At 40.0% G+C, this 421,955-nt stretch overlaps 9 protein-coding genes and 1 pseudogene across 20 annotated transcripts; 7 read left to right on the plus strand and 3 right to left on the minus strand.

Annotated features, from left to right (window-relative positions):
• Window positions 1–7,644: 7,644 nt before the first annotated feature.
• On the minus strand, window positions 7,645–39,920 carry LOC127631013 (tyrosine-protein phosphatase non-receptor type 1-like). Of its 4 annotated transcripts, none has more exons than XM_052108951.1 (11): window positions 39,851–39,920; window positions 39,641–39,733; window positions 34,290–34,380; window positions 33,693–33,793; window positions 27,450–27,548; window positions 27,201–27,338; window positions 26,450–26,659; window positions 25,319–25,480; window positions 23,983–24,155; window positions 20,776–21,002; window positions 7,645–8,063 (listed from the first exon to the last, which is right to left on the minus strand). In XM_052108951.1, exons 2-11 carry the CDS (start codon window positions 39,695–39,697, stop codon window positions 7,993–7,995), a joined length of 1,329 nt encoding a protein of 442 aa, XP_051964911.1. In that variant the 5' UTR covers window positions 39,698–39,733; window positions 39,851–39,920; the 3' UTR covers window positions 7,645–7,992. The 4 variants fall into 4 exon arrangements, with proteins under 4 accessions (XP_051964911.1, XP_051964909.1, XP_051964910.1 ...); XM_052108949.1 differs by lacking the exon at window positions 7,645–8,063 and adding an exon at window positions 17,859–19,795; XM_052108950.1 differs by lacking the exon at window positions 7,645–8,063 and adding an exon at window positions 17,859–19,795 and having other exon boundaries at window positions 39,815–39,886.
• A 6,701-nt stretch (window positions 39,921–46,621) lies between these two features.
• LOC127631159 (adiponectin receptor protein 1-like) lies at window positions 46,622–52,049 on the plus strand. Its single transcript, XM_052109168.1, has 8 exons — window positions 46,622–47,061; window positions 47,835–48,039; window positions 48,152–48,277; window positions 48,459–48,630; window positions 49,831–50,017; window positions 50,959–51,146; window positions 51,620–51,813; window positions 51,911–52,049. Exons 2-8 carry the CDS (start codon window positions 47,896–47,898, stop codon window positions 52,037–52,039), a joined length of 1,140 nt encoding a protein of 379 aa, XP_051965128.1. The 5' UTR covers window positions 46,622–47,061; window positions 47,835–47,895; the 3' UTR covers window positions 52,040–52,049.
• Window positions 52,050–54,641: 2,592 nt separating this feature from the next.
• Window positions 54,642–73,264, plus strand: LOC127630929 (kelch-like protein 12). Of its 2 annotated transcripts, none has more exons than XM_052108813.1 (12): window positions 54,642–54,938; window positions 59,636–59,874; window positions 62,929–63,082; window positions 67,286–67,503; window positions 67,987–68,136; window positions 68,265–68,379; window positions 68,611–68,717; window positions 68,962–69,157; window positions 70,361–70,519; window positions 70,789–70,887; window positions 71,072–71,258; window positions 72,145–73,264. In XM_052108813.1, the coding sequence occupies exons 2-12, from the start codon at window positions 59,692–59,694 to the stop codon at window positions 72,269–72,271; spliced, it is 1,695 nt and encodes a 564-aa protein (XP_051964773.1). In that variant the 5' UTR covers window positions 54,642–54,938; window positions 59,636–59,691; the 3' UTR covers window positions 72,272–73,264. The 2 variants fall into 2 exon arrangements, with proteins under 2 accessions (XP_051964773.1, XP_051964774.1); XM_052108814.1 differs by having other exon boundaries at window positions 59,639–59,874.
• A 473-nt stretch (window positions 73,265–73,737) lies between these two features.
• LOC127630456 (tubulin alpha chain, testis-specific-like) lies at window positions 73,738–78,629 on the plus strand. Its single transcript, XM_052107992.1, has 5 exons — window positions 73,738–73,870; window positions 75,361–75,583; window positions 76,038–76,186; window positions 76,234–76,914; window positions 77,014–78,629. Exons 1-5 carry the CDS (start codon window positions 73,868–73,870, stop codon window positions 77,305–77,307), a joined length of 1,350 nt encoding a protein of 449 aa, XP_051963952.1. The 5' UTR covers window positions 73,738–73,867; the 3' UTR covers window positions 77,308–78,629.
• Window positions 78,630–80,737: 2,108 nt separating this feature from the next.
• Window positions 80,738–107,978, plus strand: LOC127630455 (lysine-specific demethylase 5B-B-like). Of its 5 annotated transcripts, none has more exons than XM_052107988.1 (28): window positions 80,738–81,056; window positions 84,177–84,254; window positions 84,486–84,608; window positions 84,874–85,044; window positions 85,719–85,775; window positions 87,862–88,005; window positions 88,541–88,634; window positions 88,764–88,903; window positions 89,225–89,383; window positions 89,565–89,684; window positions 89,834–89,992; window positions 90,241–90,422; window positions 90,686–90,848; window positions 90,947–91,066; window positions 91,220–91,414; window positions 91,730–91,911; window positions 94,195–94,319; window positions 94,669–94,819; window positions 95,832–95,946; window positions 97,683–98,053; window positions 99,510–99,648; window positions 101,388–101,567; window positions 102,198–102,356; window positions 102,461–102,934; window positions 104,384–104,471; window positions 105,843–106,015; window positions 106,485–106,715; window positions 107,122–107,978. In XM_052107988.1, the coding sequence occupies exons 1-28, from the start codon at window positions 80,904–80,906 to the stop codon at window positions 107,254–107,256; spliced, it is 4,581 nt and encodes a 1,526-aa protein (XP_051963948.1). In that variant the 5' UTR covers window positions 80,738–80,903; the 3' UTR covers window positions 107,257–107,978. The 5 variants fall into 5 exon arrangements, with proteins under 5 accessions (XP_051963948.1, XP_051963947.1, XP_051963949.1 ...); XM_052107987.1 differs by having other exon boundaries at window positions 104,381–104,471; window positions 107,122–107,977; XM_052107990.1 differs by having other exon boundaries at window positions 80,910–81,056; window positions 84,884–85,044; window positions 104,381–104,471; window positions 107,122–107,977.
• Window positions 107,979–110,961: 2,983 nt separating this feature from the next.
• Window positions 110,962–120,846, plus strand: LOC127631093 (leiomodin-1). The gene is made up of 3 exons (XM_052109067.1): window positions 110,962–111,334; window positions 117,009–118,826; window positions 120,235–120,846. The coding sequence occupies exons 1-3, from the start codon at window positions 111,065–111,067 to the stop codon at window positions 120,259–120,261; spliced, it is 2,115 nt and encodes a 704-aa protein (XP_051965027.1). The 5' UTR covers window positions 110,962–111,064; the 3' UTR covers window positions 120,262–120,846.
• A 3,580-nt stretch (window positions 120,847–124,426) lies between these two features.
• LOC127630718 (ras-related protein Rap-1A-like) lies at window positions 124,427–147,742 on the plus strand. 2 transcript variants are annotated; one of them, XM_052108443.1, is made up of 8 exons: window positions 124,427–124,504; window positions 129,019–129,096; window positions 131,734–131,802; window positions 131,953–132,009; window positions 132,101–132,241; window positions 137,271–137,414; window positions 137,546–137,673; window positions 147,571–147,742. In XM_052108443.1, exons 2-7 carry the CDS (start codon window positions 129,040–129,042, stop codon window positions 137,633–137,635), a joined length of 558 nt encoding a protein of 185 aa, XP_051964403.1. In that variant the 5' UTR covers window positions 124,427–124,504; window positions 129,019–129,039; the 3' UTR covers window positions 137,636–137,673; window positions 147,571–147,742. The 2 variants fall into 2 exon arrangements, with proteins under 2 accessions (XP_051964403.1, XP_051964404.1); XM_052108444.1 differs by lacking the exon at window positions 124,427–124,504 and adding an exon at window positions 124,511–124,846.
• A 2,302-nt stretch (window positions 147,743–150,044) lies between these two features.
• LOC127630559 (PAK4-inhibitor INKA2-like) lies at window positions 150,045–154,058 on the minus strand (annotated as a pseudogene).
• An 819-nt stretch (window positions 154,059–154,877) lies between these two features.
• Window positions 154,878–167,067, plus strand: ddx20 (DEAD (Asp-Glu-Ala-Asp) box polypeptide 20). The gene is made up of 11 exons (XM_052108853.1): window positions 154,878–155,952; window positions 156,229–156,323; window positions 156,523–156,691; window positions 157,526–157,649; window positions 157,777–157,919; window positions 158,029–158,167; window positions 158,353–158,411; window positions 160,332–160,414; window positions 160,510–160,615; window positions 161,022–161,123; window positions 165,146–167,067. The coding sequence occupies exons 1-11, from the start codon at window positions 155,760–155,762 to the stop codon at window positions 166,249–166,251; spliced, it is 2,319 nt and encodes a 772-aa protein (XP_051964813.1). The 5' UTR covers window positions 154,878–155,759; the 3' UTR covers window positions 166,252–167,067.
• Window positions 167,068–170,097: 3,030 nt separating this feature from the next.
• LOC127631333 (potassium voltage-gated channel subfamily D member 3-like) lies at window positions 170,098–334,901 on the minus strand. 3 transcript variants are annotated; one of them, XM_052109433.1, is made up of 8 exons: window positions 334,803–334,901; window positions 332,265–333,441; window positions 187,947–188,115; window positions 177,702–177,800; window positions 175,886–175,921; window positions 175,682–175,774; window positions 173,443–173,687; window positions 170,098–173,150 (listed from the first exon to the last, which is right to left on the minus strand). In XM_052109433.1, exons 2-8 carry the CDS (start codon window positions 333,365–333,367, stop codon window positions 172,946–172,948), a joined length of 1,950 nt encoding a protein of 649 aa, XP_051965393.1. In that variant the 5' UTR covers window positions 333,368–333,441; window positions 334,803–334,901; the 3' UTR covers window positions 170,098–172,945. The 3 variants fall into 3 exon arrangements, with proteins under 3 accessions (XP_051965393.1, XP_051965394.1, XP_051965392.1); XM_052109434.1 differs by having other exon boundaries at window positions 175,886–175,918; window positions 334,608–334,887; XM_052109432.1 differs by having other exon boundaries at window positions 334,608–334,887.
• Between the last annotated feature and the right edge of the window lie 87,054 nt (window positions 334,902–421,955).

A 421,955-nucleotide genomic window follows, 5' to 3' on the forward strand; every position in this document is an offset into this window, starting at 1 on the left:
TACATTCTTCAGTTTTTAGGGTTTAGAACAAACCCCTAACCTTAAGTATGAACAATAATAAAATTAATACTTTCCTTGACAAGCACTTTTACTGACTTAAGCCTGTTTTACAATGCACACAGAAGCAGAGCGTGAGCCAAACTTAAGTAGTGCGTCATGACAATTTTGCAGCAAACAACGCATGTGCTTTTACACCAGCAGTGTTTCTGCTGCAGAAACTGCTGTGCTCTACACAGAAAAAGAAGATATAAAATGCTTTCAGAAGTGAGCTATTGATAAGTGTTACAAGCATGATCGTCATGAAATCGTATTTACATGATGTTGGTGTTATCTAATTCAGTCTTGTAGAATTATTTCATGTAGTGACAGCCAACACAATAAGCTCTACTAATTTTTAAACATCATTATTAAGTGGAAAGAGAGGATGATGAGCATGACTGTTGTTTTGATTGTTTTTTTGTTGTTGTTGTTGTTGTTGTTTGGCTCGATCACACTTAATAATATATCTTAATAATCTAGATAGAAAAAAGTAATTATGCACAACCATCTTTATGTTCTTTGTTTACTCACTATATTCACCACCAACAGTCAGGTCCCACATTTTCTCATTTGTTAATTAATCCATATCAAAAGAGGCAACAGAGCACTTTAAGTTTCTTTCAGTACAAGACTGAGGAAAGTTCTGAATTCACTAACCACACGCTGGGCCATAGCAAGTGGGGTGAAAGGCAGTAAAATTTCTAGGGGCCCACAACAAATTCAAAACAGTATTATTTGAATAGGTAAGTGGCCCAGGGCAATATATAGTCAGGGGTCCCAGAATTAGTTGCTATGGCCCTGACCACATGAGCTGTCGTGTGCATTTGTTTACATTTGGTAACACACTTGGCTGTATATGGGTATTTATTACTGTTACCGCTTTAGACCTGCTCTCAATATAATAGTAAATAAAAGAGCAGTTTTATTTTGTTTGTTTAAGGCTTTGAATTGTTGTAAACTGTAGTTTTAATTTATAAAACTGAATATCTGAATTATTTTTGTGTCATTTATTTATTTATTTCCTACGAGCTGTAATTAATATAAAATCACACTAGACTACAAATATATGCTTAATCTGTGCAACAATTACTATTTTGTATTTATTTGTATTTATTTGGTTACTCTTCATGATGTCATCAATAGTGCACTTTCTTTTTAATTTAGCTTGAGCAGCGCAGCAAAAAGAGACTCAAAGCCGAAACTCCCACTGGACTACTGCTCACGTGCTGCTTCTGCTTCCGATGTACATATGCTAATTTGTTAACATGATCGGCAAAATAAATATGCACTGCTTCTGTCCTGTTTTGGCAAAAAAAGCCATTATGTTATATCCAATACAGCAGTTGTAAACACTTTGATTTGAAACAGTTTAAGACTAAACCTTATTCACCTTATTTTGTAACGTGGAAATAGGCAGAGGCTGCATTTCCGGCAAATTTGTAAAATTTCCACTGTTACTGAAAGCAGTGTAAATAAATAGAAGGAAAATAATACCAGAATTTGGAGAGTCGCATGGCGCCATGCGGGTGTCGAATGCTTGAATGGCGAGCTCTGCATACTTTGCTAGTTTTTAATTATATTTATGTCATAAACCAGTGAGATTGGATACACCCTGCTACATAACTTTGCTATGAAGTCAACATGGCAAAGAATTCAACATCCTCAAGATCTGGAGGTATTAAAAGACACTTATGTGCTCAAGCTGATACCCCTGACAATGCCACAGACCAGGGACTCAGTTTGGATGGTGCGGCGGGAGAAATCCAACAGCAACTGTCCATCATGTCTGTGATGAATGTTGTAGTGGACTTGGAAGACCTTGCTGTAATACGCCGATTGATTACTGTGATGGAAACTAAATTCTCTGAATTGGTTACAAGCATCGGGGGCCTCAAGAAACGAATCAATTATATGGAGTCATCGGAGAGGGAGTTAGATGCTAATCTGCTAGTGGCCAAGATAGATTTGGAACTCGTTTGGGAAAAACTTGAAGACCGGAGTATTTTTTGCAATACACAGGAAGGATTAGGTCATCTGCTGCACTCATGAAAGGCCGGCACACTGATCATTCGTTTGACTGTCCGAGGAAACTGAAAGTGTTTGTTGTGTGTGGGTGTGTGTGTGTCTCACAAAATTTGTATAGAAACACCAGACTTCAGCAATCTGACAGCAATGTTGTCGCGGGGACTCTCGTAGGCGTGCATGGACTGTATGAGTTTAGAGAGATGGACTCTTGTTGGCGCTGTCATGCATGGGGTTAATGCGCATGTTTTTCTTTATTTTGTATGTTTGGTTCTGGGGAAGTTCAGGGTTTGACTGTTGCACTAATGTTGGAATGTGATCTTCATAATTTTATTTTTGACAAACAATAATATTTTTTCTAAAATGTAAAATGTTAGAGTGGATTGTCTCTTTTCACATGAAATTTGAATGTGTTGGGGCACCCCATAAAAAGAAAGAAGGTTATTTATTTTCTTAAACGTTACGAATATGATATAGTGTTTCTTCAAGAAATGAGTCTTTCCCTGTAGGAAGCTGAAAAATGTGGAAAGATATGGGGTGGGCATGTTATCTTTAGTGCTGGCTCAGTCATTACATTTGTAAGTAAACATCTACAATTCAAATGTCTCAAACAGATTAAATCAATTAGGAAGAGTCATTATTGTTTTAGCAGAAATCTTGAATCTTGAAGGGATGTTGCAAGCCACTGGTACCCCTCATGATATAATATTGAGAGGAGGCTTTAATCTATTTATGGATTCAGTCCTTGATCCTAGTGAAGCAAAAGAGTGCAAGCCCCCTAGCAACATTGAAACTTCACAGGATGTGTACAAATTTTGGTCTTACAGCTATTTGGTCCCTCATTTCATCTGTTGTTGATTGCTCAATTGGAAACATCTTAGTCTCAGATCACACCCTGGTGAGTTTAGAAGTTTTGCCACATATGCAGAAAAATAAATCATATAATTGCCGCTTTAATGTATCCCTTTTGCAAAATCCTGATTTTCAACAAATGTTAAAGGCTGAAATCAATGTTTATATGGAGACCAACTGGTCCTGAGTTTCCTCTGTGAGTGTGACTTGGGAGGCAATTAAGGCAGTTCTTAGGGTTCGGATCATACAGTATGCCTCACTCATCAAAAAATACAAACATGAGAATTTGTGGAGTTGGAAGGGAATAATAAAAGTGCCGAGGCAGAGCTGAAGTGCCGAATGTCGTCTGATGGCCTTAGAGAATTGACCCGTTTGAAATACAGATATAATACTAGTTTGTCGCGGAAGTTGTAGACATATTTCAACTCGGGGGTCAAGGCAGGGAAGCATTTGTCTAGATATATAAAGCAGAGTGAGTCTTTTCTACCATTCCCTCTGCTGGTGGTGAAATATTTACCTCGGCCATTGATATTAATCATGCTTTTAAAGAATTCTATCTTGATCTCTATAGTTCCATGTCTTAGTCTACTGATGAGGATATTAGAAATTTTGAGGAACCATTTGAACTCCCTAAATTGACGACTGAGCAAAAAAAATTCTCTTGATTCTGAGATAAGCTTAGAGGAGCTTGGCGATGTAAATAAGGCCATGCCTGCAGGCAAGGCTTCAGGGCCAGATGGCTTTGCCGCTGAGTTTTTTAGATCTTATGCTACAGAAGTGGCTCCACTTTTGTTAGAAGTTTATACAGAATCATTAAAGAAGGGAAAGCTTCCGCCAATCATGACACAAGCCCGAATCAGTCTAATTCTTAAAAAAGACAAAGATCCAAGCGAGCGTAAGAGTTATCATCCAATTTCTAGGATGGAGACATGGCCCATGTTTTTTGGTGGTGTATTGAGATCCAGGAATTCTGGTTGAAAGTTCAGAGTTTTGTGTGTGATGTGGTGGGCACTTGGGTTTCGTTTTTCCCCAGAATCTATGTTTTGGGTGATGGGGGTGGTCATCGATGTGGGGAATAATCACATAGAGTTCTGACCTGTGTGATGATTTCCAGGCATATTATTTTGAGGGGTTGCAAGTCAGCATCATCATAATTAATGATAATAATATATTGACATATATTATGTAATATAAAGCAGCATAATGTACTATTTTTGTATCACTAAAATAGCTGGAAGTGGCTGATACAGGAAGTGGTTCATATTAAAAGTTTATAATTTTGGTGCCCTAGTTTCGTTGAAAAATAAGGTGGATTGTTTCTTAAAGCACTGCACTCAGAAATGTTTTGAAGTATGTCAAAGTATGGCTTCCACTGACACCCAACACCTGATGCCCCTGCTCCATGTAGAATAAAAGAGCTTTTATAATGTTACTGATATGACTGAACTCTTCATCTCACATGAGTGGTAATGATTTTACACTTATATTTCAAAATTACTATAAATTTCCTCATTTCAAAGTTTTTAAACAAGGAAATAGATTACAGAGTGCACCTTCAAGTCTTTGAACCATTTAGGTTTGAGGCTACAGATTGTCTGCTGTCCCAGTAGCCCAAAACTACTATACCTTGTTTAGAGTTTGAGCTGTTTTAACACTCATGATATCACTATTTTCTTTACAAACGTTTATTTCCACCTGCCATCACTCCATCACAGAGCAGCGAGGGGCTCTCAGCCGCCCAAGCATAAAGGTTGCGTCTGCTCTCTTCACCTCTAACCATGAGATAGAGAATCAGTGCGGGTGTCTCAAAATAGGCCACCGTCAGGATCAGAGGATACTGATATTGGTTGCTGTGTGTTTGTGTACGTAGGCATGAATTACGCCTTTTAAACTCATGTGATGGAATCTTAACTGACAACACACAGTGGCACTCAACTCAACCCACATCACTATATTGGATCTCTTCCTTCCTGGGGAGATAACATGAACAAGAGAAGAGGGGGAAAGCAGAGAGCGAAGACAGAAAATAATATGCATGTAAGAATGTAACTTCAGAGTGCTCTTGAAAACACACTATAGCTGAAGGTTATTGTGTGGATGTAATGACCAGTGCACCTCCTTGAAGTTGTTGTATTTATAGAATGTTCTTTATTTCACCATAAATGTCTTTGTCAGTGGCCCCAAAAAGTGTTTGGACAGTGGAATGCTAGACATTTTCAGACATCATATATTCAAGCCATTTTTTACCAGTTACTTTCAAGCAGCTAGTCTAAAAATAAGGAAGTCTCCAAGTCTCACTTTTTATTTGAATTTTGATCAATGAATTAAAAAATATATTTCATTATCTGAAACCTAACTCATTTTTGGTGCAATGTTTTGCTACAAAAGAGTTTGTGCTAAATCTCTTTAAAATAACAAAGTGCAAATAGCAACAAAAGGCATCTTTGCACTAAGTGCAAATAGCTGCAGATCATATTTGCATCCCTATTTAAATAATAACAAAATAGGGGCATCCCACAGACACCTTGTGCATATAGGGGAGTCCCACTACAACAATAACTACAGCTAAACCTACCCTCAACCGTCCCTTACAAAAATTAACCATGGTTTTACTACAGGAACCATTGTATTTTGTAGTAGAATCATAATAACCACAAAATTAAACATAGTAACAATATTAAAACCATATTACTGTAGTAAGACTGCAAGGAAATCAACCATTATTTTCATTGTTATTTATTATTAGTATTAAGAGTGGAGACAGGAACAGGATGGGAAAATGTGTAACAACTGGTCAATTCGAACCCAGTCGGAAAAATACATTCACACTGCCGTTGCGGCTCACACCACAGCAGCCACACTAATGGTGCAGTTTGTCTACATTTATTTTTCCAGCAGACTATTGGAGCGCAAAAAGCTGCTCTGTGTGGCAGGTGATATTTACATCAAGTCCAAATAGTCACTCCGTATATGGCTGTATATAATGCAAAGACATTCATACATTTTTGGGGTCACTGTATGTTTAAGGGGAAAAGTTAAAGTTCCAAGAGGATGACATTGACCAGATTGATGTTGATATTTTGGTCAATAATGTGTGACTTACAAACACTTAGCTGGACCTTAGATAAAGACCACTGAGGATATAATAGGTGACATATTGACTTGAGCTCTTAAGAGCTTATATAATGAAGAGCTCTTCCTCTTTACAATACTGCGTATGTGTTTGAACTTTAAAAACCCGAGGAATGATTACACACATAAGGTCAGTCTTTGGGTCTGTCTCTGACCGTGGGTAGACTCTGTAATATTCTTTTGTGCTAAGCAGTATTGTATATTATAAGCTTCGTATTGTGTATTCTCATGCAGAAATGAGTGAGGGTTCCAGGTAGAAATAAATATTGAGAGTTGTGAGCATGAAACCCTAATGATTACACACTTTTAGTTTCCCTTTGTGATTGAAAGGAGGACTGATTCATTAAAACCCAGACTGAATTTTTCAATGATTGATCCAAGAAACACATTCAGCTGGTCTCTGCCCTCCTAAAACATCAGACACACCCTTTAAAGCCAGACATATGACTCACAAATTAGCTAGAATAAAGGTTGATAGGGCTCTATTACACATAAACTGCTACTGTATGCTTTGCATACTGTATTTTAGAAGTCTGATATTAGAGCATTTTGAGTAGGCTTGTATTATTCCAGAGTTACTTGGGACAGTGTCAAGATGCATTTAAACGTCCTGGGATATTTGGTATTGTTATTTGCTATTGATTATTTTTTTATAAGTGCCTTTGAATCCTTCCTGCTAAGTTTAAAAGGCATACAATTCAGCCATTTTGATGTATATCAGTTCAAACTGAAGCTCCAAACTCTAACACTAAACACTAATTAAAGTGTCAATTGAACAACTAAAGTTCATTATGTCTTACAATTACGCCTAATCCATTTCCGCTTGAACTTTTAACATGATTTAGAGATGCCCCTGATGTAATCTGGGAAAGATTTCCTAAAGAATTACATGGAAGGAGGAAACCACAAGAAATGAGAAGACCTTAGGGTTGTGAATTTGTGGGTTCTCAGTCATGGTTTTTGCAGCACTTTAGAGAATATCTACGGAGTCATGTCATCTGGCAGAAATATAGTCATGCTAAGAAACAGAATGGAAAATGTAACCATTTGAACCAATTACTAATACACACACACACACACAAGGGTGGGGTGGCCTAACAGTTCAAGATGTGTGGTCGGAAAATACTCAGCTAGGGGTGACAAGGAACTAGATTTAAGGTCACAGTTTTGCTTGAAGAAAAAAAAGCCTTTCGCCCTTTACCAAGGATGTCTATAATACGTAGACTGAGTTAGAGTTCCCATTTATCTCAAAGGCAGGTGCTTGGCTGGAGCACACCTACTTCTGGGGGGTCCTGCAAGCCTGAAATCTGTTATCTTTCCTCAGGGGCACTAGGGTCTGTGCACAGATATTTTTGATCACCTGAGCTGTAAATGCCATGTCACTCTGGAGCCGCAGGTAAATGTCATGACAATGGTGACTGTCTGATAGCACAGCAAGAATTTACAAAGTCCCAAGGCCTTCACTAGCAACTTTCCTGAACTTTGACTTTAAAAGCAGCAGAAACAAAAACTCCTTTTCATTAAAAAAAAAAAAAGAAAAGAAAAACTAAAATCACTCCTTTTCATAAAAAAAAAAAAAAAAAGCAAAAATCTGGGCTGTAAGGCACTTGCAATGGGAAGTGAATAGGGCTAATCCATAAACATTAAAATACTTAGTGTTTCAAAAGTAAAGCCACACAACATAAACAATATGAATGTTAACATGATTTTAGTTTACTAACCTTTTCTGTGCAAAGATAATTTGTATAACATTTTACAACTTTGTTGACATGACGACGTAAAGTCGTTGTTACAGTTCAAGGATGTGCAAGGTGGGGATGGGAACCGGCTGAACTGTAAACAAAATCTTAATGTCAAATTTAACTAAAAAACAAACAAACACAGACACATAATGCGGCCATGTGCATCTCTCTCTCTCTGTCTCGAACAGGCGCCTCCGGCTCCCATTTATCTCATTCTCCCGCTGATCAGCTGATTCTGAGCTGGCCACGCCCTCCTCATCATCACAGATGTAAAACCTGTAATAATAAAAATTTAAGCTCAAATACTAGACAAGTTTTAATAGAAGAAATAATTTAACACCCTGCCTAAACTGGTTGCAAGCAGCGTGTCGAGTCTCGTCAAAAGCAATTAAATCCATTATAATCTATATAATAATTCGGCCTACACTGGAAGTGTCCTTTGCAGCACGTCGCGCCAGCAGAAAACAGGTGTTCTGTTCCATTTTACTACCACTGCCAACAGAAAAATATAGAACTGCACAATCTCTCACAAGTTTATTTTATTAGCAACGTTTCGGCAACAAGCCTTTGTCAAACTTGAAAGAGTGTGTGCGGTTACATATTTTTCTTTTGAAAGTTTTTGTCCTAACTTGCACCTCCAAACTTAAGGTGTGCGTTTGCACGTGTCTTACTATTACTGCCAACAACACAAATTTAGAAAGTTTGTGTCGATGCATCCAGCGTAGACAGCCTCAAGCCGTTGCGCTGCGTCACGTCAATAGACGCACCCTGTGTAGACAGGGTGTAAATGCTTTTTTAAATTATAAGCTTCACATTTCTGCCTTTAAACCCTCCAAAAGTCAGCCCCATTCACTAGCATTGTAAGTACCTCACTGTAACATTGATTTTTGCTACCTTTTTAAAAAAGAAAAGGAGGGGCAAGTGAAAAATGACTGAAGACAGAATTTGCCTTTAAAGGAGAAAGAGCTTTTCAGGGCCCAGATGGTGTAGTTACAATATCTAAGTGCAGAGGCTAACTGGGTCATTCTAACCTACCAGCTGACCCCTTGCCCTTGACAAAGACTAAAGCTCAGGTTGCTGCAAGGGGGATGTATCCACTGTGTAGACATTAAATTGAGATGAATTTGAAATAGATGGGTGATTAACTTAGCTACCAAGCACACACAAATACACACACACACACACACACACACACAAATAACACAGAATATATGAATTCTCACTGCTGCTCTGTATCTGCAAGTCATCAGGCCTTATTTTAGAAGAGTGAAAAACAAACATGATTACATGATTAGAGCCAAAGAACATGTTGTTTTGCGTTGCATGTCCTGTGTATGAAAACATCCCCCCATAAATCACATGAAACAGCGAGTTGCCATGACGACTGTCAGGCAGGTCATCGTACAATGTTTAAATCGCGAGCCTCTGCCCACGTCAGCGAGCGTGTGTGTGTGTCGGTGTGTTTGCAGCAAGAGGAAGGAAGTGCTGGTCGCAAAGAAGGGGAACCACCGAGCTGAGCTGTTTACGTAATCAGCTACGAGGTGCACAAAGCAACAGGAAATTACAGCGCAAATGCTCATTGCTATGGAGATCAACCTAAAAAAAACAAGATGCGGTCAAGGGGTGCCCTCAAACAGACCAGCAAACACAATTTATTTTCCATTATCTCAAGCATAAACATGCAAAACAACAGAAGAATGCAAATTTTTATTTATTCACTCAAGTCATGGAAGCAAATCAATTATGATGGGTTTGTCGGCCTTACATTGACGAGATATCTGTGATTTCACGTCTGGGATAACCTGCGAGTTCAGGTTTGGGTTCAACTCCAATTCCCCAAAAATTTTAATTATGTCACCCTCAAGTTGATCCAAACCCGTATTTCTTTCTTTTGCTAAACGCAAAATGTGTTTTTATTGAATTTCTCAGTCTGCCTTTCCAATACAATGGCAGTGGATAGTGCCTCACTTCAAAGCTTAAAAACAATTCTTTTTAACATGTGATTGTGTGTCATAATCCAAGTCTTCTGAATAAATACAATAGGTTTTGGTGAGAAACAACATGAAATTTAAGTCAGTAAAATCTTGACATCCATTTTGCACTAAAAAGAACACAGGGTGAGTAAATTATGACAGAATTGAATTTTTTTTGGGTGAACTCTTCCTTTAAAGGAACAAATTATAATTATCTCATCATGTACTCATCCTTAAGGCCTGTTCACACCAAATCCATGGTGAATTTGCATGATGAACTCAAGACAGAAGATCTATACACAGAGACTGAAACAATTTCTCCCCTGTACCACAGGCGACACTGTTCTACAAACGTATTCTGGTTTACTGCACAGACCTTTCAGCATTCAGCTTTCAATACATGAGATTAATGTACAAGCTGTTAAGGCATTTATTTACCTAATTTGGCATAACTGTTTTATTATGTTCTCAGAATCTGTTTTCTTTGTACGAGTGGAATGAACAGACAGCATTGTTGCATAAATATTCGTCCCATCTTTTTATTATCACATCTATTTTGCTACAAATCTATTCCAAATGAACTCCCGAACCCACGTCAAAGTCCCTGTCAAGGCCAGTCAGTCCACACTCGACAGCCATTTTTGGAACGCTCCCAGGCAGGCTGGGCAGCTATTTTCAATGTAAACAAGTACAGGTCCTGTCTACTTAAATTGGGAAAGACCAAAATCTCCAAAAGACTTGGCCAAGATTACGATCAAAGAACATATGTTTTATGTGATATTTTACTACAAGCTAAATCTAAACAAATTGAAAAACCTCACTGCTATTTTTAATGCCAGGATAAAATAAAATGCACAGTGATATGCATATTAAAGAATGTACATTGACAAGACAAAAAGACAAAACACCAGGCATATTATAAAATATTAGGTATCAACACATAACAAATATTCCAAAAATATATTTTTTTACATATATACAGCTTGTATTATTTATTTACGGGGTGGCTGTGGCTCAGGTGGTAGAGCGGGTCGGCTGCCAATTCGATTCCTGGCCCACACGACTCCACATGCCGAAGTGTCCTTGGGCAATACACTGAACCCCAAGTTGCTCCCAATGGCAGGCTAGCGCCTTGCATGGCAGCTCTGATGTCATTGGTGTATGTGTGCGAGTGTGAACGTGTGTGTGATTGGGTGAATGGGACACAGTGTAAAGCGCTTTGGTAACCTGTAAGGTTAAAAAAATTTGCTATATAAGTGCAGACCATTTACTGCATATTTGCATTGAATTCAGAGTTTTTGTGCGTACGACAAGTACAAAAGTACAAGAATACACATTGTTGTATTTATACTTATTGATTATACAAGGGATATACAGTAGAAGCAGACTTTCAAATACAGACTAGGTTTATGTTAGTGGCACAAAGGGTTCATGAACAGCACCTGTTTAGTTTGAAGTTTATAATTTTTGAGGGCATCTGTATATTCAATGCCGATTTTTGCCAGTTAAATAAAGTGCTGGATTGTGCAACAGCAGTGATTCTAGAAACATGATAAAAAGCTCACATTTCATTGGTCAGTAAGTTTTCGATGCAGTTTGAAGAAAAAACGAATCTGTAAAAAATTTCAATAAATAAATACCAAGACTTGGATTATTGCCAACGGTGTGAATAGTGCCATAAGAATCCATTGTTCCTATCAAACGTTAATTATGGGGGGCCTGGGTAGCTCAGCAAGTATTGATACTGACTACAACCTCTGGAGTCGCGAGTTCGAATCCAGGGTGTGCTGAGTGACTCCAGCCAGGTCTCTTAATGGCGAGTTTACAATACACGATTTTCGCTTGCAGACAGTTTTGTGGAGATTGCCGACAAAAGCCTGAAACCATAGGCAAATCGGAGCTCACACCCGTGAGTGACATGATTTGATATCAAAGACATGATTTGAGAGAAGCGCCGATGTGTCGCCGATGTCAGCGAGATATCTAGAATGTTAAATATCTGGACTTGATGTACCGGCAACAGAACATCAACTAGCATGGCTGCGGTATCAAAAAAGTCTCATTGGACCGAAGAAATGGAGGAAATATTTGTGGAACGTTGGCAGGAGCACCAGTGCCTATTTGATGTTTCATCTGAACTGTACCACAACCGGTGGAGAAAGAGAAGAGTTGGAGAGATATTGCCAATTCTCTTGTACAGTCAGGTAAGCACATAGGTAGATTTTTCAGTACTTTTTCATATTGTAACCAATAAAATATATGATGCCTTTATAGGCAATTAAAAACCATACACATATTCTGAAATGCATAACATGTGATCATGCATTTGTTTTCATATCTCGTATATCACTTCTCATGTGTTCTCCTGCATGACCTACTAAGTAGTGGGAATTGGGCATGCCAAATTGGGAGAAAAGGGGATACATTTTTTTTTTTTTTTAAATAAAAAAAAAAGTTAATTATGAACGACATTCGCACAGGAAATTCAGGCTTGGTGTGACTAGGCCTTTATGCTGTCTCAAACTCACATGACTTTCTGTTTTCTGCAGAACACAAACATAGATATTTTGATGGAGATTTGATGTGAATATATTCTTAGCCTATTAGGGACCAATACTTCCAAGTACAGAAAAGGACGTAAAGACAGCATAAACATAATCGATTTGACCCAAATGCTTTAATCCGAGTCTTCTGATTTGATGCCATTGGTTTTGGGTGAGAACCCAGAAGTTAGCGGTTTCTGGAGACTCTGCAGTCTATTTCTTCTCACATAATAATGTAATTTCATTTTAAATAATTATGTCAGTTTAATTATTTATTTGGAAAGTAGCCATGTAGTAGGTAGAATGATATATGGTCAGCCAGTCATTATCACAAAATAAACACATTCAGGGTGATGCAAGACCTGTCTGGGATTATTTTGCAATAACGACTGGCTGACTGTAGATTGTCCTTTATCAGTTCTACATATATACAAGAAATGAATATGGAGTAACTTACATTTTAGACACAACATGGCCAGTTATTTTGTCTGTTCTTGCTATTTTCAAACAATGTTTAGTTCCAAAATAAGCCAAATTAGGATCAACCTTTGTGCCACTGGGCAACGCATAGACTTCGGTCTAGAATGCCGCAAACACTGACTGGCGGAGTGCTGCAAACAGTGAAACGTACCAGAGCTATTCTAAAATATATCAGCACATTTGGAATGGCACTTGTCCAAACCGATTAGAGGACCAGAACTAACTGTTGTGTAATCAAACACTCTCATAAATAAAGAACACAAAAAAAGGCTCAATAAAATAACTGGAATTGTCATCTGAATCGTCACTGGACAAATAATTATTATTTTTAACAGTTAAAGTTTTACTTACTACTTAGAGTTTGTTTACACATCTGCATTGACACTGAAAAAGTGTAATAACCATGAGTCAGACCCAGTTTTTTTTTTTTTTTCTGGAGTTTCCTAAATCTGTTGCTCCCAGGAAATATTCCAAAAGGAACCGAAATGGGAGGAGAGTGAACATAGGGAGGTACATACAGGAAAGAGAGACAAATGGAGGAGAAAACCAATACCATTCCTCATTTATACGGTCACATATACTGTAACAAACAGACAATAACATGGAACACTGGCCACTTGCCAATCTATCTAATCAAAATAATTATTTTCAGAAAATGCCATTTGCTTGCTATAAGATTTGGTAGTGCTGTAAAGAACAAAAATGATAAGCACAAGTAGCAGTTGCCTGATACCTGAATCCCCCCACCCCCTGCAGAAGTTTCAGGTTAACTGTCTTTTAGAGAATGTTTCCGGTACGAAGCCCCACCTCTCAATATTTGTACAGAGTAGTTGGATCAGCCTGTTCTCTCTTGTCTGTTTTACGTCAAAGTACCACAAGTGTTAGGGAGTGTCCTGACTCACACACACACATTCTCACAGAAACATTCCTGAATAGCATGAACCGCATGATGCATGCACACAAACACATACTTCAGAACAAACTCACACCTGTACTGTAGGTTTAACCAACAACAGAATGTGACTGCACACAAAAACACACAGACAAACTGTGTTATACATTCATACAAGTTTACGACTCTACCTGTCATTCTTATGATGGTATTTCTCAACATATTATTTCCTTCATTAAATCCAATGAAGTTGGGGTGGGGGTCTCCTAAATGCATAAATGTAATTTTACTTTTTCCAGTTGATTTACGCAAGTCCAATTTAATTCAAAAATCCATCCATTTAAACTTCTTGAGGCGTTTTCCATTGCTACTGTTGCCTTTGACTTACACACTGAGGGGTTTGTAAGTAGAGCTGGGCAGATTAGCCTACTTCTGAATTGTAATCGGGTACTTTATGTATCCGAGTGTAATGATTTAGAGTTGACAGGATATTAACCTTTGGAAGGCAGAGTTAATATTGCACAGAGATTGTTTTTTTTCCCTTGTGTAACCTTAAAAGTGAAATTATCTCTGGACATCCAGTGGTGAAACGCTGATTTAGACCGCTAAAGTGAAAAATGTCCATTGCTTAATTAACATGTAATCCATAAGAAAGCAACTGTAGTCCAATAACGAGTATTTAGAAATGAAATGTAATCTAATTACAAGTACTTGAGTTTTGTGATTTGCTTACGTGATCCAGATTACATGTAATCAGTTGTTACCCAGTACTGTTCATGGGTTCTTATCCGTAAAGCTGCTTAGGGGCAATAAGCATTTTGAAAAGCAGTACACAAATAAATGTAAACTGAACTAAGCAATAAAGATAATAAAGTCCTGATGAGACTGTACTTCATTTGCAGCTGATATTATTTTAATTAAATCCAAAATACTGTAGTTAAGTGATGCTTGAGTGTGTGTGTGTGTGGCAGAACTAACTGAATCAGTTTTATCAGTCTATTATTGACATTAAATTTCTGTAATGCTCTTTGTTAAAGGTCAAGAGACTTGGGTGTTTCTCATTGATAATAAAATATCTATGGGCTAAAATCTTTTCAAGCTATTTCTTTTCAAGTTCATAAAAAAAAATAATAATAATTATAAACTGCTCAAACAGCTCAAAACCGAATTCCAAACTGTTGAATCACCATAAAAAGACAAAAGAGATAAGCTACAGCAGTTCAGGGGAAGAAAAAAACATACCATACCACTACATATAGGCTACGTCACAGGAAATGGAATGAGTAACTTGACAGATCCAATGCAAATCATACCGTTACCACTAACTGACACAGTCCAACAAGTCTCCACAAGCAGGTAAATAAGAGTAGGAATTATAGACTTGTGTTACAAGTAAAACATCTCTCAATCAAAATACAGCGGTGGTTTGGCAGGTGGATGAACATCTCTGCATCTGCATTTCTGCTCTTCGCACATGCTAAAAAATAAGGTTACAAACGGGCACTGATATATTAAATACACACTATCTTATTGCAATGATATGAGTTCAGATGAGTTTTAAAACGAGCTGTTTTAGTTTAATTATCGGGAAAACCCCAATAGAAGAGTAACTTAATCCTAAAGCGCCCTCCACTGGCCACTTGAAGTTCGCATGTGCGCACTGAAGCAGAGAAGTTACTCAAAATGCATTAAAATGCTATTCACACAAAATTACTTGAATATACCTTTCCTTTTCTTGGGCTTTAAGTAAACATGTTCTAAGTGGTGTAACCACCAAGAGATTGTGAAAAAAAAAAAAATCATAAAAAGCTGAATTTCTCCAGACAAATTGGTATGGATAGTTTGGAATAATTAGATCTTAAAAAAGTCAGGTGGTGTAACTAACATTCAGATAGCCTTTGTGTCATCCTGTGACAAAGCATGAAATAATTTGATACCTTATAGAGAGGAGGACTCTTTTAAATCCTCATGACTAAGATAAAAATAAATAAATAAATAAAAAAAAAAAGGTTAATATTTATTACTCAAAAAAATCTAAGTGAACAATTAAGTTATGTATACTTGTGTCACATGTAGTTGAAGTCAGAAGTTTACATATACTAAGGTTGAAGTCATTTTTGTAACCTTTCCACAGATTTAATATTAGCAAACTATAGTTTAGCAAATCTAAGGAGCAATGTTTCCAACAATTGTTTACAGACAGATAGTTTCACTTTTGACAGACAATATCACAATTCCAGTTTGTCAGAAGATTACATGTGCCAAGTTAACTGTGCCTTCAAGCAGCTTGGAAAATTCCAGAAAATGATGTCAAGCCTTTGGGCAGTTAAATTAGCTTCTGATAGGCTAATTGGAGTTAATTGAAGGTGTACCTGAGGATGAATTTTAACTCAGTGCCTCTTGCTTGACATCATGGGAAAATTAAAAAAAAAAAAATCAGCCAAGACCTTAGAAAAAAAAATTGTGGACTTCCACAAGTCTGGTTCATCCTTGGGAGCAATTTACAAATGCCTGAAGATACCAAATTCATCTGTACAAACAATAATACGCAAGTATAAACACCATGGGACCAAGCAGCCATCATACCGCTCAGGAAGGAGACGCATTCTGTCTTCTAGAGATGAATGTAGTTTGGTGTGAAAAGTGAAAATCAATCCCAGAACAACAGCAAAGGACCTTGTAAAGATGCTGAAGGAAACAGGTAGACAAGTATCTATATCCACAGTAAAACAAGTCCTATATCGACATATCAGCAAGGAAGCCAATGCTCCAAAACCACCATTAAAGAAAAAGCCAGACTACGGTTTGCAAGTGCACATGGGCACAAAGATCTTACTTTTTGGAGAAATGTCCTCTGGTCTAATGCAACAAATATTGAACTGTTTGGCCATAACGACCATCACTTTGTTTGGAGAAAAAAGTGAGATTCACAAGCCGAAGAACACCATCCTGACTGTGAATTATGTGGGTAGCAGCATCATGTTGTGGGGGTGCTTTGCTGCAGGAGGGATTAGTGCAAAATAGGTGACATCGTGAGGAAGGAAAATTACATTGAAGCAACATCTCAAGACCTCAGCCAGGAAGTTAAAGCTCAGTCACAAATGGGTCTTCCAAATGGACAATGACCCCAAGCATACCTCCAATATTGTGGCAAAATGGCTTAAGGAAACAAACTCAAGGTATTGGAGTGGTCATCACAAAAGCTTGACCTCAATCCGATAGAAAACTTGTGGGCAGAACTGAAAAAGTGTGTGCAAGCAAGGAGGCCTACAAACCTGACTCAGTTACATCAGTTTTGTCTAGAGGAATGGGCCAAAATTCCAGCAACTTATGAGAAGGTTGTGGAAGGCTTCCCAAAACGTTTGAGACAAGTCAGTGCTACCAAATCTAACAAATCGTATGTAAACTTTTAACCCACTGGGAATGTGATGAAAGCAATAAAAACTGAAATAAATAATTCTCTCCATTATTGACATTTCACATTCTTAAAATAGAGATCCTAACTGACCTATGACAGAGAATGTTTTCTAAGATTAAATGTCAGGATTTGTGAAAAATGGTGTATAAATGTATTTGCTATAAGGTGTATGTAATCTTCTGACTTCAATTGTATCAAGGTGCAAAGAAAATGTTTTACTCCCTTTCACTTTTTAAAAAATATTTTGATTATGAAAATCAAACTTGGAACAATATTTTTGAAAGATTTCTTATTCTCATCTCATCAGACAAATAGTATTTGTTAATAGCTCAAATGCAATATTTGCACCAGAAAATACTGTTCTGTAATAAGGAACCATAAAGATTGAGAAGGACAGAAGAGATCAATGATCAGTTCTTCTACTTCTCACTCCATGCATTACATCCTCTATCGTATCTGTGTGAAAATTTTGAATGCGGTATTACATGCAAGGCAAATTATAACAATTATTTTACCTTTCAAGAGAGGATGAACAACAGCACATAAAACAAGCTCAAACTACACCACACTTGAAATACATGTTTGAGTTTGTAATATATTATTTAGATTTACTTAACCATTAGAACTCATAGAGAGCTCCTTAATTCATACCTTTTAAAGTTTCAGGTATGAGATCTTGACTTTGCAACTCAATATCTGAGTAACTTCCCTAATCAAGCGGAGGATAAAACACATGCTGCAATAACAGTAAAACCGATGGATCAGAGAAGCATAAGTTTATTACCACAGCATCAGCTTTGAGTTGTGTCCAAAAATAAAATTTCAAATGTCAATACATCCAACCAGAACAAAGCATAATACGCTTTACTTACAAAAACAAATAGATAATCAACATTAAAAAGAACAAGAGGATGATGGGAAAAAGGAGCCTTATATACAAAGACAGAGGATGCTTTCACATGTCTTCCAATCCAGAAATAACTGAATATGACAAAAAGGAAATCGACAAATACATTTCTCTATATATGCATGTAAATAAAGCTGGCAAGAAGAGACTTTACATTCTGTGGGTCCAGCAACTGGACCTGATTTTGGGAGTGAGACAGAAAGTCACTACGATGGATGGTGGCACCAATTTTACATGAGCTTCAGAGCGTTAACCGCTTATCCCCACCGACAAATAGGAAAACTACCCGACGGCCCAAAAATTACCATTCTGGACTGGTCAGCTAGTAGTCAAATAGCCATGTCACCATTAAACCTAAAGAGAGTTCATCCAAAAATGAAGATTCTGACATCATTTACTCACCCTCAAGTTGCATCAAAACTGCATGCATTTCTTTCTTCTGTGGAACGCAAAAGAAACATGTCTCAATGTTTTTATTATCATTTTGTCCATTCAATGAAAGCCAATGGGGTCCAAAACAACAATGGACCTCACTGACATTCATTAAATGGACAAAAACAGTTGAAACATTCTTCAAAACGTCTTTTGTGTTCCACTTAAGTCATACAGGCTTGGAGCAACATAAGAATTATATAATATATGGCTTCATTTGATCTTAGATATTATTTTATCATGTTAACCATATTAGTTAACATGAACAATACTTTTACAGCACTTACTAATCAATGTTATTTCAACAAATACATTTTTACATTAAATTTTATCAAATTAACATTATGAACAATCATCAAATGTGTATAATCTCTCAGGATATTTATTACTGTGATAAAAACATTAATGCAATAAAACAGAAACCCAATAAAACCCCAAAGCCAGCTCACGGTCACTGATCTTTTTCATTCATTCAGTGCTGGTGTTTGGATTTTGGTGAGTTTGACACTCACTAGACACCATACATTAAGTTTTCTGAAATGGGTCACAAGAATCTGAATGTATCTATATTGCAGCAGACAAACAGTGAAACAGAAATTTAAATTCAAAGCCATTCCCACAAGCCCCAACCCAAGCGAAATTCTCCATTACTCTCAATTCTGCCACCTGCTGGTCTGACTTTGCCACACACACTATTGGTGCTTAAATTGACCTGACAAATAATAAAGCATTATGCTTACATGAAGCAATTATAGAAGTGAACTTGCTTCCTCTCAATTGCTGAAGCCCTAAAGACCCACCAAATGCAGAATATGAGGGCCAATAGAGAGGCTGCAAAACTTAAACATTTTGGTTTAATAAGGCAGTGGCCCAACAAAAGATAGAGTGACTGCAATGAGCTCTGGTTTGACAAAAAAAACGAAATGCCCGCAGCTACTTTTATTGCATTGGCCCTCTGGAAAAGCCGCCGATAGGCTGTATAAGATTTAACTTTTTGTCCTGAATGAGTCATCCAGAGGTTAAAGGGATAGTTTACCCAAAAATGATAAACTGTCAACATTCTTCAGAATGTCTTTTCATACAGGTTTGGAACAACATAGGGGTGAGTAAATAAAGAAATAACTTCTTAATTGGAGGGAACTAAACTTAAGATGCCAGCTCCAATATTTTTTAAATATTTTGAACCTTTGGGCCAAGCGAAAACAGATTTGACCAAGAAAGAAAAACAATATGCCAGAATAAGTCTCTCCAGCAACAAATGAGTGATTGAGGGGACAGTTCAGTCACTTGCTTGAGCATTTTACATTTTCTCTTGACTCAGACAGATGAAGTGCCAGTGTCACCTTTGGGGTACACACAAAAGCTGAGGGGAAAAAGGACGAGAAGAAAAAATTAAATAAGGTTCAGTCAACAGGTCTGGGATGTTTCTACTGAGACAGCAGTTTAAAGGGATTGTTCACCCAAAAAATACAAATCTGTTATCATTTACTTTCCTGTCTTTTAAACCAGTATGACTTTATTCCATGGTACAAAAAAAAAAAAAAAACTGTAGGCAGGATGCTTGAGACTGATGGCCTTAAGTCACCATTAACTCAGTGAAAGGTGACTGATTAGTCATACTGCCTAATATCTTATTTGTCTGTGGTCCACAGAAGACAGTCAGTCGTATCGGTTTGGAACAGCATGAGGGTGCATAAATGACAGAAATAAAAATTTTGGGAGCTACCAATTTAACACATAACCCATGATCTAATTATTGGAATCCAGGACTACTCAACCTTTTTTCTCTGACACACACAAAAACACATATACAGGTCTCATGTACAGCAAGTCCGTATGTTCAGCATGTAAAAGAATGGCACCCCCTTACTCTGAGAGGAGCTCATCTTCTGTGCAGCTCCATTTGAAAAATCTGAAGACCATCACTGATAGTCATTAGATTGAAATTGCAAAATCACATTATTGACAAAAATTCCCTTAATTACTGCAGCAATAACAGAGTCTTTTGGATTTGCTTTACCTGTGTATAACATTTGGGTAGTAACACCTGAATTGTGAGGCCCTGAGGTTTTAAACGGACACACGTGTTTATTAAAGTGTGTGAAAGAGTGTGTTTGGAGAAAAACACCAGCAGTTTGGCTGAGAACAGCCTCTTAAAACTCTCCCCAGATGAGAATTCGAAGAGAGCGAGACCGACCCAGCTGTGAAAGTGTGCGTGTCTGTCTCTCTCTCTCTCTCCGTTCCCTCAAACAGCCAGCAGATGGAGGGATAGAGAAAGAGAGAAATGAGCCAAGATGGAAAGAGAACATCAGTGGAAATAAGTGCGGTAACAGACGTAAGCACCTAAAACCAGCGCTGTGCACACACACATGTTGGCCAGCAGGGGGCTCCATGCTCCATGGGCATCATCTGCAGGTGGAGTCTTGGGAGGGGACCGAGCTGGTTTGGGAGGGGCTTCTGTTGCAATTATGGGGTTGACAGGCTGCTCGCTTGGCAATGTTGTTACTCCAACCTCTCCAGCAGCAGCCCGTCTGCGAAGGTCAGGACCATCTGTGAATGTCTGAGGTGCACTAAAACACAAGAATGAAGATTTTAACATTTACATTTATTACTGGCAGATGCATTTAACCAAAGTAGTGCATTCAAGCTATGCATTTTTATCAGGATGTGCGTTACCTATGGATCAAATCCATGACATTGGCAACTGTCTACCAGTTGAGCAACAGGAACACATCACAAGATACGAGTGGTCCCTGCCTGTGCAAAATTCACATCCACAGTGCTAGTGTTGTGGATGGTTGTTAGGGTGCTACTACTTGGTTGCTTAATGGTCCAAGTCAAAAGACCCCCCCCCCCAGCCTACTTAATTCTTTGTTATTTGGTCCCTATAATTATATTCAGGTTCCTTCATCAATGTAAGTCTATGGGATTATTTCCCTCCTATTTTATCATCTGCTTTATCATGTCGCTTTTATAAGAAATCGTACACCTCTCCTTAAGACACCCGATTTGAGGTATCACTTGATTCGATTTAGATGTTTCAGTTATTAGGTTAATTTTGCTTAAATATTAAATAAATTCTCTCCAAGCAAATGCTGTTAATTATACAGAAGACCTTTTAACTTGATACATTAAGAAAATATACATTTTACAACTATATTTTATGTGTTTTTCATCATTTGTCACTTTTAAAAAAATTAACAAATCCATGTTTTCCATCAATAAACATATCATATTGCATTTACTATATTTTGTTACATGTTTATTGTTTAATGTATCACTTGTAAATTACACTACTTACAATTATTTACATTGATTTGTAGAGCATATGCTTGAAATCTATCCTGGTTCTTTAAGAAAATCAGCATTTCTGTAAAACCACATTAAAGAAATAGGCCACAAATGGCTTCTTAACACCATCCGTTAAATTATTTTATTTTGTTGTGTTCGAATAAAGAACAGAAAGGGTATTAAAAGAGACATTATTCAATGGCAAATGGATTGCGTGGATCTCATCTTTGGACACAAATTACTCTGAATTAATCTAATCAAACTTTAACGCTCAACACGCAGTGAAAAGTTCTTCTTCGTTAACAAAGCATTTTCCGGAAATAAAGTTGCACCTGAATTTTAAGTCACGTTGTTGAGCATCTGTGTTTACGTCATGCTGACAGAGGTTGGATATTGCAGGCACTAGGACCCGAGAGCAGCCGCCAGACATCCCTTCAGCGGTTCAGATGTTAAACGCATTGCGTGAAGATTACAGTAACTCAGAATCTGCACATATTAGTGTTTTTGGCCTTGTTTTAAATGGGAGAATTTGCTTTTAGTCGTGTGTAACAGTTTCTCATATTCTGTTTATGTTTCATGAAAGAAACATGACAAGCCACATCTGTAACTATGCTGTGCACAAATAAGCAGCTTTTAGGCTGCGAGTAAAACAATATGCCTGTTGCATTCATTAACGTTAGTGACTGGATATTTCTGATATTTGCAACCCTCTTCACAAGGCATTAATTATTCGTTTCACTGACAATGTTTTTACCATGAGTGATGAAACGTCATTTTGTGGGCATGTGAGGAGTTGCGTTTGAAAGTGGTCTAGAGTTTGTTAGAACAATAATGTTATGATGGAAAAAATATTTAAACTGGCTGAATAAAGTACCTTGTAAAGGAAAAATATTGAATACTGAATTGGCAACTGTAAACGGTTCTACCGTCTCTATGACTGATGTTTTCATCAGTTTGGTGGGCATGTTTGACCTGCCGACAATAATTACGTATAAATTATCTATGACTTCTGCAGAACACAAATTATGATTTTTAGGAGAATACTTCAGCTCTGCAGGTCCAGACAATGCAAGTGAATGGGTGCCAAAATTGACACTCCAAAAAGCATTAAGGCATAATAAAAGTAACCCATATGACTCCAGTGTTTGAATCCATAACTTTAGAAGTGATATTATAGATGTTGGTGAGAAACAGATTAAGCCCTTTTTAGCAAAAAATTCTTCTCCCTGCTCAGTAGAGGGTGATATGCATGAAGAATGTGAATCACCAAAAACACAAAAAGAATGTGAAAGAGAAAGTTAAATTGGAGCTTGACTGAGCAGGGAGAAGAATTCATAGAAAATAGTAGGGTTGGGAATCGTAAGGAATTTTACAAATCCGGTACCGATACCTCTTAACAATTCCGGTTCCCAAACGGTTCCAGTAATTCTTTTAGTACTTTTTTTTTTGGGCATATTTCATTAATTTATTATTTTATAAAATTCCACTTATTACAATAAAATTTGTTTTTTTTTATTTAAACAATGTCATACGAACCACCAGTCAGTATCTGCACTGCTTGATTTATTAGAGACACAGGTCATCATTAAATAAACCGTAACAATTCCAGAGATAGTTTAGACTGTTTTGTAGCTTAATGTTGTACTTCAGGCTTGTGATCGAAGATCATACAATTGTGGTATTTTTTTAAAGAATGGCACCGGTTCTGGAAAGGACTGGTTCTTGGTTCCCAACCCTAGTAAAAAGGACTTAAAAATGTATCTGTTTCTCACGCACACCTATTATAACACTTCTGAAGATATGGATTTAACCACTGGAGTTTTATGGATTACTTTTATTCTGACTTAAATGATTTTTAGAGCTTTACAATTTTGGCAACCATTAATTCAGATTGTGCGGACCAAAAGAGCTGAGAAATTATTCACAAAAAAAATTCCTTTGAGAAATGCAGATGAAAGAAGCTCTCACATCTGGGTGGCATGAGATCAAGTAATGTAAGTGATGAGAGAATTTTCATTTTTGGATAAACCATTCCTTTAAGTACCAAGATTTTAGAACAAATGGCAAACAGTAAAAGTACTGTCATATCAGGGTGGACATTAAAGTAGGCCTACACAAATAAATTATCACCTTCACAATTCAATCATATTTACATTTTAATCAAACAGTTTATTTTACTAATGTATCACCAGATTGGTGCCGTTTCAGTATAAATCTTATGTGTGCGTGGGACAATTAGAGAGATACCAAGAGGTTTACCTGTTTGCACAGATTTCTATGTTGTCCTTTGCGGTCTCAACGAAGAAGTGTGTGGGGTCAGAGTTCACCATTTCACCTGTGCCATTAGGGGGGTTTATTGGGGGGCGTGGCCTGGGAGGAGGAGTAAATTCAGGGGGGAGGTCCTCCTCATTCGATAACTCCTTCCATGACTCCTACTCACAGCAAACAAACAATTTCACTGACTGATAATACATCATGACACAAAATGTAAGTTTATGGTTGACTATGGTATGATTTTCCTAATTAAAAAAGTTTTACTCCTAAAGAAATTAATTTAAATATACGTTTAAAAACACGAGATGAATGAGATATACATTTATATCAGTAACCTTATAAAAGCCATTGTATTCTACATTGAGAGGGTTCCCTTATGGGGTCTGCCATGTTAGAATCATGTGACAATATGTTACTGGACACTTTAACTCATGTATTAATCATCAAAATAGTGAATTTCTAAAAAGGCATCAGTAACTGAAAACTACTGCGTTTGAATAGGGATGGGACGATATGGTTCTCACGTTTCAGTTTGATATATGATGAGGTTCAAAATATATCTTATTTTTTAATAATTTTTTATCATTATTATTCTAATAAAATGTTAACATTTAATTTGTATTTTTTTTCTACATTATATCAATTAATATTATATAATTAAATGTAATGCATAATCATGATATGAGCTGTCATAGTTTAAAATAGTGTACAATTTAAAAGTAATAACACTGTTTTTATTCATTTGTATAACCAGTGCAAAAATAGTACTGTCACTTTAAGAGATCAACATGCATCTATCAGACTCAGTGTTCCGGTTTATTAACAAGAGAGAAGTCTCATGGTTTCTTTATCACATCTGTGCTGTGTGATTAAAATGTATATTTCTTTTTACTTTATTTTCTGACTGAAAAGAACAGACAGAATATTAAGACATATTTCCAGTGAAAGTTTTTCTCAAGCACTTTTCAAAACAAGCCGATTTTCCAGGTATTTAAGCACTTTAAAAACTCCCAAGGACTTTGTGTGAACTTTGCAAAACAGTGTAAGAAAAATGTGCAAGAGGGATCTGGTCATTTCATTACAATCACATTGAAAGAAAACAATGTTGCAAATTCCTAAATATCGAGTTTTGCCTTGATATGGTTCGTCATTATTTTTGCTTCCCGATATAATCACAACAGGATACATCATCCCATCCACATTTGAATGATTCTGAATTAACAGCGCTAGGTTTCAGGGCAAGTCCAAGACAATATAAATGAAAAAATTACTGAGTGCACCTTTAAAATACATTGGTCACTTTTACATGGCCTTACAATACCTGTACAGAGGTGTCTCCCATGATGTATTTGGCACCCTCTATGACAGCGAGGTAAGAAAAACGCAGCTGATCAGCTGTTTGTATTAGGCCCATGCGGTATTTTCGCATTTCCAACAAAACCTCTCGGATACGTACTGACGATGGATCTTTCCTCTGAGACATCTAAGAATACAACAGCAGTTGGTTAGGAGATGTACGGGGGTTTGCAGGCTTTCTCCTCAGCTCCAAACAAAAGCAAGTCCAAATCTGCCAGAGCTGTTCATCAACAAGCTCAATATGAGTGCCTGTGACAAGGCAGTTACATACAATACAGACATCCAGCAGTTTTAAGGCCTAGAATTGTCAAAAGTGCGAGTGCTTTAGTGCAAAGTTAATACTTTGTTAATAAATAAATAAAAAAGGAAATAGTATCAGTAGTACTAACTCAACACAGCACCTTCATGCAAGCGAATGGTGACCAACATTTTAAGCTCCAAAAAACACAAAGGCAGGATTGATCGCTTCAGAAGACATGGATTGAACCACTGTGATATGTCATATGGATTAATTTTATGTTGCCTTTGTGCTTTTTGGAGCTTCACATTTTTGGTCACCATTCACTTGCATTGTATGGACCAACAGAACTGAGATGTTCTTCCAAAAGTTTTAATTTGCATCTTTCTTTCTTCTGTAATTTGCAGAAGAATGAAAGTCATAAACATCTAGGATGGCATGAGGGTGAGTAAATTAAGAATATGTTCATTATTGGTGAACTACTCCTTTAATATTTTAATATGTATTCAATATTAATAAATAATCATATTAATATGTAATAAATATATTCTAATAGTTGAATAAATACATTTATAAAATTATATGTAATATTACTTTAAAATGTATATTGCTTTAAAACAAAGGAGGGTGATAAATAGCATGTTCATTTTTGCTGTGTTTTCAAAACACCATGATTCTCAGTATTGAGAATTATGCAATTTAATTTCCATCAACTACTGACATTTTGGTAACCATACTCTGGACAATTCAATGTCAGGTTCATTGTCATGTTTAACACATTGCAAGGCACTAGAGATAAAACGAAAAGTGGTGATGATCTGCCATTACAGAGAAATAAAAACCGATCATTCTTCTCACCAATAGAAGGCAGGTGTCTACAAGGCAGAACGTTCCAGAGCGGCCGATACCCGCACTGCAGTGGACCACAACAGGGCCGTGCTCGGGGCTCAGACAGCCTGACTCACGCACTTTGAACAGGAAGTTGAGAAAAGATGCGGGTGACTCAGGCACACCGAAATCTGGCCATGTGGTATAGTGGAAATGAAGAATCTCCCGTGTTTCATGAGTCTTTGAACACACAAAATACAACATTATTCAAAATAAGAGTGTGTTTGTCTGGCATGTTTAATATCCCAGAGTCCAGTCAACAGTCTATTCAAACATGTTCATGTATAACAAAGTTTTTGTATTGGAAAGTAAGCATTTCAGCTAAATGTGTAATTTCTGTGCCACTAGAATAACCAAACGGAATTGCTCAAATAGTGACTGTTCAAACAAGTTTCCTGAACACTCTTGCCATCTGCCATTGGTTTGAAAAACAGATAGTCAGGACCCAAACTCCATGCTATTAGTTGAGCAAATATTGCTGTGTCAAAAAAAGAGCAATGTTTTTGAAAGCGCTATAGTGCCTTAATGTTTACACTATTGGCCAAAATCAGTCTACAAATTGGCATACTTACAGCTACCTCTCCATATTAAGCTGGAACAGAAGAATTTTAACATTCAAAATAATTACACACATCACCTTTTGTGTACTTGTGCTGTATCAGCAAAGAGAATAGTTGCATGAGTAGAAGAGGAAGGGATGAAAGGAAGATGATCTTCTCACCGACAGATTCTCCAGCTCCAGCTGTCTTACTGTGTAGTACGACTTCACATCCTCTGAGATCAGAGTGAGTTTGAAGTTTGTGTCCTTAAAAACAGCATCCCTCTCCTCTCGCTGTGGCCAGTACTGAGCACACTTTACCTGCACACACATATTACATTCATATAATCATTTGTAAATGTTCTAAGTAGGTGTCTGAAGCAATTGTGTTAATCTATATTGTAGAAACCTGTGTATCAGTGTTTCACTTACGGAGCCTTTCTCTATAACACGATTCAGCATCACGACCCCTCGGCAGCACTGTTCCCACACCATCTCCCAGAAATGGCCGCAGGTGTTTGGTAATGGGCCCTAAACACATGCACACACAATCACCAAAACAAGCATATCCACATTTGCACTCATGTACAAAAACATGTAAATTTTACCATTACATAATTATTGTAACATACATTTTGGATTATTGTTTGTATTGCAGGTACGCAAAACCGCCACCGCATGCAAGAAATGTGCTCTTCATTTTATTCACATAACACATACGCTGCACATTCTGTCAGAGAAATGGAGGAGGAAGGCGGACTGGCTTCAAGTGACTGAGAGAATCGAAGAAACAGGGTTATTCAGGTACTAACTAGTGATTGACCAATATATTGCCAAGGTGCAAAATTTTGCTGTTTGGCTGATTTGTTTCTTGAGGGCGCCGAAAATTGCCTGCTTGTATGTGAAGCAACATGCCAACAACCTGTCAAAGTTCGTTTTGTTGTTACGTGCCATCGTGTTACTACAATAACAGACCAGTGTGCAACGGTCTCATTTAAACGTCCGCATTTCAAAGCTACCACAAACGCGTTGGAGCTCATTGTGCAAAAAGTGCTCACCAATTTCATTCTCCCTCTCTCTACTCAACAGTTCACTATAAATTTTAACTGTCTTGTCTAATGATAAAAAGGCAAATAAATAAAACTAATATCATATACTTTCTGAAAATATGCACATATCTTGTTTAAACGGATGTAATTAGCAAACCTCACAAAAATTGAGCAGATCCAGCATCCTGCGGAACGCTCATTTATTTACCTCTAAAGCACGTATTCTATCAGTCTCTCCTCAGCAGTTTCCTGTCATTAACTTTTCTAATGATAAAAGGCAAATATCAATAAAACTTATATTCGGTTTATAAATATCTCGTTTAAACAGATGTATTTCACGAACCTCATAAAAATCCAGTGTTTTTTTTCCCCCCATCGACCGCTCATCTAATTTCTTCCTCTTAAGTGTGTATTTAATTAGCAAGAATCAAAACTTAAGGATTAGGAGATCCAGACCGTTTAAACTGTCAGAAGATTGCTGCTCACGCTGGATCCGCACGAGCACATGAGGGCAACTTCAAAGTAAAAGCGCTTCATGTGTAAATGTCTTACTCGCTATGCACTGTATATGTACAGTTGGTTTGATTCTGCATTTTATTTTTTTTAAATGCGAATGTTAACGTGGACATGCCATCGATGGTTGCTGGACTGTATGCACTGTTATTTCCTTCCTAATATATTAACAATTTCCTCATGTGCAAATAAATTACAAAAATGTTATAACCACAGAAATCAGAAGAAACTGCCATCTACCATTTAAAATACAATATAATTTTTTGTAAGATTATTTTTTACAAATTTGAGTAAAATTTTGTAAATATAGTGCTAAATAGGAGTTTATAATTATTTTTATTTTTTAGGAATTTTATGTTTGTTATTTACTAAATTAAATGTGATATATAGGCATTATATTGACCTATCGGCCACCCTCTCTCTGGATATCAGCATCAACCATTAAAAAAAAAAAACTCGGTTGACCACTAGTACTGAACATTTTTCAGCAGCCACAGAAGCAAATTCAATGACATTAATCTTGCGTTCTTAACATGCTTCTCATCAGACATGCAGCTGTGTTTCACATTTTCACGTGCCCTATCTCTGAAGCATGAAAGTGCATGCGAGTCCAGCATTATTCCAGATTGTGCTCCGCAGACACTTGTGCAACTCAACCTGGCTTCTCTCGACCGAGAATTGTGGCACAAACTTCAAAACTTGCGTGACACCCATATGAACGGAGTTCTACTGAGTTGAGTCTTTTACCTTAAAGCACTATAGAGGAAGTCATACGTCACAAACAACAAGAGAGCCATTCTAACCTTTCAAACAATGTTTTATATGGCAACAAATGTGTATCATCCGTCATGAAGATTTTTTAAACTACACATCACCTTTAATAAAATTCTGTTTGAATATTAGAAAACAAACCAGCTTTATTTTCAGACATTCAGATACAGTCTACAGAGATGACTTAAACCATTAAGAGCCTAATTAATTGTTTTATATTAATAATACTAGTCAACAACATCAGACTGAAATGTGAAATTTAGCATTGTGGTAAGGTGTATTACCACGTTTTGAATATCACCAATGTTTGTCAAGTTCCAAATAAAGAGAATATTATATAATAGAGGACGTAGTTTTCATTTATAAAGAATATAGGCATATATTTTTGACAGATGTAACAGGTTTCGAGCAACAATAGCATGTTTCGAGTTTTCGAAAATAGGCATTACAATATGATTAATATATAAACCAATTTTTATAGATTTTTTTTTAACTAGTGTGATATATATTGTTATCAGGATATGAGTGATATCGTGATAAAGGATGTCATATCGCCCACCCCTAAGTTGTTGAGTCCTTTTAATTTTCTACTTAAGTTTAGTTTAGTGATGCACCGATACCAATTTTTCTCTTCCAATCCGATATCGGAAATCTCAGTATTGGCCGATACCGGTGTTGTTTTTTGCATAATCAGTTTAGAATAGCTTTAGCTCATTGTGTGAAACTAATTGGGTGTGCTCTTTAATATGTAAAGAAACACAAACCTCGAACTACACATTATTTCAATATAAATGTATAGTTATTAAGAAAGACTTTATTATTAACTAGTATACTGGAAAATGTAACAGCAAAATTAACAGTAATTCCAGTATAAGTTATCAGTAGAAAAGAACCAGTTTTTTTTTTTTGGTAAAATCTTTTCAACTTGTATCTGGAATTTAAAGGATTCAGATCTCTTTTGTTATTTAATTGCAAGTTATCTGCTCACTTTTCATTCACACAAAAATAATAATATATTATAATAGTAATATATCTCAATCGTGCACCTTAAGCTTTTTAAACCTCATGCTTTTAATTTGATATTCTGAACTCTCCATGAAGTCCTGTATCAAAATCAAATCATGAACACACGTGCAACAGTAGGTGAAATTATTGTGTGCAGTTCTGTATGTGTCTGTTTGTAGGCAAGTTCACAGCAGTTTAATTAGCTTCTTATTCAAATTCTGGTAAAATGCACCTCCAGTGTCATTCTAAATGCATATTATAAATAAACTGAACTATTGAGCATCTACATCCGAGATGTACGCGAGAAGCACTTATTGCGCACCGCATGAAGGCTAAAAATACCCACATGTGTGTGTAAACAGATCAGCGACATTCACTGACACGCTGGAGCGGCACGTGTATTTTCTATATTTACTTACTAAACACAGCCTTTTGTGATTCACAGAGCTATTGCACGTCTTCAAGTGGCTTTGAATAAAATGCACAAGTTATTTGAACTACTTTAAATGGAGTTTTTCTGGTTCTTATTTTTTGAGCTTGACAGTAATGAACATGACTAACACACAGTATCGGCTTTGGATCTGTGCTCGTTGGACCGATAATCGATCCGTCTAAAAGCTACAGTATCAGAGCCGATACTGATCCAGGTATCGGATAGGTGCATCCCTAGTTTAGTTGCATTTTATTATTTGCAAACAGCAGTGTTTTTTTTTCCCCCTGCAGTCCCGTGACCAGAACAGATCTGCAACAAACCAGTTAAGAACCACTGTTATAGGGTATTATATACATAATTAGATTTTTACTGAGTGGAAACTTATGCACTCTAAATCACCCCACAATTTCACAAAGTCAGTGCGGTAAATCACAACTAAACATTTAAAGAGTCTTCTTGAGGTTCAGCTGTGTGTGTGTTGTGTGTTTGTGTCTCAGCTGGCAATGCTCTGACGTAACAAGGCTGGCAGGTTGAGACGAGTCCATTGCCGTCTCAGAGCACCAGTGTGCATCACTACAATAAATAAACATGATGTGCTGACGCAATGCAAGATTTTGCAACATTTCACACTGTAATCTCCAAATCTGGGAGAGAGAACATCTCTTTGGCAGATGTCACATGTGTCAAAATGGAATGTCACTGTAGTAAATCAGAGTGTAATGTTGTTTGAGGTGGTGGTGGCCTAACGGTTAAGACTTTGGACACGTAATGTAAATGACAATGCTGGGGGATGATTACAGTTATGATGGCCATGTGTGCTTTTTGGAGCTTCAAAAAGTTAGTTACCATTCACTTGCATTGTATGGACCTACAGAGCTAAAATAAACTTCCAAAAAATCTTCATGTGTTCTGCTGAAGAATCATAAAAATCTATATGGCATGAGGGTGTGTAAATGATTAGAGAATTTTAATTTTTGAGTTAACTAATCCTTTAAAGAATGAATTCACCCAAAAAATGTCATCATGTCCATGTCGTTCCAGATTCGGATGTCTGTATTCCTTTCGTGAACGAATTACTCAGACCATTTTGTGAAGCAAATCAACCAAATCACTTCAAATATTTGTCTAAAAAAAAAAACATTGCATGGAAGAGAGCAACCAGCACATTTTTCAGAACTGCTCTTTTTGTGTTCAGTTGAAAGATAGATAGATTCTGGAATGGCATGAGGGTGAATAATGAAAATGTCTATTTTTGGGTGAACAATTATATTAACCTACTGTAATATCGTTTTAGAATATGCAGTAATAAATCACCCCTAAGTCAGGTTGCAATAGCTAGAAATAGCAAAGCAACAGCTTGATAACGAGTAAGATTGAACAACCCCAATTCCCAAAAATGTATGACTGTATGAAAAATGCAAATATAATCAAAAAGTAGTGATTTCTAAATTATATTCAACCTTTGCCAAATTGAAAACACAACAACTTAACATTAAATTATGTTTTACACTTTTTTACAGTCAATTCAAATTAAATGATTGCAACTCGCTCCAAAAAAGATGACAGGGGCATTTAAGACAATGACAAATTGAAGAGTTAAAATAGCAAGGCAATGTAATGTAATGCAAGAGATGTTAAACAGGTGAGGCAATCGTGTCATAGTATATAAGGAGCCTCCAAAAAAAAAGCCTAATCCTTCAAGAGCAAAGATCATTCAAGACTTGTCAATTTGCCAACAGATGCTTCAGCAAATTATCCAACACTTTGAGAACAATGTTGCCCAAAGACTAATTGGAAGGATTTTGGACATTTCACCCTCTACAGTGCACAATATATTATAAAGATTCAAGGAATCTGGTCAAATCTCAATGCAAAACATATCTGAATGTGCGTGATCTCTGTTCCCTCAGACATCACTGTCTTAAAAAAAACATCATTCATCTGTAGATATCATGAATATGGTTTGGGATTACTTTAGTAAACCTTTGTTTGTCTACACCATTCACCGCTGCATCCACAGATGCAAGTTAAGACTTTACGAAGCAAAGCAGAAACCATACATCAACACTGTCCAGAAGCGCTGCTGACTTCTCTGGGCTCAGACTCATCTTAGAAGAAAAGTAGTATAGTGGATCTGTGTATTTTGGTCAGAAGAGTGAACATTTCAAAACGTTTTTGAAAAACAAAGCCATCGTGTTCTCCGGGCTGAAGAGGAAAAGAACCATCCAAGCGGTTATCATCGGCAGGTCAAAAAGCCAGTGTCTATATGGGACACCATTAATGCAGACAGATATGTACACATTTTGGAGCAGCATATACCTCCATCCAGCACAATCTTTTCAAGGGACATCCTGGCATTTTCACAGGACCACTTCAAACCACATACTGGCCAAATAAGCGGAGTGCAGGTGACAGACTGACCTGCCGCAGTCCTGATCTGTATACAATTGAGAATGTGTGGTGCATTATGAAGCACACATTACGGCTAAGACCACTCTGTACAATTGTGCAGCTGACGACATGGATAATGGATGAACGGGGGAAAATTCAACTTTTGTCACCAGTGCCCAAATGCTGTTATTAGAAGAAATAGTGATGTTTTACAGTGGTAAACACTCGACTGTACCAACTTTTTTGGAGTGTGTTGCAATCATCGGATATGAAATTACTATACATAAAAACAAATTTACTTTGCAAGGTAAAACATCATATAATGTGTAGTTGTAGTGCTTTCAATATAGCAAAGGGTAAATATAATTTACAAATCACTCATTTTTGTTTTTATTAGTATTTTTCATACTGTCCCAACTTTTTGGGAATTGGGGTTGTATATGTAAAGGAGCAACCTTTAAAAAAAAAAATCAAAAACAAAAGATCCCTTAAGAAAGAGGGTTAGTTTGTCACCTGAGTTAGTATGTAGTTTCTCTGAGCTTCCTCAACAGAGATCAGACTAGCATTGATGTAGTCATTATTGCCAATCTGTAGACAAATTCGGCTGTGGTCAACTGTGAGAAAAAAAATAGAGAGAGAGATGAAGCTGTGAGGTACAATACCATGATGCTTTGCACGTTCAGCTGTGAACCATTCTTTTTCAGGTCCTGTTCTCAGTTCCCCACCACAGACAAAAACATCTTCATAATGAAAATGCTCAACTGAAACAAATTACACAAACACTCAATAGGCTTATGTATTGTTCCTTAAGCTGAGGTCCTTTTTGGGTTGTTGTGGGGGGTTTACAGAATCGCATCAGGATTGGATAAGCAAGAATACCAGGTGAATACTAATGTATGCTGCAGGAGATGACAGCGAAGATATTTTGTACGTGTTACATCAAACTGATGCGCAAAAGAAATCATAAGCTCCAGTAAAGGAAGCTTTAAATAAGCAATGTATTAGCAAGTGGAATATCATATTTGAAAGAGCCCGATTCAGCTCGCTGATAACAGGCCCTTTACATTAGGTGTCACTGACTCTGAAGAACAAGGGAAGTGGCACACTTACATGGGCTGACGTCTCTGTAGCGATTACGACTTCTGTTTTCTGGAAGTTTGGCCAGCTTACATGGTAGGTCGCTGGACTGCTGCCTGATCTCCTGCAGTAAACAAAAGTCAATGAGATGAAAATGCTAAATCCCCCTTTGCTACTAAAGTGAAAAATACAGGCAAATGATTTGCTTGGTTCAACTGTGTGGCTGAGAGTGTCTATGCAAATCAAACACACAGTTGTGATGCCAGAAGAGCAGCACCACCAGTATGTAATGTGTGATGCCAAGCATCAATTACTGACACTGTAGAATGAAGGAGGGCACTATTTAACACCCTGGGCGCACATAAAAAAATAAAACATGTTAGTAAAATCACTATAATCTGAGATGCGGGTTGGCACTGTTTTGGCAGCACGAGGGGGACCTACACAATATTAGGCAGGTGGTTTTAATGATGTGGCTGATCGGTGTATAATCAACAAAGCATAGCGGTCAACATTGCAATCTAGTTTTCCTGCCATTCATACCGTTTTCATATCGCTCCCTCATGTCATATTACAGAACCTTTGACAAGAAAGGCAGACAAAGCAAAAATGCTTTGTATAAACGGCTACCAGAACTACACTGGGTGAAGAGAACCTACTGCAGAGAGAAGAGCAACAATTAAACACCTGTTACATCTGTCATTTCCATTTATCTGGACATCCATCTGACCTGTACAGGCATTTCTCAACCCTGTGAATCTGTCAATTTTAATTAGAATGTAAAATATGCATAAATAATAATAATTTAGTAATATAAATAAAATAAAATTCATAATATACATATGCAAATGCATCCTTATATATCTTTAATATACATATAATTCAAGCAAGGTTCTCTCTCAGGATTTCATCAACATTTTCAATGCATTTTGTCAACATGAAATGCCCATTTTAATGTAACTGGTGAGTATTAACTTGTACTCTTAAAGTGAAAGTAACTGTCATCACGTGCAAACGTTTATGATTTTCTTTCTACTGTGGAACTCAAAAGGAGAAGTTAGGGAAAATTTATGAAAAATTAAAAAAATCTGTGACTGTGCATGGTAACTGGAAGTAACATTCTGCCTAACATATCCTTTTGTGTTCCACAGAAGAGAGAAAATCATACATGCTTGGGGGTTGTTCTGAAAAGGGCATTGTAAAGAGGTTCAATCGAGAGGAGGCAGCGAGATCTGGCTTGACATTATAAATAATAGTTTAATGAAGAAATAAACCAAGACACAAACACACATGACAGTCAGCTGACTGTAAACTAGCTCTCTCTGTCGCACCACCATCCGCAGTCGGCTTTTATCTCTCTCGGAGGCTTATTTAGCCTGATAAGGGACCAGGTGTGTATAATCACGACCCGGCCCCACCCTCCGCCCTGTCACATGCATTATTAAGTGTAATGCTATTGTTGTTGGAGGGACCTATTTGGATGTACACATAAGGCACTATTTCCAGAGTAAAGGAGTAGTTGATTACTGCATGACTGTCTGTCTATCTCATTATTATAAGATGGTGAACAAAATATGGTTTCAGAAGCAATGGTGTAGTCACGACGAATTGAACCTGAAAGATCAATAATTAAAAAGGGGATAACCTCAAAGTACGAGGAAAATGGAAAGAGAAAAGCCAGCCCCGCCACTGTTAGCCTCGCAGCTAGCTCTGCCAGGCAACTTCGATTTCCCAAATGCCAGCGAATGGCCAAGATGGATGAAACGTTTTGAGCTTTAAAGAATCGAATCAGGATTGGATAAGCAAGAATACCAGGTGAATACTAATGTATGCTGCAGGAGATGACAGCGAAGATATTTTGTACGTGTTACATCAAACTGATGTGCAAAAGAAATCATAAGCTGCAGTAAAGGAAGCTTTTAATAAGCAATGTGTTAGCAAGTGGAATATCATATTTGAAAGAGCCCGATTCAATAAGCGAAATCAAGAACCGGGGAGAGTGTAGAGTCGTTCATTACGGCTGTTCATTCACACTTGCCGAACAATGTGTTTTCGGAGCCCTAAAAGAAGATTTAATAAGGGACCGAATAGTGCTCGGCATACGCGATGCTTAACTGTCAGAAAGCTTACAGTTAGACGCTGACTTGATGATAGAAAAACCAATAATGTAAGTAAGAGAGTGCAGGGCAGTGAAAAAAGCAACAGCCAACAATACGTGGAGCAGTCAACAGGACACGTTGAGACAATACACAAAATGGGCAAAAGATCACAGAAGCCATTTAAAAAATAAAACAGAAACATTTAATTGGATGTGGAAGATGCAGGAACTTAAAAACACCACTGGAAAGACAGCCCAGCTTGTGAGGCTGACTGCAGAAGTCATCATCGTAAGGGACATTTAGCAAAAATATGCATGTCAGCTAGGGGTGTTAATAACATCATAAAGGGGCAGATAGAGAGAGATAGGAGGGAGATTTTGCTTTCCTTGGAGAAGTGCATCCACAGGGAACTGATGGGTGGAACGAACTCATTGGGATGAATGGCGAAAAGACTGTTTTAAAATTGGACACATGGGCTCCTGTTATAGCAATTCCAAGCTGCAGCTTCTCCACAAAGAAATATAGGGTTCTGCAGCCTTCAAGCAAAGTGCTGTTTGCCAAGAAATCACAGACTGGAAGTTAAAGGGACGATTTAAATGTTAGTTAAGCATTAAGAACAAAACATTTATGTAGTTGTGGACAGTCTAAGCCCCTATTAAGTCTTCCAACAATTGAAGCCCTCACATTAATTCAGCATCTCCACACAGTACAAATTCAACAGAAGGAGGTTGTAGCCAAGTACCCTTCAGTTTTTTCTGGCTTGGGGAAATTAAAGGAGCCATACAAAATTGTGTTAGAGCCAGGCACTGGCCTGTATGCACGGTCATCCCCACGCCAGGAGCCCCTGCCAACGAGGGACAAGGTGCGGGCGGAGCTGAAATGCATGGAGGAAATGGGGGTGATTTCAAAGATTCCTCAACCAACCCCATGGTGTGATGGCATGGTCGTTGCACCCAAGGGAAAATAAGGTTGAAAGTCCTGTAATGTTGTAATTCCAATTAGTGGGTTATATATAACAGGATACATTTTCATTTAAAAGAGTTCTTACTTAAAAGGGCATTATTAAGTGTAATGCTATTATTGCTAGAGGAACCTATTTGGATGTAACACATAAGGCACTATTTCCAGAGTAAAGGAGTAGTTGAGCACTGCATGACTGTCCATCTCATTATTATTATAAGATAGTGAACACAACAGGGGTGAGTAATGACAGAAATGTCATTTTTGGGTGAACTGCCCTACAGCTACCATTAAAGTCTTTGTTAAAGGTATCTGCCAAGAACAACAACATAAATGCGAGTCATTTATTGCTGAGAAATAAGTGACCGAAGCAGAGGACCAGAATTAAGCAATACACTTAAAAAGATCATTCTATCTGCATAAAACTAGAGGTAAGAATTGTAATCCCTGTGAGATCAAAAAGCCCTCAGTAATCACACACATGACAAGGCGAACATGAATATCCGATCTATAATGATTCTAAGGTTGTTTTAAGCTATTTCTCCACTTATGTGTGTAAATACGGGTCCGGCGTTGTGGGTTAGTGGACAGGCCAAACCAGCACCACTACTGAAAAAAATCCTAGGGGAAACAATCTAACAGGCTTTCTCTTTGAAAAGATTAACTCATTCCCTTCATCTGTATGCAGCTCTCTGTTTACAAATGAGGAATTAAATTAATCTCTATGGGGGCTGTTCAGACCGGGAGAAAAAAACACAACGCAAAGAATTTGAGAGAACGCAGGTGTCTCGAGACACGTTTTTAACAGTTGAAGTTGTTTTTAACTTGACAAGGTGCATAATACCGCAGCATTCCGGCGCAAGACATAGAAAAACAACTGAAAACAGTGCAGGCGGAGACACAAACAAAAACGTACTAGGGATAGGTTAGGTATAAACGGTTCCTTACGCAGGACATTTATTTTAAGAGATTGGGCAGAAGTTGGCAAATGATAGGATACAATTGGACTAAAGGCACACATAAGAAAATGCTTAATTCTGGTCACAAAATGTATCAAGATCAGAAAAAAATATTTATTTTTATTTAATAATGATGGAGCAACTGTCAAAAAAAAAAAGTTTCCAAATTCAGAGGCGGTTTCCAAAAAAAAGTTTCCAAAATTCCTTTTACCCACACTTGGGATACAAGGCCCCCAGGGGGTTTGCAGCGATATCATGTAGATATAGGGGCAACAGTTATAGGGCAAATATAATTATGCAAATAGCTTTGATACAGCAAAAGTAACAAATTAAGATAATGCTTATTCACATTTACATTTATGCATTTGGCAGACGCTTTTATCCAAAGCGACTTACAGTGCAATTAATACAGGGACAATCCCCCCGGAACAAACTGGAGTTAAGTGCATTGCTCAAGGGCACAATGGTGGTGGCCATGGGGTTCGAACCAACGACCTTCTGATTAACAGCCCTGTGCTTTAGCCACTACGCCACCACCACTCCAATGGTTATTCAAAATAACTACTTTTGAAAAAAGTGCACTATTTCCAGTTAATCTAAAACACATTTGTCTTTTAAATAATATATCTATAGAATATATTTTTCTATAAAATAAAAACAATCTCCATTCTGATTAGATCAGTCAATGTGAGCCCACTTTGAACATTTTTCATAACAAATATATTCCTCCCACGTTAGAAAAACAATGTGATTTATGGCGGCCTTTAGCACATGCAACAGAAAATGTTACCAAAAATCCTATCCTTTCACTTACTGGACACCTTTCATCACCTTTACCAAAGCTGTTTGTGTGTGTGTGTGCTATTTGGTGTTTTGGGAGAAAATCAAACTGAGAAAATTTCGTTGTAAACTCTGAAAATAAACTTGCTTTTTTAATCATTATGAAAATGCAGAGCTATACTATCAAACCCGTTTCCCCCATCTAATCAACCCTTGACAAGTTGGCATGAGTGCAGGACAGGATCGAAGCATCTCACTAAATCTAATCTCCGGTCCAATCAATACAAAGGACACTCGCGCTTGCCGCTTTCTATGACCATTAACAGGACACGGGTGGTCGTTGACTTCTGGTGTTTCAGTTTAAACCCTGTTATACCAACAGGTCTATGTGAATGTCTATTTCTCCGGTGTGTTTCGGGAAGTTCTGCTGGTACCTGAGCTGGCCTGCTGCTTAACATGAGGATGGCAAAGCGCTCGTCACGGGTATCGCCTTCTGTTAAAACAGCCTCTATTACAAACACATATAAAAGTACCTATCTGATCCAGGATAACCAATTTACCACCGGACTGAAATCCACAGCTTTACCTGGTAAACGGCGGTCCAGTTCCCGAGCTCGTCGATTTCCCGAAACTCGGATTCCATTGCCGCGTGTGTTCCCCGTCGCTCGTTGATTACTCCCTGCCAATATACGCAGTTATAAACTCGATGTAGAATCACATGAGACTTAATGACATTTAAAAGTCTGTTTAATTTTCTTACGGAAGGTTTTTAGTGGTACTGTTGTGTTGCTCTTACCGGAAACACGCTGCTCGCCCCTCACGCAGCACCACGGCTCTCCACTGTCCGTCGTGCTCACGCCCTCTTTTTCCTCAGATTGACCAATGAAATATCGTGTGTGGCCGTAAATTCAAGATAAAGGCCAATCAGCACTAAGTAGTAGGGCGTGAAAAACACTTAAACCAATCAAATTCCAGAGCGTAACCTCTCAGTTACTGTGGGTATTGTAGTTTGTTGTAATTCGGGAGTAATGTACTCTGTACTTTTAAAAAAGTACAGAAATGAAAAAGGCTAATATAACACCCAGAAGGTTCTCATAACAGTATTGGAAGGGAGTCCCAGTGAAACAACTTAAAACTTTGTATTTAATCCCAGCAATCAATAAAGTAATTTGTTAATGTTACAAAATTTCAAATATCATTTACGTTTTGTGTGTGAGTGTGTGTTATTCTATTATCATTTTGCCATTTGTATGATAAGAAAAAAGTTATTTTGGATGTTGTCCTAATTTTGAGCAAGTGTCTACAGGCTGACTGCAATTTTCCTGAAGGAAAGATTGTGGTTCCCAACCTTTTTACCCTGAATACCCCATTCTTATTTATAAGGAAGTCTGCAGGCAGGCAGGCAGGAAGACAGGCAGGCAGACAGACAGACAGACAGACAGACAGATAGATAGATAGACAGATAGACAGATAGATAGACAGAACGTGCCTTAGGCATGCTGCATGAAGGCATGAGGACTGCAGATGTGGCCAGGGCAATACACTGCCATGTCCGTACTGTGAGACGCCTAAGACAGCACTACAGGGAGACAGGAAGGACAGCTGATCGTCCTCGCAGTGGCAGACCACATGTAATAACACCTGCACAGGATCTGTACATCCTAATATCACACCTGCGGGACAGGTGCAGGATGGCGGCAACAACAACTGCCCGAGTTACACCAGGAACGCACAATCCCTCCATCAGTGTTCAGACTGTCCACAACATGCTGAGAGAGGCTGGACTGAGGGCTTGTAGGCCTGTTGTAAGGCAGGTCCTTGCCAGACATCACCGGCAACAATCTTGCCTATGGGTACAAACCCATCTTCGCTGGACCAGACAGCACTGCGAAAAGTGCTCTTCACTGACGAGTCACAGTTTTGTCTCACCAGGGGTGATGGTCAGATTCGCTTTTTTCGTTGAAGGAATGAGTCCTGTACCAAGGCCTGAACTCTGGAGTGGGATCGATTTGGAGGTGGATGGTCCGTCATGGTCTGGGGCGATGTGTCACATAATCATCGGACTGAGCTTGGTGTCATTGAAGGCAATCTCAACGCTGTGCGTTAAAGGGAAGACATCCTCCTCCCTCACGTGGTACCCTTCCTGCAGCCTCATTCTGACATGACCCTCCAGCACAGGCCAGCTGACAGTCTTGCCTGGGCCCGGGACAAAATAATCTTAGATGGGCCCCCCCATGCCCAGATCTCTCCTTTTCCCTTGCTCTTCCTCTCCTGTTCCCCTCCTCCGCTCTTCCTCTCCTGTTCCCCTCCTCTGTTCTTCCTCTCCTGTTCCCCTCCTCTGCTCTTCCTCTCCTGTTCCCCTCCTCTGCTCTTCCCCTCCTCTGCTCTTCCTCTCCTGTTCCCCTCCTCTGCTCTTCCCCTCCTCTGCTCTTCCTCTCCTGTTCCCCTCCTCTGCTCTTCCTCTCCTGTTCCTCTCCTCTGCTCTTCCTCTCCTGTTCTCCTCCTCTGCTCTTCCTCTCCTGTTCCCTTCCTCTCCTCTTCCTCTCTTGTTCTTCTCCCCTCCTCTGCTCTTCCTCTCCTGTTCCCCTCCTCTGCTCTTCGGAAGAAATAATTGTGTCAGGCTCTTATACTAGAGATGCACCAATTACAATTTTCTAGGCCAATTCTGATTTTAGCCGATTCTGTTGTTCTAACCACTTTACAGCAGACTTCCATTTTTTTTTTTTTTTTTTTTATAAAACACCATATACTTTTACCCAAACTGAATAATAAAAACACGTTTAAATGGGTACATTTTCTATAAATGTTTTCATTTTTTTTTCTGACATAGCCTACTGCAGTTCTTGTTAAAACATACTAGACATGCAAAATCTGTGCATTTTGGGCACTTTTTGTGTGAAATCATATTTATTTTTTGTCCATCAAAAGTGTGCTTTCACTTTTAATTAAGCATGAGCAGCGCAGCAAAAATAGACTCGGATCTGGCCCATTATCTGTTCACCGATGCCAACAGTGACGCATTTCAGCCGGCTTTTTATTTCTCATCTCCATAAATATATCTAGTAGTAAAGCTAATGCAAGGGCTAGAAATCAATGAATTCTTTGCTAATACTTCCTCGTCATCATGGAGAGCGCAGTTCGCACCGCTTTCTCCTTTCCACAAGCGCGTGCTCTCCCGTGGCGTCTGTCGTTGCTATGCAACAATGAACTTGCGCGCCTGTAAAAACGAGCGCGCCGCGTCGCTATTATGAGCTAATATCCAAAATATTTCCATATGTGTCTCTTTCCTCCTTTCTTATCAACAAGTGGATTTACAGCCACCACATCAGCAGCACCGCCGGTCGCAATGTCTCAGCACTTTTATGAAGAGGACGCAACTGCACGCGCTTCGGGCATGCACGCGCATCAAGTACCGGGTTTGAGAAAACCTGGTACCGTGGCGTGACGTTTAAAACAAAATTAGTACCGACTTCGTACCGAAATACCGGGTCTTTGACAACACTCATAAACGTTGGCTGCGCTGTTTCTTACCTTGCTCTACGTTGACTTTACTAACGTTAGTTCCAGCTTCTCCGTCACCACCTTTTTAAAATATTTGTTTAGGACATCTCGAAGGCCTCTATTTTCTTCTTCCCTTCTTCTCTTTTCTTTTCTTTTCTGAGCACCAGACTTGTGCTGACCGGACATTTTGATCGTAACGTTAGCCTACTGAACTTCAAATCAAATGACAACATCAAATTTTGATCAGTGGCCAAACCATTTTTGTTTTGGGGGTGGGCGGGGGTCCTTGACCACTATTTCAAGGACAATTAGGAAGAAAACAAATAAAAAGCTTTTATGTAACTCAAATATTAGATATTTTTTCCACAAATATGCCTATTTTATTTATTTTTTAACAATTATTCCATAACTGAATGAGGGCCCAGTTCTGGGCCCCCCCCCTACCCTAGGGGGTACCCCCTACCCCCAAACAACAGACCCGTTTGTCCCCCCCTGTCGGCGGGCCTGCTCCAGCATGACAATGCCACCAGCCATACTGCTCGTTGTGTGCATGATTTCCTGCAAGACAGGAATGTCAGTGTTCTGCCATGGCCAGCGAAGAGCCCAGATCTCAATCATTGAGCATGTCTGGGACATGTTGGATCAGAGGGTGAGGGCTAGGGCCATTCCCCCCAGAAATGTCCGAGAGAAAGTGCCTTGGTGGAAGAGTGGAGAAACATCTCACAGCAAGTACTGGCAAATCTGGTGCAGTCCAAGAGGAGATTCACTGCAGAACTTAATCAGGCCACACCAGATACTGATTAGTTACACATCTACATAGTCTTCACTATTGAATCTTTTTAAGTTCATACAAATATTTACACATGTTAAGTTTGCTGAAAATTAAAGCAGATGAAATTGAGAGGACATTTCTTTTACTTTTTTTTTTTTTTTTTTGCTGAGTTTATAAGCACTTGGAACACTTTATCCCCATGCAGTTCATCAAAGATGCTTTGGTTTGCCACAGTTGATTTTTGAAATTTTTTTAATGTTTATTTTGAGATTTTGCTTACATTTGTTGAGCTAGCAGAGGACGCTGACATGCTGGCTGTCTTACTACTTTAGCACATTTTATGTATCATTAACCACCTCAAAGCATATGACATTCGGCATCACCTAGGTTGGGAACCACTGGTGAAGTGGGGGTTAAATTTTTCCAACAAACCCGCATATCTCCCAAGAACCCTTTTTTTTTAAAACAATCTTTACAATATATTAAATTGGATCCCTGTCATTCACCCAGGCTGAGAAAACATCACTGGCCCCTTTGTATATTATCTATAGCAATATTGAGTCAGACAGAGACCAGATGCAGTCATATTGGTGACGACGAATCCATATTCATACATCACTGTTGTCAATAGATTCAGAAAGATCCCATTCCTTGCCTTTCTGGTATATGATGAGGAAAACTAATGGCTAGGTGTGACATTATGTGAAAAACAAAAAAAAAAGTACTTTGAAACTGCAAGGGCAAAAACATAAAAAAATTCACCCCAGTCGCACACCATCTGAATGAAAGCAAATGTCCTGGCTCTGTCTCATGAGTTGTTTCAGGTCGACAGCTATAGATAGGCTGCGTTATTTGAATGTTTCCGTCTGCATAACATTTTCTTATCATTCCTCAAAGTATATCAATCAGCCGCATATCCACTCAGCCAAGGGTCAGTCCAGTTCTGATCAGTGGTGGTTCTGCCTTGGTGCCCTAGGTGAGATCCAATGTGGTGCCCCTCTTAATGGCAAAAAAATGAATAATAATTTATGATGTTGACAACTTTTTGTTTCAGAACTATGCTTTAATACTCAAAATATACTAAAGGGATAGTTCACCCAAAAATGAAAATGAAAATTTTTTACTCACACTCATGACATCCCAGATGTGTATTCTTTCTGCTGAACACAAGCAAAAACAAATTAGAAGACTATATAAGCTTGTAGGTACATTCAGTGCAAGTGTATTTGTACCTACAAGCTGATATATACTCAAAAAAATCACAAAGACAGCATAAAAATAATCCATAAGACTCCAGTGGTTAAATTTGTGTCTTCGGAAGCGACAGAATTGGTGTAGCTAAGAAACAGATCCACATTCAAAGCCCTTTTTTTTTTAACTCTAAATCTCCACTTTCACACCTCAAAGTCATATGTGATGCCTGTTTAGTTTCACTTTCACATCTGATAGAGAGAGAGGAGATTTAGAGTAAAAAGAGACTTATATATTGGTCTTTTTCTCACCCACACCTATCATGTTGCTTCTAAAAACATAGATTTGACTGATGGAGTTTTATGGATTACTTTTATACTGGATTTGTTGTGCTTTTGGAGCTTTAAAGTTCTGGCAACCATTCACATATACATATATATATATATATATATATATATCTTTTTTAAGGCAAATTATATTAATATTTACATAATATATAAATAACTTAAATTGCAGTTAAATTGTAGAGTCAATAAATAAAGAAAATGGCAGAATACTTACAGAATGCTGCTTGTGCTATTACACCTAATCCCTAATTTAAAATGTCACCCTCTCCTCCTAGATTTCATAAAATGTCACCCTCTCATCCTGTGTCATGATGTGCCTGTACTTTTGATCATGGTTATCTTACGTTTGTTCAGAATGTAAGAATGATTTATGAACATCTATAAACCTAACCATCTAGAGTCTTTAAAGGGTAACTAAACCCCTGCTCAGAGTCTGACTCCACCCACTAGCAATATTTGAAAAATGCTGGAAAAGTGGGCAGACACCAGCGGGGATAGAGGGACGAAACGAGGGCTGGGCTGAGCGGGGGGGGCGTGCACCTGAGACCCGTAGTGACAGATTAATTGACAGCTGCTGTCAGACTCTAAAATGGAGAGTGAATGGAGTGGTAATTTTCTCCAGGAGTATTACTATTATGTTATTATTATTCCTCACACGGTCGCAAGACGACATGTACATGAATCTGATGAGTTTTATCGAGTTGATGTCAATAGCGCGCGCTCTGTAGGCACATTCATATTTTGCCGCTATGTGAAAAAATCCAGCAAATGCGCCGGTGCGTTTGTCTACCCCAGAGGATTAACTTTAGCCTAACCATAAATTGTGATTCAAATATATATGATCACTCACCTCAAGACGCCGCTGCGGTGGTGGAGTCCATGCAGGAGGAGCAGCGTTTGGCACTGCGTCGCTTTTCAGCACGAGCTGTTTGGAGAAGCCCATTTCCACCTCCATTGCGTTGGAGAAACAATCCCGCGTAAAATGCAGTTTGCACACTCCTACAGCTCTAGGCGGGAACTCGCGGTCTTCCAGGCCAAGGACATGCAACCACTGGCTCTAATTTCCAAGTCTGCTGGAAAGCTATACAGTCCAGCAGTGCTGTTGCAACCAGCAACACTACACCTACGTACCATCCTGACCACTGTACTAAATACAGATAATCTACGCTAACTTGAAGCTATCCTAACTGACGCAATACTATGCTACTAACTAACTATGCTTCTAACAATACTACGCTAACAAATATGCTAATTAACTACCTAGACTACACTAAATAATCTAAATAACTATATAAATGCTATGCTAAATAGATGCTAAAATACTCTATCCTGATCATTTTCAATACTCGCAATTCCAACTCCTGACTCGCTACAGTGGTTTTGATGAAACGAGATGGTTTTTATACTGCCATGGGCGTGGTAGCTCGTACCAAGGGCGTGGTGAGCTGGAACCTGCTTACGTCAGCTGTCACCGGTTACATCATGAAGTACCGCAAACAGCCAATAGGAAAATTCAACTGCAGTAGCCACCGTTCAACCTGAAGAGGGCAGCACTCAGACGTTTTTACACCATACATTGTAGAATTAAAACACTTTATACACAAATGTCAAAAAAATTACTTGAATCAATGACCAGTACTAATAAAGCCCCATTCTTACAGATCATTAACTAAAAAAAGTTGGTTTAGGGTTTAGTTACCCTTTAAGGCTGAGTAGCCTGTCAGGAACAACTCAGGGCACTTTTCTCCCATCGCCATCTTGCGAACTCTGTGCGGAGACAATGTGGCACAACTTGGGGCACCTTTCTCCCATCAAGATCTTAAGAGCCAGACGCACGCGGTACAATTCGGGGCACCTTTTGCCCATCGCGATCTTGTGAGGTCTGTGCTAGACTGCTGTACCCTGTTGTACCGCCCCAGAAAGCGCTGCCGCCTTAGGCGGCTGCCTATATCGCCTTTGCCAGGATCCGCCATGGTTCTGATACCACGTGTCCCTCCCTCTGACAGATAGACAGAGTTATATGTTGATGTACACAGATCTACCGTAGATGAGGTATTTGGGTTATCATTTGCTAATTGATCCGGCTCGGCTCGGCTGGCTCTACAGGTTTCGTAGACACTCAATGCAACTCGACGGCGGCGACCTGCAGCGTTAAAGCCCTCATTAATCTACCGACCTGACAGCCTGTCCAGCCAGGTAAAGTATAACCACTGATCTGTAATATATATCAATAGCCCTGAGTCTAAAACATGAATCTGCAAACTTTAGTGATAGCGATAAATAACTGAATCATATCGTGGGTAACAATATTAGCAGGCTGGCTAGTGATGTTCGTATCGGCTACCCTGATTCAGCACTGTGTGTAGTAACACAACTGCTATTTTACACAAAGGATACTATACAACACACAATTAGGAAACACTTTTGGGAGATTGTTGCATGTTGCTAAACGCGGGGGTGTGGAAAAAAAGGTTATTAAATGTTTGTTTGATTAACATGTAACCATGCTAAGCTAGCACTATGTAAAACCCTTGACACAATTACTGAAGCTGGAGCAGTCAGTCCAGCCTGACCTGTTATACGAGTAGAAAACAGCTCTTATTTCGACTGGTGTGTGTGTGTGTGTGTGTGTGTGTATGTACATTTATGTGTGTGTGTGTATGTACATGTGTGTGTATGCTTGTGTATGTGTATATGCGTGTGAATATGTATATATGTGTGCGTGTGTATTTTATATGCGTGTTTGTGCGTGTGTATTTATATGTGTGTTTGTGCGTGTGTATTTATTTATATATTATACACATACATACATACATACATACATACATGCATATTAGAAAAGACTGTAATAGACCCTATAGCTTAGACTTACAAAACTACAGCGGTAGGTAGAAAATACAGAAAGATAAACAGCATTTCCTGTGGTTTTTAAAATTCAAGTCTTAAGTTTCAAGTTTGTGCATCACCAGGCTCAAAGTGTTAACAGTGCGACAAGGTGGGAACTCAGGGGAGTTTTAGGTTTGTCTCCCCATGACAACGTGTCTCCATGGTGACTGCCGCTCCAACAGTGATGCTGAGTGGCGCTCCTCTGATGATGAGAGGAACATGGAGGACGTGGAGCTCACTGAGCTTGGGCCACTGCTGATGTCTTCAGAGAATTCAGAGGAATCAAGTGTGAGTGTCGAGGAAACATTTGTCTGATGGATGGAGACAGACGGACTCTTTCCCTCATACATTACAGGGACCTAAGTGAACCATTGACTAAAAGCATGATTTGATTTCACAGGGTGTGTCAGCGTTTCCCGGTGAGGATGAAAATGAAGATGAGAATGAAGAGGATGGTTTGCACGTGGTCACACTGCCCATGCAGGCGCATCATGCAATGGAGAAGATGGAGGAGTTTGTACACAAGGTGACGCATCCATCCTCACCTGTTTCAGAAGTCCCAAATTTACAAATATAATTTACAAATAATTATGGTGCACTCCTATTGATCCAAAAGCATTACTTTTGTGATTGGAACATAAATATAGGCTTTTCCTGCACTGAGGAGATTTAATCGAAGCATACTATTCTGTTCTCTCTATTTCCAGGTATGGGAAGGACGTTGGCGAGTTATCCCACACCATCTCCTCCCCGATTGGCTAAAGGATAATGATTACCTGCTCCAAGGACACCGCCCACCTATGCCGTCCTTCCGTGCCTGTTTTAAAAGCATCTTCAGGATTCACACAGAAACTGGAAACATCTGGACACACCTTCTGGGTCTGTACTCATGACTGGTGCTTTCTGTGTTATAAACATTATACCATCATACCTTTTTTATTTTAAATAAGTATCAATTTTAACCTGTGACAGCCTATATCAACATAATTACAACATTGTACACCACATGGTCAAAAGCACTTGGATACTCAAACGCCACTTGATTATTTGATATTGAATTATAGCCATTTTCCCCTCTTTTTTTTTTTGTCTGCTATAACATCTTCTACATTTCTGGTAATGCTTGCCACTAGATGTTGGAACATGGAAGCAGGGAGTAAATGCCTGCACACTTCATACGAAATTGAAGGATAGGATGTGATGTCATTTCGAACAAAATCTGGCCAAAAAGGTGTTTTCGAGTTTGTTTTGGTGGTTTGTAACAGCTCACCAGTTCGAACTTTAAGGAAAACTTCTAACCGGCTGCTAAACACCTTTTAATGCCATTGGTCCACGTCCTCCTGCCATCTGTCGTTGAAAACTCTCACACATCTGCTCATAGTAAGATATGCCTTTTATAATTGGTCTGTATTCTATCCATTAACACTCTTTTATATACCCATCTTTGTAGTAGTATCAGTGTCATCATAAATTACAATAACCGAGTTTAATCTGCTAACATTATGGCCACATATAGCATTTTAGCGCATTAGCTTCATGAATTCAGAATGTAAACAAGACAAATTACACATTATATAGTGCATATACTGTATATTACTTTAAATAATCATTGAGTAGTTTATCCATAACATTAAGATCTGTCTTGACTGGGATTTCTAAAATAGCTAAACAAATTAATTTAAAGGGGTATCCACATACTTTTGGCCATGTTGTGTGGAGGAAAACAACCACCAGTAAAAACCCCACAACAGTTTGTTGAAAATAAACAGTAATCAACTTCTGATTCTCAGGGTTTTAGTTTCATGTTGAGGTAGTTTATATGCTTTATAACCCCAATGGCTTTTTAGGAAAGAAGTTTCTCACCAGTTTTTGAAATTGTAATCTTCCCTACAAAAAATTAGGCCACAGATATTATCAGATAAACTGTATAATATTTGTTATGTGATAATCTAATCTGTGTGAATTGTTGCCTTAGGACAAACTCCACCTTGTCTGTTAGTGCTAGTTAAGCAGAAACTTGTAATTATATTTCAGGCAAGGTGAGACAAATAAAGAAATTGCAAATATGTCTCCCTTCAGGTCTCATTCTGTTCCTGTGTTTGGGCACACTGACAATGCTGCGTCCAAATGTGTCGTTCATGGCTCCTGTGCAGGAGAAGGTGGTGTTTGGGATGTTCTTTCTGGGTGCAGTCCTCTGTCTATGTTTTTCATGGCTTTTTCACACTGTCTACTGTCACTCTGAAAAAGTCTCCAGAACTTTCTCCAAGTAAGTGACACTAGTTTTCCAAGGATAGACACCACCCCATACTCTGAGCACCATAAATAGCACTAGTGATTAAACTGGCATTTGCTGTGTTTTTAGGTGTATTCTTATCAGGGGTCCTACAGTCAAAGAAGACCTGGAAATACCATGGAATTTTGAAGAAATGTTCTATAGTGAACATATATATTTTTTATAATTAGGCTTAGAAAAGCATAACTTAAAGGGTTAGTTCACCTAAAAATGAAAATTCTCTCATGTTTAACTCACCCTCCTGATATCCCAAATGTGTATGACGTTCTTCTGCAGAACACAAATTAAGAAAGGGAGCATAGAATTAATACGTATGACTCCAGTGGTTAAATCCATGTAATCCAGTGACTCCAGTGGTTAAATCCATGTGTTCAGACACGATTTGATAGGTGTGGGTGAGAAACGGATCAATATCAAGTCCTTTTTTACTATAAATTCTCCTCTCTGCTCAGTCAATCTCCACTTTAGTTTTACTTTATCATTCTTTTTCTTCTGTTTTTGGTGATTTACAGTCTTAATGCACATTGCCCCCTTCTGGGCATAGAGGAAAATTTATGATAAAAATGACTTCAATATTGATCTGTTTCTCACCCAAACCTATCATGTTGTGTCTGAACACGTGAATTAAAGCACTGGAGTCATATGGATTACTTTTAAGCTCCCTTTACGTGGATTCTGGTGCTTTGAAATTTTGGCACCCATTCGTTTCCATTGTGAGTACCTACAGAGCTTAAATATTCTTTAGAATCTTAATTTGTGATCAGCAGATGAAAGAAAGTCATTCACATCTTGGATGCCAGGAGGGTGAGTAAATCATGAGAACATTTTTGTTTTTGGGAGAACTATCCCTTTAAGCACAAGTTTCATGAAATAGATCATGTAATTTTGTGTTTATTTTGTTTTTTTTCCCCTAGGTTGGATTACTCTGGAATTGCGTTGTTGATCATGGGCTCATTTGTTCCATGGCTGTACTACTCATTCTACTGCTCTCCTCAGCCACGGCTCATCTATCTCTCGGTTGTGTGTGTCCTGGGTGTTGCTGCTATCATTGTGGCTCAGTGGGACCGCTTTGCCACCCCTCGCCACCGATGCACACGTGCAGGTAACACATGCTCACCAGTTAATATCAGTGCTTGAAGGGCCCTGGGTAGCTCAGCGAGTATTGACGTTGACTACCACCCCTGGAGTCGTGAGTTCAAATTTAGGGTGTGCTGAATGACTCCAGCCAGGTCTCTTAAGGTTGCTTGGGAGGGTAGAGTCACATGGGGTAACCTCCTCATGGTTGCTATTAGTGGTTCTCGCTCTCAGTTGGGCGCGTGATAAGTTGTATGCTGTGTCATGCACAACGAGCCACGTGATAAAGTGTGCGGATTGACTGTCTCAGAAGCGGAGGCAACTGAGACTTGTCCTCCACCACCTGGATTGAGGTGAGCAACTATGAGGACCTACTAAGTAGTGGGAATTGGACATTCCAAATTGGGGAGAAAAGGGTGATACATTTATCAGCACTTGAAACCTTCCACCTATATGATTGTTGTATGGAGCTGATTTCAATGTATTTTTTTTTGTGTTAAGGTGTATTCCTGGGTCTGGGGCTGAGTGGACTCATTCCTACAATGCACTTTACCATCACAGAGGGTTTTGTGAAGGCGACAACAGTCGGTCAGATGGGCTGGTTCTATCTGATGGGTGCAATGTATGTCAGTGGAGCAGCACTTTATGCAGCACGGATACCAGAACGCTATTTCCCTGGACAATGTGACATCTGGGTAAGACTCTTTATTACATGATCAATAAAGAGAATGTAAAAATTGTGAGATAAAGATGCAACTGCAGTCATAGCCTCTCCCTGTTTTTCCTTCTCAGTTCCAGTCTCATCAGATATTCCATGTGTTGGTTGTGGGTGCTGCGTTTGTCCATTTTTATGGAATATCTAACTTGCAGGAGTTCCGTTATAGCCTGGAAGGAGGCTGCACAGATGACTCTCTGTTGTAAAAAAAATAAATCTACACCATTTACCACAAATCACTTGAACTGTGGCCATAGCCTGCTCACTTCACAATGAAACTGAAGCCAATACGGTACTTATTTAAAGATTTTAGTAACTTTAAACGATTTTAACGCATAGAAAGAAAAATAAAGAACTAGGTGCGCTTCAATGATGTAAAAAATGTAAATAAGCTTTCAGTGGTCCTTAAACATCTTAAAATGTCTTAATTGGTATAAAAAGTCTTAATTAGCATTGATTAACAAATTATTACATTTAAATGATTAAATAAATATAGTCCACGTGCTTCAAAGTGAAGACGCGTGACTGTTGCACTTTCTCAAAACACGCAAGGGGCTCTCCAGCGATGATCTACTGTTCATGAATTACTGCTCATATTTATTATATGGCAATGTTTACTTTATAGTGTTTATATTGTAATACGTTGTATATGATTGTAAGTGTGCATATTTTGTTCTTTTATCTGTTTTTGTGGGCAGCTGGCAGCACGGACATTTAAAAATAAGAGTGTTTATAGTTAGAAGTCCTGCATTATATTTTGGTTGTACAATAAACTGCATTTGGGATTTCACTCAATTTGGACTCTTGTAGCCTGTATGTCTGGGCAGCAATGTCAGATTAAACGCATTAATATATCAATTTTAAAACCATCTGGCAATTAATCTTTTATCTGCTTTCTTCAAACACCTTAAATATTGGCATTGGCAATATCTATTATCAGTCAACCTCTAATTTATCTGTTTTGGAATATTGGTACATTAACTCATTTTAATATAATATGTTTATGACTAAATAGTATACTTCCATGAACCCAGTTTGTGGAAAACTGCTAGAGGAAAACAAGTTTTGAGTATTGGAATCTTGCCGATACCCCATTTTGCTGATAAGCAGTGTTAATGCCTTGTTGAATGTGTGGCCCATCCTGTTAAATTAAGAGTCAATGATACATGATTAATTCTAAGATTGTTTAGGTTTGCTCCTGATTGCACATACAGTATCAGTTTTATTGGTCTTTCAAATTTTAGACTTTTATTTAAAAACTGCAGCAACCCTGATTATAGCCACCGGTGCTCATTGGAAAAAGAGAAAATCCAAGGTACTCACCTGAAGATAAAAAAAAAAAAAAAGAAGACGCCTTTATTCAACTAGACTTAAAATATCTTAAAAATATGATGTTGGCCAACGTGGTTCAGCTAAACAGCCTTCATCATGGAACAATTCCATAAAAAAGAGACACAATATGTAGTTGAGGTACAACAGCTGGTTAATAAGTTGTAATGGCTACAACCAGTCAACTCACAGATGGTACTGTATATTTCAATCAACTTCGGCAGATGGAAACTTTTGCCTTTTTTTTTTATTTTATCAAGGTATGTAGAATAGATCACTATTAGGATTCCTGATTATTTTCAAATCAAGACAATTCATATCAGTCCATGAACATTCCAAGCTCAGTTTTAAATGATTATTGATAACATTAACACATTTATGAAAAGTAAAGTTATTTTTCTGAAACTGACCAAGTTAAAATATATCAATATACCTACCTCACCACATCACAAAGGGGTTTGACAGAGGAATAAAGATACCATCCCACAATCCTTAAAATTGATTAGGAAAATTTGGCGCAAAGCAAGCACCCATGACCATACCCTACTCTTGTTTGTAGAACTGGTCATGAAATAAAAAATGCATTGTTCTGAAGAGTCCATTCAGTTAATTGAATGGACTCTGTCCATAACAGAATAAAAGCAGTATGTGGCATATTTTCAGTAGATCTAATGCTCAAGAAATTTACGAAGTCCCTATCTGCATGGTCAATACACAGTAAGTATACAATTCTACTCCCAATTGTGACTAAGAAAGATAATACTGTATTCTTTATGTCATTAAATATAGACAGGACAGAATTACTGTCTTGAATAAAGGACAGGAGACCAGACACGAACAGCTGAACAAGAAAGTCAACTTACAGAGATGCCAGTTCAATCAAGTAGCCATTGCCACAAATATAAGCCTTCACTTGACTCTTGTGAATCTTCGTGGGCAACATGTCAAAGGATAAGGGATATGACGGTCTTTACAAAGTAAAAATAACACAAATAAAAACATGTTCCTTGTGAAAGATCAATTTTTCATCCTTGGCTGTTAGTCAGATAGAACTGAAGAGATCCTTTTTATATCTTCTCCAAGGGATTGGGAGTCAAAGTTTGGGACATCCTAGGAATGCAACCGGGCATCTATTTTCTATGTGTACAAACATAATAATTGTACAGCTCCTGTCTACTACAGAAATCTCCAAAAAGGTTGGTCAAGATTACTATCAAAGAATATATTTAAAATCAGCAGTAAAATATGACAACAATGGTCTCATAAACTGAGCTTCTTTAGCTCTGATCAAGCTGGGTAAAAAAGCTATTTCACATACGCATTCTACATTTGACTGACAGGCGATGTCTGTATATAAAAGGTGATTGTGTCGGTACACGATCCGTTCCACCTGCACGATCCGTTCTACGCATGCGCGTAATTACGTAGTAGAGAACGCATCGTGTACCGACAGGCTCTTTTAGCTGTAAGGCCGTGCAAATTTGTAATGTAAACGTGCAACAAAAAAATCAGTAAATGAAACCGTGCGCGGGCATTGTGCTTACAGTGCGCATGCGCGTTGGTGACGTTTCAATGTTTTTGCTGGAGATGCGCGCACACGTGAGCGCTGTTCTTTTCACTGCTGGAGTAAAATTAATCAAAGTACCTTAATTAATTCACTTCAAACTGTCCAAGCAAGCTGTCCCTGAGAGAGGTGCCAGAAGATGGACAAATAGACCGACGTGTGTTGTCATCTAGTTCTGGTCCATTTGTTCTGCTGAGGATCAATTGAATACTGTAAGTTCAGATACAAATGTATTTGTATACGTGTTAGCATTCGTGTTTAGTTAGCTTTAGCATGCAGCTCAATCACACAGGCAATGTTTAAACTCCCACCTCATATAGACAAACACTTGTTGATTAAATTTTGATTATAAAAGTAATAGTAAGTGTCTAGAAATGATTTCTGGTTGAGGTACGCATAGTCTGAGAGATCACCAAATAAACTGGAACTTACTGACTTACAACCAGTGTATAGCACAAATAAGCAAATTCTCTTTCAATGTTTACATTTTGTTGGTTACTATATTGTATTATCACACAAAATTACTCTCTAATTTAAAATTAAATTAAAATGTAATATAATTGATGCATATTGCCACCTACAGGGCAGGAAGGAGAATTTATAGTAAAAAAGGACTTAGATTTTGATCTGATTCTCACACTTACCTATAATATCTCTTTAACCACTGGAGTCTTATGAATTACTTTTATGCTGCCGTTATGAACTTTTTAAGCGTAAACATTTTGGTCACCATTCACTTGCATTGTGAGGGTATTCAGAGCTAAAATATCCTACCGGGAGAGATTTAAAGTTCCGCCAGCTGAATACATGGAGACGATTGTCTCTCACCCTCGCAAAATGTCGCATTATTGATGAGATCATCATGATAAGATCAATCTTTTGTGAAAAATACACTAAAATGACAACAATAAAATGTGTGTGTGTGTGTGTATACACTTTATATACACTCACCTAAAGGATTATTAGGAACACCTGTTCAATTTCTCATTAATGCAATTATCTAATCAACCAATCACATGGCAGTTGCTTCAATGCATTTAGGGGTGTGGTCCTGGTCAAGACAATCTCCTGAACTCCAAACTGAATGTCAGAATGGGAAAGAAAGGTGATTTAAGCAATTTTGAGCGTGGCATGGTTGTTGGTACCAGACAGGCCTGTCTGAGTATTTCACAATCTGCTCAGTTACTGGGATTTTCACGCACAACCATTTCTAGGGTTTACAAAGAATGGTGTGAAAAGGGAAAAACATCCAGTATGCGGCAGTCCTGTGGGCGAAAATGCCTTGTTGATGCTAGAGGTCAGAGGAGAATGGGCCGACTGATTCAAGCTGATAGAAGAGCAACTTTGCCTGAAATAACCACTAGTTACAACCGAGGTATGCAGCAAAGCATTTGTGAAGCCACAACACGCACAACCTTGAGGCGGATGGGCTACAACAGCAGAAGACCCCACCGGGTACCACTCATCTCCACTACAAATAGGAAAAAGAGGCTACAATTTGCAAGAGCTCACCAAAATTGGACAGTTGAAGACTGGAAAAATGTTGCCTGGTCTGATGAGTCCAGATGGTAGAGTCAGAATTTGGCGTAAACAGAATGAGAACATGGATCCATCATGCCTTGTTACCACTGTGCAGGCTGGTGGTGGTGGTGTAATGGTGTGGGGATGTTTTCTTGGCACACTTTAGGCCCCTTAGTGCCAATTGGGCATCGTTTAAATGCCACGGCCTACCTGAGCATTGTTTCTGACCATGTCCATCCCTTTATGGCCACCATGTACCCATCCTCTGATGGCTACTTCCAGCAGGATAATGCACCATGTCACAAAGCTCGAATCATTTCCAATTGGTTTCTTGAACATGACAATGAGTTCACTGTACTAAAATGGCCCCCACAGTCACCAGATCTCAACCCAATAGAGCATCTTTGGGATGTGGTGGAACGGGAGCTTCGTGCCCTGGATGTGCATCCCACAAATCTCCATCAACTGCAAGATGCTACCCTATCAATATGGGCCAACATTTCTAAAGAATGCTTTCAGCACCTTGTTGAATCAATGCCACGTAGAATTAAGGCAGTTCTGAAGGCGAAAGGGGGTCAAACACAGTATTAATATGGTGTTCCTAATAATCCTTTAGGTGAGTGTGTGTGTATATATGTGTGTATATATATATATATATATATATATATATAGGGGCCCAAACCTGCAAAAATAATAAATAAATGTATGAGAAAATAAATAAAGGAATAAATGTCTTGATAAAACAAATATAATTAGTTTTTAATTAAATTGATTCCTGAATGTATTACTGTATGACTTTTTTCATTTATTTTGTAAAATAATTTTTATTCTTTTTAACTTGTATTTATTAATTTATTTATTTTACATTGTTTTTATTTTTGTTTTCATTTATTTTTATATTTATTTATTCCCACATATATTTATTTCCATATTTATATATTCCCATATATATTTATTTATTTATACATGTATTTATCTTTACTTTTCTGTGTGCAACCTGGAAATGAGGGAGGCAGTCCTTGCGTAGCTCCAGTGCATCATTGGTTGAGAGCTCAATAGTACTTATCGGAAGCAAATAAGATGGACGTCCTACCTTAACACCCTCTGACTCGCACAGATTTTGAATAGGCAGAGACACATTTTGCAGAGAGTCTTACAATTCAGGATGTGCTTTGACATTCATACTGGCATACAGCATCTACTATAAATTAAACAGTAATTTGATGCGTCCTTATCGACTTCATTCGCTAAGTTGTGCAACTCTCTAGATATATGTGAAGCGTCAGCTATATTTTTATTAATGCTACATGAGATTTGGCTATGACCTGACATCACATCAAAACAAGTCAAGAGTAATCAAGCACACGCTTCAATCTACAATAAACCAATGGGACCAGCCCACATAATTGTCATACAAGAGACAGAAATGTAAGAATAAATACAAAAATAAATAAATGTGGGAATATTTAAATATGGAAATAAATACGTGTGGGAATAAATAAATATAAAAATAAATGAACGCATAAATAAAATAAATAAATTAAAGATTTTATTTTTGAAAGATTAAAAATAAATAGATAAAATAATAAATAAAGGAAAAAAAGTCATACAATAATAAATTCAGGAATACATCTAATTAAAAACTAATTGTATTTGTTTTATCAAGACATTTATTTATGTATTATTTTTTCAGGTTTTGTCCTAAATATCTATATATTGGTTTTGGATGGACCAGATTGGCAAATGATTATCAATAATACTCTTATGGCTAAAAATGTTTACAGTGTTCAGTGACTAAAATGTCAAATCTACATTAAGCTACATTAAAAGCCCAGACTTTGTCAACTAAAACTTGACCAAAAAAAAAGGATAAGGTTGACTAAATATGATTAAAAAAAAAAAAAAGGACATTTGACACAGGATTAAGACTAAAACTAAATTAAAAAACAGCTGAAAAAATGAACAATAGTATTCAGTTGCCAGGTCAGTAGTAGTGTATAATCGCAAAGCGAACGTTTACGTGTTTTAACGTCACTTTTTTGATCAGTATGGTACCACCTCACCTTTCCTGGGCCTCATTTTGAGCCAGGAAAAACCCTGCTCTTGCTGCCAAAAGTTTGGAATAATGTACAGATTTTGCTCTTATGGAAAGAAATTGCTACTTTTATTCACAAAAGTGGCATTCAACTGATCACAATATATATTCTGGACATTAATAACATGAAGAAATACTATTACAATTTTGAAAGAAAATTCTGAACTTCTTAAACTACTTCAAAGGGGTCTTCAAAGGGTAGCACTTGCCATAGATTTCGCTTGTCTTGTCGGGCACTTCTCACGCACCTTACAGTCTAGCTGATCCCACAAAAGCTCAATGGGATAAAGATCCATAACACTGTTTTCCAATTATCAGTTGTCTAATGTCTGTGTTTCTTTGCCCACTGTAACCTTTTTTTACTTTTCTGTTTCAAAAGTGGCTTTTTCTTTGCAATTCTTCCCATAAGGGCTGCACCCCTGAGTCTTCTCTTTACTGTTGTACATGAAACTGGTGTTGAGCAGGTATAATTCAATGAAGCTGACAGCTGAGGACATGTGAGGCATCTATTTCTCAAACTAGAGTCTCTGATGTACTTATCCTCTTGTTTAGTTGAACACCTGGGCCTTCCACATCTCTTTCTGTCCTTGTCAGAGCCAGTAGTCCTTTGTCTTTGAAGACTGTAGTGTAAAACTTTGTATGAAATCTTCAGATTTTTTGGCAGTTTCAAGCATTGTATAGCCTTCATTTCTCAAAACAATGATTAACTGATGAGTTTCTAGAGAAAGTTGTTTATTTTTTGCCATTTTTGACCTAATATTGACCTTAAGACATGAGTCTATTGTATACTGTGGCAACTCAAACACAAAGACAAAGTTAAGCTTCATTTAATGAACCAAATAGCTTTCAGCTGATATAATGGCAAGTGATTTTCTAGATGTCAAAAATGACTTTTTTCAAATAGTGGTGCTGTTTATTACATCAGTAATGTCCTGACTATACTTTTTGATTAGTTAAATGCCACTTTGGTGAATTAAAGTACCAATATCCTTCCGAAGCAGCAAAATCTGTACATTATTCCAAACTTTTGGCCGTCAGTGTATGTTGCAATGCTTATCAGTATTTGTCCTATCTTTATCTGAGATTTGATGATTGGTGTAGGCAGCTACACTGTCTGTCAGCTGAAAGGTTAACTAATAAACAATTGTTTTATTTTAAATCCCAAATTTGGGTTCACACAGTTATTTTTTGCACATATATTCATAAAACCGTGCTTTTAGTTTGATGCCAGGAATTTTGGGGTTATCTGTGAATTAAATTTTTATGTAGTCACTGAATGGTTGTGTCCTGCAGAAGGCCTCATCCTGCAGTGCCTTAGGATTTGTCTCTGCACTGCGCACCCTGTTGTCATGGCGCCCAAGGACATCATGACCAATTCGCACGCCAAATCCATATTGAATGCCATGAATGCTCTGAGGAAGAGCAACACACTGTGTGACATTACTCTGAGGGTGGAGAGCACAGATTTCCCAGCCCACCGCATCGTGCTGGCTGCCTGCAGTGATTATTTCTGTGCCATGTTCACCAGTGAGGTAATAAACACCCTCTGGATGCACTGATACTGATATTGTATTCTAATATGTTCAAGAAACCATCACTGTTTAAACCAGAGTGGTTTCACCTGTCATTAACTACCATTCTAGGTTTATTTTTTGCAACAAAAGGTGTAGCGCATCAAAACGTTTACCGATATAGCTGATGAAAACGCAAATTATCGCTAAAATTTCACAAGTGTCGACATAATATTTTTCTGTTTAACTCTAGCGCATAAACTCTTATGTTGATGCTTCAAATGTCGTGAAAAACTAGTTTGGAAACACTTTGTCTATAAAATTGGCATTAACGCAAAAATGTTGTGTCACATGACCAAATGTACTCCAATCATTAGCCTGTGTTAATAGTGTACCTGCACAGATCCAATGATGCAAACACATCTGCGTCATGACACTTCCAGGAGTGCCAACACAAATATTTCTCATGCACCTGTCATCGACAAGTGCATGGAGAACAAATTAATGGCCACTCTTTGCGATTAATTTAATTGTGGTAGCCATCCATTTATTTATTTACCGGTATTAAATTTGCTTTTCCAAACCATTCAAAATAATAGACAGCAGTCATGGAGTTAGCCCACAATACAAAAAACATATCATTTCTGTGCACAAAGATATTTTAAATAAAAAATAAATACACAGAAAAACATCAGTGTGCTTTTTTGGAACATTAACATAGCCCGATTCTATTAAATTATTGTTTTGCTTACTTTTGAAAAAAATGCTGGCAAAATTCCCTGTATTAAATTAAAGAAATTAACAAATGAATTAAGCAGTAAATTAAACAAATTAATTACCAAAAAATAATATATACTTGCCTTTTTACATAAACTTAAATGAACTTTATCCTGTTCTGTAGACGAAAAAAATGTCGGCTGAATGACATTCTCAGAATGTTCTACACTTTTTTCAAGAATATAAACTATCAGAACTATTTGTCCAATGTTGAGTTCACGTTCAGAAAACAAGCTTTTGAACATTTTAAAACTTTTAAATATTTTAAATCTAAGCCTTTTTACCCCAGATCGCATTTGCTGAGATTCTTCAGAAAATGTAAAATGCATTATGATGCTAAAATTAATTTTAAATGACAATCAAGTTCAGTTGATCGTTAAAATTTTGCTGGAAAAATATGTGGGACATTAGGTGATTGTTCCAAATATCCTATTGAATATAAGAAATGTATCATTAGTAAACCCTGATATTACACTGCATCAATTTTTCTTTAATAGCCGTGCATACAGCATATACACATGGATGGATGGTCATTATACTAAGACCGAAAGTTTCCACCACTACTTGGTGCAGGTTGCCAGCTTGAACAGGGCCATGACTATTCGCTTTCGGTTCGGAACCGGTGGCAACATCAGCACCAATATTACAGTCCTATCAGAAGGGCAACTGTTCCCTTTTGATTGCAATTCCTTGTCTTCTGATTGCATTTATTTGTGATATTAAAATGACAGTAAGCTGACTAATTTAAATGAATTGTCTCAATACTCTCCATATTTTACAAAGACTTCGGGGGGGGGTGGCATTAGGGACATCTAGGAGGCGAAAGGTACACAGTTAGCGATAAGCACATATATCTGTATGGAAACAGCTTAAGGGCTGTTTCTTTTTAAGTTTTTAGAAGCATGACGTCATCACACACACCATTTTCATTGATAGAAGGCTATTTGAATGGAAACAGGCAGAAGACGCAAAAAATGTTTACGCATTTTCACTTTGTCAATAACAAAGCACGAAAAGTGGATGGAAAAAGTTACTATTAGCACAGTTTGTTCTCCAATTATGTGCCTAAACAAGCCACCTAAAGGGCTAATGTGAGCTCATAACAGCAGTTCTAATTAATGCCAGGAAAAGCCTTCATATTTGAGCAAGAGTCTTCTGAGTAACACTGAAATTATCAGGAAATAAAATCCTTCTTTTGTCCTTGTGGTTAGCACACATGCTCCAACTAAAAATAAAAAGGTAATAACAATATTCTCTCTCTTTTATCCCTGCTAACAAAAGTGACAAAAAAAAAAAAAACTAAAAGAAGAAGTAGGATTTCTGCTCCTTCACATTAGGAGGCACAGTTGTCTTTTTTTACTCTCAGACATGGTGAATCAGAGTGGAGGATCTCGAAGGGCTGGTTCAGTGGGTGCTTTTTTCTTCTTAAATTGTCCTCATTTCCTTGCTCCTCTGTCCTCAAGCACATTACCCGGAAACCAATCAAAGTCTGGCATCATTAAGGATGTATCAATTCTCTAAATGCACTGTGAGGACAGAGGAAGCTTATCGAGGACACTTGAGTGAGGAAGCACAGAAGCATCCAATACGGAAGACTATTTGGTCGGAGCACCTGATGCATATGTAAAATCTCCCCTTCACATCTGACAGAAAAGTTTGAATTCATGTTTCACCTTTGCAGTTTAAATAAACCATAATTGTCACATACTTTAACAGTGCATCTTGAATTATTAGGTTTTATTATGGAAATATCAATAAATCAAGTTTTAACAACATAAATGCAGGAAGCAGCTGCACAGAGATGGCGATTTATAGTGACGTGTGAGTGAGCAAAACATTCCAATGTAGAAGTCTGTCTTGCTTCGTTTCCTCCACCTTGCTTCCTTTCCTCATTTCCTAAGAAGGAAGATGTACTGTAGGAAGTGAGAAAAAGAAGTAAGGAAAAGAAACGAGGATGCACAATTTCAGAAATGAGAAGTGATCACTGTTACCATAAGAAGGGATGTGCCCCAAAACTGTACACACAGAGTGTTGAACAGTTAAGAGTTAAAAAAGTACATTGACAATACAGTTTTTACCTAATTTTGCTTCGTTTTTCTTAAAATAGAGTAAATTTAGAGTGCCGGTCATTAAGAATGCCAGTGCTGGACACTTGACCCAAACTTTATTTTATATATGCTTTATATACAGTTCTCAAAGCATGTTCTCCTATTTTAATACATTGTGGTTTGGTCATTTGTAGTATATTTGTGATATTAGTATATATTCTCACTTATTCACTTACCTCTCTTTGTCTAGCTTTCTGAAAAAGGGAAGTCCTTTGTGGACATTCAGGGCCTCACTGCTTCAACTATGGAGATCCTGCTGGACTTTGTTTACACAGAGACAGTGCTGGTTACTGTTGAAAATGTGCAGGAGCTGCTGCCCGCTGCCTGTCTTCTTCAGCTTAAAGGTACAAACAAACATACCAGCTAAATTGCCTCTTCGCTAAACTCCGCCCCCTTTGGTTGCTGTTGGACGTTCTGACAAGCTTTGCAGAACTTCCAATAGGAATGAATGGGAGATTGCTGTAAACGGCCCGGTTTTTGGCAACATTTTATCAAAAACTGAATGGATATTACTCTTGATGAAAATGTGGAATGAAAAGTGACGTTGCGAAGCATTTTCTTTTTTAAGAAATGAAATTACACCATATACTGTACAGTGATTACACACCAGATAACAATTGTATAAGTGACTATGGTCTTGTCAACCCTTTATTAATGGGAAGGTTCACCCAAAAATGAAGATTCTCTCATTATTTACTCACCCTCATGATATCCCAGGTGTGTATGAATTTCTTTCTTCACCAGAACACATTTTAAGAAAAATAGAGAATATCTCAGCTCAGTAGGTCCTTAATATTTAAGTACTTTTTAACACGAGAGGGTGCAGCCCAAGCGGTCTCTCGTGTGACGTATTCACGTTGCCATGATACAGACGTAATCTCACATCCTCCACTCAGATGAAACATCCAGGATAAGCACACAAACACACCATTGTAAGTATAGAAACCGATAAATGCAGATCTAAACCAACAAAGCTACTGTACAGCATTCCTCCTCACTTGTAAACAGTGCTGCTCTTCCAGCTGTGACGAATGTGTCTCAGTTCTCACGTGTCTCAAGTGCAAATGCGATTATGTCACACGCGCTTACCACTGCTGACCAGAACCAATGATTTAGAGTTTTAAAATAAAGGACTTAAATAATGCTCTTTATTGCACCAAAAGGGATTGTCCCTTTAGAAGACATTAATTTAACAGATGGTGTCATATGGACAACGTTTATGCTGACTGCCTGTAAGAAATCTCCATCCACTTGCATTTTAAGATATTTTTCTTCAAATGTGCTCTGGTGAAGAAAGAAATACACAGCTAAAATATCATAAGGGTGAGTAAATGATGACAAAATGTTCATTTCTGGGTGAACTATCGCCTCTACTATGACCTGAAACAGTACATAAATGAATTAACATTAAGTTAGCTATAGTTAGCTTTAATTTATCTCTGAGCGAATGTAAGTGTACATATGTTTATTTAGGAATGAGTGCTGACACAGTTTAATCCATAAAATTCTCTTCTCAAGATTTATTTAAAGATTTTTGAAGAATTTGTTCTCTCTGGGCACCTTATGTTACTGACCACATATACATGCACTTAAGAGAACGGTTTATTTCAGGGTGTTTGCAGAAAGCTGCATGCAGAAACAAAGACTGCCGATTTCCTTTCGCCGTGTAAGGGATCAAGAGAAGGCAGTTTAACACACCCAAGTTTCTCCCTGAGAACGCGGCTTATGTGGTTGTTTTAGCTCCGTTGTTACAGGTTTTTGAGGAGCATATGTGCATGAACGGACCAGAAACAAACATCATAGGAAGGAGCCCAACAACAGGTTAACACAGTGCAAAGAATTAAAAGCTTCTGTGAGTACAGTGAGAAAAGCACATACACTATTTACCAGGGACTAAAAACTAAATGTTTTTCATTTTTTAGGTGTTTTGGGGTGGGGTGGAATAATAGGGTTCAAAACAGTGTTACTGTGAATGCAAACTTTAATACAGTGAAAAGGCACTCTATTAGCATAACATAAATATATACAAATTTCCAACATTCTTTTGACTGTCCATGTACTAAAATAAAATATAATCGACCAATTGTTGTGTGAGAAGGCGGGACTTACAAAGAGGGGTTAAAGCAATGCAAATATGCGTGCGCACACAATTAAGTATTAGATCAGATGCACATCTCTGTGGAGAAAGTTGCTTACTGATTGAGCCACTAACAGCTCATGTAATCGCAGAAACCGATTTTGAGCCTTAAGCAGCTTTCTCACAATAAACAGCATTCAGGTGTCCATGTAAACGTGGTCACTGTTATAAGTGACCCTCAACAGTGTTTATTTTCCATATTTCTGGATAATTTCTATTATATTCTTTATAAAACTAATCACACACACGGCTCCCAAAGACTTTTATTAGAAATATAGCAAACGCTTGTCACGTGAAAATGGCAACGGTTGCAAAGATAGGACTGGCCAGTAACACTTAAGGCGGGGCTTAGCAATGGGTCAATTCATATCTTCGTTTTTCTGATCATTGCTTTTAATTCAAGAATATAAACCCTTATTTTGTCTACAGCCTTTTGTATGTTACTTTTAGTTTGTTAAGTGTAAATTAAGTTTTTTTTTATTCTAGTTTTAATACATTTGTCAACATGGACATTATTGTGAACATCAATGACATATACTACCATTAACAAACCAGTTTTAGTGCTAATATTAAGATGGCTTGTGTCAAACAAAACGTTTGATAAGTTAGTTCAGTACATCTGTGTTATACCCATGATGGTGTTTAACCATTTGTTTTACCGGTACAATATATGATAAATAAATGTAAAAAAAAAGATGAACGTCTTTGTGTGTCTAATGTAAAAAATGAACGACAGTTTGTATTTTCAACTTTCTTGTCGATGTGATTCATGAGGAAATGAACATCAAACTCTAGTTGAGATGAGAGTATGATAAGGGACTGCTCTACTGTGATTGAGACAAGCACATGTGCAAACCTGCATAATAGGAGGGGGCAATCATTGTCACAAACCTGCTATTAGAACTCAGTTGCAGAAGATTAAGTCTAGAGAAGAAGTTCTCAACACAAATTGAGAACAAATAATTGTCAGTGAAATGTATTAGTTTTCCCATACAGAAGAAAGAAAGTACAACATTATTATAGACCATCTTAGAAATGATGGTCCATCTTAGAAGAGTGTGTTTTTAGCTTTTAACCCTTTTAAACGCATACCTTGGGTCTTTAATGACAGACCTTATCCATCCCCTGCACATCATCCATTTTTTGGAGTTGTGCCCACACCTCTTTAGTATTCCTCAACCTTTCTCATATGACTAATCTAACAAAACAAAACAAATCCAAACTTGCACAAAATATATTTTTATAACTCCATAATTACCAAAAGTCTTTTTGTGCTTCCATAAATCATATTTTTATAATTATTTCATAACTATATAAGTTTACTATCACATGATATATATTTCTTTATTACAAGACAAATGAGTACTGTTCATACAAATTACTTCTATATCATGTACATTTTCTGTGCAATAGTGGTGCATTATCAGTTTTCCATATGCATGTACACACATTATACATCCTATTTCTAATTCGGAGTCAATGTTTCAATGATTGACTTAATTTACATTTCTCATACCTATTTGATGAAGAAACAACATTGAAGTTAACTATAGCAAGTGTAACACATGAACAGTATGATTTGGTTATTGTAATTTGTGTGTACTACTGAAATTATTTAAGTTGTGTGTCTATTTAGACTCAAAATGTGCCTGAGAAAATGCATATATTTAGTTTATGTGTAGCTTAAGATGTATTTATTAGCCAGCTGTGTCTCATGAAAGTTCAGTGTGAAAGTATTGAATCCAGTTCTAAATTTGTTGCAGTCTTGATTTGTTGCATTGCCTCTTTGATACATGGAAAAAAAATAGAATATATTCTGGTATATTTTTATTTGTCTTGAAAATACTTGGAAAATGTAACATTATCTGGGCAATTTATAGATGCATTTGTGATAGATATACGTGCCAGGTCTCTAAATAACCGATTATGCAATTAATATTTGGTGAAATACCCATGCATTTAAGGGTTAACATAAAGCAAAAAAGAATCAACAATCTCTTGGGCTCTTAAAAATGTTCTGGTGTTTGCCAAAATCTCTTTGACAAAACCTGTAACCTTTTTGTCAGTTGAACTCTTTTTTTCTAAAGTTGGCAGTACCATGCAGGGTTGCTTTTCAGTGAGATGAAATTGAAATCTTGTTGCTTTCAATATAGTTGTAAACAAATCATTAAGGCAAGCCCTTTTTAGTCATTCAGAGATTTCTGTTAAGGGTGAAGATGAATTTTCCAGCATGTCAAAAAACTAAAAGAACTTTACAATAAACAAACCAATAAAGATCCACACATAAAGAAAATATCTAATTTGTATGTATCTACTTATGCGGTTTGCAGTTTTGTCTTGTTACTACGCTGCTAAAACTCATCTGATGGTGGTATATGTGTTTATTTGTGTATGTGTGTGGTCCCCACAGGTGTAAAGAGAGCTTGCTGTGATTTTCTTAATAGTCAGTTGGATCCATCAAATTCTCTGGGAATTAGAGACTTTGCAGAAACGCATAACTGTCTGGACTTGATGCAGGCAGCTGAACTGTTCTCGCAGAAGCACTTTGCAGAGGTGGTGCAACAGGAAGAGTTTATGCTGCTCAGTCAAAGTGAGGTGGAAAAACTCATCAAGTGTGATGAAATACAGGTGAGACTGTCTGAACTCCAACTCGTTCTTTTCCTTATGGACACCTTACCTGCATTTATCTCCTTTGTTCCTATGCATATTGCAGTCTGAGTGAAACAAGATTATTACATACAAGCTAATTTCTCCTGCTCAGAGGATGACTTTAGTGTGCCGTTTTACAGAAATTTGTGCTTAATTCATAGGAACCAGTTCAGGCCGACTGTCTGAGCAGCATATTTTTCTGCAACTTTGGAATGGTCTTTGTTTAGCTTTCAACCAAGAACTATAATAAAAACAAAAAATGCAAGTGCATGCATTTAGTTCTTTATGCACACACATACACAGACGAAAACACCTGCCCTTTGTGTTGTTAAATTCCCATCTCTCACCGTGGTCCATTTATTGTGAAGGTGTAATAAATTGGACCCTGCAAAGTCATGCTGCAGGGATCTGTGTCCTAGTTTGTGTCTGAACAAATCTGAATGGCGTCATGCATTTGTTCAGGTTGACTCAGAGGAGCCTGTATTTGAAGCAGTTTTGAACTGGGTAAAGCACAAAAGAAAAGAGAGAGAGCTGTACCTGCCCGATCTGTTGGAGTATGTGCGCATGCCGCTGCTCACTCCACGATACATCACTGATGTCATTGACATAGAGGTTAGAGTCTGCCATTTTCCAATACACCTAAATGAATGAGTGTACAGGATGAAGCAGTTGTATGTATTTGCAGGTCATTTTGTGTGAGTTATTCAGTGACAGTCATTGGAGTTGTGTCTTTGTTTCAGCCATTGATACGCTGCAGTTTGCCATGTCGAGATTTGGTGGATGAAGCAAAGAAGTTTCACCTTCGACCAGAGTTACGAAGCGAGATGCAGAGTCCTCGAACCCAAGCAAGACTCGGTCTGATGCCTCTGTGTGTTTTTATAATTTAATCAGTCTTATATGTCTGAAATCCTTCAGTCTTATGAATCCTCAAAAAGGACTATTTTAGACCATTAGTCTCAGTGATCATGTAAAAATCATTATGCAAGATCAGGCTGTTGCTGAATCAGATAAGCATGTCTTAGCATGTTGATGATTTTCTAGTGAAGCCTCTTTAAACCACTTTCTGACATTTGGAATGGGTTGCAGGTGCCAAAGAGGTCCTTTTGGTAATCGGAGGATTTGGCAGCCAACAATCACCCATAGATGTTGTTGAGAAGTATGATCCCAAAACCAGAGAGTGGAGCTTTCTACCTGTGAGTGAAATTTTCAATTTGTAGAGCAATACACACCTATTCACTTTTTGCCAATGTCAGTGGCTAAAATGGCTTTTGGAGCAATTTGTGGTTGTGCACCCATCATCCAATGACTGTTTGTAGGTCTGTGGTATTTGATTGCATGCTGGGATAATTAAGTGTGAGGTGAAGTGTGCATTTTTTTTCCTGCCTAATTCTAATTGACCGTTTAGTTCAAAATAACTCTTGTCCTTTTATGTTCCAGAACATTGCAAGGAAGCGCCGGTACGTTGCCACTGTTGCCCTTAATGATCGGGTTTATGTTATTGGTGGGTATGATGGCCGATCACGACTGAGTTCAGTTGAGTGTTTGGACTACACAGCAGATGAAGATGGAGTCTGGTACACCGTCGCCACAATGAATGTTCGGCGAGGTCTTGCGGGAGCCACAACTCTTGGAGGTAAATGTGTTGCATTTGTCGCTCTGACCTTCATCTATTTTGTGTGGGAATTGATGCTAGTTGGTACACTTTAAAACTTTTTTTATTTTTTTTTAAAGAATGGGCCATGATATAATGGGAGTTAAGTTGATTCTTTGTTTATATGTCCTGTTTATTCTATATTTCACATAAGAATCATTAAAAAGTTAATAACAAAAAAGGAATGTGCCATGACTAGTCATCCAAATATAGACTGTTTGTTTTGTGAGTTCGATTAGTTTATTATGATTTGTTGTAGATGTTAGACTGATTACATGATAAAACCTTCCTATAAAAGAGTTTAAATTCATCCCCTTTAAAGGACTGCCACTAAAGCATACACATTCAGATGGTCTGGTTTTTTTTTGTCTTCCGCAATGTGTTCTTAAGACTGTTTGACGTGGTGGTGGTGTAGTGGGCTAAAGCAAATAACTGAGCATACTTGCTAAAAAAAACAATCTAGACACAGAGCAACAAATAGAACAGCACACAGGTGTCTCGAAATTGATTTTTAAAAGTTGCTGTTCTTTTTAACCTGACGGCGTCTAAAAAAACATGGCACTCCTGCGCAACAAGCTGGAAAAAATGGCAAGATGCGACGCAATAGTTTAAGATTTACACTGAGTATATAAGAACAGCGCAAATTGATGGAAAAACATGTTCGATGTGTTTTGCCCTCTAAAACTTACTTGCAATCATGGACTTTATTCACTATGTAGCACCATCAATTTCATTGGTATAAAATGGTGGGTACCCTGTTACAAGACTCCAACTTTCTGCTCCATTCCGTTGTGCTTGATTTGATAGTCTAATTACACAAGGTTTCCTTAAGATTGGTTAGAATTTAAAAATAGGTAGTCATGTACATCCCTAATTTCTTTACAATTTTGGCCTAAGGTAGGCTGTGTTTGTAAAGATGATGTGAGGATTGATGAAGCAGTACAGATCACACATGGCTGAAACTAAATCTGCCAACCAAACTAGTTCAGTTAGTCTGAATTGTGTGGGTTCAGTGGATTTAGAGTAGGTGATTTTCCTTCTGGTGAATGTTGTCAAGCTGGAGCTTGCCTAAAGTGCTTCTCTTCTTTTAGTCAGTTGAGCAAACCAGCAAAGGTTCACTCAACTTCACTGACTTTTGACTCTAAATTTCCCCCTAATTTATACTGATGATTTTTTCTTCCCCAGATATGATCTATGTTGCTGGTGGATTTGATGGTAGTCGACGTCACACCAGTATGGAACGTTATGACCCAAATATTGACCAGTGGAGCATGCTGGGAGATATGCAGACTGCCAGGGAGGGAGCAGGACTTGTGGTAGCAAGTGGACTCATTTACTGTTTAGGTAACATCCTGTAGATTTATATGCATCATGGAACTTCAGAATGATATTGATAGGTATTTATTGTCAGAGGAAACGTTTTACTTGTGATAGAAGGTAAATGTAAATTACTGGAAGTCAATGGAGACTTAATTTCTGTACTGAGTAACCAGAAATACAATTCCTTATTAGCATGCATAATGACAGAAACTTGGAAGTCTTGGTGCTGCTAAGTTTAGGTAGAATTGCAACTGTTCAGTAGTGTTGTAAACATTGTGTTGTTGTGGCTGCAGGAGGCTATGATGGTCTGAACATCCTGAATTCTGTAGAGCGGTATGACCCTCACACAGGGCACTGGACCAGCGTCACTCCCATGGCCAACAAACGCTCGGGTAAGCATGCATGCATATCTGTTTTAACCTATCTGCATTGTTGTTTTTGAAATATTACATACAATTTTACATTACATTTTATATTCTGTAATGAGGCCTAAAACGTGTTTAAGTTAATAGTTGAGAAACCATACTTTTCTGTATATCGTTTCTACACTCAACTGCTTTTATCTGTGTGTGGCAGGTGCTGGCGTGGCTTTGCTTAATGATCACATATACGTTGTCGGAGGGTTTGATGGCACAGCCCACCTATCTTCCGTAGAGGTGTATAACATCCGCACAGACTACTGGACCACTGTGGCAAATATGACCACTCCACGCTGCTATGTCGGAGCCACAGTCCTGAGGGGCCGTCTTTATGCTATTGCAGGGTGAGATGTCAATAGGCATGTTAAACACAACTCTCCAGTTTTGTATCTTTTCGTAAACTGATTTTATTGTCTGTGATGAGAAAATAAATTAATGTTCATATTAGAGGTCCACCGATAGTGGATTTTACCGATAACGATTACTAAGTTGGTGGAAAGGCTGATAACCAATTAAGTGGCCGATAGTTTTTAAAAATGATTCTATAAATAGAATGTTAAAACATTTTCTTAGTCTTTCCTTATGATAGGCACAGACAAAAAGGCTTAAAGTGTCCTGAATGAGTAACATCCCAGATTCAGTTTGTGCAACCAAAATCCTAAAAATAACCAGGAAAATGTTTTGATTTGGTTCATAATGTGGGACTTTTAATTGAAAACAAGCCCACAATTTACTGGGGACTCTTGTTTTAAAATGAGAGAGACTTTGCATTGTTACAATGCTCTATTTGACCAAAATTATATATATATATTTCACCAGATTAGATTTTTTATTGTTATTCACAAGATATGAATTTGGAGACACAATGTACAGTATTTTCTTACTGACTGGGCATGTTTCCATATCACATTTTTCTTTGCATGCCCTCATTTCAATTAAGATCTATTCAACAACTTCAAACCATGCATTGAAGTGAGTTTAAAAACATTTATGAATGCTGTATTGTCAAAGATTAAAGATTTAGATACAGTATTTATCTTTATAGGACACTGATATACAGTAGAACCAAGCTGTTCTATCCTCCAGGGCTGGACACAGTTATATTTCCAGATAACTGCTTGTTCCAAAAAGCAACTATCAGCACAGATTAAATGGTAAAACTGATATATCAGTCTACCTCTAATTCTTATTTAACAAGATACTTTGATATCTTGTTTCTTTTCTTTGCAGATATGATGGTAACGCCTTACTCAGCAGCATTGAATGTTATGACCCTGTGATCGACAGCTGGGAAGTGGTAACTTCAATGGCAACACAACGCTGTGATGCAGGCGTTTGTGTGCTCCGAGAAAAATGAGAAGAGATGGGAGAGTGAAACAGAGGAGCTTTAGAATATCTGGACACTGGAATCTGTGATCCACCAATCAGCTGAGAATCTAGAGTCCATTTTTATGACTCCTGTTTTTGGACTCATGATCTGTTGCCATCTGAGACATCAGTGTTTTTCTTAGTGAAGTGGAAAAACACTAACTTTATGATACAGTCAACGTGTGTTTTGCCACCATGTTTTTTTTCTTCATACAACTTTGTGATCTTTGGTTACCTGTGAGATTCACACAGTTGGGTCCTCTAAAGTGCAATATAATATGCTGGTGTCAAAATGTCTCAGAGAAGAGACACGTGTGTATGCCTTACTGCCCATGTGACTGAATCTTTCCTGCATACTGATTGACTGAAGGAGAGAAAATTACCAGATTCATCAGGACATGTTGACAAAGGTGCTTTGTGTAATTTCTCTTGTCATCTGTAATGTCAGTTATGACATCATCTCTTCGTTCTCAGTCTCTGGTGGCTTGGGCTTCTCTCATATTGACTCGATCTTTTATCAATGCACCAATATCATGTATAGAACCATCAGCAAGATGACACAAAGGCAGCATGCTGGTGTTTTAAGTGTGCTTAGTAGTATAAATCAGAATGAATGGGTGAATTTAGATGTGCACTCTCAGCAAAAAAACAACATTATGTTGTCTTGTTGAATTCTGGAAAATTTACCCATTAATATGGAGGAATTGCATGGTGGATGATGTTCTGCAGTGCATTATTAATGTGGTTTTAATAGTGTGAATCCACGATAAAGACAATAAAGGAAAGGTATTTTTATCTTGTAACAAAACTGAGGCCATTGCAAACATCTCACCTGAGCTTACATGTGTGAAGATTTTAGATGGAAGTTCCCAGAAATCAATTAATCTGCACAGTTTCAAACTTGAAATACAGAATGATTTCTCAGAATACAATGTCATAAAATACAGAGTAGGCTATTTATTTATTTATTTAAGATTTTTAAAACGTGATTGTAACTTATTTGTTAATGTGAAAAAAAAAAAAACATTTAAATGCGTTGTTTTACTCTGTTCTGTTCTTTATATACAACAATGCTGTTGTGCAAATTGACTTCATCAGCATCTTTTATTCAGGTAAACTAGTTTCTCTCTGTTACCCTGCTTTGACTTCGAACAAAGAAAATACCTGAAGCACCTAAAGAGGGAAACCTCCCCCACTCGCAAAGGCAGACAAAACGATACGAGTAATTCAGTTCTCCTATTACCTATTTTCTTGTCAGGAAAAGGCGGAGACATGGTACAACTATTTAATCTTGAGAGGGAGCGGTTAGAAGTGTATTGCAACACTTGTAAATTCAAAGATGAGCTTTTGGTTGCACCAATAGGAAGAAGAGGTAGGACTCTATGCGGCTGTTAGCCAATCACGAGGTTCAACGGGCGGCGTGAGAATGCAGGCGGATATAAAACAGAACCGCGCACCTTTGTCCTACTATATCGCTGTGTTGGCGGAGAGTCGTTGCACGTCTGCACACAACGGAGCTCAAAAGCTGTTTTTGGTGTTTTACCACCGACAGAACTTTTTCACATTTCTCAAAAACTAAATAAAAATGGTAAGTTGGTTTCTCACTTGTAGAATCTGCCACGTTTCACAAAAAAGGTCAAAAGTGGTTTATCCCACCCGGGTAGAGGAATACTTCTTTTTTTGAATAATTATTGTTTTGGGGGCTTTGATTAATCATCTAAACCGTTGACTTCTAATAATTTTAAATTGCTGTTACTTTATGTAGTGACATTATCAGCAACTTCATAACCATTTCGTCCATCTCTTCCGTATATTGATTCGCTTGTGAAATGTTTCGTGTCATCTCTGCAGGAAGTGTGAATCTATATAATGAAGGGCATTTCTAAAAAATAAGTTCAATAGTCCGTGCTGTATGCATGTTTTATTGAAGTGTTGTGTGATCTGCGCGAAGTGGCCAGATACTGCGGAATCAAAGGAATTTGCGGAGGTCCACTTCACGCGCGCGATCCGGTGGGAGCGTGAGGCTTGTAGATGGGAAAACTGTTGACGTCACTTTTTAACCTTTTCTAAACATATTTTAAACTTTGCTCGTCACTTTCTGCACAGCGCACTCTTTCGCATTTAAAGCTAATTTATGTAAATGTACATTCTTTGTTGGCAGTTGTATAACTGTCCCCACTTTATTGTGCCAGTGTTCATATTACTGCCACCTTCCTGTCGCCCATTTTGCGATATAGCGTGAAGGGTCAGAGTCTGTTCTCTGATGAAACTATCCCACGATTGACTTAATTGAAGTGTTCGATATTATTTACAAAGTTAGTTCTCGGAAGCTACCAGAATTCTTAGAATGCTCAATTATAAATTTGTCTGAAAGGTAATTATAAGTGCACCAATTATTTGATTGGCGGGAACTTCAGGAAAAGGAAGTGAAATGTGAATCATTTCTGATGATTTTTATTTCCTTAAATTTTAATAATGAACCTTAACCTTTTTTTCTGATACAAGCTATAAACGCATGTCTCTGTCTACACAATCCTCAAACTGAAAGTTATGCGCTTCCTTACTAAAAGGTATCGGACTCCTCGGTTTTACAGGTTTAGGTGCTCCCTAGGGCTCTTTACACTAATCTTTCAGTGGCAGTTAGTGATTTAAGAAGTGCAATTAACCTTTCAAGTACAGCTGTATGATGCAGTATGTGTTAAGCCTCATTAGGTTCAGAATTGGGACTTTTGTGACAACTGTTAAACACCCACTTCTCATTTCAGTGGACTTGACTCATTGAAGACCAAAATGAGGCCTTTTTAATTTTACTTGTATACAATAATAAAGTTTTATTTTCAGCATAACTGTTGAGATTTAAGTTTTTGGCCTACACTACACTGTGTGAAGTTTCTCCACCATTTGGTCATTCGTGATGTAGTTAGACTGGAATAATTCTCAAATTTCCCATGAGAACCTATTAATACCTTCAACATTGGTAAAGTCTTGATGCCATGTACCCATGTCACTGGGTTTGTGGGCCTAGAGCCAGTGATTTGTAAGCAGCATTGAAACTCTACTTTGTGTCTATCTGTGTAGCGTGAGTGTATCTCCATCCATGTGGGCCAAGCAGGAGTACAGATCGGCAATGCATGCTGGGAGTTGTATTGCCTGGAGCATGGTATCCAGCCTGATGGCAATATGCCGAGTGATAGGCCCGTTGGTGGTGGAGATGATTCCTTCAACACTTTCTTCAGTGAGACGGGCTCTGGAAAGCATGTGCCACGAGCTGTTTTCGTAGATCTGGAGCCTTCAGTCATTGGTAAGTAGTTTAGGTTTGATAAAGAAATAAATTCGAAATTTCAAGCATCATGTGATTTAAGGTTGTGTATTTTAATGGGGTTTTATCACTTAACGGAAAATACCTTCATCACAATAGTGCCGCCTTACATATTTGACTGGAATGAAAATGAGGTTGTGAGGGATGGACTCGCCATCTCTTCGATGACATGCATTGAATGAATAAAGCTTTCAAAAAGCTTTTTTATCTCATCTGATGTGACTATTTTTTGTTTGTTTGCTTGTTTGTTTAAAGGTGTTTCTTGGAAGATATTTGTTAAATATTTGGTCAACAGAATGATACAAACACTTTATGCTGCCAAAATTGGGTACTTACAAATTACAGATTTGCACTCATGAGGTCTTTAAAGCTCACTTCCAATTTTAAGTCTTCCAGGAGGACAATCAAGAGCTGTAAATGCCTCTTTATTTTTTAGATGAGGTGAGGTCTGGAACCTACAGACAATTGTTCCATCCAGAGCAACTCATCTCTGGCAAGGAAGATGCTGCTAATAACTATGCCAGGGGTCATTACACTGTTGGCAAGGAGATTATTGATATGGTATTGGAGCGTGTCCGCAAACTGGTATGAACTTTTTTTTTTTTTTTTTTTTTTTCCCCTAACCAATTTAGACCGATCAGTGCACTGGTCTCCAGGGTTTCTTGATTTTCCACAGCTTTGGTGGAGGTACTGGTTCTGGTTTTACCTCCCTGCTGATGGAGCGTCTTTCTGTCGACTATGGCAAGAAGTCCAAGCTGGAGTTTGCCATTTATCCAGCTCCTCAGGTGTCTACTGCTGTGGTAGAGCCCTATAACTCTATCTTAACTACCCATACAACTCTGGAACATTCTGACTGCGCCTTCATGGTAGACAATGAGGCCATCTATGACATCTGCCGCCGAAATCTTGACATTGAGCTTCCCACCTACACCAATCTCAACCGTCTCATCGGTCAGATCGTGTCCTCCATCACTGCTTCGTTGCGCTTTGATGGTGCTCTGAATGTCGATCTGACAGAGTTCCAGACCAACTTGGTGCCATATCCCAGAATTCATTTCCCCCTTGTCACTTACTCTCCCATCATCTCTGCTGAGAAGGCCTACCATGAGCAGCTGTCTGTGTCTGAGATTACCAGCGCCTGCTTTGAGCCATCCAATCAGATGGTGAAGTGTGACCCTCGACATGGAAAGTACATGGCCTGCTGTATGCTGTACCGTGGTGACGTCGTACCCAAAGATGTGAATGCTGCTATTGCCAACATTAAGACCAAACGCTCTATCCAGTTTGTAGACTGGTGCCCTACTGGGTTCAAGGTGGGATGGAGTGAAGCACTTGTGGTATCTTTTGATAGTCTGAAATTGTTTTATTTCTTCAAGTGTAATTACTTTTGTTATTGTCTCCCCTCTCAACAGGTTGGCATCAATTACCAGCCACCTACAGTTGTGCCTGGTGGAGACCTGGCTAAGGTGCAGAGAGCTGTGTGCATGTTAAGCAACACCACCGCTATTGCTGAGGCTTGGGCCCGTCTGGACCACAAGTTTGATCTCATGTATGCCAAGCGGGCCTTTGTACACTGGTATGTTGGAGAGGGTATGGAGGAGGGAGAGTTCTCAGAGGCCAGAGAGGATCTTGCTGCACTGGAGAAGGATTATGAGGAAGTCGGCACGGAGTCTGTGGAGGATGAAGAGGAGGGAGAGGAGTATTAAACCCAGCTGAGGGCAGGAATAAGATGCTTTAATCTGATGTGACTAGTTTTGAGCATTTGCGTATTATCAAGATGAGGATTTTTCCTATAACAGCACTTTGAAGCATTTGACTCCATTGTCGAGCTGCCTTATTATACCCAAAGAAAGGAAACAGTACCCTGATGTATGTGATTTATAAGAATTCTGTGCCTCATGTTTATTTTCTATACTTCTGTCTGATTTCAAAGAAATGATTTGCCAAAGGCATTTCTGTCTGTGAACAAACATTTGTTTTGTAAGCCATCTTTTGTCTTACTGGTGTTGTAACTGATGCGGTTTCAGAATAAACTGTCAAATGTGCCAACTCTTTTGTTTATTGATGCCCATCACTGAGCAGTGCAAGGATGCTCTACCTAAATTGTTCCAGCACTGAAATTGTCTTTTTGCTGTTCACACTTAAATGCATCAGATGGACGTGTTGGCTAAAGTTTGATGTGAACCAGTGGTACTACGCCATCTCCCCAGTGTCATAAGTCCATGTTCATAAGCGAAAAAGCTTTAGCCTTCAAAGCAATATTAATGATGCTCCAAACTGTCTTGTTCTTTAGTAATTCTGATAGTTATAACTATTCGAATTAAATTCTGCTTGTTGGGATGGTAAGTTGTACACCTGTCATGGCTAATTTGACAAAATAGTTTATACCTATATTGCATATGACTCCTATTGAAGATTATTCCATGAACAAGAGGCCAGAGGTTGTCATACACCGTTTCTGGTTTAAATTTAGTAATTGAATATGGTTCTATTCTCTTTAAAAAGTGAAGGCACATGGGAAGCAAATAAAAGTAAGCCTATTTAGTGCAAAACCTTTCAGATATTTGAAATCTGTAGAACACCGGTTCAAATTGTACAAATGTTAAGAACATGTAATTACCACTAACAATAAAACATTTTCATGAAAGCTCTGCAGAATGAAAACAAAGTTCCACTGAAAGTTTCTTCAAGGTTATCTTACCAGCAATACCAACAAATTTTCCATTTCCTCCTAAAAAAAAAACCAACTCCACAGCATGAATCTGTCACCACCATTCTTATATATTTTTTTATTTGTATCTCCTTTTCTCCACTATTTGGAATGCCCAATTCCCACTACTTGGGTCCTCATGGTGGCACAGTTACTCCCCTCAATCCGGGTGGCAGAGGACAAGACTCGGCTTCAGAGACAGTCAATCCGCGCATCTTATCACGTGGTTCATGCATGACATCGCAGAGACTCCCAGCATGTGGAGGCTCATGCTGCTCCCCACACTCCACGCACAACTTGCCACGCACCCCATTGAGAGTGAGAACCACTAATTGTTACCACGTGTTACCCCTTGTGTGGCTAGTAACCGGGTCAATTTGGTTGCTTAGGAGACCTGGCTGGATTCACTCAGCACACCCTGTATTTGATCTCATGACTCCAGGGGTGGTTGTCAGCATCAATCCTCGCTGAGCAACCCAGGCCCCTGTCACCACCATTCTTGACAGAAAGTTGACCATTGTGTTGGGTTGTAGATTTTTGCAAATAATTGTGCTTTACTTTCAAATCTCAACTTACAGAAGCTTTCAGGTTTTTGTTACAAAGCTTCTAACATAAAATTACCCTTCCTCAGAATGGTGTTCTATCAATTTTCTCAAATATGCTATTTTTTTTAAGTGCTCAAGAGTTTTTGATGGGGCAATTTCTCCCAATGTACTTCTCTAAGTTGTATAACTTAGTTACTCATATGTTGTCTTTGAGATGCAACAAAATCAATGGTATTTATTGTGCAGTCAAACAATAACACTAAACGAACAGATACCTTGTTAAATGAATATTCTGGGTTCAATACAAGTTAAATTCAGTCATCAGCATTTGGGGCATTATGCTGATTCCCACAATAAATAATTTCCACTTGTCCCTCCTTTATTTATAAAAGCACTGACATTAATTCTTCTGTTAAAACGTTAATGGTCATTTTAGGGTTTACAGCAACATCATCATCATGGCAACAAAGTTGTAGAATTTGATCAAATTTACGCATAAAATATTAGTAATAGATTTTATCTCTCTAAAATCATTTTAACAGGCATATTATTTATGTCTTGTGGCTATACTTTTATTTTATGTACTTTTATATAATGTATTTAACATGTATGTATTGACCCATTTCACTTCCATTGTAAGTGCCTCGCTGTAACCCAGATTGTTTTTAAATAGTAAGCCTACATTAAAAATGACAAGTTCAAAATGTATTTTTGTGATGATTGAGCTTAACAATTGAACCCGGAATATTCCTTAAAGTATGATATGTCAGAACAATTGGTTGGAGTTTGGAGGTTGTTGAAGCACAAGGAAGCGAACACTTATCAATAAAGAACTTTGCAGAAAGAAAGATGTATAAGTAATCTAATATTGCATTTTACCATTATACAGAATTTATTGATATTATACATAATGCATTGTTTTGCACCTACGTTTCTGATCAAAAAGACTTCCATTCATCCATGTTAATTCTAACAATTAAGAAAGATCATGCCTTTGAACAAATGAGCTATGTCTAACATTTCCAGATAGAACAGGCACTTCTATGCAGTGCATTTTTATGTTCCGGTACGTATTCAAATACTTCAAATAATTCTTCATTTTGAATAAATTATTATGTTAATTATATCGTTGACACAGCAACAAATTTGGCTTTATTGCAACACCCAAACAATGCTCGACCAGCATGTATTTAAATGGCTTACTACGACTCCCCCTTGTAAGTCGCCCAATCAACAACCAACCTGAGTCTATTTAAAGAAGAAGTCCCGGCCATTACCAGCTGTCACCTGAAAGTATCAATACGCGGAGGTAAACACTGAGGCGGAGCGAGACGACTGAATGGTTTGAGGCTCTCGATTGTATGCTGTGTGGAAGTAAAACACACGAGCCATGACGTTCCTGCATTAAATTATGGGACAGTGAATCATTTGTTGATTTGTAGTATTGTGCGTTTTAATTCAACGCAAAGGTACAAGTCAACAGTGCATGTAACTGACGTTAACCTTGAATTTATAGAGCCTTTTTCCCCCCTCTGATTTCATGTTACAGCTCTTGATCGCGATTCACTGTCGGCCCTTTAGTGCGAGGCACTGGCACATCTAGACATGAAAGAACCACATGAAATACTGTTAATATTTGTAAAGGTGGAACTCGTGCTTGGAGGTATACGGACAAAGTGTTTTCTTCACTACAAATAACATATGTACAAATGTATACAAAACAATGGAGGCTTTCCCAGCTGTTAGCATTACGCGTCGAAAACACAAACGTTTTCCTTTTTAATCGTGTATGCAAAACTCGATGGCTTAAAAATAAGTGGACATGCTCGCTTCGTCTCTAGATTTTTGAGCGGATGTGGTGTCAGCCTAAGAGCAGGCACGTCACGGTGAGTGTGTGTATGTGCGTGTTGATTGTTCGTGTTGTTCAAGTGTTAACCGGACTGGGAGAGTTAACGGACAGACCGTGTTGTGGATCCCAGGAAGTTCTGTTCTGTTTCTCTGAGCGACTCGATTCTGCTCCGCTTCGCTCCGGAACCGGACCTAGAGGATGACCCAGAGGGGCCCGGCCGAGTTTACCCCGCCGCCGGAGTGCCCGGTGTTCGAGCCCACTTGGGAGGAATTTGCAGACCCGTTCGCGTTTATCAATAAAATCCGACCCATCGCCGAGAAAACCGGGATCTGCAAGGTTCGACCCCCGCCGGTGAGTGCTGTCGGGGACGGTCTGAAGCGGACCGGCTGAACCGGGCCGGATCTGCGGAGTGATTCTAAGCTCTGTTTAAAGGGAAATGTCTCAACATGGCGGCGCAGTGACAGCACTGCCGAACCGCTTTGTGTGCAGCTACATCCGTGATATAGTCGAACTTCCGAAACTCTCCCGGAGTCTGTGCACGAACTACCGACCTGCGTGACCCGGGATTCTGACCCGTGAGCAAACGTCGTAGTTATGAGAGATTTATAAAGGAGAATGTCTGTTATGTGCCCCCTGTGTGTATGTTACGGCCTGGTTCGGTTCTAATAGCGGATTAACCCTCAGATGTGCGTGTTTAATTCGCTGTTAGTCAGTGTCTATCTTTGATATTTAAGATCATTGATCTATTTAAAAAAAAAAAATTATGACTTGTGTAGTTGGTTCGGCAAGAAAACCACCAAGACTCAATGAGATACCTGCCAACGCGGAAATAAACCTTTCCTTTCGTTTTCACATCAGCACATTTACGTTATACATTTATAAAATACATAATTTTTTACTTTTAGTATGTTAGCTGTAAAATCACAATATGTCAATATATCCATATAATGATATAAAGGTATATACTGTAGTTTTTTATCTTGTATTCTGCTCAGAAAAAATAAATATTCTTGTGACAACAGTGGGTCTGAGCGGATCAGAATCATTTAAACGTTAAATTACCGTTTATACTCGGCGGTTAAATATAGTTCACTTAAGTGGAATGATCTGGTTCAGACCAGCGGGGTTTATCTGAATTCGAACTGCTTAATCCAGAACTAGTCTGACCCAGTTTAAAGAGTTTCTTTGGTTCTGATGTTGTCCAATAGCTCTTTTAGTGATGCTTAGATGAGTGCATCGCTATTTGTGTCTAAAATGGTTCTTTGTTTTACATCCTTTTTCGTATTTATAGACATTTGAAGACAGGATAGTAGGCTATTTCTGTTTTCATGTCATATATGAAAGGCGGTTTTCTTATTTATTGTCATGAATCTGAGTCCGTCTGTTGAGCACTGGAGCAGAAATATGCGGTTCTGGTTCATGCTATGATATTAAAACGGTCACATTGTATAAATCTATTGGACTTGCAGCTACGTGACGTGATTCACGCATGTGGTCGCGGAAAAATACACCAAACAAGCGACGATTCACGGCCAAATATCTTGAGCATCATTTGAGAACGATGGCTTCGTATTAAAGACGTTATTAAATATAAATAGAACATTATTAGCTACACGTTTTTTTTTTTTAATCCTTCAAATGGTTGAAAGCTCTCGAAGGCTGTAACTGGTGGAGATGGCTCCATATGGCCTCTTGCTTTCCAACACAAAGAGTCCGAAAGCATTTTTTGCGAACTGCGTCCGGACACGTTTTAAATCATTAGGACAGTGTGAAATGGTTCATAAATTCGGTTCGGCCAACATTCTGATCCAGAACCCTTTGGATAGATGAAGTCCCCGGGCCGGGCGCGTCCTCCATGTTGCGAGCTATGGAGTGAATGTGAACCATCTGGCCATTTTGTGTCTTTCTGTAACTGTGCTTGCCTGAACATCAAACAAGGAAATAGTGTTATATTAACATAACATGCTCTATACACACACCTTCAATTCATAGATGGTGTATCTGTTGCAGTTTTGAGATGCGTTGCGTTGATTCTTTTTCTTTGTGGCGAGCAGAAATTTGTTTGTGCCTAAGCAATGATCTCCACCATCTCCTGTTGAGGAGTAGAGTGGTTTTTTATAAATAGGCTAATGTTTTTGCATTTGAGTAGATCATCTTTATATGTGTTTTTGAAGCATTTTTCAAAGATATTAATGAACACTATAAGGGTTTGTTTGTTTTCTCAGAGGCATAGATGCTGATTACATAACTACATGATTATTACACCTGTATAAAACGAGGCTATAATATGTGGGTTTGCAATTACTTTTGATTGAGAATCCTGAGGTTTCTTTTTGAGTTTGATAAGCTAAACCTTTTTTTTTCTTCTTTTTTTTTTACCTCTAAAGGAAAATACTTTCTTATGTTGGTGGCTGTCTGGTCTCTGTAATCAAACTGTTAAATTGTGTGTAATGTGTGTCTGGAGACAGATTGTGTTTGTTTTTGTTATTCAGAATGCAGTTGTAAACACTGCATTGCATGTTGTTATGGGTGGCTGTGCATCCCTGTGCTGGAGACTGAAAATGAGATAAACTAGGATGGAAAAGGTTTTCCTATATATGGCTACCAAACTGAACAAAAACCTCAGTTCCACCATTTAGCCATCTACACCAAGCTGGCCTTTATGTGTGAGTGAATGTGACTTTTAGCTCAGATAAGCCACTGTGAAAAGCAGGTAACACATTCAAGAGTCTTGACCACAAACCACACTCACATTTGTAGAGGGTCTCTTCATCACATAGTTTCAAATAAATTCATGAACAAAGAAAAAATCCTGTGAATGAAGAGACTCTCTAAAGTGTTCCTTATAGGTTGATAATAGTGCTAATAGGACTTTTCCCTGGTTCTAAATTGGTTTACTTAATACAATTGACCAGCATACATATATGATAGTGTGTATTTACATGCCATTTGTGTAGACATTGTGTATCACCAATTAATTTAGTAGTGTTCCTCCACCCTTGGAATGAAAAAGTTCTAACAAAAGAAACGGGTCACCCTCCAATCAAAAGCTCAATGTTTTAGTATGTGTGTAAACGCATTAACAAAAACATTTTAAATTTAGAAAACGGTCTTCTTGAGAAAGACCCATTTGTTTTATTGGATTTTGTCTTCCTGATCTCTGTGGTAATGATCTATGGAAGCTCCGCTCAAGGACAGATTCTGTGGTTTGGATTTGCTGTTAATGAGAGTGAAGTTTGTTTTTGTGAAACCTTGAACTGAACTGAAGGCACAAGAATGTAGAATGTAATTCACAGTGGCCGACAATTCTGGCTCGCTGGTCCGTACTTGATCTTGAGCTGTGCATTTAGTCTGAGGTAACATTGCATGCTGAAATGAATTAAAAACTCAGAAATCAAAGATTTATTTTTTTAAATGAGAGGAATGTGAGATTAGGTTATTTGTTTGTTTATTTTGTTTGTGTGTGTTTAGGATTGGCAACCTCCATTTGCATGCGACGTCGAGAGACTTCATTTTACTCCTCGAATACAGAGACTCAACGAATTGGAGGTGAGTTTTGAAATTTTGCTTTGAGTCGAGAGAAAGTTTGTGTGCACATTAAGGTCAGTAGTCACTGTCTTGCATCCTTGTCAGCAGAATTTGGTTCTTTTGAGAGATGTCTTTTATTAAATAGCACCATTTGTGAGATCCTTAATAATTAACACACTACATTCATAATGTTGCTGATTCTTGTTTTCTGTTCTGTATCCTACCCCCTTCTGTCATGTTCCCCCCTCTTAGGCTCAAACAAGAGTAAAACTCAACTTTTTAAACCAGATTGCCAAGTTTTGGGAGCTACAAGGATGCACGCTCAAAATTCCACAAGTAGAGCGCAAGATCCTAAATCTGTACCAGCTCAACAAAGTGAGTGTGTAGGACAGGCTCTCACCTGATCCACAACGCATTTGATAGTTATTGAGATGTATATTTTATGTTAATATAGAGAGCTGAAACCGGTTACTCATCTCTGTGTGCGTCACAGTTATTCATGTAACCGCAGGATTCTTTATCATTGGCCAAATGAAACATAGTATCTTTTCACTATGAAGTCATCAGAGAAAATAACACTCATGCCATTAACACACTCTCTCTATGCCTTTTCTCATTTTCTCATTCTCAATCTGTTAAGCTGGTTGCAGATGAGGGGGGGTTTGATGTTGTATGTAGAGAGAGGAGATGGACAAAAATCGCCATGACGATGGGATTTGCCCCAGGCAAAGCTGTGGGGTCTCACCTGAGAGCCCATTATGAGAGGGTTCTGTACCCCTTTAACCTCTTTCAGTCGGGGGCAAACCTGCTGGTAAGTTCAACATATAGACACATCAGTTTAACACGTCACACTCTGCATACAGCTGAATGAGTAGGAATGAGGATGTGTGAATTTTGGGATAACGAGTCTGGTTACATCATGTCTGCGGTGTTAAAACTGGGCTTTCAGTGTTGGCAATATAAGTTTGTGCATTATTAGGGATGGCCATAAGGATTGATTGAGTATGCTGTGCTTATAAACAGCGTATGTGGTAAAGTGTGTTATTAATTGTGTTAGAGTTGCCTGTTTTGTGTATTTTGTGTCAATCTTCCATGTCTTACGTGCTTTTTGCTCCACAGCATTTGTCCTTAGAGAAATTATATTGTGAACAATAGTTAGTCTTTGTGAGCTAAACCCACTGAAAAAGCACAATTGAACATTAAAAAGCACAAGCACATTAATTACCCTAATATTCACATCCTTTTACGCTCTGTAAGCTGCTCTCTTCTCGTCAGAAGAAAGCATTAATAGAATTAATGAGCTTTAGCCTCTTCTTGAGTCACATGAACACAAATAATTTGATCATACACAAGAGCATTGAACATAAACCATATCTTGGAGACATTGACTGAATGCTTAACATCTCTGTTAGAGATGTTGGTGACCTCTGACCTGGAGGTCACTGCAAATTTGTGTATAATGTTCGGTGCTCTTTTCTACATCAGGCTCCTGATCTCGCCGACAAACTGATGAGTTTTGCGGCACCTCCTGGGCTGGAGGAGGTATGTTTCAACTTTCCCCATTACCTAATCAAAACATGTAACTCAGGACAGGATGTGATGTCAATATGGGACCTGTGGGAATGAAAGTTTTTTTTTTTTTTTTTGCTCTATGAACTGTGTTCCTGCAGTCTGAAAATCACACATCTATCTTTTTGATGTAAGGATCAGTTATTTGAATGTAAGGGATGTATTTGTGATATCTGATAGTGATAAACTGGTGGTGGTTCAGGAGAGTCCCTCTATACTATGTAAAGCACTATGAGTGCCTAGAAAGTGCTATATAAATGTAAGGAATTATTATTGACTATTTTTCATGGTTGACAACAAAGATCTGTGCCTTATGTTTCTTTTGCTGCTTCTGTCCTTCTGTCCTTGTGTTATTTTTTTAAACCGTTTTTTGGTTGACAAATGGGAGTGAGCTGGTCTTTTAGTGACAGACTGCATCTAACCTTTCATGACCCCCCACTGAACCCCCAGCTGTCCAGCAGATACACTGTTGCTTTCATTCCCCACCTACTACTCTCGTCTTTGTTTTTACTCTGTGTTTCACTTGCTGCTCTTTCTGTTTTTTTTCTTTGTGTGTTCTGCCTTAACCTTTCTTTTTACCTTCCCCCTCTCACTCCTCCTGTCAGCCCACAGAGCTGTGACCTGCTTTCTGTTCATGCTAATCTCTTTACACCTCCAGCTGTCCTCTCTTCTCCCTATAAACTCTCCCTCTATCTGTCTCTACACTAATCTGTAATCTGATAGTGGAAGCAAGCACCATCCAGTTTAGATGGTGTGTAACTGGGACTGCTCAAGATTTTTGCCTGCATGCGCTACCGGACATAACATTCTTATTAACAGGCTATTTACACATTAGCACTGATAATCTGTGGGGTGGTGGGAACTGATGACAGCTGTTTTGAAGTAGATGGCATTTTTACAGTGTTTTACTGTGCCTGTTTCCAGTGTGGAGAACCCTTAAATGGCCTTAAAGTGATCCTTTTCTTGAGCTTGAAATCTTGAGCCTTAAAACTTGTGTTTTAAAACCTTTTTATTTTTAAATGTATTCTCATATCACATTGAATTTCCTCTCTAGATTGAGATTAAAGGTTAAAAAAATAATTTATATGCTACAAGTGGCACCAAGCAAAATTGCGAAATAATTTTTGTTAAAGTTTCAAGCATTCTCCCTGTCTTACATTTTTAGCCCAAACAGGTAGTCCCACCCCAAACTCATTCCATTTGTTGAGTCAATGACTACGTTTACATGCACTCCAGAAAGTGGCGTTCCCGTTTACCTGCATGGTTTAAGCGGCTTACACTTTACTCCTGTTTACATGCGGCTCGTCAGTAAGCAGCTTTCTCCACAGCAACATAATTTCCCTGCTATGTTTGTGTAAATAACAAACATGGCATCCAAGGAAGACTTTGCTATTTTATTCTGTTTATTCTGCTTCACTTCATATCCCAAGTTGCTGCTGTATTTCTTTCCTTTAACTTTCTATCGTGACATGCATTGGAATTGCGCTGTAATTTTGGGTTTCACCTATTACATAAAACTCAACATACTTGAGCACACACAGTATATGCAAACAATATTTTACATCGGTGTGTGTCTAAATGAGTATATTTTATAGTGTATATATGTTTAGCACTGTACTCCCAGAAATGAATTCTCTTCACTGTGTTGACTTGTTATTGGGCTCCATCCTATGATGTTTGTTAACACACATGTGCACTTTGTTGGTTTACATGGCCACATAAGCTGTGTTCTCCAGGAAAAACCTGGTGTGCTTTATCCTAACAACTTAAACCGCACAAGGAAATCAAAATGCCTCTTTCTGCAAAAACCCTGGAATACACTGTTTTCTTGAGTGCATGCAAATGTGGTCATTGTTCTTATGCCCAGCTCAGTCGGACTTCTCAAAACAAAATTGGTGGCGATATAATTACCGGTAAACAATTCACCTTTAATATTAATTTAAGAAGCCCAAGCCCATTTATTGTACAACATATTGGAATATACAGTATGCTTTAAATGTAAGTGCAACTGCAGAGTTAAGGCCTTAACCAATAGAGTTGTTTGCTTGTTTTTCTTAAGTGTTTGCAGAAGCCATCACTGGATGATGTAAATGGCAATGATAAAGAGTACAAACCCCATGACCTGCTGCAGAGGCAAAACATTTACATGCAGCCCAGTAACACGAGCGCGCCTGCTAGAAGAGCCAAGAGGATGAAAGCAGAGGTGAATGTTAAGAAACAAACATGCGCACAGCACTTTAGTGAGGCCCCTATAATGTAAAGGCCATTTACATGGTATTAACATACATTTAAATTGATCCAATCGCAAATGTAAATTTCTAAATACAGGGTCCAACGCATCTGTGAGATCTGATCACTTACTATATTTTGGTAGTAACCGCATTGTACTGTAAATATTAACCTCTACTGATGTGTTCCAGATGTAATAATTGTGCCAACTTTGTGAGCTTTAAAAGAAAACAACCTTCCCATCAAAAAACTTGGAAGGCAAAATCTGATCCAAAGTATTCACTAGAGATGCATTTGAGAGTCAGGGGAAAATGTATTGGCTGACGACTTGTGATCAGATCACTTGAAACAGAATAAAGCCTATGTTTTGTCACAGTCTGTGCTTTCATTTTGTCCCATTTTCAGTTCAAGTCACCATTCAAATGTTCCATTCTGTGTATAATTTAGGATTTATAACAATTTGTGTTAAATTAAATGCTCTTTTGAATTCTTTTTCTCTGTCTCTTTAGTCTGGCTGTGTGAAGTCAGAGGGAGGCGAGGGGTGTGAGAACAGACCAAATCTCAGGAGGAGGATGGGCTCTTTCGTTGCCAAACATGAACCAGGTGAGTCTTCTGTGAATAACATTTCATGTCTCAAATCTTCAGTATTCAGTAGGATCTGAAAATCTGCAGTAAATCTAACAATCCAAACATGTTAATTTGTTAGTCAAATCAGGATCTTTATATTAACAGATGTCTTTGGGCCAGTGGTAGAGAGGGAGATCCCAATACAGGTGAAGCAGGAACCTGTGGAGGTAAAAGTTTTGAACCCTGAACCAGAGAAAAGTAAATCACGCTACAAGAATAACACAACCCCTCCTCCAGTCAGCACAGTGAGTTTCCTCCTCTCATATTCAAATTCTCTTCTGTCACATGTAAATCAGATGTTGTCAAAGCTCTGTGGACAAACCGATGCTGTTGATTATAATGAGATGCAACAGACTCAATGCACTCTTTACAGACTGATCAGATATAGACATTTCATAGGAAAATGTAGAGGAAAAAAAGTGTTTGGTTCACATATAAATGACATTTAGATGCTAATGCCATGCTCAACCAGTTGAGCTACCGGAACCATAGATTTGTCCATTGGCTTTGTAGTGGAATTCTTTGCAAGGATTAGATGGCTTACAGTAGTACCATACTCTCTCTAGGTGGACTTGTATGTGTGTTTAGTGTGTGGCAAGGGGAACGACGAGGATAGGTTGTTGCTATGTGATGGTTGTGATGACAGTTACCACACCTTCTGCTTGATCCCGCCTCTAAGTGATGTTCCCAAAGGTGATTGGAGGTGCCCTAAGTGTCTGGCTCAGGTGAGTGGAACAGATCTGGAGTTTGCAAAATAAACAATAACATAGTTTGTTCAATGTTTAAAGTAAATAGAAGCAACTGAATCTTAACTGCACTTTGAGTATCAATAACCAGTTGAAGATCCAATCCAGGCTTTAATATAGCAGAACTGTGGATTGAATTATTATTTATGTGTTACTACAGGAGTGCAGTAAACCTCAGGAGGCATTTGGCTTCGAGCAAGCGTACAGGGACTATTCTCTGAAAGCCTTTGGGGAAATGGCTGACTCCTTCAAGTCAGACTATTTCAACATGCCTGTTCATGTATGTACAAAGCCAATCTAATACTCTGAAATTGACTTTCGTGAACATACATTTACAAATCTAACTTAAAGGGGAAAAAAGCATTATTAAGATGTTAGTTTTTGTGCTTTCTATGTTTCCCTGTGATTGTGGACCTGTGTGTATTTCAGATGGTGCCCACCGAGTTGGTAGAAAAAGAGTTTTGGCGGTTGGTTGGCACCATCGAGGAGGATGTGACAGTGGAATATGGTGCTGACATTGCCTCAAAAGAATTTGGAAGTGGATTTCCAATCAAGGGCGGAAACTTTAAGGTTGCACCGCACGATGAGGTACAACTGGAAAATCAGGAATTATTATTATTTGCAACGTTTATTTAGTCAGATTACAAGCCTATAAGCAGTGCTTCCTCTCTATGCAGTACGAATGATTACACATTTACATAAGAAATTAATTTATTTTTGCATTTGCACTGTGTGAGTTTGGAGGAAATCAATTGTGCATGCTGCATTGAGAACCAAGTTGATCAGTCCTCCTTTTCCATCACTGATGGAATTATTCTGTGCTGTGATTGTTGTAGAAATACCTTAATTGTGGATGGAACCTGAATAAGATGGCCATGATGAAACCATCGGTGCTCACCCATGTCACAGCAGATATCTGTGGCATGACCCTGCCTTGGCTCTACGTGGGCATGTGCTTCTCCTCTTTCTGCTGGCACATTGAGGACCACTGGAGCTATTCTATCAACTACCTGCACTGGTAATAAGATTATAAAAAACACACTATAATGCTTGATAACAGAAAATAAGCTCTTTAGAATGCTTAAAGATGATGTGAAACGGCATTCCCAAAGCTTGTTTCTTGCCAAAAATTTGTATTTCAGAATTATATGGGAAAAAACTGGAAATGTTATCCATTGTGATGGATACATGGAGTGGTAAATGTGTGAGAGTAATATGGTTAAATGGCATGTTATTGGTAACAACACTGATTATGTGTTTCTGTTTGTTTGTGTGTGTTAGGGGAGAACCTAAGACCTGGTATGGTGCTCCGGGTTTTGCCGCTGAGCAGTTGGAAGCAGTCATGAAGAAACTGGCCCCAGAACTGTTTGAGTGTCAACCAGACCTTCTACACCAGCTGGTCACAATCATGAACCCCAATACACTCATGGCTCATGGAGTACCTGTGAGTAACTCGCACACAATCACGGAGTACATGTGAGTAACACACACATGCTCATCATCTATGTTTATGTACCAACTCGTTCTATTCTTTTCCATCAGATTTACAGAACCAATCAGTGTGCAGGAGAATTTGTCATCACCTTCCCACGATCCTATCACAGCGGCTTCAACCAGGGCTTCAACTTCGCAGAGGCTGTGAATTTTTGCACTGTGGACTGGGTGAGTTTTTTTTTTTTAGGATCAGATGGAATTCTGCCATTTAAACTGACGTATATTTTTGTTGATTGTCTTGAGCAGGGTTTTTTGTAGATTTTGTAATTTATGTTCTAATTCGTTTCTGCTTTGTTGTGTTTTTGTAAATGTGGTGTGCAGATGCCACTAGGGCGTCAATGTGTGGATCACTACCGTCTGCTTCACCGTTACTGCGTGTTCTCGCATGATGAGATGGTGTGTAATATGGCCATGAAGGCTGACGGCCTGGATGTGGTTCTGGCATCCGCTGTACAGAAGGACATGCAGATAATGATCAGAGAGGAGAAAGAGCTGCGAGACAAAATCCGTAAAATGGTGAGGGAACACAATGTGATGTCACACATACATGCAGCATCAGGGGCTGCTTTTATAACTACAGAATTATTATTAATATTAAATATTGTAGAGCATATAATATACCATACATCATATAATCTCCTATTAAATCATATAATCATATTAAAATAAATATACCTTAATATTGTTTTTATAATTTTTTATAATTATAAAGGTTATAGGTTATTTATTTAGGTAATTTATGATTTTGTGAATTTTCAAAAGTTCGCTTACATGCAATTACTAGAGATTTATTTTTTATCAATATTTCACAACATCTCTTTCTCTCTGTAGGGTGTGGTCCAGTGTGAGTTGTTTGAGTATGATTTGCTGGCAGATGATGAGAGACAGTGCGTGAAGTGCCGCACCACCTGTTACCTGTCTGCTCTAACCTGCCCCTGTAGACCAGGTGTCCAGGTGTGTCTGCACCATGCCCACGACCTCTGCTCCTGCCCAATCTCCAACAGCACACTCAAGTGAGTCTTTACTGGATTCATTTCTCCTCTCCGATCATGATACAAGAGCTGCCCTTACCTTTTCCCTTTGTATTAGTCAAGATAGGCCTTTTTGGGGGCCTGGGTAGCTCAGCGAGTTTTGATGCTGAATACAACCCCTGGAATCACGAGTTTGAATTCAGGGCATGCTGAGTGACTCCAGCCAGGTCTCCTAAGCAACCAAATTGGCCCGTTTGCTAGGGAGGGTAAAGTCACATGGGTAACCTCAATTTGGTTCACTCTCGGTGGGGCGGGTGGTGAGTTGTGCATTCCAAATTGGGGAGCAAAAAAGAAATGTATTTTCATCATCATCATAAAAGGGATATTTCAGGTTTAATACAAGTTAAGCTCAATCGACCGCATTTGTGACATAATGTTGATTACCACATAAATAATTTTTTACTTGTCCCTCTTCCTTAAAAAAGTAAAAATCTAGATTACAGCGAGGCAGGTGCTGAGCCAGGAGTTTTTCAAAGGGGTGGCCAGGCAGGGGCAAGCGATCAGTCTGTGGTGGCACAGAAATGTTCGGGCAGCATTTTTATATCGTCAGACTGTGGGGGCGGGGTGTGAATGAATACAATGACACCCGGGATGGAAAGGTTTACCAACCTTGGTGTGCGCACATGTTAAGTTTGTACATTTGTACAGAGATGATTTCACCTCTATAGTACAATTTTTTTTTTTTACTAAAACAGCAATTGCAAGTGGGGTGGCCAGTGGGGTGGCCAGGCTTTGGTCCATGGTGGCCATGTCCACCCCCTAGCTCCGCCACTGCAACGAGGCACTTATAATGGAAGTGAATGGGCTAAACCGTAAACAATATGTGAGTTAGCATACATTTTTGTGTACATTTATATTTAATTTTACAACTTTGTTGACATGACAATGTAATGCAAAACCACTAAAACCTTAAAATGACTCTAAAAAGATTTAAACAACTTTATTCTGAATGTAAGTGCTTTTATAAAATTATAAGCTTCACATTTCTGATTTTAAACCCTCCAAAAATTGGCCCCATTCACTTCCATTGTAAGTGCTTCACTGTAACCTCGATATTAGCTTTTTTTTTGCTGAATATTATGCCACAAATGCTGTCAATTGATCTTAACTTGTATTGAACCCATAATATTTCTTTAAAGGTGCAGAATTTGTTTAAGCACACATTCCACACGGATGCGAGTGAGCATCGACCAAAACAATGATAATGTACAAAGAGATTCCATCACAACTGTAATTTTGATATATTGATGCGCTATTGTTTTATTATAATAGATTGTTTATATTCTCTTTATAACCAAGTTACGTTACACTAATAAATGGGTCTTTTTGCATCATCTTAAACATTGTCTAGCATTCGTTCCATGTGTTATTGTAGTTTACCTTGCTGAATAATTACAGATTAACCTGACTTTTAGTGTAAAGAGAAGATTGTTGAAATTATTTGAAAGTTACGAAGAAAGGTAGCTTACAATTCTTCAGCGTTAGCAGGCAAGATAAAGTTAGCTAAAATTACACAGATCAATCCTTATGGCACTATATTTCACATGCTTTGCAGTTAGGTAAGCTTACCTGTCCAATAAGAAGAACACCAGTTCAGGGTCTGTTTTATCCCCAAAACGAACGAAGGTCACTCCAGGAATCAAATGCCCTGCTGATGTTCACTCTAGTTTTTCGCTCGACCATGATCACGTTCCCGCTTGGCCAGATGGGATTCAGTTGATAAATGTTTTTTGTTTTTGGCTTAATCTGAGTTAGTGTAGGAGTTGATGTTGTGCTGGGAGCCGGACGTTTGCTGGATTCCATCTCTAAGATAACGTTACCTAGTGTTGCAGTTTGTTGTCACTGTTAAATAGCAGAAGAGAAGCTACTATGTGAAGCAAAGCTCTCTGGTGCACGCATAAATGTCACATCCTTTGGATTTTCCTGGCAAAAGCAACCCCGCTCCCTTCACATGAAAATCAGTCTACAGGCTTTATTAAGCAACCTAGGAAGTCCGGGAAGGACACATATTTTAAGTTGCGTTACAAGCCATTCACACATTGGCAATAAAAAGGCGAATATTACAGGAAACATTTTACATGTTGCACCTTTACAGAAATGTGTTTTTGGTTTGTTAAATTTAATCATAAGTGTTTAGTCTCATAGAATTTAATTTAATCGCAATAAGTGATTTAGTACTGAAATTGTTTGCTTGCTACACTGGAAAAGTTTCCTTGAGAAGACCTCTGGTGAAAGTTTCACTCACTGTAATACTCAACCACACAGTTACCGTTTCACACTGGATGACCTTTACCCCATGATGAATGCTGTGACACAGAGGGCAGAGTCTTATGATGAGTGGGCTTCAAGGGTGACTGAGGTTATGGAGGCCAAGCTAGACAAGAAACGCAGTGAGTTTCGTTCTGAATACATCCAGAACTAACACAATATTTACTTTATAACCCTTCATCAAGACACATTAGCTGAGGTACCCCTGACTTTCTCAGTCCCGTTAACAGATGGATAAAGCATGTCTAAAGTAAACAAAGAAAGATCAGAGTCCCAGTGAGTTTCAACATTCATTGTGTTTTGTTTTGGACAACAAATGTACAAACTTTGATAATTACTCTTAGTGTTCCAGTGTTCCTCTTAGTTATTAAAGACAATTTTAAATAAAAATGAAATGTAGAGACTTTCTTAGTATGAGTTTCACATTTACTCCTTTTCTCTTTTTCTTACACTTTCTCTCTTTTGCTGTAGATGTCACCGTGTTTCGCTCTCTTCTGGAGGAGTCAGATGAGAAGTCATTTCCAGAGAATGATCTGTTACGTCAGCTAAGACTGGTCACTCAAGATGCTGAGAAATGCTCGACTGTTGCCCAGCAACTGCTAAACGGCAAGAGGAAGACCAGGTACAGACACTCAAACATAGACTGTAACTTGTGTATAGTGTTTAAAGTAGGGCTGTCAATCGATTAAAATGTTTAATCGAATTAATTACATGGTGTCCTGATTAATTAATCGCATATACAAATATTTTCTGAGAAAGCCCCTCATATAAAAATAATTCAATATATAAAGATTATACATATTTATATCAATATATAATTATACACAGTTATTTTTGAATATAAAAAAATTATATATAAAAAATATTCAGATAATTAAAATTCATTACATTCTTGTAGCAGAAGAGTTCATCATTGATAAGACAATACAAAAAGCAGCTTTAGAATACAATGTATTGTTTACTACCATATTATTGATCATAAGTCAATCATTGGCACACAGTTCACAGCAATCCATTTCACAAGTGAATTTGTCAAGCAGTTGGATTTATTATGAGGGCTTGTTTAAGGGCCCGTTAATTTACACCTTACACGTTAGACTTCTCGGGTGTGTTGCGTCATAAACATAAAATGTTTAGGTCACTGTGTCAAGTTAAATATAGTTTAATACTTAATCTTTAAACACATCTTGAGATCCCTTAGATCGCATGTGCGCTCCTTCAAGTGTTTTGAATGCAAGAATGTAACGCATGTTTGTGTTCTGCCTACTGAAGTGATTTCTTCACTGTAAAAATTGTGTGTTGCTCATACAGCTGAAATTTCACTTACTGCCCTCTCGAGTAAACAGGTGGTACTACAAGCTTGCATTTCTCAGAAAGTAAAGGTGCGATTATTTGCGTAAATTTTTTTAACGCGTCATTTTTTGTCAAATTAATCTCACTAAATTAACATTTAAATCGACAGCCCTAGTTTAAAGTGAACACGCGTTTGAGTGTATTCCTATTTAAGGTGTGGTGGGCTTCATCTTTCTGCAAACAATGCTTTGGTTTGGTCAAAACATACAGTATGTTGCATATTCATTTTGTGTAAGCCTACATGCATGTGTTTATGTCAGTATGTCATCATCTGCCTGCAGGTACCACACAGGTGGGGGAAACTCTCTTAATCAGCTCACTGTGGAGGAAATGAGATCATTTGTCCGGCAGCTTTATAACCTGCCCTGCAGTTTGACACAGGCTCCACTTCTAAAGGTGACTGCCACACACTCAGTCGTGCAAGATGCACCAAGAACAGGCAATTTTTGTAACAAAGTACAAAAATCACATTAAAGTATGAAAATGATGTACTCACCCCCATGTTGTTTTAAACCCATATGACTTTCTTTATTTACTTCATGGAACACAAAAGGAGATGTTTGGCAGAAAGACAATTCTTGTATTGTATTGGAAAAAAAAAGAGAAGTATTTCTGCCTGACATCTCTTTTTGTGTTCCGTGGACAAAAAGTCACACAGGTTTGGAACATCATGAAGGTGAGTAATTGACAATGTTCCCACACATACTGGAAAACCTGTAATTTTGCAATGCATTTTTCAAGTCATAGACAAGTAATGGAAAATGATAAAAATTCCTAAATGTCCTGAAAAATAATTATTTGTCCTGGAAAATATTTTCGTATAATAAAACTGTTTAACTGTGTCACTAACATGATTTTGTTACATTTACAAAAACATGGTAATGATCTGGACTCCGTATAGGAGTCAAATACACAAATTCACATGGTTTTGTCACTGCCAGTGGCTTCACATTGTTTAAAAACATCTACGGTTGATTGCCATGAACGAAGCCCTGTCATGTACACATTTTGCTCATCTGCTGTAATTTTACAATGATGGGATGATACAGAGCAAAATAAGATTTTTTTTTTCTTTTTCTTTTCATTCCAACATTGTTGTGATGTTAACTACAAAAACATTTGAGTTGTAAATTTGTAAATGAATTCACACCCCAAGATGGTATTGTGGTAATTCGGCCTTTATACCTCAGGATGTGAATAAATGTTCAATAATTCAATTATCAGAGTCAGCTTACCCTACTGTTACATCTTGAAGGGCAATATGATTTGGACTGAATCAGTGATTCCTGTTAAAAAGATGTAATTAGGTTTAAAGCATGGAATGTCATGGAATATACTGTAACACATTTGGGATGAAAATTAATTAATTATGAATGAATGGTTAATTCATGTTTGAATGCCCAATTAGTGTGATTATTAAACCACAAACTGCTATTTAATTCAATAAATATATAATCTTCATGTTCTACCAGTTGTAAGTGAATGCGTGAAGCTGGCCGCTCATACACTGAAAACACCTCACCACGATCATCACACGTGCGCTCTCTCTCTCTCTCGCTCTCTGTGTGTGTGTGTGTGGCTTTTTGGGGTTTAATAATCACACTTGGCCATGTAGCGAACTGCTTATTCGGAGGTGACGTACTACTGTCAAAAACATACAGAAATGGTCAAATAAAAACTTGATTTAAATGGACACCTGAAATGAGGAAACCACAACAATATATTACTGCTAAATAGTAATATTTACGGTATTTGAATTATTATCTCCAGTGTTTTGAATTGTGCTGTGAGGATTTTGTTAAAACCCACTTCATTTGATAACAATTATTCAATGTTATGTTGACAAATTAAATTAAAATAATTATATTTTCATTTGATTAAAGATGTAATGAATTAATTTCATTAGACAACATTTGATAATAATTTTATTAAACTCTTAAATGTGGAATTCAGAAATAAATTACCTTCCAATAACCACAATATACATCAGGACTGTTAGTGTGTTTTTGCTTTAATATTACACCCGTTGGGAACATGAAAAGAAAATCTTTTCATCTCTGAATGCCTACGGCTGATTTAGCTCATTATAATAGAAGCAAATAACTGAATCCACTCCTGTCTCTCTCTCTCAGGAGTTGCTGAATAGCATTGAGGATTTCCAGCAGCACAGTGAGAAACTTCTCTCTGATGAAGTGAGCACAGATTCTGTTAGTGAGATTGATTCCTTACTGGAGGAGGGGTCTCAGTTTGACGTGTTTCTTCCGGAGTTGCCGCAGTTACGGGAGCGTTTAGAGCAGGCTAGGTGGCTGGCGGGAGTTCGGCAAGCAGAGGATCCAGTAACAAACCCCTGTGGCCTCTCTCTGGACAACATGCGCCGGCTGATCGATCGAGGGGTCGGACTGACGCCGCATCCATCCATCGAACACAAGATGGCTCTTCTGCAGGAACTGCTAATGATCTCAGAGGAATTGGAGGAGAAAGCGCAGGCACTGCTCAAGGCCAGGTGGGGACTGCACAGATATACATATACACTTATATAAACATGTCCATATACAGTGGCCCCAAGAAAAATTTGGACTCTTAAGCAGGGACATGCAGAGGCTCTTGGGGCTCGAGCCCCTGCCCTTTTGCTAAGGGCGCCCCTTTGACTGGGCAGTGGCATAGCCATGAGTGTTCCAGGATGTGCAAATTCATCCTAAAATGAAAATTTCCACACCCAAATTAAATTAATAATATTATGTAGGGGTGTCAAAATGTATCTATATAATGCTGAAGCTTTGATGCATCAATTTGGGAAATTGATAATCAATTATAATGACTAATAATACCCAATGTGTTAAAGAGGCCTTCTCTGTTTACACTAAGGAAATAAATGCACTATAAATTAAGAAAGTTTCATTTGGATTTCTGCCTCATTGTTCATTGTGCATGTCTATTAAAAAAACAAGTTAATTGTTGTTCTTTCCTTCCCGAATTGCGATAAGTTATGCATATTGTGGAATATTTGGAGAATACTTTTGGAAAGGTAGGCGACACTTTACTGCTGCTTAACTCGTGATCCTTAGTTGTCTTAATTACACGGCTCTCTGGAATACTCTCTTCTAATTGGTCAATGGCACCATCCAGTAGTCAGATATTGCTCTGTAACTAGCGCATATCCAGAGATTTAGACATACTGTATCAGACCACTCATCCGGGTTCTGCGAGCCATCTCTTCTGCTTCTCAGATCACTGTGCGATATCTACAAGTTAATAAAATATTTTAAATTAATGTTTCATGTGGATTTATTTATTTTGCAAATAGTCTTGAAATAGGCTGAATAATGAGGAGTCAGACGGTGAAATTTTTACAAAGTAAAAACACCAACAGAACTTCGACGCAAACCGGAGTGTAAATGATCCCACCATTTATATTTTCTTCTTTTAGCATATTGTGGAAAAATTATTATTAATACAAAAGAATTTTGTAGAATTTTATAAAAAATGATTAAGCCTAATATTTTTATACAATAACAGGCCTTCCTACTTTTATTTATTTATTTTTATCCCCTTTTCTCCCAATTTGGAATGCCCAGTTCCCACTACTTAGTAGGTTCTTGTGGTGGCACGGTTAATTACCTCAATCCGGGTGGGAGAGGACAAGTCTCAGTCCGCTTCTGAGACCATCAATCCACATATCTCAAGCCATCAGAAGAACTTTAGTGACTTTATATGAAAAAGTAAAATCTAAAATCAAGTGGAATGTCCAACCTGTTATTGACTGGAATTGGAATTACTTCCTTTTGTAAAGCAGCTGATGATTTGCATCAGTTTATTTTTTAAAGATGCCTACAAATGCAGAGCAGCCCTTGAATGAGCCTTGCGTAATTCCTGCAATGTTGGGCACCTCGGCTCCAGGGGCAGCACAGAGTGATTCTTTAGTGAGCTGACAGTTGTTATCATGTAGTTGTTTTTTTAAGACCTCCAGAGAGTTTGGAGACTATCTGTTCCCAGCTGGCTCAGGCGGAGGGTGTACAGGCATACCTGCCATACTGCCTTCTACTACAGGACACAGTAAACAGAGCTAAGGAATGGCTTCAGGAAGTTGATGATCTACAGGTAGTGTACACTATAATAAAGGAACTTGTTTCAAAATATACTGTACATGTGGGAATATACAGTGCATCTGGAAAGTATTCACAGCACTTCACTTTTTCCACAATTTGTTATGTTACAGCCTTATTCCAAAATGGATTAAATTCATTATTTCCCTCAAATTCTACAAACAATACTCCATAATGACAACGTGAAAGAAGTTTGTTTGAAATATTTGTAAATTTATTAAAAATAAAAAATATCACATAAGTACATAAGCATTCACAGCCTTTGCTCAAAACTTTGTTGAAGCACCTTTGGCACCAATTACAGCCTCAAGTCTTTTTGAGTATGATGCTACAAGCTTGGCACACCTATTTTTGGGCAGTTTCTCCCATTCTTCTTTGCAGCACCTCCATCAGGTTGGATGGGGAGCATCGATGCACAGCCATTTTAGATCTCTCCAGAGATGTTCAATCGGGTTCAAGTCTGGGCTCTGGCTGGGCCACACAAGAACATTCACAGACTTGTCCTGTAGCCACTCCTTTGTTATCTTGGCTGTGTGCTTAGGGTCATTGTCATGTTGGAAGCTGAAGCTTTGCCCCAGTCTGAGGTCCAGAGCACTCTGGAGCAGGTTTTCATCAAGGATGTCTCTGTACAGTGCTGCATTCATTTTTCCCTTGATCCTGACTAGTCTCCCAGTTCCTGCTGCTGAAAAACATCCCCACAGCATGATGCTGCCACCAACATGCTTCACTGTAGGGATGGTATTGGCCAGGTGATAAGCGGTGCGTGGTTTCCTCCAGACATTACACTTGCCATTCAGGCCAATCTTTGTTTCATCATACCAGAGAATTTTGTTTCTCTTGGTCTGAGAGTCCTTCAGCTGCCTTTGACAAACACCTGACAGGCTGTCATCCACCTTTTACTGAGGAGTGGCTTCTGTCTGGCCACTCTACCATACAGGCCTGATTGGTGGAGTGCTGCAGAGATGGTTGTTCTTCTGGAAGTTTCTCCTCTCTCCACAGAGAAACACTGGTGCTCTGTCAGAGTGACCATTGGGTTCTTGGTCACCTCCCTGACTAAGGCCCTTCTCCCCCGATCGCTCAGTTTATCAGGGCAGCCAGATCTAGGATGAGTCCTGGTGGTTACAAAGTTCTTCCATTTACAGATGATGGAGGCCACTGTGCTCATTGGGATCTTCAATGCTGCATGAATTTTTCTGTACCCTTCCCCAGATCTGTGCCTCGATACAATCCTGTCTCGGAGGTCTACAGACAATTCCTTGGACTTCATGGCTTGGTTTGTACTCTGATATGCACTGTTAATTGTGGGACCTTATATAGACAGGTGTGTGCCTTTCCAAATAATGTCCAATCAACTGAATTTACCACAGGTGGACTCCCAAGTTGTAGAAACATCTCAAGGATGATCAGTGGAAACAGGATGCACCTGAGCTCAATTTTGAGTGTCATGGCAAAGACTGTGAATACTTGTGATTTTTATTTTTATTTTTAATAAATTTGCAAAGATTTCAAACAAACTTCTTTTACGTTGTCATTATGGGGTATTGTTTGTAGAATTTTGAGAAGTTTGTAGAATTTTGAAGTGCTGTGAATACTTTCCGGATGCACTGTACATGTTGGCCTGTATGGATACTAGTGTACTTGCCATATATGACAGTTGCATGCATGTACATGAGGTGTCTAAGAAGAGGAAAAAAAATCACGTGATGTTATATTTGTATGTGTTTACGATGACAGGTGGGAGGTCAGATTCTGCCTCTTGGCTCGCTCTCTGATATGGTGCTAAGAGCTCATTCTCTCCCCGTGCGACTGGAGCCTCTGGAGCAGCTGGAGGTCCTGGTCTCAGAGGTGCAGAGTTGGAAGAAGTTGGCCACAAAAACCCTCCTGATCAAAAACTCCCCTTTTACTCTGTTGGAGGTCAGACTGGACAAATAATCATTGAAATGAATAAAAAAACTTTTTTTTAAAGGGATAATTCTCCCAAAAATTAAATAAATCTGTCATCTACTCCCTCGTTTAGTTCCAAACCTGTATGAATCTCTTCCGTATAACACAAAAAGAAATGTTTTGCATAATGTTTACACAAATAAATGGAGACTGAGTCCCTCAACCACAAACAATGACAAAAAGCTCTAAAAAAAAAAAAAAAAAAAATCAGTATAAAATTAGCCATCTGAAATCTTTGTGTGAGGAACTGACAGAATTTTTTTATTCACTGATAATCTTCCCGTCTGATGTTGCTCTCAAATCTCATTCACCCTTCTGAATATTGAAGCATGGCACCAGCTTTCTTTTTTTTATAGTTTTCATTTTTTGATTAACTTTTTTAAATTCAGGTTGTTTTAGTCCTTTAAAGGGCAGAAAGTTTAAAATGGAACTTAAAAGTACAGTAACTTTTAAAAGTGTTTTAAAGTGGTTAGCCAACAGGATTTACCATTTTCATTTGATCTTTTTGAGCTATAAAGAGGTTATTTTATTTAGATATCCTTTATTATACATGATTTTTCTTCTTTCAAAGTGATTTATTGGTTTTGGTCACCTGTGCAGGTGTTGTGTCCCCGGTGGGAAGTGGGCAGCTCTTTGAAGAAGACGACGAGGAAAGTTAAAGGGGAGAGTGTGTCATCAGGGAAGAAGAAGCTTGTGAAGCTGGACAATATGAGTGATGTAGAGAGAGCACTTTCAGACAGCAAAGACTCTGCATCTGCTGTAAGTTTTCTGAAATTCCTGACAAATTTCAGACAAACAAAACCGAACTATTTCTGATTCATTCACACATTCTCTCTCTCTCTCTCTCTCTCTCTCTCTCTCAGATGTTTACTCTGGCTGAAGTTCGTTTGAAGGAGTTGGAATTGCTATGCTCTCTTCGTGCAGCTAATGAATCAAAGCTTCTACCTGCAGCGGACTGTGGAGCTCTTAAAGTGTGTGTGTGTCAGAAGCCACCCATGGGTGCCATGTTGCAGTGTGAGCTGTGTCGAGATGCTTTTCACAGCGTGTGTGTGCGTGACCTCAATGATCGCCGTGACAGAGAAGCCTGGCTTTGTCCGTCATGTCTACGGTCGACGAAGCCCCCTCTAGACAAGATCCTGTCCCTGCTGGCATCCATGCAGCGGATTCGTGTGCGTCTTCCAGAGGGCGATGCCCTACGTTACATGATCGAACGCACGGTTGGCTGGCAGCGACGAGCACGAGGTGTTATAGACTCTTTTGATCTCTCGCTGACCTCTCAGGATTGCAGAGGATCTTCACCTACACTGAGCCATCGAACCACTGGACACAACAGGAAGGTCAGACATATATACATACAATGTGTATATACACCAATCAGCCACAACACTTAAACCACCTGCCTAATATTGTGACCTCTCTCATCAACAAGGCATTTCTGTCCACAGAACTGCCCCTCACTGGATGTTTTTTGTTTTGGGCACCATTCTGAGAAAATTCTAGAGACGATTGTGTATGAAAATCCCAGGAGCAGCAGTTACAGAAATACTCAAACCAGCCCATTTGGCACCAATAATCATCCATGCGATAATCTAATAATTTATAATCTAGCCAATTATGTGGCAGCAGTGCAGTGCACACAATCATGCAAATACAGGTCAGGAGCTTCAGTTACTGTTCACATCAACCATCACAATTTTTATCTCAGTGATTTGGACCAAGACTTGATTGTTGGTGCCAAATGGGCTGGTTTGAGTATTTCTGTAACTGCTGATCTCCTGGGATTTTCACACATGCCAGTCTCTAGAATTTATTTCAAATGGTGCCTGTGACAGGGTGGATGGCGAGGCCGGGTCGTGATGCTGCCCCTAATCTCCCTCTCTGTCCCACTGCAGTCTCCAGTCTGCCTTTAATCCTCTCTGAGGCTTGATTAGCCTGATTAGGGGCTGGGTGTGTAGCATCACAACCCAGCCCCGCCCTCCACCCTGTTACAGAGCCAAAAACATCCAGTAAGTGGCAGTTCTGTGGATGGAAATGCCTTGTTGATGAGAGAGGTCAACCAAGAATGGAAAGACTGGTTTGAAAAGTCTACGGTCACTCAGATAACCGTTGGCGCTGTTTTGGCGGCAAGAGGGGGACCTACACAATATTAGGCAGGTGGTTTTAATGGTGTGTGTGTGTGTGTGTGTGTGTGTGTGTGTGTGATGTATGTGAGTATATATATTATTATATACGCTCACTCACTGGTCACTTTATTAGGTACACCCGAACTGCGATTTATCTAATCATCCTGTGGCAACAGTGTAATGTATAAAATCATATACGGGTCAGATATGGGTCAGGAACTTTAGTTCAAACAAGCAGTAGTGTTTTATTCTGGAGGTGTTGGAGGGAATCATGAAGAATCCAGCAATTCTATATTCACTAAACCAGACTGTTGCAGTACTCTGGTCACAATTATTGTTGTTAAATATTGAGATGGATTATGATTTTTAGAAGTCTTGTCTTTAACTGGATTTCACAAGCCATTGTGTAAGACACATGGCTTGTAAGTTGCCTGTTTTGCATCAAGATTGTCTGTCTCTTTAATGCAGTAAAATGCATGCTATCGATTTGAATGCGGACCAAACATCTTAAATCTGTGCAGTCAGACTTCAGTAACATTTGCTAAATGTATTTAGAGTTGTATTTTATTTATTTATTTATTTTGTTTGCCATTTTGTGTTGTTGACTGTGTGTCAGTTAAATTTACTACCCATCAATAAATTTTTATTCTTGCTTTGTAGCAGCTGTCTCCATCTCGGTGTCAGGACTGGAGTGTTTCCAGGCAGGAACAGTCTGTGTTTTACACAGAGCAACGCTGCATTCCCCTTCAGGGTCTGTATCCTTCTCACATTCTGACACTCACTGACAGAGTCCGAAATTAACACCTTTACATTTTCTATTTGGCTGGTAAATTTCCTTCTTAGCAGTGTCCTCTCAAAGAAATGTAATCCACCCCAGTTTTGCCCTCAAGGGGGATCCGTATGCCTACAATCAGCGAGATTGTTGATGATTAGACAGAACAGCCCTTAGATAGTTTTCTGCTGCTCATCAATAGCCTCAGTGAGCAGTAAATATAGAAGCAAGATGAAGGTAATGTTCAGTAGTGTTCATGCTACTGAGACCACTCTCGGAATTCGAGCAGAATTTTTTAATTACTGACCACATATTCATTATCACCGTAATATAATATAATAATAGTATTATATTACTGAAACCAATTGAATTTCATGTCTTTTTTTTATGATAAAAATGTTTTATTGATTCATATATTAAACAACGAAAAGCAAAACATATACAAACAAAATCAATATTTAACCCTCACAATTGCCTCTGCCACTTTAGGGGAGTGTAAACTACTCCCAAAAATATTACAGAGCAGGTGGCGCAGTAATACGTACTTGTAGAACTGAGATATGGGAATCCCAAAAAGTTGAACCAAATTTTTAAATGATCTCAACACTCTCATACTTTCGTATAGGTCAGCAAGTGTAGTAACCCCCTCATAATCCACTCTGACCAGCAAAAAGGGGATTTGTTGATACATAATTTGGGGTTCAGCCATATGCTTGATCCATTAATGGTTCTTGAACATGCAGCCTTGTGGCGATGTGGACAGAAAACCAGATTAAAATACTCAGACAGTGTTTTTCAGCACTGCTACTGTGCAAGACATAAAGCGCGACTGGTGTTGTCTGATTACCAAACAAATTACTCTTTTAAGCTGGTTCTTTTTAGAAAATCAACAACTACAGCACTACCCGTGATGTGTGATTACCAAATGAATGACTCTTATTACCCGGCTCATTTTAGTGAATCAGTAAGACTTATGCATCAGTCGGAGCTGAGTGGATACACCTGTCTGAATTAGTTGAGTTTGCCATAAACCAAGAAATTACTGTGTTATGTGTACTTGAGGCTCATGAGACTCAGTTGTACATATGACAGCATGTAGTTTAAAATACACATTTAGTTTTTTTGTAAAAAATCTGGAAAAAATATATTTTTGACTTTCAGGCAAAATAATAAAAAAGAAATATTTTTATAAGAAATTCACTTGGAAACATGTGTATAGCACTGATTATTTGTCTCTCATGTCTGTCAAATCCACTTGTAAAATGATGATCTCACTTTGCAGAGCATTACAGCATCCGTATAGAGAAAATAGAAAGTTCACATTTTAAAATCAGTGTGTCTGTTTTCCAGGTCTCAGTGCGGAAATGGAAGAGTTGATGGTGGAGGGTTTGCTTCTACAGGTTTCTCTCCCCGAGACTCAACAGCTATACAGACTCCTGCTCTCTGGCCCCCCGACCATAAACACTCCCCAAACAGAACACCCACCCTACCTCACCCCGAAACACTCCTCACCACAGAGACAGGTAAAGTGTGTGAGTGTGTACATTGATTATTTGATACTTCCTATTTAACAGACTCTTGTGCCATCCAAAGAGACTTGCAGTACATTAAATTGAACAGCTATGATGCTTAACAAATGTTCAAGTAGATACTGTCTATATCACTGCACAGCAACCATAGAGGCCAACTAAAAAGCACCAAGTAGGTTTACAGAACTACTACTAGATACTTTCTTGTGGAAGGATGGCACTTTGAATTTGCTTTAATAACATTTTGAAGTTTTCTGTTCTTGATATAGTTTTATTTATATTAACCATTTTATACAAGCAATTAGGCATTTTAGGTCTTGCTATATAATGAATATAGTCTAAGGCATTGTAAAGGGATGGCACAATGACCTTTAGCCGTGAATATATTTACAATAGTGCAAGGTCTCATACCTTATTGGTTAATTAAATTCTTTGTAACCTTTTTTTCTTATGTTCTCTGAAGAGAGATGCAATCACTTCAGCAGAAAAGAAAGCAAAGCGACGAATGAACAGGAAGGATATGGAGATCAGAGGGATAAAGCTGAATAGCAAGAAACAGAGGATGAGCACAGAGAAGAGGAGAGAGAGGAAAGCAGCTTCAGTCTCTGCGTCAGACGTGTCCCAGTCCGAAGATTCAGAGGAAGATATGTCCCCCTGTCCAGCAGAAAGCTGTCTCCAGCCTGAGGGAGAAGAGGTGAGTGAATCTGTGAGTGAATCATGGTGATTTGTACTGCCCTTCAAAGGCAAAAAGCAGTAACTAACTGAATTATAACCAAAACATTTTCTCTTGTCTTGCGGTAGATGCGCTTGGCTCAGCTATGCGCGGAATTAGAGAAAGCGTAATGAAACCACTTTACAATCCACATTTGGCTGGACAAACATTTTTTTTATGCCATTTTCTCAGGTTCAGTGTTTACATAGTTACTGCATTTTTGCTTTGTAGGGCAGTATAATACCTGGAGAAAGCTGCACCTTAGTTTTCCCATTTATCTCAAAGGCCAGCAGGGGGTAAATGTCCCGTGCTAAGCAGCCAAACCTTGTGTGAATGAGTGAGTGAGTGACCGTGTATATATGCTAACCATGTCCTCTTTCTGTTGCAGGTATACTGGGTACAGTGTGACTGTTGTAACTGCTGGTTCCACATGATGTGTGTGGGGGTATCAGCAGAACTCGCAGCTGAGGAGGATTATGTGTGCGTAACTTGCTGCACAACCAATGCAGGCCGTCGGAAGTGAGATGGACAGACAGGACGGCATCCAGTCTCCCACCCCTTCCTCCATCCCCTCTCCTGGCTGTGTAACTGACCTGCCCCTTTTCCCTAACCTATGACCTCTGACCTTTGTTACAACGGTGCTATTTTACTCTTTTTGTTGGACTATATGTCCTGAATGATACTATTTGGTCACACTTTTGTATTTGTACAGCTTTTTTCCTTCTGTTCAACTGTTTGTGATTGTCTTAAACAATGCTTAATATGCTAAATGCTGAATAAATATAGCAGTGCATGGGTTTGTGTTTTCTGGTGTGGAGCGAGGATTGTCTCTTCTGCATGCACAGCCGGAAACACAGCAACACTGGACAAACAAACAAACAAACAGTTATCACCAAAAACAATAAATTATAGATAAATACAGAGAAATTATATTTTGGAAACTTGCCGTTTCAGTACACAGGCATATGGGATTCTCTTCCTTGTGTTGTTTTATTGTAGATGAGTTTTTATTTATCTGAGCAATAATGTTGTTTGTACATTTCAGGAGCTTTGCTGCATTTTCAGTTGTGTTGGTGCTTTTAGAAATGGTGGTCAGATATACAAGAGATGTAATGGACAGACAGATGTCATATTTGTAGAAGACGGAAGTGTGTAATGAGCTGCCACAAAACCTGCTCAAGCCGTTTTGAAGAGTTAGGGTGGGGTTGGGGTGATTTGGGTTTGGGATTTGACTAGCTTGTAAAAAAAAATTTCCCAATTTATAGTGTGAAATAAAACTCTTTGTTCTAATATCAGAAAATCTCTTCCTTTCCTGATTTAGTGATCACAGGTCAAATGGTTTGATTGGTGCTCAGAATTTCTCTACTAATCATCACAGACTCTCTGGTATCAATCAAATCTTTCTCAGGATGTAGTTCTGCAAAACTGCTTTGCTGGTACAAACCTTGAACTGAATTTGAACCACTATGCTACCAGACAGATTTTAATGTCTTTTAAGTGGCACTATTAAGCTTATCATATTTAAAGGTATAGTTCACCCAAAAATGAAAATTCTCTACATTTACTCACCCTCATGACATCCCAGATGTGTATGACTTTCTTCTGCTTAATGCAAACAAATATTTTTAGAAGAAAATTTATTTGTTGGCCTCACAATGTAAGTTAATGGTGGCCAGAACTTTGAAGCTCCAAAAGGACATTAAGGCAGCATAAAAGTAATCCATATTTCCATTAATACTCCAGTGGTTAAATGAGGCAATATAATACAGTTGAAGTCAGAAGTTTACATACATTCAGGTTTGAAGTCATTAAAATAAATTGAACCACTCCACAGATTTCAAACTAGCAAACTATAGTTTTGGCAAGTCGTTTTACTTTGTGCATGACACCAGTCATTTTTCCAAAAATTGTTTACGGACAGATTGTTTCACATAGTCTTCTGGACTAGATCACAATTACAGTGGGTCAGAAGTTTACATACACTAAGTTAACTGTGCCTTTAAGCAGCTTGGAAAATTCCAGAAAAATATGTCACGCCTTTTGGCAATTATTTTAGCTGCTGATGGACCAATTGGAGTCAGTTGGAGGTGTACCTGTGGATGAATTTTAAGGCCTATCTTCAAACTCAGTGCCTCTTTGCTTGACATGGGAAAATCTAAATAATGTGGACCTCCACAAGACTTGTTCATCCTTAGGAGTAATTTTCAAATGCCTGAAGTTACCATGTTCATCTGTACAATCAATGGTATGCAAGTATAAACACCATGGGACCAAGCAGCCATCATACCGCTCAGGAATGAGATGCATTCTGTCTCCTAGAGATGAACGTATGTTGTGCAAATCAATCCCAGAATAACAGCAAAGGACCTTGTGAAGATGCTGGAGGAAACAGGCAAACATGTATCTATATCCACAGTAAAACGAGTCCTATGTAGGCATAACCTGAAAAGCTGATCCGCAAGAAAATAGCCAATGCTCCAAAACTGCCACAAAAAAAGACAGACTACAGTTTGCAAGTGCACATGGGGACAAAGATCTTACTTTTTGGAGAAATCTGGTCTGATGAAACAAATTGAACTGTTTGGCCATAATGACCATTGTTATGTTTGGAAGAAAAGGGTGAGGCTTGCAAGACTAAGAACACCATCCCAACTGTGAAGCATGGAGGTGGCAGCATCATGTTGTGCAGCAGCAGGAGAGACTGGTGCGCTTCACAAAATAGATGACATCATGAGGTAGAAAAATTATGTGGATATATTGAAGCAGCATCTCAAGACATCAGCCAGGAAGTTAAAGCTTAAATGGATCTTCCAAATGGACAATGACCCCAAGCATACGGTACCTCCAAAGTTGTGGAAAAATGGCTCAAGGACAACAAAGTCAAGGTATTGGAGTTGCCATCACAAAGCCCTGACCTCAATCTGATAAAATATTTGTGGGCAGAACTGAAAAAGCATGTGCGAGCAAGGAGGCCTGCAAGCCTGACTCAGTTACACCAGTTCTGTTTGGAGGAATGGGCCAAACTTCCAGCAACTTCTTGTGAGAAGCTTGTGGAAAGCAACCCAAAAAGTTTGAACCTAGTAAAAGATGTAAAGGCAATGATACCAAATACTATCAAAGTAAACATCTGACCCACTGGGAATGTGATGAAAGAAATAAAAGCTGAAATAAATAATTATTTATACTATTATTCTGACATCTCGCATTCTTAAAATAAAGTTATCCTAATTGACCCGAGACAGGGAATGTTTATGATTAAATGTGAAAAACTGAGTTTAAACGTATTTGGCAAAGCTGTATGTAAACTTCTGACTTCAACTGTAGGTGTGGGTGAAAAACATAAATATTTAAGTCCTTTTTTACTATAAATCTCCACTTTCTCACATTCTTTTTATTTGCATTCTTCATGCATATTACCACCTACTGGTTGGAACTCGCCAAAGGTGGAGATTTATAGTAAAAATTGACTTACATATTTATTGGTTTCTCATGCACACCTACCATATTGCTTCTGAAGTTATGTATTAAACCACTGGAGTCATATGGATAACTTTTTTGTTGCATTTAAGTGCATTTTGGAGCTTCAAAGTTTGGCAAACATTCAATTGCATAGTATGCACCTACAGAGCTGAGATGTCTTCTAAAATGTTCATTTATGTTCAGCAGAAGAAAGAAAATATTACACATCTGGAATGGAAGGAGGGTGATTTTTATGCTGTTTTTTATTTATTTAATTAATTTTATTCACTAAGCAGATGCTTTTTCTCAAAGGGAGAAAAAAAATTACAAGTACTGTTATGAATGGGTTAAGGTTATGGTTAGTGTGATCCTGGGTTATCTCTTGTTCCATGTTTCACACACTTATGGGTTAGCAATTCACAAAGGCATACAGTAATTCACATTGTATACCGTTGGCACCTGTTCTTCCTTTAAACGTAGTGCTAGTCTCTTTTCAAATCTTTAAGTGTGAAAAGTTGGCTTAACCCAAAGGCCTATTTGGAGACCTTACATAGGTATAAAACTAAAAAAGTCTGTGTAAACGTCTAGCAGTAGTAGCAACGACAGATATTTTAACTGTAAAACATATATGGCGTAAAAGCATAAGATCTATTTAGTAGTCACGCAGATGTTAAGGATCGCGCGGAATGCGTCTTGACGCACGAGATTGAGGAGCATATGAAAGGCGCTCAGAGCGCGAAAACCTCTACAGCCCGTTCATCATGGATTTAGCAGCATTTGTGAAGGGAACGGATATACTTTGAACAGAGTCCGCTGGATTCCTGCAAAATAAAACGTAATATTTGGCTAAGAAACATTAAATAGTCCCCAAAATGTCCGGGCAACATGACTTCTCGCGCATGGAGCAGCAGGGGAGCGATGACTCGGACATGGACGTGCTGCTCGCGACGCTCTCACAGGAGGAGGTGGAGGAGCTCGAGCGGGAGCTCGTTTTCATCGATCCGGATCCGAATGTACCAGTGGGACTCCGTCAGCGAAACCAGACGGAGAAACTACCGTCCCAAGGGTATGACAGAGAGGCCATGCTCGACTACTGCGAGCGGGAGACGAAAAGACTGATCCGGAGAGAGCTCAGCGCAGAGGTGATGCTTGGAGACATATACACACTGCAATTCATAGTAATAAATCATAATACACTACCATTCGCAATAAACCTTATTGATTGATTTCTTTTTTAATTTTCAACTTAACACTTACAAATTTGCACAATTTAAATTTGGCCAAAGGAATATTTTATTTGTAATATTTTAGTTTTTGCAAATATTGGCAAAAGTTGGATGGGGAATGAAGACATGAACCTGTGCTTCGATTGGCTATAAATCCGCTATGCGTTATCATAGACATGTAAATAATGTTGCATGTGATTCTTCATGATTTATGAATTCAGATGACATCATCCTCCGCTCCGCAACAGGTTAAATTTTATGACTCTTCATTTTCCAATGCAAATAGCAAAACTGAACACCTAGAAGACTGAAACCACTCTCATCTTTACCAGTCTGCTTTGTACATTTTTCACAGCAGTTTGTTTTCCTTTCAACTCTTTTCAAGTCCATGAGTCAGGATGGTGAAAATAAGTAAACACGTAATCTGCGTTCATGCAAATTCACTTGTATTAGATAGTTTGATTTGTGAAACCTTTCACAATCACTTTTGGTCACATTTGATTGCGTCTTGCTCTACCCCATTGCCTTGTGTAATAATAACAACAATGTAGGCTGTGTCAGTGGATAAAGCCATCAAGGAAATCGGCTTATAATTCTAAAAACTGAGCACCAAGACGGGTCACAGTATGCTTAAAAAGACCTTCATGATTTGTGAATTCTTCCACAGTTCAGTATTTCTCATTTAACTGTTTTTTGAGTTCTGTAAGTCAACAGTAGCTATACCTGAAAAATCAGTGTTATAGACTTAGAGATGTCACATTCTGCAAACACGTGATATTAATTATAGAAAAACACTAGTTTCAAACAAAACTGGATTTGTGAAAACATTCACAGACTGAATTTACTCAGTTTGATGGCCTCTTACATCTTGGCATTGTGAAATAATAATGTTCTAAGCCATAAAACCAATAAACATATTATATTATACAAAATGAGCACCCAGATGTGTCACACTAGGCTTAAATTGACCATTCTGGTTTATAAAATTGTTTTCGCAAATAATATTTTGTCATTTAAACCTTTTTTGAGTTCTTGAGTCATCAGTGTTACAGAAGTCATCATCTTGAGAAACCAGTGTTACAGGCTTAGTGTTATAATTGCTCTGTGTTTTAGTCTTTCCCATTCATTTCCTGGTGGGTCAAAATGACCGGGAACAACCTGAGTGTTACTTTTTTTCACCGGGGCTGAACTTTTTTTTTGAAAATTGTAGTAACCAAGCCTAGACCCATTGAGATGAATGAAACCATTTTGGGTCAAAAATGACCTGCACACTACACAAGGATTAAATAAAATGACTAGCTAGTTCACATATCATCCATATCGAAATGTAAATTTTCGACAACAAACCAAAGCCATCAAACTGAGTCAAATCAATCTCTGAAATTTTTCACAAATCCAGTTTTGTGTAAAACTATTGTTTTCCATTAGGCTATAATAATCATGTGTTTACAGAATGTGACCTCTGAAAGCCTATAACACTGAATTTTCAGGAAAACTGTTGAATCCAGAACTCAAAAACAGGTTAAATTACAAAAACTGAACTGACAAATCATGAAGGTCTTTTTAAGCATACTGTGACCCGTCTTGGTGCTCAGTAACTGATTTCCTTGATGGCTTTATCCACTGACACAGCCTACATTGTTGTTATTATTACACAAGGCAATGGGGTAGAGCAAGACGCAATCAAATGTGACCAAAAGTGATTGTGAAAGGTTTCACAAATCAAACTATCTAATACAAGTGAATTTGCATGAACGCAGATTACGTGTTTACTGGAAATAGCCGTTAAATGTGAAGAGCGCTTATTTTCACCATCCTGACTCATGGACTTGAAAAAAGTTGAAAGGAAAACAAACTGTTGTGAAAAAATGTACAAATCAGACTGGTAAAGATGAGAGTGGTTTCAGTCTTCTAGGTGTTCAATTTGTGAAGATATTTGCATTGGAAAATGAAGAGTCATAAAATTTAACCTGTTGCGGAGTGGAGGATGATGTCATCTGAATTCATAAATCACGAAGAATCACATGCAACCTTATTTACATGTCTATGATAGCGCATAGCGGATTTATAGCCAATCGAAGTCTGAATTTCAAACAGCAAACTATCTTTACCATGGTTTCTGTTTCTAATTGTTTAAGTTCTGATAATAGTGTGAAATGTTTACAGATCTGAGGACACCTAGTTGAATGGCTGATTTAGATGCATCAAGGTCCTTTATAATCAGTAAAGTTTTCATGCCTGACATGCTGTCATGGTATCATGTATCAACACCCATTTTGCTGCAAACACATGGGCCACAGATGCCCTATAATGCTACCATCATAAAGTACTGGTGGTGATGTGTTGCATGACTTCTGATTTTGGAAGTGCCTTGGACTGTTTTCTGTGCCTCACATTTACAGAACACTAAGTCATCAAATGCCACCTTACTAAAGCTTGTGCTTTATGAATACAATATACCCAAAATATCAGAATGCATCAAAGCTTTATCATCAAGAAAAATCTAAAATAAATATATAAATAAATAAAAATATATTAGAGAACATGTTTATTTCTCTAAATGTAATATTTTACCTTCTACTACTGTTTGGAGCTAGCGTAAACATCTCTTGGGTAAACATTCTGTAGTGTGAACATTTTGTATACAGCCAAAGATCTTTATACACTTTCCACATTATGGATAAGTTTATTGTACTCTGGTATAAACACAGAATGCTCTGGTCTTTTAGTGGTTGTATGGGGAGGGCTACTTGTAGTTCAATGTTAAAGGAATAGTTCACCCAAAAATGGAATTGTATTCACCCTCATGCCATCCAAGATGTGTATGACTTTTTTCTGATGCACACAAAGAAAGATTTTTAGAAGAATATCTCTGTTGGTCCATACAATGCAGGTGAATGGTGGACAGAATGTTGACGCTCCAAAATGCCCATATAGGCATCGTAAAAGTAATCCAAACGACTCAAGTGATTAAAAATCCAGATCTTCAGAAGCAATATAAGCGTGGGTGAGAAACAGATCTATATTTAAGTCCTTTATTACTATCAATCTCCATTTTCACTTTCACATTTTTCTTCTTTTATTTTTTTGGCGATTTGCATTCTTCATGCTTATCGCCATCTACTGGGCTTGGAGGAGGATTTATAGTAAAAAGTTTTTTTTTTTCCTTCTCCCCAATTTGGAAATCCTAATTCCAAGTGCGCAATCTTATCACGTGGCTTGTTGAGCGCGTTACCATGGAGACCTAGTGCATGTGGAGGCTTCACACTATTCTCCACGGCATCCATGCACAACTCACCACATGCCAAACTGAGAGCAAGAACCACATTATGATGACCACAAGGAGGTTAACCCAACGTGACTCTACCCACTCTAGCAACCGGGCCAACTGGTTGCTTAGGAAGCCTGATTGGAGTCACTCAGCATGTACTGGATTCGAACTTGCAACTCCAGGTGTGGTAGTCCTTGTCTTTCCAGCCAACCCTGCTGTTGAACACAACATCACCATGCAGCTGGGTACAACTACAGTTGCTTTCCAAAATGGTCAGAAATCTTAGGGTAACCATCAATAACAAGCTAAATTTCACAGAGCACATCTCAAAGAATGCAAGATCATGTAGATTTACACTCTACAATATCAGGAAGATAAGCTCCTTCCTCTCTGAACATGCCACACAACTGCTTGTTCAGTCACTTGTCATAACTAGACTGGACTACTCACCAAAACACTTTCACAGACTTTCAGCTTCATCATACCACGTTGGTGGAATGACATTCCCAACTCCATCCGTGAAGCTGACTCACTCTCTGTTATAAAAAAAACGACTTAAAACACGTTTTTTCCATGAGCATTTAACCAGTCACTAAAAAATAAATAAATACATTTTTGTTGCACTTTAATCTGTTTTGAATACTATTCTGATGCTAGTGAAACTTTGTAGTAGGGCACATTTCGTACCACTGTCTCCACTGTCCTTAATTGATTCGCTTATGTTTTCCTCTTTTGTAAGTCGCTTTGGATAAAAGCATCTGCCAAATATCCATCCATCCATCCATCTTCTACCGCTTATCCGAAGTCGGGTCGCGGGGGCAGCTGCTCCAGCAGGGGGCCCCAAACTTCCCTGTCCCGAGCCACTTTAACCAGCTGCCAAATTAATAAATGTAAATATCTTAACTTGCTGAGCTACTCAGGCCCCCTATAGTAAAAAGGTCTTAAATATTGATGATATTCTCACCCACACCTATCATATTGCTTTTGATATAAATAGATTTATAGATAAAGAGTTTTATGGATTACTGTTATGCTGCCTTTATGTGCTTGTTGGAGCTTCATATTTTTCTACCCATGTATTTGCATTGTGAAGTCTTACAGAACTGAGATATTTTTCTAAAAGAACAAAAAATATTTGTGTTCAGCAGAATAAATAATCATCTGGGATGGCATGATGATCAGTAAATTATGAGAATTTAAATTTTTGGGTACACTATTCATTTAACTGTGCTGAACTAGCCCTTGAAATTACAGATGTTTAATGGATTCACTTGTGTGTTCATTTCAGTAAAATATTTAGATTTGCTGAGTGTATGCAGGAAAACGTGAGTAATTGCAGAACAGATGGTATGGTTTTGCTGAGATGGTGTTCTTTGTGTTTTGGAGAGCAGTAGTTGTGTTTTACAGGTTTAAACAGGTGCCAATGAAGCACTTGTAATATAATACACACTCAAGGGGCCACAAACTAGATTTAGCGAAACTCCACTGAGACGTTAAAGAGTTTTTTTGAAATATGATCAGCAGGCAACAGAATACATACACACACTGTTAGTGGAGACCTCTCAGAAGTTACTAAGCAACATTTATGAACAGTAGTTCCTCATAAAGCAGAGAGTTCTTAAACAAATTGTTTTAAATGTCTGTTAATCCTGCATTTTGAAGAACCTCAATATTTCAGTGCCTAGAGATTATCAGTGTATCTTTCTGATATTCTATTGTGAAATTAACTAATTTGTGACATTGTTTTTGGCTATTTCACAGATGATGTGAACTTTCTGCAGTGTGTTCAAAATACTGACCGAACTGTCACTTCCACAAATGTATTCCATAAAGCAGCTGTAAATACAGTTTATGTTCATCTTATTTTGCAGTAGCCAGCAATTTGCGAAAGTGTTTTCTTTAAGCCTGACCTCATTGAAGCTTTGGAAAGTGTCAGATGCTTTGGAACTGTCGAAGATGGAATTCCTCCCTTCGCTGCCTTATAAGGGCACATCTGAGAGTTTTGAGACTTCTTCAAACAATAGCACACATATCTGCTGAGCACACTCATTCCTTCCTAATGGACACTAAAAATAACTCACAAGGTCCAGCTGGGTCCAACCATTACCTGTAATCTTTCTACATACAGTTTGTTTCCTCTGTTTGATGTCCCCATGTCTTTAATGTTGATATTTATCGATAAAGACACCAAAATGAAAGCAAAAATGTAAAGTATTATAGGAAGTAAATACAGTGATTAAGATGTAAAAAGTGATATATATTAAATAACAGATATTTTAACATAACTTGCAATAATTTATTTTGTGCTTAACACTGAAGGGAGAGGTGAAAGGGGAGGGCAGGAGGAGAGATCGACTCCGCAGGATGAGGAGCAGAGAGTTCTCCAGGTCACAGAGTGGCGACCCTCAAGACAATGACAGCAGAAATGCTGAAAATGAACAGCCTTCTGAAAAAGATGATGAGGAGAGAGCAAGAAAAAAAGAGGATGACTCTAAAGATTTCCTTGATAAAGAAGAAAAAGACAAAGAGAAGATGATGGTTGAAGAGAAGGAAGGAGGGAGGGCCATTAGTAAGACAGAAAGTGGACAAGAACTAAAAGAGAGGGAACTTTCTAGAAAAGAAAGGGGAGGCAGCAAGACTTTGGAGCTTATATCTAAACTAAAAGAAAAGAAAGGGGATAAGAAAGAAAGAGAGAGAGAGGAGGAGAAAAAAGCGAGTGAAAACACAAAAATACAAGGGTTCATTTCCAAACTGCATGGAGATAAAGAAGCTGAGGACCTCAAAATAAAAGACAATAAGGCAGATATCAAGATAAAAGATGAAATCAGAACTAAATCACTGGACAAACAGAAGAACAGCAGAGAAGGAGGAAGGGTCTACTTGAAAGATGGAGAAACAGAGGGGAGGAGGAGCAAAATTCAAAATGAAGAGGAGAAAAGCAAAATGAGGGAGAAAGAACAGGAGGATGAGAAACATCCCTCAGAGAGGGAATTAACTGGCACTCAGAAAGAGAGTGAAACCGAGAAAAAGAAAGAAAAAGTGCTAGACCGAATAAAAGAACAAGCTAAATGTTCCAAAAACAATGAGGTGCAGATATCTACCAATTCCAAACATAATGTCTCTGGGAACTGTGATGGTGGGGATGATCATTTAGTTACTCAAGATGATGAGTCTTACAGTGTAGATGATGATTTGGACAGTGACACTGGTTCTAGCATGTTTGATGACCTACTAGAGCAAGTTCGCAGTGATGACCCTGAACTCACAGAGGTCAATGTCAATAATTCAGATGCCATTAAGACAGACACTCTGATACAGTTTGCAGAGGGTCTCCGTAGCAACACTCATGTTAAAACCTTCTCCCTCGCTAACACAAGAGCGAACGATCATATCGCGTTCGCCATCGCTGGAACTCTACGCAATAACACCACCCTGACTGCCATCAACCTCGACTCCAACCATTTAACGGGCAATGGCATCCTGGCCATCATCAACTCTCTGCAGCACAACAGTACACTTATGGAGCTGAGATTTCATAACCAGAGACACATCTGTGGAGGCAAGACAGAAATGGAAATGGCCAAAGTCTTGCGTGAGAACTCGTCTCTACTGAAGCTGGGATATCATTTTGAACTGGCTGGGCCCAGGATGACCATGACGAACATCTTGAGCCGAAACATGGATAGAAAGCGGCAACAACGACTAGAAGCACAAAACCTTGCCAGACAGGACTTTACCCACAAACCCCTAAGTGAAGATAAGAAGAGCTCACCTGACACAAATACTCCAAGAGTGACTACATCATCCATTCACACTGGGAAGAAAGACTGTAAATTTGCAGCTATTTCCAAATTTACCTTAGCTCAGGAAACACCCAAATCCCTTCCTACCAAGACACCACCTAGAACCCTCCCCCCCATGGTGACAGGAAAGAAAGAGGGGGCAACAGGAAGTAGGCAAGTTCCTCCTCCACCCCCTCCCAGCCCAGCTTTAGTTGTTCAGGCCCTGAGGAAATCACTGACCCCTATCTCTCAGAGGAGGCAAGACAGCAGTACAGCTGTCCGACAGACAGAGGGGAATTCCAGAGATCAGCTCCTAGCCTCAATCAGAGACTGCAGCATGAACACACTCAAAAAGGTAAAAGAGGTATACCATGAGCCCAATGTGGATGCATGTGTTTTCAACCACATTCAGTGGTTAAAACGTTTTGGACCCCGTTTACACCTGTCTTTAGCACTGTCCCATTTCAAACAGATCACCCAGAATGTATCTTATGCTGCATTCAAGACATTTCAGAATGAAGTTAAGTGCACATGAATGCACCACAAAGTCATAATTACTAGAGGGAAAATCAGACTTTTCTATGAGCCCCGACTTTCTGAGTTTGTGGGTGTGTTGATAAATGACGGATTGATGACGTTAGCAAATTTTGACTGTGCAGTTCAATTTGTATGCATTTTTGTACTGTTAACGAAGAATAGTAATAAAGTTTTCCAAAAAAAAAAGTAATTTAGCTGGTTTATGAGGCAACTGGCGTGTACAACAAAACCATATTTTATGATATTATGATAAAATAGATAGATAACGCATAAATAACACACCTAATGCGTGGCTTTGCTCTTCATTTTGTTACATTGGTGTGAAAAAAGCATCATGTCTTTGACAGTTATTGAAAAAGAGAGAAAGAAATAACAAATAGTCAAATGGGTCTTTGTGAATAAATCAGTTTAATGCACATCACATCTTATTTACGACTTCCAACTTTTGAAGTACGAACTGTCCAGGAGGAATGCTGTATGCAGCATTAAAAGGGGATTACACTTTGCTTTGAGCATGCAAATTTATTTGGACAGTGCAATGGACTAGAAAAAAAGTGTCATGCTCGAGGGGTTCTGGCTTTAGTAAGTAAATCACAAATTACAAATAATATTATATAAAACATTTTAAATATACTGTCTACTCACATTGCTGCAACAATAAAAACAGGCAGCTTTGTGTGTGTGTATATATATATATATATATATATATATATATATATATATATATTTATATATATATATTTTCTTGAAGTGAGCTAAGATGTCAACTGTGTGACTTTTTGATCTTCTATTGGTCAAACGTCTTCTCATCATCCAAATTCACAGATCAGAGCACACGAAACTCGAACTTCTGTATGCAGTGTACTTCAAACTTTTATACGCAGTGTACTGTGATGCCTGCGTTTCCTGTCACCTGCCTTTGAATGGGAGTAAATGGAGTGCGAAGTCTAGTGTGACCGCAGCTCAATACCAGGTGTAAAGGGAGCCATAGATGCCAAAATAATGCATGTATCAGATAGTTCATTAAACATAACCCTCTTAAAGAGTAAACAAACAGTAAATGAAAACTGTTATCATGGAGGTAATCAATCAGTGCTCCTCTGTCATTGAATGAAATGTGAAAACTCCATTTTAAAGGAACAGTGTTTGCATGGTAGGTTTATGTATTTTTTCTTTTTTCTAAAGTGTTTAAATGCTTAACACACTTCCTCACATGTCTCTCTCAGGTTGAGATCCCAAAGTGGTTGAGATAGCATCTGTTTGGTGTACATGCTAATCCCTTCAGATTCCCCACAATCCACATTCACCCTATCATCATAGGAACCACTGAAACATGAAGATCGCTCTCTATCAAACACAGGCTCCTGAGATTCCATAGTTGCTCTTGTGAGCCTGATGTCTCTACTAAACTTATCTCTACTAAACATCTAAACATTTGATGTGGGACACAGTGTACTTTACAGCTGAGTGTGATTATTCCATGGACAGTTAACCATCAGTCAACACACTGAAGCTGTGATGGGCATCTTTTGAACATAATGAACATTACATAAGAACACAGTTTCTCTCTCTCTCTCTCTCGCTCGCTCTGTCTCTCATAGGGCATCATAAACACTTTTTTCTCAGTCAACTAGAGTGAATAGTGTTCATCATACTGTACTGCTTACTGAATGTATTATTGTGGAATGCTGTATATATACATTTCCTGTCGCTTCCTGGATGTGAAAATGAAGGGAATGAAAACCCATCTAAAGGTTTTGTGTCTTTGTCCAGGTAAATGCATTTTTCTAAACATGTTTTCCTGTTCATTAGATAAACATTCATCTTTTATTGTCTATTGTATTGTTATTACATATTAACAATACAGGAAATACATCAATAAATTTCTGATCAATACTTGCCTGAATTATTTGAGCACCACACAACACAGCTTCTTTTCAACCTCAATGTAAATGTAAATCTGTGAGAAGAAATGTGAGAACTGTTTCATTAGAGGTTGTCTGAAAGTTATCTGAATATTGCTGAAAAGGCATCGATTGTGTAAAGAGTGAAATTTCTTGATTAATAGATTGATGAAGTAATTACGTTTTTTAACTCTAGTTTTTAGCAGAGTGTTGGTGAAGACTGGACATTTTTTTGTGGGAACAGAGGGAGAAAGGGGTGATGTCAAATGTCCATTCCCAGATAAACACATATATACACAAAAGTACTTTGCCGTCATCTCTGTACATCCTCGGAGCATGTTCTGATTAAAACTATTACGATTGATCAGGTCATCTCAGCTGGAATATACTTGGTGATGAACAGTGTGAATGCAAACTCCTTTGATGTTACAATCAGAAACCTCAGTCTCAAAGAAAGTGTGGAAGGTTCCACACACCTGGTCAAAAGCTCTGGTAGCTTGTTTGTTTATTTAGAATTATTACACTTGTTTTGTAAATGCAGAACATTTCCTATTACGTGATACTTTTTTAATTTTTTTATTCCAGTTGACATGTCTTTGGTTTGCACAGGTATTTTGACACTGCTGGCATTCTTGATTCATGTGACTCTAGAGTCTTATTACAGAAGAAGATCAGATTCAAAGTCCAGATGTAACACACACACACACACACACACACACACCGTTGGTGCGGCTATCCTTATGAGGACTCTCCATACAAATAAAGATTTTTATGCTGTACAATCTATAGATTTTATCCCCTAAACCTAACCCTCACAAAACCTTTCTGCATTTTTATATATATATATATATATAAAACTTAGTTTGTATGTTTTTTAAGTGATTTGAATACTATAAATGTCCTCATAAACCACATTTAAAGTATAATACCATTACAAGTATATAACCTAAAAAAATGTCCTCGTAAACCACCCAACCCCCCCCCCACCACACATACACACTTTACCAAAAAGAGTAAGAACAATAATACTGTATTTACAGCAGATGCAATGTTCTGTGTGTTCACTAGATTATTGGCATTCATAGGGCACTGTGTGCAGGCCACCTGTCTTAAAATAAGAGAAAAAAAGCAGTGTCACTATGCCACATTTCCATTGTTCTTCCAAGTGTAATTATGCAATCATATCTCTATCTTCAGATTTGTATTTGCTTTAAGTCAGTCTCATCAGGCAATTATTCCTTTTAACGATAAATGATCAGTATTGCATGAAAACATTTGAATAGTTTGCTTAGTTTTCCCAAAGTCAGTATAATAACAGTAAATATCCTGAATAACTCAATGTTGAATCTTAACTGTAATTACCCCTATCTGTCAGGATCCAGGTCTTTTTTTTTTTTTTGTGGCTGGATCCTGTCACACATGTTGTGTGTGAGCCTATGGTTTACCTTGTTATTAGTTAATTTGCCCCACCTGTCTTCTCTAGTTACCCTCCTTGTTTGCTCCCCCATTTAATCTCCCCCATGTATCCTTTCTGTTTGTTAATGGCTTTTTGCTTTGCTAATAAACACATTTTGCTTGAGATCTGCTATTCAGCCCTCGGCCCTTTCTACAAATCTTGACAATTATCTTTCTCTTTTCCATGTCCTTGACTTTGGAAGACTGTCAAATCTATAAAGAAATGATGGTAGTGTAGTCTGAATGATACACCAAAAGGAGACTATTCTTCTTTATTCTACTGTGCATAAATGTGATAACTCCGCCACACTGAGGGTGAACTGTGGTTCAGAAACATGAGTCAAAATGTCGGAAGTCTAAACTAATGTGAAATTATATAGTTTATATATTCAGTTCCATATTTGGTTCTAATCATTACCACTCAAAGGCTTCTCTTCACTGTTTTTATCTGTATTATATGATAATTAATGCAATTGTTGTTTGCAGTGTAACAGAGCCATCCCTCTGCCAACTTCTGAAATATCAGTTCACCATTTCCTGGAAGAAAATGAAGTTGCTCTGTTGCCCATCTAGTTTTGACTGTTGAAGAGCATTTGTGGTGTGTGTGTGGTCAATGTGTGGAAAATGTTACTGTACATTTCCTCAGATGCTCAACTAATAGGCAACTACCAATCGGCTTTGACCTATTAATGTATGTGTGGCATAGACAAATCAGTCAAAGGAAAAGGCCTATTATAATAATCAATGTTTGAATCCTTATGTCTGTAGATTGGTAGGTGGTCTGCATCTGATCAGTAAGTTCTGAACCATACAGTGATTTTGGTTTAAAAATCAGATTTTTTTTTGGTGTTTATTATTGTCAAAGTGCTCATGTGTCGGATACCTTTGTGATCAGAGGAAAAAACTTTGATGTCAAAATTATGCAGTAATAATATGATCCTTTATGTTATTTTAGTGTCTCTTGCAGTAAACTAGTTTTTGGTAAGACTCACCACACCAGTCTTTACCACCACATGCCATCACCTGGAGATTGGCATAATGGCAGGGTGTGCTATCTCCCTGTTGGCCTTTACCATACCCATGAAAGTGATAATGAGAGCCTCCATGTTGGTAGTGGGTGGCGAACTGTTGAAGTCTGGAGTCCGTTTACCACCCATCAGGGCCTACATGGACAACATAACAACTGTGACAACAACAGCACCTTGCACCAGATGCCTTTTCGAGAAGCTTCAAAACAGCATCAATGGTCTGAGGGGTGAAAATCAAGCCAACCAAATCAAGAAGCATCTCTATTATCAAAGGCAAACTCATAGAGAATAGGGTTATATAGATCAGGAACCAATTCCAACTGTGTCAGAGAATCCAGTAAAAAGTCTTGAAAGATGATAGGACTCGAGCTAAAAAGCTGGTGCCTGCAGTTTGGGCTACTATCCCAACTTAAACAAATATTTGTTTAGATCAACAATACATTTATGAAATAATACATTTATGAAAATTTTTCAAAGTGGGCTCACATTGACTGATCCAATCAGAATGGAGATTAATTTGTTTAAAGAATACTTGACATATTATGAAATGCCAAATCTGATTGTTAATATATTAATATATTGGTTATTTTAAATAAGCAATATATTAATATGTCACTCAAAAAAAGCATCTTGCTGTCTCAAAAGTATTTGCATATGTTGACAATTTTTGCCTTATTACATTTGGCCCGGAATCTACGAGAAATCACTATAAACCCCCTGTGGGACTTTTACCCAACGTGAGGGAGCATACCCCATGTGTAACGTAAAAGTCCCCCTCACCACCGTTTAAAAAAATATATATTTTATAAAAAATAAATATTATTTATTTTTACACAAATTATGTTGCTCCCTCATTATTCAATAAAACATTTTATTTTCCTGAATCTTGATCTTATGACTCTTAAACTGTACCTAATTCATTAGAACAGGCATCGTTTTTTATAATGTGCAAAACGTCTTTTCTTTACTCATTGACAATTCACATTGAACGAATCTGCTGAAAAGCCAAGTAAAAATTATTCACATGCACGCGCACATCCCCAGTTAACATGATACCCATACCCAGTTGATCCATAACATCGGAGTCGAAGAGCGCGCGGCGGGACACGGTGAGTGGTTTACAGTGGAGGCAGGGAATCCTAAACCACCTCGACACGATACTGTCATTTTTTGTTACTTTAGAGTATATAACAGCGGGTCCCTGGTTTTGGGGGCAAGACCGGAGAACAGAACCTCGCGCAATGAACCTGCTAACGTGCTAGCGCGAGCTAACGAGCTGCAGGCCGGTCTGTAGACGGCTAGCATATTCACCGTGTGGTTGGGCAGAATTAAAGCGCACAGTAGCGCCGCTACCCGGAGAAACTCGCAGGAAACGCCGCTGTTTTACAGGTCGCGGTCCCTCCTGTGAGCATATGAATGAACATACCTGTCCACGGTGAAGTATTTAATCCGTGCGTATTATTGTTATATATTAGTTACTGTGTGTTGATGAATATGGTAAACCACTGATGTTTAAACTGCGCATCTATGAACATAAAGTACACACACTTGCAAACACTGCTAACTTTGAGTGGTCAAGTGTCAACGATGATTATAAATCATCAATGTAATCAGCATTACGTCAATTAATGTAGTGTTGATGTTTCAGCAATTCTGATCTTACAGAATTTGAAGAGCTCCGGTCTGCGTTTTATGGCCAGATTAAAGAAAGTCAACAGTGCTGGTGACACTGAAACGTCATTAAATCGTTATCTAGATTATATTACTAGTCTGGAATGATTTAGAAGCAAATTTAGATTAAACAAAATATATTTCATTCTCACTCACCCTAGTGGTATTGAAGTAGACAGTCTTCTGCAGTGTATGGCAAGGTGTTCTGTCAATTAAGATTCTTCCTCCCCTCATAGTGGAGACATACACTGATGAACCAAAATATTATGATCACTCACAGGTGAAGTAAATAAAGTTGATCGTCTGCTAACAAAGTCACATGTTGAGGTCTGGGCAGATTAGATAGTAAGCGAACTATCAGTTTTCGTAGTAAATGTGTTGAATGCAGTAGGAATGGGCAGATGTAAAGGGTCAAAGCTTCTCTGAAACTGCAAGGCTTGTGGGGTACTCCTGGACAGCAGTGGTGAGTACCTACCGACAGTGGTCTGAGGAGGGATAATCCACAAACCGGCGACAGGGTGTTGGGCGCCCTAGGCTCATCGAAGCGTGAGGGCAACGAAGGGTATCCCGTATGGTATCCCGACTGAAGTTGTACTGTGGCACAGAAAATTATAATGATGCTTACAGTTGGAATGTGTCCCAACACAAAGTGCATCACACTAGGGCTGTCAATTTGAAATTTGAATATTTGTCGAATTTAAGATAAGAAAAATTTAATTCAAATGCTAAAACTGTGCAACTGACAAGGACTTGATCTATCACATTCTCGTGCAAAAAAAAATAGGCTAGATACAGCGCATCAGATACAGTTTAACAGAAAGCAAGTGTCTCAAGATTAAAGTTCTTCATAATTAGACACAACATCTAATAAACAGTGCTCCTGCACGAGACATCTAGCACACGTTTACATAGACAAAAAAAATGGATGGTCGTCAAAGCGTTCGTTGTGAACACCCCCTTACAGTTAGTGGAGGTACTTGGCCATTGCATCTTGCTCTCTTATAAGCATTTCTCAGATTAAGCAATGCGTTTTTTTTTAAACACTTTGTCAGGAAATTTCAACTTGGAAATGTGTCTCCCGAGAGCCTTGCGTTCATTTCCATTCTGTTGTGTTTGTCTGTTTGAACTGCCCCCTGGGCTCATAAGGTGGGTTTCCATCTAACTATTTTTATAAGAAATCCTGAATGGAGAAACGCTTGGTATGCTAATAAACTTTCTAAATTATCTTAAAATGTAATTTAATTGTAATTTTATGATGGTGATGAAACAGTTTATTCACAAAGCGATGACTATTCGTGCATGTGCGATAGCTTGATGTGACTAGCCCACAAAATAGTCCGACCGTGGATCCCCATTGGGATTTTTTTATCCCAAACATAGCGCTTGTCATTTGGAAGTGTTTAACACACAGCTGGTCGATAAAGTGGGTCCTCACAATCCGCCATAACAGTTTTGAGAGCAGTGTGTGGACATTGCAGCTATTTCAGCCCACAATATATCAGATATTACACTTATTCTGTGGTGTCTCGTGGATGCATTTAATAAAATGAGATACTTGCTCCAATCTTGCAAATAAAACTGTTCCCACAGCAGGGAGAGATCATTCAGCTGCTCCATCATGACGAGGCGGCTCCCTCATGATTATGCGCATTACTTAGTGGATGGAAATGTGCAACAATTCTTATTTTCTTTAGTCTAATTTTTAGAAATGCTCTTAAAAATGCTATACATTTTGGATGGAAATCCAGCAATGGTCTGAGCTGCTTCACCACAAGTTCATCTGAAAACCATAGCTATCTGGGTATATTGCTACCCTACATACAAATTAATAAAAAACAATGTGGTATTTCACTATTATTATAAAGGTTGAGTCTGGGGTTGAATACTGTGGCATCAGTTGAAGTGTAACAGCATGTGAACTGCCTATTGAAGCGTTTTTCCCCCTCATTTGAAAATATGGACAGACTAAAACCTTTTATTAATTTTATGCACATTAGTTGAAAATTAAATGCTGCTTTTTTTTTTTTTTTAAACAGCAAGGAATGCTCTTTGAAACAATATAACATGGTGCTGTATGGTTTATGTACACAATGCACCCTCGTCAATTTTCAGCTGACTTTACAATTTTAATTTTACTTTTGAAAATATTTAAGGTAAAAATTCAAATTGACAGCCCTACATCACATGCTTCATGGCAACGATATTCCCTTATGGTAGTGGACTCTTTCAGCAGCATGATACGCCTTGCCTCACTGCTGCACATGCATTTTTGGGTAATGGTTTGAGGAACATGATGAAGAGTTCAAGGTGTTGCCCTGGCCTCCAAATTCCCTACATCTCAATACGATTGGGCATCTTTGGGATGTGCTGGACTGACAAGTCCGATACATGGAGGCTCCACCTCGCAAATTACAGGACTTGAAGGATCTACTGCTAATGGTTTGGTACCAGATAACACAGGACACCTTCAGGGGTCTTGTAGAGTCCATGCCTCAGCGGGTCAGCGACGTTTTGGTGGCACACGGAGGACCAACAGCATATTAGGCAGGTGGTAATAATGTTTTTGCTCATCACTGTATGTGATGCCGTTAATGGTTTTGGCTGCATATCATTCCAAAGTATACCAGTGGCAAGTAAACCTGGACACTGATTCCCTATCAAGCAATAATTCCTAAATTTGTATTTGTGGTCCTCACTAGTTATGTATTGCAGACAGTCAGACAGCTCAGTAAACATGCAGGCTTTGGGCTGCTTTTCCAGATCAATCATTATACCAAAATCTTGCATTAATGCTGGATCTGCATAGGGGATTAGTGTCTTCAGGGTGTAGGGCTTTCTGTTGTCCTGTCTAGTGCTACATTCACACCACTGCAGAATGTGACCCAAATCTAAAAAAATATTCTGCCTTTCACATGACACAGATCTATTATTTGAATGACATTTTAAAACCACATCTGAGACACTTTCATATTTGGAAATAAATGAGATACTGTATTATCAGATTTCCCCCCCAATGTGCATTCACTGTAAACAGCCAGGTCGCATTCAATGTGATTTAATTTTTTTCATAAATCTATCGTGTGTGTTTGATTTGACCCTTCAATAGCCTGTTTGTTGTTTAAAGCATTTATTTGTGATTCATATATTTTCTAGTTCACACATTCAGTTCGTTTTAAGGCTAAAATGATAATAGGCTTCGAGTGTTTGGTTCAGTTTAGATTACACAAAGTAAAATATGCTTGTATTTCATGAAGGTAGATTTATGTAGCAGTGGTCTTGTCACTTGAAAAGAGAAAAATTCTTGGCTATATGTGACTACAGAGGCTTATGTCTTTTTATTCCTTTTAATCATTAGCATTAAAGGATGAAAAATGATGATAATTTTGATCTTAACAGAAGTGTAACTTTACTTTTCCAAATGTCTTGATTTAAGCCTCTTTTCCAGATTTGAATTGTTTCAGGCTAAATGAAGTGGTGCAAAAGCCTAGCATCTGGTGGGTCTGTATCTATTAGATAAGATTCCTTTTTATTAACTTTGATACATTTCCATCCTTTATCACAGTGGAATTTAAATTGCACCCTGACTGATTTCAAATAGACAACAAAGTCCTCAAACTCTGGTTGGAGATAAACAAATAGCTGTGTGTGTGTGAGAGAGACAGCTCTAATGAACGTTCCCCTGTTGAAAGCACTATCAAACTGAGAAAAATACCCTGAACGTGGAATAAATATGGTGTTCGTTCTTTTGGAGACCTTGAAACATACCTTGGAACTGGGACAATATACTTCCTCAAAGCCAAAAACCTCTTGAATGTTTCAAACTTTCAGTACACTAATGAATAGTGTGTGTGTGTGTGTGTGTGTGTGTGTGTGTGTGTGTGTGTGTGTGTGTGTGTGTGTGTGTGCGTGTGCGTGCGTGTGCGTGTGTACGCGCTTTGATTTAATCTTGCAGGCTTCAGCAGAGAGACCAACCATGCGTGAATATAAGCTTGTGGTCCTTGGCTCTGGGGGTGTAGGGAAGTCTGCACTGGTGAGTTTAACCTAAATCTAGTGGCAACAAGTATAGTTTCTTTTCCTCCTTTCTACTGTCATTTTTATGGTTATTTGGACATAAGGTGTACACATACCTTGACTCCAAGGGTCTAAAGGCAAAAAAATCAAGGAATCTTGGTGTCATTTTGGAGTCAGACTTTAGTTTCAGTAGTCACATAAAAGCCATAAATAAATCAGCCTATTATCATCTAAAAAATATATAGTGAAGATTATATGTTTTGTATCCAGTCAAGACTTAGAGAAACTTGTTCATGCATTCCTCACCAGTAGAGTGGACTACTGCAATGAACTCCTCACCAGCCTTCCCAAAAAGACCATTAGACACCCGCAGCTCACTCAGAATGCCACTGCCAGGATTCTCACACAAACAAAAAAAATCAGAGCATGTTAATCCAGTCCTCAGGTCTTTACACTGGCTTCCAGTTACATTTAGATTATTACTCGTTTAAAAATCGCTCAATAATCTAGGACATAAATACATTTCATATATACTGGTTGAATATAAACCTAACAGACCTCTCAGATCATTAGGATCAAGGCAGTGTTTAGCTATTATGCCACCTGCAGCTGGAACCAGCTTCCAGAAAGGTCAGATGCGCTTCAACAGTAGTCCAGACTGAAACAAATCCAGAATGAAAACACTTCTGTTTAGCTGTGAATTTACAGATTGAACACTGTGCTGCACTTACAGATTGCACTGCATCATTTTATTTCTGTATTCAACTTATTTTTCTATTCACTTTTAATAAGCTTTACTTATTTTTAAATTAATTTTAGAATTAATTTTAGAATTTTTTTTATTCTCATTTCTTTTCTTAATTGGTTTTGTATTTTACATTTAAATGATAAAGAAAATACAAGATCAAATAAAGCATTTTGAATTGCCATTTTAAATGAAATATGCTACAGTTGAAGTCAGAAATGTACATAAACCTGAGCCAAATACATTTAAACTCAGTTTTTCACATTTAATCATAGAAAACATTCCTTGTCTCGGGTCAATTGGATCACTATTTTATTTTAAGAATGTGAAATATCAGAATAATAGTAGAAAGAATGATTTATTTCAGCTTTTATCAGAAGTCAGATGTTTACATACACTAGCATTTCCTTTATATTGTTTAATTTGGGTCAAATGTTTTGGGTAGCCTTCCACAAGCTTCTCACAACAATTTTTGGTCCATTCCTCAAGACAGAACTGGTTTAACTGAGTCAGGTTTGTAGGCCTCCTTGCTCACACTTTTTCAGTTTTTTCAGATTGAGGTCAGGGCTTTGTGATGGCTACTCCAATACCTTGACTTTGTTGTCCTTTGTTTGTTGACCCATTTACGACCAAGCTTTAACTTCCTGGCTGATGTCTTGAGATGTTGCTTCAATATATCCACATCATTTTCCTTCCTCGTGATGTCATCTATTTTGTGAAGTACACCTGTCCCTACTGCAGTAAAGCAGCTGCACAACATGATGCTGCCACCCACATGCTTCGTGGTTGGGATGGTGTTCTTCGGCTTGCAAACATCACCCTATTTCCTCCAAACATAACGATGGTAATTATGGCCAAACAGTTCAATTTGTTTCATCAGACCAGATTTCTCCAAGAAGTAAGATCTTTGTCCCTATGTGCACTTGCAAACTGTAGTCTGTCTTTTTTTATGGCGGTTTTGGAACAGTGGCTTCCTTGCTGAGCATTCATTCAGGTTATGACGATATAGGACTCGTTTTACTGTGAATATAGATGCTTGTCTACTTGTTTCCTCCAGCATCATCACAAGGTCGTTTGCTGTTGTTCTGAGATTGATTTGCACTTTTCACACCAAACTGCGTTCATTTCTAGGAGACAGAATTCTTCTCCTTCCTGAGCAGTATATGGGCTGCATGGTCCTGTGGTGTTTGTACTTGCGTACTATTGTTTGTACAGATGAACGTGGTACATTCAGGTGTTTGGAAATTGCTCCCAAGGATGAACCAGACTTACGGAGGTCCACAATTTGTTTTCTGAGGTCTTGGCTGATTTCTTTAGATTTTTTTCATGTGAAGCAAAGAGGCACTGAGTTTGAAGGTAGGCTTTAAAATACATCCACAGGTACACCTCCAATTGACTCCAATTAGCCTATCAGCAGCTAAAATAATTGCCTAAAGGCTTGACATAATTTCCTGTAATTTTCCAAGCTGCTTAGTCACAGTTAACTTGGTGTTAGTAAACTTCTGACTCCGTGGAATTGTGATATAATCAATTAAAAGTGAAAGAATCTGTCTGTAAACAGTTGTTAAAAAATTAACTTGTGTCATGCACAAAGTAAACGACTTACCAAAACTATAGTTTTCTAATATTAAATCTGCGAAGTGGTTAGAGTTTTAATGACTTAAACCTAAGTGTATGTAACTTCTGACTTCAACTTAAATAAAGTTGCCTTGACTTATTAACCATAAATACCATAAATTCAGCAATACTGTTTACAGTATCATGCTATCATTAAATATCTTAAATAGGTCATTATATTGGCCTCCGGCCACCCTGCTCTCAATATATCGGCATTTATTTATCGGTAAACCCATATTGGGTAACCAATGGTGTTTTAGTGCTCATCACTATTTCTTGTCTTTTCTCTCACAGACAGTCCAGTTTGTACAGGGAATATTTGTTGAAAAATATGACCCCACTATAGAAGACTCTTATAGAAAGGTATTGTAACCTTTTAGACGAATGCAACATTTTTAATTTGCATAAATACAAATTAAACTTTGCTTAAACTGAAGATACTTTGAGTAATACACAACCTAGGATTATATAATAAAATGGGATTGACTCTCTCTTTCTCACTGTTTCTTTTAGCAAGTTGAGGTGGATGGGCAGCAATGTATGCTAGAAATCCTGGATACTGCAGGCACAGTGAGTTGAATATGATGCTTGAATTCTGCTGGTCAGGACGTTGATTGATCTTCTATATAAACTTAACAGATTATTCAATGTTTGCCTACAGGAGCAGTTCACTGCGATGAGGGACCTGTACATGAAGAACGGTCAGGGTTTTGCTCTGGTTTACTCCATCACAGCACAGTCCACTTTTAATGACCTGCAGGATCTACGGGAGCAGATTCTGAGGGTGAAGGACACAGAGGAAGTGAGTCACTTACCACATTATCTAGAGTTTAAAATCAATATCCACATCAATAAAAAAAAAAAAATCACTATCCGCATGTAATTTTGTCAATGCCTTACAATGTACATATACTGAACATTTATATTAACTTTGATTGATATTAACATTGATATTAGTTTATATTAACAAGTGTTACAGCAGTTCTAATGATTTACAAGAGGTGTGTAGTAATAATGTACAAATACTTTGTTACTGTACTTAAGTACAGTTTTTGAATATTTGTACTTTTAGTATAACTATTTCTGTTGTCTAACTTTTACTTCACTACATTTTATAGAGTATATTAATACTTTTTCTTCATTAAATTTCTCCCGACCCTTTCGATACTTTTGCTACTGTACACCTAAAAAAACAACAGAGCTGTACGTGTAAATTGCATGCGGATTGGCAATAGTGATATCTGATTTGTGAGAATCAGTTGAGTAAAATCTTGTAAATTTGATTCCTTTTGAATCGGTGAAAAGATTGAAAAAGTGATCTGAATGATTCGTTTTGCAAGTCACAATACTGAATCAAAATCGCAAGGAAGCACGCGTCGAACGAACAACGTTTGCTGCATTCGTATCAAGTTTCAAGTTAATGCAGTTACATTTAACCAAAGTACAATGTGCATATAATGACCATATGCACTCATGAAAATGGGTCTGTTCTAAAAATCTAGTGAGCGTCCTCCGTAGGCAGCATTTTATGACATCATAAGCATGCTTCTGATGCAGGTAGGTATCATAATTATGCTGCCTCTTCAGATATCTCGTTTTGGCCAAATCTTAAATTAGCATCGTATGCATCCTGCCCTGGGTAGGCGATCCCAGAATACACCCTGATGAGCTTGGTGGAAAAATAAATCCAAGATGGCGGACGAAGCGAGATAAATTTAGATTATAAATATACTTCAAATTCATTCAGCACTGAAAAGTGTTGATAAATAACGGTTTAATATGACACAAAACCGACTGCTTTACCCAGAATGTGTGTGTGTGCCATGTGTGTTTAGGCTCATTAAAGGATCATGTATTGTTAGGAGCATTATTTGAATGATGCACAGAGCTGCCACCTATCGAGAGCGTTCCAAATCGCGCTGTTATGAGACATTATTTCAGTAAGGATGCTGCCATAGAAGACAGCTGCCTATGTAGGCAGGAGATAGTGAGGCAGCTCACAAAATGTATATACGCTAACTATAACATTTGCAAAACTCATTTAACATAAAATGCATGATGTTCTCAGTTCTTTTTGCTTTTGCATGTTTACTAAGGTGGTTGCAGTATGTGATTGCTAGTGTCATGGGTGGTTGCCAGGATGTTGCCATGCTATTGCTAAGTTGTTCTCTGTGTTTTTAGAACAGTGCTATGCAGTTGCTAGGGTGGGAGGTTGTTTACTGGCCCAAATGATAAGAGCTGACCCACAAGTCTCTATACTGATCATTAAATATTACTAATATAAAGAGGTCCCTCCAATGTTCCAATTTGTTTATGCACTGCTTTTTCCCTTCATATTAATCATATGTCAAATCCACTTCTATTCAACACAACCATTATAAAGACTGTTTCAGTTATGTTGTGGTTTATGCTGTGTTCAAGTCCTCTAGGGAAGTTCATACTTACGAGGTTAGAAGTTGTAATTCCGATGTAATGTGTGTTCAAGTGATTTTATTAGGAAAGAATATCCCTTAACAAAGTTTGTAATGGGATTGCAAGGAGAAAGCGGGAGACGGCAAATTCAACTCAAATGTTATTTATTTTATAACACAAAATTGGCTTTTCAGCACTTCACTCAATCACGCTTTTCAGCACACACTGCTAAACACAGTCTCAGGTTGTGTGTGGTAGCTCTCTCACTCCCTCACTGGCATCTAGCTCAAATCCATTTCCAACTCTCACTACAATGACAAACAGCTGTTAGAGACAATCATTGCCAGGTGATGATCCTTAATGTTCTCATTTGCTGATCTTCCTCTCCACTCACAAGCTGGCGCTCAACCACGCCCACACAACCACAATCCCGTTTTGGAGTTTCCTATTTTTTTTTTTTCACTGTTTTACTACCAATGCATCAGAATACACATAGTTTGCTTTTAATTGATGCTTTATCTATCTTATTTAATCATACTTGTGCTGCCACATAGGCCTACACTGATGGTAAATGTTTTGTTGCACAAGCCTGTCACCTCAAACCAGCTAAATGATTCTCGTTTTCTGGAAAGCATTATTCTTCATAAATAGTACAAAAATGCATACATCCTAAACTTTACAGACAAAATCCACAAAAAAAAACAGAATGGTCAACAGTTTGCTTGATTCTTCTTGTTTACTTAGAGACAGGCACAATATTATTTTGGTCTAGCTTAGTGGATGTGACTGTATTAAGACCACATACCATATTAGCTTACTTAATGTTTTATTTTGAAATAAAAAGACAAAGCAAGAGAAAAAATGTTGCAGAGGATATGCACACATTTGTTGGTATCATTTAACTTTTTATTTGGAGCCAATTGAATGTTTCCTCCTTAGGTTATTTAGGTGCCACTGTTCGGTGGCCATTTTGGAAGTTAGAAAAAAATATTTCCTGAAGGCAGATGAATGGATTGGATGAGGAATGATAAAATTTTTTACAATTAAGATATTAATAAATCAAGTGCAACTTGATAATATTTATTTTCTTTATATTTAACATGCAATACTTGATGGATTTCATGAGTATATGAAGCTAGTGCTGGACAATTACTGATTGATGGTCTCGAAGATGCAGTAAGTGAAAAAAAATTATATAAATTGCTGATAACCACATTCTTCTTGCGGTCAAACAAGATTTAGTTCTCTGTCTGTAATTATTATCCAGAAATATAACTTTTCACGTGGGCTTATAAATAATAGTGCCTTTTAAAATCATGTTTGCTCTTATCTTAAAAGCAGAATAATTATTTTATGTTTAAACCATTAACAAATCTACATTGTAAAATATTGTTTTTTATTAATAAATCATTAAACCAATACCTGATCTGTCTAAAAATGTCAGTATCGGAGCCGATAGTGATCCAGGTATCGGTTCTGTGCATCCCTAGTTAATGTTCACATCAACCATCAGAATGAGGAAAAAATGTGATTTCAACCGTTGCATGATTTTTGGAGACTGGCGGGCTGGTTTGAGTATTTCTGTAACTGCTGATCTCCTGGGATTTTCATGCACAACAATGTCTAGTGTGTGTGTGTATAGAGAATGGTTTGAAAAACAAAAGGGATCCAGATTCAGAGGTCTGTGGGCAAAAACGGCCTGTTAATGACAGGTCAGAGGAGAATGGCCAGACTGGTTCAAGACGACAGGAAGGTGACAACCACCCAAAAAAAAACACCTGTTACAACAGTGCTATGCAGAAAAGCATTTATGAACATACAGGACTTTGAACATTGAGGCGGATGGGCTACAGCAGTAGAATACCCCACCGGGTAGCAATACTGTCAGCTAAAAACAGGAAACTGAGGCTGCAGTGGGCACAGGCTTACCATAACTGGATGGTAAATGATTGGAAAAACATTGCCTGGTCTGACGAATCTTGATTTCTGCTGTGACATGCAGATGGTACGCCCACTGCAGCCTCAGCTTTCTGTTCTTGGCTGACTGAAGTCTAACCCAACATGGTCTTCTGCTGTTGTAGCTCATTCGCCTCAAGGTTCAAAGTGTTGTGCATTCTGTGATGCTATTCTCCTCAATATTTTGCTTTGGTCAGGCTGTGTGGATGACAGCCTACATTCCATGTTTCATTTGTTTCTTAATGCTTTCAGAACAACACATGATGTAATGAAAACACCACAATTAATCCTTGAGATTTCCTACCAGCATATAGGTACACCCTCCTTAAACTGGTCACATTCCAAATTACATTAAACAATTAAAAGACAAACCATAAACTCACATTGTGGGTTTATTAACTCACATCGAGTCTATTCAAAATATAAATTAAACCTGGCAATAAAATTAAGAGTTTGCAGGTGCTTTTAACCGAAATGGGTTAGTTGATTGGCTCGTTATGCACGAATGGCTCTCATCACACTTTAATAATGTTTAGCCTCCCATTCAGCTAATGAAAACACGCTGCGTGATCATGAGGAAGGATTAGGCTACATCAAGATTTAAATAAAATAGCCTTCTCCCCTCTCAATGTTGCTTGCGTGCTACCGATTACCCAGCTCTACGTGATTTTGAAAAATGTATGACACAATATAAGAAATATTTAAGATTCCACAGAAGTTTGTGATCCGTAATCAAATAAGAAAATTTGTTACGTTAACTAATTTTGTACAAAAAGGACTGGTTTATGGTGCTGATACAGCCATTGTCCAGGAAAATAAAAAATGGCACTCCATGTCAAAAAGTTTATACGCTATACACATTAGAGACTGTTGTGCATGAAAATCCCAGGAGATCAGCAGTTACAGAAATACTAAAACCAGCCTGTCTGGCACCAACAATCATGCCATGGTTGAAATCACAGAGATCAAATGTTTTCCCCTTTCTGATGGTTGATGTGAACAATAACTGAAACTCCTGGCCTGTGTCTGCATGATTTTATGCATTGCTCTGCTGCCACACGATTGGCTGATTAGATAATCACATGAAAAATTAGGTGTACCTAATAAAACAGTTGGTGAGTGTATATATACACTATGTATTTAAGGCATAATCTACAATAAATATTTTAATCGAACCACACAATGAAGATTAAGACATTACAAATAATACAAATGTATACAAATAAAAATGACTTGGTTCTCAATTAAATCTAAGGGTAAAATTATTCATGCATATATGGGAATCTTTGTTACACAAGCACTTGTAATTTTTGCACCTTCTATCTAAGAGATCTTGAATATGGAGAAATCAGGCCATGCTATTTTTGAATTAATCAAGTTTCTTTGAGCTGTCAATGTTAATTCAAATTTAAACCTGATACAAACACAAAACACTCATCAGATGTCTCTCTTTATCTGTGTAGGTGCCAATGATCTTGGTCGGAAATAAGTGTGATTTAGAGGATGAGAGAGTGGTCGGGAAAGAGCAGGGTCAGAATCTCGCTCGTCAGTGGAGTAATTGTGCCTTTGTAGAATCTTCCGCCAAATCAAAGATCAATGTCAATGAGGTATGTCACACTTCACTTCATCTAAAGCAGAATACAAACATACAGATACAGAGTAAACCTCACTCTTGGTAACTTGCATATCTGTAATCACAGTCCTCTGATAAAATCCTTTGTTTTTGTGTGTGTATCAGATCTTTTATGACCTGGTAAGACAGATAAACAGAAAGACACCAATGGAGAAAAAGAGAGCAAAAAAGAAGTCAAACTGCGTCCTACTGTAACACAAATGCAGAGCATCACTGCAACAGCTCTGAGCCAGGTAGTCAATAATTAATTCAGTACTTGCACTATTAGGAAATAGTTCCATGATCAGTGTCCACACATCTTAAAAGTAAGCAGAAGATTGTTAAAAGTTTTTTTTTTTTGTGAAACATTGCAATTTTAACTGCAATGCGAACATTTAACATTTTATTTTTCTGCTGCTTTGGTATAAAGGCTAGAAGAACAACAACAAATAAATCACATCACAATTCATTTTTATATAAAAAAATGAAATAACTTGCATGTTCAACAGAGTGCCTCCCTTTCACACTGAAGCACACAACTTGTTGTTGCAATATGTAACAATAATTGTTTATTAACTTTTTATTATACAATACTAAAATATATAATATATATATTCATTTAGTAATTCAGTCATGCCTTAACTTTAAAGAGTTAAAAGTTATAATGTGTGTGTGTGTGGCCTAGTTCATAGTATTTTAAATTCTAGGTGAAATGATCCTCCAGTGCCGTTCTTGATGCATCTAATAGGCCAACTGTTGAGCATCTGATATGTTGTTCGTAATTAGCACTCACATATTACACGTCGCGAGTGCTAACACTTGATCATCTTAAATGATTATCAAAATCTTTATCATGATCATGTGCCCATGAGTTAGTTTTTATTAATTTTTATTTAGCAGGCAATTTTCATCAAAAGTGATTTGCAGTTAACTGATTGCAGAGGCTGTAATTTAGGGTTGAATGCCTGTGTCACCAAAAATACATTGTTTTGTTTAAGGTGATGAAAAGATAGTGTTCTACAATCTTTAGGTTCACTGCAGAGAACCTTAACCACTGCCACAATCATCACAACAAAACATGGAGGGCTACACAAAGTGGAGCATAATCCTCAGATGGAGGTGCCCTATTAATTGCAATCATAGTAACATCAGCTCATCTGCTGACAATAGGAGGTTCAAAGTGAGCAACATTTTGAGTGTCGATTGTCAAATCAAAACACCCTATGTTGTTGTAATAGACTACTGGCAGTGATTGTGTACTTCTGCTAATAGAAGTTCTATATAGCATCATCCTAATTTAAATAAATTTCAGGTGTAAGCTTAATTAAAAATCCCCGGCCAGGCAGAGAGAGACAAAGCGCGGATTAGCTTCTCCCAGCGGAAGGTTATCAATCACTTGACCGTCGGGTCATCCTGCTGAGTAAATGGCTTCAAAACCTGAAACGCATCTGGCTTGCTTCAAATATACCTGACTGCAGCTTGCAGAATGGGACGGGCAACACATGGTGCGGTGCTACATGTGTCGCTCCACCCATAACTTGCACTCATTGACTTGTCTTCTTTCATAGGTATACATTGGCCTGTCACGATAATTACCTTGTCGACTTATCATACAATATATGGACATGACCTCGACATTTTTTGCTTACCTCGATATTGCCCATTGTGTTTACGTGCATGTTTGTTTACATAAGAATGAATGTCACCAACATTTTAGCCAGTCGTGCTGCTTTCCTCTCGTCTGCTCTCTGTGTTGGAGGCGGGGCTCAGGCAGCTCCTCCACACACACAGAGTGGACAGCAACAGGTGAAAATAACATGTTACTCGAGGCTAATAGGTGTTTTAATAGGTGTTTTTTTTAGATGACTGCATAATTCCAGCCAGAAAGTTTGGAAGAATAAGTCTCAAAGCCACTCTGCAGTCAAAGTGTTAAAAGACCAGATACATACCCCAGAAACATACTGATGACATAATTGCAGAAGCCCTTCAGTCTGCTTTAGCTGACTGGTGGGCATTGGATGAGTGCAAAATGGCCTTTATAACTACAGACAGTGGTGATAACATTGTGGCTGCAATATGCAAACTTGGCTGGCCATGACTCAATTGCTTTGGCAACAACCTCCATTTGGCTGTTTCCCATGGTTTGCATGGTAACAAGGATCGCACAGCGCATGCCATGGGACTTTGTAGGAATTTTGTCAACACCTTCAACCTGAGCTGGCAAAAGAAGAGAAACCTGAGGAAGGCACAGACTGAAGCCAATACCCCTAAACACAGTCTAGTACTGGTGAGTGATGGATAAATTATGTTGATTTGCAACCATGTTTACAGGGTTGTTTTTTACTTTGGGACCTGTAACTGGACTTTTTCTGAACTGAAATTGGACTTTTGTGAGCATAAATGTATGTATGTATTATATCATTGGTTACATTATAATATAACCATGTACAATTATTTGTGATAATGGAATTTAAAAAAGGATCCTTTGTTGAATAATGTTGATATAGACTAACTAATAAAAAAGAACAAATGTTATCTTTCCCACAGGATGTCACCACATAATGGGGCACCAAGAAAACAATGATAGAGAGGGTGCTGGAGCAACTCCGTCATAAGACCTGTCCTGGTTGAAGATCGAAAACATGGCCACCTCAACCCAACCTGGCAGGATGTTTCTGTGTTGGAGTCCATTAATGCAGCAATGAAGCCAGTGGCTGATTTCACTGATGTTCTCTCAGGGGAAAAATTTGTTGCTGTGTCCTCAGCAAATCCTGTGTTGGAAATTCCTAAAGGCAAATTATATCACTAGACCCTAATGACACTGCACTGACATCAAAGATAAAGGAAAATGTGCCAAAAATTGACTGGGAAATATAGCCCACCTGAAATCCAAGACCTCCTGAGAAAGGCCACCATCTTGGATCTGAGGTATTGTGGTAGCATGGAGGATGCAGAGGTCTTGATGATGTCAAACATCAGCTATTGCAAGAGCTACTAGACATGAGAGGAAGAAAGAAGTGGAGAAAGTGCCAGTGGTGAGAGCTACGGTAAAGCTTTAAGGGGAAATTATGGATCTAAAACTCCAGCACCCAAGAAGAAGAGGCTGACGACCTCAAGTCGTCAGACCCAGGCTGTATCGGTACAAAAAAAAGAGTTCAGGCTGATGCAGAGCTGACCAAGTTCCTTCAGGAAGAAGCACTTGCTGCATCATCTGATCCCTTGATGTGGTGGCATGATAATTATAGAAGATTTCCTCTAATAGCCAAGTTTGCACAAAAATATGTGTGCATTTGTGCAACAAGCACTTGCTCAGTGAGAATGTTCAGCACAGCTGGCAACATTGTTACCCCAGAGAGATCCTGCCTTAAGCCCCATAAGGTAAACATGTTATTGTTCCTTGCTCAGAATCTGCCTAATAATTAAAAGATTAAAAAAGATAATTACAGATTTGGCAACAGATATGGCCTGTTGAGGCTTTGTGTCTCAGTTGAGGCATCGTGCCTTTGTTCATATGAACGCCTTACTGGGGATTTTGTGTTTTTGAGCAAATGTGTGCTTATTATAACTCTGATTTTACAGTGTATGTGTGTGTGTATGTGTGTGTATATATATATATATATATGTGATAATTTTAAGACACAAAGCCTCATTGCATTGGTCATATTTTTATTTATTTTTGTAGTATGTTGTATTTTTAAAAATGTAATTGCATGATTTTGCCACGAGAGCTCTGTTGTCCACTTGAGTTCAGTTGTTAGTGGAAACTATATCTGATGTGTTTATTCTATTCCAAGAAGTACACTTTCACCCCACTTTACTGAGAAAAAAGGTCAGGGAAGAAACTGTAGAAATCTCCAAACAAGTACCTTTGTGTTATGTCCAGAGACAATCTAAAAGGAGTCCTAAACTGACTTTGTCAAACATGTTACTTTGTTCTACTTGTTGTTACTTATATCTAACTTATAGCTAAAATGTTACTTTGCACTTTTTGTTAACAAAGCTCATAACCTTTGAGAAACTGGATTGGCAGTATATTGCCTATAAAGGAATTAATGACTTTCTAATCTCCTGTGCCAAATGTATAATATTTAGTGCAGTTTTTGTTAACTGAGCCCGAGAGTCCTTTTTATTTATTGTTTTGGTTGTGTGGTTTTATTTTATTTGTTTTGTTTAGGATATTTTTTTTTTTTTTTGACATTCCAATGTCTGATTATCTTTAGAATTAAAAGTTAATTGCTCTTTGAAATGGTGCACTTGCTTTATTATGCTATTACATTGTCATTATTTCAGTGGCATAAAATGGTCTTAAAATGACAATAATATTGTTTATCGCAATTATTTCTGGGACAATATATTGTCCAACAAAAATAGTTATCATGACAGGCCTAGGTATACATGATTGGAAACGTGTTTTAAAACAGTTTAGCCAGATAATTTTGATTATATTGCTGTAAGCAAATACCTCACGTGCCATTTCAAACAAATGTAGTAGCCTAGGACTGAGAAGCATATTGTTGTTTTAGAGCGCAGTAACTCAGCTGACTTGAGCTTCACAGAAACCTGGCAGAGTGAAGCCATTCCGGACGGCACGTGACATCTGCCGGGCTTTCAGCTGTTCAGAGCGGATAGCATTGCGGAGTTAACTGGGAAAACAAGAGGTGATGGAACATGCTTTTTCATCAATGAAAATTGGTGTACAGATGTAACAACATCAATGAATTTTGTGCTTTCCTAATTTGGAAGTGCACTTTATCAACTGGTAAGCCTTTCTACTCACCACTGTGTTTTCCTAATTTATTCTGGTGAGTGTTTATATTCCTCCAAAGCGTGTGAGTGCAGTGCTGCAACAGCTGGCTGATCAGATCACGACACGGAACAACAATACCCAGACTCACTTATTATTATTCTCTGCGATTTTAACAGAGCAAACCTCACCAGTGAGCTGCCAAGATACAGACATCACATTACATTTACTGTTTCACCCACTTGTCTAAACTCCTGTGGTGACCAGCTGGCCCCCATCTTCACACAGATCTCACTGGAGCAGTGTGACGTTCCTTGCTGCTTCAAATGATTCACCATCAACCCTGTCCCAAAGAAACCCAAAATCAAAGGACTTAATGACTACAGTCCCATCACTCTTATGTCTGTGATCATGAAGTCATTTGAGAGACTGGTGTTGGCCCACCTGAAGGACATCACTGGACCCTTTCTGGATCTCCTTCAATTTATTTATCGAGCAAACAGGTCTGTGGATGATGCATTTAACATGGGATTGCATCATATCCTGCAACATCTGGACAGACCAGCTGTTTGAGTGTTTTGATAGGCATTGTGATATTGCGATTCTGTAAGAATTGTGATTTAATGTTTTGATATAAAAACTTTTGTTAACTACTTTTTCTCAGAAGGAAATGTCTATTGAAGAACAGTTGTGTCTGAAATGACAATTGTTTCACTCTTAAATATATAATTTGCTGATAATGGGTAGGGATGTGCAAAAATACTGATTTACATTTACGCATTTGGCAGACGCTTTTATCCAAAGCGACTTACAGTGCACTTATTACAGAAACAATACCCCCGGAGCAACCTGGATTAGGTGTCTTGCTCAAGGACACAATGGTGGTAGCTGTGGGGATCGAACCAGTGACTTTCTGATGACCAGTTATGTGCTTTAGTCCACTATGTCACCACCACAACTTTTTTTTAATGATTTATGATTTAAATGATAATAATGATTTAAAGCTTACAATTGACCAGTCAGTGTGATATCTGAGCTAGGCAACTTGTTAGTGCAAAGGAATGCTAGTTACGTATGTAAATGTGTTTGTGAATTTAGGATGACCACCAGAGGCAGTGTTAAACACTAGTGGGTTATCACCACGACAGCCAGATAGGTCTAGAGAATATACCAACAAAGTCACATGATGACGCAACCTCCCATCTGAGAGAAGAGGTCCCTCCTGAGGGGAAGCTGCCATAGAGTGCTCACCAAGAGCTTCAGAAGCGGAGGAAACCAAGGCCTGCTCACCACCATGGCGCCACCAGAAGAACCCTGTGTTTGCATATAGAAATCGTGTGCAACGTCTCCCACAACAGTGGAATTGGAGAAAAAGCATCTAGTAGGCCATTCGTGAGACCGTTTCATGACCCAAGGGGCTGGATGCTTCTATCCTTGTGAACCATAATCGACAGTGACTGGTCGTCTCTGATGCAAAAATATCCACCTCTGCCCTATCAAACCGATGCCAGATCTCCTGTACTACATCCGGATGAAGCCTCCATTCCCCCGAATGTAGTCGTCTCTGGAGAGAACATCTGCTATCTGATTGCCTGAACTTGGAATATGATCCTCTCTTAATGACGCAAGTCATGGTTGGCACCATGAGAGAATCTCGTGAGTGAGTTCCAGTGACATGCGATGGATCAGATGGAACACTGTCGAGGTGTTGTCTAACTGAACAAGCACATGACGGCCTGGTAAAACTGGCATAACACCTAGAGGCACCCCCACTTTCAGGAATTCCCTCTGATTCCACTGCCTCAGGGCATGAATGCAGTGGGGAGAAATAACAATCAACTGGTGGCGATGTCTGGTGGATTCAACCTTTTAAACCATTGTTCCACCTCTGGAGTGGTCTGAGGGTGGAGTAAGCCCAACGGAATTACTGCTGTGGCAGAAGTTAACGTTCCCATCAGTCACAGGAACATTCTGTACTGTAGTGGCACTCCAGGGTGGAAACAAGTCAGGAGTCGCAGGATGCTGGTCACCCGCACATTTGATGAAGTGGCTGACATTGCAAGAGAATTCAAAGTGATTCTTAAAAATGTAGTTGATTGTGCCACAAAGTAGCCAGTCATCCAAATAAGGCATAATTCGCGTTCCTCTTGACCATAGGGGAGACAGTGCTGCATTCATGCATCTTGTGGAGACACGAGGAGCGAGGGACAGCCTGAATAGTAGGACCTTGAACTGGTAGGTTTGATTTTGAAAGCTGAAACGAAAAACTTCCAGTGCTGAACAGTAACAGGAATGTGAAAGTATGCGTCCTTGAGGTTGACACTCGCAAACCAATCTTCCCTCTTCACAGACTGCAGAACATCTGCAGGAAATAATTAGAATAGAACTTGTCCCTTTGAATGAGGGAATTAACTTTTTCTATGGCTCCCTTTTCCAATGATAAAATAATTTCTTGAGAGAGTGCCATTGAAAAACTGCATCGCTGATGATTGCAGGGATGATTCCTGAGAATCTGGGTGGCTGGCGACAGAACTGAAGGCTGTATACCCCTTGCTCAGAGTAGACAGGCCCCAAGTATCCAATGTTGTGTCCCTTCAGTATTTCAGTTGTTGTACTGAAAAACCACTGTCCGCTGGCCGGAGCACCTCAGGCATCATGGGTGCGACCTTTGGTGGCAGTGGGGGGACACTGACGTGGCCTCCCCTGTGGCTGCGGTAGTCGAAAACCTTGAGCATCCTCAACAGCACGAGGTCTCTGAATGGGCTGTGGAGTAGAGTGTTGCCGAAAGCAATGTTCCTGTGTAGCAAAACTATGGCAGACTTGAACTGCCAGTTCCCTAAAAGTTTGCTGTACCTGTGTCAGCTGACAAGTAGCTTCGGACAACTTGACTCTTTTCCAGTACTTCTGGGATGTTTTGTCCGAGGAGGTGCCCAGGAACAATTGGAAGCTCCCTCATCATTTTATGCAATCCTTTGGCAGTTTCACCTGGGCAAGCCACACTTGGTGGCGAGCTGTTAGGAGTTTGGCAGTAAGCGCATCCAGCTTGCGAGTCACATGACCCATCACCAAAAGAGTTGTTTGCAGAAACTGTGGAGACCGCGAATATCTATCTTTCTCCCTTCATTTCAAAGTAGTGGAGGTAGTGGAGGTATTTTCTGCACTTATGTAGACGGTAGATCCACTTTTGCACTACAATATCATCTTTAAATTCCACATGCTCATGAAAATGGGAGTTGGAAGCACTTGTAGAGAGAACATCCAGGTCTGAATGATGTGAAAGGGGAGTCAAGAGATTCCTCAATTTCCGGATATGAAACGTCCTCTTCTTCCCGTGTCACTGTTGCAAAAGGGGCTGGAATCACAGGTTGAAGCGATTGGAAAAGACGCTTCTGCCATCTCAGAACAGCCACCGTCTTAAAAGAGCGAAGGGTCCTCCATATGGATGCTTTTAGCACTAGCCTTTTTCTTAGTTGTTGGGGGGGGGGGGGGCTAACTACGGCTGCACGATTTTAACCGAATTAGGATCCAATTCCGTGACATTGGAATAGGCTGCAGTCCAGACACAGGTCAGTAAGAGCATCTCTCAGATGCTGAGTTCCCAAACATTGTGTCCATCGTTGGGGAGAAGCACATTTGGACACAGTTTATGGATCAGCGGGAAGCCGGTTGCAATAGCGTTATGAGCAATGTTAGATCGGCAATGAACACCTTCGGACTTGTAACCATAAATTTGATAGTTTTACTCCGATACATTTCTCCAGACCCTTTCATTACTTTTGCGACCATGGTAACACCAAAAAAATCAGCTGTAGTGTATAAATGTGTGCAGATCGGCGATTGTGATGCATGATTTGTTGAAAGAATCATTTGATTTGAATCTTTTAATTTTGATTCTTTTGACCTGAACAAAAAGATTCAAAAAGCACTTTGAATGATTCGTTTTGCAAATCATGAATTTGAATCAAAATCGCAAGCAAGCGCCAGATTATGTTTTCCGTCATCTGTCTCTACTGAGGAAGACCAGAAACTGCTCATGCAAGTTTATTCTCCTTCAGTGTTCCATGTTTTTATGGACTGTGGTGCTCATTAACAAGTATTTCACACTCATTCGATCCTAGATGTGCATGACTTAAATTTTTTCTGCAGAACACAAACAAAAACAGATTTTCAAAAGAATATAATATATATATATATAGAATATTGCTGTTATGTAGGTCAATTAAATGTAAGTTAATGGTGGCCAGACCTTTTAAAGCTCCAAAAAGCACATAAATGCAGCATAATAGTAAGACTCCAGTGGTTTCATCAGTGTCTCCTGAATGGATCCAAATGGTTTTGGGTGAGAATAGACCAAAATATAACTCCTTTTTCGACTATAAATCTTGACATTAGCAGTCTCCTTGGTGACCAGGATTTCAAGCTTAGCCTCTGGCAGTCAGGAGGAATGAAACAGAACCCATATATAAGGCTGCATTATGTCCATTTGTAATCAACAACAACAACAACAAAAACTGTACAACAAATAATTTTAACTTGTCACTATTTTATTTTATTGTACTTTATTTTAGAATATAAAATATAACATATTACCATAGGCTATTACTATTATAATAATGATACTTTTGCAACATACAAATGGAGGCTAAAGAGTAAACTTGTTCAAGAACTGAATTATGACACATGACAATTCACCTCATCACCTGTAGTCTCAATAGTCTAGTTTCCATCCACCTTTCGCGATATTTTGTTCGACAAAGTGAAAATGCGAAATAAAATTGCGACATTTGCCGCCTTCTGCCTGTGTCCATTCAAATGGCCATTTATCGATAAAAAGGATGTCATGCCTAAAAAACAAAACATGTTCCCTCAAGTTTTGGTTCAGCGCAAAGGAAATCTGCCCTGAAGCATTTTCCATCCATAAATGTGTGTTTATCGCTAATTCGCCTCCCAGATGTCCCTATTTTGTTTCCTCTGATGTTTGGGTAAAATGGGGAGAATATTGAAGCAACAGTTGGGAACAGTTGCCCTTCTGATAAGATCTAATATTGGTCCTGATGTTGCACCTATCGCAGGTTGGCACTGGTTCCGACCCGAAAGCGAAATACAAATTTATATTTTCTGAAGAAGCAGTAAATGTGATCCGAGGTAAAGAGGGTTAGATTTATAATATTTATATGTTTTAAAATGTTCAAAGGCTCATTTTCTGAAAGTGAATGCAGCATTGGACAAATAGTTCTGATAGTGCAAATACTCCAGGAACCGAGTTTGACACTCCTAGACGGAGAATAAATTTGTAGGTCAGCTCGTCACTGTAATTCATCATCAAATTGCGTATATAATGAGTTGTTGCGAGTTGAGTTCCATTTTAGATGGAAGGCATACATTTTCTTTTCTCTTTTTCTTTCAGAATGCCGAAATGAAAAACTGTTGCCCAGCTGGCCAATATTCCAGTTCCTCTCTACAGTTATTGGCCAACAATCAATAAGACAGAACACCATAGACACTAATATACTCAAGACATGACAGAAAAAAGAGAGATGAAGCCTCTGCCTTTTCTTCCAGAACAGTCTTGCCAATTTACCCCCTTTGATCACAGTTATTTTTGAAGGAGATTCCACACAGGATCTGTGTCTGAAGGAAAATCTCTGTCTGTGATGGGGTGAGGAGGGTTCGACAGCCTTGGAGGAGGTTCAGGACTTTCTTAATGACTACAGAGAGAATGAAGTCATTTCATTTTTTTCTTCTTTTTTTTGGTACGTTTAAACCTTCACAAAGGAGCAGTTTGTCCGTAATTCATCAGAAAAAGTTTTTTTCCCTCTAAATGTCTTTGTTTTCTGGAAGACACAGCTTTCATATTCCCCATAATATGCTTGAATTCTTATTTCTTTTAATCTAGAGAAACTGTGTTAAATTAAAAAAAAAATTTGTAGTGGTAAAATGAAAATAAGAAATGTGTTTTTGTGTTTCTTAAAGATGTATTGTACCAAAGCCAATGCTGAAATTACCTTTGTTCTTTCACAATCATAATTACATTAATTTTCCAGCTTTTAAAGATAATTACATTTTTAGTGGTTTTTCATTCAGTTTTTTTGTTGTGGCTCAGCCTAGGATGAATATCAACTGTTTTGTGCCTGAGCAGGAGAAAATAAATTATCTGATCTCAAAGGCACAGGTGAACTTCTCTTACAACAGCTAAACCAAGTAATCAATTGTCAATCCTGGACTATTCATTTGCCAAGTTAAATCAGTCTTGATGTCTCAGATGTTTTATTATTCTTTATTGTTCTACTCTTATTTTAAGCATTTCAAGCCAAGTGTGTCTGATTGACTTGATTTAATTTTAAAGTAATGTGTGCATTATATATATATTTTGACATTGATTTAAATAAATGTATTTCATATTGATTTGGTGTTTTTTACTGTTTGTGCATTTTAAATCCCCATTGCTCACCAACATTACAGAGAGATTTATTGCTCCTTAGCAGTTCAGCATATCTCCCAATTTACAGATAAATATACAGCACTAAGTAATTTGCATGTCCATTTATTTAATTAGCATTCAGCGTGACTTACAAATGAGGAATGCTAACAGAAGCAATTAACACTTATCCCACAAATGTGAAAATAGTATTTCTCAGGCCAAAGGGTTTAATGAGTAATGCTCAGAAATAATTAAACATGACAAAAGCAGACACTTCTGATTTCCTTTGGAAATTTGTCCCTCTTTTTTAAAGCGTTTACTTCTGTTTTGTTTTACAAAATGACTCCTATACAGGAGCTCTTAGAAATCTGCAGTTTTAAAGTTGTAAGAATTGTATTGTGTGAAATGTTTTTTTTAATAAGGATAAAATATTTTCCCCAAATCATATTTTATATTAATTGAATCAGAATATGTGTAACAATAATCACGGTACAAAGAGCTGTATGTGCTGTCTGTGTATTATAATACACACAGTGTATTTTATCCATTACAGAGAACATGAACATGCTGATTAAATCGGCATGTATTTGTATAAAAGGTATTTAAAAAAAGGTATTTGTAAAAATATATGAATATTTTTGCATAGTTGTTCAGCACTATTGCATAGTTTTTCTGTGCATTTTTTTCTGTGAAAAAGACTGTGAAAGGACTGTTAAGTACAGTGACTAGCACTTTAACATCCTCCTAAACATAAACCCAAAGAGACTGAAACAAACATTACAAGGAAAAACAGCATGTTATAGTCTCAAGAGGCCCCACAGAAACTCATTATTCCATACAATCTGACTTTATTCATAATTTTCTATTTTTTTCTGTCCTGCTTACTTCTCTATGTAACAAAAATCCATCCCAGAAGATTTTACCTTACATATCTTCAGAATAAATAGCTTCTACAGTGCTACTCTCACTTGAGGAAGAAGGAAAATCTTACCCCCTGTGCCCACCATAAAGTGTGTGCAAATATTCACACTTTTTCTGTTCCTTTTTTCTTGAAATGCTAAGAAATAGGGAGTTAATTTGACAATTGCTTTTACACTTGTAATTTTGATCATATTTAAATGTAGTTATGTCTTTAAAGTAGTAGTTGACCCAAAAATTTAATTTCTGTAATTATCATACAAAGGGATCGTATACCTTCAGAAGTTTATTAATATGATGCACAAGTTGCATGGACTACTTTTAAAACACTTTTAAGCTTTAAAGTGAGTCAATATCAACTGCTACTCTATTAAAATGCAGTGAAAAGAACATCCTTAAACCTCTCCTTTTGAGTTCTGCTGAAGAATGTATGTCATGAGGGTTTAGTACAATACGAGGGTGAGCAAATTATATTCCTTCATAGGTCACTAGAAATATATCAAACAGATTTGTCCATATAGAATTATTTTATTTGACCAGTCTTAGACCCACACAGCTGAGCTGTAATGAAACACATGCGGATGCTTCTCTAAAATCTCTACCCTTCCTCTGCCAATCCGACTCTCTGCTTTCTGGCAGGCCACACCCTCCTGATGGGTGGGTGTTGTTTTTTTACTCAGTCCTCTCATTCTCCCCCAGAATGGCTTGCTGGCATCCACTTTTGGCTTACTGCATGTGATCTTTGTTTTTTTAAAGAGCTCCATCCCCTCACTCTCTTGGCCTGGTCGAATGTGGCGCAGAACATGTTTGAAGATATTAGTAGTTAGAGAGAATCTTTTAGAGAGTTCCTGAGAGTGACTAGTAAGTGATGACTGAATTAATGTGTCTTTGAAGCTGGAGTCACTCTCTTCACTTGCTGTCTGATATCCAAAATCCGGCAGGTCCAGCCAGTTCCCCACCAAATCAGTGAATGCATTATCACCCAACACCAATGGCTGTCTGTTTCTACTCTGATTCATCAACGATGCTGTCCAATCACTGGAGTCATCATTATTATAGGGGGAGAAATGGTTGTCAAATGTGTCTTCCTGAGAGCTGGAGAAAGAGGAGTTAGTGCTTAGATTTCCCCTGTACTTGATCATCATGGGTTCCTGTCTGGGTATAATGCAGTTCTCTACTGGAGATCTAGTGAGAAACAAAGCTGCTTCCATGCCAAGCTCAGTCATAAAACATTCTTATGAAAGATTTTCTCTTTCTGGATTCCGTGTTGGGTTCAGGTGGTTGTTCTGATTAAGCATTCGGGTGTCTGGAGCAATGCTGCAGTGACTGATGTGCGGGGAAGAGGCCTGGCTGGTTTTACGGGAGAATTCAAGCTCTTGTAGTGCAGTCTGGACCTGCAAGAGTTTGAGCTCCTGGAGAGCACCAATCACTGAATTCATCTGAGCATGGGGACCATCTGACTGCCACAAAGAAAAGAGAATTCTTATCACATAATGAATATTACACCATAGACTGCAATATTTGGCCATTGTGCCATCACAGATACATGGCTCAGCATCTGCTGAGGAGAATGGAGATCTTTCATCTCTGTAAAATATATACTGTCATAAAACAGGAGGGATTGTAGATCTTGATGCATTTTTAGGTGTAAAGGTTGCTACATAGCCACCTCATTGCAATTTATTACTAGATCAGGGTTTGGACCCAATTCTTTTTCGTTTAAAAAATTAATTGTGGAACTTTTGTTTTAATGTAGTGATGCATCTGAAATTGAGTGTTCTGTTTGGAAAAATATAAAAAATATATAATTGTAACATCCTTTTTAAAAAAACAAAAAATAATTGGTACAACTTAGTTGTATATGCAAATGTTAAAATAATCTAAACAGGATACTTAATCTCATAAGAGGCTATGAATTCTGAAGAAATAAAATCTATTTGACCTTGATAAAGTTATGTGCCATAATGCTGGTCTAATCATCCTAAGGACTTTTACATTATATATATACATTTACATTTTTGGTATTCAGTTCCGAAAGCAGCCCTCTTTTTCCCCATTTAATCTTTATTCCATCACTTTAACAGAAAATGCCACAAAACACCCTTCTTCTTCTTCTTCTTCTAATTTCCTAAAAGCCCCAAATAAAACCTATATCTTACCTTCTTTCAGCCTGGGCTCAGCTTTCCTGTTTTTCCTTCTCTTAATTAGTTCCCCCCTCTCTCTCTCTCTCTCTCTCTCTCTCTCTCTCTCTCTCTCTCTCTCTCTCTCTCTCTCTCGCACTGTTTTCAATCCTTTCCCTCCCCTATAGCACAGCACACCACTGATGCCTTTCTACAATAGTATTCAGCTGAGGGAAGTGTCTTGCAGCATGTTGGGAGTTGTAGGAAATGATGGGCATGTTGGTGAAATGACTTGACTGTGAGTCACAGGTGAAGACAAGCTAAGACAAGTCTTTTAGTGAGTTGGTCATAGGTTTAGGTCTAAGGAAGTGTGTGTTTTTGTTTGCTGCCGACATGCTTCAAGTTTTGATTGTGTCATTTTTGAATCACTCCCATTGTTATTCAAAACTTAAATCAAATTGGTGACCAGGCCTAATTCATCACAAATTAAACAGGATGTTGTATATGTATAGGGTGCCTATGCAGTAAAGAGCAATTATGTCTGAATGTCAATTCCTATTTACAATTTATAATGCTTAAAGAGGCCAATATTTGCATTAATTAAATACATTCATTGTATTTACAATTATACCTTAACTCTGTTTGCTAGTTATGGCATGTTCTGGGTTTCATCAGACTTAGCTGGAGATTACTTTGCGTATCATGTGATGTCACTGGACTTGCTTGAGTCAGTTTCCTTTGGGAGATGCCCAGACAGACAGGAGCATTAATCAGACTACACTGAGGAGACCTACAAATTAATGATGTGATCATGAGCAACACCCCTGTGGCACTGTTTATTCTTGATGTCAGCACCTACAGTATATACACCTAACTCTCTTCTTCATTCCCTTTTTTCCAATTTTGAGATATTCAGAGGCGGAGTCATAATGTTCTATTTTCGTGCTGAAATTATGTTATTTCATGAAACATTTAAAATCGAAATATAACTTGATAATAAAGATAACCAACACTCATATTTAGATATTTTGAATGAATCATATTTTACACATATAGTGCTTTTCTGACACTACACTTCAAGCACTTTTAAACAGATAACAAACCACCACCAGTTACCAGTTTATTTTAAAATAATATCTGTGTTTTATCTACTATTAATGTTTGTGTTGTACTATAGTTATCAATTTAAGAGGTGAACTCATGGTTGACATGAGTTCAATGAAAGACTTGATTAATTTATATTATATATAAATTATATTTATACCATAACACAATACGTCTATACACTGTACACTAAAAATATAAAGTGAGGATTCAGTAATGATGGGGATGAAATAGGGCTGACAAAATGGCTGAAAAACTAAATTCGAATTTCTTACTTAAATAATAGTAATATTCAAATTATATTCAAATTCTAAAGACATTACTTTATGTTAGAGGAAAAACGTACTGTATTGTCTCCTAAACCCACAAGAGGGCGCAAGTGAGTGCAATGGGCAAATATAATCCAAATCAAGTATCGCATTTTTTATTGAAATTAAATGTTATGACTTTGTTTAAAGTGCATAATGTTTTAAACAATCGTTCATAGATAAAATATAATTTCCTAAATGGAAATTACTTTTATGCTGCCTTTATGTGCTTTTTGGAGCTTCAAAATGTTGGTCACCATTCACTTGCATTGTATGGACCTACAGAGCTGAGATTCTTGAAGAAAGAAAAGTGATACACATCTGGGATGGGATGAGGGTGAGTAAATGATGAGAGAATTTTCATTTTTGGGTGAACTTTACCTTTAATTACAGTGACTGCCCTGTTACCAGACAGTCTCACTTATTTATCAAATTAATCATGGCTGACTGTGATTCGTGAATTTCTACAATGGCATCGGTAACCAGAAACTATTCCATTTGAAATATGCTGCATCCATTCCCTTAGGTGCCAGTGTACTGTAAATCCAGAAAACAGAAACAGCAACAAATTTGCCTGTGGCACATTTTTCTGCTGCATAACTGACATACTGGATGTGTTAATCTGAAGCAGCACGCTGGTCACAGAGACGTAAAGCAAGTCTTTGTTTCTCTCTAATGTGTGAAAAATAAGAATCAGCATGATTTTAAAACATTATGGAAGGAAGAGTAAAGCCAATCTGTGCCCTCTTTTCAAATTACCACTGCAAATCAGGTGGCACATACTCACGCGCTGGTCAACAACATCAACACAGAGGTGAAGAACTGCAACTCCTGTCCTGAGAAACCCTCAAAACTCAATTATCAAAACATGTAGTTACACTAATTATAATCAATAAAAGCTGTTAGATATTGAGTAGCGTTTATATATATATAAATCAAACAATGTGATGCGAGGGAGAGAGTAAGAAAAGGAAAAAGAAAGTCTCACCAACTCATGTGTTAAAAACCTGAAGTTGTTGTCCATGAGGTCCACAATTTCAAAATGTTCTTCCTCCAAAAATGCTTAATTACACTATTCAAAATAAATAAATAAATAAAATAAATTAATTCACTGCACTCACTTTTTTTTATGTTTCCTCTTGAAAGTTCATTCCTTTTGATCCAGCACTAGCTGAGACAATTATCACTGGATTATTCCCCATTGATTTGTTATAATGAGCTGTGTCCAGTATTTAAGATAAATATTTCCAGGGTCTGTTTAAGATAAATACTTCTCTAAACATCAATCCTTTCTTTCACACACTGTTATATTCAGGTGACATTATAAGCCATGAACCAAATCAACCAGCTACAAGATGACAAAAGAGATGGTGGTGTAGTGGTCTAAGCACATAACTGTTAATCAGAAGGTCGCTGGTTCGAGCCCCACAGCCACCACCATTGTGTCCTTGAGCAAGGCACTTAACTCCAGATTGTTCCGGGGGGATTGTCCCTGTAATAAAGGCTCTGTAAGTTGCTTTGGATAAAAGCGTCTGACAAATGCATAAATGTAACTATAGAAACAATATACTTTATGTTTATTGCTAAATATTATAATATATACAAATAGATAATTAGTTTAAGGGTGTAGAGACATCGATTACGTCATTCACACTGCATGAGTGTGTGGTCCATCCGAGACATGTTTCGCGAGATTTGTTGGCCTCAGTTCTCTGATTGGTGAACTGTTCTCTGCTGTACCATGGGTAATAGAGTTGTTTATTCTGCTATATGTGTGTGTGTGTGTGTGTGTGTGTGTGTGTGTGTGTGTGTGTGTGTGTGTGTGTGTGTGTGTGTGTGTGTGTGTGTGTGTGTGTGTGTGTGTGTGTGTGTGTGTGAGCGTGTATTTATCACTTTGTGGGGACCAAATGTCCCCATAAGGATAGTAAAACCCGAAATGTTTGACCTTGTGGGAACATTTTGTCGGTCCCCATGAGGAAAACAGCTTATAAATCATACTAAATTATGTTTTTTGAAAATGTAAAAATGCAGAAATGTTTCTGTGAGGTTTACGTTTAGGGGTAGGGTTAGGTTTAGGGGATAGAATATAAAGTTTGTACAGTATAAAAACCATTATGTCTATGGAAAGTCCCCATAAAACATGGAAACACTACAAGTGTGTGTGTGTGTGTATTCTTTTGCGTGATCTTAGCTAAGAAGCAAAATTTACAATTGTTGTCAGATTGAACTGCTTATTTGAAATATATTCTGTCATCGTGATCTTGAACAACCGGGTTGGAGATTTCGGTCTTTCCTTACTCAAGTAGATAGGAGCTGTACGCTTGAATCCATAGAAAACAGCAGCCCGAGAGCGTTCCCAAGATGACCGCCGAGTGGACTGACTTGCCTGTAGAGAACTGTGGTCTACATCGATGCCGTGGTAATATTCCTTTGGTTTGCTTTAAGTTTATTTTAATTTGTGGTTTCATAATATTATTTTATGTGTGAAACCTCTCCTGTGGAGGTTTAACGTCTCACATAGCCATTTACTGTGGTTACTTTGCAGTGATTATTCATTTTGTTTTTGATTATTTAATTATTTGCTAATAACCACATGTGTTTGTCGCCCTCTGCTGGATGCCAACAGGTATTCTTAAGCGGTGGTTCTTTATCTATGCGGCAGGGGGCACCAACATCTCTATACAACGCATATATTTAGTGCAGACGAAGTCGCTTGTTTGGAAATATGGCGGCTTCCGTGAGAGCAGCGCATGAGGTGCAATCCAGAACCCGGACCAACGATGTTCTGATAAACGACGGGGTCGAGTTCAGCTCTTTACTCCTCTCTAAACCTGTTCTAGAGGGTTTATCTACCTCCGGCTTTCAGAGACCGTCTCCCATCCAGCTCAAGGCAATCCCGCTGGGCAGATGTGGACTCGGTACGAGGCCCAATAAAAATAAATAGGACCAAATCTTACATTTAAAACTGTCTGAACCTAACTAGCGTGTCATTAATCACATGGCATAACTAGCTGCACGTTAAAGATAGGCGTGTAATGTGATCCTCAAATACTATATACGATTATACCTACTGTAAATACTTTGAATACCGTGTACTTTGTGAGTTTTAATGATGCCCATTTCTCTGTTGTGCTTTTAAATTTAAACAATGTACTACAACATTTGAGTAAAATAAATGATTTCTTGCTGTTCAGATCTTATTGTTCAAGCCAAATCTGGCACAGGAAAGACCTGCGTGTTCACTACCATTGCTTTGGACTCTCTCATACTGGAAAACACAACCACTCAGGTATTAATTGAAGCGTCCTCCCTGTTCTATTGTGGATTTTATCATATTATTATTAATTTTATATTCTAAATAAATTATAAGAAATGTTTATTTAACACTCCGCAAATTTTTTAAGTGCACACAAAACTTGTTTGAGCTTGTTTAGATTCCCTTTCAAAATAATAAAATTATAACCACTTTTCCCCAATTCTTTCATCAGGTGCTGGTTTTAGCCCCCACTAGAGAGATTGCAGTGCAGATTCATGCCGTTGTCATGGCAATAGGCAGTGCCATGGAGGGATTGGAGTGCCATGTGTTCATTGGTGGAAGACCGATCAGTCAAGATAAACTCCACCTAAAGAAATGCCATATTGCCATTGGCTCACCAGGTATGACCTAAGGAAAATTTACACTGTGTTACAAATGGCCTAAACGATACCTTCGGAGGGCACTTCTAAGAGATTACAATCATTAGTGCCATGCTGTACGGTCATTCCAAACAGAATTTGTTTTATAAAATTACTCTAAAAGTGAGTTTCAAATTGACATAATTTTTGAGCCCCGCTCTTTTCAGCACTCCAAAGCTCTCAATGTGGATGGTAAAGTCTGAGAAGGGAAAATGGCTCAGATTGATGATTTCTGAATGGAATGCACCCTTATTTTATAGATACAGAATTTAGGTTAGCTAATTTGCATTTTTAAATTAATTTATTTATGGTTACTCACAATCTCCTAAAAAACATTTAAAACATGCTAGTAATATTGAATGCAGTTGGATTCTAAAAGATTTCACTTAATTCTAATTCATTCAAAATGTGAAACTCTTGTCATAATTTTCTTCGCTTATTGTTACTTTTTTAAAAACATTTTTTAAACCTTATTACTTTATTCTGTAAAACACAAAAGATGTTAGACAGAATGAGTGCCTCATTAACTATTCACTTTCCTTGTATATAAAAAAGATGCAAGTGACAGACTAACATTCAGCCTGACATCTCTTGTTGTGTTCCACGTTGGAAAGAAGGTCATAAGAGTTTGGTACAACATGCTATCCATTTAACAATTGGCCTGCCAGCCTTTATCAGATAATTGAAAGGCAAAGTGAGATTTTTTTTGTCATTACTTTGAGGAAATGTAATGAAACTGGCAACTTCTCTTATAGAGTTTGTGTGTGGTTAAGATGGTATCTGTGGCAGTATTGTAAAGAAGTGGTGTGTTTATAGGACGTATTAAGCAACTAATTGAGCTGGGAGCCCTGATTACGTCGTCCATTCGTCTCTTTGTTTTGGATGAGGCTGATAAACTGCTAGAGGATGACAGCAGCAGCAGCTTTCAGGAGCAAATCAAGTAAGAATGGTTTATTTGTTGCTTAAAGGGACATGTTAATTTGCTTTAGAGACTTTCTGTGTTCTAATTTAACAGTTTTGTGTTAACTCAATCGTGTTAACAATTTCTCGTTGTCACCCTTTGTTAGCTGGATATTCTCCTCTCTACCATCAAATAAACAAATGTTGGCCCTCTCTGCCACCTACCCCGAATCTCTTGCGCAACATCTGTCAAGATACATGAGAGAGCCCACGTTTGTTCGACTGAACCCAACAGACCCTGGACTCCTTGGTCAGCCTGCAGTCCTTTTCTGATCTGTTTTCTTTTGGGTCTGTCAAATCTGTTTTAACTGTTTGTGTAAGAAAAGCTTTTGTACTTTTTTTATACTCTTATCTTTTAGGACTGAAGCAGTATTATAAGATAGTGCCCTCGCATTCATTGCCTCATAAAATATTTGAAGAGAAGGTTCGGTGTCTTCTAGAACTCTTCAGTAAAATCCCATTTAACCAAGCGCTGGTCTTCTCTAATCTACATTCCAGGCAAGAGATGCTCCCCCACTTTTCCGATTCCTTCATAAATCTGAAAACATGGTGATGTAATGGGTGTAACAGAAATTTTTCCAGCCTTATTATTTAAGACTATATAGACTTCAGACTTTTATGAAGAAAGAATTGTGATCTTTATTGAAAGTAATGAAAGACTGAGTTGAGCTGTTTTTTTGCAGAGCTCAGCACCTGGCTGATATTCTCTCTTCAAAAGGTTTGCCTGCAGTCTGCATCTCTGGTAAGTTTCACCCTGTTTTAAAAGTTATAATCAAGTAGAACAGTGGTTCTCAAACTTTTTACAGTGGTGTACCCCTTCAAACATTTAACATTCTTTTGCGTACCCCCTCTCTAATACATGGATAAAAATCACACAAGGTAATTTGAAAATATGTCTGTTAAACACAATTATCTTTGTAAAACAACTCCCTTATATTAAACATGTTATATTTGTACATATGTTAATCATATACTTATTGAATAAATGGCTTACCGATTGAGATGGGAATGCTAGATATGATGTAACTATATAAATTGAATACTCCCTCATCGCGGTATGCAAGAATAGCGTTCGGTTCTGTTCCTGGAATTGCGCATCATTGCAGATAAGGCAGTGCTGGCTGACTTTGAACATTGCGGCTAAGAATCTGTGCAATTGCGTGGCCAGCTCAAGGTGCTTTTTTATGTAACATTTGACAATTTAGCAAGGTTGAACTAATTTATTATAAAACATCATGCAACAATATAAAAACAGGTCTCTAGTGTGCGAGCAAATGTGAGTGAAAATTACTGCGTGTGAATGTGGAAAATTATTTGGCCGCACTGATGTCTGACACCTGTCATCAAAGCTTATGAACTTATACCATCAGAATCCCTAAGCATCTAACCTTAAATACAAATTATGTTTTAAACTGCAAAAAACAGACAAATTAAATTCGACTGACATGTGCGAGTCTGCTAAAACAGTGAAGTATTCCTTTTTTTTTTAGGCCTACTATCACTAAACTATGTCACCTAGCAGTGTGCTGGGCTGGTAAAAAAAGATATTGTTTGATGTACGATGAGTAGATGCATTTTTGTAACTACAAAAGATGGGGTTATTTCATTGCATATTTTTCTGACCTTTATGACACAACCATTTTGGTGTTTCTACACAATTATTTTTGCCTTTGAGAAATACATGAACTGGGTTTGAATGTTATTTTTAGACTGATGAAATTGAAAGAACTGTAAATCTCAGAATGTTATTTGCGTACCCCCATTGTCACCTCACGTACCCCAGTTTGGGAACCATTGAAGTAGAATGTGGGCATGTAAATGAAGGTCCAATATGTATGAAAGCCGTTATTAGGGCTGTCGGTTAATTATTATTTTTTTTTTTACGCAATTAATTGCATGCCCACGGACCATAATAAGGAAGATTCCTGAGAAATGCAAGCTTGTAGTACCACCTGTTTACTCGAGAGGGCAGTAAGTGAAATTTCAGCTGTGTGCACAACACACAGTTTATACAGTGAAGAAAACACTTCAGTAGGCAGAACACAAACATGTGTTACATTCTTGCGTTCAAAACACTTGAAGGAGCGCAAATGTGATCTAAGGGATCCCAAGATGTGTTTAAAGATTGAGTATTAAACTATATTTAACGAAACAGTGACCTAAACATTTTATGTTTATGACGCAACACACCCGAGAAGTCTAACGTGTAAGGTGTAAATTAACGGGCCCTAAAACAAGCCCTCATAATAAATCCAACTGATTGACAAATTCACTTGTGAAATGGATTGCTGTGAACTGTGTGCCAATGATTGACTTATGATCAATAATATGGTAGTAAACAATACATTGTATTCTAAAGCCGCTTTTGTATGGCCTTATCAATGATTAACTCTTCTGCTCCAGGAATGTAAAGCATTTTAATTATTTGAATATATATATTTATTTATTTAAAGATAACTGTATAATTATATACTGCTATAAATATGTATAATCATTATATATTGAGTTATTGTTATATGAGGGGCTTTCTCAGCAAATATTTGTATATGCGATTAATCCCGATTAATTAATTGGTACACCGTGTAATTCATTTGATTACAAATTTTAATCGATTGACAGCCCTAGTTATTATATGTAATCCCCTTGGTATTTTTGTGTGTAGGTGGTTTAAGTCAGGATCAGAGATTAGAGGCGATGTGGAAACTGAAACAATATCAGTGTCGAATTTTAATATCCACTGATCTGGTGAGGAACAGCATTCATTAAAACACCCACACCACAATTACCTAGATTGTAAAACTAAAAAATATTAAAGTAAATACAATTTCTTTCTTTCACAGACTTCACGTGGTATTGATGCTGAAAAGGTAAACCTGGTGATTAATTTGGATGTTCCTCAGGACTGGGAGACGTACATGCACCGTACTGGCCGTGCTGGGCGATTTGGTATGTCCTATTGTGATGTTGAGCAACAAAGTGCACCAATGTATTTAATGCTTGAAATGTTTTCCTCTTTGTGGTTTTAATGAATGCATATCTTGAACATTTACATGAGTGCTTAATCAGAGATTTGAAACAGAGCTTGACATCTGCTTTGAGATGGTCAGACAGGGGTCAGAGACTGAATGGGCAACTATAGCAATCAGTCGCAAAATTAGCTGCTAAATGCAAACTCATTGAGCTCTTTAATGACTGCAAAATCAGAAATTATAATTGGAAGGCCCATTTTTTTTGTTGATGAACTGTCAGTGAGTCTTGTCAGAATTGTAGAAATCTAATCTGCCCCTCCATGAGCAGCTGTTCTGGTGATCTTTCCTTTTTCCTGACAATGACCTCTGTGCTTGTTTTCTAGGTACTCTGGGGGTTACTGTGACCTACTGTTGCCATGGAGAGGAAGAGAACAAGCTGATGGCCATATCTCAGAAATGCTCTCTGAATCTCGCTCATTTACCAGGTACAGAAAATGAGGAGCATTTAAAATCATCTGTTATAACTTGTCTTGTAGGCTGTTGACACTGTTTAGTAGATTACTTCTTAAATGCAATCTAGTATTGATTACAAACAACTAGAGGTATTCCAAAATAGTGGTTTTACCGATTAATTGGTACCGATAGTTGCTTTTTGGAACTATCAGTTGTGCGCAAAAGTCCATGCTGATAGTTGTTGATGCTGATATTTTTATTCCTTCCTGTTTCTCCTCCTCCAGAGGACTCTATAGTTGGAATGGCATGGTTCTACTGTAAAACAGTGGCCTCTATAGGTGAAATAAAAACAACCACTTACACCTTGTGGAGATTTGCTGAATCTATATCTTTCATCATTGACAATATTCATCTATATTTTTAACCTCACTTCAATGCATATTTTGTTATTTTGATTAGATAATCAAGTTTTCTAAATTGAAGGGAGGGCATGTGCAAATGTAGCTATGTGGAAATATGCCCGTCAAGCACATACATAGTGTTTCCAGCTTCATATCTTGTAAATAATAATAAAAAAAACCTTAGGCTGTAAAAACCTTTATTTGGTAAATGCTTAAATCCTTGCCCAGGATTAACATCACTTTGAGGCTACTGTGGATGTGGGTCCCTCCATAACTTTAAGGTACCCTGCACGGCAACTACTGAATTTAAAATGGAACTATTATTTGCCAAAAGACACTCATGAACATTGTCAAAACAATGGAATATTGCATCCAAAATGCTACATGGATCACAGTTCAAGACGCAGTTGTGTCTCTTCCTCTATGACTGCCATCTCTATTCCACTGTTTTGGCGGAATGCCAAAAGACTGATTTATGCTGCCGTTGAATTGAACGATTTGTCATCGCTTCCATGTCTGGAGGTTTCTCCGTCATCTTCTGTCTCTGAATCTGGTTAAAACGGTGTTATTTAATGCACGCTCTGTGAATAACAAGGCTCTATTCTTATCAGACATTATAACAGAAAAAAAGTTGACTTTTGTTTTATGCTTAACAGAAACATGGCATAAACAGAGTGATGGTTTCCTCTTTAATCAAATTACTCCCACGGGCTATGGGTTGTTTGAACTCCCCGACTCTCTGGCAGAGTTGGGGGTATAATGGTGCATTACAACCTAAAATACAACATAAGTCCTGCGTCTGTACCACAGTTCACTTCATTTGAGTGCCTTATTCTGAGTGTCTCTGCCCCTCACACTACCACCATCACTACAGTCTATAGGCCTCCAAAGACTAATAAAGCCTTTTTGTCTGAGTTTGCTGATTTGTTGTCTCTGCTGTGCTTCAAGTTCAAGAGAATTCATATTTTGGGGGACTTTAACATCCACATTGACTCAAAAGACTCTGCATTGACAAAGGACTTTCTGTCTTTATTGGAGTGTTTTGATTTTGATCCAGAAATAGAGCAAAAGTGGCATCTTTCTGCCATGAATGTATATTACCAGGCTTAGATTGACAACATGCTTGACTACAAAGAAGAAATCAGATCAGCCAGATCCTGTTATATTTCTGAAATTATTGTAAATAATCAAAGTTAGACTAATAATACTATTAATAGATTGCTCAAATCTAATTGCCTGAATCACCTCAATAACATGTTTTTTAGACTTTTTACAATTTTTTTTTAGCACGAACACTGTTCAGAAAATATTCTTGCTACCACAGCTGTTTTTTTTTTTGGTTTCATTTCAATTACTCTCAACCCGCCCATGTTAAGTAATGAGGTATCATATATGAAAGCTACCACTAGCTTAGTTGATCCTCTACCGACTATTCAAATCCTGTTTTGCCTCTCTGTGTTGCATTGTTTTGGACATAATAAATGACTCTGTGTACTGGTGTTGTGCCTGCAGCATTTTAAATTGCTGCTGTAACTCCAGTTCTAAAAAAGCATAATATAGATTTGGACAATTTCAGCAACTTCCATCCCATTCCTTGCTAAAATCTTAGAGCGAGCTGTTGCCATTGTCAATGGTCTCTTTGAGCCATTACAGTCTGGCTTTTGGAAATTTCATAGTACAGTATAGCTCTAGTTAAGGTCACTAATTACTTGTTACTGGCTTCAGACCCGGGTTCTTTTTCTATTTTCATCCTCCTTGATCTCAGTGCTGCTTTCGACACTGTTGATCACACTGTTTTCCCGTCTTGAATCTGTCTTTGGTGTCTGTGGTACTGCATTAAACTGGTTCAGGTCTCTCTGATTGTTAGCAGTTTGGCTCTCTAGGTGGTTACAGGTCTGAGATTAGTTCAGTCAACTCTGGTGTCCCACAGTGTTCAATTTTGGGTGCTTTACGTTTTAGTATTTATATTTTTCCTCTTGGTTCATTCATTCTAAACCTGGTGAAAATCTGACAGGCACCTTTTTTGTAATTTTATTTTTTTATATTATTTGAATATTTTCAAATATTCTTTGTCTTAACAGTAATAAGACAGAGGTTATGCTTATTGGATCTCACCAGCTGCGGAAGGCTGGCTCCTTAACTCTGTCCATTGAGGGCTCAGTTTTGGTGCTTCAAACAAAAATGAACACACTGGGTGTTATATTTGACACCAATTTGTCATTTTATCCACATGTAAAAAATACTGTTAAAACATTTTATCATCTCAGTAACATTGTAAGGCTGTGCCTCGTCATCTCTGTGGATGTAAAGCTGATCAATACTTTCGTTTTCTCTCGCATTGGTTAGTGCAATGCTCTCCTTGCTGGGGGTCTCAAAATCTACATTAAATAATTTGCAATATGTCACTATATCACGATATGAGTAACTTTTATATCACTGTAATGATATATATATATATCACAAGTTAAATTTTTTTCTGAAAAATCAATAAAATTGTATTATGTATTAAGCCGTGTCACAATTTTGAATAATCCAGTCAGTGAATTAAATACTTTATAAATTAAAACTTCATCTTATATAATTTTGAACTTGACAAACCTGCAATGCCACATTTCAGTAAGATGATGTGCACCACATTTGTACTTATTTTTTTATTATTATTCTTTTAAATAAGCTCTGTGTTTTTAGGAATCCTTTTAAAGAACAAATAAGATATCTGAAGGAAAATATGGCTGGTTTGTTTCCTGTTATCAAACATCATCTGAACAGAATTTTAGAAAGCGTTTTGATGTGTATTTTAAAAACCCACACGACATGGAGAGAAACCAGAATGAGTAATGGTGTGATCTGCACTTTTTCTGCCACAGGAGCACAAATGTAGGGACTGGGATGACTCGCGTGCACTTGTGTTTCAGGCTGCGCATTTCAATGGGAGGCATGTTTGGATTGCAGGATCATTGTCATTGAATTTGCTTTGATCGTGGCTCAAGTGAAATTACATGTCGCAGAAGCGGTTTCAGTGTAATTTTTCTCTCGTTCATTTTGGACTCTTGTAGCCTCTGTCTTTTGCCCGTCATAGAAAGGAAAGACTAAGAAAATGTTTTAACATTCTATTAATCGATTTTAAAAGCTAGTGGCTAATTAATAATTTATTGGCCTTTTCCACCACTTCAGTTGACGGAATCAGCAAAATCTACTATCGTTTGATCACTACAAACTACATGTAATTAGTAACAATCTCTTAAAAATAAAATGTTTAGGTCATCTAAGCTTTTGGATTACTTATAGCATGTAACTTATTGCATTTAATGGAGTTAAGTACTGATTTGCTCTTCTCTCATTAAACATGAAATCAAACAGCAGTTTGCATTTTTTCAGCCCCTGATACCCCCCCACCCCCAAACGCCTGTTAAAGTCAAGACTGATAATGTAATCTATAAAAGTAATTGGAATCTGATTATACACATTTTAAAATCTGAATACACACATATTAAAATAATACCAAGTACTGGATTTTTGTATTTATATTTTTACATAATCAAGATTACATGTAGTTCATTGCTGTTAAACACTTGCTATTGAGCATGCTTTTATATAAAGATGTGTTCAAACACTGATTTCATAAGTTTTATGTCCTTGTTTCTTTTGCTTAGATCCGATCCCACCAGGGATCATGGAAGAGGCTTGTGACTGGAATATAATTGTTGAACCTCCAAAACCCACTCAAAAGATTCCGGATGCTCCTAAACCAGAGAAAAAGAAACGAGTCAAATCTGAACTCACGGCACCTAAACCTTCTAGAGACTCCGACCTCTTGCAGGTCATAACAGAGAGGTCAGCAGATGATAAAACGTCACATGGAGCTAAAAACCACACGCCCAAACCTGGGAGGCAGAAACCATTACGATCTGCTACAAACATTGAACCTGTTTCGAATATTAAACAGAGAGTTGAGAGTGACACCCTTCCCAAAATCCCTCCACTGCCCTCCTTTAAATCACGAGCACGGAGGGTTATGTCCTTCAATGAGGCTGTGGCGGATTATGAGAGCTTCATAACAGAAGGTCCAGGAAGATCTGTAGAATTCATTCGCCAATATGAAGGTTTCAATAGGAGTCAAGATGCAATCGATGGACTGCAAGACAGTTATGATGATGATGGGGATAGATCTAATAAATCATATGGTCAGGAGTCACATTCCAATCAAGATCTTCGTCAACTGCAGGAGGTTTCAAAGTTGTTATCTGAACCGAAGATAGTTTCCCTGTCATCTGATGATTCCTCCTCGGAGTCCGAGATGGAGGTGGAGAGTAAATCAGACTCTCCAGTCCTCAGCAGATCACCACAACACAAAAATCGCACACCTTCTCTGCCAGAAAATGGAAAACACAATCCTGTGGTCCACAGCATTAACCAGCAGAATGAATCCTCTTCACCTGCAGTTAAAGGGTCAAAATTGTCCAGGGTAAACAAACCAAAGCCTTGGACACCTCAATCCATGAATCCTCCTCACCATTATAGCCCTTCCCAGAAACACCGGTCAACCTCCAAATCCTGCAGGAAGTCTTCCATACCACGTGGAAGGTGGGAAAAAGAAGAGACCGATAAAGAGGACGAGGAATGTGCAGGGCAGGATTATTGGAGTGCATACAGAGTCTGGGCTGATTATTACAATTCATATTACCAACAATCTCCCCATAACTGGATGACAGCATTTTACATGAACTCCATCTACATGATGGAAATGATGAAACGCTAAAAACATGCCATTGACTGTGATGTGGTATGACCTTTGACCCACTGTTGTGCTGATGTATTCATCTATATTATGTAATACAGATGAGGACGTAGAACATTTGTTGTTTAGGAATACTGGATTCAATAAAGCCTTTTTTTTGACTAATAAATAAGTTGAGTACTGAAACTATAATACAATGACCTTATATGTCAAAAGATCAAGGGAAATTGGATTTCTCAAATCATGACCCCTTTAAATAAAGGTCAGAAATTTAAGGGCTGTTCAGACTGAACACATTGTAGTGTTAAAGCGAGACGAAGACGTCCGTTTAGCGCATGTTCATAAAAAACAAAACAGCCGAAAAACAGTGTATCTTCCTCTATCTTACAAACCATCACTGCATCCTAACTTTTTTGACCCACACAGAACAAGTTTGTACGGTGAATAATAGTTTGACGCCATTCCAGCACACTGGAATGAGCCAACCAGCACAAGCTTGCTCCTCTGTTTGACATCGTTTTTCAGAACCTCGGGAAGCCTGCTGGTTTGCTGCGTGGTTCTCAAAATCTTTTTGTAAAGTTCTGTAAAATGCAGTCTTTAATGGTGGGAGAGAAGAATGTTGATGTTGGACTCTTTCTGTACTGCGCACAACCGTTCACATACTCCCTGTGCAGCTGTGTGCAGTTCTGACGCTGGTGCTTATTAGCGTGGTTGGATTCCAGGCCATCGCCATTCCTTTAAAGAAAAGGAAAGCAAGAATACAGGATTTTGTTAATCTGGGCTTGTTTTTTTTTTTTTTTTTCATTCTGTCCCTGACACTGATTGACATCTCTGCCTGTTACATGATGTGTAGACATCTTGAAAACCCCTTTGGCGTGTACGTGTTGCTTCCAATATGAGGTTTCTCTGATGATGATAATTGTATAGAATTTCTGCATCTCTTCTGTCACTGACTTGGGTGTGCAATTTGAACCCTGTTTTACAAGACATCTGCAGATGGGATTATGTAACACCTTCAGCACCATGGACCTGGAAGCAGCGACGCATAACTGGTGCGGTGTGTTCTGCTCTTTCTAACCCTGTTGCCTAGGAGAGAGGTGAGGAAAGGCTGGAGGGCTGTGTGGCCATGAGATTCGGCTACATCATCACAGTCATCATCGCTGTTGAGACCTGTTGAACACGTTTGATGAGTTCAGTCAGAATCAGAAGACTAATCATGCTGTGATATTTATCTGAAATCACAGAGCACTAGCTGAAATATGGTAAAACTGATATATGCAACAAAAATGTAGGCGAACAGTTTGTCCTTTTATATGTTCAATCAACAGCATTTGTGGCATAATGTAACGGAGCATAAAAATCAGTTGCACTCGTCCCTTGTGTCACCTATTTGGAGAAAAAAAAGGAAAGAAAAAAGGGCAAAATAGCAGTTATATTAAAGCACGTACACTCACCTAAAGGATTATTATGAACACCATACTAATACTGTGTTTGACCCCCTTTCGCCTTCAGAACTGCCTTAATTCTACGTGGCATTGATTCAACAAGGTGCTGAAAGCATTCTTTAGAAATGTTGGCCCATATTGATAGGATAGCATCTTGCAGTTGATGGAGATTTGTGGGATGCACATCCAGGGCACGAAGCTCCCGTTCCACCACATCCCAAAGATGCTCTATTGGGTTGAGATCTGGTGACTGTGGGGGCCATTTTAGTACAGTGAACTCATTGTCATGTTCAAGAAACCAATTTTAAATGATTCGAGCTTTGTGACATGGTGCATTATCCTGCTGGAAGTAGCCATCAGAGGATGGGTACATGGTGGCCATAAAGGGATGGACATGGTCAGAAACAATGCTCAGGTAGGCCGTGGCATTTAAACGATGCCCAATTGGCACTAAGGGGCCTAAAGTGTGCCAAGAAAACATTCCCCACACCATTACACCACCACCACCAGCCTGCACAGTGGTAACAAGGCATGATGGATCCATGTTCTCATTCTGTTTACGCCAAATTCTGACTCTGCCATCTGAATGTCTCAACAGAAATCGAGACTCATCAGAACAGGCAACATTTTTCCAGTCTTCAACTGTCCAATTTTGGTGAGCTCTTGCAAATTGTAGCCTCTTTTTCCTATTTGTAGTGGAGATGAGTGGTACCCGGTGGGGTCTTCTGCTGTTGTAGCCCATCCACCTCAAGGTTGTGCATGTTGTGGCTTCACAAATGCTTTGCTGCATACCTCGGTTGTAACAAGTGGTTATTTCAGGCAAAGTTGCTCTTCTATCAGCTTGAATCAGTCGGCCCATTCTCCTCTGACCTCTAGCATCAACAAGGCATTTTCGCCCACAGGACTGCCGCATACTGGATGTTTTTCCCTTTTCACACCATTCTTTGTAAACCCTAGAAATGGTTGTGCATGAAAATCCCAGTAACTGAGCAGATTGTGAAATACTCAGACCGGCCCGTCTGGCACCAACAACCATGCCACGCTCAAAATTGCTTAAATCACCTTTCTTTCCCATTCTGACATTCAGTTTGGAGTTCAGGAGATCGTCTTGACCAGGGCCACACCCCTAAATGCATTGAAGCAACTGCCATGTGATTGGTTGATTAGATAATTGCATTAATGAGAAATTTAACAGGTGTTCCTAATAATCCTTTAGGTGAGTGTATAATGGAAGTGAATGGGACCAATTCACAACCATTAAAATGGAACAAAATGGGATGAAAAAAATAGTTAAGTTTTGTTTTAGTCATTTACGCAGAACGTTTCCCTAAAAAATTAATTTATCTGGTACGATGATGATTTGTGGTGTTCTGTAGTGCTGGCAGCTGTGTAAACTGGAGACATATGCGCTGGTTTAGACTTGAGTCTCTCCAGCAGTGGACCCGTTCATCTATGTGCTGCTTAACAGGCAGATCCGCTCCCCACTCCGTAGACTGTTCGCTGTTAGAGTCAGGAATAACAATTGACTAAAGTACTGGAGCAATCAGGGTGATGCTTGACTGGTCAGTGCCTGATTTCAGAAACATTCCTAAATGCTTCATGTAATGCCTTGAGGCAGAAGCTTAAAAATGTTTTACAAGGACCTTAGGTTTGTAAATAGTCTCCTGAACAAATGATTGGTATACAAAAGCATAAAGGGCAACTCTTTATAATAGCTTTGATTAATAAGTGCAGCATTACATTATATAATACTTAACAGATTAATGTACTCTCAGAGAAGTGTCAACTTTAATATATTATTATGAACTTCCGATCTGCTATGCATTACATAATGTTTGTTAATGACTTAATAATCAAAGATGTTATAAAGAATTGCCAAACAAGGGCAGGCAATAAATTGATCAGTGAGAGTTGTAAGCTCTCAAAGTCTTTACCACAATTTTTTTTTAAAATTGAGTTACAATTGAAATCCCAATTAAACAGATTACAAAATAAAATATCCTACTACGAATCCATACTGCAATTAAAATTTGGTACTTTGGTTTGGACCATCTCCTGGCCATTAGTTCATTTTATTATTACAGATACTTGGATTCCTGTGTAACCTAAAACTCAAAGGAGCTAGACATATTAACACAGAAAAATCATGTCACCAAAACTGCATATGGTAACATAATCCTAAACGAAATCCTAAAGGCTAAAATCTAAATACTAAAATCTAATATTTTTTTTTTGTTTTGTTTTTTTGCTGTAGCTAGTTTCAGATAATTCTGATATATTTGTCAGATGTTGAAGCTATACTTTTTTTCAGGCCAAATGTTTGCTGTGCATTTTAATGTTGATTTAAGAGATTGCAATGCTAAATTGCTGTTAGATCACCATTTGGAAGAAATGAACAAACAGCAGATGGATTTGTGGCAGATACATTTCATTTATCAGGCGTTTCACAACTGTGACACAACAAAATCATAAATAATATTCAACATCTGACAGTGAACAGGAATCTGCTGAAAAGAACAACATGACTATCGCAACAACAGTAAAAAAAAAAAAACGTAAGCGTAGAGATTAAAAGAGTTAAACAAGCACAGACACACAGAGGAAGAAAGAAGACCCTTGACGGGTATGTAGATGCACAGGTACAGAATTCCACTTACACTCAAAACAACCAATTCTGTCATAAGATGGGACTGCACAAATGAAAGGTTTCACTTCTATTACATTTATGGTTCTGTATTGTCCCCTGCTGGGCTAGATGTAAAGACAAAGCAAAGGGAAGTGACTTCAACAGATCACTACTTTCTCAAATGTGAAGAGCATGTGACTCAATACTTAACATTTGTTATTGTGGAGCGGAGGGGGGCGGGGCCGGGTCGGAATATCGCGCGCCCGGTCCCCAATCGGCCTGATGAGGCGCGCGAGGGAAAAGGCGGCTGGTGACGATTGTTCGAGAGAGAGAGAATTACGGGCATGTCCGCATGTGTGTTTGTTTATGTTGTGTTTTAAGTTTCTTATTAAATTATTATTTATGTTGACAAGCCGGTTCTCGCCTCCTCCTTGCCCATCCTTTAACTGTTTTACAGTTATCTTAAAATTTAGACTCTATTGGCCACACTTTCCCTTCTGATTAGTTTGATGTAACAATATTTCCATATTACAATATTATCTATTATGTACACCTAAGGAAATCAATACAGTAAATCACAAAGGGACCAAACATGGACCGAAAAAGCTAATGAATTTATAATGGTACTTGTCAAGATCCATACTTGGATTTTTGTGCTGTTTGTACAACAGGAAGATAAAAGTAATACAAACACCGGGGCCATCAATGAAAATTTTGAACTCTAGAGCTTTCACAAACCGGGTAATACAACAATGTGGGCTGGATAACCTGAAATTCCTAATGTCGAAATGTGCTTTTCCCTGTAATAATTTTGTCCTAGCGGTCATAAAAATTGATATTTTTAAGAACATAATGATAACTCTTGAAAACGCTCATGTTTGTGTAATTGGTCATCCACTTCATCCGTAAGGTTCAACTAAAGGTTATCTGTTATGTAATCTCATTATTACATTTTTCTTTTCTGATGCTTTCTGGAAAATATGGCTTATACTATCTGTGCAGGACCAGTCATTTGCCAAAAAACAAGTTTTAAGTTCCATGTATATGAGGTTTAGTGCATTAGTCTCATTGCACTGAACACAAACTCAGTGTCCCTAGAACAATATCCTGAGGGGAGGGGTCACTTATATATGCTGGTGTTAGAGGCACAAGTGAGGGGAGTTTAAGGGGAAGGGTGGGATTTAAGGTATTAGGGAAGAGTTTGGGGTACAAATGATGGAGTTTAGAGTACTGAGGTGGGGATTATGGTAGAGAAGATGGGGCTTAGTATACATAAGGTGGAGTTTAGTGGGTATTGTGTTTGATTGCTGGCAATTCTGCTCAAGATTCACCACTGTTGGAAAACAAGATTCTGAAACAGTCAACATGACGCAGACTAAACAAGGACGACTGACTTCGATGACTTTCAAACTGTCTTGTTAGCTATGCCATTCTCCTAAACATGGCTGACATGAAAGGACAAAGACAGAAAAGGAGAAAGTTTATAGGGAGAGAATAGCTCTGATTGGTTCATACAGTTGTTGGTTTCTCTTCTAAAAGCAACAAATAACTGAAAATCAACAATTAAGCATTAACTGTTAATGAAAAAACACAAACACAAAAGTTTCCTAAACAGAGAATAGAGTTTACACAAACTAGACACATTTTGTAAAAATACCCATTGAGCGATAATGACGATAACACTTAGATCAGAACAATTACGGAAAGCAGGCCAGCAGTAAACTGAGGAAAGGGGTGGGACAGACAGAAAGGGGCTGGGTAGGCAGCTGCTCTGGTTTTGCCAAACCATGGCTAAATATAACAAAATATTCTATCAACAATATTCACAGTTAAACCAAGGTTTGTTACACATTGTAATAACAAAATATCAGCGATGCCTTGTGCTTGTAGTCACAGAGTTTTAAAAACACTTCTATGTTTCTTTCTCTTTTGTTTTTTGGTTCTATATTACATAGTAATGTCTGATTGGTCACAAATGACGTTACAATGTCGGCTCAACTTTTTGGACACGAGGAGAGCCAATGGTTTAGAAGGAAACTCTCCTCCCCCTGAGAGGCACAAACTGTGTGAGAGGCTGAGAGTTTGAGGGATAATCTGTAATTTACACACACACACACACACACACACACAGGGCAGAAACATTCATGTTTAACCTAACTCTGACCCACAAATCCATACATATTCCAAAAATAATTACTTGCCATAGTCTAAGAAACACAACCACACTCACACGGTCTCCTTTAGACTCTAATGCTGATTTTTCTCTGATCCTTTTGGAATGATGGTAGATCAAAATAAAACATTATCTGTATAAAGATAGCCAAGGCTTTTTGAGAGGCTGTCTGTGATGTCAGAACTGACAAATAATAAACGGTCACAGATGAAAACAATCTTTCTCATAATCGTATGACACTAAATACAGAATATGAGGAAAAAGAAAGGAAAATGTTTTATGCACAGTGACACCCTCGTCACATCAGTCCTGATGGAGAGTGATCGAATACTTATGGTTGTCCTGTTTTCTTTTATTTACACACAGATCCGTATTCATCGTTCTCATTTTCTTGTCTTTTCAGTCAGTGCAATCCATCCCCTCTAGGGGGCAGGCTATTCATCAGTTTCTCTTCCTGAGTTCTGTTGTCCCTTACAGTGAAGAAATTTTCACCACGTCAGTGCCGGGGTTCGGAAGAGATGGAGAATCAGGGTTTGGATGGGGTGGAGCATCAGGGCTGGCTCGAGAGTTGTTTGAGGGAGGGGTGGGGATACTGATGATCGCCGTGGTAACCAGTCCACTGCTCTTGCAGTTCAGACTGCCCGATTCATCCGATATCAGATTGAGACTGGAACGACTGAGAGAGAGAGAGAGAGAGCAAGAGGTCTGCATAAGGGAAACCATATACAAATACTTCTTAAAGCAGGGATAGTTCACCCAAAATGAAAATTCTGCCATAATTTCCTAAACATTGTGTAGTTCCAAACCACTTTCTTCTGTGGAACAAAAAAGGAGATGCTAAGCAGAATGTTAGCCTCAATCACCATTCCCTTTCATTTCATTTTCTTTTGTGTTCCACGGATTTGGGGTTTGGAACAGCATGTGGGTGAATAATTGACAGAATGTATTTTTTGAGAAAGAGTCCAAACCTGGTGTTTAGTTGATGCTGTTCCCTACAATGGATGTGTAAGGTGCTGAGCTCCTTCAGGTTGTGTGTGTGTGGATGTGAGTGTGTGGCATTGAGAGGCTGGATGTTTTTCTTGACTCTTCGAGAGCAACAGGTGCCCGTCATGCCCTCCTCGCTGGACAGAGACGGACTCTGCGATGGGAAGTTCTGGAGTGTTGTCTGAAGATACCCCTGTTCATATAGCCGCTCGTCCACAAACTCATGATTCTGTTCACAGAAATGCAGATATGAGTTCTCCCATATTTTAGGTTCTAATGTTTTGTTCACTGTTTAAAGGAATAGTTCACCCAAAACTAACAAGAAAATTACAAGAAAATCATAACAAGAAAATTAACCAGAAAGCGATTTGCAGCTTATTCCGGAAAAAAGGAGTTCATCGGCATTCCAAGGAGCAACCAAGAACAATTTCACACAGCAATAAGAAATATGAACTGGGACACTTTATTAATGAACAATGAATTGGAAATAATTAGTCAGAAATTCACTGAATGCTTACAAACAAAAATTAAAGAATTTGCTGTGATAATTAAACACAAAAACAGAAAGCATTCTTTTCCCTGGCTCAGTGATGATATCAAACAATTAATGAAAGACAGAGACAATGCCCTTAAAAAGCCATAAAGTCAAAACTATTTTGTGACAGACAAAAATTTGCTTCGATTACGGAATAAAGTGCTAATACAATTACTGAAAAGCAAAGGCAGACTTTTTATTACAATTATTAAAAACTGTCATGGTAACTCAAAAGCGATTTGGGAACAGATCAATAGACTAACAGGTAAAACTTCTTCTAGTAATAACTCAATACAACTAAAGAACAATGGGATGCTTATGCAGGATCCATCTGCTGTGGCACAGACACTAAACGAGTATTTTGTTGATTCTGTTGATATCATAGCCAAAAGTTTCCCTATGAAATATAACAACTTACCTGTTATTAGTTCAGATTTGTTAATTGAGCCCCCACTACATCCAAAATTTGTATCCATATCTGATGTGGAAAAGGTAATTACACAGCTTAAGTCTTCAAGAGCAAAAGACGTGTATGGGATGGATACACTCATGCTCAAACAAATAGGTCAGTCAATTTTGGGACCACTAACGCACATCATTAATGTGTCACTAGATCAAGGGAAATTTCCTGAGTCATGGAAACTTGCTAGTGTCATTCCTATATTTAAAGGTGGTAATTCCCTTCTTTCATCTAATTACCGACCTATTAGTATTTTGCCAACAGTATCCAAAGTCTTTGAAAAACTGGTTGCTAAACAAATCACCAATCATCTTAATTGCAGTTCTTTTCCTTTGCACTCAATGCAGTTTGGTTTTAGGGCTAATCATTCCACAGAGACAGCAATATGTTATTTTCTAGAAAAGGTTAAATCAAAAAGGTTAAAGGTTAAATCAAATATGGACAATGGCTGGGGGACTACCGATGAAAATTAGCACTTCCGAGCTAACTCGGGTACATTTACATTGTTTCAATGTTGATTAATGTACACTGTCCCCTTTCAAAAAAATAAAACAAACAAACAAACAAAAATGAAAATTCTGTCATCATTTATTTACCTGCTTGTCATTACAAACCCATATGACTTTCTATTTTCTATGGAGGGAAAAAAGAGAGGCAGAATGTTAGCCTTAGTCTCCATTCACTTTCATTGCATCTGTTTTCCATACAATGAAAATGTATGTAGACTTTTTGCTTGACATCTCCCATATTCCTCCATGGATAATAAAAAGTCATATGGGTTTGGAACAACATGCAGGTAAATAAATTGTGAATTTCAATTTTTGGGGACCTTTAACCCCTTAAAGCCTTTATCATTTGCTTCAAAGTCTGTGTATTTTGAAGATGGCATGATATAATGCATAACAAATGCATGCATCTTCCATAATGTGGCATATTTCTGAGCAAAACAGTATTTTCAGCATGAAATAATTTTCATTTTGTCAATTAACATTTGAATGGAGCGAATTAGGGACGAAAAATCTATGGCTCTAATTGGTTAATATTAATTAGCCACACCCCCACGGCCTCGGATGGACCACCACAAGAAAAAAGTATTTTTAGATGTGGAGAATGTCATAACATTTTAATGAATGCTGCATGATTCATTATTCATAATAAGACCAAGGACATTTATTGAGAAAGTTAAGGTTTCAGGTTGCCTTTAATGTGAGTTTTTTTTTTTACTAACCGTTGTCTTCTCTAGGCATTGAAGAAGATGGTGGTGTTGACTCTCCAGCAGAGTTGTAGCCTTTTTCATTTGCTGGTCCTCCTCTATGGAGCCCTGCAGAAAACACACAGACATTCAAATAATTTTTAAAGGATAACCACATTTCATACAAGAATAATGAAGTGGAGAGAGGGAACGAGTGTGTGTGTGTTTTTGGCTCAGTACCTGTGGTGAAAGTTTCATCTTGTAATAGGGGAGCTGCTGTTGTGTAAGGGTGGGAGGGAAAGACATGGAGAGTGGTTTACTGCTTGTGGAAGGAACTTCATCCATAACAGAGCAGCACAATATATCATTCATTGTGAGAAACAAAGGACTTCAATTGAGGTGCCTCAGCTGACTGAATCACAGTGATTTCACTTTATTTCGTTTCACAAATCTTTTGACACGGTCACTAAAACTCAATATATCTGTCTCTTTCACTGCAGAGCTTTGCCTGTGAGCTTTTGCTCTCACACTGGGCCCTCCAGCTTAACGTACAAACACTGATCCATATTTTCACGTCAACATTAAGCAGGCACCAAAATAACATTGAATGAGTCAGTGAGTGATTTGTGGGAGACGAGAGGGAGATAGAAAGAAAATATATTGATAGAAATGGAGCAAATTAGGCCCATTACAGTAACATACGACATATGACTTTCTATTGTTTTTATGTATGTATGTTTATGTATGTTTTTATTGTGTAGTAACCAGGAACTAATCATTCAGGCTATCCATGAATCAGCTTCCTCAATCTGATCAAAACTCCACTTATTCAAAACCATTCCAGGGTGAATCTCATGAACGTAAAAATGTCTAGGTCATTAAATGTACAATTTATACTTATTTTAATAATAGATAATAAGATAATACTTTAAAGAAAATGAAGCCTTTTTTAATTGAATTGAATTAGCTTGAATTGTGACTATTTTAATGACAATTAAATAACCGACATGAAATTAAAATATGAGTTTTGTAACTTTCAGTCCATGTGTATTCACTTTGAAGCCATCTATTTGCAAGTGTACCCCTAATAATTAAATAACAATTAGCCTATCTATCTATCTATCTATCTATCTATCTATCTATCTATCTATCTATCTATCTATCTATCTATCTATCTATCTATCTATCTATCTATCTATCTATCTATCTATCTATCTATCTATCTATCATCTAATTCAATCTGGTCTCATGACAATTTGTAATAACAGTGAGGGTGAAATTGTAAGAAGAGCTGCTTGGCCAAAAACACATGAATTTTACTTCCACAGAGAAAAATAATCAAACCAAACGAACTATGGTATTAAGATTTTATCAAAGTTTAACCCCTATCAATGGGACAAGGGGGACAAACAAAGTTTATACTTTTTAGAGAGGAACAAAATAGGGGATTTGCATCTGTGGTGTTGTCAAGTTCTTATCTCTTATTCTGGAGAATGCAAAAGTGGTTTGCAGTGTGTGGAGTGGACTACAGGCCGTCTCTATACTCTCTGTTCACTCTCAGCATGTTCACCATTCCTCTAATACATTTCACACATTTACAAAATCAACACACTCTTCTTAAAAAAAATGTATAGGAGTTGAAAAGCTTCAAACTACTACAGTAATGAAGACCAGATCTCTTTCGCACACATATGCTCAGATCTTACGCAGCAATTAAGACATTTTCACATCAGTTTGTTGCTCTGTCCTGATATATTAAATTAAGTTAATTGAGTTAATTAAGCTAATGTTTGTGCAAATATGCAGATATGAAAATCTCATAATCATTCTTAAGTGCTGAAACTCACCCACATTTAACATTGAAAAACATGAAAGCACCATGACACTTGTAACTCAGCATTTCAAATTCTGCATGATGGATATCTTGTTGAAAACACATATTTTTGCCTAATGAAAAAAGGAATCACTAGAAGTCAAACAAAGAACATAATCTGGAATTTTGTTTTTGTGAATGAGAATGTGTATATGAATGTGTGTGTTTATGTGGGAATCTCACCGTTAGCTCCAGTGATTGGTTGAGTCCATTTCGTTTGCTATGCAGGAAGGCGGTAGAGCTGCCACTCTTGGAAATTCTCATTCGGGCCAGTCGGGCTTTCTGTTAACACACACATACACACAGAGCAAGTTATAATTCAGTCTACCAATGCCCATTACAAAGGTTTCTTTCAATCTGATCTCTGTTAAGAAAGTTATTCAGATCAAAATGCCAGAAAAAACAAATTGGTTTTTCACATGGATTGCTGTGAAAAATGCAAGAGCCTTCAGAAACTACTGAACTAATCAGAACTACTCTGACACCCAAGCAGCCAATCTGTGCGCAGAGCCGGAGAGTGGATGCTTGCTCGCTCTATAAAATTTAAACAAGTGGTAAATTACGGAAACACAGCTGTGTAATGGTTAATTACAGTAAACGTCTGTGCAGTGCAGTATTGCAGCAAGCACAGCAGTGTAGCGAGAAATCAGCCAGAGCAGTGGATCAAATTCCCTTCGTCTATGTCATTTTTATAGGCACAGCATGGGTGATGAGTAGGAACCACCAGTAAAATCCTCTGAGGAACATCACATTTTTATATTTACAATGAATGAAATGATTAGTATTATAATCTCAGATCCAGAGGCGTCAAATGGTCTGATTTGTGCTTGCACTCTTTCGTCTTCCAACAGAGATCTGATTTAGACTTTTCTTTTCCCTCAAGATTCAAGAAGCTTTATTGACATGATAAAAAGGGTTTACATTTCCAGTGCATTAATCTTGCGTATACATTATGTATACACCAGATTTTTACATTTTCTGAAAAATGTGAGTGGTGCCTGCTCATGCAAAACTTGCCATCACATGCTAAGGCATTGTTATACAGTTGTTAAGGTGATCGATACGGCTTTTGGTGCATTGCTACATGGTTGCTATCTTGCTAGCTAGAGCATTGCTAGGTGGTTGCTAGGTAGTTGCTAGGGTGTTTTGGTGGTCAAAAGCAGACACTCTCAAATATATTATATTCTGGTCTCTAGAAATGGCCTAGATTTGTCTTTCTCATTTTATCATCCACCAGGCAAAATTTGTGAGCCTAATTGATTAGAAAAATAATAGTACAACCTTCCTTATTTTTAAGAATGGTTTGAGGTATCACTAATGTCCATAGCAAAAACAGTGCAGGGCGAAGTTTCAAATCCCAAATGTGACTTTCACATGACTTGCAACAGGACATCAATGCACCACCCAACACATCATATGCCACATTGACCTCCACATAACAAGCATTGCTTGCAGAAAGTGTCATGGATTAGGAATATTACAAATTTGCTTGGCAACAAAGCTGGAAGTGTGCACAGCAAACATTGTATTTCGGCTTAGAAAGTCCTTCTAATCACTATGATACATTCATTGCAGAAAGTAATTTAGATGACTCTTTAAACATCTCAGGATACTCGTGGTAAATGTTAATTAATAAAATTAAATATGTCATTGGATGCTCGGAAACAATAAGTTAAATATTTATAAATAAAAATAAATGATTAGACTTTCATCATCTCTGAATAAAGTTTGACAATTTAACAATATTTCTTGTTTTTTTACTGTTAAAAACATCATTGGTGCGGAAAAAGTAGATCTGAAAAATCAAAACTTTAGTGCAAAGTTGGACTTGTCATTACAAAGATGATTTGAATACATCATACAAATTGTCAGTTGATAATTTTCTCAAAGTTTCAATTGTTTGAAGTTTGAGCCCCTGTCACAATGCTTAATGGAGGCTTATGCTGTGCCTGGGGTAGTGCTGACACTTCACTCTATGGAGCTCAATGTATTCAGCAACATGCACGCATTTGAAAATTTGCAGTTGTCCTTATATATTTTAGTTTTACCTGAACTGACCATAAAAATTGTGTTATTTAATGTAGATATGTAAATATACACGATCAGCCACAAATTTAAAACCACCTGCCTAATATTGTGCAGGTCCCCCTCTGGCCGCCAACCTGCATCTCAGAATTATATTCTGATTATGTAATCAGCCAATTGTATGGCAGAAGTGCAATGCATAAAATCACGCAGATATGGGTCAGGAGCTTCAGTTAATGTTCACATAAACCATCAGAATGTGGAAAAATTATGATCTCAGTGATTTGGTCCGTGGCATGATTTTAGGTATTTCTGTAACTGCTGATCACCTGGGATTTTCATGCACAACAGTCTCTAGAATTTACTCAGAATAGTGCCAAAAACATTGTTGATGAGAGAGGTCAACAGAGAATGGCCAGACTGGTTTGAACTGATAAGTGTACAGAAAACTCAGATAACCGCTCTGTACAATTGTGGTGAGAAGAATATCATCTCAGAATGCGCTTCTGAGATGTGGGTTGGCACTGTTTTGGTGGCACAAAGTGGACCTACACAATATTTGGCAGGTGGTTTTAATGTTGTGGCTGATTGGTGTATATATTTTTATTTGAATTAAACCAGTAAATTCATGTCACCACATGTCTGAATTTTTTGGTTAATGACTTTTATTTTCAGTTTCAGTATGAGTATTAGTAAAGGCGCTGCATGCCTTAGCAAGCACCACTAATAATTTATACACATACACAAACGGTGTGTACCAAACCAAACACTTCTGCACTATTTCTATGCCATTTTGTATGTAAGTAGTGCAAGTAGTATGGTTACATTGAAAATATAGCAAACAGAAGTGTGGTTGAGGCACTTTTTCAACTGTCAAAACGGAGTGTGGAATGTTGGACACTTTGTGCACTCAGCACACGTGGCTTGCCTTGCATAGCGGAAGGGGTCGAGTTATCTGGCTGCACTGCTGGTCTGACAAAACAGTTGTAAGTAATAAAAAATATAGCAGCTATCAAAACTTCAGTAGATACAGCACCTTACAAATGTGAGTTAAATGCTTTACCATCGCCCCAAGCTGTGTGAATATGAACGTTGTTTAAGATACACGTGTTGAACTGAGGTTGGCTAATGTGCTAAAAGCTAGCGGCAATGCATCACGTGTACTTGAAGTTAAAAAAACTTTACGTTTTCCATTTGGGATGATTCTACACTTCATAAAAGTCATGCATAGTATATTTTGTAAGTGCATAGTATTTTATTTGGGACACAGCTAAACAGTCAGTACATTTCAGATTTTAACAGGTTTTCTGAATTTATATTCTATTTTTACTGAAAGTGTCATTCCATTTTGCTCTGAGAAATTCTGCCCGATATCTTAAGTATTTGTGTGTTAATAATTTGATGTTGTCTAGCTGTGTTTTCATTTGTTCTTGCACACACAAGGAGACTTTTGTGTGGCACCCCAGTGAGGTGTGTAATAGGATGGTGTAGGTGTTTCTTCTCTGTTTTCTTGATCAGAACTTATCACTTTCACAGTCACACACTAAGCTGTGCTATTAGCAGTTAGGGCCATGAACATTTCCTGGCCCTGACTGCTAATAGCACAGCTAAGTGCTAGAGTTCACCTCAACATACACTCAACTAAAGGATTATTAGGAACACCGGTTAAATTTCTCATTAATGCAATCATCTAATCAACCAATCACATGGCAGTTGCTTCAATGCATTTAGGGGTGTGGTCCTGGTCAAGACGATCTCCAGAACTCCAAACTGAATGTCAGAATGGGAAAGAAAGGTGATTTAAGCAATTTTGAGCGTGGCATGGTTGTTGGTGCCAGACGGGCCGGTCTGAGTATTTCACAATCTGCTCAGTTACTGGGATTTTCAAGCACAACCATTTCTAGGGTTTACAAAGAATGGTGCGAAAAGGGAAAAACATCCAGTATGCGGCAGTCCTGTGGGCGAAAATGCCTTGTTGATGCTAGAAGTCAGAGGAGAATGGGCCGACTGATTCAAGCTGATAGAAGAGCAACTTTGCCTGAAATAACCACTCATTACAACCGAGGTATGCAGCAAAGTATTTGTGAAGCCACAACACGCACAACCTTGAGGCGGATGGGCTACAACAGCAGAAGACCCCACCGGGTACCACTCATCTCCACTACAAATAGTAAAAAGAGGCTACAATTTGCAAGAGCTCACCAAAATTGGACAGTTGAAGACTGGAAAAATGTTGCCTGGTCTGATGAGTCTCGATTTCTGTTGAGACATTCAGATGGTAGAGTCAGAATTTGGCGTAAACAGAATGAGAACATGGATCCATCATGCCTTGTTACCACTGTGCAGGCTGGTGGTGGTGGTGTAATGATGTGGGGATGTTTTCTTGGCACACTTTAGGCCCCTTAGTGCCAATTGGGCATCGTTTAAATGCCACGGCCTACCTGAGCATTGTTTCTGACCATGTCCATCCCTTTATGGCCACCATGTACCCATCCTCTGATGGCTACTTCCAGCAGGATAATGCACCATGTCACAAAGCTCGAATCATTTCAAATTGGTTTCTTGAACATGACAATGAGTTCACTGTACTAAAATGGCCCCCACAGTCACCAGATCTCAACCCAATAGAGCATCTTTGGGATGTGGTGGAACGGGAGCTTCGTGCCCTGGATGTGCATCCCACAAATCTCCATCAACTGCAAGATGCTATCCTATCAATATGGGCCAACATTTCTAAAGAATGCTTTCAACACCTTGTTGAATCAATGCCACATAGAATTAAGGCAGTTCTGAAGGCGAAAGGAGGTCAAACACAGTATTAGTATGGTGTTCCTAATAATCATTTAGGTGAGTGTATATAGCAGCAAGTCACTCAGGAAATAAAAACACTGTTTTGCACTCCCATAGTCACAATTTGTTGTTAATAACCTCACTTTAAAATACAACTCCATAAGGGGTTCCAGACTCCAAAAGCTCCAAAGCTGATCTAGGCCAATCAGCTGTACTTCCTCTGATGTGGAAACAACTGTATGTCTCACCAATGAGCATGTGTGTGTGTGTGTGTGTGTGTGTGTGTGTGTGTGTGTGTGTGTGTGTGTGTGTGTGTGTTTGAATTATTGAAGAGGAACAAATTGTGTCTCAATTGCATCACAGACCTCACCGAGATCAAACCAGTATTCCGATGTTTCATTAATTTCTCACACACACTTGAACACAGATTGAAAGAACATACACCATCATTAAAATACTCATCAAATACACACACACAGAAGTCCCTGTGGGTATGAGGAGTGCTAATTCTGCTCTTTTCACAGGAGATTGCCATCATGTAATGGAATCAGTTTGGGCTTCTAGGACTGTTTGTGTCCCCAACAAATGCTGCAACAATTTTTGGCTATCGTGGAAATAGTAATATTTTTCCTGGGGATCAAACAATGGGTGCAGTAATGCTCAGGTTCTTTATCAATATGACACAATATCAATGGGGGAAACAGTCATTCAACACTTGGATAAAACAGAAATGAACTGTGTTGAGATCAGATTACACTTTAATTGCAAACACAGTTTCACAAAGCCCAGTGTGACACACCTCATACCTTCAATCTGTATCCAGTTGCACAATCAGTTGAGATTTATTATTAAACTTTGTGCTCATGTGTTGTTTCATGGTTTAGTCCAACAAGATCACAATTCCTGTGGAGTGGAAAAGTGTGACCTGCAGGTTTAAACCAGGGGTCTTTAAACTTTCTTAGGCCAAGAGCCCCTTGGTAGATAGAGAAATGGTGCAGGGAACCCATTGCATATTGTATAAAATTGAGTTTTGTGGCCTATAATAACATGAGTGTTGTACCACATTAATGTATTTGCATATTTTATAATGCTTACATTGCAAATCTATTCAAATAATTATTATTAATTTACAGCTTATATATTACATTTAAAATTTCTGTAATACATTTTTAATGCAGGAAGGACAATGAAATGTTTGGTTGAACTTAATGTTGTATTTTTGTTTTTGCCTCACATAAATGGGTGGTTGCTTACTGGCCCAAGACAAAAGTGCACCTTCAATTCTCATAATGTTCTCATTCCTTGATATGGCTCAGGTTCCTTCTTCAGCAAAAACATATGGGATTATTTTGTTGCTCCTATGATTTTCTGCCAGGTGAAAATCTTAAGTCTGATTGCATAGAAAATTACTAGTACACCTCTCCTCAACAAGCTTGATTTCAAGTACCATTCATGTCCACTGCCCAAAAGGTGTAGGAAGACTCATGAGCTTCTGTTCATCCCTAGTCCTAAATAGGGGAAATAGTAATAGAGATGCTTGCTCTAGCAAGCACTACTAATAATGTTATGCAGTTAAAGCTAATCAAAGATCATGCTTATATTTGCATTGTGCATATATGTAATGCAAATGCTGAGTTAATAATGAGTCACTAATGTGCTTCTCACAGGTAGAGAAACTATTGAAGATGCACAGCCAATAATTCTGTTCTCAGGAGTCAAAACTGGCTTGACTGCTGGACTAATGAATCAACCCCAATTACTGGATTAACTTAGATCAAAAGCTCTGATTCCTGGACTAACTTTGAACAAAACTTAAACCTTTGGTTCAACTGTGAGAGCTTGAGCATAATTAGATCATTGAATGATCAGTCATGAAAGAATTGTGTGATGTCTAGGAAACTGTCTGTTCTCTTTTAACTCTCTTGCTGTGCAGATTTGCATTAGTTATTAATAAGCAGCCCCGGTGTATATGGATTTCAGTAGTTACTAAAAAACAGCAGCATGTGCGTGAGGTGAGACACAATCAGCCACTGTAGGATGAAATTTTAAACCTTCCTCACTTTGATCAAAGTTTCATCATGATGATGGTCACTTCAATGGTTCTGCATCAAACCCAGCTATCATTTCTGAAATGTTCTAAGTGCCCAGCCTTCTGGAAAGCCCCAGAGTGCTCTGAAAGTGAGGCAAAGCCCTGAAACCGAATGAATCTCCATTTCACTGCTGTCACCAGCCTACTGCATGTGCGGTTTCTGCTATCTAGAAAGTGCATTCCTGTAACAATAGTGAAAACATTGTTACAGTCAGAGCTGTGACCTATTGGTTAGCACATGTGGTGTGGTGCTCATGGGTTCAAATCTGGCCCATGTCATGTCCCAATTATCTACTACCCATTGTTTTCTGATATCTACTCACTTTCACTGTCGATAGAATGACAAAAAGGCAAAAAATGTACCGTTTGCACATACTTTGATGACACGTTTCCACCTTATTTAGCAGTGTAAATTTAGCAAACCTTTGTATATTTGCAATTTTTAAACGATTTAGTATAAATTTATGACATTATACTTTGTATGATATTAGCCTGGAGTTTTAGAAACAAGTTGCCACAGATGCAATGAGGTTTCTAATACAGCTGCTGAGAGAGTGACAGTAAATTTGCCATCTTCTCTCCTCTAACTGTCATAATCCATCACTCTCTAAATTAGTCTGTTTTTGGAAAGTTATAGAAATGTAATAGTGCCATTTTTCTTTTGATGCTGGAGCAAAGGTATAAGCAAAAATTATGTTTGGCATGGTCTCCCATTCACTCCCATTCCCCACTCTCAGAGGTTAACTTGCAATCATTTACTTCTGCATCCCAAAAACCGGAAGTGTGAAAAGGGTCCATGTTAAAGGGATATTTTACCCAAAAGAAAATTCTGCCATAATTTACTCAACCTCATGTTGTTCCATAACTTCCTATCTTCTATGGAACACGAGAAGAAATTCTGAAGAATGTTAAAGTTTTTTTTTTTACCTTCAAAAACACTGAAAGGGGACTGAGACTTTCAGTCCCTAACATTTGAGCTAAAATAGGTCTGTGCTTTCTGCTCCCAGTGGCCGAAGCTAGAATTGTAATTGTGGCGAAATGTCCACAGAGTGGCGCCAAAAATGTGTTGTATTTTCAGTTGCATGTACATTATGTAATACAGTCAAAAAGAATGCATATTTTTTAACCCTACCCCAATACCCAAGCCTAACCCTTAACCTAATTGTCAGTGGAGTAAAAATTTTATTTTAGAGTGAAAATGCAACCTCTGAATCATGCTCACCATTGTTTATGTTAATGCAATTAATTTCAGGTTTCCCCATGACCAGAACGTGTGTCTCAAAAACTGCTCATGCAACAAGCTATCAGTGGCTTGACAGGGAAAGGTAAACAGGTTTTAATTGATGTTAAAAAAAATGTCTGATGGGGATGCCGCTTGCTAGTAATTTGGCAGAATGGGTCGTTTTCAGTGTACATGAACAATCAGAAGTGGCATGTCCATTTCCAATGTTGAGCTTGGGGTGGGGCTATAATGTTTTTCGGGAGTGTTATGTTTTCAATTCTGTTTCCTTATGCTAGAGGTGCAGAAATTACACACTTCACTTAAAACTTTTATAGTGTTTTGGTATGGTCCAGTCTTGTGGTGCAGCACTACTGCTGTTGATGCAGTGTTCATGCTGTATGATTTTGGTGCAGTATTTTGCATTATGAGCTCTGGCTCCTGTACAACAGGTGAGATAGAGGAAGGTCACCTCCTAAAATCTGACTGCTCAAACAAACAAACCCCTCCCTACAGATCTTGTCTGGGAGAGCTATTTGTGGAAGGACTGTCATTAGGATGAACATCCCTCCTGGTCATCTTTCCCTCTCCTCTGTCTTTCTCCCTCTATCTCTAATATCCTGTGGACGGTAAGCACATTAGATCTGATGGCTGAGGTTAACTCAGAGCCCAAGGCAAGTTCATACACACAGGCCACCCTCTTATTAGTTAAAAGTAAGAGACGTGTTTAAACGCTCACACAAACAACACTTTTTTAAGATGGACCTGAGAGGTAGCATCTTTAGTTTGGACTTTAAAAGAAACTTTCATCCCCTGCGGCCATGTGGAGAAAGGACAGAAAAGAATTTGGGACAGAAATGTTGTGGAATATCACATAAAAAGTTAGTTTAGGCTAATCCAAGCTGAGATAAAGCGCACACCGGGCACTCATGCAGCGGGAACACATAAAAACAGTGGGTAAATATCTGCCATACAGGATAATCTGTGAATGAACACTAAATCAAATGCCAAAGAAATAGGAAATGTTGCCTGCTGAGAATGGTGGCCCTATAAATCCACCCTAACCTCTACATACTTTAATTCCTCATTAGCATAAATTAACTCCTTGACTGCGTGCAACACATGCTGCGGGGTTAAGAAGCTGGCTTCTCTCTCTCCATAAAAACACACATAGGAATGATATAGAAGTACACACATGATGTGTTGTGTAGCCTTGTTTTTTTCTGCAGTCAAACTAATCTCCTGTAACATTCACAATTATTAGCATAGCAAAAGAAAGCTGAGAGGCCCATGGTGATTTAACAGATAATTACACCCTAACTAAATAACCTTCAGACAGAGCGATATAGAAACGCTTGAAGGAGGATAGGGAGGGATGGAGTGATAGATGGATAGACGCTGGGCATGCAACCTTGCTGGGAACTCATTCAGAGTCTAGACTCAATCTTTTGATGCCATGCTGCCATTAAACAAGTGACGGGTCATCCTTTCATTTCCCAAGGGAGGAGAGAAAGGCTTAATTTAACACTAAGGCTGTTTGTTTGAGGTGTTATTTCGTACAAGGACAGAAAATAATTATGAATTAGAACTCTTATCCTTCATGCACCCAGAAGCAAACACGTTTAATAACCGTATTCATCAGGCAAGGAAAAAAATAGCAGCAACATGGTTGGGTGGATATCAGCAGGGAGAAACATACAGAACTATAAAATAGTGGTGACAAGACAACAGAACCTCATTTAGAGAGCATCTTTGCAGCAAAGACATCTTTGTAGGGAAAAATCTTAAGGTTTAAAGTATGTGAATTAGTTATAAGATTCTCTGCTTCAGAGTATCTTTTATTCCAAAGCTAGAAGGGGAACATCAATGCCCTGACACTAACAGAAACATACCAAAGGCATATAACATGATTTATATAACTATGTATTTTTGGAGATGTACCATAGCATTCTTTGAAGTACAATGCAAATAAATTGGTACATGAAAATTATAATCAATTAGCACCATGGTAGCACCATGGTCAGAGTACTATGATATTACCGTATGATACCATCACTATACCATGATACTGCCACAGTATTTTATTTTGAAAAAGCCTGACATCTCCAGTCACATGATTCTACCCACAAACCTCCTTTAAATCCTTTAAAACTAACTTCAGGACAAACAATCACTTTGTTTTTTTTCAAGCATAACATAGAAAAGGATGCAATATAATTTAAAACGAGCTTCACTCCACTTCCCCTACAAAGCAGCACTATTCAGAGGAGACAATGGCCCACTGTGAGGTTTGAGTCCCACTAACCTGGACTTTCTGAGCCCGGCGCTTGTCAGCTCTCTGATTCTGATGGTAAATGCGGCTGAAGTTGGAAACAATTACAGGAACAGGCAGAGCGATGACCAGCACTCCACTGAGAGAACAGATGGAGCCAAAGATCTTCCCTGCTATGGTCTTAGGGACCATATCTCCATACCTGCAGAGAAAGAGCAAGAAATAGTGAGACATTTGTCACTGAAATATGTTCGCTCTTGTTTCACAGCTCAGCAGCAATAATAAAACCAGACACATACACAATGTCACACCTACACAAATCTAGCACCTCATAACATTTACATTCCATCTGGTTTTAATATTACATTCTGTATAATAAAATAAACACACTCTTCCTAAAAATAATATTACACTTTTACTGCAAATTGACACTTTCCCATGACACTCTAACAAAGCTGTTTAATGAAACAAAGCAGGAAGGTGAGTGCGATAGTGACATTAGGGGTGCCAGACGTTAAATGCAACAAATTTTTACTGAAGCAGAAGGTGATCATGAGTGGGTTGCCACTTTCATTTATATATCTTTCATCCCCTGCATAGAGCCATTTGTCTGATAAATATTTGAAAGTCTTTTTTTATATGTATGTTTCTTTATTTTTTTATATCTTTTCTCCCCAATTTGGAATTCCCAATGTGCTCTAAGTCCTCCGCATCTGAGATCGTCAGTCTACACATCATATCATGTGGCTTGTTGAGCGTGTTACCAAGGAGACGTAGCGAATGTGGCGACCCATGCTATTCTCCGTGGCATCCATGCACAACTCACCACATGCCCCACCGAAAGTGAGAACCACACATAGTGACAATGAGGAGGTTACCCCATGTGACTCTTCCCTCCCTAGCAACCGGGCCAATTTGGTTGCTTAGGAGACCTGGTCATTCAACATGCCCTGGATTCAAATTCGTGACACAAGTAGTGGTAGTCAGCATCTTTACTCGCTGAGCTTCCCAAGCCCCTGGGAATCAGCCCATTGGTATAGAAGATTTGTCTCCAAACCCATTTGTTTACACACTAAGTCTTTGTCCAGAGAGCTAAGTATATCTGGGTATTAGGTACTACAAACACATCAGAATGGGCCAAGTATTATCAGCATTCTGTGAAAATAACATAACTTTTTACAAGACGCATGAACTCTGAGAAAAATCTAGCAGGGGGAAAAAGAAACATTTATGATGGTTCAGTTAGAATTTTAAATCCTTTAATCCAGCACCCTGGCATTTTTAAGGATGTAAAATACAACTCTCTCTCTCTCTCTCTCTCTCTCTCTCGTGCGCATGCGTGAGCGTTTGCTGGGCGAGTGTGGAGAGCGTGTGGTGAGTTTTGAGCGTTGTTTGAGTGTGAATGCAAGTTTGTGGCTGCCGTGCCTAAAACTAGTTTTTTTCACCCTCAGCTATTTTTCTATCTTTTCCTTTTTTCTTTTTTTTTTTTTGTTTGTTTCTGTTTTGTTTAGTTAGTTTAGTCGTTTTTTGTTGTGCTAATCCGGGCCGTGTGCTACCTGCCCTTGAGGAAGCATGGCGGTCCCGGATTTGCGAGTTTTGAACGCACTCACGCGGCGTCATGCAGTTAAGGTGGCGGCTGTCGTGAGTGTGGAGGATTGTTGTTTAGCAATAGGTGAAGTAGTGGGCCATGAGTGCATTTTGTCAGCCTCAAAAATGAACAATGCTAATGTTATATTTTTAAATAATATAGACAAAGCAAATGAGTTAGTTGAGCGTGGGATCATCATTGATGGTTTGTTCACACCTGTTCTCCCTTTATCAATGCCATCTAAAAAAGTGACATTATCTAATATTCCTCCGTTTATTAGTGACCAACTACTAACACAATCGCTTTCCCGTCATGGCAAATTGGTGTCTCCAATAAAGAAAATACCGATTGGCAGTGGATCTCCATTGTTAAAACATATAGTTTCATTTAGGCGTTTCGCTTACATGATTGTGAAAGACGACGCTGAACTAGACCTTACGTTTAAATTCCGAATCAACGACTTTGACTATGTTGTGTTTGCAACAACGGGGAAAATGAAATGTTTTGGTTGCAGTAAAGTGGGACATTTGATTCGTTATTGCCCTGATAAAGGGGAAACAGTAGTAACAGAGCAAATTATAAATGATGTAACTGTCCCGCCACCGCGACAGATCAACCCATTGAAACTGACAGTACAGAGCCAGACGCGATCGCGGCAGAACGAGCGGAATCCGAGGCGATCGCAACAGAGCCGCAAGCGATAATTCAGGGTAATGCTGAGACTATTTTAAAGAAAGGGTCGTTGAACAAAACAATAGTTGATGCAGAGTCCATTGGATCTTTTGACGATGGACTCAGTGTGACAAATCGAATAGTCACTTGTTCGGAGAGTAACGATAAGGTGTCTGAGATGATCCCACAGTGCGAGGGAGAAAGACAGCCTTTGATTGAGCATTTATGTGAGAATGATGGCATTGACATTGAGGCAGAACATACACTGTTTAAGGTACCGTTAAAAAGAAGGAAGAGTGATAATACTTGTGACTTGAGACCTGTAAAAAGAACAGATGTAGGTGAATGTGAGGACGAGGTAGACACAGAGAGTGGCAGTGAATCAGACTGTAGTATCTCTCTTTCAAAGAGTGAATGCGTGAGTCGCAATTATGAAGTGGAAGATATAAAACTGTTTCTTAAAGTGACGAAAAATAGAAGAGGGGTACGAGTGAACGAGTATTTTCCTGACCTTAAACAGTTTATTGAGAAGACAAGGTGTTGGATGGCTGAAGGTTTTTTTGCCAACAAGGAAATTTACAGGTTAAAGAAGCTGGTGAGAAAACTCAATACTGAAATAGACAATGATGGTGGTGGAAAAAGCTAATTTAATGATAATCAGTGGTTTGTTTCTTCTGGTTTGTTATTTACTCTCTATGGGTGAAGTTAGTGTTGCCTCAGCCAATGTAAATGGAGCAAGAGATGTGAAAAAAAGAGTAATGTTATATGAAATGTCTATACAGAAAAAAATAGACATTTTTTTTCTTCAAGAAACTCACAGTGATTCCAAGAATGCTGCAGATTGGGAAAGAGAATGGGATGGCATCTCTATTTTAAGTCACAACACTGCTAGCAGTGGAGGAGTTGCCGTTTTATTTTCTAAAAATTTCAAACCTATTTCAGTATGAGGTTGAAGAGATTATAAAAGGTAGACTCTTAAAGGTTAGAGCTTTGTTTGAAAATCATGTCTTTGTTTTTATTTGTGTTTATGTCCCAACCTCAGGAGTTGAAAGAATGCTGTTTTTAAATACTCTCAATTTAGCCTTGCAAAAGTGTGACAGTGAAGAGTTTTTGTTTCTGGGAGGAGATTTTAATTGCACTGAACAAACTAAAACTTGGCGCAGGTGTCTGAGGACGCCAATATGAAACTCCGTAAGGCCATGAGCCTAGAGGAGTTGTACAAGGCCCTTCAGGGCATGGAGTCCGGGAAGGCTCCTGGCATCGATGGTCTTCCAGTAGACTTTTATAAGTCTTTCTGGACAGTGTTGGGGGAGGATTTGCTCGCGGTGCTCAATGAAAGCTTGGCTGAAGGGCGGCTGCCATTGAGCTGCCGTAGAGCAGTTCTTACACTCCTCCCGAAAAAAGGAGACCTGACGGAGATTAAGAACTGGCGCCCTGTGTCGCTGCTTTGCACAGATTACAAACTGCTCTCAAAAAGTTTGGCAAATAGAATGGTAGATGTAATGGAGCAAGTTGTTCATCCGGACCAGAGCTACTGCATACCTGGTAGGTCCATTTTTGATAATATTTCTTTAGTACGGGATATCCTAGAAGTCTCCAAGCTGTTTAATTTAAACTGTGCGTTGCTTTCTCTGGATCAAGAGAAAGCGTTCGATAGAGTTGAACATAATTACCTATGGAAAACTTTAGCAGCTTTTGGTTTCTGCCAAGATTATGTGGATATGATTAAGATGCTGTATACTGATGTTGAGAGTGTGCTGAAAGTGAACGGTGGCTTATGCACTCCTTTCAAGGTTGGCAGAGGTGTTAGGCAAGGTTGCTCGCTATCAGGAATGCTCTACTCATTAGCCATTGAACCATTATTGCAGCAGATAAGAGCAAATTTGACTGCTGTAAATATACCTGGTTTTAACTGTAACATTTATTTATCCACTTATGCTGATGATGTGATTGTAATAGCCAATAGTCAAAAAGATATAGAGATTTTAAGGAAATTACTTGAAGATTTTAGAGTTTTATCTTCTGCTAAAATAAACTGGAACAAAAGTGAAGCTTTAATATGTGGAAAGTGGACTGGAGAGGAACTAAGCCTTCCTGATGGTTTATTTTGGAGTAAAGGAGGTTTAAAATACTTGGGAGTTTTTTTAGGAGATGAGGACACAGTACAGAAAAACTGGGAAGGGATTGTTGAAAAAATTAAAGGTCGATTAGCCAAATGGAAATGGCTGGTCCCGAACATGTCCTATAGAGGGCGTACTTTAATTATCAATAATTTAATTGCATCCTCTCTTTGGCATAAGCTTGCATGTATAGATCCACCTGTGAAAATGTTGATTGAAATTCAAGCCTTACTGGTGGATTTTTTCTGGCATAAATTACACTGGATTACAAAGAGCATTTTATATTTGTCTAAAGAAGAAGGTGGACAGGGGCTGATAAACTTGCAAAGCAGAACAGCAGCTTTCCGTTTGCAATTTATACAAAGGTTTCTTTCGGGGTCATGTGACTGTGGTTGGAGAGTGACTGCATGTGCTATTTTACGGAGTCTGGGAGGCCTACAGATGGACACATCTCTCTTCTTGTTAGACCCTCTAAAACTGGATGCCTCCATTATGCCAATCTTTTATCGAAATCTTTTTCAAGTGTGGAGTCTTTTTAATCAACAAAGGACACCATGTATGAAGTCAATCTTCTGGTTGTTAAACGAACCCATAGTATATGGAGCACTGCATTCTCGCCCTCTCGAAATTCCTATTTCTTATTTTAAACAATTTGATAGACTCCAGAATTTTATCTGTGAGGTTTTAGATACTCAAATTTCATTCTGTCCCAGACAGGTGATGGAGAGGTTATTAAAGTAGGTGACAAATATACAAAAAGCTGGGTCCAAACTAGTGTAATGCTTGGCAGACAAATAATTTGTAGGGGATGGAAGTCAATTGGCACTCCTTTATTTCAAGAGTGGTTCACAGAATTGGGCAGGGTGGTGACATCCGAAAAGTTTTCATACAAACAGCTTGGCAGATTAGATGCATATGGTAAGAAATTTGACAAATACATGTCATTTCTGGCAGGCTCTCGGTGAGGACCATGTGGAAAGAAACCTTTTTATTTCCTTTTTTTTTAATCTCTCTTCATTTATATATGCATACTCAGGCTTGGACCATGGAAATGTTTGCTTGATGTCGGGGTGGGGTTGAGAACTGGGAGGGTGAGGGGGAATTAATGGGGGTTAAGGGGGATAATGTTTGACTCTGTGCATGTTTGACAATAAACCAATAAAAATGTTAATTTGAAAAATACAGTTATAAATCTTTGACACAAGTATGTATACATGGCAAAAAATCTGTGGACATGCTGTTATTAATAGTCTGGCAAAATCTTCTGTCGTAGTTATATAATATAATATTTTTTAATACTAGAATCAAAAGAGCAGATTTACTCCATATCAAGCTTTATTGGCAAGATAAACCTAAGTGTATATTGCCAATGCATTATGAAGTTTAATTTGCTAAAGTTTTAAATCTCAAAATTATTATTTTCTCTGGCTGTCATTCAGTTGGGCAATGTGAGAAGATGTGAAAAAGATTTTTCCCACACCTGGCTCACTACCTGAGGTTGAAGTTTCCATTCTCCATACAGTAAATCTGCTCCTGTGTTTTTTATGCCTGGAACATGCATCATGCACAATGAATAAGCATGCACTGCACCACACAATCAGTTTTTGTGCTAGGATGTGCAGTAGAGTTGAGGGTGTACCTCCTGGAAATTTATATATGCCAATTTTAGACACAGGAAGTGGGGGAAACTATAGAGAAGTTTCAGGAAGTGAAAAACATGGATACTCAATGAATTGTGTTCATTTTCCTATCACGTTAAACATTCAAATATTAATTGCAGAAATTAACATGTAAAATTTCCCTGCCTTAATATGTATTATCTATAGTAATGGTTAAGCTCCTGTTATGTCTTTTCCACCTGGTGATTCTGTCTCATTTTCTCTCATGTTCTGTGGCTGCATTCTATCAGCATCCAATTACTTTAGTCTATAGCTTTTAAAACTAATGTCTTGAACCATCCAATTTGTTTGAGTAGATATTTGATCAGCCGCCTTCTTATCTTAAAAAGTCTTTCCACTCCTCAGCAAGCCATCAATCAAGCTGAGAAAGATCAACTGTGGTGTGGTGTTTAATTAATTGTCATATTTATATATATATATATATATATATATATATATATATATATATATATATGAGAGAGAGAGAGAGAGAGAGAGAGAGAGAGAGAGAGAGAGAGAGAGAGAGAGAGAGAGAATTTGAATTTTGAATGCTCTTTATTACAAATCTACATAAAACAATTCACAAGGTATAAATTAAACAGAGAATAAACTTACAGTAAATGTGTAAAAAAATAATTAATCTTCAATTATAGAACACAAAGCTCCTTTACTACACCATTTCAGTTCAAATGTAATAAGATCATCCATAGATTTATAAAAATTAAAATCAATCAACACTCTAGACTTTATAAGATTTGGAAACAACACAATAACATTATGTCCAGGCCTTTGTTCAATCATGTTTTTCCTGCTTGAATAGATAGCAAGTTTAGCTTGACCCAAAATAAAATGTACTAATTGGCAATCAATCCGTCTTTTCTGTACATATTTTGCACCCAAAACAAATATTTCCTTGGAAAAAGTTTCATTAAAGGCATCAAAAAGATTTCTTAATACACCAAATAAGGGCTTTAATCTACAGCACTCCATAAAAGCATGAAAAACAGTCTCTCTTTTAAAACAAAAAGGACATTCAGAGCTCACCTCAGGATTTAAAACAGAAATAAAAGCATTGACCGCTATTGCCCCATGGAGAACTCTCCATTGTATATCACCTACTCTCTTTTGTAACGGTGGCTTATACAAGACTCTCCATTCAGGCTTAACATCATCATCCAACTTTAAAAAAGAACGCCATGGTGTATCCACTTTGTCATTTAAAACTTTCTTGTTAAAAACCCCAACACAAGCTTTGTACAAAACTTTCCCCGTAACTGAAAAGAAATCCAAACACAAAGATTTTCCAGTTTTTAAAAACAAACCCATACACTCATCAAGTTTGGGAGACAGATATATAGTGGGAAAAGGATCTTCAGTATTTGGAGTCTCTACTCCTGTACAATAGTCTGTTAGTAATTGTCTCTCTTCCTTTGAAAGAGAAGACTGCCATTTCGCCATCAATTGAGCAACTATTCGAGTTGAAGAAATTCCCAGATGAGAAGCAGTTTCGTCAATGTTCGTGAAATTAGGTCTAACCACATTTAGCAAAAGTCTTAAGGTGGTGATCCTAGCTTTGCAAAGGATATTATTTAGTCCAGGAAAACTGTGTCCAACAGCAGAACAACAGGGGCGAGAATGCAGTAATAATTTAATATGGGGATACAATTCATTTTTATAACATTGACCTTCCAAGTCATAGACAATTAATGGGTCAAATTGAACTAACTGAACCTATCCAATTTTCTGGAAATAAAATGGCTAAATACCTAATGCCTTGCTTGGGCCATTGAAAGGCGCCAGGTTGGAAAGCTATAGTAGGGCAATATGCTGTCAGAGCAAGAGGTTTAGATTTAGACCAATTCACCCTGTATCCTGAAAGTCTGGAGAAAGAATTAATAATTCTGCAGAGGCCAAGCATAGATCTTCTTGTGATGATGGGAAGTAGGATAAGGTAGACAGGGGTGTGGATCCAAAAGCGGGTTTATTAACAAACTGAATAAAATAAACAAACACATGAACAAAAGAACAGTCCTCGATGGGAAAATACAACTAAAGCACGGACGAACATAAAGAAGCTACATGGGTTGGGGGAAACATCCACGAAGGGTAGAACGAACACGAATTAACATCCAGGGAATAAGAAGACCAAGAGTGAACATCAGGGAACGGGAACAGCGAACGTGAAACGACATAAACATTCAACAAACGACAAAGGAACGGGAAAACAAGCGGGTTAAAATAGACCGGACTCGGTGATAACAAAATCACGAACAGGTGCAGACAATTACGCTGTGACAGCGGTGATGAGGAGTGAGGACGAAGGGAAGTGTAGTTCTAACAGAGACAGTGAAACACAGGCGGGCAACAAGGAAGACATGACAGGGAGCGTGTTCGGTGATACGGAAAACACGGGACGGACAACAAAGAAGAGTGACATGGGACGCGACTGGCGAGAGTGAAACGGAAAACGCGGGGCGGACCACAATGAAAGGTAACATAAACATGACAGTGAAAACAGAGAACACAGGGATCGTAACGGAAAACGCGGGGCGGACCACAATGAAAGGTGACATAAACATGAGAGTGAAAACAGAGAACACAGGGATCGTAACACTTCTAGGGTCAGAGACAAATAATAATACAGTTCTCAACAAAACTGATCCTCTTTACCATGGGAAGTACCACCACGTAAAAACTTTAAATTCTCACACAAAATCACTGCCAGGAGGCACAAAAGGACACATTGTCACCATCGTTTAGTGTAAAGAAAGTGAGAGTTATTATGATTAATATTGTTAATATTATTATTTGGATTGTGTTTTTTACATTTGATGTGTAGAAGAAGATCTAACAATGGCAACATTAAAGTTATAGCTTACAGCCATGGATTAACGCACAGGCTTGCATAGGCTGCAGCCCAGGGGCCCCATGTGTGCAGGGGCCCCTGATTGGCCAGACAATTTTTTTTATTTTAAATTTACTTCAGCGCGAACAAAAAAAGACCCTCATTGGCCAATAAGAAACATAGAAAAAAATAAGCAGGTGATTGGATAGATGTGACGGGTCAAATCATCAATAATTTTCAATTACATCATTGTTATTGCTAGACGGAATAGCAGTAAATTGTCTGAAAGAAAGTACGATAGTGGAGCACAAAAACAGAAAATACAAAGGTTAAAGGAAAAACGTGACCAAGATATACTGAAAAAAATCCCTAAATTGACTGGATACTTATGCATAACTGACAACAAAACGTTGCCACGATATACAGAAAAGGACAGCGAACCCAGAGAAATTTCACTGTTTTTTGGTCCTGGCACATAATGACCAGCCAACATCATTTCACTAATCATATCAGCAGCACCTGGGAAAGTGTGAACGAGTACTAGTCAGGTGAAATCACTCTATCATTCTGATTGGATTATAAGAGCAGACTGATTGCTATAAAAGGAGGGAAGAAGTGCTTCCAATCGTTGTGTTCTTGTTCGCAATGGTTACCTCTAAAGAAAGACGTGCAGCCATCATCGCTTTGCATCAAAATGGCCTCACATGCAAGGAAATTGCTGTAAAGAATATTGAACCTGAAAGAACCATTAACCAGATCATCAAGAACTTAAAGGAGAGAGGTTCAACTGCAGCGAAGAAGGCTTCAGGACGTCCCAGAGTGTCCAGCAAGTACCAGGACCATCTCCTCCTGAGGAGTCAGCTATGGAATCGTGTCACCATAAGTGCAGAGCTTGCTAAATATTGGCAGCAGGTTGGTGTGAGTGCATCTGCACATACAGTGAGGCGAAGACTTTTGGACAATGGCCTGGAGTCAAGAAGGGCAGCAAAGAAGCCACTTCTCTCCAAGAAAAACATCAAGGACAGACTGAAATTCTGCAGGAAGTACAAGGATTGAACAGCAGAAGACTGGTGCAAAGTTATTTTCTCTGATGAAGCCCCTTCCGACTGTTTGGGACATCTGGAAAATCGATAGTCCAGAGAAGAAAAGGTGAACGCTACCATCAGTCCTGTGTCGTGCCAACTGTGAAGCATCCTGAGACCATCCATGTGTGGGGTTGCTTTTCATCCAAGGGAGTGGGCTCTCTCACAATTCTGCCCCAAAACACTGCCATTAATAAAGAATGGTATAAAAAATTTCCTGCAAGAGCAACTTCTCCCAACGATCCAGGAGCAATGGTGATGATCCATGCATTTTCCAGCATGATGGAGCACCATGTCACAAGGCAAGAGCGTTAATGAAGTGGCTCGGAGATCATTACATGTAAATTTTGGATCCGTGACTAGCCAACTCCCCGGATTTTAATCCTATAGAGAACCTGTGGTCAATCCTCAAATGGCGAGTAGACAAACAGAAGCCCACAAATTGTGATCAACTCCGAGCACTAATAAATCTAGAATGGATCGCCATCAGTCAGGATTTGGCCCAGAAGCCAAAGATATCCCAGAGCAAATTGCAGAGGTTATGAAGAACAAGGGTCAACACTGTAAATGTTGACTCTTTGCATATATTGAATGTTTTTGCCAATAAAAGCCTTTAAAACTTATGAAATGCCTATCATTGTTTTCCAGTATACCATAGAAACATGTGAAAAAATTATGTACAAATACTGATGCAACAAACTTTGCAAAACACAAAATTTATGTCACTTCCAATACTATTGGCCACAGCTGTAGTTAGCTCATGGACTGGTATATAGAAAAAATGGTTAGAATTTAAGCATTTTTCAATAAATTAAAAAATGTTGCTTCACAGATATTAGTTGTCTAATTATCTTCCTGAAAATCAAAATGAAAATACATAGCGAACATTCAGAATTTATTTGTTAGCCATACTCAAAAAAACAACAACGCAAAATTAACAGCGTTAACCCATGCTTTAATTTATCTGGCTATTCAATAGTGATAGACTAAAATAGAGTGGTTAAAATAAAACCCTGCTGATAAGCATAATTAAATATATATATGCTCATTATTTTAATAGGTTAGCGGTAGTGTGCTTCATACAATAGCACATGTACATCAAGCTGCAGGTTCGAGTCCTGTTTGTTTGTATGGATACAAGTTATAAGTAAACTATATCCAGCAGATTCATATATAAACATTTTGTTATGTGGCTGGCACTAGCTGGGTTCTGAACTATGTGCACTTTGAAATTGTGCATGAGAAATCCTGAATGGAAAGCTTGATATGTGAATAAATTATGAAGGAAATTTGGTACAATAAAAGCACACGGTATGGATTAAAGTGCCTGCGTACCTTCACCAATAATATGTAAGAGAATTTATAATGGAATTAGTTGCGTTAGACCAACCATTATACAAAAGATAAATGACAATTGATCAGATCGTAAATCTGAAATTAAAATTCTCTACCATTAATATGTAATATACAACGGGCTTGTTGATTCTGCTCAAAATTAATATGTAAGGAATTAACTTAGAGTATTACTATTGTCATGTCTATTGAAAATAATATCACAAATATGTTTAGATATGGTTCAGAATTTATCTCCTTTTCTTCCAATTTGGAATGCCAAATTCCCACTACTTAGTAGGTCCTCGTGGTGGTGTGGTGACTCATCTCGTTGCCTCCGCTTCTGAGACAATCCACGTATCTTATCAGGTGTCTCACTGTGCATGACCTGTGGAGACTCACAGCATGTGGAGTCTCATGCTACACTCCACGATCCACGCACAACTTACCACGTGCCCCATTGGGAGCGAGAACCCCTAATCGTGACCACAAGGATATTACCCCATGTGACTCTACGCTCCCTAGCAACTGGGTCAATTTGGTTGCTTAGGAGACTTGGCTGAAGTCACTCAGCATGTCCTGGATTTGAACTAGTGACTCCAAGGGTGATAATCAGCATCAATACTTGCTGAGCTACCCAGGCCCTGGAGCACAGATCTTTAAAAAAAATATTAAATTGACGAGATTATTCATCAAAATATTCCACAGTCAAACTAGCTTTGAATACAAACAAGACTTTATTGCTAATCTATACACATCATGACAAACAGGTTGGTGGATGGAAATGATCTCCAACAGAGAACATTGAACATTATGGAGTCTATAGACCATGCCATGAACCATCAACACTTCATTTAATATATGCCGTGATTTAAGATCAAGTTTACTCAAAATAATTAAAGAGAATGAGACACCAGTACTTTCAGCGAAAGTTGGAGATGTCCTTGGATTCCTTTGCATTGCTTTGGTTCTTTGTAGAAAATTCTGTTTTTTCTGTCGATGTTTTGGACCTCAAAAACCATGCATACATGTTATTTTCTCAAAAATACAAACGTGTACACACATGTTGCTCACATATTATTGTTGCCCAGTTTGTGCTGAATACAGTGTTATCAGTGTTATCATTACTGTGTTTTTAAGCAACTGAAAAAAGCACAAATGTCAAGGGATGTCAAAACTTCTCCAGGGCCCAAAACACCCTCAGACCCCAGAGGGTTAAAGCACAGGCTCAGTGTCTTGACAGTTTTCGGAAATTACAACTGTTTATATATGCTGCCTAATAATGCTTGCTCATAACATCAGTGTATATGTATAAAGATAATTCACTCTGATCATTTTGTGAATGTCAAATAAGTCCTGATGTGTGGGCATCCTCGCGAATGATAAATGTTGCAAGAAAGTGTTCATCATGATCTTCATTGCAGTGTCCCTCCAGCAAATCAGTGCTTGATTACATTTACATTTATTCATTTGGCAGACGCTTTTATCCAAGGCGACTTACAAAAGAGGAAAACATAAGCAAATCATCTTAAGGAGACAGTGGTACGAAAAGTGCCATATTCCAAAGTTTCACTAGCATCAGAATAGTATTCAAAACAGATTAAAGTGCAACAAGAATTTTATTACATTTTTTTAGTGACTGGTAAAGTGCTCATGGAAAAAACGTATTTTAAGTCATTTTTTAAAGACAGAAAGTGAGTCAGCTTCACGGATGGAGTTGGGAAGGTCATTCCACCAACATGGTATGATGAAACTGAAAGTCCGGTAAAGTGTTTTGGTGCCTCTTTGTGTTGGTACAACAAGGCGACGTTCCTTAGCCGACCGCAGGCATGTAGTTCTGCAGAAATTATTTTAGGTATGCTGGAGCAGACCCAGTGACTGTTCTGTATGCCAGCATCACAGCCTTGAATTTGGTAATATTTATGTTCTTCTTGTTTCTTCTACTTTTTTTATGTCAATTGGCAAAACAAGCATTACTGCCTCAAACTGAATGGTTGTGACGTTGCGGGAAACAGCTTTGAGGCGTTCAGCTCTGGCCTGTTGAAATTCTATGGTTATAGCGCACTTTGGTGGTATAAAGGCGCTAATGACTCATTATTGCAGTGAACGTGGCGGCAGAAAGTTACTCTGGGTGGATATCCAAATTTATGTCATCTGCGTAGAGTAAAAGTGTATGCACCACACCTCCTGCTACAATACCAGGACAATATTTTCTTTTTGCAGCTTCTAATGGTTCCAGGTCAACATAGAACTGCAAATGAGGACAGCCTTGCAGGGTTCCCCTACCAAGACAAAAATAATCTGAAATTAATCCATTAGTTTGCAATACCACTAACAGATGTTTATAAAGTAACTTAATCCACCTAATAAAAGTGTTCCCAAACCCATAAATTTACAAAATCTTAAAAAGGTAATCTCATTCCTCCCTATCAAACGCCTTCACGCAGTCAAGTGAGATGGCAACAATTAGAGTCTGATCATTAGATACTGACCACATAATATTAATAAAACATCTAATATTACCAGAAAAACTATGACAACAAATAAACCCCACTTGACCTATATGTTTAAGAGATGTAATTACTTGCTTAATAGATTAGCCAGAAGTTTAGACATCTTTAGACATATTTTTTACATCTACCTAAATCAGGGAAATTGGATGATAACTTTTACATTAATTTGCTTCTTTATCTTTTTTTTTTAAGAATGAGACTGATCAGGGCTTGCATCATGGTTGGTGGTAGTTCACCTTTCTTTAATGACTCTGTGTAAATGTATAACATAAGTGAATCCAGTTCTTGTCAAGAAAGACTTTTTGATTATTCTTCAATTTATGAAGTTCTAATGGCTCTACGAAGTTGCTAAAATCCTTATCGGTAGATGAAGACATGAAACTAAATTATAAAGATCGAAATAGAATTATTAATATCTGTGGGAGAGGTAAATATATTAACTCCAGAAGACTTCACTGAAGGAATGGTGTAAAAAAAAAAACGATCTCTGTTTTATGTATCTAGCAAGAAGTTTCCCTGCCTTGTCTCCTGACTCAAAATATGTCTGTCCTGCACTGAATAAGAAAAACTCAAAATAGTATTGCACCTATATTTTAGAGTCAATTCTCTAAGACCATTGGATGACATTCTGTAATTCAGCTCTGTTTCAGTACTTTTAATATTATTTTCCAATTCCATGAATTCCTGTGCTTTGATCTTTTTAATGAATGAGGCATATTGTATGATCTGACCCCTAAGAACTTCCTTAAGCTCCTCCCATGCCACGCCAACAGAGGACACTGAGGACCAACTGGCTTCCACATAAATATTAAATTCTCTCTTTAACATTTGTTGAAATACTGGGTCCTGTAGAAGAGTTGAACCATCTACAGTTGAAGACAGAAGTTTACATACACCTTAGCCAAATACATTTAAACTCACAATATTTTTCACAATTCCAGACATTTAATCATAGAAAACATTCCCTGTCTTAGGTCAGTTAGGATCACTACTTTATTTTAAGAATGTGAGATGTCAGAATAATAGTAGAAAGAATGATTTCTTTCAGCTTTTATTTATTTCATCACATTCCAAGTTGGTCAGAAGTTTACATTCAATTAGTATTTGGTATCATTGCCTTTAAATTGTTTAACTTGAGTCAAACTTTTGGAAAGCCTTCTACAAGCTTCTCACAATAAGTTTCTGGAAGTTTGGCCCATTCCTCCAGACAGAACTGGTGTAACTGAGTCAGGCTTGCAGGCCTCCTTGCTCGCACATGCGTTTTCAGTTCTGCCCACAAATTTTCTATCAGATTGAGGTCAGGGCTTTGTGAGGGCCACTACAAAACCTTGAGTTTGTCCTTAAGCCATTTTGCCACAACTTTGCAGGTATGCTTGGGGTCATTGTCCATTTGGAAGACCCATTTGTGACCAAGCTTTAACTTGAGATGTTGCTTCAATATAGCCACATAATTTTCCTTCTTCATCTATTTTGTGAAGTGCACCAGTCCCTACTGCAGTAAAGAACCCCCAAAACATGATGCTGCCACCCCCATGCTTCACGGTTGGGATGGTGTTCTTCGGCTTGCAAACCTAATCCTTTTTCTTCCAAACATAACGATGGTCATTATGGCCAAAAAGTAAAATTTTTGTTTCATCGGACCAGTGTTCTGGATTTGATTTGCAAGTTTTCTCCTTCCTGAGTAGTATGATGTCTGCACGGTCCCATAGTGTTTATACATGTGTACTATTGTTTGTACAGATGAACGTGGCACCTTCATGTATTTGGAAATTGCTTCCAAGGATGAAGCAGACTTGTGGAGGTCTACAAATGTTTTTATGAGGTCTTGGCTGATTTATTTAGATTTTCCCATGATGTCAAGCAAAGAGGAACTGAGTTTGAAGGTAGGCCTTAAAAAATATCCACAGATACACCTCCAATTCAGCTCCTATCAGAAGTTAATTGGCTAACAGTCTAAAGGCATGACATAATTTTCTTAAATTTTCCAAGCTGCTTAAAGGCACAGTTAACTGTGCCTTTAAAGTGAAACAATCTGTCCGTTAACAATTGTTGGAAAAATTACTCATGTTGTGCACAAAGTACATACCCCAAACGACTTGCCAAAACTATAGTTTGCTAATATCAAATCTGTGGAGTGGTTAAAAAATGAGTTTGAATGACTTCCACCTAAGTGTATGTAAACTTCTTAAACTGTATATAATTTTCTTTTCACTGTATGCGGCAACGTCTCTAAACACACCAAAGCATGATCTGAAACTAAAAAGTTCCCAATTGAGCAATCTGAGGCAAATAGAATAAGTGACATAGATATATAAAAAAATCTATTCTAAAGTAAATCTTATGAAATGATAAAAAAGGTGTAGTCCCTCAGAGATGGATTCCGAAGTCTCCAAATGTCTGTAAGACCAAGATTTTTACACATCCTCCGTAGTGTCTAAGTTGCTCTAAAGGGTCTACACTCTTTAGCATCACAATGATCAAGGACCATATCATTTAAAAGATTGAAAAACCATATCACAGAGGATCCCAGTGGCTTTTAACTTTCCCTCAAGATCTATAAAAAAGTTCTGATAATCAGCGTTGGGTGCATAAATATTATCCAAAATAAGATTTTGGATTTTTTCCCCTGTATTTTAGCCAAAACAATAATGACTCTTCCAAAATTATCTTTTATCTGTTAGAGACAATTCAATTGTAAATGCTTACTTATCAATGCGATGACTCTCATGCTCTTACTTGAACCAGCACTGTAAAACACATGCCCAGCCCATGCTCAGCCAAGCTTTTCAGCTGCCTGTGCAGAAAGGTGCATTTGAAAACTCTTTACAATACAGGTGCATTAATATGCATTAATTCATGCTTAACTGATGGACATATAATATTGAGTTCATGTATGACTCATGATTAACTAAGCCATTCATTAATGATTACCACACCAGCAACTAATAAAGAGTCTGTCTGATTAAATCATTAAGTCCTATAGGAATTGCTATGAATTAAATGTGTAATTGTGGATTAATTCCCTAACAACCTATTATATGAACTAATAGTGTTAATATGTTAATTACCACAATGAACTGAAGCTATGTTTTTGAACTTCCACCCAATACGGGTGCACTAATATACATTAATACATGCTTAATTACTGCATAATTACTGAAAATTCATGTGTTAAATACAACAATTTAAAAAAGAGATATACAAAATATCACATATTCATTATATATGATTTTGAAGTCCAATGATGGTCATTAATGATACATTTGTTCTCAAGTCATTACTTTTTAGGCAGCACTTTGGCTGTATCAGCATTTGTTTTAATGAATTATTAACTAATGGTTTGCAAAGATATAATTATGTTATGACCTTACATGTTGAGGCAGATTAAGTCAACATTAAGTAATTGTTGTAATTAACACATGAATTTTCAGTAATAATTAAGCATGTATTAATGCATATTAGTGTACCGTATTGGCTTTGGCTCATTGTGATAATTAACATATTAATTAACACTATTAGTTCATATAATAAGATACATTTCATTAATAGCAATTCATGTATGACTTAATATATTAATCAGATAAATAATCTTTATTAGTTGCTGATGTGGCAATCATTAATGAATGGCTTAGCTAATGATGAGTCATACATTAACTCAATATTATCTATGCATTAGTTAAGCATGAATTAATGCTTATTAATGAACCCATATTGTAAAGTGTTAATGGTGCATTTCTTGAAGGAATACTATATCAAAAATTTTACGCTTAAGAAAAGATACAACCTTCCTTTTTTCTATAGTGTGCCCAAGCCCATTAACATTTCAGGTGGAGAGAAACATTTACCTATATTAAAGTGTGACATATTGACATGCAAAGAAAAATTGTATACCCTAAATGGCAAAATTATAGGCCACAATTCAACAATGACATGACCATAAAATCCTTAATAACCTACAGAATGGACCCTCCGCGACACCATTGCTACAATATTACTTCAGAAGGGCGTTTTTGTTTTTTTATACATACACCATAAAACGGAACTGCACATGAAAGTTTTCAATGAAATAGGCCCCAGTACATAACATCATCGAACTCAAAAAATTAACAAATAAACTCAACAAAAAGTTGAGTCTTTCTTTTTAGAAAAAGTAGACAGAGAGAGAGAGAGAGAGAGAGAGAGAGAGAGAGAGAGAGAGAGAGAGAGAGATACAGTGGGAAACCAACCATATAACAAACCCTCTCAGACCGCATCAGCAAAATGCACGATGTATATTCCCACCGATTCAGCGCTGGCAAAGCCACCCACCCATTGATTTAATGAAGGCCATAGCTTCTCGTGGGCATGTGAAGACTTACTTCCATCCTTGGGATCAATTCTCAGTTTGGCCAGGAAAAGCAATGTGAAGCTCACATTCTGTAAGTTAAGTAATTTCTTACACTCTTTGAATCTCTCCCATTTTGCTTGTGTGGCACTAGCTAAGTCTGGAAACACCATTATGTTGTAATTCTCCCAGCACAACTAACCTTTATTCATAGCCACATGTAAAACAAAGTCACTGTCTGCCGACCACAAGAATCTTGCCAGCATGGATTGGGGTCTGTCACTCACTCTGGGAAGCCGACCGAGAGCTCTGTGTATGCTATCTATTTCCAGACGATGGCCCACTATGTCGAACAAATTCGAAATAAGCGATATGCTGATCTTCCTTCCCCTCTGGGGTTTCAACGAAATGAACATTGGTGGTCAGCGGGTTAGTCTGCAGCTCTATTCAGGCTGACTAGGCTTGCTCTTGAGAGGCGTCAGACACGTCTGAACATAAATGTTTTTAATGTCCCCATAGGCCGAAGATTTCGAATTCTTCAACATCCTACACTCCCAGCACAGATTAACAATCAAAACTAAATCAGCTAATAAGTAATATTGCTTGAAAGAATAATTGTAGCAAAGTGTAGCGGAGAAGATCACTAGGCTGCTTCCACTTGCATAGCGTCACGTGACTCTGCTAATCTTTGACATATTTAACTCATCCACAAAAAACTTTTTAACACATACATATTTGAAGTCAGCATGGAATCAAAATTGACCCTATTTATTTGATGAATGCATGCTACTGGTCTTATTATGAATGATTCATCCATGCATACTTGCTATTTTATTAAAATAAATTTGACCTCGTAATCTTTAATCAGAATGTCATAACTTGCTCATCCGGTGAAATGACTGACTCAATTCTGCTGACGTATGTATGTGTAAGTCAACCCCACCCCTTCATGTCATGTAATGCAGAGATGAATAGGTGTGTTTTCCTCCAAAACACCTGTTTCTTAACCCAAACTTACCTATTGTGTTTCAAAACGTTGAAATAATGTGCTAGTGCATTTATGTTGTCAGTTTGATCACCAGTGTGTTGAGATCGCTGCTCAATTTCCCCAGTCACCTGCTTTGGCTCGAGCATTACGGTGGAAGGTTTGTGTCGACTGCAAACTTGCATTCAAATCTGCCTCCGTTCTGGTATGCAACACCCACTTTTTACAATCCAGTCAGCAACCGATGGATAAAATTAACCCCCACTCTATATTTCTTTCTTGTTCAATAAGCTGTTTCACTCGGAAATACGTCACAATACGGAAGTGAAGTCTGCCGCAACTTCCGCTCGTGCCAACTAAATTAAAATAAAGGATGACTAACCAATTTCTTAGAGACAATGTATGAAGTAAATATATTATGATTAATCACAGAATTAATCATAGAAAACTGTGCGATTAAAAAAATTCCCAGGTTTCGGCAACAATGTAATGGGTAAAGGATGGGCAAGGAGGAGGTGGGAACCGGTAGAACAGTCAACATAACTTTAATGACAGACATAAACTTAAAACAACATAAAACAAACGTAAACACATACATCGTGGCCATGTGTGTATCTCTCTCTCTAACTGGCAACACCGGCTCACCTTTATCTTGCTCTTCCGCTGATCAGCTGACTCAGCGCCAGCCCAGCCACGCCCTCCTCATCACAATGTCATACATGCTTGCTGCAGCATGTCTTTTGCTTTTGTAATTGTGCACAGAGCCGGCTCTCCCTATAAGCGAACTAAGCGGCTGCTTAGGGCCCCGCCGCCACTAGGGGCCCCCCTAACTACAGATGGTAGTCGCCGGCGTCGCCGCGGTTTAAGCATAGACAGTAAAAGAAGGGTTTAAGTGAACAACCAACTGTCAAATCGTTGTCTTCCCTGAACTTTGAAATTTGACCGAATGAACTTTGAAAAATGAAACGAGTCTATCCATCGGGTGCAGAAAAAAGGAAAAAGAAGAAGGATGATGATGAGAAGAGACATATGCAAGGTAAGGTAATTTTTAATAATGTAATTTAAGTTAAGGCTTGGTAACGTTACGCCAGGCGACTCAGGCCTAATAATAACGGACACGTCCTTAAACTAGTGTTGCCACCTGTCCCGGTTTTACCGGGATTGTCCTTCCTTTTAATAACCTGTCCCGGGAAATTTATCCACTCTCCCGGGACACTAAATGTCCCGGTTTTCGAAAGGCTACGTGAATATGTATATTCAACTATCTATTTTCTCTCCACTTGAAATAGCCTATGCGTTGTGCACAGAGTGGTCCGTGTCTCTTGTGTGTAGAATCCGCTGTCATTGGCTCTGGGACGTGTGACGTGACGTAGGCTACGTCATCTAGCGCGTCTGTCTTCTTGGCAGCTAGCCAGTTACTACAGGCGGCAATTTGAGAAGCAGTGTGAAGAAGATTGTACGTCAACGTCGTTCGTTAAGCGTTAACATGGGTGGCGAGACGGAAGACGAAGATGACAGTGTGTTCACAAAGACGGACAGGCCAGTAAAAAGAAAATGAAACATTCGACATACTTTAATAATGACTGGTTGAAAAATGACAATTACTCCACATGGCTAAAGCCAACACCAGGCGACCCACTTTATGCTACCTGCTCCGTATGCTCAGTTAAAATTCTGGTTAAACATGAAGGCAAAACTGCTTTGGATGACCATGCTAAAACAAATAATTTTTTAGCAAGGCAACTGAATCCACTGAGCTGTTGAAAGTAGTTGCTTTTGTTTTTTCCATACCAGTCAGTAATGCCTATGCAGAAAGAGTGTTCAGTCATATGGAGGATGTTTGGTCCGATAAAAGAAACAGACTGTCAGTTGCAATGGTGAAGTCTGAGCTTCAGGTCAGATTGAATTTCAAATTGTCATGCACTGAATTCAAGACATTCATTGAAGAACAGAAACCACTGATAGCTGCAGCAAAGGGAAACGCCAAGTATAGATGGAAGACTAGGTAAGCTAAGGCCCATTTATGTATGATTTTGTTATTCCAATGTCTGATTGAGACATACTAAATAAAAGTGGCTATAGATGTGGCTAAGGTATGGTAAATGCAAATCTAATGTCATCCCTCTACTTATTTCTTTAGCAAAGCAAAAGCAAGCACAAGCACAGTATCTAAGCAACCAGGTAAGCTATAAGTTAAGATAAGTGAGAATACTTGAGATGTTTAAAATATTCACGACTATGCACAATCTTACTGCACAACGACCAATTGTGTCTTCTGAGTCTAATGTCTAATGGACATTTTCACTTGTGAGCAAAGCGGTGGCCGGGTCATTGATTTGTCCAGGTTTTTTATCAGACATAGGTGGCAACCCTACCTTAAACTGTTAGTTATTATTACTTTATCTTTACTTATTTAATTTGCAAGTTGATGTTTAGTCATTACTGTAATAGAGACAGAGTAACTAATGAAAAAAGTCGGTAGCTGTCCGTCAATTATGCTGAATCAACATTGCTTGCTTGCAGTAACGTTATGGTCCAGTCCAGCCGTCAGGCCCAGCTCTGGGCTACAGACCGCGAAGAGACAGACCCAGCTCCTATGAATGCATTTTCTTTTTAACAGTTAACGTTACATGACCCACCTACACTAGTTCTGGGAAAGAAAAAAACTTGTCTCAATAGACACTTATTACAATAAAAATAGTCTGATTATTAAACATTAGCGAGAAAGAAAGTAAAAAAGAAGAGAAAGGGCAATAATCTGACAGTCAAAATCAAAATGAAGTTTAAAATAAAGCGGTTAAATACAAGCTTTTTCTTCTGGTCTTTATTGAATATGTAATTAAAGATTATTAATAAACATTAATCTATATACTAATATGAAATATTTTATATATTGTTAAGCTAAAACACTCTGTGTCCTCTCTGAAACATTATTGAATGATGATCGATACAAGATATCTAAAAGCAAAATGGATTTGTGGTACATTTTAGGTAAGAATGTATTGCATCTCAAAAAGCAAGAAGACACACATTCTGAGAGAAAAATTCATTAGAAGGAACAGGGAATAAAAAGCAGATGGGGTGAAGTGAAAGTTTGTGTTTTTTGGGGGGTTTAGACTTATTTTCTTCCTTTTTTCTTATTTATATTATTTGCTTATTTATTTGATTAATTAATTTATCATTCATTGCATTTTATATGCACATTTATTTGGCTAATGATTGTTCGCTGAAATAGTGTTTTTGTAGTTGGAATATATAAAAAATAAATACCAACTCAAACTTGAATCTTTTGTAGAATTTGTAATCTCTTTGATACATCAATGCAAGTATGTTTAAATCACTTTAGAAGGAAGCAAAGAAATTACTGGTCTAACTTCTCCCTCTTTTTAAAGTGTGGAAAAGGGAAAAGAAGTTCAAAGATCGAGACTCCAGCAACACCTGTAGTATATGCAACAACTTTATTGAAGATTTGTTAAATTGGGGTTAGATTGTATACAGTTACTGGTTTGTGGTGGCAAAACTCCATTATTCACTGCAAGGCAGGGCCCCAAAATTTCCTGCTTAGGGCCCCCAGATTTACAGAGCCGGCCCTGATTGTGCAACATAGGCAGCATGCACACATGCTAACTCAGTATGTTCTAGCATGTTGCAGTTCTTCGTACTTACTCTGCAGTAGCAGCAGCAGTTTAGGAGATCTAGCTCACCAACACCAATATCCTATCAATATGTCATACCCACATTAACATGCTAAATCGTTGCAAGAGTTGTCATGACTGAAATACAGTTTCTCTGTTTGAGCTAATCCAAGTCCATTTGGTAAATGACAGAGAGGATTTAATTAACAATGGATAATCCCATACCTTCAGAGAGGCACAATTCAATCAAATACAATCAGAAAACATGAAGCCAGAAGAGGATTTGTAAAAAAGACACTAAAGTCGGAATTTAAATGTCTCAAATCATCAAAATGACTCATTAGGAGTAAATGCTGTTGCGGGTCGTTAAAGCAGGGGTCTACTATACATGGCAAAGCACATTAACACAAAAAAAACATCTGACATCTAAACAGGTTAATCACTTCAGGGTGATGAGGGATTCTTCCAATTACTTATTTAAGCAGAAGGAATAGGTTTTCTGCTTATTCATGAATCTGTGTTGAAGCTAAAATCTGTCTTATTTTTGGAGGGTAATTTAACACTTTTTGAAACTAATTTCAAGAGCTGATTAGAGTGGCATTCTAAGAGGACTGGATCATATCCACATGGGAATAATTCAGAGCAAGAGCGGGAGATCTTGCAGTGTTTATATAATGTAAACTAATTTACACTTAGTATACACTATAGTAAACAATCCAATCTGGGACACAGAGCAAGGAGACGATAAACAGTCTCTGGCACACACAAAAAAGACAACTAAACACTCTGCAGGATGGAGAGCTTAAGCAGCTCTGACTGCACAAACTTCAGGGCAAACAAAAGCTGCCTCTGGACTGAGCTCAGGATTATGTCTTACTTTAAGTAAACTGCATTCTCATTCTCATTTTCATCTGTCTTTGATCTATTAAAGTATGTGTGTCTGTGTGTTTAATACTTTTCCAAATTATTAGGATGTTTATTTTGGTCTGACTAAGCTGAACAACCTGCAACAGATCTGCTTGGTTAAAGAATTGAACACTAACAACAAAAGTTGTCATTGCGTAATCTGTTGCAAATATTCAAATGTTGGGATTGGAAACTTAATCCAAACAGGATAGTTCTGTTTTTTTTTCAATAGCATCTTTTCATTGAATTTCATTGCTCAGGAATATAGATATTACAGAGAATTAAAAAAAAAATAAAAAATGTATAAGAAGGATTTATGATTCATTTAAATGGGAAAAACTGGTTTAAGGTTTAAATATTTTCGGAAGGCACTGTGTGCATGCATACATATTTGAAACTTCTCTTTGATGTGAAAAATAGACGTGCAAGTTCATGAAGCTAATAAGTGTGTATGTATGGACTATTCTGTGCAGATCTAAAATGGCTCGCAAAATCAGTCTCCTTCAATCCACACACACACACACACACACACACACACACACACACACACACACACACACACACACACACACACACACACACACACACACACACACACACACACACACACACACACACACATGTTGTGTTTCCATGTTTTATGGGGACTTTCCATAGACATAATGGTTTTTATACTGTACAAACTTTATATTCTATCCCCTAAACCTAACCCTACCCCTAAACCTAACCCTCACAGAAAACTTTCTGCATTTTTACATTTTCAAAAACATAATTTAGTATGATTTATAAGCTGTTTTCCTCATGGGGACCGACAAAATGTCCCCACAAGGTCAAAAATTTCGGGTTTTACTATCCTTATGGGGACATTTGGTCCCCACAAAGTGATAAATACACGCTCACACACACACACACACACACACACACACACACACACACACACACACACACACACACACACACACACACACACACTTTAAGTATTTAAGTCTCCTAATCTCCTAAAGCAGTGTAAGAGATTAATGGTGTTTCAATGGTAATCAAGGATTTAACCTTCATTCAGTCTGTAGCATTTAAAATGGATTTGGATTTTAAGATCAAAATCATTCACTATATGCAGAATGTTAGCTCATGCACAATAAACAATAAAAGGCTCACAAAACACACAGCACATGCAATCTCATTTCATTGTTTGGCTTTCACCCTCACTTCCTCTCTGATCATGAAGTGTATCAACCTACTGAAATTTTTTTCCCAACTGCATATCTGCTTATCTGTTTATTTATTCCACACTTTCATATTGCTTTGAATCTGACTGGAAGCAGAATATTAATGGAAGAATGAAAACAACATGGGAAAAGAAATGAGTGTTTGTTGTTTGGATTGTCAGAGCAAGTCAGAAAAAGAGATTTCACTGAAGTTTTCTTTCATTTAGAGCTGAGGAGGTGTTCAGGTCTAGTTATAAGCAATATCACTTTGTTTCAGAACGACCCGCCCCTCCCTTACGTCATCATCGGCCTGCCTCTTAGGGCCAGTCCAGTCTCACAATTTGAGTGGGCAGGAGAGAGGAGAGGTCCAACTTAATGAGCCTCATTTGGGCAGTGGATGATGAGGCACAACTAATGTTGATGAAGGTGGAGCCTCATCACCACTGCCATTAAAATGCAGAGTGTGCCTCTCCTCAGGAAGCCAGCTTTTATCTCCTTGTGTGTACACACGCGTCCATGCAGGTCCAGGAGCAGAGTGGGGAGGTAACGGCCAAGACAAATGCAACACAGGGGGATTGGAGAACGCGTCGCAATGACAGGCATGGATGGCGGGCTGCCTTTCATCTCACACACCCCAGCCCTGGGGAAGCATGAGTTGCTTGGAAGCCACTGCACCTCACACCATGGTATGCAGGAGGGGAGTGCCCACGTCCTAGACCATTACTAGGAAACTCCCAAAACTACACAGAGCCCCTGTTTCGACATGAGGATGCCAGATTCACATTATTTGGACACTAATTTCCCCTTGGATACTTTAATTTGTCCTTTTCTTTTATTATTACTTCCAATAAACGCCTCTCTGGGGCCTGACACCACACCCATTGTGTCTACCTCTTGCTCACCCTGCACTCATTTTCTTTTTTCTATTTGATAATATCAAGGCCAGTATCACTGATATTGATATGGATACTTCCATAATTTATTTGGGTCCTTTCTGACAATTAAAAGGGTAATTATTGCCATTTATCATTACATTTAGAGCATCATCAATAACAATATATAAATAGCAAATTATATCAACAAAAACCTAATTTCACAATTAGCTTCAACATTATTTAGTGGAGTGATAAAAAACTTCACATGAGGATGTTAAAGGAATAGTTCACCCAAAACTGAAATTTCGCTCATTATTTACTCACCCTTATGCCATTCCAGATGTGTATGACATTCTTTCATCTGCTGAACTCAAATTAATGTTTTTGGAAGTATCTTTCAGCTCTTTGGGTCCATACAATGCAAGTGAATGGGTGCCAAAATGTCGAAGCACTTTTACAACAAATTCTCCTCCCTGCTCAGTCAATCTTCACTTTCACTTTCACATTCTTCTTCTTGTGCTTTTGGTCATTCACATTCTTTATGTATATCACCCGTTACTGGGCAGGGAAAATAATTTCTAAAAAAGGACTTAAAAATGTATCTGTTCCTCACTCTTACCTATCACATCACTTCAGAAGGTATGGATTAAAACACTGGAGTCGATTACTTTTATTATGACTTTGTTATTTTTGGAGTGTCAAATTTTGGCACCATTACACATTGTATAGACCTACAGAGCTGAAATACTCTTCTAAATATCATAATTTGTTTTCTGCAGAAGACAGAAAGTCATGCACATCTTGGATGGCATGATAGTGAGTAAATGAGAAAATGTAAAAGTGTCCCTTTAAGATGAGTAGAGTGAGAAATATAGTTCAATTTCTAAAACCATATGCTAACACAGTTCCGTTTTCCACTTCAAAGCTTACAAAACATGTTCATTTTCATGATAAATAAATAATTCAATCACTAGTTTAAAAAGAAAAAACACAATGATCCACCCATTCCTACTCAACTATTCTCGACATCTGCTTCCTCATTACCTATTTTTAAAACAATGTTTAAAACCCATTTCTTCTCATTCGCTTTTAATCAACCCTGATTAGTTGCTTTTCTGTTTGTGTGCTTTTATATTATTAATATAGTTATTATTTTGATATTATTATTATCCTTTGTTTTAAAATTCTTAATGTTGTACAGCACAGTGGTCAACTACTGTTGTTTTATTTGTGCTTTATAAATAGGTTGACATTGACATTGACATCAGAGGACTGATCCTACTCAAACTTTGCATCAGAAAAAGATAGCTCACATTATTGTGTGTGAGTGTGTCGTTGAGAGTTTAAAGGAATTGTTCACCTAAAAATAAAAATCCATACAAATACAGTCATAATTTACTCACTGTATCCGTTCATGTGAGAACTTGCATTGTTTTTAACATTAATATTATTGCGTGTACATGCAAGCCACTATGAACAAGCCTTGCATAGCCCTCATGAACGTGCATCACATGAAAATATTTTAATTGAAAAACAACACACAAGTCACATGTACAGCTTTTATGATACATTGGGCAAATTTTTTAAGTTATAAAGTGTGCCATTATATTGAAAAGAAAGAGGGAGGGCCTTCATTAAAACATATCTTGTTTTGGGGTGAACAATTCCTTTAAAATGCAGGAATTGGCTTGAACTCAATTGAACACCCAGGTAAATACATAGTACATTGTCTTGACAACTGGAAATACAGCAGCTACATCATTCACGATTTTGGACTGAAACCAAAGATGACTGTACAGCACAAGGGACAGATTTAGAACAAATGAGAGAGAGAGAGAGAGAGAGAGAGAAAGAGAGAGAGAGAAGCAGGAAGAGGAAGCAGAGCAGATATATATAATGTTGAGTTCTTATACATGTGGAGGATGTCAAACCTTTTATATCTACAGATTTATTCCACGACCCAGTGAAACATTAGGTCCACAAGTTTTACAAAACCAGGATCAGGTTCAGCTGTCATAAAAAGGGTATCTGACTGTCACTTAGCATTGGGTTCTCTTTAGCACACATAGTCACATACACAGTCTTGTTTGAAGACTGATATGAATGCTTTCATTGCCATTGCAACACCACTTGCATGGTAATAAGCAGAGGGTTGTCGTTAGCATGGAGAGCATGTGATTAGCCCTATAGCGTTGCGGGCCGCTGTCTTGCAGTTTGCACTAAGAACATTACAGCACCAATTCTGTTACACAACACACACACACACACACACACACACACACACACACACACACACACACACACACACACACACACACACACACACAAACTCTCATCCCACTCACATTACCAACTCTGCCTCTCTCCCGTCCTCCTCAATCATTTCTTTCCCGCTTCCCACTCCCTCATGAATTCAGATTCACCTCCCACGGAGTCGGTGTGACCCGCTTGGAGCCATCATTCTCTCCAACATTCACAAACCCTGTAATGTCTGAAACAACAATTCAACAGATGAATAATTCTGTTCATTCACCTGCAAATCTGCTGCTATATGAGCACAGAAGTATTCCTCTGAAAACACTGAAAAAAGCCTGGATTTCATGCCACCAGTCACCTCCACGTAAACATCTATTTTGTAAAGAACTGGAGCAGCTGCAGTGCTTTGCATGAATCATTGAGTTTTAGAGCAACTAGTCTCAGCTCAGACTGCATGCCCATGGGGCATCCAGAGCCCATTCACTGACCATCTGATGCATATTGCACACAATAACAAAACTGGCATGCTCTCCTCAAATACTGGCTGTTCCAATTTGATTGGATGGCTTCTATGCAATTTCTGGAGCACCTGGAAACAAAATTTGTACCAGGTTGATACATTTAGTGCTTCTGAGGAAAAACTAATCAGATTTGCCAAAGTTTGCTAGGTTAGTGGAATAAAATCTTTGAAAGATGTTATGTTAACTTATTCAGAGTTTTAGTTGAGGCACTTAGTAGCCTGTCAAGATATCTATAAGCATATAAACAGTATTACACTTTGTAAAACTAACCAGTAATTATTACATATGCGGCCTGATCTCATGAAAATTTTGTGACGGTGGCAACTTTATGTAAAATTACATTATGGTTCCTTACACATAAAACGGTAGTTCTGAGGTGAAATGTCCACTGAGTGGTGCTAAAAGTGAGTTATATTTTCTCCCAAACAGATGAGGTTTAAAGTTAATGCTCTAACAAATTTTAAATGAACAAAACCTACCTTTATACCTACCATAAACCTTAAACCTAAACCTAACCGATAGTGTCATAAAAAGCAAATGTGACATGAAAATGCAATTTCTTAAGCAACCAAATAATTATGTGGTGTTTCCATGACACTGTCGTCTCATGTGTCACTTTGTGTGATCTTCAGCGCAGTTGAACTACTGTGCAATTTGATCAGACTTGAAAAGTTTTTACATGCTTATGTAATGCAAACATTAAAATTCCCGAGGTGAAGACCCCCAGAGATATGCAGTAGGGCAGTGCTTTCCTTTCTGCAGGAAAAGTTGGAGGGACGGCTGTCCCCCTCCACCTTGAAAGTGTATGTAGCCGCTATATTGGCGCACGATTTGATCATCAGGTTCCTGAGAGGCACGAGGAGGTTAAACCCCCCCCAGGCCACGCCTCGTTCCCTCGTGGGACTTCTCCGTGGTCCTTTGGGGCCTTCGGGGAGCTCCCTTTGAGCCCCTTGAGTCAGCAGAGCTAAAGGCGCTCTATCTGAAGACTACCCTCCTGACGGCGCTCACCTCCATCAAGAGGGTAGCTTCCATTGGCCTTTTCTCAAGATCAGAGATGTCTGGGCTCCGCAGGAGCGACCCCTAGTGTCAACTCATCGACACAACGTCTCGTTCCCTCCATCAGGAAACAGAGGTTACATTAGTAACCGAGACTTTTTCTGCAATACCAATCATGGACTGACACTAATGTGTAATTGCTTGAATGAATCACCATGCAGGTTTATTAATGTGTTATCAACTATTTCAAATAAATCTGCCCCTAAATGACATATAACAATAAAAAAACTGTGGTTGGTCAATTTATGTGTCGTCAGACAAAACATTCTTGTTTAAGTGGGCGGTTCATGGCCAAAATAAGCTGCAGACTAGATTTTATGCTGAAAGTGAAAAGTCTGGATTTGTGAGCCTATATTGAGCCACAGTCTGTGGTCTGGGCACAGGCCTCATAGACTCTGTGAGAAGCTCTGGCTAGAGGACCCAAAGTTAGCTCACAAAAACCTGTACAAACACATGCCACCTGTTTAGATTTGATAAAGTGTCAATTTCTGGGGTGATTGCCTACATTTCAAACACCCCCCACACACACACACTAACATTTGGCATAGATTCCTCCACAAACATTCCTAAAGGATTCATCAGCTCATCCACCGCCTGCTTAAGTTTTGAAGTTTGTAAGTAGGTTGTTTAGGAAACTAGGCCACTCCTCCTCCTCCACCACCATCACCACACTTCAGACATGATTTTTCTTCCTTGTCTGTCCTCAGCTGTCACCTACCACCCTAGTTCTTATTCACCCAATTACACAAATACACACATAAACACTGAATCCGCTCCAGATATGACATCCTGGAAGATGACAAACTTGTGCAATACAGGATGTGACTAAATTAGCAGAACATCTCATCTCCATCTAAAAAATACGATTGTTACACCTGTATAAAATGTAATGCCCAGGGTCCAGTTGTTCAAAAAGTTTAATCTGAATCAGGATGATTTGGAAATCCCATGTTTTGCTATCCAGGATCAGATATACAATCTTACTTTTGTGCCGGTTTTTCAAAGCAACATTGGAATGGATCACCCTGATACAGATACAAACTTTTCAAGAAGACCAAAGTGCTCTAAATGGGACTACATTTCACAATAGGTAAGTAGGCTACTAGCTATGTAAAGAACAAAAAGGTAGGATAGCCAGCGTGGGATCACTTTAAATGTTTTCATTTAAAACACATTACAGCACAATAAAACATTACAAAAATCCCCTTACATTTTCTTTTAAACAGTCAGACCCCTCATCTGTCCCATAACAAATAAATAAAAACAAACAAATGTACATTATTCACAAATACATTGTCGATATTTGGAACACGTACTTTAAATTATAAAAAGGCTAAATGTCCCTCCCTTTGATGACGTTTATGATGCACCTGGGCCTGTTGAAGACCCAGACCAATCTTCGGCATTCTCTCAGAATGAGGGTCTGACTGGACATGCAATAAGGGATGCAACTGTTAGAAACTACTTTTGACTGGTTCATCTCTGATGATTGTGTCACTGTAATTAATATACACTACCATTCAAAACTTTGGGGTCACTTGCCTGAAATGTTTCTCATGATCTTAAAAATCTTTTGATCTGAAGGTGTATGCTTATTGGACCGAATAATTAAGAAAAGCAGCCACTAAGTACCCAGCATATAGATGGGAACTCCTTCAATACTGTTTAAAAAGCATCCCCGGGTGATACCTCAAGATGTTTGTTAAGAAAATGCCAAGAGTACATTTCTGCTAAATCTAGGCAAAGGGTGACTACTTTGAAGCTAAAATATAACATAGTTTTGATTTATTTAGGATTTTTTTAGTCACAACATAATTCTCATATTTCCATTTCGATTATTCCATAGTTGTGATGACGTTAATATTATTCTAAAATTTAAAATAAATAAATAAATAAATAAATAAATAAAGAATGGGTAAGTGACCCTAAACTTTAGAATGGTAATGTACAGTGATAAATGACAGTTAACATTTTTGTTTTATATTGACAGATATTTTATGGGGACCAAATCATATTTTTTTTACTTTACTGTACTGGAATTCTTCATATGTCTACTTTATCTATGCTATCACTGTAACGGTTAAACAAATCAAATGAAAAATATAAATAAATGTATATACGTATACTACACAATACAAATGTTGTAGTATTTGACCAATTTTAACATTTTATTACATTTTGTTGCTGAAATCAACCATGAATCCCCTCTTCTGCTGGGATCAGGATAATCCTGATTTTTTGGATCAAAGGTATCCCAATCCTACTAAAACATTTTGAACAACACATACTAAAGTTTTTGATACATATCAAAATCAAGAGTGGATTACGTGATCTAATCTGATTTCAGAATCTTTTTTTTTCTTTTTAACAACTCATTTTCAAGATTTGATCCAATCCGATCTTCTGAACAAACTGGGCCCAGATTCAACTAAAAAAATCTTCCTGAAGAAAATGTGACAGAGGCTGCTCTACAAATAATCATAATTCAACACTTTGACAGACTGGGTTTTACATTTTCCATCATGCTCTATTTTTGTAAGTCGGTTAAATATTGTGACACTTGGTATTTAGAAAAGTGACACTGATATCACAAGAACTCCTGTAGCAACCGCTCTTTCAGTCTTACCAAGCAATGTGTAGCAAGTACCTTTTCTTGTTATTCTGCTCTTGCAATGTGAAATAGATGACAGACTTGCAATGTTGTGACCTGGTCTCCAGATTGAAGGAGCGTTTCTCTCTGCAAAAAAGTCTCTTTTTGCTTTTATTTTAGCATCCTTTACTGTGTAAATCTTTCTAAAGTGGGGACATACAATAAACCAAATATCTGTAAAAATGATGGAATGCATTTTGAATTATACATCAATGTTTTTAAAATTCGATAAATTATGGAAAATTTCTGGAAAATCTATGCATATATACAGGTAATGGCTATTTTTTTTCTCCTGTGTTTATTTGCATCCCTCCTATTGCAGATCAAAGGTGAGAACTGCTCCCATAACACCACTCAATCCATCTCAAATGAAAAATCCAATCAAAGGTGCCACACCCTTCCCTGAAAACAGCACCTGCTTCTTATCAATTGCAGTTACGTCACAGTGCCGATCTGCAATATCATGACTAATTTATCTGTCCTCTTTCACTAAATAATGCTAGCCTCTGAATCCACGCCATTCTTTCTAACAAAGGATCGGTTACACATGTAGCTCTTGGTAAAGTGATACACAGGCCAGTTAATGCTGGAAAGGAAGGTAATACCCTGGGACACACATTTCCAGGTCAGTCAGAATGGAGATGCGGGTTAACGCAGGAATCACCAGAGTAATGTGCAACGCTAATTGATCTTTGACCCAGGCAGGAGTGCAGCATCACCTGGTCCCACACAAGTGATCGAATTTACTGACTGGATTTTAATGAAACCACAGACAGTCATTGATCTCAATCAAAGCAGGTTCAGTTACTGCAGTTAGTGCCCCATCACACACCTGATGCGTCTCTTTGGCCCACCACAGATTTCCACAGCCTTAACCTGGCATGTGATTGGTGATGACAGTCACCAGTCATCTGCCAGTGTCTTATCAACAGTCTGTCAGATTGCACTTATTCAAAGCCGGGTCTGCCCATTAAAGACACTGTGCACCTCATGCATATTTGAAAAACTGGCAAGCTCAATAGAATTAACACCAGGGCTCAATTACATGATCCATAATCCACTCTGCCCATTGAATCAAACGTGCCAGAGGGGGATGATGTAATCACAAAATGTTTTAGTACTGCATTTCTCTTCAGATCAATGTTCATTTCCAGAACTCCAAGAACAACAGGAATCAAAACCAAGAGAGTGCTATAAATGGTGTAATACATGCAAGTAAGACTAGATCAATTCAGTATTTAAAACAATGATTATGATGTAATTGCAATTGGTTACATTTTAAATTCTGAGAATTACATCAAAATAAGTCAATAGGAGATTTTAAAACGTTCTTCTTAAAGGAATAGTTATACCTCTGGGCGATATACTTGTAGACACGATAAACCGCTAGGAATTTGACAACTGGTATACATTTTTGATTACCATCCCTATTGCTTTTATGCAAAGTTGACACCATGTGGCAAGAAAAGCGCACCTCGTTCTATTCCCGGTACTCATATGCAGTACACATTCTGTTCGAGAAATAGATGAGGAAGGTGGTGCAGCAGTGTTTTACATGATTGTCTTGCACGCTATCTCTGGAGCATACCGGTGTGCATGAGTAAAGCAGGCTTCCCGTTTGTGCTCCAGAGACAGGAGAGCGCAGAGCTGGATCACTCGCGCTACTCAATCCAGTTTCTCTCGATATCATGGGACAAACCATAAAACTTAAGTGACCCATTTGAAATCTACTTTGAGTTTTTTACCTCAAAGCACTATGAATTAAGTAAAAAATCTCAAACGGCTAGACAGTTAGATATTCTAACCACCACTGATGGTAAAAAGAGCTAAAACAATGTGCATGCACCAACAAATATGTGTCATGCAGGTTTTTTAAACAACACATCGTCACCCTTAATAAAATTTTATTGGAATGATGTTAGATATCAGGAAACAAACTGGCCATGTTTGCCTTCAGATATTCAAATATACTGTATTCTATAGAGATGACTTAAATAATTGAGCTAAATAAAGTGTTTCAGTAGTTCTTATGTTAATGTAAATTTGTATAGGAGAGGTAAATATAATTGGCTTGCTGTCCATATATTGGAGGGCTCGGAGCTTGAGACTCGAGTCAAGACCTGATTACCCCCCCGGACTTTACTTATTTAGATAAATGATGAATATAGAGAACAGGTGCAGATGGGGTGGAGGAGGGATAACGCGAGAATTGTCATGGAAAGCAGGTAAGTAGCAGCTTATATACTCCTACCCGCGGGCTGTGATTTGTCAGATTACAATTAACATACTCCTCCCGAACCTCTGTTTATTAACTCTTTTCTTTAAACGTATCTATTTTTCCGTTGCTTTGAGATGTCGAGTTTCTTGTGGAAAGTTTATGATAATAATAATACTAGTCAACAACATCAGACATAAATGTGGCATAAAGTGAAATTAGCATTATGGTAAGGTTGATTTAAAAGCATTTTTTTTTTTACTTTAACAATGTTCCTCAAGTTCTAAATAAAGAGAACATTTTAAAAATACTAATATATATATATATATATATATACAGTTTCACTAGAGTCAGTACGTTAAGTGGTTGTTACGCTTGAGTAATGAGGCTGACGAGGAGATGCGGATCCAAACGCAGTTGAACTTTATTTAACTGAATAACAGGGCAAAACACAAAGCAACAACCCACGATGGGGAAATGAAACATAAACTGAATGAGCTGACCAAGGTTGACACAAACAGGGAACTCGGGAAGGAAAGAAACATCAGGTTAGACATCAAACGACGATTGACAAAGACTGAACAAAGACACGGGGTATAAATACACAGACAGGGAAAAAAGGGACCAATGGAAGAACAGAACTCAAACAAGATAACAATGTGATTAACAGAAACCAAAGGCAAATTAACAAGGGCAGGTGAAAACAATGAACAGAGGAAAACACGAACGCTAACAAAGAGACTATGGAATTACATAAGGGACTAAAGTGAAAACTGAGAAATGCAAAAGTGACAACAAATGGTAAACAAAAGGGCAACAGAGAAACAAGACAGGGTAATCGTTACATAGCCCCCCCTTTAAAGATCGGATTCCAGACGATCCTAAAAAACACACAACAAAAGACAAAAGTCCATAAGAACAACATGAGGGCACCAGGGGCAAACAGACAGTACAAGTGGGCACATAGGTAGACGGGCAGACCAGGGGGGAACACTGGACAGGCAGGAAGTCCGGGGGGGGCCACGAGGGGAAATGAGACAGATCACGGGGGTACAAGGGGCACTGCGACAGTCCACGGGGGCCATTAGGCAGTCCAGGGAGGTGGAGAGGGTAGACAGGTAGACCATGGAGGCCGAGAGGGCAGGCAAGCAGTCTATGGGGGTGTGTCAAGGGACCAGGGTCAGGTGGCCTGGTGGACATCCACTGGGTAGGGACTAGGTCAGGAGGCCAGGAGAGAGGACTCAGGACGGGAACAGGGGCAGGAGGCCTGGGTGGAGGCCACAGGACGGGAACAGGGTCAGAAGCCCTGGGAGGAGGCCACAAGACAGGGACCGGGTCAGGAGGCCTGGGAGGGGGCCACAGGATAGAGGCCGGCTTCGGTGGCCTGGGAGGTGGTCGTGGGCCAATGGCCGGTTCAGGGGACCTGGGAGATGACCACAGGGCAAGGGCTGGTTCAGGGAACCTGGGAGGTGTGGCCACTGGGGAGCTGGCGGAGCCGCAGTGAGGCGGAGCCAAGGAGGACCTCTGAGGTGGGGCAGTCGAAGACTTGGGTGGCGGCGCCTCAGGAGGCATAGGCAGGGCCGCAGGAGACCCTGGGGGCGGAGCAGTAGAAGGCTTGGGAGGCGGCGCCGTGGAAGGCTCGGGAGACGGAGCCGAGGGAGGCTCGGGAGGTGGAGCCGGGGGAGGCGATGGCGTAGAAGGCTCCGAAGGCGGAGCTGAGGGAGGTTCAGGAGGCGGAGCCGAAGGAGGTTCTAGAGGCGGAGGCCTGGAGGGCTCTGGAGGTGGAGCCGAGGGAGGTGGCGCCGTAGGATGCTCTAGAGGCGGAGCCCTAGAAGGCTCTGGAGGCTCTGGAGGCGGAGCCGTAGGAGGCTCGGGGGGCGAAGCCCTGGAAAGCACAGGAGGCGGAGCAGAGGGAGGCTCTGGAGGCTCAGGAGGCGGAGCTGAGGGCGGTGGCGCCGTAGGCAGTTCTTGAGGCGGAGGCCTGGAAGGCTCCGGGGACGGAGCTGAGGAAGGCACAGGAGACGGAGCCAAGGAAGGCTCAGGAGACGGAGCCGCAGGAGGCTCTGTAGGCGGAGCCGCAGAAGGCTCCGGAGGCGGAGCCGTAGGAGGCTCTGGAGGAGGCTCGGAAGGCGGAGCCGTGGATGGCTCGAGAGGCTTGAAGGGCGGAGCCCTGGGAAGCTTGAGGGGCTTGAGAGGCGGAGCCCTGGAAGGCTCGAGAGGCTTGAGAGGCGGAGCCCTGGAAGGCTCGAGAGGCTTGAGGGGTGGTGCCCTGGAAGGCTCGAGAGGCTTGAGGGGCGGAGCCCTGGAAGGCTCGAGAGGCTTGAGGGGCGGAGCCCTGGAAGGCTCGAGAGGCTTGAGGGGCGGAGCCCTGGGAGGCTCGAGAGGCTTGAGAGGCGGAGCCCTGGAAGGCTCGAGAGGCTTGAGGGGCGGAGCCATGGTAGGCTCGAGACGCGGAGCCCTGGAAGGCTCGAGAGGCTTGAGGGGTGGAGCCCTGGAAGGCTCGAGAGGCTTGAGGGGCGGAGCCCTGGAAGGCTCGAGAGGCTTGAGGGGCGGAGCCATGGTAGGCTCGAGAGGCGGAGCCCTGGAAGGCTCGAGAGGCTTGAGGGGTGGAGCCCTGGAAGGCTCGAGAGGCTTGAGGGGCGGAGCCCTGGGAGGCTCGAGAGGCTTGAGAGGCGGAGCCCTGGGAGGCTCGAGAGGCTTGAGAGGTGGAGCCCTGGGAGGCTCGAGAGGCTTGAGGGGCGGAGCCCTGGGAGGCTCGAGAGGCTTGAGGGGCGGAGCCATGGTAGGCTCGAGAGGCGGAGCCCTGGAAGGCTCGAGAGGCTTGAGGGGCGGAGCCCTGGAAGGCTCGAGAGGCTTGAGGGGCGGAGCCATGGTAGGCTCGAGAGGCGGAGCCCTGGAAGGCTCGAGAGGCTTGAGGGGTGGAGCCCTGGAAGGCTCGAGAGGCTTGAGGGGCGGAGCCCTGGGAGGCTCGAGAGGCTTGAGAGGCGGAGCCCTGGGAGGCTCGAGAGGCTTGAGAGGTGGAGCCCTGGGAGGCTCGAGAGGCTTGAGGGGCGGAGCCCTGGCAGGCTCGAGAGGCGGAGCCCTGGAAGGCTCGAGAGGCTTGAGAGGCGGAGCCCTGGAAGGCTCGGGAGGCGGAGCTCTGGAAAGCTCGGGAAACTCGGAGGCGGAGCTCTGGAAAGCTCGGAAACTCGGAAGGCGGAGCTGTGGAAAGCTCGGAAACTCGGATGGCTGAGCTCTGGAATGCTCGGAAACTCGGATGGCTGAGCTCTGGAAAGCTCGGAAACTCGGATGGCTGAGCTCTGGAAAGCTCGAAACTCGGATGGCTGAGCTCTGGAAAGCTCGGAAACTCGGATGGCTGAGCTCTGGAAAGCTCGGAAACTCGGATGGCGGAGCTCTGGAAAGCTCGAAACTCGGATGGCTGAGCTCTGGAAAGCTCGGGAGGAGGAGCCCTGGAAGGCTCGAGAGACTTGAGAGACTTGAGAGACTTGGGAGACTTGGGAGGCGGAACCCTAGGGGGCTCGAGAGGCGCTGGCTCTTGGACGGTCATGGCCATTGGCACTGGCACTGGCTCTTGGACGGTCATGGCTACTGGCACTGGCTCTTGGACAGTCAAGGCTTCTGGCACTGGCTCTTGGACAGTCAAGGCTTCTGGCACTGGCTCTTGGATGGTCACGGAGCCGTAGGAGGCTCTGGAGGAGGCTCGGAAGGCGGAGCCGTGGATGGCTCGAGAGGCTTGAAGGGCGGAGCCCTGGGAAGCTTGAGGGGCTTGAGAGGCGGAGCCCTGGAAGGCTCGAGAGGCTTGAGAGGCGGAGCCCTGGAAGGCTCGAGAGGCTTGAGGGGTGGTGCCCTGGAAGGCTCGAGAGGCTTGAGGGGCTGAGCCCTGGAAGGCCTCGGAGAGGCTTGAGGGGCGGAGCCCTGGAAGGCTCGAGAGGCTTGAGGGGCGGAGCCCTGGGAGGCTCGAGAGGCTTGAGAGGCGGAGCCCTGGAAGGCTCGAGAGGCTTGAGGGGCGGAGCCATGGTAGGCTCGAGACACGGAGCCCTGGAAGGCTCGAGAGGCTTGAGGGGTGGAGCCCTGGAAGGCTCGAGAGGCTTGAGGGGCGGAGCCCTGGAAGGCTCGAGAGGCTTGAGGGGCGGAGCCATGGTAGGCTCGAGAGGCGGAGCCCTGGAAGGCTCGAGAGGCTTGAGGGGTGGAGCCCTGGAAGGCTCGAGAGGCTTGAGGGGCGGAGCCCTGGGAGGCTCGAGAGGCTTGAGAGGCGGAGCCCTGGGAGGCTCGAGAGGCTTGAGAGGTGGAGCCCTGGGAGGCTCGAGAGGCTTGAGAGGCGGAGCCCTGGGAGGCTCGAGAGGCTTGAGGGGCGGAGCCATGGTAGGCTCGAGAGGCTTGAGAGGCGGAGCCCTGGGAGGCTCGAGAGGCTTGAGAGGTGGAGCCCTGGGAGGCTCGAGAGGCTTGAGGGGCTGAGCCCTGGGAGGCTCCGGAGAGGCTTGAGGGGCGGAGCCATGGTAGGCTCGAGAGGCGGAGCCCTGGAAGGCTCGAGAGGCTTGAGGGCGGAGCCCTGGAAGGCCTCGAGAGGCTTGAGGGCTGAGCCATGTTAGGCTCGGAGAGGCGGAGCCCTGGAAGGCTCGAGAGGCTTGAGGGGTGGAGCCCTGGAAGGCTCGAGAGGCTTGAGGGGCGGAGCCCTGGGAGGCCTCGAGAGGCTTGAGAGGCGGAGCCCTGGAAGGCTCGGAGAGGCTTGAGAGGTGGAGCCCTGGGAGGCTCGAGAGGCTTGAGGGCGGAGCCCTGGCAGGCTCGAGAGGCGGAGCCCTGGAAGGCTCGAGAGGCTTGAGAGGCGGAGCCCTGGCAGGCTCGAGAGGCGGAGCCATGGAAGGCTCGAGAGGCTTGAGAGGCGGAGCTCTGGAAGGCTCGGGAGGCGGAGCTCTGGAAAGCTCGGGAAACTCGGGAGGCGGAGCTCTGGAAAGCTCGGGAAACTCGGAAGGCGGAGCTGTGGAAAGCTCGGGAAACTCGGATGGCTGAGCTCTGGAATGCTCGGGAAACTCGGATGGCTGAGCTCTGGAAAGCTCGGGAAACTCGGATGGCTGAGCTCTGGAAAGCTCGGGAAACTCGGATGGCTGAGCTCTGGAAAGCTCGGGAAACTCGGATGGCTGAGCTCTGGAAAGCTCGGAAACTCGGATGGCGGAGCTCTGGAAAGCTCGGAAACTTCGGATGGCTGAGCTCTGGAAAGCTCGGGAGGAGGAGCCCTGGAAGGCTCGAGAGACTTGAGAGACTTGAGAGACTTGGGAGACTTGGGAGGCGGAACCCTAGGGGGCTCGAGAGGCGCTGGCTCTTGGACGGTCATGGCCATTGGCACTGGCACTGGCTCTTGGACGGTCATGGCTACTGGCACTGGCTCTTGGACAGTCAAGGCTTCTGGCACTGGCTCTTGGATGGTCACGGAGCCGTAGGAGGCTCTGGAGGAGGCTCGGAAGGCGGAGCCGTGGATGGCTCGAGAGGCTTGAAGGGCGGAGCCCTGGGAAGCTGGAGGGGCTTGAGAGGCGGAGCCCTGGAAGGCTCGAGAGGCTTGAGAGGCGGAGCCCTGGAAGGCTCGAGAGGCTTGAGGGGTGGTGCCCTGGAAGGCTCGGGAGAGGCTTGAGGGGCTGAGCCCTGGAAGGCTCGAGAGGCTTGAGGGGCGTGAGCCCTGGAAGGCTCGAGAGGCTTGAGGGGCGGAGCCCTGGGAGGCCTCGAGAGGCTTGAGAGGCGGAGCCCTGGAAGGCCTCGAGAGGCTTGAGGGGCGGAGCCATGGTAGGCTCGAGACACAGAGCCCTGGAAGGCTCGAGAGGCTTGAGGGGTGGAGCCCTGGAAGGCTCGAGAGGCTTGAGGGGCGGAGCCCTGGAAGGCTCGAGAGGCTTGAGGGGGCGGAGCCATGGTAGGCTCGAGAGGCGGAGCCCTGGAAGGCTCGAGAGGCTTGAGGGGTGGAGCCCTGGAAGGCTCGAGAGGCTTGAGGGGCGGAGCCCTGGGAGGCTCGAGAGGCTTGAGAGGCGTGAGCCCTGGGAGGCTCGAGAGGCTTGAGAGGTGGAGCCCTGGGAGGCTCGAGAGGCTTGAGAGGCGGAGCCCTGGGAGGCTCGAGAGGCTTGAGGGGCGGAGCCATGGTAGGCTCGAGAGGCGGAGCCCTGGAAGGCTCGAGAGGCTTGAGGGGCGGAGCCCTGGAAGGCTCGAGAGGCTTGAGGGGCGGAGCCATGGTAGGCTCGAGAGGCGGAGCCCTGGAAGGCTCGAGAGGCTTGAGGGGTGCAGCCCTGGAAGGCTCGAGAGGCTTGAGGGGCGGAGCCCTGGGAGGCTCCAGAGGCTTGAGAGGCGGAGCCCTGGGAGGCTCGAGAGGCTTGAGAGGTGGAGCCCTGGGAGGCTCGAGAGGCTTGAGGGGCGGAGCCCTGGCAGGCTCGAGAGGCGGAGCCCTGGAAGGCTCGAGAGGCTTGAGAGGCGGAGCCCTGGCAGGCTCGAGAGGCGGAGCCCTGGAAGGCTCCAGAGGCTTGAGAGGCGTAGCTCTGGAAGGCTCGGGAGGCGGAGCTCTGGAAAGCTCGGGAAACTCGGGAGGCGGAGCTCTGGAAAGCTCGGGAAACTCGGAAGGCGGAGCTGTGGAAAGCTCGGGAAACTCGGATGGCTGAGCTCTGGAATGCTCGGGAAACTCGGATGGCTGAGCTCTGGAAAGCTCGGGAAACTCGGATGGCTGAGCTCTGGAAAGCTCGGGAAACTCGGATGGCTGAGCTCTGGAAAGCTCGGGAAACTCGGATGGCTGAGCTCTGGAAAGCTCGGGAAACTCGGATGGCGGAGCTCTGGAAAGCTCGGGAAACTCGGATGGCTGAGCTCTGGAAAGCTCGGGAGGAGGAGCCCTGGAAGGCTCGAGAGACTTGAGAGACTTGAGAGACTTGGGAGACTTGGGAGGCGGAACCCTAGGGGGCTCGAGAGGCGCTGGCTCTTGGACGGTCATGGCCATTGGCACTGGCACTGGCTCTTGGACGGTCATGGCTACTGGCACTGGCTCTTGGACAGTCAAGGCTTCTGGCACTGGCTCTTGGATGGTCACGGCTACTGGCACTGGCTCTTGGACGGTCACGGCTACTGGCACTTGCTCAGGGACGGTCGAGGCTACAGGCGCTGGCTCAGGGACGGTCGAGGCTAGAGGCGCTGGCTCAGGGACGGTCGAGGCTACAGGCGCTGGCTCAGGGACGGTCGAGGCTACAGGCACTGGCTCAGGGACGGTCGAGGCTACAGGCACTGGCTCATTGACGTTTGAGGCTACAGGCACTGGCTCATTGACGGTTGAGGCTAGCGGCACTGGCTCATTGACGGTTGAGGCTAGCGGCACTGGCTCACTGACGTCTGAGGCTACAGGCTCTGGCTGGGTTACCGTGGTTGACGAGGATTCGGGCTCGCTCACGGTGACATGCGTGGGCTCTAGCTCGCTCACCGTGGCATGCGTGGGCTCTAGTTCGCTCACCGTGACATGCGTGGGCTCTAGCTCGCAGACCGGGGCAGGCGTGGGTCGGGAGGCGGAAGCCTGTCTTCTCCTCCTCCTCCGGGCGGACAAAGTGGACTGTGCAGGTTCAAGGGGAGCCACTGTCATGGGGGTTGCTCGCTGACAGGTGAGGCTGGTGTGACAGGGTGCGGTGAGCTGCACGCTAGTAGGGTCATCTCCAGGTAGTCGCGGAGAGTGCTGCCGGGCGCTGCCTGTGGCACCCGCTCCCTCAGCGAGGATTTAAGCTGTCCCTGAAAAAGATCATCAGTGCAGAGTCCGGGAAGTCAGTAGCGTTCAGCCAGGAGGAGGAAGTAGTGAGCGTGGTCTACAAGTGGGTAGTGCTCTTGCTGCAAGTTGAGCAGCCGACATTTGGCCCGAATAGCTGCTGGATCCATGTGTGGTCAATCGTTCTGTTACGCTTGAGTAATGAGGCTGACGAGGAGATGCGGATCCAAACGCAGTTGAACTTTATTTAACTGAATAACAGGGCAAAACACAAAGCAACAACCCACGATGGGGAAATGAAACATAAACTGAATGAGCTGACCAAGGTTGACACGAACAGGGAACTCGGGAAGGAAAGAAACATCAGGTTAGACATCAAACGACGATTGACAAAGACTGAACAAAGACACGGGGTATAAATACACAGACAGGGAAAAAAGGGACCAATGGAAGAACAGAACTCAAACAAGATAACAATGTGATTAACAGAAACCAAAGGCAAATTAACAAGGGCAGGTGAAAACAATGAACAGAGGAAAACACGAACGCTAACAAAGAGACTATGGAATTACATAAGGGACTAAAGTGAAAACTGAGAAATGCAAAAGTGACAACAAATGGTAAACAAAAGGGCAACAGAGAAACAAGACAGGGTAATCGTTACAGTGGTTAAGGCTGAACTTATTGCAGAAGTTTAATATTTGGAGTTAGGCTTTTAGAATAAACCCTATTCATAGTGCATGAGGAATATCAAAATGCTCTCTTGCAAAAAGCACAGTTCTGTAAAAAATAAAAGCACTGTAAAAAGGAACTTTGGAGAGGAGAGGTGCATTTTTGTGGCGTACTGCAAAATACATATCGCACTTACATGGCCTCACAGCCTCTCAATGTGACATGATGCATTTAGTGAATTTGAATATGCAAATTGTTAACAATGCAATTAGTTGCCAAGGTGACAGAATAAGACTGAAGAAAGAATGCTGTGTTATGCTCTCAGAAGCAGCAGTATATTAGAGGCATTTGTCTCCTCTGTCTCTCCCTTTGATCTTCTACCTCTGGATGTGACATTTAAAGTGAAGGAAATGGGGCCAGAGGCCATTCCCTGTCTCCTGTTGTCCTCAAAGGCAATTTCTCTTGACTTGTGGAATCATTACCATGACTTCAGTATCCAGGGTCTCAAACGCTGGGACCAATCAATACGCATCTCCATGGTGATTTAAACAGCAGGGATCTCAGTTGAAACCTTCTCATTCATCTTATTACCATCAGCATCATCTGTAATCAGTGATGCCCTATTTCATTCACTCATTCTGACTTTGATGTGTGTGTCTGTGTCCATGGGTGTATGTCTACACATGCGTGTGTACACATATGTGGGTGGTGTGTGTTTAAAAAAGTCAAAGGTACAGCAGATGCCCTTTTAATGGATTCTCATCGATCAAAATGGAAAACGTTCCAAATCCACCTCACACTTCCACCTGATGTCCTTTATCTGTCTCTGTCTTTCTCTTCTTGCATTCTTTTCCAATCTGTCTCTCTCTGTCTTTTAACTTACCTCTAGAGATCCTTCTCTGACTTTATACTTGCTCATTGTAATCTCTCATGTGAGTGTCTCTATTTGTGTGTGCTTTTGTTGTCTCTCTGTTTCTATATTGACTATATTAAGGGGAAGTGCTTATCTAATCTAAATCAGCATGGACGAGTCATGATGCCTCATGTATAAACTTTGTCTACACTCAACAAGGGCTTCAAAAATGTATGCATAATTTCTGACATAAATGTTGGAAATTAAATTTAGTGTTCCCACGGTCAAGGAAAGGATGGAAATATCAAGGTTTAATTACTAAATTATGACTTCCAGGTCAGGAGAAGCCATGGAAATTATTATAATCATTAAAAACCCATGGAAAAGTTCTAGTATACTGTATAGTGAATATATGTTTTTCTGGTTATTATCTTCTCTAAAATAATCGATTGGATAGAAATGGCTCTTTGTGAAAAGTGGATGGAAAAGTCACGGAAATGGCATATAACATTCATGGCAATTTTCTGGTCAAAAGGTATATTAAACAAACTTGACTCAAGAATGTCTATGCAGCCAACTTTCTGCAATTCTCCCCCTCACTTTTATTGGTGTCTTTTAGTGAATCAACTGTCTAATAAGTGAATGACGGACTGCCCTGAAAATGCATTTTTCACTAAATTCACTGGCCAGGCCCAGTGGAAAGCAAAATAACAAATGAGATCTCTTTAATATCTCAAAAGTTTCTTCTAGACAGAAATAAGGTTGGATAAACATCAAATGGAGTCTATTGCTTCTCACATTTTCTTCTGAGAAAAATAATCTATCACTCTGACATTTGTCTCCTTTTAATTCTCCTGAGTAATTTTAGGAGAAACATCTGAGACACTGTTAAAACTAAAATGAGTGATATCTGAGAATCACCACCAAGTCTCCTGAGCTAAGGAAAAGCAACCTCTGAGCAATACATTTGTCAGATAAGTGGGATCAATTGGCAGAGATTTCCAACTGCATTCATGTTGCAATAAAGCCACATGAGGGAAAATGAATTTGTTTTTGTGAACTGAAAGCATTCTAATTCCATCAATGTGCAGATAATTTGTGAGGTGCAATTGGCTTCGACCAATGTAATTAGGATGAGGTGGCCTGGGCTGGACACACAAATCACTAATAACCAAACCTTTTTATGCATGAGACCTTAACAGTTAAGTAATGTCTCACTGAGCTCTACACATTTACTCTCTCTCTCTCTCTCTGATGAGAGGTTTGGGCATCTGAGGGTTTCCACGTGGAGAGGGTGACTTATTGGGCTTTTTTTTCTGTCTAAATACTATACTTTACTTACATTAAAAAAATTAAAAAAAACTTCACTTTGTGTGGTTTACAAGTGGAAATTTGTTTTGGGATCAGGATGGCGTCCCTCTCCATGGGGGTAGTACCACCTTTTTCCCTTCGTCGTGGCATCAGGTGTATTCCTGCTACTGGTGTGACTGTGGAGGATGTTTTAATGGCTGTTGGAGAGGAGATCGGGTATGAGAATATTTCATCTGCTTCTTGTATGAACAAAGCTGTGGTGGTTTTTCTGAATGAAGAGTTGCAAGTAAACCGCCTGATAAGCAGTGGAATTATGGTAAGTGGAGAATTTGTTGTTGTTTCACCACTTGTTGCTGCAACAACTAAGATAACCATGTCTAACGTGCCTCCATTTGTTCCGAATGATGAAATTGAGCAAAGGAAAGTTTGCTAGCGCGATAAAAACGCTTTCACTCGTCTGTAAAAATGAAGCGCTAAAACATGTTATGTCTTTCAGAAGACAGGTGTTCATGTTTTTGAATGAACCAAACTTAGATGTGTCTTTTAGAGTGTTGCATGAAGGAAAGGCATATATGATTTATGCTAATACTGGAAGCATGAAATACTTTGAATGTAGGGATGTTGGTCATAAGAGACTAGTATGCCCACATAAAGCTGGGACTAGTGGGGAGAATGGCGGGCCGAGTGCTGCGGCCGTCATGACAAATGCCTCAGAGGATGCGCTGCCTCCAGTTGTGGAGGAGCGTGATGCTCAAATTGTTGAACAAGCTGAAAGCTTTATTGATTATGGTCAAAATGAGGAAGTTGTTGCTGAAACAGAATTAAGTGAAAAGGGTGTAATGAACAATGATGTAAGTGACCAGGTAGACCAATAAGGTCAAGTGACAAGTGGTAATGTTGAAACATGAAAGGGTGAAGAAAGTTGTGATACAGAGAGGAAAGATGATGATGATACGCTTTCTGAAATTTCTGATATGGGGTCACAGATGTGTATACTTTACAAGAGATAAATGACTTCCTAGATTTGACATTTGGTAAGAATCTGTTAAAAGACATATTTTTTTCTGGACGGTGAGAAATGTATTGTGTCAGTGTTGTTGTTGCAAAGAATGCTCAGCTATGAGGCTTTGGATAAGAAGAAGAGATTTAGTTTGAAGAAGATGGTAACAAAATTAAGAAAAGATAAACTGTTTTCTCAAAGATGGCAAAATGACTAAATCTCAAGTGGTGTTTTTACACTTTGCTGTATCTTCCTGTCTCTATCCACTCTATACTTCTATTCTTATATGAATACTTTGAGGGTGGGTTCTCTAAATATTAATGGGGGAAGAGAATTAAAAATGTTAATGTTTCTTTTTTACAGGAGACTCATACTAATAAGGATAATGAAGTTGAATGGGGTATGTGTTTGGAAGGCAAGTTTGTTTTGAGCCATGGGACTAACACAAATTGAATATGAGGGAACTATGTTTGTGTTTGTTAATGTTTATGCCCCCAATAATGGTCCAGAGCGGCAGGATCTTTTTATCAAATTAAGAAATGCCATCAAGGAGTATGATGATAGTGTGTATCTTGTAATTGGAGGGGATTGGTATTGCACAACAGATTTCACAGTGGACAGAAATGGGGAAGAGCCTCATAGTCAATCAGGTGTCACACTGTTTAAAGTTCAATGAATAGATGTGTGGAGAACAAGAAATATTGGTGTGAGACAGTATACATGGTTGAAAATATGTGACAATATAATGTATGGTGCAAGAGTGGATAGGTTTTATATGAAAGAAATGTGGAATAATATTGTGGAGTAATTGTATTTCACCAAATGTTTTTTCAGACCACCATATGATCACTTTGGTTTTAAATGTTAAGAAGACACTAAGATCTAACTATTATTGACATTTGAATGTTAAATTATTACATGAAGTGTATTGGGGTAACTGGAAGTTTTATTTGAGAATCTTTGTCAATGGTGGGATGTGGGAAAGGTTAAAACAACAGTAAAAACTTTGCAAAAGGACATGGGAAAAAATCTTGTAACTAATAATGAAGGTGTACATTGTGATGTGTTAAAGAAGAAAAAACAAGAACTGAATTCTTTTTTACAAGAGCAGGCAAAAGGAGCATTGATAAGGGCAAGATCAAAGACATGGATGCTCCAAGTGCATTCATTTTAATCTTGAAAAAAAATGTGTTAAACAAAAACAGATGTGTCATCTTCGTTGTCAGGATAGATCAGTAACATCAAATCCAGTTGAAATGAGAAAGTTAGCAAGAGACTTTTATCAACATTTATACAGTGCTGATAGCTGTGATGCTGAAAGCATTGAAGATTTGTTAAAGGAATTACCTCAGCTTGAGGTTGAAAAGAAAAGGGCACTGGACACTTTAATTACTTATAAATAACTTACAGAAGCAATGCATCAGTTAAATATTGGCATGGAATTGATGGATTATTGTAGACTTTTATCAACAATTCTGTTATATGATAGGACAAGTTTTGCTAGACTGCATTAGAAGCGAAACGCTTCCCATGAGTTGTCGTTGAGCAGTCTTGTCTCTGCTTCCAAAGAAAGGTGACTTGGGACTTCTTAAAAACTGGAGACCAGTATCCTTGCTATGTTCTGATTATAATTGTTTTCCCAAACGTTTATCAAATAGACATAAAACTGTTTAGACGTTTTGGTTCACAATGATCAAACATATTGTATACCAGAAAGATCTATAATGGACAATCATTTTTATTATGGGATATAATCAACATAAATCAAGTATATATTCTTTTTGAATATCTTTTTAATGTGTTAAAGTATTTTGGGTTTGGTGACAGATTTATATCCAACATTCAGTTGTTGTATTGTAATGTTTCTGTTATGGTCAAAGCAGGTGGTGGATTAAGTGAACCTGTGTCGAGAGGCATTAGGCAAAGATGTTCCCTTTTCAGGGTAATTATATAATTTGGTTATTGAACCTTTGTTGTGCAGATTGAGGAGGAATCTTAAAGGAGTTGTAATTCCTAATTTAAATTATAATTTGTAATTATTTTTATCAGTGTATGCAGATGATATTACAACATTATATACAACATTAAATCAAACTATTGGAATATATGAAAAATCCTCTTCTGCTAGAGTTAATTGGTCTAAAAGCGACAGGTTTATTATTGGTATGTGGGAAGGTACTGGTTTTCCTCAACTCACGGGTGGGTTACGGTGGAAACAGGATGGATTGAAAACATTAGTTTTTTTTGGGTGAATGATCAATTTCAAAAGAAAAATTGGGAGGGTTTGCTGGAGATGGTGTCTGCTAAGTTGCCGAAATGGAAATGGCTATCGCCACAATTGTCCTATAGGGGGAGAGCTCTGGTTGTTAATAATCTTGCGGCATCAATGTTGTGGCATAGGACTATTGCTATGGAGCCACCTGAGGAACTTATTTCTAACATACAAAGGACTTTTGTTAATTTTTTTTGGAGTAGACAGCACTTGATCCGTGCAGCTGCACATTATTTACCAGTTCAATATGGTGGTCAAGGCTTGGTGGATGTGAGGAGTCGGTTCCGGGCCTTTAGGATACAAGCTGTACAGAGATTTCTTTGCAAGAAGGAAGTGGTATGGGCCAAAACGGCAAGAGGATTTTGGAAGCAGGCAGGAGGATTTTGGATTTGATAAACACCTGTTATGTTTTTAATGAAATTAGAGGAAGCAAGCCTGTCAGAGCTCCCACCTTTTTATAAGTCTATTTTGCAGATATGGAGAACTGTTTTTAGAGTGGAGCTAGACATGGATGTTAAAGGACATTGGACTCCAGAGGAACCGTTGTTTTTCAACCCAATGATCCAGATCAGATTGCTGTCCACTGTAAGTGTGAGGAGATGTTAACTGAGGAATGGTGTTCAGAAACTTCTCTAGGATGAGAAGGGTTGGAAATCTATTGAGGCACTTCAAGAAATTACTGGTTTAAAGTCCTTACGCCTTGTTTCACAGTTGAAGGAAGAAATCTGAAATGCATTACCAAGTGGTTGCAGGACATGGATAGGACTGAGACAAACACAGGACATGAGTAATGGCCAAGGCTTTCCAGAAATACAAATTTCACCTGTCATAAATGAGGAAGCTGACAGTGAAGTTGCAGACTTGATTTTATCTTTCAAGACCCCTCAGTTAGACATATTTTAAAGGTGTGTCTAAGAAAGCAATATATTGCATTTCAGTAAAAATTACACATCGAGATTCATTGACGAGACAAAAAGCTTCTAGATGGTCAGAACTGTTACAACCAGACTTTCTAGTGCAGGACAGGTGGAAGACCCTGTATATACCCCCTGTAAAGAAGCAAACTGTTGATCTAAATTTGAGGATTATTCAAAGGGCCATAGCTACAGACCGACATGTGGCACACCTGAAAGTAGTAGGGGAATGTCGATTATGTGGGGAGCAGGAAGATCTAGAACATTTGTTTTTAAGGTGCAACAGATTCAAATATATTTTTAATTTGCTTAAAACTTGGTTAAGGAGATTTAATGAGAAATTTTCTGATAAAGTATTGGGGGAACAAAATAATAATGTTCAATGAGGAGGAAAATGTGTTTATTGAATTATTTGACTGGAACAGCTAAACTAGAAATTTGGAAGACAAGAAAGAACAAAGGTCAACAACTTGCTACAATAGATCCTGAAATTATGTTTAGATGGTTGGTAGGCAAGACTGAAAACTGAATTTGCTTATTATAGATTTACAAATAATGTGGTGTTCTTCTGTGATGTATGGTGTATTAATGAGTTACTATGTACAGTACAAAATTATCAGTTTGTTGTGAATTTTTAAAATAAGTTATTTTATTTACTTAATTTTTATTTTATTTTAAGGAATTTGTAAGTTTTATAGAGTAATAAAGTGCTTGTTAAACCTCAAAAACCTCTCTCTCTCTCTCTCTCTCTCTCGCTCTCACACACACACACACACACACACACACACACACACACACACACACACGTTGGTGCGGCTATCCTTATGAGGACTCTCCCCTAACCCTAATCCTAAACCTAATCCTCACAAAAAACTTTCTGCATTTTTACATTAAAAAACATTCAAAATGTTTTTTTAAGCGATTTGAATTATGGGGACGCTATACATGTCCTCATAGACCACATTTATAGTATAATACCCTTGTAATTACCAGTTTGTAACCTAAAATGTTTTCCTCCTAAACACCCCCCCCCACACACACACACACACACACACTTGGATGCTCACTATTTCAAATATATCCTCTATATAATACATTGTGGATTATTTAATTTAATGTCTATATTGTAATGTGCATATTGTATTGTACTTAGTGGGCGATATGGGTTTTTCGAAAGCCGATGCCAAGATCTGGGTGACTGAAATAATACAGATCTATATTGTGCAATACATTTTTGTTTTTGTTTTAAAGAACTAACACTTCTATTAATATGCCAAGCAGGCACATTTAACTGCAGATGCTGATAGTCTGAAAATGACCAAATATTGTCTGCGTAAACAGCCTGGCCGATATATCGGCCCATCACTAAATGTGGTATGTACAGTATATTGCATTGTAATGTGTACACATCTCATTGTATTTATTGCAGCTGTATCTATTGCTGCATATGAACGGATTTCAAATGTGCCCAAGGTAAATGAAGGTACCTCATAACATACGGGCAAATAAGATAGATTCTAATTCTTGTATGTGAGTCAGGAAGATGAAGGAATGAAGATTTGTCTGTTTTTAGTTTTTTTAAAATAGACGTCTGATCACTCATGATTTTGTTTTTCTGGACAATTCCTCTTCCAAGCTTGAGTGAGCCTGAAAGCTAATCAATGGAAAAAGGAGTCTGTGACCCACATGAACATGTCTTTTTCCACTCTATGACTTCTGCTCATTGATGGTCTGTGATCTAAGTAGAAAGCGGTAGAGAATGAGAGAGAGAGAGAGAGAGAGAGAGAGAGAGAGAGAGAGAGTGAAAGGAGAAGAATGAAAGAGAAAGAAAGAGAGAGCATGAATGTGGCTTTTAATAATGCAACAAAGTCCAACCACACCTGGGGGTGTAGGGGCCACATGATCAGAGCCACTCACTCTTGTGTGTGTAAGTCGCTCCCTCATAAAACTGGCCCTCAGAAGCTCAGCAGAAGACAAACAAAAGCAGTACAACCAAGACTTTATATAAAAATCCAGCCCACTGGTGCAAAAGGAGAAAATATTTAATGAAACCAATGAGAACTGTTGATTCTGATGACAGAGACACAGTCGGATTTGTGTTTCAAGTGCAATCTGATTGGCTATTTCAGTGTAAAATATTTAGTGTCATTAATGTTCAAGATTCTTCAGCACTGTTAACATCGTCTGAACTATTCTAGTAAGACAAAAAAAGCAATACAATTTAAATGTTATTTTTAAATCATGGTGGAGACTTCCCATTTTTAAATTAAGCTAATTATATTAGCTATACCCTACACCTGTATCTACAGACAACTTTTGATCTTGCCCTGGGCCTGGTATGCCAAAACGGTGGCATCCACGATCCAGTGGGGAAGCCTCTGTTTGGAGCCAGCATTCCCTTTCCAAAAGATAAAACGAGCTGTTCAGAGCGTCTAAAGCTCTGTGTGCAGTCCAAATAAATGCGCAAAGCATGCACCGGACACAGCAACGACAAGGCTGGGTCTGCCTCCTCCCGGGGCAGCTCTTGCAGGCTCACCACCTGATCCTTAAAAGGGGTCGTGGGAAACTTGGGCACACAACCCGGTCGGGGTATCCGGACCGAACTTCAGGTGTCACTGACAGAGAACGCCTGCAGGTCTCCAACCCTCTTGATGGATGTGAGCGCAGTCTTCAACAAGAGAGGACATCTCTCTCTCTCTCTGTCTTTATATTGGCTGTCTATAGAAAGTGCAGTGAGCAGTAAACAATTTAGGCACTGTCTCCTCTGAGAGTCAGGGCATATATGTACAGGAAACATAAAAATATGAGCGAGTGAGAGAGAAAGAAAGTTTTCAATAATTTAAATCAAGCTAATTTACTGTTACATCACTGACTCACATCTAAACTAAACTCACACTTCACTTACAAACTGGACATACAAACCACACTTTTCCACTGCACATTATGGTTCGACTTGACTCTGCTTGCTTTACTTTTCTGAGCTTGCTTTTCCACTTCAGTTTAGTGCAGCCTCAACATGGGTGGGATTATAGGCTGATCTTCATAGTTGCGCCACCTCTACTGCTGTGACATCATCTTAAACATGACACAAACACACAACAAAGGAGCAATGGAGGATGTCGAAGGAATGGTGTTCTTGATTCTTGGCAAGCACAGACGAGGACATCACTGTGTTAGCTCGATGGCGCACGAGGGTAAGCTAGCCTGCCATCTAGCTTATAAGGGTTGCAGGGTTTTGACGTCACATTTAGTATTGGCTCGACTCGCTTGGAATCTCGACCGAGATGGTCCTAAAAAAAAGTACCAGGTACTATTCACAGTGGAAAACCCCCAAAAAGCAAGCAGAGTCCAGTCGAGTTGTACCATGCAGTGGAATGCATCCTGAAACATAAACTACTTAATAGTCAGTTCACCTTTTAGTGCTTCATCCTGTTCTGTACACACATTTTGGGAAAATACGGGACAACCACTACTGAATGAACTCCCGAAAAATTCAGCCTGGTCTCATGAACATTACTTGACCGTAGCAACTTTTTGGCTAAATTAAATTACCTGCCTTATGACACGTTTGGCTGCACGGTCCCAGCAAAGTATGCTAGATTGTGGTAGTCTGCTGAATCCTCAACAAACTAGTAATAAGATCCAGCCTGCAAGATGTGGAAATGTACTGTGCAAATTGCAATCATCACAATTTTTTTGGGTGTCTATGTGCTATTGAACTTATTTGCATAATTCCATTAGTGAAGCATGTGGCAAAACAACGCAGATAGGGCATGCAAATAAACACTATCATTCTTAGTGATTTCCTTCCTTAATGTCGTCGTATAGAAGTAGTGTGGAAAAACAACAACAAAGCTTATTTTATGGCGAGAATAGAGGAAGATAAGAGAAAATACGAGCACTGGAGAGAAACAAGAGTCAAGCAACCCTTTCAGCATGTTTGCTTTATGTCAAGAGGTTGGAAATCCAGTGACAGGGCGTCAATACCAGCAGCTGTAAATAACTTCGCTATTTCCTCTTTCTATCTGTCTCTTTCCTCTTCCATCTTTCTCGATTTTACACTTCAAACTTTTTTTGACTGATCCATTAAAATATAACTTCCTACTGGAAAATTGCAAAGGAATGGCACTTGAAGTCGGAATTCAAACTGGGAAACTCGTGTTGGAAATGTTCAACTCCAATTTCTCTGAGATGCTGGTGCGTGATGTCACACAAGCAGACAAAATTACAAATTAAGTGATAAACATCCACTTTTATTAAGTGATATTGAAAAAGGAGTAAAAGTTCCTACATTACATGATATTAAAGCTTGTTTGACAAAATTTGCAGAGACAGATGTACTTAACACAGTAAATTAAACTCTCTTTTTGTAACCGTACACCTGTAGCACAAATGCTAGCGTTTTGGCATTGTTTATCAATTGGGTTGCTAGGAAATATCTCTGGTGACAGTCAAAAACCTGCTAAGCTAACGGGAGCATTGCAGTTTTGTTTCCTTACACATCATCTTGGAATAAATGTATGTTCGGAGATCGGAGATATCGAGTAGGAATATCCCACATCTGACTTCAATGGAATGCAGCATTAAACTAAATCTAGCAGCGCAGGAGTGACGTGATGCTATGCAAGATTTGATCTGTAATAGTTTTGTTTGCTAAACTGTACAGGGAGGGCAAGATGTTGGAAAATAGAAATCATCAGCCTTTGGGGACATTAAAACACACTTACGTTCTCACACGTCAGTCGACAAGATCGCAGAGTTCCAGTTGATGGTGACAGCAGCGAGCTTCATGACATAGGCAAAACTTTCCACCCCGATCACAAGAATGGACAACATTGAAAAATGGGTAGAATTTCTGGAGTCTGCCGAAAGAGAGCTACATGCTCTGGAAAAGAGAACCACAACATAATGTTTTTTCCGGACTTTGCTAAAACGACTCAAGTTAAGTGGGATGGATTCAAAGAGTGTAAATAATCGCTGCACCAAGAGAAGTAAGCTTCACACTGCTTTATCCGACTAAGCTGAGAATTCACGGCAAGGATAGAAACAAGACTGTTACATGACCATGATATGGCCTTCATTAAATCGATGTGAGTGGGTAATTTTGGCGGCCCACTGACTCTTGCTCTACTCTTTTTTCTTATTTCTTCTTCTCCCTTTATTGACTTGTTGAGTTAATTTGTTCAATTTGTGGGTTTGATGTGATTATTTACTGGGGATATTTTATGGAATACATTTATGTGCAGTTTAATGGCATAGTTTACGTAAAAAATAGAGAAGGGGGGGGCACTGTTGTGTGCTTTTTTCTGTTCTGTGGGTTGTTCAGGATTTGATGATCAATGTTTGAAAGTGGTCTATATAATTTTGACTTGGGTACACAATTTATCTTTATGTCAATATGGCACACTTTAATATAAGTGAAATATTTCTCTCCACATGGAATGTTAATGTGCTGGGGCAACCCAAGGAAGGTTGTATCTTTCCTTAAGCATAAAAAAATATGATATAGTTTTCCTTCTAGAAACGCACCTTTCTTCACAGGAAGCTGAAAAACTTGGTAAGGCATGGGGAGGGTATGAGATTTGCAGTAATGGTTCAAGTAAGAGCATGGGAGTCATCACATTGATAAGTAAGCATTTACAATTTAAATGTCTCAAACAGATCAAATATAGAGTCATTATTGTTTTGGCTGAAATACAGGGGCAAAATCGTATTTTATCTTTAATATTTATGCGCCCAATGCTGATGATCAGAAATCTTGAGGTAAAGTTACAAACAGCTGGAATCCTTCATGATATGGTTTTGGGTGGATATTTCAATCTTTTAATGGATCCGGACCTTGATCATAGTGAGGCAAAAGTGTGTAGACCCTTTAGAGCAATGTTGACACTTCAAAGGATCTGTATTATGTGGCCAGTAGTGTTGCATGATTAATCATATCGTAATTGCGATGTCAGCCTGTGCGATTATATGACGAAAATGCTGAGATTTTATTAAATAAATAATTGCATGTGTGGACGTGACAGCCTATTCTCTCTGAGAGCTGTTTGCCTATTTTCTACTCCGCTAATAAAAAGATGACCAGTCAGTTTCAGTTTAGGGAGTGGCACATGTGGTCATTTCCAGGGCTGGACTGGCAATCTGGCATACCGGGCATTTTCCCGGTGGGCCAAAGCACTTTGGGGCTGATCAGGAGTGGACTGGCCATCGGGAGAACTGAGTGAGCCAGCGGGTCGGCCGCAAAACATGCCAAATGGTCCAAATGTAAGCTCAAATGTGCCAACGCTTTATGCAGAACGGACCACAAAACGGCGCCACGATATGCCGAAAAGGACAGTGAACATCAACAACGAGTCCAGAGGACGCCTCTACCGGACCTCCTCCTCAGTCACTAACCCACCCCCTGCCAGGTGTGCTTCGAGTCTTTTCTCAGCACCTGAGCCTTGGTCCGGAGGCGTCCTCCTACGGTTCGCGTTCGATGGCCAGGCGTATCAGTACAATGTCCTCCCCTTCAGCATGTCTCTGTCCTATGCATCTTCCTATGCACTCACAGAGACCAGGTTGGGTTGGGGCCCTGAGTGCAACGGGCACGCAGCCACGGGCCGTTGGAAAGGGGCCCCGCTGCGCTGGCACATCAATTGCCTAGAGTTGCTGACTGTTTTCTTTGCCTTGCGGAAGTTTCTACTAGTTTCGAGACAAACATGTCCTAGTCAGGTCAGACAGCACCACCGCGGTAACGTACATAAATTGCCAAGGCAATGTACGCTCCCGCCACATGTTGACTCGCCTGTTGTCTCAAGTCGCTGCATGCTATTCAAATCCCAGGCGACCTCAATGTGGTAGCGGACCCGCTGTCATGACAACGCAAATCTTGCGAATTCCCCTGAGGAAAGACCTTCTTTCTCAGGGACGGGGCACGCTCTGGCATCCGCACCCAGACCTCTGGAACCTCCACGTCTGGACGGGACGTGGAAGATCTAACTGGTCTACCACCTGCTGTCATAAACACAATCAGCCAAGCCAGAGTCCCGCTTGTTCGCAAATTGGTGTTCTTCCCAGGCTGAAGACCCACAGAGGTGCGCAGTTAGGTCAGTGCTCTTATTCCTGCAGGAGAGGCTGGAGGTGTATGTTGCTGCTATTGCGGCCCACCACGACGCAGTAGATGGCAAGTCTTTGGGCAAGCACGACTTAATCATCAGGTTCCTAAGAGGCTGCTGATCGCACTCGCCTCCATCAAGAGGGTCAGGGACCTGCAAGCGTTCTCTGTCAGCGACACTTGCCTAGTGTTCTGTCTGGCAGACACACGTGATCCTAAGACCGCAACCGGGCTACGTGCCCAAGGTTCCTACCATGCCCTTCAGAGACCAGGTAGAGGACCAGCAAGTGCTGCCCCGGGAGGAAGCCGACACAGCCCCATCGTTGCTGTGTCCGGTACATGCTTTGCGTAACTACTTGGACCGCACGCAGAGCTTTAGACGTTCTGAGCAGCTCTTTGTCTGCTTTGGTGGACAGCGGAAAGCTGTCCAAATGATCTATTAACAAGTCCCACTTTTGCTGGAAAAAATGGATCGAGAGGGGTGTTACTACACTTGGTGACCTTAATGAAAATTTTAATTTGAGATTATTTGAAAATATAATGCAGCAGTTTGATATTTCTAGGTCTCAATTTTTCAGGTATTTACAACTGCGTCATTCACTTTGTACTATTTGTCATGGTAGTACACAACCTTTGGAAAGGGTCATGAAGCATCACTGTTTACACCTTGTTGATTCAGAGTCTGGGTGATGGAGCTTTAACAGCTCTTAAGAGGTTATGGGAATAAGATTTGAACTTGGTATTGGATGATGGGGAGTGAGAAAGAATACAAACATGTTTTATTATGTCTAGGGATGCAAGGGTATGTCTTATATTGGGGGTTAAAAGGAGATTTTTATATATATTATATTTTATTTAATATATTAAGAATCAATAAAAAAACAAGCAGCTCTTCAGGTTCATGAGGCCCAGATGAGGAATAAAACACTTAAGATTCAGCTCTTTATTTAAAAAGGAGAGAAATGTGTATAATTTCAGTACATTTCGTGAAATTTTTTCAGGAAATGTACTTACATGTTAGACACAGAGGATGTTTAATATTATCTACTTGAAAATACAAGAGGAAATGGTCTGAAAGCAAAACAAATGATCATCAGCTGAAAACTAGTCTAGTGCTAGCCATTTCCATTGTCTTCAAAAACAAACAATTTTACTCTCTCTCAGGTTTTTAATCCGTTTTAATCCTTTTTGAATTTGTGAGCAGCTGTATCCAGGTGATATTTCTAGGAAGCGATTTAATTCAGCTCAGAATAGATTACGGCTGACATTTAACCAAAATGTGTTGGCTAATTCAGTCAAGGGGTTTAGAGAGCCCAGACGGGCCAGGCAGCAGACCATATCAGAATAGGACCACAAAGCTGGGAATTAAAGAGAATCTGATAGAATCTACTTGTATTAACCCAGTGGACACAAAGCATTGCTGAAAGAAGGCAGTAGGAGCTTCTAAAAATGTAATTTTTAATAAAAATAATACAAATATCTTTCTGCTGACCACCAATGACTTATGTGTAAAAGCTCTCACAGTGGTCTTACACTGGAGATTAACAGTCTGAGAGCAGATTCGCTTTGATAAATTGTAACAGTCCTGGAATGGCTCAGTAGTCTGAGTTTATTTTTATAGGGCACTAATGGTCGGAATCAGCCTTGTTCAAAAGCCTCAGTCTTGTATTCAATCAAGTTCTGCTTCTGAAAGCAGGAATTCTACACAAATGACAATCATTCTAACATTTTTAGAAATTACTACATTCCTCCCCCTCATCTTTGGGGAAATTAACAGTGCTTTTCAAAAACTCATGCCCCAATGTGCCCCTCACCCCAACTCACAGATTCTTTTTAAACGATTCATACTTAATACAATGATTCTTATTAATATTCTCTTAATAATCTCTTTACACAAGAAGTCTCTGGTCTCTCTCTTTCTCTCATTCATATCTTTCAAAAGCATACACATTCACAAGCAAAAAAGAGCAACTACGGCCGGGGCCCTTACACGCATTGAGGGAAGGGGGTCTTAGCCCTTATTAGGGCGGAGAAGCCCCGGGCGGAGGCCACACCTACCCGGGAGGGGAGGCAAATTTTGAGTGGCAAATACATTGCATGGCCTATACTTAGGTCTTATGCGGAACAGTAGTGCGGTGGTAGATCCAACCTCGCAGAGGGGGGAAGCATACAGCACGGCAACCGAGGCAGCTGTAACTGCCTAAGGAAAACACGGAGTCAACTCTCGTGAGGGGACAGAACCGTGGTTTTACACACAGGGGGAGTCCGAACAGGAGGCCTTACCTGTGGTGCACCTATACCAGTACAGGGTAGCTAGTGGTACCCACAGTGGTTTGGGTCGGCAAGTTCCTCCGCAGAACTGCGACCCACGAGGGCTAGGGAGGAGTCAACCAGTGTCCCAAACCTGGGATCTCCTGGGAAAGAAGGCGCACTGTTTCCCCTGGTTAGGGGGAAGGGCGCTGGGTGCAAGCGATTCACCCGGTCAGATCGTGGACGTGCCACCGAGTTCTACGGGCTCGGTACCTGAGAGAACATGGGACGATACTGACTCAACTCGGAGATTGTAGAATCTCGCAAAAGTGTTAGGTGTTGCCCAGCCCGCTGCTCTACAAATGTCTGCTAGGGCAATGCCCCTAGCCAGTGCCCACGAGGACGCAACACTCCTGGTGGAGTGGGCTCGGACCCGCAAAGGGGGGGGCACGGCCTGGGTGTGATAAGCCAGGGAAATGGCGTCGACAACCCAGTGGGCGAGTCTCTGCTTGGAGACAGCATTCCCTTTCTGCTGTCCCCCAAAGCAGACGAAGAGCTGCTCAGAGCGTCTGGTGCTCTGTGTGCGGTCCAGGTAAATACGTAAGGCACGTACTGGACACAGCAGTGAAAGGGCTGGGTCTGCCTCCTCCTGGGGCAGCGCTTGCAGGTTCACCACCTGATCCCTGAAGGGTGTGGTAGGAACCTTGGGCACGTAGCCCGGTCGCGGTCTTAGGATCACGAAAGTGTCCGCCCGACCGAACTCCAGGCAAGCGTCGCTAACAGAGAACGCATGCAGGTCCCCGACCCTCTTGATGGAAGCGAGCGCGATCAGCAGGGCGGTCTTGAGAGAGAGGGCCCTGAGTCCAACTGAGTCAAGCGGCTCGAAGTGGGGTCTCCGGAGTCCCATAAGGACGACTGAGAGATCCCAGGGGGGAAACAGGTTAGGCCGGGAGGGAGTCATCCTCCGGGCACCTTTTAGGAACCTGACGATTAAGTCATGCTTACCAAGAGACTTGCCGTCTACCATGTCGTGGTGGGCCACGATAGCGGCAACATACACCTTGAGGGTGGAGGGGGACAGCCTCCTCTCCAGCCTCTCCTGAAGAAACATGAGCACTGACCTAACTGCGCACTTCTGCGGGTCTTCGGCTCGGGAAGAACACCAGTCCGCGAACAGACGCCACTTCAGGGCGTAAAGATGCCTGGTCGAAGGGGCTCTGGCTTGGTTAATAGTGTCTATGATGGCCGAAGGTAGGCCAGCTAGATCCTCCGAATCCCATCCAGGGACCAGATGTGGAGATTCCAGAGGTCTGGATGCAGATGCCAGAGCGTGCCCCGTCCCTGAGAAAGAAGGTCCTTCCTCAGGGGAATTCGCCAGGGAGGGGCTGTCATGAGGAGCGTGAGATCCGAAAACCACGTCTGGTTGGGCCAGTAGGGGGCCACCAGAGTGACTTGCTCCTTGTCCTCCCTGACCTTGCATAGCACCTGTGCAAGAAGGCTCACTGGGGGAAAAGCGTACTTGCGCAGCCCCGCGGGCCAGCTGTGCGCCAGAGCATCTGTCCCAAGGGGAGCCTCTGTGAGGGCATACCAGAGCGGACAGTGGGAGGTTTCCTGGGAGGCAAACAGGTCTACCTGGGCCTTGCCGAACCTGTCCCAAATCAGCTGGACCGATTGGGGGTGGAGCCTCCACTCTCCGCCGGGCAAGTTTTGCCTTGACAGCGCGTCCGCTATCACATTGAGGTTGCCGGGGATGTGAGTGGCGCGCAGTGACTCCAGTCGCTGCTGACTCCAAAGGAGGAGACGACGGGCGAGCTGTGACATGTGGAGGGAGCGTACTCCGCCTTGGCGGTTTATGTAGGCCACCACCGTGGTGCTGTCTGTCCTGACTAGGACATGCTTGCCACGAATCAACGGAAGAAATTTCTTCAGGGCAAGAAAAGCGGCCAGCAGCTCTAGGCAGTTGATGTGCCAGCGCAGCGGGCCTCGGTTCCACCAGCCTGCGGCTCGCGCCCGTTGCACACGGCGCCCAACCCAATTTGGAGGCGTCGGTTGTAACCACAACGCGACGGGACACCTGCTGCAAGGGTACTCCTGCCCGTAGAAAGCAGAGGTCTGTCCAGGGTTTGAAGGTTTGGCGGCAGGCGGGGGTAACTTCCACGCTGTGCGTGCCGTGGCACCATGCTCGTCTCGGGACTCGAGTCTGGAGCCAATGCTGAAGTGGTCTCATATGCATCAACCCCAGTGGCGCGGCCGCCGCGGAGGATGCCATATGCCCCAGGAGCCGTTGGAAACGTTTCAAAGGGACCACGGTGCCTGGTTCGAAAGAAGCGAGGCATTCCAGCACTGACCGAGCACGCTCGTTGGAGAGACGTGCTGTCATTGAGACTGAGTCTAACTCCAAACTGAGAAAAGAGATGCTCTGGACCGGGGTGAGCTTGCTCTTTTCCCAGTTGACCTGAAACCCTAAACGGCCGAGGTGCTCGAGCACCTGGTCTCTGTGTGCGCATAGTAATTCCTGCGAGGAGGCCAAAATGAGCCAATCTTCGAGGTAATTGAGTATGCCTCCTCGTAGCGGGGCAAGAGCTGCCTCTGCGACCTTCGTGAAGACGCGAGGGGACAGAGACAGGCCGAAGGGGAGGACCTTGTACTGATACGCCTGGCAGTCGAACGCGAACCGTAGAAAGGGTCGATGTCGAGCGCGAATTGAGTACGCGTCCTTCAGGTCTACTGCTGCGAACCAGTCTAGATGCCTGACGCCAGATAGAATTTGTTTCTGGGTAAGCATTTTGAACGGGAGTTTGGACAAGGTCCGATTGAAAACTCGCAGGTCCAAGATCGGTCGTATGCCGCCGCCTTTCTTGGGTACAACGAAGTAAGGGCTGTAGAAACCCTTCTTCGTTTCGGTCGGAGGGACAGGCTCTATCGCATCCTTGATTAGAAGGGAGGCGATTTCCTCGCGCAGGGAGTGGGCATGTTCGCCGTGCACTGCGGAGGAACGAACACCCACGAAAGGGGGGTGGAGACCTGGTAAACTGAATTGCGTAACCGAGTCGGATGGTCCGGTGCAGCCACCGTGACGAGCTGGGCAGTGAAAGCCATGCCTCTAAGCTCCGTGCTAGGGGCACCAAGGGGACGAGTATTTTGGACGTACCCGGCGGGGCTTCGCAGCGGTGTGGAACAGGTAACGCGGCGTCGGGAGGCGCTGTGGCGTCCCGAGGCTCTGGTGCTGAGAATAAACTCAAAGCACTTACCTTGTTCCGTGCACCCGGCAGGGGGCGGGTTCATGACTGAGGAGGATGTCTGATGCTGGCGTCCTCTGGACTCGTCTGAACCGGCCGGCCGGGGAACAGTCGTGGGGCTGAGGGCGGAAGCACCGGATCCTGGGCGCCGAGACTGTTGAGGCCTGAAAGCAAAGTGCCGTGAGAACGGCATTTGCGGGCCATGTGACCCAGAGGTAAAGGAAATAGCTCTATTATTGAGAATTTGGGTAGGCAAATGAAAAAACAAAAGATTCTCCTCCCGGCCCTCCACCGGGGGATGGAGCGGTCTTACCACCTCCGGAGCTAACTTCTCGTCCTCTGGGTCCGCTGTCTCAGGGATGCTTAGGAGCCTTCCGGGTCCTCGAAGGGGTCCGTGAGGCAGGGGGCGTACACTTCCTGCGGTTTGCTCGACGCCGGGGCTGAGAGCTGGGCCCAGGTTGGGGCGGAGCAGAAGGTCTTCTGGCCGCGGGAGGACACCCTCGGCGAGCAGGTGGGGCCTGGGCCGTGGTGGCAAGCTTGCGGCGCGGCATGATGTGCGAAATGGCCTCCGTCTGCTTCTTCACCAGGGAGAACTGCTGGGCAAAGTCCTCAACGGTGTTGCCGAAGAGGCCGAACTGGGAGACAGGGGCGTTGAGGAAGCGAGTCTTGTCAGCTTCACGCATCTCAACCAAGTCCAGCAATTGCTGACGTTCCTGGACCACCAGAGTGGCCATCGCCTGCCCGAGTGCCTGCGCTGTGACCTTCGTCGCTCTCAGGGCGAGGTCGGTCGCTGAGCGCAGTTCCTGCAGCCTGTTGGGATCAGGGCCACCCCCGTGCATGTTGCAAAGTGCCTTGGCTTGGTGGACCTGCAGGAGAGCCATGGCATGCAGGGCGGAAGCGGCGCGTCCGGTAGCGCTGTAGGCCTTCGCGGTGAGCGAGGATGTTGCTCTACAGGACCGGGAAGGGAGTACAGGGCGGCCCCGCCAGGTGGTAGTGCTTCCGGGACATAAGTGGAGCGCAACAGCTCTATCCACCTGGGGGATCTCCGTGTACCCGTGGCGCGCTCCGCCGTCGAGGGTGGCGAGGGCAGATGAGCAGGTGGCGGGTGCTCTCCACGAAGACGTCAGCTCATCATGCACCTCCGGGAAGAAAGGAACCAGGGTGGGGGGGGTGGGGGGGAGGCTGTGAGCGGCGCCCACGCCCAAGAACCAATCGTCCAGCCGTGATGGCTGTGGGGAGGATGGAGGGTTCCAATCCAGGCCCACACTGTTTGCTGCCCGGGAAAGCATATCGGACATCTGTGCGTCGGCCTCCTCCTGGGCGTGCAAGCCCGAAGGCGGCAGCCCAGAGGAGCCCTCAGCATCAGAGCCCACGCCGTCCGATGTCGCGGTGAACTCATCTGCTTCCATCACCAGAGGGTAGGCAGACTGGCTGTGAGGCGAGTCGCCGCCACCTCGAGCGGGGACAGGAGTCAACGAGCGTGCCGGGGCGCGGGTGGTCCGAGGGGTCATACCCGGCGGAGCTGCACCCGCTGCCATCCCCGAATCGCCTCCATCGCCAGCCGCATCGTCCTCAATCCCGTGGGAAGAAGGAGCGACGCGGGGGGCGGCTGGAGTGGCTTGCTTACGGTTGCGGCTTGCTTACGGTTCTCTCTCAATGAAAACATGAACCATCCACAAACGCAGCCTCAGTGTGATCACTGCCCAGACACACGAGACAACGCCTGTGGCCGTCGGAAGCAGAGAGTACTCTACCGCATCCAGGAACAACACAGGGGCGGAAAGGCATCTTTATAAAGATGCGTCCTTAAAAGGACGTTCAACGCCGCTGTGTTTTTTGCTCTTTTAGATGAAATTACTCTTTTAAATAAAATCACTCTTTTATGAATGAAAGAACTCGTGAGAGATCTTTCTTATCTGCAACTGTCGATGCGCTCAGGGGCAGGAAGTGCACAGCCGTGCAACAGGAGAAAGCCGCTGTTGTGCGCCGTAGAATCCAACAGCATGCAGCAGAGGATAGCAGGAACTCGGTGTGTAAAACGCAGCAGTCTGCAAACACGACCATCGGTCCGAAGAAATTTTCTGAATGAACTCCCGTATTTGCGCCGCTTAAAATACCCGTATGTCCGGGGGCGGGACATGCAAATACTGGTTGCCAACTCTTATTGGCCTTTTTTCATAGTTCAGAGGTGAATATCGGCGCTCAAGAGAGACCCCTAGTGTCGCTTCTCTGACACAACGTGGAGAGAGCGACAGAAGGGGAAGCTTAAATACTGTATTCATATAGTCTACCTAAGCTTGCAAGTGTTGAAAGGATCCAATGAGATGTCTCTACAGCAGTAAAACATTAACAAAAACAAAAAGCAAAACAAAATAAAACACAAAAATATTTTTTTTTCCTCAAAAAATATTGAAAAAAAAAAACAAAGCAAAAAATTCAATACAAATAAAACAACAATACAAAAGTTAACAAAACAATATACAAAAAAATGAAATGCAAAACAAAATGAAATAAAAAAAGATAAAAGAAAAAAAAACAAGACAAAATATATCAAGGAGTGAAAAATAAATAGCAAAACAAAATAAAACAAGAAAAGACAAAAAAAAAAAAAAAAGCAAAATAAAATGAAACGAAATAAATCAATGAAGAGAATAGAAACAAGAAAAAAATATATCAAGGACTGAATACAAATCTAATCAAAAACATAAAACAAAACCAAAAATAAACCAACAAGAAATGACAAACATAAATACAAAATATCAAGGAGTGAACATATGCAGTGTATTAAAAGTCTGAGTATGTGTATGAGAGAGACAGTGGGAGAGAGAGACTGGAATAAAAAGCAGAATATTTAGAGAATAAAGGAGCAGGGAGGAGGAAGAACAGTAACATGAAGGGGTGACAGATTCAACACAAACCCAAGCGAGTCCAAATGCAATGCATTCAGATTGAAACAGAGCTCCAGAACGCTCTCCTATCAGACTATAACAGAACACAGCACAGAGAGTGATACAGGTTACTGAGTCCAAGAAACTTTCAGTCTCTATCTCTCTGCAGGAAGCCATGACCTTTCAGTTCTCTCTCTCTCGGCAATTGGAGCATAATATTGCCAAAGCATTTTAAGGTTATGTATATACAAATTGTTTTAATATATACAACAATAAATAGTTTAATATTTAAATACTAAAAATGATTAAATATAATAAAAATACACACACATATACATATATATATATATATATATATATATATATATACAAAATGTAAACATTTAAATCTTAAGAATGATTATATTAAATAAAAAGGCATTTGATATTCTGTTTTCTTATTTCACATCTGATCTTGTGCTTCAGCTCTTTGCTCCTGGTCTGCTTTTGTTGTATTCCTCTTTCTACTCTGATCCCAAAGCCCCCAGAAAGGATAATCCTGCATATGACACATCATAAATAAAGCACTTTATAATTACTTTATTTTATAGTATTATTTTATAACGCTTATCCTTTAATTCAGTTTAGTGACTTCTCGGCAGTGCTTTTTATTGTTTATTTTCAAATAATGCAACCTTAATACAACATATATAACATTAAACAGACAAATATAAAACAGGGTTGTTACACTCAAATTTTACAGACATTCAGAGAAAGTGCTCTCTTTTTCTTTCTTGCTCTCTCCCAAGGACAATACTTTTATAGTCCATTGCTGCTTTATATGTATGACTGTCAAAACACAATGCTGCAAAGCACTGTAGCGTAATCTATGAATTTAACAGCAGAAATAATTCCATAAATAAAAAATAAAGTGCAAATGTTTTCAAAAGCATGAAAAGAAATCACATTAAAGGAAAAAAAGAACAAATATGTGTTAGAAAAAATAATTTCTGAATGCACTCTTTTAGATTATGTATGCATTGATTTTGCTGCAGTGGGGGTGTAGTATAAATCTTCAGCACAAAGGGAATTTTTTTTATTTGAGAAAGATACTGGTATTTTTACAACTTTTGGTACATAAAACCCTCTGACAGACAAGTAAAAAGGGTAACATAGATTATGTACAGTCTCCAATTACTTTTAAATGCAATTGCCACTACTAACTCCACTCTGTCTATTTCTAATGTACAGATTACTATTCTTTCTCTGTTTTCTTCTTTCGGCCTGTTGCTATCATGCATTTTACATGAAAGTAAAGTATCCCCTGTTTGAGTTTTAAATTGAGCACCCTGCTCTTTTATCTTGGTTACACTGGACAGACTTATCTTCCTTGACCCACAATTTCTCTTGGATGGAGAATGGAGTAAACTCTGACATGTTTTCTCCATTCTTTGACTGTAGTGTTTTTTTATTTTATTTATAGTGCCCTTTCACTCCAATATTGTGTGCTTTTAGGATATTGTGGCCTATGGCTCAATAGTAATCCAATAGATGAATACATTTGAGCTGTCCTGAATTTTCCTGCTTTAACTGTATGAATGGATTGCATGTGTGGGAGGAGTAGAGCAATGAATCTGAACTGAAATAAATCACACACAGATTAGAGCTGTCAAAAAAGCATTCACACATATGCTCGCATGCACACGCACGCATCCACTGTCATAGAAAATAATACCCTTATGATGGAGGTTTAAAGTTAGGTAACTCCAACGGGAGAGAGAAATTCATAGATTCAGTTTCTGGACTGTTAATTTGACAGGGCATGTCTGAGATGAGTTTTGATTTTGCAGTATCAAAGGTTGTCACTTTTTCTCAGATCAGCCAATGATAGTTAGAGTTATTGCCAGAAGATTACAGAGAGACACACCTTTTCTGAAAGCATTACACAAATTGGAGACACACTGTGTGTGAGAAATGTGTAAGGAAGGACACCTTCGGTGGAGACGTGAGAGACGTGGAGTGTAAAGCAGAAGCACAAAATAGGAATGGGGTGTAAGATCTGCTTCAAATACCAACTGTTAAACTTTACATGAATAGGGTCTAAATTCCTCTGCAGTGCCCCCTTTTTTGCACGTGAAACTGCACAGCCGATAGAGGGGGGCAGAGTGTAGATGAGTATTTTTTTTTTCATTTATTGAAATTTTGTATTTCTTGTCATAATAAAAAATACTGTATATAATAGTAAACATGTGAACATATGGGTAAACTATGTAAACTTTATCATGGTACTTTGGTGACGAGTTGGATGTATGTATATAAAATAAACTTATTCTCTGGTTTAAAAGACTGTATGAGTAACTGTTTGAACGAATATAAATAACTGACGCTTGACCATCGCAGGCTGTGTCGGCGCGAAAGCTGAATCTGGCAGCTTGTAACTTAAATGGCTGTTGCAGAAACACATATGTGTGACACTACTCTGCAGGGTCCAGTTATTGTGATATTCTTAGAATTGACAGATATGAGTGTGTGTATTTGTCAGTGTGTGTATGTGTATGTGGAGCAGGAGAAAGAGAGTGTCTCTGACAATCTTTGATATTTTTTCTTACCACATGCATAATAGATTAACTTTTTGATCTCTACCTGCTTCTTTGCAATTTTTACTGTCATAATTTTCTTAATGCTTGTTAATATTAATGTTCTGGTTCATACAGAGCTCTTTTATTGCAAACCGTTTGTCTTGTAAAACATGGCTACTATATCAGCACATAAAAATAGCTGCAAAAACACAAACAGTTATATCCAGTGGTCTAAAAAGTATGTGGGTGCTTAAGCAACACTTAAACATTTATGAATGTCTTTGCATTATATATCAAAATATCAAACTAAGTGGCCTTTCTTTTCAAGAAATATCACAAGCACAATTCAAGCAAAACATTTTACAAAAAGAAGTTTGTAAGGTTTTAGATTATAAAATGTATATATTGCACTTTCTGGTTGTCAAACTTGAGCATGTCCATAGTTATGTAATGAACTATCAGGGGGGTAGTGATGTGTCGTTCATGAACGATTCGTTCATTTTGAACGAATCTTTAATATGACTCGGGACTACCGAGTTGTCTCAGAGAGTGATTCGTTCATTTTGTGTTGACCGCGCATGCGCGCAACATCGCATAAGGTACATGAAGTCATAAATGATTAGTTCATCTTTCGCGAGTCTTCGGGTTCGGCCGGGTCCGAGTCTTTCGTTCTTCCTGTCAGTCCCATAGAGACTATGCTGTCAGTACCGGAAAGAGAAATGATTAGTTCGTCTGGTTCGGTTTCGGCCGGGTGCGAGTCTTTCGTTCTTCCTGTCAGTCCCATAGAGACTATGCTGTCAGTACCGGAAAGAGAAATGATTAGTTCATCTCTTCGGTTTCGAGTCGTTCGTTCTTCAAGTCAGACTCACAAACCCATAGCACTATGCATTTTGCATATTGTGATTTAAGTTATATGGTTATGCTCTGTGGCTTTATAGTGTCCTTTTCATTCTTATTTATTTTTTATTTATTTTTATTTAATTCCTTTTGGATAGTTATCCAATTTTTTTAAAGCATTGTTGGCAAAAAATAAACAAACAATAAACATCCAGTCAATATAGTGTGTACAGTGTTGTAATAAGCTATGTTACAAAGGTGTAGGTTTCATAGGTTTATTAAATAACTGCATATTTAAGTTATATACTGTGACTTTTCACAAAACAACTCAGTAGACTTTTTAGGTGATTTTTTATGGACTAAAAAACATAGTGAATGGAAAAATGCATGAATACTACATTCTACATTACTACATTCAATGTTATAGAAAAGAATCTTCATGACAGAAATTCACAAATACATATGAAAAAAGATACAATTTGAGACCAGAAACGTAACATGTAACTGTAAAAGTAAAAATCAAATAAAAAAACTAACTACAACATGTTTGTAAGAATGATGTGAATTATGAACTAGGTTAAGTATTTAATAGGGCTGTCACGTGACAAAAGAACGAAGGACTCAGACTCGAAAGATGAACTAATCATTTCTGTCTCTGCATAGTGCTATGGGTTTGTGAGTCTGACTTGAAGAACGAACGACTCGAACCGAAGAGACGAACTAATCATTTCTCTTTCGGTACTGACAGCATAGTCTCTATGGGACTGACAGGAAGAACGAAAGACTCGGACCCGGCCGAACCCAAACCCGAAGACTTCGAGAGTCGAGACTTGAACTAATCATTTATCTTTCCGGATCCGGACCGGTATGCTGCATGTGCATGCAGTCAGTGAGTGCATTGGCTGCTGTGTCACACCACACGGCCCACACACAGACACTGACGAGTCGACATCGACAACTAAGTATTTTTAACGCTTTGAAGTTCGAACCCGATGACACAAGAGGCGGAGAAAAAGGAGGTGAGGTGAACTAACTGCAATAGCTTAAACTTAAGACCCAATTAATAAATTAACATTTCGGTTTCTTATAAATTGGCTTTGGCTGCATTACCCTATAGTTTATTTTTATTTATTTATTTCAAATTGAATCAACATTTTCGTAAGTAGACTACTTGATGTTTTGGGCTATTTAACATGACATTTAATTATATTCTGCTGAAATGAACGAAATGAACGAAATGACTCGAAAAAAGATTCGTTCATTTTGCTGAACGAGACTCAAAGATCCGAGTCAGTAAAATGATCCGAACTTCCCACCACTACAGGGGGGACAGTGGGTAATATTGGACCCGAGTAACAGGGGCCCACACTGGACAGAGGCCCACAGAAAGGCAAAGGCGGATTGTTTATTCTCTATGACCACAATCTCACTCATGGTAACTAACATAAAATTACATTATTAACATTAAATGGAACTTAACCCCCAGTTACTTTTAAATATTAATTAATAACATCCCCAAACAGTCCCCAAAGCCTGCAAGGACCTAATTAATTGAGAGCCTCAGGAAGGACAGACTGAACAACCTGGTACCTCTCTCATTTCAGAGATCTTATGGAGACTTTGCAAATGCAAGAAATTAGTAAATTATAAATGTATAATTAATTTCATTTGTATGAATTTTTAACGTATTTATTGCTTGATTCAAATAATGTTTGTGAAAAAAAAAAGTGAATTACTTGTAAATAAAATAGCCCAGTTAAATATCCATCTAAAACTATTTATATGTAACCCCCACAACAAACCAAAATGATTTAGGGGGCCCTAAAATAGTTCTGTGCCTGGGGTTTAACATTTGGTGCTACTCCCCTGTGAACTGTACTTGTGGTTACTCTGCCAGGACAACTGTGTGAGCTTGAGAACTCATTTTATACATCCAAAACAAGGTACCACCTTGGAACCAATTGGTTAAAAGTAATTGCAAAATAGCAAAGAAAAAAACAAACAAATATAATAGTAAGTTAGTTCTAAGAAAACGTCTAGCTTTTTTGTTTGCACTTGCCACTTGGTTTGATGTTTTCTTATTTTTTGCAATGAAATTCATACATTTAAAGTGTGTCTTAAGTGTCCAAATCCTATTTAGGGTCACTGTAATCATGTCATTGGCATTGTGGTATGATAGTATTACACATTCTCTAATAAGAGGCTGAACTCTGAAATTACATGCTGAACACGTTTCAAAATCTAAAGTGTATAACTAAACACCATCTATGATTGTTTCCACAAAAATATTAAATAACCCCAGAGGATGATGGCTCTAATTATGGCAAGAAATGGGTCAGTGATGAATCAGTTTTTCAGGTATCCATTCAGTACAAGCCTCAAATACTGTATGACTCTCTGACCAGAGGATCATTCAGCACAGAAGATTATGTGAAAACAACCCTCACTGTCATGATCTGTCAGCTCTCAGGTTCTGGATCTTAGTAAAAATGACAACCTAATTCAGGGGTTCTCAACTGGTCCCACCCTGGGACCCACATTTTCCCATGGTCATTAAGTCACGACCCACTTTTTTAGAATTCAACCAACAAAATTTATTTTTCAAAAATAAATGTTGAAAACACTCATATATCATCTTTTTTAAAAAATAACCCTACATACATGCATATATTATCCTGTGCAACGTGCATTTCAGAGCATATTAATAAGTAACTGGACCCTGACAACCGCATGTACAAAAGTTAATTAAATAAATAAGGCCACATAACAAGATATTTTTACTCTATTCAGAGCAAATTAATAAGAAACTAAGGAGGACCATGACAACTGCATGAACAAAAGTGAATAAAATCAATGTCAAAATCACTCAAAATAAATAAGGCCACAAAACAAGATATTTTCACTGCATTATGACCAAATTAATAAGAAACTAAGGAGGACCATGACAACTGCATGTACAAAATTTAATAAAATCAATGTCAAAATCACTCAAAATAAAGTTTTCACCTAACCAGGTCATTTGTGGAAGTTAATGAGACAATTGGGGATGTGCTTTACTCTTGATAAGAGTTTCAAAGTCTGGGGTGACAGTAGACAGAGCTACTCTCAGATCATGCTCAGTGTCCAACCTGTTTCTCTGCTTTGACTTGAGCTGGACCAAGGTAGAGAAGCCACTTTCACACAAATAGGTTGTGCTCAATGGTAAGATCGTTTTGACTGCTAAAGTGGCGAGGGATGGATACTCAGTCATCACATCGCTGCATCAGAAGTGGGAAAGGCTTACCTCACCAAATCTCTTTTTCAGCGTCAGGTCACATGACAGGTCCACAGCTGATGCTCTTCGCTGCTTGGCAACGTGATGTTCCCTTCCGAGGGAACTCGCACTGCGTCGTTGAAAACGACTCTTTGGGGAACGCTCCTTAGCGTGCGCCTCTGAATTATGAATGAAACTATTCCAATCTTGATTGGTGTTGCGTCATGACGTAACATGTGACGGCATAACCGGATGCATAAAAGTGACGCCGGTACACATACACATTAGCTTTCGCTCTTCAGCAAGCGCTCTATGTTGAAATTGTTTGTCTGATTTGGTGTTGTTTGTCTGATTTAAAAATATTATGGCCACCGAACAGTTCAAGAAGTGCGTGCACCCCTGCCCTCGTTTCATTACGGGTAGGGACACGCACGCTTTATGTGTGAACTGTTTGGGAGCACAGCACGCACAGGCAGCTCTCGAGGGATCTGCCTGTGAAAGTTGTGAAGCACTACCCATGAGAGTGCTGCGCTCCGGTTGGCGTGCTTCGATGAGCACGGTCAGGCTCGCGTTCCCCACGGTTTTGGTCCAGCGTCTGTTGAGGCAGCGGCGATTGAAATCGCGGGGTTCGCAGCGGATTTTGCAGATGAGAATGAGACTGCTGCGCACGTTCTCATTCTTCGTTTGAGGATCCCGAGCCTACTGTGAGTGGTGCAGAAGCCCGCGTCGCGGCTTCTTCTGCCCATGATCAGGTCCCCTTGCTTGAGCTCACTGCTTCCGAGGAAGTGGATATGCTCAGCATCGATCGCGGACGACCGTGAGCCAAGCACGCCAGTTTTTGGCCAAGCTTATGAGGAGCTGATTGAGGTTGTGACGCGTGCGTGGCCAGACTGAATATCAGCTGGCCACAAAATGAGCAGGGAACGCAAGTTGAAAGCAATTAGACATGCGTTTCCTGCGGCACAGATCACAAACTCAGCGCCGGGGTTTGCCGTTTTTCCCGATCTCCACAAAGATATCTAAAAGCGAGATCGTGGGGTAAACCGCGATTCGTCCCGTATCTCCAGCCCCAGTGTTTGATTACAGACGATGTTTTGGGGGCACGGTATATGGGCTAAAACCCGGCGCTGCCTAGTAAGCCCTGCAGAGATACATCTGCTTTAATAAGTAGGGCTTACATGGCCGCACACAATCGGTGTTGGTTTCCCGCCGTCTCTGATGCTTCGGGCCACATCAATTTCCAGCGAACGCACAGCGAACGTTCGTGTCAAAAAAAAAATAAAAATATAATATATATATAAAAAAATAAAAAAAAATAAAAAAAAAATAAAAAACAACAAGCATCAATTGTGGTCACAAGAACCGTATCGACTAAATCCTGCCGGTTTCCCACTTCAGGAAGTCGGGAACAGTGCTCGAAAAACACCCGAGACCAGCCTCGAGAGGCTGGTTCCCTTAGTTGAAGCTTCAGGAAAGAGGTCCTACCGAGGTGGTAGCACCTCGGAGGGCTGTCCCCCCCCCGTTGCAGAGCAACCGAGGTTGCTCTCGCAGCGGAGTCCTCAGGAAATCGGTGTCGGTTCCCGCCGTCTCTGACGCTTCGGGCCACATCAAGCGAACGCACACCAGCGAACGCACACCGTGCCGTTCGTGTCAAAAAATAAAAAACACACATCAATTGTGGTCACAAGGACTGTATCGACTAAATCCTGCCGGTATCTCGCTTCAGGAAGTCGAGAACAGTGCTCGAAAAAGAGAGGCTGGTTCCCGTAGTAGATTTTGTAGAGGCATGGAATCATCTTCCCAACATATCTGCATGGGTCCTGCATATAATAAAATCAGGGTACAAACTGCAGTTCAGGCACCGCCCCCCCCAAATTCTCTGGGGTGGTGCAGACTACAGTGGTTCCGGAGCAGGCTCAGGTGATGGAACAAGAAGTGCAATCTCTGCTGCTGAAGGAGGCCATAGAATGTGTTCCTCATTCAGACAGGGAGTCCGGTCTTTACAGCCGGTATTTTATAGTTCCAAAAAGGATGGGGGTTGAGGCCGATTTTAGATCTCAGAGTTTTGAACCGGCCTTTGAGGAGGTTCAGGTTCAAAATGCTTACCATTCCTGTCATCGTGAGTCAGATCAGATCCGAGGACTGGTTTGTCACGATAGATCTAAAAGACGCCTATTTTCATGTACCCATCCTTCCATGTCACAGGAGGTTCCTGAGGTTCGCTTTGGGGCGAAGCTTACCAATATCGGGTTCTTCCGTTCGGCCTAGCACTCTCTCCCGCACATTCACCAAATGTATGGATGCAGCTCCTGCTCCTCTGAGACTTCAGGGCATCCGCATACTGAATTTTATCGATGACTGGCTCATTCTGGCCCAGTCTCGAGAAATGGCGATTCGACATCGAGATGTCGATCCTTGGCCATATTCAAAGTTTGGGGTTGAGACTCAACACAAAAGAGTGTGTTACAACCATCCCAGTGCACAACGTTTCTGGGTGTTGTGTGGGACTTCGATTACGATGCAGGCACGCATGTCTCCTGCACGTATCGAGTCCGTTCTGGCGATGGTGTCCGGGTTAAAACTAGGCCAGGCCATCACTGTAAAGCAGTTTCAAAGACTGCTGGGCCTCATGGCAGCGGCATCCAACTTGATACCTTTGGGCCTTCTACACATGAGGCCCCTCCAGTGGTGGCTGAAAGCCAAGGTGTTTTCCCCCAAGGGGAATCCATTTCATATAATCAGAGTAACGCGCAGATGCCTTCGTTCTCTGCTAATATGGAAGAAACCTTGGTTCCTGTCCCTAGGGCCAGTGTTGGGAGCGTCATGTCGCCGAAAAACCGTTTCGACAGACGCCTCCCTCACTGGCTGGGGCGCGGTCATGGACGGCCGCTTTGCCAGGGGTCTGTGGCAGGACCATCATCATTCTTGGCACATAAACTGTCTAGAGATGTTGGCTGTGTTCAGGGCTCTGAGGAGCTTCCTTCCAGACATCCAAGGTTACCATGTCCTAGTACGTTCAGACAATACATCAGTGGTAGCTTATCTGAACCGACAAGGAGGACTCAGATCGCGCCCTCTGTGCAGACTGGCGCATCAGATAATTCTTTGGTCCCAAGGGAAAATACTGTCTATCAGAGCATGTATATTCCGGGGGTTCAGAATCAGGGAGCAGACATCCTGTCGAGGCAGGGGCTGAGGCCCGGGGAATGGAGACTTCATCCAGAGGTGGTGAAGTTGATATGGGACAAATTTGGACCATCAGAAGTGGATCTATTCGGCGTCTCGAGAGACGTCCCACTGTCCACTTTGGTTCTCCCTCTCACATCCAGCCCCACTGGGGTTGGGCGCCATGGTACAGGCTTGGCCGAGGCTTCGCCTGTACGCATTTCCCCGATCGCTCTGCTCCGGGAGTCCTGGAAAGGGTCCGCCAAGAGGGCATCAGTCTACTTCTGGTTGCCCCCATGTGGCCGGCCCGAGTATGGTTCTCAGACATAATTTCACTCCTGATAGCTCCGCCATGGCAGATTCCTCTGAGGAGGGATCTGTTGTCTCAGGCGGGGGCACAGTCTTCCACCCTCGTCCAGAGCTGTGGAAACTGTGGGTCTGGCCCCTGAGGGGTTCAGTACCTAAATGCTGGTCTATCAGCGGGGGTGGTTGAAACCATACTTAGCTCTAGGGCTCCGTCTACTAGGAGATTATATGGCCTCAAGTGGAATGTGTTCTCCACTTGGTGTAGAGAACATGAATTAGATCCAGTTAACTGCCCGGTGGCTTCAGTTCTGGAGTTTCTTCAAGATCGTTTCTCTGCGGGTCTCTCCCTTCCACACTTAAGGTGTGCGTGGCTGCCATTTCGGCGTTCCATGCACCACTGAGTGATGGGCCTCTGGGGAGGCACCAGCTGGTCATTCATTTTCTCTGTGGTACATGGAGGATGAGACCGACAACCAGGTCCAGGGTTCCTGCCTGGGACCTGGCGGTGGTTCTCGAAGGGTTATCCCTGGCCCCCTTCGAACCCCTTCAGTCGGCTTTGCCCAAGGACCTGACGTTCAAGATGGCTTTTCTCTTAGCTATTACCTCTCTAAAGAGGGTGGGTGATCTTCAAGCCCTGGCAGTGACGCCAGCTTGCTTGGAGTTTGCCCCTGGCGGAGTTAAAGCCATTTTACACCCGAGACCTGGCTATGTGCCTAAGGTGCCGTCTAACACGGCACGGTCTACGATCCTGCAGGCTTTTTATCCTCCACCTCATGTGTCGGCAGAAGAAGAGAGGCTCCATTTGCTCTGCCCTGTCAGATCTTTGAGTGTTTACCTCGAGAGGTCCTCTTCTTGTAGGAGCTCGGACCAACTGTTAGTGTGTTTTGGGTCACCTAAGAAGGGGCTCCTGCCTCGAAACAAACCATTAGTAATTGGATTGTTCAGGCTATTATCTCGGCCTACAAGGTGCGTAATTTGCCTTCACCTTTGGCCGCGAGGGCTCATTCAACTAGAGGCATGGCGTCCTCTAGGGCTCTCTTATCGGGAGTACCCCTCCAGGAGATCTGTGAGGCAGCCGGTTGGGCTACCCCGCACACTTTCATCAGGTTTTACAGTCTGCACCTCCCTAGTACGCCTGGCGCACGTGTGCTCTCGTCCTAGCTGAGTGCCTGAGTTCAGTTTCACCCTAGGGCAGGCCTTTTTTTCGGTCGCGTGGCCTAGTGGGCATTCGTTCCCCAAAGAGTCGTTTTCAACGGCGCAGTCGCGAGTTCCCTCGGAAGGAACGTCTCGGGTTATGACTATATAACCCTTGTTCCCTGAGAAGGAACGAGACACTGCGTCGTCCTGCCACGCCCCTCAAGGCCTGAGAGCGGCTTGCTTCATCACTAGGCTAATGTGTATGTGTACCGGCGTCACTTTTATGCATCCGGTTATGCCGTCACATGTTACGTCATGACGCAACACCAATCAAGATTGGAATAGTTTCATTCATAATTCAGAGGCGCACGCTAAGGAGCGTTCCCCAAAGAGTCGTTTTCAACGACGCAGTGTCTCGTTCCCTTCTCAGGGAACAAGGGTTATAGTCATAACCCGAGACGTTTTCCACATTGATACCGGAGGGGTCACGTATCCAGTCCATGGTTGTTTGTTTCTTTGCAATGCGGTGAGCTACTAGGTAAGGTGCCCGAAGAGCTTGTTCTTGTTTGGAGCAAGACGCTGTCAGACACTTTTGTGATGCCCTCAGCTCCTGGAGACGTCTTTGAAAAAACTCCACCGGCTTGTCTTTCGATGTGGGATGTTTGGTTTCTAAATGGCGCTTCAGTTTGGATGGTTTCATGCTCTCATTGGCAAGCACTTCACTACAAACCACACACTGGGGTTTCTGTCCCTTTTTATCCTCAATGTACGAAAATCCATTTTTTAAATAGTCTGGGTCATATTTGCGCTTCCCCATCTCGAATCTGAATGTCAAAACAACGTAAAGACAGGATGGTTACCATGGCGATGGTTACCATGGCTACCATAGTAAACTACCGCACGTCTCTGACGAATGCCTGTCAAAATAAACCTTTTTTCAAAATAAAAGACCAATCAAATATGAGACGCACATAAAATTATTATTTTTTTTTTTTTGACCAGCTTACCGAGACCCACCCAAAACAGGTCTGCGACCCACTTTTGGGTCGCGACCCACCAGTTGAGTTTATACAAGGCTTGTTAAAATTTCGATACTTCCCTGTTTAAAGGAATGGGTTGCGTCATGTCCTGAATGAAACTACTGTTTCATACTATTTAGTACAATCTGAGAGTGAGACAGTTTAGCACTTACCTTGGAAGAGAAAGAAAGAAAAAAAGAGAAAATAAAAGACATTAAGACATTTATTAGTATAACTATTTGAGAATACAGCTTTATCTCATCATATACTGTACTATTGAAGGTACTGAATAGAGAGATTTTATTCATGTAAATGAAAGCAAGTGATCCTGTCTGATCCAATATCAGAGAAGGACTTGAGGATTGGTGCATGCATGGAAGCATGTTAAATCCAGAAATCTTATGTTCAACACCCACACATGCCTCTAACCTCTATCACTTACATAACTTACTCTATACTTATCCCATTTTACAGCACTGCATACATACACATAAACACGCAAACACCCAAACACACACACATACAATAGCGCGCCCTCGTGCAATCATGCACGCAAAAAGTACTATGGTAATTTTTTTGTAGTGAAAGTATCAAACAAAATGTTTATTGTAAGTCTGCTGATTTTAAAACATTGATTCATTGTGATTAATTAAAAAAATAAAGTGTTATAAAGGAATTTTCCTACCAATGGAGCAATTATTGCTTGAAGTATCACCTTGTTTTTGTGAGTCTCAGTCAACAGCTGTACAGGTGACAAACCGACAAGTTTGGAGTGCAGGGGTCTCAAGACATGTTTTAACTACATTTAACTTAACACAAAGTCCTAAAAATGTGGTGTTTATGGCTAGAGACAAAGAAATGATTTTCCCAGTGAAATGTCCAGCGTGGGGGTGCCAAAAGCGAGTGAAATGGTGCCGTAATCAGACGAGGTTTCGAAGGTACCCTATTTGCACCCTATTTGTGGAAAGTGCCACATCCTGGAACAATCTTAAGGAAAAGCAAAGCAGAGAAAGAAGAGAGGCAGAGAATGAAAGAGGTTCAGAGAGGTGAAGAGATACTGAATTAGAAGGTCTGAGTATGTGATTTCAGCAGTCTGGTTCACTAAACTGCAGTGAAAACATTTCAACAGTGACTCACTTGATTTTAACTGATGAAAGATGAATGAACACAAAGTTTTCCCCCATGGTTCTACACACCCATTATATCAACAATTCTGTAAATAATCATAATAACATAAAATTTAGAGAAAGATCAATTTCAGCTAAATTTCGATTCATGTCAAAGCTTCTATTAGGACTAGAAAACCTCTGATGTGCCAGCACAGATTTAAAGCAAGATTTAAGAGTTTTGCCTCATTTCACGCCCTTAAAATCCCCAATGTCTTTGTACTGTATCAAAAATCAAATCAGTCCAGGACAACTGTTTGGGTCAGTTGCTGGTTGTTTTTGCTAACCTCCAGATTACTCAAACCATAAGGTGTCCATATCAGTAATAAAGTTTTCAGCCATGTCACAAAAAGATTATTGTTACACCCACCCAAAATACACAGAACGATACAGGCCGAACTAGCGCTGACATGCTAATACCTCTTATGACTCTCCAATAAGTGTCTTGAAAGACTTCAAATGTCAAAAGCCCTGATAGCACAACTATACATCACAGAGAGGCCTATTTGATGTATGTGTCATGTTGATGTAATGTTTGCTTATCTGCAAGATGCCATTAAACATTAAATATAAAACATTCCCTGTTTGTTGTTACTCATCTCAACTCACTTTATTTATATAGCACATTTAAAACAACAGAGTTGACCAAAGTGCTTCATTAGTTTAAAAGAAATATGTAAAGGCAAATTGACAAACAGTACTAAGACACACACACACACACACACACACACACACACACACACACACACACACACACACACACACACACACACACACACACACACACACACACACACACACACACACACACACACATGTTGTGTTTCCATGTTTTATGGGGACTTTCCATAGACATAATGGTTTTTATACTGTACAAACTTTATATTCTATCCCCTAAACCTAACCCTACCCCTAAACCTAACCCTCACAGAAAACTTTCTGCATTTTTACATTTTCAAAAAACATAATTTAGTATGATTTATAAGCAGTTTTCCTCATGGGGACCGACAAAATGTCCCCACAAGGTCAAACATTTTGGGTTTTACTATCCTTATGGGGACATTTGGTCCCCACAAAGTGATAAATACACGCTCACACACACACACACACACACACACACACACACACACACAGTTTATATGATCAGATTAAAGGCTGGATATACATAGTGAAATCAATAGCAGAGAAAATATTCACAAAATTCAAGATTCCCTAAATTCAAAAGCCAGTATAAATAGGTATGTTTTCAGCTTAGGCTTAAAAGACTCCACTGTCAGAGACAAACAAATGTAAAGGGGAAGATTATTCCATTGCTTCGGGACAATTACAGAGAATGCCCGATCACCCTTTGACTTTTTTTTAGCACAACATTCAGCAGATGCTTTTATGCCATTATGACATAACATCTCCATAAACCATTTTTCAAGATTCAAGAAAAGGTTAAAATGTATAATGTATAAGAGAAAGTATATAATGTAGGTATTGTAACTAGTCACCATTTGAATCAACTTTGTGCCTTCACAAGTAAATTTTAAACAGTCCTGGAGTGCAAATTTTTTTTCAAAAGCACAAGTATTCAATGTAGTCTCTTATTTAATGTGAGGTCATAAAATATACATGTATAATAATTCAACTACCCATATGACGCATGAAATAAAACACAAGGCTTTCCATTTGTTTCTTAGAAGTCTCTGCAACGTATGTGTGTTTACTGCGAGGAAAGAATGAAACATACAATGCAGTGGCTGAGCATATCCGATCCCTGCCATGTTAACGCTAACAACCTTGCCTGACAGAACTATATTTGAAGACAAAATAGGATGAGACAGTTATCTTTGCATTCAGCACAAGGGCAATACAATTCCAGGCTGAGCCATTTCCAGAAACCCATCTTGTCCCATGGGCCTGCTGGTGAATATGAAGCAGCGTTGTATGTGCTAGGCTCTGTCAGGCAGCGATAATGGTTATATTTATCAGTCCCTCTATCAGGACACATTTGTCTGTGCACAAACCTTGTTTAGAAGCTAAATGCCTACTAAAGATGCTGAGAAGTACATTTACAATAGGTCCGAAATATTAAAGGGACATCCAGAGAAGATAGAGGGAGAGAAAGAAAAAGAGAGATACAAAAGGAAAGGGCTAGCTATTTTTAACTGCTCCTACTTATTTGCATGTTCTTAACTCTGAAAGAACATGAGTCTCAAATAAACACCCTCAGATCCCTAGCAGCTCTCTATGGAGATCATATATTCTGCAGAAAAAAGAAAAGTTCTCAATTAAGAGTGCAAGAGTTTTGGGTGCTGAAAGACATTTAGGAACTACAAAGTTTATGTCTTGTTAAGGTTAAGCTGTTCTCTTACACCTAGCATACTGGACAATCAAATATCTCTAAATGCTGATCTAGGACCACAATTGCTGTCCACCCATTAAATCATTAAAATGTACAGTGCATTATGCTTTCAGTAACATTGACCCTATCAGTTTTCCTGCTGTGACAAAGTTGGACAGATTCCACTGCAGATCAAAAGCTTAGTTATGAGAAAAGAGTGACTGATTGATTGGTTTGAAATGCAGGGGTTCAGAGAAAGCAGTGATTACAGAAACACTGAGAAGAGAGATAAATTATGTTTGCTTTGCAAAAATTCTGTCCAGACACTGATGACTACACTGATTCTCTGAGCTGAAGACATGCAACCTGCAGTACTGTATTAAGAGGTGAATGTGAAAGAAATCATGCTAACGGTAACTGCCCAATTTTGCTCAACAATACTGAAAGCATGCAATTTATATTTAATGTCACTAGTTTTGATGTCAGCAACAGTAACAAAGGCCAGGGAGACTTAAAGGGATATTTCATTCAATGACGTCACTGAAACAGGTCATTAAATGGATAGTTCACCCAAAAATGAAAATTCACCCATCATTTAATCACCCTCATGCTATCCCAGATGTCTATGACTTTCTTTCTTCTGCAAAACACAAAGGTTTTTAGAAGAATATCTCAGCTCTGTAGGTCCATAAAATGTAAGTGAATTGTGATCAGACCTTTAGCTCCAAAAAGCACATAAAGCAAACATAAAAGTAATACATATGACTCCATTGTTTAAATCCATGTCTTCAGAAGCAAAATAATAGGTGTGGGTACGAAACAGACCAATTGAACGAACAAAGTTCGTTCACCGGGTATGTGAAACTGTTGTGGACCAAAAGGCACACATTATCACCTTTGAAAAAGGGGGAAAGACGCAACGCAAGCGGTACACCCAAACGGCCGCCCAGTCTACCTGCTGTTACCACATAACACTCGAGTTGAAACCGGGTCTATGCATAGGTTATAAAACCTCACAAAGGTATAGGGCAGTGGTTCTCAACCGGTGGAGCGCGCCCCCACTCTCCCGGGGGGGCGCGAGTAGGCTACGATGGAAGGGAAAAAAAACTGGAAAAAAAACATTTTTGGGCAAATTTTTTTTATCACTAAACTACTGTCATAAAAAGTTGGAGTTTTGTATATACATAACTCCTGAATAAAAATTAAAATGTGTTTGGACTGATTTAAAAAAAAAAAAAAAGTTTTGAACAAATTTGATTGGTTTGTCGATAGTGAGCGCAAATGCAGGTGATAAGCATAAGCGGTTTCATTAAGCGAGTCATTGAGTCGTTCATTCAAATGATTTGTTCAAACGGCCGATTCATCAAGAGTGAGACAGATGTTTGTGAATGGGTCATTGAATCTTTGACTCAACCAATTCGTTCACAACACTGAATCATTCAAAACACAATTGAGTATTGCTGTGAGATGCACTATGGCTTTGCTGTGATCTTTGTTTGGATTCATCGGATCTATTTTCGCTGCTAAAATAGACCAAAACAGTCAATATTTCGTCTAAAATGTAAGTGACTTAATATTATTAACTTGTTTGTTGAACTGTCATATGAAGTCAGTGTCACATTTTCAATCGTGAGGTGATGGTCAATTGTCAGCTCTCTTGGTCGTCAGGTCATGTGATGTATGTTGCTGAACTGTATTCAAATGTTATAAATATAAAAACACCACATTTTCAAATTTAACTGCAGTATGTCAATTTAGTTTATTTGTGTGTGCTGCGCTCATAGACTTTAGAAAACGGCGCTCATTTGTTTGATTTCAACCTGTCTTTGCAAGGCTGCGAAACTCATATTTTGCTCCTTGCAGACAAAGTGCACGCCTTCACACAAAAACTAGACCTCTGGCATGGCCGCATCAGTCGAGGGAACTGCAACATGTTCCCCAGCCTTGCAGACATTATCACTGATGCAGGCACGTCACACGATTTCTCCTCCCTATTTCAATCAGCGTCTGAGCACCTGTCAGCAATGAGAAAACAATTTGCGACGTACTTTAAAGAGGATTATCGCTCTTTTGCGTGGGTTCGAGATCCGTTTGTGTGCACAGCAAACGAGCTATCAATTGATATGCTGGAACAGCTTATTGAGCTGAAGAGTGACAGTAGACTGAAGGAACTCTTTAGCTCCTGCCCTCTTTCGTCATTCTGGGCAGCATTGATGCAGGAATACCCTGAACTCTGTGACGTCGCCTTGAAGATTCTCCTTCCTTTCGCGTCGATATATTTGTGTGAGGCAGGATTCTCAAAAATGACTGCACTAAAAACGAAATACCGCAATCGTGCACAAATCGAGGTTGATTTGAGGCTATGTTTATCAAACATTGAGCCAAGAATTGAGGATCGTTGCAAGGCAAAGCAGGATCAGGTCTCACATTAACATCACCTATCAGCAAGCTTTTGTAAAAAATGCAGATGATGCCTACTATTAGGCCTAGTAATAATAAAAATAATAAAGCATAAATTAATATCAGAGGTCTGGTGCCAATTCCCAATTATAGTTATAACAACAATAAAGCATGTAACCTCATATAATTATATAGCAATAGCCTAGTAATGATGATAGGCCTACTACTACTCATAATAATAATAATAATAATAATAATAATAATGCCTGCAAGCTCACATTAGAAGTCTGGTGCTACTTCCAATAATAATAATAATAATAATAATAATAATAATAATAATAATAATAACAACAATAATAAAACATGGGGCGGGGCGGGGGGCACTGGGGCCCCAACTGCAATGAACCAGCTTTGGGGGGGCCCAGCTTGCAAAAGGTTGAGAACCCCTGGTATAGGGTGTATCCCAACCCACAGCTCTGCATTTGTCTGCTAGAGAGGCCCCACTTGCCAGTGCCCAGGAGGACGCAACCCCTCTGGTGGAGTGCGCCTGGACTTCTAAGGCGCACGGCAAGTCCTAAGACTGGTATATGAGGAAAATGGCATCCACTACTGTGGAGGTGCTACTGTCAGGAGCATCAGATATGAAAACCAGTTGGGCCAGTATGGTGCAACGAACAGGACTTGCTGCTCGTCTTCACTGACTTTGCACAGAGTCTGTGCAATGAGGCTCACAGGAGGAAACATATACTTACGTAGCCCCCAAAACCAGCTGTGCGGGTCTACCTGTGCCTCCACGAATCTCTCCCAAATTAGCTGGACTACGTGGGGTGGAGTTTCCACCCCCCATGGTTGAGGATGCCCGGAAGGTGAGTGGCTCGCAGAGACTTCAAGGTCTGCTGACTCCAAAGGAGGAGGCAGCTGCAAGTTGCGACATGTGACGCGAGCGTATGCCGCCTTGGAGGTGTGTGTGTTGTCGGTTCACCTGCTTGTAAAAACACCAGGTCCAAACAAGGGCTGAAAGTCTGACAGCACTGTGGCGTGATGGTCACACGCAAGGTGCCACAGCGCCATGCCCACCTCGGGACTCAAGACTGTAGCCAATACTGAAGTGAAGCTGAAGAGATGCCCCGGGCCAGGCCGGTCAGGAGTAGTTGCCTCATCCCCAGGCGGCCAATGTCAGGAATGCCTCGACGGACAGACCAGGTTGCGGAGTAGCCGCGGTGGCTCCTTCCTTCATGAACAAGGAAGTGAGCCGTGACTGCAATGTTCGCATGGGCATGTTCTCGCAATGAGAACACAACCCTTCCACGAAAGCCACTTGGGTGTGCTGACTCCCCAGACACTCCAGGCAGATTTCATGGGTATCCGGAAGGGAGAGATAACGGCCACATCCAATAGCGCAAACAAAGGAGGACATCTTTAAAAAGATGCCGAGCTTTTGCGCGAGCTCTTTTAGAGAAAATATACTCTTTTGAATATACTCTTTTAGCACCCGCAGACTCCACCTCGACTGTGCAAGGGTGACTGCTGATATGTACAGTAAAAAATCCAGCAGCATAGTAATAGGTGAGAGGATGAACACACAAGCATTCGGCTCCAAAGAAATAATCTGAATGAGTGATGCATCTCCTTTTATAACCGTATGTCCGGGGCGGAGAGTGGCATGTAAATTCCATTTTCTATCTTAGCCTTTTCTATCTTAAGCAAAGGTGATTGGGGCTCTCAAGATCGAACCCCTAGTGTCACTACACCTCTCTGTGAATCTCTGTTTAACAAATGAGGATGAAACAGCGAGACTTCACAAATAACTACGTCTTACTAATGTTAACAGATACATTCTCAGGCTTATTTCTAACAACAATAAATTATATGAGAACAATCTTTCTGAGCCCTTGGGAGAGAGATCTATCTACCCTCTCTTCTGATTGGGAACAGGGCACACTGTTGAAAGGGATCTGGAGTGGGACTCTTCCTTAACAAGAGGACAAGCAGTAAGAATGGAACTAGTCAATTGGAGAGGTTGTCTATTTATCTTGATTTTTTCCTTGTTATTAAGTTTTAATATTTTACTGCCATTGCTTTAATTTGCATTCTTATAGAGTGTTGTGCTTTAGCGTTGGACAGTTTGCAGTTTAAAACCCTATCGAGAAGAGTTGTTTTTTTAAATTCATCCCCTTTAAAGCACTTTCAAAAAGATGTCTTTGGCCATCCCACACTGATTTTTGTGCATGCTGCCTCAGTCTAGCTGTTTTTGAACACAAGAAAGTGTCTGAAATGCCCTTAAAAATTATTCTGATCAGGGTCAGGTGAACCAAAAAAATCAAGTCTAATTTGAAAAGACTTCCTTGTGACTTGACTAGACATTCAGGCCACCCCCAACTTGTTGATATTGAAAGTATGCAGCTTTGCTTATCCCTGGATAGTATAGGAAAAGCCATTTTCCAGTACACAATCAAATAGCCTTGTCATATGCGTGCATGATGGTGCTGGAGAGAGAGAGAGCTAGTGGTAATGAGAAAACAGTAAGAAAGATGAAGAGGGAAATGAGGAATAAAGAGTTCTCTAACAAAGGGATGAATTCAGCAAACAGATGGATAGAAAGAATCAGCGTTCTTCCTTCAGATCTGTGGGCATGGTATAGACATTTCAATGACTATTCGTCGGTTCAAAGAAGTGACGTCTTTGATCCTTGGACATTTCCTACTAGTTGTTATACTCATTCAAAACAGCAGCATAAGGCACTTAATTCACAGTGACTTTAACACAATCAACCTTACTAATGTTAACATGATTGTCATAAAATGTCATTATTAAAAGCTGGACCACGTTGTTCGGTGACTGCATGCTACCTGGATGTCTGGAACTAACGGATATAAAAGTGTTTAGATATATGAAATAGCAACTGCAAACGAACAGTTGTACTGAAGCAAAAATGCTTGATCCGTACCCTACTAACATCTGAAGCACAAATCTTATCACTTAGGTGAACTTATTTATGCCAACTAATTGTAAGTTTGATAGGTAGAGCTCTAAAAGTGAATGTAGATCTCTCCCATTATACTATATAAAGCTGCAAAGTAATTTGCTATTACATACATTTAGTCATTTAGCAGACGCCTTTATCCAAAACAACTTACAAATTAGGAACACAAAAAATAAATGCTTACCTTGTCCGCAGGTCACGCAGACAGCTTCACTGAGCGGCTTCATTGATTATAATAACAGCAATCCAATATTCTTTCTGATGTGGAAATAATTGTGTGCATCTAAACTATGATACAATTTCATCGCCTCTCTCTCTAAGATGCTCAGTATCAACAACACATCTGGATAATGTTCAATGTTCTTTGAGAAAATGTTTTCTCTGAGCCTTATTCTAAGGATACGGTAATGATACTGGAAGTGCTCCCAGGCCCTTGGGAGAGAGATCAATCTACCCTCTCTTCTGATTGGGAGCAGGGCACACTGTTGAAAGGGATCTGGAGTGGTACTCTTCCTTAACAAGAGGGCAAGCAGTAGGAATGGAACTAGTCAATTAGAGAGGTTTTCCTTGTTATTAAGTATTAATATTTTAATATTGCTTTAATTTGCATTCTTATAGAGTGCTGTGCTTTAGTGTTGGACAGTTTGCAGGGGAAGAGTTGCTTTTTTAAATTCATCCAATTTAAAGCACTTTCAAAAAGATGTCTTTGGCCATCTTGCACTGATTTGTGCACCTCAGTCTAGCTGTTTTTGAACACAAGAAAGTGTCTTAAATGCCCCCTAAAAAACTAATTCAGATCAGGGTCAGGTGAACCCAAAATTAGTCTAATTTTACAATGTTTGATGTTCTTTGAGAATTTTTTCTCTGAGGCATATTCTGAGGATTTGGTAATGATACTGGAAGTGTTTCCAGTCCAGTAACATTCCAATTCTTTTGTTATACTTTACATCCTTGAATTGCTCTATAAAATGTCTCCTCATAATGCTGGAATAAAACATAAGGAAAGAGGAGACAGACCCAGGATCAGCGAGTCTGTTTACATGTATAACAAAATGTTAAAATCCGCTTGTTATAAACCCCCAAAACACAATAAAACCATGTTTACATGTGATGTTGAATGAATCTGGTTTTAATTCAATTTTGACATCAAAACATAAACAGACAAGAGCACATGGAATTAGCCGCTAGAATGCAGTTTCCTTCAGGTTTGACGTAAAAATATAAACAGATATGCGCTCTTGGAATAAGCCTTCAGAATTGAGTTTTTTCTTCAGTTTTTGACATCAAAACGTAAACAGATATGCGCACATGGAATAAGCTGTTATGAATGCCGTTTCCTTCGGTTTTAATGCCAAAATGTGACATCAAAGCATAAATACATATGCAGAAGAAACGTATTTGAGGCACTGACATGTGTCTATGTGCTTTCCAATTCACAGTCAGTTGGCCTTCTGTTTAAAGGGATAGTTCACCCAAACATTAAAATTATCTTATCATTTATTCACCCTCATGCCATCCCAGATGTGTATGACTTTCTTTCTTCAGCAGAACACAAATGAAGATTTTTTGAAAACAAATCTAGTCTCTGTAGGTCCATACAATGCAAGTGAATGGTGATAAGACTTTTGTAGGTCCAAAAATCACATAAAGGAAACATAAAAGTAATCCATATGACTCCAGTGTTTAAATCCTTATTTTTAGAAGCAATATAATAGGTGTGGGTGAGAAACAGAACAATCCTTAAGTCCTTTTTTCTATAAATCTCCAAACGTGCAAGGCAGAATTGCCATACTCCGGGAACACAACCAATCTAATATCCCATATGAACAGATATCATGGCGAATGGCAGGGATGTGCAGCGAAAGGTAGTAAATAAGTACAACCTACAATTATGGAAGCTCTGCACCCTTGGAGAAAATTATCAATTGATTCGCCACAGCCCAAGAAGCAAACAAATTTTGTAGCTAAGTTTATAGTCAGAGATGAGAGTCCCTTTTAAACATGTTAGAAGAGATGAAACCAGAATTTAAGTTATCTGGCCACTCACACTTTACTAACGTTGTGTTGAGAAATTTGTATGATGACACAAAGGCTATTGTGTGTAAGCAGCTTGAGAAAGTGGAGCGCATTGCTCTTACTACTGACTCCTGGTGCTCACAAGCTACTGTTCAATAATATTAAGCATTTGCAGAAAATGTAAGAGGTTGGTGTAACAACGTCATCATCAATAATAATCTGGATCATAATCAATGCCAAGCCAAGATAGTGAAAATCCTCTAAACATTGGGAAACTTATGACTTAATCACCTACGACGAGCTCATGCATTTACAACACAGCTGGTATTAATCAACAACATCGCTGTATAAATGACACTGTCGTGCATTTGCTGTAGATGTTCAAAAGTACAATGCTTTTATGAAAGATAAAAGACATAAAGAAATAAAAATAAAAAGGAGTGTATTTTGTACCTTCTTTTAACAACTCAAACATTTTAAAGATTGCTTCCCTTTCATGGTCATTTCTGGATGAAATACATTACAAACAACATATTTTTTAAAGAAAAAATAAGGCTTTGACTTCATAGTTTTAAACTTGTGCTTGTCTTCTTATGACTTGGCATGACGACTTTTACGGTCGCCGCAACGAATGGTTCAATTGTAGACAGCACCATTGATAATAATGGAAAGATATGCTTTTGACGTGACATGCCTCGGCGCTCGCATCTGGTGTAGACAGGGTGTAGGGCATTTACACGAACTTACACTTTGTCAGGTTACTAAGTATAATTAGTGTAAGATGTAAACACACTTATTGCTTTGGGGCTTATTCCAGCTGTGTGATCCCTGCAGCTGTCTGCTGGTCAGAGTTTATGTGTGCTTTATAAATAAACAGAGTTTGGCATTTGATCAACATCTTCTCTCAGAGATATGTGATCTCCACAGGGCTCCAGTCATTACGAGACACACACAGACTCCCTGCACCTCTCACAGAGCACGACAAACGACCAAAGCTCCTCTGGGAATGCCTGTTGCTAGGACATGAGAGATTACAAAGCAATCAGATTTACAAAATGACATAATAGCTTTATGGCAGAGAGAAACAGAAAAGGAGACAGAGGAAGAGTGAGAGAGAAAAACCGACTGTTTGTCTGTCTTGAGGGAGATGTGCTATTATGAGAAGAGGTAATGCATGAGATGGATCTCAGTCAGCGCTTACAAACCCACAGGATGACAATCATACCTCAAACATCTTCTCCTAGGCACTTCTGTGGAGCTCTATGCATCCACGTGATTACTTAAGGATCAGCGAAAGCCCTTTAGGGAGGTTCAGTTTTTCTTCATTTGTTGGGATCATGTAATCTCCGGACAGTGCCACACATACATGGATATATGAGTGACAACACTACACTACACAGTTAATACATTTTCTATATTTAGCTACAGTATAAATAAATATGAAGAAATAAGAAAGAAATTATTTTGATCTTAAATCTAAAGCTTAAGAAGCAAAAACAAAGCTTAGAAGCACATTTAAACGGTCACACAATGCAAGATTGTGGTAAAGCCAGATTTAAGCACATTCAAATCAGATACATCATCATCACACAAACAACAGTCATGAACAATTTTTGAAAACACATAAATGCTTATTCACCAAACAAATAAACAACAACAAAAAACACAATCATTCAGGTCATGAAGAAATTCTATGAAATAAATTGACTATTTGACTATCAAAACGATTAAAAAGTCATGTTTGTAACATCAATGTTTCTAAATCTACAGCACCAGATTTAGTATGACATGTGATCAAAAGACTGGGAACTGAGAAATAATACATTTAATAAAATACTGTAGAATATACTGTTGTAACAGAATGTTTAATACAAACATACAGTGTGACTAGTCTGGTTAACAAATGACTCATACAAGCTTCTTCTTGAAAATGAATTTGTCCAAAAAAACTAAAAACAAAACAGAAACTCATAAGTTATTGGTTTGAATTAGTCTAACGAATTACTGAGCAATTACAAAACTTTGCCATCTGATTTATTCACTGACTGGATGCTTATATGACAATGTGTAGATAAAAATACAAATTCACTAATACAGAAATCTGTGATAAAAATTGTGTTACTCATCTAACTAATTATGAAATTAAAGATCAAAAGACCAAACTTGGCATCCACTCAAGCACCTTCACAAGATCTAACATCTGAAAAATGTCAAAAAGACTGTTGCCCTGAAAGCATTCTAAGTTCAGCCTGCTTTCCTCTCATCTGACGCCAAAAGCTCATTACTCTAAATCATATGAGGAAAGTTAAATCTTCAGAAACTGGTTTTTGTGAGAGTGCCTGTCTGGGGGTGATATTTAACAGCATTTTAAATCATCAGACTCTGAAGGAGTGCTATGGCCTGAATATAAATTGCTCTGTTCCAAATGACTAAATCAAGCCAAAATGTATTTGTTACCCATACAGACAACATCAATAAGTAATATTTGAATTATGTCATTGAGCTCAATGCACAAAAATCTGACTTTATGTGTAATGGATTGTACTCTAAGCAAATTAAAGTACTGTATATGTTGTGATATGCTTTTAACTTATTCAGACAGGGAGTGTGGAGTTCTACATTCTTTCTTTAGTAAAGGTCAAGCTAATCAACCTAAATCAAAACAATCAGCCTCAAAGTGGTTAAAGTATCTATAAGTACTACAGTATGTCACATGCACATTTAGGATATAGATTCTTGACATTTCTTTAATAACTATGTGTTTGATGTTGAGAATGTGCCCTGTTCTTCACTTGCAACAGAGTTGGGGGAATTGTCCCCACAATGAAAGTAAAACCTGAAATCACCTACATTGTTGAGACATACTACTAATGTTTTAATGAAAATTACTGTAATTAAAGGGTTAGGTTTAGGAGTAGGTATAGGGTTAGCGGATAGAATATATCACTTGCTCAGCATAAAAACAATAGCAGTCAATGGAAAGTCCCCAACATGATAGGAAAACAAATGTGTGTGTATGTGCGTGTGTAAGTGAGTGGTTCTTAGAGGTGATTTGGTGGATCAAGCCCAGAGAGGACTAAATCCCAAACAAGAGCATGAACACTCACATATAAAAATAACAATGTAATCATATTCTTGTTATTAATACATTTTCTTTTTAACAATACCATTTCCTTGGTGTGTCTTCATTAAAATGGTACAGTACAACACCCTGCTTTAACACCTACTGCATCTCGTCTGATAAAACATTGAATCGGTTGCTTGGCAACCAAAAGGCAGTGCATGCAATAGAAAAAATGAGAGAGAGATAAATAATCTGAGCGCAGTTAAACACCAAAGGGCACACAAAACAAATATCCACACATGTGCACAAATACTGTACATAGAGGTACTAAAACTGTAGGTTACAAAATTCATAAACAGAAAGAGAGAGAAATAGATTGGGAAATGACGGGCGGAGGCAGAGAGATGAAGAGATGGCACTAAGCTTGCTGTGCCCTTTAAATCTAGTGGGTACATCAAATATCTGAAACCTGATGGAAAGTGAGGGTCAGATAAAAAGCATGTGTGCAAGCACTTGATAACATATTTCTGACCCCTATAATCCGCTAAATTCTTTCAAATGAAATTTAAAAAGAATAATCAGGATTAGACGACATGATCCAGACTGGACTGCAAATGGTTCTGAAATGTGAATGGTGGATGGAGAAAGCAACAAATGGCGCTACTGAGGGGGGAATTCACTGTTGATAGTGTAATTTATTTGCACATCCTGTCTGTGTTGTTTACCGCCTGATTTACTAAAATAATTATCCAAATCATGTAACTGTGCAAGCACTCCCAAAATGTAGTTTATGTGTTGTGAAATTCTCGATCTTGTGAGTTGGTTCTGAGTGCTCAGTCGTGAAAGTACACTTGATTACACCTTGAATCTGGATCGACATTGATTTATAATGCTCTACCTCATTATTTGATCATAATTTGTTAAATTACCACTATTATAATTTAACGAAAAAATTCACAAACATCTCTTTACATTTGCCGCTGGCTTTACCCAGCGGAAATTTCACAATGTTTACTGCGCAACACAAATATTGTTAATAAAGTTTTGTGGAAAAAAGCACAATCTTTGATAAGCCAAATTTACACAAAAAAGAGGCATGCGCTGAAAAGAATGACAATGACTGGCTAAACTGGATTGCGAGTGGTTAATAAATAAGGTACTGGTTTTTGTGAGGAAATATTGCACATAAGAGTTACATGAATTCACCCGTGTGTGTTTTTACCATGTCTAACAATTTCTTTGAGAGCAAGAGAAACAGATTAATGAGCTAAACGACTGTGTACCCAATGCAGATCAGGTTCTCTTACGAGAGGTTCTCTCGTATTGTGTAAGCTAGCTTACGCTACGGGAAAGATTCATCTTTTCTGAGATATTGAAGCCAAAAAATTATCCTTAATTTTGTATCCATTGTCAACGCAGTGCAGCAGCTGCATACCTTGAGTGGGCTAGCTAGCGAGCTCATTGGTTGCTCTGCGGCAACTGCTGCAGCCTATAGACGAACTTGAGTGAACTCGCGTCCAATGACAGGCGCCCGCGCCGTCACTGTATCAAAGCCCGCCAGAATGGGCGTGGCTAGAGTGCATATAAGCGTAAGTTAGTAGGCTGGAACCCTGATTTTCATCTATTCAGCGAAGCTCTTCGCATCTCTGAACTGCAGAAGCCGCGTCACCGTTCGAGGGGCATCTAGCAAGCTTGGACAGCGTTCGAAGAAGCCGGCTGTCTTCGCCACCTTCAGCCATCCTGCGAGCTACGCCATCCGGCGACGTATCCTTTTTAGAGCAAGCTAGTTCCTCAGCGAACTTCACAAAAAGAGCAACGAGCGTCTTTTTAAAGATGCCTCGCACCACCTGCGCCACTCGCGCCCCTCTCAGCGCCGGAGACCGCCACCTCATCTGCGCTCTCTGCCTGGGACTGGAACATGCAGAGCTCGCCCTCGCTGACGGCGGATGCGACCTCTGCGAGGAGCTTCCGATGTCGACCCTGCGGGCTCCACGCCGAGCTCTCTAAATCGTGGAATGCGCCTCTCTCGGCCAGGAACTGATCCCATGTCTCCACCTCTCTGCGGCTCGATTGGGCGAGCCACCGAGAGGGCTACTCTTCCATCCCCGGTCGAGGATTCGGTAGCAGCACACCTTTGCCCGCCCTCCGCGAGATGGCGGTCTAAGCCAGTGCTCCGTCTAAGGCCTGCAGAACTACTTCCGCCTGTGTTGGCCGCGCCTATGCCGCCACCGGCCAAGACGCATCTGCTCTGCATTCCATGGCCGTTTTACAGATCCTCCAAGCGGACCTTCTTCGAGAGTGGGATGAGAAAGGCAGGCACCCAGAGGCTGTTTCAGATCTAAGGAGCGCGACGGATCTCGCCCTTCGCGCCACCAAAGCTGCAGCTCAAGCCCTAGGGAAGTGCATGGCCACGCTGACTGTGACCGAGAGACACCTATGGCTAACGCTAGCCGACATGGGAGAAGCTGAACGCTCCACGTTCCTCAACGCGCCGCTCTCTCCGTCCGGTCTCTTCGGTTCCGCGGTGAGTGGCATTGTTGACCGTTTCTCGGAAGTCCAGAAAGCCACCCAAGCCATGAATCTCTTCCTGCCTCGTCGCGCTAGCTCCTCTGCAGTCCGTCCACGTGACCAGCCTCCTGCACTAGCCTCTTCACAGCGCCCAGCTCAGCAAAGCCAGACTTCTCAGCGTCGACAGGGCGGCCGCCCTAGAACGCGCACAGACAGCCGCCGCAGACCGCCGCCCCCCGCGGGCCTCGGCCTAAGATTGCGCTGAAACCTGAGCAACCGAAGTCCTCCTAGCTTTGTTGAGGAAGCGGCGGCTCAGTCCGCCCGTGGCGGACCACCGTCAAAGCTTAGCCCCTGTCAGTCCCCTTCTCTCAAGCTACTGCAGTGGTGGATTCAGCAGCCAACAAGCCGGTGATACTGCCCGCTTGCCTGCACTCAAATGCCGTTTTCACGGCGACCCAAAGAAATCTTGTAAAAAGCAAACATGCCTTATGTGTAGAAAATGTGCCCACAATCCAGTGTTCACCCCTACACACAAGCAATACACTTCCGTGTCCCTATCAGAGCCCACTCACATAAAGCGGGCACAGCCAGCTCGAGTGTTAGAGTCAATAAGCGCCCACAAATCCGTCGCGCGCCCTTCTCTGCCCGCTCTGTCACGCGGCAGCAAACACCTCTCTGTATGTAAGTCCCATGCCCGTGACTATGCTCGCGCATCACTTCACAGATGTGACTCTTTCCCCATTCACCTCAATCGGAAGTCACTCACAGAACAGCCTGTCCCTGCTGTCTGCGAGCAGTCATGCACAAGCACAGTAAGCACGCTCACACATTCTGTTCAGCTGGCTGTGTGCGGCAATCAGGCGACTTGGCCATTCACCCTCTAGCGTTACGCTTCAAAGCGTGGAAAGCTATCCCAGGGATATCAAATGGGTGTTAAGCACAATAAAACAGGGCTATTTGCTACAGTTCGATCGCCGCCCTCCCGCTTCAGAGCGTGACTCGAAACTACTGTGAACACAGAAGCAGCCTGCATGCTTCGTTCAGAAATAACAAACCTTCTGTGCAAAAGGGCCATAGATAGAGTGCCACCTTCTCTGAGCGAGTCGGGGTTTTACAGCCGTTATTTTCTTGTCCCCAAGAAAGGCGTGACCTCAGACCAATATTAGATCTCAGGGTTTTGAACAAGGTGCTCGCAAAAAGACCGTTCAAAATGCTTACAATCAGGAAACTCCTCGCGCATGTGCGCCAGGGGACTGGTTTATTTCTCTCGATCTGAAAGATGCCTACTTTCAGATTCAGATAAATCCCAGTCACAGGCCATTCTTGAGATTCAGCCGACAGCCAGGTTTATCAATACACCGTCCTTCCGTTCGGCCTGTCTTTAGCACCCGTACTTTCACGAAGTGCATGGATCGCGGCGTTCGCACCCCTCGTGAGTCAGGGCTTGCGAATTCTGAACTATTTGGACGATTGGCTGATTTTGGCACAGTCACATACGGAGCTTCTGTCTCACAGGACAGTTCTCCTCAGTCATCTGAACAGTTTGGGTCTTGCAGTCAATTGGACCAAGAGCTCACTACAGCCCAGTCAGGCAATTTCCTTCCTTGGAATAGAACTAGACCCCATGGCGATGACGGTGCGCTTATCTACACAGCGCGCGCGCCGTGTTCAGCGACTAGCCGCGTCCTTTCAGATGAACAGCCTCACGCCTCTGAAAAAATTTCAGAGAATGCTAGGTTACATAGCCTCAGCCGCAGCAGTACTTCAGCTGGGTTTACTGTGCATGCGCCCGCTTCAGCATTGGCTAAACACCCGCGCGTCTCGCCGGGCTTGGGCCACGGGCGCCAGCCGATCAGAGTGACTCAGACCTGTATCTCAGCTCTGCAGCCCTGGGCAGTGGCGAATGGTATCAGCGAGGAGTGGCGATGGGAGCTGTACCTTGCTGAAAAGTCATCTCGACAGGCGGCGTCCAACACGGGTTGGAGCGCGGTCTCGCGAGGGCTCTCCGGTTTTTGGCCTATGGTCAGTTCAGGAAAAGCTCCTTCACATAAATTGTCTGCAAATGATAGCGGTTGAGTACGCGCTCGTGCGCTTCCTCCCGGTCATTCAGGGTCACCACGTCCTGGTCCGTTCGGACAACAGATCTGTGGTATCCTATCTAAACCGTCAGGGCGATTGTCAGATCCAGGAACCTCTTCCATCTGACAAAACACATACTGAGTTGGTCCCAGTGCCACCTGCGCTCGCTGAGGGCGACGCGCGTGCCAGGCCACCTGAACGACGGCCCAGACAGACTGTCCAGAGACAATATTTCCCCAGGGGAATGGTCCTGCACGCTCAAACAGTCCAGAAGTTATGGAGCATATTCGGCAGAGCAGAGATAGACCTCTTTGCGTCAGACGAGAACTCTCACTGCCCAGTATTTTTCTCGAAGCGAGGGCAGCTGGCCCAGGACTGGCCCAACCGCCCGCTTACGCCTTCCCTCCCGTCTCGCTATTGCCACAGGTAATGCAGAGGATCAGGAAGCAGCGTCACTCGGTGCTCCTCATAGCCCGGCTGGGAGAATCAGACATGGTTCCGGAGCTTACGCGGCTGTCACTGACAGCCCGTGGCCCATTCCAGTGAGAGCAGATCTCCTCTCTCAAGCTCGCGGCACGATCTGGCATCCCCACCCAGAGCTGGGCTGCACGCGTGGGTGATCAGCGACTACCCGTCGCTTTGCCAGGAGTAATAAACACTATCATACGCGCTAGAGCCCCTTCCACGAGAAGACTCTATGCGTCCAAATGGTCTGTGTTTTCAAAATGGTGCACCGACAAAGACCTGGACCCACGGACATGTGGGGTGTGCGTCAGCTGCTCGTGTTTTTACAAGAGCTGCTGGATAAGGGCAGATCCCCATCCACGCTCAAAGTGTGCGTGGCGGCCGTCGCGGCGTTCGCTGAACCCCTGCACGGCCAGTCACTGGGAAAAAATGAGCTGGTCATCCGGCTTCCTCAGGGGAGCTAGAAGGATGAACCCCGCGCCCCCATCGGTTCCTATCTGGGATCTTTCTGTAGTTCTCGAAGCTATGAAAGCCCCCTTTCGAACCGCTTCAATCCGTGGATTTGAAATACCTTTCACTCAAAACCGTTTTCTAACTGCCCTGTCATCAGTTAAGCGTGTGGGAGACCTTCCGCAGCTGTCTGTCAGCTGCGTGTCTTGAGTTTGGACCAAGTGACTCCAAGGTCATTTTAAAGCCTAGACACGGCTATGTCCCCAAGGTGATCGGTACTCCTTTCAGAGCACAAATCATTTCCCTATCGGCGCTGCCAGCATCCGATAGCGAACGCGACGCCAATCTCCTTTGCCCAGTCAGAGCACTGAGATTGTATACTGCGCGCTCCGCCTCTTTCAGGCGCTCTGAGCAGCTTTTCGTTTCGTTCTGAGGGCGCACCAAAGGTTTTGCCGCCTCGAAACAGACACTGTCTAGAGGGATAGTGGGCGCTATTGCTGCGGCGTGCGGCGTCAAAAGACCTACCATGCCCGTTAGGCATTAGGGCTCACTCCACTAGAGGCATGGCCTCCTCGTGGGCATGGTCCAGCGGAATTTCCATTCACGACATATGTGTGGCAGCGGGCTGGGCTTCCCCTCCACCTTTGTCAGATTTTACAATCTGGAAGTGCCCGCCCTGCAGGCAAAACTACTAGCGGTTTAATACGCTACAGCTCCCCTGGTGAGCTGCACTGGCCGGGACACATTCCACACAGACCGGCACGCGCCTCTGTCTTTCCCTTCCCACTATGTGCTTATGTATTACACACACACTGGCCCGCACTCTTGCCGGCCAAATATTATTCCCCACTCACAAGGGCTCCCGGGTCCCCCACCCCTGGGGCTCATGCAGTGGATGCTTGGCGCCGCGGCGTTGAAAATAGGTTCCGTGGCGTAAGCTAGCTTACGCATATCTGAGAGAACCTCTCATAAGAGAACGAATCGGTTACGTAGCGTAACCTCGGTTCTCTCTAGATGAGGAACGAGTATTGTGTAGCCGGCCGTGCTTCGCGCCACGGCGATTTTCAGCTTCATTCGATGAAAACCAGGGTTCCAGCCTCACGAACTTACGCTTATATGCATCGTAGCCACGCCCATTCTGGCGGGCTTTGATACAGTGACGGCGCGAGCGCTGTCATTGGACGCAGCGTTCACTCAAGTTAGATCTATAGGCTGCAGCAGTTGCCGCAGAGCAACCAATGAGCTCGCTAGCTAGCCCGCTCAAGGTATGCAGCTGCTGCACTGCGTTGACAATGGATACAAAATTAAGGATAATTTTTTGGCTTCAATATCTCAGAAAAGATGAATCTTTCCCGTAGCGTAAGCTAGCTTATGCAATACTCGTTCCCTCATCTAGAGAGAACCGAGGTTACGTTAGGTAACCGATTCGTTTTATTTTTCATAGCTGGAAAACAAAACCAAACAACAAAATCAACCAAAATCTATACTGATGTTGCATATAAAGTCAGTAATGAAAAGCAGTACTTGTACACTGCCACTTCTTTATGACTGCTCATGTCATAGTAGTCATTTACATCTATATTTATAGAATTCATTAATGCATGGTAGAGGCTGAGCTACATTTTTTTTAACAGAAATACTCACGTCTAATCCCTTGAGGTAAGAGAAATCTGGCATCAGGGAATAACACCAGCCATTTGTGTTCAAACAAAGAAATCGTTATGTGACTCTTGTAATAACGCCACTCATTATGCCATAATCGGAGAGAAAACAACCACTATAACCTTTGACTTGGGCCATATGGTACTCCAGTTGACGTCTGAGCTAATGTACATTTCCGCCTGTAGTAGAGGATAAAATGCCATGTTTGAGTTTGTCATGTTTGATCTACATAAATTGAAATGAAGGGCTGCAATTCACGGATTTATGCTCACATCATGAAATACTGTAGAGGGAAAGTGGCTTGACTGAGGGCACAAAAGGTCCCATGCCACCCTGCAGTTAGGTGTCTGAACCGAGGGTCAGGGTCCGTTACACTAACCCCACAAACCACAGGACATGTCTGGGCAGCCTTTTTGCAGAAAAGCTCATATATAAAACAAGATGTGGTTCTGTGTGCATGTGCGTGACTGCATGTGCATGTGTGTGTCTAATCTGATAGTCTGGGCATGTTTGTCACTGTGGTGTGGTGGCGAGATTGAGGTCAAAAGTCAGCTCTTCCTCATTAGCCTTTGTCTAGGTGGGAGGCATTGTGGGACACAGTTGTGTGGGTGCAGATTTGGAGTAGTTTTGTAACCCCTTTGCATCAATTCACATTGGCATCTCAGACCAGAAAAATGAAACCATCAATACAAATGCACATGGCTCTCCTCACTTGGACTATTTGTTCAAACAGTGTTAAGCTCTACAAAACTTCAACAGCCAACAGGAAAGCTTGATAAGGGCTACGAACTTTAATCATTTCATTTAAACAGTGTTTGTTCACCTTCTGAAAACAGATACGTGCTAATGAACTGCTAATTAATTGCAAACAGCTGCTAAAAATACCTTTAGATGCAATACTGATGTTATCAAAGGACAAAAAATTGCTTTTTAGAGTAAATACTTATGTTTTTGACCAGAGCAGCTGCCACCGTTAAACAGAACAATTTGTTGGTCACCTGCTTTCTATTACTATGGAATGCACTCTCCCAGGGGTGGGAGAAAACAATTATCTGATGCATTAACTGAATGTAAACCATGGCAGCGCATGGCACTTCTGTGCATGCCAGAGATGCTAGAGACAGATGGTCGGATGGTCATATACTACAGTCAAGCACACACTATAGGACTGATCGCAGACTGGGTACAAATGGATACAAATCACACAACTTTCGTCACAGACACCAAGATAAAATGTATTTACAAACACACGCACATAGCAATGGGAGAGTTCATTCTTGATTACACATCAAGACGGGCTAGTGCCCATTATTGCACTGATTTGCACAGAATGGGAAAAAACAGCTGACAATTATAATGAAACAGTGGTTCAGGAGACATGGGTGATGTTTTTATTTTAAAATAATTTTTGGTCTCCTTCTTCCCAATGCCATTCTCTCCTCTTGCGCTCTCTATTTATTTTGGCTGTTGCTCATTGCTGATCTCTCACTCGTCGGAAAACAAAGCACATACGGGATGCTTGACTGATTCTTAAGCAGCAATTCGCTATTCGTGTCACTTTACTATCACCTATGGTGTGGACAGAAGATGATCACATCTGCACTCATGCATTTATGTAACCATCCTGGACCAGCAACCTCTAGTTGTGGTTATAGTTATAGCCTATAGGCTAGGGATCGATTAATTGAAATGAATAATTTCAGTAAATAAAAATTATTAAATAAAATTCATGAAATATATATTCATAAATAAAATTCATTAAATATATATTTGTAAATATACAATCAGTTTAATATAATCACTTAATTTAATAGTGTTTTATGTAATGTAACTTGTTCTCATTTTTAAAAACAGCTATTAAATAAAAAGCTGAAAGGGAAAACAAGTTAAAAGTGTCTGTGTATTTATACAAAATTGGAGGGAAATTGGTTCATGGCCTAGAACTGTTAAATGAAATACTTTATGAAACCCTTATGAAAAATTTGAATGACGGTTGAAAAAGTGGGCAAGTACTGTATAGATTAAAGGGATAGTTCACCCAAAAATGAAAATTCAGTAATTGTTTACTCACCTCTATGTTTTATAACCCTTTATTACTTTTTTCTTTTTCTCAACAGAAAGGGAGGAATTGTGACAAAACCTTTTGCTCAGTGATGTCATACAATTGTTTATGGTGACTACCACTTCAAGCTTCAAAAGGCTGCAAAAGTATAATTCAGAAGTCGAATAAATTATTCCATGAGACTCACAAAAGTTATGAAGGCACACAATAAGGTTTGGTGAGAAACAATCTGAAATCATATGTTTTATTTGGTGAAACTATTGACCGACCATTGATCTCCTGTGTGCATTAATGAGACAAGAGTAGTATCTGTCGCGAGATGGGGCATTCAAGCGAAAACTCATTTTCATTTTGTGCCACAGTGATACTAACAACAGAACACAATGGACATTTAGACATTCCTGCCTCCTCTAACTTTCTGTTTGATTGAGTACTCTGGTCTACATGTAAGTCTCGGCATAGAAATGCATCTATTCTTCAACTACAAACTCTTCAAACATGTTTAGTAAGCTCTATTCTCTGGTTTGTGTGCAGTCGTGTTGTGTTCTGATGTTACCATCACTTTGGCAGACCTATTTTTAGATAAACAAAATTAGTTTTTGCTTAAACGGCCCGTGACAGATACGGAGCTTGTGCAGTTTCACGAACATGCAGAGGAGAGCAACGGTCGGTCAACAGTTTCATTAAATAATAACTGTAAAGGTATTCAATGGAAAGGAGGAGGCGAGAACCGGCTTTTCAATATAAATAATAGTTTAATGATAAACTTAAAAGAAGACACAAACACACAGACAGGGGCGAAAATTTCATCAAAATGTTGGGGGGGGGACAATAAACATAACAATTCTCAAGAGCAATTTTTGAAGGGGACACCAAGGTTTTTTTTGTTGTTGCCCCGTTTGCATTTGTATTATTTTATTTCTTAAACAATTATTTTAAGAATCTATCATTATATTATTTACAATACACATATTTTAATGATATTTTAGGGGGGACAACCCTCAGATAGGGGGTCCTGGTCCTGACCCCCCGACCCCCCCACGATTTCCACCTATGCCTCAGAGGCTTGATTAGGATCACGACCCTGCCCCGCCCTCCGCCCTGCCACATTCCTCCCTCGTTCTCTCAGGCTGGGGAGCCCCCGGCCTGACGTACTTCCTCCACCTTTTTCCCTGGGGGAGGGCGCGCCTTCTGCGCTGTCTGCCGGCAGGTCATCCCATCTACCTGGATGAGGGAGGGGACAAGGGGAGGGAAACAGAAATAATTAAAATGGGGGGTACTTCCTGTAACAGTGTAGTACCCCCCAAAAACTGTAAAATTTAAAAGAGGGAAAAGGCCAAGGCAGAGCGACAGTGAGAGAGAGAGAGAGAGGAGAGAGAGATGAAAAAAAAACTTGCCAGTTCTCCGATACTCCGCAGCTTGTTCCTTGGCCACTCCTCCACCCTCTATCGGACAACAGCCGCGCCTCTCCGGGCGGATCAGAGGCAGTCCTCCAGCCCCTGGCGGACGGAATGCCCCACCGTGTTCTCGGGGAACAGAAAGGGTCTCCCTCGCCCCCTGGCAGTGGTTCTCCAGCTCCAGGCGGTCACCAGTGAGCCCCTCCCTGCTCGCGGTCGGCGGTCTTAAACTCCGCCGCGTTTCAGCTGCCGGAAGGCGACTCCTGCACCCCTGGCAGCGGCCCTGACCACGCCAGGGGGTCCGTTAACCGGGTTGGAATTATCCTCCGGAAACCCTTCTCCCCTCGTGGTCGGCGGCCACATGACGGTCATGTCCGTTAATGATCTCTCTCTCCCACACAATCCTCTGCAGTCGACCTTTATACCTCAGAGGCTTGATTAGCCTAATACAGGACCAGGTGTGTAGAATCACCAAACCTTATCGTAGCCTTTAATAACAATCATGAGTCTCATGGAATAATTTATTAGACTTTTGAATTAGACTTTTGCATCCTTTTGAAGTTTAAATAGGTAGTCCCTATGAACTGCCATTGTAAGACTTCACTGAGCACAAAAAATGTATTCACAATTTCTCTCTTTGATTTAAGAAAAAGAAAGAAAGTCAATTGGGGTTATAACAACACAGGGGTGAGTAAACAATGACTGAATTTTCATTTTTGAGTGAACTAACCCTTTAAATCACTTTGATCCACTCAAATAAAAACAACATAAAATACTGTCTGAGATTGTGCTGCATAACACAAAATGTTTACTTTGACTGTGGATAGATGTAAAATTATTATGCACATTGTAACGATTATTGTCTGCACATTACTTCAGTTGTTAAGCACATTGAAGGCCTTGCATTACTAAGTGAGTGTTACCCCAATGCCACATTAGCTGGATCCGCTCCAGTCCACCCTTGATTTATTATTACACCATAATGCAGGGGGCGGAACTCCAGTAGTAAATTAGTCGTGTCCACTCTGGGATGGCTGCCGGGTGTTTGGCATGGTGCCAGACCATGTGGCATCAGACGGTAATGGTGGTTACAGTCACTAGCAGAAGCCACTCAGCTTGAGAACATTTCTGCACTGTTGTACATGTCAGCCTGAACATGAAGGTCCAGATTGTGCAAAAACATGCTGCTGTGTGGCACAGTGCTCTTTGTAGTTCCTGTGGTGGTCACCACGAGACAATAACAAAGGGACAACAACCTGGGGTGTAAAGTAAAGAATTACAAATACTCACATTACTGTAATTAACTACTTTTCCCCAAGAATTTTACTTTTTTAAGTAGTTTAAAAATTGTATACTTTTACTTTTACTTGAGTATATTATAAGTGCTGTAACTGTACTTTTCATCATGATTGGCTAGGGAGAGTCTTGATTCCCGTCAAATCAAATCACACCAAAAAACTTGAACAGCAGCTGCCGATTTGGCCCCATCTGTTATGGTGCCTCAAGCACAGTTTACAGCTGAACATCTCGGCCGCACCCTTTTTGCAGTGAAAAGGCCAATTGCTTGATCATGTGAGTTTAACTTGCTCAAGCCAGATATCAGCATTTATCCTGCTTCTAATTTGAAGAAACATATCCAGGTAAATTTCTATTTATAATTACTAGATTCTGTGTGTCTATAATGTAGCCTGTAATTTAACTATCTATCACTGAGATTATTGGGTTGCTGTGAGAGATGAATGCAATCTTATCAATAGGGCTGGGCAATAAAATTATCTAGATGTTTATCAGAAAAAAGAGAGATGTCCTCGATCAAATTTTTGAGTAGTTTTCTATATTTAGCCTATGTTTTCCATCTAGAACAGGGGTGTTCATTACATCAATTACAATAGCAAGAGCACAACCGTTTGGTTGATCTAGATGAAATATAAAAGATTGACTTTTTATTACCTGACGTCTGTCGCTGCATGCTGTTTGATTGACAAGTGGTTAATGTTTGAGCGCTAATGCACCTAAATGGTCAAATACACTTTATAATTCCGCCAATGCCCGTCTTGATGAAGCATTAATGTAAACGCAGTCGTTTATGTCTAAATTGAATTTAAACAGTGGGACAAAAAGACTAGAGTGATCCTCAGCAGTAGAGTGTGTGTATGTGTGTGCAGGAGGGTAGGTGTCATTAGCCGAGTGGAGAGCTTGTCTCTATCTATTTTTAATGAGGGCCGAGGCAAACTTGTCTCTGTTAATAGAGAATTAAAGATGATCAGTCCAACACATGAAATGCCTCTGTTCCAGCTTTGCTCTAAGATGCACCCCTCCCTCCCCATATGTTTAAAGACTGTGGACTATTAACTACATTGTAGCATATGGTATTTTTTAGGAGCAAGACACCGAATTGATGCACAGCATGAGAAGTGATGTGTACGTCTGTTCTAGATTATGGTGCGAAGGCATCCACCACTGACTCGGCAACATCTGCACAACGGACGGCACAAAACAAATAATGTTCAGCAAAACTTCAATTGAAGAACACAATGGATATAATAATTTGTAGCTATATCAGATTGCAGGGGAATTGTTATTGCCCAGAGCCCCCGTTAACTTCCGACCCTGGATGGAACTAGAGATGGATATGAAAAATGTAACAGGTGTTTACGTGTCTCTCTCCACCATGCAGCTGGTGCTTTACACAAAGCATTATTGCCATTTCTGCCTTTCTTGCAAATGTGCTGCATTAAGTGGGACTAATGAGGGAGCACCAAGATATGAAAGGCCCAGTGCTTGCAATGCTAACAACTTTGTTGATTATAAACAGGAACGATATAATTTTATCATGTCACTTGCTTATGGAGACGTGGCATAACACTATTTGCATGTTGAATTAACAGGTTTAGAAAGGTTTATACATCTGTAACATCTTATGTTCAGTAACTATGTGACAAAGCACTTCCTCACACTTCTGACACCACTGGCAGCTACACATGAGAGAAAGTGAGAAAAAGAGTGGATTTACTTTTTTGATACAAATACAAGTTTATTGATTTGATTTGTTCATCTGTATCTATTAAATTACTAATTCACAGCTACACTGTTAAGTGAATAAAAGTGTGTGGGAATTTCCCTCATTATGCACATGGAAATTGAGGGAAATATAAAAATTGGGCACAATACCCGCAATCCCGTGCCGAATTTCAGGCTCTGCAAACTGTATTATATTCAACTATTAAAGTTGTCCAGATTCCCCTCCTTTATGAATAAACGTTACGGTGGGCCAAATTAAATGTCAACAGAGGCCAACTTTGGTCCATGGGACCTAGTTTGGGCATCTTTGCTCTACACAGTTCAATGAATTGGGGAGCATTCACATGAGCAGAGGTGGGAAGGGTATCCATAAACTGTACTCAAGTAAAAGTACAGTTCCTTTAAAACAAATTACTCAAGTAGAAGTAAAAGTACTAACATAAATAATTACTTGAGTAAGAGTAAGAAAGTATCCAATTAAAAGACTACTCAAGTAGTGAATAACTCATTACTTTCACAAATGTCATAATGGACATTAACTTCCCTATATTCCATTACATAATACATATTTAACATGTATTACAGAATTATTATTATTATTAATGGAAATTCTGTCATCACTCACCATCATGTTGTTCCAAACCCGTATGACTTTCTTTCTTCTATGCAACACAATAAGGAGATATTAGACAGAATAAATTAATGCAATGAAGTCACAATTTGCCTGAGTCACAATTTACTTTCAGTGAATGTGTTTTTCCCCTCTATATTTTGAAAGTGAACGGTGACTGAGACTGTCAGTCCCTAACATTCTGTATAACATCTTTTGAGTTCCACAGAATACAAAAGGTCACATGGGTTTGGAACAACATCAGGGTAGGGAAATTATGGCTGAGCTATCACTTTAAAAGTATAGTTCACCCAAAAATGAAAATTCTCTCATCACCCTCATGCCATCCCAGATATATATGACTTCCTTTCTTCTGTAGAACACAAATTAAGATTTTTAGAAGAATATTTCAGCTCTGTAGGTCAGTACAATGCAAGTGAATGGGTGTCAGCAATTTGATCCTCCAAAAAGCACAAAGGCAGCATTAAAGTAATCCATAAGACTCCATATATTCAGAAGTGATATGATAGGTGTGGTTGAGAATCTGATCAATATTTGTCATTTTTTGCTAGACATTATTCTCCCAGCCCAGCAGGGGGCGATATGCAGTGAAGAATGTGACTCACCAAAATCACAAGAAGAAGAATGTGAAAGTAATCTATTTATCATCCACACCAATCACATCACAATTGAAGATATTGATTTAACCACTAGAGTCTTTTTGATTACCTTTATGCTGACTTATATTATTATTATTATTTTTAGCTTTAAAACTTTGACACCCATTCACTTGCATTTTATGGACCAAAAGAACTGAGAAATTCTTCTAAAAATCTTAATTTGTGTTCAGCAGTTGAAAGAAAGTCATACACATCTGTGATGGCACAAGGGTGAGTAATTGATGAGAGAATTTTAATTTTTGTGTGAACTATCCCTTTAAGGGCTCTTGTCAGATCTGGATGAATTTGTCAATAAGAAGAGAGGTTTGGAAATGTTTCTAGTAATTATTAAGGTGAAAACTTCAAAATGTCCCACAGGGACAATGTACATAATGCTGAAATATAAGCCAAAGTAGGATCATGTTTTATTAATGCCTACTTTCACTATTTTATAGCTTTAAAAGTCCTGCATGGATTCTTATTTCTGTAGTTACAGTTTTCAGTGTCGAAATAATTTAGATAATTAGTTCTGTACAGCAGAACCGCAGCTCTCTAAACACAGAGTACACTGCCTGTGTAGGGCACTAACCCCAGTCGCGTAACACTCTCTGTGTCTGAAACCGTCCCCCCATTCGCTATATAGTGCACTATTTTGGGTGTTCACCATTTTGTAGGAGGGTCTGAATTCTGAGGGAGCCACTCGTTTTCTACTTTTGTTCACTCATTCTTACCCACAATGCACTCTTAATTTCAAGTGTATATTTTATGTACACTCAACGACAGTTAATTGCCCATTATCCACCATAGGGAAGACGTACAAGCTGAGAGCTTACTGCTTCCTTCACTCCTGCAATGTTTTATTTCATGCTGAATGTATTAAATTACTTTTTGACAAATCATTACTTGATTAAAATAACATAATAACATATAGATGCAAAAAATACAGATACCTTTTAAAATGTACTCTTTATTTATATTCATACAGAATTTTGCCAATAAGCTGAATGATTCTTTATTTACTAAATAATTCACTGAGGTGGTATTATTTTAACTCACAAGACTGCACACAGTGTAAATGATAATCCTGTAGATGATTTAAATATTCTGTTATAACATAGGGTTATGATAATTTGGTCGGATGAGGGCGCAAGGCGCCCAGAAACGCTACCCGGCTTATATTGGAGTTTAAAGATTCTAAAGTATAACAAATAAATATAATAATGTACATTAGATAAAATGTGTTTACTCTTTATATTTACATATTCACCATATGATCACCTCATGCTTGCATATCTCTCACACATGCACCACGCGCAGAAATGCTGTCTGTTCGAGCTCCAGTTGTCAATTCCATGTTCTGTAGAGCAAAATGCATTTACACTACACAAAGCGCACAGATATATTGCTGCACTGATTAAAAATGTACACTTAAAAATTGATGTTGTAAGAGCCCAGTTACAGAATCACCCTGAATATTACCATAAAATGACACAGAAAAGCCCACATTATATTAGATCCACAACTCACCTCAGCGTGCTGCCTTATGTTGGAGCTGCAATTTTAATCTTGAAATATCCGCTTGTCTTGTGTTAAATGAAGGCATTGCTCCCCCACACACACACAAACACACACATTGGAGCATTATGACATGTTCATTATGAAATTAAGTGTGAATATAATTCTGAGCTCATGCAACTACTGGTAACTTCTCTGAAGAGCTTCCTGCACATGATTGGCAGAGAAAAGTCACATACAAACAAAGTACCTTAGAGTATCTACTGTGTCTTAAAGCAGCCATCCTAAGGGAAATTTGGGTCATGATGTAGTCCCAAAAATCTAATCTGGGATGAGGTGACAAAAGCAGAGTTCTCAGGAAGTAATTGCTGTGTCCAGAGCTATAAATAGTCAAGGATTCCCACTGTGGAGCCCCAGCCACCAACTTTTTTTAAAATAAATAAAACCTGCCAATACAACAATAAAAAAAGTCTTAAAGAGCTATTTCTGCCTGTTTCTACCTGTTTTAGTTTTGTTGGCATAACCTAATGAATTCAGTTTTATTTAGTCATGCAAAAACAATATTTTTGACTTGAATGCCTGTTCATTAATGTTAACAATTTTTTTAGGTTACCAATTTCCATGTATACTGCTGCCACGTAGGTTACATATGTGACAACCTAAAAATAACATTTCAGCCATATTTGGGCTGTTGGCGACATTATGGGTTAAACACACTCTCTAAACACATCAACCTTATGGCTTCATCCCCCAGAACCTTCTTTCCCTCTTTTTTCCATCTGTTCATTTATGACCCCCGACTCCTCCTGGTATGAGTGTGTTATTCTGTGTATTAAACTCTGATAATTCCAACCCGGTTGTTACAATCAGTGGGATTAAAATATATGCATGCTGTTTCACACAGCAGTTAACCCCTCTCTCTCTCTCTCTCTCTCTCTCTCTCTCTCTCTTTCTCCTTATTTCAATTCCTCTCTCTATCTCTATCTCTTTTTTTGATCAAGTCTGTTAACCATCTGTCAATGTCTCCCTAGCCAAACCCTCACAGTGCTCTATGAAACTGTACACAGTCATTTAGGTCATTATTAACCTTTAGGGCCTTTGGACTCAGCCTGTGCTCATAGAAGCCAGATTTTAAAGTGCTGGTTCTAAAATTAGAAGACTGCTTCATTTGCAGTCAAATATAAGCTTCTTCTCTTCAAAATGAAACTTTAAGAATGACCTTCTGATGATCATTTCAGTCATTTCAAAATTTCAGTCTACCAGAAGGTCATTCTTAAAGTTTAATTTTGAAGAGAAGAAGCTTAGATTTGAATGCAAATGATGCAGTCTATAATGCATAGCCCTCAGTAAAGAAGTGTTTGTGAGTAAATAACAGTTCTGACACTACTAACTGCTATGCCTTTTTCAGCAGTGTGAAAGCTGTTTTCAAAATTACTTAGCTTTTCCAGTAATGAGCTACTTTTTTCCTGCAATTTGCATAATACTACAGTACATTGTTGCTTTAAGGTAAATTTGTATTGTTAACAAAGCCGTACAACCAGTGAGGTGAGCTGATGCACTAAACAAACACACTCTCTGTTTCTCAAGAAATGTTGGGAGGTTCACTGCCTTTTGGCAAACTGGTTTGTTTCAGTGAACTGATTAAAAAAGAAAACATGTTCAATGTTTTGAGTCATCACTCAATAGTGTTGACAGAATTCTCTGTGTGGCATTTTGCATTTTGTTTGGAACGGAATAAATAATTAGTGGACTACTATTGTTTTTTGATTCTGTTATATAAACAAGGATGTTTTTTTCTATAGTTTTTAAAGTTAGTTTTATTTGGTTTAAATTTATGCATTAAAGTATGATGCTGTCGCCTGAGTTCAGATCCTGATTTGTTTTGTGACAGATTTTGGCTACTGATATTTTTTTATAAATAGATTTTATCTAATGATCAGTAATTAAAAAGGTAATTGCCTCTTTAAGTAGGTTCAATGTAGTAGCTTACTTTTTGTTGGTAACTTGTTAGTGTAACTAACTACTTTTTCTGTAAAACATTTCAGGTAAGTTGTCTAATCTACACAGGAAAAAAACAAACCAAAATGTCAAAAATATTATTAAACAGGTCTGACTCAAAATGACTACATTAGGTACCAACAAAGCCAAAATTGTAAGGATTAGGTCGGGCAGAAATAGCTCTTAATATGTCCTTAAGGTAACAATTGCAGGTTACCAAAGTCTAACTGCTTCATATGTAGCTTGTAGTTTGGAAAGATAGATTTAAAAAAAAAAAAACCATCCCCAACACTACTGTAAAGAGACTTTTTTGCCTGCGGCTTGATTACTACCGATATTAGTCCTGTTGTATCTAACACTATGGGCAGTTTAAGACAGACAAAAAGAGCTGGTTTCAGCTCAGTGGTGAAGCCAAGTACAAAGCTCTATGATGGTAAATTCCTGGTCTCCACAACAGTTTTGTTTGTCTCACTCTGACCAATTTCATTAAGAAGGAAGGATTTTATTTTACGGAATAACACTATTGGGACAACTTAAAGCAAATTGTATAAACAAGATAAAGGGTTTAATCTAATATGCCATCTTTACTATCCTCTTATTTAAAATCGTTGCTTCATAAACTCAAATTCTTTGCCAGGTGCTTCCCTGTTGGAGGAGGGTAGCTGATTTCTCAGTTTCTCTCTCTCTCTCTCTCTCTCTCTCTCTCTCTCTCTCTCTCTCTCTTTCTGTCAGGCTATAGTAGATGAGAACTCATTAAAGATGCATGCTCAGGGAAATTGAAAAGTCAGACTTTAGTGCATAAAAATTAGGCTCTATTATTTGGCTGTGAAGAAACACATAAGAACAAGGCTACCGAAGGATAAAATAGAGCACTGTGGTACACTTTCAAAATCCAGCCTAGCTCATTCACTTATCTTTGCAATCACCAAAATATTGAAGGCTTCTAAAGAGATGAATCAAGTCCAGGAATCATTTTAAGGTGAACAGCATTCTGTAACACAGTATGACAGAATAAAACAACCTAGTCTCATAGTATGAACGTTACTATAACAACATTTTTGAAAACTGACTTTCACATGCCTCTTTTTACGGTTTTCTGCAGTTTCCTCGTGAAAGTAGGAAACATTTGACATTTTTCACAGTCATTTTTTATCATAAATTCTTCTCTATTCCTAGTAGGGGGCGATATGTATGAAGAATGTGAATCACCAAAAACAGAAGGAGGAGAATGTGAAATTGAAGTGGAGACTGAATGAGCAGGGAGGGCAATTTATAGTAAAAAAGTACTTAAATAATGTACCTTTTTCTCACGCACACCTTTCATATTGCTTCAGAAGATATGTATTTAACCAAGAGAGTTGTCTGGAGTACTTTTATGTTGCCCCTTATGTGAATTCTGGAGCTTCAAAATGTTGGCACCCTTTCACTTGCATTGTATGGACCACAAGAGCTGAGATCTTTTTTTCTAAAAATCTTCATTTGAGTTCTGCTGGAGAAAGTCATACACATCTGAGATGGCATGAGGGTGAAAAAATGATAAGATCATTTTCACTTTTGTGAGAACTATCCCTTTAACACAATTTGTTCTTATAGTTCATTTAATCTCGGCAGAAAGTTGGAGGAAAAAGTCTGGAAGATTTGAAGTTAGCTGGATTTTGCTCTAATTATTTAGAAAAATGTCCTCTGTTATTCTAGGGACAATTCATCTAAAAATAAATATTCTATCTTTATTTTCTCACCCTCATGTTTTTCAAAACCCAAATGTGTTTTTTTTGTTAGTGGAACACAACATTTTAGGCAGAATGTTAGCGTCTGATGACCTCCTCATTTCACAGTTTTCATTTATTTTCATTGTATGGAAAAAAAGCATAAAAAACCTTGCAAAATTTCTTTTGTTTTCCATGGAATAAAGAAAGTCCTTCAGGTTTGGTGCAACACGAATGAGTAAATTATGACACAATTAAAATTGTGGGGTGAACAAATTCTTTAGGTATAATAAACTAATAAAACAAACTGTCGGTGACAAGGTTATTATCGTTAACGATAACTTTTAGTTAGCCAAGTTTGTAATAAAATAAAAACTAAACTACAACTTTAATGTGCACTAGAGTACAAACAAACACTGAACAGAATATAAAAGAAAGATGTTCTATCAATGCTGAATGATCTGTCTTTACTCTGATGTTGTTTGTGAGCTGGTGGGAACTGTGCGTGATTTGTCTTCTTTGCCTGTTTTTCCACTGACTGGAGATGATAACTTAGGAGAGAAGAGCAGTAACTCTCAGACAGATGCAGCTCAGTTATGGCTGAGTGTAGCATATGTGTGTGTGCATGTTCCACACTTTACAAATGTTTGCGATGATGAATAAAAAAGCAGAAAGCTTCAGTATCGAATCAGATCATGAAGCTCAAGAGCGTTCAGCCAGTCAGAGCCCGGCAGAATGAAGGTGTTCAGCCAATCAGAGCACAAGAGCCAGTGGGGTACTCGGCCAATTCGCTCAAGCTTAATGGGAGTATTACATCACTCTGTGAGCTGTATATCAGGCACTGAATAATGCAAACCCTGTCCATTCCAATGAAAGAGGGAAAAGCAGAAAAACGAGTCCCTCTGCCAGTTCTCGCAGCAAGGGAGATAGAAAAACAAGTGAATGACAGGATAAGCCATCATTATTATTGTGCTGGTGACAGACTGACAAAATCAGGAATGTAGGGATGTTTCTCTTGTCTGATGAAATATGCAGAGGCTTACATAGCAATATAATGTTCATACAGAATTTATGCAGCAATTGTTTAGCTGATATAATTGAATAGAATTCCTGGCTCAAAAATTACTATAAAAATGACATCACAAACTACATTGCTGACTATGATATTTTGAATTCACATAAAAAATCATTCAAAAGGAATGTGAATGAGGGACTTACACATAATTTACGAGTAGGCTATTTAGTTTAGTCTCGCACAATGTTGTTCGCATAAACTCGTATGACTTCATCACTTGAAAATTCCCGGATGTCTAATGCGGAAGTAAGTGTGAGTTTCGTGCACGAGGCGTTAAGGATATACTTATTAATATTATGCCCTTACCCAAACCCCTTATCTAAACTTAACCAATCATTAGAGTGTGTAAACATAATAAGAAGCTGTTGTGTGTGACAAAGTAATTGTCACGTATTACATGGAAATGATGTCCAGCGACGTGATTGGCTGTAGTGAAAGTCATAGGAATTCAAACAAGTGCAGTCTCATGATATCATACGAATTAACCAAATTTAGAAAAGTTGTACAAATCCTGATGATTTTACCTTGAGTGTGTTGACTTTTACTGTGTCTGCACTCTTATTCAACTCTAAAACGCATTAAGACCAAAAAGGGACAAAAGAGAGCAACTGAGACAAAGAGGGAGAGATAATCTTTGTGTGTGTGTGTGTGTGTGTGTGTGTGCGTGTGCGTGTGTGTGTGTGCGTGTGCGTGTTTTTGTGATTTACGAGGACAATTTTGTAAGTTACAAACTGGTAATTACAAGGTTATTATGCTATAAATGTGATTTATGAGGACATTTCTAGTGTCCCCATAATTCAAATCGCTTAAAAATCATACTAAACAATGTTTTATTGAAAATGTAAAAATGCAGAATGTTTTCTGTGATGATTAGGTTTAGGGGTTGTGTTAGGTTTAGAGGATAGAATCTATAGTTTGTACAGTATAAAAGTCATTATGTCTATGGAAAGTCCTCATAATGATAGGTAGACCAACATGCGTGAGTTCTTGTGTGTGCGTGTGTGTAAAACAGAGAACTAACGGACACTACAGGGATCTAAATGAGGAAAAGAGAAATAGTCCAGAACAAATCAATACTGTGAAAGACCCTTGGAAGTTGTATCGTGGAGGACAGAGTAGTGGCGGGACAGATTAATTTTGAAATAATCATCTAGTATTGATATTCAGTATTTATACATACAAGCTCTGTTCTAAGTGAGCTGAGAAATATGTCTCAATCTGAATGGTCAGATCTGTTCCCTTACAAAAAAATCAAAACTAGCTGCAAATTTGCCGCTTGTTATTTTCACATGCAAATGAGAATACAATTCACTGCAAATGTTTTCCAGAAGTTTGCAGCTCATCAGCAATAGTGGTGAACCTCCGACAAACCTTTGGCGACAATGGACAATTTGCCGCAAGTTTGCCTCAAAGCTCATTTGCATATGAACATTTTCTGTGGCAAATTTGCTGTGAATTCTCAATTTTTGTACGGGTGGTTAAGATGTAGTTTTTCTTCATTCGGGACCAGATGTGTATGTAATGTTATAAAAAGTGTCTATTCACTAACAAACAGAGTATAGTGAATAGAGAATGAGTGAGGCTCAGTGCCAATTTATTAAAAAACAATTTCAAATTGCCTCTCAATGTCATATGCCATAGCAAGGAATTCTGGGCCTCCTGAGTGTCTATTTCTCAGGGCCCCGTTCCTATTAAAAAATACAGTTTAGAATTTGTTGTGGGGCCCCCCTGGACCTGTGGGGCCCTAGAATCGTTAGCACCTTTCACCGCACAAGCAACGGCCCTGATGGACAGATATGGACAAATATGTTTACTTTAATACCCTCCAGGACTAAATGTATCAGCAAACTTGTGAAATCACATTACTAGATCTATACACTTTTGCAACGTGTTTTTATGTGGCTAATTGTACATAATTTCTTGCTGAAATAAACATTAGAAGTGCTAAAACAACAATGGCTTTCATACAAATCACAAGTAAAATGTCTGATTGACTGTTCATCAACATTTAAATTATCTAATGACATAAAAGCACTTTTACTTCAGTGTATGACTTTTAAAGCGATACATTTTAACGTTTGCAGTAAATAACCAACTACATTTACAAGCTTGTACAAGCACAAACAATTTTTAACTGATTATGTGTTGCACTCCTGATGAAACCAGCCGGGTATGAGTCCCGAAGAGTCTGTGAGCTGAAAGTGTCATAGAAGCACCACAAAATTATATGGTTGCTTCAGCAATGGCATTTTTCACATCACATTTGCCTTTTTTTAGGGCACTATTGGTTAGATTTAGGTTAGTGAGGTAGATTTGGTGATTTAAAACAAGATTAACATTAACCTTAAAAATTTCATCTATTTTGGTAAACATTCCTTTGCATTTAGCACCAAATAGTGGAAATTTAACTTCGGAACTGCAGCGATATGTGTAAGGCACTATGTAATAACATTTAGCAAAAATTGCTCCACAGTCATGCAATGTTTGTGAGATCAGGCTGGTTGTCTCAGGCACCTCAAGAGTTCAGCACCGTGGTGACATTTTGGGAGGGCAATTTTCACTACACGTAACCGACCCCCTCGCTCATCCGCTCTCACTACCCTGGATGGCGTAGAGGCCCATGGGTACACGGAAGTCCCCCAGGTGGACAGGATGGTTGTGATCCATCTGTGCCGCTTGATTCAGTCAAGCTCAATGCCCTCTCCCTGAAGACGGCCCTCCTGATCGCGTTAGCCTCCATCAAGAGGGTTGGAGACCTGCAAGCGTTCTCTGTCAGCGACACCTGCATGGAGTTCAGTCTGGCGCTTTCTCACGTCATCCTGAGACCCCGACCGGACTACGTGCCCAAGGTTCCTACGACCTCTTTCAGGGACCAGGTCGTGAACCTGCAAGCGCTGCCTCGGGAGGAGGCAAACCCAGCCCTTTCGTTCCTGTGTCCGGTGCGTGCTTTGCGTGCATTTCCAGTTTTCCATCCAGTCTTTCTACATTGACAGCTTAAGTCATTATGACAGCAACTGACATTGAAACACAGGATATTGTGTACACTGTTTAAACAAATGGATCCAATTTATTTGCTTGCAAAATGACAAGTACAGTGCGGACAGTTAGTCCTAAATATTGGATTTGAAAAACAACTGGCCAAACCAACATAATTTAAGAGGCAATTGTGCCAGTTTTGCCTTACAATGTTGCTTTTGTAGGCAGTCAAAATGTTTTGGAATGGGGCTCTGTCAAAGTCTGAATTTATTTGCCTTTGCATATGCGACCAGTGTGTGTGTGTGTGTGGTGACTGGGAGGGAAGGTGGTGAAAAGAAGGTTGAGCAGATACAATCTTCAGAAGTTATGAAAGCAGTATGTGACCTTTAACCTGTGGTGGTGGTGGTGTAGTGGTCTAAGCACATAACTGGTAATCAGTAGGACACTGGTTTGAGCCCCACAGCCACCACCATTGTGTCCTTGAGCAAGGCACTTAACTCCAGGTTGCTCCAGGGGGATTGTCCCTGTAATAAGGGCTCTGTAAGTCGCTTTGGATAAAAGCGTCTGCCAAATGCATAAATGTAAATGTAACCTCCACTGTGCGTAAAACCTCAGGGTGCTGTGCTATTTTTGGCCTCTGAAGATAAATCATTGTGAGAGATACCATGCGTAAGTGTGCACAGCAGATAAAGAAATAAAGAGAGAGATAGAGTGGTTTAGATGAAGAAAAAAGGAAACTCCTGTCTCTGTGGATCTCATCTGATGGAGTGTGTGTAGAGTATGTGTGTGTGCCAGGTTTTTCCTACATGCATTTTTTTTTTAAAATGCCCCTGATGCAAGAAAACCAGATAAGCCCAATAAAACAGTTAACATTAGCTGGGAGCAATGGTTCCTGGTGAGGGACAAAGTGACACTGATCATTTAAGACCAGGTTTGGGGAGTAACGGAATACATATAACGGGATTACGCACTTAAAATACAAAATATAAGTAACTGTATTCCACTACAGTTACAATATAAATCATTGGTATTTAGAACAGAGTTACATTCAAAAGTATTTTGATTAATTAAGAGATAACTTTGGCAATAATTTTATTGGCATTTTTGTTTTATTTAATATTTAGTCCTTTCAGATGGAAAACATTTACACATATAAATGATGCGATCCAAAGTGCATTTGAACAGCGGTGATACAGAGAAGTAAGTTTGAAGTAAGTTTGGAGCAGAAGAAATAGAAATAAACCTTGTGTAAATTGTCAGCTTTACGTTAAGTTAAATGCTATTTCTAGCCATTTTACATGCACATGTTACCAGACACGATCATATTTTTTTAATCAAGAAAATTCACGTTGGATTATAATTTCTTTTTTCTAGTAAGACCTTTGATATTAGGGCAAAAATCATATTTTTGATAATAATTTTTTTATTGTTTTCCTGTAAAAATCTAAAAAAAAAAATGCTTAAAACAAGATCAATTTGATTAATCTTGTTTTAGAAACAACACTGCACGAGATATTTAGGTTTTTCAGTGAAAGTATTTTTAACATGTGTAATTTGTCTTACTGTACTGGAGTTTTTATAGTCAAAACAAATGAAAAAATCTACCAGTGCTGAAGAAGTAATCCAAAGTATTTAGAATAAGTTACTGAACTTGAGTAATCTATTGAAATATGTTAGAAATTACATTTTGCAGCATGTATTCTTTAATCTGTTGTGGAATACATTTCAAAAGTAACCCTCCCAACTCTGTTTAAGACTCAAGCTCAAGGCCCTCTCCCTGAAGACGGCTCTCCTGATCGCGTTAGCCTCCATCAAGAGGGTTGGAGACCTGCAAGCGTTCTCTGTCAGCGACACCTGCCTGGAGTTCTGTCCGGCGCTTTCTCACATCATCCTGAGACCCCGACCGGGCTACGTGCCCCAGGTTCCTACGACCCCTTTCAGGGACCAGGTCGTGAACCAGCAAGCGCTGTCTCCGGAGGAGGCAAACCCAGCCCTTTCGTTGCTGTGTCCAGTGCGTGCTTTGCATAACTATTGGACCATACGCAGCGGTTTAGATGTTCTGAGAAGCTCTTTGTCTGCTTTGGCGGACGGTAGAAAGGGAATGCTGTCTCCAAACAGAGGTTAGCCCACTGGGTCGTTGATGCTATTGCCTTAGCCTATCACACCCTTGTGGGTTCGAGCACACTCTACTAGAAGTGTGGCATCCTCGTGGGCACTGAGCCATGGCACCTCCCTAGTAGACATCTCCTAGAATATCAAAATCCACTAAAGGAGGAAGATCCTTTTCATATTTGGCTCCTAAACTATGGAATAGTCTCCCAAACACTGTTCGAGATGCAGACACACTCTCTTAGTTTAAGTCTAGACTAAAGACTAAAGACTAAAACCTAATTTATCCTCCAACCCACAATTAGGCTGCTTTAGTTGGGTCTGCCGGAACCAGAATCCAGAAACATTGAGCATGATCTCTAATTCTGCAATAAATTCAATGGCATCTACGCTTACATCTTTTTATTTGTTTCCCTGTCTCAACCTCGGGACTCCTATCCTGAGGTCACCAGAACCGGCTGGATCCAGCACCAGTCCTGCTTCATGTTGGACTCCACTGCTACATGTCGCAGAATGATGATGACTAAATGCAGCCGGTGCCAGCCAAACATCACTTCAATTTATTATGACGGACTTCAGAGGATGAAATGATGCCAACTCCAACCTGCATCACCTCGGTCTATTTATGGACTACGATCTTGAAATGAAATGCTTAGACTAACTATTGCCAACAAAAGCCTTCATCAGCCAATTAACAAGGACAATTGCATCTATGTGAACTTCTGCAATTAATCAAGATGGACTTCAAAGACTTTGGTCATTAATCTTACAGTTCAAACACAATCGATGTTTAATCACTGACCCTTAACACTTAGTTTAATAATTTTAAACCATGATTTTACCTATACATAATTAATATTTACATTACATTCATAATGTTAGCCAGAGGGGAACTGGCCCCCACAGTGAGTCTGGTTTCTCCCAAGGTTATTTTTCTCCATTAATCTACATCTTATGGAGTTTTGTGTTCCTTGCCACAGTCGCCTACAGCTTGCTCACTGGGGTTATTAATACAATTATCATTTAATAATTTTTAAACACTATTAAAAATCTTATTTTATCTAAATTACACAATGATGATTAATCGACATTATAGACATTACAGTTTTATCGTCTGATAATGCTGATCTTCTGTAAAGCTGCTTTGAAACGATGTGTGTTGTGAAAGGCGCTATACAAATAAAATTGACTTGACTTGACTTGACATCTGCAGAGCAGCGGGCTGGGCAACACTCAATACCTATGCCAGGTTTTACAATCTAAGGGTTGAGTCGGTCTCGTCCTGTGTTTTGTCAGGTCTGAGCCGGTAGAACTCGTAATGCGGCACAACCGACCGGGTGTTCCACTTGCACCTTGCACCCTTCACCAAGTTCATCCAGTGCGCCTTCTGTCCCAGGTCAGCCACTGAGCGTCTCTGCCTAGATGTTTCTCCTCCCTAGCCCGCTGGCCCACGAATTCAGCAGAGCAATTCTCGGCCAGACCCACTACTAGTCTCAAAGTGCGTGGCAATTTTCTATGGACCCCTTGTGTCACTTCTGTCACTCACAACGTCAAGTGAGTGACAGAAGGGGAACATCATTGTTACTGTCGAGGGAGGGAACGAGACGTTGTGTCCCTCCTGCCACAGCACTAGACCTAGCACTGTAAATGGCCATGCTTCATTTTCGGCTCCTCAGTGCAAAATCCTGACTGGCATTCGCTGCCCCTCTTCCCTTTATACCTGTATGTCCGGGGCGGGGCATGCAAATTCTGTTTGCCAACTTGACATTGGCCTTTTCTCGGGTTCAGAGGTATGATTCGCCATCCAAGGAAGAACCCTTGTGTCACTTCATTCAACACAACATCTCGTTCCCTCCCATGGGGAATGGAGGTTACGACAGTAACCATGACGTTTGGTGCTGGTCTAGTTGGTGGACCTTTATTGCCATGCTTGTCACCAGCTAAACTTATTGACGAAAGTAGTTCACAATGAAGTGTGGCTGGTGACCAGTTATGTAGATTTTTCCATATGTAAACAAAGAGCAAAATCTCTCATTTGTAAATCATGTTGGGCCCTACGAACTTAAATTTGGTCAATAAATCTAACCTTGTGGATTTTGAACAATACAGCAAACATCAAACACAATCCATCTGCATCAGACAGTCCATCTGGCCACCTGCATTTAGAATCAGGGCGGATCTAAGAAGGATACATCCCAATCGCATTACGCCTGAAGATGTTCCCTGATCTTCATACTTTGTTGATGCTGGATTTCCAATCTTCTAGATCAACCAATAACTGTTATTTTAAGAGTAGGGTTAAAGCTGTGATGGGTTCATAGGAATGTTATTTCATGAACAAAACAAAATGTTGATTCAGGAACATGTTCTTCTTGTGTAAATCATGTTAAGCAACTCATCAGCATCCTACAGAGCAAAATTTTGTATCTAGCTGTCAAATGAAATCTGTTTGAAAGTCAATGCAAATCAATTTACAGAGATTAACGTGAGATACATATAAAAATCAATCAACGGTTAACCATTGTTGTCAGAGATGTTTTCATGGCCAATTGAGCATAACAAGAGCAGGAGGAAGCTGAGGCACGTCTTCTCTGAAACCATATGGGTACAGAACTATATGTAAACCAAACCATTTACAGATAAGAATAACCCTGTTTTCATTACACCAAAAGTCCTTCTTACACGGTTAACAGACTGACCCTGCTGCCATTGAATGACCTGGTCTGAGATCAGATCCTTCTGCTCTCTGTCTGCTCTGATAGTGATGGTTAAGTATTTAGTGTTAACTGTCTGACCCGGATCAACAGTTTTTGGCTGTGGAAATGGACACGAGATCAGGAGCAGAAGGGTACCCATCTGCCTGTTTACAGACACATTTGGTGCCTTGGGATGTGTGTGTTTGTAAGTGAATGTGCATGTTCGTGAAGGAGTTTGGCTGCTGAAATAGCAGCATTTTGGCTGTTTGGCAAGTGTGTTTTTATCTTGTGTATTCCCTGGGCGTTTATGTGCTGTTTTGCTGTGGTTTAATTTAGTTTTTAAACTAGAATTCAGATAAAATTTTGATTCTACTTAATGATTCCCACTCCTGAAAAACCAACAATTATTATACTATATATATATATATATATATATATATATATATTTGGTTTTTTTATATAATTTTTTTATTATTGTGAGTACCATTTATTACATTTTATGAGCTTTAAGTACACATAACAAAGTTCTCTGTTCATTTTCGAGTTTGCCATAACAAATTAAAATTCAGCCTTTTTGGCTGATTCATTAAAAATAACCAGTCAATAAGAATAATTCATAAGAAAATCGGACTGCACTGGCCATGGTTTGCCTGTATGTTTGTTTGTATTACAAACACTGCCAATTTATTTATAGCATTTTCCAGCAGTGATCCGCCTACATAGACCATTAACAGAACTGAAAGTCATGAAAAGCATTCAGTTCCTGTATTGTTTGGAAAATGGAAGCAGTTTTGAATAAGAACACATTAGGGCTGCATGATTGGGACAAAAAGCCAAATTGCGATTACTATGAAAAATATTGTCATTGCGATTTGAACTGCGATGATAAACAAAAAACTAGAAAGTGATTTCTTTTTACCAAAATATGGTAATATTTTGCCTGTGTTCTACTGCAAATAAAAAGACTGTGGGAGACCAATTTCTCCTCAGCCACAAATAAATAAATAATTAAAACAGTGAAACCCCCCACTGTTTTCACATTGTTCCTGTCCACTATGTATCTGATTTTATTCCACTTTGTGATCCTGTCTCAGTCCACTATTCATCATCATAATTGTTTTGGAGACCAGTCTTATGCTTCTGTTTAAGTTATCTGTCTGCATTATTTCAATTTCATTGTTTTAATAGCATGTTTGATAGCAGAATAAACAACTCCATTACCCATGGTACAGCAGAGAACCGTTCACCAATCAGAGAACTGTGGCCAACGAAGCCTGCAAAATTTGTCTTGGAGTGAACGCCCACTCCCATGATGCACTGTGAATGATGAAATCGAGTCGATGTCTCTTCACCCTTAAATTACTTATATTTTTGTACATACTGGAACATTTTGCAATAAACATAAAATACATTTCTACACTTACAATCAACAACCTAAAATATTTTTTTATTCAATTACATCATTCACAATGCTTCATGGGATTGTAGTTTGTACCCTCGTGGAAGATGTTAAGCTTTGTACTTTTGCCTTTTTGTCTGATTTTCAAACACTTTTTTGCCTCAAAACAAAGGTTGTGCAAAAATAATGAATGTGAAAAAAATTCAAACCCAGATGCTGAATAATTAGGCGGGCGCGGCTGCACTCTATAACATGCTCTTCATTTTAACATTTCATCCCATTATATTTATATTAACATTTAGTGGTCCAACTTATTTGGAATTATGCAAAAGTGAAAATACAGTGAATCTGGAATGCTTAAAACAGGGGTGCTCACACTCAAGAAATTATATCTACTTTTTCAAAATGTTATTATAGCAAGATCTACTATGCACAATATATACAGTATGTAAGCAGTGCTGTCACCACACCAACATTTTAGTAGTTGCCAGGAAAATTTGACGACTCTCGATACAAATTTCATACAGCAAATAATAGGGTCCCAGATAGCAAAAAATGTCCGCACGGCTTCTTTTTGCCGCCGTCCCCAAGCTGTCGGCTATAGGTGCGTCCCACTGGCGGGGATGAAGCGTTTGCCGCCGAATTCGTCACTTCCATTTCTTGCGAGATGCCGCCGGCGGTTAGACGGCGGGCCGCCCGCTTCATTTTCTCTGGCGGTTGCCTCACGGCAATCGACCACGGCCGGCCGGCGGCAAGCCGCTTTGAAATAGCCTACAAGGACAGCTTAGACTCTCAAAATCGACCAGCCATGTTGGCTATTATTATTTTTTGCTCCAAAGCCATTAGGGTTTATAACAGATTCTTGACTCTTGATTCCATGATAAGGTAAGGTTTAGGAAATGACATTTAAATTACTTTGAAACTCTGAAGCGATTATACAGTAATATATGTAAAATATATTGAATTATTTATGCACAGGTGAAAATTGTTTACATTTCTTTGATTGATGCACATTGAGACATGCAATAAACCAAAAATAATTCCTTTTTGTAAAACTTACTTGGCAATAAATATCTTTCTGATTCTGATTACCGTAATTTCCGGACTATAAGCCGCAACTTTTTTCCCACGCTTTGAACCTCGTGGCTTATACAATGGCTAATATATGGATTTTTCCCGCTTTCAAATTGTATAAAAATTTTTTTTAAAAAAACATTCTGTGACGTGCTCAGTTTTTTGGCGGCGTGAAGCTTTCATTAGACCAATGAAATTGCCGAACGGGTTAAGGTCAAAACAACTTTTTTTGTTTACTGTTTAGATTAAATCGAACGCGCTCAAACTTCCCATCATTCTGATTACGGTAGTAATTTTGTCACCCTCACCATGGCAAAGACATGGAGAAACGGATGCTGCTTTCAAGTTGAAGGCGATTGATCTGGCTGTTGGAAAAGGAAATAGAGCTGCTGCACGGGAGCTTGGTCTTAATGAGTCGATGATAAGACGTTGGAAACAGCAGCGTGAGGAATTGACTCAGTGCAAAAAGACAACTAAATCTGAGGCTATTCAACTCCGACACCGAAGGAGATGACTTCAGTGGTTTCAGTGCACAGGACGAGGAAGATAGTGACCAATGACTTTCTTGGTAGGCTACGGTTTACTGCTAATTTTGTATTTTTTGTTACAAGCCGTGTGTGGCAGCGGGGGCGTGTAAAAGCTGTAAGGGCGCTTACACCTGCGCTAAATTATGTCTAACACCGGTGTCTAATTTCAAGTGCCCTGCTTCACGTGTTCTTCTTGGGAAAACTGTCACACGGGCACCAGTGTGACAGTTTTCAGCAGGGCACTTGACGTTCCAGGTAAGGCTTTTAATGGCCACAGCAATGTTTACAATCAATTTTATAAAGTTTCTCAATTCTTCTATGCGCCAACACTAGACTGACGTGTGTCACTTTCTCAGCTCTGTGGCTGCTGCCTTTTTATGCCGCTCTCCCCATGCTTACTGAAATTAGACACCGGTGTTAGACATAATTTAGCTCAGGTGTAAGCGCCCCCGCTGCCACACCGTGTTTCGTTAAAGCCTATTTATTTTTGTTACAAGCCGTGTTTCGTTAAAGCCTGAGTAAAGTTCATTTGTTTCAATGTACCGGTAGGCACCTGCGGCTTATAGACAGGTGCGGCTTATTTATGTTCAAAATAATATTTTATTTAAAAATCAGTGGGTGCGGCTTATATTCAGGTGCGCTCAATAGTCCGGAAATTACGGTAGGTTTTAAAATAGATATTTAATACAGGGTATGAACAATTTAGCAGAATAAATTGATGAAGTTAGACTTTTCACCAATGCCTGTATCAGTGAACAGTGAAAGACATCTGCAACATGGCCAAAATATCGGGTATACTTTAATTATTTTTTATTAATTTGCAACCATGGTGATATCTATCATAAACATGAAAATCCCTGTTTTGACGTGAACGATAAACTCAATGAAAAAGCGAAATTATCCTCTGGTTTCACAGTTACGCAGAAATTTCGTTTATGTCTACATTTTTTCCAACCTCGATTTTTTTTGTTATTTTACCTTTTACAGGTTTTGCAATTATGACCTGTACAAATGTTTAAGAAAGTGTTAAAGTCCCTGTAAAGGCAATAAAAAAAATCTAAACGCATTATAAATGTTAAAAATGTATTGCTAAAACACATGACAAAGACTGAACTGTGAAGTTCTGCTGTCGCCATATCTGTTTCCGGTTTACTTGCGCGTCGCCCAAAATGTCTTTTTACTCGATGTCTCCAGAATCTTCCGAAAATACGCGTCAGTGATGTTCATCGCATTGTTGATGCCTGGTCCCCTGCTCCGACAAGCAAGAGGGACAAGGGCTTTAAACTCTACATATCGAGTTATCTGCACAACTACAAGGGTAAGTATTTTAATCTAATGTGGTGTGCCGGCAGATAGCGGCTAAGCTAGTTCGCCACGTGTTCATTTTTAATGTAACGTTAGTATAGAAGCTTGTTTTTTCTTAGTTTTAAAGCAGACTGTTTGTTAATTTTTGTGATAATTGTGATATCAATTATATTAACTTGGTCTCCTCTCAGTTTCTAATAAAGATCAGGACACCGGTGAAGTCACTGTCAGGGCATTGTGTTACAGGTCCATGAGAAAATCAGAATCAGAATCAGCTTTATTGCCAAGTATGCTTACACATACAAGGAATTTGTCTAGGTGACAGGAGCTACCAGTCAACAACAATACAAACAATACCAAAAAACAGAAGCAAGACATAGGTAATTAAAAACAAAAAAGAACACAAAATAAATAATTATACATATACGTACATACACTCACCTTCATACCCACATACACACGTAGTGCAAATCTAATACAATCTGTATATAAAGAACAAAAAACAGTATATTATGTACAGAGCAATGTAAGTAAAAGCAGATAAACCTCACAGTTTGAGTGTATGGTGAAGCTAGAATTAATAAGACCGCAGTTATAGGCTTGTTACTTTAATAGCCCGATGTTCCTGGGGACTCGGCTAAGGTTATTCATGTTTAATGTAACTCAAATCAAATGAAAACAGTTATTGTAGGCAGGTAAGTTTCCCTAGCTAGTCCCCTCTGTGTAAAATGCGTTCTTATTCAAGTTTTCAACTCAGTCATTCGTTTAAGATGCAATCTTGTGTTATAAGTATTAGGCTATCATGATTATACAGTGAGCAAGCTATATAAATAAGTATTTAATATAATAAAAGTGTAGAGCAACAACCGAGGGTGTAAGGTAAAGGCTGAATATTGTAGATTTATTACAATATGTTGCATGTTTGAATTAAAATACCTGTGGATATGCAACTTCCCACTAATGAAAGTTTTATTCAAAAGGAGCACAGACACTACAAAGGCCTGACTGGAGATTTGCCTGATCTATCCGTCCTTCAGGTGAGTAGGGATATAACAATAGCACATTTCACTGTATAGTATGATATATCAACCAAAATCTGTATACCAATATTTCATTTTCTTTTTCCTCCCCTTTTACAAACAAATATTCTGCTTCAAAGAAAAAAAATGAAATTGATTTTATCATAAGGGTTCTTCATTATGAACTTGTATGCCATGCATAACATACTGTGGATAGAAATTACAGGGAAAGTTACTGGTATGATAATTGTGGTTATATTATATTACTATTATATTTAGTGTATTGCTAATGAATATATTGTTACTTCCCAGATGACAGCGGCTCGCTTCAAGAGCAGGTGAAGCAAGTTGGGACAATGTTGAAGACATTTGCTCGCACTGGGCAATCAGGTACAACTTGCAAACAACACCTGTGGTTGTTGGTTTAATTCCCACTGGGGCCACCTATACATGTAGTAGACCTAGATATAAAAGTCATAGTTTAGTAGTTGAAGGACCAGGACTGACTACTTTATTCTTTTATTCTACCCACAGCCGACCCCTTAAACCTAGGCTGACTACTGACACCCCAGCATCACTGACAACTGGAACCCTTTCTTTATCCTGCAGTCAGTAACATCAAGACCCCTAAAAAAGCCTGCTAAAAGTGTCAGACTACACTCACCCAATCCACACTGTTCACTGTGGAAATTGCTCTTTTTTTTTTTTTTTCTCGTGACCCTGCTTTGAGGGCAGCTCCTTGGATGAATATGGGATGGTTTGTCCTTTTATACAGGCATACGAGGAATCACTGAAGATATGCTAATTTGCACTGCCTCATTCTGGAGGTCGGGAAAACCGGTGATTCTTAGCCCACTACGCCACACAGTCCCCAACCTCTCCAGACATTCTGATTGGCTGTGTTCTCTACAGCCAGATTTTCTGCTGTTAATTATATTTATTCCCACTTGTTGTCATGTGTAAGTTGAATGTCAAAATGTATATTATACCTGTTATCCTGCACATTCCTTGATACCAAAGATCTCAATTATTTCATATACAATTTGCTGCTTATTTCATTGTTACAATGCTTAACTATTCTATTTTTAAATATAGCTTGTAAATCCTAGATTATACATCTAATACTTGATATTTGCACATTATCTGGTATCAAATATTCTACTTACCGTGACTTTAGTATTGGCTTATTTCATTCCGTCAGTGCTTAACAATTCTATTATAGTTTGTAAATCCTATTTCATACCTCTGATACTTGATATTGCACATTAACTAGTACCAAAAATTATACTTTCATTCCATCACAGTGCTTAACTGTTATTCTATTGTTAAATATAGCTTGTAAATCCTTGTGCCACAGGTCAGCATTGTAGTTATAATGGTATATTCTACTCCAGAGCTTTACTCTAAATTATTACCACTTAACCTATTGTTAGAAATGACTTGTAAATATGATGTTATACCTCAATTTATTTGGTATCCTGCACTTTCTTTGGTACCAAATATCCTCATTGCTTGTGTTTACTGGTAATTCTTTTCATCCCAGAGCTGACCTCTTTATATTATTAACAATTATTGTAAGTGTTACAATAGTGTTTTTTAAAAAAAAAGAAATTGGAAACCTGCATGTTCTTTTGTGTGTGTGTGTATATATATAATGTTTGTATTTTTCTGTTATTTATATTTCAGTGATCTGACATCTTGTTTCAATGACAGTTACTGTACTTTGAAATGTGGAATTAAAACGCCAAATGGAAATTTGTCTGGTTTGATCAATCATTATTCTTGATAAACTGCATGCTATAAATATATATATATATATATATATATATACACAATAAGCGGCGGCAGATCGCTCGAAAAAAGCGCTTGCCTCCGACGGTCCGCCTTCGATATAACGGCGGTGGAACGGCGGCTGGCCAGCGGGCCGTCCGCGTATCGAAGGCGGTAGGAAGGCGGCTGCTGCTTTTAAAAAGCGGCTGCCGTCGGCGGACCGCCGTCAAACGTGTTTGCGATATCGCCATTCTGCCGCTTCTACTGCCGCCGGCGCTCCGCCAGCGGACCGCCAACTTATTGCTATCTGGGGTAATGCTAATACTAATACTAATTTATTTATTATGTACAGCAAGTACTGTTTGAAGTTGTCAATTAATTATTCAAGACATGTAAAAAGTCTTCTAAACAAGTTATTCAGTGAAGCAGTGAGTGGTTGTATCATTTTCTTGTTTCCTGTATTGTTTGATTGGTGTCATAAAGACAAGACATTTTGATATAGGTCAGCTTTTTTGTCCCACTGTTATATTCACTTGACATAACTTACTGTCTTTACATTAATACTTCACCCAGACGGGAAGTGTATTTCACTGCTCAGGTGCATGTCCTCTTTATCACGAGTGCTTTCGGAGCACAGGCGCATTCAGTGCACATACTGCAAAAGCAACCTGTCTGACAAACAGCGTGCGCCTGCAGAAGCAAGGAAATAAAAAGTCCATTTGGAATGCCTAATTCCCACAACTTAGTAGGTCCTTGTGGTGGTGCGGTTACTCACCTCAATACAGGTGGTGGAGGACTCAGTTGCCTCAGGTTCTGAGAAAGACAATCCACACGTCTTATCACGTGGCTCATTGGGCATGACACCACTGAGACTCCCAGATTGTGGAGGCTCATGCTATTCTCCTCGATCTACGCACAACTTACCACGCACCCCATTGAGAGCTAGAACCACTAATCATGACCACAAGGAGGTTACCTCATGTGACTCTACCCTCCCTAACAACTGGGACCATTTGGTTGCTTAGGAGACCTGGCTGGAGTCACTCAGCACATCCTGGATTCAAACTCGTGACTCCAGGGGTGGTAGTCTTAAAAGTCCATCTTTAAGATTTTTGTTATTTTGTCATTTCAATCTCTATCCTTTTTCCCTTTTGGCCTGTTATCAAAATATACCAATGGCATCCTTGCGATAGACATAATGAGCACACCTGACTTAAAATATAATGGCTCACAGGGGCGTAGATTCAAATTTTTATACCATGATCAATGGAAACATATAAATGCTTCACAAAGTTCAAGCCAAATGTACACACTTAATGGCTAAGCAAACAGAACCAAACTCGGAGCACATCTGTATTCTGAGCAAGAGATGGAGTTGTGAAGCACAGAACCGCTCTGAAAACAGTTGTAATGCACTAATACAGACAGGACAGCACAACGCATAAAAACTTTGAAGCGAGCAGACTATTTATTTATTTATTTATTTAAATCACTGCTCTTTGGAGTTTAATAGTTGATCAAGGTCATATCGCAAATTAGATTTTATTTCGATTAACCATGCACACATTCTAGATACCATTAGCATCACAGGATACAGTTTCCTGATTAGTTTTGACTGAATGGAGCTCTGTGTGTGTGTGTTTCAGAGGTGATGTTGTGGTTCTGCAGAAGGTGTGATTAGAAACGGCTGTTATTACCAGCTATGCGTTTGCCTCAAGCTGTTTGACCACATCTATGTGAAGTGGGACACCTGAAAGGACAACAGTGTGACCGCAGTGAGATGAGATCCCACTGGGATGCTGATGTTCAGTTTGTTTGACTAGATTCACCTTGACTCACCACAGTCTAGTTTTTGTGACAGTACTGATTGAGAGGGGAGGGGGGCAAGGTAAGGAATATAAAGGTGAAAAACAAATTATCAGTGTTACAGATGAGTAAGGAGTGGTGGTGGCGTAGTGGGCTAAAGCACATAACTGTAAATCAGAAGGTCTCTGGTTCGATCCCCACAGCCACCACTATTGTGTCCTTGAGCAAGGCACTTAACTCCAGGTTGCTCCGGGGCGATTGTCCCTGTAAGTGCACTGTAAGTCGCTTTGGATAAAAGAGTCTGCCAAATGCATAAATGTAAATGTAGGTAAAAAATAACAGAAGGTTGTGTGCAGATGTCCTATAGTGTGATTGCGTAATGCTTAAATAAAGATAAACATTGCGGAGAACAGCACAGCTGAGAGCGAGAGACTGGGGTTTATAGCCTGCAATGGTTATAATGCATTATATGTATGTTTATATACAGTTTATAAAGAGATTGAATGATAATAAATTTTTCATATGACTGTTAAAGGAATTGCTTGCCAATATCACAGAGAAATTAACTGGATGATAACTGGACACTGCTCACTGAAATGAACATGCAACCAAATGAGGCCATATGACAACAATGTAGCATACTACTGTTTGAAATGTTTATATCAATATACTGCATCAAATACTATTTATACAATAGATTGTATAATACATTGTTTTCAGATTCAGCAGGCAGTTAGCCATTCCATTCCGAACACAGCCTTACTCACTCTCTCTCTTACTCACGCTTTATCTCTTTTCACACATTTAGTAAAGGCGATGATATGAAGGTATGAATGTGTCCTCTAGCTGACACTCACAGCAGCCTAAATGTTCCAGCATACAGACTTTTAAAATGAGCACATTATGGACAGGTATGGATAGCCCTGCCTTCAGTTAAGGGCTTACAGGTCACACACATTATTAAAGAGATTTGAATCGCAGAGGTTGGTAGGCACAACAAACCACTTTTTCACTCCAGAGTCCATCTGTTTTAAAAGCTGGATATTTGTTTATATCAACACAAGCTCAGAGCAGCAGGAGCTATCACTGCAAAGTCATTAATTAATTTGTTGCCATGGGCAACTAATATCAGGGATAAACATAAACACAGCACAGAAGTGATGATTGTTTAGTGACATTAGCACCAGCATCAACCAGATGGGGCAGAAAAAGAATCTGTGGAAGACAGAAGGATATCTGCGGGTGTGTGCTTGTATGTGTGTATGTATGTGTGTGTGTGTTTGTGCTGAGCTGAGCGTATGCACTTGTGTGTGTATGTGTAGGTACTGGCTGTACATGTGCATCAGTATGTATGAAGTGTTGCTGCTGCAGTCATGTGACTATCAACCCATCTATTTCATTCCTCTGAATGAGTCACTAATGATGATTCAATTGAAGCCCGAAGACAAAAACAAGAGACATTCAATGCAGCAAGAGGTGTCAGAGTTTTGAATACACACAAGCAAACAAGTTTCGATGCAGTCACGCACATATGAAACACACACACACACACACACACACACACACACACACACACACTAACACACTAACACACACACACTTATTTGTATATAATTGTGGGTTCTCTACATATACTTCAATGCATTTGAAAGATTTTATACAGATCTAACAAAAATTTCTATCCCCTTACCCTTACCCTAACCCTACCCCTAAACCTAGCACTCACAGAAACCTTTTTGCATTTTTCCATTTTCAATAAAACATTGTTTAGTATGTTTAATAAGTAATTTCCTTCTTATAAGGTAGGTGATCTCAGGTTTTACTATACTTGGACATTTGGTCTCCACCATTAGCATAAACCTGTACACACACACACACACACACACACACACACACACACACACACACACACACACACACACACACACACACACACACACACACACACACAGAAACATATGCACACCCCCATGCAGCTGGTGGTGTGTGGAGTGAAATCATTATTCCATGTGACAGTAGCAGATTCATTACAAGCAGTTAAGACGACAGTGGTCAATGACCAAATGCATAAGACAGAAACAGAGAGAGAGAGACATTTATTTCTGTCATTCAAAGACTCTTCTTCCTCCTTTAAGCATCTCCCTGTCTCTCAATAATGAATAGAATAGAATATTTACTTATCAGCATATAACCTGGGCTGGTGGAAATTGTTTCTGTGACTTTCACGTGATGTCACCATAGAAAGCCAAAACAACTTATTACAGAGAATGTCCCAATGCTGAGATGCAAATTGAGGTTGGCTGCCTTGCCCAATGGCAAATAGTCACATTTTATATAATTATTCATCCTCGTTATCCATAGGACATGTCCCAAGAAACTTTAAAATGGCAGTTATCAAACCGCTTATTAAGAAGCCACAACTTTGTCTATGTAAATGAGGAAATTTCAAACCAAACAAACGTAACATATGGAGTGCCACAGGGATCACATTAGGGCCTCTGCTTTTCTCCTTGTATATGCTTCCCCTGGGAGATATTATCAGGAATCGTGGAATAAGTTTCCACTGTTTTGCCGATGATACCCAACTTTACATTTCACAATTCTCCAAATTAGCAGAGTGTATCAATGCAATAAAAGATTGGATGTTCAGAAATGTCCTTCTCCTCAATTCCGACAAAACAGAGGTACTAATTATTTGACCAAAACCTCTAAAAACAAGCCGCTAAAATATAATTTGACTCTCGATGAATGTACTATTACATCATCTTTAGCAGCAAAGAACTTAGGTATTATATTTTATACCAATCTGTCCTTTGCAAATCAAATTACCAATGTTTGTAGAACAGCATTCTTCCACCTAAGAAATATTGCAAAATTATGACACATTCTCGTTGCTGCAGGTTGCTGATGTCGAAAAACAAATGAATGCATTCATGACCTCAAGACTATATTATTGTAATGCATTACTGGGAGGATGTCCAGTAAGATCAATAAATAAACTTCAATTGGTTCAAAATGCAGCAGCCAGTGTGCTGACTAGAACCAAGATATTTAATCATATTAGCTCCATTTTTATCATTGTTACATTGGCTACCTGTTAAATTTCATATTAATTTTTAAATTCTGTTTACTATGTACAAAGATTTGAATGGTCTAGCTCTGCAGTACTTAAGTGCCCTTCTACCACGCTATATTACATCACGTTTATTACGATCGCAAAATTCTGGCCTGTTAATAGCTCCCTAGAATATCAAAATCCACAAAAGGAGGTAGATTATTTTCATATTTGGATCCTAAACTATGGAATAGTCTCCCAAACACTGTTCCAGATGCTGACACACTCACTTGGTTTAAGTCTAGACTAAAGACACATATATTTAGCCAGGCATACACCTAATTTTTCGATCAACTCACAATTAGGCTGCTTTAGTTAGGTCTGCCGGAACCAGAAACCAAAAACATTGATCATGATCTAAATCTCTGCAATAAATTTAATGAAATCTATGCTAATATTATTCTATTTGTTTCCCTGTCTCAACCACAGGACTCCTAATCTGAGGTCACCAGAACCGGTTGGATCCAGCTCCATTCCTGCTTCGTGTTGGACTGCCCTGCTACGTGTCTGAGTGATGGCGACTAATAGCAGCCGGTGCCAGCCAAACATTACTTCAGTATATTACGATGGACTTCAGAGGATGAACTGATAGCAACTCCAACCATAAGACACGGGATACATCATATGCCATTGCCTGAACTTTGGACTTAGGACAGACCTCACCAAAATTACCGGCCAGTTGAAATGCGATGCACCTAATGGCTCCTAAACACTACACGAATTTCAAAGACGTCGGATCGTGGTACCCTTCATATTACACAACTGTCTGTCTTGTCACTGAAGTCATAGCGTTTTGAAATTACACGACATGGGTGAACATATTACAAAACATTTCACTATTGACGAATCCCATATGATTCTGCTTGGACTCCAAATTACGTTTCACAACAGAATACACATGAGAAGTGATACGAGATACGAAAACAAATTAATTATCATATGTTATGCAATTTCAGAATGTGATGTGCATGTTTTTAATCATCACAAGGTATCATATATTTTATTGGTTATAATATGAAAAAGTACCTTCTAGTGTAAAATCTACATATTCGCTTACCTGACTGTCCAAGAGAATTGGCAATTTCTCTCCAACTCTTCTCTTTCTCCACCCGGTTGTGGTACAGTTCAGATGATACATCTAATAGTCACTGGTGCTCCTGCCAATGCTCCACTAATTTTTCCTCCATTTCTTAAGTCCAATGAGACTTTATTGATATCGCAGCCATGCTAGTTGATGTTCTATTGCAGGCACGCCAGGACTCCTCCCACTGAAACTTCCTGTACTCCGTTTCTTGCTCTCTCATTGGCTGTAGGTCAATGCTGCAGTTGTATTGAGTCTTAACATATTTCACATTGCGCGATTTGGAATCGCAGATGGGTCCAGACATTCTAGATATCTCACTGACATCGGCAACGTGTCGGTGCTTATCTCAAATTGCATATTTGATAGTCCATATATTGCGATCATCGCACAGGGGAACAAGCTCAGATTTGCCAACGATTTCAGTCTTTTGTCAGCGATCTCCACAAAACTGTTGATTCATTACCATCAAAACCCTTCATCCGCCAACTAACAAAATGTGAACTTCTGCAGTTAATCCAGGATGGACTTCAAAGTCATTAGTCATTCATTTTACAGTTCATACAAAATCTTTGTTTAAACACTGACCCTTAACACTTATTTAGATTAATACCATTTTAAACCATGACTTGCACTAAACGTTAGCCAGAGGGGAACTGGCCAACATCTTATGGAGTTTTGTGTTCCTTGCCACAGTCTCCTTCGGCATGCTTAATGGGGTTCTAAATATAATTATTATTTAATTACTTGTTTTTAAACACAATTCACAATTGAATTTTATTAAACTACACAATGATGCCTCTTAGACAGATATTACAGTTTCATATTTTGTTAATTCATGATTTTCTGTAAAGCTGATTTGAAACAATGTGTGTTGTGAAAGGCGCTATACAAATAATTATGACTTGACTTGATCTCTATGAGAGTAAAAGTCATACAATTTTGTTCAAGCCAACTCATTCGATTTCTTACAATTTCAACATCTTGTACAAATTATTATTACAACTTTTCATGAGTCCGGGTTGGTAAAATCAGTTGAGCTGAGCATACCACAATTTGATTGGTTGTTAAAAGAATCATCATATTAGCCAAAATAATAATAAACACACAAGTTGCTGTAGATAAGAACATTGTGAAGCACTGATATTTTATTGAATGATGTGCTACATTCAACAGAGAGAGAAAAACCCAAACAATTACAGCTGAAAAGATCACAGAAGGGACCAAATTCACACATCCACTACACACACACACACACACACACACACACACACACACACACACACACACACACACACACACACACACACACGTTGTGTTTCCATGTTTTATGGGGACTTTCCATAGACATAATGGTTTTTATACTGTACAAACTTTATATTCTATCCCCTAAACCTAACCCTACCCCTAAACCTAACCCTCACAGAAAACTTTCTGCATTTTTACCTTTTCAAAAAACATAATTTAGTATGATTTATAAGCTGTTTTCCTCATGGGGACTGACAAAATGTCCCCACAAGGTCAAAAATTTCAGGTTTTACTATCCTTATGGGGACATTTGGTCCCCACAAAGTGATAAATACACGCTCACACACACACACACACACACACACACACACACACACACACACACACACACACATACACACACAAGTTTGTTTTTCTATCATGGTGGTGACTTTAAATTGAATTCTGTTGTTTTTATCTGGGCAAATTATATTTTTTGATCTCAGGAAAAACCTAACCAACTAAGAAGCATTCTAAAGGGAAAGAAAGAGACAGTGTTACTAGAAGTTGTAAGAGTGTAAGAAGGATTATTGTGTGATTCTCATATTTAAGACACATAACGTCATGGTTACTGTTGTAACCTCCATTCCCTGATGGAGTGAACGAGACATTGTGTTGAATGTAGTGATACAAGGGGTCATTCTTGAGAGCCTCACGTACCTCTGAACTTGAGAAAAGGCCAATGAGAAATTGGCAGACAGAATTTGCATGTCTCGCCCCCGGACATACTGGTATAAAGGGAAGCGGGTGTGCGTCTGTCAGTCACGTTTTTGCACTGAGGAGCTGAGAATAAGGTACAGCCATTTACAGAGGTAGGTCTAGTGTCATGGCAAGGGGGACACAACGTCACAATGTCAGGGTTACAACAGTAACCATGACATTCCTCTTCTGTCACTCACTCGACGTTGTGTTGAATGTAGTGGCACAAGGGGTCCCATTTAAAAGCGCCATGCACTAGACCGTGTTACGTGAACTGCGTTCACAGGTGCTAGGAAGCTACTGCGTGCTAGAAGCAACTATATCGACCACACGTAACCCTTCCCAATGCCCCCAGAAAAGGTGTTATATACAGACCTTAGGTTCCCAGCACCCCTAAGGGGGGAACAGGCGACATGACTATCATGGGAGCAAGCCGGCCAGCCGTGGCCTTTTCCCTCTCTATGTTTCTCGTCATAGAGCATAAAGCGGCTGTGGCTATCTTCACGCTGTGAAATGAGTCGGGGAAGGCGATCTTTCCCATTCCTATTCTTTCAAGGGGAAAAGAACATGCGGAGACCACATCCTGCCCAGGCTAGGGGGAGGTGACATGTGGCCAATATGCCACATTGGTTGTAAAGCCACACGTGGGAGTGGCGCGGTGGTAGGTCCTACCTGATGAGGGAGGAGCTCTAAAAACACAGCAACCAGGGGCAGAGGGACTGCCCGAGGGAGACCCGGGTCCTGCCAACAGGGGGAAAAAATACATGTGTAAATACATCACAGGGAGTTGCCTGAAGAGGGAATTAGGCCTTAGGAGACCTACCCCAGTACAGAGCACTTGCGGCTTGTAGTGGGTCTGGTCGCAAATTCCTCCGCTGAATTAGCAGGCCAGAAGGCTAGGGAAGAAGAACATCCAGCAAGCGAGAACTTAGTGGCTAACCTGGGAGAGAGAACGCACTGGATGGTGCAAGCGGAACACCCGGTCAGCTGTTCGGTATTACCGAGTTCTACCGGCTCGGACCTGACAAAGTTATTGGGTGTTGCCCAGCCCGCTGCTCTGCAGATGTCTGCTAGGGAGGTGCCGTTCACCAGTGCCCTAGCAGTACACCTTCAAGGTGGCCGAACTGTGCATCTCTGCAGGTCTTCAGACCTATTTCAGACTATTGCTCTTTTTGTGAGTGAAAACAAACTCTTTAAGAGGGAAAATACTCTTTTAGAAGTGAACACTCTTTTCCTAAGCGCCCAGGGTCGTGGACTGCACAGCGTGCAGAGAAGGAGAAAGCCGCTGGTAATGCGCCGTGGATCCAACAGCAGTGCTTTGCCAACAGAGGTGAGTGGAACAGTAGTGAACTTCAGCTTGCTGCTGCACAACCGCTCAGCTCCAAAGAAAAAATCTGACTGACAGAAACACACCCGCTTACGTTTATATCCATGTGTCTGGGTGCGGGACATGCAAATTCTGTCTGCCAATTTCTGATTGGTCTTTTCTCAAGTTCAAAGGTACGCGAGGCTCTAAAGAAAGACCCCTTGTGTCACTACATTCGACACAACGTCGAGTGAGTGACAGAAGAGGAACACAACTGTGTGACAGTAGAAGGGTCATTTGCACACAACAGCACAAAAAAAATCATCATTGTCATCATCATCATTCATCCATTCATGCTTCAATGAACACACATATTCTCTCCATACAAACATTAAGGGTAAATTAATTCTATCACAGATGATTTCCGAGAGCCTCGATGTATCAGTTTATGGGAGAATTTCAGCAGGAAACAATGACCATTCCCCATGCTGAGAGAGAGATAGCAATTTGTACACCTGTCATAAGCACTGTATATAGAGCATACATTATACAGCACAGTAAATCCTAATTTACAATCTCCCTCCTCTGAACTCATCATCAGGTTTGATACCATAATCAGCTTTGAGAGCAGTGTTTTCTGATGCTTTTAAGAGGTTTCAAAGACCAGACGTTCTACTTGAATGTCACCTTACTTTTGTGACCTTTGATTAGAGTGGAGAGCTTGACCTAACACCTGCAATCTTTTCTCATTCTTTCTGCTGTCAGCTCTAAACCAGCACTCAAACACAAACAAAAACACAGCAAATCAGTACAAAACCCCTTGAAATCCAGACATCCACGACCGGTGACCACTAAATCAACTGTAATTGTCTGGGGGTTGGAGAGCTTTTTGAAAGGATTTTGAGTGTAATGGTTTTAATGGGGTTTTTTTCTAGACAAAGTGTAACTTCTTCCATCAATGATGATGCCATTATATGTCATCAGATCTGATCGCTAATGGTGGAAGTGTGTTAATGGAGGGCTGATGGGATCAAACAGTAGCAATTTGACCATCACAGAAACTCTAAACCTCACAGAGCACAGAGCTCTTTGAATAAAACAAATCAACAACCCAAACAAACAAGTGAATCGTTATCTTTCTATATAGTATTTTTAATGTATAAATGATCTCTGTTGTTTGATAAAATAGCCAGCCAGATTTGTACTGATAAAGAGAGGTTGCTATTTATTTTATGTATTTTTAGAGAGATGGATACATGGGACTATGTATGTGCCATCCAGAGACAGCTCACGGTTAGAAGTTCATTGTGGGTGGGGGAGCGAGAGAGACATGGAAACAGAAAGACAGGAGCGAAAGAAAGATGACTGGATACTTTGATTTTATTTTGTATAATTTAGTCAATTATTGTATGTGTTGTTTTTAAAGCAGGTAAACAGCAAATGCTTTGACAATATGAATGTACAATTATTTGTTGCACCAAATTAAAATGGAAAACTGAAACACAGAGAGTTTATAGACATTTCTATTAAAACACACACATACACCACTGCATGCTCAAAACAGCCATTTTCTACACACCTTCACCAGTGGCTGGACTGCAGTCATCTTATTCAGAGTTATAACAGGTAAATGGTAACTACTGTACCTGAGTGCATGTGAACTTCACAGTTACTCGTACAGAACAGAACAGCAGTTCAGGTGCATAACCAACACTAAATATCTCCTTGGTCAGATTGGAAGTGGGTTTTGTTTTACAGATTTTTGCACTACACAATCCCTCTCAGCAAATATCATGAGCAGAACACCAAGTCTGAACTCCATGATCCCATGACACACAGACACATATGTTATCTTACCGATCCAATGCGGTTCAGTTGGAAAATGTGCAGCTTTGGGTGATTATCATCATTTCACCCTGACTAACGGATTAAACCCCATTTGTCTTTCTGTCCCTTATCCTCTTCATCCTTATCCTTTGTTCCCTTTAATCAATGCTTCTGATGAGAACATTTCAAAGGATTTATTAACAACAAATGTCAACATAAACTGTGCTGGCAAAGATTTAGAATCCCTGTACCGGCTGCAGTAGCATGAGGTGAAGTTTGAGTCACTGTGTACATTGTGGCAGCACAGTGGGCAAAGGAAGAGTGTGTTCATTGACAGGTGTATGCGTTGTCCAAGTCAGGAGCAAATCCATAGGAAGTGTCCATTGAAGCGTGGTGAGGTGCAGAGGTGACAGGACCATGACACCATCAGAACAATAGAAACAGTGGTGACGTGAGCAAGAGAGAGTGAGAGAAAGAGTCATGTGTTGGGGCTGGAAAAGTCTTGATCTATTCACTGTTTGAAACAAGAGTGGGCATTTTGAGTGTCATGTTAATTAATGGTTGTGGTAACAACTGAAAGCCCTAATTAGAGAGTTGATTTATTTCAATGCAGCATTAGCGTGCAGATTATGTAGGTCTGCAACATAAGGGCACAGAGAGAATAACTTAACCAATTCAACCAATACTGCAGGGCAAAAGGCTAATAAGCTACCAACATACATAACTATGTATATAGAGAAAAGGGTAATGACAATTATTTTTCAGGTATATCTTTTTGTCTCTGCTCTAAGCGGCCTGGCTGAAAAGCAGGCTAGAGATTTGTGTTTTTATTTAAAGGTCATTCAGAATATGCTACTCCAAAGGCCAAATCTGTTTTATTAACGCAAATAAATAAATAAATAAACAAACAAACATTCATTGTATTACCATCTCTGTCTTTAAATCCCTTAACCTCCTATTTTTACAGCAGAAACATGACCATAAAAGCTCAAAGTACATTTTAAACAGACTTTGCCTTCGTACAGTCAAAATCTCTCTTTCTAATGGCATTAAGATGCAGCTAAAACCCTGCCAGTATCTGGTGAGGTGGTTCGAGCAGTGTGGTCAGGGCCAGATTAACAGAGGCACCATGATGCGAATCAGTGCTTGGACACTTTATGCAACATAAAATCTGATGCCAGTGCTTTGCTGTGGAACGCAACATAGGGTTTGCAATCATTTTGGCTGCTCGTTTGTCTGCTATTCCATTGTGACTGAAGGTTAATCTGTCTCTCTTACTCTATTAGCACCTGCTCTTTCTCTCTGCCTGTCTCATCTCTTCCTTTATTTTAAACCATTATCCTGCCCTCTTACCATGACAAAACACAGAGTCCTGAAATCCAACATTGAGCAGATAAATAAAATGATTTTGGTGTAACCGTGAGTAAACTGAGGAGGAAATACTTCAACAGAAGGTGTGTGAGACACAATTACACATTTGGCAGATGCTTTCATCCAACATACAATGTGCATGATGAGTAGATATGAACAATCAATACAACTTGGTGTCACAGAATCCGGTTAGTACATCTACATTTTTGCACAATTATTTTTACATGGCTCGATGTAAATCCATCGAGCCAGTTTCCTGGTGAAATGAACACTAGAGCTGCTACAACAACAATGACTTTTATAGACTTTCACACAAATCACGGGTAAAAGGGCATGACCAGGGCCATAGCTAGGGAATCTGAATACCCCATGAAAAGTGTTATGTAATCTACCTACATGTATAAATATTATACATATAAATATTGAATAATGAAGATAATAATGAAGCCTATATTCATTATAAACTGAAAGATAAAAAGAACGTCTTTCTTGAGCAGTGAAATTTGCTCTTAAAAAAGCTAAATAACCATGACAAACAAAGGAGCGCTTCGCATCGCACTAACGTTGCACGCCATGGTCATGAGCTGTCTTCATGTTGTGATCAGGTTTGGTCATTTCGGTCTAAGGTGTCGGGTGTATGTGTGGCCGAACTCTCGCACAGGTGTCCTGTCTTATTTTTATCACCTGTTGCGTGCATCGCATGGTTTTTGCCTAGCGATGTATGCTCAGGTTTTGTTTAGTGTGAGAATGTGTGGAATTGCTTTGTTTGCCATTGCTACGCATTCTCTTGTCTTGTTTGTTGGTTGACATGGGTGCATATTGCCTCATTGTCTTGGTGATGTGCACTCATGCTATTCAGTATTTTGTTGTCTTGTGAGAGCATGTGGCATAGTTTTGTCTCTCTGTTAATGTCATACCCCACCTCCTTATTTGACCATTATAAGTTTATTAGTCACACCTGCCTTGTCTTGTTAACCTGTTGATTTATCTTACTATTTTTGGCTCCTCATGTGTGTTGTCCTGTGCTAGTTCATCTTGTTTTTTCCCCTATGACAGTAACTATGTCGGTCCGGTCGGTCCTGTACCCCGTTATCCTCTGGCCCATCCTGGATTGTCTGTTTCTCCTGCGGGGTAGTTTATGCTTGTTTTTTCCCCCTGTGGGAGTTTATGTTGGATTTAGCCTTTATTTTTGTTTTTAAATAAATCCCCTTATTTTTTAACTCTGCTTTTGGTTCCTGCCTCTGCATTTATCTGACAAAGCATTTCATCCACCCAAATTTGTCTACAGCCATGGAATAATAAAGTCTTTTAAATGTAATATGAGTGACATGGTTATTTAGCTTTTGTTTGGACTAGTTAATATCTTTGCCACAGAGCACCTTAACTTTGCACCCCACTTGTGGAGCACTGAGTGAAACTTGCAATTTTTTCTAATAGTTACATAGCAAACACTATATTCAAATTAGTTACATGATTTTACATCCATAGCATGGCCACACCTGAGCTGAACCAAAATCCAAATACTAGACCCAGATACTAGATGAAAAACCCACTTATAATGTCTTTGATGTCCAAATGTAAAAGCCTGATCATCAACCATCCCAAGAAGTTTCATGAAAGCTCCATGAATTGACATGGTTATTTCAGCAATTGCAGTTCTCATCTCACAACCAGTAGTCATTTCGCCACAGTCACATTAGTTTCCTGAGATCAGGCTGATTCATTCCCTAGGAATTGAACCCATTACCTTGTAGTTGTTAGTACCATCCCCTACCAGTTCAGTTACAGGAACACAACAATTCCCAAATATTTCTGAGAAACAGCTATAACTTCTCTTAGCTCTCAGCAATGCTGCCAGTGTGTGAAACGTGCCGAGTGTCATGCATGCGACTGCAGGGCAATGGGTCTGCTCTTTACATGTTAACACGATGTCACTGTCTCATGTAGGAAGCAGAGTCACCTGACACCAGAGGAGCTGAACTGTAGTGCCGTATTTCACTCTGGCCAAGTCAAGTGAAGACCCCAGGTAATGTGTAATTTAGTGTGAATGAATCACTGAATACAAGAAGCACAAGGAGAGTAAAATACAGCACTGCACTGGTCTAGAGCAGAGACGGGAAAGATCATTCTTAAGGTTTAGAATTAACAGGTGTATTGTAATACAAACCTAAACCTATGTCTTGCACTATGACTGGCACAATCAACTATGTTAACAAATTACGTCATTGGGGTTGGAAATGTCTGGTGGTTTACATTGTTCAGCAGATGTACCTGAGAACATTAGTCACTGTGACACACACTTCTACAGTGTGTTTTATTGATGAGAAGTGTCTCCCTCTCTCGTTGCGGGTCAAGTCTCATGCTGATGGAGACTGGATCTCTGGTGAGAATGTAGTAATGAGTAATGAGACCGACTCTACACAGGAATCCATGTAAAACTAGCCAACAATTTAACACAACTATAGCACTGATATACAGTATAATAATTCAACAATTGCCCATAATAAGCAATTCAGAGGTTCTCTAACATTTATACATTGAAATGATAAAGATACAGACCTCCAAATAAAGAGCAAGAATTAATCAATTAAATGGGAACTCAAATACTTTGACTGTGCAGCTCTGGTTTCAAAGACATAGTGAAACAGCAACTACATAGTTTTGTCGCTTCACAGGTTGAAACGGTCAGTTGCCGTAGCAGCGATATACAGTATAGCCAATTACTCAAGTCATAAACCACATAATCGCATTAGCCAATCAGTTATAAACAAAATTAATCCTGCAATTTCTGAAAACCAATCATGTCAAATGTCTACTTGTATCAGTCATGGACACATGAATAAATGGCCTATGATTTGTGAATTGTGAGAGTAGCAGTGAATGGGGCTATACAGCTCTGCAGCTGCTGTCTGTTGTTACTGTGTGGGAGAAATGCTGAAGGATGTTCCTCCGCCTGCTTCACACACACTTAAATATTAATTGGTGTATAATAGGGATGAATAAAGTCTAGCCGGGGCAGTAAGTAAAATCCAAACCTTCCGCTGCTTTGGAAAGGCATGACTGCCGTCAGCAACCATGGTCATTAGGGTTTTGTTACTTTTTTCAAATGCAAATTCTAATAGCAGTTAACTTTGAAAATGAGGAAAACCTACAAGCTGGAGGGAAACAACTTCTCCTGTTATAATGTTATAATGTAAACAACTGTTTTCAACTACAACACATATCTGATTTCATCTACATTAGTGCTCATTGGTCAACACTAGTGTTGTCAAAAATACCGGTACTCCAGTACCAAGTCGGTACTCAAACAAAAAATTATTTACGATACCAGAATTTCTGGAGGTACCGGGGTACCGAGTACCGGGTCTACCCGGTACCCATGCAGAGTCGGGAAGTTTCAAATGCTCACAACAAGCAAAAGATGACGACAAGCAAAGCTGCTGCGGAGTCTCAACTGAATCTTGTCGAAAAGAAAAGTGGAAAAGGGCAGTTTTGGAAATTCATAGGTTAGGGAAACATCATAGATCAGCAAAAACCTATTTGTAAACGCTGCTTTCACAATTTTATGACGAAAGGAGGAAACACATCAAACTTAATAAAGCACATGAAAGACAAACGCCCGGATTTATTCAAGCAACTAAATCAGGTGAATTTAAAAGCATATTATAATTTGCATTAGGGCTGAAACGTTTAGTCGACATTATCGACATCGTCAAATACAAAATTGACGAGAAAAATGTTTGTTGTTGAATAGTCATTTGATCTCATTTAACGTAACACGAAATCACAATAACGATGACGCGTGAGAGCAGCCGTTCACGCCTGCTGGAGGAAGAATTACACAGATCAGTCCAGATGCACTCTAAACTTTCACAATTTATTTTATGTAGATCCCAAAATATTAGGGAATTATAAAAAAAAGTACATTCAGAAGCATGTACCGTTGTGGAATAAGCAGAGGCGGAGCTCTTTAAAGGAAACATCCCGGCATTACATCTTAAATGCAGTAAAATTAATTGCGTTATATCTTTATTAAAGTTCAAATAATACAGAAGCAGATCATGTTAAAAACTATAAACTCAGAAACTGGCATTTCTCTGTGTGGTCGGTGCCTCTTCTATAAGTTGCACGAATGTCCCTATCTAAGGGGGAGAGATTGAAACTGCACCAGGCTAAGAGAGACTCTGCCTCAAGGGACGCTCATCTCTCGAGCGCACAAGCTTAATGCAGCTAGATTAGAACTTGTTTAATCATAATATCTATATATATGTCCATATGCATTTCTTATCATGAAGAACAATTGCAAAATGCAGCTTTATTAATAAGAGAGCACTTTGCACATTAGTTTGGATATTGTTTTTTATTCATTCTATTGTATGCTTGTTAAAAAATGTTATTAAAAGTTGCAAAAGTTGAAGCAATTCTTATATAAGTGTTCAAAAATACTTTAAGCATGCATTGTTCAGTTTTGTTATAATTAAAAAATAATATATTTAAATTAAAGTGTTGCTCAATGGCATATTTTTGTTCTTAGTTCTGTTGCTAATGTTTTGTACACTTTGTTAATAAAAGAGTGTTGTTTAGTAACCTGTTTTTGTGTTTTGCTTTGGTATCGAAAATAGTATCGAGTACAGTGAAATTTCAGTGGTATTGGTACCGACTACTGAAATTTTGGTACTGTGACAACACTAGTCAACACAATACATTAAACCACACCTTGTATGCAGTCCAACTTTGTAGGGTGCTGCGATATATATATATATATATATATATATATATATATATATATATATATATATATATAATTTAAGACTTATCTTCTGAAATGCATGAGGGAAGGGTGTGGCATGATTTAAGTTTAGTACAAAAAAAAGAGGGAATGTCTATCTGAGAGAAAATTACTTACCCCAGTGTTGTCATGGTTACAATGGTGTACCAGAAGGAGGCTGGGATGCTGGTAAACTTGCTGGAAGTGGAGCCTTTCTCAGCGTAGAACATCACAGTGGCAAAGATGATGATGGCCATGGTGAGGGAAAAGAGGAGGAAGCCAAGCTCTGATGCACAGCTCTTCAATGTGTAGCCAAGGATTCGAAGACCCTGAGAATGGCGGGAGAATTTAAAGATCCGGAAGACACGGAACACTCGAAGTGTTACAAAGGCTCCGCTCACGTCCTCGTTGTTGGTCATGACAAGTCCGATGTAATATGGTAGGATTGCCACAACATCGATTATGCTCATTACACTACGCATGAAGCGGTACCTGCTGGGCGCCGCAAACAGTCGCATCAGGTACTCCACCGTAAAGATCATAACACATGCCGTGTCCATGCAGAAAAATGCCTCTGTGTAGCGTTCCCCACAAGGAACGTCTCTCTGATTTGGTGTCAAACCACATGGAACTGTCTCGACCACATTGGTGATGACAGATATGGCGATGAAGAAGCCAGTTACATAGTAGAAAACCAGCGCCATGGTGCTAGTATGTGGGTTCTCGAAGGCCCTCCACATCGTCTCGCGGACTGTCATGTTGGGGAGTTTGCTGTCTTTGTTGTCCTCAAGGTCATCCAAAAGACGTTCTATGTTCTCTCTCTTGCGGTCTTTGTACTCTTCGTAGCAGCAGTCACCGATGATCTCAGGAATGATTCCAAAGAATGCCAACTCCTCATCATAGGCAGAGATGCACTCATAGCGTGGGTAGTGCAGCTTTCCTGTGCGGTAGAAGTTGAGAATACTTCTAAACATGTCAGGATCTCGGTCAAAGAAATACTCCCTAGAATCCTCATTGAAGAAGAATTCTTTTTCTGAGCTCCCCAGGAGTGTATCAGGGAAACGATCTAGTGTGTTCCGCCAGGTCTGGAAGCGTCGGCCACTGACATTGAGGATAATGAGCTCATCCTGTAGCTTGTTCTTATTGGTTGGTGCAACAGGCATGGGCAGGTTGGCCACAGGCATCCATCCTATGGCCGCCGCCCGAGCAAAGGGGAGCCAGGCCGCCACCCCAGCAGCCATGGGGACTCCGTTTGGGGTCGAGGGGACCAGATCTATCACCTTCACAACCAGCTTGACATAAGATTAGACCCCATCTACATAGAGAGAGACAGACATAGAGACAGGGAGAGATAAGAAAAGAGAGAGATTTGAATATGTGGGAAAACCAGGAAAGAGTTCCAGGAGGAGAGAGTGAGAAGGGAAAGAGTCAGACATGATTTGGTAGTGAAAAGACAGCACAAGTGAACAGGATAACGTAGAATAAAGAGGCAGAGGTAAAAGGGTGGGAAGTAAGGAAGAACAGAAAAAGTGAAGACAACAAACACACAAATAGCAATGGAAAAATTTATGAAATAGCACAAATATGCGAAAAGGGAGCAAATAAGACGAGATCGAAACCAAAGATAATTGACCAGAAGAAAATTGACTTTGATTGTTAAAAGCAGGGATTTTTACAAGGTTAGCTCCAAAATTATTGAGATTCTGAGATTATGCTTTAACACCCTGTGTTTCAATGCATGATATACATCTTGTAAACTGACATAAACTTTCGTTCTGCAAACTGTAGCAAACATTGTGAAATCCATAAAATATCTCTCAAAACTCAAAACAGTTTCTCCACCACAGAGATGGTACAAAATTACTCTGCTGTGGCAGGTGAATTGAATAATTTGTACAGCATAGACACAGAATTAACGTAATGCCTGTATTCTTCTGACATGTACAAATACAGAAAACAGCAGATTAACATGATCTGTTTATCAAGATTATTTTACAATGACAAAAAATATCCCCCATTCATCATTACACAGCATATAACATGACAACTTGTAAAGAAAGCAGATGACCTTATAAATATATTTTCAAAACTATTAATTATCAGCTCATATAAGTTCAACCATCAACTCTAAAAAGTAAAGCACGATTTGTGCTCGAGTAGCTACCCGAAACAGAGATGCGAACCTGTTGATCTCAATGCAAAACAAAAAAACGCGAACACATAACTGATGTATCCATTATCCATACACTGATAGTAATCCTAAATAGATTTTTTTTTTACCTCACGTGGATCAATGTTTCTCTCAACCGCTATTCTCGTCTGAGCAAAATGTGGATGGTAAAGGATGATGAATATGCTATTATCGGTTCCTAACGTTTACATTTGGTTAATAATAATAATAATAGTAACAACAATAATATTAATTTCTATCAAACACACTCTTTTTCCTTCCATTTCAACAGTTGAGTTTGTGTTACTTACCCATAATATATCTTAAAACTTTTCATTAATTCCAATACATTTACAACATTTATTTTCCCTGATAATACTTAGTAAGTGTTCACCGAAAATCCGCACATTAATGAGCAAACTGAGGAAAGAAGAAGAAGAAAAAAAAGGACCCAAGTGGAAAAATGAACATTAATATGAAAGTAAACCAGCGTAACTGGAGCACACCGCAAAATAATGTAGTTTAGTTTTTCATTTGCGCTCCTGTCACATCCTGCCTTGTTTAATGATCCATTTGCTCGGACGGACAGAAATGTAGCACCGAACGCTCGCGCGCTGAAATGACTTTCCGCAGGATGCTCGGCTGGCTGATAGATAGAAGTGGAGGAGATGGCAGTCTTTTCCCCAATTCTCTCTCTCTCTCTCTCTCTCTCTCTCTCTCTCTCTCTCTCTCTCTCTCTCTCCTCCTCCTCCTCCTCCTCCTCCTCCTCCTCCACCACCCCCACCCTCCAACCCCGCCCCTCTCACTTACTCTGTTAAGTTAGCTTCCACATACATAAGCACGCTCCCTCTCTTTCCGTGGTCTCTCGCAGCCTCTCGCTGTCTCGCGCTCTCTAGTTTGCGATGTTCTTGAAGCAGAGTGCGCGTGAGACCTGAGCCTATTTAGTCATTGGGACAAGTTAATTTTCAATCGGAAGCGCAGGTTTGTTGCCAGTTTATTAACATGCAAAAACTTCCCTTACAACATTTCAGTCTCATAATACAGTCAATCGTAATGCTTCTAAACGCTCAAATTAAAGTAAGTCTAAAAACAAACAACAAAAAAAAAACACTTGGCTATTAATCAAAAATAGGCTATAAAATAATGTTTTTCTGTTTTAAACTGTTATGTAACACAAGATATTTTTAATTAGAGTGGAGACTAAATTACTAAAATATTATCTGTGTTTGTGAACCTGAAAGAGGGATGCTTTAGCAGTAATTTTGACCTTCCGCTTACATTTAAGAGACCAAATATCTGGACCAAAATATTGACCATTCCAACAAATTACTGAACATACAGAAAGCCACATGAATTGCCAAAAATCAGGCCAATGGATTTAATTCCTGTTCCTTTCATATTGTATATGATTGAATTATTTATATCCCTCTGCTTTTCTCCTGTAATGTCCTTCAAATGTGGTTCAATGGATGAACTCAGCAGTTATCGGTTTGGAAATCCTTGATGGATTTTGTGTGGAGCGGCTTCTGATATGTGTAACCACAGATTCACTGCTTCAGTAAGCAGTATAAAGCCTAATTAACTCTGCTGGGACTCTCAGCACTGAAGGTTCTGAAGAATACCAATAAACTTAGATCAGTGGCGACAGCATTAAAACGAACTCTAAATGCACACCTTTACAGCTGAACGAACAGCATGCTTTTCTCTAATTTAAGTGTCTGGTGAAGTTAGATGTTGTTTTGGTTTGTAACTGAGAACAACACAAATTACTTTGTGGAAGGTGAGGTGAAGAAACTGTTAAATAATTTTCCAATGTATTTAATTTATTTTGTTGATCTGCAATCCCCGTCTCGATACGGCTCAGCTGAGGGAAGAAACAAATGACACAGACACCCAATGGTATCAAATCCTTCTACAAAGTTTATAGTTCAGCATTCTGTTATATGGTCCAGAAAAACCACATTCCACTGGACCCCCACCAATGAAATAGTTCTTTACCTTATATGGGGGTGACATACATTCACCTAAAGGATTATTAGGAACACCTGTTCAATTTCTCATTAATGCGATTATCTAATCAACCAATCACATGGCAGTTGCTTCAATGCATTTAGGGGTGTGGTCCTGGTCAAGATAATCTCCTGAACTCCAAACTGAATGTCAGAATGGGAAAGAAAGGTGATTTAAGCAATTTTGAGCGTGGCATGGTTGTTGGTGCCAGACGGGCCGGTCTGAGTATTTCACAATCTGCTCAGTTACTGGGATTTTCACGCACAACCATTTCTAGGGTTTACAAAGAATGGTGTGAAAAGGAAAAACATCCAGTATGCGGCAGTCCTGTGGGCTGAAAATGCCTTGTTGATGCTAGAGGTCAGAGGAGAATGGGCCGACTGATTCAAGCTGATAGAAGAGCAACTTTGCCTGAAATAACCACTCGTTACAACCGAGGTATGCAGCAAAGCATTTGTGAAGCCACAACACGCACAACCTTGAGGCGGATGGGCTACAACAGCAGAAGACCCCACCGGGTACCACTCATCTCCACTACAAATAGGAAAAAGAGGCTACAATTTGCAAGAGCTCACCAAAATTGGACAGTTGAAGACTGGAAAAATGTTGCCTGGTCTGATGAGTCTCGATTTCTGTTGAGACATTCAGAAGGTAGAGTCAGAATTTGGCGTAAACAGAATGAGAACGTGGATCCATCATGCCTTGTTACCACTGTGCAGGCTGGTGGTGGTGGTTTAATGGTGTGGGGGATGTTTTCTTGGCACACTTTAGGCACCTTAGTGCCAATTGGGCATCGTTTAAATGCCACGGCCTACCTGAGCATTGTTTCTGACCATGTCCATCCCTTTATGGCCACCATGTACCCATCCTCTGATGGCTACTTCCAGCAGGATAATGCACCATGTCACAAAGCTCGAATCATTTCCAATTGGTTTCTTGAACATGACAATGAGTTCACTGTACTAAAATGGCCCCCACAGTCACCAGATCTCAACCCAATAGAGCATCTTTGGGATGTGGTGGAACGGGAGCTTCGTGCCCTGGATGTGCATCCCACAAATCTCCATCAACTGCAAGATGCTATCCTATCAATATGGGCCAACATTTCTAAAGAATGCTTTCAGCACCTTGTTGAATCAATGCCACATAGAATTAAGGCAGTTCTGAAGGTGAAAGGGGGTCAAACACAGTATTAGTATGATGTTCCTAATAATCTTTTAGGTGAGTGTACATGTTTGAGCTACATGTGAAACGTTAGTCAGGAAACACATTCCTTTAGAACATCTTTAGAGCAATGAGCAGCTGCAGCTACCCAACAAAAGAAGTTTAAAAGAGGCCTTCATTATTCCACATTACATCACCCAGAGAAGTTGTTGAGAAGCATTAATTATTTCACAGAAACATAACAGCTCACTTTAGAGTACAACTCAGCTCTGCTAAATTCCTCAGTATTGCACTTATTAAGGCTTTAATAGTATACCCTTTATAATAGTATAAAGTATACACTTCAGCAATTCATTTTTGGTTGTCTGTGGCTAAACTTGGTGTAAAATTTTAGCACCTCATTGTTTCACGTATACCTTTTGCACAGCAATGCAGAGTTAAAAGGGATGCTAACCCCCCTTTCAAAATTACACTTTTATAATATGGCTTAACACAGGTTTATGTGCAATGTGAAAATCCCTTTTCTATAGAAGTAATCCAGCTTAATCCAGAATGGGGTGAAGAGTTGAGCAGTGAGTCTAAAAGGCTGACTCATTTTAATAAAGCAAGTATGGGGATGGAAGAGAGTTGGCAGTACTTTTGGATTCCTGTGGTGTTTGTACAGTATGTTCTATTCTAGTATAACTTCCTAACGACAGATACAAGCAGACACTGATAAACGAACACTTAATTTGAAAAGAACTTCGCTTGAAGACCACTGAAATATCCTGTCAATGAGAATAGGCTGATCAATGGCATCCTACACTGTGCTTAAATCTACAGGCACATCCAGTGTCTGTGTTTAGAAGGAAATCATGAATTACTTTAACTAGAGCCATTTCAGTGCTTTGACAAGGAGTAAAACCAGACTGCAATAATTCACAGATAGCCTGTGTAAATGACTTCAGTAATGTAATTTATGTTTTAATGTAAACAGCAAATGAAAGGTTAGGTAATGGGTGCTGATTGGCTGTAACTGATGCTTTGGCTTCCTATGAAGATGGCATAGTCAGGCTCTTTCTGTGACTAAAATATCCACCACAGATACAGCAGGACATTTCTACCTAGTCTCAAGTCGTAATAAAAGTACGAGATGGCAAAATCATAAGAAATTGTACAAGCTGACAAAAATTTAACTTTTAAAGTTTAACTCCCATAAATAACAATTAATGAACCAATGAACAAAGTTATTACAATTTTCCTTAAGTTTACCTAACCTAACAATGATTTTAATAGGAAAATCACTTTTGTGTTCCACAAAAGAAAGAAAACATTGGGGTTTGGAATGAGACTATGAAAGCATATTTCAGGATGTTGTCATACTTCCATCTTATTCTTTATTGTTTCACTTATAATGTGTCATAACATAGTATTCAATTACTTACTCTGTCTGAAACGTCTCGGTTATTGATGTAACCTCCATTCCCTGATGGAGGGAATGAGACGTTGTGTCGATGAGTTGACACTAGGGGTTACACTTGGGAGCCCAGACATCTCTGATCTTTGAGAAATGTCCAATGAGAATTTGCGTGTGGGATTTGCATGCCACTCCCCCGGACATACGGGTATAAAAGGAGTGCCGTTGCAAACATGCACTGAGGATTCAAGCCAAAGACCAGGCCATTTCTGCGGTTGGTTTAGTGTTGTGGCAAGAGAGACACAACGTCTTGTTCCCTCCATCAGGGAACGGAGGTTACATTAGTAACCGATATGTTCCCTATCTGTCACTCACTCGACGTTGTGTCGATGAGTTGACACTAGGGGTCCCAATGGAAAATACCACAAGAGCTGAACCGGGTTACGCAGATTGGCTCTGTATGCTTCGTAGCCAGCGCAGCAAGCCGTCGCGTAACTACCCCCAACACGCTGGCAGGCATGAAGCAGTCCCCTACACCCCGGGCAGCGGCTAACTGCTCAGAAGTTTAAGGACTGGCTGGCTCACATTGGGGGGTGTCCCAGAAAGACCACACCTGACCCCGAAAGGGGGGGGGGGGTTTCTAAATGTAATACAACACATGGCCTTACCGGGTCGGAGCGGAAGCACGTTGTGTGGAGCTACCCAAGAAGGGGAGGCGTTACTACAAACACGGTGACCAAGGAGATTGGACGCAACCCGCCACCTTTTTTGAGTACGATGAAGTAGGGGCTGTAAGACCCTGTAAGGGACAGGTTCTATCGCATCCTTCTGTAGGAGGGAGGCGATCTCCACACACAGAGCAACAGCGTTCTTGCCTCTCACCGTAGTGAAGCGGACGCCGTTGAACCTGGGCGGGCACCTAGCGAACTGAATCATATAGCCGAGTCTGACAGTTCTGATCTGCCGTCATGGGGGGTTGGGGAGCGTGAGCCGTGCCCCCAAGCCCAACGCAGGGGGGAACAATCGTGTCGGACACCATGCATGCACCATAACCATGCAATAAGTATGACCCACTCTGCGTTGGAGTCCTGATCATGGTTTATTTGGTAACACTTTATGCAGTGATTGAATAATCATGAATTAACACCTGAATTAATAGCTAATTACGAATACATTAATGATGAGTTAAGCAATAGACTAATCAGGAACTAACGAAGATCTAACATTAACTACAACATGACTCACTCACCTTAATTACGTGTTAGTGCATGTTTGATAGTTAATGCATTAATTAACATTAGGGAATAAATTAAATAATTATTAGAAAGAATGTGAAGTATTTCAACCTCTAATAAAACATGCATATTTAATGTTGTCATTATTTAAATATTGTATGCACTTGTCTGTCTGCAGTTTTGCCACATATGTCAACTGTGGAAAACACAAATAATAATGATCACCAATAATTTTATCTCAACCCATTTTATGTTATTCTCCATCCCTTTCATTTCATACTGAACCTACCACTCAATTCACTCGTCATCCATACCACAGAAATAGGAATGTTGTCTTTATTAGCTGAATAGATCAAAATATGTTTTTTTTATATATATTTTTCAGTATTTTTCATGGTTAATTTGGGAGTTTCATCAGAACTCAAAATAAAAATGAAAAATGATGATATTGATTGGATCATCATCTTCAACAACATTGTTAATAATATATTATATATATATATTATTTTTTTTTTTGGACATTTGTGCATGTAAACATTCAATCATTTATTGTGTGAACTTCATCCATTTGAAGTGTAGATAGTTTGATACGTTTCTGTCTGGAATTACAGTATGTAGAGACTTTGGTTCTGATGGGGCACTTAAGTGGTGTTGGCTGGCTATTGGTGTTTGCTGGCTGCTTGCCGCTATTGTAATACTGACATTTTTAATCTAAAATTAAGGGTTGAAGTCAGAGTGTTAATAATATCCATTTTGATGAAGTTATGGGGAGTATTTTAATAACTTTGTTATTTGAACATAGTAAGTGCTCACATTAGCATTTTTAGCATTTCCAATTTGACATCAGGAGATATAGAGAGATAAAACACACCTTATAAATCATTTAAAAGTGTTTTGTATGTCTTAACAGGTATGTACGGATTTCTTTAGAGTTGATATGTGTTTTAAAAGAGATTTTGTTTTGTGACTATTGTATTTCAGTATTGTTTTTTCCTCATTAAAAGTGTTTTCCCTTAAAATGTTGTTTTTTAATATCATATATGCTGGTGGATTTGGATTTTTCAAATAAGCAGATCTTTAAAAAAAATGTCATGACTTTACTTGCTGGAGCATACTGTATCATAATTAACTCATTATTAACTACCCATGAACTATAATCAGCAGATGACTTGTTAATGTATCATCATGTCATGACATTACTTGGTGGGGCACATCATTATTAACTCATTATTACTACCCAATAACTAAAATCAACAGATGACTGGTTAATGTATCGTCATGTCATGACTTTACTTGGTGGGGTACATCATTAATAACTAATTATTAACTACCCATGAACTAAAATCAACAGTTGACTTGTTAATGTATCATTATGTCATGGCTTTACTTGGTGGGGCACATCATTAATAACTAATTATTAACTACCCATGAACTATACTGCCACTGGAACTGCTGATACTGTTCTACTCAGCAGTCATTGAGTCTGCCCTTTGCACTTCAGCAACTGTCTGGTTTGGTGCAGCTACCAAATCGGATATCCGAAGACTACAAAGGAAAGTTCAGACTGCTGAGAGGATTATTGGTGCCCCCTGCCATCCCCTCAAAAACTGTACACTTCCAGAGTGAGGAAAAGAGTTGGAAAAATCACTCACCCACTCATTGACAAATCAATCACTCATGGATCCCACTCACCCAGCCCACAACATTTTTGAAGTTGTCTAATCACTTTTTAGTGAGATCAGACCAAAATATAACTTCTTTTTCCACAATACATTTCCTTGGCCATCATGATTTCAAACTTGATTACACTTTCTAGCACCATTTAGCACTCTGTGCATGCGTCAAGCAATAGAAAGTGTAACCGAGCTTGAAATCATGATTGTGCCTAGAAACTGCAATAGCAAGATGTACAGTGCAAAATTTGTTACATTTTGGTTTATTCTCAGCCAAAACCGATTGCATCACTTCAGAAGACATTTATTAAACCACTGGAGTCATATAGATTATTTTTCTGTTTTATGTGGTTTTTGGAATTAAAAAAATTGGTCCCCATTCACTTGCATCATGCATTGTATGGGCCTAGAGCTGAGATATTCTTCTAAAAATCTTCATTTGCAAAATAAAGTCATACACATCTGAAATGGCATGACGGTGAGATAATGATTGGACAGCTATTCCTTTATGTTCAACATTAAATAAGGATAATCCAAATAAATTATGCAGAATAATCCTGCATCATCCATTGATGTTTGTGGTGAAACTGAAGACATCAAAATTTATAATTTTTTAAAAAATTATATCCATATTAAATTATGCACATTTAGTTCAAGGTTGAAATACTTAACAGTATTTCTTATAAAGCCGGTTTGATTTAGTTTATTATTGTTAATGAATGCATTAACTATCAAACATGTACTAACATGTAATTATGGTGACCATTATTAATGCATAAATTTAAATTATTTATGTTGTACTTAATGTTAGCTCTTTATTAGTTCCTGATTAGTTCATTCCTTAACTCATCTTTAATTTATGCGGAAGTAACTATTAATTCAGGTATTAATTCGTGATTATTCATGTACTGTTATTATAAAGTGTTACTGTTTATTTAGTGATAAAAACGGCTAAAAAATTCCTTACAAATCAAATACAGACAGAAACAGTAGTATTCAATTTTGTTACTCGCTGTCGTGTCCAATATATTTAATTCTACACCATCTTTCAACATAAATTTCTTAGCAAAGTCGGAATCATAATAGTTCTAAAAGAAAGACTTGAGATTATTGGAATGATACAAATGAAAAGATTCTTAAATAATTCGGCACAAACCCCATCCTACGGTTCTGTGCTCCGATGCTTCTTGAGCCGTCAGATCCTGCTGGAGGCAATGACAGCAGGGGAGCGGGTGGAGATTGGGTGGGATGGGGGAACACGGAAGTATGTGAACAATGAAAGGCAGCTGGCAGGCTTATGAAGTGGAGGCTGTATTGTGATTGGATATGATGCCTGATGACTGAATCCCGAGATCTTCCTGCTAGAACAAAGCTTACGCTTACATTTCTCAAAAGAATCCTTAGAGAAATATTTGAAAAAAAACATTTAATCCCATGCTGATTGAACAGGAACAATTAAAAATAAACTTCAGCCGCTGTTTCCTAACATTGTCATCCTTTGGAAGGCTATGCAGAGATGATGAATTTCCAAAGTCAGGAATGGCAAAGTGTATTCTAATCTTCTGTGACATCACAATCTATTTGTTAGTTAAATAACAACTACAGGAATGGTCCCTCTAGGTGTGTAGGAAGGGCTGTAGGCCTACCTGTCCAGCCCTCTTATCATTTACTCTGACTGTGCACCAGTGGACGAACCAAAGAGGTGATTATGTAAAAGGAGGAGTTGATCTCTTGCTGTGGAGGTGGTCACGCATTAATGATGGCCCCCTAGTGACCTAGTGAAGTCACAGAAGATGAGAACAAGCCTTTTTTGCAGTTTGGTGTCAATAAATGCTCTTTTTCAGACTAGGGAAGTTTTAAATTCTGAAATTTACTGTACGTTTTTATAATACAATAATCTCTTATGTCAAATGGTCAAGGAACATTTTATTCCTCATGACATGACCCCTTTAAATAAATATGAAATAAGTAACCAAATGTTCAAAGACCTTTCCTTTCTTAAAGTAAAGTGTTGGTTAAGAGGCTAGCAAATATGTTAAGCGTGTATTGTTTCTACTTGAAATTTTGTTTATTGATTGGTTGGTCTCTATGGAAATAGAAGTCGTACTTTTTTTGTATATCTTACAATTTCGTCATCTCAAATGAATTATTACGAACTGCCATGAGACTATGTTGGGGATTTTAAGGAAGTAAGGTTAGGAAATATCTCCTCTATTCACTTTTTAAAGCACACATTTAACCTTGCTGTGAACACATCAGGGTTCTACCACAGACAGTCTGCGTCGTCTTTAGACCTCTGCTGAGAGTGACAGGTAATAACTTCATGCTGATGGGCATTTAGTTCTGACTCGCATCATAAATTCTGATTTTATACTTGCTCTGGAAACCAGAGAACTTAATGATTTACTAGTGAATCAGGGAGTGTGAGTATGTGTTCTTTAAGCGAGGAATTGAGAAGATATCCATCAAAAAGGGGAAATGTTTTCTGAAATGCCATTTCTTTATAAAGAGATAATAGTGCAGGCATTTATGTCATACAAATTTAACTGGACATTTTAATAAAGGTTGCTCAGTTGAATAAAAACCTTTCTGCAACATAAATTATTATTTTCTTCACACAGATCTCATGCCTAGATTACAAGACTTATATAATGTATCAAACAAGTGAAATTTTGTACTTGTGCATCAGTCCATAACTGGCACAGCTTGACAACTTGTGCAGGGCACATGCAGTAGATGGTGATAAAAGATATCTGATTCTTATTAACTCTCATGTTAGTCTTGACAATATTGTGTCAAACTGTGCAAGCTGTAAAGTGATAGTTCAACTAAAATGTAAAGTTCTCTCATCATTTACTCACTCTCATGATATCCCAAGTGTATGACTTTCTTTCTTTAGCAGAAGATATTTGAAGAATAATAGAAATATATCTTAGCTCAGTAGGTCCTCAAAATACATGTGATGGTGATCAGACTTTTAAAGCTCCAAACAGAACAGACAGTCAGCATAAATGTCATCCATACATCTCCAGCGGTTAAATTAATGTCTTCTAAAATGACCCAATCACTTTTGGTGCAAAAAATATCAATATTTAAGTATTTTTAACTAAAAATCATCTGGTAAGCAGCAGTATATACATTCACAAGACCAGGGTTTGAAATTAACACACACCATTAACAGTGATCATTTTGTAGTTTGATTAAATATGATTGTAAAATGTGTATATAAATTAAATAATTAAATAATAATTGTATTTATAACCCCAGTGAGCAAGCTGAAGGCAACTCTTTCAAAGAACACAAAACTCCATAAGATGTTGGTTAATGGAGAAAATAAACCTTGGGAGAAACCAGGCTCACTGTGGGGTGAAAGTCATGGTTTTAAATGTGTAAATTAGGTAAGTGTTAAGGTCCAGCATTTTAAAAATAAAAATAAAATGTTTTTTTATGAACTTTAAGATTAATGACTAATGTCTTTGAAGTCCATCCTGGATAAGCTGCAGAGGCTCACATAGATGCATTGTCCTTTGTTAGTTGGCTGATGAAGGCTTTTGTTGGAAATTCAACTATAGCCAATGCATTCCATTTCAAGAGTGTAGTCCATCAATAGACAAAGGTGATGCAGGCAGAGATAAATGAAGAGGTGCATCGCAGATCAACCTGCAGGTCATTTCAGTGAGGTTCGGTGGGGTCCATCCTAAATCCAAGGTTCAGGGAGTGGCATATGAAGTATCCAATGTCTTACCATTGGACTTGGCATCAGTTCATCCCAGTGTTGTAGTCTCGTCTCACAATCGACCACATTTTTACAGTGCCTTGTTTTGGTCTCAGACAAAGAGGACTCTATTCTCTGGATTTTATTTCAAGAGAGATCAAGACCACAATTGGGGGGATATCACTAAATTGCCAATGCATTGTCTGATTTATTTGTTAACATCAATACTGTGATTGGATATAAAACTTCCTGCTTCAAATGCAAGCAATAACTTGACTCGTTTCTAATTTGAAATTATTTATACTGTTAACGGCTGTCATCCCTCCCCGCCCCTTCACACGCAATCCAAGAACATTAATGCGGGAGACAGGAGAAGAAAATGTGGCAGTCTGAGAGATGCCAGCCAAATCTTCTGTAATACAATTTGGCTACCTAAACCAGTGTTTCCCAACCACTGTGCCCAATAGTGTTCTGTAAAAGATAGACAGGGGTGCCATGGAAATTAAGATTGTTAGGTGTGCCTCAAAATAAATTAATAAAAAATTGTATCTGGTATTTTAGTAAAGGCATAGAGATGGTAGAAGAGTTTTAAAGTTGCCTTTTCAATATATTGGCCATTACAAAGTATTTTATGCAACCAGTTTAAATAGTTTGTCCATTATACAATTATTGTTCTACAACAAACTCTAGTCCACTGTCAAACACAACTCCTCACATACTCACAGATTGATGATTCACCATCACACTTCTAGTAAAAGCATTCAGTCAGTGAACCAAATTAATGAATAGAATACAGGTGTATTGATTTACTCAAAGACTAAAAGCTATTTATTTGTGCACAGCATAGAGTTACAGATATTATGAACAGATGTGGCTTACTTGTCGTGTTTCTCTCATTAAACGTAAAAGAATATGAGAAACTGTTACATAAAATTACTGAAAGCAAATTCTACTGTTTTAAAGAAGTCCAAAAACACTGTGATTCGATGTGTTGATTCGCTGTAATCTTCACAGAGCGCATTTGACAACTGAACTGGGGAATGAAGACCGGGCGGCTGCCCCAAATCCTAGTGTCTGCCGGATCCAACCTCTGTCAGTGCCAAAATATGTATTTTTTTTCTCTATCAACAATGAGATTTTGACCCAGTGTGACTTTATTTCTGGAAAATACAGTAAATAAATAAATAAAAACATTTGCTGTGCTGTTGCAAGAATTAATTTGCAAAAACAAATCTACAAATAGGAAAATACACAAATTTGTTGGTTTTCCATTAGCGCTATTGGCATCTGTGGTCTCATTATACAGCATACCTATGTTACTTGCGTTTTTTGCATGGCTGAATTTCAAACATGACGAGTTTACACTTCTAAGACTACAGAAAACATGGACAAGTTCTTGAAAAGGAAAACTATCCACGATGGTTATGTGAGATAGTGGTGTGCCATGGGATTTTTTAATCATAAAAAGTGTGCCATGGTAGAAATAATGTTGGGAACCACTGACCACATGACATGGCAATAAAACCGGATTACACTTTCAAAATAAAAGACATGAACACAAAACATGAACAAAATGCATAAACGTGACAAATATCGATAATTTTGTCAAAGATCTTACATTACATGATATAAAAGATTGTTAAAACTTTTTTTGCAGAGTGGCAGGTGTTCAAAACATGGTCAATTATACTCTCTTTTGATAACCTGTAGCACAAATGCTAGCGTTGCAGATTGTTTATCTTTAGGGTTGATAGGAGACATCTCTGGTGACAGTCAAACACCTGCTATGCTAACAGGAGAGTTGCCGTATTGTTTCCTTAAACATCATCTACCGAGCATTTGGCATTGGAATGCCTTGGGTGAGAGAGCTAGTTACAGGTGAAACTCGAAAAATTAGAATATCGTGCAAAAATTCATTAATTTCAGTAATTCAACTTAAAAGGTGAAACTAATATATTATATAGACTCATTACAAGCAAAGTAAGATATTTCAAGCCTTTATTTGATATAATTTTGATGATTATGGCTTACAGCTTATGAAAACCCCAAATTCAGAATCTCAGAAAATTAGAATATTGTGAAAAGGTTCAGTATTGTAGGCTCAAAGTGTCACACTCTAATCAGCTAAACACCTGCAAAGGGTTCCTGAGCCTTTAAATGGTCTCTCAGTCTGGTTCAGTTGAATTCACAATCATGGGGAAGACTGCTGACCTGACAGTTGTGCAGAAAACCATCATTGACACCCTCCACAAGGAGGGAAAGCCTCAAAAGGTAATTGCAAAAGAAGTTGGATGTTCTCAAAGTGCTTTATCAAAGCACATTAATAGAAAGTTAAGTGGAAGGGAAAAGTGTGGAAGAAAAAGGTGCACAAGCAGCAGGGATGACCGTAGCCTGGAGAGGATTGTCAGGAAAAGGCCATTCAAATGTTTTGGGGAGCTTCACAAGGAGTGGACTGAGGCTGGAGTTACTGCATCAAGAGCCACCACACACAGACGGGTCCTGGACATGGGCTTCAAATGTCAAACGTCTTACCTGGGCTAAAGAAAAAAGAACTGGTCTGTTGCTCAGTGGTCCAAAGTCCTCTTTTCTGATGAGAGCAAATTTTGCATCTCATTTGGAAACCAAGGTCCCAGAGTCTGGAGGAAGAATGGAGAGGCACACAATCCAAGATGCTTGAAGTCCAGTGTGAAGTTTCCACAGTCTGTGTTGGTTTGGGGAGCCATGTCATCGGCTGGTGTTGGTCCACTGTGCTTTATTAAGTCCAGAGTCAACGCAGCCGTCTACCGGGACATTTTAGAGCACTTCATGCTTCCTTCAGCAGACAAGCTTTATGGAGATGCTGACTTCATTTTCCAGCAGGACTTGGCACCTGCCCACACTGCCAAAAGTACCAAAACCTGGTTCAATGACCATGGTATTACTGTGCTTGATTGGCCAGCAAACTCGCCTGACCTGAACCCCATAGAGAATCTATGGGGCATTGCTAAGAGAAAGATGAGAGACATGAGACCAAACAATGCAGAAGAGCTGAAGGCCGCTATTGAAGCATCTTGGTCTTCCATAACACCTCAGCAGTGCCACAGGCTGATAGCATCCATGCCACGCCGCATTGAGGCAGTAATTAATGCAAAAGGGGCCCAAACCAAGTACTGAGTACATATGCATGATTATACTTTTCAGAGGGCCAACATTTCTGTATTTAAAATCCTTTTTTTTTATTGATTTCATGTAATATTCTAATTTTCTGAGATTCTGAATTTGGGGTTTTCATAAGCTGTAAGCCATAATCATCAAAATTATATCAAATAAAGGCTTGAAATATCTTACTTTGCTTGTAATGAGTCTATATAATATATTAGTTTCACCTTTTAAGTTGAATTACTGAAATTAATGAACTTTTGCACGATATTCTAATTTTTCGAGTTTCACCTGTATGTGAGAGCAGAGAGTTGAGTAATGTGCCTCCACTTATATGAAAAATTTACATTTGAAATAGTCTGCTTTGCTTATGTTTAGCATTCTTTGTTCTATTTTCTAGATTTAGCTATGTAGTTAGCAAATTGCACACATTTAAACAAGGATTGTTGTTGGTTAAAAAACAACAGAAAACTTAATATATTGTTTAAGACAGAGAAAAGTGAAGACTTAAGTATTGAATAATAGTCTGATATAGTCTGTACTTAATCCAGGAAACTTGATGCGATGCTTGCACAAAAATGTTATTGTTTTATGTGAATGGTAAAACTTGGAATATGAGTGTTGAATAAAGACGTTTAAGTTGATTTCAGCTGTTAGTATTTGTTTGCTCATAGAAAATAGAAATAGAAAATTCACACACATAAACTTGTTTTTTTAATCAAGACATTTCTCATGGTACACTGACACACACACACACACACACACACACACACACACATGTTGTGTTTCCATGTTTTATGGGGACTTTCCATAGACATAATGGTTTTTATACTGTACAAACTTTATATTTTATCTCCTAAACCTAACCCTACCCCTAAACCTAACCCTCACAGAAAACTTTCTGCATTTTTACATTTTCAAAAAACATAATTTAGTATGATTTATAAGCTGTTTTCCTCATGGGGACCGACAAAATGTCCCCACAAGGTCAAAAATTTCGGGTTTTACTATCCTTATGGGGACATTTGGTCCCCACAAAGTGATAAATACACGCTCACACATACACACACACACACACACACACACACACACACACACACACACACACAGACACATGTTGTGTTTCCATGTTTTATGGGGACTTTCCATAGACATAATGGTTTTTATACTGTACAAACTTTATATTCTATCCCCTAAACCTAACCCAACCCCTAAACCTAACCCACACAGAAAACATTCTGCGTTTTTAAATTTTCAAAAAACATAATTTAGTATGATTTATAAGCTGTTTTCCTCATGGGGACCGACAAAATGTCCCCACAAGGTCAAAAATTTCGGGTTTTACTATCCTTATGGGGACATTTGGTCCCCACAAAGTGATAAATACATGCTCACACACACACACACACACACACACACACACACACACACACACACACACACACACACACACACACACACACGGCAATAAAAGAGGTGAATGAAGAGAAATCTTCATTTGTTTTCTGTGGGTGTTTTTATGGGAATGTGGATCTTTCAGATAAATTTGAGGAGTGCCTATGGTTTGCATGTCCGACATTTTATCGTAAGTTTGTCATGCAGTGTGGGACTCACACTGGTCAGGTCTTGGTCTTGACTCTGTCTTACCCAGCCATTGGTTTTGGTCTTGACTTGGTCTCAACCCCTCAAAGTCTTGTTGCGGTCTCGATACACTCTGGTCTTGGTCTTGACTTGGTCTCGGTTTAGGTGGTCATGACTACAACACTGGTTCATCCTGCAAAGTAAAAAAACTAAACGATGTCTGGCTAGCACCGCCATGTAGTTTGCTGTCATCTCTCAGCGACACACAGCATTGGCGCATGACAACGAGCAGGAATGAACTGGATTTGGCAGGGTCTGGTAACCTCTGGAAATGAATTCCGAGGTTGAGACATGGAAACAAATAGAATAATATTAGCTTAGATGCCATTCAATTTTAGAGTCATTGACCATGATGGCAGACCTAATTAAGCAGCCTAATTGTGAGTTAAATTAGGTGTCTGCCTGGCTAAATAGATCAGTCTTTAAGTTAGACTTAAACTGAGTGAGTGTGTCTGCATCCTGAACAGTGTTAGGGAGAATATTCCATAGTTTAGGAGACAAGTATGAAAAGGATCTACCTCCTTTTGTGGATTTTGATATTCTTGGAATTATTAACAAGCCAGAATTTTGTGATCCTAATGAACATGATGGAATATAGCATGTCAAAAGGTCACTTAAGTATACTGTGGAGCTAGACCATTAAAAAAAGTGTATGTAGTTAACGGAATTTTAAATTAATATGAAATTTAACAAGTTGCCAATGTAATGATGATAAAATTTGGCTAATATATTAATATTTCTTAGGTCTAGTCAGCAATCTGAAAGCTGCATTTTGAACAAGTTGAAGTTTATTTATTGAACTTGTTGGACATCCTCCCAGTAATGCATTACAATAATCTAGTCTTGAGGTCATGAACGCATGAATACATATTTCGATATCAGCAACAGAGAGCATATGTCATATTTTAGCAATATTTCTCAGGTGGAAGACTGCTGTCCAACAAATATTGGAAATTTTATTTTCAAAGGACAGATTGGTATAAAATATAACACCTAAGTTCTTTGCTGAAGAAGACGATGTAACAGCACATCCATCAAGCTTCAAATTATAGGTTTTTGGTCCAATCATTAGTACCTCTATTTTGTCGGAATTGAGTAGAAGGACATTTCTGGCCATCCGATCTTTGATTTCATAATACACTCTGCTAATTTAAAGAATTGTGATTCATTGGGTTTAGAAGAAATATAAAGTTGGGTATCATCGGCATAACAGTGGAAACTTATTCCATGATTCTGATAATATCTCCCAGGGGAAGCATGTATAAGGAGAAAAGCAGAGGTCCTAAAACTGATCCCTATGGCACTCCATAATAAACTTTTGTTTCATTTGACAATTCCTTGTTTACACATACAAAGTGGTAGCGGTCTGATAAACAGGAAATAAACCATGCTAATGCAAGTCCACTAATGTCAACATGATTCTCCAGCCTATTCAAAAGATGATGATCTATTGTGTCAAAGGCAGCACTAAGATCAAAAAGAACTAGAGGAGAAATGCAGTCATTTGCAACTCTGATAAATGCAGTCTCTGTATTAAAATCCTGACTGACATTGTTCATTTATTAAATTTGTTTGTAGAAATGAACATAGCTCATAGCTAGAACCAGCTTTCTAGTATTTTCAACATAAATGACAACATACATTTCAACATAAACATTCTCTAGGGTCAAGCTGTGGCTTCTTAATAAGCTGTTTGATTACTGCCATTTTAAAGTTTCTTGGGACATGTCTTAAGGATAGCAAGGAGTTAATAATATTAAGAAGAGGTTCTGAAATGACAGGGAATACCTCTTTTAAGAGCTTATTTGGTATTGGATCTAACGTACATGTTGTGGCTTTAGATTTTTTTATAAGTTTTGTTAGCTCTTTATGACCTATCACAGCGAAGGATTGAAGTTACTCGTGAGTAATGAAATCATTAATATTGTGCTGTGAAGGAATATCTGGTTCAGTCAATGCTTTATTCCTAACCAATTTAGGCACAATACTGAATAAACACTTAGGATTGTTGTGTTTATTTTCTATGAGTTTGCTAAAATATGCTAACTTGGCAGCTTTAAGTGTCTATACTGCCAGGCACAGCAAAATACCTCTAATTTTGTATTCTTGCGCTCCATTTTTCAAGCTGCTCTCTTGAGATCTCTTGTGATCATTGTACCACAGTGCAAGGCTTTTTTCTTTAATTGTCTTTAATCAAAGGGGAGCGACACTATCAAGAGTGCTAGAGAAGACTGGATTTATATTTTCTGTTATTTCATCTAGTTCTTCTAGACTTTTTGGCTTACTGAGTATTTGAGACAATTCTGGAAGATTATTAGTGAAGCTATCTTTAGTGGTTGAAAGAATAGTTCTACCTGAACGATAGCGTGGTGTTGTCTGAGTGACATTAGCTGATCACAACAAACAAGAGACGAGGTAATGATCTGAGATGTCATCACTCTGCGGTATAATTTATATTATCAACATCAAATTCATATGACAGAATTAAATATAGCGTATGATTATGGCGATGAGTTGGTCCCGTCACATTTTGTCTGACCCCAAGAGAGAATTTCAATAAATGCTAATCAAATGTGTGATTTTAATTTTCATTATCTATATGAATGAAATCACTATATACTGTAGAAAGGGCAAAAGAAGACAAATTCTGTATTTATATCTGACAGTGTCATATTAAGCATTATTAGTTCAAAAGAATTAAACTTATGTCCTGTCCTCTGAGTAACACCAAAAACTTCACTGTAAATTGTAGCAACACCTCCTTCTCGACCCTTCATAAAAGGCTAATTTTTGTAACAATAGCCTGGGGGAGTAGATTCATTTAAACTAAAACATTCATCTAATTTAAGACAGGTTTCAATCAAACAGAGCACATCCAAACTATGATCTATAATAATTTTATTTACAATTGGTGCTTTGGTAGAAAGAGATCTAATGATTAGTAGCCCTAACATATAATCTTTTTTTTTTATTTTTATATTTGACCTTAATAAAAATTTTTAGTGAGAGTTTTATGTTTGTCAGTTTGGGGAACAGACACAGTCTCTATATGGCATCTATGTGTTAGTCTCTATGTGTTGTAGTTTGTGTGACTTATGTGAGGTCTCAAGGCAGCTAGCAGATGTTCAGATTAACAAGTTTGTCTGCTTCCTGACCTGGGCCCCAGTTAGTCAAATACCATCATTATTATTAAGACTATGAGAAAAATTACTAGAGAGAAGAGTGCCACCTACCCTGGAGGGATGGAATCTGTCTCTCTTTAGCAGGTCAAGTCTAACCCCAAAAACTCTTCCAATTCTATGCTATTCTCCAGACACCACTCAGACATCCAGCCATTCAGTGACATGATCCTAATCACCACAATGTGTAGGGAGGGTGCTCGAGCATATTACAGTGTCTGACATCGTTTTTGGAAGATCACACACCTCTTTAACATTGGAATGTATGCCACTGTGAACACGGCCATAGACTCACAAGCGCAGAACCCGTGAAATGTAGAGATGTCAGATGCGCGAAATAATCACTCTTTTGAGACGATTCTTCTCAATTAATTTGTTCATCATTTGAAGAATTTTGTCAAGCAGTAAAACAGTATCAGGATGCTTTAGAAGACAGAGAACAAAAACAATGCTAAATAAAGTGTATATTTACTTACAATTAATTGAAAAAAAAACCTGCAGCTGCATTCAATTGTTTGCCAGTGATGAAGAAGGTCATGTGCGAGTGCATGATTATCTTCAACAGTGAAGACTTATTTGAAATAAAAGTGTATCAAAATATTAAAATAGCACTTAAATGTACCAAAAATTATAGATACAGTATATAGTAAATACAATTATAGTTTATAAAAATACCACGGTTTTACCATATTTTACCATCACTGTACCATGATACTGCCACAGCAGGCTTTTGAGAAAGGTCACTTTGACAAACTTCATCTTGTGCATTGTAACCGGAATAGTTGTGCCCGTTTGATTTTTAATGCTAATCACCTCATTAGTACCAGGTGAGGTTGTGTGTATGTGTAAATATATAAAGGTTTCCGGTGGGTCTTTGGAAGCATGTTGGCCGGTGACCGGCTGATGTAAATTTGGACGCTGGCGGATTTTCCCTTGCAGTAAACATCGGAGCTATAGTGTGTCTAGTGTTTGGCTGTGGTTGCATTTGGGTACGTTACCATGTAGGAGTAATTTTGCTTTGTTGAGGGTGAGCTGTTGGCTGTACGCTTTTATGTTATTGTTATTTTAGGGCACCCAGCACTGTGTGTTTCAACTGAGTATTTGATGCGGAAATGACAAACGTGCTAATAATCAGGTGGGTAAGCAATCGTTTTGTATGTACTAACCTTTGTACAGAAGCTTCTGTTTATATGAGTTTTCCTCTTATTCTAGCTGAAGTGGCGCATCTTGTGTGATGTCCGGGTGTTCTCGTGAATAGACAATTGTTACAAAAGAATACATCCTCGTATTCTGTCTAATGCTTGTGTGTGTGTGTGTGTGTGTGATCGGTTAACAGCGAAGTGCGTGCGCGCCTGTGCGTGCGCTAGTGTGTGTGTGTGTGTGTGTGTATGAAATTATCCTATAGTAAGTAAATTTGTTTGTGTATGTAAATTGAGTGAATGTGTAAGGTGATTTACATAAAAGTAATTTTATGTTGTGTAGATTATATTTTGTAGTTAAAAGTGATTTATTTATTTAAATAAATTGTGAAATTGTCCTTCCTTTTTTATATGCCTCTGGTCAATCAGAGGCTTTAGTTTTCTAATTCTATTAGGGGCCGGAGCTGTGGTGGGATTGGGCACTAACTGCTCTGGGATAACGGATACCCTAGTTCATTGAGTGTTGTGACTATTTTTGTGTGTTACCTGCATATGTGAGTGCACGAGTGTACATGTGGAATTTATAGGGAAGTGGAAATTGAGCAGGTTGTTATTTCTCTCCCTGCCATCGACTGTGTGCTCATATGTGAATTGTATTTGAATGTGTGTTATTTCTTTGAAAAAGTTACCAGACCCGGTTCTATGCCCATGACTTGTGTGGGGTTAGTATGTTTTTAGATATTATTCAATCTTAAAATAAAGTATTTTTGTATATTCACGTCTCTGCTGAATATTCTCCCTAACACTGTTCAGGATGCAGACACACTCACTCAGTTTAAGTCTAACTTAAAGACTGATCTATTTAGCCAGGCAGACACCTAATTTAACTCACAATCTCTGTGGGAATGGAACTGTGTGCCCTTATTGGGTTGTTATTTCCTTGGGTGAAACTCCCAAGGTGGCGTAGTCGGTGTTTAGCGGGGGTTGTCTATATTAATTACTGGGGTATTTGGGTTGGGCCCTGCTCTCCTGACAGTGCTGGGAGCACCCCTCAGCACAGACGCGCTGGCACGCAGCTGGCCCTGGGGACTGTGTGAATACGCTTTTCCCCCAGTGAGCCTACTTGCACAAGAATAACAGTAACAAGTCATTCTCGTGGCCCCCTACTGCCCCACTCTGACTTGGTTCTTGGATCTCACACTCCTCGTAACAGCACCTCCCTGGAAAATTCCCCTGAGGAAGGACTTTCTTTCTCAAGGACGGGGACTCTCTGGCATCCGAGCCCAGACCTCTGGAACCTCCTCCGTTAACGATCTCTCTCTCCCGCACGATCTCCTGCAGTTGACCTTTAACCCTCACGGAGGCATAATTAGGATCACGACCCGGCCCCGCCCTCCGCCCTGCCACATTCCTCCCTCGTTCTCTCTTAGGCCGGGGAACCCCCGGCCTGACGTACACCCCCCCCCCTTTCCCCGGGGGAGGGCGTGCTTTACGTCTAGTCTGCCGGCAGGTCATCCCCATCTACCTGGACGAGGGAGGGGACAAGGGGAGGGAAATAGAAATAATTAAAATGGGGGGGGGGTACTTCCTGTAACAGTACCCCCCAAAAACACTATAAAGTTTAAAAGAGGGTAAAGGCCAACGCAGAGCGACAGTGAGAGAGAGAGAGAGAGGAGAGAGAGATGAAAAAAAAAATTGCCAGTTCTCCGATACGCCGCAGCTTGTTCCTTGGCCACTCCTCCACCCTCTATCGGATGACAGCCGCGCCTCTCCGGGCGGATCAGAGGCAGTCCTCCAGCCCCTGGCGGACGGAACACCCTGCTATGTTCTCGGTGAACAGAAGGGGTCTCCCTCTCCCCTGGCAGCGGTTCTCCAGCTCCAGGCAGTCGCCAGTGAGCCCCTCCCCGCTCGATATTCTTCTTAAACCCTGCCATGTTTCAGCGGCCGGTAGGCGACTCCTGCGCCCCTGGCAGCGGCCCTGACCGCTCCAGGCGGTCGGTTAGGAGCCCCTTCTCCCCTCGCGGTCGGCGGCCATCGTCCTCTTTCAGGCGGCTGCTCCATTGGGGTGGACGGTAGTGGCGAGAACTCCACTATGGCGTATCCCTCCTCCTTCCTGGGCTTCGGTACCAGTGTAAATGTATTCAATGGAAAGGAGGAGGCGAGAACCGGCTTTTCAATATAAATAATGGTTTCATGATAAACTTAAAAGAAAACACAAACACACATATGTCCGTTAACGATCTCTCTCTCCCGCACGATCCCCTGCAGTCGACCTTTAACCCTCACAGAGGCATAATTAGCCTAATACGGGACCGGGTGTGTAGGATCCTGACCCGGCCCCACCCTCCGCCCTGCCACAGAGACGTTGTGTCCCTCTTGCCACAACACTGTACTAAGCCATTGAAATGGCTGGGACCTTACTCCTCAGGGACCTTACTCCTCAGCTCAGTCTGAACAGATGCACGCTTCCTTCCTTTTATAGTTCAGAGGTACTTTTGGCGTCCCAAGACGACCCCTTGTGTCACTTCATTTGACACAACATCGAGTGAGTGACAGAAGGGGAAAATAAATTATCAGGAAAGTAAAGATGATAAAATTACTTAGAATTAAGCTTCGCCTTTATCATGATTTTCTAATGCCTGATAGAAAAGTATCAACATTTGTAGAGCAATACTTCAGGCAGAACATTCCACCAGTCACAAACTTTAGCATTAGAATGAGAACACAATTATTTCTGGGTTTAAAAGATACAAGAAGTAAATCAATGTGCACGCACGGCGCAATTACAAACGAAGTCAATGCAAAGCTGCAAATAGACGCTGTGAAACAAATGAAGCGAATGGCGCGACTCGAACACGTAAAATCGCTTCATATGCATAACGTGTTGTCGCTAAAGCCAATCAGCATTGAGATTGTCCGGATGTCACTGATGTACTGATGTAGTAGCAGAAGAAAGCTGGAAAAATGTAAGAAATTTTTTTGTAGTGGTGTGTGGGCACCCGAAATTGTGTGACACAACATCATACATGTACAGAGACCGGACGAAAAAAGACATCACTTGGAGGAGTTGGACTACCTGGTAAGTTCTGAAAATATGCGTGATTCCAGCTATTGGTTGTACTTTACTATTAACCAAGTCCTAGAAGCCCTTCCTCCTGCCCTTTTCCGGAAGAGAAGGGGGAATACTTGCTGGTTTGCGTTACTCGCACGAACGCGAGTTTAAACTCACATTTATAATCCAGCGTTTAAACTCGCGTGAGCAATGTGAGGTAAAATTTTTCTTTACGTTGTGTGTGAACGCAACATTAGGCTACTTTTGTGCTGACTTATGTGATTTTTGGAGCTTAAAAATGTTGGCACCAATTCACTTTCATTGTATGAACCAAAAGTGCTGAGATATTCTTCTAAAAATCTTAATTTGTTTTCTGCAGAAGAAAGTTATACACATATGGCATAAGGGTGACTAAATAATTAGAGAATTTTCCTTTTTGTGTTAACTATCCCTTTAAAGCCCGATGTGGCCCATATACCAAACAACTGCTCTACTGCCTCTATTGTGCCAAGTGACCCTGATTTTTAGTGGGTTTTTTTTTTTTTGTTTTTTGAAAATGTTTTTTGCACAACAATAACTCTCTCAGTTGGCATTAATGGAAATGTAGTCCCTGCACGTAAACTGATTTTAATGTAATTGTTTCATACATTATGATATTACTTTATCTTTTCATTTCTGTAATAATGTTGCCCATTTAATTATTTGTTTTAAATCACATACATGTAGTGTTTACAATATCATAGATAAGTGATGTATTTTAAAAGTTGTCAGTCACAAACACCTATAAAATATCTATTTTAATTCTTTCTGGCAAACAGCCATAAAAGGGGATGTAAATTACAGTATGTGTGCTACATTTTTAAATTGCAGCATTGAGTTATTATTTTAAAGGGGCATAGCTTTCGCAACTCAGTACTCACTACTCATTAGTATTTTAAATGAGCTACTCATTTACTCTTACTTGAGTAGTTTTTAGGACAGGTAAAAACTACTCAAACTAAATTTTTTAAGAAGTAACAGTACTTCTATCGGGGAGACATGCAGGCTTGAGTGAAGTTTAAGATGCCATTTATTTGATAAATGTAAAACAGAAAGCAATGTCTCTCTCTTTGGCGTAGGCCCCGTCCGGCGGTCCGAGGGAGTTGTGCCCGGAACGTCAAGTCCTGCCGGAGATAGGAGGCAGGGGCGAGGAGCCTACCCCCAAAAAGAGAGAAAGTAGTATACTACCCCCAAAAGAGATGATCCTGTTTGGTACGAACCAGGTCTTGTGTTAGGCGTTCATTCTGGAGAAGGAAAAAAGATGTGAGCATCAGAATTGACATGAAATTTGTGATATCTCTGGTATGGTTGTGTGAAGCCTTTGCAATGGGAAAGCAGTTTTTTCTCCTCGAGTTTGATTGTAGTGACGACTGCGGAATTGTCGCATGACTACGATGCGTTTGCATTTCTGGAGGGAACCCATGTGACGCTGGCCGTGACGATGGGTGTGGAATAAGAAAGGCCTCTTTTAAACTTCTCTTGTAGATGTAGCTTGCTGTGTCATCGCGAAACGAGGCTGCAGTGGTTCTGGGAATGCATTTCCCATTTCTGTACTCAAATATATATTTTACCCCATATAGGGTAAAGAACTATTTCATTGGAGGGTAGAAGGGAAGGTTGTTTGCTGGACCATATGATGAAGTGCTGTATGAATGGCGTGGAAGGATTTGAAGCTTGGGTCTCGGTGTTATTTCTTCCCTCCGCTGAGCCGCATCGGGACGGGGATTGTAGATCGAGAACATTTATTAATTACATTCAATTATGAAATATCTAACAATGGGATTACTTTTGAAGAGAGCGTCTGGAGCGTAGGAAGCTATATTGAAGAAAGTACAATTCTGGCCATTCCCCTGTGAACCATGGTCCTAGACGGAAACCCCTGAATCCTATGGAGGGAGCCATGTCCGAGAACAGGGGCGTGTTGTCCGGAGATTCTCGGCAGCCATCGTCGATTGGTGGGTAGGAGAGGCTGTCTATGGAATGAGCTAGTGTGAGGAGGTGGGGAACGAAGGAGTGGCCTTGAGGAATGATAAGCATGGCAAAATTTAGGTGGCCTGATACGAAGTGTGAGATTGGAATTACTCGCTGTATGACCTGATCATAGCGAAATGCCTTACGCTGGTGATAGATAATCTGATGAATAGGGGAAGCAGTGCGGAGCCTACCGCTAGGTGTCAGAGGCGCGCCGCAACAGTGGTGCTAGCAATGAGAACATGGAAGTACGTCTGGAGTAAGAAAATGCTGCGTTTTATGGTTTGCATAAATGCGCCCTTGGAGGCGCTCTGGGAACCTCATTCGAAATGTTGTACCGAACGAAATAAATTATTTCACAAGGCTTTGGTGAAGGCTATATTAACCAGATGAATCCAGTTCAGCCTGCTTGGGTCAATTGTCCGTGACAGAGTTCATTCTATGACGTCCAGTAGCACTTTTGTACATAATTATAAATCTAGATATGTTCTCCATTGTTTACATGAGATCTCGCCTGGAAGAATTACACTTCATCGTCGTTCTTCGACAGACTATGAGCAGCATTCCTGTTGTAAAACTGTATATTATCTTATATATTGAAGTCTTCTAAACAGAATGAGCCCATCTCAATGTATAATAATTATTATAATTTTTTTTTAAATGGAGGGTAGTTTTCTAGCTTTAAAAATAACAACATTTATTAATTCTGAAACTTGGGAAATAAAGCCCAAAGTGTCTTTCAAAAGATACTACAACTGTGTCCATACTCCAAGGGGGCCCGTGAATACAGCCATTTAAGTTGGGTATGTCATTTGCATGGTTTGTGCTAAAAAAAAAAGTAGGGGCGCCCATCAACGGGTTAAACTGTGATGTCATGCTCTCTTGGAATGTACACGTCATGGACTCGGTCTTCCTAGTGAGTAGGGCATATGGATGATGAACTGAGAAGTACCCATTACGTGATTTGGGCGAAGGCGACCAGCAAAACAGGGGTATCTTTCTGAATGAAGTAATGATGCATTTGATGGATATGATAATGACTTAGCTAATTTCTGATGGATACCGTCTGCTGCCTGGACCGATGATTTTGCCGAATTTGCGTGGAGCGCGCTCCTTCCGAGCTGGGTCGTGCAGTTCGATTGAGAGAGATCTCCTAAATGAATGAGATACGGGTTAAGATCCGGGTTTGCTGGTTGTTTTTAGAGCTTGTATTTACCCACAAAGTGATAATCCAAAAACAAAGTCAAAGTCCAGGCAACTTTGTACAAAGACAGGTTTATTGTAATTTTTACACATTGCAGAGCAATAAGCAAAATAAAATGAGGTTCCTTGAGGAAAATACAGTGCAACTTTTATCATATAGTACATCCAAGCAGACATATGACACACAGAGAGCTGGAAGACACAAAAAGACAGTGTCTATAGACGTGGTATTGTAACGTTATATCATCTACAGTAATTCATATTCGTGACCAACTGAATAATTCTCTCCCACTTTTCAGATTGTTCCTACACCCTGTCTACACTTCAGGTAAATACTATTCAGTATACTATAATTAGTTTAGACTTTCAAGCTGAACATTCTTCTATTTTGTTTCTCTCTGTACGCACATTAAATAGCCCTATTTCAGAACATGCCAGATTCATAAAAGTTGTATAACTTAATAAGGAACAGTCATTCATAAAATGCCATGCAAACAACTCCAGGCTCTTTTAAATGTGCCATGGAGTCCTGCTGAACCCTCAGAATGATATATTTTTACTGTGCTGCCAATCAATATTTACAGCAAGCAGTTATTCTGTTGCTTTCTTTTGCTTCCTTCATGAAAGAGAGAAATGAGTCTTCACAGAAAACAGCTGTTGAAGTCACAAACATGCTTCATTTCCCTCTAAACGATCTCATCTGTGCCTGGCTGACACTTTCTGAAATCCATTTATACAGCAAGGACAAGATTTGTCTTCCTGTTCCATAGTTTCCAGTCACTGCAGACAGTGAACCCTGCACATGGGCGGCACACGGTCATGCAGGCTCAGTTTTGAAGATGGGGTTATCGAGAGGCGTTCTGCAGATGAGGCAGATGGAAGTGGGAATTTGTTGCATTAGGCCACACTTGTGCACAAATTTTGTGATTCCCCACTCCCCAACCCCTGTCCATTATGATGGTTGCTTGCTTCCCATGGGTTTGATGTTGGCACAAGTTGAGATGAAGTGACGACGTCATTGGAAAGGCAAGGTGTTCTTCCAGAGATGTTCTTTGCACTGATTCTCCAGTGGCCTGGAGAGGTTGAAACGTGTATATTTGCCTGTGTTTAGCACATTGAAACTGCAATGTGATAGATTGTGAGCAGACTTATAAAGCAATGGCTTACATGCGATTGGCTAGGAATTACCCAGCTAATGATGTGATGATGTACAGCTGCTAGTCTTCCCGCTAGAAGTGAACACACACACACACACACACACACACACACACACACACACACAAAATGGACTTCATTCGATAAGTCTTAGTTGTCATAAAAAGCGGCACCTTTACTATTCATGGCCAAAATTGACCGACCATATGAAATTATTGGGAAAGACTAAAACATTGCAATAAGACATTGCAATAAACACACACTTATCCACACAAAAATAAACTGGTATCACTATAACACAGAGCAATTTTATTTGATTTTTTTTATAAAATCTATAAATCATGCATAACACACACATAAAATAGGGGAAAAGTTAATAAATTAAGTTAATAAATTATTTGCATATGCAAATGAATGGTGAAACCGAGAAATGTATATGTAAATAAGATCTAACGATCATAAAATCTCAAAGGAAGTGCATCATTTTTTATCATTTATAAAAACAATAAAAGAAAAGAAAATTAAGTTACACATGTACTGTTTCTGGTCAAAAATGTGACGAAAAGTAAAGTAAGCGGCCCTTCTTTAACAGAACAGGAGGGTTATGAAAGGCTGTGTTTCCACATTATGTAAGTCAGAATAACCTCTGTGTGACCTCCAGGCAGTGATCAACATTTGTCAGCATAGATTGAGAGGCATAAACCTTTGATTACACACAGCTTTATTATTAGGTTTGTGTGCGAGTATATAATACATCTCTCTGATGAGTGAGGTACAGTGATGTTCCCTGCCGTGAGGCTGAATAAATAAGCTGCAGGGAGACTAAGAGCCGCAGCTGTGTTAAGTCTATTAAAGGTTACTGTATTGAAGGCCCAAAGGCACTGTGTACAAGTGTGTATGTTAGTGTTTCATTGACGGTGTGTGCGTTTCTCTCCTTCACATATTCAGTCACACAAACATATTGATGTACGTCAGCGCAAAAGAGAATTTAGGCACCCAGGTGCATGTCGTACACTGCCCCCTCTTTCCAGACCACACACACACACAGACATACACACATATACGGTGTGTTAACCTCTTGAACAGTTTAAAAGTATACTGAGGAAACTTCACTGGCTCTTACTCTAGAAGGGAAGAGAGCAGCGGCAGAACTGCCCTTCTGTAAACACACATCTCACTCTGTTAAATGGAATTTTGTTTGCTGTCACACTGGCAATAGGCTGACCTGACATTACCTCGATTTTTATTAATCTCACAGCACCATAAATGAACAGCACAGCACCGCCAACACCTCTGCAGACTTCCACTTGTGACTCACAGCCTAAAGGTTAAACATGGTAAACTGCTGAGAAATACTGCTGGTCACTTACGATAAATTCAGTATAGAAACAAAAGAGAAACTCCACACGCTGATCACATGATCATTTGTGATACCCTGCATATGTGATTTCCATGACATTAAATAATTTCTCTGTTTCTCAGGAGAGGTGGTGGTGTAGTGGGCTAAAGCACATAACTGTTAATCAGAAGGTCGCTGGTTCAATCCCCACAGCCTCCACCATTGTGTCCTTGAGCAAGACACTTAACTCCAGGTTGCTCCGGGGGGATTGTCCCTGTAATAAGTGCACTGTAAGTCACTTTGGATAAAAGCATCTGCCAAATGCATCAATGTCAATGTAAATGTGTTTTTCACATTAAAATACTTTGAGTCTATGTATTATATTTCATTCTAGTCGGGTATTTCATACTACCCTTGTTTCCACTAATTTCTGTTTCAATGTTTTCTGATTTGAAAATATTTCCATATATTAAAGGTAGTAGGTACAGTCTACAATTACTTAAAGGAATAGTTCACCCAGAAATGAAAATTATGTCATTATTTACTCACCCTCATCATGTCTTTCCAAAACCGTATGATTTTTTATTAATGAATAGTGAGTGTTCAGACTAGAACTTGCATTTTTTTTTGTGCTAAACAATCCACTGAAAAATAACTTATATTTTAGACTTTTACATGCCAAAACCTATTGAATGCTTTCAGAAAACCTGAAATATGACACACAAGCCACATGGATGACTTTATGTCACTTTTGGGTCCTTTACAAAGCTTTGAAGTGATGCACATGTCAGCTTTATTGAAAAGACAGACTGTGATTATTCATAAAAAAATATCTTATGTGTTCTGCATTAGGAAGGAAGTCATATTTGTTTGGAACAACATGAGGGTGAGACCATGTCTGCACTTATCTGGTGTGGGTGAGATACAGATCAATTACGTATTTTTTTACTATAAATTTCCACCTTTGACCAGCCCCGACCAGTAGGTGGTGATATGCATGAAGAATATCAACAAAAAAAAGAATGTGTACATGAAAGTGGAGATTTATGTAAAAGAGGATATAAATACTGTTCTGTTTCTCACCCACACTTATTATATTGCTTCAGAAGACACAAATTAACCACTGGAGTCTTATGGATTTCTTTTATGCTGCCTTTATGTGCTTTTTGGAGTTTCAAAGTTCTGGCGACCATTCACTTGCATTGTATGGACATACAGATCTGAGATATTCTTAAAAAATTATGAGAGTAAACTATTCTTTAGTAAGTGATGACAGAATTTTCATTTTTGGGTGAACTCTTCCTTGAATTAATTTCATGATTAATCTCAGAATTGTTGAAAGATGTGTGTCTTGCAGTTCTCTCATGTAGGGGAAGTTGAATCACAATTTGAGTGTGAGGGGAAAGTGCTTTGTCTTGTTGTTTGGGCTTTATGATGAAGGTGTGACAAGCACCATGGAGGTCAGTTGAAGTGGGTGAGTCGTGATCCTGGATGCCAGTAAAATAATTTAGATAATTATATGCGAGTGTGAGAGCCGCATGAGACGGCTCCTTGTTTTCAGAGTGCCACACTGTTCAGTCGCTTGAGTATCACTGCTTGCTGGGTGAAGAAGGGCTGCATGCTGCCTCATAATAATTTACTTTCATACATTCTCAATGAGTACAGTAACAGGAAATACTCAAATGAAGCTCACACAGAGCTTTGTCACTGACATTAAACAGCCTCCATGGACAGAGTCACACCATAATAGAGAACTAAACATTAATAGACAGAAGGAATAGATTGTAAAAAATGTTTCAAAGAGCATACGCTGCTATTTACCCTGGAGAACATTTACTGCATGTTTAAACACTCATTTATTCGTATGTCATCTCTGACCTGCCACGATTCACCGTAATGATTTATTTATGGCATCAAAATCTCAAATACATAGAACTTACTCACCACATCTGTTTTTTCCCTCTGTAGTCTACTGCTGCACATTCAGTGGTACACAACCGGCAGAAGGGAGATTTCACAAAAATCTCCTGAGGATAACCAAGCCAATTTTGCAAAATTTTGATGAATATATCCCCATCTTTACACAGATGCAATGGATTTGCATTAAAGACATCTAACTAGAGACAATAAAATAAATAGTTCACCCAAAAATGAAAATTCTGTCATCAATTACTCACAATGTATTCTTCCAAACAGACATGACTTTCTTTCTTTTGTGGAAAACAACAGAAGATATTAGGCATTTGCTGTGTCTCGTTTAGAAGGCTGCATGCTAGCTAGGACACATCCTTTGAAAGCAGCAGTATACCGAGCGTCCTCTAAACAAGCCTCATTTAAATGAGATGGAACTTCGTAGGACAAACGGAAACAGCACACCGCTCTTTAAAAAGCACGAGCGCTTTTAGTGAGAAGGGAGCAAAGTCCCATGGTAAGGGAATGTATAAGGTACAGTTTTGAAGCATTATAATGATGTAGAGAAAAAATAAAATAGATTTTAAAGGTGTAAATTTAGTCTACTTTACTACTTTATTTTAATTATATATGTAAAGGGATCAATGGAAAGGAGGAGGCGAGAACCGGCTTGTCAATATAAATAATAGTTTAATATAAAACTTAAACAAAAGACAAACACACACACATGACGGACATGTTCGTAAACTATCTCTCTCTCCCGCACGATCCTCTGCAGTTGACCTTTATCCCTCTAGGGAGGCTTGATTAGCCTAATAGAGGACCGGGTGTGTACGATCACGACCCGGCCCCGCCCTCCGACCTGCCACAATATATTATTATAATTACACTTATATACTCTGCACCAGTCTAATGAGGTACTTCAACTTGAGAATTAATATTAATATTACTTTCAAACATCGTATTTTCGGGCAGATTGGCGTAAATTGTTTTAGACAAATTATGTTCATTTCTGTAGAAGCAAAGAACTGTGGGGTGTGAGTGCCAACAAAGGATACATCTCATGCATCCTCTGAATTCCTGTGAAAGAAGGTTGCTTTCGAAATGAGACACAGCTAATATGTTAGTCTCTGTCACCATTCACTTTCATTTCATATTTTTTTGTCCACACAGAATTAACTTCCTCTCAATGTCTGACAGACCCAGGCATTCTCAAACCAAGATATTTCTATTTCCTACTATAGTACTGTAAAGTAAGTTTGTGATGTGTTTGTTTTGTCTCACTTTTCTTTAATAGCTGTCTGAATGATCTTGGTGGTTTATTACCAACTTTAGAGGGACAGCATTGTTTCAAGGAGCAGTTATTTGTCCAAAATTGTCCTTGGTATCTGCAAAAGAATACCTCTTGAATTAATGACCATCAATATCAATCCATGCAAGGTAGACTCCTTGCTGTTACTCAGTGTGAACCTCAGGCATATTGAAAAAGTAAAAATGCCGTTGAATTCTTCAGTTTGTACACAAATTTCTTCATGATAGAAAACCAAGTAATACAGGGTGTAAAGGTTCAAAGAAATGAGGAAGCGGGTTGCGGCGTTTCCAACTCAGGAATGTCACATTTTATTTAACTCAAAACAAAAACCTATTTGCATTAAGCGCAACGGTGTAGCTTCCACGACAGCAGGTAACACACAAACAAGCTTCGGGTGTGTGTCTCACACGCTCTCCACACTCTGTGGTCTGGCCACTTTTTATTTCTCCCGTCTCTCACTGCGAATACAGATACAAGCAACTACCAGCAATTCATCTCAGGTGAGAACCCTATCTACTTACTCTCTTCCCAGATGGTTGCTCGACCAAGCCCTCGCCTCCACACAGGGTTTTCAAGATTGTCATTCATACATCATGAGAATAGAATAACACATTGGATTGTCTGTGCTAACACATACTTTTTCAACAGAACACTGGGTGTTAGATAATATGTTCAAAACTGGCATTAAAATAAAGATTGCTGTTGAAAAATGTGTTTCTGTCTTTGTTTAATAACATCCACACTATGATTTAGATGATTAGCTCATATGTTTTAGCACAGTTAATGCAATATCACTGATAAAATGAGAATTATGATCACTTTGGGATCACAAACCCTCTCTCGCTTACAGAGGAGTCTCATTGTTTTAATCCATCGTTCTAATAAAGTTATATCAACTGGAACCCACCACAAACAACTTTTTTGTGGATTGGATGTTTTGTTTGTATTAAGTGTGTTTATGGGCTTGTAACTCTGGGCTCTTTTGTTAATAAACAATTATTCCTTGTAGGATTCACTGTCAAAACACTGTACAATAAATAAATAGCAGCATTATTGTTGACTGATTCATGGCTGAACTGATTCGATTCGACTCGACTATTGTTTAAGTTTTTACCAGGAGAGCTCTGCTACCTGACAGAGTTCAGGATTTGTGGGCATATGGGATAGAGTGACCTAGTTACTTACTCTCTAGAGGAGAGCAAAGTGTGTGTGTGTGTCTGTCTGCATCTTTCTTTCCAAGAGATGAAGTGTCGGAGTATAGTGTGGAGTGTTTAGTGGTTGTTAGGTGTCTGTCAGAGAAAAGGAAGGTGAGGTCTGGTTTCCACTACTGGCACTGGTGAAGTGTTTCTTCAAACTCTCATTCGAAGTATCTTTTTTTAGTTTATCCAAATAGGTAGACTGCAATAACTCAACAGTAAAATGCTTATATTTTTACATATGTTTGAAATATTGCTTCATTCATTACAATACATTTCCAAGAAGTATTTTGGGTACTGATTCTGGTGCAACTATGCTATCTAAAAGGGTGGAAGCAACAGACCACTAGTAGAAGGTAAAGCCAACAACACTTTTTGAGATTTGAACTTCATTTAAATGAACCTTTTTATAAATTTTAGTAAAAAAAGTTCAAACTGAATGTTATGTTTTACTATAACCAAAAATATAAGAGCATAAAATTATTTGCTAATAATTATTTACTTTAAACCAAACTCATAGGGGGCACTAAGTTCCACTGATCAAACTGACAATCCGAATTGTGTTGCCTGTGTTACTGAGAAAAAGTTGAGAGCAAATGTTTGTCATCAGACTGATGTTTGTTCTGCTCATCCCTGTCTCATTATTTTTATGTCAAACTATTCAACTGCATTTCACTGATGGTGCCATAATAGGGCTGGAGGGAACAGCTGCTCTCTGTCAGTGAGAGTTCTAGGGCACTGCAGGACCAATGGAAAGTTGTTCAGACCATTGATTAATGGATCCATGGGACAAGTCTCTTCCTCAAAGGAGCCAAGACAGAGACTTTATGATGGCATATTGACAAAGGAAATTCGACTTGTTAAAATCACGTCCTGTCTTTAATACTATTATGACATTGTCTGTGCTTTTTAGCCAGAACTCTCTTTTAATGTAACATTTATGTAATTTATACAATCACCACAAAATGGTGTTGTTAAGACTAGTGGTCGACCAATATATCGTAGAGACCGATAAATAGGCAGATTTTCAGAATTTGTTAATTATCGACATCAGCCGATACATTACCCTCTTTGACCGATTTGTTTCTTGAGGGCACTGAAAATCACCTGCTTGCACGTGAAGGAACTGAGACATGTAAACAACTAGTTACGAATAATTTTGATGTTTCGTGCCGTCGTGCTACTACAATAATAGGCCATTGTGCAACACCGTCTCATTTAAACGGTCCGCATATCAGCATTTGAGCTCATTATGTTAAAGTGCTCACCTGGTTCATTCTCCCTCTCTCTCCTCAACAGTTCCCAGTAACTTTCAACTGCCTTGTCTAATGATAAAAAGGCATATATGATATACCACCTAAAAATATGCGCATATCTCGTTTAAACAGATGTAATAAACCAACCTCACACATCTTCAGCAGATCCAGCATCTTAAAACGCTCATAAATCTTCCTCTGAAGCACGTATTCTAACAGTCTCTCCTCAGCAGTTCCCTGTAACTTTTCTAATGATAAAAGGCAAATACCAATAAAACATCTACTATATACCATTTGCAAATATGCAGATATCTCATTTAAAAAATGGAATTCACAAACCTAACGTTTTCTTCCCATCGAGCGCTCAACTAATATATTCCTCTGAAGCACATATTCTATCAGCTAGAATAAAAACTTCAGGATCAGGATCAAAAGTTCCTCTGATTCACAAATCATGACGGTCAGTCCGTGACCATCCAAGCAGGCGATCCAGGCCGTTTAAACTGCTAGGAGATTGCTGCTCATGCTGGATCCGCACAAGCATATATGCAACTTAAAATTTCGCTTCAAGTGTGCTATGAGTAAATGTCTTATTCACTATGCACTGTATGTGTAATTGGTTTGATTCTGTATTTTCTGAGAAAATGCGATTGCTAACGTGTACATTTTTACACATTTAAAGTTTAGTGTGAAATTGAGTAAATATAGTGCTAAATAAGAGTTCATTCATTTTCTAGCACTTTTATATTAATGTTATTTACAATATTAAATTGTGTGATATTGGCATTGTATCGGCCTATCGGCCACCCTGCTCTCTGGATATCGGCAGCGGCCATTAAAATACCCATATTGGTCGATCACTAGTTAAGGCCCTTAGCATTCAGTGTGAATCAATGGTACTTTTTAAACACCCAAATCTGTAATTTATTTAGATTAAAAAGGGCAGGTGCTCTGTTACATACCCACATTTCATTCTTTAAAAATATTCATGGACTTTTTGGCCTTTGTTATATACTCTTATGTTTCTTTCTTTCTTTCTTTCTTTCTTACTATCATGTGTCCTGTGATCTAGTTAATAAGGAGTAATTAAGTCTGTCTGTATCTTACCAAGGACAGTCAATAGGGGAATTCAGTCCAGCTATTAATCTGCACGAAGAACACTCCACTTAGCACTAACCTGTTTGAGAGAGATATATCTCACTGTTCGCTCCTATCTTCTTGCTCTGAGATATTAGGACAATGTGTAAAATTAATATATCCATTTTATAATTGTTCTAGGCAAGTCCTCAGACATTACTGAGGACATAACTGTGCTATTAGTTCATTACTCTGAGCAAAACAAATTATACTGATTTTTTTTTCAAAGGTTAATCTGACGTTATTAAAAGTCATCAACAAATACAACTTTTAGTATGATGCCACAAGCCAGATAAAAAAAAATGGCCTTTACATAGGGTTTAAAATCTGACCACTTGAAATTGCTTTTATTTTTTATATTTTATAATTTATATAAAAAAAAAAAAAAACAATATTACAATTATTTTATCAGAATAACGATTTAAGTGAAATGAATGAATTCCATAATCTCTTCATGTTTCGTATGACTGTGTTTGCTTTAACGACAACATGCACTCGAGCTGGCATGGACTCCACAAGTTTTGTGCAAAACTTTCAAAAGAGCATCTTATGTGCTTCAACAGAAGCAAGGAAATCTGGTCTTCTATACTGTACGATTCTTGAGTTTAAAATTTCCTCCCATCAAACACAATCTAAAGTCAGAGAATTATAAGTAATAGAGTAATAGTACAGAGTGCTTCACTCTAAAGAGAGACACAACTAATGATATTGAGATATTGAGCAAAGATTGGTGATTCAAATGACCCCGTCCATGTCATCACCCTAAAATATAAGATGTTACTACATCTTACTCAATAGCAAAATCAATACAGCTCCTCCATTCTCTATTACACCCCATTAACGATGAGATGAAGGCTTACGGTAGAATACTCAGGTTGGTTGTCAGCTCTGCTCTGATTTCACCGGACAACTGATGAATAAGTCATACTGAGATTGTCAACAGGCTGCCAGCCCCTTCTACTACCCAGGGGACAATTTTATGCTACCTATGAACAGGATTGATTGAGCTCCCCTTTTTTCAACCACTTCTTTTATCAAGGAAGGATCATTGTGAGCTTCTTGACTGGGCTTTGGCTCCTGTCTGTTCAGGGACTGGTTTCCCCACAGCTGTCGTAGCATGTTAGAGATTGTGCCAAACAGGTTGTTCATTAGCAAAGTGCTAGTCTTTCTGCGCCAGCATCACCAAGTATCGTGAGCTGTTTTACAATGGAAGTGCTAGTAAAAATTTTGAATTCTGAGACAATGAAAGAGTCTGATAGTGTTAAATATATCTAGTCTGATGTCAGCATTATTACTGGTCTATTATTTACAGCGGGGTCCAAAAGTCTGAGACCGCATTGAAAATAGCTATGGGATTTCAAATCTAATTTAAATATGTAAAATAAACAGAATGTAAAATAAATAAAATTATAATATAATTATAAATAATTAAACATTTTATACATAAAATGAAGAAGAAATATTTAAAGGGAGACTGTAGTTTAATTAAAATAAAAATGATCTAATAATTTACTCACCCACATGCCACCCATATGTTTATGACTTTCTTCAGCAGAACACAAACAAAGATTTTTAGAAATATATCTCAGCTCTGTAGGGCCATACAGCAAGTGAACGGTGATCAGACCTATGAAGCTCCACAAATCACATAAAGGAAACATAGAAGTAATCCATAAGTCTTCACTCTTTAAATCCATTTCTTCAGAAGTGAAAAAAGAGTCCAATGTTTACGCTAAAGCTGCGTACACACTGCCAGCGACTTTATCGCTGCAGGTCGCCAGTGGCTGGCGGTGAAGTCGCTAGTGGGTGTTCCCACTACTGGTTGCCTAGTAACGTTTATAAATGACATTCACGGATGCCTTTCCATTGCTGTTGACAGCGAATCTCTTTTCTTGCCACTAAAAACAAACATTTTGGAGGGAAAAGACTAAATATAAATGGAATCAGTACATAAAATGCTTTATATCAAAGATGAATGAGAAAGAAGTCGTGCTGTTTGCCAGAGTGGCTGTTTATCTGCGGCGAAAATGCAAATGTCGGTCTGTCTGGGTCCATAAAATCCCCGCGATCTCAGATACACCTTTCCACGCAGTATTTGTCTTTAAAATGTCCTTGTACGTGGGAAGAGACATATCATAGAGCACTGGAAAATTTCTAACAGCAAGAATTAGCCTTTCATCCATCTTTCCGTTACTGCAGGAGAGAGAGAGAGAGAGAGAGAGAGAGAGAGAGAGAGAGAGAGAGAGAAGGATCACGTGAGCTCTCCCGTCGTCTCTCCTATTGGCTGTCGCTTCCGTTAGTCGCTCCAAAGTTGAACTTTTCTCAACTTTGTCGCGTCGCTGGACACGCCCACATCTAGCGCCAACGGCGCGATGTCGCTGGCAGTGTGTACGCACCTTAAATCTCCATTTTCAATTTTACATCTGAAAGTGAAAGTAGAGATTGAGAGTAAAAAAGGATTTAAATATTGTTCTGTTTCTCACCCACACCTATTATATTGCTTCTGAAGATATGGGTTTAAACACTGGAGTCTTATTGATTACTTTTATGTCTCCATTATGAGATTTTTTGAGCTACAAATGTCTGATCCCCATTCACTTGCATTGTATGGACCTGCAGAGCTGAGGTATATTTCTAAAAAAATCTTTGTTTGTGTTCTGATGAAGAATGTCTCAAACATGTGGGATGGCATGAGGGTGAGTAAATGATTAATCATTTTTGGGTGAACTATCCCTTTAAGATTCTGCACTATTTATAGGTCACTAATCAAAAGTAAGCACATTTGTGACATTGACAATATCAACTCAATGTCAAAAATTTTAAAATTCCTTGCTTTCATTGAAACACAAAATGCTCTTTGGCCCATTCTTAAATCTTGTCGGATGACATGGATCATGATGTATTGCACAAACTTGCAAAGTCCATGCCAGCTCGAGTTCATGCTGTCAGCAAAAGGTGATCATAGTAAATAGGTACTAAGATATTCTGAATTTAAGTTAAAACTATTAAATAAATGTCATGCTGATATAAAAAAATGTGTGGTCAGAAATGAGAAATGTGCAAAATTGAAACATTTTCTCATGTGGCCTCAGACATTTGGACCCTACTGTATAATATTCAGGGAAAACAAGATATCTTCTATCTTGCTACATCTAATACTTTTTAGACAGACACAAAGAGATGCAGACAAGCCCAGACAATGCATATCATCTCTCTTTCTCCCTCCCTCTTCCTCCCTCTTTTCCTCTCTTATGTGGTCTCCTGTGGTTGTGTCAGAGGACCTGAGCACTTTGGCCGGGTGGGGGTAACGCCAGAAGAGTCAGGGGCAGAGAGCACTTCGGCATAATGCTGTCTTCTTGTGTTCTCCGGCAGGGGTGCCGAGCTTGGGGTATAGAATCAGTGCACTCGACTGTAACCTAGCAACCATTCATTAATGTGGCTGACCCTGCATGGGGGCTTTGTGAGTCTCAGTTCAGAGATGTGCGCTTGTCGCCTTACAGAGTATTTAAGAACCAGTGATTACTGAAAACATGTCATAGGGGCAGTGAAAAAAGGTTGGCATGGAGGCACTCAGCTGAAGACCACCATATTAGGACACTTATAATTACTTGTGTAAAAAAATACCAAAAGATGATATCTAAAATTAAAAAGCAAAATTGATGGTGGTGGTCTGCTAGCTTAGTGGTTCTACACTGGTAGGTCTTCTGATTCCATGCAAACAGCATGGAAAAACAATGCTAAGTGGAAACAATAAAATGTTAAAACCATATAATCATGCATAACTAGGATAGCATAATAAACAGACTTTTCACCCTTTAAAAGAGAGGAGAAAATACTTTTCTTCTACAATATCTTCTGCTGATGTAAAAGGATATATGTCCTATGAAGCTCTACAAAATGTTGTCGCAAATTCATGTGTCACTTGGTATAATCATGCCAAATAAGGCAATAGCCAACTTAGCAGACAGGTTGTATAACATGCCCTCATCCTCAAATTAATGAATTCAGTGAAAAGATATCGAAAGTTTTGATGCTGAAAATGGTTTGTGCTTACAGAAATTTGAATAATTTACCCAGTGCTCGAAGTTGAAAGTGTTGTTTAACGTATTGGCACTAGGAATGTACATGGTTACCGTTTTTAACATTCGATTAACCGCAAGGTTTTACAAACCATTAATTTATACAATTTTAGCAAAATTGAATAGCAAACAATTTGGAATCATGTTTAATGGTGTAACAGTCACAAGAAATGCCCTTTGCAACCTGAAATTCTACCGAATGCAATGAATGAAACAGAATCTAGTTGTTTTTAGAGATCCATTTAAAAAAATGTATATTTATTAAAGTTTACTTGGTGTCTAAAAACACGGTGATCCGGCGCGAGACGCTGAAAGAAAAATCTTTCAATGCAACAGTCAAAGACCCGCCCAGAGTGTGTTAACAGTATATAGATAAATATTACAGATGCACAGAAAAGCATGTTTGAGCAGTCCCTAACTCATCCTATACTCTAAAAACTGACCCAAACCCGGCCAGAAAATGACAGTTTGTTGGAACTTGTCAAGTTTTGGTCAGGATGAAGACCTCTAGTGTGCATAGTGGTGCATCGAATGGTTAACCTAATGTTGAATTAGGTTGAAAGCTCCAGTTTCCAGGTGAAATGTCCACAGAGTTTTTCCAAATGGGAGTTGTATTTTTAGCTGTAAATTATGTAATAATGTGAACAGAAATGCATCTTATTAACCATATTTCCTAACCCAGAGTTCGGCAACCGATGGCACGTGTGCAACCATAGGCACAAAGAGGGATAATCACTGGCACGCAAGCAACAGAGAGAGGAGCAAGGGCGAGTCTAGCCCCTTTTTAGGGGTGCTTCAGCACCCCTAAAAAGGAGCTCAGCACCCCTAAAACTTGGAGTAAGAAATGTTGTTATTCTAAAAATTGTGTTCGTCTTTGACAAGGTTAAATAATGTCCAAAACATACCATGTAGTTTGTGGTTTAAAATGTATGTGTTAAAGATGAAAATGAAAACATCCCCGCTTAGCAAATGGTGTCATCCTCTTCTCCTGAATCACCATGGTACACCTATAATAAGTGTTTTTTTTCGGACTATTTTAGTCCAGCGGGTCGCCGCCGCTGTGGAGTAGCACAGGATCTGGGTGACTCGTCCATAGTCATAAACGGAGAGAAGTAGCGCCGGTTACAATGTTCTTCCGCAAGACGCATGCAGTTCTGTTTATTAACTGCTAGAGCGTGAAACAAAAACAGCAGCACGACAAATAAACTGCGTACCTGTGTAGTGCGTACGTGTGTCTCTGTTGGTAAAGTTTATCGTTAATTTGATACTCATTTTAACTATCGGGAGTCATGTAAACATGACATCACGTGCGTCTTTTCTGGTCAGTCGTCATGGAAACATGAAGCCCTGGTGTTTGGACCAGAGTAAAACAAACATATCACTGTATACCACCAGTATGTGTGAAAACACTCACTGTGGCTTTTTAAATGAATTGTTATTCATTCCTAGATTTATGTCTGTTATTTTTCAGTTGTGGCTGACTATCAAACTAGACAATAAAAGAAAGTTTAATGTTTTTATTTTGCTGTATTTAATCATTCCTCAAACACAGAGGATTTAACCTGAACCAGGCTTAACTCCTGAACTCCTAGCATTACTCTCTCTCTCTCTCTCTCTCTCTCTCTCTGTGTGTGTGTGCGTGTGTGTGTGTGGCCTGCCAGTGAGCAATGGACATATGACAGTTCTTTAAAAGAAAAAAGTTTTTTTTGTTCTTCTGAAAAGTGTTAAGCTAAAGTAACAGATAATGCAAACCAGCTATCTGTTGTTGTATCAAATTACTTATCTAGGCAATGGTCCCCTGCTTTTATTTATTTCAAACCCACAATGGAGAATACAGCTTCTCTTGTGAAATTAATTTGTGATTTAAAAAAGTTTCTAAGCCCAATAATAATAATAATAATAAAGACATTTAAAATGGCACGCCTCTGTGTGCCTTTTGATCATATCCTTAGAATCTGTAAATGGTCTCCATAACATTTTTGTGACATGACAAACTGACCTCAACTCTCCTGCCTACAATATATTTGTGTATGATTGTCAGTGCCAAGGGAAAGAGAGGGAGATGGAGAAGGGGAAAGGGAAAGGGAAAGGGAGAGCATGCAGGAAGAACCAGGCGAGGAAACAACAACAATAAATTGACATGTAGTGAATAGTGGCAAGCAAAACAGTAACTACTCATACTCCTATACTAATTTATTGGCATTAAGTAGCCTATATTACATTTACTTTTTGTAACATTATTTTACACCACATTTTTTCATAATAAAGGAGGAGGAAAACAACAGGGAGAGTCCATAAGGGATGAGAGGGAATTGACTAGTGAAAGAAATGAAGAGACAGAGGGAGTGCAACATAGAGACCACCAAGCCAAAGCAGCAGAGACAGAAGAGAGCTGTTCAGACTTAGGGGATAAGGACACTGGTCCTAAACAGTTAAAGCTGTCTCAATACCCTCATACTCAGTTTGGCACACAAAAAAGAGCCTTTCAAGAACCATTTTTTGTAAATAATTTACAGAAGATGAATTACATTTTGTTGTCCAAGTACCTGTTACTTTGTTCAGTGACAATAAAGTTGAATCTAATCTAACCAATCTGATGACTGTTGATACAAAAGGAGGCACATGGAGTTAACGGTCAGGAAAACCAGCTGAGTGAAGAAGGTTTTGCGTTTGTTACAGGGGGCTGTCTGTGTGAACTCACAATTAAGCTGGTGCTCTGAACAGGTCTTAAATAAAGATTTTGGAGTTAGTTGAACCAATGTTAAAATGATAAAATAATTTTTCAATAGACATATTTTTTGTTTTGTGTGAAAAGAGGGTGGGTGGTGGCAGTGGGGCTCATTGGGTGCTCAGCACCCCTAAAGCTCTGACCCTAGAATCGCCCCTGGAGAGGAGTATTTTATTTATATTAATATTTACCTCTTCTCTTGATGTAATGCTCCCTCATAATTATGCAGTGTGCTTTACTTAGTTATGAGCTGAATGGGAACACACTAATTGCTGAGCCGCTGATACTGTGGTGGCACAGTGATTGACAAGGAAAATTAAAAATGGCACTTCTTGTCTAATATGTTGTTTAGCCCTGAACAAACTGAAAACCTTAACCTAACAGTCAGTGAGGTTAAAATACATTTTCAGGGCAAAAATGCACACTGTGAATTGAGCTCACCATAATTTCTGTGAACGCAATTAGTAATTCCTGGTTTCCAAGGGAGGAGAACCCATGTCCCTCACATGTCTTTGAATTGATACACAAATGTGATGGGGTATGCCACTTTGGGAGAATGAGGATGATTTCTGGGCACATGAACATTCAGTTGCAATGTGTTGATTTCGGAGTGATCATACTGAAATACAGCCCAGACTACAGCACATACAGTCCAGATTACATTTGGTAATGTGTAGGGTCACCACTTGATGTCCAGTGTAAAACCAGGGTACTAAATCAAAACAAGCAGAGAATCAATGTACTCGAGGTAGTCTGGCAGTGGTGTTTTTCATGTTTTGTCAATATACTGCATTTTATATATATAATTTAAACAGCTATGAGGGGTTGATTTAATAGGATTGTTATATTATTATAGTTGAGAAAATTGCTGGTGTCTGTTCAGTTTTTCTGTGAAAAACTCTGTATTGCATTATGGGAAAAACAAAATAAGATTCAAACCTTAACCAACCAGACCTTACCTAGATCTAAACCTTAACCTGCAACCTGTCTGTGTTGAGGAGAACAGGGTCAGCTCACACAGGTGAAATCCCTAGGTGGTCTGATTGAAGTTGTAACTAGAAAATACTCTCTTGGTTCCTGTTTTCAACCATAACACTAAGTCTGCTTGAATTAATAATGGCTGACATTGGGCATATTTTTCCAGAGAGCGTGCCCAGAGGGAACTGTATTTAGGACCGACTGGAAACCCAGAACACAGACAGGCAGAACACACTTTCCATAGAGGAGACTAGGAAAGCATAAGAGATGTGTGGGGAGAAGATATGGAAAATAGAAGAATGAGGAAAATATGTGAGGGTAGAGGTGAAGAATAAAGACATGAGGAGGGACCAAATCTTGTTGTGAACTTGCAGTATATCAAAATGAAGGACCAATAATATCCCAACTGACTGAATTTTAATCAACTTTCAGTCAAAGTTTAGTCAAGACTTATGGGTCATTCACATCTAACATGTTTTTGCATCCTCCAGTGCTGCTTTTAAATTGTTTTGTATGTAAACAAGCACAATGCGGACGTCTTTGGCCATTCCGCCAACTCTTGCTGTTTTTCATTGTTTCGCACAGAAGTGGTAAATATTTGTAGATGCTGTGTCAAGTCAACATATAAAGATGTGACTTGAGACACTGGCGTTCTGTTTTATTCATGCGCCGTGTCTATCGTTACAGTATGGTATAAGAGGAATCAGAAATGAAGGGAATAGACAATCAGGTGGAAACCCATTGAGTTTTTTCGAACCAGCTCCATAACCTAAAGGCATATGTAAAAGCATGTATTTCATCTTGACCCATGATCAGCTAAAGGTAAGAAAACATCTGGAACTTTTACAAAGGTTTTCTCTTCTGTCAACCTGTAGTCTGATAGACTAAACATTTAGTAATGTTTCCAATGAGAATGACATATGAAATAACTGATGGGTTCTGTCCTCAAAACTGATATCTTGGGTCATTGTTCAACCTTTGATTGCATCTGCAGTCACAAAGTTTACCTCGATATAAATAGCCCCACTGAGCATTGAGACAGTGGAGGGAAAAACACTGCAAAACATATTTTTTAATCAGTATTTTTGTCTTGTGTTACATTAAACATTCTAAAAAGTATAATGTAGGAAATTTGGTAGTATAAATGTACATATGGATTAAAGTGGCCACGTATATCCATCATTATGTAGGGAACAGTATGTGTATTAGAAATTAAATTAAACTGTCCACATATCTACGTCATTATGTAAGGAATTTCATAATAGAATTAGTCATTTACGTAATAATGTGAACAGAAATGCATCTTATTAACCATATTTCCTAACCCAGAGTTCGGCAACCTATGGCACGTGTGCAACCATAGGCACAAAGAGGGATAATCACTGGCACGCAAGCAACAGTGAGAGAGGAGCAAGGGCGAGTCTAGCCCCTTTTTAGGGGTGCTTCATCACCCCTAAAAAGGAGCTCAGCACCCCTAAAACTTGGAGTAAGAAATGTTGTTATTCTAAAAATTGTGTTCGTCTTTGACAAGGTTAAATAATGTCCAAAACGTCTCGGGTTACATGTGTAACCCTTGTTCCCTGAAAAAAGCGGAATGAGATGTTGCGCTGCTAAGCGCTATGGGGAACAGCTCTAGCTGTGAGCCGAGCTGAATAATGTGTGGAACACATCAATGAACATTGACCTGAATTTATAGCCTCGGCTGATGTAATCATTAGATGCACCTGAGGCCAGGCTATAAATGGATACATCACCAGGTGTCATCAGATACTTCTTTTTGAAGAGCAGTCCTGGGACGTCCCAGTGCGGCAAAGCAGTGCAACATCTCGTTCAGCTTTTTTCAGGGAACAAGGGTTACACATGTAACCCGAGACGTTCCCTTTACAAAAAGCTTCACTACGATGTTGTGCTGCTAAGCACTACGGGGAACGCAATACCCACGCCGCCGCACTTGGGGCTGTCCGGAACCCTACGGTTGTGCAGTGTACTCACAAAAATGCGAGAGGTCTCAGACATGAGCTTCAGATGTCGACTCAAGGGCATAAGAGCCCGGAGTAGCATAAACATCTAAACCATTCAATTTTGATGAATGTGTGCGGAGAGGACCAGCCTGCCACATCACAAACTTGTTCAGGCATGAGCTGAGATGTCGACTCAAGGGCATAAGAGCCCGGAGTGCAGAACATCCAAACTAAAAAGTCCAATGAATGTGTGCGGAGAGGACAACCTGCCGCATCACAAACTTTTTAGGCATGGGCTGAGATGTCGACTCAAGGACATAAGAGTCCGGAGTAGCAAAGCATCTAGCTCATAAAGTTTGATGAATGTGTGTGAAGAGAACCCTGTCGCAACACAAACTTGTCATAAAAACTGATGAATGTGAGCGGAGAGGACAAGCCTGCCGCATCACAAACTTGTTCAGGCATGAGCTGAGATGTCGACTCAAGGGCATAAGAGCCCGGAGTAGCAAAGCATCTAACCCATAAAGCTCGATGAATGTGTGCAAAGAGAACCCTATCGCACCACAAACTTGTCATAAAAACTGATGAATGTGAGCGGAGAGGACCAGCCTGCCGCATCACAAACTTGTTCAGGTATGAGCTGAGATGTCGACTCAAGGGCATAAGAGCCCGGAGTGCAGAACATCCAAACTAAAAAAGTCCAATGAATGTGTGCGGAGAGGACAACCTGCCGCATCACAAACTTGTTTAGGCATGGGCTGAGATGTCAACTCAAGGACATAAGAGTCCGGAGTAACAAAGCATCTAGCCCATAAAGTTCGATGAATGTGTGCGAAGAGAACCCTATCGCAACACAAACTTGTCATAAAAACTGATGAATGTGAGCGGAGAGGACCAGCCTGCCACATCACAAACTTGTCCAGACATGAGCTTGGGATGTCGACTCAAGGGCATAAGAGCCCGGAGTGGCAAAACATCCAAACTATAAAAATCTAATGAATGTGTGCGGAGAGGAAAACCTGCCGCATCACAAACTTGCTGCAGAGGGAGACCTCTAGCCAAGGTTTTAGAGGAGGAGAGCCCTCTGGTAGAGTGTGCCCTGAAACCTACTGGCGAAGCTTGACCGCACTCCTCGTAGGCCCGGGCAATAATGAGGATGCCTCTTTGAGGGCACCCCGCCCACCAAGCCGTGGCAAACCGCAGTGGCCACATAGAACCTGGCAGTGGCGAGGCAAGTGCCCGCTGACAGTTCTTTCTACAGAAAATCCAGAACTGAAGCAAACTGGCAGTTAGCTGGTTCTGTAATAAGAACTTTAGTAGAAGGAAACGCATGCAGGCGCATTTGCGTTACTACGTTCAGCCCCTCCCGAGGGGGAGGGGGGGACTGGCGACTCGGGGAGAAGTAGAGGAGACATTGCGCTATCAACAGAGGTGAAGAGGTCCTCTTCTGCCCTGTAAAATCTACACAGATCAGTTCCAAGTGGAGGGAGCCCTAGCACTAGAAATGGTCTCGATAAACCCAAGAGAAAACCCTGTGAACCTCATTTGGTACCCTTAGGGGCCAGAATGAAAGGTTTCACAATTCGGGCCAAGGATGAGAAGGTCCTCCCTGTTCGGAATCGCCCAAGGCGAGCCGTCGAGGAGAGGAATTAGCTCCGAGAAACATATCCTGTTCGGCCAGCGCAGCCATTAATACTGAGGCAAGACCCTTGCTGGTGAACATAGCCAAGACTCCCGGAGCAGAGAAACTGGGGAAATAAATGCATACAGACGCATTCTGGGTCATGTATGTGTCTTAACGTCCAGACCCAAGGGGCTGGGTGATTTCAGGGAGAAGTAGAGGAGACATTGCGCTATCCATAGAGGCTGAAGAGGTCCTCTTCTGCCCTAAGATCTCACCCAAACTTGTTCCAAGTGGAAAAAGCCTGGCATTTAAAAAGGTCTCGATAACCTCAGGAGAAAGCCCTGTGTCCCTCAGTTGGTACCCTTAGGGGCCAAACATGAAAGATTCCACAATTCGGGGCAGGGATGAAATATTGCCCTGTGCCTGAGATAGAAGATCCTTCCTGTTCGGAATTGCCCAAGGCGAGTCGTCGAGGGAAGAGATTAGCTCCGAGAACCAAGCCCTGTTCGGCCAGCGCGGTGCTATCAGTAAGAGGCAAAAACCCTTGCTGGCGAACTCTGGGCATCTACTACCTTAAGGTGGAGTTCTTAACCCCCCCGTTGATATTTCCTGTCTGGACCGTAAATCTGCTCCCGTATACGGGCATCCAGGGATATAACTGACCTGAGTGACAGGAGTTTACCCTGGGCCCTAAGGAGAATCCGACGTGCCAGAAATACAGCTGACAAGAACGTGGGTCTCCTTGAAGATTTATGTAAGAGGCTACCGCTGTATTGTCCACCCGCACCAAGACATGGCAGCCTCAGGAGGAGGTATTTCAGGGCCAGAAATACAGCCATCAACCGGAGACAGTGACTGTGACAACCGAGCTGACGACCCTCCTATCCCCTTAAGCTGGACGACCACTTAGCCTGAGGCGCGTAAACCTATTTAGCCCAGGGGTTTTGGCCCTTGGAAGAAATACCCTGGCTTTTGGCCACAACAAAAACGGTCTCATGAGCAGAAGGTCCAGAGGGATCACCGTGGACGCATTCGCCCTGAGACCTGGAAATCGTTGATACTGATAACAGTGCAACCTTGTCCTAGCCTGACTTTGCTCAGGGTGATCTGAATGGACTCAGTCCTGGCGGGAGACAGTTGTGCCCGCATTGTGATTGAACTCCATACGATGCCCCGATAGACAGTGTTCTGAGTGGGAGAGAGGACGCTTTTCTTGGCGTTGAGCCTCAACCCCAGAGAAACAGATGAGCTAAGATGATGTCCCTGTGCTGAACTGCCAGTTCCTGGAACTGCGCTAGGATCAGCCAGTCATCTACGTAATTCAGAATGCAGATGCCCCGGAGTCGCAAGGAGCCAGCGCTACATCATGCGTTGTGAATGTGCGGGTAAAAAGGGCTAGGCTGAGTGAAAGAATCTGACCCTGGAAGACTTCGCCCCCGGAAGTGAACCTCAGGAACTTTCCATGTTGTGGCAGAACTTCTAAATGAAGTATAGAAGTGCGTCATAAGATCGATGGTGACCAGCCAAACGAGTTGTAGGGCTTGAGACACGACCGTCTTGACAGGCATCATCTTGGACTTGAACACCCACGGGTAGTTCAAGCTTAAGATCTAAGCCAGACGCCACCCCTCACCCTCCATGGGAAACGGGAAGTATTTAGTGTAATAACCTAACTCTCTCTCTGGAAGGGGAACACATACCATGGCCCCTTTAACCAGGAGATTGAGTTTTTTTTTTTTTTTTTTTTTTTACAAAAAAAGAAATCCGGTTTACGGTAGTGAGAACACGCCGTTGAAACACGGAAAAGCGGCGAGAGAATTAAATCCTGACGCCCTTATAAGACCCACAGAAAAGAATATATCGTAGAAGTTTCCACGCTGCCAGGATCTCTGAGATGGGTATTATATTTTAACACTTCCTGTTGAGGGGTTGAAGCACGCGCCCCGTCCCGAGGGGAGCTACCCCCTAATCTAAGAGCAAGAACGTCAGGGTTTTCTCTTACTAGAATTTATAGTCCTGAGGTCTTGCTTCGGGGGCTCGCGAGGGCGGCGAGACTGTCCCCAATCCCTGGGAGGAGGAGCACGACTCGCCACGCTTTGCTTTTGAGCCTCCCTTCAGTCAGGACCGAGGTGGGTCTGAGGCTTGCTCGTCAAGCGCAGAACCCACACGCAGGTCGTCCAGGAGGTCAGCCTGGTACGCCTGAAAAACAGCATAGTGTGCAGAGCAGCACCAGCCTGACCTGCTGCTTGATAAGCCCTTCCCACTAAAGTGGAGGTTGTCCTACAAGGCTTTGAGGGGAGAGAGGGCTCCTTAAGTGACGATGCCGAGCCCGGCGAGAGATAGCCTGCAAGCGTCTCTTCGACCGGCGGCATCACTGAATACCCCCGTGCCTCAGCACCCACGATAGTCGAATATAATGACGTCGATGGGTATGTGAACACGGGAAGAAAATATATATATATTTTCAATATATATATATAGATTTTTTTTTTTTTTTTTTTTTTTAGGGGTTCTCCATGAGCGAAAAAGCTCTTCATGGAGGTTATCAAAGAAAGGGAAGGGACCCATGAGGCGTTCCCTTTCTTAGACTGGAAGATAAAATCTTCTTTAACTCCCCTAATTTGGAGCATTTGAAGCGTTTGGGGGTCTCTTTTTCGCGTGGCCAGTCCAATCTGGCAACCGCACGAGTAACAACATCGAGCAATTCCTCCGTAGACAATATATTTGTGTATGATTGTCAGTGCCAAGGGAAAGAGAGGGAGATGGAGAAGGGGAAAGGGAAAGGGAAAGGGAGAGCATGCAGGAAGAACCAGGTGAGGAAACAACAACAATAAATTGACATGTAGTGAATAGTGGCAAGCAAAACAGTAACTACTCATACTCCTATACTCATTTATTGGCATTAAGTAGCCTATATTACATTTACTTTTGTAACATTATTTTACACCACATTTTTTCATAATAAAGGAGGAGGAAAACAACAGGGAGAGTCCATAAGGGATGAGAGGGAATTGACTAGTGAAAGAAATGAAGAGACATAGAGACCACCAAGCCAAAGCAGCAGAGATAGAAGAGAGCTGTTCAGACTTAGGGGATAAGGACACTGGTCCTAAACAGTTAAAGCTGTTACACAAATGTGATGGGGTATGCCACTTTGGGAGAATGAGGATGATTTCTGGGCACATGAACATTCAGTAGCAATGTGTTGATTTCGGAGTGATCATACTGAAATACAGCCCAGACTACAGCACATACAGTCCAGATTACATTTGGTAATGTGTAGGGTCACCACTTGATGTCCAGTGTAAAGCATGTATTTGCATTTCCTTGTGTTGCTTGGTTCTTTGGCTGTCAGTAGAAAGTTCTGGTTGTTCCGTCTATGTTTGGGACCTCTGTTAAGATCTTGGATGTCTGTTGCTGCGATGATGAGGTGGGGATCTGAAGCAAGGCCTCCAGCAACGGAGACTCGTGACTCCCTATAGCGCTGGAGAGTCATAGCACAGAGAAGAGAAGAGCTTCCTCTGAACTTTACACATTTCAAGCTTTCTTGCACTCTGCATTGCACGGAACTTGAGGGGTGACAGAGCGAGGCTGCAAGCCATGAGGGCCAGAGTGCTGGGATGTAAGACCTGAAAAGGAAGTGGAGAGAAGCAAGAGAGCTGGAGAAGAGATATAGTTCTTTCTTGGTAGGGGAGTTTTGAGTTGAGATTGGCCACACCCCAAAGGTGCCCTGAGCCAATCAGAAGTGTCTTTTCTGAACTTTCTGTTCCTCCTTCTGATGTTGATTTACAATCCTTTTTGTAAAGGATTCTAAAAAATTCCCACTCGAAAAAGTACGTTTTAATCATAATCATAATTTATTTAAGGAAATTGGTGTAAGAGACATCAATATTCACCACATAAACAGGCAAGCATTTCCATATTAAACATGACATACCTTCTCATTAAATTACAATTATAATTTAGTTATAATGCATGATAAAACTTAGCTTTAAACACGAATAATACATTACACATTATGAAAAAAATTATTGTCAGGATTATGATCAGGTTATACCTTGAATTAGCATTTTAGGTACTTTGGCAGATTATGTGCAGGATAAGATTACAGTAAAGTAAGTTTTGGGATTGTGTCAAAACGCTGTTTGCAGGAATTTTTCAGGAATGATTCCTCCTTGTTTAATTTTAAGCATAGAAACTGGTTATGTTCAAGAACAAAAGTCTTAGTATTGGCTTATGTGTTAAGGAGAGTCTGTTTTATCTCTTTCTCTCCTATTGACCATCACTTCTTACCTTAATGTAAGAATAACCAACATAACCAACTCTTTGCTGAGTTGGTTATGTGATAACCATGGGAATTAACTAAGAGTGTGTTCTGACAGATCTGCCCTTTGTTCTTTGACCATTTTATCGTCCAGAGGTAGGTCTCAACTACACTCCTTGGTGCCTAGCAGAGAATCTTTTCATTTATGATGTTGAGGTATTTTGGGTTCCCTTGTTTGGTGACAGTTACATTTTAGGCAGATGTAACAAACTTCTCATTTAGCTTGGCCATGCCGGACTTAAGGGTGCCATTTTGGCAGCTATTATTTTTATGGCTTTGAGGAATTCCTGATGTGAACTGCAGGGCCTCTGTATTATTCCACTAATCATTTTCATGCCTTCAGTCACTACAATAATATACATAAAATATTATAACTTATTTCTATACAATATTTTTGACAAGTTTATTATTGCTCATTGGCAAATAGCCTTTTTCTAATTGATAAACCTCACTAAAGTTGGTTAGATTTATGTGGAATAGAGTAAGAAATATAAATATAATTGCAATTCATACAGCTGTAAAGTTATCTTTTTTAAAGGATGTTTAGTTATTTTTATTGTAAAACAAGACAAAATACTAATTAAAAAAATACCTTTGCAGTGAACAACCTACTCTATATCTCTTCACAGTGGCAAAGGAGGTTATTATAAGTTCTCTCAGAAGCAAATCTACTAGAGATGGCAATCTCAGACATTGAGATTTACTTATTGAAGCAATTTAAAAGATCAATATGTAGACGTAAAGTGAGTAAGCTACCAAGGGATGCCACAGATCTGTTAAGTGTACTAACAGTCATCAAAGCTAGACCCTAAGTGACACGGTGATGTAAATGATGTCTATTATCGGTTTTAACATGGAGAAAAAATTAAATAGTAAACAAAAAATTATCATCCAAATCCGGGTTTAATTACATAGACTGACAGTCACTGCCCACTCATTTTCATTGTATTACCATTCAAATTGTAAAGCAATTTTAGACTATTCTTGAGGGACATTCATATAATATCTTAATTAGATGTACACGCTAAAAAAGTGCATCAATTATTCATAGAGGTTTCCTTTCAAGTGTCCCTCCTGTACTTAAAAATGTCTGATAGACATTTACATGATGATGTAAATGCATGTTTATTAACACAAGAAGACAATCTAATACAGTCCATCATGATTTAATAATAGTTTGATTGATGACATTGATATGAGCCCCTGCAGTGCGGATAAATGCCCTTTTGTTTCCTCATACCAAAGGATTGCACTTTCCTCTACAAAATGTGAAAAAGCAGTTCCCTTTCAAGGAACGATCAATGTTGTGTAATGATGCAATTGTTACTACTCCAGTGGTTTCACATGGTCTGATGCCTGCATACAATAATGGCAATTTATTGGCTGATGGCGCTTAAATGGCGCCCATAAGCAGCCACATCACTTACTCTATATAGACGAGCGCTTATCGCCATCTTGCCAGATTTTCTCAGTTCAGTTCTCAAATTTGTCTTAGCCCGTGTTGGTTACTAGTAACTCGATGCGAGGACAATGTTCTCCCTTTTGAGTGACAACACGTGAGAACGTCGTTGGAAATGAGCAGTTAGTGTTTGGATCCAACTGCATTGTTAAACAGGCCCGATGGCACTTCATCAAGGCTCTGTCAAACCATGCGGTGATTGAAATGAGACATATGAGCCTTGAGGCTCCGGCTCTTGAAGAAGTTTGGAGGACAGGCACTGGACTTTACCTTGTGTTTTTCTCTCCCTCTAGACAGATGCACCATTCTCACCATTGAGACATGCTCCTTTATCTGGCACGCGGCCTAGTTCGGTGACGTATCGCTTTACACAGGCAATTTTCCATCAAGGAAATTATGGTTTGTAGGTGTTTAATTACGAGAATAATAGAAAAGGTAGGCACTTGTTTAAAAATACCCAATTTCTCCTATTTTGCCACACTAGAGAGTTCACAGAAACGTTATGAGGCACAGGTCACAGCCACAGCCTCTCTATCTTTCTCTTCCATTTTTTGAGCGCTGTTGCTTGGAGGGCGAGCACCCATGTGATCGGTGCTCAAGCCCGGGACTTAAGAGGCTCAAAAAATAGCATTTTTCTCCAATACAGTATTGTGAACCGACGAGTGGGATTCTTCGTCAGCATTAATATTCTCCATGGGTCCCTTCAGGAGATGGCGAGTGTGAGAAACTGGATTGTTTGACGGGTGAAGAGATGCAAATGCTATCTCTGTCCCTGTTCAATGGCAGCACATACTTTGCGCTCCTCACTCCTTTTAAGATGTGTTAGTTCTGTACTCACTGATTTTGCAGTCTTTCTGTTGGTAAGGAGTGTTTTTTTTACTTCCATCGGTGACACTCTTGCTTCTCCTCATGCGAATCCGCCATTTGATACGCATCGGACACTCAAGATTTAGCATGTATGGATGATTGAGTAGGTCATGATTTGTGTATGGTGGACCAAACATGTCATCATTTATATATGGATTGTATTATAGTTTCTGATTAAGAAATCAATGCCTTTCCGTTTGTGTTATTCCTGGTAGTCCTCGTCATCAATCATGCCTGGGCACTACCCACACGGAGACAGTGTTCGTGGATGCGTCATGTTCTCAATGCAAGAACATGACCATGGCAACGTTGCAGTCTCGGCTTGCCTTCGTAAGAAAGCAAGCTACCCCAGCGGTTCCCTGCCTCGGTCCTTCTACCTATGGGTTTGAGGCCAGTGTGGCTAGCACTGGGGGTGATTTGGGGACCTCAATGAGACCACTTCCGCCGGGTAAATACCCATGGACCTCCCATTCCCCAGCACGCTCATTTGCCCTGATCAGTTTTCCATATGTGTGTGCCGGCTTGTCTCAGGGCAAGTTCGACCTCTTGTTCGGAGCCCACGAAGGTGATGAGCTCTTGAGAGCAGCATCGGAGAGTGGGCTTGTCCAGTTGGATGCGGAAACCTCGGCTGGGCTTCCCCCTTCGGGAGATGGACATGCTTTCCCGGGCAGCCGTGATCATCGGGCTAGAATGGAACCCTTTGCTCTCCCCTGAAAACTTACGACTTGATAATTGGTTCCAGGGCCTGCGGTGCCACTCACAGCCACACCCCGCCCCCGTTCCTTTCTTCACAGAAGTGCATGAGGAGCTGACAAGATCGTGGACAGCACCTTTTATTGCCTGATCCCGATCTTTCAGCTCCCTCGCCCTCAATGCCCTCGATGGTGTGGTGGCCAGGGGCTACTCGGCGATGCCCCCAGTGGATAAGGTGCTCGCGGTGCATCTAAGCCCGGAGAGCGCCTGTATGTTTACATTGTCCCTATGGTGCCTACTGTGCCACTGGACAAGCCACCTCCACCCTGCACGCCGTGGCTCTTCTGAAAGTCCACCAAGCCAAGGCGCTGAAATAGCTGCACAAGTGTATTTCCACCCCAGGATTGATGCAGGAAATGCGCTCGGCGTCCGACCTTGCCCTAGGGGCAACAGTGGTTATGGCGCGGTCTCTCTGGCATGCGATGTCAACCTTGTTGGTCCAGGAGCGCTATCTTTGTCTCAAACTGGTCGAGATGAGAGATGCCGAAAAGGCACGGTTCCTTAATGCCCCATTTACTCGCAGGAAGCAGACACCACCAGTTTCATGGCCGGCCACCAAGAAGAAGGCTTAGAAGCACCCCGTAGACAAGCGACCCAGGGACCAGGAGACCCGCTTTTCCAGAGCTGGTGAACAGACCACTCCATCCCCCGGTGGAGGGCCGGTAGGAGAATCTGTTCCCTTTCCATTTAATTATGCCACATGCTCAAGAAGCTGCGGTACCCAAATGTTTAACAAAAGAGTGGTTTCCTTAATTCCTGGGTCACATATCCAGTGTGTATGGACGTCACTACAACCACCGTTCACCATAACATTTTTTGCAGGTTTGGCGCTCCAGCGGCGACCACCCCGTCCCTACGCGCCCAGCTGTGGCACAAACATCCCACACCCAGATGGTTTCGTCGGACTGCGGGGACGATGTACCTCCTCCCCCCTCCCCGACTGTTCCTCTGGTGGGTATCAGGAGCCAGGTAAGTGCTTCGATGTCACTTGACTCAGCACGGCCACAGGGCTCAAGCCCCTTCAATGTGGCGCCTCTGGCTCCTTCCTGCCACGAGGCCCCACCTGCCGGTACGTCCAACGAGATTGTCCCCTTGGTCCCCCTCACCTGGAGCTTGTACGTGTGGCTCGCGCTCTCCAACATATCGCGATGGCTGGCCCTGATCATCTGACTCGGCTACGTGATTCAGTTTGCCAGGTGCCCACCTTCCTGCGGTTTGCGTTCGAGGGTCGGGCGTACCAGTACATGGTCCTCCCTTGCATCTTCACGAAGGCTGCAGAGGCAGCCCTTGCCCTGTTAAGGGAAGTAATGGCTAATCCTAGCTCACTCTCGGGATGTGTTGTGTGCACACAGGGACCTGGTGCTCACACACCTTAGCAGGTTAGGGCTTCGGGCCAACGAGGAAAAGAGCAAGCTCCTCCCGGTTCGTGGCATATCTTTTCCTGGCTTGGAGTTGGACTCAGTCTTCATGACATGAGCACAGTTGGTGCTGACCTGTTTGAAGGCATTCAGACAGAAAACAGAGGTTCCACTGAAACTGTTTTAGAGGCTCCTAGGACATATGGTTGATGAATATCAAGTCAAGTCAAGTCAATTTTATTTGTATAGCGCCTTTCACAACACATCGTTTCAAAGCAGCTTTACAGAATATTAGCATTAACAGACGATAAGAACTGTAATGTCTGTAAAGTCGATTAATCATCATTGTGTAATTTAGATAAAATACGAATTTTAATAGTGTTTATAAATAATTAAATGATAATTGTATTAATAACCCCAGTGAGCAAGCTGTAGGCGACTGTGGCAAGGAACACAAAACTCCATAAGATGTAGATTAATGGAGAAAAATAACCTTGGGAGAAACCAGACTCACTGTGGGGGCCAGTTCCCTCTGGCTAACATTATGAATGTAATGTAAATATTAATTATGTATAGGTAAAATCATGGTTTAAAATTATTAAACTAAGTGATAAGGGTCATTGATTAAACATAGATTGTGTTTGAACTGTAAGATTAATGACCAAAGTCTTTGAAGTCCATCTTGATTAATTGCAGAAGTTCACAGATGCAATTGTCCTTGTTAATTGGCTGATGAAGGCTTTTGTTGGCAATTGTTAGTCTAAGCATTTCATTTCAGGATCGTAGTCCATAAATAGACCGAGGTGATGCAGGTTGGAGTTGGCATAATGTCATCCTCTGAAGTCCGTCATAATAGATTGAAGTGATGTTTGGCTGGCACCGGCTGCATTTAGTCATCATCATTCTGCGACATGTAGCAGTGGAGTCCAACATGAAGCAGGAATGGTGCTGGATCCAGCCGGTTCTGGTGACCTCAGGATAGGAGTCCCGAGGTTGAGACAGGGAAACAAATAAAAAGATGTAAGCGTAGATGCCATTGAATTTATTGCAGAGTTAGAGATCATGCTCAATGTTTCTGGTTTCTGGTTCCGGCAGACCCAACTAAAGCAGCATAATTGTGGGATAAATTAGGTGTATGCCTGGCTAAATAGATGAGTCTTTAGTCTAGACTTAAACTGAGAGAGTGTGTCTGCATCTCGAACAGTGTTTGGGAGACTATTCCATAGTTTAGGAGCCAAATATGAAAAGGATCTTCCTCCTTTAGTGGATTTTGATATTCTAGGAACTATTAATAGGCCAGAATTTTGCGATCTTAATGAACGTGTTGGAATATAGCGTGTTAGAAGATCACTTAAGTACTGCGGAGCTAGACCATTCAAAGCTTTGTAACGTAGTTAACAGAATTTTAAAATCAATACGGAATTTAACAGGTAGCCAATGTAACGATGATAAAATGGGGCTAATATGATCATATTTCTTGGTTCTCGTCAGCACTCTGGCTGCTGCATTTTGAACCAATTGAAGTTTATTTATTGATCTTGCTGGACATCCTCCCAGTAATGCATTACAATAATCTAGTCTTGAGGTCATGAACGCATGAATTAGTTTTTCGGCATCAGCAACCGAGAGCATATGTCTTAATTTAGCAATATTTCTTAGGTGGAAGAATGCTGTTCTACAAACATTTGTAATTTGATTTTCAAAGGACAGATTGGTATCAAATATAACACCTAAGTTCTTTGCTGTTGAAGATGATGTAACAGTACATCCATCTAGAGTCAAATTATATTTTAGTGGCTTATTTTTAGAGTTTTTGGTCCAATAATTAGAACCTCTGTTTTGTCAGAATTGAGTAGAAGGAAATTTCTGGCCATCCAATCTTTTATTTCATTGATACACTCTGCTAATTTTGAGAATTGTGAAATCTCATCAGGTTTTGAAGAAATATAAAGTTGTGTATCGTCAGCATAGCAGTGGAAACTTATTCCACGATTCCTGATAATATCTCCCAGGGAAGCATATACATGGAGAAAAGCAGAGGCCCTAAAACTGATCCCTGTGGCACTCCATACTTTACTTTTGTTTGGTTTGACAATTCCTCATTTAAATAGACAAAGTGGTAGCGGTCTGCTAAATATGACCTAAACCATGCTAATGCCACTCCACAAATTCCAACATAATTCTCCAGCCTATTCAAGAGAATGTTGTGATCTATCGTGTCGAATGCAGCACTAAGATCTAAAAGCACTAGAAGAGAAATGCAGCTGCGATCAGATGATAAGAGCAAGTCATTTGTAACTCTGATAAGTGCAGTCTCTGTACTGTGATGAGGCCTAAATCCTGATTGAAATTCTTCATATATACTATTTCTCTGTAGAAATGAACATATTTGGGAGGATACTACCTTTTCTAGTATTTTTGACATAAACGGGAGATTTGAAATCGGTCTATAATTAGCAAGTTCTCCAGGATCAAGTTGTGGCTTCTTAATTAGCGGTTTGATAATTGCCATTTTAAAGTTTCTTGGGACATGTCCTAAGCATAGCGAGGAGTTAATGATATTAAGAAGAGGTTCTGATATTACAGGAGATACCTCTTTTAAGAGCTTAGTTGGTATAGGATCTAACAAACAAGTTGTGGCTTTTGATGTTTCGATAAGTTTTGTTAGCTCTTCATGACCTATGATAGCGAAGGATTGAAGTTGCACATGAGGGAAATTATTCGACACTATTTTCTGAGGTGCTATGACAGATGATTGCATAATTCCAATTTTATTTCTGATTATTTCAATTTTATCTGTAAAGAAATTCATGAAGTCATTACTCTTGGGCTGTGACGTAATATCTGGTTCGGTTGAGGCTTTATTCCTAACCAATTTAGCCACAGTACTGAATAAACAGCTAGGATTGTTGTGGTTATTTTCTATGAGTTTACTAAAATATGCTGACCTGGCAGCTTTGAGTGCGTGTTTGTAGCTACAGACACTATCCTTCCATGCACCCTGAAATACTTCTAGTTTTGTATTTTTCCACATGCGCTCCATTTTCCGAGCTGCTGTCTTGAGAGCATGAGTGTGATCATTGTACCATGGTGCATTGCTTATTTCTTTAATTTTCTTTAATCAAAGTGGGGCGACAACATCAAGGGTGCTAGAGAAGACTGCATTTAAATTTTTTGTTATTTCATCAAGTTCTTCTGGGCTTTGGGGTTTATTGAGTATATGAGATAGATCTGGAAGAGTATTAGTGAAGTCATCTTTAGTGGTCGAAAGAATAGTTCTACCTGAACGATAGCATGGTGTAGATTGAGTAACATTAGCTGATTGCAGCATGCAAGATACGAGGTAATGATCCGAGATGTCATCGCTCTGCTGCAGAATTTCTATATTATCAACATCAACACCATATGAAAGAATTAAATCTAGCGTATGATTATGGCGATGAGTTGGTCCTGTTACATTTTGTCTGACTCCAAGAGAGCTGAGAATATCGATAAATGCTAATCCCAATGTATCATTTTTATTATCTATGTGAATGTTGAAGTCACCAACAATTAAGGCTCTATCTACAGTAACTACAAAATCTGATAAAAAAGTTGCAAATTCACTAAGGAAATCTGAATAAGGCCCGGGTGATCTATACACTGTAGCAAGGGTAAAGGACGACAGAGATTTTTTATTTATATTTGAATTTGACGTTGTCACATTAAGCATTATTAGTTCAAAAGACTTACATTTATATCCTGTCCTCTGAGTAACACCAAAAACTTCACTGTAAATTGTAGCAACACCTCCTCCTCGACCCTTCAGACGAGGTTCATGTTTATAACAATAACCTGGAGGAGTAGATTCATTTAAACTAATATATTCATCCGGTTTAAGCCAGGTTTCAGTCAAACAGAGCGCATCCATTCTATGATCTGTAATCATTTCATTGACAATTAGTGCTTTGGTAGCAAGAGATCTAATGTTTAGTAGCCCTATTTTTATATGATGTTTGTTTGTTTTGTTCAAGTTTGACCTTAATCAAATTTTTTCTAAATGATTTAGTGAGGGTATTGTGTTTGGTAGTTCGGGGAACAGACACAGTCTCTATGAGATATCTAGGTGATACAGTCTCTATTTGTTGTAGTTTATGTGACCTGTGTGACGTCTCATGGCAGCTAGCAGATGTTCGGATTAACCAGTTTGTCTGCTTCCTGACCTGGGCCCCATTTAGTCAATTAATATCATTATTAAGTCTATGAGCCAAATTACTAGAGAGGAGAGCGGCACCTTCCCTGGAGGGATGGAGTCCGTCTCTCTTTAGCAGGTCAGGTCTACCCCAAAAACTTTTCCAATTGTCTATGAGATCAATATGAGATTATTTCAGTACTTGCTCCAGACTCGAGTCCCAAGATGGGCATGGTGCCACGGGACACATCGCATGGCCATCACGCCGGTCTGTCGCCGCCTCTTCAGCCCTTGGACTGACCTCACATTTCTACGGGCAGGTGTTCCCCTAGAGTAGGTCTCCAGGCGCGTTGTCGTTACAACAGATGCCTTCAAAACGGGCTGGGTGCTGTATGCAACAGGCACGCAGCTGCCGGCTCCTGGACGGGCCCTCGGCCACGTTGACACTTCAACTGCCTCGAGTTGTTGACAATACTGCTCACCCTGCAGAGGTTCTGGTCATTGATCCAGGGCAAGCACGTGTTGGTTCGGACAGACAACATGGCAACTGTGACATATATCGACAGTCAAAGCAGCTTACGCCCCCTTTGCATGCCACAACTCGCCCGCCGTCTCCTCCTCTGGAGTCAGCAGCAAATCAAGTCGCTGCGAGCCACTCACATCCCAGGCGACCTCAACACTAGAGCAGACACGCTGTCACCCGCAAGGGAGAGAGAAGAGTCCACCCTTAGGTGGTCCAGCTGATTTGGAGTCGATTCAGGCAGGCAGAGCTGGATCTGTTCACCTCCCCCAGAATCCTCCCATTACCCACTTTTTTACGCCCTGACCAAGGCACCCTCGGTATAGACACACTCTCACACAGCTGGCCCTCTGGAATGCGCAAATATGCGTTTCCACCAGTGAGCCTACTTGCACAGACCCTGTGCAAGGTCCTCCTATTAGCACCCTACTGGCCCACCCAGACTTGGTTCTCAGACCTCACACTCCTCCTGCCTGATGGAGGGAATGAGACGTTGTGTCCCTGCTGCCACAACGCGGAACTACCTGCTGAAATGTCCGTTTCCTTCTCTTTCGGTTCCTCAGCACAAAACCTGAATGAGCAGTTCGCACACCATCTCCTTTCTACCCGTATGTGCAGGGGAGTGGCATGCAAATACCACTCACCAATTCCCATTGGCCTTTTATCAAAGATCAGAAGGTGTCTCGGGCTCCCATGTGTGACCCCTAGTGTCACTTCATCGACACAATGTCTTGTTCGCTCCATCAGGGAACGAAGGTTATGGAAGTAACCAAGACATTTTTAACATTTTAACAATACCGCGATAATACTGATAACCGTGATAGTTTTGGTCACGATAATCGTGATATGAAATTTTCATACTGTTACATCTCTACTTGGCTATGCTATAAATCTAAAGGAAAAAATGCCTATTTTGTGCCTATTTTTTTTTCTCAACATAATTGCAAAAATAATGACTTTTCAAATGTTTCACACACACTTTTACAACTAAACACTTTTTTGAGAAACATTTGACAAGTTCATACTTAAATTAAACATAGCTGAGAACTACATTAAGTCCTCTGAGTGATGAAAGATCACACTTTGAACTCTAAATTTTTCTCTATATCTAGTGATCTCACTTGTGAACACAACTAATCTAATTCTAATAGACTAATCAAATTCCCAATCAGCCACTCAGGACCAAAAACAGAAATAAGGAGAAATTATCAAAGGGGACCTATTATGCTAAATTAACTTTTACATGGTGTTTGAACATAAATGTACAGTGTGTTGGCAGTGTGTGTGCACAAGCACCCTATAATGTTAAAAATCCACCCAGTCCTTTTTTTTTTACAATCCCCATTAATCATAAGCACTGTCTCAGAACAAGCTGTTTGCAGATTTTGTACAAAGTGACATCACCCTTCGGGCTGCGGTACCCACATTCTCAATAAAAGACCTATTTCCTTTGTCTCTGGGACACCTGGGTCACGGCACTCTCCCACCACACCTCAACAGTCCCAGCATGCTGGACGCAAACCTCGCGCCTACAGCCCCATGACTGTTCCCTGGCCGGCAGGTTCTGACGAGTCCAGAAGACACCTCCATGGGACCTCCTCCTCAGTCACTAACCCACCCCCTGCCGGGTGTGCTGAGCGAGGTAAGTGCTTTGAATCTTCTCTCAGCACCAGAGCCTCGGGACGCACCCTTGCCTGTATTTGGTCGGGATCTCTCAGAGGTCTTCTCGGGCCTTCAGAGACCCCCCTTCGAGCCGCTAGAATCAGTCGGACTCAGGGCCCTCTCCCTGAAGACAGCCCTCCTGATCGCGCTCGCCTCCATCAAAAGTGTCGGAGACCTGCAAGCGTTCTCTGTAAGCAACACCTACCTGGAGTTCGGTCCGGCAGACACTCATGTGATCCTAAGACCGCGACCGGGCTACGTGCCCAAGGATACTACCACTCCCTTCAGGGACCAGGTAGTGAAACTGCAAGCGCTGCCCCGGGAGGAGGCAGGCCCAGCCCCTTCGTTGCTGTGTCCGGTATGCGCTTTGTGTATCTACTTGGACCGTACATGTGAATACAAGCACACACACACACACACACACACACACACACACACACACACAAACCCCTATGATACCGATTGTCTAATCACATTCTGCCTGGTCCACAGCAGTGAAGCTCGGTTCTCTAATTAAAGGCAACCAGTCAATTTTAATACACTTAAGTATTCCTGTAGTCAGCCTTGTGTGTGTGCGTGTGTGTGTGCTATTCACTCTGATTGGGGAATGAAATGCAGAGCTAAGCCATTACATATTTTCAGATGTGACCTTGAACATACTTCATCTCTTACACACTATATTCTTCACTTAGCCTCATATGCACCCATGCTTATACACTCACATTTATGTTAAATCATTCATATTCTGAAAATTATGTTCCTTGTGGTCAAACATGGAACAATGTTATTTGTTTTTGTAAGTGAATTCTGTAGAAGCATATCTAGACTCATTATTTAGTAAGCACCTATTTTGATAAGACTTTTCTTTTGTTTAGTGACATGAAATCTATTCAAGGCTGCTCTCATATTTATTACTGATCAAATCATTACAGATTTAAGCTCCATACTCTGGTGCTGTATTTCACTTCACAGCAGCCATGAATTGCATTGTAAATATGTATGAGGCTTCATTTTAAACCTGTATCCTCATGAGAGTACCATGACTCTATCATGCCACAAGAATGTGAAGCTGTAACCTAGCATAATGTCCAAGCTGTTCTGTACTACAGTACATGATATAAGTGAATGGTGACCATAACCCTATTATCTGTATTATAAATAAATAAGTGATTTCCTTCAGACAGTGTAAGAATCTTTCAGATTCTTAGATTCTTAGGTTAGATTATCAAAGCCTGGCGTCATATTACAATAATTGCTGTCTAAAAATCTATATACTGGTGTTGTGTATATAGAGTTTTTTTTTTTTTATCTATCTTAGGGTTTGTATCTTACTTAAAGATTAACTTGTGGATCAGTCATGTAATCACACCTGTAAGAGAAGGAGCATGAGATGAGTCTGTGATGTTTCTCTTTATGTTTTAGTGGGGGAAGTGAGGGTTGGACAGCAGAGCTCCAAAGGGGTCCTGCAGTCTTTCCCTTGACTTTGAGAAAATCTATTATGAGAATTTGTTGTTCTGTGAAAATACCATTAACTTAACTAGCAGTGGGAAATTGGCAGGAAAATTTCTGATTAGGAGGACATCTCACTGTGTGTGATGATCCTGCTCTCTGATTAGATTACTGCACTAATAGGCTAACAAGAGCATTAACTGCAGTTGACGTGATGAATCTGATCGACTGGTTGGGGTAATTGTGGCAGGCAATAGGAAACATGAGGGGTGAATTAACAAAACTGTTTACTGTTCCTCTACATGTAGTCTCACTAATAGTGTATATGTTTATGGCTTGATGAAGAAATACTGTTATTAAGCTAACTTTGTTTAGGGTTTTTTCAAAATCCCTAAACCGAGACCAAAATTTCTAGCACTATCTCCTCCTAGAGCTTTCAAGCTACATCCACCCAACTTGGCACATAACTTTAGATTGTTCTGAAATAGTGTGCTATGTCTTTGACAGGTTTTTGCACAGTGGAAGATCAAAATTTGGACAAATGCCATGGACTTAAAATGACAGTATGTTCAAATTAATGAAGAGATTGAATGATACCAACAGAATGATTGTTAATTCAAACTCTAACTTTTTAAATATTAAAATGAAAATAAACCCTTAAAAGGCAATCAATCAGTCAGTCTGTCTCTGGGGTTGAAGGTGGATTTAACTTGTGCATGCATAAACTTTCCCTCTTATGCACACAGTCATTTACATTTACATTTATGCATTTGGCAGACGCTTTTATCCAAAGCAACTTACAGTGCACTTATTACAGGGACAATCCCCCCAGAGCAACCTGGATTAAGTGTCTTGCTCAAGGACACAATGGTGGTGACTGTGGAGATCGAACCAGCGACCTTCTGATTACCAGTTATGTGCTTTAGTCCACTATGCCACCACCACTCCACAGTCACACTCACATTTACGGTGCTGTAATGCTTCTATTAGGCTTACACCTTAAAAAGTATCAACATACAATTTGTGTTGCTGCTTGATCTAATCCTTAATTAATTTAATTAGTATTCATGTATATAGGTTGATTTAGTCATGTAAAATAACAATTATTATTATAATTGGGCCATGCCCAATTCCCAATGCGCTCTAGGTCCTCGTGGTGGCATAGTGACTCGCCTCAATCTGGGTGGCGGAGGACAAATCTCAGTTGCCTCCACGTCTAAAACAGTAAATCCACAAATCTTATCACATGGCTTGTTGAGCGTGTTACCGCGGACACCTGGCATGTGTGGAGGCGTCACGCTATTCTCCACGGCATTCACGCACAACTCACCACGTGCCCCTCTGAGAGCGAGAACCACATTATAGTGACCACAAGGAGGTTAACCCAACATGACTATACCCACCCTAGCAACTGGGCCAATTTGTTTCTTAGGAAGCCTGACTGGAGTTATTCAGCATTCCCTGGATTCAAACTTGCGACTCCAGGTGTTGTATTCAGTGTCTTTACTTTCTGAGCTACCCAGGCCCTAAAATAAAATTTTTGACTTGAATTAAATCAGTTAATTTAGATGTTGATAATGAAAAGAGTTAATATACATTACATCAATGAGTTCATTTATGTGTATGTGTCTAAGTGTTAGGGTAAGTGTGTGGATGTCTTGGGGTAAGTGTGCGTGTGTGCTGGTGCATGTGAATTACATTGATGCTGATTGGCTGATCTGGGTTCACCAATAAAACATGGAAGTGACAGAGTGCTGGACAGACAGAGACAGATCACAGTCTACACCCTTTACATTATTCATGCCGCTCTGACACCTCCCTCTCCCGTGTTCTCTTCCTCTCTCTCCCCAACAGGGCCTTGTTGACAGGCAGTGCAAGGGTGTCGGACCATTTATTAATACAGGTGAACAGCCTCAGAGATACGGAGACATGGAGAGGTAGAGGCAAAAGGACGAAGAGAATGACAGAGAGAAAGAGAGAAAACAATGGAGAATGAGCTTGAGACAGAGGCATTAGAGCAGTATGAATAATGGAGGGGTTATTGTTTTGTTACATTTCCTCAAAACCCATCTACACACAGGCCACATATCTCATATAAATTCACAGAAACGGGTCGGCTGTAAGCTGAGATTTCAGTACTGTGACAACCTATGTCTCAGCTATCCAATTATATAAAAACTGGAAAAACTTAAAAGGAATGGTTCACCAAAAATGTCAACCCTGTCAACATTTACACACCTCATGATGTCATTCCAGACTTGTATGACTTTCTTTCTTCCATATGGACATGGACATATGGAAAGGTGAAATGCTGAAGAATGTAATCTTAATTCCCATTAGCAGTTGAAATAAGTTAGCGGGCAAACACTGTGAGCTGCAGCCATGTAAGCCAGCAATACATCTAGTTAATATTGACATGAGTTATAAAAAATCTACATGAGTTGGTTTATAATTTGCAAACAATAATAACATTGCAAACGTATACATTAGCTGATCAAATTACAGTGTAAGGCTTGCCATTGTCAGTTTGTTCGTTCCTGTTGAATGTCCTCAACCTGGCAACCCGTGGCATACACCTAATTTATCATTCAACTCGCAGTTAGGCTGCTTTAGTTAGGTCTGAGAAGAAAAATTGATCATTATCTAAATCTCTGCAATAAATTGAATAGCATCTATGCTAATATTATTCTATTTCTTTCCCTGTCTCAACCTCGGGACTCCTTTCCTGAGGTCACCAGAACTGGCTGGATCCATTTCTGCTTTGTGTTGTACTCCACTGCTATGTGTCTCTGATTGATGATGACTAATAGCAGCCAGTGCCAACCAAACCTCACTTCAGTCTATTACGATGGACTTCAGAGGATGAACTGATGCCAACTTCAAACATAAGACATGGGATACATCATATACCATTGCCTGAACCTTGGACTTAGGATAGACCTCACCTAAATTACCCGCCGGCTGAACTGTGATGCACCTAACTGATCTCTGCCTGCATCACCTCAGTCTAATGATGGACCTTGGCACTCTAATGACACTCTTGAAATGTAATACATAGACTATCAATTCATTACCAACAAAGCCCTTCATCAGCCAACTAACAAGGACAATTGCATCTTTGTAACTTCAGCAGTTAATCAAGGATGGACTTCCAAGGCATTAGTCATTAATCTTACAATTCTTAACACTTACTTAGATTAATCATTTTAAACCATGACTTGCACTATACATAAGTAATATTGACAGAGGGGAACTGGCCCCCACAGTGAGCCTGGTTTCTACCAAGGATATTTTTCTCCATTAACCAACATCTTATGGAGTTTTGTGTTCCTTGCCACAGTCACCTTCCGCTTGCTCACAGGGGTTCTAAATACAAATATTATTTAATTACTTATTTTTAAACACAATTCACAATTGTATTTGATCAAACTACACAATGATGACTTTAAGACATTATATATATATGTAGCGAATCAGCTCTATATTCTTCCACCATTAGGTAGCGAATCAGCTCTATGAAATATTAATAATCAATCATAACTTGTTATAATCAATTATGAATATTTGGATCAGTTAATCGGGTTAACTTGATGTAGCTACATTAACATTACAACCAAATACTCGGTTCATCCCGTGAACACTCAATTTTGGTTATTAATTAATTAATTAATAGAAATGTACATTTCCGGGGCAAGGGAAATGTCTTTCTTACTAAGTATTAAGAGCAAGTAGTCAAAATCTATGAATAGTGACTTTAGATATGAGCTTGAGACACAGACAACTTTACATGTGACATGAACAAGACTTTATTAACTAGACTAAACATTTAAACTACTCTAACATACATATACATACATTCATACAGTTTACCAAGGGAAAGAGGGCTGAAGCAGAATACAGGAAGGCAAGAAGTTATAGCATTGTTTGAAGTTCAGCAGATCAACAGCCTGAGCAAACCATCATATTAGTTCTGACACGCCCTTTTTAGAAAGGGGTTAAGGATACTTAATGTATCAAATAATGAGACTAAGTTTGATACTTGCATGTCCCATTTGAATTAAACTGTCCTGATGCAATTTGTTGAGGCTCCAGTTGATCTTTGATGATGTTGTCTTGATGAGAGAGAACCAGTGAGAGTCAGAGGATCTTGGTGAATGGGCAGTCGAGGCCGTAGCCTGGCACATGCTTGGGAGTCCTTGGGGCCTTTAGTTTGGCATCATTCAGCAAGAGAGTGAAGAGATAAGAGGATGAGAGGAAGTGGGCGCAGCAATTTTATACCCTTGGGAAACAGGTCCCACCTCTCATTGGCTCGACCAATGAGAAGGGTTTGGGTTCCAGGCGGGAATTTGGTTTATTGCTCTTTGTTGTAAAATTGCCCATTGCATGTGCAAGAAAGAAAATAGGAAATATACTTTTAATACTACTATGTTGTTGTTATCGACATATCATGTACACAGTCATTTCGATCTTCAAAATACCAAGTTATAGAGACCAAATATGCCACACATATGATTTTGGTTAACCATAGTATGCAAAGTCTGAAACATTAACCCATTAGTTTGCAAGAAAACATAGATCAAGCACATTTAAGGGAAAATGTGAGATGGCACATTAGATACATGTCAATATTTATCACATGGATATATAGAATATATATATAGGATTAACAGGGTTCATTTCTTTTTCTCAGTAAGAGAATGAAGGGAGGGTCAGCACTTCTCTGAACATTCCTTTGGAGGTCGTAAAAGTCTTCCTTACTCTGGGCAGGAGAATGATTCCTTTGTTCCGTCACGGCTCATTTGCATGTTTCTGGCTGGGTTTATGACGGTAAGAGATTTTGGGCTGAATGACTCAAAAGATGGCAAAACATAACGTAATATCATTCTACGAAGATCTTATATTCGAATTTAGCTAGGCCAAATCGTAAGGTTTAATTTGATACCAAGAAAAGTATATTTAGTACACTTAATAAGGAAATATACACTGAGGCTATTAAATATGAGGCCTCAGAGTTTAAAACACACAACGAAACAGTTCTAACGAGTTTGATATATCTCAGAAATACACAACATACAGGGATTACACGTATTTCATTAGCAATATGCAGTTCTGTGTTTAACTGGAAAACACACACACACACATTTTTACGTTCAAAGTTTCCCCCTTCCTGTCCACACGATAAGCACGTGGTGAGCATGCGGATGTCACATGCGGTTCTCTGTCAATAGTTCATTGTCTCTTTGTCAATACATTTATTGTGCTTGTGGAGACTGGCTGGCGCTATTTCAGTAATTAGGGGAGTTTTTAACAGTACGTTCTTGTTTGTTCGTGAATCTGTTAAGGCCACTGATCCTCCGCCATACCTTACATATATTACAGTTTAATTTTCTGTTAATACATGATTTTCTGTAAAGCTGCTTTGAAACAATGTGTGTTGTGAAGGGCACTATACAAATAATTATTACTTGACTTAAATATTGCTCTTTTAAATCTAATGGGGAATTTGGCTTTCAAGCTCCAAAAAGCACCATGAAAGTAGTCCATATGACTAACACACTTTAATATAAGTGTTCTGAAGCCATATGATGTTTTTCTATCAGATAATATTAGCTCAACCTTTGTTTGTGACCTGTAAAGCTGACAATTACATGTGAGTGGCAAAAAGGCAGAAAATACAAAGAACAAGAACACAGGTAAGGCCATGTGAGGGGAGAAACATACTGCAACTCTATTCGCATACTATCCATACTAAAAATTATGTAATAAGCACAAAACATCAGCCAAAGGAGAGAGTTTGTCATAAATTGTGATCTTCAGGGAAGTTTTAGTTTGAAATGAATGTCCCATCTTAGAGTTGAAAGAGTCAGCTCAACTTTATTAACTTTTTGAAAAAGACTCCTCCTGGCATTTTTTTTATAGAGCACAGTAAGGAACAGCCTGAAAAATTGCTTCTTTTAGTGTGATCTGAGCTAAATAAGCACAATTTATTATACAATTTTACTGCTGATTTATGATGTTATTCGCTCATAATTTTGACCAAGTGTTTTGAAGATTTCATACTTTCCGCATTAAAGTAATTAGGGACAGCATTTGTATCCATGCAGATTTCGTCCTGCAAACTTCCCGTAGGAGTTCCGAACATGGCCGGTGAATGACCTGACTTGCATTAAAGGGACTTCATAGGATTGATTTCTGCTTTTGACATCAACACTTAAACAAGATCTCACCACACTTGTGCACATTGTATAAGATGGTAATATGTAGATGTTGTAAAGTTTGCCTTTGCTTTTCCACAAGATCTCACCGGGATCATAATGTACAATCTGACAAGCAAGCAGCTATCATAATGGACAGGGGTTGGGGAGTGGGGAATCACAAAATTTGTGCACAAGTGTGGCCTAATGCCACAAATTCCCACTTCCATCTCCCTTACCTGCAGAACGCCTCTCGATAACCCCATCTTCAAAACTGAGCCTGCATGACCGTGTGCCGCCCATGTGCAGGGTTTACTGTCTGCAGTGTCTGGAAACTATGGAACAGGAAGACAAATCTTGTCCTTGCTGTACAAATGGATTTCAGAAAGTTTCAGCCAGGCACAGATGAGATCGTTTAGAGGGAAATGAAGCATGTTTGTGACTTCAACAGCTGTTTTCTGTGCAAATATTTTCGAAGACTAATTTCGCTCTTTCATGAAGGAAGCAAAAGAATGCAACAGAATAACTGCTTGCTGTAAATATTGAGTGGCAGCACAGTAAAAATATTTCATTCTGAGGGTTCAGCAGGACTCCATGGCACATTTAAAAGAGCCTGGAGTTGTTTGCATGGCATTTTATGAATGACTGTTCCTTATTAAGTTATACAACTTTTATGAATCTGGCATGTTTTGAAATAGGGCTATTCAGCTAATGTGCGTACAGAGAGAAACAAAATAGAAGAATGTTCAGCTTGAAAGTCTAAACTAATTATAGTATACTGAATAGTATTTACCTGAAGTGTAGACAGGGTGTAGGAACAATCTGAAAAGTGGGAGAGAATTATTCAGTGGGTCACGAATATGAATTACTGTAGATGATATAGCGTTACAATACCACGTCTATAGACACTGTCTTTTTGTGTCTTCCAGCTCTCTGTGTGTCATATGTCTGCTTGGATGTACTATATGATAGAAGTTGCACTGTATTTTCCTCAAGGAACCTCAATTTACTTTGCTTATTGCTCTGCAATGTGTAAAAATTACAATAAACCTGTCTTTGTACAAATTTGCCTGGACTTTGACTTTGTTCGCCCTGATAAAAAGCAGCATGCACTGGCCGTGGTAGATTTTCACTTACCGCTTGCATGTACTTCTATCGCCAAAGCAACTGGTTGGAAGATACTTCTGCAGTGCCTTAAAGCAGTCATTCTATGCAATAACAAAAGTCTGGGGGCTTTTATAATTTTAATCCTTGAAAGCTGTTAATGTTATTCCTCCCTTTGCCACTGATGACCTGAGGGAATGTGTTAGAAATCACTGGCCAAAAATAATTAGAATGATCTTTATTTATTAATGAAAGGCATAACCCAGACATGCAAAGAGGTGCTAAATACAGCTCAGTGGTTTGGACTGCACAAGTGAGCATTTGGAGCATTAAGGTTCAATTGGTTTTACCAGGGCTGGTGCAACAAAGGGTGCCATGGGTGCCATTAGAGTTTATTCATTTTTATATATCTAATATTTAAAGATATGTGTGTGTGTGTGTGTGAGAGAGAGAGAGAGAGAGAGAGAGAGAGCCTGTATTTATCACATTGTGGGGACCAAATATCCCCATTAGTATAGTAAAACCTGACATTTTTGACCTTGTGGGGACATTTTGTCTGTCCCCATGAGGAAAACAGCTCATAAATCATACTAAATTATGTTTTTAGAAAATGTAAGAATGCAGAAAGTTTTCTGTGAGGGTTAGGTTTAGGGGTAGGGTTAGGGGATAGAATATATAGTTTGTACAGTATAAAAACCATTATGTCTATGAAAAGTCCTCATAAAACATGGAAACGCAACATCATAAATTCACATAAATTCTGTCATCATTCACTCCAAACCCACAAGACTTCATATCATTTTTTCATTTGTCTGGCAGAATGTTAGCCCCAGTTACCATTCACTTTTTTTTCTGTCTTGTTTTTAACTGGGGCCTTTCTATTTATTCACACCTGACCCATGCATTGATCATGCCAGCTCTGGTCAGATTAGTGGATTTGATATAGTAGATTTACAGTAAGCATTGCGGTACAGACCTATGAATGGTGCCCAGAGACCAGCAATGTTCATGTGTGATCTCAAAGTAACCAAGAGTTCAGTTCTAATTGAGAAGGCTGTTTACACTTGCTCAAAGCTGAATGATGACTTTTCCTTTGTGTTGTACCTCTGTTCACCTCTCTGTCTCTGTGAATGTAGAAGAGTAGAGCAGAAGTAGTGAAAGAAAGAAAGAAAGAAAGAAAGAAAGAAAGAAAGAAAGAAAGAAAGAAAGAAAAGAAAGAAAGAAAAAGAATAAATCCTGGCTTAAAAAAAAAAAAACACAATTCTGAAAACAAATGTATCTCTCTGCTGTCTAGACTAACTGGGTGTTTGGAACTCTTTGTGAATTGTCTCCATCAGATGAATGCTGCTGTCATCTCTGGTTGTAGATTTTTTAGAGACGACTTAAAAAACAAATTCAATTTATGGAAATATCCAATGGTTGTGCTATGGGAAACATTCATACATTTTTCTGAATTTAACATCACATTTTTGTAGCCAGAATGAAACTAATGGATGAAAACGTATCGGTTACCTAACATAACCTCGGTTCTCTCTAGATGAGGGAACGAGTATTGCGTAAGCTAGCTTACGCTACGGGAAAGATTAATCTTTTCTGAGATATTGAAGCCAAAAAATTATCCTTAATTTTTGTATCCATTGTCAACGCAGTGCGGCAACTGCAGACCTTGAGCGGGCTAGCTAGCGAGCTCATTGGTTGCTCTGCGGCAACTGCTGCAGCCAATAGACGAGCTTGGGCGAACTCGCATCCAATGAGAGGCGTCCGCGCGCTCACTGCATCAAAGCCCGCCAAAATGGGCGTGACTTGAGGGCACATAAGCGTAGTTCGTAGGCTGGAACCCTGGTTTTCATTGACTGAAGCGAAAAGTCGCTCGTGGCGCGAGCACGGCCGGCTACGCAATACTCGTTCCCTCATCTAGAGAGAACCGAGGTTACGTTTGGTAACCGATACGTTCTCTTACGAGAGGTTCTCTCGTATTGCGTAAGCTAGCTTACGCTACGGGAACCCATTGTCAACGCCGTGCGTGCCAAGCATCCACTGTATGAGCCCCAGGGAATTAAGGGGGGACCCGGGGGAGCCCTTATGAGTGGGGAAATAATATTTGGCCGGCAAGAATGCGGGTCATTGATTGTGTAATACATAAGCACATAGTGGGAAGGGAGCGACAGAGCGGCGGTGCCGGTCTGTGTGGAATGTGTCCCATCAGTGCAGCTCACCAGGGAGCTGTAGCATATTAAACCGCTAGTAGTTTTGCCTGCAGAGCGGGCACTTCCATATTGTAAAATCTGACAAAGGTGGAGGGGAAGTCCATCCCGCTGCCACACATATGTCGTGAATGGAAATCCCGCTGGACCATGCCCACGAGGATGCCATGCCTCTAGTGGAGTGAGCCCTAATGCCCAACGGGCATGGCAGGTCTTTGACGTGTATGCAGCAGCAATAGCGTCCACTATCCATCTAGATAGTGTCTGTTTCGAGGCGGCGAGACCTTTGGTGCGCCCTCGAGCGAAACGAAAAGCTGCTCAGAGCGTCTGAAAGCGGCGGAGCGCGCAGTATACAATCTCAGTGCTCTGACCGGGCAAAGGAGATTGGCGTCACGTTCAGCTATCGGATGCTGGCAGCGCCGATAGGGAAATGACCTGTGCTCTGAAAGGAGTACCGATCACCTTGGGAACATAGCCGTGTCTAGGCTTTAAAATGACCTTGGTGTCACTTGGTCCAAACTCAAGACACGCAGCGCTGACAGACAGCGCGTGAAGGTCTCCCACACGTTTGACTGATGACAGGGCAGTCAGAAAAACGGTTTTGAGTGAAAGGTATTTCAAATCCACGGATTGAAGTGGTTCGAAAGGGGGGGCTTTCATAGTTTCGAGAACTATAGAAAGATCATAGATAGGAACCGATGGGGGGCGTGGGGGGTTCATCCTTCTAGCTCCCCTGAGGAAGCGGATGACCAGCTCGTTTTTACCCCATGACTGGCTGTGCAGGGGTTCAGCGAACTCTGCATTACCTGTGGCAATAGCGAGACGGGAGGGAAGGCGTAAAGCGGGCGTCTGGGCCAGTCCTGGGCCAGCGCGTCCTCGCTTTTCGAGAAAAATATTGGGCAGTGAGAGTTCTCTTTGGACGCAAAGAGGTCTATCTCTGCTCTGCCGAATAGATGACATAACGTCTGGTCTGTTTGAGCGTGCAGGGACCATTCCCCTGGGGGAATATTGTCTCTGGACAGTCTGTCCGGGCCGTCGTTCAGGTGGCCTGGAACGTGCGTCGCCCTCAGCGAGTGCAGGTGGCACTGGGACCAACTCAGTATGCGTTTCGTCAGATGGAATGGGTTCCTGGATCTGACACCGCCCTGACGGTTTAGGTAGGATACCACAGATCTGTTGTCTGAACGGACCAGGACGTGGTGACCCTGAATGACCGGGAGAAAGCGCACGAGCGCGTACTCGACCGCTATCATTTCCAGACAATTTATGTGAAGGAGCTTTTCCTGAACTGACCACAGGCCGAAAACCGGAGAGCCCTCGCAGACCGCGCCCCAACCTGTGTTGGACGTGTCTGTCGAGATTACTTTTCGGCGAGATACAGCTCCCATTGTCACTCCCCGCTGATACCATTCGGCCACTGTCCAGGGCTACAGAGCTGAAATACAGGTCTGAGTCACCTTGATGGGCTGGCGGCCTGTGGCCCAAGCCCGGCGAGACGCGCGGTGTTTAGCCAATGCTGAAGCGGGCGCATGTGCAGTAAACCCAGCTGAAGTACTGCTGCGGCTGAGGCCATGTAACCCAGCACTCTCTGGAATTTCTTCAGAGGCGTGAGGCTGTTCATCTGAAAAGATGCGGCTAGTCGCTGAACACGGCGCGTGCGCTGTGTAGATAAGCGAGCCGTCATTGCCACGGAGTCTAGTTCTATTCCAAGGAAGGAAATTGTCTGACTGGGCTGTAGTGAGCTCTTGGTCCAATTGACTGCAAGACCCAAACTGTTCAGATGGCTGAGGAGGACTGCTCTGTGAGACAGAAGCTCCATATGTGACTGTGCCATAATCAGCCAGTCGTCCAAATAGTTCAAAATTCGCAAACCCTGACTCCGCAGGGGTGCGAGCGCCGCATCCATGCACTTCGTGAAAGTACGGTGTGCTAAGGACAGGCCGAACGGAAGGACGGTGTATTGATAAACCTGGCCGTCGAGGCGAATCTCAAGAATGGCCTGTGACGGGATTTATCTGAATCTGAAAGTATGCATCTTTCAGATCGAGAGAAATAAACCAGTCCCCTGGCGCACATGCGCGAGGAGTTTCCTGATTGTAAGCATTTTGAACTGTCTTTTTGCAAGCACCTTGTTCAAAACCCTGAGATCTAATATGGGTCTGAGGCCGCCGTCTTTCTTGGGAACAAGAAAATAACGGCTGTAAAGCCCCGACTCGCTCAGAGAGGGTGGCACTTTCTCTATGGCCCTTTTGCACAGAAGGCTTGCTATTTCTGAACGAAGCATGCACGCTGCTTCCGTGTTCACAGTGGTTTCGAGCCGCGCTCTGAAGCGAGGAGGGCGGCGATCGAACTGTAGCAAATAGCCCTGTTGTATTGTGCTTAACACCCACTTGGATATCCCTGGAATAGCTTCCCACGCTTTGAAGCGTAACGCTAGAGGGTGAATGGCCAATTCGCTCTGATTGCCGCACACAGAGCGCTGAACAAAATGTGTGAGCGTGTTTAGTGTGTTTATGCATGATTGCTCGCAGACAGCATGAACAGGCTGTTTTGTGAGTGACTTCCCGATTGGAATGAATGGGGAAAGAGTCACATCTGTTACGTGATGCACAAGCATAGTCATGGGCACGGGACTTACACACAGAGGAATGTTTGCTGGCCGTGTAACAGAGCGGGCAGAGAATGGGCGCGTGCACGTATTCGTGGGCGCATTTATTGACTCTAGCGCTCGAGCGGTTCGTAACCGCTTTATGTGAGCGTGCTCTGGTGGGGACACGAGACATGCAGTGCTTGTGTGTAGAGGTGAACACTGGATTGTGGGCACATTTTCTACACATAAGACATGTTTGCTCTTTACAAGATTTATTTGGGTCGCCATGAAAACGCCGTTTGAGTGCAGGCAAGCGGGCAGTGTCACTGGCTTGTTGGCTGCTAAATTCACCACTGCAGTAGCCTGAGAGAAGGGGACTGACAGGGGGCGAAGCTTTGACGGCGGTCCGGCCGCGGCGGGACTGAGCCGTCGTGTGTTCAACACAGTTAGGGAGACTTCGGCTGCTCGGGTTTCAGCGTTACCTTAGATGGAGGCCCGCGGGGGGGGGGGGCGGCGGTCTGTGGCGGCTGTCTGAGCGCGATCGAGGGCGGCCGCCCTGTCGACGCTGAGAAGTCTGAGTTTGTTGAACTGGGCGCTGTGAAGAGGCTCGTGCAGGAGGCTGATCACATGAGCGGCCTGCAGAGGAGCTAGCGTGACGCGGCAGGAAGAGGTTCATGGCTTGGGTGGCTTTCTGGACTTCTGAGAAGCGGTCAACAATGCCACTCACCGTGGAGCTGAAGAGACCGGTCGGAGAGAGCGGTGCGTTGAGGAACGTGGAGCGCTCTGCTTCTCCCATGTCGGCTAGTGTTAGCCACAAGTGTCTCTCGGTCACAGTCAGCGAGGCCATGCACTTCCCTAGAGCTTGGGCTGCAGCTTTGGTAGCGCGAAGGGCGAGGTCTGTCGCGCCGTAGATCAGTAACAGCCTCTGGGTGCCTGCCTTTCTCATCCCACTCCCGAAGAAGGTCTGCTTTTAGGATCTGTAAAACGGCCATTGAGTGCAGAGCAGATGCGGCTTGGCCGGCGACGGAATAGGCGCGGCCAACATAGGCGGAAGTCGCTCTGCAGGCCTTAGACGGGAGCACAGGCTTGGAACGCCATCTCGCGGTGGGCGGACAAAGGTGTGCTGCTACTGAGTCCTCGACCGGGGGGATGGAGGAGTAGCCTCTCTCAGTGGCGCCGTCCACCGACGCGAGAGAGGTGGAGACGTGGGAACGGGACCTGGCTGAAAAAGGAGCGTTCCATGACTTTGCAAGCTCCGTGTGTAATTCCGGCAGGAAGGGAGCGGCCCGGGCCGCGGGTGTAGAGCGGCGATGGCTTTGAAGAAAGCAGCCGTCGAGTCTGTTGGGTGCCTGCTCAGGGGGCGGTGACCACTCGAGCCCGAGGCGGTCGACGGCCTGTGTGAGGAGGCGTGTTAACTCCCCTTTGACTCCGGCGCGGGTCCTGCTGGATTCCTGGGCCGAGGAGGAGGCTTGGGAGCCTGACCACTCCTCGCTGTCCGAAGCCATGATGGAACAGCGGCCCTTATCCTCCGCCTCGTCATCCGAGATGGCAGCAGTGCGGCAGCTCGGCGGCAACTGCGCGTCCCGGGGGGGCGGGGAGGGTGAAAGCGATGCTCGAGGGAGAGGCTCCGGCGAGGCAGTCGCTTCAACCACAGTTTCCGGCAGCCTTTGTGAGCGGCGCTTCTTCCTGCGCGGCTGAAGGTATGGCGGCGCGGTGGTTTCTGCTTTGAGCGCTCTGAGTCGAGCCCGCAGGGTCGACATCGGTAGCTCCTCGCAGAAATCGCATCCGCCCTCAGTGCGGGCGAGCTCTGCGTGCCCCAGTCCCAGGCAGAGAGCGCAGATGATGTGGCGGTCTCCTGTGCTGAGAAGGGCGCGACATGAGGCGCAAGTGGAGCGAGGCATCTTGAAAAAGACGCTCGTACTCTTTTGTGAATAGTTCGTGAGAACTAGCTTGCTGAATAAAAGGATACGTCGTCGGATGGCGCAGCTCGCAGGATGGCTGAAGGTGGCTGAGACGGCCGGCTTCTTCTAGCGCTGTCCACGCTTGCTTGATGCCCCTCGAACGGCGACGCGGCTTCCAGGTCAGCGATGCGAAGAGCTTCGCTGAAGAGATGAAAATCAGGGTTCCAGCCTACGAACTACGCTTATATGCACTCAAGTCACGCCCATTTTGGCGGGCTTTGATGCAGTGAGCGCGGACGCCTCTCATTGGATGCGAGTTCGACCAAGCTCGTCTATAGGCTGCAGCAGTTGCCGCAGAGCAACCTATGAGCTCGCTAGCTAGCCCGCTCAAGGTCTGCAGTTGCCGCACTGTGTTGACAATGGATACAAAAATTAAGGATAATTTTTTGGCTTCAATATCTCAGAAAAGATGAATCTTTCCCGTAGCGTAAGCTAGCTTACGCAATACGAGAGAACCTCTTGTAAGAGAACCATCTTCTAGTGGATAATTTCCTCAAAGAGAATCAGTTTAGTTGAGAGCTCTGAATATGTCTGTCAGGATAATCAACACTGGGTATACATTCTTGGCCAGCAATGAAGAACAAGTGCTGCCAACATTGTAGACAACCCCATCTACATACGCTGTCAGGATTATGTGTGACAGTATTTAGCCAGTTTAATTCATGGGAATATTGAAAACGTCACTATAGTGTATAACTTTTTCGGCGTTAAAATATTTTCTCCTATGCCAGCTTAATATGCAGGGACAACAATAAGTAAGCCTTATTGTAAACAGCTTTTTCTTTTAGTGACCTATCCAGTTTGACACAGCAACACTGACTCAATCTGCGGTTTGGGTTTGGGACATTGTTTGTTCAAGGGTAGACACGGGGCATATTCAGAAGGCATTTTAAAAATAACATTCTTTTTTGAAATTCTGTTTGGTGACGCTAGTTGCACAGACATGACAAAATTCAGCTTTAAAAGGTGAAGTGTCTTTAACAGGTGAAGTGTCTCCTATCCCAACTAAATGAAGATAGACTAATATGTATGCTATTCATAAATTGATTTCCAGGGGCTAAACATTGGTCTGTTTGTTTGAGCATCCCACCCAGCCTGATATAGCAAGACTGGCTTAACCAATGGTTTTGGGCGGGAATATCTGTTTGCCAGACCAATGGCAGACGGGTGGAGTGTTTGGGAAACCATTTATTTATTATTTTCTTTGCAACTTTCATTGCATCTAACAATGAGTTTATAGTGACAGAGGCTGTCAGTCCCTAACATTCTGCCTAAGATGTCCTTTTGTTTTCCTTTGAATAAAGAAAGTCATATGGGTTTAGAACGACATAAGGGTGAGTTAGTAAATCATTTTTCTTTTTTTTTTGTGTGTGTGTGAATTAACATTTTTATATACTCCATCCAGAAATATTAGATTCACTCATTTCCATCTGAATATGAAAATATGCTGTAGTAGCATTTTGTCAGAGCTCAACAAAAACACACATAAAGTTTATATTATCTATTCTTCCTATAATTGTGAGTTTGAGCACTCCTGCTATTTCAGTGATGTAGATTAGGAAAGACACCAGCAATTTTTCTCAATCTCTCTTTCTCAGTCAGGCAGGCAGCTTATTTTCCAGATGTATGTATACTTTATATTTTTTATAATGTCTTTAAGCTTGGTGCTTTTATATTAAGCTGACCAAGAGTTCCTCAGTGAGGAATACAGAATCCTAAAACTAAAAGCCTCTTTAAAAATCCACACAGCATGTCATGTTTTGTTTCTTACAAAGAGAAGTGATGAAGGTTTTCAATCTCTTATGTTGTCTACACAAGAGGCTTTTAAAAACCATGACAAAAACATCCTGAGTCATGCGCTCAGCTGTCATTTCTCTCCAAAAAAAATACCCTGGCAGGCTCCAATCTGTCTCCTCCCACAACTACTCTCTTTTTCAACAACCTGACATTTACAATTAATTTTAATTGCTATTGTCTCGTTATTGAAGGCTTCACACAGATTGGAGGGTTAATACAATTCTTGTTAACTTGAAGGTTGCATCTGCCTCAATTAATTTCACATTTTCTTTCAATTTTCAGACTGAAATTCATGACACTTCTTCACTGAACCTGTTACTGAGCATGTCACTGCAGTTTATAATAAAAGTTAAAACAAAACTGATCACAGATGTCCCAACTGAAAAGAACAGCAGCCGGTCAACACCACCATATGTTGTGTTTTGGGTGCTGGTGTGCTGGCCAAATGTATGTGGACACCCTGTTTTAATTAACGATTTTGACTTTGTGAATATTTTGAATGACCAGCCAACTAGTTAGTATCAAGGAAGCCCTGTATATTTGAACAGATCATGATTTTGCAGGTAAGGGATGTTCAAAAAAGATGCGTTCTTGCAAATCAAAAACAGTTCGATGAAGAGCAGCAGAATGGAACAGTATGCAGGGGTCTCGAGATCAGTGTAAAAAAAAAACGTAGTTTCATATAAATGCAGAACTCGTGATGCGAGATGTTGAAAAAATAGCAAGACATGACACAACAGTTAACCTTCTGGGTCAATGGACGTGCCGGCGAGTCCAGCTGAATTTTTTCATCATTACAGCGGAAACAACGTAAAATACTCATACAGTATACAGTATAGCATACTGTACTTCACAAAATTTTACTGAAACTCCACAAATACTTATCACACAAACATGAAACTTATGTCTAAAGAAAGCTTAAAATGTTTAATTTTAAATAAAACTAATATTCTCCAACAATGTAATCTCTATGAAACAAAGCATGTACAATTTCTCCTGGCTCAGCTAATTATCCCTAATGTGATCACACCCACGGGCAGAGGGCACTATTCATACGATAATGTGCGATCAATGCAAATGGTAAACACCCCTGACTGTGCCTTAAAAAGCGTCAAGTTCATTAACTTTTCTGCACGTTTGGAAGATGGCACGATAAGTCTCAGGTTAGTTGACTGTAACCCTTGTTCCCTGAAAAAAGCGGAGTAACCGGAGACATTCCCTGTCAAAAGCGACACATAATGCTGTGCTTGATTGAGCACTTTTGGGAATACCCACGCCGCCGCCGCTGTGGGTGTCTGGACCCCTTACAGTTGTGCAGCGTGTGCACACAAGTACGCAAAAGGTCTCAGACACGAGCTTGTGATGTTGACTCAAGGACGTGAGAGCCCGGAGTGGCATGAATATCCAAACTATAAAATCTTGTAAATGTGTGCAGAGAGGACCACATTACAAGAGGACCACATTACAAACATACTGCAGAGGGGCACCCCTCACCAGAAGCGACCCCCTTGGTAGAATGAGCCCTGATGCCTACTGGCGAAGCTTGACCGCACGCCTCATAGGCAAGGGTAATAGCATCCCTCACCCAATGTGACATTGTCTGTTTTGTGGCAGCCGGCCCCCTGTTATGGCCCCCATGACAAACTAATAGTTGCCCTGACTTACGGCACCAGCAAGTACGGTGGACCTGAAGAGCACTAACTGGACACAGTCTTTGATCCAGCGTCGTGAATGGCAGAGGACAGAAGGCCTCAAGAGTGACCGGATGTATGGTCGAGAAAGGAACCCTGATGAAATATCGCTTTCACCATTCCTGGGGCAAAGTCTAAGCAGGATGGCAAGACAGACAGAGCCTGCAAATCCCCAATTCTTAGTAGTAAAAGCCATAAGAAAAAACATCTTTAGAGTCAGAAGCTTGTCAAACACCAACTCTAGAGGTTAAAAGTGGGTCGCAACCAGACCCTCAAGGACTATAGCTAAGTCCCATGAAGGGATCATGGTTCTAATGGGAGGCCTCAGTCGCATGCCCGCACGAACAAAGCGAGCATGCAAATTATGTTTCCCCAATGGCACCCCATCAATCAAGGTATGGCAATCTGACAGAGCGGCCACATAAACACTGAGAGTGGCGGGGCATGTGCCTGCTGATAATTTCTCCTGCAGGAAGTCCAGAATTTAAGCAATCTGGCAGTTAACTGGATCTCCATTACGTGCAGTGCATCACCTTTCAAATACACCCCATTTATTGGCATAACTTTTGCTAGTGGAAGGAGCCCTAGCACTCAGAATGGTCTCAATAACTTCAGGTGAAAACCCAGTGTCCCTCAGTTGGTACCCTTCAGGGTTCCAAACATGAAGGTTCCACAGCTCGGGCCGAGGATGAAATATTGTCCCCTGTGCTTGAGACAAAATGTCCCTCTGACATAAAAGTGGCAGCAACAAGTCTCCTTTTGGCCTCAAAGGAAAAAATCGACTTGTTTCTAAAATAAAAACCCAGTTTCATGTGAGGTTTAAAAGAGAGAGAATCATCAATCAGGATACCAAGATACTTGTATTGAGATACATACTCAATCTCGGAGCCCTGAGAAGTAATGATGGGTGGAAGGTTCATTGACTTTGATATTGCACTGGAAAACAACATAAGTTTCATTTTGTCATCATTCGAAATGAGTTTTAAATCAAACAAGGTACGTTGTACAGTATCAAAAGCAAGTTGTAGCTGACAAAGAGCCTGGTTTGGTGTAGATGAAGAGCAGTATATCACAGTATCATCAGCATAGAAATTAAAATATGTGCGAGGTGATAAGGCTAGGCCGAATGGAAGAACCCGATATTGGTAAGCTTCGCCCCCGAAAGCAAACCACAGGAACTTCCTGTGTTGTGGCAGTATTTCAATATGAAAATATGCGTTTGACCAGAAGATATTACAGCTCTTGTGACAGTAAATGCTTATTCTGGTTTCACAGTAGTGGGAACCATGCCATTGAAACGTGGAGGACAGTGAATGAATTGAATTCTTTAGCCCTTATCTACTGTCTTTAGGACCCACATAGAAATACCAGGCAGTAGCTTCCACGCTGCCAGGTTCTCTGAAATGGGTACCAATTTTGATACTTCCCGTTGAGGGGATGTCGGATGTTCCATGTCCTGGGCGACAACAGGAAGCAACAGAACACCCAACATTTAGCTGGAAACCGCTACCCCCGAAACACCAGAGGCAGTGGGGATGGAGAGGTTTCGTGGGGATGTCGGGAAGAAGCAGGTAGATGTTTTGCTCACCCGACCTGAGGGGGGGTACCCCCACAAGGCTGGGCGCAAGACCGTCAGGACTTCTTTTTGTAAATGGGTGCTGGGGCGACTAAGCGGTCCCCACTCTTTACGAGGCGGAGCGCGACTCGCCACACTTTGCTTTTTGAGCCTTCCTTCTAAAAGGACCGAGGCGAGGCTGGGTGGCTGATAGCCCCTCTCCCTGAGTGCGGCGAGGAAGTAATTTCACAAAGTCTTCTTCGTGTTTTTTTACCTCCCGAAACCTGGTGATGACTGTATTCACCGAATCGTCAAACAGGCCGGAAGGTGAGACCGGGGCATCAAGTAGGAACACTCTTATCCTTGATGCCCGAGAGGTTTTTCCACAGATGCCTCTCCATACTAACCAAAGCAGACATCGAAAGGCTGATAGTGCGAGCCGTCTGCTTGGTTGCACAGAGAGATAAATATGTGGCTCGACGAAGCTCTGAGAATGCTTACTCGTTGATTGTACTTCCCGCACTCAGGTCCTTCAACAGATCAGCCTGGTATGCCATCTGGCATACCATCTAGCTGATCTACCACCTGCCATCGTAGACACGATCAACCAAGCCAGAGGCCCTTCTACCAGTCTGAATTTTTACATAAAAAATAAGTTGGTGTTGTTTTATAACTTGCTTAGCATCTGTTATTGGGTCTCATGTGAAACATTTGTTATCGGGGCTCATCTGTTTTATCACTTGTGTATGATTTTGTTGTTGTTGCTTATAAAAGCAGAAGAATCTGTGATGGTCTCACTGAGCCGGTGAAGGAAAACCAATAAGATTTCGGGATAATTACTGCCGTCTGTTATCCTACCAGGCATTTTCTCCAAACACAGTTTAAGAGTACCACAATCCATACAATTACCTGCAACACACTCAAGAGACATGCCACTCTTAGCATATGCACACAAATCCATAAAGCAGCAGAGAATAATCGTACAGAGTGCTGAGGATGGATGCTGCCAGTGCTATCCGAAAGCTGTACGCACTTTATAGAGAAATGGTCTTTGTGTTTACATATCTGTGCAAGTTAACCTTCACAATTTAGAAGGGGGATTATTCTTCAGGAGCAATAACTGCTAATACAGGGGATAAGTTAATTCATTTATCTTGAAGAGGGCTGAGAGCTGCCCTTCTTGTGCCTTACATTAGTGCTGAGAACACTACAGTGGAGCTTATTCTGGCCAAGAACCAGCTACTTAAATAGAGGAGCCATCTAACTGACATGTCAGTCAATCAATAGATGATATCACAATAATAGACTTGCGTAAAAAAAAAAACATTAACTTAAATAATGGTACAACAATCTCCTTAGTTTTACAAAAAACACATGGAAATCAGATGAATATGTGTATAGACCCTGCCCATTCAAAAGTAATAAACACAGACTATTTCACAAACACAGCTGAGAGTACAAATATAACAAAGAGGAATATATAATCAGAGTAAGCTGAGAAGACCACTTGTATTAACATTAATGGGAGAAATTGGAGCACCCAGTATGGTGGACGTAGAAGAGAAAGTCCCCAGATTACAGAGCCAATAACCTATTTGATAGAGACATCAACTGTCAGTTAACTCGAGAATGTGCATGTGCATTAGCTATGTGCACAGCCTTTTTTCTATTGCTCTGAGCTAAAGAAGCACAATTCATGATACCTTTGCTGTCAGATTTTACTGCTGATTGTTAGTGTTATTTGATCGTAATTTTGACAAACCGTTTTGGAGATTTCGGTCTTTCCCCATTCAAGGAGATGCACTTGTATCCATAGAAAATAGCTGCCCTGGAGCATTCCTAAGATGGCCATCAAGTGGACTGATTTGCCTTGAAAAGGACTTTAATGTTTTGCTCATCGATATCTACTTTCCTTGCTAAGTGCTTCAAACTAAATATCTTTCAAATTTGATGACAATGACCTGGCAAACCCAGTGATTATTGCATCCTTAAAAGCCAGTATCAACTTGGTACCTTGTAAACATAACTTTGTTTCCTGCAGACTGTTTTTTTTTTTGTTTAATGAAATTGTGTAAAGACAGTCAGATTAAAGTTTAGCAGATTGAAAAGTGCTTTCTAATTCTGCTTGCAATATGCATCAGACAATCAAAGAATGGACTGTGGGTGGTCCATGGTCATAATAGTTCAACACATTCTAATTTTCCTGGTTTTCTCATGAAAGCCTGTTGATTTTTTTCCACATTATGTTAGATATAAATCCAACACTCATAGATTACCCTTTAACCCATAATTACTCTCCCACCTCAGGCCTTTAAATGTCTCAAACATCACCATGGTGGGTCCCTAAATCAGGTCGCCATGGCAGATCGTGATGGCAGGTTGTGTTCAGTGTCTGGCTGGTGATCAGTATACAGTGCACAAGCACACAGAAAAACAAGGATTGATTTTTATCCCCAGTATAGTTTTGTATGTGTAAATGTGTACGCAAGCACAGGAGATGTCTGTGTGGATGCGTGAGCATCAGTGCATTTGCAGGTGTATATATTGTGTGTTTGTAGAATGTTGCTCTTAAAATTCGATATTTCTTTCTCTCTCTTGAGGGTTGTATAAACTGGTGTTTTTGATTCATGCAATGCCTGCCTCAGGGGAATGGGTGATGGAGAAAAAGCTGTGAAGGAGATTGGCAGCACCTTTCTTCAGTATTGTCCTGCTCCCCAATGTCCACACACAAAAGGGTACACAGTCTAAATGTGCCTCGATTGGCGAAAGTGTGTTGATCGACTAGATTTCTGTCCTCTCCTGCTGGTTTTGTTTGGTGTCTCACCATATATGCCTGTGGTTGTGGTCACCATTGAGTTTGTTTTAACAGCTCTGCGTGGCCCTTCAGAGTGATAATCTGGAATATACTCTCATTAACAGGATGAGAGAACACTGACATGCTCACAATTTAGATTTTGAGCACAAAATGTATTTACTTTCCTACAACACAAAGAGATTGTCTAGTTTTATTTCCATTTAAAACAATTGGTCACATCCACAAAACCAGACATTGTGTAATTGAGAAATAATCACTAAGAATAGCTTTGCTTGAATGTTATTTAAAGAAAAAGACCTGTGTTCTATTCTGAGCCAGACAGAAAAGGCACTTCTGCAATGACACTAGTAAATCAGAATGCTTTCTATATTTAGAACCTAACATAGCATTTGCACTACTGCCTGTAGAAGAACATCAGGCTTTAGTGGTAACTTAGCAACTGGTGCTTGGCAACCTTGTTGGTATGCATGGATCTGGTGCAGAAGGGGCGTGACTGAGGATGTCTTTGAGTTTTAATTTGAACAGATAGGACAGACTGCTAATAATTAGCAGAGCAGTAGTGCACAAGCATTTCAATACATGCTTCATTTCTGAAGCCTTTTGTGTACACTTGATCTGTATATTCTAGGAATTCTCATACCCATTTAACCGTCTTTGCACCCTCGATGTCTGACAACGCTACTAATTAACACTTTTTGCATTATCCTTCACACTAATTACTTTCTAAAAAATTCTAAATGAGAAACAGAATAATTTAGCTTCTTTGCTAACACTTGTCATCTGTTCATTACTCTGTTAGGTGTTAAAATGCTGATAGAGCACTAGCACTGTTCAGCTTGAAGGTTTTGAAGTATGTCTCGGCTGGCAGCCTCACAAGTTTGAAGAGAAGAAGCGCGGGAAAGAAAAGCTCCACGCTTCAGTTGCGCATTCTAGAAGTAACATTCTAGAACACCTTTACACCAGTTTTTGTTTTAAACAATGGGTTTATTACTGTATAATATACTCACTGTGAAGTGCCAGTGTATATAGTGCCTGGATTGCAGGTGGTGCAGTGCATAAAAATTTATTTTGCACTTTATTTTAGTGCAGCTGTTTAGTAACCCACGCCCTTTGCAGGTGTACTGGAAACTATTGCAGCTACTTCGGGCTGATTAATTGTATAAATCCATGTAGACATCCACGTAAAGTGTAAATGCCTTTTGCTCTGCCAATCGCGTTATATACCTTTTTTATGGACTGCGATGATGCGTTTCCGCCTTATTTATATTGAGTGTAAATTTAAAACATTATGCTTTGTGTTATATTACTCTAGAATTAATAAAAAATGAATTACCACAACTGTGAGGTGGTTTCAATTACAGCTGCTGAGAGAGTGACAGTAAATTTGGCATCTTCTCCCATCTGACCTAATACACCGCTCTCTATTTTTTTTCCTCTTCTAGAAAGTCATTAAAATGTTATAGTGGATTTTTTCTTTTGTTCTTGCAGCAAATGGTTAAGTGAAAATAATATTCGCTGTGATCTCCCATTCACCGGTGTCGAAGTTTAACCTGCAAACCTTTATTTCTACATTCCAAAACCCGGAGTTTCTGAGCATGGTGTCCTACGCAGGCAACATACTCAGCATTTAGGGAGTGAAGGTACTGTGTACAGAACGTCTAGGTTATGGATGTAACCTCCGTTCCCTGATGGAGGGAACGAGATGTGTCGAAGAAGCGACACTAGGGGTCTCTCTTGAGAGCCTTTCACATCTCTGATCTATGAGAAAAGGCCAATGAGAAATTGGCAGACAGAATTTGCATGTCCGGCCCCAGGACATACGGGTATAAAGGGAGGGAAATTCGTCTGTTTCATTCAAGATTTTTCTGAGGAGCCGACAATGAGGTTCGGCCATAACAGTGGCTCGGTTCAGCGACGTGGCCGGGAGCACACAACGTCTCGTTCCCTCCATCAG

Source organism: Xyrauchen texanus, chromosome 37, assembly GCF_025860055.1.
Source record: "Xyrauchen texanus isolate HMW12.3.18 chromosome 37, RBS_HiC_50CHRs, whole genome shotgun sequence".
NCBI classification, from domain to species: Eukaryota; Metazoa; Chordata; class Actinopteri; order Cypriniformes; family Catostomidae; genus Xyrauchen; species Xyrauchen texanus.

Bases quoted from the DNA above. Each gene is read 5' to 3' on its own strand.
- LOC127630455 (XM_052107987.1), top strand. From the start codon at position 80,904: ATGACCCAGAGGGGCCCGGCCGAGTTTACCCCGCCGCCGGAGTGCCCG. The intron at 88,904-89,224 runs GTGAGTTTCCTC...TACTCTCTCTAG, and splicing joins CCCCTCCTCCAGTCAGCACA to GTGGACTTGTATGTGTGTTT. The intron at 94,820-95,831 runs GTACAGACACTC...ATCTGCCTGCAG, and splicing joins AACGGCAAGAGGAAGACCAG to GTACCACACAGGTGGGGGAA.
- LOC127631333 (XM_052109433.1), bottom strand. From the start codon at position 333,367: ATGGCTGCTGGGGTGGCGGCCTGGCTCCCCTTTGCTCGGGCGGCGGCC. The intron at 177,801-187,946 runs GTTAGTGGGACT...GTGTGTTAACAG, and splicing joins GCCGGGCTCAGAAAGTCCAG to AAAGCCCGACTGGCCCGAAT. The intron at 175,922-177,701 runs GTGAGATTCCCA...CTTACACAACAG, and splicing joins ACCAATCACTGGAGCTAACG to CAGCTCCCCTATTACAAGAT.
- LOC127630456 (XM_052107992.1), top strand. The intron at 75,584-76,037 runs GTAAGTAGTTTA...TTTATTTTTTAG, and splicing joins TCTGGAGCCTTCAGTCATTG to ATGAGGTGAGGTCTGGAACC. The intron at 76,187-76,233 runs GTATGAACTTTT...TAACCAATTTAG, and splicing joins TGGAGCGTGTCCGCAAACTG to ACCGATCAGTGCACTGGTCT.
- LOC127631093 (XM_052109067.1), top strand. From the start codon at position 111,065: ATGTCCGGGCAACATGACTTCTCGCGCATGGAGCAGCAGGGGAGCGAT. The intron at 111,335-117,008 runs GTGATGCTTGGA...TTAACACTGAAG, and splicing joins GGAGAGAGCTCAGCGCAGAG to GGAGAGGTGAAAGGGGAGGG. The intron at 118,827-120,234 runs GTAAAAGAGGTA...TGTCTCTCTCAG, and splicing joins GCATGAACACACTCAAAAAG to GTTGAGATCCCAAAGTGGTT.
- LOC127631013 (XM_052108949.1), bottom strand. From the start codon at position 39,697: ATGGAATCCGAGTTTCGGGAAATCGACGAGCTCGGGAACTGGACCGCC. The intron at 33,794-34,289 runs GTAAGTGTGCCA...TTTTTCTCACAG, and splicing joins CTACAGAGACGTCAGCCCAT to TTGACCACAGCCGAATTTGT. The intron at 19,796-20,775 runs GTGCTTACGTCT...TTTTCCCCTCAG, and splicing joins GTGCACAGCGCTGGTTTTAG to CTTTTGTGTGTACCCCAAAG.
- ddx20 (XM_052108853.1), top strand. From the start codon at position 155,760: ATGGCGGCTTCCGTGAGAGCAGCGCATGAGGTGCAATCCAGAACCCGG. The intron at 157,920-158,028 runs GTCAGCCTGCAG...CTTATCTTTTAG, and splicing joins AACAGACCCTGGACTCCTTG to GACTGAAGCAGTATTATAAG. The intron at 158,168-158,352 runs GCAAGAGATGCT...GTTTTTTTGCAG, and splicing joins TTCTCTAATCTACATTCCAG to AGCTCAGCACCTGGCTGATA.
- LOC127630718 (XM_052108443.1), top strand. From the start codon at position 129,040: ATGCGTGAATATAAGCTTGTGGTCCTTGGCTCTGGGGGTGTAGGGAAG. The intron at 131,803-131,952 runs GTATTGTAACCT...TGTTTCTTTTAG, and splicing joins TAGAAGACTCTTATAGAAAG to CAAGTTGAGGTGGATGGGCA. The intron at 132,010-132,100 runs GTGAGTTGAATA...GTTTGCCTACAG, and splicing joins TCCTGGATACTGCAGGCACA to GAGCAGTTCACTGCGATGAG.
- LOC127630929 (XM_052108813.1), top strand. From the start codon at position 59,692: ATGGCGCCCAAGGACATCATGACCAATTCGCACGCCAAATCCATATTG. The intron at 68,137-68,264 runs GTTAGAGTCTGC...TCTTTGTTTCAG, and splicing joins CTGATGTCATTGACATAGAG to CCATTGATACGCTGCAGTTT. The intron at 69,158-70,360 runs GTAAATGTGTTG...TTTCTTCCCCAG, and splicing joins GGGAGCCACAACTCTTGGAG to ATATGATCTATGTTGCTGGT.
- LOC127631159 (XM_052109168.1), top strand. From the start codon at position 47,896: ATGACAACGTGTCTCCATGGTGACTGCCGCTCCAACAGTGATGCTGAG. The intron at 48,278-48,458 runs GTGACGCATCCA...CTCTATTTCCAG, and splicing joins TGGAGGAGTTTGTACACAAG to GTATGGGAAGGACGTTGGCG. The intron at 50,018-50,958 runs GTAAGTGACACT...TTTTTCCCCTAG, and splicing joins GTCTCCAGAACTTTCTCCAA to GTTGGATTACTCTGGAATTG.